The sequence below is a fragment of the Athalia rosae genome, chromosome 2 (genome assembly GCF_917208135.1).
Source record: "Athalia rosae chromosome 2, iyAthRosa1.1, whole genome shotgun sequence".
Taxonomy (NCBI): Eukaryota; Metazoa; Arthropoda; class Insecta; order Hymenoptera; family Athaliidae; genus Athalia; species Athalia rosae.
This window is the reverse complement of record NC_064027.1, coordinates 24,377,859-24,945,872: the sequence shown is the minus strand read 5'-3', so window position 1 is coordinate 24,945,872 and position 568,014 is coordinate 24,377,859. Positions and strand designations below refer to the sequence as shown.

The window sequence follows — 568,014 nt, the reverse complement described above, 5'->3', positions numbered from 1 at the left end:
AATCGCTCGGTAAACCACCGCCGTTCGTTCAGAAATAGCTAACCCGGAGGGTTTTACGATCGCGAAATAATCCGTTTATCGAGATTCATTAGCCAAAACTCGTTCGTAATAAGATCAGCCATAAGGTTCAAAGATCTCCGAATACATGGAAGCGAGCTCTCGAATTCCTTTGATTCAAACTGCAGCTTTTACTCGACATTACGTAACTCCGATTCCTGGTATATGTTCTGAGAAAAAAAAAAAAAAAAAAAAATATACCTCAGAGTTCGACTCGTCGACGAAAATACTGCAGTCTCTACGGTAAATGATCCGCGAATGGTAACTGATCGTAGAAAAAAACTAGATCGATGCGCATTTCGATTGAACGAATGATTACTTTTTTTTTGGGGGGGGTGAGACTATCGCTTTTTTCAGTAGATAATTTTAGTTATTCGAAATGCCATGTACGTTTGTATAGCATCGGCAAGATGTTGGATAATTTTTTAACGACGCTATACCGCAACCCGCCGAGTTTAATAACTTGTGAGAAATATTTTTTATTCGGTGTGGTTTAAACGGGAAGGCGAGGAGACGAGAGCTGATCTCGTTTACGTTAGCCGAGTCCGTATGGAGAAACGCCAAGCAGGGCTAATTACTGCCCAGTAATACATTTCCGAGTAGGTTTAAGACCGGAAGCAGTAACCGCATACTCGAAACAAATGAACTATTAGAGAACCGCAAGACCGGAGGGGTCGAAAAAAGGAGGGTAAAAAAAAGAAAAAAAAAAAAAATAGAAGAAAAGCGAAAAATAAAACAAGATAGACCGGGCGACGGGCCCCGAAAGAACACGAGACGGAGAGGGAGATAGCTGTTACGCCGTACCTACGGTCTCCTCTTCAGGGCGACGTGCGGCTGGATGGGCGAACCGCAGTAAAAGATTTCTCGTATACGAAACTCACCGATGGTTTTGTGCGTACACACAAGTTCAAGTTGGGGGGGTGGGGGGGGGGGAAGTCGTCGTCGTTTAACCACCGCGGATGGCCAGCACGTGTGTAGGTGTCGACTGAAACGGTTGCAGTAACACAACGCGAGGAGCGGGTAAGAACGGCGTATCGGTGGGTGACACGGACCCTTTCAAATCTTTTCGGAACGCTTCGTTTCATGTGGGGTGAAATCGGACCGAAAATATTTGTGTATCTCGATAATTGGCGACTAACGCTGCTGCTGCTGCTGCTGCGCTGTCGTTGTACACATACATATGTATATGAACCCGACTTCGCGGGGCTAACGTTGTACGGTAGAAACTGATCTTTTGTTACATATACGTGCACCGAAACGACTTGGGATTTAATACCCGAAGGGAGACGCGGCCTTCTCCACCTTCCGTGTAATAATCCACCAGTCGTGGTACGCTATTCTCCAACCAGATGCAACAAAGCGAAGAAACTATCCCCGGACTTATTATACACGCGTCGCACGGGGTATCCTTTTTTTTTTTTTTTTTTCCACCGGTACATCTTACCAACTGATTCCTCTCGTCGCTAACTAGATTCGTCGTTAACTCGAACGACTACTACTCCTACACTGCCGTACTGTATTCGTATACCTTATAAGGTCGATCTTCCACTCCGGAAAAGAAAGGGACGAAGAAAACTCACGTGGAGCACATAGAACGCACTCGCGGTGGTCCCTAATTCTTCTTCGTCACCTTTCCGAATGCGGGAGCAAAAATCATTCGATCCGAAAGAATCAACTTTATCGGCTCGAAACGCCGGTGCAGCGGTCCCCGAGCGGTGACCGAAGGAATTAGGTTTTTTTTTTTTTGTTTTTTTTTTTGTTGAAAAAAAAAAAATTTCGTATCGTCAGATATCTTTTCCCTCCCGTTTTAAGCTTCATAAGGGTTGTCATGTTGACATATACATCTTATTTGAATGTTATAAGCCAATTATTCGAGGATTTTCTTTGGTTTTTGATGTTGTATAAGCTTGTTTCGGTATGGCGGTTTTCCGACAACATTCTAATTACAAATACCCCCGTTTATATTTTGACTCCGATAACCTTCGGCGGAGTTTTATTAAACGGTCAATAATATTGCCGTCGCGAGATGAATAACGCTCGAAAGCCGCTTAGAGAAAATTAAATTTAATTAACTGAAAACATTATGAAATTATCGGACATTATGTGGAATACGCATTCGTACATATTCCAACACACGTATATACGTATAATATAAACAAGGACAAGAAACGGGGGCGGTTCGGGCGTGGGGGAGGAAGGCCCATCGACGTACAAACGGGGCACACACAAAGAGACTAGATTACAATCTTCGGTTCGTCCACGTTCCAATTATTTTGTCCAATTAAAATATCGATTTTTCCCCCACTCGTGTGTACGTATGTACATACATATATACCGCGGTGCCGCTGTCGCTGCTACTGCAGGTACCGCAGCGTGTGTATATCGGAAATTTATACATATATACCTGTACATACACGAGCGGGTTATAGCACTATATACTCGTGTATATAGACAAAGTTTTGCCTTTTTTTTTTTTGTTTTTTTTTCACTCTTCTCCTTTTATTGTAACCCTCCGATATTCAATTATTGGCCGGTGTATAAAATAGCTATACAGCGACTATACGCGGTGGGTAGAGGCGTCGTTTTTCGTTGGCAAAAAGCAGGAAACGAAATGGCATCGAAAATCCGAAACAAACGAGCATCTCTCTTTTATGCTGCTCCTGCAGCTTTTACCGTTGCCGGAGACTGAAAGATTGACGAACAGGTAGATGTGGCAGCCGCACGTACACGTACACGTACACGTACGAAGAAATGAAGAAATAAAAAATCACAGCTACCTACACAAGATCCGCTTTTTAACGTCGCGTTGTCGATAAATGATCGAAACGTCCGCACGATATGCGAGGCGCGTATATGTACGTATAGCCAACCGGGTATATCGCGCGTAAGCCAATTTAACAGGATTTTAGGAAACGAAAACTCCCGACCAAACAAACCCCTCGAAGCGAATATTTTATACGTAGGTATACGTGTACACGCGCGCGCGCACACCTATCGCCGTGCAACATCATCCCGCGCGCAGAATGTCAAACGGAACGCAAAAGCGGCTGACTTCGGCCCGTCTTAGAATAGCCGATCTAATTTTGCGGACGACATACGGCGAGAGGGATGTGGACCACCGTGATTGTAATTTTAACGACAATTTCACTTGAATTTTTTCTGCCGCTAAAAGGTTGAAAAAGAGTCGGATAATCGCGCTTGTATACAGCGTGCTGGTTTCGCGCGGCTGGTGAAGTCGCGCGCCAACCGAGCCAATAATTAACTGAAGATCACGCGTACAAGAGCATGACGGGGGATGACGTTCATGCGAAACGTCGAAGTACACACAAGTGCTCGCGGTGTCACCTGCGGCCAGCGCGCAAAAATAATTTTCTCATTTAATTTCGGTTGATTTTTAAGGGTCGCCAGATGCGGTGCGATCTAATTTTCAGCGAACGTAAGTATATAAGTACGGTGCAGATCGTGCGCTTTTCGGGTGTAAAAGAGACAAAAAAAACTATTCACGTCGAAGAATTAACGAAGCGCACGGCAAACCTAAGCCTCGTAGCTACGGGAGCAGAAAAAAAATAAGGATCGTTTCGAGCGGCGGTTAAAATGGAAAAAAAAAAAATAAAAGAAATTAGAGAAAAAAAGAAAATAAAAGGATACTGGACCGAAGATCATCACTCGTTATACCCGCTCGCGGTGCTTCGACGGTGTTCATTTGTTCGAACTATAATAAACCTTTCTTGTTGGTTTAGTGTTACCAGCTTCCGGTCGTACCTACGCCCACTGAAAATTAGCCCTCCGCAACGCCGTTGGCGCCCGAGGGAAGCGGAAAGAAAGAGAATAATCTCATACTTGGCAAATAAATGAGCTGCGCACCGAAAAAATGAAATACACGAGCGTACGGTGATATCGAAGTGAAATTTTGTGGTGCACCAGCGGCTGTTATACGGTCGCGTGTAACTGTAGCGGGTGGTCCTCATTACGTCGAGGCACCCCTGCAGCGAACCCTTTCTATCTATTAAAAGTGTCGTTCGCCTACGCTAACCACCTATACCTAATAATTCTATCTTTGCCCGATGCTTAATGAGGAGCGGTCCGTCTGTTGCGTTTCATTGTACAAACGACAGAGACAGTATTTTGAACCTTGAACCGAAGATACGGTGATTAAGTGAAAATGACGATGATCTTTGGCCGTTGGAGAGAAACTCACAACGTAGGGATAGCCGTGCAGTTTTCTCAGTGAGAACAAAAGAATAAAAAAAGAAAATTTTTTAGAGGACTAATAAAAAGCCTCTTAAAATCCCTTAACGAGTCCCGACGTTCAGTGCCAACTTAATTATATCCTGTTAAACAGAACACAAACGTTTACACTCTTTTAGCCTTGCCAGGAGGAGCATCGGGCAGCAGCTATATCCTTAGTCGGATGAGGCTCGTTCGTTTGTTGTTCGACTTCGTTCGAGGAGTTTTTTTATTTCCTTCTTTTCCCTTTTTATTTCGTTACTTCTTTTATTTCACTTCCCACATGCTGCTACCGCTGCTGCTGCTGCTGCCGCTGCCGCTCGCCGTCGTGGAGTTTCTTGTCTCTTCCTTTTTGTTTTTCAATTAATTCGCCGGTTGTATGTTCGGGCGACCGTATGTGCCGTTGGTATCGAGTCCATTGAAGATGGCGTTAAAGCGTATCGAGCTCGAGGGCAGGTGTGGAGACGTATCATTTAGGTGTACGTTCGAGAATCATTTTTGCTTAGAACTATTTCACGGACGAACTAATATAAAAATATCAAACAACATCTTGGGGTTCTAATTAAACCGAAACCGCTTCGAGTCCCTTCGAACGTTGTATATGTATACTCCAATAGCGAGCAATTCGGTTAATTAGTTCTCCACGCGAATGGACGTCGGCTATCACTCGGAAGTTATCGCGGCGAAGAAAAAAAAAAAAAAAAAAAAAAAAAAACGAAACTTCAAAATGGCGTTGGAACACCTCCCGAACGAATGTATGCGAGTGCGAACGTCCGTCCAATCCTGGCGAGTTTGCGATGGTAATTTTTGCCACCTGCTCCGAGGAGAGGAGAACCGGAGGCCCTCAGGACTCGATATCCTGCGAGACGCTAAACTTGTGCATGAAAAAACCGAAGGAGCATTTATACAAACGTTTCGTTTTGCACATGTACCCGGTATTAACATACCGCGCGTTCGAAGAAGATCTGGTTGAGCAACGTACGACTATTATACTGTACCGTACGTACGATCTGTATAATATTCAATTCAACGTGTTAGCCAGTTTTCATCGCGCTCGCGCGTACGTTTTATCGCACCCTGACTATCAACGCTCGTTTGTTTTTGTTTATCGTTTCTACATAGCCAGAGCTCTCGGCGATGTGACGTCACGACGTCCCATAAACATGACGGATGCGAAGACTGATGCGATCAGTAGCAGCTACCGGCTCATACTCCACCGTATACACAACGGTGCAGTCGTTACCGCGGTGTTTCACGTTACCTCCACGAACAAACGAGGACCATATTCTCGAATTCAGAAACAAAACGCGAGCGAAACAAAAAAGAACTTTCCACCGTTTCTGGTCATTTTTCACATCGCACACTTCAACGAAGTCCGCACTCCCGTGGGATCAATAATGTACGCGAAGGGAGCATAAAAATACCGAAATTCAACGATCTTCGGTTTCTTTATGACTTTTTCATGGCATTCCTGAATTTTTGGAAGCTCCGAATTCGTCGATGAGACATCGGCTGCGTACACATGCGGCAAATATACAGTTGCACGAAATGTTATCTAAGCTGAGATGTAAGCTATATCGCGAATGTGAATCAGTAGCGAATGGTCGAAGGTGGAAGTAACGAATTTCGACTACGTATCGGTTGGATCATCGGCACAAAGTGGCTATTGTAAAACACGAAAGGACGGAAATGTTACTCGGTAACGTTGCCAACGAGTTCTATGACCCCGTTTCGCGATGAACTACCGGTCAATTAGTTATTAAGTAACAAGCTGAGGGTCAGATTGGGTGTTCGAGCTTTCTTCGCAAAACGTTACCCTTCGACGGCGAATCGTATAGATCTTCTCCCCGAAATACGTACCGGTATAATTGTGTGAAATTGCAGACATACGACGATAATTCGTTTCAACTGTTATCGCATATCACACCTGACTGACGTTGCGCTACACCGACGAAAAATAAACACGACTGAAATGAAATAACAAGTGACCGTTGCACAGCGTCGTCTTCCAATCTTGTATACAGTTACACGGTTATCAGTGGTACTAATTACTGCAAGCCGGTTGTGTGAGAACTGGCCTCATTATCAGTCCGTACGCCGATAACGCGTAAAACGAATGCAATTTTAGGATAGAAGAGGAAACATTAAAGTATAGGTACACGAGGCGATAAGAGTACTCCGAACCGATGGATGATATACGTCGTTTAATACCGTTGCATTTCTCCTCGGTGAGGGAAAGTAATTGAATATGATAATCGGAATGTTTGTAGGAGTAAGCGTGAATTTTTTGCCGTACTTCGCGGCTCTAATTGGTCAATTACGCTCATTACCGTCTCGACTGGAAGCGTGTCAGCCGATTGGATCGCTGTGTTCTCCGTTTCAGGCATCCCCCCACCGCCGTTTATTTCCCCAAGTTCCGTACACGTAGGTAGATATCGTAGCTGCTGGCGCGGTAGACTCCCGGGTAAAAATTCACCCCTAGTCGGAGCCGGGCGTTTGGCTTGGGGTTCGTACGACCGACGGAAACTCGATTTCTGGTAGGCGGAGACTACGAGGTCGTCCCTCCGAGAGCAACTCCGCCCTGTTGTCAGCTTCCTCTTCGGCATCCCCCACCACGAATTCGAACGCTCAGGGAAAAGCGAAAAAGTCAAAGCGGAGTCCCGGTGGTCAGCTTTACTCGTCGTCAGTCCACTGTCAGACCTTGCTCGGTGAAGAGCCTCCCGATGAACGAAGTCTGAAAACATTTTATCGAACGAACGATCGACCAGACACCCCCGCAATCGAGCACTCCCAACGTTCGTCAGACCGGACAGTAACTCCCCACGTTGTGCTTGTGAACCGTGTTTTATTGTGACCTAATAACCGAAGGACTGAAATCTCGATTTTCTACCGTCCAACGAAGCGTGGACGACCGGATGAGTCGCCTCTAGATCGGTACACAGTGCGAATCGCCAGATTCCAAGCGCCGATGTCGATGAACTGAACATCGAGTTTCGTCGCTTGTTATCCAGTCAACGGATCGCGCGGTTATTCGACAATTCCTTGAATAATGACAGTACTAAGAATGACCTCACCGGGAACACCCCCTACATCGACCCCGGGATCTCCTCCGACCGTTACACCGGGTTCACCGAACCAGGCGGAAGCGCCTCAAGTCTCGTCGACGCGACCGGTTCACCAGTTGAGTTTTTCCGTCGCTGCGCTTCTCGCCGATACCAAGAGACCGACCGATTACTCGACTAGGATAAGCAATTCGCCGTCCACCGGATCCGCGAGATCTTCGCCCGTTACGTCCGCCTGTTCGCCGATTCATCAGCAACACAACATCCTGAGGACACCTCCGCCCCTGCCGACCAATCTCTCGAAATACCCGATCGCCGATCCGAGAACTACGTTGTACTCGAGATCGGACTCACCGAGAAGTGCGTCGGACTTGAGGACCTCTTCCAAATACCCCGAAGCTCGAGAATTATCCGTGTCGGGATCCCCCGGTCTCAGTCACGGCATAGACTACCGGCTATCCGGGTCACCTTCGTTCTCCAGTGGCGATCAGAGAACTCCCGATATTGGCAATTCGCAATCTCCGAAGCATCCGGCCGACTTGAGGGTAACCGACAACTACGCCGCCGTAAACTCGCCGTGCAGAAGTTTTCCATGTTCGGAAGGAGACGCGGAACTCGACATGGACGACGAAGACGAGGGGAGTCTCGTTGACGTCGAAGAACTTCAGCAATCGTCGAGTCCCACCCCGGTCAGACCGACACCGGCTTATCTCGGCGGATTTCCAACCCTCGGCGCGATGTCCGGAATGCCACCCAGTCTACACTCGGCGGTATGGGGTGGACATCAATCCGCCGCTGCCGCAGCCGCTGGTTTTTTTCCCGCACATTTTTCTCACCATGCTCCGTTGAACGGTGAGTTGTTGAATTCTTGTCGGCTCGCGGTACCTCTCTTTTTCACCCGAGAGCGTTGAAAACCCCCGTGGATTTCCGTTTCTTCGATTCGAACAAAAACGGAACAAAGCCGATCTAATGTAAAAACAGAGAGCAACTATGTGGTTTCCGACACACACACCGTACAGAATACGCGCCGCATCCAATTTCGGAACGTCGGAACCGGTAGCGACGGTGAAGCTATTTCTCGGTGAACATTAATGCTTCACGAACGTTCATCGTTCCAGTCTTCGGCCTGATGAGAAGAGGTTAATCAATTCGTCCGGAAAACTGTGGGTCCGTAGAACAGGGGGAAGAAAATATTTTACGATCCAAAATGAAAGATGCAATTACAGTTCTTCTAATTAATGGTCGCACAGTTAGAACGAAACAATGAACAATCAGGATTCGAATCGCTTCGAACAAATCTGAGACGGGAATGAAAAGGGAACAACGGTATTCAAACAGAATTAAGATTAGAAAAATCGATTTGCGTTATTACGGCTAATAACGCGCGGCTTAATTATGCATCTTGGTATAATTTCAGGTCGATGGTATATCCGACGGTAATTTGAAAACTCAACGAAAACTTTTAAACGTTAAATGATTTAATGACCGATTTAATTTCTTCATTTGGTAGAACGACCGTAGGCCTTTTAAAACGTCGTAGAGACTGAAAAGGGGTGTGGAGAATTTGTATACCTATATACACAATAATATTTCGCTTTTATTCCTCGACGATATTTTCACGGTGCCTACCTACCACCGGGACGTCGGTGAGTCTCGGGGGTAGCGGGGGGGGTTGAAAGGGGGCTGAAGCCGAAATGGGGCCGGGCGAGACACATAACTCTGAAATACTGCCTCTTCGCTGCTAGAGCCTTAACACGCAAGTCCTTCAAACTTTTACACCTTCGTCTTAAATTTTTCCTTTTCCCTTTCCCCGTACGGAGTTTGTTTTTTTTTTTTGTTCGCCCCGCAAAGCTCGGGGGATAAATATTTTCAGTCGTTTTTCCCTCTCTTCGTTTTCCGCTATCGTATACGAAAACAAACTGGGATATGCATGTATTCGGGGGTGGGCTTTGGGGCGGAATGAAATCCGAAGGGGTTGGGAATAAAAATCGCGAGTCAAAACAATCGGGGTGGCGGTAGGGAGGGGGGAGAGGAAAGATCGAACGGGACGTGGCGAGGAGATGTACGGTGTATAAGCATACAGCGGTTGAAATACGGAATGCCTAAAACATCTTGAGGAACGTGATTTGCGGCGCGGTCCAGGATTTGTCCGAAACAATTGACAGATTTGTAGGCCCAGCGAAGAAGGCTCAACGGGCCAAATCGGCAAACAAAAGACGATCGCGTTTCTGAATTTCAAATTTCCACCGAACCTCAGCAACTCCGCTCTATCCACTCAATTCGAGAACTTCCCGCGCATCAATGCCGCTGGCGGAGCTGCAGCGCACCGCGCACGGCGCGGCGAGGGGTAGGCGAGGAGAGCGACCGACCGAGCCAGCGAGACCCCGAGGTTCAGGGATTATATAGCCGCCGCTGCTGAAAACAAACCAGCCACCGGTCTTTGTATCGTTCCGGACGCGCACGCTAAGGGTCCAATTAGTCCAAGTATTTGGAATTTCTTTGCCCAAAAACGTTCGCGGGACTTTTAATCTCTCCAATCGGGAATGTATTGAAAATAATTAGCTGATTTCGTCGAGATAGCCCGGCGCGGAATCGCCGCGCTGCTATTGGACCAAAACGAACATATATACCGTCGTTTACGTGTACCGGACTAGCTCTGCGATCCTACCTACCGCTATGTTATAACCCCCCCCCCCCCCCCCCCCCGACCCCCACCACCCCCCGTGTGTATTCCAAGGGAATTATACAACTCGTATCGCTGCGCTCGTCACATGAATATCAAAACCACCCCCACCGGGTTTACTCCTCGTCGGGAATAATGATCGCTACGCTCCGAGAGGAGATCGTAAATAGAAAATATTCGCTCGGCGAAACCGTTTACCTCTTACTGCACTCGATCGTGATCGTCTTTAAGGTTTATTGGTGTCGATATAATAAGTGGAATTTGTGGTCGGCATTGTACACGTATATGGGAAAAAAGTTAATAACGCAGCTGCGGTTCCCGCACGCTGTACATACGTACGTACACGTAGAGCGGAAAATTATGAATTATTACGTTTTGTACAAAAAAACTATCGACGGATCTGCATTTCTTGTTTGCTCCAAATTGCCTCGACGAACAAAAAACGGAAGCCGAAACGGCGTAAAAAGCGGAATGAATGAATAAAAACTTATTGCGGTCACCTATAATCTTGGATCGATCGATCGATCGCTTACGCGCGTATATCGTTGAATGCTATAAATTATCATTTTTTTTGTTCATTTTTGATTGCAGAAAATGGCGAACCGGCGAAGATAAAGTGCAATTTGAGGAAACACAAGCCGAACAGAAAACCGAGAACACCGTTCACCACGCAGCAACTGTTGTCATTGGAAAAAAAATTTCGGCAGAAACAGTATCTGAGCATAGCCGAGAGGGCAGAGTTTTCGTCTTCTCTTCACCTGACCGAAACTCAGGTAAGTCAGCAGCTGGTTATACAATCTCGAATAAAATATGTCGCGGTATTAAAAGAGGCGAGCGCTGTTCTCCAGTGAATTAAATGATCCGTATCTCGAACCACGGTAGCTGCACGGCGTTAAAATCTCGCCCTTGTTGATCTCCGACCTACGAGAGGTCGTCACATCGTTCGTCCAACCTTCCAAATCTCATGGGTGTTTTTTTTTTTTTTTCCTCCGTTCATTACAGGTCAAGATCTGGTTCCAAAACCGTCGAGCCAAGGCGAAGCGTCTGCAGGAAGCCGAGATTGAGAAATTGAGGATGTCGGCGGTTAGGCAACACCACAGTGCTCTCTACGGAGGTCACCCGGGACTCTTGGGTCCTGGAAGTCTTTATCCTGGGAACGTCGCCGCCATATTTATGCGACCCTCCGTGCCAAGGGCTCCGACCAGTCCGAACGTACCTCAATTTCACGTACCGACGTCAACGCAGGGAATGAATCCGGCGATGATATAATTCCGCTACGGGGGAAAACGAGAGGAAAAAATTGAGGAGAATCGCGGCCCCGAGCTCCAATTCCAGGTGATCCTCGCCCGATCGCAATCGCCACGCGATCGATTCGCCGGCAAATTTATGATCCCGTGCCCCCGGATCATCGACCGAATCAAACCGACCGCTTCCCCGTCGGTGTAATTAGTGGGAGTACATAACGAACAAGATAAACGATTTGTTTACCCCGCTTGATAAAGCTAATGAGAGGAAATAAAAGGCTATCCAATTGCGGAAGGGTTTTCGGCCGCAATTATCGCCCTTGTAAAAAGTGTAAATAAATACTATTTAAAAATAGAAACTCTGTAAATATTATATATATAGATATATATCTTCTCACGCGTATAACGAGAAAATGGTTGTACATATAGAAATTGGTGCCAAATTATTCTTTCTTTGTACATAAGCTACTTTCACACAGATATATTATACGTACACGTGAATATCATATTCAAACCTATATGCATCATCCTCCTACAACACATACGTTAATTAATCGATATAATTTTCATTTTTGTATAAATGTACACAGTGACTGTATAGCGGTAATAGTGATGAAAAGAAAAAAAAAAAAACAAAAAACGAAACTCAACTACTATTTAATAAAAACTCGGTATTAAATGAACAACGTCGTCCAATTTTACGAATTCTTTCCGCATCCGTTTTTGACTTTCAATTTTCTCTTTCGTTTTTCCAGCGCAAACCCTTTACTCCCGATGCGCATCCGTTTCTATTCGTTCCATTTACTTTATCCCATTCTTCGATACTTCGTACACTCATTCACTCGTTACTGTTACTGTTATTATTTTTTTTTTTTCTACTTTGAATGCACATCGCGGTTTCCTGTGCCGTTTTACGTGTACGGCTAAAAAAGATTCCGAGACAAGGATTACCGGGTATTATATACGTACGCGCGTACACATACGCAAGAATAGCTGGCACTGTTCGATATGCCAGAGAATAAATTAGCCGGAGCAATTAGTTTCGGAATCGACTGCCTCGGGCGGTTGGTCCCACCATCTTGATTACGACTGTTAAAACAGTAGCCAGCTCTGTTTGCCGAAAGACCATATCCTCGGCTAATTAGCGATCCCCGTAGAGATATCAGTAAACTATGAAGCATAAATACACTAAATAATTCCTCGTCTAAAACTTTTCTCGAAACTTTGAAAAAAAAAAAAAAGGACGATAAAAGAAAATAAAAAGTAAAATAAATTCCAAATAAACTATATATATATATATTAATTACACACATGTGTGCGTCTCGTTTATACCTATACGATGAATTCTAATCGTAGGTAATTGGTCGCTACCGCGTTTCGCTGTGAGAACTTATAATTATAATCGCGTTTATACAGTTGATAGAAGTAACGTCTTGTTGGCCGTACGATTTTAATAGTCACTGATAAATTCACTTGTATAAATTTGAAAATTTTATTGGACAAATGGTCGATGGTTTATTAACGTTTTAAAATATGATAGGAATTTATTATTTATCAGTCGACCGTTCGACTGTAAACGAGGCCCACTGCCGTACGTATAACGTCGATTTGACCGCGTTGCAATATCGTCCCGAAGATTTTAATTTATACTCGAGCTGGCGGAAAGTAAAAAAAAAAAAAAACATAAAACTTGTTGATTTACGTCCGCCTCTCTCGATTCTAATTTCATCACGCGAACGCGGAATTACTTTCCACCTATACAGTACAACGTGCGCTCGACTCACCCACGAAATCCGAAGACGGCTAATTGGGATTAAAAATTGAGACTGATTAATATAGCTAAATTCGTATATAGCACCTGAACTACGCACGATGCTTGTAAATTTCAATATCGAGAGCCGTCGTGTTCCAATTTTCTCATTTCACCATTACGCAAGATTGTATCGACCCCGTACTCGAAAATTGTTTCGACCACTCGCGACGAAAGACCGCCACTTCTTCCGCGTGCACATCGTCTCGTAATATACCCCGAAATATTCCACACCTCGCGCATCGGTATAATTTCGTCGGACGACTCGTTCCGGCAGAATGCTGAAAAACTTGCGAACTCTGTCCCCGCTAGATTCAACGTTGGACGCTGGTTTTTTAGGGTCAATTGTGTTCGTAAGCTGCGGTGGTACGAGGAGAATGCGAGTTTCGGTAGTCGGCTTAGACGCCGCTTTGGGCAAGCTCATGGTTTTACTTTCTTCGATCCGCGTTAGGAACGCCGGTGCAGTGCGCAAGGCGGAACGTCCGCGTCGCTCCCTTTTCTTCACCTTTATACCTTTGCCTTAATATACCTAACTCCTCTTTTGTTCGTGTTTCGTTATCGCACCGATGCACGTATAAGCGGGACCTCCGGGCTCATGTATTCAACATTTACGTACGAACGCATATTTATTTATTTATTTATTTATTTATTTAGGTAGGTAGGTAGGTAGGTAGATGTAACGCGCGGCGCGTATGCGTGCATGTTGAAAGAATGAGGAGTAGTTTAGTCGGAATTGTGTGCGCGAGCCAACGTCCGGTTTCGACTGGACTCCGCATAGCGGTCGGTATACTCGAACGAACGAATGCCTAGATATACCTGCACCGGGGTCAGAGAATATATGTAGAAAGACAAGATGATTATCTACGAATAATTAGCTACCACTGTTGACTTTTGTACCACCGTATACACACATAGCTGGTACTGACTTGAATTTATACGTAGAGCGGATCTTGCTTTTTAATTCCCGTAATTACATACGAATCGCTAATGAATTTGTTTATTTCTTTATTTATCTGAAATCTATAGTTGCGCATCTTATACGATACCCGATGTATACGCGTACGAATATCTTTCACAGTTTTTGTCATACTTTCCCCAAAAATATAAATTTTATTTTTCAGGGTCGACGGTCACACGGGCGGAATGCCCTCCGCAGTCCAAAAAGCAGAGAAAAAAAGATTTATCACTTTGACGAACCGAACTACAATTCGTGTCGCGCTTTACGCTCTAGAAATTCAGACGAATCGTTTGTTTTCAGGCTCATTTTCGGCTTTGTTTGTTCAGTAATTATCGTCGCGCAATTAATTACGGTGAATTGTCGTACGAATACCGACCTATTTAAACTAAAATTTCGAGATATTTTTCGTTCAGACGGGACGGAGTTTAACGGAGAGATCAAAAGAGACGGAGTAATATAATATAAATGAAATAACAGAACTTGATTTGAGTCGATTAATTCCAGGGATCCGTTATATCGTAGCGATCGTTATTTACGAATTTTTCTACAATCGGCGTAATTTATGCGCCCCGATATTACGACTGCGATCGAGCGCGCCGGCATCGAGGAGATATCTGGAGGAAAAATCTAAATGTCCATCCCTCTGTAAAGCCGTCGATTCGCAGCTGCAATCCGTTGTTAATACCGCGCATATTACATTACAGTATATATTTCCCTTGGCGAGAAGAATTTATTTCCCGATAAGAGCATTTACTAAATTGTTGTTTGTGTTGTGCTAAGTGGACTCAAAGTACTGGACTGTGTCGGTAGCGGTAGGTGGTCGTCGATGCCTTCAGCTGCTGCCGAGCAAACGCTCGTAACGCCAAAGCTGCTGCTGTTGCTGTTGCTGCTGCTGCTGCTGCCGCCGCTGCTGCCCACCTCATATCCCTTCAATTTATTGTTATTGTGTACGAATTCTGAGTGGCCCGAGGTGTTCCCATGCACAGCTTCATACTATAAGCCCGGAGGACGACGTGACTCGCGAAAGAGAGAAATTTCGCTCTGCAATTATGTCCCGACACCGATAAGCCTAATGCTCGTATTACGCGAAATCGCGTAGAGAATTCTCACAACTTCTTGGATTATCGACCATAAAATAAAAAAATGAAAATGAAAAAGAAAAAAAAAAAAAAAAATGTTCACACGTATTCGAAGTGGTCCTTTTTGTAGTTTTATTGGACAGCTCATGCGAGTGGGGACTCCGAAAATTAATAGATCTTCACGCGGAACGGCAGGTACTACAATTTTCCATTGAGAAGAAATTCAAGGTTTTGTGATTTCGAAAACTAGAAAATGGGGCCCTCTTGACTTTTGGCTTGAGAATGGAGTGGGACAGTGGGAGGACACGACGTACACCGTATATACACCAGAGGTCTAACAGCGAGTCATGGGATCGGGGAGACCATTGTTGCGTTTTTGTCATTTTTTTTTGCGTTTGCGTTTGCGTTTGCACTCAAAGAATTTGAGAATTCTTTCAGAAAGCAACCTGCAGCGGTTCTTCGATGGGGTAGGTACCGGCAATAATGGCGTGGCGATGCACTTCAACCGTGAAAAGATAGAATGGAAGGAAAAGAAGGACACAATTTTTATTTCGAAGAATTGAGTTATAATACACAAAAACCCGAAGAGAGATCAATGCGGGTGGTTCTATAAAGATATTAACTCCCGGAGCTCAATCTGCCATTCTCAATTCTGAATTCAAACATTTTCTACAGTAGTCCCAAGGTGCTATACAAAAATAGAAATTTTCTCACAATAAAAATTGCACAATAAAACGGTGAATGAGATCCTCAAAAATTTCGTATCCGACGTCACCGTCTCAATTTCATCAAATCTCGAGGATACGAAGATTTGTTTCTTAATCTTCTGCAGCTGGCCAATTTTTTTTTTTTCTTCCCCCAAACTAATTTGCCTCGATTCTGTAATTTTCAACTCACGCGAATCTTTATCACATCACGTACGCTCGTGGACTTTTTATTTTTTTCATTGCATTTTTCTCATTTTTCTCTTTTGCCATTTTTCCCCTCGATTTTTCGCACGATCCTGCAAGCGAGGGTGTAATACAACGAACAGGACTATATTACTATATATTATAGGAAGCACGCGCGTGCACAGCTGAGCGGTGAAAAGGTATACACAAATATATATATAGAGTGTAATATGTAAGCAAGTTTGTGTTGGTGGATTGTAAGGGTATTTGTGTGTGTCAGGGGTGGTTATATCTGATTGTCCCTTGGGGTGGGTGTAATTAAAGCCAGACCAAAATTGCCTCTACTCGACGGGCAATGTTTTGTCACCGGTAAAACACCGAGGGGCAAAGATGAGCGAGTATAACCTACGTGAGTTTTTTTTTCACCCCTCTTCAGATTTTTTAGAGGAAAAAATGAATCGACGCGTTCGCAGCGAGTCCAGTACCTGCGCTGGAACTATCTGCGACGGGTCGGGTGGGGGTCGAGGGGTAATTGAACGATACTTTCCTCCCTCATCTGGAACGCGGTGTGTCCCCGATAAAGGACAATAATTTTCCAAGCCCCGTTGTACTATAATAATTAACGCTATTATAGCATTTAATTGCCCCGAGAGCTCTCACCACGCCACGACCGCCATCTTGTTTTTATACCTACGGGGACACAAAATGGCGGCTAATCTCCTCCGACTACATTCGACTCAGCTGAAGTTCCGATTCACCTTTTGGAGCTTCCCTATTTTGCGCGCAGGGTTGAAATTGACTTTTAGGTGTGACTTTACAGGGTATACTCCTGTATAGTTCTGTTATTACAAGGAACTTGGATAGAATTGAGTCTGCTATCCTCACCATTGCAGGTTACCCAAGAAACTAACTCCCGGAACAATGAAGATCTTGGGGTTATGATACAATGAGACGCATAAGTCAGGAAACATTGTTTAACAGTGTAATAGGAATTGATATCGTGCTGGGATTTCTCTCTCTCTCTCTCTCTCTCTCTCTTTCTGCCTTTCTCTCCCCGCTATTGTTTGAGTAATTGTGGAATTTAATCTCTACAAAGACTCACTTATGTACCAGGTGTAAATATATATATATATATAAATCCAGGTAAACACGATCGACAAATCTCGTAAGCAGCTTTGACCGTTTGCGCAAATTCCTTCCTCGGATAATAATGTAAAAAATGTGATTCAACGGCATCGATTGGATCGGGTAAGACTTTCAAAATTCCGAAGACTCAATCAGACGATGAACAATTCGCATATATGCTCACGCATTACGGAGTCGAACATATTAGAAAGAAAAAAAAGAATTCCGATAAGCATCGGCGAAATAATTACCGTTTCGTTGGTCAAGTTATAAGATGTTGTAAAGCGATTTGCACATAGCTATGGTATGAACCAACGTATGCGAAACCTGTAGGTATATAAAGATCGTCCGAACCAATTAGCTACCTCAGATTTCTCCACCTCTGCAGATTCCTACAAACCGATCCGACGCACATCTTCGACTCGACCTTTTTACTCGCGTATATTTAATCTACGTTTATGGCGGTGTCGTCGTCGTGTGATGCCTCGTTAATTTTATGCATATATTTAGCACCAGCTGCACAGCAATATCTTCGCTCGAGTAGCTATAGACTCTGAATCCGTGGACATTTCGCGATAACCACGGCGCAGGTAAGATTCCGCCATCTCAGCGGCGCTGCGCTTTTTCCAAGCTTTAGAAATCTATGGCAGCGAATCGAAAAGTCCAAAAGATTTATGAAATCGCACATCACGAGCGGATCAATTTTTCAGAAGTGACAAACGAAGGGAATCAACGCAGATCCGGGCATCGCCGCAATCGAGTTGTTCCAAGTTGATGTAATTAAATAACAAGAGCTTGCGGGCGCAGATTGATCGTCCGAGTCGTAGATCAAGCGAGTATAAGATATAAACTTCAGCGATATCATATATGAGGTTTGTACGAGAGTTATAGCTCGGAGTTTCTTCTTTTTTCTTCTTGTTTGATTTGATTTCGTTTTTTTTCTTTTCTTTTTTTTCTTTTTTCTTCCTTTCTCTCATATTTTTTTTTCACCCGGTACAAGGTGCGCAGCGAGCTGATATCCCTACACGCATTATATGCTCTTAAATATGCGTCCACCTCCCAGCACCACCGACTCGAAACGCCCGTTTAGATATATGTGCGTCATGTAGGCACGCTTGTACAGGTATATGTGGTTTTGTAACTCATATAATATAGTAAGAGAGAATACAAGTATGCGCATACCCGTGTACACGCGGCTATACGTAAACGACGCTACGTAGGTAAGTGGTGGTGGTGGTGGTTTGGTCCTGTGGAAGAGAGAACAGATCATAACTCCACCACGGCCCGGATGAAGTTGTTGTCTTACAGCAACAGCGGCGAGACAATGTGCGGCATAAATATTGTACCTCGTCTCATGTTATACCTTCGGTTTAATCTGGACCCTAAGCGACGTTCGTACGGCGTGACGGTATAAACTTATTTTCTCCCTCAAAACAATCGAAAACTAGTGTACCGATTTCGTTTCATTTTCGAACGGAAATCGACCCACTAGAAAATAATCGACCGACCGAACTGCTTCGGTATTCGTTGTTCGCGAGAAATGTTGCGTTAAGAATTTTTTCTCGTTTCCATAATTTCAAATTTGTTTTTCTTTCAAGTGATTTCGAAGAATGAGTCTGTCGAAAAATGGGTGAGCTTATCGCGTGGGGGGTTGCCGGAGAGTCATTTGTCATTTTTCGTATTCGTACCCCCGTTTGAATGGGTGGTTGTTATTATTATCGTAAGTCGGTCATTGAATCGTGCGATGAAAATAATCGGTGAAAATATCTAGAAGCTGATCTAAAATTATCGAACAATAGACGCTAACTGGATAACTGGCGTGGGTCCTTATCGCAGCCTTACCCTTATACATACATACATATAAACGATACATAGGTATACACCCGCCGTGTATTATACAGCTACGCATGTAGACGTGAGATCGCCGATAAGAGGGTCCATATTACGTCGCACCCCGAGCAGAATAATGTATCCATTCGCACACTATACCGCACGCGTTTTCGGTGGCTGTACCCCCTTATTATACGATCTGCCGTGATTCTTCCACCACCCCTCTGTGTGTGTACCGAAAGCGAGGCAAACTCGCCGAGGAGAGTAGCTCATGCCGACGATATTCACATGGTAATTCCCGCAGCGATATCTTTACCAATAAGGGCGAGACGTGTTATTAACAATTCGAGGGGTAATAGCCGGTAGAGACTGCTACCGGAGATCGAAATTCACGTAGGAAACCCGATAACGTTACGCCCGCTTTTCCAGGCGCACAAATTCAAGCTCGATACTCGTGTTGCGCCATTTTCCACTCATCCCCCTCGACTTCTGCAGCGCGGAGACGGGAAACACGTCCGTCGAGATGATCTCGAAAAAGAATCCGAAGTGCGTACGGTTAGCGCTTCGCGACTCGGGCCACATTTTCTCGTTTTTTACGAGTGTGAAAAAGAAAAATAAAAAACAAAAAAATAATCATGCGGATTCGTTACGGGGTTTTCGAAGCGGACGGCGCTACGGTGCGATTCGATTTTTGGCTTTCGGTTTCACTGCATGCCGCGAAATAATTACTTAGTTTCGGACGAACGGATTTTTGAATTTATTCGGACATTAACATACAATATAGCGAACGAGGTGTGCTTCGGAAATGGCATGGGACACCCTTGATTTGAGCGGTTTCGTTTTTACTCTCCGCTCCACGGCTTATATGAGCGGGTGTCGTTGTACTTTTATTTTCACTCGACTCTACGCACCGCCGCGGTATTGACAAATCAAATCAAGCTTTTACGAGCGTCGACCCGCGGAGCGGTCTCGGTATTTTTTTTTTTTTTTTTTGGACAAGTGAACCAACCTTGGTTGTGAGGCTACAGCTCGAAAATTAGTCTGGTAAGGTTAGATTAACTTTGGTTGGGTTAGCCCTTAGTTAAGTTTACCTTCCCCCATCTAACTTTTCATTAGAGCCAAATTTAATAATAAGCTTCCCTGTAACGCATAGCGTCCTCTGACGCGCTCATAATATGCTAAATACCTTATTATGTTCTGAATACATAAATACATATATATATATATACATATATATATATATGTATATGTTTTGAATACATAAATACATATATATATATATACATATATATATATATGTATATGTTTTGAATACACATATTTATGCGTATGAAGGGTAAACCATAAGCTCTGAACGGTATTACCAACGTTGCAGGTGGTAATGGGATATCGCTTTATACTGAAAAGCGTATAGAGCATACAAATTACTATTCGCTAATGCGGTTATCAATGGGAAACCGGCTTCCGTAGCACAAATCTTCCGACAAAATTACGGAATGATATAATGTGACCACGCGGTAAACTGGTCGGATATTCAGCGGTGCATGCAACAGAAAATGGATAAAAAGAAGTTGGAGAAAGAAAAAAAAAGAAAAAAAAAAAAAAAGAAAGCGACTGAAAAATATTCCACGAGATTATTATATAGAGACGAAACCATTTCCCGGGGTATAAATTTTCTCCATGGAAGGGAAATCTGCCTAAGTGGATAAAGGATAGAAATTTCCTATTTCAGACGCGGAGAGACGGTTAGTTGTAGTTTCCTTATTTAGAGATTGGTATAGCGTACCCCCATACCCTATATGCGAAGAGAGACGTCACTATACGAATCTGTAATAAGGTCGTTCGTCTCCCGCGAACTACCGCGGTATAGATATAGGAGATCGGTGAAAGACATTTGGATGAAATTTATTCAACTTCAACGGGGTAATCAGCTAACGATCTCCGCGAGCTTGAGGATATGGAAAAAAAAAATAGAAGGAAGAAGGCCGAGTAAAGAACAAAAAATGAAAAAAAAAAAACAACAACAAAAAAAAAAACCAAAAACGAAGAAAACGGTTTGAAGAAAAGTTCTTTCAACGTTTAACAGGGATATACCTAGGGTACACGTGCAAGGTATATAGATAGTATAAACAAATGAAGCGAGTCTTTTCCCGAGGTATAGGTTGAGACTTAAATTCAAGATGGCCGCCGAATCGGAGGTTCACGTTCGCTGGGAATATAAGAAACGTACGCTTCTGCTTTCCTGGAGCGCGGCGAGGCGAGCGAACCGAGCCGTTGCACGAGGTTGTTGCAGAGGAGAGCCTGGCGAACGAAGAAGAAACCGAGAAGGAGTTAAGGAGCATATAAACCGGCCATTAGTACCGGGTGGCTACTGTCTATTGTTTTCTGTTTGTTGAAACAATTGACGGGCGCGCGGTGTTCACTCGTCTCGTTAGCGGACCTCGGCCAACAGAGAACAGCATTGTCTCTCGCGGTTAGCACCAACAGAAAAATCCTAACGAGCTCTGAGTCTCCCGTTTAGCACCTTTTAGCTTCTCTTTTCGAACCTTCCTCTTAAAACAAAACGCTAAAAACGCTGATACAAACCGACTACCGACTACACATGATACGCACAACAAACCATCGTATCCATAATTGTGATACTTATCATCCCGTACCGCGCCCCACGATTTTCCTCCTTATACATATATCGCCGATTTCCACAATTTTTTTTCCATACGTGGAATAACCCGTACGCGAAAAGGCAGATTTTTTTCAACGGATTATTGGCGAACGATAATGAATGAGGTCTTTGTTATCGCGTACCCTATACCCGCTTTCCGCAACGTACACGGGTATATGAAATGTACGTATAGGCGAGGCCGCGTTTGTGCGGAGAGATGAGATTTCCCGTGTGCCACCGGATGGATACGTGTAACGTACATACATAGGTGTGTATATATTTCCTGTTTTTCAGCGTTAAACCGATTTGGGGATCCTTCGTTGGCCCTTTTTGGCATAGGATCGTCGAGCGTCGTCCAATGCGAACGTTTGCGAGGGTGGGTTAGCGTACGTATATTCGTAGGGAGGGTTCGCCGGGGAGAGTTCGGGTTAGGAATAGGAACTAACCGACCGTGAGAGATTAACCCCTCTATAACGGTGCCCGCCCAGTATATCAACCTTGTGATAAAATGCCACCCTCTCCTAAAGCAACCCCCTCGCCCCTAACTGCCTCTCTATTGACTACGAAGACCCAATATATTCCGGGCTACCCCGTCTGGGGTATATCTGTATAAACCCCCCGCGGAAAACCGATGGGCGGAGTCCAAATTTCATACATCTTCTTCCGACGGTTTCCCCCGACCGTATTACACCTATCTATAAAGTCGTCACGCGTTTTTACCGATTCTAAATATCCCCTCGCTGACTATTTTATGTTTAAATATCGTTTCGGAGCACGCGGCTTAATTTTGTGTCGAGGATGGCTAATCCATTTTACTCGAAACAACGGACAGAGAAAAAATAAAAAAGGAGAAGAAAAAGAAAAAACATCCCCAACCCCACTTCGTAATGCCTAAATAAAATATCCTAATAGCTGAGCAAACTGAAGTATGAACTATGTATATACAAATAAGAGATGAACCGCTTTGAAGACGTTTGCTATTATAGGTATATATGTATACGCGGTGTGCGATTCACATATATATATATATATATGCACGTGTATCTACATAGGTGTACGGTTGTGTCGTGGTTCCAAATTCGAAAATCCTACCGGAAGAGGGGAAACGGTTTGCATAGTAAACGGATAAGGTTGTGCCTCGAAACCACGAAGCAGAAACGCGGCTTATTGTTTCAAGGGTAGTGGATCGGAACAGATTCGGGGTTCGTCTGTTGCGAGGCGCAAAGGCCGACGGGGTTACAGGGTAGTGTTTTACCTATGCCTAAATACGCGATGACTCCGTAGAGCGCATTTCAGAGAGCTACCCCCTCTATGCGGTGGGCGTGTAAATATGTTTGGGCAGTTGGTCCAACACAGCTTAATACATAAATATATATATATATATACAGGGATGATGCGGAGCGGCGTTATATTTACTTCTATTTTATCCGCAAAGAAAACATCGCGGCCCTCGGTATCCGTGTTCGTATATTTCCATTTTTCGTAAATCGTATATCTGGTTCCCCCGGTGGAACCGGATCGCGTATAATATATCCCGTCGTCGTATCGTCTAACGAAGGGAAAAACTCATCAGTCCGCAATAATAACGTAATCAAATAACAATCGAAAGTCAATTTAGTAACAGAGGAGCATCGATTAGGGCGGTGCGGACGTCTCTGTCGCTCCGGGGGTTGAGAAAAAAAAATAAAAAACGAAGAAGGAAAACAAAGAAGCGCGTGAGGCGTCCGCAGGACGAAACGAACGAGAATCGGAAGCGACGCGATTCGATTTGAGGGCGCCAAATTCGTTTTTCCTTTCCCACCCCAACGCGAACATATAGAGAGAAAATAACCTGCATGGGGGAATAAAATAAAGGAGGAAGGGAGACAGCTGGGGAAAGGGGGTGGCTTATCTCAAAATAACTTCACCTCCCTTTTTCTCTCTTCGCTTCTCACGATGCGAATGAGGATGGCGCGTGATGCTTTTTTTTTTTTATTCCTCCTCTCTTTTTGTCTTTCATCCTTTTCTTTTTCCACGCACTATCCGCGTCGAATCTTTCAATTGAAAAAAAAACAAAAAAAAAAAGAAATGAATGAAAAATTGTTTTTCCTTTTTTTGTAGCCACCTCGCGGACTCGGTGTTGCAAGCAACGCCATTTTGTGAGTTTAAATGGAAATCCGCGGGGCCGCAGCCAGGCAGCGAGTGTCGGAAACTTGAACCCTCTCCCCCTTTCGCTATACTCTTCTGCCGCTATACTCCGCCGAAGGGGGGAAATGAAGGGGGAGGGTGACGTTCGTACCGCGCGGGGGCCACCGCGCCGGCACTCTTAGCATGCAAATTAAAGTGCTGCCATTTGAATGCGAATAAAATGGTCGAGTCAAGTGCCGAGGGCGCGAAAGGTGACAGATCGCGCGCCAGAGGTGCTTACTACGTGTTCCTTCTCCGTTCTCGGCTCTCGCCTGTTTTCCGCAGGAGAGAAAAAATAAAAAAAAAAAAGAAATCAACCCCGAGAAAAAAGCGAAAAAATACACGTACGCGCACACGTATATATATTATTACGTCAAATAAATTCCAGCCGGCAACTTCCTGCATAGGATTTTTCACTCCTTCCCTCTATCTCACTCTTTCTACCTTCTCCACACAGTTTATCGAGATCCTTTCTTTCTTTCTTTTTTTTTCCTCTCTCTCTCAAGCCACTAAACCGACTTCCGGTACTCGGTTGACCTTTGTACCCCCGATCGAGAGTCGCGGCCGGATAAATGAATTTCGTTAATTATGCGACGACCCTCCGAGTGAAACGAACCCTCGGAGTTTATCGATAGCGACGGAACGGAGGGAAACGAAGGAAGGAGGAGAAAAAATATGTCGCGGCAGCGCGTTGAGAACCTTGAAGAACTTCTTTGTCTTTTGGTGTGACGGGGCGCGAGGGGGCGGCGGTTGTATGAGACAGTTATGAAATTCTTTGAAAATTATTTCACTCGCCTAATGCGACTGTATAAGTATAGCCCGCAGTACTCGTGCGCATGGGAGTACGTGTGTATGTATATAGATAGGTGTAATATATATATGTATAGGTACAAGAATGAGAAATAATATTGTTATATAAGAAAAGTGCGCGCGGGGGCAATGAGGATTATTCAAACGCTCGCCGCGGTTTTATGAAAACCCTCGTGAAAACTCGCATAATTGCCCGGCTACGCAAAGCCGTGAGAAATTATTATACGCCTTATAAAAAATAAAAAGAAAAAAAGAAAAAATAAAAGAATAAAAATAAAATCGCGTCGCGGGGCGGTGGCGAGGAAAAAAGGAATATAATAATAAGGGTGGAAGAAATCAAAAGTATTACTCGAATAAGAAGAATATGAACGGACGCTAAATCTTTGTTATTGCTTTCGGGGATTTGCACGTATTTAAGAATCCTTGGGCGACCACTACTACCCCCTCGTCGTTTAAATTTACCGAAGCTATTGTTCGTGTTATAACGTTCAATTTCATATATCACGTCGTTATACTATATTCGTACGCAGAAAGAGAGGAGGAAAAATTCAAGAAGTCTTTTCAGCTACGTGGAATCGTACATAAAACGACACTCGACTCGCATTCATTTGGCGATGAAATCTCATTCAACTTCGGCTCAACTCATTCGTTAATTAACGGCCGAAGATAATTCAAATTTATCGCGAACATTACCGAGCAGATCGTCGATGAATTTCTTTCCCTCGCCGACCAGATCCCGACTTTATAAAACCCATACGTGCGATGAAGCGATATGAAAATGTTATTGGTGCATAATAAACGCACGGTATATATACAAACGTAGGTATACGTACGAGTCGATTGAGAATATTTATTTACCGAGCTGCCCCGCGGTAGTTAATTTGTCGATCGTGATCGCCGATCATGTCCGTGTAGCGCATGCATGAAAGATATAATCATCACGTGATCGATACGGACGCGAGTAAATCGATTACTCATTTCAGTAAAGATAACGGGTGATTCGAATCTAATTTTTATCAGATCTTTCCGCGAGTTTCGCGTATTTTCCCTTTTTTTTTTTTTCACTTTATCAAATCGTATCGATAAAGCTTTTTGAGGAGAAGTGTTCGAGAACGAGGCGTATTTTATTTGTACGTATACCTATACGCGATCGGGGTTTTTATTCGGTCGTTCAACAAAGCGAAAATCTCATTGTCCCGGAGCGTTGAATAAATATATGAGAATTTAAGACGTCGAGAGAAAAATCACTTTCTAAATTCTATTCCATATACGTAGCCGCTATTGTCCTACGCGTTGTCGTATACATATATATATATATATATATATATATATATATGTATATACCCGATTCCTCTGCCCTCTTCCCATCCTCCCTTTTTCCAGCTCCGGGTTCGGTGCAGAGGACGCTATCGGTTCCAATTCCGTTTCGAAGATATCAGTGCGCTGATAAGCCGGAATTTAAATAAAGCGAATCAATATTCAAATCTGATTTCTCCTACCGAGTTTTTCGTTTTACGGCTCCATTTATTCGGCTCTTTGTCGACTCGGTCCAATCTCTGCTCGCTTCCACTGTGACTCCCGGCAGTCAACGTTCGTTCAGGATCGGAACCAGATTGGTTAGAATTTATTCAAACTGATCCCACGACCTCACCTTAATATACGTTTCGACTCGACTCATTCGACAAAAGTAAGCGAAAAATCAAATTTTCTCTTTTTCCTCCTGTCATACGGCGGCGGACGTGCGTTTCTTTTCAGATTTAGAAAACTACCCACCGTTTTCCTCGCGATTTCTTCCGACCTCCTCGAAGTTTGCGTACATTCGAATACGTATACGAGGCACGGGGGTAGGGGGTAGGTATATTTTATTACTTAATTTCGCGGGTAAGTCGCGAGTCGAGGGTGGGGGAGGCGGGAGGGGGGGGGAGGGGGGTGGGGGTTGGGGGTGGTTAGACGCGAAAAAAGTCTCGTGTTATATTGTAGCCGGTGGTGGTTTTCATTCAGAACGAATTCTCCCCCTTATAGGTATATATAAGCAGGTCGGTTGTGCGACAGCGACGCGTTGGGTGTTCCTGGTGACATTATTATTCGTTATGAACGCGTTTACGAGGCCGCAAATCACGGCAGTTTTCATATTTCGAACGGCCGTTGGTCGTTACTCAGTTTAATGGTGGCAATATTTGAATTTTCAATCCCTCCATTACACCACAATGTCAGAACCGCGCCGCGAGTCCAATATCTTCAACTATACCGCGAGAAATAGCGAAAAAAAGTATCCAAAGCGCGAATCCGAAGGACTTTCATTAACTCGCCGACTCCAGCCCATTCCCGTTATATATCAAACAAGAGGGAAAGAGGAATCGCGATCCTCCCCCTCCCCCTTCCCCTCCCCCTCCCCCTCACCCCGATATCACCTGCGGACGGGCCCTACGTCGGAGACGAGGTTCCGAAAATATCCACTTTTCGCGGATCGTCGCGCGAGTACAGAAAATATTTCACCGGGGAGAAATCTGGCTTCCTATTATCGATAGGAAATACCATATAACACGGCATCATTTTACCACCGCCGACGCCACTTCGACCTCATGAATAAAACATAACGCGCCACCTTCCGAAATCGTTTCTACGCTTCGTATGGGGTGTTAAATACGTAGGGTGGTGTACGATTAGGGGGTTCGTGATTGATAGCGCTAATATTTCCCCTGAACCTCACCCGAAACTTCGATAAGGTGGGGCGGGCGGGCGCGCGCGCGTGCGTCGACGACGACGATTCCGACGTTTTAATAACGGAGATTTCGCATAATTAATTCGACAAGATCCGCGTGCTACGGTCCTCTTTTTAATTGGATATCGATCGGCATGTGGTATCGAGGGAACGAATGCCGATCTCGACAACCGAGAGAACAACAGAAAAAAAAACAAAAAAAAACAAGAAACAAGGGAGAAAAAAAAACAAAAGTCACCACGAGAGCAGATTCATCTTAATACGCAGTTTGTCTTCCTAATCAGGTTTTCCATCATCGTCACAGCTATAATATTTTGTCTTCGGATGTGATGCAGAAAAATAAACAGAAATAAAGCGAACAAAAGGAGGCGGGCGGGACGCGGGTTTAGCTGCTGTTGCTAGTCCCGCAGGAACGGGAACGGCTATACGCTGTAATACGTAGGAGCCGATCAATCTTCCGTTCCGCGAAAATATTCGCTCGGCATTTCAGCTGGTATTTGACAGTCGGTGGTCGGTGGTTTTCGCCGACAGAAAGTATATATATACTATACAACCGCGAGGTTGTTTGGGCGTACGGTATACGATATACATACCGTATATAAATCCCCTGGGAAAATCCGAACGGGGGATGTACTTTTTTTCAAAAAAAAGGAAACAAAACAAAAATTTCATCCCATTTTAGCGTAATTTTCGTATTTCTGTGCAAAAGTTATACGGTTTTGAATTATAAATTTATTCCAAAAACACATATTTTCGACGTAAAAATCCTTCGACTCGGTTCCAGGCGTATATAATGGAAGCTGACCGCAACGGTCATCCGGAGTCCACGGTGGTGTCCGTAAAGGGATGAAAACGTTCATCCCAAGATGTATTTTATAGTTATATCTTTTCCATAGTTATATAGCTCAGTCGGTTTTTTCGAATACATATGAAAGACTGTAGTTTTACATATTTCGTATTCCGATTCTCGCCACGATGTCCCGGGATAAGAGAAAGAAAAAAATAAAGGAAATAAATAAATAAAAAAAACGAAAAGAGGAAAAAGGCACACGTATCGCGAAACAAAAGCCGATATCTACGTATCGCGTAAATCGCATGTATATATATATAAAAGATATATACACACACTACACCGTATAATATGGTTACGGAGAAGGGAAAGGCACATTACATACGTAATTAAGAGTTTGCCTTTACATATAGGTACTAATTACCCCGACAGACAGACACGTACCGGTTTAACGTACATAATTAAAGAATAAATATATCAATCTGAAAATGTTCATTTCCGAACAAAAGACGACGTACGTATATCACTCGTATGTTATTCGACTTGAAAAATATCTCGTCAATTTTTATCCATTTAGAGACAAATTTTCGCATACGTTTCAACATTATAACGACGATAATTATCCTCCATTCACTAATACCGAAGTCGTCCTCGTCTTCTTCTTTTTCTTCTTTTCTCTTACGGCCGAACTACTGCAAACACAAGATTCGAGTAAAAAAGAGTCAAATTACATTGTTCTAGCTCAAGTACCTAGCGCGGTATAATACCCCGGTGAAAAGAGGACTGCGCGATATATAGCTCAAAGAAAATAGTGAGAAAGGTCGTCAGACCTGCGGGGCAAAGGTGCCGACATTTCTTAAGTGCTGGTGCAGTGTTTCGAAATTTAGTGTTGAAGTGCGGTGTTTGGCGAACGTCAGGAAACGTTCGGCACCTGGCTTTGTAGTATAAAATATAAGGGAAGAAAAGTCGAGGAAACCAGCGCGGTCAAAGGTATCGGATGAACCCCGGAGTGACTGAAAATGAGACAAAATAACCCCTTCCTGGTCTCCACTGTTGCTTTTTCCATCCTTCTATATTTTCTGTTTGTTTTTTTTTTCTTTTTTTTTTTTATCAGCTACATTATTTTCCCGTGTTCCATCCGCCGCGGAATCTACTTTACATCGCGAAGAATCGTAGGCAATACCTACTTCGCGTTCCCCCCATAAACTCGACCTACTATTAGATATTATGTACCGAGCATAGGTATATACCTACGTTATGTACGTATTACAGACCGGAAGACGTAACTTCACCACTGTCTCCGAACGTCACGATTCGACGTTAATCTAGTTGTTTGCGTAATAGCTGAAAGATAACCGGCGTGTAACTGACCTCGAACGTTTCCCGGATGGCTATGTAATCCAACGTACCGTACATACCTACACGTATTCACCCATGTACGTACCATGTACACGTGGTATTCGCGTATTTACGTACATACATCCGCGTACACATCGTAAAAATGAATAATCGCAATAAATAATTGTGAAAAATGATCGAACCAAATTTTTGCCCCCCGATTAATAAAATCGGCAGCTAAAATGAGTTTATCCGTTGGTATGTGGTCGATTAATCTTCTTCTGAGAGAAGAGAGGATAAAAAAACCGAGAAAAAAAAAAAGAAAAGAAAAGAAAAGAAAAGAAACCACCGGTATCCCGGGCTCAGAGCGTCACGCCAATAAAATCTGACGCTGTATCAATATAATCTGCCTTTTTATTTGGTCAAGTCAATGAGGCGCGGGCGATAAATAAACGATCATCCATATAAACCGAGGAGGGTAAACGTGGCTTATTAATATATAACCGTATGTATATGGGTACGGTATATTTTAGGGATGATGAATGAACGAGAATGAACGAACGATCACGGGGCGAGAAAAATCTACATCCCCTTTTTAATAATCGGTACTCTCCGCGTACGAACGTGTGTACGTGTGGACGGTGGGAAAATACATATTCACGATACCGTTCGTTCCCTCGGGATCAACGCGTGTAATCTCATATTGTAACGATATTGTATTATTTGCATAGCACATATCCGAGCTGCAGCAAACGGTAATAGAGCTAGGCTGCTGGCCGCCCGCTCCGTTACGGGGGACGAATAACCGCATGAATTTATTACACGGGTACTTAGGAAATCGCGCCATTATATGCGAATACGGATATATCGAGCGGCGCATATATTATAATTCACCGCTGCAAGGTGTCGTACGTTCAAGAGGGGTGGGGTGGGGGGTGGCGATCGGGATCGGTTGGAAACAACGCCGTCGTCCTCCCTAACCCGCGTAACTATAGAGCTCCGTTTCGCGCGTCATTTTCCTCATTCGATTTGCGGGTATACAGCTGCGGCGACGTCGCGAAAAATAATCGAGACGTATCGAGTGATCGGGGGGTTCGTGTATCGTATCCCTATCCCGCGTATACTTAGGACCAATTTTTCGCATTAAAATTCCGCGTGTTCGAGTTGAAGTTGACCGGTGGAGAATACGCGGTGGGTATTAAACTCTCCGGTCGAAGCACGGGGTGGGTCGGTACGTAGCGTACGGAATGGGGATATTCGCAGCGTCGCGGCGTCCGCATTGCCTTATAGAGGAAGGCTTAACAAGGTCCAATACTTAAGCGGTCTTTGTAACCCGGGCAATATATTTTAGTCTAAAGCTTGGGGGGCCCGGGTATTGTTGCCGCCTGTCTCCCCGTCTCACTTGGATAAATTTTGTCCACCATTCTGTATACGTACACGTATTATACACAAGCAGCTTTTCATCCGTGCTTATAACCAACCGCGGCAGCTATGCTTAAAAATGGATGAGGGACAGCTAACCGATTCGATTGATAGGAGGTGAATTCAAGGGTCGCGCATTCGTCCCCGCAACGATTTTATTGTAAGACGATGCGTAAGGAGATGTAACGAATTATCCTTCTTTCGCGTTCGCTTTTTTCTTTCTTTCTTTTTTTCTTCTTCTTCGCTGCGAGAAATTTTCGCGAATAAATCCACGACGAATGGAAAGCGGCCGATTACACGCTACGCGTACAACGTAGCCGAGTTCGGCGAGCTAATCAGAAAAATGAACGAGTCGGGGGGGGGGGGTTATTTTTTTGACATGGGTGCCGAACGGATCGGAGATTTCTACCGAGGTTTTCGGCGTACGTGTATAACTGATAGAGCGCGCGGTGTACAGGTATAGGAAGGGGCCGCCGGCTTAATTGCATAAAAGGAGAAATAAAACTTTTTCGGGGCCCGTAAAATTTGTTTGCGTTGCCCCGAAAAAACAAACGTGAATCGCGCGCGGGCCCGGCCGTCGGGTTGTGAAAAAAACAAGAGAGAAAAAAAAAAATGAAGTAAATCGAAGGTAGAAAGCGATGATAAAAAACAAAGCAAAGAGAGAAAAGTAAGGAAAAAAAGGGTTGCGGGCCCCGGGGGCTTCGGGGGCCGGGTTGGTTAACGGATGATTTAATTAAGAGAGGCACAAATTACGGACTCGCTGGATGCTAATGCCCATCTATGCTCGATTCACTTCAAGCTCCTTAATTAGCCTGCGCCCAGGAGATTCATTAAGAAATTAATTTAGGACGAATAGGACGCTCCGTAATGAGTGCTCTTCAAAAACCCAACTCACAAACTGCCCCGCGGAATAAGCTGCACCTGGTTCTCGAAGATTTTTTTTTTTACAAACGTGCAATTTTTTTTTTCTCTCCTCATTCTCCGACCACTCAAAATTGGTGGGCGTTCTGAACGCGGAGAAAAAAATATCGAGAATCGGACGCAATTCCGAACGAGACGGTAAAACAAGGTCTGAGAAACGATTTCTTATTCAGCCTCTAGCTTCGAGCTCTCTGATTTTTCGTTCCAACTATTTCACCCGCACGTTCTGTTCCCAAAATATTCCGTTTTCGTATCTGCGATGTCCTTCGTTAGTTGTAAAATTTTTCGTCCCGAATTCTAGGGAACTAGTTTGGAGAAATACAACTTTCGTATATCCTTTTTGTTATTCGAACGATTTCGGAGATACGGAGACGAAACGGCGAGGAAGTCGCGGCGAGCGAAGCGTAGCGTCTTGGTGGCGAGTGCGTTAATTAGTGCGATGCTCACGCGAGCCAGCAATTAAAACAACATCTTCATTATTAGGTGTATGTACCAAACTAAAAGCAAACCTGTGCAAACAAACTTCGATAAATCCGTACGAGCTGCTGCTGCCGCTGGTTCTACCGGAGGCGGCCGATTCGAACCCGGTTTTTTATATCTCTCCCTCTCTCTCTCTCTCTCTCCCTCGAATTTTCCTCCGCGTAAAATAAACCGAGTCATTTAATTTGTCCTTGAAAAAAATCACCCCTCCGTCTCGCGCGTTCGAATCGTCAACTCTTCCCCTCGATACGGTTTCTTTTCCTTCGCTAGCGATTGGACTTAGAAACGTCCTCGGGGGTGGACAGCGATGGAAAAAAGAAAGAGGAGAAGTGAAAGCATTTTTTTTTTTTTTTTCATTTTCTATCGAATGAGCGGCGATCGTGTTTGTTTGACATTCGACACGCGCGTCGGCATCTCGCTGTATACAAACCCTTTATGGTTCTCTCTAATTCGATCTTTGATTTTATTTTTTTTTCTTCTCGTTTTCTTTTTTTTTTTTTTCCCCCCCTTTCTCGTCGAGAAGTCCGGGACTTTAATTTTTGAACGTCGAAAGATACCGGCCACCGGCAACTCACTTAATATTCATGGGATTATTTTTGCGGTTTTCAAGTTCCCCCCCCGCTGTACACGTATAATAACAGCAACGCAAAAAGGGCGCTGCCGCCATAGGATTATAGGAGTATCGAGAATTGAAATCATTGATCAAACATATCGCATTATCCAGATAATCCCGCAGAGTACGAGCGGTGTTATATATGTATATATATATATATATATATATATAGGGTGTCAAAAATCGGTAACGCGGTAGAATTGACTACAATGGGAGTCAATTGGGCGCCCCACGGAATCCCCCTTTCGTTGGACCACGTTTAAACGAAGCATATGCTAACCCCATTTTTGGCACGAGGGTTGCGCTCAAACCCCCGACGTAGTTCCCACCCTAAATGTACAACGTTATGTGTGTACGATGTGCACGATACCGAGTGGGCGGCTGGTTTAATCCCAAGTTAAATCCCCGGTAAACACGATTAAAAACATTGCCGAATTTTATATCGCGATCTACAAGTCGCGCGTCGGTGTTTGCCTTTCGCACAATAAAAATCATCGATTACATTACCTACGACGACCCTGGGAGCTGTCGCGAGATCCGCCGGGGAGAAAGAAATAGAAAAAAAAAAAAAAAAAAAAAAAAAAACCATCCAACGCGCGAGTGGGAAATTTTGCGAACTTCCATCCGCAAAACTGAATAGAAAAAGAGAGAGGGAAAAAATCCGAGGTGTAAAAAAGTGACGTATCTGGACCGACGGGACGAACAATGAAGTTGACGAATCTCATTACGGTTGAATTGCCGGGTTTTAAATTGGGAGCGCATTAAGACGAAGACTAAATACGTTTTAAGCGTCGGCTCAGCTATAATATCGTTCGGCTAAAGTGTTTTCAGAGATAAATCGGCTAGTTAGCATTCGGTGTTTTCCGTTATATCGTCTTCGGCGATATTTTACGTTCCTTTTTCTCGTTATTTTATTTTATTTTTTTCTTTAAACCTCGTGTGTGTGTGTGCAGCGTTCGATTTTTTGTTCTTACTTCTTTCCACCGGATGCCATCAGCGTTTTTCCGTTTCCACTTCGGAGAGTCGGGCGCCGCCCATATACGTGTTAAGTGCGGTACTTAAGCGGCACTTACACCCTGATTATTAGCTGGTAAGCCGAGCTGATCTTTTACCCCGTATAGAAACCTTTTTTTTCAACACCCTCTTCCCGAAAACTAACAGGTATATTACCGAAACTATAAAATAAGAACGTCGGTTTAATTACAATACGATCTCGGCTGCTGCAATCCAAAAGTCATACGTAGTAATACGAATTCGAGTGTACATCGTTGAAGTACTTTATGTTAATTGAGATCAACTCGAATCGACATTCTTTAAGAAATCCCTGAACGACAAGTTTCGCAGTAGCAAACGATTTTTCGTAATTCAATTCGTGCGATTGATCGAATATTACCTAATTATGTGGTTAGGAGATATAATCTTCCGAAGATTTTAGTCAGGTTTGGTGTACATACAGGTTAAATACCGTGTACCAATTCGAGTATGTAAATAAAATTGTAATGATATCGATTCGATCGGTTCTCGGGGCTACTGTGAAAAATAGTTGAAATGCCCCACGTGTATCGTTACGCGTACGTCGAATCTATACGGTCGTCAGTGATACAGCGATCGTTGATGCTGCAAAAATAAAGTGAATTGAGAAACTTGAACGCGACGTGATAAAAAGATAATTCAATTGCTTTATTGGATAGCCTATGGATACGTAGTTAAATGAGCCAGCGATAATCGTGATTACCTTAGTTAAAATAACGATAACTATAAAATAGAATGAAATAAAGTGAAAATAAAAACATGCGCGGCTATAAGATCTGCGTGGCGTGACTAGAACCACTCCCGATTTTCGTGCCGCAAGTTCGTTAAGACGTATACATATATATATATATATAAAATGTGAGATCGCAATACGGGTACAGAGATTGCACTAACGAGACAAGAACAATTAGCAGTCAGTTCGATAAAACGATTGTCCGTGATCGGTGTATTAGTGAAAAGTAAATTCGAGAATATCTATACTTATCACCGATGTGTACAGGTACCCTAATTCGGTGCGGTGCGTGTATTCCTACGATCGAAATGGGTAAAAATCATCGGTACGATGAACCCATTATCGATTAATAATCGATCGACTCTCGCCTTTGTTGTAAGTGAAAAAGTGCAAGGTAATCGGGGAATGACTCGATCGTGGCATACGCGGGTTTCGGTGCTCGCGTAGAACCGCGGAGCTCGGGAGAGACCGACTTTTCAGCGCTCGCGGTAGCGAGAGAGAGAGAGAGGGAGAGGGAGACGGCAGAAGCTGGAGGTAAAAGGACTCCGGAGGCTGGGAATGGACCGAAAACAAAAGAACAACGCCGGTTCGAGCTCGTACTAATTACCAGTCGCATTGGCGCGGTGCTGGACTCGCCCAAAGAAAATTAACTAGCTTTAATTAAACCCGGCGCAAGTTTCGGGATCGGCGCGCACCGCGTCGCGTCGCCTCGGTCTTTCACGCGTGCCCTTCAATCTCCTCCTCTTCGCCCCCCCCCCCCCCCCCCCCCTTATAATACGTGCGCCGCACCACCGTCTGCACTTCCAGCCCTCGCCATTTCTCGCATTCGCTAACTTACCTACAAGTTCGCGAGCGGAACACGTAAAATGGTGATTATTTAAATCCCGTATGTCGGGGGTTCGGTTTGCCCTATAGATGGAACGTTTATTCCCGCAGCTTCTCAGGAGGACCAAAGATCGGGGCTTTAGATTCCCGAGGAATTCAACGATTTCTTTTTTTTTTTTTCCCCGTGTTTTTTTTTTTTTTGTTTTTCTTTCTCTCCCCCCCCCCCACCCCTTTCTCTACCATAGTTCAGTCTCGTATACCATAAGCGTGTGCGCGGTGCAGGATATTATAATGGTAGCCCTGACGCGGAGTCGAATAAGGATAACAGTTATACCCGCGTATACACAACACAGATTCGAATTTAAAATTCTAATCTTATGATTTGTGAGAAGCCGGTTAACTTTTAACGTCGACTGTACCGAATGACTCTATTAGCTAGACTTTGTTCGAAGCCGCCACCGTGATACCGATGGGTCCCGTAGTTTGAAAAGGACCAAACTCCCCGATCTCCGCAACGCCCCGGAGCATCCAAAAACCTTTTGCTCTCCATCTCAAAATAACCGACACAATGTTAAAAATGAAAGTCAACCCTTTCCTCACTTCTCTTTATAATACTGAATTCTCGGAAGGCAACGAATTTTAACCAACGTCATCGTTACCCTATAACAGTATAACACGACGCAGAAACACGAGGGCTACCGTGGACCACGGATAAAGGATAAAAACCGAGGAGAAAAAACATGGAAAATTGTTTTGCATTTGTTGAGAATAAATGGTGTGCGATGGATCTTTTTGTTTTTTGTTTCTTTTTTTTTTTGTTTTTCCTCTCTTTATATAAAAACAATAGAAACGCTTTGCATATCGGAGTGGATCTGACGAGATTCTGTAACATGTCGAGCATTAAGCGGTCGCCAATTGTCAGTTCCCGCACGCGTTCAATCAATGGGTATTTCTCGGACGAGGCCACCGCGGGTTCCTCTTCAAGTTTTGTCCGTACGGCAAGGATCGTTGCTGCGACCGTCTTCTATATATATATAGATATATATATACCCGTTGTAACCGGGCGCTGAGGAAAGAAAACGCCTAATCAGCATGCGTACCGTCCAGCCAATTAGAAATACTCTGTTTTACCGACTGTCACAGAGGATCTGGTATTGAGTTGTACGGGCAAAGTTATGTTTGCTTCGTTAGCTCTCGTTGCCCGGTTGATTCACGTTGAACGTTACGTATTTCTATATAGTGGTACGTACGTACGTCGTATAACCGAGTATTGGATATAAAACGCGGGGTCGGTCCTGCTCTTGATTTACCGCCCGAAGACCACTTCGGGAATAAGTGCGTATAAGAGCGAATCAGAGCGCTCGCTAATAGTCTCCGGGAGAGCCTACACGATTCCTCCTTTTCCTTCGTCTGCCCCGTTGACCGTGCACCTACCCCGGTAGCCCCTTTTTCGATCCTTCCTACCGCAAGATTTCTGCAGCGGCATTTCAAGTTATACGGATAATATTCCGACTCTCTAATTGGAATTGATTAGGGCCTCGCGGTTTGCAACAAATGTAATATACGGGTACGCGATACGGAGGCGGAGGAATCTTGACCGTGAAAGGACTCTTCTCATTCCGAAGATACTTCGTCCCGTCTCTGTATTCCCCCGCGTACGCTCGAAACTATAATTCGTTGTTTCCGTGTCGAGCGCGTTACGTCACGGCGGAAGAGATTCGCCGGAGACGCGAATATCGGGATCATCGACGTAGGGAGGCTACCTTACATACGACCCGTAATCGCTCGTCCCACTCTCGTGGATCGGAAGCCGCGCGTATGAAAATCCGTGTTTTTTTTTTCCCTCCCTTATTCGTACCTCATTTTCGCCTCTACATTCCCCCGTTCGGCGTCCGCGCGACTATTCGCTATCTCAGTCGAACGCTAACGAGCCTGTTAGCGGCAATTATTCTAATTAATATCTTCCCTCGTTCCCGCTCCGTCCTCCCGGCCCCCCTACCGAACGCTCGAGGCTCCGTTCTTCCTTCTTCTCTCGTTCGTACCTCACCCCGTCCGCGCCGCGCTGTGGCACCTCCTTTGGACTCGCTTTCCCGTACCGTATCTACCTTCGGCTGTATATAATACAGGTACTACCTACCTACCTACCTACCTACCTACCTACCTACCTCTACGTGCGAAGCGAGCCCCGCGCGCGATGCTGCTCCGCAATCCTCATCTACCGTCGGACGACCCATTCGCTTTACGATGCTCAAAGGAGTTTTTGCGACTACGGTATGATTGGCTATTACGCCTCCTTCTGCCTTCCTACCTTATACATATATATATATATATATATATATACATATAGACGGCGTATGCGGACGCGTACGCTACGTACGTGTGTATTTTATACTCGCCCTTCTCGCCGCTCTCCAAGTTAAGAGACGTGTTGTGCAGCCTGCCGGTGCAACGTCGTCGTCCATCCGACTTGGATTGAGTCTTCACTCTAAAGAGCTGCGCTGCTGCTGCTGCTGATGCCGCTGCTGCTTTTGCTGCTCTCGCCCCGTCCACCTCACCTTCGAGACATCCTATGCCCTCAACCTGCCTGCCCGGCCGCCAGTCTCTAATTGTGTTTGCTCTCGCGTTTAAGACTTTTTAGGCCCTTTTCGCTCGCTTATTGGCGTGGGCCCCAAGGCGCTCTTAGAAATGACGAAGTGAGCTCGCGTTTCAAGTCTCTCGAAGATGAAACCGTACGTCGCACGCACACACGTACACCTATAAAACGGGTACTCGTTCCTTCGTTATACTCGTCCGCGTACGGTGTATGTAGAAGAATCCGCGCAATTAACCAGACATTCGCATGCCTATCTCCGACCCGGTTCGATAAAAAAATCGAACAAACGATCGACTCGAATTTTCCGCTTCTTTTCTCAGATTATTTGGGGTGAAGTAAAATTTTTGTCGCACGTGGTACGCGGATTCCATCGTGATAACCCGAATCGCTGATAAATTCTTGACGAGGCACGTGCGGATGGATTATAATACCGCGAGGGTTTTCGAAGAGTAAAATTCTCGGCATTCTGATCGGCGGTAGGTAGGTAGGTACCAACTACGTATATATAGCGATAGGGTGAGTATTATACACCGAGGATATAGGTATACGTACAAAATACGTGGAGGAGTACCGGTATGCGATATACGGTGGTATGGTGAATAAGCAAAAAGGTCCGTAGTGTGTACGCGCTGAGATTACTATAGCTAACTACGTATATACCCGATACGACGACGGGGACGTTAGGAGACGTTAACGGCAACTCAATTGGCCCCGCAAAGAAGACGAGCCGCCATGGGCCACGGGCCACCGATGCGATTGAAGCTAATTTGAAATTTTAAAACCGTTTGGCGAGCACGTACCGAGGCATTATTCGTGGTTCGAAAAGCGTCGAACGAGCTTTTGCTCGGACGGTGCAGCACGCAACACGAAACAAAAGAAGCTCCTTTTGCAGCAGCAGCAACAGCAGCAGCAGGTAAACCGAAACTATAGGTTGCTGCAGCGTATACGTATAAGCCAGTGCACCGCAGCGTGCGGAGCAGACTGAATTATCGTGATATTTAAATTAACAAATGACATGCGGCATTACCATAGCAGTCCGACGGTAGCCAGTTTTCGAACTCCTCGTTCTCGTCCCGTTCCCGGGACAAAGACGTCCTCAGTTTAGCCGCGCGAACCGTGTTTTCTGCAGCACCGTATGCATATATATATAGATACCGTGCGGCGGTGCGGCCCCGCAGCAGCGGCGGCGGCAGCAGCAAGAGTTGATCGTTGCAAAGCGGTGCGATGACAGTCTTTATATATATATACACATATATATATATTCTTTATCTGAAACACCATTTATAACCGTATTTGCGTTTCCACCGACAGCGGTGTATATATATAGCTGTATTCAAATACGTTATAGTTATACGCGTACGTAATACAATACACAACGGCGGGGGTTTACTAGAAAACTCGAACGTCCAAATTGGAACGCTAATAAGACGATAAGTCCTTTACAGAGACCAATATAACGACGGAGATACAGGTATCCGTACCTGTACAACACGAACGTAGAGAGACCTCCTACAGGTACCTATACCCCGCGCGATACGATGAAGCGGGAACGGGCCATTAGTGATAAAATAATTAAACGCTCGCCGCGTGTGACGTGGTGGTGGGGCCAACGGGCGGAAACAGACGATGATCAGAGGGACGAAACAAAAGAAGCCGCTTCTGTTATCGGTCATCGTGATACTCGCAGCGGCGCGGTATTGATCACCGATCACCGATGACTGTACGGTGTATACATCTTACCCCGGTCTATCGCTACCGAAACTCGAAACATCCTCGGCTACCGTGTGCACGTGTTCACGCAACGATACCACGATACGAACCGTGCGCAGTTATTTTATTTTTCATTTTGTTTTTTTTTTTTTTTTCATCCACCCTTTCTTCTCGTTGTCGAAAATAATACCCGACGTTCCGTCACTCGTTTGCGTTCGATGGACGGGTGTCACGTGGAATCACCTCGTGATCGTCACGAATCAAACAAAATGGCGTTCCGTTACATAAATACAAAAATATATATTTTTTTATGAAAAAAAAAAGAAAGATACAAGTTTCTTTTATTCGACTAAAATCAGAGATACCACCACGTGTTATTCGGTAGAATGACGCTACGTGTGCGCAGGTTGCGGATAAGATGAAGAAGGTGCATCACGATCGTCGGAGTATCGAAAGAAAAGGAGAAATGAGTACGGGAGTAGTTGATATACAGAAGAGGGCAGAAGTAGGAGAAAAATAAGAGAGAGAGAGGTGAAGTGGAGTGGCGGTAGGAGGAGGCGAAGGAATAAGCGAGGGGTAAAAGTAAGAAGGTTCGGTTCCTTCGGTGAACGGAGGTAAAAGATCTCGAGGTGGAGATAGCACGGTGATCTGTGGGACCCTGTGTGTGGCTCGGCCCCGTTCCCGAGTCGGCGGCACACGGTTTCTGCATCGGCAACGCGGGTAACAGAAACGGCGAAGGGGGCGAACCCTTCCAAGTTTTCTCTGCGGCGCGTCGGAGAACCCCGAGATGGTGGCGGGGCGGCAGCGGCACCGGGGCTGCGGCGCGAGGGATACCGAACCCGCAACAACAGAAACAAGAGGCAAAGAGGAACGGAACCGCAACGGAGGGATCAACCTGATGCTGCTCGAGTAGTGGAACGTCGAGGACTCCGGAGTCACGGGGGCCCCCGTGACTACTCCTCCGCGGACCCTCCAAGGAGGTCGGGGATTGAGACGTCTTGGCCTCTTTGTACTCCCATGATACCCTTCCTTCCTTCCTATCCTCGCTTGCTTCCTTGGGGGGAGGGGGGAGGGGGGGCCCCTCGAACGACGTCGCGCGTATTTACGAGTGACGCCATCCGATGTAGTGCGATGCTCGGGGCGCATTTAAATTCGAATGAAAAAGAAATGTATAAATGTAAAGAGAGAGAAAAAAAAAAACAAAGGTCCGACGCTGCACGTCCGACTACTAGGAATCATGGTTTATCCCGTTTGCGCGAATACCCCCACACCGCACCTATATATTTTCACTCCGTATATCCGACTCTCTCAAAGTTCTTCGTGTAACACGACGTCGAAGCGCACCCCCGTTTCGCTTCGCGTTCTCCGTATATGTACTTCCGGCGATATTACTTGTTTCGCTCGAATATGCGGACGTAACGCGAGCGATATCGGGACCGGATCCCGATAGCTCGTCGTCGATTCGACGGGGGAAGAAAAAACGCGAAAGGGTATAAGCGCGTCGGAGATCCGCAGTACGCGATAACCGCCCTGTAGCTATTATCGTACATCATATCACAACAAAGGCCTGTATACGCACACACACACATACACACGGCAGGAGCTTTGGTCCAATTAGCATCGTTTCGATCACTCATTAAGAGTTCGAAGCCATTAGAAACGTGGGGTGGAGAGCGGTAAAAAAAAAAATAAAGGGGAAGCCGGTCAAACATCCCCCTGGACGAGGTGCGCCCGCGGAGCACCTGCGGGGTGGCTGGCCGACGGTTCGGAGCGAAAACGCCGCGACGGCAGAATATATTATTATTAACGTACGTAAGAGTTGAGAGATCGGGAATCTAACGAACGTCCTGTGCCGCGGCCAGGCCAGACCGCCGTCGATCGATACGTAGCAGTACTACGTGCCTGAGATACCGATCTCTATTGTCATCCGTTTGTCTAACTTAACGGATTAGCGCTAGTCATCTACGTCAAAGCGGACCGCCACGGTGATGAAGACTCGATACCGAAATTAAACCTTTTAAAGAACCCCGCGTACACCAGGGCGTTCTTTCACTCAAAAAGCCCACCCCTGAAGAACGTCGCGGGGAACGACGCGACGCGACGCGACGCCCCGCGTCTCCGCAGCGCGACGCATCGACAAAGAGAGATGAAAAGGAAACGAGAAAAAAAAAGAAAAAAAAATTGTCGATCACCGGCAGCGATTCATTACGGAAAAAATAACGCGATAGCAAATTACACCTCGCTGTACGGAATCGTTACGCTTTGACGTACCGTGCCGCTGACCTGTACACACACCACTCGGATGTGGAGTATTATTCGTCGCCGATGATCGGTCCTCGATCTGGATGAAAAAACGTCGATGGTAAAATGAGATGAAATTCTGGTAAACAGCGCGTGACAGAAGGCCGATGGTAAACGAGATGCATATATATGTATATACATACATAATTGTGGTAACGAGAAACTGTACGTATATGTATGTATCTGGCGTCGTGTAGCGGTCAGGCCAATCTTGAAAATATTCTCTACCGGGTTTTGCGTATAGTTTTTTGCGTCACACCGCCGGCACTAAACGTCGGAATATCTAAAGCCGATCGATGCGTAACGCGCATACATATTGTGCACCGTACAACGCGACGTATACTGTATACATACATAATATCCATAGCTACGGTATAAAACACGGCAAATTTATAACAAATTTCTCACCGGAATTCCAACCGGTGTACATTATAATGGTCGTTAACGTAATTAGCGGCGGATGCTCTCTCCGTACTACACACGGTCTCCTATGAGGTCATCCACTTCTCCGAGTGTATTCGTGCCTTACATGCACGATATCGAAACGCGCTAATTATGACAATATTAATTAATTCGAAAGCTAAACTGTATTTTCTACCAGAGACGAAAGAAATGAAAATAAATGACGAAAGTATTATACATACACATGAAACGTGTCGTCGGCGAGCAGGTGATATCGCTCGTGGTTGTGCAGGACACGGTAGATTTTCCGTACGGCATCGGCCATGAGAAAATTTCGTTTTTTCCAAAATGAAATCATGTCCAGAACATTTATTTACGTGGGAGTATCTTCGAAAAAGATGAAATTTTCCGAACGATTAACTCCGAGAGAAGATGCGTTGGGTTTTTGTGTGAGTTGAGAATAAGAAAACGGAGGAGAAGAAGAAGAAGAACGAGAAAAAGTAAGAAGGAGAGAAAACGAAGCAGGTCTCAAGATTTTCAGCCATGGGAAACAGGTATATATAGGGGGTATGCGTACGTGTGCAGGAAAACTGGGTGTTGTCGGACAATGGCGATTGAAAGAAAAATTGTTTTTTAAATTCTAGCTGCTGACCTTTACGTAACGTTTTTTTTTTTCTCCTTTTTCGGCCGAAGTACGACGAGGACATTTACACCAGGGTGGTAGTAATTTGTATTTTTTGGGTCCCGGCGGGGGGGCGGGGCGAAAAAATTAAAAGTTCTGGGTCCCCGTGGATTCCGGGGGACTTGCGGGGTCGGTCGTTTGTCATCGTTAAAATAATCTCCTTTGTTTGCGACCAACTTACCCCCGCACTAAAAAGGCATCAGGTAAAAATGAGGAACCCCAAAATATAAAAAAAAAGAAAGAAAAAAAAACTTTCATCGGTACGGTGTAACTCGGAGATCGAATCGACCTCAAAAACACCGTCGCCGGGCTTATCGTTTCCCAAATTTTTTTATCAACTCACTCGAACGTTTGGCCGATTCTTGCGGGCAGCATCCTTTCGGACGAGGATATTATAGTTACCGCGGAGGATTAATTACCGAGGAATTATGAAACTCTTAATAAACTCGTCGGGTTTTACCGAAGCGACAGGAAGCCAAAAAAAAAAAATGTAAGAAAAAAAGAAAAGAAAAAGGAACGTGAAAAACGACGGACAGTCTTCGACAGACAAATTCCTCGAGTCTCTTTCATCATATATTCCGGCTACTCCCGCTTATTCGTACGGGGCGGAACGTCACGTAATATCTCAACGGTGGAAAATATCAATAAGCGTGCAGCGATGAAAAGATTTAAGGACCGAGATTAGATCCTACTTATTTCTTTTCTATTTTTCTCCCCATATTATTCGGATGTTTTTACTTAATTATATTTCAATCGTCCCGTATTTCACTTAGGATATTAAATATATACTCGTATTATCATCCTAATTTAAATGCCGAGATAAAGCGATTCCTTTGACACCGGGACCGAGTTATAGATTAGTTTAAAATATATTAATGGTAATGCTGATAAAACGCGACCCGTTGATTTATCATTATTGTATACCCATAAACCGATCCTATATATGGTAAAATATACGCAGCGGTGCCAGTTTGTTGAGCAAAAAAAAAAAAAAAAAAAAAAGGAAAAACGAAGAGAGAGAAAGAAAAACTAAAAGAGGGGCTCGTAAAATATCACGACAATTAATAATATCACGGTTGTTTCATCCGACCGAAATCCCATAACCATAATCAGACGCTGACAAAGTAATTTGGAAATGGTGTATCACAAAACTGTGAGAGATATAAAAAAATTCACATAAAGTAGAAATTTGGATTGTAATAAAAGTATAGGGGTGTACGGCCCAGCCCCCGTAAGGGATACTCGATACCCGGTTCAAAACTTTCATTACTACAATTATATACTCCAAAAGCGACACCCGATGTTTACAAATGACCGTAAAGCAGGTCTGTAAAATAAATTTTTCCGTAACCCCCCCTGAGAAACCGAGAGGATATCTCGAAAATGGGAAAATAAACGAAAGGTGGTTTTCTCAAAGGATAACCGACCGGCGGCGTGTTTCGACGCGGTGGAAAAAAAAAAAAAAAAAAAAAAAAAAACCACCTAGGAACTGTAGAGAAGATGATATCCACTGCGATCGGGCCGAGGTAAGGTACTCACCTCACGCTTAATGAAGATACAAATAATAAACCTCGCGCAGGTAGGTGAACGTTGGTATATAATACCCGTAACGTACGCGTATGCATATATAGATATTTATACGTTAACATGAATTATACCAAACGGACAATCCACCTCTGGGCTCTGGTTACTTCGAAGCGCAATCAATAACTGTTCTCTATGACAGACCCCCGCGTGCCGCACACTCGCAACAAAACCGCTACGGCGATATGGTTTACACGTACCTGTGCTTCGGTACGTATATAGGAGTTGAAAACTCGGATTCTATCCGGGTGTGGTGGATACGATGAGAGCATAATACAGGGCCCCATTGAGCCGACAAAGGGCCCGGCACTGGCCGACTTCATGCATTCAGCTGCATTTGTTTCAGACGATATCTCAGATCGTTATCGCTCGTGCCCTCGCACTGTTCGTAGAGAGTTTCAAACGCACCCAGGACCGGCTGAAAAATATATATTTCGTTCCCTTACCTTTTTTTTTTTCATTTTTTTGTTTTAAAAAAAAAAAAAAAAACCGCGCATCCCACCGAGTTTTCGCTCGAATGCAAAAAACGACGTTGTAAATTTTTCGTAGTGCCATCTCATTGTCTAGCCCGCGCGGAATCGAATCCCCCCTCTCCCCATCTTTTCAGCGTGATCGGTTTCGGGAGGAATTTCCACCGGGACGCAACTAATCCTCTCCGAGGTACAACAAATTGTGAACGGATATTTATGTTCCACGAGACGCGAGGTATAGTTGAGTCAAAATCCACGGTGATTTTTACTTGTGTACATTTTGAAAAAAATAATCCATCATTTTCCAATAATTATCGATAATTCGTTGTCGTACGATAAATAAAAAGAAAAAAAAAAAAAAAAGTAGTAGGTATAGAATGTGTTACACGGTAGAAATTAATGGGTGATTTTCTCGGTGGTATATTATAACAGAGCCGAGAATTACATTGACGAATATCAGATATAATCTATAACCACGGCGTATACAAGTTAATAATTTAATTCGAAGGGGAATAGTCCTCAGGAGACATCCATATCAATTATAGCGGGATAGGATATAAGTTGAACGGTTCGCTAAGGAGTCCGTGGTGGAGACAGGTCCGCAGCGTCCGAAGCAGTTGGCTCTCGATATTTTACGCAGCGGGGGGTTCCCCGAGTTTTAAAGCTCTCGAAGCGTCCCGTTCCGTTCTGACCGAGGTCCTTCCTCCTCTATCCCCCACCCCCATTTTTTCTTTTTCTTTCCTTAGTTCCATTCTCTCTTTCGTACAAATTAAATTAATTTTCAACCGGCAAACATTACTCTCTTATGAATTCTTTCGTTCGGGCTTCGAAATGGAGATGTTTCTCATCCCACTGTGTCCAGACTCCAAAACCCGAAACCATTAGTAACGTATATACCTTCTTTTGTTATTTCGATTTCTTTATCTTTTTTTTTTTGCTTTCTCTCTTCGGTTCTATCCCTCTCTTCGGTTCGTCGGTATTCGTTTTGCTTTTTTTTTTTTTTTTTTACGAGCTGCCGGAGTCAGAGGGCAATTTTCAACCGTGTTAAAAGATTATTAGCACTCGAGACGAAACTACGAGTGTAAGAGGTATTATCTTTTCGGTAATAAGATTTGATTTTTCAACATTTATCGCCATCCAGCCCGAGTAAAAGAAGAAGAAGAAGAGACGAAGAAAAAAAAGCACCGTTTCCGACGTGTCGACGTTGAAGGATGTGACAGTTAATATTACAAGTCGCGACGAAGCAATTACGAACATTATATGACAAGGTTGGGCAATGAGGAGAGCTTGTTTTATATGCGTTTGTATGTCATAATATGCGTCTCTCGCGTTCGCTCAGCGCGCTACTGTAGATAGCGTGTTTATCTTAATTGTTTATACGCACGTGGGCACATTAATGGTCATGCGTGTGCATTTACAGTGTTTATTCCGTTTCTAACTCACAGACTCAGTTGTAGAAAGAGGAGAAAGAAAAAAGGAAAAAAAAGAAAATCGCGTTCTGCACCTCTCGGCGACATTTTACGCGGTGTTTTGATCGCTCGAAATGCTTTAGTGCGAACCGAGAGCGACCCAGTACGAGGGTGAGTGTGCCGAAGTGAAAAAAAAAATTGGCGCTCGGAACGAGTGTGTGAAATTTTCGGAGCAGCAGCTTTTGCAGGAGGTTTAAACGATTTTTGTGATCGTATATCGAGTAATCTCTTCTTAGTGTTACAAATTGTTTATCTCTCAGCTTGGCAGCTCGTTGCCCTTTCTTATCTTTCGAGGTTGACCTCCGTTCGGAATTTTACGACCCTCCACAGTTCCCGTTCGATCGCATATCTTCTCATTGTGAGAAAGTATCGAAGATTTACGTAAATCTGTAGAAAAAAAAGAAACTTTCAATTCTAATCGACTAACGGGACGAATAATTGCAACGTGATATAATCCGTGAAATAGGAGGCACCTCGTCCACCGTCATTCTATTTTTTTAAGTGTTCTCTCGTTCCTTCGAATCACAACTCGAACCCCAAAGAGTCGGACGATTTTTTAATTTTTTTCTTTTTTTTTTCTGCTTTTTATATTCCTTTTATTCTTCTGGTTGTAACCGCGCCAGCCTGCCGCGCCTCGCTCGCCATCCTCCAGTTGATCTCTTCGCCGCCTCTCATAACGGCGAAGAGACCAGTTGAGAACGACGCCAGGCGTCGTCAATCTTTATCATTACTAGCCCCGGGTCCGCAACAATATACAATATCGGACCAGCAGACAAATTGGACCACCCTGGGCCTACCCCCCGGTGTCTCGCGCACGCAACTCGAAAACAAAACACTCGGCATATCCCTCCGAAGCTCGAGTCGACGGGCGTATCCGGATTTTCAAGACGTCGACGCACCTACGAAAGGGATTCAGACGGGACATGAACGCCTTTTCAACTGCAGAGACTCGTTACGAAAGAAGAACAATATATATTACCGATTCGGCAACTTGGGTGTAGGAGAATTGATTTATAACGAGTGTAACAGGAAGTTCGAGATCTTGAAGAGGACGAGGAAAGATTTTTCTTTTGTCTTCTCGTCTTTTTCTTTCGACGGAAGATCATCAAACGTTTACTCTCAGCCACCCTCGTTCGCACCGATCAAAATATTATTATAATCCCAAGGCGAACAACGACCCTAATTGACTTCTCCGGGGAGGCGAAGACGGGCGAGAGACTCCTCCTTTCACCATCCCGAGATACAGAAATAAAAGTAGAACAAAAAAAAAGGAAGACGGAGAGAGAGAAAAAATCCTAAATCCAATTTCCCTTTTCCTCGGCGTTCAATGGACCGTGGGCATTTTTTGCCCTCGCCTCGTCTTATTTTTCTTGATTTACGAGTTTTGAATAAATGGCTCGGAAAGCCCTTTCAGCAGCAACGGGACCAGCGCCACCAGCAGCACCAGAGGTTCAAACTAATTTCGTAATGTGGGATTTGTAACCCTTGTCAGGAATTCATTAGCGGCTGATAACTATAACTTGATTAAGATATCGGAATGGCCTTTCTTGCCACGTTCGGGTGTTAATAGGGTTCTTTGGCCCGGTTCAAAGGGCGCGGGCTAGGGGCTCCTGTCGAGTGGATTTTTTATTCACTTTTTGTTCATTGAATAGTCGAGTAATAAATCCCCCGTCCTTTTTCTATTTCACATAAATTAGATTAGATTAAACTATTATATTTCATTATGACCGCGTGTAACACGTCCGCGCGCAAGTGAAAACAACTTCATCTCATTTCACCATATACTAATTTGACGCGGTTCGATATTATAATCCCGTAACACTAGCCAATTAAAAACCATCGGCATCATCGTAGCTTTTAGAAAATTTTAATTAACTCGATGCTTGAATGTAGTTTTTTTGTTTTTTTCTTTTCTTCTCCTTCAATTCGTCGGGGCAACTATTCATTTTGACTGATTACACGCCCCGGCCTACTCCATGCCTCGAAAAATCTTCACACTTTTTTACCCATCTCGATATACGCCCTGCACTAATTCTCACCGAAGAAATTCGGTATTTGGAAATCTGTCATTACGGAAATTTCGAAACTCGGAAAATTTTGATGGACATTGAACGACCCGAAGACGTATTTCAGAGGTTCGAAAATTAACAAGATGAGATTAAGTTTTAATTGCCGCTGTTTTCTGAGGTCGGGTACAGCGTCGGCATCTCTTAAAAATGTGGCTAAGCATTTCGATCATTTGGTTGAGCGCCGTAGTGACGGTGCTTGTCCTTTGTTACTTGCAGAAGGCCTCTTACCGACCAATGATATACCCCACTCTATACCTTGTGTGGTTAGGTTAGAGTCCGACTGTAACGACGGGGATAACATTGGAAAATGGTACTTTGAATGAGTGATGAAAAAAAAGTGTTGAGAAATGGAAATAGCAAGCTACTTAGATGAGATCCTGCGAGTTTGAACAGAAATTATGAACTGATTTGCATATGATCCAGACTACGAAATCGTAACTTGGGATTACAATAAGAGAGTTAACGAGCTGATTGTGAGTTCTGCAGGAGAGTCGCATCTTTTGTTATAGAATTAATTCATGAAACGACCAATTTTTTAAAATACTCTTTCAGATCAGCAAATCAACCGTATAATAGATGATGACTTTCGAACCAGGACAATCTCCAAATGGTCATTCCAGAAGAGAGTAGTTTCTTCCCTCATGTGTCACGAATAACAAAAAAAAAGTATCGAACGTCTCCAAGACATAAAATTATCGATTTTAATCCTTGTCGAAGATTGAGATCGGTACGGGTACAACAATAAATTCGAAGTTCGTTAGGAATCAAGTCCAGCTGTATACATAGGTATACGATCGGTTCATCTTCATTTTCCTTACGCGTTAAGTGGTCCAACTTGGTTCGTAATCACGTCGGTTTGTTGACACAATGTCGGACAACGATAAAACGCCGTTTAACTCAAGTCAAGATTAAGTATACGTATGATGTGGAGTACAGACTCCGAGCAATGAATTCTTTCCCACAGGCAAAGGGCTCCGAAGTTCCCATCGGTTGAAAAACGTGAGTCACGCATCCCTTGGAATTTTATAACGCACCACCCTTCACACCCAACGAATTTCAGCCGCGATGTATAGATCCAACAAGAAAGTCACGCGTTCCGATATTTATTATCCATCGATTGGCGAATCAAGGAAATTCTGAGTAATTCGAAAGGGCGCCTATAATAATTGATATACTTCACGTATAGCTGACGCCGCCGACGGAGGAAGGAACCGCATCGCAGACAGTGCACAGGCATCGTGACGTTGTCCAGATCATATAGCTCCGTCTTCTTCTGTGTATTTAAGTTTCAGGACGTACGTCGGTGTATACGGTAGAGAAATGAGAAGGCAAAAAAAAAAAAACAGGTTGAGCGAGATAAGGTTGTAATTGGAATCGGGCTACCGTTCTGGGCTTGTACTTCGATTCATACTCTAATTGACCATTGGATCAGCTTACGATTTTACTATAGGCTAAATAAATAAATTCATCTATATATACTATAGTTATAATTGAATTTCGCATCATCAAAAGCGTAACTATTTTCCAAGGTAATCAGACATTAGGTGTAACGCGGGATAATCGTCTCGTTTTTTTTTGTTTTTTTTTCCAATCACGACGAAGAAAGTGTCCGAACGAGAAAAAAATCGTTTCCTTTGGAAGTGGCGAATCTCCATAATTTCAAGGCCTCTTCGACAGAGAAGTCAACAAGTACCTCTGGCAAATGTAACCCGCAAGGGATGCAACCGTCTAGACAGACAGATCCACGCAATTGTCTAGAGTCTGTGGTTTACGGTCCACTGTACGGGGTCTCAACTGAAACCCCCTCGTGAGAAAATTTTGCGTCTGGATACACGAGTACTAAAACGACTGCAGAAGTTCGCTGCGGCGTTAAACGAAAATTTCCAAGTCACGATTCCTGAGCCAACATCCGGAAAAACTTAAAAAAAAAAAATCAAAAACCTTCGATAGCTTCCTTCCCAATGACTATAACATGAAAGCTAGCATGTCATGACATCATGATTCGCGATCACATTAGTAATCGAGCCACATGACTAATAATTCGATCTATTTTACGAGTGGCGAAAAAATGATTCGCACCACCCGCGATGCGAAATGTGGCAGTGAACCAGAACCGGATATCCAATGAAATATATGAATCACAGAAGTCTTAGGAGCGATACGCTTTCCAAAAGACTTCCGGTCTCTCGTCGTGTACGACGTTAGGTAACTCTCGTGCTTGCGACGAGAGTTGAAAATAAGAAGGAAAAAAAATCGGCAAATTTTCTTGTCGAACAATGTTTGGCGCCTGCATGTTTAGGGCGCCAGACGTGTGTGTGCGAAGGTAAATTTAGGTATAAGCTGATACATTGTGGAAAACAGAGAAACGGGAGAAAATTTTTTTATTTTTTTTTCTTTTTTTCCAAAAAGCAGACGAACCCTGGTCTGAAACAGATTCTCGTATACGTATAGCTACAGATTCTCGTATGTACAGATATCTCCATGGGCGGTAAGGACCCCCCATGCTCGTAAAACACACCACCTTCTCTTCTAAATTTTGGTGTAAGTTCGATGTCCATTGCCAGAGGAGCTGGCCCGTGCCAGACTCGCCGCACTCTTACCGGACCCGCCATTGAACGGACGGACACGAGGTGGCACGGTTGTTTAGACGTAGGAATACAAAGCGCCCTTTCACATGCGAGAAACGCACCACTGTCGAGGCGTCGCGTCTATACGACGCCCAGCGTCCGTCCAAGACTTTGGAATCGGACACCGCAACACCCCGCACGGCGTTTCAATATAGATGTATTTCATAATTTTACGCTACTCCAAAATTTTGGTGCGAGGAAAGTAAAAGAGCGTAAAATATGAGGGTACTGTACCGCGTACAATCCCGGAGAAAAAGGGTCGAAATTTTTATCCCAACCGCACAGCGACCTGCGTAACGGCGTCGATCCGACGAAATATCGAAGAATTTTCATCCGATTCGCCAATGACGTCAGTATCCCGAAGACGTCGCTCTTGAGGCGTCACGCAGACGCCGACGTCTGTATTATATAGCTGCAGGCTGCCGATGGTGCAGCGCAGTGAGCGCGTTACACTTTCCCACAGTTTAAAACGGCGCCTACTATCACCCTGGCGCCTGCAACGTACGATGTACTACGCAGGCACGCGTCGCATTTCTCAAATTGGAGACAAGAAAAAAAAGTAAAATAAAAGAACTGGTTAACGAGCCGTCAGATGTCTGCGAGATTTTGACGGGATATTTGCCACATTGCCGGACAACTTTCATCGAATTTTCACTTTCCTCGTTCCGATGATTTTCCCAATTTTAATTTCTGTAAATAAAAGATCAGGGATTCAAGTGTCCGTACCGATGCAGACGCGTCTGGAGTGTGTTAGGAAAAGAAACTGACACTTGCTATATGCAGTCTTATACGGATAGCTGTCGCTCGTGGTGGGAAAATGGATATTGTTTGATCTTTTTTCTTTTTCTTTTTTCTCTCTCTCTCTTCTCAACCCTATTTTACGAGCTATTTAGACGAAGAGATTAATCTTTGCTGAAATTCATTTCAAACTAGCGGCGCGGAATGAATCGAGTCATTTTTTTTTTCCTCGTCCGATGATCTAGACGATCGAATTACATCCTGGAGCAGAGAAAATAAATTATAACTGACGTATCGCGCAAGGTTCGCAGTACGTACTCGCAACGAGCTATGATCAATAAACACTCGCGTACACAGCTCGGTATAGACGTAATGAGAAAATAGATCCTATACATAATAATATAATGTCGATGTGTTTGTCGGAGATGTGTAAGATGGAAAAGAAATTGAAAAAAAAAAAAAAATGGCAAAACAAATAAAAAACAGAACTACGATCCAAGGTCCATCCCTGGAGCCTGTAATTTGCAACCATCGCTTCATCGGTACAAAGAAAAAACGTGAGTCAATATTTGATATTAAAAGACAGCGGGTATCAGTCGCATACCGATTGGTCCAGACCCTCTGGAAAGGCGGGTCTTTGCCTCTCGTCCTCCGCCCAGATTGCCGAGAACTGAGGCAACAGTATGGCTGTCTGGGAAATAAAGAATTAAATAGCGGACAGACGATTTCATCGACATTTTTTATAATATCGTGAGTTTAATAAAGGACAGTCGCCGTTTCCGGGTCACCAAAAAATTCGCGTGAATCATTTTTTAGCATAGTTCGTTTTGGGACGATTCGAATTTTCCAAACCGTTTGTGATCTCCGATTTTAGAATTCTGAAAACCTTCGGGAGCGATTGAACGTATAATCGTGAAACACACAGAGCCGGGACAAAGATTTCTTTACGACTCGTACGCGAGTGTGTATTATATCGCGACTGTCTCGGTTAAAAATGGCCGATGATCCGTGGAGCTCACAAACACATTTGTGGGTGGTTGTTAGTCGGAGAGCGAACACTTGACTGTTTGGAAAGCCGGAGCGTTCGGTGGTGAACCTCGAAGCGCACTGTGCTTCTGCCCTCCGACCTGACCAGTGTGACCGACCGCTTCATCCCCTGCTTCGGAGACCGAGAAGATCGGGACAGATCGGTCACAATTAGCCGCTTCGTTTGATTTCACTCAGTAGTTACATGTCGCAATTCTCGAAGCTTTCATCACCCTAAAACGCGTCCCTCGTTCGAGTCAACTGTCACAAGTGTTTTCTCTCGGCTACGCATCTAGTTAAGGGTCGCGCGTTATTCGGAAGTGGAGGTTTTATTGGGCCATAAAAATTGCGAAACATAATTTTTAAAGAGATCTGAAAAAAAAACAAGTTAACGAGGCCGAACGAAAAGAGGGACAGTTTCATGGCTGGAGAACACGTTCTTCGTGTCGAGTGTTTCTTGTTGAAGTTCGGTGATCTGCGAGTTTGAGGAATAATCGAACTTTGAGAGTTCCAGTGGTTTTGGATTACACTTGATCGTATGGTGGATACGGTGTCGTCGTTTTTACGAAAGTAACGATCGAACTGGAAAAAGGATTAGAGTGAATATTTTCGAAAACAATTGATAATGTGTTAGAATGCTGTCTACGTCTACGTCGGGAACTCCGTTTAGCGTACGCGATATTCTGAACGAAGATCAGCAACTTCAATGCGCGATGGATTGCTACCCTCAACAACAACAACAGCAGCAACAGCAGCAGCAGCAACATCTTTCCCAGGACTATTACGCGTATAATATAGTAGCGGAGAATAATTGGGAGATCGAAAAATACAAGGAGCAGCAAGGGGTGATTTCTGGATACCAGAATTATCATACGGAAATGAATCACGTCCATCAACTGAGCCAAGTCATGCCGCCGTACAATCAGGAGAGCCCCGCAGTCGTCGAAGAGGGTGAGCTTTCGTTTCAGAATTTCTGCAAATTTTTCGCTCTAGTTTACAAAAAGCTTGGATATTTATGCGAAACTGTTTTTATTTTCATTCTGCAGGTAACGTAGTAACTTCCAGCAAGACGGAACTCCGTAAGAATCAATCCGGTAAACGTACGAAACGAAAACCTCGAGTGTTATTTTCTCAGGTGAGTTTATGTCGCGTGAAGAATTTGCATTCAGCCCCGTCGCCCGTAACGCGAAACTGTCAACTTTCCCTCCTGTTTCAGGCCCAAGTTTACGAGCTCGAACAGCGTTTCAAGCAGCAACGTTACCTGAGCGCACCCGAACGAGAGCTTTTGGCGCAGACGTTGAAGCTGACCAGTACACAGGTGAAAATCTGGTTCCAGAATCGTCGTTACAAGAACAAGCGAGCTCGCATCGAAGACGCGGAAAAACTTCACGCTCAGAATATGAAGAGTCAGTCACTGAAGAAGATTCCGGTTCCAGTTCTGATCAAGGACGGCAAACCGAACATACAGGAGGCTTACAACGCTCCGGCTTACTGGCCGAATCTTCGGCCCGACATCGGCATGGGAATGGGCGGCGATTTTCGATCGACCGACGTCCGTCTCAGCCCGGAGTTCAGGGCCAACCAAGCGGAGCACATGCGTCTCGACACCACCAGCGTCAGCCCCGAATTTCGATCCGATATCAATTCCGAATTGAGCGGACGTTCGAGTCTAAATTCCGACATCCACAGGCACATAAGTCCGGACTTCAGGGGCAACAATTTGACTCCCGAAATTCGACCTGGGACCATGCAGTGCGACGGAAGACTGGTGAAAACCGAATGTCGTGCTAACATTTCTAACGATTCGTCGCTATTTCCCGATCTCAAGGTCATCGGTATCGACACCAAACCGATGATCACCGACAACAGAACCGTCCAGGACATCGCGGGAACTGATTACAATTTTACAAACAGCTATCTAAGTCCTCCGAATTATCAGATGCAGTACGTTAATTACATGGACCAAGTACCGATGGAACAAAATCTTCAGAGGCTGTGGTAGTTGTATACCGTTCGAGAATTAGGTGAAAGTGAACGAAATTTTAACCAAAAAAGTATTCATTAGGATATATAGTACAATACAGTGCAGAGTTTTGTATGATAATGCTGAATGTGGATAAACTATACATGTGTAGTCAACGACTCAACGATGTAACGCACCTTATTGGCAGCTGTATTTTGTAAAGTAGCTAGACTAGTTTCCGTCTTTGTTTCCCGTTTATTTTTTGTCCGGTATATTTTTAAGTGGTCGCTCAAGAGCGGAGCGGAAATTCTTCGAGTGTTTTTTGCGGAAGCATTAATTCAGAGCTGTTGAACCTGCTCCTTGCCAAACTGCAGTTGGCGATTGTTATGAAGAGATTTTTTGGGCAATGCCTACTCAAAGAATAATTTTCAAAAACCCCATAGACTTGAATAGAATTTAACTAGAATTAGTTTTCGAGGATCAAAGCGCGACGATTCGTCGCGGTAAAAAGCACAGGCCTATAAAATAGCTAACGCTTCGTTATACGAGCATATTGCAGCCCGATCGGACCTGTAAAGCGAATTTGGCAAAAATTTCGCACAAGGAGAAAAGTACGTGCAAGAATAAGTGAAAAATAAACAAATAAACAACGATTTAGTTTATAAATAGGTGAGTTACGACAACTTGAGCGATGCCAGGGGCGCTTTTAGGTTATCAGCAAAAGCACGATGGGTCATCTGGCAGTCAAGTGGCCCCAACTATAGCGTACGTTTATAGGTGGTGGGCGCCTTTACTCTCCGCTATATTATATCGCCTTGTGCCGTTAGTACGGTGCTACCGATGCCATAAAGGGTCCTGGGAACGGAACGATAAAACTGTCAGGCTTAATTTTATCCACCAGGTACAGATAGGTGGGCATATCTGCTTCTGCTGGGAACAAGATTAAAACCATCGACTTCGCGCTAAACGGCTCACCCCCGTGAATCGGGAGCCGAAAATTATGGTTCTCGACGATTTTCGATCCTCCCGTTGGCAAATGATCGATCGATTATGGATGTACTCAATAAATACTTATATACGTGTAAAAATTTGATGAAAAAAAAAAAATAAATAAATATTGTTTCGATTTTTCTCTTCTATATGAATAAATTGTTTTCAAGGATCATGAACGTTTCATTGTCCCGTCCACGAGCTAAGCGTCACCGATATTTATTTGAAACAATACATCATCAGTGAACGTAATTCACCCTTATTTGTTAAACAGAACTCCATTACATCATCGTATGAATTCATATAATCAATCACTGGACGTTCAAACGACGAAATTTGATCTTATTTAACTATGCACAAGGGTGGCTATACGGTATATATACGTCGCATATTCGATGCATCAGGTTTCCGCGTTCCATTAAACCGAGAAAATAAAAAGCCGATATGATAATACCACGTTCTGTATAGACTCTAGGCTCATCAGCTTTCAATGTGAAAAAAAAATTCAAATCCTAAAATATCAACAGCCACGAACTTCCTTTTTTTTTCGTTTCAATTAAGTATGACGCGGTATGCAAGAACAAAGACTGGAATTATCGACATCGAAAATCGTAAAAGCGACAGAAATGAGCTTTTTGTAAGTCACGGGAAAATCTACCTTTCTATTCAGCAACGCTGCCTGTTGACATTTTCCCACACTATCGAGGTCTGACAACGAGCTTGAAAGCTTCATGTAGGTAAGTTAGTTCGCTCCAAGATCCTCCGAAGCACCGACTCTACTTTACCAACCGTCGTGGGCGAAGCTTTAAAGCTCACATACCATTCGATAATCAGTTATAACTACTTTTTGACCGACTGCAGGAAAGAAAACGGGATATGGTTTTTACGGTAACTGACGCAATATTTTACGTAAATGAACTACATTAAGTTCGATTGAAATTTTTCATACAATGAGAACACTTTGATGAAAATAATTGTTGAATTGAATAGCCTTTTCGGACATACCTTTTCGACCCCAAGAATGTCGAAGGTTTGTTACGGTTTATTTTTTATTTCTATTTGTTTGGGGGTGAAGAATGAAATTATAATCTTTAAAAGATACTTTGAGGTTTCGGTCTTGTCTAGTTAACCCCGATGTATGTATATACCCCGTGCTTAATATACTCGGAGTATATCAGAAGTCTGAATAAGAGGGATAGTTCGGAGAGAACATGCCGGTGGGATGGAGGCACAGTAGTGTATACTAAGCACTAATATTACATCTCTGGACTGACAGACACGCGGGACTCTAAAACCCAAGACTAACAAACAATCCGCAGTCATCCGGTCCCGGTGTTTTTATAATTTTACCAAGACGCTCTATAGACTTCGTTCGTTGGTTACCGGTTTGTTACTTTCTCGTTAAATATCTCTATGGATATGACGACGTAGAATTTCTCGGATTGCGATTGAAGCTTCCTCCGCGTATTATCTCAAAGACGCGACCGGCTCCGGCGGAGTATTTAAAATCACTGGGATATCTGGGGGGTCCTAATAGAGCTTTATTTAATTCATACACACACACACACACACACACGCGCGTACCGCATAAACCACGTGCATGGCATTCGACTCGATGACCCACCGAAACGCTGCACCTGCGAGTGAGTATTTGTTCCATCGAAGTTTTTCTATTTACGGACGTTCGAATTCGATCCTAATTTCCTCCCTTCTTATTCCGAGATCGAATGAAGTATCTGGTAAGAATTGGGAGCGATTACCCTTGAGCTTTTTCAACCCCGCCGATAATATTGGCGTCGGTTGAGAAATACAGACGGAAAAATTGCGGGCGCGGAAATAAAATAAAATGAAAAGGAAGCAAATAAATAGAAATAAAGTGAATAAAAAGATGAAATGGGGGGGAAAAAAAACGAACCGTTCGCCGGAAAGAGAGTATATAGCGGGAGGGGTGGTTGGGAATTGGATTGGGGATGGTTCAGGGACGTGGCACGGAACGGGTGTATAAGGTATAATTTTCCGCGCCAATTAAGGTCTTTAAGGTCTTTAAGAATTGCAACCAATTGAGCAAGAGGGTCAGAGAAGAAGACCGGCTTGTAGGGGAGACCCCTGTCATTTGTTATTGATTAGATCCGATCGGAGAAACGAAACTCAGACCTTTCCTATATAAAACAATAAAACGAATCGGCGAATTATTCTCCTTGGAAGATTATCGCTTAGAAGATTTCATGAGCTTATACAATAATAATTAAGCGCAGGTACTCGATATCATTTTTCTCAGGTCAAATCTCTATAGGACGATCATATCGCGTCGTGAGATCCAGTCCGCGGCGTATAACCGACTTTGGGTCATCATCGAATCAAGTGAGGCGTGAGCTACACTTCTGCGGTTCACACTTAATTAAACATAATATAGGAGAGCGTGGAGCCGTAGGAGTTGCCACGTGGCAGACAATGGCGTTAGTCTTTAGCGGCGATTGTCATGTAAAACATTCCCTACCCCCGTACAGATGTATACGACGTAATATATTGCAACGCGCATCAGACTGCAACCAACTACTCCTCCTTACGGGGAAACGACTGAATCCTGAACGGGAACTTAATGTTACTTGTACGAATCTAGAAGAGATACGACGATCCGCAACTACACATCGCACCCCACAGAAATCGTATTCATCGAATACACGACCAACTGACGCGATTAAATTCAGCTAACGAGTTTAAAAATTCGAGGCGAAATACTCGAATCAGAAAAAAATATGAAGTCGAATGAAAATTATACCATAACGTATAAATTCTGAGGAATGGTCATTCGGATGGAAATTAATTTGCTTGGTGTAAAAACTCCGCATGGATATCGACATAGTGTGAATCATATTGATGTACCCATTGATGTACTCGATGGTCTTGTAAAAGTCTTACGAAACTGCAGTTTCTCCGTCAAGTTTTCTCGTGGCACACTTTCGACGAAGTTAAAGTTCCCGGCGGTGGTCCGTCGAGAGTTTAGTAAGCGGTTTCCGATTGGCCGTTGAAAAGCTCGCTCCGGTTCTTCCCCGCTATTGGTTACTGGGCGAGGCTTACGCGGGAGTGAAACGTTCCTAATCTGATAACGCGTTAAGGTTGAACAAGAATGGAAGGTCGAAAGCTCCACCTACTTGTAACGGGAGAGAGAGAAATACGAAGGCGAGTTGCCAGTTGATAAGAAGGAGAAAGAGGCACTCCTCTGTCCCCCGACACCCTTGAAAAAGAGATGGGAGGAAACACCCGCGCACCAACGGATTCCTCAATGAGTGGAACGAACGCAGAAGCACACCGTGTACGTTCGGAAGTCTGTCTGTCTCCGACGAGAGAGTTGAGATCATAAAATGATCCGGTTATCGGAGAGAGATAAACTTTCAGGAGCGAGGGAGGGAGACGGACTCTAGTGGCGATCTTAATTTGAAAAATAAGTTCGTCGTGCGTCAAGCACACTTGCTCGAAGCACCCTCGGCCAGAAGGGTGTTTCTTCTGGTCTTTCGAAAATTTTCTAATTCTTCGCGAACCGTCAACGAAATTTCACCGTCCCAATCGATCGCGGTGATTGAGATAATTTTTCAACAGTGGTACCGAGTTCGCCCGAAAACTTTTCTAAAAACATTTCGAGTGTGATTGAGTTTGAAAAGAAGTTGGAGAAAAAATTCGGAAAAAATTAAAAATAAACAAAATGGCGTGGAGCAGGATCCCGGAATGATTTGGAAAACTGTGAGATCTTCGCATCGCGCGAATCATGGTGTCAATGCGGACCCTGGATATTTTTAAATTGTGGCCTTGGATTATATAGACTCGTAAAATTCTGAGATCGGATTGGATTTCCTCGACACAGATTTCGCCATAGATCAGGAGAAAAAAGATCGTTTCGATTTACCGCAAGCTCCGATTCCGACCGGCCGTAATGGACGATTCAAAGAAGATCGAGGCTTCGAACTCTCCGAAGGGTGGTTCTCACGGTCCTCAGCCGACACCTTTCAGTATCGCGGACATTTTGAGCCGCGAAGTTCAGCCTCCGTTTCAAGATTCCGAAAAACGTTCCCTCCAGACTCCCGAAGACATTGAAAAAATTTCACATCCTCTTCAGAGCAAGCTACTGGCAGAATACATGCGAAACGCCAACGGTAGTTCTCTGACGGATGCCGAGGTTCATCTCCAAGCTAACAGATTTCCGAGATTTCCATCCCCGGAATTAAACATGGCCAGGGAACTCGACATCTTACGACGTAATCTCGCTCAGGCCAATTTAACCGGTTTCGGTAACCTCCAGCATCACATCGGACAGGGAAGTTTCAAGCACTTGGAAACCCTTGGAACAATCGCAGCTTATCAACACGGCGCAAGCGAAGCCAGAGATTCCGTACAACGGCAACAAGACGAGGCATTAGATATGAGCAAGAGCAAACTTTTCGGTGAGTAAAAGGATTTCTTAAAAACACGCGACAGCTAGCCTTGAAGAGTTTTTCGAAAAATTTCAATTACACACCATCGTAAAATCAATCGAATTGCGTGCCGCAGTTCTGTATATAAGTTCCTTTTTTCAAAATTCTACAAACAATTTTTTTTTGTTTTTTCTAATGCCGAGTCAACTGTACGCTCCGTATAACAGAGATAGGGTAATTGAATGTAATTTTAGTAGCATAAGTGGATGCACTTGAATAAGCAGCAGACGTCATAAGTGGGCACTACACTTCTTGCTGGATCTGAAACTCGGAGCCCTGATATACATATATATAATGAAGAGGCGCATTTCATGTACATACTATATACATATAGGCGGCATATAACCCGAGGCACTTGTACTTCGTGCATCACATCGAAGGACGTACGCTTTGAGAGACAGTGAGATGGGAAGAGCAGGACAAAATCCTTCGAGTATTGGATTACCGGAGTCCCCCTCCCGCCCCCCTCCCCCCTCCCCCCTCGGGCCCCTCATCCACACCGCTCGCGCTGACATTCTACAAACAAAAGCGCTATAGCGGTCAACCAAAGTGCAGAATCAATCATCCGGTTAACAGCTTTTACATCGTTCGCATGATGTAACGCGTATTTAGGTACTAGAAATCGTGTCAATGAGATTTATACGGCTACTCGTTAAACGTCATCGATTCCAGATTAAATTATCCACCGATGCTGGTAGCATGTTTGAAACGATGAAAATTAATATCTGTATACCACGAGAAAAAAAAGAACCCAGTAGTCTCAACAGTCTTAACGGTGATCGCACCTATATACATACATGATGATGAGACATACCTGTTCGATCGATTTTCATATCATATCATCATATCATACAACGAAATACTTACTATATTTATCGCGATTATATGTACGACGTATATTAACGTCCGAGTGATATAATTGGGGAGAGCTGAGAGTCGGGTGTACGCGGGGGAGGCATTTAAACGGGATCTATATTTGATCACTTTGGACGTCAAGTTGATGTCATCTCGCGCTTAATGCGTCGAAGACCCCGTCGCTTGCCAAACATCCTTCTCTCATATCTCTGCGGCGGACGTGCGCGCGTACAACGCGCGATCTGAACTTCTTTCATTTTTTCCCTCTACTTTTTCTACAACGTTTCATTCGTTTGTTTACGCCGGTGATTTTCAATCGTGTTTCAACATCGTACGAGTAGACTCAATCGATATATCTCGCTATAACACGATGATATTTCGCATACACCGAATTACGTGTAGCTATAAGCTCCAAAATTTATTTTTCGAAAAAAGCTTTCGGTGAGAGAAAAAAAAAAAAATAAGTCTTCGCGAAGCGAAAAATTAAGGTCTTTGATTTTTCGACGGGAAAACAAAAACCAAATAAAAATCCCATGCCGTACATAGTCGTGATTTCTCGGCAGACCACGAATGCAGCTTTTTTTCCATCTCTTGTATTCGTTCGTTCTCACGCCCGCGCTTACGACGGCGGGGTAAAAAACAAGGAATGGCTTATTTGTGTTGTTGAGATAGTAAATTGTGTCCCATTGGTATAGTCAATTTCCTGTTAGGTATAAAATGTACAAAGTGAGACCTACAATTAACTAATGCGTTCTCACCTCTAGCAGTGATAGGATGCGAGGGGTAGTTTTTCGGGGTGGCACCTGCCGGTACCCGGTGGCACCGATTCAAAGCTATGCACTTACCAAATTACGATATATTTTTGCTTTTAACTCGCACACACAACTTCGGCATGTATAGAACTTATGAGTGTACGTACCAACGGACTCGGCTGTGGGAGTTGGTTTTCAGTTACTTAATATACCTTAATGGCATCGGCGCGCGTCACGCCGTTATATGGACCTTCATGTAGGATAATAACATTAATAACGGACGTATTATTATCAATAATCGCAACCGTTAAGTGAGAATAACGGATAATGCATCATTTTTCGGAGTCCCGGGACGATGCGTACACGCAGCTTCGCCGGTTCATTTATTTGCATTTTCTTCATCATTGCATCCGGCGGTGCGAAGAACAACGTTATATATTAAGTGCGGAAATATTTTGCTGCACATGCCGATATGTTGATCCCGTTATAGTTGCACTGCAGTGCAAGCGGAGTCAAGTATCGTTTAGGATCATCCAATAATAAAGCCTGCCGAGTAAACACATCAGAGTAGCGACGACATGTGTTAATGTTTGAACGAGACATCAAAAGCCAACAAAGTCCCTCCCGTCCCTTCATCCCAATATACAACTACACGACGGTTCGTCGCTCCGTCGCCTGTGCAGTCTGTCCGTCCGTCCGTCCATCCGTCCGTCTGTCTCTTCATTCGACTATCCCTTATCATCCCTTTTTTTCAATTTTTTTTTATCAAGGAATTCGACGAACAAATTACACGCGTTAATTTGGCCGTTCGTCGCGTATGCAGCCAAAGTGGCAAAATGAAGGGGAATTGATGGAGGAATATAATTTCTGTTTCCAGATGACCTGGAGGACGACATGTTCGATTCTCAATCACACGGGCAGACGCTTCAAGGTCGAAAGAAGAGGAGCAGGGCCGCATTTTCTCACGCACAGGTCTACGAATTGGAACGAAGATTCGCCGCGCAAAAATATCTGTCCGGTCCCGAACGTGCGGATCTGGCTCGTGGTCTGAAACTTACGGAAACTCAAGTGAAAATTTGGTTTCAAAATCGAAGGTAACGCCCCGATCGCGGCCACGCGCTATAAGCTGACGTTAATCATTGAAATGGTTTGGGGCATTGTGCAGGTACAAGACCAAAAGACGTCAGCAACAGGAGTTGGGTGCCCTCGTTAATTCGGGATCGGCTCGACGAGTCGCCGTTCGTGTTCTGGTTCATCCCGACGAGCACCTTCGAGGGTTGCCGATACCTGGAGCGGGTCCAATTCCGGGACAACTTCCTGGTACCCCTCAAATTCACAACGTGAATAAAGCCCTCTCCGGATTTCCATATTACTGCCTACCCTATCATCCTCTACTCTGTCCGCCGATTCCTTCCGCTCAGTTACAAGCGCAGAATACGATACAGGATATCAATCAGCGACAGAGAGAGATGCAGCATATTTCAAAAAATGAAGACGAAAAGTAATGACGATATGAGAGGCGAATGATTTTACTATGTTTCTAAACTTACACGTATATATGTATATGTAATAGCGAAAAAATTCGAGTAACGCAGTTTGAACGATGTCGACTGATTTATTTCTTCTTTTTATTTTTTAGTTGAATTGATCGGAAGATTATTTTTTTATTATTTTCCGTCTTCCGATGGAACCTGGATATCCTGTAAGGGATCGAGTTGCGAGAATTTTCGTACTTTGTGCGAAATATTCTACGTACATTTCTATTCTCTTTCGGGGGAGAAAATAATGCACGAGGCAATTTCTATACAAAATCAGTAGCGATATATAATCATAATTATCTTAGTGAAATCTAATTACTGGATCCCCGTAACGGGGATACAAGAATTTGTTGAATGGCTATTATTTATTATAGAAATTCAAAGAACGAGATTAAAGAAAACCAAAACAAAATGTGTATATTAGAGTGTAAATAAATGTATAGATCGCAAATATAAAGAATTAAGATTAGAGGAAATGACGAAACACCGTTATTCTCGAATTCCTAAAATCTTTCCTGCCGTACATTCAGAAAATCCCGTACAATCCCATCGGAGAAATCATGCAGTGGCGGTGGATAAACTTCTTCATTTTTTGTTCATAAGTGTTTTAATAGTTTCTGTCTACCCGGGTGGGTGGGCCGCAGTCAAAAGATATGTTTATTCAGTCCCAGTCAAGCAGACTTAACCGTAAGCCAAGAAAAAAGTAAGATCTGACACTCATCTGTTATAAACAAAAGAGTAAAGTTACATCGAGCAAGTGACTTTCACTCGTGCAGCTCTCGGTCATCTGGAATTATAAAATTTGATCCACGCGGTTGACGGAAAAATGTGGAATGCCTAAAAATTTCCAGTTTAAAAATATAATTGTTCCACATCTGCAACAACGTTTTTCCTAACTTCATACAAATTGAATAATGTCAGACAGAATAACTTCCGCAGTCCATTAGAGATCTGTTTACAACAATATCACCGAACATTCTAATGCTAGCATGCATGCACTTATTTCGAATCTGTGATACGCTCTGTTCTGAGGTTATTGGCGTACCAGTGTATCCGAAACTGACTCACAAGATGTTGATCCTATAATGGCTTTGCGGTTCACGGGGAGCTTTTCTTCTTATCCACAAATTTATGTGAAAAACTCTTCGGACGCGTCGAAATTTTATCGAAATCGGTGAATGATGATATATAGCGACAATAAACCGTTGAGATAACTTTCCTCTCTTTTTAGTCGAGAGTTTGTTGAATCTTGTTCGCGGATTATTTAACTCGAGGGAATAATTGAGCTTGCAAAAACGACGAGTGCCACCGGTGCAGCAACGTTAAAAGAGATATACAAGAAAGCAAGGGGTGTTTTTCAAGCAGTAATTAAGTGACTGCCAACTTTCTCAACGTCAACGGCTCGTACAATCTCCCTTCCGTGGGTTATTTACGATTTGACTCCGATTCGCTCACCTCGCAATTATTGTTATCGTCGTCGTCATTATTGTTGTACATTCGTAACAAGAAAAAAAAAAAAAAAAAAAATCAATCGATCATACTTTCAAATATCAGAAATTCTGATAAAAATTGACCAATTATACGGAAAATTTACTCTCTCTCGCACGATTCGATATAAAATTTTTCACCCCACGACCGCGGAGCTGTGCATAGGTGGTTGGCGATACGGAGAGACGAAAAAATAAAAATATCAAACCTCATTTTTATTCCGTTATGAAATGACGCGTGTGCAATCTGTAATCGTCACTACGTTGAATAACTTCATCACGGTACGTTACTTGGCTCGAGTAATATAAAAAGAGAAGAAAAAAACGAAGAAAAATTTTGAAAATACTATGTACCTACTATTCTATTCGTGAAAATTTCCGGAATGATTAAAACTTGCGCGAATCTATCGAACGAAGAAAATTTTTGAATCTCACGGAAAGTGGAAGTAGGAACTTTTGTAAAAGCTATCGTATAACTGCAGTCTGGCAGGGTGAAACCATTGTGTGTGTAGGTATGTATACACATGTATGCTAAACTAGATTTCATGAGACATAAAACGTTCGCTTCAGAAAGGTTGGATTCACTATAGGGGAGTCTGGGGGTGAATGAAGCGAGAAGAGAGGTAGCTGCCATTAACAACTAATGAAAATTAGCCATCGTCTCTTGATTGAGCAGCAAATCGTTACTCTCTTGTTTCACTTTGAATTTTCTCGGAGTTACGTCATTAGAACAAAGTATTATTCCGCCCGAGGCTCTAGAGTGTGTATGTTATTTTATTTTATTGAATTTAAGTTTTTTTTCTCAATTTTTTCGCACCATCGGAAACAATCCCCCTGGTGAAGTTTCGGAGTTGGAATTAACCTCCGTTTTCTGGATGATCTTGAATCCAAATTTCATCTGGCTTAAAATAGCGTATGTATGTATAGCTGTTACAATACCATATCCGAAGGTGATCGGAATCAAGTATATATATATGCGATGATAAAAATTCGAGCGTCGTTCGTTGGAAATATGAATTTGGTTAGTGAAAATTGCAGGTTACGCGTCGCGAAGAGAAGAGAGATTCTGAAATTTTCTATTCAGAAATTCAGTTCACCTACAAGAGTTCCCTATACGCGGGTACAGGGAGAATTGCGGGTTTGGTCGAGTTTGAGATTTTCTCCGGGCACTCCGCGATGCTCAACTTTTTTTTATTTCTCTCTAGCCCTAGCGTTTTATCTAGCTTCTTCTTTGCTTTTTCGTTTTTCTTTCTTCGTTTTTTTTTTTTTTTTTTTTTTTTTTTTTTTTGTTCTCTTCTTACCTCGTGCGACCAATTGGGACGGTTGCCAAGGAGACCAAGCGGCGTGGTTTCGACTATTGAAGAGGCTAAAGTGGACTTTGGCTCGAGTCTGCAGTATACTCCATTTTATATTATACATGCTTTCAATCGCTACCCAAGGGAAAACGTGAGATAGCAAGAGCCGAAAAAATTCAAAACCTTTTTGAATATCTGAAAAATGTAGTGCGATTTTTTCTGCCATTCATTATTTCTTCGACAAATGAGAATATATACCGAAACCGTTATCAGGAGCTACCGCAAAGAGGGTGGAGCAAACGAGCCGATAATCGGAAAGATAAAATAAGTTGTCGAGCTACTAAGAAAATCGGTTTTCCCGCTTTTCCGCGTCGTCGTCTCAAAGAGGCAATTTACTGATTTTTCCAGCTCTGAACGGCGTTGAGGAAAATTGTTGCCGGATTGGCCAATCAGTCCCGCTTCAGTCAGGGCCGCAGCTTTAACACCGTAACCGTCGACAGAATAGACTTCGCGCGATGGTTTTTTTTTTTTTTTATACGAATTATAATTTACTGTATTTTGTCTCGAATCACGTTGAAAATTCTGAAAATATATATTTGTATATTACATTCGTTAAGAGTATATATATTGCTCGCAGTTAAAAGGTCACTTAGTCGAACGTTTAAGAGCTGTTTTTTGCCAGAAATAAACTTGAAGTGGTACTTGAGTGTATGAGTACTTGAAAAATACCCCGTAGGTATATACGATGATTCTGGCGCGGTATTTCCGGGGCAGAATTATTGAGCAACCAAATATTATCGCGCCAATCTTCCCGAATAATTCAACTCACAAGATTTGTCGATCATTTTCAATCGAATTCGTTCGACTCTTGTATAATAAATATGTGATCGTTCGGAATACGAATTTTCTGCCATACGTAATGTAAAAAAAAAAATCTGAGTATATCGAAGGGCGTCTGTGAAATCGTTACTTTTTTACGAGAGCGCGACGAAGGTTTTACCATACATGAAGCTTTGGTCTCAAAGAAGTCGGGGTAGTTTGGTCGGAGGTTTAATTTTCTTTTTTTTCACTGGATGAAAAAGGGTTCTCTTGTTTCCCACAGTATTTACATAGCAGAAGAGCGGGTGAGAAAATTTCTTTTTGAGTTACGACTTGACACATTCAAGGAGAGCTTTACGGAACGGAGTGGGGTGGTTTTGAGAAGTCCGAAGCAAGTTTTCCGATCGAATGATCGATCTGATGTTTTCGGGACTAGAGGCTATTAAAATACGAGTTCGAACTTCCAATATATGCGTCTATTTCGTTAAACGATTCCAGCTAGAGATTATAAATAGTATTCAAATTACCCCGAGGGTCCGCAGAGCGTTTTAGCGGCCATTTTGGAAAAATAAACGACACAAGAAACAGATGACTGCTTTGGCGAGCAAGCCGAAGCGAAGCTAACTCGTCAACGGAGTGACAGGCGTTGCTCGATTGTTTTTCAGTTTACGTTAACGTTTCGTTTTCGTTTCGAAACGGTCGTTGAACGATTCGTGGCTGCCTGCAGTCTTTATTGCTTCGGTTATATTGGGTGTTAAGCTGTTAAGCCTAAACTATTTGATTTTATGAGATTGCCACGGCGCCAGATGGCGATGTTCGCTTGTTTTCTCAAACTGTTTATGGGATTCATTTGTGAAAGCGAAACTCTTTACGCCGATACCAAAACCCTAATTTTTTCAAAATGTGAATGCAATTCGATTTGCAGTAGGGTATAACGACACCACCAAAAACAAAATACCGACCTCCGTACGTTACCCCGAGCCTTGTCCGGAATCTGTACGAAATTTTTGGCTCAATTATTTCGGCAGGATTTCTGAACATCCACAAAATCATCTGATACGTATTTACACGTTGCGAAAGTCACTGATCATCAATTCTTGGAAAGAAAACATTCATTTACTCTGTGTAATAAAAAGATGTGACTCAACAAAAGCTTTTTCGAAAATAGTATTTGACCGTCAGAACTGAACACCCACTTGAAATAAATGTTACAAAGATAAAGTTACCGCAGATAATTATACATATTATGGAGCATCGAAGTAGAAATTTGATTTACCGACTGAAAGTCATTTTTCTTCTTTAACGATTGTAAATGAGATCTCTTTTTACCGATCTCTGGTATATCGGTCCAGATGGGCATTATTACCGACTGCGATAATGTAGTTTTTTACCCTCAACAATTTCTAAACAATCGACGTTTCAACTTGAAAAAAGAATCATCTCATTTGCCAGATGGCAGAGCAATCTTCAACTCCTGATTCTTGTAGAACTAATTTTAATGGGCCCATAAATCCCTGTTTTTTATTCTTTTCTGCCATAGGTTCTTTTTATTATTTTTAAACCGCACCAGTGTGAATAATCGAATAATTATCTTACCGTCTCTTAATTGGGCCACCACCGAAGAATTTTTTTTTTCTACAAATAACACCTAAAAACTTCAAAGATGCGCGCTGAAGAAGAATTGACTCGATTTTTCTTCATTCAACGTAAAACAATAAGCTTTCGGCAAATCTCCGAAGTCATACCAGGGTAATCGGAGAGAACAAAATGAAGTAAAAAAATTGAATGCTCCCTCTCACGAATGATCAATTGAATAGGCGGCAGGTGAGACAAGACCTATAGAAAATTCCGTACCGATATTTTCTTTTTTCTTTCTCACTCGGACTAAGCCGTAATTAGTTAATTACGGTAATTGGGCTATCTTTCAAAAAATCTCTGCAGGACTTACGACGATCGTATAGATAAAAAAATTTGTTACTGAATCATGCCAAAAATATAATAATGATCTCTCACACCTAACGCACACGTGTACAACCTACCCATCCTATTCGTGCGACCGGTGCGTCTGCAATTTGCCTAATAGATATAAAAATTTCTTAGATTTTTGTCAATCTTAAGGCGCGTTAAGTGAGGCTCTCTTTTGTTTCACAAACAATGGGCCGGACGTTTGCCAGTCATGGCGGCGCCCTTTGACCACCCAACATCCAATAGTCGACCGACTTTAGGATCTCTATAGTTGGTTTCCACTCCAAAAGAAACGGTGCGAAGATGATTGAGATTTTCTGTGGGAGCGAAGAACATCTCGTCCTTACGAAGCTGCTGAAGATACATATACGTACGAGAGTTCGTTTCTCCAACGTATTTTATCTTTTACATATATATGTGTGTGCGTGTAACTGTGTGTACACACAAATATACACACGTGTGTATTACGTTTTTCGGCGCCAGCCCGCAATGGAAGATGACCACAACTCAGCTCAAGCTGCGCTCGGGATAAACAAAAGGTTTGCAAAAACGGGACCAATTTTAAGGAGGCTCAACGTATACGATTCCACGGAACCCTTTGTTGAGAAGGCTTTTGACCCGATCTAATTTCATTCGTGCATCCTGAATGAAGCAAGAAGATAAACTGACTCTAACATACATGTTCCGAATGGGAAACGATTATGATCTCGTAATTGGCAGCGATGTGGAAAATTTTTGATTCACCATTTACGCTCCCGGATCAGCAGTTCCCGATCAATTCCTCGATTGGTTTGGCCCCGCGCTATCTGCGCCACCCCGAACAGCTATAGGCGGACGCGATGCGATCGGGTTTTTCGAATCGGTTGACAGTACTATACGTTCCATAGACGTTGGTACAGTTTTTGCCAAGTCATGGTCGGCCCCTTTGCCCGACTTTTTGCCCCTTCTACGCTACCGCTTCGATTTTCAGAAGGTCGCAACCACTCGCTAATTGATTAATCATGACTTTGTGTGTGTATATTACCAACGGTCATGGAGTTTCTTCCTAAACATTTTTCCTCGATTCGAGGCATTGGGTTAGTCAAAAATTTAGGGGCTGCGGTACATAATACAGCATCCAGAGGAGACGCGGCATACCGAAGTTTGAAACCACCCTGGAATTATATTGACCGGTAATACCTACACGCCGCTGTGGTTCTTCGTTCGATAAATCACGTTGCGTAAGTCGCCTAACGATATTGACAGCAATTAACCGCGCAATTGAACCGTGAAGCGGAAGACTGCAAAACAGCTCTCCTCCACGCTGTCTTGCTTGGAAGCGGTACAAGCTTCTGTTAAAAGGACCTTCTGTATCAGGCAGCTCGTTTTAAAAGGAGACCGTAAAGTCACTGCAGCTTCAGTGCTTGGCTATATAATATCGTGTGTATATATATATATATATATATGTATAGTAAGTTCAGTCTGAAAAAGTAACGACTTACTGACGCCAAACGGCGTGTTCCGGGTTCTTCCGCTAGACGATTTTCATCTATTTTACAATTTTATGGATTTCTACCAGCCCGAAAGATCTTTAAAACTCAACCGCTCACCTCCTGGTTGAACTCGAATTTTCAATTATCTTTTATTGAAGAATCGATAAATCGCATTTTTACTCTTCTCTTATTTTGGTCGGGGTCTATAAAACGCGTGACTGATACCGCGACACCCGAAATACCTAAAACTTTCAAACGGAGCTCACCCAAACGAACGTTCTTATATATTTCGAATTTTCTTTCGCAACGCAAAACGAACGAAACAAAGATTCCACGATCGATACGATTTCATTCATACGACGCGCCATACGCGGGGAAATATGATACACGTTGGAAGTGCACGTACCTACAGGAGTAACATCAGAAGCATCGTCAGGAGTACCAAGATGGCGTCGAAGAACGAGAGAACACTACCTTGAAATCGGTTAATTGAATCAAAGGGTGCCGCCGCCGCCGGTACGCAATAAAAGCAGGAACACGTTTGGGCTTGCGTATTAAAGGTTGATAGAGTAATAAAATAAAAAGCAACAAGATAAGCTTGGTAGCTGACCAAGGAGTCCGAAGAGCTGGATACGAGTAGGTAAGTTATATACGTATACGGTATAGCTGTGGATATTTTCTTTTGGGTTGGGCGCAAACCGTCCTTGTGTCCCAGAACTAAGACCCCATCCCTTAAATAAAACCTTAGAATTTATTAAGACAGGGCCACAAATGCGCCGCGCGCATATATATAAAATTATAAAATGGAATAGAGAATATAAGTGGAATTATAGATAGAGGTGGTCGGATTGTTACTCGCTATCTACAACGCGTATCCTTTTCCCTCCGTTTAATTGTTTATAATACTCTAAATTCTATTCTATACACCGAGGGTCTAAGAGGTAGACGAATTATTACCGTTGGAATTTCTATCCGAGCAATAAAGCATCGTAGCTGGTCTTCCGACTCGGATAAAACGCTCCGGAATTTATTAACGTTTATATTTTGTCGATTCATTCATTCGTTTATGCGAGTCTCGCGGTACAGATCAATTATCATCGTTCGGATAGATGCGGTGTACGATTCGAAACTTCGCTGATGCGAAAATAAAGAAACCAAAGCACATAAGTATCTAACAATAAGAGTAAGTTGAATGGATTTTTGAAATATGAGAAGCTGCATGAGCTATGGGTATGGATCGGGTACACTAAATATATTGGATGAATAATTCATGTACACCAAATGAATCGTACATAACGACGCTATTGAATGTCCAGAAATTAGTTTACCTTTTTTCTTCAAATCTTCATCGGTGGTCTCTGTATACTGTACCTAGTGTGCTGTGAAGCTGCGGATAGATATAATCGAATTGATATGATCGAATTGACGATATTTAGAGAAAAAAAATTATTTCTAAGGTCCAAACACACAATAGTCAAACAGACGTGGAATAAATATAGCTGTATTCCTTTGACAAAAAAAAAAAAGTGAAACTAAAAAGAGAGTGTGCGGTTATAACGACTTTTCATAATTCAAAACCGATGAGAGTACCAATTTCTTTTTCATTTCATCGACTCACGATTAGCTAATAACCGATCCGACTGATCCAACGAATGATTTTTTCTCCTATTAAAAAATATATCGTTCTCTCACCGGTAAATGATCAAGAATTTTCAAAACCAATAAAATTGTCACGCCCTCGTCTTCCATTCCCCAATGAATGTGAATTGTCACCATAGCTGTGAGCTCGTAGCATCTTTTTCCGCGCGATTTTCCAATTGGTTGATAGAAATACGAATTAGGGGAGAAAGTAGGGGAACGCGTGGCAAAGCCATCATCGCGATAGGGGGGAGGGAGGGAGACCGAAACGAAGAAGACGGGCAAAAGGAAAGAAGAAAAAGACGGTAGGTACACAGTATCGAATATACGTGTACCTATAATCGAGCGACGCGTTGCTCCAATTTGATCCCTAGACACTCGTTATTACGTTTCATCGACTTATTTGTTAATGGAGTTTCAGCCCTTCCGTAACCATCTGCGTGATGTACGCTAATTTCGTGAGAAAAAAAACGATCGTAGCGACGATGAAAAAAAAAAAAAAAAACGAAAATTATAATTGCGCAACTTAAAGTAAGAGTCGCGAGTCGAAAAAATAAGGGATGAGAAAACAGGTGCTCTGTATATGCATACACGAGCAACGATCGAGAGAAATATTGTCGCGTAACGTACCCGTAACACAATTAGACACATGAGAGAAAAGAGGGAATGTCACCGAAAAAAAAAAAAGAAAAGAAAAAAAAAACAAACTATTGTCTCTGCGACGGTAATTATTATATAACGATCATGTCTGCAAACGATATGGGTATACGAATGTATTAAGTTATACTAGGTATTTTACCATTGAGCAGCGTAGCGCATCGAATAAAAAGTGAAGAAGAAAAAATGAATGAAAATAAAAGGATAATAATAAAAATGGAGTGAAAAAATACGAAAAACATGAAAAAAAAAAAAAAAAAGTGGTTGCACGCGAAGTGGTAATTAAAACGAAGCATGTACCACCGGGTAATACATTTTCACATGAAGTCGCTCAGATATTGAGTTGTGTATAAAATTGAACTCGTACGCGCGATGCATATAAGCTAAAGAAATATAATAAGGGGCCACCCTGTTAAGGACCGAACTATGTATACGATTTATATATGTATATATGTATAGTTGAAGACATGATCAAGATACTCGCAAATGCTGCAGCGAACGGTATAACTATCGGGCAAAGTATATCAAGATTCAGTCACATATATATATATACCTTGGTATCCCGGCGGTGTGTGCCGCTTTGCAGCTACTGTTAAAATTGCTATGTGATTACGAAAATTACCTCCTCGCATTTCATATCAACCCCGAAGGGTTTCGAATTTTCGTTACACCACGACGATCTAAATATTCCGAGGAAACGACTATTCTTCGTCATGTGTATAAGGAGTTAAAGATTTTAGAAAAAGAAAAACGAAACTTCTAATTCACACGTCCGATTTTTTTCGTTTGAAAAATCTGAATTTGAAAGTTCGTTCCGTTCATACCCACGACGGTTCAGAAAGAAACTGTACATCGTACACGTACTTATACGTTCGGTTCGCGTCATTCGAAACAAATTTAGCGCACTAGATGTTGTGGATTGACCGTGTTCGATTACTTGATATTTTTTTTTTTTTGCTCGTTTTTTTTCCTTTTCAAGAATAGATATAACACCGTTTCTGTAATTACTCCGGGACTAATTATAGCTCGTACTTGATAGGCGTACGTTTGGAAAGTTAATCTCTCGGAGCAGAGTGTACGCGTATGTTCCGACGTACGATTCCGGGGTCATCGGTGGAGGGGGGGGGGGGGGGACAGCGAGAACGCCGCTTATAACATACTTTTGGGTCCCGGTGATATTGCGTCCCTGAACGGGGTCCCGGTAGTGTTTTCGAGCCTAATAGAGGTTCTTAGGGCTCTCCATCAAAGATAACACTCTCTCTAAGCCTTTCCTTGTTCTCGCCATTGGTTCCTCATCCTCTGTCGGGCCCGCTGGGCCCGATATTAAGCCTTATACGAGGACCACCGACAACGCCCGAAGAACGTCGCGCGGCCTCGCGTCCAGGGGTGAAAAGAAAACGAACGCACACAACTCGGTGCGTGCACACGTATACCTCTATGCGATATAGGTATATGTACATTACGTGCGCGGTCTTGATGTATATTATTCACGTTTCGCACGCGAAGTTGTTGCGGAGTAGAAGCAGCGAGGGAAGAGAAAAGACTTTTCGAGCAAAGCGCGAAGATCCCGGCAAAGCCGCAAGCGTACCAAGGGGGGGCCAAGGGACTCGTGCATTCAGGGAGAAAGACGCTTCCGACTGATTGAGATGAATCTATGGATCTCTGATCTCTACCGCCTCGATACGATTCGTGTCGTATTATAATACATCGGTTTTTGCTCGGAGTGCTCGGTTACTTCGTTTCCGCTGACGTGAACACGCTAACACGAATACTCCGGAGCTCTACAAGAATATAATTTGCATTCACAAAGTCCCAAAATTATTCAAATTGGCCCACCTCGCCATTCCCCCCCTCCCCCCAGCCACCCGACGAATGGCCTTAGAGAATTTCGGGGCAAGTACAACAATTGCGACGATATAGAGCTCAATTCGGCGTAGAATTACGCGTACACTCGTCGACGATTTTTTATTTTTTATTCGTTCGTTGTTTTTTTTCATCCCTCGGAAGAAAAAAAAAAAAACAACGGTTAACGACATGCTTCGAAAGTCAGCCGGTTTTTCGTTGGTCAGGTGCACGCGTTTAAAAATTTTTGGCATCCAGAGGTTAATTGAAATAATGACACGACGTGCAGGTAATCGGCATCGGCCAATCTGAACCCAGTTTATCATGCGACTGGTTGAAAATGAACTGTAATTACATTAGATCACGTTGAGGTATATCAAAAGCATCGCAACGCACACGCGCACGTTACATGTACACGTATATAAGGCAAACTGCTTGAGCATTATTCACTCGATAATTATCATCGATAATCGTTAACCAGCCAACACTTCGTGCCTATATTATACATATACATGTATCAGCTGCGGCTGTGTGAAAATTAAAATTCAATCGCGAACGGGACTAGAAAGTCATTAATTCGCCACTAAATTGTATACGGCGTATGGAATAATGATATAATTAAAATAAAAAATAAAACGAATCGAAGAAACGTAGGAGAAAAAAAATATATATATTCTGCCTCGAGGTCTGTATTATTACACGAACACTGCCGAAAAATTTTCGATGAGGTAGCCCACCTACTGTCTTTTTTTTTATGATCTCGTTATCGTAAAGACAAGTTCGCTGATGGCCCCACTAATTTCAATTCCTGCTTTTATTTTTTAATTCCTTCTTTTTTTTTTTTCTCTGCTAACGAAATTATTTAACTTCCTTCTCTTTTCTCGTGTATAATTATGGTACGTACATACCTATGTGCGTAAGTTATGTGGCACACCTATAATATAACTCATCTCAGTCACGAGGTGTTCGTATGGTTAGGCCAGGCCTACATATAATATACCTAGCTTCTAGAATCTCGGTTAATATAATATAAACCTATCGCGTTCGTCGAGCTTTGCTAAGGACACGGGTCATTTGGGCGGCTTCTTTTCTCGAATCATTAAGACCCCGGGGTCCTTGCAAGCGTATAAGGACCTGTTTCTCTTCTTCTTCGTTTTGTTTTTTTTTTTTCTTCATTTTTTTTTTCCTAATACTCTGCAGAAGCAGTGAGACGATCAAGAGCTGGCGACTGCGGTTTAACGTTTGAGGTTCAACCCGAGGGCAGGCCTCCTCCACGTGTCTTCTGTTATTCGTTCCTTTCCCTTTTCCCTTCTCCGGATTTTTTTTTTTTTCTTGTTTTTTTTTTTTATTCCGTTCTTGCTTCCATATCTTTTTAGCTGTTTTTATTTTTTCGCTCAAGTGTATTTTGACACAAACGACCCCCTTGTTTGCCCATTCGGTTAAGCAGCTAAAAGTCACTTTGACGTGTGTTGTGTCCCAGTCTGTCGACGTCGATACGCGTCGCCGGGCGTCGCAAGGCGTCGCCAAATGTCAAAGGAAAACCCGCCGAGCACACGGAATCACTCGACTTGTAAACGACACGCTATTATAATTAGCCGAACATTAAACCGGACCGATATCCCCAATCGATGCAACAAAAATTGAACCTCCTCAGAGCCCTCCGCGCATAAATGATGTCGAAAATAGTCGCGGAATCTGTTTTGTTGTTGTTGTTTTTTTTTTTCCCCAACTCGACAATGTTGTAAATATCCGGATAGCTGCGATGGAAAAATTAGAACGTTCGGACAGGTGTATAATTGGTTGCGTAATTAAATGGACGTAGGAGAATAAAATGAAACGAATAAATCTATGGCGAATAATTTGACGTGTACGAAAATCTAGTGGGCTAATGAAATTCAATGAGCGTATTTCGAGATGATTTTGATTAGCCAGAAGCCATGAGGCGTTCGCATTATATACCGCGCTGTTGGAATATGTTTAAATGTAAGATTAATGAAAAATCAAGCAGCTAACTCAACGAGACAAGGGTGCCTCGTATCGAACACTATCTGACTACGTTGAACATAAGTAACTGATCCTGGGAGGTCCTTTCTCTTTTCAGCGAACGATAAACTGGCTCGGTTCGTCCTTATTTCTCGCGTTGCATTCATCATCCGCCGCACCGTCTCCCTCTTATACCCTCGGCCGAAGCTAATTCCGTCTCGCTTTTGGCTCGCGCATGGCGTGTATAATTTCACCAGGCCTCCTCTCCCTCCCGTTAACTGTTACGGGCGTAAGGCTCTCTCTCTCCGGCATTCGGCGGCGCGGATGAAGGCGAGCGGCACCCTTTGAAGTCCAGTTGGGAGCCAATTACACGAGTCACACAGGGCCGCACCACTCGAATACCAAATATCCCATCGCGCACGCACCAACTCGAACGCGCATTATACACATTATAATCCACATATCAACACTCGTATACACGCGAATTATGCGGACACCAATACAAACGTATCGATTAAATAGGAAAATATATATTATCCCCGATCAAAGGTCCACAATTAATTACATATTACACCGGAAATGACTTTTAATGATTAGATCCCCGTTTTCATTTTTTTCGTTCGTCTATTTTTTTTTTTTTTTCTTTTTTTTTTACCAACTTCAAAACTCACGGTTAATACTAATTGCGTGTACCTACTTCGCCGTGTAACTTTCACGACGGAAAATTCTGAATTTCGATTAACCGAAGTTTATCGGCGTAACTTTGTCATTCCGGGTAACCGTATGGACTCAAAGTTTGCTTGCGATAAAACGTAGTACAGACAGACGTATAATCTGAAATGCAGCCGGGGGTAGTTTCTCGAAAACTTTGTTTTACATTTTTATATTATACACAGCTAGGGAACGGACGATATTTTCTAGCCCGCAGCAAGAAAGTTAACGAAAGCGAACGGCTGAAGAAGCTTTTTTCAGAGCTTGCGAATAACCTATGCTCAATACTTCGTATAAGAGCGGAAACTCTCCTCGTGCAATTATGTGGTTCAGTTACGTACGTAACATCCGTATATATTCGTGTGCTTTATGCGGGACGCGCTAAGCGAGTGTAGACGAGAACTTTTTGTCCGTACCTACCCACAACTAAAAATTCACGAAGTTCAGAAGTACGAGGGTTGGTAGTTATTCGTCGAAGGTTTATTTTCAGGTGAGTTGCAATTTGTTTTTTCCTTCGTTCGGGAAAAGGATTCCACATGGTATCGCATGAATAACGAAGTGGGCGATACTCACTCACTCGGCTGATCGCCAAAAATTGGAGCAGCGTTGGTCGGAAGATATTTTGCGTCCGCGACGATCGAATCAAACCGATCTACCGATAACCAGCTACCGTACGTAGAATTACATCTAACGGTTTGTCGACGTGGGACACGCATCTTTGCATACGGATAGTAATAAATAAATGGTAGGCGTAATATTTACGGAAGAGTTTTCGAGATGTACACTATATTCAAACAAACTCTATGACAAAGCTCTACTTTGATGCTGAATAATTAATGTCTACGGTTTGCTTCTTAACTCGGAGATCGTCGACCCGATGAATAATAAACTGTAACTTTACCCGGAGTAGTGTATCAGCGATTCGTGGAACACGTCGTCGTCAGTCGATGAACTCCGTCAGGCTGAATAGATTTTCACCGTCGTGAGTGTAAGGCCGGTCGTCGAAAGCGTTCGAATTCTTCGGGGTTACGATCGTGAAAAACTGGGTAAATCGTTCGTTCGAGAGAGAGAGAGAAAAAAAAGAAACGAAATCGCGTACACACGTACGTAGATCGTTGAATGCGTCCGAAGGAAACGTGTACGGATCGAGGAGAAAATTTGGGGGTCTCTCACTAACGCCGGAAGGTATCGCGTGCCGCCAAAAAAGTCGCACGAAAATATCTCGACCCCGCGAGGAATTAGACTCTCTAATCATCCGAGGACACGAAATATCGGGAAACACCCGGGAAAAGGTTTAGTAAGAAAGTCGGAATCGAAAACGAGACGACGTCAAAATCACTCTCGATCGTTCAACGATCGCGTCCGTACGCGCGTCGCGAAGTCGCGTTGATGCGGAAAAATTTTCTCGTCGAATCCAGGTAAGTAAGTGTAACCGAAGAGCGACGGGGTGATCATACTCCGTGCAAAAACTACTCGACGAGTTTAGCCCGAAGCTCAGCGCGCTTAATTATTGAACCGGTTAGGGAAATTAAGCTCGCACGGTCTTTTGAACCTGATAAAAACGTCGCGGTGCTTCTGCTAGCGCTCCCGCAGGTAGCGAACGCGATGGTTTTGTACGGGGGCACCGTACGTCCGATCATCGAGCGAGTAAAGAGGTAGGTACCTACCGGCTGTTATAAAGTGGTCATGTCAGGTCGAATTGGATTAGGTTAGCCGGATGATGAGTATCGGCTTAAAACGCGAGCTAACCCGTTCGGTCATTCGAAGAAGCGGCATAGCGATTGTGTACGGGACTAGTTTTCCAGTGATTCCGTGTAAAGATTCACGGACTCGCGTTGTCCTCGATCTCGTCTCGACACATCTGTATCTTCTAGAACCGGATGTCCCTCGCGTACGTACGTAGCGCGTCAAAGAAGTCGATTCACTCGCGAGTGTTGAAACTACTTAACGGTGCAGGTATAATTACGGCTGAGCAAAAATTACGATGCATGTGTGTTAAGGTCAACTCGATGCTTACCGTATCGAACAGCTGTTCGTTCCGTTCGTGCACCAATTGGTTCTCGCTTCGCGTACGATGGATTTCGAACTTCTGATAATATTTCGGTGGAGATAAGTAAAATGAGAAAAAAAAAGAAAAAGAAAATAAAAAAAAAGGGGGAAATCGTGCGACCGTTGGAATATCTTCGAGAGTGAAAATATCTGGAAATCTAGGTGGATTCCTAAACGCCCGTACCACTCCCGAAACCGAAGTCCTCATAGGCGTCGAAAATCGTTGTAAGAAAAGAATGGACCAGGTGGTAAGAAATTAGTAGTCTCTGCTCTTTTGAGGTGCGGGGCCTCAAGGCCCTAATAGCCCCGTGGATGCGGTATCGACCATCCATTGCATTACCCGGGGCATCTATAGCTCAATTTGCCGACACCTCGCTAAGTATAGGTTGGGTGGGTGGTCCTTTTTCGGTGTACGACGAGGGCCACGGAGAGTTCTCCGCAAGGATCACGGGGGCCCCCACAAGCCCACAAGCCCACAAGCCCACAAGCCCCGGTATGCCCGACAGTTACAACGAATAGAAGGAGAATATGAAGGAAATTAAGAAGGTTTACCTCATGCAGAGGTCCTTGATGCATCACGCGTCCTTATGCCGTGCCGAGGAGACAATGGCCATCCAGCGATGATTCCCCACCACTACGATACCCCCGCCACGCAGGGTCACACCCACTTCCACCGATCCGATGCTGAATTTATTTATTGCCCGTATAATCTGATTTCGGACCCTGCAGGAGGTGGTCCGCTAAAATTCTTCCGAGTCATACGTACGAAAGTATAAATCCATCATCTACGCGGGGTCCCGCGAATGCGGATCTCCGTCGATCCGACTGTCGAAAATAATTTGCGACTGTTTTTTCTTTTTTTTTTTTCTTTTCCATCTATCTACGCTCAAACTACTGGTTTTTCGTTCGATGAAATCAATTGTCGAACGGTATACAATAAAAACGCGCCAACGGCCCACGTCAGCCATTAATTATCGTCGGTGCTATTCATAGGATCCGTATAATCCAGGTATTTCGTACCGCGTAGTTTATAGGTCCAAGATGTGCCTACTTTATGACATCGAATTACAGCATTGAACAATGTCTGCGCTAGTATGATAATCGCGAAGGTGTGGACACGGTATGGGAAGGAGTGACCTTTGTGCGACTATTATGATATTGAGAAAGAGACGAGTGAATCGGCGACAGTGTGGATATGAAGAGAGAGGAGGAAAAAAAAAAAAAAGATCGAAACAGGGGGTGGAGGGGGGAGGGAGGGTAGGGGAGCGAGAAGGCTGCAAAGATCAGAAGGAAGAGGATATACCGATATGAAAGCATATATATAAGCGGTTCTTTTGAAGCCTTTGTCGGATCTCCCGGCGCTCCGTACCTACTCTGATCTGCAACAACTAAAACCATCCCTCTTTCGCGCGTGACCCCCGTGTGATTTGCTGCCATTTTATTAAAATCATCCTCATGCCGCAATGTCGTCTGATTTGCAATCGTGACCTCCTCACGGCGCGTACCGTATTCAACAGTCTAATCTACCTCCAACCGACAGACTTCACATTATAATGATCGCCATCGTAAGAGACTCGCGCATTATACCAATACGAATACTGTACTACTTACCAACCTGCACGCACACGAGACGCTCGCGGACCGTCGCGTTATACACCGTGAAGAGAATAAATCGGCTTAATGCAGCGCTAATCATCAACTAATTCGAAATTAAGGCGAGATGTTGAGAAACGGAATCTACGGTAGATCGATCTTGCGATATAAAAAGAAAATTGCAATCGATGCGTTCGATCGCGAAATTGGCACGCGCTTCGCAAATGTCGAGGAATCCGAAATCGGAGGGGACGATCGGACACGGAGAGGCGGGCAAAAATTCTGATCGATAACCCGGGGAATTTTTCGGGGGTTTTTGGTATCGTTTGTTATTTTCTTTTTTTTCTTTGTTGTTTTTCTAGTGTGGACGGAATAAAGCCGGGAATATATGTACCGTGACCTTTCCGCCCCAGAGCGTGCCCCCCCCGCCCCCCCCCAACTCCCCGGAATGGAAAGGGACTCCGCGTATCTGACCTCGAAGGAGACCACTAATTCAATTACCGAATTTCACGTGGCTAGGCGTTCTTTGTTTTCCGGTAAATTTAACGAAATAATGAACAAAGACGCCGACGTCTTACCGTTGCGGAAAAATTTTTAAAAATTTTTCATCGCTCGAAGTACGGGGATACGGTATACGATACAAGCTGGATGTGGCACAACGAAGGGGTTCGAACGAGGGGGAACGCGAGGAAAAAAAAAAAAGATCCAAGAAGACGGTAACGATCGCATAATCCGGGAGATTTATACTTTCATACTCCGGATTGGAAGGTACTTCAAGATCGATTATCGTTAACTTTGCGAAGTTCTTCGAGGTCGAGTCGAACGTGTCGGAGACAAAATCGACGCAATTACTCGATATACGAGGTGTGTCGAAACGATCGTCGATTTTTGCCATTATCGCGTACGATTCGTTAGGCAAACGTGTGTACAAGTATATTTTCGAACAATATAAATTTCGCGTTATGATTGCACGGTGAGATAATTAATAATAATAATAATAAAAAAAAGGAAAGATCCTCACCGAGCGAAGAGGAGGCGGAATATAAATTCAGCGTTGTATAATGATGAGCAAGGAATAACAATTCATCCCGGTGAAAGGAATTAGAAATAATTTTTCTTCCTCGCGCTTATTATTGCCGTGTTCAATATCGACGTGTATACATATGTACGTGTATAGAAAAGCGATGTTTAAAATCAATTCGGCCATCTGTCACTGGGGGCAATTTGAAGGCCGTGGTATAATATCATAATTTTCGTACGGTGTGTTCCGTAATACGGGTGTACGTAAAGCGTATATCCGTGAAAAGCCGCATGAAACGTACCGCCGTAAGATTGACGGCGATCCAATTTTTGGTCCAATATAATTTTTGCATACAATATAGATACCGAAACTTATACGTGTATATACACCGGACGCGGTTTAACTTTTTTGGATTTGGTTTGCCGAAGCCGCGAGAACTTCGCCGTAATATAGGTATAATATACATATATATTGAAGGGAACAACAATGTGCTGGCCGCGATAAAGAGACCCAGTTATAATATTTCCCAGAGGTGGGCTTTCGGCTCAAACTGTTCAGGGCACCATAACCGAAGCATAAGGCGGAGAAATATGGAGAATAAAAGCGGCTGGATGTGGATGTAACGTCGACGTCCGTGTGGAGGTGAACGTCGATGTGTACGCGGTTCTTACCCGAGCAAGGAAGAAGAAGAAGACGAAGACGAAGACGAGGACGAAGACGAGGAAGAAGGAGAAGAGGAGAAAGAAGAAGGCACAGGGCCAGAGTTGAGACCACCCCGTGGTCTGTCGGCTCTTTTGATCTTCCCCACCACCGGCTCTCTGGCTCTCTTCCAAAGGCAGATTTCTCTCTCCCCGCAAGAGATCGGCGCTCACCTGCGGGGAAGCGTTCGGCCGGGCGATGTCAGAATCACACCTTCGGTGTCTATCGCCTCACTAATAATCTTATTCGAAGAGGTACCGCGGGGCCCGTGTGTGTTTCACGGCTTCACCGTATATACCGGCAAATAGGTAGAAATATGTGTTTCTCTCTTCGTCTACCTCATACACTCCAATAATACGTGTACGTACCCATACGTACACTTGTTTTCGAACTTATATCTACATGGATATGGTTCGTTTCCATTCAACTTGTACGCACGACAAAAATCCTGTGGGAAAATATTCGTCGACGTTATCGGTCTCCGATTGTTTAACGGGGTCGTTCGGTACAAAGTACGTCAATTTCAATTTTCGGTGATCTGATAATTATCCGAATGTTGCTCAACTGTTCAACGGCAAAGGATATACATACGTATACATAAGTGTACGATAATTCATCTTTCGATCGATTTCATTACATGTAACGTACACATAGGTATAAACTATATTTATAAATTCCCGCGCCGGTGAAAGTAGATTTTTTTAAAGACCGTATTAAGTCAGCGGCGCATATATTGTAATGTGAAGTAATAAATACGCATAAAGCTTACCCGCGTGCAGAGGCATGCGCGTTCGTATGTCGTGTCAAATGAATCAAATTAACGACTATTGATTAGTAATTCACGACGGGAAGATTAAAAAAGAATCACACGAGACGCTCCGAGGTGGGAAAGTGTTGTGGGTACTTTTGAACGTAATAATATCGCGGATTACGAGGTTGTTGCTCCCCGCGGCTTCACCTATAGCGCCGGCGATAGATTTTCTGAGGTGAAAAAAAAATGGCGAACAAAAAATCGGTAAAAGAAAGAATGAAAGAAAGAAAGAAAAGAAAAAACATTCAAACAATTCTGCTCGACTATGCAGAAAACTCTGTAAGACGGCGTCGTGTACCCCGTCCGGCTTATGGCACTCGGTGCAACTATTATTTTGTAATCTCACAGCGGCAAAGCAGCGGCAGCAGCGGCACCGTCAACGCATTATACTCCTCCAATTAGCGCTGTCCGTCTAAGGTGTTCCTCGTTTCTCGCTGTTCACATTAAGCCAACCGCGTTGATGATTTTCTCTGCAAATTACTTCTATCTCACGCCTGCGCACGCTCATCGCCGACGATTCTTTACACTCGCTTCGAAGAAAAATTTTTATCCCCGATTTCGTTCACCTGCCGAACGACAATAATATGTGTACAGACGCTGGGATAAATTCCGCGCACGATGGCGGATATTTTCCAATTTTATTCCATACTTTTTGTCCTCTGGCTTGTTATCCTTTGAGGGAGAAACGGAGAACGCGAAAAAAAAATAGAAAAAAAAAACCAGAAAAGAAAAAAGAAAAAAAAAATACGGGCGTTGATTGGACCGGCGTTGTCGGTTCCAGGGGAAACGGTACGTGCAGGCTATATAACGTGTACGAAGTCGGGTCCAGGGGACAAGGAGAACCAGACGTTTGATCGGTGTGTTGCAAGGGCCGAGGATTCGAAGGCGCTACTTAATTATCCTGTACCCTCTAATCTGCGGCAGCCGACACACACGCTATCCACCTTCGTCGTCCCCTGTACTATACGCCGCGTCTATCCTACCCTATATAACCGTGACCCAACTAAAGCCAAAACTTGTCTATAACGACGAGAGCTCGGCGTACGCGTTTGTATTTAACCGTGGATCGCATTTAAGAGATCCACGCGTTTGATGTTGCGCGTATACCCTGAGAGCTCACCCATTTTATTACATTATAAGGATACTGCCACCTTCTTTTGCCGGAAGAAATTCGGACGATGTCGACGACTAGGCGTTCGGTCCCGTTGTCTTTTCTACTTTCTCATAACGAAGGTCAAGTTGATGAAAAATTTCTGGGAATATTAATTCACGTAGTGAAGTGGATTTTCTTTATTTTGGTTCAGCGAAACTAAATTTCATCGTCTGGCGGCCCGTAACTAACCTCAGTTAACCAGAAAACCGAGGCGATATACCCCGAGGAGGCGTATAAAAATGTGCAAGGAACAAAAAAAACGAAAAAAAAAAAAGGAAACGAGAAAAAAAAAAAAAAGTATCGCGCCGAGTTGGAGTTACTTTGATCAGTACCGTGGAGATGAGGTGGTTTTCGGAATCGTTATAATTTCGTGATCGCGGTCTGTGCGTATATTTTGTTTATACCGCGTCGACCGGATGACCCTGAATTTTTGTTACCCCGCAGATCCGTTAACGGCTGGCTAATCAGCTCCTGATGGTCCGGGTACGATCGCCTATGGGTCGCGGTCTAATGACACCTGTATATCCCGGGATGGATTCCGGGCATGAAACGATGATATACAAGACACAGGCGCTAACGAAGACCTGTTACACGAATACAGTGGAGAGATTTTATTACAGCCACCCATCGGATCAGAAAACTGTGTCCGTGTGCGTACGTGTGCGTGAAAAAGGGTAATATACACCGGCGGTGACGTCACCGCGTAGCGCAAACCCTGAAAGATCGGCTAGGCTAATGGTGGAAGAAGCAGAAGAAGAAGAAGGAGAAGGAGAAGAAGAAGAAGTTGAAGAAGAGGTGCGGGTCCCGCGGGCGGCTTCGGGGCCTGATTACAGGCCCCGCAGGATCCCCTGTAGACTCTCGCGCTTTCAGAGTATATAACGAAAGACAAGGCGTACCTTACGCGCTATAGATTATAGAACATTTTGGAGTATACCTATTTGAAAAGAGGTGTTGCAACTCGCGCGAGCCTTCGGGGTTACGGTGGTGGTCTCGTAGAGAACGTGGCTTAACTACCTCCGGGCATTCCAGTTTTCAAAGAAATTTATTGCCGAAGATGGAGGGGCGGCGTTATTATACTTGTCGTCGTATTCCGGTTCGGAAGGCGTCGGATGTGGAAACAGAAGTCTTTCACGTTCCGCCGGGCTGCACCGCCATCTTGATTTTTTCCGAAACCGAATAAACGTCGCACTCTTTTCACCGAATGTTACGGAATATACTTCGCCGGGTAGAATTTATCAGAGACGCTCGCGCACAACCTTGCTCGGCGAAAATCAACTCACTACTGATTCTGCACGTGCTCCGGAATCGAACGAAGCGATTACCGGGTAACTATAATCCTTTGTTTGTTTACATTCGATTCTCAAACGGCGATCGAAATTCCCGAACGGACGAAACGAAGGAACGCCGGTAACTCTAACCGCATGTCAACGAAAACTGAGACTTAGATTGGGAATGAGTTTAGATTTGTAATTTTCCGTGAAACTTGATTTTTTGGTTCGAACGATTTTTCCAGAAGATATTTGCAAGCGAATAGCGTGCTGAGATCATAATATCGTCGGTTTTCGCGTAGACGCCCTGCAGCCCGTCTTCGCAGAGGTCATTCCGGATAATCGTGCGAATGGAGAACGCGGTGGATCAGATGGCGACGCGAGTGTTAAAGGATATGCAGACCATATGGTATTAATCGAACCACCGCTGCGGTTTTCACGCTAATAACCAACGCCGAATAACTCCTTATGGCCTCGATCGTTCGAAAAGAATTATCCACCATTGTATCACACGTATACACGTGCCAATTTGCCATGTGCGGCGATATTTTTCAAACATCAAATCTTCTTACGTACAATGAATATCGGTGGGATCGATTTTTTTTTTTCGCCACCTGCACCTCGTAATATTCCTTTTACTCCGCAATTTTACGACCTCAGTTACGAAGCCCTCATGGGAAAATGTTTCTTTCTGTAAACGATAATGCAAAAAAAAAAAAAAAAGTCAGCTCACCTTATCAAAAGCAAACGTTAAGCCACACGTTACGAAAGACGTGCGTGCCCCCATGGAGCGATATCGCGATTGTTTTAAATTTTTTGTTTCGACAACGACTCGATCGTCTACCGAATGACCCGATTCGCTACGAAGCTTTTCAACGTAACGTCTGGTTGCTTCATCGATTGATACGTTTTCTGAATGACATCGGTTTCTTGGATATATTTTACTTACTTCTGACCGCAGATCACTGTCAGTCCGCGTTCAACCGCAATCACGCGCATCGGTAGCTTTTATACAGATGTGGACTGTTTACAGTGTTTAGAGGAAAATAAGAAAAAGAACTGCATCGCATAACCGAACGTTCGCCGACCGGGCTCTCAAGTATTACAGAGCGACGTAATTCGCCGTCGAAATTTGATCGGAATAAAAATGAAGCGGCACACCACAGTCCGGACCACACCTGTTCGAAAATTAGCCACTCCGCAGAATGTGACTGACATTAACCCAATTCTATTTTTATTCATTATCTCATATTTATGTATGATATACCCACATGCCGGTGTGAATTACGCATATGTATATAATACGTGTTGTTTCCGCCCGTGCGTCGCCCTGCGGTAGCGAGACTCCATGTTACCTATGGGTGGGCAAAAGCCTGTTTTCTCTGGTGACACCCCAAAAATTCAATTCAGCCAACTGTGAAACGACGTTATTCAACAGTCCGAATAATGGTGTGTGAAAAAAAGAAATGAACAATATAAATCGTTCGTAGGGGTTTGTTGGTTTGGGTTGTTTTCAAAATTACTCAAGCATCGACGAGTCTCTATATCCTACGGACACGTTACAAATCGCTGATCTACCTGTGAGGCGGTTTGAGAAATTATTAGATCGAAATTCTAATTGCTGGAGATATGATGTACGGAAGCAAGAAGTGTACGAAAACGGTGTGGGTATAACAACGATCGACGTGCGTTTCTGCTCATAAGCATGCTAGGTAATAAATTCTATCATCTCGCACAAAAGTGATATTGCGTTTATCCGAAACGAACCACTTGTCATACGTCGTATTAAATTTGCTCCATTATAATATCTCGAGATTTTTCCTCTCGCGGATATAACCGGAGTTGCCTTTTGAAAGGAAACGAAACGTCGACGAACTCCGGAAACTAGTAGGTAGTCCGAATCCGGGAAAAATAGGATTCCAGATTATTCGCGTCGAGCGTTCGAAACGATCGATCGTTGAAATCCGACGAAGATCGCTTTGAACGACGAGGAGATATCGATCGAAAAATGGACACCCGTTGTACACGCTCCCCGTTACATGGATGATGTTAATAAACCTTGATCCATTAGCAGCGTACGACGCCTACCTGTCCAAGGTAGAAAAAAAAAAAAGAAAAACAAGTAAAGAAAAAAAAGGAAAAAAAAACCTCCTGATGATTCCATCGGGTATAATATCGATTGGCAATTCGGATCGAAATACACGAGTATACGCAGCGCACATCTATACGTATTTCACCGTGTGGGAGACACTCGCGCGATATCGAGACCGGATTTTTGAGTTATTGGCGTATCGCGATGAGGAATACATCGAGAAAATTGGTACCGATCATCATCGCCATTATATGGTTTCTTTATTTGGATGCAGCGGCCCTCGAATTACAGGGCGGCGTGGGCTACCTTGCTTACTGTTTCATAATACCCGTTTTCTGCCCCTTCGGGATTAACCGGTCGCATCTACCGCATCTCTCTCTCTCTATATATATATATGTATATATATATGTATATACCTATATTCTACCACTTCACTTTCGACCGACGCTCGTCGGAAAGAGGTGTTTTCGTTTTTGACGCGCGACGCAGCTTATTCACAACGCGGCGGAACGCGGCACGAGAGCCTCGAGCATAGAAAGAATTAGGGAGAAAGATCAAGCCCTCTATTGATAACCTGACAACTGACGATCAATGGGAGCAATGGTATAGGTATATATCTATACTTAAACGCACGTAAACCGCAGATTTAAATTTCTCCAAGAATTCAACCAGGAAATACGAACGACTGTAACATTTACGACACAATGGAGGACCTTTTCGAATTTCACCCCCCGGCAATATTCAGATTTTAAACATTTATCGAAAATCTCCTCAAACGTGCGCCCGTCCTATGCGTCTTGCGGTATCCCTTGAACAATGAGTAAATTATTTATTTTTGTTTTTTTTTCACTTCGTCAATCGCGTACGTATTATATGTAAATAATTCTGCGATATCTTTGCTTTTTTTCTCCTCCTCTACACTGCATGAATTTAATTTACATTAATTATCAAATAACTACTACCACCACGTACGTATCTAAATACCTCGGCTGATGTACATATTCACGTGCACCTACGGTAAGACCACGTTGACAGGATATAATTACAAACTAATTAACGCGTACGAAGAGTGGTTATGTTCTGTCGCAGATAAGTGACACACGCTTGTCTTCGGTGTCCCGTATACACGTCGTACACATACGATGACGTTAATAATTACAGTTCTCGTTAATGTTACACAATCGACCAATCACGATGTACGTACGTACGTACGAATGTATGTTACAACCGTACGCGTAGCTCGTGGTAAACGCAAATACATTTTTTCCCTAATATAGACGTTGCACCGATCGATGTCTTTTTCTTTTTTTTTTCCAACGTACTCACCTTCCATTCCTTCGGCAAACTCCGCGGAAATTATTCGATCCTTGCGAGGAAAAGGAAAAAGAAAGGATTCACGAGAGAACGAATGAAATAGGGAAATATTCTCATGGCTTCGTAACGCAGCGTCCCGGAAATCCAAAAGCTGCGGTACATATGTTTGGTTACATATATATGACGATAGCCAGACTTCTGGCGAATGAACGTTTCCATACAGATAAAAGGAGTTCATCTTAATAAATTACGTCCGTTCACGGTATAAACATTGCAAACGAGTTCAAAAAGATTCTCGGAAACACGGTAATTCAACCGGTTATCGCACGTCGATAGAAATACCAAACGTCCCGATGCACGGCGGTAACACCGCGCATATTTTTCGACAATTATTACCGAATTCATATACCTTCGATGATGATAATTTTCGTTTTATTTTATTTTATTTATGTTTTTTTTTTTCTCCTTCTCACCACGAGGTAATTAACCCCGTTTTGAGGACTGAATTACCAAAACCTCAAAAGTTAACTTACCTGATCAGCGATCAATCAAAGTTTCGTACAAATATATACCTATACGAGTATGTAAACGTGACGTACACATGTACGTATGCCTACTAAACGATTGCGCCTGTAATTAACTATCCGAGCTACCATAACGAATGATAATCAAGATAGACTTGTCTAGTTGAACCGTAACTGATACTCTCTTGATGCAGTGCAACCGATTTAATAAGGGGAGATCAAACGATGTGGGCACACGTATCTCTACATACGTAGCTATATGTATGTGCACACGTGTACATCGGTACATACAAAAATTATTACACCGTCGATCGAGATAATTCACGCATTATATATTGATATATTTGTATATATAAGTATGTAAAGTTTTCAAGCATATATTTATTTATTTATTTATTTATTTATTTATTTCCTATCGCTATTTCCTGTTATATATACTAAATTTATTTACATATCATCTCATTCTTCTATATTCATAACAGATATGTTTAATTATATGATACACTTTGTTTTTCGTTTCGTATTATTTTCAAACAGAAATTTCATATTCGTCGTTCCTATAGTTTTTGCCGTACATGGAGTCGCGTTTGTCGAAAGAGAAATTTGATGAGGGAAAAAAAAAAAATTGTAGAAATGACGTTCGTAGTGAAAAGATTAATATTCTATACACACGATGAAATATCAAATTCGAGTGTGTACATAACATATTGCAAAGTCCCATTCTGTCAAATTATATTATTACTATTATTATATTATTCATATATAAGTCACCACCACGTATATACACATATAATAATAATCATAATAATAATAATAATAATAATGATACATATCTAATGTACATATAATATTTCTAGATAACGATTGCGGATTGATAATTTAATAATCATATCGTAATAAGAATTAATGATATCTCTTATTAATAATATTTATTAAAGTACATACTAAAAGCGATCTATGTGTGTGTGTGTGTGTCTGTGTTCATTAATTTACTTAACTAATTGTTGTGTGTTTTTTTTTTCTTTTCTTTTTTTGTCAAATTTTCAAATTTTTTGTCCCTTCTTTCGATTTCATCTAAAAGTAATATTGTACACGTATATATTATTTACAATTTATTTACAGGTATACAGAGCAGTGAAATGCAATTTCACTGCTCATAATTTAAGAGATAATTATAGATGTATCTTTATTAATAATTTATAGTTTGTCGTCCCGTATCTTTTTTCCTGCCCAGGATTTATGTTTTTTTTTTTCTCTTTCCTCTTATTTATTTCGTTCTTTATACTTTTGTTAAATAAATTATACATTATATATGATACAATTTCCTGTTACTCTCGAACATCCTCCTCTCTCTAGAAATGGAGAAAAAAGTTTAATGAAAGAAGACACGAGAGAAAAAAAAAAACAAGGACGAGTACCTTGTACACTGTACAGAGCGTAATATCCCATGTGAATTGTACGTTGTCCGCGCGCGTCACTTTCAGTTGGAAAATTAACGGACGCCGGCATGATATCCACACAATTCACAACGATTTCAGTATATTATAAGTTATCTTCGCGCAACATACGTATATATACCGTAAAATATGCATACGTATACGTGTGACGTACGTGTAAGTGCGCCTCCACGCGTAGAGTATTTTTTTATCCTCTCTTTTCTTTCTTATGTTACCGATACAGTAATTGTACGCTTCGCAGTTCATCCTGCTTCCGTAATATAAGTATATCGTTTTCCGCAATTGTCATTCGTATGTACCTACTTGCTCCTATGGGTACGTGTAATAAATTGTTGTATTTTGTAATCGCTCACGTATTGCCCCATGCGCGAATCTAAGTACCCTCATCCGTACATACGTACGCGTATATACAATTTAAGTGAGTTAATAAAACCATAAATGTTACGCGGATAACGTTGGTGAAATTTTTTCCCGTTAACGATACTTGATCACAGCGATACGATGGACATTTCATTCGATATATATCTACGTTCGTGTGAACGTTGAAAAAAGTATGATCGCATATTCCAAGTGGATAATGACAATAGCGGTAACAACGACAAGAATAACGTCGACGACGATGACGATGATGACGATAAGAATAATTTCTAAGATTTCTCGTCCATAGAATTGGGCAGAGGCCTTTTTTTAAGTATACCCAAATCCTGTACATTTTCTAAAAAAGTTTTATGGTGTTGGGCTACTAGAAGTGGATTGACGGTTTGTACGTCCTTTTTCAATTCTTCCATGTCCCTCTTTAATTTCGCTCTTCTATTTTGGAACCAAGTGATTACCTGGGCGTTGCTTAGGCCGAGTTGAGCCGCTATCTCGTCCCTGTCGGCCGGGCTCAGATACTTTTGATATAAAAATCTTTTCTCCAGCTCGAATATCTGCTGGTTCGTAAAAGCCGTGCGTGACTTCCGCTTCTTTTTTGGCTGTTGACGATTGTTGAACAAATTCAAATGATTCGCTTGTTCTGTAACAGATAAGAAATAACAAAATTTACATTAACGCTACGCCCGTACAATGGTTGCACAGTGAAATGTTTGAGATTTAAGAAAAAAAAAAAAAAAAATTCGGTACAAATGAATATAAAAACGATATTTATTTCCCGATTTTTTTCAACGCAGAAATGCAATGATGCTGCAGGTGGTACTGAGGCAAGAGTTGTGAAATACACGCGAAAGGCGGTGAATCTGCTGGCATCAAACGAATTAAGTCTCTCGCGAGAGAGTCGACCGCAGAAACTAATATCTCCGCGCCTCTGACCGGTCGTAGAGAATCGTCAGAGAGTTTGTAAGTTTCGTATTCTTAGTTTCTTAGTTTCTTAGCGTTTCAATATACGTATGTATATATATACATTTCCCTAAGGTTCGTTATTTTATTTTTATTTTATTTCTTTCTTCTTGTTATTCTGTAACCAACCTCGAGACCAACCTTCTAATAGACGCCGGCAAAACGGTCGCTGCGCCGCTGATTTTCTGCTCTTACTGTAAAAAAAAATCTTCAACAGCTTCCTGATACGTCTAATAATCTGAATTTATCTCGTGGAGAAAAAAATAAAACAAAAAAAAATTGAAAAAATCAAAAAAAAAATTATCATCCCTCCCCGACGTATAATAATATTCATTCATCGAACAAATCGAGTGCTGCGGGGCACTCGGGATGCACGTATATATAGAATACGCCTAATTTTTCAAACGGACTGTACATCTCCTGTGCAGGTGTGACCGATGCGGTGCCCTTTGATGTACGTGATGTCGGCACTACTTTGTCTGCCTCATAATATCGTACTATTTTCGCTGTTAACTATATCCTCGTTTATCTCGGAGACCGTCGCGTCTCGACGCGGAAGATAATTCGGGACATTCGGCGATATTGAAATAAATCATTTGTTTTAAAACAAGTCCGATTAAAATCGGTACGGTAGTATGAAAAATACAAAGTTTCGTACCTAAGAATTACGTACGCGATGGTCACTCAACGTGAGTATGTATGTGGGATATATACATACATAAAACTTGAGAGGCCTGGAACGAATTTGTAATATGACTTTTATGGTGAAATTCTTTCGACGTTCTCCGCGGATATGTGTGTGCGCGCATCTGATTTGTGGCTTGCGGCTGTCTTGAAACAATTTTTTTTTTTTTTAATTTTTTTTTTTCTCTTCATTCGTGCTTTTTTCCTTCCCTTCTTACAAACCTTTTTTTCACCTTACGAGTCCTTTGCTCTCTCACGTATGCAAAATATACATGTAACGACCATCGCCGAATTGATCCTTAGGGGTGGATACATGAAATATGCACGGTCTACATAGCTTCATACGATCAGCTTGAGATGAATTTTCTGGATGATTGAATGTTACCGGAACAGGTAATTGGTAAAATGGGAAAAGATTTCTGTGGGTGCATTTGTACCTGTGTGGGAAGGAAATCATCCGGTAATACTAGGTGACGTTACTTTCGATGCAGTTCGGTAGCTGTAGCCAGCTAGTTCTGCTTCGCAGTCGCCATCTTGGTTCCGCTCGGACAACGCCCGCTCGAGGAGAACGGAAACGAGCAAAGCGCGGCTAAAAGGCGCGACGATCTTGAAACGATCTTTAAAACGTTAATAGATTATTTGGTAACAGTTTCTTGTTAACAGAATTTAACGGTCAAACTGTAAATAGCATATTATATACATATGTACAAGGTACATAGTGTATAATATTTTGTGTCTCGCACGATTTGAAACGGTTGTATAGCAAAAACCAAATCTGATGGATTGCATACGGTACACAAATACCGAATCACAAATTATCCCTACACGCGATTACTCATTCATGTCGCAAGAACGTTTTAGTTTTTTTTTTTTTTTACTTTTTTTTCGATTTCGTTGAAAAATAAAAAATTAGTGAATTAGCGAATCGATGTTCACATTCGTGATACAGTTGCGAGAAAGAAACAAAATTCCACGTGACGGATCGTTTCGGTCAACTGATGCAGGAGCCGGAGTAATAAAATTCCGAAGATTGAATTCATCTTTGAAAAAATAGGAGAAAATAAACGAAATGAAAAAAGGCGGAAAGATAGAAATGGAAAAAGAATTTGTGAGAGCAGAGAGCCTAAGACTGGGCAATTTCAAGAGCGCTGCAGCGTAGCGAAGAGTCGACAGTCATTTGTCTTCTTCCTACCCTCAGGCCCCGGTACCTAACCCAACCGTAAGCTCTCGGGTCTTTGGCCACATGTCAACGATATATTTTCTGCCAGCCTACAAATCGTTTAGTGGGTAATTTTGAAATTGGAACACTTATTTAGACGTTTAGACGAGGGGAAAATATCCGACCGAGGTTCAAAAGATTTACGGCATCTACTCGAATTATACTCGCTACTATTTTATATATACCTATACCGTACAATACGTACGCGCGCGGATAGATCGCGCTGCGCCAATAATTTTCATCAATTGATTCTTTGCGTTCGATTTGTGGGGAAAAATTCGACCGATCATTTTTTACAGCGAAAATAGATGTATAAAAAATTGAAAAATTGAATCGTTCGAATCGAATGAAACACTGTAAGCGGCGATGAATTTTTCATTGAAATATTTATGAGGTCCTCAACAAACGGTCTAATGAAGAGATTTGTAAAAAACGCATAGCATTGAGGAAAAAGGTTCCTAACGATATTACGTGGAGTCAAAACTACCGCATAATCAGTACAAGAGAAAACGACGCAACACTCGTTTGTTTCAACCCTTTCTTCTCGTTTTTACCTATTTTCTTGTTGGTTTTGTCCTTTTTTACCACAGTCTCGTTCGTGTGTCCGCGGCTGTATTCATTCGTTTCTGTCACTATGCGGCGACTTATGTCGGTAGAATTAACAATTAAACAAAACGACCGTCCGACGCGGTGTTATTAACATAATAGGTAAAAGAAACAACCATGAACCACCTCCATATTTTCTGGGTACATAACAATACCAATTTTACCATTTTGACCACACGTGTAGGTATATATACATACTATACGCCGATAATATTTACAATGAAAATTTCTCTCGACCGTGCCACGCCGCCGCAGATCTTATCAACGGGACAAAGACAAAAAACGTCTGTCAAATTAATTCGGCAGCAAGACAGGAAATAGATTTGGCCGCCATTTTGAGTAAGATTTGTCTTCATTAGGGTTTCCTGCGGCGGTAGCGGCGGCGCAACCACCGTCGTCGCGTTATACGTATACGTACTAGGGTCACCTCCTTTATACAACTAATGTACCACCTGGCGCTCGTGCCAACAACAATAATTACAACAAAAACAACCGAATAAAGGTGTTAACCTACCGGGACGCAACGATGTTAATTTTTATCATTTTAATACGTGCCCGGGTGGTCCGAAATTCAATTTAACATGTTCCGACGCGACGCTCCTCGTGGTCTTCGGAAGGGCCGCAGCTGACAATGAGATGTAGCGAAATTAAAATTAACTCACAATCGGCGGAACTATCGCGAGTGCACGGAATCGATCGATTTGAATATAAACTAGCGTATCCTCAGAATTTTCCGCAAGCAGGACACGTTTCACGGTGATTCGATTGTCGTCCCGTAGTATCGCGTTGGTAGAATTGAAATCGAAACCAGAGTCGTTATCCTGTCCCTGCAAGCTTTTTTGGTTTCTCTCCGTAATACCTGTCAGTTGAGTTAGCGGACACTATAAAATTGTCCTCAGGTTTTCAACTATACGCCCTTTGATGTGGAGAACCAAAGGAAAAATTCTATTTTTGGATTCCAATACATATTTCACAGCCGAACTAATTTACGATCCCGAAATTTGTCTGCGGTTTCGGCCGAGCTGCTTATACGGTAACCGAAAAGAAGAAGCGACGCATCGAATCTCGCACCGCAGCGCAGCGTCGTGTACGTCGGAACCGCAAAATCAAACCTTCAAAATTCTCGGAACTATTCAGAAAATCTTTCGCCCCAAAAATCTGTCAAAATTACAGCGGACAAGCTGCAGTTTTCCCTATTCTCGAGCACATGTACGTTGTATACGTGTGTGCCTAATATATAAGTGCGAGAAAACGTATTAATCTGTCTTTTATGAGGTCAGGATATGCCTCGGCAGCGAGTCGTCCGCACCTCGTGAAATCTCGTCCTCCGTTTCGTATTCTTCGACCGCAATAGAGCCAGTGAGGGGATGGGATATAGGATATCGTGCTCCCTCGAGGCGCCTACCGAGCGTCGCGACGACTGACGGGACGTCGTCTCAACGTCATTAGTCAGGTCGTCGTCACTTCTGCAATTAGAAGACTCGCATAATATTCTCTCTCTCCACGAGGGTGCTAAACTTTCACCGTGGATACAACATGTATTTTCATTTTTCTCATCTTTTGTTTCTCTTTATTTTTTTATTTTTTTTTTTCGTACAACGAGTGGTGTAAACTGACGAAAACGATTCTCTCCCAAGGGATCAAATTTTGTGGTATATAAGGTAACGCGCGTATACGCATAAATCTTTCGCTGCACCGGTTTCTCGGTATATTTTTCGAATATATTAAGGGCATATGGACGGATCGAGCGGTGAGGAAGAGACTTGCTTCTCTTCATCTTTTTCTCCTCCTCGCAGATCTTCATCTTCTTCGTACATGAATTGGGTACCGGAGGCGATAGCTTCCTGGAAATTGGCCAGGAAGCCCACGAGGCGCCCGAAAAGTTGGGTGTCAGTTTCTCAAAAACGTCAAAAAGAAGCGTAGCGACATCGAAAAATATGGAGGAGGAAAAAAGAGGTGAAGGCGGTTCTCATTCCGGTTGAGAAAAAAAAAAAAAAATCTTTTCCACGTACCGAGCGAAACACAATTTGTACATTATTTAAAGGATAATACACGTTTGCACCCGTGTTCTCTTTGCCGAGCTAGTGTACAGTGTACGAGCTTAAGCGTTTTTCTCATGATTACAATAATTACAGGCACGTGGAGCAGCGGTTTTGCCCCTTAAAATTGTACGCGGGCAAAGAGATACGCGCACATCGCGCGCACAAGGCTGCCCCGCAGCAAAGTTGAAGGCAAAGGACGCCGGGCGTCGAAAATAGACGTTGAAAGTGACACAAGGGAACACCGCGCTGTTTCTGAAACACCAGGCCGTACACATAAGGCGGGGGACAAAAACAGAGAGACCATAACGCATAGCTCTGTAGATCTTCGCTCTCCGAAAGCAAATCGGGGCTAATAGGATCACAGGGGCATCGCAAACGGTCCATGATACCGCTCTTGGTCCTGAAAGGCGGCCCGGGAGTTTTCGGTAACGAGATGGAGAACGGTAAGAAATTTAAAGAAAAACGTGCAAAAAACAAAATGTCATGTATATATAGAGAAGTCTTTTATGTAATTCCACCGAAAAACTGCAGGGGGGTTCGGGTAGCAATTTTTCCATTCCCGTAATAACGAGCGAGAAAAAAAGATCCGTTCGTGGGAAATCAGTTATTATTAACTTTCGCGTTTACTTCGAGACGATCGATGATCAAAATTAAGCCCCGAAGATAACTGGAAGAAAAAAAAAAAAGTGCCGTGGCTAAAAAATCGCGATTACGGAGGAGGAGTGGTAGAGAAAGAAAAAAAAATGGTGGGAGTAACAAAAGGGAAGGTAAAAAAAAAAAAAATCAACTTTCGGAGGTGGAGAGGGATCGTCGTCGGGCGGAGAAAGGGTAAAGGTACGAGGGGATAGGTGGTTGGGTTACGATGCTAATGACAGACGTAGAAATAATTTTCAACCCACATCCTGTGTCTCCACCTCCTCCGCCGCCTTCTCCCCCGCATTGTAACAATATACGACACGTATATATATATATGTAACGTTTCTTTTCCTCCTCCACGCCGTGCGTATATAACGAAATCATTATCATTAGAACGGACACAAACAAACCACACGTGTCACTGCGATATGGAACAATGATAAACACACACAATTTCCTAATATATTCAAACCCATCGGTTCCGATTCGATGCGCTCGAATTATTTCAATATGTACGCATGTACGTAGTACGGTAGGTATAATACATGCGTACGGTAGGTAAGTCGCGCACGTTCGATCGCCGATGAAAATTTGCCGAAAATACGTCGCGTCGCGAATCATTCGTAGGAAACAATCAGATAAACGGAAGAGGATGAGACGAGGAAGAGAAAGATGGGGAGGAAAAACCAGGGGCAAGGCGGCCTCATGGGCAAATGATAGAGCGCGTCGCGCGGTGTGTTCACCTTATAATAATTTGACCGCGTGTCTCAAGGGTGGGGTTTTATATAAATATAGATACAGATATATACACATATATATACAGGTATATAAAATCTGTGTGCGTATACGTGTGTACGATAAAAAATTTTACGTATACACGTGTGCGAAGCGTGGAGTATATATATACCTGTATACACGTACACCGCGAGAGCGGTCCGGCTTTGCGCCCGGAGGATGAATCGAATTGCTCGATGGGTTCATATTATGGTGTATCTGAAGGGCTGCGCAGGTTCGGAATCGAAGACCCTGTATACGTATATATATATATAGCGAGGGGGGTATCTGTACCATATCGAGGGTTCCAGAAAGGCCGAACGAAACTGCAGCCTGCCCCACTGATGTATTAATTACACGAAACAGTCGACCCAGAAAATTGATACTTTCGATTGAATGCTCCCAGCACCTGTCACTTATTCGTCATCTCTGTTCTTTTCGTTCGCGTGTTTTTCCCCTCCCCTCCCCCCCACTCGTTTTTTTTTCTTCAGTTTTCAATTTTCAACTCGATTTTCCGTTTCACGGTTCTCGATTATATTACCGGCAACGATGTGCCGATAGACTCGTCCGAACGTCAGAATTTACATTTCACATTATATACGCGTTTCGGCATTACGTGACGAGATATATTTTGTAAATATGTATATACCTATGTATGTATGTCGTACATACACGTGCCTGTATGTAACGAATAACTCCGACTCGCGGTGCAGTTAATTTACACGGCGTTCTCGGAGCAATCGTGTCTCTCATCAAGGAAAATTTTTTTTTACCTCTTCGTTATATACGTTCCAAAATTAAAACAGTGCACGGTGACAGCTGAGACCGCGTACGTAAGATTCAGTTTTACGTTTCACGTGCGCTACGCACGAGGTCCGAGTCCTGAACTTGTTTAATTTTTCTTTGTTTTTTTTTTTCTTTCTTTCTTTCTTCTTCGTCGCGCGGCGTATCGGGGTAGCTAATTACTTCGTTAAGTGTCGACTAATTACAGGCGCCTATTACGCAACGATTCCGACGCGTAATGAAAATTCAAGTAAGAGAGAAAGAAAAAAGAATTACAACCGATCGTTCGAAATTCTCCGGACTCCGGATAGTCGATTGAGAAAAAATTGGACAAAATAATCATGTTGTCAAAAAGCCTCGTTCCGCGATGCCCCAAAAACTAAAAAGTGTGGAGAGTCGAAGGCTCGTCTTCTCCGGTATACATACATACCAAACGGTTAAGATCCGTGGAAAAGAAGTAAACGTGCAGGAATAAAGAAATTCGGTTCGACCGGTGCATGAGTAGGTAGCATGAGAAAAAAAAAAAAAAACAACAACAACAAAAAGAGAAAAAGTGAGCGAGCATCCATCGACGCAGCAGTGCGTTAGTTGTGTCGGCGAGAGCTGAGGAAAAAGGGAGAAAAAAAAAAAAAAAAAAAATTTGTAGTTGAAAAAAGGCGATCGTCGCTCAGGTTTTTAATTTCCTGTTCGATTGTTGTCGATTATCTCCATTTTCTCGGATCGTTCGTCGTTCCGACTCCGAAGTAGCTCACACGTAAGCGTAACACGGTTTTACTATACATTCAACCCCGAAGGTATTACAAGGTTAGCGACCGAACGCGAACGAAGATTTCGGAAACGTTGTCGAGAAAGTCAAATCGTTCCGATACCACCCTCTCTCTCTCTCTGTTCATCGATTTCTCGGACCGACTCGCGCGGAGATTCGAAGCGACCGACCGATCGACGAGCAATAATTATACACGGATTGCGGGAATTTGATTCGATTTTTTTTCGCAGGCGGATATTATATTAATTTTATGGAGAAATTGTACATACCGGATTCGCGTATATATATATACAGTGATTTATCGTCGCTACATTATGCCCGTGCATATATATTTATATGTATTAATATACTTGAACCGTATATACTACTCCGAGTTTGCTTGACGTTACAAACGACATAATTGATACTTGTCGCTTCGAGGTTCCCGTATTAATAATTAACCCGATAGGTACACACACGTACTCGGCTACACGTGGATACGCTATATATATATATATATATATGTATGTATATCTAATAAATAGATGCTTAAATTCTTGCTAAATAACTATCTCATGCCGTACGCGTAACAATATGTGTGCGCACAAATGTATAAAACGATTTTATAACACGAGACTCAATGTACGTTGTAGGTCCTAAATTACTTTCCAAACGGACTATGATACGATAATAATATATACACTGGATGTATATAATAAATGTTTCGTTCGGGCGAAAGTATCGAGAATTATAAGTACAAACCTGATCAAATCGTGAGCAAAAGCGCGTCGAATGATGTTAATAGATATATCTGCGAATGCGGGCAGGTGAGGCAAAAATTGACGGCGTATACACTTATTGCGTTATACGTTCGTTGCTCAATAACGGACAAACTGCAAACAGATTTTACCCGGCGCAAATATAACGAAAATGAGGGTAAAAAAAAAAAGAACGGATGAAAATGAGAAAAACAAATAAAAAACGATACCGATATTAAACGGTGAAAATTTCTATCGTACCCCTTGCAGAATACTCACGATTAATTAAATCCACACGAAAAGTAACGTGGAGTGACGTTCATTTTTACAACACGAGTCGCATCTCCGTTTTAACGGTGTATACCTACGTAATAACAGTCGAAACGCGAAGGAAAGAGCAAAAAGAGAAGGCGGCGATGTTTAATATCGTGAGTCCGGCGATCCAACCCCATGGTCCCCTCTTTCGCTTTTGGTATATAAGCTTCCTTACAATGGCAGCTGTACCAACAGGCATTAGTTTAAATTCAATTTGATTTGGTTTATTTTTCCGCGCTGTGACGCGGCGACAATGAGTGCGAGAGGTATAGCGTACGTCGCGTGATCCGGCGGTCGCTACCGATTTCCCCGATTCTTATTTTCATTCATTGGATCGTTAACGATTTTTCTATACCTGTCGAGCCGGGCAGCTCATACGCGAACGATCACCCTTGTTATTCTTACTTCACGCTCGCTACGAAATAGATATAATTGCAAATGGAATCCGTTAATCGGTCTAACGGTCTTGTCCTTTTTTCTTCTACCTCCTTTTTACTTCTTTCCTCGACCAACTACGTATCCATTTTGTCTTGTTTTTCTTCTCTACTGTACGACTTGGCGCGTAATAGGTGGCATATACGTTCGCCTCGATCCCTTGGGAATTAAAAAATGCTCCAGATCTCTTTGATCTCAAAATGGCGCACTACCTATATATATCTTACCGCGTGTCTCGACGCATGAACTGAATTTCACACAGTGCCCGAGCATTTCGCGAACGAGATAACGATATATTACGGGGTGTGAAAAATTGTTAAATATCTTTGAATATCGGGGGAAAAAAAAAAATTTTTCCGTTTCTCCCGCGCTGCGACGTGTACGGGGACACGATGAGACACGCGAACTTCCTGGGTACGCTGGCTCTACGCCATGAAATTCAATTTCACATAATATTCGTCAGAACGTTTAGCGCGAATACTTTTACTATATAGGCCGCCGGTATAGGTATACACGGTACAATAAACGTCGACGTCGCATCGCGCCGCGAGTCCTGTCATCGATTTGGAATCCCGGCGTAAAGAGCGACCGTTAAGTATAAATGACCAGCTGTAACGTATAGGTATATATATATATATATATAAGTATATTACGGTTGCTTTGCGCCAAAGCTCAAACGTGCTCGAAGGTTCGTACCACTAATAATATATCATATTAACACCGCATCGTTCTAGCTTTCAGACGTGTGCGAAACACACTCGCTCGCGCGTCGGACGTGAAACTAAATTAAAACTAACGAAAACAAACGAAAAATGGTGGAGCGTATAAAAGCGTGCAGGTCGCATATATTATTGCAACGTGCGACCCGAGTGTTGCCCCTGCAGAGCGAATTTTCGAGCGCTGCGGACTAGAAACTGGAAACTGCTGAAAATTATACACGTATACGTACACACGTGCGGGGGGAGAGGGGGTGGGGGTGGGGTGGTAACGTATACCCGTACAACTGTAACGATTCAACTAACATTCTTTGCGAGCTTGATGAAATAAAAGCTCCGCGTGGTTATTTACGCCTCGGGCGGAATAAGAGCTCTATAGCAGTTGACCTCCAGAATTGCTGTAGTTTCTGCCGCGGTTCGGAGATAAACGTACACTAAAGCAAACTTTCCAAAAGCTCTCTTCATTCGACCCCAGAAAAGGAGAATACGCCGAGAGATTTGTTGCACCTCGGTGACGACCGTGCGGTATACGTACGTTTCGCATATTATTCGCACGAGTTATCCGTACGACCCGCGGGAGTGAAAAACGAAAAAAATGACTCCCGGGTATTTTATTCGCCCGAAGTACGAAAAATTGAAAACGGGCAAATTAGGAGGGAAAACCGAAAGCGATCCGTACAGATGAAAAATAAAATATATATCTCGAAACGATCAACGATACCGAATTCCCCGTCGCGTATATTAGGTACGTAACACTGCGACGTACGCCCTCCAGAAGCGACGAACATCGATTCGCAACGGTGTCCATTATCGACGTGTGACTGTTGCGATGTTCCAGCTTGCAGTGTGTGTATAATCTACGTGAAACGTGTAGTGAAATATATTATACGATTGCATCGTAAAAACAGACGGTGTGAAACCTTCTGGAAAGAAGCTGGTACACCTGCTAATTTTATTACGTATACAATACCGTACAAGGGTGTGAGTTAATCTAGTGGAAATTTTTGTTCGAACTCATGCACATATCGGTGTATAAAATTGTATCCGCGAAAACAAAGCTCAATCGGTCACGCTGTGTGTCAGGTGTCCACATCTGCCGCGACGACGACGACGACGACGACGACGATGACGATGACGATGACGGCAACTATTTTATTTACTTAGCTACTCATATTCTTTTTCCCATCGTCGATGTGAGACGAATGAGAATCACGGCGCGAGAAATATCGATATCGATAGCGACACGCGTTTTGTTAATATCAACACGTACCTACGTGTCGTAAAAAACGCATGTAGGTACATACGCACGGTATACGAGTGCGGTAGTCCAGCGCCATTTTGTGGGTAAGAAAATAGTGGGGTGAAAGAAGAAAGTAAGGGGGGGAGGGGGTAACGGGGGTAACGGGGGTAAAGAAAGTCTGCAGGTTTCCCTCCACTCCTCGAAGGAGCTGATAGCTGAGGGTTTTCTCTCCGAGGGGTTCTGTTTCCAGCCATTAGGCGAATAGGTGAGGTAGAACCGTGGAGCGGTGCCCTCGACGCTGCCGGTTCTTTTGAAGAGCTTATCTATCGTAATTTCCAGTCTCTTATGGCGCGTACAGCTCGCTCTCTTTTTCCATTCTGAATTCTACGGCCGCACGCATGTGTCCGTCACGTATGGAACCGCGTGCACCGCGACTGGTATAACACACCACGCGCCATTATATCCCATTGGTTGTATCCATCGCGCCAACTGGACAGCCATCATTGATGTCTAATTTAGTAGTTAATTTAGATATATTAACACGGCGAGCCTCGTGTAGGAGTCCGGACTTGAAATATATTATATGTATACATAATACACGGTGCACACATAGTTCGGGTGAAAGTGAAAGGCCGACGAATATTATAACATTTACGATGCTGCACGTACGTGTATATGTATTGTAATTGGTCATTTAAGAATGCACACAAAGTACATGTATATCTGTAAGCGAATACGTAAGGTTGTAATCTGCATGGATCCGCGGGAGGATCGTTCGCCATTTTGAGATCGACGTTGATACGCGGTGAAGCGGCGAGCGATTCGAATCTCAATAAATTTGTCGTTTACTCATTACGCGCGATCCTTATCCACATCTCTCGTATAGAATTTCTGCATCCAGCCTCTCGGCAATTATAATTTTTCCCCATAGACGTGCCTTTAACCGTTGGTAGCCTATGGCTGCCTATCGCTGGATTAAAAAATCGCACTCTTCCTTCCAATAGTTTCGCACCCGAGGACGAAAAGATGCGCAAGTGGTACGAGTATTGTTTCCGTACCGAAGCAAAAGTGCTCGGTGATCAAATATGGGCGTGCAATTTCGGTACGAGCGATATTACCGCAGTTTACGGTGACCCCCTGCGATCGTCCTGGGCGTACAATCGAATCAAGGGTAGGGTAGAAACGTTTCGAACGTTTATAATTCCGAGCTTATTGGACGGCAGATCTGTTATACACACAGATTTGATGGGCGATTAAACGCAACGTAGCCGCGTTATCAGGGGGATGAAATACGGTAGGAGAAAAAGCGAGAAAAAACTATCGACGGAATACGTTGTAGAGGCGTGTAAATCGGTACAGCTGTACGAGGGGTCGCGGGTGTTGTAAATACACGTATGACGATGGTTAATCGTATAACCTGCGACAACGAACGATTCGTGACGGGGGATGCTGCGAAGAGCCGGTGCGCGTAGACGCTTATATGTATACCTATATATAGCGCGTGCGCTGCATAACTTGGCTTCGAGGATGCGAAAGAGATCGCGCGTCGTTGTGATTTAGGGATACCGCGAACGTTGGAAACGGACGCCGCGTACGCGCCGTTGTTGTAGTAGAGGTGGTGCACGTACACGTAAGTAGTAGCGGCCGAGGGGGGGTGGAATCGAGGGGTTGCCGGCGGAGGAGCCGCCCGTGACGAAGAGGAGGACTCCGTTTAATTATTCTCCGGGAATTTAGCAATTTTCCGTTTTACCGAGCGCGTAGGGACCCGTAATACCGTTAGCGAGCCGCGGGACCGTACTGCTGCACACCCCCCCGCGGACGCGAGAGCCCCGAGCGACTCTACGCACGGGCGTGTCCGCCCCCCCCCTGAGCGACTCGGAAAACACGCGGGACAGAATCTGGAAGTGAAGAGGCGATAACGGGAGAGGAGGAATCGCAACGTGGGAGAGGGATGGCGAAAATAAGGGCGCGGCGGGTAGCACTTGACGCGTACGCGTTAAAACGAATGCGACCTATCGCCTATACCTATTATAGCTTATAACGTAGCGACGTCGAACGGACCTCGGCATCCCTCCGCCCTTCCGTCCCTTTTTGCTCTTTTCCCCGCCGCGCCGAGAAGGAGATGGAAGGTCCTTTTCGTTATTTTAATGCGTGCGCGAAAAAACTTATAGGTATACAGCATATATTTTACAAAGCGAAGAACAACAATGGAGGATATTCCATCTATATACAATAAAGTAAATGGGCCGATTTACGATATACCACTCGCGCAGGATATCCTCGTACCTCTCCTTCCCTGGAGATCGCGGAGCGTACCTCGATCTATACGACGCTCCGTACTACACGGTAAATAAAGTCTTTGGTATGCCGATAACACACTTAATCTTTTCCTTTCCCGAAACCCACCGATCACCCAACTCATTTTCATCGCCCTATAAAACACGATAGTAAACTGTGGGGTATTCGGAGTTTAAGAGAAGAAGGAAAAAAAAAAAAAAACAAGAAAAAAAAACTCGGGAAAATTGTTAGGGTAATTTATTTTCGTATCAAACCGTCGAATCGAAGATTTTCGGGAGGGAGAGAATCGGAGAGAGAGAATTCAGAGATCGAAAAATTCGCAGCTGAGACCGATGTGGTATAACAGTGAATACAAAGGTATGGAACGTGCATTAGATTTTCCGAGTATGAAAATTACCCCGATAAAACTATAGCCCGCACACATATTACGGGGTATCCTACATTATAATACCGAGTTAGATAAGGTTAACGAGGCTCCGGCTTTAGTCGCATTATAATAACGAGGTATCGAACAAGCATTCGACGATCAAATTTCACCCTTAAATACGCGCGTGCGGGAAACGCGGGCGAACAAAGTCAGAACTCATGGGGTTCACTGCAGTCTACGTACACGAAAGTTTAGGAAAGGATGTTTAGCGATACGTTGGGATGCACGCGGATCACCTCATTATACACCGAATTTCGCCGAGTCTCCGTGTAACGACGTACACACGTATAGCTATAATATCGTCGTAATTTTTCGCTTTTCTTTTTCATTTTTTTTTTTTTTTTTTTTTTTTTTTTTTTTCCTACGGTAAGACGATATTCCTTCCGAGCACGATTCGAGTGATACGCCCCACCTTCGTATACGATACACGTCATGTCGTATCTAACGAAGAGGCAGAGGACAGAGAAAAGAAAGAGGGGGGGGGTAAGGAAAAAAAAAAAAAAAAAAAAAGGAGAAATTTGTAATACACACGTGTCCGCACGAAGTGCATTTTCCCACTATAAAAGCTTCGCAAAAACATACAATATTCAAATGGTAAGCTCTACTGCACAGGCTACCTGAAGATATTGTAATTATTGTCTATATACCGCAGCTATATTTATGGTATAATAATTTGCATACGAAATGTGTATTGAACTTTATCTTCAATATTAATTAAGTACACGTTGACTGTTTCATTTATATAGCTTTAATTTATTTTCAATGGGTATGTATACATGTATATATATATATATATACGTTTACGGGGTATATCGCTGTGGATAATATCGATCTTCGCGGGGGGGGGGTTTCAGTTTGCAGTTTCGCTATCCTTCTACCGCGAATGTGTGCGCGCGAAAACTTACACACAAACGTATATATGTAGACGTCTTGCGAGAGAGAGCTTCTCCGCACAATGGCTTCTGGGGTTCGGAAACAAACGAGCATTGAGAAGCGCTGACGTGAAAATGAGCTTTCGGTACGGCGAACCAAGTGGCGCAGGGGGTGCGGGGGGGGATAGATGGGGGTAGTAGCAGCGCGGCTGAGCTTTCGGCTTGCCAAGGGGAAAAGGGCGTGAAGCGAAAGGTATATAGGAGGCGGGGAATAGCCGAGGCCTGGCTCTCGCTATCACAGGAAATCGGGCGGAAAATAGGAATCCCGGGGTGCTGCCTGGTGACAAATGGTCGATCCCGTCGAGTCCCACTCTAGCCCCCGTTTCGCGTATATATATGTATTACACGCGTTCTATGTACCCTGTGTACGTACGCGCGTACACAACCCAGACGCGACAAACACACACAGAGGATCCCTGTTGATGACTCTTGCGGAAATTCGTTTTTTCGTTTCATTTTTTGTCCCTATTTGAGTCTGAAATAATCATTTTGAGGATTTTTTGGAAAGGTCATCAAAGATTGAAAGAAAAAAAGGAACACACGTAACGCTTCTTATACGCGACCTTTTTTTTTTAGATATTCTATCCTGCTTTCGTACGATAAAAATCTTGTACATAGAGCGTATGTGTGTACGTACTTATTAGCTATGCGTGTACCTTCCCGCAACATTTTTCTCTAAACCACCGAACGCCCTTCTCGTGCATACAAGGACGATTTTAGGGCCGGGATATCAGCCGCCTTATTACCCACGTCGCGTCCGCGCACGGAGCGATGAGCAGCTAATTCGTGGTCTTCCCTATTCATATATACGTATGCGCGCGTATATACGACCGTACACTCCTCGCCCCTCCGATATACCGGACGCGTCTAATAACGTCCCGGTTTAATTAAAAATTAGATATGTATATACCGTCGCACACATTCGTAAATTTATCTCTGTAAGACATATATATACATATGCGCACCCGAGTAACGCGGCTCGTAGAGTGCGGGGTATATACCTCCTTGCGTATACTTAGGTATATCCAGGTCGGGGTGTAACGCGAGGTTGTTCATCGAAGGAGACGATCGCGGCGATCGCGATCACGTTCGAAAGTTACATTATACACACTAGAGGGGTATGATATGTTTTTCGGCCGCTACCGAAACACACCGGGGTACGCGGCAGCCGTAGCGCTCTCCGGTGCCGCTACCGGAGCGGCTCCCGCGTATAGAGCTGCGTGCAATGCCCAAAATCTAGGGTCCGAAACCGAGATAATAAAGCTACTAGAAACGACGGGCGTGCATAACGCGCGCTCCGTCTGTGCAGCCATATCCAATGCATACTACACCACCATAACTATTCGTTGGTGTATACACGGTTACGAAGCGGTGAAGAAGCTCGGGGTAAAAAAAAGGATGGATAATATATATCTGTATACCTGCTCGTGTGTTCCGTATAAACGTAGGTGCACACGCACGTTAACGTTCACGCGTGTATCGCGACGATGGGTATTATAACCACAGCTGCCGTTATACAAGTACAAACTGAAACTGTACTATATAAAGCGAAAGAAATATTTTAAGTATGTATACTCCGGTCCCTTTGTCGGCTTCGTGTTAACCTCGTGATTAATAGATTCTCATAGTTTTTACGCGCGCGAACCAAATTTGTATAGTAGATAATATACATATATATACATACACTAATTTTGGTCAACTACCTCACCTACGTGCGGGTATATACATGTACGGATAATTTGGTTCTCTGGAAGAAAAATCGCCTTATATGTACGTATACAACAGATCCGAATGGATTCGGTCCCGAATCACGTACACGCATCTCGGAATACGACGAAAATAATTAAAAAAAAACGAAATCATCATCCTCCGGTCATCGATGATGAGATATCGTCGTTCGCCATGGAATCCCGTCAGCGTACATAGAGTTTGTTCGATTGTGCATGAAATGAAACGCAAACTTTTGCCTTAGCGCGACACGCGTGCGTTCGACGTCGAGGTCTACCGCGGGGACCTGCGCGTGTAGGTGTGACGTTGTATATACCGTACATCGCATACAAGAACGATTCGACGTGCTAATGACTATGGAATCGATTAGAGGCTATAACCGTCATTCTCGTGGGTCGGTTCCGATATGTGTCAGAGAGTTGAACGGAGCCGGTGTTGGTAGTCGTAGTGTGCGCACGGGTATGATATACACGCACGTGTGTGAAACGCGGCTGAATATATGGTATATCATCCTGAGGGATTATAAAACATTGAAACGTCTATTTCAAACTGGCGAGGCGTCTCGATGGCTACTTTTATCATTTGTCACTAATATTCACTAATTACCGACCTTTGTGTCATACACTAGGTGACTAGGTTCAATTATTATTGTCCACGGATCGTAGCGGGGGTGGTGGAGCGGGGGTGGTGGTTATATTCTGAATTTTTAATTAACGCATCGATGAATATTACCCTTACTTCGTGCGCTACGCTCTTCTACGGAATAATAAGACGACAGAGTTAAGAATTATTTAGACGCACGTACGCACACGTATACGTACACGAAGAAATACGCGTTATCTTCGATCCACCATCTAAACTGTACATAGTAGATACATATGTATGTAGAATGCACGTACGGTACGTGCGTAATATACGTCTCTATTCTGTTCCAGCTATACGTCGTACATCAGCGCCGTTCCAAACGTATAAATGTCACTCCCGAGAGGTAATCAAGGATGTTTACAGATCGTTATGTTCTGTGCAAATGCTGAACGATCGATAGGGACAGAGATAATGGGATAAATGATGTTCGTGTTGGTTGGTACACCCTAATAATTTCCGTATTCTATTTACTATAAATTTCGGGACACATCTGACGTTGAATTTTACAAAATAAAGATCCCGTTCTTCGATATTATTATTGTTCACGTAACGTACGAGTTCCTGGCTTTCTATACAGAACCGACTATATTTCATCCGTACAATTATTTCTTTTCCCATTCTTTCGAAATTTTTTTTCATTTAAAACACATATCTTTTTTTCTTTTCCTTCTTCTTTTCGTTCCTCGAATTTCTTCGTTTCACGGCGAATCCCATGACATAAAAATTTTTTACAATTACCTCAACGCTCGTTCAATTAGCGTTCGTATAATTCACAGGTACGCGCACCTGAGACGTACCACACGTCGCATTTATTATATGCAATCGTATTTACGCGCTAATTGGCATCATCTGTATACTTATAATCATGTAATAACACATGACGTATACGTTCGGATTCCCCTGATCCCATTTTCCATCTCTTTCTTTATCCAGGTTTTTGTTACCCCATTTTCCGTACGCCGAGATGCCTCGATACGGACGTAGTTTTATTCCAATTTTCCTCGAGAATATCATTTCGAGCGATATAAAATGCTATGCTTCCATTACCATATCGTGCCCGCTGGTGAACTGACCGCTGGGACTTATGCAGTTTACACGTACGTTCCGTATAGCTCGCGGAGATCGTTCAACGTAATTACGTATGCACGCCCGTTCGGTAATTTATCACATATAACTATGTGTACGTATACGAGGTACGTATATACACACGAGGTATACGTACACGATTATTCCTGCGGAGTGCATTGTAGCCTCTCTAAATGAGTCCTTTTTTTTTCTCTTTTCGGACACACAGTAGCGGTCCGAAAGACCTGTAACCGACAGACCGACCGACCGACCGACCGACCGACCGGCCGGGCCGACTGCACCGAGGCCTAAAGTAGAAAATACGTACGAATATATACACGTATATATGTATTTTTATATACCTGGGTGCACCACCGCAGAGGGAAAGAAAGCGAGGGTATAGATACCCAGGGAAAGAGGGAGGGAGGGAGACGGAGGGAAGAAGGTAAGAAAAATAAGTGAAAAAAAAAAAGAAAAAGAGTTGGCATATGGAAGAGGAAACGGCGAGAGACGTACGCGCGGGGCTGTAGAATATAGAGCCATAAACCTTTAGTGTTTCGTTCTCTTGCCGCTATTGCCATTGTTTCGTTCGAATTTTAAACTTCCGTTTTGAGCGCTATACTTTGGCCTCTTGGTAACTGCAGGAACGGCAGTAGAAATTTCAGACGATGTTATATAAACCCACGGGGTTCTGCGGGGCAGTCAAATTGTAACAAGAGTAGAAATAACGGAATTGAGTGAAAAAAAACAACAGAAAAAAAAAACCTCAAATAAATAATCTAGTCAACAAAATGCAGTCGCGAGCGTTCGGTCGTAGAAATTGTTCGTTTTCGAAGATTCGAGGTATTTTATACATCGCGTACATAAAAGATCATTCTTCCAGCTGTTTTCGAGTTTCTCCCGTATATTTGTTTTTTTTTTTCTCTCCCTCTCTTTTGATACTTTTTATTCGATTATTTATTTTATTTTATCATTCTTCTCTTGTTTATTCTCATGCAAATTCGAAAGGGATAGTCATCTAGCTTCGGAGTTTATGGCGGTGCTAATTGCTCGCTTGAAAGAAAGGTGGTAAAATTTTAAATCCGAAATGAAAGAGATAAAATAAAATAAAAACCCCAGAAAAAGAACGGAAAGAAAAATGTTCAAAAGAAAAACCAAATAAATGTACGTATGTGTGTGTGTGTGTAAAATATTTCATCCCGCCTCCTCGAACACATCGGGTACTCATGTGCTATGTTTAAATTATAAAACCGCACGATGCGATGCGATATGCGATCTCGTTTTGTCGAGGTGTGACTTCCTCTCCGTATATATATACCTATACGCGTATACGAGGACCCGCAGTAGAACATGCTCGACGTGATCCTTCCTCTGTTTTTTTCTCTTCGATTTTTTGTTGGCCCTCTTTTCTCTCAATCTTTACATCATAATCCGGCCGATTCGTTAGCGGTGTAGTTTTTTTTCTCGTCGTTTGATTGAGTTTTTTTTTTTCTTTTTTTCAATTTATTTTTCTCGCACTCGTCGAGATTTTGCATAGGATCTAAATCCCGCAATAAACGATGAAATGAACCACACCGCGCTGCACACGAGATTGATTTTCCATAAGCTCGGCGTAAAAATAATTGTAAAAACGATCTCGAGTAGACTAGGTAGGCGCACGTACACGCGGTGCTCGTGTATAGGTGCGGGTTACCTATTGCATGAAATAATTCTCAATTAGTTGCAAATCGTGGGCACTAAGTCGTATTTATGTCTGAGCTGCTGCACGCCGTGTCGTGTGGATTTATATTGGACCCCGGGTCTGAGATTTATGCGAGTAATTCGTCTCACTTTATCTCGCAGCCCGTCCAATCATTCCCTCTCTTCATCCCTTCGGCAACGCTCGCCGGATAGCTCTCTCCTTCTCTCGCCACGTACCTTTCCTCTTCCATACGGAGGATTCGGAGACCCCCGAAGGCAGCACCGTATCATCCCTTTATATGTACAGGGACACGTGACGATTGACTAAAACCTATTTATTTCTATGCGCGGTCGGCGAATGTTCAACACCTAGGATCTACCCCATCCAAAAGGGATCATGGGAACGAAACCCCTTGACGACAAATAGAAATAAATTCAGACGAGATTATTTTCTCCATCACGTCCCCCGTTATTTCGACGATGAAAAGTCCGAGCTGTACAGACGTAATTATCGACGATCCTGGATAATTCATTGCCTAATTACCCGGTCGAAGATTCGTTCGATCCTCTCGCATTGATTCTGCGGGTGTTTCGATGCAAATTTTAGCGCACGCGGGTCGTCGAGCATGCTGAAATTGAGCGGGGTTCAAGATTAAGAGCCGCGAGGTTACGAGATGTAAATTTTAGCGCACGCGGGTCGTCGAGCATGCTGAAATTGAGCGGGGTTCAAGATTAAGAGCCGCGAGGTTACGCGATGCAAATTTTAGCGCACGCGAGTCGTCGAGCATGCTAAAATTGAGCGGGGTTCAAGATTAAGAGCCGCGAGGTTACGCGATGCAAATTTTAGCGCACGCGAGTCGTCGAGCATGCTGAAATTGAGCGGGGTTCAAGATTGAGAGCCGCGAGGTTACGCGTGTCGCTACCAATGTCCTTGTTTTATGCGTTTTATGTGCATACATTTAGTTAGCATCACGCCCCGAAGATATCAAAGTCCGTAATACGAACGGCGGACAGACAGATGCTCATCTTTTCCATACGTCCTACTCCCTGCGGTCGGTGTCGAGTTTTAAGTTATGCATAAGTTATGGAGTATGCAAGGAATAATATAGTGAGAAAACATCGTCGTAGTGTTGGAGTGTAAACGTCGCACACACACACTCACACACACACGTACAAGTTTGCCTCTGCCTTGCGGTTGCTACATTTTATTTTATTCACGGCTGCATTCAAGCGTCTCCGTATAATACCTATAATATCGCATGCCTGTATAGTCGTGCGTTTATGACAGTGGAGAGGTGAAGGCGAGAGAAAAAAAAAAACAAAGAAAAAAGAAATCGATCTTTAAATATCAATAATAACATCCATAAACAGGCGATCGTAAGTAATTAATATAAATCGATTCGGTTACACCGCGTTTTACAGCGTATCACGCGCTTATCTGTTTTTCAGTGACAATTCAAACCTGGAGCGTTACTTTATGCAGATAATGCCGCGGATGGTTGTATATGGAGAAAAAAGGATGGATGAAAAAGGAGAAAATCAATGTCGTCGCCATTCTCAGATAATCATCGATACAAAAGTGACAAGAGATTTTCCATGCACGAGGCTCTATGGCGAATCGATCGTCAATTTAACGTCAATTATATCGAATCCCGTTATCACGATTACAAAAGCTATGCGTGTGGCCCGATGTATATCGATGTATTTATACACACGTACGAAACATCCGTGCGATATTTGTCACCGGCGATTTTTCTTCGGAGAAATAAAGGAAATGAATGAATAACGAAACGAAAGAGAAATTGGAAAATGGAACGAACAGGGAGTGGACAGCGTGTAAAATTTTCCGCGTCGATGGTGGGCCAGAAATTTGACCCTTGTATAATTCCGAGAGACAACACATGGCGCGTTGCGAGATTTGTAGCCCTCCGCAAAACGCTGCACAATTACCCATACAACGAGATAGACGAACACGTATTGCGCTGCACTTGCTTGAAAAACGCGGTGAAAAAAGAGAAGCAGCGGGTGACGGTCGTAAAAATAAAACTAAAAATGGAGAGAGAGAAAGAGAGAGAGAGAGAGAGAGAGAGAGAGGGAGTAAAAACCTTAAGGGAGGATCAAGTTGGTGTTTTGTTTGGGCGGTAAACTGTCACAACATTTAGGAACATAAGCGCGTCCCTCCGCCCCAGGGATCGAGGCCCTCCGCTTCAGCTACTCAAAGGGATTAAGAAAAAGCGCTCGGCATTTGTCTTTGGTAAGGTCACGTTAAGCACTGCAGCCGGGAGCTGCCGCGACATTCTTCCGATCTCTCTTGAGATGTATATGTTATTATTTTTTTTTTTCTTCTTCTTCTGCTCCTCACCTCGACATTCGCGACGATTTCGTTCGCGGCGTCGCGTTCGCTCCGCGCGCGGAGAGGCGGAATCGTAAGCGGCCGGTATACTTGGCTGGTATAAAAATAGGCCGCGTATTATTCCGCCGGCCATTATATTGATTCGCGCATAACTGGTTATCATGCGGGTTAACTAGTTAGAAGAACAAAGAATACGAAGTGACAGGGTGTAATATTCAGTCGGAGGTGTATAACTTGGCGTAAGTTACGAAACGGATAAGAATTTCTACGTTTACGTGTATTCCGCGGCTAAGGGTAAGGAGAAAAAAAAAAAAACGATTGTGGCTGGTTTGTTCATATTATAGATCCGACGTATTAGAGCCGAACGGCGAGGTGCGATGGGAAAATAATTTAACCTCAGCACATTTCGAACAATTTATTTCACCTTTTCTATCGAGAGAAAAGTATTGTCATAGAATGATAATTTCTCAGGTAATTTTCCAGGTAACTGGATACAAGAAATGATCGATAAAAAGTTAAATCGATTGGGGTTCTCCTTCATTTTTTTTTTTACCTAGATGGTAAAGAGATTCTTGAATCGACTAAACCGCGACTTTGCAACCGGTGCAAGGCTGCGTGTATATACATACATATGTATATCGGCACATACTTTTGCGCCGGATCGGGATGATGTACTCGTATACATACATACAAAGAGGAGACAGTGGAAGAAGAAGATAGTTGTATACGTGTACTTTGGTTATACGATAAGAATGCAGTTCTTGTAAGTATAGAGAGCGTAATAATCAGAAGTAAATTGCAGAGACGTGAGGCTACCGTGCTGGCCTCTGATACAGAGGAGGTACAGTTGCGGCTATACCATAATCTAATTTGAATCCTGCATGCCTATAAGCGCGCGGAACCGACTTTGGATATGAAATACATACACATGCATACACGCGTATTACATCCCACAGGATAAGACGGGAGCGATACCGCCGATGGGATATACACGTATCCAATAATATAACATCCTACCCGCCATGGTTTGATGTAATTTTTGTAATTTATGTCAGACAACCATTCAATCCATCTTCTCCTTCTGCTTATCCTTGTTTCGCGTGCATGCGGGAGTTGCGCCAACGAATCGTACCTATACGGAATACAATCAACTCCGAATCAGAGAAAATGACGAGTCGATCCGGTGAACCCCTAATTTCAGGCCTACCAAGTTCACGAATTAAAACACCCTTTGATACATATTTTTTTTTCTTTTTTGTTTTCTTTTTTCTTTCAACAACGAACGAGTTTCAGTTTCACAAACCGTTTTCGGATACTGCGTATCAGAAGGACGTACGTCTTTTCACAAACGTTCTCGTACGTAGCTGAGGGCGATTCGTTATTATCGACATATGTCGTTTAATTTGCATACACGCGTTTGTAGTTGGGTGTAAGTGAACGTAGCAGGTATTACGGTAAGTCGGTTTGCAGCAGAAGCGGCGGTACAGGAGGCACACGCAATGGCAATGTTAACTTCCGACGGGTACATGCGGCATCAGGAGTAACAGCAGTACCGCTAAGTAACAATGGAAGATTCATATTTCTTTCATGCGAACACGAATACGGAGACTGCAGCACAACGCGTCATAAGGTTTTCCCCAACCTACGGTACACCGCACCACGCGTCTCATTTTCAGTGAATTCGTATTCGGCGGGAGTCGAGTTTCTTTGACTTGTACCGTTGGAACGTATGGCGAGTCGCCGGTGGCGATTCCAGTCGGCGATCGTGTAAACGCCACTTCGAAGAGCAAACATCGGGATGAGAAAATGAATGAATAGAGAGCAGGGGAGAAAGAAGCTACGGGAAATAAATTTGAGAAGGCTCCCGCAGAAGCGCCAAATTTTTACCTTTGGGCGATATAACGCGCTGAAAATTCCCATACTTGCATTTTTAAATTATACCACCGGACTACGCGAGGTATTCACGGGGTATTATTTCGATGCTCGTATACTCGTATTTTCCTAATCCTATTGCCCGTTGGAGGGGGACGGTGTTCGAGGGTCGTGAATTTTTCGAGCGAGCAGTAAAATTGTATATCCAGTTTTCTGCAATAGTCATTGCAGTTTGACAATGAATTTTAGCCTACTATAACGCGCGTAGTTATAATCTGGCTAACGAAAATCACCGAGCGGAAAATTAAATTAGTTAAAACCAGGATTAAAATTACTAAAATCCCATAACGATCACTGTATAAAAATAAAGTTTTATGGGGTGGGGGGGTTGGTGGGTGCGTTAGGATAAAGTAGGTACGTGTAGGGTACCGATATCCAACTGAGAAGCAGATAAAGGTTCCTCGTGATCGCCCATTGTTTATTATAGGGGGGACCTTTGAAAGCAAATTGTTTTACGACGTCTCTCATTCATTTTGTGGAAAATATTATTTCCTTGCCGGTTGCAAGCTATAGATATAGATTGCGGCAGCTAAAACTTCTATTTACTTAGGTAGCCATCCAATACCCTCGCGATGTCAACGATTTCTTCCAGGAAATTAGAAAAACAAAAATAAAAACGAGTAAACAAGGGTTGTTTCTTTGTTCGTCTTACGCTGTTATTTTTTCCTTTATTTTTCTAATTTCCTCCACGTGCCACCATCAATTATATCCATTGAAACGCGATCGGATGAGATGAGAAAATACGAAAAATTCTAAATCACCTTGACTGTGTTCTCCCGCGTCGAATGTTTTACTGGTCATCTGAAACAGCGCGTCCAACGGACTTCCTTGGCCGGGACTTCTTTTGCTGTTTTGACCCCCCTGTGAGTTGTGCTGTTGCGGCATTTTCCTCTTGAATTGCTGCATGTGGTGGTGGAGTCCGGGATGCATACCGTGATGGAGAGCGTGATGATGGTGCGTCAGAGGATCGGGACTTCCGGAATCCGATACCGAACTTCTTCCGGAGGAAGAAGAACTGCTAAGTGGCGGTTCACTCATCGACCCGGACATAGAAGCCAGCGACATTCCAACCAGTGAAAGATCTCTAGGTCTCGAATGATGGTGATGATGATGGTGATGGTGATGATTAAGGTGCGAATGATTCGACTCAACGGTGTCCCAAGGTCTGACAATTTTCGCCTTTGGTCTGTGCGACAGGATGTCCAAAATACTGAATGATTTCACGCCGCGTTCACTGGCATCCCTCTCTCGTTCATCCTCCTCGTCGGATTGCTGTATTTGTACCATTTTCAGTTTTTTCAGAGGTTTGAAGTAGTCGTCAGGTCCTCCCGTCGTCGGTGCGACTATTCTGTCGTCCTCTCTGAAGGTCGTAACGTCCCTATCCAACTGGACGCGACCTTCGGATAACCTTGCCGAACCGGACATCCGGTAGTCAACATCTCTGGAGTATCGCTCGTCATCTTCCATCTCTTCTTGGTAACTTCTAGGACTCAATCTTTCGCTGTAATCCTCTCTCGATGGACTGTACCTTTCCTCATCTTCGTTTGGAGTTACCACAACGAGAGGAAGAGGACTCGGACATCCTACGGATATCTCATCTTCGTCTTCCTGGACGACCTCGACCCTGCGGGGCGGACTTTTGGGCGAAGGACTCCTTCGGTGGGACGGAGGAGAGCTGAGACAACTCGATTTTCTACCGGTAACAGTAGCTGCGTTACTCGAAGTTATAGTCGACGGTGACATGGTGCACGTCTCCGTCATTTCAGTACTACACATTTTCTGATCCTCCAAATTTTTTGGAGTTTTCTTTTCTTATTACCAGCCAGTCGCGGTTGAATCAGCCGTTCAAAAAACTGATCGAACATGCCATCCACTTTCTGTATGTGATGTAACCTTTCACATGAAGAACGATGCACTGTTCACCATTGATTAAATTCACACTGTTTTTGTTTTGTTTCTCTTCTCCTGTTTGAAAACGAAGGAATCAAATCATCATCGATTCTGTTCTTGCAGTACGAACTGAACTCCACACCGAATGAAACATTTATATCCACCGAGTCAACATACGATTAGTTTGAAAATGTTCACGGTAATAGTTTTTTTTATTTAGATCTGACGACACTGAAACTTTTTCACCATTTGATATCACTCAACTGTCTTGGTTCGAACCGGGTTCGTCGAATCGAAAGTTCCTTGCGGCACTCAGGATCTCGTCGACTTTTTAATCTATCGATCACTGCAACCGATCAACTACTGTGTTTCATCTTATCGAAAAGCGATCAACTTGTCCACGTAACAAATTCTTTGAAACATTCATTAAAAAAATTACATAAATGACTACGGAAACTTCACTTGAACGCGGCACCTGGCCCTCGTGCGATCGTGCAGCGCTCAAAGCCAGTGGACTCCGAATGATTCGAAGGTTCTCGGCCAGTATTTCCACCTCAAGTCGATGTAGGAGGGAGGCGGCGAAGATCAAAGCACCTAAAATGGGCGGGGCCTACCGCTGTGGGCGTTCCCTACCGAGGAACAGCCCACCAATCGCGTTCACCAACAACCCCTCGGCAAAATGACGCTGTTCCACTGGAATTTTTACGAGATGTACTTAACGTCAGGTCCGCGGGATAGGAACTGAAGAACGAAACGATCCTCGCTATATAGGTAAGACTTTTGCGATTCTTCCGATATCCTCTGTTCCGACTTTTACCCCTTGTTTTTTGTCATTTTAATTATTGACGATGGATTTTTTGCCAATAAACCCTCTGTCATTGTTGTTACGGATTAACAATCCAATTTTACGATCCTCGACCTCGATAGCCGTTTCCTGCACGAAAGAGAATGGTGTGAAATAAGAATCTCAATTTCCAGACACTCAACTGAACTCTAGTGCACAAAAAATATATAATCACATAAAACTGATCACGATTTGTTTGGGTTATTTATCCGATCAGAGACCACGACGAAAATTATATACCGTCGAAAAATGAGCGTGGCGGTCGTCGAACGGACGTACAACTTGAACAGCACAGAAATATTCAAATTCTTTTTATCATCCCATTCTATCAAAACTCGTCACGTACCGCTTGATCTCTAAAGATCATAAAGCGTCGAATAGAGGAAAACGAAAAATCCAGCTCTATAACTTCACAAGAAATCCTTTAAGACAATAGAATAACACGTAGGATGCTTTGTGAGATCTGGTATCATGGTATAAACGTAATGGGCAGTAATCAAGTAAATTGGGTAAACCGATTGGAAGTATAATTTATGAAAAAATGAAGAGAATATTGTGAAGAAATAACTGCACTCATATATATATTACATGACATAAAACAACCGGACTTGAGCCGTAGCAGCAAAAGGGTGTAATCTAAAATTAATTTTGTGTATTAGGAGGACGTAATAATTGCACCAACATATGAGGATATAAATATGTTCGGTCGAGGATGAATGTGAAAATGTTCGGCATCTGCCTCAAATTATGTTGAGACCACTTTTATTGAAGGACTTTTAGCCGGACTACTCGCATCTGCGGCAGCGTTCGAAATCAGTAAAATCTTTTTAGAGTCCTTTTAGCTGGGATTTAGTATAGTGTATATATTTGAGGTCCGTAGCGATGAGCTGCCCGGTGAAGCCCATGGGCCTTTTTTGGTCTGTCGGCTTTCCTATCCTGATACAAAGGGCACTAGTTCCCAAATTATTATGATAGGTCCGCCACTGGATACTATAGCGGCATCTTTGATCTCTCATCGTTTAGCATGATTCCTCCGAAACCGGCTGGCCAACTCGGGGAAGATGGAAGAATGGAGGGACAAACGTGAAGAGAGACACTAAACAATCTACCAATCATCGCTTAATATTTGATCCGTGGATTAAACGGTTTAACGGATATTCAACTTTATCCGTTTTATTACACAAATTCTCATGTTACGCAGTCCGTGTATATATATAGGTGCAGTGCCTTCCAACATCAGGAAGCTCTTTTTTTGCTACGGTCTTTTGTATTATAACGTATCCAATTACGGAACCACCCCATACGTCTAATAAGGGATGACCATGGATGTACGTAGGTATAATCATGAAATCAGGCAAGTGATGGCACACGTCAACGTTTCTGCAGAAATACATATATGTACATAAGTACATATGTAGAATATAATACTCGAGGGAGTGAATATATATCTAGTCTTCCATCATGTCCGAAGCTGTGTTCTGGTGCACATCAAGCACGATAGGTGTACTTACAATAATTGACGAGTAAAACATCGCGCAGCGCAAGCGAGTTGTTCGTTTGAAACACGCAAAGTAGTTATATGTATTTTTATACGGATCGAAAAGTTCATATTAATGTTCATACAGTTCGATGTCACAGCAGCGAGAATACCCTAACAACGGTAGCAGTTCCAGTAGCACGGGCACAGTTCGCTTATTTTACGATTGCATGGCGCATTTCTTTGCGCCGTTGACTGTACTTCGGTAAACCACGCCCACGCGCTTCTCATTGGCTGGTTTTCGAAGCCCCGCCCATTTCCCCATCTCTCCGCTGTACTCGTTCACCCAGGAACACGAGAACTGCCGGGAAAATATATTCACCACAATTTTTCGTGGTCCTCTACGGGTCTAGCGAAAAGTCAACGCTTCGACCAACTTCCGTGGAGGGCTTTAAATAGATGCTCGGATGAATTCGTGATTTTGGAAAAGTGATTCGCGTTAACTTTGCCCTCTTTTCAAAATTGTTTGCCGATTCGCCGGTTTCACGTAGCTATGTGTTCAATTCTTCACGTTCTACACGGTTCCGACCGTACCACATAACACCTCACGAAATCCTTGTGTAAATACAAACATGAAAGGTAAATATCCAGGTTCGGCCGTTTCGGTAAACAGAAAGGTGTTAATTGTCAGGGATAGTATAGGATCTTCGCCGGCTTAATAGAATTAAAAAGGACCAACATATTTCGCACAACAAGGAAAACAACAGTCGGTCCGACGTGGCGTTGATATCCGATTTTGGCATCGAGCTCATCTAGTTAGTTGGTGAGAAAATACGGTCGTAGGCCACCCTGAGCGGTTGGAGTGGTTAGCCCCTTTGTTATAGTAGTCGTCGGTCAAGAACCAGTCTCAGCACGATTTTTCAAAAATGTCGAACAATGGACGCCGATAACCGGGACAAATCGGACAAACGATTTCACCCATCGCCTTTTACGGAAAGAAAAGTGAACTCCGAGGTGTCAGTTTCGATCCCAGTATTAGCCACGCGCGACTTACAACCTCATAGGTATACACGGGGATGTGGAAGACCAAGAATTTGCAAGATCGGTACCGAAAGCTTGACCTGAAAAACAATGCGAAATAGCAGAGGAGGCGCGGAGGCGGTGCCAGAATCGGTTTCCCTACCTTTGATGTAGCTTTTCAAAGGGTTTTCAAACTGCACTCTGCCAGAAATTGACCATCGTGAGCCAAAAGTTCAAGATTAATATATTTCGTAATATTCTTTCATTCGACTTTCTCATCCAAAACTTTGGACGTTCTACTTTCTCGATCATCGCTGCCGCTGCTGAAGATATAAGTGTACAACGCACCGACGAGTAAAAAGCGATTTGTCACCATCTTTCTTTGGAAAGAGATTTTATTGAGCGTCAACATTTCCGTCCGATTACACAGCGATTCACTCGGTTATATATAGAACCTGCAACGATCCACCATTATCCGTTATATGTGTATACCCCATCTCGCGACGTAGTAAAACGTGATCCTGACTCCCGCGGGCGAGCGACCAGGTGGAACAGATTCCATAATTGAATTCCGTTTAGACACACTTGCAGGAGGCAACAGCTTCGCTCTTTTCCCATCCCAAAAAGTTGAAGCTATCGCCATCCTCGGGATCGGTAGGAGTAGCAGTAGCAATTTTTTCGATAGTTGAATGAGCCGGACTTGTAGAAGTGATTCCAGCTTTATATTGGATAGACTGCGGGTAAACGTTTACTGTACACTATACATTATCATGGAGTACCAGACCGTGGCCAGTAGTGAAAGATATTCCCCGATTCCGACGGTTTCAATCGATTTTCAATTCGTCATACCGACTAACCAGCTTACACGCGCTTTATCTCGTCATTGTTTATCGATTACAAAATTCAATCATCATTCAGTGTCCGACCGCAATTGTTTCAACCGATTCAAACGACGCTCATATCCGATCGGGTAAGACGTGCTGCGGCCGAAAAAAAAAAATTTCTCGACCATTTCAGCAAATCGTATAACCACCCGCGGCTCGCTATTCGAACAGTAAAATGCATCCAATCAGAAGCTCCATTCTCCTGAAAATCGAGGGGACGTTAAAATGGAGTTTTTCCAAAGACCTGATCGACGCGTCTAAATTCACTGGCTCACCCATTATGAGATCTCAGAAAGTTCTCCTGTATTTATTCAGTAGATAGAGCGTGCCGAATCAGTCTGAAGCGATGATCCTTACCACGTGAAATCCCGATTCTGAATTAATTTTCTTTTATAGAAAATTGACTTTGTGGCTTGCAGTAGGTACGCGCGCCCTCTTCCGTACCCCAGTTCTGCACTTCATTGAGGGACTCTATGAAAATTAGACACGCTTCTCTATACTCTACCGGTTAGTTTCTCTTATTTGTAACGGCTGCAACGGTGCGAGGTCCTCGATCCATCAGTAAGGACGAAAAGGTCCTTATTTATGACTCTCGTTGTGGTCCCAATCGATTTTAAATAACAAAAAAATTGCCCATACTCTTCACATTCTATTTCATAATTTTCTTTTTTCTTTCTGGTCACCCATCTGCAGACTCGAGAAGTCGGAAAATTTTCAAAATCATTGACGCGGTACGGAGGACTTTGTACATGCTGTCCGATACATACTTCGCGTTGCCCCGGGGAAGAAGGTGGAAGCATATAACGTTATATACGAGCTCAACCATCCCATGGTTCGCGGCGCAACACAATTGCAGGTTCACAAACGCATCCGCCGGTCACAGAAAACGACTCTATGACTTTAAATTCGTAGGTACGTGCGTATGTATACGAAATGTATACGGAATATATATGAGATCAGAAACAAAAGATAACTGTGCGTAATACTAGACCGGGCCGTAATGAAATGAAGGCCCACGGTCCCTAATGGGCCGAATTAAAACTCTGTTAGCGCTCTTACCAGCAAACATCTGCCATTTTGCTTGAAGCGATTTGGGAGAAAAAAAACAAAAAAAACTAGACATAATAGAAGGAATCGGTTTCCATAATGCCAGTTTGAGTTACTTTTTATCGCGCGGATTCGAATTTTCCATAATTTCCGACTCTTTTTTTTTTTTTTTTCTCCTTTGCTGCACCCTCTTTAAATATTTTACATATTCAAGTTACTCCGTTCCGCGTTGTACAAGTGAACCGAGTTTATCCCTACCGTTGAATACATTTGTTCCTTCGTTTCCAAACAAATACCCACAACCAGTTGAGTATGTTACATGCAATTACCGATAGATAAAGACACGTATTACGGACCGCGGAACGGAATATAACGTTATAATCCACCACGTAACTTCCGATGAACGTTATTACACCACCGTACAGTAGTTCTCTTATCTGCACACAACTTCTCCCAAGTAAAATCCGGCCGCTGTCGTTTCTCTTTCGCATGTGATACGTAACTGAAAATTATTGCGTCGTACAAGTGATTACTTATTTACGACGAAAACGAGCCATATATACCAGGTTTGTCATATTAGCATGATAATGTCGTAAGCGAATATATCGTCGCCTCGATCGGCGTCTCTTCAATGAATTTTTCTTTTTTTTTTTCCACCCGTCCGTGTACCCTCGGATGCAGGGAGGGAGTCGTTTTGCGAAATTTTAAAACCCCATCAATTTGCCACTGAAAATGACGAGCCGACGATTCAATGAGGGGTAATTAAGGGGTCCGTTCGGTAAGTAGATTTATAAACATGTAACGATCCGAATGGCGACGCGGCTTGGTCACATCGAAAATCGTCTCAACCATCTGACCCATTGTCAGCGCTGAGGACTATTTGAGCTCCATTAACTTCGCATCAGTTTTTGTCCTGCCAGGACATCGGTAGCCAATCAAACGGGCTATCCATCCGTCGAAGGTTGTGTGTATGTACACCTTTAAATAGAGAATATCCGTTCTTTCGCCACGGGGATTTTGATTCCGTTGAGTGTCGCCAGCGGTTCAATGTGAGGATTTCTTCGAGTCCTCGTCTCTTCATCAATTTCGGTCGGAGAGCGTGTGCCCATCTCAATTTGCCACACCGTGTCGTCCACCCGGACGGTCTGTAACAATGAGGGTCGTGTTGGGTACGTTACGGTGGTATTCGGTGGCAGAGATTACCTCTGCACGGGTTTCGCCCATTCCCGTCTCCCTCTAATCGTATTATTGTATACTGGCCCGAAGTGACACCCGGGAAAATTCGTCACGGACAGGGCGTGCCGGAGGCTGCTATAGACGAGCCATGGTATAATATACATACGATCGCGTTCGACTCAATACGCCATGATTTGGTATTGTTGGACCGATCTCTATGGGGGCTGAAGCTAATGGTTACAATGTCGCCACACCATTATACCCAGATGTATGGTATATACCTACTCGGTGATGTCCTTTGACACAATGCTGACGTTACGCAACTTCCCGGGGGGAACGGTCTGGATCGGTATAGTATATGGACCGAATATGACTTTATTAACGGGGCTACAGGTTAATAATGGCTCGCGTTCGATGTACGACACGTCGACATCTCCGAAGGATTGGTGTCGTGAGAAAACAAAGGGGTGATGAAAATTAACTTTCGCTCGAGGCGCTGATAATTTTTGTTCTATAAAAAGTAATTCCGCAGCTTTCCAACGCGCGCGGGGTATAACAAACCACATCGAGATTATTTATTTTTTCTTCCTCTCGACAATAAGTCTCGCGAAGACTTCTTTCCGCTTCTAGCGAGAATTCGACGACACGTCGATGACGGTGAGGAATACTCGTCTCGTCGTACGGAAAGATCTTGACCCCGGACCTCGTCCTCAGGGGTCAAACGCGTATTACCCGTCGAAGTGACAACGTCGTCAATTACGTCGAAATGATGAAAATTGAAACAACCCATTCGCGACATATTTCTCCTTCTCGTCGTCGTCGTCGTCGTCGTCGCAATCCGCGTACAGATCGTACGCGTGTAATACGGACATAGGAGGTGCAGGTGAGCATGCAACAGAGGTCGCGTAGTTGCGGCGAGAAAAGCGCGCGCGCATCTCGTTTCGCTTGTTCCATTTGTGAGTCTTAACGCATATACATTAAAACCTGTCCCGTGCACCAAGAGTGACTGGGAAAGGGTAGTATACACGGGTATTATATTATACTGTAGAAAATATGACTTTGCCCGTATATTCGTATAGGTAGTATGGCGTTCGCGCGGAGGTGTACGGGAGGTTGGTATAAAAGGTATAAGGTAAAAGCGTAATGGGCGAGCGAACGAGGGGAGGGTAATATGAGGAAGAGGAGGAACTGGAGGGAGGGGTTCGGGTTTCCCCCCACTATTTCTGGGCGGCATAACATCAAAGGGAAACCCGACTACTACCGCGCTAGCCCAACAACTGACTATCTCCGGGCCACACACGAATTGCTTTTATATTTTACGCTCCATACCTGTAAAGTGTGATACCTTGATGAGCTGGCGCGAGACTAACAGATATAGTTATATATCGAGACGTGCCCGGAGACGGGTGGTAATAGATCGAAGGATAGACCCGAGTAATTCCTCGAACGCTAACCGATGATGAATCGTGGGGGGGTTGATAAGGAGAGCGCTTTTCCCTCCCTGACTCCCACCTCATACCGCGAGAAACTGCAGAAACGAATTTATACGGATAACGAATTTTTTAAGGGACGGAGCAACGCTTATTTAGATACGGAGTTTTAATCGTTCGTGATGAGTTTTGATTCGCAGGACGATGTTATAATTGAATTTAAGAAAAGAATACGTTTCTTGAACTTCGTAGCGCGGATGAAGTGAAACCTAATAATTATAGCCCCCTAAAGAAAATACGAATGGTATATATACACAAGTTAAAATTCACCGTCATCAGCGCGGTGTGTATAGCATCAACAACAGCAACAACAACAACAACAGCAACAACAGCAACACCAACAGCAACGGCAAAAGCAGCAGCAGCAGCAGCTCGCCGGTGGTATATAATAGTTAATTCCTGACCCTTTACTCGGCAGAAACAGCAGCAGCAGCAGCAGCAGCTCTCCCATTCTCCCGACATATTTTCACCCTCTCGCCCCCGCAGCGCGTTCTCGCGTTGATGACACGGGCTTATAACAGAAAGGTGTAGGTATATACGATACACCAGTAGTACAGTTTAGTGCGGCGTAACCGTTTTCAACGTTCTAATGACATTTCTCTATAATCTCGAGTACACATCGCGGTTATTTACCCACCAATATAACGACGAAAGTTACACCGACGAGAGAACTCGGCGTACGTTGAACGCAGTCGACTATACAACACGGTCTAAGGGTAATAGAAAACGCTTTGCGACCCGCTCCATGTGTATACATGTATAGCTGTATTTCAAGAGAGATGCAATCGGCAAAGTTTTAATTTTTCACGAATTAATTATTACACGCTACTATTAGAGGCATCAGCTACTATACAGTCATTTTTTTCTCATTATAATGATATTATACCCACGACGTAGCCTTTGTAATTCGCTGCTTCCACTACAAAAATTAAACAGCGCGTTTGCGATGAAAATAATTTAGATGTGAACACTGTTTCGAACGTACGTATCCCATATATATATGTATATATATGTGTATGTATACCTACATCGCGGGATATTTTGTTGATTGCTCTTTAAATTAAAATTTATGCGGTCGATTCTGATGAACTGAAGTTGCACTTATATATCCACGTTGCACGTATATCCATCCGTAACCTATACGGTATACAGTTGAATTTAATTTATGCAGAGATTAATTCAACTCGATCATCGCACATCGTGCGGAAGTAGGATAAGTTAATTACAGCGAAATTGAACCACTGTCATTGTTGCTCTACCTGTGCAACGTGAACGGGTGCGCATGCGAAACCGTTTTTCTTTCTCTTCAAAAAAGCATGCATTTTACAAAGCTCTCAGTCCGTCAGCTTTTTTTGAAAGCCAATCGTCTTCCTTTTTTTTTTTTTCGTTATCCGCCACTCCCCGGAGTCTTCATGCACACAATGATTTCATCGAACGCACGAGTAACAATTCAATAATTCCACACGATTTTCGTACACGGTCCATACGAGTGCGGCGAACCATATGGTTTCGGTTTTACGGATAAGCGTGTAATTACCTGAAATTCTTCTCATACGGCGCAGAACTGTGTCCGTCAGACGCGTGCAGCGAGTCAACGTTATACTTTACAACAGGTGATCCTTTTTTTCCGAAGCGCGCGTTGTGAGATCTTCTTTCATCGGTATGGTATATATACGTGTATATAGGTATACCAGCGACGTGAGTTTTCAGGGAATTTCGTACGGACGCGTATGCACGTATAAGTTACGTGATAATAACTTTTTCTCCTTCGTGTTTGAGGTGAATTTCCGAATTGCAAAATATGCGAGGTTGGCATAGAGGTGAAGCGGCGATCAGGCGATCGGGCAAAACTTTTCGAAGCATGCGATCCGAATCCGAGAACGCCAATTTACTCGCTCAGCGGATACCAATTCCCATTCCTACATATATACGTACATCGTCGTATCTATAGACATTAGTGAAACAGCCAACGTTCTATTTGCAGTTCAAATTTTATTGGATCTCGTCACGAATCCAGAACGGATTGGGAGATGGACAATCGATCGAGCTCGCGGGTTATTATCTTCCGTATCGACTTCCGTTTCCACAAAAATCTCTGAAGAAACTAAAAAAAAAAAAAAAAAACACATTCTTCCCGACCCCGAATCTTCTCGCCGAGTGCGATTTTTCGCCATTGAAGTACACCTGTACGGTCCGGTAAAAACGGAAGTCCGACATCTTCATTTCGTGAATCGGTTATATACAAGCATTCTAGTCCGTCATAATTTTGCGACCGTTGCCGTTCGCGGATTAGGAATACCGGGATAATATCGGCGTGAATTGAACCAGAGAAAGAAAAAAAAGAAAAAAAAAATTGCGCAGAGCTCACGCTCACGCGACGTTTACCGTGGACCGCAAAACTTGCACGAAGTTAAAAACGCATCTCGGGTTCACAATCTTCCTTCAAACTCTCGGATAATCGTTGCGTTAAGCCGTGTGATATACACGGCATGCATGGATGTATACGCTACAGTATATAACGGGTATAGCGTTCGGTAAACCCATTAATATACGGTAAGCAAGCTTTCAAACGGCAAACAAGTTGAGCCGCTCGCTGTTATGGCCGGTATCGTCCCCCGACATTACAATCTCTACAAGATCTTCTCGGTTCTGCATGCTAATAAGGTAGTTTCTGCCGTTTCTGCGCTATATATACACACACGTGCACGCCGAGCAAAATGGCACATTTCAACCCTATCAAAGAGAACTACTAACTTACCCGTCTACAGAGATTACGATATGCATGTATGCATCACCCCTTCGGGCTCTACGTAGTGCGTAATTATATGCCTTCCATTTTACAATATGGAACGAGGTGTTCCATTGGTACGATTCGATCACATTCTGCAGCGGCCGGCTCGTTTATCCCTCTTACGTACAACTCCGTACATATTTATAGGCACATGGACGGAGATATAATATTTTTCATTATTACGATGTAAGAATGGGTTGTGCAGGTACGTACCTACGGTATATAGATTTTGTGATCGTCAGACCGAATCCTGTGGTCCGGGGAGCCATTTTCGAAACGCTCGCGTCTGTTCGAAGAAACTTTTGAATCGTATAATGAGACGTGGGAAATGGCTTCTCGACGTATCTCGAAAAATATTGTGGGAAGTTCGATTCTAGTTCGATCTTTGAAATATAACGTGTGAAACCGTTGCGGGAAAAAACATAAAAAAAAAAAAAAAAAAAACCAGATGCGCAGGACGCGACATCCCAGTCACCGGTGAGATGGCTACGGGCAATCTTTGGAGCATACACTTTCTTCTCTCCATTTTTATTGCTGAGCTGGTGAACCGCATTAGGTAAATCAACCGTGTGTATATGTATGTATACATATAAAGTATAGTAGATACGTATTATACACGGACAAGCTACGCACGAGTTACGAGCGAAGCGTCCAATGGGATGATGTGCGCCGAATGTATCGACGTATCATTTTTTACTCGCAATCGTATGATACGAAGACGCAGAGACCGCAGGACATGGCTTCAGATGCGGAGTAGATATCCCTCCAATCAAAAATCACCTCCCATCGAATCGGGGCGAATGGAAGCGGTGCACCGCTTCCGCGTGTGTTTAAAGTATACACGTATATCGGGTGGATGTCTATATATATATACGTTTATGTGTACATATATATATTTATAGCTATGTATGCGATATATAAGGTACTTACCGCGGTTCTCCTCGCGGCGATATCTTAAATAATGTATTCCCGACTACCGCGATATGTATATACCTGCATACGTACCTCAGAATAGAAGCTATAGATAAAGGTAGTATATGTATGTATATATATATAAGCTGGTGTACCTGCATATTCGATAGATAAGAAGACTAATCACCCTTCTTGTTTAATGCTACGGTGCACGCTACAAGATGGCCGACCGACTCTACGTCTATCAAATATTCAAAGAATCGAGCGCCGAGAAATCGAGGAGTATCAGAAGAAATATCATGAAACGCATATTACCCTGCGACAACCGAAGACCACGAGAAGAAGACAGGGGGAAAAAAAATTCAAAAAGGTAAATGGAACGATTGAACTTTGAAAATAAGAACAATGTTTTTTTTTTTTATCACAATAATTTTTGGATGAATTCATGTGAATTCGGAAGCAGAGAAACGTCAAGTTTTTCCGAATTGAACGAACAAAGGGAAGGTTGTAGGTACATGTCCATCTGATCTGAATTATGGATTCCCATTCGACGGGGGTATCGGACAAATTCATCGATGACATTTTAGTTACGAACGGCGGTAGCGTGCGTCGTATAGAAGCGGAACGACGATCGCGCTCCGATGTCCATAACCCGTGGTATATATATATGCTAATTAAAGAAAAATGATGAAACGTAGACTATTCAGTAATTTACGACCTAATAGCTTCCGAAGGCAATCCAACAGTATATGTATGTATGTAGAAGTCTCTTACGCGGTGAAGAGATGAATTTCGCTGGTAGGATGCCACCTAGCGACCTATAGAAGTGCCCTCGGGTGGCACGTTGCCGTGGCTGCAGAGCCGAAGACGCTGGAGTAAGAAACAAAAAATAAAAAAGCTGAAAAAAAAAAAATATCAAACAAGAATAAGAAGAAAAGGAATGAGAAGACGAAGTATGAGGCAAAGGCTGCCATATCGGACCACCTTTACATTATAATGGGTATAACAGTGGTGCTCGGTGTGGATCTAGGAAGATGTGCGACGTCTTCATCAGAAGAGTAAAACGGTTCAAGTGTAAGGCTCACGATGAGCGTCCTCGGCAAAAACATCTACATTATATACTCAAGAGCGGGAACGAGGAGATTAAGAGAACGCCGAGTAGAGTAGGTACCTGTAAAGCATCTTGTATACAGGGACGCATTTTGACGGGGGCCCCCCCCCGTACGTGTGTGCGACCAGCATCGATTTCGTCAAGGTCGAATATTCACCCTGCGCATTAGCAGCGATATCTCAGATTCTCAAAATCATCCCTTCGTTGCTTTATCTGTATTTCGCGTCTTCTTGCTCTCCAACTTTCGATCCCCGACAAAAATTTAGCGAGAATAGTCGAGAGTTTGAGAAAAATAATTGTAACACCTCGTGGGGATAGAGAAGTAAAAATGAAAGGGTGCTGACGCTCTGCAGCACTCTGAAATTGTCACGTGAATTATTACATGACGGATGGTATTCTGTTTGCAACAGTTGCAGAATTACTTTCAAATGCAACGATAGGTATGAGAATGAAATTGTTTCACGATTATATAATAAAGAAGTGTCGAAGCATATTATACATACAGTTGACACAAAAGTAATCGAAGAAGGGGCAGAACCGCGGGACGTATATCAGAGTTTATACGTGACCTACACAATATTGGCGATGAGGTAGAAAATTTTTCAAAAATTCTCGAGTCCACAAATACGGATACAGTGTATCGCGATATCGATCGGCTTTTTCGCTGCGGGGGTTGAAATAATTCCAATCACGCATCTACCTCCTTTCACATTGCAGTGTTTTATTAATTAAAAAAAAAACAAAAACAAAAACGAAAGATTCACCGCTGTAGGCGTATTTTTTTCCATCACTTGTTTTATGTATTTCAATTTGAACCGGTTGGATTGCATCGGCTCATAACTGCACGGTGGTCTCCGAAAGAGCGCTCAAAAATTCATCGTTGCTATGCCGCTTTGATCGCCAAAATTTCTCCCTCATTTACACCAAGCATTTATTTTTAGTTTTGTCTATTTTTTTCATTCCCACCACTACGGCCGTACATAATGCGACCGCATCGTCACCGTTGCAACTTCGGCGTTTTCTTCTTCTTTCTTTTTTTTTTTTTTTTTTTTCTGAGCGTATCTCAAAATTCACCCACCCGGAAAAACCCGTCACCGGATACAAATTTTGTGAAAATTACATCGAACATTAGTAGAACTAACACTTTATACAACCTATATATATCTTTATCATTTTGTTTCCTTGATTAATTTCCGGTTTTGTAACGGATATGTTACCACACACCTCAGGAATTATATAGTGGGATAACGAACCCCAAAAATTTTGATTGGCCGGTGCCACTTCTGCCCACACTTTTCTTAATTATTATTCGTTGTAATGGGTCAGGCTGCACAGGCTTCAACCCCCCCCCCCATAAAAATGCTAGCCATAATGTACATCGTGATAAAATTATTTTAAATGGCGGCTGCAGGTTCACGGGGTATTTTAGGCGCACATATACATATAATCACGTTTCGTGCGATCTTCCGACGGTGTGAAGCTGAGGATTTTGAAAAAACTCATCATCAAATCAATTTCAATATTTGCGCATGCCAAAAACATTCCATCTGTAAACTAGTGTTCCAATTTTGCGGGAAAACGCTAAAAATGATTTCTAGTTGAATTTAGAGCAGTAAATTCGTGTCTCACGAGTATAAAAATTTACCAGCAACGGAATTCGTACTTCTGGACGAGGTGATGGAAAAAAATTCTGCGGTTCATGATATCGTAATAATTGGAACCTCGGTGAAAAGAGATCAACAAAATTCGAAGGTTCAGAAGCCTCTGTATATCCAACGGAACGAAATCTGAAACAGGAAACAAAAAACCTCTATATCTGGCAAATTTATATTACCATCGGTATAATATGGTACCATGCATATATACATGGATACCCCATACGGAGCTACGCTAGTAAGTCCTGTAAATTGGGTATGGAAAATAAGAACGACTAGAAACAGAAGAATAAGAAAAAAATCGCGAAGTCATTACAAACCCATTTTAAACATGAGGTCATTGATCAGCGGATGATTAAAATACCGAACGCCGGAGTTAATCTTGCATTACAAATATTTATCATCCATGTGTCATTAAAATTGATCAACTAACTGGTTTTACTGTTAGATAAACGCGTATATGATATTGTTCGTTGTGATACTCTCTACCGATTACGAGATGAACACGACCTGTAGCAATTTCAGCAATAGCATTTCATGATTATTTCGCTCCTGCACTTACATAGGTACACCGCTGCTGTTCACTTTACGATACATATGTATATAGTGTATACGTATATATATACACGTACTTTGTCCATCTGCGTTTTTAAGGAGTGTAAAAAAGTCAAAAAATCTGAAAAAAAACGAAGCAATGGAACAAAAAAAAAAAAAAAGATTAAACAATAAAAACAAAAAATAGAAAATAAGAAAAAAATAACGAGCAAAATGGGCGTGCCCGAGAGATCAAAGGAAGCCGCTCTTAACTCAACCTAGTGAACAGGTATACCTATACATACGTATATTACACGTATACACGTATACGTGGCTTGTGATTGTCCGTAGGAAACGCTGTATGAGACGTGCACACCGCGATCAGCTACATACATCAAAATATATACGAAAGTTGAGCTAACAATCACAGCGTCTTAGCTTTTTATTCAATATACAAACATTTGAGCGTATAATTATTGTTATTCTTATATTATTGCGGTATCCGGTTGATTCGAAGTAAAACGGAAGTGACAGGCGAGCAGCCATTTTAATTTCACAAAGAATTATAATAACGAGTACGTCGTGTACGTCGTGTGTATCATCGGTACGATGATCGGCGGATGAAAATGTAAAGATCCTACTGTATCAATTGAAAGGATGTGGTTTTAGCGAGAAAAATAAGGCTTCGTATTATACACGATATCGCATTGTCAGTGGCGCGGTTATCATGAGAAAGTTTTTATTCCCCCCTTTTTCTCACTTGTACGATCGAAGAATAATCGAAGCTATCAATTAAACTCTAGTTTCAGCACACGTCTACGCGAACAAAGCCGGATCATTAAAGACCGAGTGCAGAGGATAAAGACAAGAGAAAGAGACGGAAAAAAGACAATGGCGATAAAAATGCTTCTAATTTGTTACGTGATACAAGAAGAAGAAAAAAACAAAAAAAATAAGGAAAAAAAAATTTGAATAAAATAAGAAGTCGGATTGTACAAATTTATACCGATTATCCTCAATTCAGTCCTTCACCTCGGTTAGAATCGAACGAAACAATTAACGGACTACATCTATAATGGTCCACGTGCTGCTTGACTGAATATTCGAAATGATCGGTCGGGCCATAACAATTGCAAGTATCTAAATATATATGTACATATATATATATGTACCTACACACAATATATAGGTACGGCAATTTGAAATGAGAAAATAACCGATATACATCGAATGATCGCGTTGAACAACTCTAATAAGAATTATCTTAATTGAAAAATACTTTTTACCAACTAGCTGCGGCCTTCGATTCACACCGACAAGCGAATACGAGCGCGCGCACACACACACACACGCACGCTCACAGGTAACGAATCGTATGCGTGAGCAAATCACAAGAAAATTATATAGACGTATTTTTGTAATACAGCCGCAGGTTTGGTACATCGGACGCGGTTCGACTAATTGGTTGTAATAAAACAGCGAAAACAAATGACCGCGATACTATTCGCGCGTGATTAATTAGATCCCCCCCCCCTTCTGCTGCAGAAATGTTCTTTTCACAGGCGGCAGCGGCAGCTGATGGTGACGATGGTTTTTTTCTCCGTTATCGGACGACCGCTCTACGGCGGATCGAAAGAGATACAAAATAAACCAAATAACTTAATTAATCGGCGAAGAATATAGAAAATTTCCATCAGATTAATCGCCCTCGACGTAATTAAGCCCTTTCTCTCGCGATATAATACACACCCGGTGTACGTGTATACACCGTTGTCAAAATCCGCTCACTCAGCGATTAGACGACAAAGATGTTTTCGATGTGATTTGTTTGCGACGACAGGAAGTGTGACATAAAAAAATAGAGTAATTAGCACCGCGTGACCTCTATACGAGTTTACTAATGATTCTCTCGCGTGGCGAAACCTGCCTCGCTAACAACCTGAGCAAAGACATCGCGGGCAACAGAGGAGGAGGAATTTCGGCGCGATCGAATTCTTCGAAATATTTAGGGGATGAGAATTGCCTCTTTTTTTCTCTCTTCCATCTTCCGGTTGCATAACGTACGTACGTTAAGGTGCACAATGCACAATTCTCGATTTCACGAATGCAGCGAACGGTAGCGACGAGTTAATCATGTAGAAAGTTTTGCTGCCGTACAGCGCGGAGAGATTGTTGTCTCTATATTCAGATAATGAATATAAATCCCGCGACGGTACGCTAACTATGTTTTAGCCAATTTTTCCCTAAACAGTGATAGTCTGGGCGCCTTCGCGGTGACGGTAGTTTGTACAACGGAGGAATGATTGTAATTCGCGTTTGTACGGTAAAGCAAAAAAAAAAAAACAAAAGTTAAACGAACGAATAAAAAGTCAGTGAGGACGGAATCACGATTATCGGTGATGAGAAAGGGTGCCGACAGCCGGCCTGCAACATTATGTACAATATTATATATTTGCATAATAACCTGTAATTACGAAAATTCTAATTAACCTCGCGGGCACGGTCGGCAAATACGTCTTCCTGAAGCTACTCAAATGCGCCTCATACACAATTCAACCGAAGCTTTTCTTTTTCTTTTTTTTTTTTCATGCACATGCTTGCACTTCGCGAGATTTTTCGTGAAATAAATTTCGCCAAATATACCGAACCGTAAGAAGAACCTGAGGAAAAAATTATACACCTCTGTATGGTATACCTACGTGAAGACGATATCGTATATATATACCTGCTGTATATCGTAACCAAAAACAATTGACCAACACCCTGCGGTGAGACTCGATATAATCAGTCACTGTCAGTTTCGCCCCAAAGTATTTTCACGAGCTGTCGGACGTCGTTTGTTTCGTGAACTCTTTATTTTACAGACCGGAAATGTCCCCATTACAAAAAGGTATCGTCTACTCTTATAACTCTCGTGTATACAGGATCCTCAGCCGCACAAGAAATTTATAATACTTCTTTAAAAACTTGTTTTTTTTTTTTTGTTTTTTTTTTCTCTTTTCTCCCTATTTCATTTCATTTTATAGTCACAGCTAAGATTTTGGACAGTTGGCGCGCGGCTCTCGGCTTCCAGTTCTCCTTCTCTCTACCGATTTACGGTATTATAATACACGTATATTCGAACACCCTGCGGGGTTTTTAATGATACCGTTGCATCATCTACAAATTCAAGAAATACACAACGTGTATATACAGGCACATAATATACCCACACCTGATGTACAGCTACCGTGTGCGATCCCAAAATGAAGACATTTTGTAACAGGTTTTTTTTATTTTTTCATTTAACCAATTTTTTCAGACGCTTTTTCTATACCTACTTTTTCGACACGCAGCTTCCTTTCCCTCTTTTTTTGTCCTACAAGTGGGAAGATTTTCTAAAGAAAAACGGTAATGATACGTAGGTAACGTGTACGGTATTATAGGGGGTCGTTTTGACGCTGCCTGCAAAAAGAAAGAAAGAAACTATGAACATCAACCAACAAGTTGTAATTTAAGGTGAAAACAATGAAAGCCAACGCCCATACGGGGCTGACCCGGTGATTCTGAAAGTTCGTGTAGAAAAGGGAAGTCTTGACGATATCTTTTAAGCGTAGACGGTTTTTCCGAACCATCATATTTTCCACAATTTTCGAATATCGTATAGCTATGTTGCGCGGTAGCCGCAATCGCGGGCCACATTGTTATAATTATGCTCACAGGTTACGCTTAATTAAGGTGAAACTGCTATGCCGAAGATGTATGATAATCGCATATACGTAACCTATACCGGTACATCGAACATTGTAAGTTGTATGTATAAGTTGCAAGTCGTAACGAACGGCACCGTAAAGATCGTCCAAACCGCACTAATCGGTTTAGGTACCCCATTAACCCGCCTACTAAATGCACGACTTCGGACCGGTATATAGTGCAACACAGTGCAACGCCATCGTCATCGGACGATATTATAATATATTACCCGCATAATTGAAAAATAAAAAGAAAATGTGAAAACGAACGAATGTACGTATAGCGGACTGCTGCGGATATAAATTTCGAAAGGGAAAAAAAAAAAAAAAAAAAACATTGAAAACGTGAAACTGAGAACGAATAATTTGAATACAACTTGCCTATATGTACATGTATACCCTTCTGAACGCGACCCGCAGCTATATAATATTTGAGGACATTAAAATGGATATGGTACATAGAAACTTTTGTAACTAAACGAAAAAACTTACGGACGACATCGTATCTCTTCAAAATAAACTGGTATTGACAGCTAATACGTTGGGTAATAATCGTAAAAAAGCACTTCGGTTTATATCGGTGTGGGTTCCGCGCGTATAACGCGACGAGCGAACGTTTCGTAAAATAAAAATACTCGCGCTACTATCTTCTTAACAATAAGACTGCAGTCGACGCGCGTAAGTCATTTTATTCATTTTTCGAAGGTTGTAAAGGTGGGAATACGTTAGAGTCGAACATCGTACTCCGAATGGTAAAAATTGTTGAAAACCGCAGTTGACGAAAAAGTGTATAAAAATTATACCGATGCATATATGCATACGTATGCATAATAATATCGTTTCATCGAGGGCGTATGTACACACGATATTTTAACGAAGTCCGCTCGTCGCGTCTCATTCGCAATAAGTTCCGATTCAAACGTAATTGGAATTACGCTTCTATATATTTTCCGCACCACCGCTATATGTATACCTGGCATGATTTTCTACCGGCGAGACGCTTACGCGGACATTGATTTATCGACGTTTCAAACATCCGTTGCAGAACTGCTTCAAATATAGTTTTGTACATCTTTTGATGTATCATCAGACTTATTTATATATATATACCTATACCAGTACGAGTGCGAATCTATATACAATATACATATCTCTGCCTATATAAATGGTAATTTTACCATACACGTTACGCGCGTATATTCCCGACTCTTTACATTCGATCGATAATCGATCATCGGAGTGTTGGAATTACATCGATCGATTACGGGTCCATCAGGATCAGGATTCCTCCCTGAGAATCAGGATTTCGACGACCCAGATTTTTCGGTTCTCGAACCGGTAATTTTTCACCCAAAAACGGAGATCAGAAAATCAAAGAAAGTCGAAGGCGATACCCGCGACTCGAGCCGGGACCGCGTTAAGCGTTTGTATGTTAATGCGGCGTTCGCGCATCAGGTTCGAAATGTCGAAAATCGTCCTCGGCTGTAAAGAGTTCCACGCTATACAGGTAACATACATCTAGACATTTACGATTCGTCGGTTGATTTATGCATTATTTATGCCCTGGCACCTCTTTGTAATAATAACGAAGTAGACCGTAATACGATGGTTGCTGCCTCTCTTACGCGGCGTATAAACGATTCAGTTTCAAACGCCCCTTGACTTTGAAATTAGTACGAAGCTCATCTCGTCCGAGATAGCTCAAGATTCCGATCGCCGACGATGCTGCCGCCGACGCTGCGCGGCATATAACTTATAAATGTAATGAGTAATTAAACTTGCATACATCTATATATACACGCTAGATGGGTATGTAACGAATGCGGTATAGAAAAATTAAGAACATGTTATATGTACGCACACACACGCGCGCACACACACGTCTACCTGAAGCCTGTGACTGTGAAACGCCGAAAAAAAAATTATTCCGCTCCATATTTTCACGCCAATTAATACCGTACGCAATATACCACGCAGAGGTTTCAGCCGAGCGAGTCCACAGGATTATTGAAATTTAGCGAGAGAAAATAAAAACCGAAAATTCGAGGTGCTATATTTGAAAATACTGCTAATTAAACACAAATTCGACGTCAGTCGGAGTACGAATAATTCGTAGATCGAATACAGTAAATGCGATAGGCATAAAGATTTGAATGCATATCCTGTTTTTTATTAGATTTTTGGGCCAAAAATGAAGTACATTTTCTAATTGGTGGTATGCGGCGTTTTTCCAACGTATTTTGACCCCAGGAATAGGAATCCGTCAACCGAATTGATTTGTGAATCGATCCTATCGAGATATCTTAGATTATTCACTTTTCAGAGCGATAAATCGATTACGATTCGACGATATTCCATGTGTTTGATTTCATTACAATCGTTGTCGTTGTTGTTAATTTTTTTCGCCCCTTTTTACAAGTCATTTTTCATCGCACTTCCACCGATACATGTAGATGTATACTTATAGGAGCTGATGTATGGGATGTGTACGGGTGATATGTTGTAATAATGGAATCTAGATTCTAGAACTAGATAATTAGCGGCACGCTATACGTCGTTGCTAACACCTTATATGCATCGCGAATATTATTATATTATACGAGATAGCTGTAATGGGATACGAGGGCTGCAATTATTTGCTCCAGATTCGAGTTAAAGTATCCGCATGCATTCAACCATTATTATAACGTACTTAGCGCGGTAAACGATCTGAACTCGTAGGTCAAAACTCCCAACTACACACACACACACACACACACACACACACACACACATATACACCAACATGCGCCGTAAGATTTTATTATATAAAACATTAATCTACCATCCGAACAATGAAAAAGAGGAAGGAACGATGCAGTCGTGAATTCAAAAACCTGCCGAAAAAGAAAAAAATCGAAAAAGCAGAGATTAATTTTTTTTTTCTTTTTTCGTTTCGTTTCATCTCATTTCGTATACTACGATCGGCTCAGTCGATGTCTGCCGGGGGTAAATCAAAGATGGCGATCGAGCGTTGAGAAAATTGACCGGCGTACCTTTGGTCTTGTAAATGTTTTTTCTTTACTTCATTTTCTTGCACAGATAAATCGTCTACATCGACCACGCGCTTACAACTTTTTTCTGTATCCCGCGGTACTCGAAGCAAACTTTTGACTCGATTCTCAGGTCTTTAATTCGAGTTACCGAGGTAGATTGTGTACATCGCTAACGGCCTGAAGACAAGACTTCATCTCAGCGTAGGGTCGAGTAACTTTACAAGTTTTCAATTATTGGAGGACTCCGTCGCTTCGTTTCAAGTTATAAACCGAGTCGTCCGTGTCGCGCGATTATGAGTCCAATTTTCGTATAGTTATACAAACGCAATTAAACAACCGTAATACTAATATATGCGCGGTATATCGTAGAAAACAAAATGTTCGTAGGTAGAGTATACAATATGGAAAATAACAAAGCATCATCGTTCCAAGATGGCGATGAAAGATAGAAAACCTGCGTGGAAAAGACACGGTATACTCCGAAATTACCCGGTACAAGTACATACTTAAGTAACAAGTGCTCACGCAGCGCAGCCAACCGTAGCTCCTTATTCTGATGCAAACCTTTTCTTCGAGTCTCTGAAATCCTCCGTCTCGTTCTCTCGTTTGTGCACCGCGATACCGACGCCAACGCCATTTTATATCGAAGAAATTGAGTAAACAAAAATTACGAAGATTGAATCGAATATATTTATTGCGTACGTCGCGAAGTAGGGAATGAGATAAGCGCATGCGAGTATACTACTTACGGCGGGTTAATTATTAGATTCTTCGGGTATTATACGTGCATACATACATATAGTATGTATACGGACAATCTCTCGCAGACATCGATCAACCCATCTTTTGTGGGTAACAAGCCTTCACAAGTTATGTACGTACATTATATTGCAGGTGGGCAATTTTACTGTATAATAAGACGTACATAACGCGCTATTTTTTATGCCGCAATAATAATTATGCGATATTAATAATAGGCCGGCATAACGTGTGTGTACCGATCACATTAATTAGGCTCGTTAATTGGTCGAACTTTTTGTCACTTTTGTAATTGGCGAGTTGGATTTGAGATGGCTGTGGGTTTAGACGTATATACATGTGTCGACGAACGTCTACGTACACGGGTTAGTTCGTAGTTTGGGGTACTTGAAAACTAACAAACTAGCAAAATCGCGAAACAGTTCTGGCCGTGTTTCAAAGGAGTGTCCGAGCTCGTTGCCAAAATGGTGAATTAAGTGTTTTCTCTCGTAGGAGCTATTCCGGAACACCTGCTAACCCTAAATCTCATTACTTAGCTTTTCACGTCAAAATTTAGTGGCGTTAAGAGAACTCCACTGAATGGTGATGTCTCACGTTGCCGTTTTAATTGGGTATATATATTTATAATAAATCCCATTAATTCGCTACTTCTTACTCCACTAAACAGTTACCTATCCAATTAACAACCGACCTCGTTGAAAATAGAAAACAAATTCGTTGAATTTTGAAAAAACAAAAAGGCAGGGAGAACCTAAGGAAGTAAAAAAGGCCAACCAACTGAAACTTACTCGCGTATATACCTTTCGGTAAAATGACCGAATTCGTGGAATTCTACACGGGATGGGGCAAAATAATTAGACTCCCGTCTTCGTCGCTGTATAAAGATTAAACACAGCGTTAGAAATTCTTCATGGTTTAATACTGGAAGGGCTAATCCGTTGCGGCAGTCAAAGGGCGAAGGGCGAAGAGCGGAATCGGTGTACGGAGACGGACAAACAGGAGCCGCGAAGAGACAGCGATTAGTCAAATGAAATCTTCCGTCACGTCTGAGCAGCCCAGAAAACATTAAACATACGAGAGACACGTGTCGCGATGTGCCCTTGCGATGCTAACCGACTTCCATATCCTCAGGATGCCTCTGAGAAATTAGAAATAGACTAGAAAATATCATCGTTTGATGGTTACGAACGTACGACTGTTTTACACCGCCACTTTTTGTTGAACTTTTTTATTTTTTCTAGACTAACCGCCTACTTAATTAAAACAACATTAGGGCGAGGTATGAAAGGCAAAAATACTCACCTTAGAAGTTGCAGAAAATATAAACGGAGAGAAAAAAAAGAAAAAGAGATACGTCTATAACAATACGGTGAAATTCACCTTGGTTAATTTAATTAACCGCTTTCGGAATACGTGCGGTGCTTGTCGGACTTACATTGTGATTCTTGGAGTCATTTGTTACCATGCATTTGGCAACGTCACTCGGACAAGCACAACGCTCATGTTGTAGCAAATTTGGACCAACTAGTATAACGAGACATTCGCAGTTGAGCTTAGTTTCCGCTCATATTACCGACCAAATTTCTTACAACGCTGTCCGAATTACGACATTTCGGTAACGATCATCGATGTCTGAAAACTGTTTTTGAAGTTTGCGAGATTTTGTACGAATGCCAGAACGATTCACGCTTCAGGAATGAGCAATGGTCCAACGCGAATTTCAATAAATCCCGCTGGCAGACGCGTATTCTCTCCGATCCTATCCCCTCTTTTCAGCAATTTTGCGAACTTTTGTGAGTAACAGTTTGATCGGCGAGCCCATTTTTTTGGTGTGAGAAGTATGGAATCTTTTTTATCGATCAACCATCATTTGCCGATAAAAATCAGGGTGACTGGTCCATCAGTCGGTAAATTACCGATCAAGTTGAGTTCGATCGATAAAATAGAAACCGTTTTGACCCTGACCTGCGCAATAAATGCTTTACCGACTGATGCTAAAGAAATTTTCTGCATGAAGAATGGTTTAATCTTTACCATCAGAAGGTAACAAAATTTGCCGATAAAAATCAGGGTGACTAGTCCATCAGTCGGTAAATTACCGATCAAGTTGAGTTCGATCGATAAAATAGAAACCGTTTTGACCCTGACCTGCGCAATAATGCTTTACCGACTGATGCTAAAGAAATTTTCTGCATAAAGAATGGTTTAATCTTTACCATCAGAAGGTAACAAAATTTGCCGATAAAAATCAGGGTGACTGGTCCATCAGTCGGTAAATTACCGATCAAGTTGAGTTCGATCGATAAAATAGAAACCGTTTTGACCCTGATCTGCGCAATAATGCTTTACCGACTGATGCTAAAGAAATTTTCTGCATAAAGAATGGTTTAATCTTTACCATCAGAAGGTAACAAAATTTGCCGATAAAAATCAGGGTGACTGGTCCATCAGTCGGTCAATTACCGATCAAGTTGAGTTCGATCGATAAAATAGAAACCGTTTTGACCCTGACCTGCGTAATAATGCTTCACCTACTGATGATAAAGAAATTTTCTGCATAAAGAATGGTTTTAATCTTTACCATCAGAAGGTAACAAAATTTGCCGATACGTAACAGGTTCCTACATAATCAATTTAGACTTCTGTATCGACTGAAGATATCATGAATCCTAGGAGTGATCGGTCAGTCAGATTTTTACAAGGCAAATAGCAACTTTGAATAAATAACGGCGCATAAAAAAAATCGAATCCACAGTGGCTGAAGTCAAAGTTCGTTTCCTGCACCTCGTGTTCTTTTTTCTACATTTTTCAATCATACGATTGAATATTTATGCATCATTGTCGGCCTGATTATGTTGGAGAATGAATCGTTACAAGGTAAGTTAGTCTTCCAGAATCGATTCGGCTGACAAGTAGATTGACTGCAACGGCTGAATAATCATCGGCAGCTGAGTGAGGCTCAAGTCTTAAAACAGTTTATAGTTTTGTGTAAAACAACTGTTTGTTACTTCTCAATTTATTTATTTTGTTTTTTGTAGCTGAAAAATTGAGAACATGGTTTTGGCGAAAGTTTTATCCCTCCTGTGTGTCGTCCACTTTTCATTATCATCACCTACGGCAACAACTAGTCCTCCCGAAACAGAGGGTGCAAAAGAGGCAAAGAAATATGCAGAATTCGTCATAGATGGAAGGCTCGTCAGCGGATGGGATGCCAATTCTCCAGAGTTTACCGAAGACGTGGATTTGAGCAATTTAGGGATTGAAATATTGATGGAAGATGCGTTTGCGAAATTTCAAGATTTGAACGAGCTGAATTTATCATGGAACAATTTAACTTCGTCAAAAAACGTCGCCGCTTCACTCAAACGAACCAAGCCAGATATTCTGAACTTGTCACACAACAATCTTGGTTCTCCTGAAGAAGATTGGCCTGAGTCTTGGGATGATCGATCCTACAAACAGAATAAAACGTTTTTATTAGATTCGAAATATTTCTGGTCTATCGATCTATCGCACAACAATCTGGTAGGGTTGGGAATCGATTTCGATGTCGTCCATTTTAATCTATCAAACAACAAAATAAAATGTCATAACGCGATTGAAAATCGTCGATTCTACGGTGCTTCGATATTTGTCGCTAATTTGGATCTTTCGCACAACATGATAAACTGTCAGAATAAGTTTTTTTTACCCGATCTACAGAACCTGGACATGTCTTACAATAAACTCACGGCGATAGAATCCGGATTGTTCGAAGGTCCGGCGCTTTTGGAAAATTTAAATTTGAGCCATAACGCCATCAGGTACATCCACCCATACGCGTTCCGAAGCTTGATGTATCTGCGAAACCTCGATCTCAAGTTCAATAAAATTCGAACGATTTACAAACGAGTTTGGGCACAATCCTTGTCTCTGAATTACATAGATTTATCGTCGAATAGGTTAAATCACTTGGATTGGAGAAGAACTTTCTTTTTTCAAAGGAGAATTTCATCGCCGATTCAAGTTAACATTGAGAACAATACCAACGTAAAGTGTTCATACAACAGTTCGGAGTTCATATTCAATCAAGAATGAGCTAGTGATGAATACTATGTAATATTAAAAATTTCATAAATTATATAGTTTTGTGATATTTGGGATATCAGATTTTTCATTCTCAAATATATTCTTCTGTAAAAATACACAAATAAATGAATGCGCACGCCGATTAAATCAAACCGATTTTATAATCTGAACTTTGTACAGGTGACAGCGTTTCAATTATTGGTTAACACAATGAATGATTTCATTGTCAAACTGCAATGCCTGACTCGAATGACAAAATAGTGAAATGAGCCGTGATGGTACAACCACCCAAATGCGCTCGGAGGATCCGACGCAGGTTGCTCACTACATTTCCGACCAGTCCTCGATAAAATCGTTCTCTCTTTGACTTGCCGACGTCATTGAGACGACCTTCGATCGATGTGCATCTTATATCGGTCCCTTGACGAATTCCGACTGATATTTATTTCACGATCCAACCGACGGTAGATATGGGTTTGGAAAACGAAAATCAGGATACACGTTTGCCCGTCCGCGCTTTACGAGTGGTGAGAATTTGCGAAAAAAATCGTGAAGATATATTTAGGGATTACGATAAAACTGAGGTTGTCTAATTTTGGTTTTTGTCTCTTCATGCCAATTTTTTTCCAATGTTCCTTTCAAACACAGCGAACGCTCTTTCCTAAGACAAATTCGACACTGAAAATTAACAGCTGATTGCGGTAGTTATTTTGCCAAGGTACGAAAGTTGAAAAAATAAAAGTAAAACAGAAAAATGAAAGAAAAAAGTCGGCAAGAATTCTAGGAAACTTAAATTAAACCGCTTCTTGTTTTGCAATCGTATTCGTTTTCGCCTGAGAGCGTTCCGCTGTTGTCCACAATCGAAAGCATAAACTGTCCAGAGTCCAGGTACGGCGCTCTCGATATGGTCACCCATCTCAAACCTCCGACACGGAGTTTATCTTAAGAGGTCCCATTCCGACCCTGGAGTTTAATTCAAATAAATTCAACTTGACGAAGGGGGCAGCCTTTTAACATTCCTCTGATAAGAGGCATATATACGCGTTGGAACCGCGCGCGGCACTCAGCCTATAACGTATATTATCTTGCCTCTTAAAACGTGATCTCATTAAGCAGTCGTGATTTCCTTTTATTTCACATACGTACATATGACTCACATTTTTATGGCATATCATTTTATTTATACTCATTATTTATTAGCATTACACTTTTTCGCTTCGAATACACATAGACTCGGAAGAACCAAAACGAGAGAACAAAAAGAGACAAAAAAATTGCCGCACGAGTATAACCCGAATACCAGGGATACACATGAAATTAGAAAGATGATTTCCAAAAAAGATTGTCAACCGTTTATCTGGGAAAAAAACCAGCAAAAAGTAGGTCAGATGAATGGTTCTAATAGCGATAGACATCTGGAAAAAGGTAATTTTTCCTTGGGAGAAAATGATCGGCAAAAGGCTTGGAGAAAAAATGGCTGGAGAGGGGGTAATATTTTTTTTCGCCGCCCCCAAAAAAAATGACCAGCTGTTTGTAAAATAATTTTATAACAGACTTTGCGCACGTACATACATATATATACAGTATATAGGAATCGTCAATTACATTATATCCCTGAATTAAATTCAAGATACATTTTGTGTAGATATCTGTGTATATGTATTTATGGGGAACGTACACGTATGTACACAGTTTGAGATGATTGAAGATAATAATCTTTAATTATCTCGGTGGTCCGCAATTCCGTAGAAAAACAATATCCTGTCCAGAGTTGCGCGCGCCAAGGGTACGTTTGAGAGGGTTTTCTCGCTCGCATGTATAGGTGCGGTGTGAGATACGTACAAGGTGTATATACGTGTTTTTGAGTCGTTTTACAGTCTATATATGGTAGTTTCACCGCGTTGAGGTTATACGCGGGTCTAAAAGACGCCTTGGTTTGCCCCTTATTTTAGCCCCTTTCTTTTTCTTTCCGTGGCCATTTACCAGCGTTTAACTTTGAATCCAACCTTTTGGCCGTTGAGAGTTTCAGCGACCATCACCGCGCCACGTACTATACACACACACACACACACACACACACACGCACGCACGTGCATACAGTATAGCATAATATGGTACAGTGTGGCGTATCTATAAGGGAATAAAAAAGTGAAAAGACAAAAGCGAAGCGAGTTCGGATCCACTCAAATTGCCCGACCATTAGTGATACTGGTTATTACGTCGATCGTTTTTTGTTTAGTCTCCTCGCGTCGGCCATCTTGGAATAATGGAATATAGAATTAAGTCCATCATATCGAGGAACTCGCCCTCCTCCCACCTCACCGCCGTCTATTTTACTCTTCATCCAACTTCACCAACCCCACCGGTTGGGTTAAATTTCGAATTTAGTATTCGTTTAATTCCTTTTATTACAACGTGCACCGCACATATCTCCGTTGCACCGTCTATAACTTCATCCCTCGCGTACATCCGATTTCCGAGATTCAGATGTATATACACCCACCTATGTGTATATTTATCGTGCGATGTATCGTCGATCTTTAATTGAACACGAAAGACCGAATGAAGAACATTATATACACACGGACGCGCAACGTATACATCGATTCCTCCTTACTCAGGACCTCCCTCTATATAACGTACCCAACGTAACACACACACACACACACGGATATAGTGCACGTGACGTATCATTACAATATTGCCTATCATAATCCTTTCCAGCACCGATCATCGCTCCCATCGAGTATCGTTGGTCATTTACCGTAACTCTTGACCCCCAGACGTATAATCAAACGTAAATCGTGTCCCGCGCAATTTTTATCTGCGTACCTTTTTTCTTTTTTTTTTTCAAAGCATTATTTTTATACGCGTTCATCAATACACCGCGCAATGAACCGGCGGTGAGGAAAAAAAAAATTAGGAAATAAAAAAATTAGATCACGATTCTTTGGTCTTTGATAAAAAAATTATCTCTTCGTTTTCATTTTCGTATACAATTTTCATTAGCTCCACGTCGAATAGGTCACCTCTATATATTCACACGCGTATAGTTTTCTGTGTACATGTGGTATGTATTCCAAGGGTTATAATATAACGTTATCTTGCGCAGGGTAAATAATTATGTGACGATTTACTTTTTAGTCGGCACTGCGGCGCCGGTTGTTCATATACACAGGTATATGTATACATTAAATATATGCTGAGGTCGGTATAATGTAATATAGCTATCAACGATTTGACCGTCTGCAGCACCGGGGACGGATATAGGTATAATTAAGAATTAATAACTCGCTTCTTTCACAGAGATAAGCACCGAGGAAGAGGACCGTATATTAAACTTTATCATATAATTGTATCACCTGTCCGAATCGAATTACGCGCGCGTCCCTTGTATTACGTTTTTCTTTTTTTTTCTTCTATTTTCTCTTTTCTTTTTGTACGTATGTACATTATGTTATATCCGCAATTATACCTTGTACGTCTGTTGATATCGTTCCTCTTCTTCTTTCTTCAATCGTCATCTAGACTTTATCCCTTTCGAGTTTTTCGTTCACTCCATTCCCGAATATGAATTCCCACACGTGTGAATATATGGGGTACGTACGGCTTAATTTGCAGGGTAGATGTGCGTTAACCCCGTACACGAAAAGGTTCAGCTGTCAAATGAAAAGGCAAAAAAAATGCGAACCAAAAAAAAAGAAAAAAAAAAAAGGGAAAATAGCAATTACTCATTTTTTGGATTGTGCGATAACACGGGGTGCGAATACATAATACATACGTACCTATATACACACACACACATATCTATTGTTCGTGCATGAATGTATAAATTTTCTGAGAAACTTTTACATAACATCGATCCTTGTCAATTATTCAATCGTTCTCGACAGCCCGGAGTGACTGACACGAGCGATGCTCTTTGTTCTTCGTATATATCATTCCATGCATGCATATATACCACACATGTACGTAACTGTACACGGTGAACGTATGTATACATATATGCGATGTACGTATATACGATATTTTTACGTTCGCATTTTCATTCGGAGCTTTTTACTATTGCTCACGCAATAGTGTAACACGTCCGCGTCAGCGTCATTTTGTACCTGTGCTACAAATATTATGTGTACAGGTATGTATGCGGCGATGAAAAAAATATTGGCAGCCAATTTTAGAGGGTTGTTAATTATTTGACAACGGATAGAGCATGTACGCGTACCGTACGTCATACATAAAGGACGCGTTTATTATACTTCCGCGGTGCGAGCGAACAACGGCCCTTCACGTGCAATACGGATGCGAAATTTGAACGGCCTGTCGGACAGAAAAATTTCGCTTTTTTTTCTGCGACCCGAAATTCTCCTATGCCGATGTTTTGAACTGTGCGGGTTTTCACACGCATGAAGTTTCGTCTAACTTTCCGCCACGTTTAACTACCCCACGAATTATGTGCTAGTACATTATTTGAAAATACGCGATTAGACGATGTGTATATAATTAATATGACAGCATGAAATTATAGCGTATAATACGTGTCGCACGTCGTGTTACATGTCAAGGAAAATAGATGTATAAGAGTCGGGAAGCAAAAGGTTTCATTACGGATACATAAAAGATAGATTTTCCTGCATAGCTCAGTGATTGTAACGTTAACAGGGAAACTGACTGTCATTGAACGATGATCGTATATGTATTTTGATGTAACGTGCTTATACATTTTTCAAAGATTAATTTTTAAGTGACGTGCAATTCACGAAATCATATACACATCCCGTACACACTACACATGATATGCTACGTATTATATACATAGACCCGAATACACTGCACAGACACATGAGTTGAAATGAAGCGAGGAATTAGCTGATCGATACGATTTATTCGTCGATTTATTTCCCTTTTTCCGTTTTTTTTTTTCTCTGTTCTTTTTTTCGCGCCATACACCCATACAGCACCTGTAAAATAATGACCAAACTCTGCGTACCGCGCTGCACAAGTTAAAAATCACGTTATAATTGTACACAATATATAGGTATACATATATTTACCGTATACCAATCACCAGTTTTTAATTATATCCGACAAGAACTTGATCGAAAAAATAATCTGATCTACTCACAATCAGTCACTCGTTGCAGAGGGTTGATTTTTTTCCACTTTTTTACTCTTACAGTTCTTTTTTTCCCCGTATTATATATCATTTCTCTCTTTCTGGAATGTACATTACAGCTGCTGAAATATAATTGTAAATTTTTCATACATGTGCGCGTCTACTGGCTTATCTATTTCATATCATATACAAGGATTGTATAATTTTGGAATCGATGATTTTTTTTCAAAGAAAATTTCGTTTACGTATGGATCGGTGATAATTGCATTAATATGGCGGGCGCGTTTTTCCCATGACTCGCGTGGATCGTTGTACGCTAAGCGTACGATCATCGTCATCGTCGTAGTCATCGTCCTTTCCGTTTGGCATATGTATATAAAAGAGGTTCGTTCGACCGGTGCCGCTGCATCGCGGGTTCCAAAGCTAGGAGACTCATTACAGCTTTTGCTCCGCCTCCACCATTCACGATGACGGCGACCAATCGGATTCGAGCAACTCCGTTAGATCGTAATCGGACTGAACCACGCGTGTATATAGGTATACACCTACATGTGTACATCTATACATACATATATATAAATATATATACCTATATATTTATCTACCTTGGTAGGGCTTAATCCAAAGGCTGCAGTCTACGGATACACCGCGCATATGCGACGCCGATGTTGTACGTACATGTGTAAACCGCGTTATTTTACACACACTCATACACCTTCGGACCACGTTATACACGTAGTTCGGTGTGAAATCACACTATGTCGAGTTTACGAGTGTACAAGTTCACTACACACACACACACACGCACTCCAACATTTTTTCCCGCGGAGCGTATCAGATCGTATTTCCTTTCCTCGTATATACCTGTATGTATGTATACGTATGTGCATTGTGTGAGCGTATATTAACATGTATGGGCTACGGGGTAAGTAAACGAAACTAAAATGGACGAGCGGCAGTTTGATGTTGGGTCGGGAATTGCCTAGAATTGGTTGGAATTGCTCGGAAAATGGATATTGGATTGCCCAGCCGGGATTCGAGGTACTATTTTAGACCAATTCTGTGCAAAACCAATCGGTGCGATCAAATATTTGGTCGGTCGGATAGAAATTCGATTATTTAAACTATACGTCTGCCGTTTAACGATATCGTATTTATACCTCGTTAACTTTTTCGCTTTTATCATACTCATCTGTACACTGCAGACGCTACGTACATCAATGCGATATAAGTCAATTTGTTTATTTATTTAGTTTTTATGGTGATTACGGTTTTAGTCTTCGCTGGACACCGAACTAGATATGTCGGGGGTTGCGAGGTGGTGATTCCGCTGCAGTTTCCCAATTCATTATCCTCCGTTGTTCAAAAATATATACGTACTGCACTTTGATTACACATATAGTACGTGGGATGTATACACTATAATATCCGCGGTGTTTCGGCACGAGGAAAAGTCACGGATGATCGTACAGAAATACATGCAGCTTCTCTGGTACATGCCCTATACAATACAACTATTATCCCTCGCTGTACGTATAGGTATACATATATAGTTGGAATTTAATGACCGTGACGGTCGAAACGATGCGTTCCGAATCCGAAATAATCAATGCACAGCTATTGTATATCTCTGTGGTCCATTATTATACCTCATCAGATATTTATCACTTGTGGGCATTTGTCCGAATCCGATCCCTGTACGTATAAATACGTAGTTACTTCTTCGAAAAGGTGATCGGAATTGCGGATTTCCTCGCTCGCGATCAGCGTCCGATTTTTCATACAGTAATTGCTACAGATATTTCGACAACAGTCGATTCTTTATTTATTTATTTATTTTTTTTTTTTCTCTTCTTCAATAAGACCCATGATTCGACTTGGCACGAAAATTTCAAATGAGCGTGGGCCGCGGTATCGTGCAGGTCTCATGTTATACGAATGACGGAAAAATTGCGAAAGAAACGGAAGAGCTGTAGGGGAGTGCGAGGTGCACCGCCGCAGGTTGATATATATATATATATAGAGATAAAAGCGACAGGACTCGATATGTGAGATCCTTTTGATACAATTCCATGCGCGACTTTTTCGCCCCTAATCGCGTTAGCTCATGGCACGTGGTAGCTATACACGCCGGTACACAATAGCTGAATCCGCTGCTGCACAGTCGCCATTTTGCTTTCTGGTCACGTCCCGCCGTAAAACAAAGGAAACATCGACTGACTGCAAGAATAGTAGAGGACTGGGAGAGGTGGTACCCCAGGATACCTTATACGACGTCCGTCTTAATATTTAATCCCTCATTATCGGGCCGAGCTTTTGAGACAATTGGTCGTTTTATTGCTCAATAAGATCTCGTATTATTTCTCCTTTATATATATACGTCTACACATATATATATATACCGACTGACTCACATGTACGCGAAGGTAATATCGTACACCGCGACGTTGAAATATTTCAGTAGTCCGAACGATTAATTATTCATTTGATCTCCACCCCCCCCGAGGATCATGTGAATATGATCCAGACTGCATCAGTCTTTCTCAAAGCCGTACCACCCCTCGGCGATATCAGGTTATTTATACGGCGAAACAATTAACGGTGCTGCCGGTCGTCATTTTCATTTTTCTTCACACCCCAATAGTCCGCGCCTCGCTCCGTGAGGTATTCGCGGGCCTGCAGCATAACGAATTGAATGATGTACGGTCTTCCTAATGAGAATGACGCGATTTCTTTACTTTTAGGATATACCATAATAGCTATGGGTACGGTTACGCGGTTCGACGTTTGCGGAGCTTTTAATGCTGCCTGGTGTTTCGATGCACGTGTATAGCCCCATTAAACTTTGCTGCAATTATTGCTGCATATGTATATATATTAATTGGACAACTGTATATATACAACAACTTTTTCAAATCACATGATGATTTTTTTTCGTTTTGTTTCCAATTTTTTTTTTTCTCGTCTGCAAATAAATTGAAATAGGTGTACTTTCTCCTTATGATTCGTTGAGCAATTCGGTCTCGAATTCGGGGATTGAATTGTTTTTTTTTTCTTCTTCGCCTCCACCCCTTTCGTAGGTGTGAAATACCATCGCGCGTACATACGTATACGTACACGTGTAATAATACATAACACGGTGCATCGCGCGCGCAGTATTAGCCGGGGCCACATACGTACGTATATATTACATACACGGAGTTTTGCAGGGATCTGTGGAAGAAGAGTATGTACATAGGTACGCACGGGAGATATCCCTTGTTGGCGGCCATGTTTTCATTAGAGCGGGTAATGTCCGGTGCTCAGTCATACGCGAACCTTGCGTCTTTCGCTTCTCCTCCCGCTTTTCGTGTACCTGACGTCAGTGATTTTTCACCATGCTCGGTCTCGCTCCTGCAGCGTACGTATATGTATAGTAGGTAGGTACGCGTCGTACACCGTTGCAGCGACGAGGATCGGGGATGTAGCCACCAGCCATAGGAACCGCGCACGTGTTGTACGGCGGAGCAAAGGCCGGAGGAGAAGCTGTTGGCGGACAACGCGCGCGAATCCCAGCCAGCCATCCCGCTCTACTCTCGTCGACGAGAAATGTAATTTTGTTATCCACCTACACTACTCTACAACATCCCCAGGGACCCGCATAAATCCACCTTCTGAAATATATTCCTCCGCTAAAACTCCAAACCGTGGTCCACGCTCGTATCGTTTACGTCGCCAGATATCCTCTGTGTATACCTATATACCGTTCGCCCATTATAATTATCAACCGTTTACGATTAGTCACCCTCGACGACGTCCTCGGCGATCGTGATTTGATTCCGCGATGAAAAAGGAAGGAGCCAAACATTCGGTCGACGTTGATTTAAGCTGTACACAGGTACCGCTTTACTATTAGAGTTCAATTGCCTCATTAAGTGAGGGCGATAATATCCGTGTAAACGTGTATTATAGTATAGTATACAACTTAACGAAGCGTATAACTTATCACGTAATTCGTAATTTAACATAACGTAATAGATACGTTTCTGTACAAGCGCACGTGTTATTGTGAAAATGAATGAAATGAAATGCAGGACTTCATCCGTAAAACGAGAATCGAACAGTGTACGTGAAATGAGAAAAAAAAACAAAAAACAAAAAAAAGTTACGTAACTGTAATATACACGCTCTGTGTTATCGAAACTTTCTAATGTATACCACAAATCGAACAAGTTCACCGCATATTTTGACGAAAGAAAAATCATGCGATTCCTATAGCAATCTGTGTGAATTACTTGCCGTATATATATATATATATACATTCGGCGAAATTTAAGGGTCGTGCAACCTACGCGTGTGTGTGTGTGTATAAGTATACATACATATGTACATATATATATATAATATCCATGGGGTGTGCATGCGAGTAAATTGAATGGGTGTTTGAATTAAATACAATTTAATCTGGTCGCACCGGTTCTGCAGGCTCTACTATTTCTGTCCCTCCCCCTCCCCCCTGCCCCTGCTTCACCCTGGTATATAGATATATATATGAGTATAACGCATCGGTCTATTCACTGCCTAGCAAACTTCTGTCTGGTCAATGTCATGCGCAACCACTTAGCGTATTGCCATTTGATATATTTTTCCCGTTGCACCGCACCGCAGCGAGCACACAGCGAACTTCCCCACCGTAACAGGGTAGACATTTATATTATATAAGGGAGATATCACCCCCCACCCCCACCCCCCCATGAAACACCCTCGGAGTTAAATCCACGCTTCAACATGTGAAACGCTATTACATATCTTACTCTTCATAAATCGAAAATTGTTTTGTTCATAGACACGTGTGCATACTCCGTATATACATATATACATATACATAATGTACAACCGTTCAGCAAATGTATATATTCCCCTTCGAACTATACAGATACGTACACACTACATATACCGCGTCTTCGATACTTGTAACATCGCAAGCCGGTATGGATATTTGCATCAATTTTGCAATGATTTTAATTCATAATAAACTCATCGCCGCAATTATTCTCGCATCGGCTATGGGACTGCGGAAACGAGATATCAGAGGCCCGCGAACGTTACGTTCCGACGTCGATGCCGCGGATTTATTCGATCTATACATTCACCCGACTCCGCAACATTCTCGGGGATTTTTTCAGCCCCGCGTATCTCCGCGCGAGACTAGTATACGGTGCAGTTAATTAATTAATATTATATTATTTCGCGTAATTTAAACGTTCGGTAAGTCGGCCTGACTTTTTGCACGATGATTTAGAATCCGGGTAGCTTTGGGCGAAACGAAGATCGTAAATCCTCCAACGTGGATTAATTTCGTCATAAAGTATATATACAGTAGGTACCCGTGACAAGGAGTATTTATGCCCCTTTCATACGCACCTAGCTCCTCGTCGGTTAAGAGGAATTCAGGGGGTGGGGGTTGCGAAAGACTCGGAGGGATGAAGAAAAGAGGAGAAACAAACGATTGGCGGGTGCCGAGGTATTGAGGTGTTGTCCAAATAATGTATAGAGCGCGCGAAATATAAGACGGTGAGGAATTAGCTTTTCCGGATGGCCAAACGATTTTATGGAAGCCGCGCGCCGAGCGCCCCTCACTCGGTTCTTCGGCCCTTTATTCAGCTTCTTTGCTCCGAATCCCCTCGCTTATATTCTCCACTCTTCTCATCTTAAGTTATAAAGCCATGCCAGTGTGAATTAAGAATTCTTTTATCTTTTTACGCTCTTTTACGCGTCTCAAGTCAGACTCGCTGTTAATCAATCAAAAAATCATGAGGAAATGAATTAAAACAAGGTCCGCAGGGAATTGCTGCAACTCTATTTGGTGTAATAAAAAAGAAAAAAAAAAACAAAAACAAAACAAAACAGGAGAAGACAAAATAAAATAAAATAAAGGAATAATAAATGATTAGGAGAAAAAAAAAAGGCACGAGATTATCCTTGCAATTGAACAAGCCGTTACATAAAAGCGCCAAGAAAATGCGAATCGAATCCAAATTCAACGAATTGCATTTTTTCTCCTTTTCGTTGCCCTGAATATTTAATAAGAAAAAAAAGTAAGTTATCCACCTATATACATATTCCCAGTGAAATGTTTTTCGATTCTAATTTAGGTATCAACCCGATCCCATAACGCCGTCAGAGTTCCCAAGAGTTTTGGCTTGGTCCGCCGTTCCGCGCGGGTTTCGGAAACGCGGTTTTCCCCCGAAATTTAAAGTCAACGAGTAAAATTGTCCCGGAGAGCTTTGAGGGGCCACCCCGCCCCCTCCCGAGTTTGTAGCGGTCGCCCGCGATTTCTATGGTATCTTTAAAAATTGACGGGATAAAGTTTTATACACGAAAAGGATGACCTGCCAATATTTCTTACCAACACACGAGAGAACAGTCGCTGCTTTTCGTTTGCGAGCAAGTGTACACGGAGCGTTGCGGGGTGTAACATATAATGCGGAAAGGTGGAAAGCATCGTGGAAAAGTGGAAACGCACGCGCGAGCGGTGAGAGTATTGTTCCCGCGGCTATATATATGTATATATATATATACCTACGCGTGTATACATGTGTGAGCTTCGTGTGTGTATACATATATACGAGTACGTAGCTACGCGGGGGCGATATATGTATAATAGGAAACATCGGTCGGCAGGGTGCTGTGCAGGAGGGCAGGGTTAACAACGGTAAAACATTTATTCAGTGCCGGGGGATTCTCGGTCCAGGATAACCTGATTATCTTAGAGCCTTCCGATTTGTATTCCGCCTCCGAACAACTTTATTACCCGGCATCGTTGTATTGTTGTCCAAACGCGGGGGAGTCTCATATACCCCCCGTTTACGCTACCCGCCTACCCGCGCGTATGTGCAGGTATTTCACCCGCCATTTGTCCGATGGCTATATACCCTACCGCGCCGAAGGTGTACGATACACCGGTACCCTCTGGGCGAATGTGATTGCGGAATTTCTCCGTCTCGCTTTATTCACGTCGCATGTGATAATAACCTCTGTTTCGATAGCGAGATAACTTTTGCTCACCACGCGGGAAATCGTACTGACTTCGATGAGATTCCCGTACGTAACATGTGCATAGCGCAGCATTCGCGATGATATGGTAATGAAAATGACGGAGTCGCGTCGAATGGAAAAGTGATATGAAAATTTTTCTGGGGCCGAGCCATAGGTCGTTATTAGAATGTTGAATTTTCATAACACAGATGGAGAAAACTCGGTCGTCGTGGCCTTGGCTTAGCGTAATGTTGCCTAACATCAACTCGGCCAACAGCTGCGGCTTTTGCTACTCCATTGTTACCCACATTCCGTGTATATAATATTGTACAAATGCCGGCTATGTAACAGTATTAAGATATACGTATACACGGTTTTACCTGCCACTTAATCTCGACAGCGAAAGTCAAATGCTATGTACTATATAAGCCGCATACCGCATTCGGGTCGCTATAATTTGAACACTTTATATAGCATCTTATCCCCCACGCGCTCATAATAATACCGATCTCGTGCGATTCGCACGCAGCGGATCGAGAATTTCGCCGCCGTTGGTTTCGTTTCTTCTATTTTGTTTCTATTTTTTTTTCTATTTTTTGTTTCATTCTTTGTCGTTATTTCGTTATGCGACAGCAGTGTGCCTGGTATTTTTCATTTTCTCCTTCCGCGCGCATTTGACTTTTTACAAGATCGTGATCTACGCTGTAATTATTGTTTTATGTACGTAGTACGTAGGAGTTACGCGTAACCCACCTCGTTTCCAGGCGCGACCCTACTAACGAGAATCGTCGCGTCTTCGTTTTTTGGGGAAAGTATAATAGCGCGCGCGGGGGTTGTAATATATTTTTGGGAACGGGAGCGCGAGGACGCCGGTGTACATTTAACGGAGGAAAACGGTAGGAATATAAGGACCATCCCCTGTCATTAAGGAAACCACTAGCTACGATATCCGGCCACCCCTAACCAAAGTGTTTACGTATATACATATACATATACGTGTGTAGAGTTTGGATAATTTTCACGGCGAAAACTATATATATTTTTTTTTTTTCAACTTCACCGCGACTCGAGACTCTCCCCTCTTCGATTTTTCTTGTAACGGCAAAAAAAAAACTCAACTGGACTCGACCGCACCCGTCAGAATATCGGAATATTCTATATATTATCGGAGCAAACGCATAGCGACGTCGATATGGCGTCCAACTGATATAACCGATCCGAATACACAAGGATCAAAAATGACATTCGTAGCCTTGAATTTTTAAGCACCGAACGTCGCTCACGTCGTCGACGTTACCTATATACACACGCGTGTTACGTACCGTCCTTCAAATTCGTCAAACGAATTGATACCCGCGCCGCTGCTATATACGTACGTGTACATTGCGCGGGAAATAATTCGATCCACTATACGCGGTGGAAATGTAATTTTAGCTCGGAAAGGGTCGTAAACCGATGCTCTTACACTTGACCATCTAGGAAACATCAACCTCGTGTGACCGGACGATTAATAATCTCCGGCGATCGGTGGCGGGACGGAAAATTTCGCACGGTACAGTAGGACACGTTACATACTGGTATCTGCAGCACCGTGAGATTCTCCCCCTGTACGTGAGCCGGTAAATTTCGGGCACCGGCTACAGACGCGAAGTCCCAAATAATATTATAATTCATCGAACAGTGCATAGCTATTCCCGAGGGACCGCGAGGCAAACGTCGAGTATACTGCAAGAATTAGAGAGCGGACCTAGGGCGTGAGACCATACGTACGGGGTTCCCTTTTCGGACCCCTAGGCCCCCCCCCCCCCCCCCCGCCATCTTTTGTTCGGCGTACAAGCGGGGGCCGCCGATATATCCGACAGTGATCTCGCACTTGCCCATTCACCGCCCCATTTCCTCGTCTGTATTATTTAGTAGCGTAGACTATAATAGATACACGGACGATTGGCTTGTTTTGAAATTCTATCACTCGAGGGATTAATTTCATCGCGCCAAGTGTCGACTGTGTATTTGCGAACCCGAACTGACGCAGGTCCCAATCGTGATCGTCGTGTAACTCCGCAATTTCTCTGGCTACACTGTACATTATACGGTTCGATCCATTCGCCGATGCTCTCGCACCGCGGCGTCATAGGGTTACCACGGTTCTCCGTTTCGCCGAACAAGTTCTCAAGCTTTATCGCGACACGGATTTTATGATCGGTGCCTGACGTATACTTATTGTTAGCTTAGCTGATCAGTGATTTCGAGGGTGGAAGGAACTGGAAACCCGAGAAGATGTTTTTCCGAGGACCGATTGTTGTACCTACGAGTGTTGAATTTGTCCTCATTGGACGCAGGCGCCATTATCGTTCCTCGACGCCCCTAGAGGTTTGATTTTTTGCTCTCGCCATGATTTGAAAATTGCAGAGGAAATCATAACGCTTGCACGTATGAATCGCATCCGTTTCCGGTTTGACAGATACAACGATTAGACCGCACGTTATACGGATGAAGACTAATTGCCGTACGCTTGATGAGGCGAATCGATTTGGCATAGAGAGAGAGAAGAAATGAACAAAAAAATGATGAACAAAAAAAAATCGCCATTTAAATTCTTGAGCTCTTTGATTCGTGTGTAACGTGAGATGGGTTTTGATTGCGATCCGCGGGGTGGATCGAAGCTCGCGATTATATATGGAGGTAATAAATTATTCCGTAAGTATAGAGTGTGAATTGTAATATACCGGAGAGTGTAATGAGACATAAATTGCGGTCAGATCGTACATCGAAAAATGGTGATAGCTAATAAATATAAGGGGAATATTAATTTCACTCGCCGGGCGGAATGGAAAATTACAAATTTTGATTACATATACTTGGTGAAAACACGAAGCCGAAGCATTACACGAGTTTCATGGTATATCAAATGTATTTGAAATCCCCGAGGGATGCGGTAACCGGGCTATAATGGAATTAACTCGGGTTGCCTGCGATATTTCACTTGCAGAAAATGACCGTCGACCATACCCATTGTAACGGATTATAAAGCTGCGGTGCAAGGTCACCAATCAAAATACAACGTAACGTTGAAGAAATTCTACGTAACATCAACGAAACGAAATACATTTCTTTACCGTCTCAAGTGTAATACGGGGACGTTCAAAGGAATTCAAATTCGAGGGAAAGAAATCATCAATTGTCACCAGCTTTCAACGAGCCATCAGCCTCGCTCCGCCGCGGCGGTGCGCTGCAACCGGGTCGACTTCTATAAAATACGTCTGAATACGTACATACGCGCGCGCGAAAGTGAAAAGTCGAGGTGAATAAAAAATGATTTTGTAGGGCGGTATAGCGTATAGTAGAGTGTATAACGACGCTACGGGGCATGATATCCTCTGTCGTCACAGCTTTTGAGAGCGGTCAACCTGCCGCGCTTTAGGGTGGAACGTTTGGCGTTAGCGTTATTAGATAAGCTACTCGAGGTTCTGCTGGAGCCCCAAAAACCTCCCTTTATTCTACCACCTCGTGCCTCGTCTCCCCATCAGTTTCGTACGGTATAGCGGCAACCCCCAGCATTCTCCGTTCCACAACCAACAACAACACCCTGGCACCGGCAAACCCCCCCTCGGTAGTAGTGGTATCCGGAGTCTGTGTACCGTTATAGCGCCTCTTGCACGATACCGTATATACACTCTTCACTCCCTGGAATAAAGTCTTGCCGATGCGCCGCCATTTGTTATCGGCTTTAGCCGCGTCATTCGAATCACAGTGAGTCCGCACCGACGATGCGAGTCAACTGAAAAGCGCAAAAAAAGAAACATGATTTACGGAAAACTTGAAAATTAATATAAAAAAATTCCTCGTACGAATAATATGATTCCGACACCTTTGTAGCGTACAAGTGACAGTTCCGCAGCACGTTCGACATTTCCCTTTATTTACCTATGCGAAGGCCAGCGTTACTTCTGATTGGGCCTGGCATCGGATTCGGCCATTTTGTATCGAGTTCAAATCTGCCAATGAAACACAGAATCATGCGGTGGCAAGACTCTGTATTCTAGGGACTGTAACCCACTCTAAAGGGTGCGATGAATTATTTCTGCGTCGGTGAAAACGCCTAAGTGACGCCGGGACGCCTGACATCTAAATTGATCTCCAATTGAGGGGCAAGGTTCTTGCATAATTCCAAGGATTCCCTGGTACGAAATCACCGAATATGTTCTAGGCTGCGACGCTCATAATGATGCACACCGTACGTACGTGTTCTGACCGAAACATGCACGAGGCAATTTTTCTTTTTTTTTTTTTTTTTCTCTCTCTCGATACCCGACGAGCTGTCTCTCGTTCAATATCATTTTCATCCATTAGGGCGCAGGCGAAGGGTATAATAATTACGTGTGTGTTGAGATGTGTAACAGCGCGCTATAAAGTTAACGGCGATACGTGGAAAGGTAAAAATGGCGTTTGGATAAAACATAAAAAGAACGTTGCAGGGCAACCATTTTAAAACGCATTCGACCGCGGCGGGATGGGAATAAGTTACGTGGTTCTTTTCTGTCTAGACATTTTTGTCTCTAGGACCTCGTCGATTGTCAGGGTTTCGATTGCGGGGGCGAGCAACCGCGAATTCGAATCGATGGACATAGATCCTGAGATGAAATAACGAGAGACAAAAACGCGGTTTGAGGTACCCGTGTACCTACTTTAGCATTCCGAGTCCGCCATAATTAAGTCCTTTATTTCTTAAGCCCAGTGAATCTCGAGATGTACACACGTATAGCCACCGTGGTTGGAGGAAGAACAACCATAGAAAAGGGAAAAGAAGAAGGAGAAGAAGAAGAAGAAGAAGAAGAAGAAGAAGAAGAGGAGTAAGAAGTCGGAGGAATAAGAAGAAAAGAAAAATGACGATCGTAATAAATAATAGAGGGGAAAAAGACGATCGGCGGCTACATTCTGCTCAAATGTTAAATAGGTATCAATTTAAGCCCGGCCAATGGACTTTCTCCGAGGCGTGGTTGCCGTCTCTTTCATTGGTCGTTACCTAGGGGTGGGTGGAGCTTGGTAAATACCGAACAACCGGGACGGAAGTGGGGATATTGCCCTCTATTTTCGTGCTTCGTTTGCTTCGCGTTCCAACTGTTTCACTTCACAACGAAACTCGAACCATGCTAGACTACTTGTACTCCTATATGTTCGAATAACTACGTGGTTGTGATTTCATTCGACATTTTTTTTCCCCACCAATTAACCAATCATTGTAATCACTACTCTGCAGGGGTTTTCGTTACGAGTTCACACACAAAACCAAACAAACAAACAAACAAACAAACCTCAAGTGCAGTTCTTCAGTGTCCTTAACTATTCTAGTGCTAAAAATCATCGATAGAATTTTTTTTAGGCTGTACAAAAATTACACGATTGCACAGTGTTCCGAAATTCACCATAGCTGCTGGTTAACTCGGTCAGGTCGTTGAATACTTTCGAGTGTCCGTTGGAGAGAAAAATTTAATTGTCGGTAGAATCTTCGGCCGTCTTCGCCACGAAATGACATCAATTCTTGCGCGGCTATGATGATCTGTAAATATCGGTAGAACGTACCGATAGAAATTAGAGATAGTTTCCGGTACCGACGGATTTCGATAAAGTGGGTGAACAATTACGCCGCGCGCAGTGAAGTGAATGAATCTCATGGAAAAACGATGAATAAGATTTGAGCTGAGATCCGAAGGAAATCGGTGGAGAAGGGTGACCGGTTAGTTTTCCGTTCGTTTTCCTTTTTTTCTCTATCCGTAGGAAGTCGAAAGACTGAAAAAAAAACAAAAAAAATGTCGGAACACGGTGACTGCAGCGACGTGGATCAAACCGAAGAGATAAACGTGGACGATTCGGACTCGAGGAGCTGCAGTCCCCACAATTACATGAACTCGTCGCACACCGTTCACGAGGAGAGATCCGAATGTTCCAATTCCCCACCGCCGAGTCACACCACAACCCGAACCCAAAATGAACCGCCGAGAAGTCATCCGTTCAGCATAAGCCGGCTTTTGGGCGAGACCCGCGCGGGTCAAACCGCGAAGAGTCCGTCGTCGGAAGACCTTGAAAACGAGAAGGACCGCAAAGTGTCGTGGGGTTGGGACGACGCTCACAGAAACATTTCGTCCATCATGGAGGACGAGAGGCGATCCTGGGGGCCCGAAACCGAAGAGAAACTATCCGACAAGGACGACGACGACACCGGAAGTACACCGGAGACGCAAAACGGAAATCCCACCACACTTCATCAGGATCTGTTGGCGCCGTTCAGATTATTCCCCGGCGGATCCGGTCTGATTTACACGGGGGGTGGCGTCATCAGAGTCCCGGCGCACCGACCGCCCGGTACCAGCGGTGGACCGACGACCTCCTTACCTTCCCAGGCTCTGATACCACCGTGGAGTTTGCAGGCCATACAGCACAGTCAACAACAAGCCGCCGCCGCGGGACTTCACCGGGCTAGTTTATTGGCGAATCTCGCCGTTCACCCCCTTCACGCCCATCCACATCTCAAGGACAGATTAGCAGGTTGGTTCTCCTAATTACCGTGGGCGACGTCGACGCTTAAATAGATTCCGGTCTCCCGCAAGAGTGCAGCAAGCCGAACAAAACGATTTTGCAAATTAACCGCGCGCTCTGCAAACGCGCGAGCATACGGGCTGTCACGTCCCTCTCTCAACGTTCGTGGCAAATAATTTATCCATTCACATTCCGATCGTCGTATGACACTGAAACGGGTTAACTGCGTTGAATAATTACCTCATTACCGCGATGCTACCGACCGTTTCCGTTAATAACATCGCCATTGCTTCGCACTTCGGGTAGGTACGTACGTACGTATATGTACGTATATGTATAGTCTTGCGGATAACGCACGAACATATTGTACAGTTGCAAGGTCATAGCGACGTTCGCGTGGAACATGTAAATATAAATAATACATCCACGTCTCGTTCTACAGTTTTCCGCAATAAGTGATCAACCGCATTTTAAATATTACTGCATCCATTCATCCGTCAGTCGTTTTGCATCGAACCGTATATGGTATACAGACGATCGTTTAAAAAATGTCGCGAACGGGTTCGGAAGGGTGCAGTGAGCTGTGGCGCAACGGGCGAGGGGGGAAATCGGGGAACGGGTGAAGGAATAAGAAAAAAACGAAAGGGAAACGAAAGGGAAACGAAAGAAAAAAAAAAAAGAAAAAGGTAAAAGGGAAGAGCCACCGAAGAGCGTTCTCCTGTTCTCTACTTTATTATTTACGCTTGTGGTTTTAAAGATTTCAAAGTTTGTCATCGACCTTCCAGCTTGTAACTCACCGGCTCCGGTACAGGTGCGGATACAAACGATACAACGCGAACGCGATTCTTTTATAACCCCGCGCTTCGTAACGTTCCAAGAAAGAAAAATTAGAATATCGCATCCCGTTCATTAGTTCGAACATTAATTGCGAGATTTATCTCGGGTACAGGTAAGATAGATAGATATACGTGAAATTCGCTGACGCGCGCTACTCCGACGAATATCGTAGGAAGACCTGTGCCACACGTTGCAGGCGTTTGCCCAGTAATAAAGTAGACTCATCGATCACGAAGTAGCTAAACGGACGTTTTGCGACCACAGAATTACTGAAGGCCAATCCTCTGCAATTGAATTTACCGCGTTCTGACGGTTCATTTGTCTGCATCACGTCTCTCGCGAGGGCAGCGCGCTATTCCTTACGAACGGGACTGCAGTCTGCCGGATACCTGCAGCTTAAATTTCGTGTTATTCGCCCTTAACGGAGCCATCTACTTCGGTATCCCACGATACCGAAGTACGTACGTACAACGAACATTTGATACGGATCGTTTTCGATAAAATAAGTATATCGTATATCTGCCAATAACGCGAATGATCGATTATTATCCGCTCGTCGGTTTGAGGGATGAACAATGATTCTCGATCAGGAATCAGGTGTATAAATGTTGGTTGGTTTTTCGAGATTCGACACGTGTTATGGGAAAATATCTCCGCTCCTTTCCATCTCTCGAAGATCTGGAACGTCGATAGTAATCGTTATGCTAATTGATTCGACGACATTAAAATAGAAAGTAGTATTTCGGAAATGAAATTCGTATGTTACAAATGTACTTAATTAATAGTATCGCGCGATACAATCAGCGCGTAAAGAGGATCGCTTATCCTCGTCCGGCATTTCGAAATTACAAAATTGATCGAGTCGATCGATTTATAAATGCCGATACGTCGTGAATTCCGATCGCGATGATTGCGGTACGAGAACACTCGAGACTACGTAATTTAAATGCGAAATTATAATCACATCGATGATTCGCGGTTAATTTAGATCAAATATCAGATCGATGAATATTAACGTAAACTCGCTAATTATGCACGGGAGAAATTCATTCCTACAAATTTATATAGCAAAGAGTTACTTAGTCACGGCGAACGAGTCTCGATTGTTGGCACTTTGCAAACGTCGCTCGGTTGCCTGTGTATCGAAGTATACTGTGTATACCATGATTGAACATGCAGCTAACTCCTAATAATCCTTTCACTCAAAAACGCATGAGAAAATCACCCTAAACGAGTTTCACATTTACTTTTACTTTCATCGTATATACAATGTATACTATTACGCCGGTTTTTCAGAGACGTTCGAATAATCGATTCCTCTGTATATCTCATCTGAAATTTACCGATCGATCGTCCCGTATGACGATTACACGTTTATCGGTGTCATTCGGCGTGAGTTTTAAAAATGCGACGCAGTTTCGTGCGGGTGCAGTCAGCTGCGGTATCGAATGAGCGGAGTCGAGACGATAATAAATCCCAAGAAGAAGAAGAAGAAGAAGAAGAAGAAGAAGAAGAAGAAGAAGAAGAAGATGAGGAGGAAGACGAAGCATGTGGAGAAGAATAAGCTGACGATCAGAGTTGGGAAGTGAGGATCGAACGATGCGTAAAACCTGGGGCGCGGGTGCAGCCGGCGGCGATTTTGTTGAGTCAAGTCCCGCGGTCCGGTGTATAACCAGCGGTAGAATGGAGAACGGAGATAACCGAATACTGAGAAAGGAATGGGAATGGAACAAGTAGGGAAAAAAAAAAAAAAAAAAAAAAACAACAAAATATAATGATAATAATAAAAAAGGAGGATCGCGTGACCAAAACCTGAAACCCCTCGAGTTTATACCTCGGTTTTCTCTATACATCTGTACCGGTTACCCCGCGCATCGGTATACGCGTTCGGTTATAGTGTTCAGAATGTTGCCGTTGTGCCACCACCGCGTCAGCGAGTCAGCGTGCGCATGTACATCTAACAAAACTGAACATCCACGGGTTTGCGGGTATAACTTTGTACATTTGTACCGTTCGAATGTAGCGTGCCACACAACAGAAACGTGCTGAGTTCGCTTTCCTTCCTTCTATGTACATTATGTGGTATTCGAAAGAACCTCGACTTTGACGCCCGGCTCGCGGGGTACGCGTATACCTTGCACGCTGAAAAAAATCACCGATTTTACGATTACCCCAGGGGCAGGCGACGAGGTCATTTCGTTTTACGCGCGCACACCTTCATTTCGCTCTAATTTTCTGTTAGCTCGTTTCCCTTTTCGCGAACATGACAACCGCTTCGCTATTCGCTTCGATGCCACTTCGCACGACGATATTATATCTTCGATACGATAATTTAATTGAATAGCTCGTGTTGTTCGATCTGTACGCTCGAGCGAATGACACCGCTTTTAATCGGTATTGCGCCGCCATGTTGGAACTTTGAATTCCGCTCGAACGATTTCCGTAACGGTTTTTTTTTTTTATTTTATTTTTATTTTATTTCCTTTTTTTTTTCTCGTCCCCTCTGATATCGAACTCCACGTTGGATACGTATGTATCTTATTACGTATGTACAGTTGAAATCGTGCCGCGATAGAAGCAGAAGCTATACGGGCGGTTGGTAGCGAGCGATTTGTCGTTTCTTGCGCGAGTTCACGCAAACGGGTCTCGTGTTGCTGCACTGGGTATAAGATCGTTGTAAATACGTATAGACGTTATAAGGTACGTGGAAAGAAACTTGGACCCCACGTATACGTATTGATATTTGTACGAGTGTCAGTAAAGTAGGTATAGGTAAATGCTGTATCACCTGAGGGCCATGAAAGCGTTTCTTGGGATTCGTAATTCATACTTAGTAATATACTTAGGAATAGTTCTCGCTCACTACCTTCGAACCCTCGGTTCGAACTCTTTCCTCTCTTGCCGCTGCAGTTTCACTGTTATTACTGTAACGTATTCCATTTTTATTTTATTTTATTTTTTTTGATTTATTTGTTTTTTTTTTCCCCTTTACTCTTCTGCCAATGCATCTTTGTGCGGCGGTAAACAGCTCCTGCACCGCAATCAGATTCTTGTTCACCCGCAAGATTGTTCGAAAAAAAAAAAAAAAAAGTAATCGTTAACAACAACAACGATGAATTTCCTTTCTCATCGAACGTAAAGTGGGTATACCAAAATCCCGATGAGCGTTAAAGAGAAAAAAAGAAAAAATAGAAAAAAGAAAGATTGAAGTTCGATGAATTTTCGAAATCGATATCCGAAGCACATTGATCATCGTCAATATAGGGACTTTCATTAGGGCGAGGGACACTGTAATCCGCAAGTTGAGGATAACCCGCTTGGCTCGGGGAGGGTGTCGATTCAGTTGGCTCAGGTGTATAATCGTCTGCAGTGAAATTAAACTGAAGCCGCGTTAATTATGTAACCGAGTTCAGACACTCGACTAGAGACTGGCTGAAATGGTGCACGTTGGTGATGATGGACGAGCCACTCCGACCTTACGGCTGCCACCATAGCCGAGGGAAATCCCTAACTCAACGCTAACTCAATCACTCAACTCACTCCCACCACCGGCACCGAGCACTAATCTGCCTCCGGATCAATTACTACGTAATACACACCGCCAGGAATAATTATAAATGATAATAATAACAATTACAATTATTATCATTTACGAAAATCAGGTGTTCTTCGCGCGCATGCTTCCTATTAAATGTCAATTCGCTTCGAAATTTCGTCCGGATGTCGCGTTGTTGATTTTTTTCATCGCAAAATAATTTCACCTCTTTTCAATCCGTCTGTCTGACATTCGCGCGAACGATATAGTTGCATCTGTATACCGATCGATGAACGTCCGGAAAAAAAATTTTTACCAGCTTCTGGTTTGACTGCAAAATTATACTTTATCCGTGTATCGATTAAATTCATTCCCAATTATAGAGCTGATAAAATCTGCATCCGAAAAAAACCGAAAAGCTCTAAAAACACACAGAGATAGCGTATAGAAACGCGTCACCGTGACACCACCATCACACCGCACGTGGCAAGTCCCGCAAATTTTCACTGACATTCACAAGCCCCGAAGCAAATCTCGCGATTTCTCGGGGGAGTTGGATGGAAAAAAAAAAATTGATAAAAATAAAAAGAATTATTTTACTTTTTTTTTTTTTTCATTTTTTTTTTTTTTGAATAATATACCCAAGCCCCGACGACGAGGGCCGCCATACACACCGCACGTACATGTATTCGCCCTACTGAGATCCAAGTTGCACGTTTGAAACTGACGCGCAACGTTACCTGCAGATACGTAACCCACACGATCACGGACAATATTTTATCGTTTGCCAAACTTTTTGACCCAAGGGACGTTTCTGCGGGGAATTTACAGATTTTTTTACTTCACCGTGTTTCGTTTATACTTGTAAATATATATATCTATATATATATCTATATACATCACGTGGGATACATACACATCACACCGAATTTTCCGTTCCTCCAACGACCTTTATCGGCGGGGTTGCTTTCCAACGATCCCGCATCAACGATCTATCTCCTCTTTTTATCCCCATCAATTTTTTTCTCTTTTTCTTTGAACTGCACACCGTCCGCGAATCGAGCGATCCCAAAGATCGTAAACATTTCCCTATGTTTTCTACGTCGGACATACCGGCGTATACCTATGCAAATGTTCAAATTTATGCCCATACAACCGAAATATACAGTCAGTTTCATAGTAATACCGAGTTTCGGTGGTGTGATCTTTGATGTAGAAAAAAGTGCGTGGAAAACGGGGCGAAAATCTGTTCGATATTTTACAAGCAAAAAACAAAGAGGCGAGAAGAGACATTTTTTTTATTTTTTTCTCTCTTTGAAATCTTGCGAAATCTTTGAATATCATCCGAAAGATGCGAAGCATAAAATAGAGACTTTCATTTGATGATAAAATCTGTCGCACAGGTACGTAGTTACACCTACCTATGTATCCGTGATAAGGTGTGCCCGAAGTGCGTCGGCATCAGCTAGGAACGAGTGAAAAAAAAGTTTTCGGTGAAAAGTTTCCAATATGCGACCGTACGTACATACGAATACGTATACATATATACATATATATAAGATAACGGGGAGAACTCGATCAATTTTTAACTTGTCTCATTTGTCGGAAAGTTTTACTCGGTAGGAGAGTTCTCGGGTGGTTCTGGTGGAGTGTAGATGCGTACATAGGTATACACACGTGTACGTGTCTTCTCGCCCATGTATCGGATATGAACGTACATAATCTCATGCAGAACGAAAAGCGGAGCTGTGGGAGAGAGGGGGCGAGCAGGCAGTCCCCACCGATTTAGTTTAAGTCGTCCCGCCCGTTGTAAAAAATAAGACACGCGAGCCAGATCATTTCTCAAACTCTCTATAACTCGATATAAAAAACCACCCCCCCTCTGTACGTATACTCAAATTATACGTGTACACACGTATACGCGCAACCGAATATGTATAGCTGCCGCATTTCTTACACCACCCCCCTGTCTGCACCGGTGGCCTACATTATCGATATTACAAGGCGTCGATAAAAAAAATCGCATAAAATTAAACAAACGCAAAGCGAGGTGGTATCGCGCCGGTAAAACTTGACACCCTCAAAGATAATCTTACGCGATACTCCCTCCCCCCCTCCCCCCTACCCCCTCCCCGAGCGAAATGATATTACACGCTTTACATTATATACGACGCACCTATATACCTATACACGTATCTTTTCGCACGTGTGTTTATATCCGAGGAGGTTCGAAGTTATCTAGATGATATACCTACGCGGTGGTTATAAACGACGATTTAAGCTTGCGTTTCGCATCTCATTTCAAATATGGCGCAGCCTACTGTATTATTCAGCTCTTCGCTTGGCCCAATAGCTCGTATATATTCTAAATATATACGCTACAGCTGCAAAAGAGAAAAAAAAAAGAAAAAAAAAAAGAAAAAACGAAAAAGAAACGGAGAGTGTCTTACGTTCGCGAAACGTACCCGTTCCCTCTCCGGGGTAGGTGCACGCGTATATACATACATAAACCTCCCGGCTTTTACATCGATTCGAGTTAAGCATCGATTATGGGGAAAAAAACTGCGATATATAAAAATATCGAAACGTTCCACGTACACACGGATATATATTCGCGGAAAATATAAACGGCGAAGCGTGCAGTAGCCGCCCCGTAAGATGCCGGGGGAAGGATTCCTCCGAGACTTTTTATAGGCGCATATAATACCACGTGGATGTGTATGCAAAATGCTCTATATATGCGTACGTAGGGTTCGATTTTTTTTTTTTTCTTTTTCTTTTTCTCCGTACGTTTATCTGACGGAAGCATCTACGCGTTCAGCTATAACTGCTGCACTGCAGGACGTTTGGAAAATTGTTGTAATTGCGATTTCTGGAAATTTGAAAACTTTTGAGAAAAATCGTAAAGAGATGTAAAAAAAAAAAAAATACCGTAAGTGTCAAAAGGTAACGGACGTGGTTGAAAATAATTTCCGGGTGACAGTGTTACAGGGGCTATTGTATATACTGCGAATGTTGCAATAAAACAGTTCTGCAGAAGTTCATCGGAGCTTTGGCCATACCTATCCCGTGTACGAATCTTTACGAGACCTGTAACCTGTGCCTATGTAACGTAGATAAGAAATAGTAAAAGCTTATCTGTCGTGTACGCGGTACGTAACAGTGAAAAGTATATAGGCGGGTAATTTCAATGCCATAATAGGACTGGTGTAAAATGGTCGAACAATAAATGCAATGCGCGGTATTCGAGGAAAAGATATATTATACTGCAACATTCAATGTAATTACCGGGTGGTGGTGCTTTTAAGCCTTTGGCTGCTGCGCGCAGCGATCGCAGCGACTACCTAGATGCGAACGTATTACATATACATACGTATATATGTAATTCCTACTGTACATATGTACTCTCATAATTATACAAGCAATTGTTGCCTCCCTGATTATTCCTACGGGATAATATACCTATGCACATACCCATACACGTCGTTAATTGTCCGTTTGTCGAGATTAACTTATTTTGTAAATACCTCGCAACTGGCTGTCGTTGCGATTTTTGTTTTTTTTTCATTATTTTACACACCTTCGATCGTTTTCGAAAAAAGAAAAAATATATCATCGGAATCTTTACGAAGGCGCGAGGAGGGCGAGCTTTTCTGGTTCGGGAATAATGACCCGCGTGTTCGAGTTCGTTTGTCAGGCGTAACGCGGGTGAATCGTGCTTCTATGTACAGACGAAAAGGACGTGAGATGAAAATTTCATCTTCCACGACCCACTGAGCTTGAGACATAACCTTTGTTGGCTGGAATCGTGAGTCAGTTTAGAATCATTTGATGATGCAATATTAACAGCAACAGTTCTTAGAGAAAGTCATTATCCCTCGTGCACACTCTATAGAGGGGATTATAATAGAGTTTGTGGCCTTCAAAGTAAATTGTTTTCTGCAAAGATGCAGTCTGCAAACTACATATATTTATATATATATATATATTTATATGTATATATTGTACTCCGTACTCTTTGCTGCAGCAATGCTCCGATGAATATATATGAATTTAACATAGCTTGAGAACTTTGCGGCTTTGTACGTTTATGTATGTATGTATATATATATATATACCATTTCCAATTGAAAAATGGGTAATTCTACACTCAGCTGCGATGCTGCAACAGTCAATAATAAATATAATTGTAATTCAAGTTATATACTCGTAATATGAGCAATCTTCTCCGCAGGCGTATAGTCTGCAATTCGTTAGATTATCGCGTAATAAAGATTAAAGGATAATATGCACGCGTCCGTATTTTAAATCCACTTTCAACGGGTAAGTTCGAAACTGCGTGAAACTTTTGGCTGAAACAATTATTACGAAAAACTTGGAACCGATCGTCGCTAGCCGTTTCAATATTCCATTCACAATTTGTAGTTAACTTGACGAAGCTGTCGAGATCCCTCGATCGCGTTGTGTAGCCCGAAGAAGCTGCGACTCCTGAAAATTTTTGTAATACGGCTTGTAACGTGGTAATGATGCAGTTCTAAGAAACGTAATAATGTACATAGAGCAATAAATAGTAGCTATGTACATTTTCTTTTTTTCTGCAGCAGCAGCAGCAGCAGCACGCGGCTTAACTCCATAGTTCAAAACTCTCGAATATATATATGCGGAACTTACACGGTATGCAGGGTATTGCCTGTACACCGACTAAACCTATACCCACATTTATGGGACGCAATATATACCTATAATGTAGGTATATATATATGCATATGAAGGGAATATAAGTTGGACTAAACTTTTGCCCGCCTACAGCGAAGTAGTGTATAGATATATACGTATATACACCTACCACCGGGGCTTCGACTATATCGCGCCGCGGCGCAGTCTTCGTCCCGCTAATTTATTTATGTCGGCCATTTTGCGGCGGGGGGCGCCATCTTGTTTTTACGATCACCCCCGTGGCGTCATATATAGTATACGGAGAGCGTAAGGCGTATGCAGATGCAATTCTCTTTCGTCTTTACCAGCGGATACATATGTATATATAAGTAAAATATAGAATGCTTTCGATTTGTTTGCCCCAATGTGCGCGGCGCTCCGCGATATCCGCGGAGGCATTCGCTCTGTTCGCGCGCGTTCGCTAGACCGTCTATTGTTTTATGCAAAACCCTCTCGATCTGCCCTGATTCGGGGGTAGGAAACTGAAGGAACGGGAGGAGCCATGCCGTTCCACACGTTGCCAGAAAGAGGGAACAACCCTCTCCCCTACTTTTCGCCGTTCCCCGATCCTCATTTGTACTTCGTTCTTAGGGGAACATGAGGTTATACTTTCAGACCCGCGTTTACCAGGATCTCTTGTTTTATTCATCGAAGCGTCGATGTTCATTTATTTGCTCCCGTCGCGGTGCCTGCACGGCCGCGGAGCTGGCTCCGCTTGTTTTACCTGAAAAGGACCGCCTCCGACGAAGATAACATGTGTAGCTATGTGGAATCTGCTTTTACACATGCGGGGTACAATGTATATAAACACGTTTCCAGAATCTAACCAATAGCGGCCACGTATAGAAACGATGCCAAAGAAATCCTCCGGAGCAAGCGATAATCCTAGATTGGTCTTGAATCGTGTATATCTTCTCTCGCATAGCCCCGGATTCAATTTCTTTTCATTCACTTTTTTTTTATACTGCAGTTTGAATCCAAAATTACAAAAAAGAAAAGCATCGCGTCGTTGTATAAAAGTTATTCTCCCGGTATCCATGGAAACATGCCCATACTTTGCACCCTGTTAACCTGACGCCGTATATATATACATATATAATCTATATATACCGGGTGAATTTTGTCGGCGAACATTGTCCCTTATCACGCTACCGTACAAGAATTAACCAGCTGCGGCGAAACGATTTTTATTGAAACAACTACGGTGCATATAATATATATATATATATATATATATATACATACTTAAATACCGTTCTCGTACATTTTGGCAAAATAGACACGAAGCACGTGATACTTTAGTATCTCTACGTTCTACGTGCTGCTTGTTACCGAGAAACGAAAGACAGTCGTACAGTTCCGCTGCGGTACCATCCCTGCGTTTGATAAAAGGGTCCAATAATTGACCGCACAGTCGTCATGCCCTTCGACTCCTGTACGTTAACCGCTTTTCTAATCACGAAGATATGCGCCGTATATATAGCGGTTTGACCTTTTCGACCGATTATCGTCTTTCATTTTCGACACGCGATTCTGTTTCAGATACAAATATAGGTACAGCGACCGATGATTAGGCGCGTTATAATTTCGTATAAAGTTTCGCAGATTATAATTATATGCTGGCGCGAGATAAAAGTAAGCAGCTATTGTTATACGGGGGGGGTATAGCTAGGCCGCTGCTGCGTGGGGCTGATATGAAATTTTCATGAAAATGAAATTTGACAGGAAACAACCCCCTGGCTATACGTTGTACGCAGAGAGAGAGAGAGAGAGAGAGAGAAGTTCGTTCGTTCAAACCAGGGAATCATCGTAAAAGGGTAAAGGACTATCTAACGAATATTACCCATTATAACGTCGCCCTTCAAACGCCCCTTTTGCAGATCGTTGGCAACAGCTTCGGCAGATATAGTGTACAGTTTAAACCTCATGTTTCGAAGCTACGGCTCAGCTGTTGGTATATCATGGTGGTGGTGCTGCTGCCGCTGCACCGGAGAGCAGCAAAAGCCCTTGCGTCACTCGCTTATTAGGACGATAATCGCACTACGGCCATTACGGCTGTTAAATTATCATTCTCGTAATGATATTTACTGTCAGTTTGTAATTTATTCCTAATTACTTTTCTACAACCGGATCCATGCTCGATAAAATAATGGCATTGCAATAGCCATTAATATATAGCCATGTATACCAGATACGTATACACACACTATTATACCTATCCACGTCGTGCTTTGATTTGATTTCATTTAAAGGATTTGCGCGGGATTGCCGCGGCGCGGTGTACATTGCAGCCACTGTACGCGATGAATTATCAGACGCGGCAGAAATGATACATCGTACAGAAATCTATTCCAATCTTTTACTTTTCCATCATTTATATTACCATTTTCAATTATCATTAGTTAGAGAATGTGAAATATAATCAGACTTTCACCGTCAATTTTTTTACAAACGTAAGGATTTTACACGATCGAAATGCACGTGCGATTTAGTCTTGCCCAAGCAATATCACGACGAATGCAAAATCGGATAAAAAATTCTAAGATGAAGTTCGAGTGATATTTCTTAAGTCAATCCTTATTTGGTATAGATTTGGTTTTATTTTTCCACTAATTTTCTATATTCTGTTTACTTTCAGTGGCCGGTGCCTTCCCCCGGAGGATCGGACACCCTTACCAGAATAGAACACCGCCGAAACGGAAGAAACCAAGAACGAGTTTTACTAGATTACAAATAGCTGAATTAGAAAAACGGTTTCACAAGCAAAAATATTTGGCATCGGCTGAGAGGGCGGCCTTAGCTAAATCTCTCAAGATGACGGACGCGCAAGTCAAAACGTGGTTTCAAAACAGAAGGACAAAATGGCGGTAAGTGTGTCTCTCGCTGTATGATAATTCGTTGCGGACTGTTCCATAAAACCAAATGTGTATATCAACGTTAATATACGAAAGCGAGAATGATGTATATATATTACACGCCCACGCGCGTATAGCCCAATGTTGTTTTATTCGTGTCACGAATTCTGGTATTTTGTTATACTCAAGTACGCATGCTGTACAGTGTTACAAACTGTCAGTTTTAAATTTTCCTCGTTCTTTTTTTTCTTCTCTTCTCTTTCTTTTTCATTGTGGAATTTAAGAGATCGCCTAAGGACTCACGTCCTAGAAATTCGGGTGCCCTTAAAATCCCTAACTGTAAAAAAGATATACACATACCTATGTAAAGCCACTTGGCGATATCCTTTAAGAATGTCGACCCCGTCGTCGCGTCGCCGCGCGTATAAGCATCGCAGGACGCCCTGCATTGTATTAAAAAAAAACAAAAAGAAGATACCCCCGTCTTGGTGCCCCGAAATCCTTTTTATCTAAATTACATGTTTTCGTCCTTTCTTATCTTGAAGAGACTCCTAATACACCCGCAGATATACACGGTACACACATACGTACGGGTGCATATGCGTGTGTTATATATAACAATCCCTGCTGCTGCACTTTCAACATTCCAACCTCTAGTCTCAACCGCATCAACCTGCGCTTATACACGTGTCTATATAGAAATACATATATATACATACATACAGATTATATGTATATCCTTTCGAAAAAATGCTCTAACGTTCCCCCGTATAAGCTTTTTCTCTTATCACACCGCTGTGTATGGTTCGAAAATGTCTTTTGTCGTGCAAAATGTATCTCTTTTATTTTTTGTACAAAAATTACTTTTCTCAACCTACAGTTGCACGCATATATACATAGTATACACCTTATCTGCAACCTCACACGTGCTGCGGGGAGATTATAATTGTACATGTCGGTAAAACGAGAGTGTTTCTATGGTTATTATCAGTTCAGGTAAATGCATATACAGAGCTGATGTCTATACCGTTACATAGATGCGGAGTAATAATTCTCGTGCGCGTGACGTTTTTTTTTTTTTCGTGAGACGAATAAATAAAATAAGAGATAAAGAACGTTAGAATCTATCGTCTTAAAATGTGTAACACTCTCGCTTTTCCGGCAGCTCGGTTCTAAACTCGCGAGTCGCACGTATCGCTTCGGATTTACGAAACGAGAGTGAAAAAAAAAAATCAAATTCGAAAAGTTGAAAATACAAGCGAACGAAAGTTGTACGTGCACCGCACCGCGGCGTTAAAATCGGACGACACGACGATATATGAAAATAACGTCATTTCGACGTATAACAAGATGGCGTTGTTGGTACAGCAGATGAGATGAGATAGTGGAAAATGAATAAATAATTCATCCAAGATAACAGCTTAGCCGTGTCCCCTTCATAATGCAACCGCCACCCCCCGCCCCGTTCACTCCTCCCGGACCCACTCCCTCCCGCCGTTCGATATGCTCCTTGGCTTTTAAACTGTCAAACATTTGAATCCAGTGTTGGAATCGGTTCGAATCTCCCCCAAGTCTTTGTTAAAAATTCAATAGGTCACGTGTACGCCCGGTGACTCCGCGGACGCGTCCAATAAGCTCCACGACGCGTTATACAGCCCCGTATCTTCTGCCCCCCAGCTAATTCCACTTTGCCATTTCTCTCTAGCGAGATACCCGTACATCCGCGCTTATATGGTCAGCCGTAAGCTCCGGGAATTTAGGCGAATTAGGTGCCGATTAAAGAGTCGAAATTGCAGCAGTTTCTTACCGTGTCTTTTATAACACTGTACGGCTCGAGCTTTCGGATATATCTTTCACGGTTAAATACCAGGTTTAATATACGCTTTGTTGCAGTAATTCTTTTCTTCTTTTTTATTTTTTATTATTTTTTTTTTTTCACGTACTTAATTATTTTACATTTTTCTTTTCATTTCACGCCTTTCGTCATTACACGCCTGTATTGCTCAAGACGCGGGAGCTTGTTATGAATTTTGATTAACAAACGTTTCTAATTCGCTTTTCAATTTAATTATTAAAATACGAACTCCGGCTCTGCTGTTTTTTTCCTTCTGTCCATTTTTTTCTCTCTCTCTTTTTTCTTTTTATCCACGTTAAAGCTCGGGAGAGGTGTACTTGAAACGGCATCTGTAAACGGAGCTCGCGCACTTCATTTAAAAAAAAATTCTTTTTTTTTTTTTTTGCTCTCGTTCCGTTTTTATGACAACCCTAAATTTTAATTAACTAACGTTTTAATAGCTGTTTAACGTCAAAGTATCTAACAACGTTAACCGTCGGCCGTTGTTGGAGTGAAAAAAAAAAAAAGGGAGGAAAAAATGCCGACATTTTCGTCGTCGGAATTATCACCTCATAACGTCGTACGCGTGCAATATTTCTTATAATCGAATAATTTGATTTCGATTAATCTGATTGCCAGGTCCACGTGTATCCGGAGGTTTACAAAAAATGTTAGCGATTTTTCACCCTTCTTTCATAGTTAAGAATCTCCTATTCCGGTTGAGAGTTCCAATCGCTGAAGTAGACAGCTCGCGAGTGAAAAAATTAGCATCGATACGCCTGATTATACCTGATACAAAGCAGAATGAAATGTTGTATATCGTGATAACAGCTGCTTCGCTGTAGTTACGCCGCTGTATCAGTGACAGGTTTTGGCGACGCCCGTGCAAGTAATTAACCGGGTTAGTAATTAATTATTGAGGGTGGTTTGCCGATTACATTTTCCCTACCCTAACGGGAGCCCACACGCGCTTCGCGCCAGTCACCGTACATATACGCGTATAGTATATCCTCACTCGCTCTCTGCTGTACGTATAGGTATACATATATACATACCCATGTATATAATGCCGCTGTACGTATGTATCGTACATAACACATGAACTATAGATGATCTGGGATTAGAAATTATGCCTACAGATCTGACGAAATGTGATGAATTTCACGCGTTTTGATTTCATTTCAAACGTCGTGGCCACGTAATAGAAAAAAAAAAAAACTTCAAGATTCTCCATCTATGCAACCGTTGCATGTATAATAATCCCATTTGATCACGTCCCCGGTTCGCCTATCCATCTGGGTATTATCTGCTCCGAATAAGATCCTTCTTTTTTCTTACCTTGACGAACACCTATGCAACGACTACACGCGTGCATTGAGCCGGTTCGGATATCTTATGGGTTTCTGTTTGACGGCCGGTGATAAACAAAGCGACTTTTTCACTCGATCCATATATATGTATGTGTATACCTGTACAACGCACGTGTATAGTGGGATAAATTCGGTACAGTTTGAAGATCGGCTTCCTCGACCGAGAGGCGCCAGTGAACAGCGTTCAGCAGCGAAGCCAACGAGCGACAAGGGTTTCAAGTCCGAAACAACGGCGTTCCATTAGACCTAATCTCTGCGCGACGGTAATTAAACGATTTCAATGTTCCTTTGTTTATCTTTTTTACCAATATAATACCGTCCATCGGACGATTTTCCGTAGTTGCCGGTATTACGTTCGTTATATACACATGTATATATGTCGGGTTACAAATATTCGAAAGCAAAAGTGAACCTTTGAAATTTCATCGACTTTTGATTCGATCTCGAACCTCCGGCAACGACACACGAAGCGATGCGGACGAATCGTGCCGAGGACGAGAGGGAGCTATGAATTTATGTCAGAAAATCTTGCGATCATTAGGGTGAAACAAAAAAATAAAACAGAAAAATAAAAAAACAAAAAAAAAGGGAAAGAAAGATGAACTGGTTCTGGATATACACAGGTACCCGTGTACGTGTACGACCTGTCCTATAAAAGACCGGTGGCGCTTCCACGGCGTGTCGCTTTTTAAATTATGATGATCCAGGTAGACAGGTCAGCCAATCATATTGAATTAACTCGGGTTCTTTCTTCGACCGAACTGACTACTGCAGGAATCGCTACGCTTTAGCGTCGGCTTAACTCACAGGTAGCCCTGCATTAGCTTTACATGTATTATGTTATATACGCTATGCATATATACCCGTAGACAAACGTACCTGAATACATATAACGTACAGAAATTCACGGATTTACATCGCGTCATTGTATAGACAATGGTGCACATGCACGCGTTGTCGTAACACGTGATAATTTTAAACGAGTTTTTTCGAACGAATAACGCAGATACACGTATGTATAGGATATGTGTAATTGAATGGGCACTCGATCATTTTCAACATGAGCCAACGAATTAGAAGAACGTTATTCTTTTATTTTCATAAAACTTTGATGTCTCGATAAAAAGCTGCGAAACGTCCCTACTACGAGCGAGATTTTATTGAGTGTTCACGCGAAAGGGTCACGTTATGCGACGGTTTGTGGTTCGATTTATTCACTCGAATTATATTGACCAACGCTTAAAATCATACAGCGGTCGACATTATTATATGGGGGAACACGTGCGGCCGAAGGGTCGGAACACGAACACCAGAGGAATCGGTCAAGGGGATGGTGCGGAATAAAACACGAAATCGAATCAGATTTTTCTCGCAGGTGATTTCTCTTTCCTTTCGAATAAAAAATCTCAACGACGGATCGACGAAATTTGGAACTTGAGTGCGTAGTATTCTTGAGTTGTAAAATTCTATCTTATAGTAACATCGTGAAAAATGTCTAGTCTACCAACGCGGGCAGTCGATAAAATTGCTAGAAATCCTGCCGTGGCTCGTATCGTTCGTATCTAAAGAAGGACAACAGGTCGGCCATTTTGTAGGTTCTTAATAGACTTAATGCTAGAAAACAGACACCCTCCTAGCCTCCTTCTTCTCCCCTCGGTTTGGCAGGTTCCGAGTCGCGTAGCTGTTCCGTACCACCCTCGCGACTCAGCCAATGCCAGTGACGCGACGCGGCGGGTCGTAGTCGACCCGCGCCGCTTCCCGCAACAACGAAAATACAAAAGCAACCAGCGGTCCTGCAGACCCCGCAGCAGGAACAGGAATCGAATTATCTTTATTACGTTTGTCTTCTTCTGTTTTTCACCCCTCCTCCCCCAACAACGCCAGTCATTGTTCTCCCTCTCCTCGATTCGAAACAGTGACTATCTCTCTATATATCTATATGTACATGAAATAATTGTATATAATAGAATTTACCACGTTACACTGGAAGAATACGCGTTAGAAGTCTTTCGGGATAATATCAATTCGAATACGACGCTTAAATTCATCGTGGAACACCGATCGTGGAAAAGGTTAAAATAGGGTTTTATTTGTCTGAATAAATTATTCCTATGTATTCCCATGTATATATAATTTTGACTCACGGCATATGGAACGTCGAAGTTAAAACCTCTGCACAAAATGTACATGCGTACGTACGAATAGCTGTAGCGAAGGTTTTTACACATCCCTATACGTGTACATACGTGTGTTATATCTACCTGTATACCTATAACTCATTATGTATCTCATATTCTTAAGTTCAACTAATGCCACCGCACGTAATTGCACGGGCACAAAGAAAAGAAGAGAAAAAAAAAAAAAGTATTACTCTCCCCGCAACCAGCATCATTTATCTCCCGTATATGTACGCAAGAATATATATGCACACCCATATGTACCGTATACCACTATTATATATTTACGTTTCAGTTAAGTATAGACACTTTATTTTTTACCTTTTATAATTATTATTATATATCTACAGAGAAAATTGAACGGTATATGTATTTTATTCGAAAAACATAGCGCGTGGCGTGTGTGAGACTATATACATATAATGTACAACTGTACGTATGTACGATACGTGAACATTATCATTAATCCGTGCGCAAGATGCGTGCAAGAAATTTAGTTTGTGTCATACAATTTATTTCTTTCATTAGTTTTTTTCTTCTTCCATTTTTTTTCAAGCTCATTTTCTTCCAAACACGAAATGGCAGAGTTCAGTGATATTGTGTGGATAACGTGCTCCCTACGCAATTAAAAAAGATTGAATAATAAGTCGATAACCGGAAGAGAAAAAAAAAAAAAAAAAACAGATGCGTAGGCATGAGAAGAAAAAAGACATGCACGTGTTCTCGTCTGAGATTTTCAATTTTCACTTTAATTTCAGAAGACAAACTGCCGAAGAGCGAGAGGCTGAGAGACAAGCAGCGAATCGTTTGATGCTTTCGCTGCAGGCGGAAGCTCTGGGAAAAGTTGGATATCCGTCGTCCGTACCGCAACATTCTGCAGGTCCAGCGCCAAATTCAGATGTCCAGCAGTCCTCGCAGCCGAGTATCGGTCACCCTATGCCGCAGTGGGCATCGCCATACGGCCCACCGCAGCCCTTAACCGAACCAATTTGTTAAATTGAATGAACAGGAATATAATCGAAGTGAACGATGAAAACAAAAATTAATTAGATTAATCAATTAATCAATTGGATACGGAAGTTGATGAGGTGATATGTGCAATACTCACATATTGTATGTGTATAAATTATATGATAAACGTACGAGGAGGAATAACGAAAAACGTATAAACATTATGAAAATCGGCTGCGCACGAGCTGACGTGTAAATATAAAACGGTAAACGAAAAATTTGTGTTCTTATGTACAATTAGGTTGATTATCACACAAAAATTTTGCGTAAATATATAAATATATACATATATAAATATATTCGCGAGACGCACGAGGATTTTCATGTACATGTATAACTCATGAAAGTTATAAAATCGTACACCGTTTTCTTTTCTTTTTTAATTTATTCAAATCAAGAACGGAACATTTTTTTATATAAATAAAATCTACGAATAATTATGCAGTCGAAATCGCCGCGGATGACATTAAATACAATTATAACGTATAGTAATTATGGAACGTGTAAATATTTAATTGCTTCACTTCGATTTATATACCTACTTTATATGTACCGAATAATAATTAATCGATCAACTAATTGATTGATTGATTGATCGATCGATCGATTACGATCGATTACCTTGCATATCTTGTAAATATTTATCAAAGATTCACAATATTATTGTTATTATTAATATTATTATTAATATTATAAATATATGATGATTTAGAATCTAAGAATAATCGTACCTACGTAATTATATTATTATAAATAAAAATACCAAGCTATGTGATGTTATGTACCTATAAGTGTAATGTTGTACATAAAAAGAAAAAGAACAATTGAAAGGTACAAATAATTTCACGTTATTGCGTTATCGAGTCATTGAGAGCGAAGAGAAAAAAAATTAATCAATCTAAAAACAGAACACCATACACTCTGAAAAAAAGACAGAAACGAACGGAGAATATTCTCTGCTAATTTTTCGAAATAACCGCACATCGGAATTCAAAATTTGAAAATTTCATTCACAGTTTCCGTGGCGACACTTATTTTTGATTTGACCACCGGATCAGAGAGACTGCGCAAAATTATCGTAGAAAAATCGAGACGACGTCTGGACCACATTTTATTTCAAGGTCGAGTGACTCATGACGTACAGATAATGTCCGAGAATCCTTAGCTTCCTTTTTGTTTTCCGAGAAAGCGTCGAAGAAAAGAGGTGTTCGAGACGACGGTAGATATATAAATTGGTGTCATATATAGTTATCATTATCCTGCTTTTTGTTGTTTTTTTTCTCCATTTTTTCCCATTTTTTCCCATTTGTTTTTTTTCTATTATTTTCAGGAACGGCACTTGAATCGTGCCCCCGAACTCACCTGATGCACGATCTTGCAGATCCTGCAGCGCGGCGGCAATTCGGCGGGTGTAATTTTTTATCTCGTTAAACCGCTCAGGTGGTCTGAAATTTTCTGCCTATAATATGGGTGTATATACCTACACACCTACACCTACACTTTTACTCTTGCTCTATACTATCAAGAGAATTATTATAGAGGTACGAATTTTTGAGCCAGCAGAAGAGGTCCTCCTCGGCTAACAATAAGACGTTATGTGTATGCTGCGCGGAATTATCGAGGTCCCAAAAATTTTGTCGTATAGATATACGTGTAGATATAATTGGACACCGCGTGCGGCTCGTACAGCTCGACGGTGATGCTGCGCCGGCTGAAACTGTATAGGTAGCCACTTCTCAATGGGGATCCTTATTTCGACTGTCCACCGCAATTACAGGCCGTAAACGAACCCACATCCTGTGCTCGGTGGGACAAACGGCGAACTACGAGAAAACTATTTGTTGTGTTAAAGGTGGGTACCTGCGGGGAGCTTCCAAGTCGCTCCGTCGTTTTTTCTTTCCCTCTTTTTTTCCCTCAGTTCCTTCCCTTTTTGTTTTTTGTTTTTTTGTTTTTTTTTTGTTTGTTTCTATTTTCCCTATACCGGGAGTTACGATGATGAGGCGAAGAGGACGGAGAAGCGAAGGACGTCCTCGAAAAATTATATACATATATATTTCTATGTGTATACCCATTGGCATTGAGGAAATAAACCTATCGAGGGACTTCGAATCCTGGAAGGAAGCTATTATCTATACAACTGAAACCTCCGGGATATATTTTGCGGACAATCCTTATAACGCGAACGATCGGCTTCCCTATACCTGAACGATCCGAACTTTCATTTGACCGTTAAACTTTAGAGTCATCAAATTTTCATCAAATCACAAAAGTTCGGTTATGTGAATTTCAACCTGCGGGTGAAAACAATCGTCACATTCAGGTACGTACCTCGTTTCGGAGTCGAGAGTAGGATTTTTTTTTTTTTTCTCCTCGCGATTCATAGCGTAAAAATATTACACCGGAAGTTTCGGATGAGGCGTAGCGTAATTGAGAAACTAAAGGAGCCGACGATCCGGAGCATCTTCTTCAATCTTTTTATTCATGTGTCAAATCTTTACTCAAAATACATACCGCCTATTTCGCGTCGGCGGCATCAACGGAGTTTCCATCGTATCCCAGAAAAAAAGAGTCTGCGGTTTTTCGGCACCTAATGGGTAGTGTTTTAGGAAAAGTTGCCGACGTGAACGATCGCGAGGGATTTCATAAAATCTTCCGGTTCTGGACCGGAAATGCTTGAAAAAAAAACGAGACACGAAAGTGCCGAGTCTGTCCGATACGCGTGTGAAATATCCTTTTTTTTTTTGTTTTCGCACAACTAGAAATAGCCAAAATTTCGAAAAATTCATTACCCAATGTTCTCGTGATTTTGTATCACGATCCAAATTGGATCATATTTCACTGCATTGCGCGAAAATACACGGGGTATGATAATACGTACGCGCGTGTATATTATATACATATTCACTGCGAATTTTATATCTATATATATATACATATATATATATAACATATAATATATAGAGACGTATACTCAGGGGAGGTATAATTGGCGTGCACCGCGCGGCGCGTCATACGAGGCCGAAGCTAATATTGGATTAGTTTTTAATTCGGCGTACCCCGTACCGGCTACGTACCACTGTGGGCGTGTTACATACACACACGTATATCCGTACGTAACACATACACTGTTCGTTTGTAACGGAGTACAGAGTGGGAGATATAGTATAGAGACCACTGATGTACGATCAACCATTGATTGCCGGGGCGTGTGCCGAGAGGACCGTATAAACTAGAAGGGGATGAGAGAGTCACGTGCGTTTCCATGGGGTCCTCGATGGGGGTATAACCTGTCTCGACAAAGAGAAAACCGACTCTATTATATAGGTGAACGGACGTCATGGGTGGCATGTACACCGCGACTCGTGAAAAAAAAAAAAAAAAAAAAAAAAGGGGGAACAAAAAGTTCGATCCGATTCGTTTGCTCGATTCGAATTCGTATCTTGAGATTTTCTCTGCGCGAAGTCCGTTTCAAAATGTCAAAATTCGAGCAACAAGTGTCGGGGCTATTCTGGCCTTGAAAATTGATCTCGGTCAAGTGAAGTTTTTAGGGTGCAGATTTCTCACCGTCGGGGGTTGAAAGTTAAACGGGGGAAGAGAGCGGCCGATTTCTATGTACCCGTATAATGACACCTATATTAAGAGAATCGGTTCGGAAATAATTCTAGTGTGAAAAAAAAAAGTACCTAACACTGGACTGGAGAAGATTTTCGATGTTGTGGGCCCTCCGACCGCAAACTATCGGAAATAGAGAAACGGCGAGTGTAGGTAGGTATATAATAGGCATAAGTCTACTTCTGACTCCGTATGCCGCGGGCGGTCCAGATCATACGGACAGGAAACAAATAATTGTTAATGTGGTCGCTTGAAGAAATCCGAAGGTATATATATAGATATATATAATATGAAATTACATCGCTCAAATTTGTACGTAGGGGCTACCTTTTTCCGGAGACATTCACGTGAACGTATCTACTATAATTATTCATCACATAAATGCTAAGGGAATCGACGACAAATATAACGATCGATTCGTTAATTTTTAGTAGATGCAGTTGTGTGAATGTATCATGTAGACGAATGCGCGATCGACGAAATTTTCTCAATGCCTCGCACTTCGATTCCGAAAATTTCCTTACGTGTATTTCGTTAATAGGCCAGAAATACAGATGTATACACGTGGAAGACTTGGTCGTATCGTGCGACCGAGTGGATCATCAGATTCTCGTTTGTACCTCGATTTACCGTATATTCCTAAATAACGTAGGTATTCAGTGGATACGAGAGTATAACCGAAATGTGCATTGGAAAGTGTGAATGTTGCACCAATGTACGAGAAACGTGTATAATAACGTAGAGATAATACATTTTGTTCGATGAGTACGTACATAAATCATAAAGTATGTACAGCGTGCCTACGTGGACTTATAATATACGAATCGATTTTCATACATTCGTTTTCCATCCACTTCAGAGGTGGAGGTGGGGGTGGGGGGGCATTATATTCGGCTACCCGGCGTAAGTCTTTTGGTGGGTTCTCTTGTTTCACATTATCGCGCAAGTAAAGGTAAAAGGTATCACGTCCCGCATGGTATGACAAATGACAAGCGACGCATAAAATAGGTAACAATATAGCCGGGTCAAAAGCGAGACAAGCGTTCTTGAGCGGCGCGCGCCTTTTAGGCCGATTGCTTGATTTATGTATTTATACGCTCCACGCCCGTCTCATTTTACTCACCTACCGGCTCACCTCTCACATCGGTACATACATTTATATACATAAATATGTAATATATATACGAATTCAGCTGTATAACAGGTAATAATATTCATTTCAAAGTTGAGCCCTCCGCTCCGAATCGCGTGTACCCACTCTCAGGCCGCGTAACACCGGGGCGAAAAACGAAAAGCGCAAAATGATCATCCCCCGTCCGCCACGTTATCCCTAAAACATCAAGTGACAGTTGAAACTGTTATTCGTTGACAGTTAAGGGTGTCGGAGGGTTTAACCGCGAGAAAATTCCTTTCAAATTGTCCGTCAGGAGTAACGAAACCGAAAGAGAGGGACGTCGAACTATAGCGACGAAAATAATTATTACGACACATTAAACGAATGGAGTACATATAGATACAACTATTTTGAACTGACTTTACATTCTTTCACGTGGAATATTAATACGAGCTTTCGTCGTTGCTGATGATCTCGAAGTCAATTATTGCAATCACGATTCCTTTCAATTGACGTATGATGTTATAAGGTAATTTGACAGGTAATGACAGATGCAGTTGATCGGATTCGTAACGAACGCGGTTGAACAAAAATCGATGCATCTACGCGTACACGATTTTTCATTTTTTTTACTTTTCATCCCAACGACCAGAAAAATACTTGTGAAAGTAAAAAATAATCGTTCATTACCGAAGGTGAGGATATATTATTTATTCCTATTAATGAAATTATCCCGCGATCCTCGTGTCGAACCAGACTAATTTCTTAGTCTGATCAAATCGAAGCTGGAATTTTAAATGAACCAATCAAGTCAATCGAAATGTTCTAGCTTAGCAAATACATAATTTCCATCACATATATTACACATATATCCCGGTATGGGTATAATACAGCTTTGACGGCTGCTGGGTACCTACTCGCACGGTATGACATAAATAAAGTAGTTAAAAAAGTGTGGGCACTTGTTTCCCGTAACGAGTCGAGGGGGAAACTTATGCTTTAATCACTTATACATCTAACTGTGTACGTCGACATGGATGTACGGGTATACACGGAGCTACTTTATGTTGAGTTTCCCTAGAGAAAAATCCCCCGTTGCGGCGGCGTGATCCTGCAGCAGGACCTGCACATGTAACTTCATCGGGATACCCGGAGAACGGACACGCGTGGACTGTTTCATCTGGAGAGCGGTAAGAAAAAAAAATGGGTAATACATATATATAGATACATATATATATACATTTATTCTACGGTGTGATCCGATCGCAAACTATGTAACGGTTCGCGTATACGTATAACCTGTTAGACAATATGATACAGAAGTGGTGGTACATAGCTTTATGTAGGATATAATAGAGTCCCCGGTACTTGGGGAAATTCCCTCGGGATATTCTCGATGGGAAACCGTTTCATGTACCAACTAGACTATGGTATCTTTATATAGGTGTACGTATGTGCAGATATATATATGTATATATATATATATATGTATATATATATATATATATATACATAGCTAGTTGGGGAATTGTTCCCCGTCGAGTGGTGCCACGTATATAGAGCTCTGTTTCGTGACGACATTTTAATATTTTATGCGATTAAACTCATTCTGACTCGCCTTCGCTAATTGGTTTCTGATTAACAGCCAAGTTTCTGTATAGTGCATGTACATTGAATATATTACATTACTCCATATATTTGTACGTACGTATGCTTTCGCCATCGATATAATTGTTATATATTCTCGCATGCGTTAAATTCGCCGCTATTAATTTATAGTCGTCTGCATCGATTGTATCTCGCATTCATTCGTCGGGTCTTATCGAATCGAGTTTTCGTCGAACGTGCTAACGTTCGTTTACTTCAAAACGATTTCGAAGCGTCGAATCACGCGAGGTATACATATATGCATACGTTGTACATACGTAAATACATACGTACGTATATGTACACATGTACAGACAGATGTGTATTTTAGATACAGATCGAACGATCTGGTAATCCCAAAGATCAACGGTTGTCTCTCGTCGACCAAGTTCCACTCTGTCTTGCGTTGACAGACGAAATCCCCAGATCCCAAGGCAAAGGCTATAGATTTGTATACCTATACAGCAGTCCGTATCCTCCAATCGTATCAAACCGTCATCAGCTATTGGTTATACTTGAACCGTTATAGGGTTACGGAGTTGCCGCTTAATTAATTAATTCTTTCCACCCCGCAGCGCGGGCTGTAGTGTGGATTATCGCAACGCGCGTCTTAAGCGGTAACTCGATGATATCTACAATATGCGTACGGTGTAATGAATTACCTATAAGGTATAGCAATCCGTTAGTTTTATTTATACTTTAAAATATAATTGTACAATATCAATGAAATTAATAGGCGCGACATACGCATCGGACAGTAGGTAGTATGGGTATATTATGATACACGATATAAATTCTTAATAGCCGTTGTCGTTATCCTCGAGGTTGGTCGAACGTCGAAAACGTCCCACGGATGCGAATTCGGGAATCGATGGAGCCGCTCCGGATTGACTGAGAACTTCGCACGGTACAAGGTAGAGCTGGAGGTGAGGGATGAAAAAAATTAACGATAGTAAAAATGAGCGCGGAAAGAATTTCATCGAGATCCCACAAGTTCGAAAATCTTTGAAAATGTTCACCTGATCGGTCGCAGCGGTTCCACGCAGGAGCATTTTGAGCTTTTGAAGTTGACAAGGCGTCGGCAGGTCCGCTATTTGGTTTCCAGCGGGTACCTGAACCCCGGAAGAAGATGAACCGAAATCTTGGAGTCCACCCAAAACTTGAGACGGGTGACCACCCCGTTTACCGTTCGTCCAACCCCGACTGTATTGAAATGTCTGAGCCAGCGACAAAGTCATCATGGAAAGAAGGAAGATCACAAGAGTCATCGTGCAGCGTGCCATCTGATACAAAAATTTCACATATTAACGCAAAATTGAAACGTCAAACCCTGAGTTGAAGGTAGATAATTGTTATTCCCGTCAGCTGCGGTTCAGTTCCGCTTCCTCGTGATATAATTCGTAACGTCAAGTTCGGTCTGCAACCTGACTTTTAATAAGGTATTATCTGAACGCTATCGGCGAATACAACGCTCGCACGGTTTACCGAGTTTTACGATAACCGACTGTTAGCTCGTACAATTTAATGTCTTTTAAGCAACAATTTCCTGTGCACGCCTGGTTCGGAATTTTTAAAAAAAAAAAATTCTCCATTCGTCGCTTTGAGCGTAGAAAATCCACTTTGAAATGATCTTCTAATAAAACAGAGTTCGCGAGTCCATGTTATCGAACATTCATTCGTCGGTCCAACCGACAATCGATTATTCTCTGACGATTGATTTTGACTATAATTTTTGTTGTTCGTCAAAGACTCGCGGAACGTGCAGCTCGACTCGTGAAGCTTGATATGATCTCTACCGCTGCGGAACAACGATCCGTAAAAATAAATGATCGGTACAACAGAGGCAAGACGAATAAATAAAAGAGAAGAAAAACGAAATGTAATAAAAAGTATGCAACCGACGTGAATCTACCGCAATTACTATTCAGAAATAATGATGAAACCCAGCATTTCGCTCTGAAATATAACCCGCGAGAACTAAACTATCGTATCAAAGTATATTCGGTTCAGTTCCCCAACAAATTAAAAAACGCCAGTCGATCTTTTTGCCGATATACCAGTATAACGAGATAGATCGTGGTACTGTGAAAATAATCCGTTTCCTCTGATGATATTTACGAGACATTCGTTTTTTCGGTTGTAATAATGTTTGAGTAGCGAAAAAACGTCGCTCTAAGTCGGGCGGTAAGATGATTTTCGAAAATTTCAGTGGCACCCCGTGGCTAATTCGTGGGCGCCATCGACGCAACGTGCGTCCCTGGTCGTTAAGATAAGAGTAAGTGCTACTAAGTGTCCTCTGGATAAGCAGGGTCCGTGTGCCGTTCGATGCACGCGTCCTTTCGCGGTCCATATTCGTATATACAGATATACCTGTAAGCTGCAAACTTGAACCGAGTCAACTCCTCGAAAATCCTCAGAGAGGTGAGTTCCTCGACTCACAATCTCCTTATGTATTTACTAAGTATATAAAGTATATAGATATATACATGTCTACGGTACTCCATATCCGTCATTCTCTATATAACATTCATTTGTATATATGTATATACCTATATATATATGTACATAGGAACGTACACGTATCCAATATATAAAGCGAATAAAACAGAGCACATCGCATGTGCTCTGGATCGCAATATTGCCCGAAGCTTTCCATTATATTGCTTTTATCGCATTTATATAAAACTCTGCTCAGAATCCACATGGATCATTCTTATTGTTACCCTCAAGATATTTCACTTTTGAGTCAATGTTTTAAGCATTATTATACCGCGGGAGAGAAAAAATTTTTACCCGGAAGTCGCGCAATTATACCGTGTATATATGTAATACATATCCCGTATATACCGCGGTAACAACTCTCGTTATATATCGTACATAGGATTTGTATGTACACGTAGGGATATACATGATACAAAAACGCCGGTGATTTAAATATTTTTTCCGCTATTATTTGTACGGTTGATATATAGATCATCTTTAACAAAGCGTGTTATTTAATGCCCTCAAAAGATTGAGTCGCGGAGGTTTTGAGGCTTGAGAAACGAGTAAAAATGAGAGAAACTTTTTTTTTTTTTTATTTATTGTACAATTATTAGCTAGTTCCTTCTTTATTATAGAGCTAAAATAGTAGAAAAGAATAGTGTGCAATTACTTGAGCTAGAAATTTACACTGTAATCAAGTTTCACCAACGCGATATTGGAGATATTTTTCGAGTGTTGGTGATATAATTGTATAATCTTGTCTTCGGGCGATACAGTTGCCGATTTAACGGTCAATTATCGTGCTAAACTGTACAGAGAATCGCGTTCTATGTCAAATTCTATGGTAACGCGGTACACGAGACAGCTTAAGCTACGCAAGGATTCTGCAATTTTCAACAATTTTTCGAATCGTGTTCCTAAACTTCTTATCATCGTCAGATCTTATCGACGGAGTTATGCTCTGGGAGTAACTTCGCGTGACAGACTAGCTTAACCACAGTCGGCAAAAAAGTGCGTGACATATCTGCGCTCTTTTTTCTGCGGGTAGAACACGGTAACGCCTCAGTTCCGCACAGTAAAGTTTCTACAAATAACCGCTAGTGGACTTTAATTTTGAATTAAGATTCGCGAGCCATACTTTTACTGCCCCCCGATTCGAACAATTCATTCGTTGCCGATCATTTTACTTTTATAATTGATTCGAGTTGAGAAAAACATGTAGTTAAGTGAGATAAGGAAAACGCTCTTCGCCATAATTTATATCGAATTGCCTACCTTGCACTAGAATACACTACAATTTCGGTTATCACCCTTACAACCATCATATGTTTTTATTAAAATCAGTTGCAAATCAAAAACTGGAATGCGTCACACGTGAGACGATGATCGATAAATAGCAATTTTCACGCATAACTATTTTATGCGCGAAATTTTTTAACTCGAAGATTCAAATTCTCTTTTCACTTTTAGATGTTCCAAAAAATCACGTTCATCGCAGATCTCAATCGAGACTATGTTAGACACGGAGTAGGACAAGTCGACGATCTAGTTCCTTTGCGAATATTTTCAGGTATGGAAACACCGAATAAAGTCTCCGATTCAAAAAAAAAAAAAGGATTTTTTTTCATATATTCTAAAACACCGACTCTCTTTCTCTCATTTACACTGAATCGACGTCATGGTGAAAAATTAGAAGCAGAAAGAATGTTGAAAAATTTTGAACCTCACCTCGACTGTTTCAGAATTTTCCTGTAGGTCGAATGTGATCTCAAAATTTTTTGTATTAAAATTCACTTCGGATTTAAATTCGAAGTGATTTAATTCGCCTGCACTTTGGTGGTGTACGTAAAATTATAGATGAATTTATCGTAATTCGAATGAATTTTCGAGTTTCAATTACGGCACAGACGTTCACTGGTGTACAACAGAATACGGTAGTGAGAGATCGTTCTCCAAAAATGATATAGGTAGATGAATATCCCGTATCTCTTCCGTTTGTGAGATCTGCGGTTGCAATGGACCAAGGAGGTTGGCCCGGGTCCTTTATAAGAAGAGTTCTCCCCACGCAGCGCGCTTGCTACCCTTACGGCTACATGGAAAAGGGATGAGGTACATAGGTATATAGCCACCTGTTTTACTATCGTCGAGGGGGTGCGGATATCTGAGCTATTTTCTCGCTGTGTCGAGACGCTAATTTAATTCAAAATAGGTGCGACGTACACACATACGTCTGTATTGAGGTCTGTATTTAAGATTATTAAACCGATGACGTGTAGATAATTCATCGGCCGACATTTCGGAAACAAGCTATCCCCAACGACTCTTTACAATGGAACTGGTAATCAAATTCTAATTATTATCAAGCCATCATTGTTCCTTCGTACCGCGGATGTCTTAATTGGACGATTATGAAATCAGCGCCTTATAATACGCCACGCATCTAATGGTATACTTCGTTTTCATCTAGGAGCTAGAAGATCATTTCCAAGCTTTTAAAAACATCTCCCACCACCTATTACATTGGATAATTACTTTACATGTAGGCGATACAGTTACCCGTGCACCCGCCATTTTGGATGCTCCCACGAGAAACTCGAAGATTGAACAAAAAGTAAATCAACATTGCGTACTAAAAATCGCAAAGAATATCTTTCAACCCGCGATCTCGTACGTTTTTACTTTTGAATTTTGATTCGGATGTATCAACATCCACTGTAGGTGCTAAACACCTCGTGTATATTCATTTCAACGCAGTGATACGTAAGACAGGTGACGAGAAGGTGAGAAATTTATTTGAAGGGCGTAGACAGACAGAAGTAAAAAAGAAGGTAACATTATTTCATTGGAAATCCGGTTTAATGTGTGTTATATTGCAGGATCATCTCTGACTACACTTTTCAATTCGTAACATTCGGTTGCTACGTGTACACGGCAAAAAAATTGGAAAATTATGATCCTGAATATATTGCGCTTCGCGTATACGTCGTTGGAAAAAAAAAAAACAAGAAAAACATAATCGAAAATTCTATGCGAAACAGCGCACGATGACACACGTATCTTTTGATTTTTCCAACCTTTGGGAAAGCGATATTATATTATTTCTCTTCGTGGTTTTTTCCAGGCGGTATATAGCGACGATTGTAAGTCAGCATCGGCTCAAGTTTCTCCCTTGGTTTTAGAACTCGATTGTTTAATACTTGCGTTGTTTCTTCGGATTCTTGTACACGGTATATATACACGTATACGTACATATAATATAAATATAAATAAACATCTTGGGACTTCGCGGCTCGATGTTACGTAAAATTTATTTCACTCCGCGTGCAAAATAATCCATAATAGGCACGTGTCAAAGGAAATGTCAAAAAGCCGCGCGTATACCGCGGATATACATGAAACGATACGGTTGATCAAATTTTATGCTTGCACGCCGCGATATTCACCTATCTCGATGTAACGAAAACCCATCGGAAAATGTTGCACCATGTGATGCAGGGATGAGAAAAAGGGATCGTAGGTATACAGGGTATATTAAAACTGGTTGGAGTAATTAAAAAAGACCCTCGAGAATCGTTTGATTCCAAAGGTATATTTGTAGCAAATATACCTACACGCGGGCACAAGATGTGGGTGAGGAAAATGAATTCGCAATTCCATAGAATCAATTATTTCGAGTGGAGGTGGTTTCAATTCAATGAACATTTCTTTACGATACACCAGAACCCCAAACAATAATCATCTAATATAATTTACAGAACCAACCGCGAAGAGCTGTTGCTTTCATTAAGGAGATTGCAAGTGTTTTTAACATTTGCAGTTTTCTTTTCTTCTTTTTCTTCACCAGCAACAAATCCGTTACACATCTGAGCATGTATACGTACAAAAAAAAAAAAAAAAAACGGACGTCATAAATCTAGCGCATGTATGAAACTTTTGCGATCTATATATATTTTTCATTTTCCGATCTTTTTTTCTTCTGTCACCGTTATTTTTGTTACACGTAATTATTGCAGCTTATCTATACGCGGTCATGCACGCAACCCTGATTGTGTGATATAATTCTTTTGTAATCCGTTGTAATAAGCACAAAACTGGCCTTCGTGCAATATTGATAACAATTTTCTCTGATATTATACATTAACGATGAGCATAAATTAATTAATTTATCTCGTAATTAGCGGCTGCAAATAAAAATTCTCCAAACGATCGGTTCAACGATGATCGTGATTCACTTAATTTTCTTCACATCCGCCCCCGATTGAAATCCTTTATTGAATTGTCGTAATAATTTTTTTATCGCATTTTTCTAGATTTCTCTATCCGCATGTTAATGTAAAAGAAAAGTAAGGTAATTGAAAAAGCTGCTCATACATAGTTAAATTCATCAGGCGATTGTAATTTTTTCACTTTCAATCGTGACAAGCGCAGCTTTCATTTTAAAATCAATGGCGTGATTCATGTTCCGCTGACCCATTTATTATCTAAATCTCAGTCAGATATGACAACGGACTCTGAAATATTTGAGATGAATCGATCGTGCCCTGCAGATTTGGTATATTATAGAATTTCAACCACCTTATTTATCATGTGGTACGTTCTGATGGTCTAATTTTTGATTGGCATATTAGAACAAGATGGATGCGTTGACCGAAGATTAGTCAACCAATCATCGGTCAACGATGGATGTTCGATTTTTGAAATGAAATGCTTTCAAAAATGGATACTGAAGTTAGCCGCGGGATTCCATTTTGTGAGTTCTAGTTGAAACTACCGCCAAAAGAGTCGCTTTATATCGAATTCAGAAACGTTATTTCAAGAAACGTGTTGCGCTTGCGTGGTCTTAAAATTCTCGACTTATCATCCCGTCACTCCTCTGAATGACGAGCGACCCCTGTCGGTCAGTTTTTCAATCATGTTTTCACAAGTGATTATTTAGATTTGTGCAATCGACGCATCCGCGCGTGCATTTCGCCTGGTCGTCGTTGAATTTTTTATATTTTCGGTGTTACAATAGGGCGCAATCCGACGCCAATTTCGTGACCGATATGTTGTGCTACTCGTAACGCTACAAGAACCCTGCGGTGCGCCGTTCGTTTACAAGGATTTTTATCATGGAGTCCATAAGAAAATGGTTCTACAGGCCTAAGGTAGGTCGGACTTTCATCTACTCGAAAACGATGCTTTTACGCTGCCTCGAAGGCGAAAAACGAAAGATAACAAGAAATCCAAAAACCGTACGGACTACATTAAATGATGCAACAGAACTGAAAGAAATTTTTTCTAACGGACTAATCCAATTGTTCAAAAATCGAATCCATTTAAATTAACAACATATAGTACCAACGCAAGTATCGCGACTCCGATATATTCAGGTAGCACAATCATCACGATTACACACACATTTGTTAACGGATGAAAATATACTAAAAAAATACATATGTACACAGTTATGTAGAAGTAGGCATGTACATGTATCCGTAAAAATAACTTTCGCAAAATAATAACAATAGACGTAGGGAATGAAATTTCGCAATTTGTAATTATATGCGATAAAATATGTCAGGCAGGTATTTTTCATTCCTTCTCTCTTTCTTTTCTCAATTTCGATTCTCCTTTGCACCATTTGTTTATCATTTCAATTGGCAATCCTCGAGTTTGCTGGTTTTTAATATACCTACATTTACATATACTTATATACATGCACGTGTCTCGCTTGATCAAATAAATAAATGTAATTAATGCACCATTTATTATTGTAATGATACATGTTTACTCTTATAATAAACGTCGCTTGCATGTCATCTTATTTTTTTTTTTTCATTTATCCTCTGCATTGTAAAACAAACATAATTAATTGTGTGCACACTTAACAAATAAAAGATTCCCAAAAACCCAAATCCCAAACCTGGTCTTCTCATTCAACCCTTCGTTGTGTATTCTGAAAATGACAATCATAATAAAAATGATTAAATCGAAAAAAAATTATTGCTCATGTATCCCTACATATCGCACACGTACGGATTACTGCAAAATAATTTTTTTTCAATTTTTTCAATTTTTCCTCCGCACTAAAACCACCGTACTCGTTACGATTTATACGTATACTGCAGGAACAAGGCAAAACATATAGTGCAGACATTACATATAATACACTAATCGAAACTATCTACTTATTATTCTATCGACAACCACGTTCAGGTGAAGTAACCTTCAGGTTCCATTTTGTTCTCTAGTTCGATATATATCTATATGTAATTTACATCATTCGTCGTATAAACATTCGAACTGAAAAAACCAAAATGACCATCAAAAAACAGGGAGATAAATAAATCAAAAAGACCGGATAACGTTGAGGTGCTGCGGTCATGGCTGGCCGTTTTGAAAATTTTTCAACCGATTCGCTGAGCTGATGCGATTCCGTATAAATCGGATCTGTTAACGATCTTCGCCAAATCCGGAGAACCTTGGCAATCGCGAATTGCCAACATTTTTTCTTCTTCACTTCATTTCAATTTATAAAATATATGTGATATACATCACGTAGATACGTTTACTCGCACTGTACAGGTTTTATTTACATGACGTTCAGGTGTTCGCCAATTTTGAAAATTGTTTCAGCGTGAAACGCACGATTATATAGACACGTCGAATTGAAATCCTTCTTATACACGCCTACGAAATTCTTTATTGTAGATTTTTTTTTTTTTTTTTTAATCAATCAAATCGCCTCGGCGTACACTGAAATCTATTCAGATATAGCCTTATTACATATTATGTACTAAAACGTATGGGTACGATGAGTCGTTAACCGTATAAAGTGAGTCACCGTGTATAATTATGCATGTGCAGTCAGCTGTTAGCTAGAAACAGGGAGAAAAAAAAACGGAAAAGTAAAAAGCAGAAGAGGAAAAAAATGAATCAACGTGTTTAAGTGGCTACTTCAGAGATCAAGAATCGCAACGGTATGGATCATAACTCTAACTCAATAATAATTAATAACGTAAAATTTTCGATCGCGTGACCTGAAAACCGAGTTACTATACCGAATACTACGTATACCCATGTGATGTATCCGTACGTATAGTCCGAGTTTGATATAAGTGTATGCACGGATACGGTTACACGCACGTCGTCGAACTCGTAGGATTTAAAATCCGCTAATTAAATTGGCGTCGAATTCCACGTAGATTAAGAAATATATGTATACGTATACGTGCAGTATAATCCGGTATTAAATTTACGTTTCCTTCTCCCCAATGCAGCTCTCGCGGCGTCACTCATTTCTCACTTTCTTCTCGTCCGATGGTTTTTTTTTCATTTTCGTTTTTGGTGGCGCATCGAAAAAATTCATGCGAACAGAGACGCGGAACAACAAATGTATTATTTGATCTCTGGGCGCACGTATGCGTATTCGTACATACGCAGTACGTGCCCACGTATTTCCGAGGGGGAAAATCCAGTCTGGTTTATATCCATGTGATGCACGTACGTACGTACGTACGAACAATCTTATAGGTATATCTATATCACTGTTCGCAATCAGTCAGAAGTACGTATTATACATACACCACATAGGCGAGATGAAAAAAGACGAAAGATATATCATTAGATGAGTCATCTACACGTACAATGTACGTACACACGGTTGGCTTTATCGTGAATCGCTTCGCGGCCGAATTCGTTTGGACAACTTTTCGTCGGGCGCTCAGCTACGCGAAAAATTGTCCAAACGCGCGCTCGGCCGAGAAACGGTTCACGACAAACCTGACCGAGTGTACATACATACACGTGTAGTTGTATCGCATACAACACGCTCGATTGACGCGTAATGCTGTTACTACGTGTAAACACGTACATGTATACGTGTAATTTTATGTACCAATTTTCTCGTGTTCGCATATATACGCTAAAAAATTTATAATACAATAATTAATATAAATAGTTATACAGCTGCAGCGGCAAAACAATCCTATGTTATATTTTATAAATTCGTACATCGCATCTATGTATAATATACATGTAGAGACGGCGCACATGTGTAACCTAGAACAACAGCGTGACATTATATACTTCAGCCAATGTAGTACGTACCTCGGCGCGAAGAAATCTATACGTATAGGTATACCTCGCGATATATGTATTTCGGATTATACATACACCGCGATTTATGTAGTTGTTTACTATATTAACGAGTAAGACAAATGTCAGAAATAAAATTTTATTTTTACCTCCCGATTTTTACCTCCATTTTGTTTATCGCGTTATTTGTGTATTTTGTTATTCGTTCGTCATATTTTTTCAAACTTGAAATCATGCCGCACACTCCGCTTGTTTTCAGTTTAAACTAGTAATTTTGTAAATTATAATTCATCGACGTCGTGGGGGAAGTCGATGATATTTCGATCGGATAGGTGCACGCGAGAGGCTCGAATTTTCGTACCGCATCATGCGAGCGTAAAACCTTTTTCTTCTCGTTATCTCTATCTCTTTATCAAAACTGAATCGCGGTCCGGAGCGCAACCTGCAGTCCCGCACAGTCGGCATTCGTGTTCATCCTTACAGTTACCACAGGGATACCTAGATAGAAATGTGCGTTGAGTTCTCGCGTATCTATTATCGATTCCCCTCCGCTCGTCTCTGACGTTCATATATATAGGTGGGAAATATACATGTACGTGTACGTGTGTGCGCACGTATACCTTTACTTTGTACTATGTTTTACAATGTATACATAGACTGGTGGTGCTGCTGCTGCTGCTGCTGCTTTTATATTCTACTCTCCTCTATTTGGAAACGCTCTCGACCGCATTCACGGTAGCATTCAGTTGCGTTCGATGTACATACATTATATATCACCGTCATTGAATCGAAAGCGGCGGCATAGATGTACGTGCAGGTACATACGTGTGTACCTAACTGAATATATACATATATATATATATATATGTAGGTACCGTCATCGGGCAGATAGCGATTATTAAAAATTAACGATCATAATTTTAATAAGACCTAGACTCCGCGCTAACGTCGCGAGTCCCTTACGAGGGATCACGAGTTGTATTTATGTAGGAGTGTTGGAAAAAATAGAAAAATAAAATCATGACTTTCCTATGAAAAGTTTTCATATACCTTGTAGATCACACACACACGATCTACATAGTTACGAACTAATACAAAATATCGCGTATGTGTGGGACACTCATCTGAACGACTGATACGCGCATTGAGCGACGAACTATTTTAGTATTTATGATGAAAGTTTTTTAAAAGTAATCAACCGAACCGAGAGACGAACCATAAGACGCGATAGGAACGACGGAAAAATAGAGAAATAAAAAAAATTAAATAGATGGATGAATAAATAAATAACGGAATAAAAATTAAATACCAAATAAAATCGGTCTCTCCGTCATCTTCGCGTGGTTTATAAGGTCACCGTTACCACGCGACGATAAGGAATATATAAAAAAAAAGCACTTAAAATTAAAATTGAAAAAAAAAAAGGAATCGACACGTTTTTATCTCGTTATCTCGTACATGGTGTTGAGAACTTTAATTCGAAAGATGTTAAACAATGAGTTATGGCACATCGTCGTCACCCACGTACTACGTACATCGGTGTATATCGAATGTAGACGGAAAGTAGTAATATACCTATTATGTGTTCCGCAAGTATATATCGACGTCGATTCGACCCATGTGAACTTGGCACCCGACTTGGAAATAAAATTCTTCTGATAATTGAAATCGATTGTACTCCATTCGAATCGTTAGAACCATTTCGGTTTTTTTTTTTTTCTAGTACCTAAGAGAAAAGAGATTACAGCATTTTCGAAAAAATGACCAACACCCGGAAATTGGAAATTTTTATTCTCTCAACCATCCCAATCGTACGTACGACCGTACAATCGTACGCCCGAGTGAAAACGACATCGAAAGTAAGACCTTCTGCTCGTTCTGTCTTTCTACTTTCAGTTCGTGCGTGTGTATAACTTATACAACAAACTTATGTATATGCGTGTGTGCGATGTGTGCGGCACTCCAGGAGTGCCGAGGCAGCGAAGAGCTCTCAGGGATTTCTTATGGGTTTGAGTTACGTTTGATCCGTCGATCGTTCCTTCGGTTGGTCGATCGACCGCTTTTTACGATCGTCGAGCCAAATTTAACCGATGGAATACCACCACCTCGTGCCTACCGAGTCGTACGGCCGTACGTCATGCGATAATACCGCGAGAATCTCAATTGCCTGAAAAAGGGTTCGTACGCAGATTAAAAAGAGAAAAGAGAAAAAGTAAAAACGGCAAACAAAGGAACGAGTCATTAATTACCCGTCCGATCAAACTGGTCTACGACGTATACGGGGCGCGTCTCTTGATTACTCCTCCTCAAAAATCGAATCGAAAAGAATTTCGTTGGAAAAGCATAAAATTTTTCTTGGATTTTTTCTTCCGAGAATCTACACCCTCGGTCTCGGTCGGTAATCTAGAAACACCGTGTCTGTACAATATGGACAGATGTAATTCAATTTGGTATATGGATAGTCATTATACTTAAGAGACGGTCGTAACGTAGCGTACGTACGTTAGATGATGTACGTGTGGTCATCGCGCAGAAGTTCTTTGTCGAATTATACATAAAAATGTTTTTCTTCTGGTTTGTTTGAAAGTAATAAAATTTCGTATATATATAAACTCTCGACTTATATTTCGCTGAAGTTTTTTTGAAAAACAATGTGTCACGTGTGTACAATAAATATTAAATTCAATCGTCGCCGGATTATTTCGCAATATTTTATTTATTTTTTTTTTTATACTCATTGACAATGAGTGGAACCCTCGTGGTCATTATAAATCGTTTAGGAAATTACATATACAGCTATACATACGCAGCCGTGTAATGCGAGGATGTCACAACGGTATTATGATGATTATTGTTATTATTAATTGTCTACGTAGGCATGTATGAGTACGGTATACGCATTATCCAATACACGTGTAGCATTAATTTTTCTTTAATTCGATATAATGACGAGTACGAATAACGTGAGCAATTATTCCCCCCCCCCCCCCCCCCCCCTCCCACCAATATCTGGAAACTGCGAGTGAATTACTCGCGATTAACTGTGTAATTTTGGATCGACTATACATTTGATTTATTTACAGTGTCGTAGCCCAGAAGATCAAAGATCCGTGAACTTAACGATACACTTTCTAGACAACGGTGACGTCACTTCCACTTTGCAGGGAAAAACTGTACAGTGGATGTAGATATGCACGAAACAGCGTGCGTCCCATTTTGATCGTAGCGATTCGGCGTATCGAAAAAAGGGCACGAACTCTCACGATGAGACTAAATAGACCCATGTAACTAGTGAGGAAGTAGAAAAGGATACTCCGATGATATCGAAATGGCCCAAAGTCTTCTCACTCCAACTCATTTATTCTTCTCTGGGTAGCTTCTACGGGTACCGATACGTTGCGGTATCGTGCATTACCTAACGATGAAATTTTTCGATATTCACCAATTTTGTTGGTGCATCTGTGAGACGTGTTTCGTAAAACTCGTGCTGATGCGATGCTTATTGTACCAAAGGTCGAAACAATCAAATATCGTATACTTGTATGATAATTACGTACGTTATTATATGCGCTCCGTGGGTCCGATTCCCTCCGAAGTAATTGGATTCAGCATTCGCTTTATAACCTTCATTTTTTTTTTATTTTTTTTTTTAATCTCGTACTCACTTGGCTACGGAGGGATACGTCTCGAATTATAAACTTACCGTCAAATGTTTCATTGGAAATTGTATAGTTAACGCTTAAAACTCCTGTTCCGTTCTATTTGTTTCATGTACAACGATAACTATGTATACATATTATACAGATCTATTTGTATTAAAAAGGAAACGTGTATATCGAGCTTGTAATTACACGAAGTTGAAAGAAAAATAAAAAAAAAATCCGGCGCAACATTGACGACGTCTGAAAAACTTTACCTTTCAAATTTAGAGGCGTCTGTTGATCTCTCAGCATGTAATTACCTGTGTAAGAACATAAATTATTGCCGATACTGTCTAACAAAAGAATTCCCTCTGAATTAGTCTGATATTATTACTTTTTTTACTCGCGTGCGAATTGAATGACTGAAAATACACGGGTATAGATGTACGCATTCGAATTGAATTCGTGAAATTAATCGCTAATCGTCAACATAATTACGTATGTGTGTACGTTATGTCACCTTTCGAGTATAGATAGCACCGCCATACCTATTTATTGAATATTTATAATTATTACAATTGGTAGATCATAGTTTCAGTTCATTAGACAATATTTTATACACAGTTAGTCGTTGATTTAGTTGTTTTATGATTTATTCATTAACGTTCTACAGAGAAGTCCGGATGAAGATTGCCGATAAGAACGGTCTTGACACATCGTAATTTTAACGACTCTTGAAGAATGTTGTTTTGTTGGCGATGATTAGAACTTGGAATCATAGACGAGCTCAGACCACGACCTCATTTTTGTTAAATTTGCGAAATTTCCAAGACGATGAAAAATAAATTGTATAATTACCGACTTATATATGTGAATTGAATTAAACGGTTCCGTATAGCGTAAGGTACATAGCGTCGTCGGTAGGAAACATCTGTGAATAAAACATGAGGAAGGAATAGTTTCTTTTTCTATTCATCATATGATACGAAGATTCTCGCTATCGTTATTCCCGGAATAATTAAAAACCTATACAGTTTCGCATCGTTCTATACACACAGTGTAACAGAAAAACTATCGTGTGAAAAACAAATTAAATTATGGAATGAAAAACATTAAAATCGGACCAACACGCTTCGATTTGTCACATAATATTTCATGAATCTGAAAATTATCATTTCGGTCGCCATCACGGTTGCGATAATCGTCAGATAAGATTCTGATGGTCTCCCTTTATAAAAAAAAAAACAGATCAGGAAGATTGACGATAAAATTTGAAAACTTGAATCGTCATCTTTTTTTTTTAACCGTCGAATTTGTCTCGATCAGCAATTCCGCAGCGGACATGAATATGCCGAACGAGAGAAAAAATGCGTCCAATTTGTTCCTTATTATTTTGTTTATGTATTTTTTGTTTGTTTCGAAAAATACGAAAAGCGTACAAAAATGAATCATTGAAGTCAGCGGTTCACTAGACACGTGTGGGTCTACGTTAACATGTTAGGTTGTAGCGGCGATGCAGGACGCGCATTTCGCCGCAGCTCGCTGTAATATTCTAACTTATACGTCTGGAAATATCTGTGTGTACGCCGCATTATTACGGGGGAAAGAAGTACAAAGATATGAGAAACGACGAAGAATAATATCGAAGGAAAATGTGCTCATAATATGTCGGATATATTAAGTTTCAACGATTCGTGACGCGCGAAGAACATTGTGTCTGTATACGTTGTTTCGTACTTTGTATCAAACTTATCGTCTGCTGTGGTTCTTGTAAGCGTTGTTTTTCATTTTTTCATTTTCTTCTTGGCAACAGGTATTCCTCGTCATATTTTAAATAAATTCGGTCAACCGTTATAAATACGTTACTTGATGACTGGTTGATCTCGTTTCATTCAGCGCCGATTCGGAAAGCTGAATTAGCGTCGAAAGATTGGAAATTATAACGGCGTGGAAAGCGAGATAACGCCAATCACGACATCACAATATTTGTCTACGAGATGCGCGTCGTATTTTTTTTTTTTTTTTTAAAAGAACAGCCTGGCTGAGGATACACGACGCGGTATCGCGAACTGATAACGCGTTACAGTAGTTAAAGGATAAAATATGTACATTGGAAGATCGGGCGCTCGAGAATGAATGCATGTACAAGTCTGGCGATTCAATGAAAACAAACTGACCGAGTTTGATTTTCGCATTTATATTTCAATGTCTTTTCAGAAGGTTGTAGGGGCACCGAAACATCTGCACACACATTCGTTTCGATCGCGTTCCAATTTTTTTCGTTTTTATCGGTTAACGAACACCGACGAATTATATTTTTCAAAGTCAGAATAGCCCCGTTTAATTTTCCATCGAATTCATGCGCCGTTCGTTTCGTCCCGCGAGCTCTCCGATAGCGGTAATCAGTTACAGATAATGTAATACATCACTGCTGACATATTGTAAACATAAACATACGCGGTCGAAAGAAGAACGACCTTGAATTAATGGAATCTTTCCAAATTTTCATTTGTAGAGAGACGATACGTCGCTGCTCGCACAGTTTTTTTACGCGGATGAATCTCTGAACGCGGTTGCCTGTGAATTGGACTCGTTCGACGGTCGTCAAGAGCCTGATAGATGTACGACGCTTGTAAATCAGCTGCGACACTGTCAGGACAAAGTTTTGACGATATGCAATCAGATCATGGATGAACTTATCCCCGAGCACAGAGCTAACCGAGATTTTAGAGTGAAATTTCCCGACGACGTGATGCAGGAGAATTTAGCTGGACAACTTTGGTTTGGCGCCGAATGTTTGGCAGCTGGTTCGTCGATCATCAACAGGGAAGCCGAAAGCTCCGCCATGAGACCGCTGGCCAAGGCTTTGACCAAGTCTTTGGAAATTGTCAGAAACTTGCTAAGAGATCACGCTCTCAAAGGTCAAATGAACCTCAAGGTAATTCGATCGCATTCTATCGTACGGGACGCGCCTCCTCTAAACACTTCCTCTTATTTTCTACAGGCTCAAAACCCCTTGGAGCCGTCGTTGGAGAAACTAATCGAGTCGTTGAAAATATTCGATCGTTTGTTTGCCGATTTTGAGTTGTGTTATGTCGGGGCAATGGTTCCGGTGAAGTCGACGAAGGAATACGAACAGCAGGAATTGGTGTGTGTATTATTTTCGGAAACGCTTCAAAGAGCCTTGGAACGAGGACTGCTCGGTCAAGCTGACGTAGACAACTACGAACCAGCTCTGATGTTCACGATACCACGTTTAGCAATTGTTTCTGGGTTATTAGCGCTTCCCGGTGGTCCTCTGTGCTTGAATTCCGCTGATACACTCAGCGAAATGTTCAGACCATTCAGAGTGAGTAGGATATTTGAAGTTTCGGAATCGATGAAACCGAGGTTTTGAGGATGATATAAACTTTGTTGATTTCCATTTTTCAGACCTTGCTTCTGAAAATAAGAGAGATACTGTGGACGTTGAACAATCGTGAACTCTACATGCTGGAGAAACTTCTTTGTTCCAACGAAGAACCTTCGGCGCCTAATAATATTACGCAAACAACAAAATCAAACTGTCAAGAATTTCCCGACCTCGAAGAATTTGTACATAATTTTTATACCGGATATCCAAATTGTAAAGAATTTATCGTTGATTTTTATACCGTCACTAAAAACACTGGGAACAATATGGACGAGGTGGCGAATGACGCGGTTCAAATACTGGACGAAGACTGTAATAAACGAACGGAGGATTCACGTAAGATTAGTAACGGTGCGTTAAAAAGTGCAGATTATAGATCTCAGAATGACAGTAGAAGTAATAAAAAGTGTAATAGAAATAGGACAATAATAAATACGAGGCAGGATGACTTAATACCGTCGAATGACGGTGCGGACGAACACCATTGCGTCGCTGATGGGAATTCGTTAATAGAAGAGAGGGCGATAATTCATAGTCAGAATGGGTACTCGCGCGTCGAGGAAAGGGAAAGTAGTAGTAGTAGTAGTAGAACGTGTTGTGAACATTTCAGGGAAGCGAATATTCGAGCAGACAGCAGTTTTCACGGCGGGACAACATCGGACTTCAATGAATTTTCTAACGATTCAGTTCCTAGGCAAGAAGACTTAATTTACACCGAAGTTGTAAACAACCCGGACCAGAATCAGTCTAGAAGCGCTGTGAGTTTAACTGTAGAAAGTCAGGGGAGTTCGAACGGCGGCGTTTCTCAATCTACCAACAGTAATTTCCGAGAAGAAAGTCGACCGAACGGCTCGAACGCTGACGAAACCAGCTATCTAAACCCTGACATATCACAGATTTTGGAAGCATCCGACAATATCGAAATTTCGCAAACTCAATATCTACTTAACCAGGTTTCTCACGAGAATAACGTTACCGGCGAAGGAATTCACATACAAAATTCCCTCCCTGATATCGATTCGAAAAAATTATTATCCGAAACTAATAAGACATTGTCCAGTTTATTGTCGGACGGAGAATGTCAAAACGAAATATCCGAACAAACTGATTCGGGTATATGCACTGTGATATCTTCTGAAAACACCAGTCTTTACGACAAAAGTCCCGAAGAGAAAAAAACATTTCCAAATGAAATCGAACAGACTGCTCAGCATCACCAAACTTGCGACGAGGATGAAGATAACGAAGAGAATACCAGTTATTCTTGTTCGAAAATCAACTCGCCGAAACGAAAGAACTCCAATATATCGGAGAATTCCTGCGTTTGTAGTTTGAGGAGTTCAAAAACTGTAACTTCGCTCGATAGTTCGATAGAAGTTCACGCTTTGGGTTCCAGTGGCTTGGATACGACTAAAAACATTCCGAAAATATCATCTAATTTCGACGGCACGAACGAGGAGTTCGTCGGATTAGCTTACGGGAACGGTCAGATCTCTGTTTGCGAATCGAATCAGACAAGTTTTCAAATAAATTATTCCGAGAATTGGGAGAATTTAAACTTAAACATAGACCCTTCCACGTCCAGAAAAGAATTCTGGAGCGATTTGAAGTGCGAAAATTGTCCGTCGACGTCACAGAAGATCGACACTATCGGTAACAAGATTGAAAAATACGCTCAGGACAAAATAGCCATTAAAAAGTTGAAAGAAGACAAACAGAGGCGGAGATATCTCAGAAAATATGAAAGACGAGGCAACAGAAAGGAGCACGATGAAGTTGAGAAGGTTGCACGTAGTAGCGTTCAAAATTTACAAGTACCAACAAGTACGGAAAGTTCAAGATCTAATTCCACCGACCGTAGCATGAATCCTCGACTGGCAACGTTCGGAGCAACTTTACATCCGAGTCAAAATACGCGGCAAATGCCCAATTTCGGTAGCCATAGCCCGCACATGAGCCCGCGTTTACATCACTTTGAAACAAGAGGAACCCAGAGTAGTCAATACACGGCAACGTCGGTTCAAAAATTTCACCGAAACTCGTCCATTCAAAACCGAAAACTTTTGGATCACAGAAGATCGAGATCAGAACAGTTGGCCAGAATGAGAAGAAGAGATTCTGTGAAACGTGATAAGCATGAACATAAAATGGGAATGGGATCCGAGCATGTTGGTAATATTAAAAAGAAAATGGGCTTGAGAGGAGCAACGACCTTAATTAACGATGGTTTGGGTCGTAGAACGGATAAAAGTGGCTTAGCAACGGAACCCGCGGCGGCGGAAACATCATCTGAAAACGTTCAATATCAAGCACAAAGTTCAAGGGGAATTTTTTCCACGAGTGTAAATTCACGAAGAGCACCGCCGATGAGGCTTGTAGATCCCGCGGTCATTGCAAGGGCGCGTTCAAATAGTTTGGAAAAAGTTCTGGTACAGAGGAAGGACAGGGCTTCTGGTTCAAGCTGCTCGAGTTGCTACGACTCAAGTTCGGAAACGAGCGAATTTCAAAGCGACTGTCAGGACGACGAGGAAATCGCTCTGGCCATGCAAGCTGCTGAAATCGCCAACAGAAACCAAATTAGAGCAAAGTTCAGGTATTCTATCGGCCCAACTTTTGGTCAACATCAACTAGAATGACTCCGCTTAACGTCGATGTTAACATTGATCATTTACAGGTCTTCTGAGGATCTAGTTCACCGACTGTTCGTCTGCATAGCGGGAGTTGCCGATCAATTGCAGACTAATTTCGCGTCGGATTTACGAAACATTTTGAAGTGCGTATTCCTGATGAACAGTAGTCAGACTCCGGACGAGATAGAACCCGAAAAATCCGAAAGCATCGATTCCTCTACTCAATCTGAGATCGCGCAAATCGAGTCTGAAGAAAGAACAAATGACAACAATCCAGATGCGGAAGTTCGCGACGATCGTAATGAACTGGACGAAGTAACGCCCACAAATGAACGAAGTAAGTTTCACAATTTTCGAATTTTTGAAGTGATTTATTAAATCGCTGATCTCTCGATGACAGTATCGCCTGTGACGGAATGTGGAGAAGAATGCGTGGAACGAGCACCAGCTTGGATTCCAGATCAAGATGCCCCAAGATGTATGGCCTGTCACTCCCCTTTTACCGTAGTAAGACGAAGACATCATTGCAGAAATTGTGGTAAAGTATTTTGCGGTAGATGTAGTAACAACAACGTACCATTACCGCGTTACGGTCACACAAAACCAGTTAGAGTTTGTAATCGTTGTTTTCTCTATCAAGTTACGCCCTTTACAGTCTCCCAGGTTACGGTTACGAGTTGAATTTTTATTGCCTTAACGAAAAAAAATCATCGTAATAATGAATAACTAAAAATTCAATGCAATCATTAGTGGACGACGTCTGTATTTATTAAATACACTATACGATAATATAATGTCTAAATTTTGGCTGCAATCGTTGAATTTAGAAAACGTATGCGAATGCTTTCCTTCGGAGTAACAGACTGCTTAAAAAATATTCCAAAAAACAAACAAACAAAAAGAGAAATATGTATACATAAATAAATATATCGAATAAACAAACGAAAGCAAATAAGAATTGATCCCTCTAGCAACTTCCATTATTTTAACACGGTTTCATCACGGACTTTTCAAAGTCTTATCATATTGGCACAGAGGGATATTTTTATTTTGCAGTTTCTACTGCTCAAAAATAAGCAATTCTAAAGACAAGGTATGCCTCGAATAATGATATATGTATGTATGCGGATCCCGTTTGATACGACCGACGCACAGAAAAAAACAACACACTAATCAGATTTCAATAGTGGCGATATAAATAACAAATTATGAATAGTTCAAAAATTTACGTAAAACGAGCGATGAATATAAATTCTGTATAAATTGAAGAAACATTTGATTCATTTGATTTTAGTCTAGTTTATTCCTTTTTATAAACGTCTGAGGTGATATTGTTAGTTTTATTTTACGATTAGCACATCTTTTTTTAAGCTAAATATAGCGATAACGATAGACTTGATAATTTTTACATAATTGTTAAATTAGCCGGTGATGAAACAAGAATAAAATTGCTGAGTGTTCATCATTATTTCCGTACATGATAGTGATTTAGATGTAACGTCAACGTCAGAATTGTGAAAAAATTTGATAATTGATGAATGCTACCGATTTCAGGCGCAATGAAACGAAATGAAAAGAAATAAAAAAGAACTGCAACTCATAAACATCACTATTATACAACGCTGCAATTATATTTATGCAGATTTTTTAGCAAATTCTCTATGTGTAGATTGCAAATCACAAACTAACAATTTATGATAGGTTACATATTTCAGACTTGTTAATAATGCGGTCGAAAAATGATTGAATTTTATTGTCGTCATTATTTGACAGGCGGTTAATTATTCAATTCGACATAGTTTTTTTATTTTAGTAAATATCGTTGTGTGACGTCGCGGTTTACCTGTAAATATTTTTGATCATAAAACATACTATTAGTATAAATTGGAAATACACAAGTTGACGAACACGTGAGAATTCGAAAAGACTGTTTTGATCGAATGTTAAAGTATTAAATAGAACGGATTTGAATGACCTGATAATATAATCTGATATCTAACTAAAAAAAAAGAACATGATATAAATCTCTAATAAATAATTCCATTTTGCATCACATTTCTGCGTACAATATCGAATTACCGCGCTCCAATTAATCCGTTTAATAAAAAGATACTATACGACGAAACGAAAATAACCACTGAAATTAATCAATTATTATTATAATTTTTTTTTTTATATAACTGACGAGCAATAATATGTTTTGTTTAATCAACTATCCCTATATATTAATGTAATAATAATAGAAATAAACATAATTTCGTTCTATAGTTATATGTCAAATGAATATCAAAAATCAAAATTTGTAATCAAGAATTTACGCAGCCACTCCTGCATTCGTGGCGAAAATGTTACAGCAATGTATACCTATATTAATATGCCTATGATAGCTTTTGATTCGAAGCAGCAGTCAAATCGATTCAATTCTCGAAATATTTTCTCTAAAATACCACCAATACATGATAGCTGATATTATAGATATCGATTTCTGTACAGAAAATTGAAATTCACGTAAAACTTTAATGAATAATTAAAAAGCCCGCTATAAAAATTTCAAATTCTCTTCGCCTATCTCATTCAAATACCATTAAATACCTAAAAAATAACGTGTTTAACATTCCCAGTAATATGAAAAAGAGGTAAAAAAAAATTAAATAACAATTAAAGATGTTCATAATAATAATATTAGCAAAAGAATCCAGTTCGGATAATTAGATGTGTTTGCGGAACGTTGTGAAAATCCAGCGAATAAAAACCCCATACGTCAAACAGGGATGATTCTTGAAACATTTTTTGTGAGGATAAAATATGACCAAATATTGAAAACGAAATTTACAAAATATGAAAAAGAAAAGACGAGATTGAAGAAATTGTATTTTTTAAATAATTGACGCCTTGGTAGGAAAAAGAATACCCATGTATTCGTCAGAATTGAATTGAAAAAAAAAAAATTATGAATAAAATTTTTCTCATGTCTAAGATTAATCAATATAATGTCTCACAAAAATTAGTTAAATTAAAGGAAAGAAAAAACGGAAAAAAAAGAAATGAAAAAAACTGAATAACGAAAAACGAAATAAAAATTAAATTCTAATAAATATTCCTGTTAGAATTATTTTTATATTATTTGCCTAACAAATATAGTTGTATTACGTATCCGTAATAGGCTTTGGCTGACTATGCTTATATGACGTATGGATAAGAAACGAAAAAATGTATGTATATTGAATAAAAAGAACACTAAACTAATGGCATAAGTTCGAAATACTATATTATACATACATATATAACTAATAATAATCTCCGAATAATAAAGTTTTATGTCGCCTAATGTTCCACGATTATTGTAGGTATGTATAAGCATAGTCGCTGTATGAAAAAAAATAGCGGAAAGAGATAGAAATGATAAGAAAATGGAAAAGAAAGGTAACAAAAAAATTAAAAAAAAAAAAAATATTAAATTAAAACGTGCGCACTTAGAATTTAACGATATAACAAATATTATGTATTGTGAAATGTGTTTGACCAATATTCGATACATTATACTTATTTTGGTTTTGGTTATTAGAAACTTATTAAAACATGAATGTAAATAAAATTTGTTATTTAAGACGTTTCAAATGGTTGTGAAAATTATTCTACACCCTTGCGCACTATAATTCAAGTTATTGTCGCTGTTATATCGATTGGCTCATCCGATACAGGGAAAACTGTTGAGGAACTCCACTCGGACGAATTCCTATATAATCCTGTTTCATCGCCATGGATGCGAATCAACAAAATGCCATGCCAACACATGATAGTTCGGCCTAATAAACCGAATACCTGTACACAACATTCCCGATGTCAACTCCAACGAGGCGTAGTTTAAGCGTTTGAAATTTTCCCCTTTTTTCAAATAATTCTATACCAGTCCGATTTTCGGTATTTTTGAGCAAGAATTTTCATCATTGCCGCCTAGACTCATCTACACGCGATCATCATGATGGAAATGGAATTGGCCGGTGATTTGGGAAAGGTATGTTTTCACAATTTAAGTTCATTTGTCTATTTTTCAACTACTTCATTAGCTGTCATTTTCATCGTCCGCTGAGCTGAAGTTTTCGCAAAAAATGCTGTTTGCAATTTTCACGCGCAGGAAATATTATATTAAATTTGTATAATTTTTTGAAACTACAATAATCAGTAAAAATGGGGGACAACGATAACGACGATGATGAACGGGGTAAAAAAATTGATAGAAGGTTAACGGGAGTGTCGAACGAAAAGTGGCCAGGATGTGATCTCAATGTAGTTATCGAATTATCAAATCATTTTTCATCCCGATACGTATCGTGTATTCGATGATTAAAAAACGTAATCATTCCGTTCATTTTAGGACGGGGGTAGCGAAGAAGGCGAAAGATCTTCATCTCGGAGCTCGGCGGGAAGCATTTTTTGCGCTCTAGAAGAAGACTACGCAAAGGTAGAATATAAAAGGAATCACGAAAAAGTCGTCTATATCTTTACATTACTAACTGTTAATTTTGTATCGAAGGTTCTGAAGAAAATGAAAAGCAACTCTGCCTTAGCAGAATACGAAGCTGAGTACACAAAATTGTTCGATGCTCTCTACACGGCGCACAAAAACGTACAGAGATTAACAGCGGATTACGATGAGCTCCAGGCAACTACGATACTTACGCATTAATTGATTTTTTTTTTTTTTTCAAAATTTGAGCTACCGAAACGATAGAATGAATCTGAATTTTTGTTCTTATTTCTTGTAGGAAGAAGTCGATGAATACAGAAATCAATTGTCAGTGACCGAAAGACAGGTGGAAATGTACAGTACCAATATCGATCAACTGAAACAGGAAAATGAAAATGCACTGAAATTGGCGGATGCGGCTCACGCCCGAGAACAAGTTGCGCAAGAAAAAATCGCGAGTCTTCGGATAACGGTGACTAAATTGAGCGACGAATTAGAGCAGAAAAACAAACAAATGGGAATGGAGGAAAAGTGAGTAGCTTTTAATTATTGCAATCTATATGAATGCATGAAACGTTTTTTCAAATTTCCATAGAGGTTCGGCGACGAGCAAACAAAAAGAAGGACTTTTGAAAGAGCGAGAAAAAATGTTGAACGAAATAGAATCACTACGTCAACGTATCGCGAACGCTACTACAGCGAATGAGGAATTGGAAAGGAAAAATAGTCTCGTTGATCATAAAATGCTGGAATTACAAGACACTATCGAAACACAGACGAATGATTTTTCAAAAGAACGCACAGCGAGAGAACGCGCCGAACAGACTATTTTAGATTTGCAAGAGGAGTTGAGATTGAGGAACGTTGATTTACAGGTACACATTAATTTTTAATTTTTTCAGCAATATCGGTAACCTGATTCAGATTTGATTATAGAATGCCAATAACGCGCTGAAAACGACCACCAACAATGTCGTCAAACTGGAATCCATCGTGAAAGAACAAAAACTAGCGGCTGAAAAAATTCAAAAACAAATCGAACAATTTATGATCAAAAGATTGAACGCACAAGCTGAGATTGATAGTCTGAACACACAACTCGATGATATGAGTAAAGAAAATGTTGAGAAGACAAAAAAATTGAAGACCCTGGAACAGGATAACAACAGGTTTGATTCAGGTTGGATCCAGAACAACATTTCAAATCTGGATGGTATTTCTAATTCGAATCTTTGGCATCTACAGGCTGCTCAGCGAGGTTGAAAAGCTGAAATTTCTGAGAGACAGTGCCGGAAAAAAGCTCTATAAAGCTGAATCGAATAAATCGAAGCTCGAAATCGAATTGCATAAATTGAAATCCGTCATGCAATCGATGGAAACAGACATGGACACGATGATAAAAAAAGCGGACAGCGATAAGAGAGCGTTAGAAACGATGCGTCGCGAGAAGGATTTGAAAACCAAAGCTTTGTCAGCGATAAAATCGAACTTGAAGAAACAGGGGCTTCTGCTCCGGGTTCAGGAACAAGCGAAAAGCAAATTGGAAACTGAGGTCAAGGAATGTTTGGACAATAATCAGGCATTGAAAAAAGCCGAACAAAATTTGGAGAAAGAACGTGACCGGTATATAGTGGAGGTTCAAGAACTCGCGGCAAAAGTTGAGGACCAAATCGATCTCGTTAAGATGAAACAAGTGGAGATATTCGATTATAAAAAACGTTTGGCTGAAGCTGAAACGAAATTCAGGCAGCAGCAGAATCTTTTCGAAGCCGTAAGAGCCGACAGGAATACATGTAGCAAATCGCTAATCGAGGCGCAAGATGAAATCCAGGATTTGAAACAAAAACTCAAAGTCATGAGCAATCAAATCGAACAATTGAAAGAGGAAATAGCTACGAAAGAATCTAGTCTAATAAAAGAAGAATTCCGTAAGTTACTGTACTTTCATATCGTTACTGGACTTTTATAGTTAATCAATTTTTATCATTTGCTGTACGGTCCAGTTTTGGGAAAAGCTGAAAAGGAAAAAGATGCCTTGAAGGTTGACCTTCAAACGGCGAATAAGGAGATATCAAACCTGCGCCACGAAATCGAGGAAAATAAACTAGAGGAAAAACGATTGAGACGGACACTGCAAAGTGCTGAAAATGAAATCGCGAAAAATAAAAAAGAGATTGATACGATAATGAACGAGCGTGATATCCTCGGTACTCAATTGGTCAGACGCAACGATGAACTGAGTCTTCAATACAGCAGATTAAAAATATTCCAAAATACAATACACAGAGGTGATACTCAGTACGCGCAAAGATTGGAGGATATAAGGCTCCTGAAATTGGAGGTGAAAAAACTGAGAACTGAAAAAGCTCTGCTTTCCAAGAGCATCGTGAACGTCAGCGATCTGAGACAGGAGATATTCCATCTGGACCGAGATTTGACTCGAGAAAGATTGAAGGTCATGGCCTTGGAGGAGGAAGTTCAAAATCCATTGAATATCCACAGGTGGCGAAAATTGGAGGCAAGTAAAATGCTGCCATTATGTTTTAAGTTACAAGTTCATAAAAGTTTGTTCCCAGGGTTCTGATCCTGACACCTACGAGCTTCTTTCGAAAATACAAATACTCCAGAAGCGAGTCTTAAAAATGTGCGGGGCGATGATTCAGAAAGAGAAGAAAATTAGGGAGGGTGAAAAACTGTACATGAATCTTCGGACTATTTTATCGAAACAGCCCGGACCAGAAGTCATAATTACTTTACAAAAAACGCAAAAGGCTTTACGGGAAAGAGGGAAGAAAATGAAGGTAGTAAACAAAAATCATCTTTTTATCACCTCACTCAACCGATCTTATTTATTTTCAGTGTTTGATTTCCGAACTGAACATGAGCGAATCACAAGTGAACGAGTATAAATTCGATGTCGAGAGGATGAGCAAAGAGATGTGTCTATTGAAGAGTAAACTTTACACGCAGAAGAAGAAAGAGCTTCAGAAAACCAACGAAGCAAAAATAACCGAAATAACCGTGCCGATATTTCCCTCCGTTTCACCTTCTAATAAAAAAATCTTAGGTGGAGGCTTCAACATGGCCGGTCCAACGCCGCGAAATTGCTACGCGATAGAATCGGACGATTTCAGAAGATAATTGTGTAAATATTTCCGTTGATCAAACGCAAGTCTATGCGGCTGTCAATCAACGAGGAGATAAAAGATGAGTTTTATTACACAACCCAATGCTTTTAACATATAGACGAGTCTGGCCGATAACTATGTGTTATATTTAATTGTAAATATTGTAATGTGGATGAAAAAATATACGACAGATTCTTTTTACGTATATGAGATGTCTGATAAGCTACTGATGGACTTGTAATTTTTACAACAGTTATACTCTTGCGACTTGAATACCACCTGAGAAATTAGTATTCAAAATCGCAGTAATTAGTACGCAAGATTGCAAAAAATCGCAAACCGTTATCAAGTAATCGAATAAGATTACCTATACGTAGTCTGGATTACGTCCATGAGTGGCGCTAATAGAAGTAACACATAATCCTGGAACGTGGCTGGATATTGTCATCCCGATAAACTTCTGAATTTTCCCTGAGGACTGCACAAGGTAAATATCTTGCAAGATGATAAATTATTACGGTGCATCAAAATCTCTGATATTCCATTGAATAAAAAACATCCCTGAAATTTGTCTATCAACGATCATGTGCGTCATCGTCCTCTGGATTCTAGCTCCGAAATTCTACGTACACGTTTTCGCTGATAAAACCAGCGACGCGACGTCGAGTCGCATGTCATGGAACGGCGCGAAATTCTAATTATAATTGTTCGAATCTAATCTCACGTTCAATGATAAATAAACTCTTAAGCGAGCTATGTTTATAAATAGAATTTAATTTTTATGAATATTTCGAAAGTTTGGAATTAAAAACGATGCTGATTAGGAACTCTAACGATAAACTTTCCGTGCGTTATTTCAGATGGAAATATGTATCGACAGCATAGAATCTGCTAAGAACGCAGAGAAGGGCGGAGCGATTCGTTTGGAAGTTTGTTCGGCCCTCTCCGAGGGTGGTTTGACTCCAACACCAGGGTTGATAAAATCTCTCCGTAAAGTAGTGAAGATTCCATTGTTCGCAATGATAAGGATTCGCGGTGGGAATTTCGTTTATACTAAAGATGAAATCGACGGGATGTTGTACGACATAGAAATACTGAAAGATCTCGGTGTCGAGGGTTTCGTCTTCGGCGCTCTGACTCGAGACTCCGAAATCGATCAAGAAACGAACAGAAAAATAATCGAGGCAGCTTCTCCTTTGCCAGTGACCTTCCATCGAGCATTCGACGAGGTCAATTCCAACCCGATATTGACGGTACGATCGATTTCCCAGCTCGGATTTAAGCGGATTCTTACTTCCGGTCAGAAATCAAGCGCCGAAGAAGGACTGGATCTGATAAAAAGTCTCGCTACGACCGCGCCTCCCGGGCTAACGATAATGCCTGGTGCCGGAATAAATCTGGAAAACATAAAAAAAATTAAAGAACAATTGCCAAAATGCCGAGAATTTCACGCGTCAGCCAGAAAACCGAAATCTCAGAATAGAGGAACCAGACTCAAAATGGGAACTGAAAAAGACCCCGGTAACATCATGGTCGCCGATACTGAAACGATTCGACAAATGGCGACCATCGTTAGCAGGAATTGAAGAAAAAAATCAAACTGCTGGCGTGAATGAAATTATGATTTTTATTATCCGTTAATCGCCGTTAATGAATTTATTTTCATGAAAAAAAAAAAAAAAATATATGGATCATATCCGTCGCATATTACAGAGCTTATCGACGATATAACCTTCGGACATATGTAATACTTTTTTTTTCCATGTAACCTTAGTGTCGCACGTGTTGAATGCACAAAATCTGCTTGTTAAGTAAATAATTTTTAAGAATTACATCTTTTTTTATAACTACTTCGATTAAATAGTTTTAATGCAACGTCCGTGTTAACTATACTTCCCACATTAGCTGGTATAATATGCACTGTATCTGGAATATAACTATCTTAATAAATTTTTTACTCCTGTCTTTGAACATTATTAATTGTTTCAAATTTTTTCTCAATAACGGGAGAATGGAAAATTATCTACAGGCATTTACACCACATATGATAAAATGAATAATGATAGGAACTTTTCTCACATATATATCGGAATATTGCATTTATGATATAATTAATGCAGTGGGCGATGACATTCCAAAGCTGCTCATTAACTTTTCTTGTATTATTTCATGTAATATTGAACGATTACAATGAAATTCAGGAATAAGTGAACAATTCTCCGTAAACTATGTAAACCAAAAATAATTAAAAAATTCTATTTTTTCCTAACGACGTTTATTCACGATACCTACTATACATACGGAGCGTTTCATGTGTTATCGGTCAGGTCATGGTGCTTCTATACCTATATAATACGTATGGTAATCATATCATACGTGGAAATTTCCAGATATCATTCCACTAAGAGTCTCTAATACGTTAAGATATGCCAATTAAAATACCGTATGTGACTCTGCAGAAATGAGAAGAAAAAGCGTCCCAATTGGCATGACCCGTATTCGCCATGATTTGTATACAAACACATATACATATTAGGCACAATGACCGTAATATCATACGAACGTTATAATCATAAGATTTACTGTTATCAGTGAAAACTTAAGTGCATTTATAAATAGGTATATTCTGCTTTGACATTTGCTCCGAAAGTCGACCTGAAGATCATCAGTCCGGTTAGAACCACTTCGATCCATCCACAAGTTTCCAGTCCAAAGTTTCATTGCGAAGAGAGACGGAAATATTTCATACATACTTGAAGCAGCGCTGAATAAATCGATCGGGGGAGGGGGTTTTTTTCGCCTACATATCTTGGTATACGCCGCATATACGAGCGTGAAACTAAGAGATTATGAAGGGAAGCTAAAATTTCACGGATATGTTTTATCGAGATACTTCGCAATTTTTGCTCTTTGATCAGCAATATTGAATGAGCGCGATTTGGACTGGAAGAATGATAAAATCGACGTAATTGGGATACATGGATAAAGCACATCATTCAATGGAAGTATTCCAGTTAACACCATGTTGGAATTTACTGGTGTTTCATTGCAGAATTTTGCATTGTGTTCCAATCACTATTACATACTACGAATAATTCCGAAATTCAATTTAATTACTGCGAGAAGAGAATTCATGTAGATCGATCGATGATTCAAAAGTTGATATATGTATGAAATTTGACAATCATCAAAAGGGAGCTAATTTGAAATCCCACAGAAAATTTCCCATGTAATTTATTACCGGTTTATCGTGTACACTTGTTGCACACATCTGGGGTTGAAAGAGACATTCTTCGTTCACGTGAACGTATAAAAGTTGATGGTCTACCACATCCACAAATGATTTATTTGCGAATAGAAAATTCTGTCGAGTCGCGTGTCATTTGTTTATAGTAGGGTCGAATAGGTTATTCGCAATCGGCGCGTGCTGGCCGTTCTCCGATTGGTCGGAAACGGCGAGTCGTGGGTCCGTTTTGTGCTTCAGAAGTACAACGTATTGGCTGTAATTGGCTAATAATTCAGCGAGAATCTGCATTTCCGATAAGATGAGTTACGCAGTAAGTATATAAAACGTTGCAAATCCTCGGAATTCACATCAGTCGATTATTGAACTGAGAACTTGTAATTCGATACGAAATTCGTCAAGTGTAAGAGGCCGTAAAACGCCATTAAAAATGGTCGTTAACTCGAAAAGTTCTTTGCCAAGATTTACGGAGTTCAATGAACTTGCTTCCAAAAGAGTAAGTCCCGAAAAATTTAAAACAAAAGAAAAATCGAAGAACGCAAATTCTTCTATCGAAATTGACCTAATTGCGAATTTATGATAATTTCAGAACGGTGGCAAGATAGTATTCGCTACCGACGATTGGTTCGCAGAGGCAGAGAACCTTCTCAAGGTAGAAAAAGACCTTCTTGACGGAAAATAATTTCATATACCCAGTCCGGAGTCCAGCCAGTTTGATTGTACAAATTTGATTTTTACGTCCGCAGGACGACGAGCCCGTTTTCAAGGAGGGCCTTTTCACGGACGCCGGGAAATGGATGGACGGTTGGGAGACGAGGAGAAAGAGATGCCAAGGTCACGACTGGGCTGTCATTGCCCTGAACAAACCTTCGACCGTCATGGGTCTCTGCGTGGACACCGCATTTTTCACTGGAAATTACGCTCCCAGGTTTTCCATACAGGCCGCTAAACTCACCGATCAAGGTACATCGCCAAAACCCTCCGGAGACTTCCAACATTGAAAAATCAAAACTGCAATAATAGATTCACGATAATTATTCGTCTTCTTCCATTTGTTTTCTTCTACAGAAGCAAGAATGTTCCCCAAAAGAAGAGGCACACTCGGTACCGCGGCGAGTCAGTCAGATCTGGAGCAAGTCGCCCGCCTGAAATCCGAGGTCGGTACAAATTTACGTTTCGTTAGAAAGAAATTGAAAAAAAATTCCTACCACGGAGCAATCACCTCTGGTGTTATAAAAACGGGACGTTGATTCTCGCGCGAGTTCGTACCTTGCGGTTCGCGAACGCACTTTACGAGGGCTTTTTTTTCCAATATCACAGAACTGGAAGACCTTGGTGCAAATGACGACTCTCGAACCTGGATACGAAGAAACCCGTCGGAATTATTTTCACGTACCGGCCAACGAGACTTGGACTCATCTGCGATTGAACATATTTCCCGACGGTGGAATCGCCCGACTACGCGTATTCGGACTCACCACACCGGATTGGAACAGAATCAACCGTAAAGAACAGATCGATTTGATAGCATGCGAAAACGGTGCCGTATGCGAAGGGTACAGCGATGCACATTACGGTCATCCGAGGAATCTCATCAAACCCGGAAGAGGAATCAACATGGGCGATGGATGGGAAACAGCGAGAAGACTGGACAGACCTCCGGTTCTGGAAGCCGACGATTCCGGAATACTGAGGGTGGGTGTCCGATCATTTTTCCACGTCGTTATAATCGGAATGACTTTCCATTATTTTCGTCGCACGGCTAATTTTCCCGCGGTTTTTCCGACAGGTACCCGGAAGCGAATGGGCTTTTTTCAAACTCGGTCACGTGGGTGTAGTTCGTTCCATCGAAGTTGACACGCAACATTTCAAGGGTAACTTTCCCGACAGCGTGAAAATCGAAGGTGTTCTAGCAACGGAAAATCAAGACCCGGCCTCATTCGCGTGGAAGACGATAATGGCACCGAAAAAGGTGAGCAAGGAATCGCCGAGATTCTCCTCCCTTCCCACATTATTCATCAGGGCTCGATTCGAAAGAAACGGGCGATCCGTTCTTGCTCGGGAGGCGAATATTTTCGCTGAATTTAATTTGGTTTTGTTATTTTTTTTTTCGATCCAGCTCTCGCCTGATAAACAACATTACTACGAAATCGACGATCTCGTGTCGTGCGGACCCGTCAGCCATGTGAGAATCACCATGGCCCCGGATGGAGGAATTTCCAGGGTTAGAATATTCGGTCTTATTTCCAATTAGTCATCGTGAATATAATATTTACCAATTAAATCTAATCGTAAGTTCGTACGTTTTATTCGTTCGTTTCGTGAGACGAGAAAAAAAAAAAAAAAAAAAAAAACGAAAACGAATGAAAGAAAACGTGTGGTTGTATTATTAATGTAATAACTGAACGTTGTGCACGTATTTCGTACTTAAGTGTTATGTATACATAAGGATAGTTTTGCTCATGTGCAAATTATGTAAAAATTACGCCGTACCGTAACTTGTATGGGGTCGACTTTCTTTTCGAAGAAGAAAAATGAATAAATAAATAATACGCAAGATATTTCGACGATCAAACATTCATATACATATACCCGTGTTCGTGAATATCTGGCGGTTATTTCGAGTATGCGTGACGGGCTCGTTTCTTCGACGACAACGTGTCGACACGAGTTACCGGTGCTATTCGGCATCGGTTTTCCTTTTCCCGGCCCAATGGACGAGACGTCGACTTGTGACGATCGTTATATTGTATCGCTCCAACCGATATTATCCTCTTGGGAAAATGTCCCGGTACATACCACCGTCTGCGCGTCCCAAAAACACATTCACCGGTTATGCCGCGAGTATACGTTGTATACGAGCACGCGCTTACATTATAGTTCCATGAAAGTTGTAGCCCGGACTCGAGAACATATCGGGTATACGTTATGGCATACGGAGAGAAAAGTCAACTCTCCCGAGACAGGTACAGAAGAATGAAGATTCCTTCGATGTATAAGTGTAGGCCAGAATAACCAGCTGCTTCTGGTGCCCGTTGCTCATTGCTCGTGCCGGACTGTTGATCGGGTGCGCTCACTCATTTAAGAGCTTCGCCTCAGTGAGGGAATTGCTTTCGTTCGAACAAGACTTGTAACAAATTTTCATCCATTGTAAAGTACTTTGTTTTCTCTTGAGCGTATAATTACAAAAATTTCTTCGGTTTTGTGACTGGATCGAAGTTGTTTTTTTTTTTCTTTTTTCTTTTTAAGGCATTCGACAATTCTGAAAAAAAAATACCGGCCATTTTGAACGTATATTTGGTCATCTGTAAATAGAACAATAAGAAGCGCCCGTTTAGACCGTAAACAGGACAAATGACCTTACCGTGGTAAACGGACGATGTTACTCCAATATCAACAATATTTTTGACCAGACAGTCCAGAAATTAGTTGCGCGTTCGGATCGGACGAAATTACCAGTAAGAAATTGTATCGCGATCGTTGTCGCCGTGACTTTGAATTTTTACAACGTAAATTTGAACCTGCGTGAATTTAGGCCGGAGTGTGAACCCTTTGCCATAAGAGAGGAACAAAAAAAAAGAAAATGACTACGACCGTTCGGTTGTCGCAGATAAAAGATCTTCTACTTTCCATTAGAAGGATAAATGCTATACGGTGACGATGTACAGCCCTATCTGATAATGGCTGGGATGTTAAATGAATTCATCGAGTAATTGAAGTTCAATAAACTTATCGTTATAGATGCGAAGGTTGCGGCTATAATAATAAAAGATATACCGCGCGATGATGCGAACCGTACTTTCTAATAACATTAGAATCAGAATCGTTTAACCTGAGTGAATCAGAATTCCGTAGAGATCATATTTTGCAATTACGGTGGTATTGACGGTAGTAATCTTAGGAGTATATCATTTAGTTGAAAGTCAATAGAGTATAGCGTGCCAACCGTAATTGAATCAGATTTATTAATCGATGTCATCAGAACCAAATTGCCTTCATTATACCGATGATTTGCATGTATTTAAACATTCTAGATCGATCGTAGATTGTAATTTTATAAGACTGAAGAATTTCAAGCAAGTATATTCTAAGTTTTTTTTTTTTTTCTATTTGTATTTGTTTCATCCTTTTTTCTTTATATCGTACAATTTTACGTGCACAGTGACGACGGAACAAACTGCCGAAATAATTGACGAAAATGATGTGTGAAAAGACGATCGTATTTTGAATCCTAAAAATCGAAGTTTGGTGATCATTCGAATCGTGCTTAAATATAACATAAAAGGGATAAAATAGTAAAGTGTGATTTACAAGATGACTACTCAGGATGCGTCGCAGAGTGAGAGGATTAGAAAAATGTTCAGCTGGAGCGCTGGATTGATAAGGTTCGTGGATTTGATTATTTGAATATCTGCACTCTTTTAAAACATTAAAGAAACTGAATTTCATTCGGGGATTTTTCATCCCGAGGAAACCGATCGATGCATTTCATTGATCAGGTGCAGAAGTATGTACATGTATCGTCATAGCGATAATTGCATGTGCAAAAAATTAATGGTCTCCGCGATAACTCGTTACAAATAGTCCGGAAAAACACTATCGGTGTACAACAGAGGAGATCCCAAGAATGCGAGAAGCTCTATGATGGCAGATAGTTCGCTCATTGAATACAGATTGTCAATTTATGATGATTTTGCCTGACATATTGTGTCACGCATGCCAAACGATAATGTATAAATTGCTCCGGCATTAGAATGCTACTTTCGTTGTCTAGGTCTTAATTATCCTTTTTACCTATTCGCCCAACATATTTATGCGAAAACTGCCAATGTGAATTTCCTTTTATCCGACAACATTTTCAAAGAATAATTTTTTGACCGAAACTTGCCATTTTCCTCGTGGAATTTTCGTCCGTAATAATTGTCCTGAATCAGCTTAACTTTAGGCTGTATAGTTTAAAACGCGCAGCTAATTTGCACGTCAGTTGCAGCTCGAACGACGTCATTAGTTGCAGTTGTTACAACTTTCTCGCCGGTTGTCACCTGCGCATGTCGCGGCTTCGCAAAACCGTATAATAGTTCGTTACAACGATTAATTTCTTGGCGTGTAATTATTGAAATGCAGTTATTACCGATGGTTTTCATTGGCTCTGTTTTTCATCCGTTCTTTTTACATTTTCATAATGATCGATGATAATTACATAACGCGAGCGAATGGTTATTCGATTTTTTTCATTCAGTTGAAACACTGCAATTGAGGCGCAAGGTGTGCGGTAAATTAAGTGGAAAATTTTCTAATGACTTTGACCCAAGCTCCAGCATCGATATTAGCATCAAGCGAATTATTAAACGACGATGTTTTATGCGGTTTTATTATTCCCGACGATGACTCGAGTGGCGCTTTTTCAGGACATGCATGAGAGGCGGCGTCGAGACCTTGAACTCCTCCAGTTTGAAGATGAACGCTTTATTACTGTTATTATAAAATTTGTTTTCTTTCGAACATTCGTCGATTTCCGGTGAGTGAGGGGAAAAAATTTCCGACACAATCCGCCTCAGATATATCTATATACAGGAGGATTCGTATCAACCGGATCGTTGAGATCCGAGAAACGATAAATGAATGCCGAGGAATTGCCGGCTGTTCAAAACCGAATCATGACTTGTCAATTCACTTGGCATCAAGTTTTTCAAATCAACGATTCTTTCGACCATTAGTGAAAGTAGGACTACGGGTAACACGATCTCGAGAATCTCTAACGAAACTCGACAAACCAAAAAATAAGTAAAAAAATATTCTGGACCCTCATCCTCAGATCGTATATCGAGTGTGTTCATCTATATATGTACGTATCACTCCTCAGCTGATATCGCCCCTGTCAATAATTTTGACCAATCTCTTGACCGTTAAATTTGTCAGCCTCGTAAATCGAGACAGGTATATTACAAGTTACCGCGGATGAAATTGTCGAACGATTCCTCGACGCAGCCGACAGATGGCAATATAATTTCCCTTACGAATTTCTATTCAAATATACGCTAACAATAAGTGACTCGGAGGAGACTTCGAAGTACAATTTTCGAGAAACTCATACCAGCTTTATAAAATAACTTTCGCGTGAGTTTAGATTAGGTACAGTAATAATTACGTACGTTGTAGGAAACCGAGACTCGCGGTGAGGTAGTACTATGTAGCTGCAAATACGAGTCTCGATATCCCAACGAATATCCTTGCGAGGCCGGCCATTTTGGACGAATATAATAAACGTAAAAATAAAAAAACTGTAGAAACAACTACACGCATGTACGGATCTGGGTATATCCAGGTAATCTTCGGTCAACGTCCGGATGTTTCATCTCATTTGGATCAAAACGAATTATGCTTCGAGTAATTTCCCGTATAAAAAAATAAGATTATGATAAGATAAAATATTCAAAATTCTTAGGTCGATCGAGAAAGATTCTCGGCTAAGAAACGCGTCTTCGTTAAAACCGAAGTTCGTAACCTTCAGAAGTAAAGAAATAATTGGGTCATTTCAAAGCATTGACCTGATCTTTAAACTTTCACTGCAACCCACGCGGCGTAGATGTCTTGCGTTTGTACGTTACTTTTATTTGGATAAAATGAGCTTCACGTCCGGAATATAAGCGATCATCTTCTATATACCTCAACTGCGCGCGGTAGCCGAGATCGTGAGAGGAAAATAGAGGAAGTGGGAAGTCTGAGGAAACTTAAGTGTGTTTTAATAAAAGACAGAATAGATTTGTAAGTGGATGTAATACAGGCGGACCGATGTCCCGCGGGCAAATCTCATTTTACGAAACATAGTAGTTCCGGGATCGATGCTGTAACGCGAATCCGAAGAATTCCAGATAGTTTTGAAACCTTCGATAGATTTGTGAAGGTGAGGTGTTTTGGGGAATCTTTTTCCAAGTCTTGAGTGATTAGCCCGCGGAATGAAGACCTGAAAAAGTTTTGTAATCCATACGACACACGACGGAGCTTCGACAAACGACGATTAGCTTTACGGCGCAGTCTTCGTTGTCATCGTTTCGCGTATATCCGCTCGATAATACTTTTCCTCTTTGGGTATACTTCGGAGAATACAGACGTCGTCGAACGTATTTACGTAACCCTGTTGACTGACCACTTTCTCACCGGATCCAGCCATCCAGCTTCATTGCGTTGAACTCGGCACGCGGTTCATTTGCTGACGCCATTTTGGTTGTATCCAACTGCTGTACGACCCGTGGCGGAGACAGTTTCCCTCTCTCACCTATCGAGATCATATTATAAGGAAGTTTTTGCGCGAGCCGCGGATCGTTGGATCTCTCTATACGTCAAGAGAGAGAGAGCGAGAAGCAGAGGAAGAAAAGAGAGAAAATAAAAAAAAAAAAACAAACTCACATTCTGCTGCACTGCGATACACGCGTCAAACGCAACCGTATAATAATTGGTATCCCATATACTTTCGCTGCCATGAATAATCGGTGTAATCGTATTACAAGATATACATATATATCATTGCGAAGTCCGTGCAGCAACGCTTCAATTTTGTCGGAGATCCCAAAAGATGATTAGCCGCGTGCGAACCACGCACACGGAGCACCTAGATACGTATATTATGGTATTTTGAAACGCATCCTAATTACCGAGTGCCTACACAAATACTCTGGTTGTATTCTTATAAATTCCGCAATCGCAACACGCGCGTGTCTCTCTGTGTATCCGATTTTTTTTTTTTTTACCGCAAGACCGATATAAAATTTGAAAAAAAACCAAAAACCCCCGTACACCAAAATGGACATTCACATGCACGAGTCTCTTCGGTCTCCAGTCGCGCGTTATATTATTGACAGTCCGGGTTATTCGGACGTGCGTGTAATTTCCCTTTTACGTAAAATTTCAAGGACTAGCCGCTGTGATTCTCAGCGAAATGCGCTACGTGCTCCGAGTTCGGGTAAAAAGAGAGAACTCATCGTAAAAATTTACACGATCTGCAGCGTTCGGGTTACGCAATGTATACTATGGACATCGTTTCAAGACCAAATTGTAAATCATCAAACAGAGATTCATCGATTATCTTACCACAGACGATCAGCCATAAAGTTTTTTCTTTACGTCAGATTTTTCATCGGCGGATCGCGATTCAAAAAAAATTCTTAAATTCTTGAATCGATAAGTCTTGTAGGATCGGCAATCGGTATAATGTATACCACGCGCCTGGATAATTATTATAACTGATAAATATCAATCTGATCTAACACACGCGTAGGTATATAGTTACATCTTTTTAGTGGATAGCAAAATTTTCATAAATTATACGTTTAGGGTGTACGTATATAATAGGTCAGCATACACACAGGTAGATATGTAATTCCTATGCATTTATGAGTTGAAAATTTTCAATGTCATCGACCATTTCGGATACGATTGACGCCAAATTAATAAAGCGATTTCAATGCGGTGAGGTTCGGTTAGACGAGAACCATCGTCACCGAATTCAGCAACGCGCATTCAATCGCTACCGTTCAATACAACTTACGTTATTGAATACGCGTGCATATACGTACGTATCGTTGGAACGGTCTTCCCTCGTTCCCCGGCATTATTACCTCTTTCCAATCAACGTTAAATTAACAATGATAACAATTATCATAATGATAATTAGCTGGGTAATCGACGCAAATATTTATCAGACACGTTAGACCGATTGGCTATTGACTTTTCGAGATTATTGAGAATAATTGGATCGTTTATAATTCGGACGCAACGTTGCAAATAACTCCTATTATAACAGCACGTATGTACAACCTGATACCTTGTGAATTGAACTTGTCATTCTACTTTTGTTTCTCAAATATATCGTTCTACGCTGTACAACCGTGCGATTGATGGTTTGATAGAATTTCATACGACTCTAACAGTCTTGTTGTGCCTGAATGCGAAGGCGGAACATTTTCGCAAATATAGTAAAAACCCAAGAAACTGTTATCAATCGTTGATCAGGTAATTTGCTCAATTTTTCACATAGTTATATCAGTTCTACCGAATGTCTGAAGCAATGTTCACGTATTCCGGTATGTTGTTTATGTACTTCGTTTTTGTTGTGATGTATAAAATTTCATTCGTGTGCGAGTGTGATTCGTCTGAAACATCGTCTGAAATTTTTCGTTCTTTTCTCACGTTTGGGAACTACAAACTCATTGTTGTTTCTAAAGTCGAAAATAAAGTTTCGTAATCGGACGTATACATTTTCACTCACAGACCTGGATAATTATCATTAAGTACATTCGCATACGGTAGCTAGGTCCGTTCGACTTATGAATTCTCCATTTGTAAAGACCATTTCTGGTTGCCCGATGTCCGAAGTGAAAAGCCCGCGTGTGACTACAAGCCGACTTCTCGTATAACGAGTTTACGATCTGGTGATTATCGATTCCTTATTATTTAATCAAAAGGAGTGACAATTACGAGCCGCTAGATCGCTGAAATTATTCAAGAAAGCAACCGCCTTGCATAACCGTCGTCCGACCCGCCAATCCGAATCACAACTTCCTCCGCGATACGAAATAAATCGGTGGAAATAAAAACGAAATGAAAATACCGAAACCCCGCTGCACCATTTCTATTCGTCGTCCCAATTAAATCCGACGCCTGGGTACGCGCGTACCTACTTCCGGGGTCGGGGGTAGTAGAGGAGATGAACGAAATTAACGAATTTTTGACAAATCGTTCGATGGAACGGAATGGAAGGAATGTCGCGGTCAATTCGACGACCGGCTTGTATAAATATAACGACGCCTTTGGATGTCGAGGTCACAGAAGAAGTCGAACGCGACGCTCGATCGAATGACAATTGGTATAAAGAAATCGTCCGTACAAATTTCTCGGACCTGAATAAGCACACTCCGAATTATTATATAACAGAACAATGCGTGTGAGGACACTGTTAGGACGTAATACGACCTTCGGATGATAGCTTGAATTATACGTACGTACGTACGTACATTATTGTGCACGGTCGGAGTGCTCGGTACAATATACAATCAATTGGAAGAATATTGATGACGGTGATGATAGTGTTCGCTAGACAACGGGGGAAAGTGGATATTCCAGTGACCCAGTATCGACACTCCTCCTGCACCCAACCAACGTCTACGTGGTCGGGGACTTCGCTCTTTCTCTCTCCGTTTATCTTTCTCCATTCCTTATGCAACAAATAAAATTAAACGACCCAACCCAACGACCTTAGAAACTAAGGCAAGAATGACGAAAAAGCGATCAACACCGGTGCACTTGTACTCGGAATACGAGAGACAGGTGCGCCGCACGATGTACGTCCAATCGAGAGATTCCTGTAACACTGCGATTACTCAACGATTACTTTCGAGTTCATTTTCCAAGAAAGTGCGGATGCTCCAGTCGCAATTGCAGAGGTAGCGAAAATCGCCCCCGATACTTCGTATTTCTCTTCGTTCGGAATAATTCAGATCAGCATGAAATTACTTCGAGGAGAATCGTGAACAATTTTTGGGTGCAATTGGTCTGATCGAGTCTTCAGTCCGCGGTGCCGAGCGATGCTATAAGACTTGTAACGTTCGAGTTGCGTCATCGTTGCAGAGTGAGTGACTCTGGCCACAAGTTCATTGTGTAACCCGCGCGAAGGGAAAGTGTCAGTGTTCGTCCATCTTGACCGGTGACTATTATATACCATGCTATATGCGTCGTCTCGCGAGCGTGAACGTTCGCCGCATGGGTGTGCATGATCGACATCCGTAGAATCTCGTTTCTTTCACTTGTTCAACGAGAATCAATTAATAAACGACGCGAACCACTCGATAATCGGATCGACGGAACGTCCGGAATATTTCCGTGCGTTTCTCGACGGCTTGACGACGATGGACTCGAAATTGGATCCATCCGAGAACGGAACCCTGAGGTCCGACGCGTTTATAGCAATGACGTCCAAAAAATCGGCGACCGGAATTCACCCTAGTTCGCTATCTTTACTTTTCCAGTGTGACACAGTCCGGTTCAAACCGACGAACAGGGGCAGGTGAAAATCAGTGGTCCGCCGTTTACGTTCAAAGTCCGTACAAAAGATGGCTGATTGTTAGTGATGATTATCATTTTGAATATCTTCCGATTCGTCCCGCGCGTTCTTTTATCATTTCTCGCATACATACTTGTATCTGCTTTGAAACACTCGATATACCTTCATTCGTACGAGATGGGTATACAAAAAAAGCTATTTTTATCAGCTATCGTGCATAATTTAATATTATTATCCTTGTACACGATTGGGTCGTGTTCCGAGCAATGAAATATAATATGATTACTACGTTATTACCGCTGGAGGTAAAAAAAAAAACGAAAGAATTATTCGCAAAAAAAAGATGTCAGTCAGCGCGTAATATAATTGAGACTGAAAATTTTGTCGCGAAAAATAAACAACTTGAGGTAAAAAGATAGGTATGCGGTACGGTGCGGATGGGGAAGAAAAAATCCATGGACAAAAAAATTAATTTTTTACCCGATGCCAATTTGATTATCTCTGGATTGGCCGATGGATTAAATTGATTGGAACGTTGGAAGTTATTTGAATAATGGTAGAAGGATGATCTTTGGAACACATGTAGTTACATGTCTACTTTACAAAAACCTGAGTCGCTTCGCGGGCAAAACAAGTTGAACTTGCGAATATATACGTTAACATCGTGTGTATGCGATTATATAGAAAATATATAGAAATGTTCATGCGTCAAATAATATATACATGCGTGTAATGTACCGATATACCTGTACATAGGTATTATATACTACACTTTTGAAAAACCTTGGTCCATTGTCTCATTAGTATTCTACTTCAAATACAGCCTTATTTTCGAATACATTATAACTTCCTGATGCATTAGCTATTCAGAGATTTTTGTCGTATAATTTTTCTCGTAAGCACGTAAGGACGTGGAACCGTCCGACCTATGTTGGTCTATAATTTACATTTTAAAGGATAATGACGTCAATATAGCCACTTTTTCCGCTTTTGTACCGGTACATGTGATTTAGTATCTATACAGATCTGGAGTCGAACATTGATTTTTTCGCCATTGACTATGACCCATTTTTTTCTTTTTTTCATTTCGTAGCAACCTTCGAGATTATTTTCCCCATGGTTGTAGTTACTCTCCAATGAATAAAATCACAATTCAGTCGATGCAATGATGTATAATGAGCACTTTGCACGGATTGTAATTTTCAAAAGTTGTTGCTCGTCTTTTGCCTCGTCAATTGTCTCTTCTGCGGCCTTTTGTTTGCAAGTTGCGTACGCAAATAATAATTATATTGCCTGCCATATCCGTAACGAGTCAAGGTTGGGATACCCATAAGACTTTGGTTGCCTCAGTAAATTTATATACTCGGTGTTCCTCCGCGATAAAAGACACGCCAATTTCTGCTGCACTCCACGAAACGACCGATGCGTTTTATCGATATCGAGACTAGAAATAAAGTACTTGATGGTAAAAAATTGGAGATGAAAATGATAATTCGATGCATAGGAGGTATAATTATTTAGACCACATTTCCTGCATCCTTTTTTTTCTCGATGTACTTTACTTGGCCTTTTTTGCTTTGATTTCGTTGACCATGTCCAACTGACATTTCACATGTAGTACGTTCATTAAAATCTAGATTGATTTCGTGACACAAAAAAAAAAAAAATCAGTCGAGAGTTCTCGTTCTTCGATATTCTAATAGTAAAGAATAATTTTAAAGCTTCGGTATTTGAACCAAAAAATACCCGGAATCGTTGGAGGTTTTCATCTTATCCACATGATTTTAATTATGAAATTTATAATTTTTTATAAATTATTCCACATAATTTTAAACCTCGGCCTCTGACGTCTTCAAGAAATTAGTGACGTGTGATATATCATATACTGTGAGCGACTTTCATTTCACGATTTCTGTTATACCGTACAGTTCATTATGGAATTTAAAATACCGTCCAACGTCGAAATTTTCAACAAACAAATATTTGAGATGTGAGGTTTTCAAAGGCTGGAGATTCCCCATCCATGACTGTAAAATACTTTTCCATATTTTTATGGCTTGAGTGAGACGTGAATCATTGCCATAGCGATGATGACTGATCGGGAAAATCATTCAAATTCGAATCGTTGAATATTAATGTATAACAGGTGTATTCAGGTACCTGCCCATAAATTATTCTGCCGAAATTCCACCTGCACATTTTTCACAAGGGGAATACAATACCCTAGAGAATAACTGTGTACAGCTGACATTTTTATATTCTAAATTTTTAGAAAAAATATCGGGCCGACTCTTCTTCGTTTGGACTGTACGTTATACGAAAATTGTTACAAATGAGGTCTCGTCTCTACACGTCATTATCATTGACCGCTTACGCACGTTACCGCGCGCATAAAACCGCGCATGAAATTTTAAGCGCTGTATTAATACGTGGACGTATCGCCGTCATCTCATGTCGCATGCAGAAATTTTTTATTCGATTGTTTACTGATTGTGGAAAAAAAATTATTCATCAAGTCAGGTCATGAAAAACCTTCGTATGATTACCTTTGTTTTTTCCATCTCATTTATCAGACTTACACGTCATCGCACATTTGATCGCCTATATTCATATAATTAATAATTAAATGGTAGTTCATCTATTTTGAAATGGACCCTGCGCACTCAAATGTTCTGATCCCATTTGTTTGATCGATCGATTGACAAGAACGATTATTGAAAAAAAATCCACCTATATTCAGCGCGCCTGGATTCATGCAACACACCGTACCGCTGCGTCGAGCTCTCCAGAATCGGGAGACTTTAACGAGTGGGTAAGCGACAGTTATTCTCTGCACGCGTTGAAATTTTAATTGCGTGGAGTTTATGAACTTTTATTTCTTCCTCATCGGACTCCGCAATTAAAGGATTATTCAAGCACGTTATATCGAATGTGTCGACGATATTATTCTGTGCCTAAAAAATGATTTTTTTTTTTGATTCAAACCATCTAAAGTTTCGAGGTAACTGCAGCCGCGGTCAGTTACATGCGTGTGACATACGAGTCGCCTGAATGTGCGTATAACAAAATTTCACGAGCTCCTACGTCCGCGCCACGGATATTTCACGAATAAAAATGAATGCGGGCGAATAACGCGAGTCGGGAGGATTACGCGGAGCGCAAGTGATGCACGAGGCAGGTGAATAAAGGTAAGTCTGGAGCAGGTAGACGGAGAGTGATGTATATACCGTATAGATGCAGTTAACGTTCGATCGCAAAGGGTGGGAGGTAAGTTGAGGGCAAAAGTCGAGAGAGTGCTGTGAAGTTATAGAGAGAGGGACGTGCGCTGAGCGGGGAAAAAGAGGGGCAACGGTTCGCACTCCAGAACGCGCGACGGACTTCGCGAGGCAATCTAAACTGACCAGTCTGCTTCAGGACTCGAACACGAAAGTCCGTGAGAGGGTCGATTCCGCGATTATTATATATGTATATATATATATTAAAAACGTATGTATATTATGAACGGAATTTTATCGTCCGTAGTAACAATTAGTTTCGTTGATTCAATTTATTCGCCCCTCCGTTGAACGCGCAGCTTTATTTCAATAAAACCGAAACGTACGTACACGGGAAGAGAAAAAAAAATCAAGGAATCTGGATTCATCGTGTGTGCAGTGTGATACATGATTATTGAATATATGTAAAAATAATAATCACTTTCATTTGTGTGCAGTATATAAAAGTTGAAAAATAAAAGAAATAATAAAACCAGACGATCACTTTATATGAATCATACTCGAAGTGGTGCGTTTCGCTCATTGGATGAATATTTATTTATATTTTACAGTAGGTAGACGTTATTTGATATTTGTTTACGCTAACACTAAAATTAAATCCATACATACCAGGTTATATAAAATCGAATAATAATTTTTTAAAATCGATAATCTTATATCACGATTGTTAAAATATTTATCGAATGATATCTCGATAATAATCGATGTGCAAAAAAACGGAAAAAAAAAAAATTGTGAAAAATCGTAATAACAGAGCGACACGATGACGCCATTTTTTTTTTTTTTTTCGTTCTGTTTCCATGGAATCGGTTATCCAACATATAAACTTATGAAATAATTACTCCAATAATTAAACACGCATTAATTATCTCTTCTGTCAATCATTCAATCTGCACATACCTCATTTTTCCGCTCCGACAGAAAATTCCGATCGATAAATTACCGGCTAAATATACGATATCTAAAACCTGTAGGTACATCGTTCGAATACCGGACGATCGATCTTACTTATTTACCGAAGATTAATTATTCACTTGAATCTGACCGTGTAAAAAGAAAGTAAAAACTTTTGCGCGATATTTGTGCCAAGTAAATGTGTTTCCGCAAAGAAACGATCACTCGTCGGGCTAAATCGGGCGTAAAAAAAAATCGGGCGTCCGTAGGATATAAAAATTATATTATCGCTCGTGAAAATCGTCCTCATCGCACGGTTACCGCGCGTCGCGATCACTGCGATTTTTCTCTTTCGTCTTGGCTTTTTTATTTTTTTTTTTTTTTGTCACGACCAAACTCCAAGGACCGCAGGTTCTCCGGCCTTTAACTCGCGCACACATACCATATACACGTGGACTTTAATTATTTATTCAACATTGCTTAGAAAAAAAACATCCCTTGTAATTGTTCTGTTTATTAAAACATGGAAAATGCGAATAATTATTACCGATTTCCGTTCAATTCGTACGTTGAATTTTCGCGATCGAAATAAATTCACGGAGAGGGTAAACAGGATGAAATAAAAGATCATACAGTTATCATAGTAGAATCGTCGGGTGAAATTCACGAGTGAATCTGTACATGGTTTCACAATTTCTTTGAATACATGGCAACGTTCATATGTATGTGTACATCTACCTTGAATAATTTTCTGAAGAAATCGTACACCTTTATACAGTCCGTTGGTATGGGTAGCGCCCAAGATGAAAGACCTGGGAACATTTATATACATATATAGTTACTTTCTAAGAGGCACAAAGGAAAATGCAAGTAACCATACGCGCCACTGCGTACAGGTAAAACTTTTGTCCGCGATTTATAACATGTAAAAAAAAATTTATCGGCGCAGATTCCGTCGGGGTTATTTTTTTTTTTTCCTTCGTTTACAATCGCCATTTTTTGATTCTCAAATTGAAAATTTTATTTCATTTTTTTTCTAAATCCCTCAATAATAATGACGATAATAAAATAAACATCAAATTAGACTGAATGCATATGAACTCCGACACTATTATTAATCGTGTGCCTTTTCATTGATTGTAATTGATTTACGGATTAAAAAAAAAACATTCAAAATTGAAAAAATAACGAATACAGAGATTTTTTCCTTCTCTATTTAATTTTTGGTTTTTATTGCGCCTTGGTCATTTGACATTTAAAGATATGAGCTCGTGTAAAAAGAGTCGCAAAATTATTATGCATGAGACTCCTCGCGAATTGATAATATACACCCATATTTTAATATTGGATATAATATTTCAGCCGAATCGATTAAATACCTGTATATGCGCCTGCATGTAATATAAAACGGAAGTTTTTCCATTTCGTATAACTCCTAGCTAAATGTATATAATAGAAATCCTTATATCACCCCGTGCCGCACGGCAGTCGCGTCGGTTATATGACGCAAGTTCGGATTTAAGGAAACATGCTAGTTTAATTGATCGAAATTTTTAATCAATTATATAGCGACTCGTTCTCATGGATCAACCTCCAAGAATAATATACCGCGTTCATCGAGTTGTTTTTTTTTTTCCTTTTTTTATCTCCATTCTCGTTCAAATGTATGATCATTAAAGATTCGCACGTAAACGGAATATGGAGATAAAAAAGAAGACGAAACAAAAAAATCAAATGAAATACCATTGACGAGGTTACCAAATGAAGACCTTGCGCGTTAGAATTAATTTGAGTTATTATAAAACCGGAAGTTATCGATTCCTTGTATATTTTATTCGTAATATCGTTTGCGCGATCTGCAAGGGGGATTTTCACGCATTCGTTTAAATTTCAACGATTGAAAATGATACTTCGCTTTTTCGATATATTCGTTCGATTTTCGAATGTCTCGGCAGCCGCGTCGAAGTCAAAGAAAACGGTAGCGTAAGAAATATTATAACGGTTCGTAGAAAGTGTAACGTAACTGCGAACCTTTCTTAACGCATTAATATATCCCGGTAATACCGCGGTGTGATAACAATAATGATAACAATATCGATAATGATGATAATTTCACCAAAAGATGCGATACATATTGGATAAAAAACGTGTCGAATCGATTCTTTCCTTTCCTTTTTTTTGGAAACACGCCATATCGGAATCTGATAAAAATAAATTGACTGGAATGATCATAACGAAGATATAAAAACAAGAAGATAATAAAAAAGTAAACGCGAGTGTCTGCATAATCAAAAATTTTTTTTCATACGATAATAAAATATGAAATACTTGAATCAAAAAATTATAATATAAAAGTGATTTGTTGTTTTTCTATTATTTTTGCAGATTTAATTCATCTAGAACGTGTGCAGTTAGCTGAAAGTATAATAAAAAAAACAATATAAATAAATAAAGCAAAAAAACAAAGAAGAAAATCAATCGTTTGGAGTCTGAAAATAATTTATTATTTAAGGCTCTTGCCGTTCAATTTTACGGCAATTTAGACAGAAGAGCCAATATATTCGTATAATTTGCAGTAATGCTAAAAACGTAAGTGTCTTTTTATCATTTAATTTTACGATAAGGATAGTTTAGTGGTTATATATCGACGACATATTCTCTTTTCTCCCTCAAAGACGCGTTTCAGAAACCTTCGGGGTTTCACGTGAAAATTCCGGAACGGTTTCAAGTGACAGAAATTTTGGAGATTCAAGTAGAGCCGCGGCATGTATAGGTATAATGTTTGGCTGTACACACGCGTATCCATACGTAAGTACGTACGTGGATTCGAGAATGGTAAACCGGTTGGTAAAGCGTTCTTAAATTCCAGACAGAAAATACAAAAAGAATGAAGAACATCATCCCGCGCTCATCCCGTACACGAATTACGTTTCTTTATAATACGACGCTGTACGGATATGCATACAATACATGTATAACGAAAATGTAACGATGCGTTTCCTGCGTAGGTACTGATCAATAAATTGTTCCCAAATATTTCTCGTAATGCTGCGAGTTGATTGAAGAATTTTTTATGGGTCAAACGAAAGATGATAAAATGACGTATGGATACACGTATTGCGTACCTGTATATATTTACCGCGTGCTAATTAGTCTCGTATACTATTTTGCAAGTATATATGTACATGTTTTGTCCCGACAAAATGCGGTATACACATTATACGCAGAAAGGTTATATATATAGCTCGGAGATTGGTTGTTAATAGTTTATTGCAAATTGAATCAGCTAGAGATAGAAATTTTTCTATCACCGCTTTATTAGGTATATAGGTATATTAAGCATTTGTATAACATGTACATACAATAATTTCCGCTACATATTACAGCAGACATCGCGAAACGTATATGACAGCGTTCAGTGTTCCATTTATATAGAGTATATAAAATCCCATGGCTCTCACCTTTTTTTTGCTGAATATTATAATATCATATTGCGCAAGTATATATTATACATACGTTTATTATACATATTATATGTACACGTTACCTTTCGCGTAAGCCAAATTCGGTATAAAAGAAATAAAAAAGATAAGGTAATACAAAAAGGAAAGCGAGAAAGATAAAATTGTAATAAATAAAATAAAATTCACCTCGTTAAAGCTATGATTATCTGATAATCATCTCCACGATATCCATCGGTAGAGTAAAACTGATGTGATGAAAAAAACGAGACCTACGAAAATCACAGATCTGTACAAAAGAAGAAAAAAATCATGGACGAACTCGAATGTTCACCGAGAAAATTTTCTAGACGTTCGCGTTATGGTATTAAATCTAACAAGTGATGTTAGTAATAATCCTTCGAGTCGTTATTATAGTCGTATTAGGTAGCCGGTACATTATTTTCGAGGTGATCCGCCGTTATGGCTAGCTGGATCGTAACGAAGCTTGTTTTTTAGTTACTCTCGTGGGCTACCTATAGTCCACCGTCGAGTCACCGATGGTCGAATAGTTAGGACCTCCAAATACAAATTAACTTTGAATCACGGACACACCGGTGCTGCGCTTGAAATCTAAGCGATGTTTTGCCGCTTGATAAAAATAACCTGACACTGTTCGGTTATTGATAGAAAGTTGGAGAGACGTTCCAACGACAGAAATATAATAACAGGTGAAAATCGTGCAATATCATTTATCTCCTCTCTCATTCTTTCAATTTCAATTTCTTTTTTTCTTCCTCGTCAACTTTGCGGATTCACTTACCTCGCGATATATACTCGCAATTTTGTGCATGCCTTGTGACGTACCGACTCTGACAGGTGCATCGATGTAACGATTTTTTCCCCCCCCGAAAAAATTTCGCAACGATTTCGTGAAATGACGCTTGCATTTTGGTATAATGTAATAATGGACGTTTAACGTCCGGTGGCAGGTAGGGCTGCTGTAAAACATTGCTTATGGATTTACGTTACCACCGCAGCTTTACAATAATGTATACTGTACGTTTAGAAAGGCGATGCATGTATGGAAATAATGTAACGTTACGAGTATGTAACCACTGCCTTTTTAGTTTTTACCTTCGTATTCCGCGTTTTATTCAATTCTATTTTGATTTTTTATCTTTTTTTTTTTTTGTTTTAATCCTTAACGCGTTTGCGCGACTGTAATCGATCATTAACTCGATTGAACCTATAATGCAACGAGGACACGAAGAGTTATAGGTAACACATAGATAAATACATAATTAATAGCTACGAACCGCGGACGTGACGTCATCAGTATATAACACATGTGTACATAATTTTATTACATTTAATACATTCACGTACGCTTCTTGCCTAGCGAACTATGTATATGGTTTCCACGCTCGGAATAGCAAAATGTTCGACAGAGGAGAGAATCGGTGTTAGAGGATTTTTGGAAAAGCGAATCTCACTTATAAATTCTGCCAGCTTTTCCTCCGTTACGTACATGTGGATTTATCCGAATAAATTTTCCATGCTCATTTAATCCGGAAAAGTTCTAAACTTCATAAGAAAATAATTTTAACGATGTTATTCCAAATTTAGATATGTGCAAGGTCACGTTCGATGCAGTATAAAACGTCCGTAGTTATTTTCCTTTTTTTTTTTTTTTATAACATTTTCACAAAAATCCGAGTGGCCAATTAGGATATTTCCGAATGGTCTACAAAAACATCAGCTCGTTCAGCTGAGCCATATGACCAGAGGTCAGCGTTAATTTTGGCTCGATAAAAAAACGTAATTAAGAAAATCTCGATTCCTTTCGGAGCATCGTGTACCCCATGTGTAATTGTTACACGTTATGTGAACAATACTCAAGTGTACGTCGACGACCGTCCACGTGTCGCAGTATACGCCTGATGTATACTACTTCCCATGACGCATTTCTTCACGCGTGTTTCACGCATATAAAAGCTCGATTATTACCATACATGCACCATAACGCGTCGATTTATTTCGTACACTAGGAGCTGAACTGCATTACCATTATTATTCGTTGACACGCTCCGCGGCAAAATGGCGTCACGATTTAATTGGACATCTGTATCATTATTTCGCACGTGCACCGGTTATTAGGAATAAAAGTGAAAAATATACGTTCTAATATAAAGGTCACGCCGGAAACAAGACGACGATATCGAACAACAACACTTTCGAAAGTTTTTGCGCGCTAAAATTACTGGGATTTTTTATTTCACTTGTATCTTTTTTTCTCTTCGCCGCAAGTTATTCAACTCTTGTAATCGAAGTGCAAGAACTGCAGGCCGAAACCCATTCACCGAGGAGATATAGGTGCGCAGTTTCCACGGTAAACCTAATTTAACCCGATAGGAAAAGAAACTTCATCAGTTTCATACTTCTCGCAGAATGAAATTAAATTGTGTCAAGCATTTTTCCTTATCGCCACTTCTGGACAATAGTTGAGCTCAGAATGTCGGAGACCTACTCGAATGCAATTTACAATCCAAAATCGATGCAGATATAAAACGAATTTCGAGGCGTACAAAGAAGTTTATCTGCAGGAATCGAAATATGTGTGAACCAGTTTCGAGTGGAATTGCAGTCGAGAATTCCGCGTGCAATTCGTTTAGCGGAGTTATAATAAATTGCACAAACCGTGTACACGGCTGCACGATCAGCGATATATTTGCCAATATTTATACACCGTATACACGCCACACTTGAAGATGTGGTGTATCAACTACCTACGTAATAATGCTTAGCATTCAAAATTCGAACGAAAAGATGTCGCGTGTGATATTTCGTAATAATCGGTTCGAATCATTCTACGACTTGAATACCATTTGGAAAGGCCGACCCAGCTTAGTACTCCGCTACCCATGTGACTCATATTTTACATTTATGTATACATAGGTTCATGCATACGTATTACATATATATATATACACCTGTTCCTTTTGGCACATCACCTTTGTTACTGGGCCATGGTCAGTGCGAATACTTACGGTATACCCATACGTATATGTGCAGACATTTATTTTCTTCACTCTGATTTTCGTCGAATTTCACACGTGTGCAATTTTAGACATGGATTAGCGTTTTCAGCCAGCTGCACGTGTGTACCGGTAGATTATCTACTCGTTTAAAGTCAGTTCTGCTCTTGGATTTAATTGTCTTCTCTCTCTCTCTCTCTCTCCCTCTCTATCTATCTATCTCCTTCTCTCCTATCTCACGTACCTATGAGACTCGTAATGATCGGCTTCTTAACCACCCGCAGTTTGCGGTTGCACCGAGACTAATGACCGAAAAGCATTATACTTATGCTCGACTCTTTTCTTAATTAGACTTGGTCATTCGAGAGGCATTGTCTCCCCCGTTTGCGAGACGACTGTGCAATTATTCAGTTAATATCATTGTAGACTATGCACGTCGTTCGCGTACGCATACATATGCAGGGATATTATGTGTACTTGCAGTTTCGCCGACGCGTGGAGGAATTTAAATTTCCTCCGTTCGAATGACAATAATTGTTGGAGCGTAGGCTAATTGCGCTACAGAGAGCATGTAACTAAATTAAATGGCTACCGACCGCACCGCGCGGTCGCAATATTCTTCGGTATAATTAAAATTTTCAACTGCTTGAATAATTATCCCGGTGCAGTCTGGCTGCTTCTTACACGTTTAATTTTTAATAGATGGCTACCGTACATTATAACTCTTCAACACAAATTGCTGCCGGTTATAGATTAAAAATTATCTTTATAGACTTATTGTTAGGTTCAGGCAATTACATTTGCACATAAATAATGCGGCAGCACTCCGTCGGCTGAGATTATCACGTGTTGTAATTGTCGATGTAATTTTACTTCACTGATATCGTAATTTTGACTCGTGATAATCAGCGGTAAATTCGAAACGAAAGTGTATACAGGGCATTCAATCTCGATGCATTCCATCAAAGTCGATTCATATCAAGGTTTTAAATTTTTTAGGGAGGGGGGGGGGCGTCAAATGGTAAAATAAATTTGAGACCACGCAGGGTTCGTCATTTTTTTAGACATTTGACATCCTTTTTTTTTTTTAAACTTTTTTTGTTCAAATACGATCTCTTCCGACATCTACGTCGTCGCTGGTTTCGGGACGAAACAGAAACTAGAAAAAATGGCTAACTGCGAGCAGGCAACTCTGCACACCCTGAACCTTCGTGACTTCCGGGTTCTCGGAGCTGTTTTCGTATCTCTTTTTCGACCGATAATTATCTTTTTTTTTCTAAATTAGCAACAGTTTAGATTTCGGGGATGATTCATTTTCACTGAGGCGTCGTGTTCGATTAACAAATGGTCACTTCCTTCGCGCAGCTAATACCCAAACGATAAACATTATATACTTACAGTCGGCACATAGCACGTTATTTAATTTCTCTAATTTAGTCGGGATTAATTATGGCCGCGCGAAGTTTATGTGCTGAAACTTTTACATAGGTCGGGTACATACGTACGTATACCTCGCGCACGTACAGTTATGCATATATATGCAGAGTTGGACATTTATATCTTATAAATCGTCCGTACGTAATTTCCGGTTAATCAAAACCACAAGATTTTTTTTCAACTCTTTTACGTTTAATCTACTGTTTTTGTTTACTTAAAAAAATAAGTCACGTGACGTGGAATTCACATAGTCACTAAACGACGAGGATCTAATTCCGTGCAGTGTACATTATTACATAGGTATGAGCCCGAATTTCATTCGTTTCGAGTAATCAAAATTTTTGACTGAAATAATTTTAATCCTGATGCCCGGATACTCACCCTTCTGGCGAAACGTAGTCACTATGGTTACCATTTCGACAACTAAACTTGGAAGTACAATGGAAAAGGGTGATCAATACTTATCTACATATCTTGTAACGCGTGTCGCTCTATATGTTTTCGGCCATAATTGGTACGAATAATTTTGTACTTTGGTCCAATCGATAATTGAATCGACGTATATGTTTATACCTATCTACGCGTAGTTTTCCATAATCCAGCGAAATGATGAGGACATATTCCTTTGTTACTTTCAGTCTCAACAACGATTTGCATCTATGAGGTATTCGCGTCGTAATTTATTTCTCTCCTTCCCTTGACCAGACGATACTGTGACGAAAAACAAAAATCTCTTTGTACTCGCGAGGTGTTAATCTTGAAATGTTTATTAGCTGTGAAATGCATTCCTCGTATAATATGGCAGCTGAACAACTACCATACACTTTACATCTGTCGTAGGTATGGTATAGTATATTTTGTATACGCAATCATTTAGAGTCGGTGTATCGCAGGTTCGTGCAAAACATAAATCTTATCGCGTTTCACTCGATGCATCGCGAGCAACAGATCTCATTGTCGGTACAGTTGCAGATCGACGACAATTACGAGATAGGTTATTTTCCTCGTTAGAGAACTAATCACGAACAAATATATAGTTATGTACTCCGTAATGATAATCATAGATCGCGTACGACAAAACACGCTCCAACCAACCAACCAACCGACGATCGATCGCATGATATAAATTATTAAACGTCCCACGTACGCGTGTATGCATTTTTTATACGAATAATACGTACATATACATTTGTACAGATAGGTCTACGATCCTAAATCTGAACCGCGTCTATGTGGACTAGGTATAGGTATATTATATAGCCTTACGTTCATGTACGTTTGCTGCACATGAGCGTTGTATGTGCACATTTGTACATTTATTTGCATGTATGTGAACTGGTTGCCCAATGAAACTTATCGTTAACGAAAAGAAAGCCGCGTGGATATTACGTAAGAAAAACTATATAAGCACTACACGCATCGGTTTCTGTACATAATGTACAATATAATATTTTTTACAGGTGTTTTATATGTTTTCACATGGATGCATCCGCTGACCGACTGAAATTGAATGTGATATGTGCAAATTAGAACACGTTAACGATCTACGTTGCATAGATGCAATTTTGTATTTTCGCAAATTACATCAATTAAACGAATTATTTTAGTACACATCTTTCGCAGTCCTATACGTCGCAAGATTTTCTCAATTAATCATTACATAAATAAACCACGGAGCGCGGTGGTTCGATTTTTTGCGTAACGCCCGTTCTTTTTTTCCTCGTCAAATTTTTCTTAATTTCTAAAAAATTGTTTTTGTTTTCAGCGATGGTACGGCGGGAGGTGGCGGCGGTTTGGTGAATTCGATCACGGTGAATTCCAACAACGAATCGAATCTCGACGGGACGATGAACGCGAATCCTATAATGGCCACACCAGGGATGAACAACGTTGCCTGGAATCGGCAACAAGCCGTCAGCGTTCGACACGCGTCCAAAACCTACGGAAGCGCGAAAAATCCAAATCACGTATTGCAAAACCTCGACATGACCGTCGCTAAGGGATCCATGTGAGTCGATGAATGAGAAATAATTGACTCGACGACTCACGAAAAACTTTATTCGATACGCGCGCGCGTATCAGACCTTGGAAATACCACTTCTCTGCAGCCAGATTTTGTATCACCTATTCCCTAAGGCTCGTTTAATTCATGGGCAAATATCAAACGAACCGATGAATATAGAAGAAATTCATCCGTTCGACCTTCGCGCGTGTAATTCGCGTAAAAAAAAAAAAAAAAAAAAAGAAAACAAATCACACATCGCGTACGTTATTGTTTATGTGCATGCTAGAAAATGCAGCATCATCCGCGGGCGTGGTGATCCTGCAGTGTAGAATACGTCCGGATGCCAAGAAACTCCTCGTTATTTAACCTTGTTTTTTGGACATTCAGATTTAGCCGAATTGCAGTAGGTCTTTTCTTACAATTGGATGACTGAATCGGATGCTGCAGCTCATCCGAACCACGTCATTATATCGACACATCATTTTAGCCGAATCATTCAATGAAGTTGTTTGCCCTGAGCCGTTGGTATTCTGCGTCACACGAATTATATGCGTACATAATTATGTTGAACCGGTTGTTCGGATTGACGGTGTCAAATATTTCATTGCCTAAATTCTATCGACAGGTAGATCTAGGATTTTGTTTCTACGATTCTTGCAAGCTCAGATCCGTACTCTGTCAAAAAACAAAGAAAAAGGATTCCATCGTTCTAATTTGGCTCAATTTTTTTGAAATTCTTTTTTTTTTTTTTTGCGTCATCGAAGATCGAATTCAACGTTGAACACGACGAGCTGAGAATAATTGCTCCTTTCAAATGGCCGATGGTCGTTAGGAAAATACTGTGTATAGCGACATGGAAATTTTGACGAGTCATCGATTCCGTTTTTGTGTACTTCGATGAATAACAATGTGAAAATAAGAACGAACGCGTTAATACGCTAGTAATTCCCCGTGACCGCATACTCGAGATACGTTCATCACTTAACACTTCTATTCAATTTGAAGATCAAATATACGCGAGCTAGGAAATTTTCTGATCTACTAGCCGATGTGCTGGGGGTATTGTTTTTCGAAAATTTAGAAACACTATGAAATCAAGAAAATCAAAATAAAAGAAAGGAGAAATTTACCCGCGCATCAAACTACACGAACATCGTTACAATATAATTATTCGAAAATTATAATTGCCAAGGTTTGCACACGATATGTGAACCGGTCGAAGAGATTTGCACACGTAGGTGTACCGTAAAACGGTGATTCGACAAAAAGAACTTTCTTTTTTTTTTTCTACACGTTCGAAAAAACAGTCGATATTCGAAGCTCTCTCGTTGGCGGGCGCCATATTGAAGGAGATTTGAATTCAAAAATGATCGATAGATCTCAGCAAATCAACATCCGTCTTTTGAAATGTGTGCCAATAAGCACGGTTTTTCTTCGGTTTACCGGAGATACGTTGGCCGAATCGAACAGAACCGAATCGCGGACGGTGAAATGTATGACGCAATATAACCGCCGAGCGAAGAACAGGACGGACGACAAGACATTCTCCGCGAGTATAGCATGGCGGTAGCAAAAATGAAAGTGATCGAAGTATAACCTCAAAGATCAGGTGTTCTTACACTGCACGCTACAGCCCGCCCATATGATACGCGTATCTCTATACGTGTCTCTAGGAATTTTATTAATACCAGGCTGAAATTTCGAAATTTAGATTTTCAAGCGATTTAAAAAAAAACAGTCTAGACCGGGGTCCTAGACCTTTACTCGCTGGGTTTCGCGGAGTCATCGCGTGGGTTCGGTTTGAATTTTTTTTCTTCTGTTTCGTTATTAGATTCGAAAAAACGAAAGGAAATCTCGATCGCACCGCGTACTTTAGATTTTATACACTAGGGACGCTCGATAAACTTCAACATTCCTAATCGATCAAATATTTAATTCAATTTAATAACGCTGAAGCGGATGTCGAAATGCAGATTGCGATCGGTTTTACTCGAGGCATAACGTTTTCAGTCGAGATTGTTTTTGAATATCGTTGTTTGTTCGGAAATTATCCACGACTTGTAAATATACCAACAAATCAAGCACGTCTTTTGCTCCATTTTTTTTTCCATATCGTAGAGAATTGAAAATGAAAATGAAATTCAGGGCAGAAGTTCTCGATCGAAGACAGTCGAGATCACGAGAGTAATTGGATATGTAATTAAACATTCGTAATACTAGGAACGAATAGACTTATGTATGTGTTTTTAATATTTACCTCGTTACGATTACTGTTTACACACCTGTCTCTGTATATCACGTAGAAAGGCGAGTTCTTACCTCGCCTAGAAGACTTAATTACATAAGTAATCGAAGCACGGGGCTTTAACATTTCAACATTTCTTATTCTAAAAATAATTTGCGTACGAGAAATCGGCGATGTTTAAAATCCCCCTTCGACACGTTAACGATAGTCGCTGTATATTATCGAGGCATATTATATGCACTTCAAATATGTCGCCGTTAAATATAAAGATGAAAAATTGAAACTCATGACGTGTGCAGCAACGAACGCACATTCCGCGCATTCAATGTATCGGCAATTGCGGAATGACGATTTAATTATTTTCCGAATGCAGAATGGGCGAGCCCATTGAAATTACCCGCATCATCCACGATCCTATTGCGCAATCGATTATATACGGCATAAATGTGGATTTGAAAGAAAGTTTGTTTAAGGTTCGCCGGCGCAATTCCATAATAAAATTAAGTCTTATACTATACCTCCGTGTTCCACATCCTCGGTGGATATATGCCGTCGTTGAACAATGGCATAACCCATTACATTATCGCAAATTCAACGGAACATGTGAAAGCAGCTCATCGAGGCATCCAGTCTGTTGAACCGTTAGATGATATTACTGCGGGAAATTCTCACTTCGATATTTCATAAGCGAACGAAAATTTTCACTTCGAGAAAATATTCACCGCGTCGATTTACTGCAGATACGGACTCCTCGGGGCGAGTGGTTGCGGCAAGACGACACTTTTGTCCTGCATCGTCGGTCGGCGAAGGCTGAATTCCGGTGAAATTTGGGTGCTGGGCGGAAAACCTGGTACGAAAGGGTCCGGAGTCCCGGGAAAACGCGTTGGTTACATGCCCCAAGAAATAGCACTTTACGGAGAATTCACCATCAGAGAAACGATGATGTACTTCGGATGGATATTCGGAATGGCAACGGCGGAAATCGTCGACAGGCTCAAATTTTTACTACAATTTTTAGATCTACCTTCTCAAAATCGACTCGTCAAAAATCTCAGGTATTTCTCGTAGTTAAGCAAGACCAATCGAATTATCATCGTTTAACACCGTAACGTGAATTTTATCCTGATCAGGTACATCCATCGAATTTATTACGTTTTTATTATAACAGTGGTGGACAACAGAGGCGGGTATCCTTTGCAGTTGCACTAATGCACGATCCAGAACTTTTGATTTTGGACGAACCTACCGTCGGGGTTGACCCTCTCCTCAGGCAAAGGTATGGCATGAATTTCGCAAAATTGAATACGTATATATGGATTTCTTTTTTCTTTTCTTTTTTTTTTCTCTTTTCTCCGCAAATAATTCAAGGATAATATGATCGTAATGATAAGTTTTGCAATTTAATGTAATCATTATACCGTTGGGATTTCCAAAATTACGTAACGCGCACACAGTCGCTGCAGAAATTCATGATTCGAGTCGTGAAATTTGATGAGAAACAAGTCAGTCACACCTGACTTGAAAAAGAGGAACTTCTTTCCGTCGTTCCACCTTTACTTTGTTCCTTTTTTTTTTTTCCCCCCGACATCCGACAGAATGATCTCAAGTGTGGATTGGAGAGAGTGCCGGCTAGGTATACGGATATCAATTGTTTGCCTACGGTGGAACATCGTTTAGGAAAATCAGGCCAACAGCCTCCAGGTAATCGAGACTCGAGTTGACAGCTCGGAATCATTCGCTTTTCGGGTCATTCGAATGAGCTGTAGTATGTTAATGTTCCGGAATCTTTTGATATATAATGTATGAAATGTACGTATTAATTGTATATATCCACATATAAAACGGAAATTCCATGTACTCCCTGGTGGCAAAACAGAGTTGTTTGTAACTCTGGGTAATTTCCAATAACCCAAAACTCGTTGTATAAGAACTCGTTATTATACGGTTCAAAATGTTAACGCTACTATTTCTTAACCGGCGCATACGCGATATAATGTAATATAATTCGAGTACTTGAACATTCAAGTCTAGTAAAAAGATCTTTCCTTTCTTTTTTGTTCATTTTTTCGTCGTTTCGTCTCCGAACGTACGTAAAACGATAGGAATTTTCTGGTTACCGTACAACGTAAATTTGCGCGATTAACCGTTACAGCTGAGAAAAGAAGAAGAAGCACGGTTATCATATTGAATAAAATTCGCGGTTGCCTTACGAATGGGTATGGCGAATTTTATAGAACGCTCGAATATTAGATACACTGACGTTCGTTCGTGGCGCACGCAGTCCAAGTAAAAAGAGCAAATAATAGTAAAAACTTGTCGGTGACGTCAAAAGTCTCGATATTCTTGTAAAACTAAAGACCATATTTTTGTTATTTGTGATCACGTATGTGTCGTTTCATAGTCCAGCAAATGACTCGCGACTTTATCTTTATTTTTTGGAACAACTCGCCAACCTTTTCATTCACCGGGCGACCGTGAACGTTTTACTCTAAATAGGACGATCGCGTATACCGGCGGAATGAAGAAAATAAAATTCCAAAAAGAGAAAAAAAAAAAAAAAAAAAAAAAAAAAAAGAAAAAATGACACGTTATGTATCTAATTATTACAACATTATGCTATAGGCATACTATATCCCTGTATACATGTGTACGATATTTCGTAATTGAATATTCGATCGACATGTCTCAGCAAATTTTCAAAAATACCGTACACAGTTTTTTTTGAATTCTTTTGAGCATTTTTAATCTCCGATTGTGCGTATGAAAATGAAAAATCTTCACGGTCTCGGAGAACTTTTGATGTGCTTGTGTATCTAAAAAACAGTTGAAGTTGTGATTCATTATTATCATGCGTATTATAATCCTGAGTTCCAAAGATCGCATGCATGATTTACATGCGCGTTAAGTATTGTCGCATAGTACATAATATATTTACAGAAAAGATGGCAAGAAAACTCGAGAGAAAAAAAAATTCATTTATACGTATATATATTCACATACTTAGGTACATACGCCTACTGACAAGTTAACAATTTTTTAGTCCAAGATCAAGTGTCAGGGTTATTATATTTCTTCGCTGAGGAAGGTTGAGGGCGAGACTGAAATAACTCCTATCTATCCACTGTATGTATTTGCAATAGCAATTACATACGTTTGCTGAGAGAAAAAATATTAAAAAAAAATAAAGAAAAAAATTTGTACCGCGAGATTTTTTACGCGACATTGATCCGTTCGCTGTAATGACGTTGAAAATGATCGCGCGGTTGAGGTACTAGTTTTTTTGGGGTGCGGAGTAAAAATGACTTACGTTTTTCAGTATTTGGAATCATCTGGTCCAGATCACCAAAGATGGAAACAAAACTGTCATCATAACTACTCATTACATCGAAGAAGCTAGACAGGCGCATATGGTGAGATGAATATATGCTCTGTTTTTTTTTTTTTTTCTTACTTATTTTTAATTGTCGTCAATCTCGCAACGTTCTTATAATTGGGCAAAAAAAAGAGCATAGCATTTGCCGAAGTTAGGAGCTTTCCTTCCTGTTAGTCAATCGCTGCACATATCGCAACTGCGAATCGCTGTTGAAAAGTCCCGCTCGGCTGCATGTCGGTTTTCTTTTTTTGCCCCTCCATCCCGATGGCCAATAATTTTCGCGATATTTGTGAAAAAATTAAATTGTTACAAAAATTTCCGTCCAACCAAAAGTGAAAACCGGTCTAGTCGATCAGTTTTAGGATGTTAATCAACTGCGTCGCCATTTATCTCGCCGCTAATAGGAACTGCCAATGATAACGGTAAAATTTCACGACGTCGTCAAAAAAATGAAAGCCTTTCCGAACCGTTCTGTTTTCGCCGACAGAATTTTCATTCACTTAATTACTTAATCCTCGATTACCGTAGACACTTTTTTCAGATCGGTTTGATGAGGAGCGGTAGATTATTGGCCGAACAATCTCCGGGGACACTTTTGACCATGTATCATTGTGCCTCCCTCGAAGACGTGTTCCTCAAATTGTCGCGAAAACAAGGACAATATTCTCAACCCACGACGGAATTGAATATCTCGAATAATATCAGCCTGGTAAGTTCGCAATACATGAAACGATGGTTTATTTTTTATTTTATCTTTCCCCCCATTGCTATCGGAAGGATACCCCGGCAAGAGAAGACGAGGTATCTGATAGTTGGAATGTTTTTTGCCCCGTGATTATCGAAGGGTAAGAAATTTGTAATTTTGATGTGTGCTCGCAGGCGTCCCTGAATTGGGGTAAAAGAGACGAGCCAGTTTATGTTACCGAGGAATCTGGAGTCGTAGGTCTCAATTTCCATCAAAGTAAAGAGGTCCTTGTTCACGACACGACAAACGGCGTTGGAAGTCTGTACGACGTGAGTTGAAAAATCAACGTCAAGTTACCAATTTATTGAATTATTTATTATTCAATTTATTTATTCAATTATTCATTCATTCCTTTTTATTACAGTTGAACGGAAAACCGCTTCCAGGAGTGAAAGGAGACACTTCGGTAGAATGCGACGACTGCGGCGATTTTACCGATTGCTACAAGATCACAAGTCCTGGTAAAATACGAGCTCTATTGCAGAAGAATTTCTTAAGGATGTGGAGAAATGTCGGGTGTGTAGAAATCTCGGTATCATCGAAAAATTTACATGATTCTAACCGATAATAACTCCTTTTTCCTCTCTTTTTTTTTTTTTCTCTCGTTCTCGATAATTTGCGCAGTGTGATGCTCTTCATATTCGCACTGCCAGTTATGCAGGTAATCCTGTTCTGTCTCGCGATTGGAAGGGATCCAACGGGACTGAAAATTGCCATAGTTAATCACGAAATGACCTGGGGAAATTTGAGTTGTCCCGTAGAGGAAAAGGAGTGTAGTTTCGAACGATTGAGTTGCCGATATATAAAATTCCTCAATAACGATACAATGACAAAAGTAAGTAAAAAATTGCCAAATCACGTTCAGACATCGATCCTACAACTCCGGGATATTTCTTAATAATTCCACGATGTTTGCAGGAATATTATCCAGACGCTGAATCGGCCATGGACGCTGTTCGTCAAGGGGAAGCTTGGGGAGCTCTTTACTTCACGGAAAACTTTACGGACGCCTTAGTCGCCCGAATGGTCCTTGGAAGGGACGCTGAAGAGGAAAGTCTTGACCAAAGTGAAATCAGAGTCTGGCTGGACATGTCCAGTGAGTATTATCGAATTCTTCCGGAAGGAGTTCATATTCCGATAAAAGTTTCGAATCCGCCGTAATTTTCCTCTTATTCTATTTTCGTAGATCAGCAAATCGGTTTGATGTTGGCCAGAAGTCTTCAGTACACGTACAGAGACTTTGCGAAGAATCTATTGGAACTTTGCGAACAAAACACGAAGTTAGCGGACGTCCCCATTCAGTTCAAGGACCCCATTTACGGCTCGAACGAACCCAGTTTCACGGATTTCGTTGCACCCGGTGTTATCCTAACGTGAGAACATAAATTTTGAATACGTTGAATGGCTCATGAATTTCTAGATTCCCATAAACACTGTACGGTACACAATAGAATAGAACTTGTCCAACGAACGTAGGACGTGACAAGGTCAACGGCGTCTTTTAGTAAATGACCACACCGCGATAAAACGATGTATGCCTGAGATATTTTTTCACAAGGTTACTTCGAAGTTTGCGACGCTCTCGTCCGATCTCGTGCTCGTGTCACGAATACCAAACAGATATGACCGTCAAAGGTCATGATTTCCATGCTATGCAGGCGCCTAAGTCTTTTGTCAGCATTTTCTCTCTAATATTATTTCGCTCATTCTAGGATCGTGTTTTTCTTGGCCGTTGCTCTTACCTCGTCGGCATTGATCATCGAGAGAATGGAGGGTCTTTTGGACAGAAGTTGGGTCGCAGGAGTTTCACCGGGTGAAATTTTATTCTCTCACGTGGTAACGCAGTTCGTTGTCATGTGCGGTCAAACCACCCTAGTCCTAATTTTCATGATACTCGTATTCGGCGTGGAGTGCAAAGGCGACATCGGCTGGGTCATCATACTAACGATTCTCCAAGGACTTTGCGGAATGTGCTTCGGTAAGTTGAAACTATTTTCAATAAAGGTATGGAGTCTCTGCTCCAAGTAAACATTGGAAAAATTTGTTCCCGCTCAGAGTGTTATACTCTGAGAAAAACCGAGCACTACTACCGAACAACTTTTTATGAATTAACGCACAAACGGCAAACTACCGCAGGTGCAGTTTTCAAAATGTAAATCGAACGAACCGTGTCTAGATGATTTGAATTGGAAAAAAAAATTAATGCCATCGTCAATAATTTCTGTAAACATTTCTTATGATCTTCCAATCACGTGTTTCAGGCTTCGTGATCTCGGCGATCTGTGAGCTCGAAAGAAACGCCATTCAATTGGCTCTAGGAAGTTTCTATCCAACACTTTTGCTCAGTGGTATGTAATAATCTCTGAATAATCCATAGTATATAAAACTATTACCATATACCCTATACACAATATCATTATTCACAATTAACACGCATGTGTATAATCGATTACCTTATACTTATACTATATGCAGTAGTTGTTATACTTATGCAAGTTTCCATTTTCAAGGCCGACTGGTATTACTTTTTACTTAACTGATTAGTAGTTATACATAATATTATAATTATTGAATTCATTTATCCAAGGATAACTCTAAACAAAATGAAAAGAAAAAGATATACATCTCGATGATGATGGACGTATACATTTACGATAAAATTTAGCTTTCTTTGATCACGATTAAACCAATCACCTACGTCAACTGTCTGTATTACTAACTGATCGTTGGAAAATTAAAAATCAGTTAGATAAAAGTTGAGGTAGGGCTGTTAAACGAACCAATTGGGATTAGTACCTATTCCAATCGGCCGTATGATATAATCAGATAAAAAAATACTTCGGTTCGCCATTCGGTGCAATTTACAATACGGATGAACGACAAAATTAGTGTGGACGTTCATTTCTTTCGTTCTTTACATTTTAGGTGTAATCTGGCCAATCGAAGGAATGCCTACCGTTCTCCGGTATATATCGCAGGGTCTTCCTTTGACAATGGCAACGACGTCACTGAGATCAATGCTTACACGTGGTTGGTCAATCGGAGAGCCAGATGTTTACAACGGATTCATATCTACGATAATATGGATCGTCGTTTTTCTGACGATAAGCATGCTCGTTCTAAAATTCAAACGAGGATAAACCATAATTATTGTAATATAAATACGGGTCTTTTTTTTTTTTTTGTTTTAAATCATCTGCATCAATAGCAAGATTCTATATAATAATAATATGATTGTTGTTTTTTTTTCATCTGTACAGTACCTAAAATTTAAGAAAAAGACTATATCGCTTAAATTCAAAATTGTAGTATATACATATATGTTGGTCTATATAAGTTTCTTTTTTTTTTCTTTTCTTATCATAGCTCATTATTTAGTGGATATATATTTGTTATGTTGGTGCAATCGATGTCTGAGGAGTTGTTACAACGTTATTATTATATAAATATATTTTTCTTTTGTGCTTTTTTAACTCAAGAACGATAAAAGTCTTTTTAAGATCAAACGTAACCAGATGTGTATAGTATGTAATGTATGATGTTTAATTTCGTATACTTCAATTTCTATTTTGTTCTCATGACCAGAAAATTTCTCCATTTTTGAATCTCTTTACAATTTGGCAAACAGTATTGACTAGGAATTCCAAAAATTAAAAACAAAATTATTAAATTACGTATGACGTTTGAAAAAAAAAAAAAAAGAAAAAAAACAGTTTTATGCACTTCCTCAAGTAAAGTTATCCACTTCCACTAACGAAAAACTCCGGATGAAAATGAAAAATGAACAAACCAAATCTAAAAAATATCGGTGCGCTCAATGATCAATATACATATGCTACGAGTTATTGGATATAAACTCGAGCTTGAATTATGCTTGTCAAATACAGTGTATCAATTTTATCAAAATATATTGTATATTTATCGATCTTTCAGATCTAATTCTCAATCGACCTGGTTTAATGTTCGGCCTGCACAAGCGTAAAACCTGGCGTCTGCCAGAAAAGGGATAATCAATTTTTTTAGTCTACTTTCGTTGTAAGAATCAAAAAGAACAAATGCTGGTACGATCATATCAGCTTCGATTTCAGAATATTTTGATAGAGTTGTAGATACTGCGTATTGTAAGATTGTAATTAGTACTCTTTAAGTTATATACGATAGTTATTAATTAGACGAAGATAACTTTAAATTTTATATGCATATAAATACCTATACATTTATTTAATGTAAGATGATTTGTACTTGCCCATGACTTAGCATGTTTTATTTGACATCAACAAAGTATGTTCAGGTTTTTTTTTTTTGGCAGTTTGCTATCTACACATTCAGGCAATGTTGCTCATCGCTATGTATAAAAATCACTGATTATTTTATCACAAGTATCGCGATACATTTTTTCACCCCGCACAGACAGATTGACCGATAATTCATTCGATTGTGAAGTATATTTTTTTTCCGTTCATTCAAAACAATACACACAGAAAGTAATGATTCGAGACGATGAGATATTTCACCCAAATAACGACATGTTTATATACTTTTATAGGGAAATTAAAGAATATATCCTCAAACAATATTATATATATATGATAATGATAACATTAATCTTAACAGCAATATTGATCGTAACACAATTATATGGTCAAGATTGGGAATCGGGTGGATGCAGTTGGAACGAATGTATATGATTTAGGAGAATCATGATAATAATAACAACCATATTCATAAGTATAGTAACATGATTAAGGATAATAATAATAGAAATAATTATGAAAATCACAAAATCACGGTCAGCAATGATGAGTAAAATAGATAGGAAAAAATGAGAAAAAAAACAAGAAAGTGTGAAATGTGGTCGGTATACAGCGAGATTCTGGTGAAACTGGTCGCTATCCACGCATGCGTCGAAATATTCGAATTTCTCAGTCTACGAGCGTGTCCGAGCCTCGCCGGAGTCAGCGTAGCCACCGGCGTAGGCGTATTGTTGTGAGATGTCACCTATCAGGACTGATTCAGCAACAGATTTTGCAGTGCCCTTAGAAGTGACATCTCACAGCAAGATGCCTACGCCGGTGGCTACGCTAAATTCAACGATAAGTGGGCTCAGGCTCGCTCGAAGACCGAAAAGTTCAAATATGTCAACGCATACGTGGTTCGCAACCCGTTTCACCAGAATCGCACTTTATAATTGTATAATAATCAATGATATTATTTTATAAATAGATTTATGTCATGAATAGAAATATTATTATATTGTCATTTATTTGTTACACCAATTGTACCTACGTATACATATTATACATATATATTTACATTCACATAGATAGTTATTTGAGAAAAACAAACAAAAATAAAAAAAATCAATAAAAGATAAGGAAAAAATAATTTATGAAGGGTTTATTGTTCGTGTTGGTGTATGCTCTCAATTTCTTCAAACACCGTACTCACGTACATACACATACATATGAGTAGGTATTTGTATGTCAATTAATACAATCAAAGTATTTGAATAAATAATTATATTTCATTTGCTTACGCGTTACTATAGTATAAAGGTGAAATCAACAAATCGACGATTAATACGCAAGACAGATAATACTTCGTTTGGAATTTTTGTTTCAAATCAAACTTATTGAGTGGAGTTTTAAAGCAACGTGTCACAATGAGCGCCCTCATTAATATAAATGTTATCTATTATATATGCACGTTTTCATTTTATCTCGGTTTCGTTCTCTACATCACGTGTAGCGGACATAGGCTATAGTTTCAACTTTCAAACATTAACATCAAATCGAATTATGCCTTGCTGTTTTACATTTGAAATCGGAACGAATGAAATATGCAGAAAACTGTTTCCAATCTGTCCGGGCTGTGTGATAATAGGATAATTTACTTTTGGAAAACTTGGAAGTCTATATATATAATAATAGTTTGGAGTTCTTAGTTATTCCCCCCCCCTTTTATTTCTTTCATTTTTGAGGAATCATCTTGTACTTCTCGTCGTCGATGAACCATTCTCGATTATCCTCTACCATCGTCTTCCAGTACTCTATATAAAATAAATAGTAAATGATAACGTAAATAATGTGATTAAAATCGTAATTTTTATAGTTCAATTTACAACGCCCTAATTTCCGCCCAATGAGTGCAGACTTCAATGAACTTTTATCATTCCGTATCCGTAATTACATCGATTTTCCTTGTCTTATTTATGCTCTGAGCGTGAAGTTATTCGTCTTTATACGGGTTCGTCGTAGTAACCGTTAATTGTAGTTTAAATATTTTTTATCGTATGCATTACATCGTATCGGAAATATCTTTTCTCTATCCCATTACAGTTGACGCAAAGACAATTTGTGTATAAAACAGATGATTGACACTGAGCGCTGATTAATAATGTTATTTTCTCTTTCTCTTCGTGTGATTTGTGATAACATTTTTTCAGCTCAAATGAACTGCGAAGAGAATGAAGAATAATGTGCCGGGGCTAAAGTCGATCCTACAATGGAATTTATAATCGAGTGTCAGGAATAAAACAGTCTTCTTGTTCTTGTGGGCATAGAGGTGATTCGATCGTTTCGAATACTTACTCGAGACCTCCTTAGATGTAAGACCTGACTATGATTTCCTCGGATAATCCATGAATGTTACAGTCTTGTCAGTAAAACAGAGAAGCCCGAAGCATTTTATTTTTTTAGGTACCGGCCAAAAGGAATCAACAAAATGAATAGATCTGAGACGTTCGGTGAAAAATGAATAACCATTATAAATATCTGCATAGCATGAATTTTCTCGTTTCGTTATCGGGTCAAGGATACAATCCACTCTAACACATTGATCATGCAATGATTGAGCGGAGGATTGATCGTAGTAAGATCGTTAATACACGTAACATAAATCTGATGTATCGTGTTACAAAACTAGGTAAATTACAAGTAGAATTTTTACGAAATACTGACCTTGTAATTCTTTTATCGTACCGTCCGAGCCGCCGTATTCAACTGGTAGTATACTTGGTGATATTTTTTTATGTAAAGCTTTAAACGTATGACTGTGAACGTGAACTCTAGCCTTCATTTTCGGAGTCATGAATTTGCGGAACACATTTAACACGAAATTAACGTAACTTGGCGCGTTTATAAAATCCATTGAATTGGTACGCATCGGATAACAACTTTGCCAAGAATGTACGGCACGTTTTATTACTTGCGGAGGTAGCTGAAGAGCATGACCTAATGTCACCCCGTCCAAATCGAATATTGCAAATACTCCGTAGAGCGATACCGCTCTACTTTCTCTGGATGCTAGTTCTAAAATCATTTTACCCGCCTGAAAAATTAAGGTCCGAATCAGAAATCTATTCAGTTTCGATCATCGATCATTTTATCTTTCGTTTACCTTGAAAACATCAGATTGCTTGTGTTTAGACGGGTCATGAACAGCAGCTCTGATAATAACGACGAGTCGTCCTTCACTGTCGAATTTTTTAAGCGGTAAGAACACTCTGAAATTACAAGATTTTTAGTCATCAATTTGATTTGGGTTCGTTTGGATTATGCAGAGTAAATCGAAGATAGTTTACCCTAAGGAAAACATCTCCTGTAGTTCCGGTAGCATGGGATCTCTTTGCGAAAACCATTCCGGAGCCTTAGTTCTGAGTTCATGATAATTACGGAACTTCATTTTCGCTTTTTTCATGTTAAATTTGCATCCTCTGAGAAAACGCAGAATATAAAAGTCATCTGTAAGAACAAAAAAATTTTAAATTAAATTAATACCGATAATATGTTGGGCTGAAGTCGCGTACGTTTGAACACAGTTTAAAAGCGATTAATAATGTACACTTACCATTCCGTGTGCGAAGGTCTTTGTTTTCCGTGATCCATTCTTTCATTTCATTGATTTTTTCTACACGATCGGTTTCATTTTCGTTTAAAACTGTTGCAGCGTATTCCCGTTCGGCATCGGTAAGATCCGAGTAATCGTCGGAGGTTTGTAACATTTTTTTTTATTTAATTGACGAGGAATATTTGTATATTCTCGATAAAACTTCATGGGTATTTATATCGGGCTCTTAAAACGCGTGAAGCTGACGACTGCCTTTTATGAGAGAAAATTATACTAACTGCTGCCTAGCTCTGCTATGCAGTAGCGTTTAAAGCCAACTCGGTGTGTTCCATACGCGTTGCACTCTTAAGCTAGAAAACGACGATACCCGGAACCCGCCGGAGAACCGCGACAGAAGCACTGACATTCACAGTGATTCTCAATCAATTGATTTTGAATAATTTATCCATACCGAGAGAGTTAAAGTTATGACATGTATAGAAAACCGATGCGGTCAGCAAATTATGAAAATAATTCAATACACCCAACTTGTTAAATTGTCTTTTTTTCTGTCGAAGTATAGATTAGAAAATCAGTACAAAGATCTCGATGACCGTATTATGCAGGATGTCGCACGTCAAAGCATTTCTGAAATGATAATTCTTCGTTGCGATTTTCATTATTATTTAAATTTGCATTTCTACAGCCACACTCTTCATTTTGTTGCATCGATTCCCACGTGATTTCGCCAATTAGCTTTTTTTTCAGTGTGTTTTTTCTGAAACCGAGATAAAAACTTGTTAGACTTTGAACAATTTCAACCGGATGATGATAAAAATACTTCGATCATGAGTCGCATCATTCTCTGCAGATCTGTAAACTTGGACTCAATATTTTCCTCGAGATCGAGTGAATTCTTCTTTGCTTCTCCGCTGTCATCCTTTTCTTTCGGGGTGTCGATTACATAGTCATAGATTTTATCGCAGAATATTTGGAAACCGTATTCAAGTTTGTTACGAGCGTTGATTTCCTTCTCAACTAATCCTTCGAGTTCTTCATTAGCCTTTATTAGCTGATAGTTTATTTCGCTAAAATCTTTTTCCATATTCATAACTGTGTTAAATAATCGCCGTTCTAATTCTGGAATCAGAACTCTTCCATCTACGTCATAAACTTCATCACCGGTCATATGCCTGAGGTTTTGTTGTCTGTGTAATTCTACTCGTTTATGCTCTAATTCAATTTTAATTTCTTGTTTCTTCGTTACCAAATCCCTAGTTAATGACTGTCCACTTTTTCTGGCTTCCTCCATGGCCTCTAAATCTTTCTTCAAGGTCATAGCGGATTCGTCTTCTCTGAGATAATAGTCAAAGGCATCGTTTCTTTTCGCAATCTATAATAACCGGACAATTTTTTGTTTTTCTTTTTTTATCTAATCAGAAGACATCTACTATTGTACCTTCAAGTTCACGTTTGATGTCTCCTGCAAAGTTGCTGGCCGATAACAAGGCACGGTGGCTCTATCAGGTGGTTCTCCGTATCGGCGAAATTCTATCCATTTCATTACAGGACCGTATTCGAAAGGGATCTCAGGGTGCGTAGGTCCGATTGTTATTCCTGATCGAATTATTGAATCAATTATTAAATAAATTACCCGAACGACTGTTAATCGTTACACCTGTTTCGATTAAATCTCCAACTTTCGATTTTGAGTCATCCGCAACGTTGGCAAGTGAATCTTCAGATAACACTTTTGACGAACGTTCTGTAAATGATTTTTTTCGCCTTGTTTTGCCATTTAAACTTCCAGTTGCTGAGGTCTGTAATCAATTATAAAAAAAGTCATCTGACCTGGTACAATTGACACCTTATGATCCGCACCTTCGATGGCTTAGTCACAAATAAGGCGGAAGCTTTCAAATCTTTTGCCGCGGAATCCCGAGCCTCTTTTGATTTTGCTTCCAGAGCTATTTTGTGATCCTCTTGCTGTCTGTACGAATTTTCTCTTCGTTATTTGTGAAATTCATCTTTAATTCTAGAGCACTAACTTTGCAAATATTTCTTTGAATTTCTTGAGCAATATTTGAGCTTGCGAGACGCTTAGTAGCGTCAAGTCGTCTAAATTGCCATTAATAAAGTCGATCGCATCTTCCTCGATCCGTTTCACTCTTTCAGGTGACAAATTCGTGGACGCTTCTTGGTTCAGAAGCATCTCATTGAGTTCCAGCTCTTCTCTGAGTCCCGAAACTTCCGCCCTTAATTTGTCGGTATCCTGAGTTAATTCGGACCCGAAATTGTATTTCATTTTTTCAGGTTTAAGCTTTTTTACGATACTGCTGAATCTTAACGTCGACAGTGTCAACACCAGGTCTTCATTTGTAAAACGAACATGGCCGATGAAACTACATCATCGTAAAAAAAAAAGTAAATTGATCGTATAAATCTGAATCAAAGTAAAACTATTTTCGTTCCAACAATTACCGCAATAAAGAGCCAAGATGGAAAGCGTCTCCCAAATATTTGATTAAGTTACTGTTGCTCTGACGATACGACGTCTTGGATTTTTGGGAATTGTGTAAAGCAAGAATGTATTGTTCCATTAGCGTTTTTTCTAAATTCGCGTTTCGAAGATGTTCCGTTGATTTTTGGCAGCTGGATTTCCCGAAAAAATCGACACCAGCCATGTCTACTATATGGATCTAGGAAAATAAGTTCTAAAGGATTTTTATTTCACAGATTTATGCCGACGATGAGCAGATTGCTGTTAACTTTTGCGTGAGATGCGACAGCCCTCGATGTTATCAAACTGGTATTTTCCACGTGAAAAGTAAGGACACTCGTGCACCGATGGGATGCTTCGTAATTCGTTCCTTTTCCGATTTCCTTGCGAGCTTCACCTTCGAATATTGTTTTTAATGTCTCATCTTCGCTATTCACGCTAGCCAAAGTTATCTGCTACATGAGATGTATGATCGTTTTTCAATCGATGCAGTTTCATGCCAGAAAGTGAGGTCCAAAAAAACGATGTCATTATACGATATACCTTCGATGCATCACGGATGTTGAATCTCCGTTCTTCATTTTTACTGGCAAGCAAATCTTTGACTTGATTTTTATAAATTTCCACGTAATTCATACGGTATTCAATTGCATTAGAATACTTTCGGATCCGTTTTTCTTCAAACATATCCGATAATAACCGCACAATTATACCTCTGTGCTAAAAAAATTATCAAGCACACCTGGCGATATTTGGCATATCCAATTACGTTTGATACTTATTGTTAGTACCTCATAACTGTGCCGTAATCCGCCAATCGTGAAACTCTTTCCGGTACCGATTTGCCCTTGACTTAGGAGAACGCAATGAACCCCTCCTAAAACGCTTAAGCAATCATTTATACAATTGATTTTGGGAAATATTCATCGTTATCTAGCATAACGAGTAATCACTTGTCGAGAAGGTTTTTGGTAACTCCTTTGTATACTTCTTCCTGAGAATCATTGTAGAAAATTCCATCCGTCGGAAACCGCCAAAAAATAGGACTTGGAGATTTTAAGATCCTATCCCGCTTCATATCTTGTATGCATCGCACGTATATGTCCTTGATATACAAATATGTAATACAGAAAATTTGATCAATGAGTCGTACACCAATGCATGGCGTACTTTTCTGTTATCTGCTATCTTTAAAAAAGATTCGGAAACATCCATCGAAGGCAGGATCCGGACAAAAATTTCTATATTCTTGGATTCTGTAGATTTGAAGTTTTGCTCCATTGTGCCCGGTGTTGGATTTTAGTTAATATTAATATTAAGAAATAGTATTAAAAATTGGTATATTACATGATTTTTTTTTATTAATTCGCAAGCATGCCCATCGAAATATTAGAAAATATTATTGTGATATACTACAATCTGCTACAGATTTTCGATGCATGAATTACATTTGATATATTCTATATCGGTTTACGGTAAAAAAAATTGTGGTTACAAGTCGCCAGACTCTAATTCAACCGCAAGATTAGATTCATTTATCTTTCTGAAATACGGGTTTTTACCATGGAGATGGCGTATATTAGAATTTTGTTGTTCTTCTGCAGATTCGAAGGGTCGTATGAAGTCAAAGCGACTCGAAAGGATTCGCGGGATTTGCTAACGATGCTAGCACCGCAGTGTGGCCATGAGGAATACTAAAACATGTAGGTTGGATTTTTGTTGGACTGATGGTGAACCGATGAACCAAACGAAAAGGTGGGATCTCAAAAACAAAATGAACGAAATGGGGCGAATTCCAGAATTATTCCAAATTATGCACTCCGGAGATCAAGAATGGCCTGGTTACAAAGATCCTGGTAAAGAAATATTTGAATAATACGAACCAATTATCACACATCACTGTAACTTGAAATATTTTGTAGATGATGATGATGCTCCAGTACCCCTACTCATAGCAGAGATATTTCGTCTTGTTCCCTATATCGGAGAGCAATATATACAATTTCATCCAAAAAATATGCCTGAAGTCAAAATCGATAGGATTGAAGTTATCGGCATTGTTACAAACATAGCACCTGTTAACAAATTTCTCTCTTATACAGGTAAACAATTTCCTAATTTAATACAGTTCTGTAGGTTCACCATTGTGTTAGTTTATTCACGTAATAAATTAACTTACAGATAATGCTATGTATATTAATTTTACAGTTGATGATGGCACGAGTGCTATATCTGTTTTATGTTGTATAAGAAAATTGAACAGAACAGAATTACAAGAATCAGAGTATAGGCAAAATGAGCCCACTGGTTCTACTGAAGACAAATCTAGCTCACCTGAAAAGATACCCAAATCACAGCTCTCATGTGAAATTGGGGTTGAACCACCTTCTTCTTATGACAGAGTAGGTATTATAGGTCATGAAATCACTGAATTCTGTGATGTCATCTCAATGTTCAGTCTTATTATTTTTCAGCATATCAGAAATTTGTGGAAACGCGCAATGAAAGAAAAGGTGCTTGACGAAATTGAAATTTATGACTATGTTCATGTTCTTGGTTATATTTCCATGAATTTTCGAAATTATGATATCAATTCATTAAAGAAAGGGGATATACAACTTGGAAAACTGATCATATTCGGATTGGATCTACGTAGACTAAGTGAAAGCCAACATAATTTCATGTCCAAGAAATTGATAACTCGTATAGCTAAGGAGAGATACGTCAAGCTAGAGGATTGACAGTATTTTCAGCCAATTTTCAACTCTGATCCACTAACCAAAAGGAGGCCTCTAATACGGAAGCCCGATGAGGCATCTAAACAACTCTGTGTGTGGACCACCGAACTATGCCCTCATCGCAACGCATCTTGCATATCTTGTCAGGCTTTCGTGACCAGGTACCGTAGGCTTACGCCCTCTCACTGGTCCCGTCAACCAGTATTTTGAACTAGCAGCACTTGAAACCCCCCTCGGACTTAGGGGTGTATACCGACTGCAGTTAATGTGTTCATCGATAAATCAACCGGTCACATCCGGGAAAGTCATTTCCGTACTTACCCTCTGGGAAGTAGGGGTAATATAAGATTATTTTGAATAAGGAGATCACAAATGATAAACTCCACCAACGACTCAACTTCTGGAATAACAAAAAAGTTATAACAGATAAGTCAACAAAAATACTCCAAAGCATACTTAGTAACAAATTTTATATTCATAGACAATCAATTTTAGAGATAAGTTTTTTTAGACACGAATAGGATATCGTCCTCTAAAACGATCCTTACTCTGTAAGAGTCGGAGTTACATGTGTTTATATCAAATGGTGCCTTTTTATTTCACGTTCACCAAACTTGGATGATGAATTAAATTTGTGAAGTTTGAATATACATTGTTCATTTACACCCATGAGTATAAAAAATTTGTTTCTGTAATAACATCCAATTTTTAGGACCATAGTATTAACAATAAGAACCACCTGAAATGACGCGTTTCCAAACCACCTTCAATAAGGTAGCGTCCTCGGCTCGTTTCGATTTTCTTCCTAATTGTAAGTGAAATCAGAAAGCAAACTGCATTAGTAGCCAGAGACAGCCTGTATCCAACATCTGATTAGCATTAAAAGTCAAAACTAAACCCTAACATCTGAAAGAAATTTTCATAAGTTTCAAGACTATAGGGACCTATAATTTTGATTAGTGTCTCAAAAATAATCGCGTGAAAGTCAAGTTATACTACGCACAAAAAGGTGCCACAGTATACCTGTATCCTTACAATTTTTCGGTTTCTGGGTTTAAAACGCATAGGCGTTGCAATCGATGTTTTAAACTCCAAGTCCGCGCGCGTACCAGCAGCAGCGACGGAACTCGGGTTTTTACTAAATTTAAATTCCTGAAAGAAAATCTCTTAATATATGTACCTCCCACCAAAATCAGTCAAGTTTTTAAAGCGCCTTGCAAGACGGCAAGTCACGCTAGTTAAAGCACAACATGGAACATGCAAACATATCACATGCAATTCCTCGTCCTCGCGCTATATACCCGCGCGTGCAGCGTCAGATTTGGAATATTTCAGATAATCGAAATCGAAGAAATGCAATTTTTAATCGCATTCTTCTATTCCAATTAGCATCGAGGTAAGGTTTAGAAAGGGATTTGTGGCGTGGCGGTCGGCGATCCTCTTCGACGCGAAGTCTTCGAGCTCAACGTCCACCTCACTTCCATGCACCACGGCTGGTACGGAGAGCAAAGCGGACGTATTTTGCCCATCCCAAGTGACCACAAATATTACAGGAAAGCAAAAAAACTCAATTTTATTTGATTTGTCTGATTGGGTTTGTGAACGTTGTTTGGAGAAGGAAACGGATCTATTAGATCTTAGAATATATCTATGATCTCACAATCAGCAGAGAGATCAAAGAGACCACGTGAAAAGAATTATTAAAAAAATATCGAGTGAAGGATTGAACAAAATTAAATAATGCAGTTTGATGAACTCTACTTAATTGATCACTTGGAATTGCTGTGGAAAGAAAAGATGCACTTCCGATTTCTTGCCTGCCCGTTTTGTTAAGCCCACATCCCACCCAACGGTTAAAACTATGATGACTTGCACACTCGCATACATACTGCAGATACATATGTACATGCAAAATGAAAACCCTTCGCGATGCATGAATTTACCTATACCTGCCTTTCACCTATATTTATCCAAGAAATGATTTTACTGACGAAAACCCCCATTCATACTTGCGCCGGCGCAACAAAAACATTCCATCGCACTCACATCTCACATTCATTGCCGTGGTATCTCGTTCAAAAACTTACCGTCAACCTGTTATGTGTGAAAATAAAAATGGGCTGCCCATGCCCCGGCTGAAGCCAGAATTTACTAAATTTTGAAAGAGTGTGTGTTTTTGCTAGCCGAAGCTCATTCAACATTCATAATCTTCGAATGAGTTTTAGTAACTTGATTTCGACAGAATCTTTGAGAAATGAATTTCATTGCAAAAAAAAGGCTTCATCTCGTATCTATTTGTGTACTCGAGAAAAAAAGTTAAGGGCTGAACAATTTGTGTAAGGGAAGAAAAATTCTTTTATGATTAGACATCCTAAATCTCGTTATACGTATAGTTTCTTAATATACTACAAGCAGTCTTAACTTATGAACACTGGACAATAATTCTTAAGTTAATTTTTACATTTCCTAACTATAGATTGGGGTAATTTTATTTTTTCTTAATGCTTACCAAAACTACAATATATGGTGGACTAATATTTGTCTTCGAAGGGGAATCGAACCCGATCATCAATGGAAGTCAGGCATGGTCATCCGAATTTTAAGGATTTCAGAAGAGCAAACATTGCCAAAGAATATTCTTGTGATAGTTGACAATTTGGAAAATCTTATTTTATTCATCGAGATTTAATGGTAATCTTATTCTTATTCTTAATCTACATGATGTCCGCGGTAGTTGCTTGAAGCTTATTCGGATATTTGAAGTAAGCAGAGAATCAGTGAGAAATAAGAGATGTTGAAAGATATTTTTGTCTCTTTATGAGTGCCGGTTAATTAGTTGAATTGTAAGTGAAGAAGAATGCAGGATAACTGAATTGATAATTGATGTAACTTTCGTAATAGAATCGCAAATTGTACTTGTACTTATGTACATTTATTCATGCACAAAACATGACCTTGGTGAAATATACATGAATATACAACTCTAGTGAAATTGATTTATTATGAAAAATTGAAGTATACTATATAAATCGTAGACATGACGATGATAACAATCTACATCCATATCGATAAACATATACATACATACCACATACGTGGTCATCGGGTGTGACTGCACTAAGTGTACAGTTCAGCTACCCAAAATGACCCCACACGCATACATAGTCATCGGGTATAACTGAGCGCAGCAGCTAAGGGTACGCAAACTTGTTATTACTATTGAATAACGTCTTCACGCACACCCACCTGATGCAAGCAGTTGCCCTCGATGACTCCACATACATGGTCATCGGGTGTGACTGTACGAAGCGTACAGTTCAGCTACCCAAAATGACTCTACACACATGCATAGTCATCTAGTGTGACTGCGCGCAACAGTCACGTGTACGCAAACTTGTTATTACTGTTGAACAACGTATTTGCGTACACTAACCCGTTGCGCACAGTTACCCTTAATGACTCCACGTACATCCAACATACGCACACACACACATACGGGGTCATCGGGTGTGACTGTACAAAGCGTACAGTTCAGCTACCCAAAATGACCCCACACACATACATAGTCATCGGGTATAACTGAGCGCAGCAGCTAAGGGTACGCAAACTTGTTATTACTATTGAATAACGTCTTCACGTACACCCACCCGTTGCACGCAGTTGCCCTCAATGACTCCACATACATGGTCATCGGGTGTGACAGTACTAAGTGTACAGTTCAGCTACCCAAAATGACTCTACACACATCCACACATACATACGATTATGTATGTACACATAAATTTCCATGGATACAGATTATTACCATCATCGTGATAATTATGATCATTACCATCATTCATTTTTTGATCGTAAACGTAAGTCGAGCACATTGACTGAGTGCAGAATGATTTTCTAAAATATGATTCCAATAGAATCTTTGGGAAATAAATTTCATTACAACAAAGGAATGTCTCTAATTCATCTCATATCTATTTGTGTACTCAATAAAACAAATTGAGGTTCGAAAGATTTATGTTAGGAAAGTAAGATTCTTGTATGATAAAACATCCTAGATCTCGTTAATCTCCATATATAAAGTTTCTTAATTTACTACAAGCAGTCTTGACCTATTGAAACTTGACATTAATTCTGAAGGTAATTTTTCCATTACCTAACTATGCATTTAGGTTCTTTATCAGTAATTTCCTTTTTTTATTAATGTTGAGAAAAATACAATATGCAGCGAAGTAATATCCATTACCGAACCATCCTTTAGGTTTCTTATAAGTAATTTAATTTTTTTATTAATGTTAAAAAAAATACAATATGTAGTGAAGTAATATCCTTGTTTGAACGGGAATCGAACCCAATTATAAATATAAGTCAGTCAAATCTTTCGATTTCTGAAGATTTCAGAAGCAGAAGAGAAAACGTTGCCCAAGTATATTATTTTCATAGTTAGCGATTTTGGAAATTTCAATTTACTTATTTATTAAAACCATAGTTAAGACTTACAATTAATCGTAATTTCATTTTTATTCTTAATCTATACATGATGTCCGCGGTAGTTGCTTGAAGCTTAATCGGATATTTAAAGTTAGCAGAGAATCAGGGAGAAAAAAAGAGATGTTTTTCCGTTTATGAGTTACAGTTGATTAGTTGAAGTGGAATAGAATTGATAATAACAAAATGGATTATTTTTGTAAGTTTTGCTATAAAATCGCAAATTTCTTAATTCATTGAAGTTGCTAAATTTCATACCTGATCCTTATATAGAGATTGATACTATGGTAAAGAACCACCGTTTGAACGACTAAATTTTTTCTACCGTTGAGTGATCGACGCAAACGAAATCAACCACTAAAATTTATTTTAAAATCAAAAGATTGCGCGTACCGATCGAACGATGGTCTCTACCGTTGCCTATGAGCCGCACACTCTTGCTTACAAGGTTGATCGATGATCGTTTTTTTGTTCAAATAGTTCATAATTCATAAACTATTTGTTAACTGACTAGCCACTCGATTTACTGACCGCAGAATGATCATTTCTGAGATAATTCAATATTTGTGACTCTACTAAGTGCAGGTGCGCTATGCTCAACAGCAACCAAACCTACGATTACCTGAGCTAATAAAATGATTTTAAAATCTAAAATTACCGCCACGCCACGTGAAATAAGGATGGGGATTAGGATACTCAAATCTAGATACATACAACGACCCCGATGCCAGCGTTCACCATCGTGTGAGCTGGCAAAGAAATCGAGGAAATCCAACTGCTGGGACTTACCCATCGCTGCCGGTACCAAGACCGGACCCGATCTGCTCTCCCCGAGCTCGGGGGTCTCGGATTTTACCCGGATGTCGCTGCCTCCCTGAAGGTTACAACTGTGTAGTAGCATAGATATATTGGTAGTAGGTTGAAGCGTTGTAGGTTCAGTGTAGTGGATTAAATGTAGTCAGGGTAGTATGATGAGAAGCTCATGACATGCTCCCACGAAGAACGATGCTATAAAAATGGCAAGGAAAAAATCCACGAAAAATGAGAATCAAAAATTTCTGAATTGAAGGAAATTAATAGTTTTGGAAAAGTTTAATTACCGAAATTTCTCACGTTATATCGATGGTTGATGATCAAACACATGAGAAGACTCAATTGCGTGCAGGAAAAATTATTGCCTGTAAAAAAGAATTTCAAAAATTTGTATAAAGAATTCTAGAATTTGTGAGAAATGAGATAAAAAATATTCAAATTTCAAACTTACCAATTTTTACTAAGTCTGGTGAACATTAGAGATCCGCTTGAAGTAGCTATCGGATTCTTTCGGAAAATTCCAATTACAGAGATTCTCCACTTGAAGTTTATGGTCGATGATCACCTAGCAAGAACATTATTATCTGCAACAGGATATCAAAACTTTTATTTTAATGATTTTCGTATACACAAGCAACACAAACCAAGGGATTCGGAAATAATCAGCCGAAAAACGATCGAATTTCACACTCACCATGTTTTTCCCCGAAGTCTAGTGATCAGGGATCCACTTCAAGAAGCTTTAAGATCCTTTTTAGGCTCTGAATTCTGTAATGCACAATAATACACAAATAAGTATTGCATTACCAAATCGAATAGAAATCAAAATATAAATCTCAGAATACGATATTATAACGTGTAATCGAACGAAAAGCCAGTTACTTCAAGCGAGGTAGAAGATTCGAAGTTTGACGAGGCAATGGCGCTGCTGCGCGAACGCTTGTTAAAATGGCCAAGTATTTCGAATAATATTAGACCAATCAGAGGCCGCGTAAGGGTGCGCGCTGGTTCGAGGCTTTCGAGGCTTCCACCAACGCTTCCACTAACTAATTCAATGTATCATAATGTTTAATTCGTTTGATCAAGCAGCGTTACACCAAGATGGGGTCGAATTCTTCAATTAGTTCTCGAAAGTTTCAGAATCCGACATTATAACGGAGATGATTAAATGAGCAATGACTTACTTGGAGACAACCATGCAGCCTGGAGACGAAGCAGTGGATTCGAAGTTCGACGAGGCAATGGCGCTGCTGCGCGAACACTTCTTAAAATGGCCAAGTACGTCGGATGATATTGGACCAATCAGAGGCCGCGTAGGAGTGCGCGCTGGTTCGAGGCTTCCACCAACGTTTTCACTAACTGATTCAATGTATCATCATGTTTGATTCGTTTAATCAAACAACGTCATTTATAGGTGAAGTAGTATTTTGCGATTATTCTCACAAATTTTATAATCTGATGTTATTACTTATCGTTAAATGGGCAACGAGTTACTGGGAGACGATTCGAAATTTGAAGAGATAATGGCGGCGCCGCTACGCTAACTCTCGGTATACATTGTTGTATATGGGCGTTGAGTGTAGACGATATAAGCTAGATTGCAGGGAAGATGTGCACGCTTACGGTGTCCATTATATGAACTTGCCACAGTTTGCTTCTTGTTGGGAACCCTACTAATTCAGATATTACAAACCTTTGCTGATTTTATTTAGGTCTGAATTTGTTGGCTATGGTTTATTATTAAAAATGGCTTCTCTCGTCAAATTCTGTAAAATTCCGAACAAGTTACTACCGAAAAATGGTGTTTACATGTACAATATAGTAAGAAACAGTAAGTAGCGGTTGCAGCAGTTATATTTCTGATGTAGTAACGGTTGAATGACAATTTAGGTAATCATTCTGTTACCTAGGTTATAATTATCAATTATATAATTATTACTGAAGTTACAAAATTTGATTTTCTCCATGAATATTCTGAGTTGTGGTTTGTGAATAAGATGTGAGGAATAAGGCACAATGTTGGACCCATGTATGACATTTATATTTGATTGCTAGATATGATCAGAGACTTTAAACCGGGACCATATCCAAGAACGGAAGAAGAGAAGGCAAAGGCAGCAGAAAAATATGGGCTCTCCCGGGAAGATTACAAACCAATTCCTGATGATGATGGATGGGGTTTGGGAGATTACCCTGACCTTCCTCGTGTTGGCGCGGAATCCAAAGATAATTTTTACCCATGGGATTATCCTAATCTAAAGAGGAATTTTAACGAACCGGTTAGTTTTTTGATTCATGTCTCTGAACAACACTACATTTGCAGACTGGTCTTTTCAATGAATTTTTATTATTTCTCAATGTCACAGAGATATACGTTTGCACTTTTTTATAGAATACTTAATATTGTTGTAGCTCCACATTGAGTTCAATATAATCTCAGAAGACCGGTGGAATCCAACCGCTAACCTACGATACCCCATGTATGTCTATTGGCTTACATTTTTAGGGATTATAGGTGGATTTGCCACTCTGTACTGTATATTTGACAACTACAAAGTAGTTCAACCGAGGGTTCGTATTCATTTAGTGCTACATTCAGCTAATCAATTTTATACTCAATATTCATTTCTTTTGCTTCAACAGATGCCAAAACAGTACCCTAAGGATGGTATGCCACACTACACGTTCGAACCTCTACACTAAAGATATTCACTAGCAGGTCAAACAATGATGTAGACGAAACGTAATAAAAATATACAACATTAACTCGGACCGAGAAATTCACTCCCAAAACAAAAAATACCAAATTTATTGGATACAAGAAAATATCAGCAGTATAATATCTTTACTGATTCTCGCTGTCTAATAGACTGAGCAAGCTCAAAAAACGCCCTGTTGAATTGAAAACCAGGCTGGATTAGAATTATTTCAAGAGGTCAGCCTGATGCAACTCATGAAAGAGCTCCCTCACACAACTGATTATAGCAACATATTTTATCGATTTTCATGCATCTTGTTTATCAATATCTGAAGAATTCCAAGGTCATTCAATGGACTGTTAAGGAAGAAAATCTCAGGTGTTCAATGAGAAACGTGTGGTTTTTTTTACCAAGCGATTAAATTATTCGAATTTTCTCGAAACTGCAATACCTGACAGCATTGACTGAAAATTTTTACGCGTTTTGAATTCAACGTTTTGTCAGGAAAAGATGTGATTTATATAGACACAATGAAAAAAATTATGGTTTTGCATCGTAAAATGTGGGTCCGTCATTCATGTCGATCTTGAAGCTAAAAATGTGGAGGTAAATTGTGAATTCAGAATGATTACAAGAAAGTTTAGAGTACAAATCATTTAATCCACTAATAAACATATAAATAGCTAGATGTAGGATATTAGCCCGTTGACTGATTATTGGTCTAATCTTCAGTCACCGATTAACCCCTGGATTGTGACTCCTTATCAAATTTCGGAAGTTCAGATAGTGCGAGCTGCATCAGTTCACAAGAGTTGTGGATATTTTGGAACATTGCGATATCAGCGCGCGCATAATAATAAATACATTACATTTCCAGCTATGGGATTCTACCCTATCGATCAGAAAATCTCTACATTTGCTCATATATTATAATCGGGAAAAGGTTGTTCATTTGTTTTAAAGTGTGATTTCATAGTGACGCTTGACGTCAAGTGGACATGAAATCGCATCTTATAGGTGGCAATTTTTGAAATTCGGGGCGATGGTGGCGCTTGCAGGATGATGAACGCAGGAGACGAGAAACATGGCCGGTGGCGTGTGTTTTTCACATAGTTCAGTGCTAATCGACATAGCCAAGTTTTAGTATTCTACATAATTTTGCCGTTGCAATATTCTGTATTTAGTGAATGCACGTAGTAAAAATTTTGAATTGTGTTCCGGCGCAAGCCACGGATAAGAGTCGCTACGGTACGAACAGTTTATACAGATTTGTCAGTGGGTATATTTGTCTCTGCGTAATGGCTGAAGGAGGTCTCCGATTTACTGCAGTGTGTTTGTGTTTTCACTGATTCATGAATTCAAGCTAAACTATCCAGCAAATAGAGTCTATTCGCTTACTAACATTACCATATATTTTACTTCACTAACGTCGTGGCTAATAACTTTTTAAGTGATGCAACGTGTACAGCGTCTCCAGAGCATCAGTAATGTCGGGTCACACACACTCGATCACCCTACGCCAGCATAAAATATTCGAGCATCACTGTTCTGGATGATTTATAATTCTCGTATACCTTACACGTAGAGTAATTTCATACCTACTCTACTGGATAATACCCTACTGCCGTAGCTCTATCTACTGGAATCAATTATTCGCATTTGCAATTATGTACTTCAAACTTACCAATCGACAGTATTGAGGTTAATTTTTCTTTAACATGATTTCAGTAGCAATAACTTCACCTATATTATGCATTGGCCACCAACAAGAGTGTAACAAAGCAGTACAGGAATAATGACTGTATTTCAGTCATACATAATAAGAATGCCATTTTACCAACTCTTCTTTGCCGTATGGGCAAGTTGAACTATCTTAGTAATTGTTTGTAATTCAGTTGTAGAGAATTAGCTTGCATAATCTTAGTTTTTCGTATTCTTACTTCAAGAAAAGTACTTTTGCTCAATATGAGTTGAAAAAAATGAACTGCTGAACTTTTAACATTCAATATATACATATATCTGTATTTTTTAGATATAAATATCGAGTAAGCTGGAGTCGGATAGAAACAGCATGGCGAGTCCCTCGCCTCAGTCTTCACCTATGCCGCCTCCGCAAGCACCTAGTCCAATGGGTCCTCCTCAGCAGGCTTCGTCCCCATCCAATCCTCAAGGTAGTCCAATGGGACCACCTCAACATCACCCACATAGCCCTACTCAAGGATATCAAAGTGGTCCACCGCCCCCAGGAGGTCCGTCCATGTCACAGCCACCACAGCAGCAGCAGCCCCCTCCACAGCAACAAGGTTATCCTCATCCACAGCAAATGCCACCAAGTATGGGACCTCAGGTAAGCAAAAAATCCAAATGTGACATGTTTGTTTGTAAGCAAGTTTATTTTCTAGTTCATCTCATAGATATTTATTAAAGACAAGCTGTAAAGCTGTGTTGGTCTTTTTTAGACTATATGTCGCTATGAGATAAGTTGGACAAAAAGGTAATTGAATAGCTTGAAAACCAGAAGTAATAAGAATTATGAAATTCTTGAGAGGAGATGTAGGGCACAATGATGCAATTAACTTGCAACTGTTACACACTACTTTGGTATTCTAGTGTTATTCTGTGCTGGCAAAGCAAAAACTCTGTGAATACCACACCTCAGCACAGAAAAAAGTAGAGATCCAGTGAGGTACAAGCACCTATATTTAAGGTCGATGAGACGCATTCCAGCTGTTGTGATGTTATGTGGTTATTCCAAAGAATGATCGTGAAAGCACTGCCGGTAGTAAACATCAAGAAAATTATATACTGCAGCATGATCATTAAAAGATGGAAGAAAATTTAAACGAAATTTGGAGTACGTGGTCTTTGGCAGGTTGATAAATCACCACATGAGTGGCGTCTAATATTTTTTGTCCAGAAAGCCCACCAAGTCCCACTACCTGTACGGCATGCATTTCATGTACTTGGTTCAATGATGGATTTGGTTCTTTTTTTCTCCAAAGAATTTGATTGCCAGTTATCTTAAGAGGCGACTTAGGTGACAATTGATTTGGGAAAATGAATGTACTCGGCAATGATTTCTGCACCCAAGGTGCTTTTTTGGCCATATACACCTATAAGTACACCTATAATGTACACCTATAATGTATACACCTATAAGTATGATTTTACCTCCAAAAAATATGATTTGGTATCAGTAGCCAACAACTGAGGAATACCGCATATCTGTCTTGGATTAGTTTAGTTAAGCTATCAGAAATACTTGACAATTTATTGTAGCCAAATACATTTGTGTAGTGCTAATCTGTTTATTTCAATATTACATTATCTGAAGGCATACTTTTTTTACTTATATTTGTGAAAAAAGGCAGCAATATATGATATCGATTGGAATGTTTTTTTGTGAATATGATCATGGTAAAAACACTTCGTAATTAACTATTTCTCAATAGTTATAGTGAACACTGAACGAGGACACTGTTCACACAAAGCCGAACATTTCATTATCACGGTTGCATAGATTTGTTGAGTTATCATACATCATTAGCTCCCATATTGAAGGATTGTATTATATTTTCTTAATGAATTATATTTTACAATAATCATAAATATTTACGAGTAATAGTAACAATAATTAAGAATATAATAATAAATGTCCCCTGACGTGATAATACCGTATAATTTGATAAGTGGGTAAAAATTTGTTCGATAGTTCATCGTTAATGAAGTTACGGGGGTCTAATTATGCGTTGTTGGGAATATCTGAGATCAAGGCTCGCTAACGCAGTAGTCATCACTACACTAACGATACGTGATGCTGCTCGAAAATTAGAAGTATCGAACTACGAAGCCTGAATGCTTTGCAGTCTCTTCTGGTGTGTCTTGATGTCCGCGTGCTTTATTAGCTTGACTAATTCGTGAGCCAATTTGTGATTTCCGACTGCCAGGACTTTGGGACTCATTAGGTCAAATCTTCCACCTTTAATTAAGAAATTGAGTTTGCCGTTATATATTTCAGTAAGGAAGCTAGTATTTGAAGTGAGCCGGGCAATTTTTTTCCAAACGACGCGAGATATGGAAAAATGTTTGAGACAATAGTTTCATGGTTTCACAAGATAGTGGTCTCCATTTTTTTCATAGTCGAAATATGGAGGTCAGCTTTGTTCTTTCAAATGACATGGTGTATTTTTCATGCATAAATCGAAAGGATACTCAATTCTGAGTAAAAAGGTACTCTTAAGTCAATATGAAAAAATCAACAGGGGACAAGATATTTTTTAACGAAGAATGAAAAATCGATTGTCTACATTTGCCGGAATCGCGTAAAAGTTACGCCAGGATATGGTGCTCTGCACAGATGAGACTGACAATGAGCCGTTATGTTGCGTGATGTAAACGCGATTTGTTTACTGGTATGGTACGAATAATAAGTACAAGCTTTGTTATCTATTTGAAATCAAACAAGGACTAAGATTTGGAAAAGATCTTTTTAGTTACGCTCGTCGGTCCGGTGGTGGCTAATCGTAATTTTCGCGGTTACCATTAACTGTAAGAAAGAATGGATCGATTTACGAATGACAAGAGGATTGATATGATTTTTATCTAGATTATTCGCTATCAAATCATGTTGACATCACGCAGCATAACAGACTCATTGTTAGCATTGGTATCAATCATTTTATATGCAGAGCACCATATCCTAGCGCAACTTCTACGCGATTCCGGCAAATGTAGACAATCGATTTCTCATTTTTACAATTATGTAGTTATGAAATATCTCGTCACCTGTTGTTCGAAAGAAAACTGTTCCGGTCACTTGAAGTGCTCCACCCTACATATGACCTGTAATGTTTCACACAGAGTATCGTAGTAACTCTTACCATTGGTATCAATGACAACTCCGCCAGCTTCCTGAATGATGAGTGTGCCTGCTGCTACGTCCCAGGGCATGAGGTTGTCGGTGTGGTAAGCTTCTGCCGCACCCATTGCAACGTGGCACAACGTTAGGGCTGCTGATCCAAGGGTTCTAATCCCGTGAGCGATCGAAACGAAAGCTTCCAATCTCCCAAGTATAATATCTCGAATTTCAACTATTGTGGCGTAGGAAGCCTCGATACATATCAAGGAACTGGCAAGTTCTAAAATTGTAGATGAAAATGTGAATTTTCAATATCGTTGTCAAAATGTATTGTCATCATCGAGATAATTTTTTGCCGCTGCCAACCTTCGACCGAAGAACTTCTTATCGACTTCCCATTGAGAAAAGCACCTCGTCCGCGTCTTGCCGTGAACAATTGTTCCAGAACGGGGTTGTAAACAATACCGATTTCCAACTCCTTGTTGATAGCTAACGCGATCGAAATGCATGTGTGTGGAAATGAATGAACAAAATTTGTTGTCCCGTCAATAGGATCAATTATCCACGTTGGAGCTTCCGTCAAATCCGGAAGATGTTTGCTCGACGAAACCGTTTCCTCGCCAATGAATCTGCACGAAAATTCCATTAAAATTACGCTTCTCAAACAACTAGCAATTTCATTCTCATTCACTCAACTGGGAACTTTCTATTGGCTGATGATCTTGCAAATCAATTTGAATGTTTTTCAGTGAAACTTACTTATGTGTGGGAAATTCCTTGGCTAATCCGTCTATGAGAATTTCCTCGACCTTGCGATCATATTGCGTTACAAGATCCCAATCTCCAGCCTTCGTTTCAATCGTTTTTCCACCTTGAATGGCGTCTCTAATGACCTGAAACAAATTTGCTTCAATTAATACGATTGTTTTAATACAACTTAATTTTCAATTCGATAATCATTGGTCTCATAGAAGCCCGGAGTTCCCATCTGATTGTCTCAACCACACTCACTTAAATTTTCGCGCAATACTTTGATGCTTTCTAGTAATGATTTGAAATCGGTTATACGGACCTTCGCGGAGTCGATCGTCAATTTCATTACGAAATCGAAATAATGATTCAAATTATGCTGGCTAGTCATGTTGATTTGAAAAATTGTGCTATTTTTATTTTCTAATAATGTTTATAGAACTAGAACTCAAAATCGACTTGGTAATTTAAAAAAAATTGAATTGCATTCTGCGATGCATCCGCACTGTTTGCCTGTTCACTTCGGAATGAATTTTTAGTTTGGTTGCCTCAGTATTTATAAATTGCAGTCAACCCCCCACGCACACCACATATATTTCCCGCGTGATTCCGACCAATACGAATATTCGAGGTTTTTTCCACCGATACTGAGACTCGATTTTCCACTATGCACAAGTAGCATCGTTATCTGTTGTGAAACGATTTGAAAAACTCTATCGAGAAATCTTGAGTGCATCAATCATTTCCCACTATGGTCCATTCCTCGGCTAAAAAGCTATCGTCTCTGTACTCAAATATTTCTTGTGATCATTCATTCGGTGGATATAACATCAACCTAGGTCGACTACACAGTTGGAAATGTACACCTTAAATTTTTATTAGAGTAATCCTTTTACCGGTTCAGTCAACTGAAATTAAATATCATTAGATATCGATTATACCTGGTATTCCAAGTACCTTTCTTAATTATATCAAACTTGCAGAGTTCTACCGATTCATCGGAAATTAATCATTGCCACTTCGCGGCTTTGGGTGTGTGTACCCTAAAGCATTTAATTCTTACCCGTCGTAACAGTGTCTTATTACTCATCCGTACTTTATCGATCTATACATTAGTCAAATCCGAGATTTGTTTTCGTTGACTCTACGTCTTGGAGTTTTCGTTCATGAGATTAGCAGGTCACTGAGATGCTGGTCCACGTTTTCATACCGTTAATAATAAAATATAATGAGAAAACAAATTCATCATGAAACGTATATGATCAATGACCCCAAAAGCATCTGGATAACTATAGTTGGCTGCTGTTAAGAATGACATTCACCAAATATTGCAGTTCCATGGAAACATGGAAAAATTATACGAACAGTAACTAAAAACCAATCAATTCAGATACGTTTCATCACGTATACAAAAGCATAAACTTTAATCATGCAATTGCGTGACAAACTAATCGACATGTGCCACCTGTATTAAGTTGTTTTTCTAATCTATCTGCATCTTGTGAAACATGCTCTTGAGAGATCGTGTTACTATAAGATTTCTGTGCATGTTAGATTGATTAGGTTTTACTGGCCTTCAATCTTCTTTAAATTAGATCTTGTTTATTAAAATATCTTGCAAGATACATTTATGAATAAGTCATAGACATGATAATGACATTCTTATGTGGTACCTGACCTCAGAAAATTTTGGTAAATCAAATTTTGATTTTTCACGTGATGAGAAAATTTTCATAGTCACCATTTCTCGAGATTTGAAACAAGTTTTGCGCCTTTAGATAAATTAATCCCATCCTTCAAGAGCCACGTTTCCAATAAGCTGGATATTTACTGGTTTCCACAAAAATTACAATCTATGTCATAAAATGACGTGTTTGCTCTTTGTTGGAATTCGTAAAATGTAAAAAATCTTTATCCGTCACATCTCACGTGGCACGTCGTATCTAAATGACAATGTTTATTAAGCTACTAAACGTCAGAGTAATACACAATTCGTTTTTTTTCTATTTATTTCTCGTATGAATTGCACCTGCGTAGTCAGAAAGCGGATCTTTAATGTCTGTTGTAAATTCATTTTTTTCTGTTTTAAAACTGATAACTCTTTCACAAAAATGTCTATGATCCTGGTTACTATAATCTCTGAAAACTCTAGTGTTACGTTTTCTTTGGTTGATCTTCTCTAATTACTTTTTCTCTCGACGACATCAATTACTCTACGAGCTCCATAAAATGAACTCGTGAACAAATGAGACAGCTCTGAACGCGATATGAATTATAAAATTAAGTTGAAACAGTAAATACTGGAAAATTCGAGATTATCTGCATCACAGGGTGATTTATTATGTGCCATTTAAGGTTTATTGCAGTTAACTTTTGGAAAGAAAACGCACTTGGTACGAATACAGAAACCTTTATCGTGGCGTAGTTTTTCCAGCCCAATTTCGTTAAATTGGGCCCGAAATATAACATCTAGTCTAGAGTTGACCTGTTGATTGAGTCCATACTAATCTCTCAGCTTGCAACAGTGAAATTTACTTGTTGATAATTATCTTGAAAACTAATCGAAATTCTAACGCTGATCGGCACTACGCGTTTAGTTGATCAGCGTTGATATGATCGTTATTCCTGCCCCGTGAATTGCAAATGATTGATCTGCGTACTTTGTTCCTATTAAATTCAGCGAGGATGAATCTATAATTCTTTTGTAATATAAAAGTCAGTGAATAATCGGATCGATATCGGAGTTAGAGTAATTGTTTGCTGTATAGTATTGTATTTTGAATGGAAACCGCAACAGCGAGTCTCATTGAAGATAATTACATGGAGTAATCAAACAATTGAAGGCAGGTCATACGGCGAGTGGAATATTTCGATTCTGTTGTTCAAACAGATTCGAGTTCAAAATAGTTGAGCCATCATAAGTTACGGTCTGGTTACCATTGGCCGAACTGTTGCGGAAATTTCCATCAACCCCATCGAGCTTGTGTACTTCTTTGGTTCACCTGCTCAGGGACCGGTTAGCATGTGTATACCTGGAAAGAATTATTCACTTTTAGAATGCACAGCTGACCAGGATTATACTTATGGGCAGTTACCAAAACTTCTACATTTGTGCATAATGTGTCTTTTCTCATGTAAAAAAAATGTTTTTCTCTTATTTTAGAGCCAAGGCGGTCCAGGTTCAGTGTCTCAACAAGGTTCAGGAGGATCAATGGGACCTGGTGGTCCAAGTCAGATGGGTGGAAACAGTGCTCAGAGTGGGCCGCACATGGGTCCAGGTGGTCCTGTGCAGATGGGACCTGGAGGACCAGGCTCGATGGGTTCAGTAGGCCCTAGTGGGCTAAATCAAATGGGTCCGGGAGGTCCAGGTAGTCAAATGGGCCCTGTAGGGCCTTCGGGACAAATTGGACCTGGAGGCCCAGGGCAACAGATGGGTCCAGGTGGTCCGGCACAGCATATAGGTTCAGGTGGTCTAGGACCGCAAATGGGGCCTGGTGGTCCAGGGCAGCAAATGGGCCCTGGTGGGCCTAGTCAACAGATGGGACCTGGTGGCCCTGGACAACAAATGGGCCCTGGAGGGCCTGGTCAGCAAATGGGTCCTGGTGGCCCAGGGCAGATGGGTCCTGGAGTACCGGGACAACAATTGGGACCAGGTGGGTCCGGACAACAGATGGGACCTGGAGGGCCGGGCCAAATGAGTACTGGTGGCCCAAGCCAAATAGGTCCTGGTGGTGTGAACCAAATGGGTCCGGGCGGGCCAAACCAGATGGGTCCTGGTGCGCTTGGATTGATGGGACCAGGTGGAGCTCAAGGAGGAGCTCATTTGGGTCCAGGAGGCCCGGGACAACTCGGATCTGGTGGAGCACAGGGGTCATCACAAGGTGGACCGCATATGAGCCAAGGTGTGCCATTTAATTCTGTACTGCACCAAAGATTTCATATGAAGGCAAGAATAACATTGAATAACTCTTTATTGTCATTTATTTCAGCACAAATGGGTCCTGGCGGACTACAAGGTGGTTCTCAAATGGGACCAAGTATTCCTAGTCACATAAGTGGTCCACCAGGGACAGCTCATATGAATCCTAGTGGACCTGGAGGACACATTGGACCAAGCGGTCCAGTTCAAATGACCTTAAGTGCTGGACATTCAATGGGTCCTGGAGGTCCTGGTCAAATGGGTCCAGGTGCTCTAAATCAAATGGGGCCAACAGGTCCTAGCTCAATATCCGGAGGTCCTGGTCCAATAGGGCAAGGGGGTCCGGTATCACAGATAGGACAAAATTCGCCTGGACCAATGGGATCGAGCAACCAAGGTCAGGGGCAGATGGGACCGTCTGGACCAGGACAAATGGGGCTATCTGGGCCTGGACAAATGGGGCCATCTGGTCCGGGACAAATGGGACCATCAGGTCCAGGGCAAATGGGTCCTGTTGGACCAGGTGCACCAGGTGGTCCACCCGTTTCAGGAAGCACACCGGGGCCAGGACAAGAAAATTTAAATGCCCTCCAAAGGGCGATTGATTCAATGGAGGAAAAAGGACTTCAGGAAGATCCTCGTTATTCACAACTCCTTGCACTTAGAGCACGACAGGGTAATAACATAGGAGAGAAACAAGCATTCAGTACTCAACAGTTACAGCAACTTCGGTAAATCACTTAGTTTCAGTAATCGATTTGACTTATTTGTTTTTAATTACTCACTGATACTGACTTTCACAGCGTGCAGATTATGGCATATAGATTACTGGCAAGAAATCAACCTTTGTCACAACAATTGGCATTAGCTGTCCAAGGTATGTAAAAAGATCGATATGTCTATTTATTTCGAGAAAATTTTGTTTGCTTTGTTTTGGGTGACTACTTTATTTTTTGATATGATTTTAAAATATTTTGTTTCAATCTTGTCATTTTGACTTTCATTTATCAACATCTACTATCTAGAATTGTATGCATTAGAAAAATTCATGTCCAACTTTACTTGTCAGCTGCTATTGTAATGTGGTAGTTTGGCGGGAGAAAGGATTGCCTGAAATATTCAACCATATTGCTTCACAAATTATCATGACTTTTGCAATGTAACGATGAATATTATTCAATATTTATGTTTAACTTAGAGATGCTTTTTATTGTTTCTCTATGAATTCTTTTTACAAATTATGTATGTCTCTACTTTTAGTTTGAGTGTGTTGTTTGTTTGCATAAACCCAGTTATAACTTGTAAAGGTAGTGAATCTGTTGGACAAATATGAAAGTAATTCATTGTTTGCTGGCCGTCGATTTTTACTTGTTCTAATGTATCAATGTATCAGAAAAACGTGCCAATGGTCAAAAGTTTCTAGTGTCGAAGGTTTTAAACATTATCCAATACCAATGATTCTCTTAGCGTTTATTGATAAACGTTTCATTTGATTTGATCTGGTGTAAACATCTTTAGTTGGCAGGAGTTGGTATTTCTGTCACTGACTGTTGTAGATTTGAAAAAAGTAGAGTAGAATGATCCCAAGCCAATACTTGATTTGAATCAAACCTAAATAGGAGGAGCTCCTCCTCCAGGTATGGGACAGCGACCGATTGATTCATCCCAGGGATCTGTCACACCGGGTCCTGGATCACAAATTAGTGGTCCTCCTGCTGTTGGGCCTGTCGGTACCCCAAGGCCTGGCGCACCACCACCGCAACAACAACAACCGCAGCAACCTGGAGCTAAGACTAATCGAGTCACAAGCATTGCAAAACCTGCTGGGCTTGACCCCTTGCTAATATTGCAGGAACGTGAAAATAGGTATTTCACTTCCTTGTGTTAGTTTAAGACCTCTAAATATTATGTAGCGTAACTGGTATAGTGACTATGGCATTAATTTTCATCAGGGTTGCCGCACGTATTAGTCTTCGCATGGAGCAGCTGAGTAGTCTTCCGACAAATATGCCGGAAGATCTTCGTGTTCAAGCTCAGATTGAGTTGCGAGCCTTGCGGGTCCTCAACTTTCAGCGTCAACTGAGATCTGAGGTGATATAATCTTCAGAAAAGTTTTAACGTCCAGCTTCATCATGATCCATGAATTTAATAACATCTTCGTAAATAATACTGTTTAATGTTTTTCAGATCATTGCTTGTACTCGTAAAGACACTACTTTAGAAACGGCAGTTAATGTAAAAGCTTATAAAAGGACCAAACGGCAAGGCCTACGAGAAGCTAGAGCCACCGAAAAATTGGAAAAACAGCAGAAGTTGGAGGCTGAGCGTAAGCGCAGACAGAAACATCAGGTATGTATGGCATTTTTATATTCGTTAACAATTCATTATTTTGCAATCCAAGTTACTCGTTAGATTGCAATTCGGATCACTGATAACAGATGGAACGAATAAAACATGCATACACTAATGAAACTATTTTATTTTCTTTTTCTAGGAATTTTTGACCTCCGTTCTGCAGCATGGCAAGGATTTCAAGGAATTCCATCGAAATAACGTCGCTAAGTTAGCGCGTTTGAATAAAGCTGTTCTCAATTATCATGCTAATGCCGAACGAGAACAAAAGAAAGAACAGGAGCGCATTGAGAAAGAACGTATGCGTCGTTTGATGGCCGAGGATGAAGAAGGCTACAGAAAGCTTATTGATCAGAAAAAAGATAAACGTCTGGCGTTTTTGCTTTCACAAACTGATGAATATATCGGAAATCTTACGGAAATGGTCAAACAGCACAAAATGGAACAAAGACGAAAACAAGTTGAAGAACAGAAGCGCAAAAAGGTAGAAACGCATCGTAACTTATGATTAAACGGTCGTAAAATGTATAATTTTACACGTTGCTGGTGAATTCTAGTATTCACAAATATTTTATGATTTCGTCTCATATTTCAGAAAAAGAAGAAGTTGCAAGAGAGTGAAGGAGGTGAAGATGGCACAGGTAACGGTGACATTCGCGTTTCGGTCATTGAAACTTCTACTGGTCGCACACTGACAGGCGATGATGCACCACCCCTGAGTCAACTGCCAGCATTTTTAGAATCTCATCCTGGTTGGGAGGCAGTGGATACCGACAGCGATGAGGATGACAGTGAAGATGAGGAAAGCGAGGGCAAGTTTGAGAGTATGTTTGCACTGTTCGCTATCTACTATTAAGATTGCTACGTTATGGAAGACCATTTTATAGCGTCACCACCAACATCCAATTATTGTTTCTCCATTGATAAAAACTAATTATTTTTTCCTCGGAAAAGTCAAAGTCACGATTATGATTCAATCTCTGTAATTCCGGTGTTCTTCTGAATATCATTATTCATTATGCTTGATAAGCAATAAAGTTAGTGCGTCCAAGCTTTTGCAGTATAGAAAATTTTGAAATGAAGGACTACTGTGCTTATTTAGGCAAAGATAAATATAAAGGAGACTCTGAGGATGATAAGGTGAAGAAAACGCTCCACAAAGCTAAAGTTGAAGATGATGAATACAAAACTGAAGAACAAACATACTATAGTATAGCTCATACTGTTCACGAAGTTGTCACAGAGCAGGCATCAATCATGGTCAATGGCAACTTGAAAGAATATCAAATTAAGGTATGCGGTCTTGCTATCCATTTGTAAATTCTTTGGTAAATTTTTTACGTTGAAAAAATGAACTAATTGAAAATTATGGTTTTGATAAAAATCATATGCAACACATTAATTGAACATTCGTAATAAAAAATAGGGTTTGGAATGGTTGGTATCTTTGTTCAATAACAACCTGAACGGAATTTTGGCCGATGAGATGGGTCTAGGTAAGACTATTCAAACTATTGCCTTGGTTACTCATCTTATGGAAAAGAAAAAAGTCAATGGACCATTTTTAATCATCGTCCCGCTCTCGTGAGTATTAAAGCCTATGTTTTGAACCAAGTTTTATTGGGCTTAGCTGCATATTACTATAACATTTACAAAAAACGATCACAAAAAAGTTATCATTAGTGAAAGTCAAATCATTGGTAAACTTATTTTCAGAACGTTGTCTAATTGGGTACTAGAATTTGAGAAATGGGCACCTAGTGTCGTTGTGGTTTCATATAAGGGATCTCCAGCCGGTCGTCGAACTATTCAATCGCAAATGAGGGCGACCAAATTCAATGTTCTCTTAACTACCTACGAATACGTTATAAAGGACAAAGGTGTTTTAGCTAAGCTGCAATGGAAGTACATGATAATCGATGAAGGTCATCGAATGAAAAATCATCATTGTAAACTAACACAAGTATTGAATACCCATTACCTTGCACCTCATCGTCTCTTATTAACTGGTACACCGTTGCAAAACAAACTCCCAGAATTATGGGCGCTACTTAACTTTCTATTGCCCTCCATTTTCAAATCTTGTAGTACTTTTGAACAGTGGTTTAATGCACCTTTTGCTACTACTGGCGAAAAAGTTGAGCTCAACGAAGAAGAAACCATTTTGATCATTCGTCGTCTACACAAAGTATTACGTCCATTCCTGCTTCGCCGCCTCAAAAAAGAAGTTGAATCCCAATTACCGGACAAAGTTGAATACATCATCAAATGCGACATGTCAGGCTTACAAAAGGTGCTTTACAAACATATGCAGAGCAAAGGTGTACTGCTAACAGATGGTTCGGAGAAAGGCAAACAGGGCAAGGGTGGTGCTAAGGCTCTCATGAATACCATCGTGCAACTAAGAAAATTGTGCAACCATCCTTTCATGTTCCAAGCTATCGAAGAAAAGTATTGCGAGCACGTTGGAATCCAAGGATCTACCGTTGTGACTGGACCAGATTTGTATAGAGCATCCGGTAAATTTGAACTACTAGATCGTATTCTGCCAAAGTTGAAGGCCACTGATCATAGAGTATTGCTTTTCTGTCAAATGACACAATTAATGACCATCATGGAAGATTATTTGAGCTGGAGAGGGTTTATGTATCTACGTCTGGATGGTACTACCAAGGCTGAAGATCGAGGAGAATTGTTGAAGAAATTTAATGACCCAGGTTCCGAATATTTTCTGTTTCTTTTATCCACTAGGGCTGGAGGTCTTGGTCTTAACCTTCAGGCTGCAGACACCGTCATTATATTTGATTCTGACTGGAATCCACACCAGGATTTGCAAGCTCAAGACAGAGCTCATCGAATCGGGCAGAAGAACGAGGTGCGTGTACTACGTTTAATGACCGTCAATTCCGTTGAGGAACGCATATTGGCTGCTGCACGGTATAAATTAAACATGGACGAGAAAGTTATTCAAGCTGGAATGTTTGATCAAAAATCAACTGGATCTGAAAGACAACAGTTTCTTCAAAGTATCTTGCATCAAGATGATGCAGATGATGAGGAAGAGAATGAAGTGCCAGATGATGAAACGGTAAATCAGATGATAGCACGTTCGGAAGGTGAATTTGAAAAATTCCAGAAATTAGATTTGGAGCGAAGAAGAGAAGAAGCGAAGTTAGGGCCTAACAGAAAATCTCGGCTCCTGGAAGAGGCGGAACTTCCTGATTGGTTGGTCAAAGATGACGATGAGGTAGAAAGATGGACATATGAGGAAGATGAAGAGAGATTCTTAGGTAGAGGTTCCCGACAACGTAAAGAGGTGGATTATACAGATAGTATCACGGAAAAGGAGTGGTTGAAAGCAATAGATGATGATGGCAATGACTTCGAAGAGGAAGAGGAAGACGATAAGAAGAAAAAAAAGACACGCAAGCGCAGAAAAAAAGGGGAAGAAGATGATGAACCTATACTGAAGAAACGTAGAGGTGGCAGTTCTGGGACATCAATTGATCCAAAATTAAAACGTGGGATGAAAAAACTGATCGCAGTTGTTGTCAATTACACTGATAATACTGATGGGCGACTATTGAGCGAGCCTTTCATGAAATTGCCTTCGAGACGTGAGCTACCTGATTACTATGAGATAATTAAGAAGCCTCTGACGATAAACAAATTATTACAGAAGATCGACGAGGGCAAGGTAACTATGGCGTTCTATAACCTTGCAAAAAGATGATAATAGTACGTTCGATTGGTACTCGAAATTTCTGATAATAAACCATGGTTACTTGTTTCCAGTATACCGAATTCGATGATCTTGAAAAAGATTTCATGCAATTATGCAAAAATGCACAGATATATAATGAGGAGGCATCACTCATTCATGAGGATTCGATAGTTTTGCAATCTGTTTTCACAAACGCAAGACAAAGGCTGGAAGCAGAAGGAACCAATTCAGATGGGGATGACAAAGGTTTGATCTATTCTCGCATTCAAACTTAAACTCATCTGTATTCTTGATCAATTTATTATCACAGGTGATGGCGAAGATGGTTCCGATGGTGATTCGAGTGTGAGAATGAAAATAAAATATAAAGGTAAGAGAAGCGGGGAGAACCGTGGGGGACGCAGAAAACGAGTGACGAAAAAATATATCTCGGATGATGACGAAGACGGTGATGATAACTGAACTCTGTAATAAATTATTTCCATAATTTCTTAATATTTTTAACAGTACTTCGGCAAATAGTTCTCGTACTTGATTACAAATGTGTAATTCTTGAGCTTTCGAATTTACCAAAACATTTTCAGTTATCTCAATCAATCAAACTTCTAGATAATGGCCAACAATATTTTCACGTTTCTCAACAGACTCATACGCTCAGCTTGTGTATTATATGCTTATCTCATTGCTCGTATCGAGTTACGTTGATTTTTAATTTGAATTCCGAACAAACTTCGGAAAGTTTACACGTTTGCAAGTTTTCAATATGAGTATATCTTATTTATAAAAGTAAGTCTTTCAATCTAAAACTGATGCCATTATAACTGGCAATACATCTAGTTCATAAATTTATACCAGGCTACAAGATGATGCAAATGGCATAGCTTTTAGTTATATATCTCATTTTTCATTACACTGATTATGAGACAATTCAGACTTGTCTAAAGACCGAGAACTCTAGTTTAATCTGAATATTGGAATCATTCTATCGAAAACGAGATCATGCGTAGATGAACATTACTAATGATTCTCCACTGCACCATGTGTACAGTAGAAATTAGAACTGTGAAAAGTTAATTTCGAATATATATATTTAAGTGCTGTAGTTGAATGTTATGTCCATAATTGCACTCGTAAATACCCAATGAAATGAAACGCGAGTTCGTATTTACTGAATAATTCAGGACTGATGATTTTAGATAATATATGTCCATTCTCTCTAATTTCGATGTTGAAGCATTTCTTTATTTGTTATCAACTCGTCACGTTTTTCTGAATATTAAAAAAGTGCCGCTAGCTATCCTTAATATTTTTGAACCCGATTATTTCTACGTGTCGTTTCATTTATTTCGCTTTAGATGTAAATAGATTATTGTACGATTATTTAATATCGTAATTAATCAATAAATTGAAATATCATAATGACCTAATGTTGGTTCGTGGTACGCTGAAGAGGAATAAATTAATTGATGAGAACAGTTGGAAAAACATTCTAACAGTAAATGAACTGAGCTGTTGTATTCTTATAAAGACATTCATCCGTGATTATTAATAAATCGATCGCTATTAGAATTCCCTACGTCTACTTTTGTCGAGTTGACTAGAAATTTAAGAATTTAAGTTTAGTTATACTATACGATATAAACCGAGATAGATATTTCTTACTTTATAATTCAGACTATTGAAAATTATAAATCTTTGTAAAGTCGTATGGTATCTTAGAGTACAGATGGAAAATACAAACAAAAAAACGAGTAAAAAAATCATTCAGTCAGTTTGCCCGTACTTAATTGTGTAATTGACTGTCGTAAAGTAAGCAGACCAACTCGACATTTTACAATCTTGACTTTACCAATCGTTCGAATCAATATTAATTACCCTGTCCATTTCGTTAGATTATTTTTTTTTCACCGTGCAGTTCAAATTTAATTAGATCTGGGAAGGGGTTCTGATTGCGTGAATGACGTGCAAACAATTTGGCAGTACCCGATTTTTTTAAACATGTTATACACATCTAAAATGTTTTCTAAAATTAAAATATGTTAATTGGTCTCTGAAAATTATTCCGAGTTATATTCTCATATATTCTCATGGCTTTTCGCCACCCCGCAAGCTACACACTTACCAGTTTCTCGATTGACGCGTAAGATCAAAATCGGGAACCCCGCGCGCCAGCGAGAATCGATTGGTGCGTGCATATCATTTACGCGGGACCCGTATGCGTGTCAGGGATTTACTGCACGCACCAAGTAGCGGGGCGGGAAAACTCGGGGCGTCCGTGAGCCTTTGCATGTGTAATCTCATGTACGCGAGACTGCTCTGTGTGCGTAAAATCGGGCAATGTTCGTCAGCGCTATCTGCTAGTGGGGCGGCAAAGCTCTTGTATATAAGGAAAAGTACATAAGCATACCCCCACCACGCTTTCCGCACCTCTATTCCTATCGTTGAGTGTAGATAGGAATAGAGGTGCGGAAGACGTGGTGGGGGTATGCTTATGTACTTTTCCTTATATACAAGAGCTTTGCCTCCCCACTAGTAGATGGCGCTGACAAAAATTGCCCGATTTTACGCACACGCAGAGCGGTCTCGCGTACATGAGATTACCACATGCAAAGGCTCACGGACGGCCCGAGCTTTCCCTCCCCACTACTTGGTGCGCTGCAGTCGGTCACTTACACGCATACGGGTCCCTGTAAATGATATGCACGCACACAATCGATTCTCGCTGGCGCGCGGCGTTCCGCGATTTCAACTCATTGCCAGAATCAGAGCAATCGAGCAACTCACAAGGGGAGGTTGAGAACTCGTCGTCATCGATTTCGGCCAAATTCACAGTATATGTTGGGCTCGACTAGAACTTAAAGTGAGCCAAGTAAAAAGACGAGATGGCCAAGCGTTTTGCAGATATTATTGTTTAAACATTTTATGTGTAGTACACAAGCTTTTTAAGATTACGTGTGGAACAAATAATGGTCAGCGCAGCGGCAAGCGTTCGGATTCATAGCATGAGGCTCGTGGGTTCGATTCCGTGTGCGTGCGGTTTTTCTTTAGGTTTTTTTTTTTTTTCAATTTGGATCTCATTTACGTCGAAAATAAAATGAAATGATGTCAAATATGTAGTATCCACTCTGTTCCAGGCACAGAATCAATTTTACTGTCTGCCATTTTCGAAAGATTTGATTCTCGCTGGCGCACGGTGTTCCGATTTTGATCTTACGCGTCGATCGAGAAACTGGCAATTGTGTAGCTTGCGGGGTTGCGAAAAGCGCATACAGAAAGTAATCGAATTAGCACTAGGTGAATTTTTTTTATTTCCCAATTGTTACTGTCAAAATAAGAACTAAGTAATACAATATTATCTGCATCCTTAATTACATCATTCGAATGAAAAAGTAATTTTCAATTTTTTAGTTCTGTCATTCGAATAAGAAATTTATTTTGAAACTCCTCAATCTTAATTTTTGAGTTAAAAACCCGTTTCTGATTTTTAATATTATGATTCGAATTCAAAATTACACATATCATTTTTCACTGAAAATTTAATTTCCAGTTTTAATTCGAAGTTTTGGAACTAATTCATTTGCAATTCTGGTCTCATAACTCGCAGTTTTCCAAATCACCCGTGAGGAACCCGCCATGTAAAATAAAGGGAAACGAATCTGTCGCAGTACCTCACGGGTGATTTGGAAAACTGCGAGTTATGAGACCAGAATTGCAAATTAATTAGTTCCAAAACTTCGAATTAAAACTGGAAATTAAATTTTCAGTGAAAAATGATATGTGTAATTTTGAATTCGAATCATAATATTAAAAATCAGAAACGGGTTTTTAACTCAAAAATTAAGATTGAGGAGTTTCAAAATAAATTTCTTATTCGAATGACAGAACTAAAAAATTGAAAATTACTTTTTCATTCGAATGATGTAATTAAGGATGCAGATAATATTGTATTACTTAGTTCTTATTTTGACAGTAACAATTGGGAAATAAAAAAAATTCACCTAGTGCTAATTCGATTACTTTCTGTATGCGCTTTTCGCAACCCCGCAAGCTACACAATTGCCAGTTTCTCGATCGACGCGTAAGATCAAAATCGGAACACCGTGCGCCAGCGAGAATCAAATCTTTCGAAAATGGCAGACAGTAAAATTGATTCTGTGCCTGGAACAGAGTGGATACTACATATTTGACATCATTTCATTTTATTTTCGACGTAAATGAGATCCAAATTGAAAAAAAAAAAAAACCTAAAGAAAAACCGCACGCACACGGAATCGAACCCACGAGCCTCATGCTATGAATCCGAACGCTTGCCGCTGCGCTGACCATTATTTGTTCCACACATAATCTTAAAAAGCTTGTGTACTACACATAAAATGTTTAAACAATAATATCTGCAAAACGCTTGGCCATCTCGTCTTTTTACTTGGCTCACTTTAAGTTCTAGTCGAGCCCAACATATACTGTGAATTTGGCCGAAATCGATGACGACGAGTTCTCAACCTCCCCTTGTGAGTTGCTCGATTGCTCTGATTCTGGCAATGAGTTGAAATCGCGGAACGCCGCGCGCCAGCGAGAATCGATTGTGTGCGTGCATATCATTTACAGGGACCCGTATGCGTGTAAGTGACCGACTGCAGCGCACCAAGTAGTGGGGAGGGAAAGCTCGGGCCGTCCGTGAGCCTTTGCATGTGGTAATCTCATGTACGCGAGACCGCTCTGCGTGTGCGTAAAATCGGGCAATTTTTGTCAGCGCCATCTACTAGTGGGGAGGCAAAGCTCTTGTATATAAGGAAAAGTACATAAGCATACCCCCACCACGTCTTCCGCACCTCTATTCCTATCTACACTCAACGTTCCTATCTAAACGCAACGATGCTGTGTCTGAGTTTAATATGCTCTGAGTCTCTGGGATTCGGATTAAAAATATACCAGTAAAATAACCGCAGTAAAAATCTACGTCAGACTGCAAGACTCTGAATAGAATAATCCTTGAGAGGTCGAACTTAGTGAACTAGAAAAAAATTCCTGCAAATATTTATTTTCATTGCTGATTTCGTTTCAACCTATGCATTGATAAAATAAATTTGATTAACACGTTTTGTCGACATGGTGTTTATGCATTATTAAAACGGAAGCAGAGTGACTAAAAAATTATGGGTGGAAAGGTGCAACGAGGAGTCTTCCAGACAATTTTCAAACACCTTATTAATTCTTTCAAGCCTCGCAGATTCACAGGAGACTTAGTAGGTTCCGATTACCTTGGTAACAAATACTATCAACATTCACAACATGCGACCAGCGAGAAAAAATTGCCAGCCCGATACTTCGTACCCAAAATCGAAGATAACTTTGAACAAGAAATTCCAGCTGAATGGGAGGCATGGCTGAGACATCGTAGGAAAGAACCTCCTGCAGAGTCTGAAGTGTTGCGTAATTTCGCAATTATGAAAATGAAGAAGAATAATGCTATTGAATTAGACAACGCTTTAAGAGCTTCGAGAGCACAGAAGCAGGAGGTAGCGGAAATTCATAGGGTTACCAAATTTCCAAAGTACCCAGAATACGAGAACGTCGACAGTGAGCATCCAAAGAATCCAAAAGATTAAATTTTTTAGTACTGGTGAATTTAGTCGAATCGTGTACATATGTGATTCGAAGAGCAAACAATATCAAAGGGATGTATAGTGGCACCATTCATAGGTCCATGCTGTAATCTACGTAAAGTTGTAGTGTTATCATTAAAAGTTGGCCATATTCATTGTATGCACATTGCATATCTCTTATTCCCAAGTTTTTATTTGCAGACGTTCTTTAAATATCCTGCAAGGATTTTCAGCACAGCAGGGATTCAGAAACATCCTGGTGATTTCAAGTCTATGACTTGAGGTTGCATGATTGTTGTCAGTGTTTTGCACATTAGATGCAAGGAATTGGTATTATCATTGTCGTTATTATTATTTTTTATTTGAAATAAACTTCTTTGTTCCCAATAGTAGGGAATTCGCAGTACGTTACATACCGTCAATAAAGTGGCTTCGCATAATATGGAGAGGTCACTGGCCATCTCCGATGGAATTTCACTGTATCACAAGAGGGGTAATTACAGTAAAAATATGAACTCAAAACTCGAACCGTATTCAGGTCAGAGTAACAGGAGTTCAGACAGATGCCCGTTTTCAGTTATCTATGTCAAACGGGGAAATACTCGATTGTGGTAGTTTTTGGTCCTGTCCTGAAGCTTGTTTCTCTTTTTGCGTATTGCGACTTCTTAGTCAGATGTTACATAGTGGGTTGCAGAGGGGGATAGGACATCTCAACCCGAAAAGTCGTTGTTATCAAACAAAGCTTGGTCGTAAAGTTCACCCTTGACAAGCCTTCCACCAAAGTAGCGTCCATTCAAAGAATCCCGAGCTCTTTCTGCTTCTGAAATTTCAATAGAGAGTTTTCAATGAGTCAATTCAGTATATGTATAGTGCGTAGCCTGTATTCCACAATCGACTACTTACCAGTCATTTGTGCGAACTCTACAAATATTTTAACGATTATCTCAACATCTTCATCATCTTCAGATTGACGTTCATTGTAAATTATTACTCTTTCGACGACTCCAAATTTTGAACATTCATCTTGTATTTCCTCCTGCAAGCTCTCATCAACGTCTTCCGGCGCAACCATATTCCGCAAAATAACAACCCTTGATTCAACTTTACGCATGAGCTTCTGCATTACGAGATGCCTTGCACTTTGGCCTTTTATCGACATATTCTCTTGTTGTTGAAGAGTTTGTGGTTCCGTTTCCTCCAAGAGTTTTTTCTGTAATTCCTCTTGCTGTTTTTGATGCGCTGCTTGCTCTTGTGCTCGCCTTGTTATTTCAGTATTTGCCGTAGTTGTGGCGGCAGGTACCTGAAACATGCAATGCAATAGTCGACTGAGTGAGTCACAAATTTATTGACGATAACTGTAATCAGATTTTTTATGTTTTTTACTAACAATGGGAGCACCAACGGCTGTTGGCGCGACAACTGCTGGGGGAGGTATGACAACGGTGGGTTGCCCAGGCATGGGCTGAATAATGGCCGGTGGACGAGTCAGCGTTTGCGGAATTGCTATTCCAGGGGGTGGAATTGCAGCAGGAGCGACGGCATTCGAGATAGTCGGAGGTGCCATGATTGTTGTAGATGTAATCGAGGGCCTAGCAATACCTGGCAGTGCTGATATGACGAAGATGAAATAAACAACAAGAATAAGATTTATTCAACAACCAAAATATCTTTGAGCAAATATCTTTTGTGAGGAAAGAAATAACCAGAGTACCTTGGTTGAGTAAGGGTTGTGCCGTTGCTCCTAGTTTAGTTAATCCTAATGCAACCGCGTTGCTGGCTACAGCGTCCATGGCTTGGATTTTCGCTGTGGCCGCAGCTGCGGCTACCGCCGCTGCAGTGGGCATCATGCTGGTCCCACTAGGTGGCCCCATAAGTGCGTTAGGAGGCGTTATAGCCCTGCCTACCCTGAGATACTGGCCGCCAAGATCGAACAGGTTCATAGATGCAATCGCCTCCAGAGCAGACTGCATAGTCTCATACTCTATGAAGCCATATCCTTTGTGTCTGTGGGGTGAACTCCCCTGGGCAAGCTTGCAGTATGTGATTGGACCGAAAGCCTCGAAGACAGACTTAATGTCCTCCTCGGTCAAGTCCTGATGGATCGATGCAATGTAGATTCTGTTATAGTGTTTGCTTTCCTCTGTTATCTCATCTATGACAGATTGGGCTTGAGGCATGTTTGACGGGCGACCGACCACCTATTGAACGAGACAATGTATCAATCAGATCAAACAGATAAATGGGAGTATTATTGACAAAGTAATTATTTATTAGTGTTTACCTTAATATTGCGTCCCCCAATCATAACACCATTCATTTGTTCCAATGCAAGTTGAGCAGCCTCTGGAATTTCGTATTCAACAAAGGCAAACCCTTTGTGCTTCTGTGTCACTGGGTCCCACGACATATTGATGGACTTGATGGGACCGAAAGGTAGGAAGGCCTGACGAATTGTATCTTCTTTCAACTCAAAGCTTATGCTACCCACGTAGACCCTGTAGTAATGACATGCGAGATTTCAATTTACTGTCTAGTTTCTGTGTTTTACTTGTTTCAATAATCTTTCAGTGTGTCTTTGGATTATACATTATGTATTTTTTTGGAAATAAGAGAACAAAGAGAAATGCGGTCATCTCTGCCTCTAACAGCAAGATCGAATGTGTATGAAGCAATAGAATGAATAAACAATATATAAATTACTTTAAAAAACCAAAACTTATGGTATGGAACATACCGCCGACTCTATAAGTGGTAATTGTTAAAGATGATTGGGGGCAAGGATAGAGCAAAGAATAGGTATGGAATTGTCTCGTTTAGAAAATACGTTGAAATAGAGAATTTATGTGTAAAAATTGTAATAAACTAGAGGTTGGAGAAAAGTGTGGGGTCCAAGAGGTGGCATGGAAATAGGGGGAGGGAGGACAAGGGGATCTAAGGCAAAGAACAAACAAACCTGCACATGAGAGCGAGAGCCTGCTGTCTCTGCACCTGATTCCGCTGACTAGCCATTTGCTGCAACACAAAGGACCAGTGGCCTTCTATTGGTATCCCTCCCCCTTATGTACACCACCGTTTGTTCACATTTCATAAATCCCCCAATCTTTCTGTCACTCTTAGCTATCTTTCCTTGACTATTACGTTATCCTTATTGTTATAATTTCTCAATTCGTCTCCCTTTGGCATTCGCAATAAAAAGTGTATAAAACGCATTTCTTGCATGTTGCAACTGAAAACTAAGGAATTAGATCAAACCTAGAATGTTCGAAACTGATGAGATAATATTTTATGCAATAAGGAACACCCATGTTTGCATGTTGCGATTATGAGTAATTACCTGATATTTGTCATAGTCATAACTACTAAATTACCTAGATCTTGTCACTTGCTAATTGAACATTTATCTATTGAGAATTCTATAAGTTTTAGCAATGATTGACCATGGAATATACCATACCCGATGGTTTCAATATTAGGAATCCAAAAGACAGCGAATAGTCAAGGATAGAATTGTAGAATGTTTATGAAATGTACTTCGTACATTGCAGATTTTCCATAGAAAAAATTAAATGAGTGCTCCCTGCGTTGGCGCTGCTCTGCTCGGCTCAGCTCTGTTTTGGTCCCACCAACTGATATTAAAAATTCTAGTCTCTTATACAACTGCAGCTTACAGAGGGAAATGTTGAAAGGGAAAGATTGATTGTGAGGCGATATTGAGTTTTTGTCGTTGATTTGGTATACACTAACCTGCACATTAGCAATAAAACTTGCTGCCGCAGGACCAACTTATTCTTCTGCGGGGGAGAAAAAATCAGCCGATGAGACTCAAGTTGTGATAGAAAAATCTGATTTTATTTTTTGTACGTACTGAGATGTGGTCGCTGAATCCACAAATTTAAATAATAAATTGCATGATAAAATGAGGGATCTATCGAGGTAATCAATAGCAATTTCACAATTGGGTAATCGAAAATTCAATAGTACTTTGCTGAAATATTCGAACTAACGGAATGTTGACTGACAGTGGGCAAAGTACTTATCTAAATTTGTGCAACCAGCCGCGATTTCAAAACAACCATCCAAGCTGATTTTATTTCACATGCCTGACCCTTTTGTCAAGAGAAGGCACTAGCGTTTTGCACATAAACGCTATTATTACAGTATTGTCAAAATTTGTTAAAACAAGGGCTGGACTCAATCCAAAGTATTTTTTTCTCTTCTCTGAAGTACTATTTACAGTTGACCATTGAGCCGTAATTTAAATTAACCATTTGGCATTGTAAAAATCATAGCTAATGAAAAAAAAGGCTGGACGTTATTAGGGCCAGAAGACTAGAGCATTGTTACAGAAATCCATCCCGATTCAGATAGTCTGGAATTATAATCTCTGCCACTATAATATTAGTTCCAATAGTGCTAGCGTGTTGTTTGAGCTATCGACAAGAAATATGCACATTAACGTTTATAACGTTGATCGCACAGACGAATTAGCACACTATCAAAAATCAATAACTTAATCTTATTCAGAATTTTCACAGGCACTATAGAATCAATTATCAATTCAGTGACTATTCTTTGTAAACAAGCATTACAAGATCTAACTTTGGCAATGTTATGTTAATATTACAAACTTCAACCTAATGAAAGATAATGTAACAAGATTTTTTTCCCAAGGTACAGCCAGCCATATGGTCCTGAAGCATTCTATCAATTAAAGCTTAGCTCACTATTCTTGTCAGAGACACTTACCTGTTGTTGATGAGCAAGTGTCTGCTTCATGAGGACCATTTTGATACTCTGTTCCATAGCATATTTCTTGGCTCTGTTCACAGCATCCTGTTGTTCGGAATTGATCTTGGGCAACCCAGCTCCTAGAATGCCTGGTAAGCTCAGGTACTTGGCCCCTGGACCTAGTGAAGGTAAATGGAGATTAGAAACTATAGGGATTAAATGTATCTACATACAACTTCGATCTGAGGTATATCAGATCTTATCAGCATAATGTCCACAAAATCGGAATCATCTATGGCAACACAGAACTCTGTGCCATAAAGACTCGACGACTTATTGTCACCAGATATTAATACATCATTTATCACTAGCTTATGAATGAAGAATAAAAATGATTTCTTATGGTACAGTTTTCGAAAATACAAGAACAAATATACAACTGAATTTGGTGATGAAAAAATGATAACTTGCTCATTTTCACATTGACTTGTTATCATAGTAGATTTAAAAAAAAAAAGACGGGAATGTACGAGAGACATGATATTTTCAAACTCACCAGCAACGACTTGGCCGGTCTGATTGAGATCGTATATGGGGCCAGGCAAGAACTCACACGGATTTCCTACAAACAAAAAATAGATTAGAGGATGTTGTCAATTGATGAAGGACCACCTTTACTACTTCTACGATCACGTCAATTTTCGTTGGTCAAGCTCTTCTTGAAATCGAACCATTGGCTATTATTTCCATGAAAGTAGAAGCATTATCGATAGTCATCTTTCGACAATATTTTTGGGAATCACAAGAATACATTGCCAAACCCGATTATGGTTTGGTTTCTAAATAGACTGGGAAACCAATCGCCGACACACCTTATGATTCTTCAATTACAAAAGTCAATGTAGACAGTGGAAAAACTGTGGTATACTCCTTGGCAATAAAACCACATCGCAGGCAAACAATGTAATCGATGGATCAATTAGGGCTATGTAGAAGAAGCTGTTTGAGATGGCATGATAGTCATCGAATAAACTCTGACAAAATTCTGGATATTGACGGAAATTAAAACTGAACATGATGTATTTTTATGAGTTAAAACCATTCGTCTTGTCTGTATATATGTAAAGCGATTTTTCTATAATATGGGAGATGGGGTGATAAGAGGGACGTTGCCGTGCAGCAGCTTTCCGACCCGGAACTTCCGCGAAACTGTAAGTTTAAAGAAATTAAAACAGTCAAAGCAAACTATACATGTATGCATATTCCCAGATTATATGTATGCACTGTACAAGTATACGCGTATCCTGGTGACCAAGTGCTCGAGTACATCTACATGAGCACACATGTGTGTATAGTAATAATATCGTATAGTATCTACCAAGCAGGGAACAGAATCCCTCATGATTTGCACTCGTTTCAAAAATTGACTGAAAACACTGGCCGTCTAAGACGCTAGCTTGTTCAAAGTTTAAATCGATGTTCTTAGAATAACCTTAGGAACGAATAGGTCGATTACCGATACTCAGTTAGTTGATCAATGTTTCAACATGACCATCCGTTTGATTGAGACATTTATGGAATAATAAAAGATCAAGTCACCGCAATGCTCGATACTATGCTCACTTGAGGTATATTTAATTTTCAAGGGTATAAACTGCATTAAAGTTCGAGAGTATATTTTGATACGAATATAACCAGCCTATCAATTGATATGAATAGATAATACAATCACTGGATTTGTTTGTGACCATGAAACGGTACGGCTAGTCTCTGAAACAGAAATCAGAACACGTGTAGCGTATCTTTAGGATTTCTTTGTTCACTTTTACACATTGGCCAACGGTTGCCACCTGTTTGCTCATTTTCATACGCGTTACAGGTTAACAGCTAACAGCTTTCAGGCCTGAACAACGAAGGTTGCGCGATATGCAATAGATCCGAAGGACCGCAGTGAGGCAGATATCTGTAAGCACAAAGCAAAAGGAGAACTCTCTGAGTTTGTTTCCGTCTGTTTGCTCATGGTTTGCCTTCTACAATCTATGCCTGGCTCACATCGACGGTATAATTCTTGCTTCGAATTCGCGATAGAAAACAATATGAACTCGTTTTAAAAAAGTCTTCCCCCACCCCCGCTTTTATCCTTGCCAATTCTTTGTGGGATACAAGCCGGAGACTTACCTGTTCAACACACAACCCCAGTTTTTAGCTCAACTGGTGGTTGACTTAATCAGAAAATTGAAACAAAAGTTGACGATACTTCAAATATGATCAATGAGAGAACTATGACATAACGTATGCTACAAGCTAACCTAAGCAGAATGCTGACCACTATCTATTGTACAATTATATATATATGCATCGAGTACCGCGTACTCGGCACTAGGCGTTGTGTAGGTAGTCGGAGGGAGTTTGAAACTCGGATTCTGTTCAACGAACGAAGGAAGTGTACTTTTTCTTTCTTTCTTTCGATCAGTCTCAGCTCAGTCTCAGCCTGCAGACTCTGTACTGTCACTCTCCGCTGTAACATCTCAGAACAGAAGGACAACCATACATTAGTTTTTTTATAGGTCCATTCCTAATCCGATGACATATTTACACAATATCCCGTTCAGTTTTGAAAAATTGATGTATGACAGATAAACAGTGTGCCAACGAAAGAGGAATCCAACATTGGACGTACGGATGTACGAGTAGTTGTGAAGTTGACAGGGATCATCCTGTCGTCGACAAGAGGTCGAGTCCCTGTTTCTATGTTGTCTTATCACTCGTACGTTCTGCCCGTTTTACTAGGCATCCGTAAAAGCCAAACATGCTCCCGTTAATCAATCGTGTTCATCCGATGCGAGTAACATTCGACGCGCAAAGTATATGTTATATTAGCAACGTACCTTCGGAGCGAAGTTTCTTAGCTGGGGGTTCAGCGTTGTTCTGTTGCTGGGTGTTGGTAGGTGCCTGGAAATTACGTTCATAGATAAGTGACGGCGTATTCAACTGTACTTCCATTTGCCTCCTCTATCCTATGCTCAGTAAATCGAATTTCTTTCAAGAGGTGTTGCTTGGAAATCCGCTGACCATATGATATGAGATGGGTTTCAAAGGAAGTTGGTGTATATTGGTATTAGCGTGCATATAAATATTCTCCGGTATAGCTGCGGTAGCGCCATCGGCCATGATGCCAACAGCCAAGGACCGACTGAATTACGATGCGACACCGAATAACAGCTAAAATATAGGTACTGAAGTCAAGACGCTTATACTAACCATGGCCATTGTACCGTTCATAATTTATCAGCTCACAATTCGGAGACGGCAGTTCAATACAACTTGGCCCAAAAAGCCAGTAAAGTTTCAAAAATCGGACAAGAAGACCTCAGACCACTACTCCCGGAGAGACTCCTCTATCGTTTTACTACGATTGCTACCTCCGGTGAATTACTGACCTAGAGCCGCGCTTAGAGCATACAGTGAATCTCGGCATGTGGCGCCTGTCGTCGTTGAAATGAGAAAGCAATGGATCTCGTTTTTTAGTTTATTTACCGACAGATGTATTGAGTGACCCGCAAATCCTGAAGAACAAATGCCGCAAAGTTGCGTCGAATCATTTCAAAATTTTGAATGTCCTTTCGCCCACACACCCTGCGAATTATCAATCTGGTACTCTGTAATCGATCCTGTACACAAAGATATAATATGAGCAAATTGCAGAAATAGTCTGATCTCGTCTATAGAATTTAACTCTCCCCAGAAGCGGTAAACTGAAATTCTAAGAAGCTGGAAGCATACGGTAATTGAATCGGTAATCCGGGAGCATTTGCTGACGCACTGCCTTTTTTTACAAAATGCGATTTTATAACCCGGGTATAAAACTAGTTGTCTGGCCGTTTGAAGAATCATATAGCTTCGGCGCATCTGCGAAGCTATCGAGTCACAATTGGTATCGCACATTCTCTGATTATTCGATTCACAAAACGAAACAATTATAATAATTGGACGGATCCAAGTTGAAGGTGTGCGTACAATAGATTATACGTAGGTACGTACCTATAAGATTACGAAATTTTGTTCGAATTATTGTATTTTACTATTTATACTTACACAGTAGGAATTCTCTGATATTTACGGTAGTCGTTCATGAGCGAATACTATACATAATTATATACAGTACATAGACGTTAGGGGTACTGTTTATCTGATTTTTATTAATTTGTATTGTGTAATAATGCGGAAGATTCGTGTCCCAGTTTTCTTTAGATGACCATTCCAACATTTAAAACCAGCGTGATGCATACTGTACATATTTATTACAGTATGCATCACGCAGGTGGGTGGTACCTCAACCTACGGTGTTTCCGATTCCATCAAATTATTACTGACGTATACATAGTATTAGTACTTATGTATTCTATCATGTATAGTTATTAACACGCATATCGTGTATACCGCACATATCCAGACTTGCGTGATGATGATCCACGACCTTCGGGGATTAATCATCGTTCGCTCCGGTTATAACACGAGATAACTTTGTTTTTAAACTTTTCCACAAACACAAGCTATTCGAAGATCCATCCCGCAGTAATCGTGAATTGCAAAACGAGAGTCCGATACATCCCCAGGGCACAGCATGCGTCTTACACACATACGGTTATGCTAGACTCATACAATAATTCGGAGGTGAAAGAGTAGGAATCAGAATGAACCATTAAACGTATAAACTGCGCTCAAGAACGATCTAAGGTATAGGTATCTAGCCGTGCGATATTTCTGGATATTCGTAATCGCAATGTGCGAAACAATATAAGAATTGCTCGAGCATTAATAAGCACCTAGTATTATGTATTTTTGCGCACGTGTGTGCATTTCTATACATGCAGTGTGAATAATTATTAGCTATGATCTGTAATTTAGTTGTTTCCGTATCAGGTAATCGCCACTATAGTTCGATCGGCACCCTTGCAGCGTCAAGTTCCAAATATTTAAATATATTTCAGATACCGTGACATTGTGTTTTAACGCATCGGTTTGATGATAAATAACTGGTAAATCGTACGAGAGTATAAAATGACCCAATCGTTGACCTTTGCCGCGATTGTCGTGATCGTCGGGATCTGTCAGGTTGAATACACCAGTGCCAGAGTGACAATGAGACCACCTTACATTCAGTGCCAAAGTAACTCCGAATGTTTGCCGGGGAATTGTTGTTCAATTGGTACGTATATACGTACGTCACATATATCCAGTACCGACAATATCGTGCTGATATTATTTCACGTCTGCAGGACAAAACAGATTTAGCATCCCCCAGTGCAAGCCGATGCAAGACCAGGGTGGTGTCTGTCGGCCCCGTGGACCGATGACCTCGAACACGACCTTGGTGTATCCAGATGGCTCACAAGTCCAACTTGTCGAAGTTCACATCGGCTTTTGCCCTTGTGGGTACGGACTGACGTGCAACCCTGAGGAGGGCCTATGCAGAGACCCAAGCCAGCGACGAGGCTTCAACAGCTTGTTGGACGAGGCAAGCGTTCAGGATGACTGAGTTAAAATAAAATGCGAAAACTATCGGACTCACGATGAAAAAATGCACGTTCTAAAGAACCCCACCGACCTTCGTCCAACGATGCTATTGCGAAAAAAACTTACGATGTAAATATCGAATAATAAAATCTACAATAATAATCGAGATCTAAACTACCTGCTTGACTCAGCCGTTTTCAACCATCGTATGTCGAGGTGCATACCCAGATATTTTGAATACGTATGAATGTGCGTTCAAGTCAAAAGTTTATTTCGCGTTTTCGACATGAGTTGATTCAGGAGAGTGTAACTAGTAAACAAAGAAACGCAATTCAAATCGACTGAAAGTATCTGAAAGGTGAAGCTTCAAGCTTCAAAACGCATGTTTTGCAACTTGCTACCTCAATTTCTCAAGCAGTTATAAGGCTTCAAATGCGGACGTTTTTCGGAGCGAAAACAGCTAATTTTTGTGCGTAGTGTGTTAGCTTCCGTGTCTTACGGTAATATTTACGCTCATCGGCTAGCCGGTCGTCAGCAATCGTCAGAATCACGCCACATAGCCACATATTGTTTACATAATAATTTGCAGTGAACAGATGTGTATAAACAATAGTGTAAAGGAGCGTGGATTGTATGTATCCGCATGCGAATGTGTGCGCGTTTCGGATTGTCTGATAACATTTTTCGCTTGATCTAGGATAATCTAGGTATACTTGTATCATAGATATATTGAACTATGCTTGTATAGAGGAATATGTGGAAGCTGGCCACTCCGTACGCCTGACCAGCGGCAACTTAATGTGCGCTCATCATAAACGCAATTTCCAAATTTTGATCACCCATGTTATAGATACCTATATTGCCTATATTTTCGCTCTGATAGTTCTTATACATATGTAGAATAAGACCTAGCATTAATTAACCGGCGTTGAAGATTTTTTAAACAACTCGCCTTTTTTGTCTCGGGTGATGGCAGTCTTTCTTTTCTTGATCGGATTAATTGAATATTGCGTTCCGCCCGATCAAGTGCAACTCCTCCCACGTACGGCAAACGTTGACTGAAGATAGTTATCATCAGTCAACGCTGCAAACGATCTTTAGTTAACGCTGCAAACGTTGCAAACTGAAGCACCGGAGAAATAAGTTTCATGAGAGGCCGGCGAAAAAGAAGCAATGATTGGAAATCAAGTGATGTCAAACAGTTTTTTTTTGTAATTCGCTATAACTTGTATCCATATACATAATCACGCTGATGACATGCTACCCTCGCAAGAATCGTAATGGTCTGCTATGCCGAGGAGGATCTGCCAAATATCTGGCCATTAGCCTCGGTGAATTTTTATAATAATTATGCAATAACATCACAACTTCGACCTCGTACCCTTCCTAGGTATGTCGATGAACGGTTTCAACAAAGGATACAGCGCTTGGCTGGACTTGAAGGCCATGACATCGTGAATCCTGTAGGCTCCATTGACAAAGGTTTCTGAAATAGAGGATGGGGAATCCATTTCTGCAGCTTTTGTCTCTGCATTACCAGCGCCACCAGCTGCCGTTGATAGAACGTGGACCGATAGTTTGTGTCGTGTTGGAGATGAATTGTGTATAGCTTCCTGATATTTAAATGATAGTTCAGTTTTCCTTGCAGTTGTAGAGATACTCCAATACTTATTTACATGTTTTGAAGGACATTAGACTTAATGTAGAGTAGTCTACCTACATACCTGAAAGAATTGGATGATCATGTCTTTCGTTATAGTCCTCATATAGGATATTTCGACGTTGGCTCTGTCAAAGTTATACTGTTGTGTTGAGATCTCAGCCCAATACAATGCTGATAGAGCGCTCATTGTTTTTGGCTTCTCTAATCTTTTGGTAGCTAGCGCATCTTTATGTCGGAGAAATTCTTCTTCGCTCATGTCCACCAGTTGGCCCTAATAGCAAAAAGAGTGACCCATATTCAGGATATTTGACAAATAAACAAAATCGATAATAAAATATGCATCAGTTGCTCAGTCTGAAGCTGTCATTCAAAATAAACTTGCCGGCATTGAGTTCAAGAAAGCCTCTATCCTTTGTTCAACATACTGCGGATGCTTATCACTTTGAACAATGACCCTCAAACCCTGTGCCCCATTAGTTCTTCGTATTCCACTGAATACTATGTAACCAAGCTGTTCTTTAGTTCTGAGGGTGTTAAAGCAAGGCTCTGATATTATTTGAACTAATAGTTCCAGAAGCATGTTTGACTCAGTTGCCTGCAGATTACATTGGTAGTAAACTTCGGCGCATGAACTTTTGTGCAATTTATTTTCAATCTGGTAGAGAAAATTGCAACCTGAAATGGAAAATTTCTATTTCATATGTTGTGCCCCAAGTGCCAGTACCTGGCGAATATAAGTATTACCCAATTACTGGAAATACTAATATATTCCATTACGATAGATGATGCAAGAATACCTCACAATTTGATGCCAATGGGGGCATTGCTCTTACCATCTTCTAATCGCACCTCCCTGTTTAGAACTAATTGTCTAGGTAAGAGAGGCGTGACGTGTGGCAAAGTTTGGATCAATTTCGACTCCACGAGTTTCACAATATCCAATGCTTCTGATTTTGTCACATTTCCATGTACTAAGCATTCTACATGCATTTTACCCAAAATTTGTGGTATAAACTGCTGCACTCTATCCACTGTCAATTCTGTAAGCATAGTTATAGAAATAAGATTCCTTGGAAGAGCTTTGGCCTTGTGTCCAATCCGGATGCTCGCGAATTTAAAGAAATGATTTGGTTACTTACGCGAAGTGGCGTCTAACAATTCATCTTTAGTCCAGACGTTCTCTGCTAGCAAAACTGCTAAATAATAAACAGCATGCTGATATGGTTGTTCGGCATCGAAATTTTTCAGCCCTCGAATGTACTGGAAGCATGTGAACGGAAACGATTAATTTAGCAGTCATAAATTAGTCTATTCCTAAGTTGAAAAACAATTGTTACAAGGAACTCTTTACTCACATTCTCTTTTATAATTTCGAACCGCTGTGGATCCACTGTGAAGTTCACCATGCGATCAATAATCTTTTCAAGCAGAACATGCTGTTTATCATTGTAGCCTCCAACTGCCAACTGAGTATAGATAAAAAAAAAATAAACAGATTGTGATAGGAAAATGACAGAGGGAAAGCAGGATGTGATCAGGTGGCAAAGTAATCATATAGGTTGATAGATGATCGAATCATCTTTCGAGTCAAGCAAGGCAGTGCTCACTAAATTAAGTATTTACTCACAATCATTCCGTACTTGCTATTGCTAAGCTCCCATTTTAGTCCGGCCAAATCGGCAGAGTAGGCATATTCGTTTAATGAATCACAAAAAAGCTGCACAAACATGTACGCTAGGTTGCTGTTGACAGGATCCATGTATACCAAAGGGCTGTCGACACAAATGATTAGGGAAACTAAATTTTACATATTTCGATTTCATCGATGACGATGATGATGAGCATTGGGCATGCTGAGGACCGCAGAGATGACAATATTTATGATAATCACAAGAATGTTCGAATTATTTACGGCAGCAGTTTTCGTCTCAAACCTTTTTCTTTCAACTTGTTATACATTTAAATAATCTCGACTTCCGCTTACCTGACAAAATCAAAGCTGAGATTGGCTTTCGGCAACAGGAATTCATCATCTTGCTTGAACCAAACTCGCACGAGTGCCGTATCTTCGATTATTATTGGGAATTTGCTTGCCTGAAAATAATTTTGTACTAGGTGAATTGAATTGTCGGGACAGTAGTGTTGTCTCGTTATGTCAACATAAAGAAAACTACTCTTGTCTATGCATAGAAGCGGTTACTTACATCAGGTTCCAGCTGTTTCAGCTCAAAATTGGTTGGAATGAATTCGTTTTTAGCAGGTAGTCGTAAATCTGGATTCAAACCAGCGTTCTTCCATTTTTCTATAATATCCTCTGGTATTTTCTCTTTTTTAAACCGCGTGCCATACCACGGTTCCTTCTCGGTAGCAATATCTTCGTACTGCTGGGCCATCACAGAAATTCGGACATTTTCTGGTGTCAGATAACCCATGACCATTTCTAACAAATCCGGCCGCCATTCTTTAACGAGCTGAGGACCTGTCAACACTTCGGGGATGGGATACTCTTGCAAACAATGTACAGTTGAATTGACATAACTTCGAGCTGATGACTTTTCTTTGAATCGAAAATTCATTGCTGCTATGTCTCTATGTTCCTGGAATGAGTAGACTTTGGTATAGCGATGAATGCCGCAGTTAGATTTTGTCGCCCACATAGCCGATGTGCAGGTGAATAGAATTTTTGAATAATCAAGAGGCAGTTGGATCAGTTACCTCAAATATCCAAGCGACGGGACCCTCTTTTTTCATCATATTAATATATTGAAAAGTCAAGGTGACAATATCGTCGATGTGCTTTATACCTTCTTCTGTCAAGTCGACATAGGCACCAAAAAAACCAAAACCACGGGCTGCCTGTCGGCGTCCAGAAACCAATGAATTACTCCAACCTCTTGATTTTAATGCAGACAACAGGGATCCCTCGCCTTCGTGTCCAAGGAGATGTGAGATATAATTTGCGGGCTGAAAATCAAGATAAGTCATCGATTGAATCACTCATTAATCAAAGTTTGGTTAACTGGGTGAAATAGCACTTGATCTGATTTAAAAACTCACAGCGGATCTAAAGTGCTCCCGCAAATCAGGAATGGGAAACGTAATGTTGAGATTTCGTATATCTTTTATCGGTACGATATAACATTTCGTTTTGAAATCATCTGCTGAAAATGGATGTTGGTCCCACACTGGTAGTTCAACATCAAGATTCTTTACACCAGAAAAAAGTTCGGTAGTTAGTGATTCCAACTCATCGAGGCTTTCTGTACAAATTTTTTGCATCAACAATAGATTATTTGTAAGTAATTCACCCATAAATCGATAGAGATTGTGTTGGTATCTGCCTACCTTTTCCAAGTATGCTGAGTGCCATGATATTTGCAGAGTACCACTCTTGGTGGAATTTCAAAAGTTGATCTCTAACATTAATCCCATTTCTCTTTGGAATTACGTCTAGCGTCTCTTTGTTCCCTGTACCAAATTTAGAGTACGCATGATTAGGGTCTGCGATTGATTTATCAATCTGATCTAAACGCCACGTATCATTTGGTATATTTTTTTCATGTTCAAGATTCACAGCATTTAATTCCCTCTCGGTAGCTGATTCCGTAAACAACGGGTTCAAAAAAAATTGGGCAAATCTATCCAATGCTCCAGACAACTTTTCAGGAGTTACATCAAAGTAGTAGCTGGCATGGTCTGGGTATGTTGCTGCATTACTAGCTCCACCATGTTCTGAAAGATACTTCCCATACTCGTTTTCAGCAGGGTACTTTTCGGTTCCAAGAAAAAGCATATGTTCACAGAAATGCGCAAGGCCTGGAATATCTGGCGGATCGCTCATGTATCCTATAGCAAGCAAAATAATGGTGAAGATGTTAACTATCGATCAAGCATGGATCAGAGATAATAATTGCTCAATGACACTTTACCAACATTGACGTCAAGAGAGGCAGCACTCTTGTCTGTTGTATGATCGCTTATGAGCAGCACCTTCATTTTATTGGGCAATATCAGACCCCGGTAAAGTCTTCCATCATTCGGGGACTTGGTTATATTGTCGAATCGAGTTAGCCCCTTAGTGCTTATGATCGGAGGTGTAGTCGCCGAGCTCATCATCTCGAAACAGTCTCGCCTCAAAAATTAAACACAAAATGCTTACACTAAGGAAATGCAAAAGTCAAGAAATGATCCTGCAAATGATATAACCATGTACCAAGTACAATCAAATATGGAATGAACTGCATCATTGAGAAAACATGAAACAGGAGGAGCGAGGGTGTAGAAAATTCTGACTATTAAAGTACCAACTTGCATACAGGTGCCTCTGGTTCAGTAGCGTCAACATTTTGACAAACTGTCTCCATGATGTTTTGTGTGCGAATCAACTTCAAGTTCGATTTTCGTCAGAGTAAAAATACCAACTATTTGCATGGCAGCCAAGCGAAACACTTAAGCCTTTGGGACTATCAGAGTCCACTACAATATGAGAATTACCAAATATCCACAAGCCACACTGTTGTGTTAAGGTGTCAGATATCAAGCAATCTTCAGTCAAGGTGCAGCCTAAGTGCAAGTGTCAAAATTGGTGAACCTCTATTGCTCACTTCTGATTGGTAAATGATAATTGTTCAATTTTGGTTTGATTCAACCTAGTAAAATTTTGGTAAAATGCACTTATATCTAAGTAAAATGTAATTGACAGGCGATCTCCCACTTTTGTCAATGGGCTTACTTAAAGATTGGGAGTGGACTACACTACCTTGCTCATAGAGGGGACACCATAGAGTAGTCAAATGGTCACAGCACTAATATACAATCTGACAATATCATAGGTTCAATATGTCTACGATAATACGTAGTCCATGCTTGTATCACATTCCACGACATAACCCCCCCTCATCATATTGTGATGTTTTGTCTCCAGCTATCTGGTATATTTACCTGCTTTCCATCAAGTATGCCGGAAACTTTAGCGAACGAGATCTGATCACTTTAGTGGAAAACATGATTTTATGTCCCTAATAGTCATATGTGCTAGAATGCTTTAGCCTTTGTTCTAAGACTTTAGCAACAGCCAACAACACCCCGCGTTTTGCAGCATGAGCGACGAAGGAAGTCTATCCTGCAACTGATAGACTAGAACTGATGTAGCATCATGATGCTTCAAAGCCCAACGCTATAGGATGATCCAGAGATTGTGATCAAGCTTAGAAACTTATATTCAATATTTTTTTATAATTGAAATAATTAGGTGATACAAATAAAAGGATTATAGGTACAGCAGAACGAACGATGCATGTGATCTCTGAAAACATATTTCAGCATATAATTAGCGGATAAACGACGCGCGGAAAGTGTGCAAATCATCATTATGATTAGTGTAATAAAGGTGACTTTCGTTATTGATGATAGGCATTAATTTGGTCGATGGTCATAGATTCCTCCCAAATAAAGCTAAAGATGAAATTACGGAAAATCGGCCAAACGGAAGATATCTCTCAGAAATAGTTACATAGGTCTTCCCATGCCACGGCCAACGGGCATTTGGGGAGCATCACCGCCACCGCTCTTAGGATTTTTGATTGTTTCGTCGACAGACAGGATTAAACAAGCGGCCTCGCTTGCGGCGGTCAAGGCGTTAATCTTGACGATAGCTGGCTCCCACACGCACGCTTCTAGATTATCTGCAATATCTTCGGCATTTATGTCAACCCCATACCACTTGTGGCCCTGGTGATGTTTCTGGCGTAACTTGTTTAAAATATTCGTTGCATCGAATCCAGCGTTATCGCATAGTTGCCTGTTAGCGATAAAAGATTCAAATTTTAATTGGAATATTTCTACTGCAATGAACCGATCATTTGTGATCGAGGTGCCAAGATTTGAAGACTAGTTGAAATAAATGGGTTTTCTATTACCTAGGGATAACTTCCAGGGCACGGGCAATTGCCCCGATTAAGAGCTGCTCTTTCCCCGCTATAGTTCGTGAGTAATCGCGCAGTGTACGTGAGAGTTCCATTTCTATTGCACCACCGCCAGCAACGACTGCGTCGTTCTTTATTGTCCTCCGAACAATCATAATAGCATCATGGAGAGATCTTTCTGTCTCTTCTAAAAATTGTTCCGCACCTCCACGTAATACTAAAGTACACGTCTTCGCATTCAAACACCCAGCGAAGAAGTTGAATCTAATTAAACAACAAGATAAATTGTACGCTTGATGGAGTTGGACAATTCGAAACAGGTATTAGTTACATCAAAAGCAATGAGGATATTGGATCACGCTATTCTGAACAAATGACAAACCTTTCGCCACCAATTTGTTTCTCTTCGAAGGACTCGCATTTTCCAAGAACGGCGTCGTTAATATCATGTACAGTAGTCATGACCGCACCTCCGCATGCTTTCATAGTTCTCTTAAGATCTTCGTCGGGAACACGTCCAGCGCAGAACATGTCTCTGTCGGCAAAATACTGTGTAGCTACATCACCAATTGGCAATTTTGAGAGCACGACATTGGCACCGCTCTGATGAATTTTATCCAATTTTTGATATAATATTTGCCACTCAGCATCAACAATTTTCTGGTATTCAGCCACATTATCCACTCGAACTTCGGCATTGTCACGCTCAGACTTGAGCTCAAGTTCAATATTCAACAAAGCTATTTTGCACGGTTTATAATTTTTTGGCTGCATCTCAAAACCGGCGTACGAAAACGTTTTTTTAAATGCCACACCTGCAACTAGCAGTGAATCTTCCAAAGAACCTCCAGCAACCTGCAACAAACGCGCAAGTATTTGTCAATATCATTCAACAAAGATGAAGACTTTGTCTTGTTCGACAGATGGATAGGAAGCAATTTACGAACAGCTAGTAACATTCTTATTCCAAGTAATTTTGAAATGTAAGCAGCTTTACCTTCTTAATGCCGATCATGTTTAATGGTAGAAGGTCGTCTAGTTGAAGAACAGCATTGACGACCATTTTACTGAAGAAGTCCTTTTGTTGATGAATCAGTTTTGAGCTCATAGCTGTAGCTGCGCATTTTTCAAGCAGGGCTCTGTGTTCTTGCACATTGGATCTTTCAATTTTCACGCTAAGAGAGTGAATCTTTTCAATGGCAAGTTGTGTCGCACGCCTAAACGCTTTTATTATTATTCGTGGGTGGACACCTTCTTCCACAAAAGGCTTCACCTGCTTCAAGAATTCTCCAGCCAACAAAACAACGCTAGTGGTACCATCGCCAACCTAGACACATAGGAAGTAGGATCGATAAAACTGGTAAACCTAGAATATTACAATCCTCTTACAACTACAGAATTTCCAACATTGCTATACGAACACGATTGAAACAAGAACAGTTCTCAACGTTATTGTCAGTCTAGCGAGTTCGCATTTGATATACTCTCGACAATGCAGATGATACAATTCTTTATCGTCCACATCTACTATTGTGTTACGTGTGCATGTATGTAGAGAGATTTATGGCAGAGGTTTTATTCATTTACATAGCCATATAGGTATTTGTACTAATATCAATACAAAATTTTATAGAATTCGATAGGATATCGGTTTATGTACAAAAGCTCAAAATTGACAATAATCTGCAATTATCAAGGTTTTGATTTTCATACCTCAGCATCTTGAGATTTGGCGATATCAACCAAAGTTTTTGCTGCAGGATGTATGATGTCTAGCAGCTTCAAGATGGTAGCTCCATCATTTGAAATTGTACTTTTGCCATGTTGATCGACGATGAGCTTATCCATGCCCCGTGGGCCAAGAGTTGTCCTTACGGCATCCACCACCATTTGGCAAGCATTTATATTGGATATCAGCTGAGGTTTCCCCTGGGTTGTATCAGTACCTTCTTTCAATAAAATTATTTGAGGTTGCTGAAACACAAGTAAAGATAGGTATATATTAGAACATTTCGTTTGCATTAATGGTGGTCATAACATCGCACGAAAAGATTGCTCAAGCTTGCAGGTGATTCGATAATCTTGGTTGTTGGATTAGCGTACCCTCATGAATCTTCCCATTTTTGTAAAACTTCGAGCAGCAGATAGTCAATAACTCGCAAGCTTATTGCCAATGGTTGCTGAATGTAAATAACAAAATCACAGCTATATTAGATTTTGTTTTAAGAATTATATCGAGTTTTTCTTCTATTTACATCTCTGGCGATTGTTGGATTTTTTACACATGCTACCGCGTTTCTAGACCATTGGCAACGAAAAACGCAAATAATATTGACGAAAGCAGTGAATTTTTGAATTTTACCACTTGACAGTGATCATTGTTGAAATTGATACTTTAATTTACTTAGGTCTATATTGGCATGAGTACATTTGTACATGTTGATAGTGGGAGTGTAGGCAGAACGAACGTCAGTTAACATGCAAGAGATGAGAATCAAGCGAGCAAGCTAAGGGGAATAAAAAAAAACGATTCCTTATAAGGTTGGGAAGACATGGGGCTATACTCATGACTGCGCCCAAGGAATGTCGTCACAACACGCGGTCGACTACAAGCACCTTTAGATCTTAGTTTCGCGACAATCATGAAACGGTTTCACATAAGTAATCTGATCAGGAAAATATCGCTTCCAACGATATCGTTACACTCATTGTATGCCAGATGACAGAATATCGTACTATGACTCTACGAATATGATTTTGATCAATTTCTTTAGACTATGTCAGTACACCGTAGCCGGCCACTCGATGAGTTCGGATGACAATCTCTAATTTAAATTAAAAAGAACACTGCCTACCATTGTAATATAATTCTTGTTGCGCCGGTAGTTGAGAAAAAGAAATGGGTGCAGATGATCACACAGGTCAAGACACGAGAATAAGAATGCTCGAGAACAACACGAGTTTGCAGTATAATGAAGAGATGACCGCAGTCGTTGATTGCACTGCCTATTTCGCGTCCCTTTTGGATTTCGATTCGATTCGATGCTATTACTGAACAGATCATCGAAAGAGGGAGTACGCTGTGCGGCGACGCCATTACTGCGCCAAAATTCGAATCGTCTCACCAAGGACTATAGTCTTTGCTAATTTTCCGAATGATTCTTTATGATTTCGGGGTAAAGAAACACCAAAAACTAAGTCTTTGCTAATATTTTGGGCAATTCCTCATGCTTCCAGAGTGAGAATACACCGAAGACTATAGTCTTTGCTATCTTTCTTGGTAATTCTTCATCAGTTCAGAATAAGAACGGACCGAAGACTTCAGCATCTGCTTATTTTGCGGGCGATTCTTTACGATTCTGGATCCAGTAAACACCAAAATCTGAGTCTTTTCTAATATTTCGGGCGATTCGTCTTGATTCTGGAGTGGAGGAACACCAAAGACCACAGTCTTTGATAGTTTCGAGGACGATTCCGAAGGATTTAGGGTTGAAAACACCCAAGACTATAAGTCTTTGCTGATTCTTCGGGCGATTCCTAATGATTCCGGGGTGAGAACACAGTCTTAGCTACTTCAACCATTGAGTAATCAATCTTTGTATACAACTACGAGTCTTATAGAAGGATTGTTCTCTGTTGAACGATGCCTTATTCTTGTATCTCAGATTTTGTCTCTCACATTGATTGTCTATGAATGTAAGACTTGTTATTAAGTATGTTTTCGAGTATTCTTGTTGAATTATCCGTTAAAACTCTTCTGTTATTTCAGAAGTGGATTCGTTGTTGGAGTCGATCATTCATTATCTTCATATTTGAAACAATTTTATACTTCCCCCGCTTCGCAGAAGGTAAATGCGGAAATGACTTCCCTGGTAGTGACCGGTTGATTTATCGATGACCACATTAACTGCAGTCGGTATGCACCCCTAAGGCGCGAAAAACAATTTTTCATTAGGTCCGAATCACTTCGGACATTCGCGATACGGAACTCAAGCCGTAGCGACGCAAGGTAGGGGCCCATAGTCAACGGTAGGGGCGATTCAATGGGATGTTTAGGGCATGTTAATTGTAAATGCTTACTGTCGAGACCAACGAATTAAGTGTAGCTCTGAATTCGTTGGTCTTGATTCTTGTTCAGAACGTCGATTGCAGATTAGTAATCATCAGTCAACATTCAGAAGGGTGCCAATGGAGGATTTACTTTCACGTTACAATGATTACAAGCGTTGCAACGGGGGAGTTATTGACGGCAAAAGTGGTTCCCGTGGCCACCAAATTTGAATAGAGTTTTGAAAGACGCTACGTTGAATTCAATCCTGATATCAACGCTTAGATTCATGATCAGAAAAGCTACAATCAAACTATACGCCAATACATGTATCAAACAAATCTAAATCAAGTTACAACCACGTATTTAATTGCAATAATTTATACATACATTATTCGCAATATCGTATTCATTTTTCGTAATTGTCTAACTAATTACTGATAAACCTTATAATCATACTCAGTTGGCCCATCCGAATCTCACAAGATCATCAAGATCTCTCGCATTGGATAAAGCTTTATACTTAGAGTCTTGGACTTTTGTTGCGATCGCGCGATGCTATTTACTCAATTCAACTTGAATTTCTTGCAAAGTTTTACCTTTAGTCTCTGGGACAATAAAGATAGCAAAGATCCCACCGATAAAAATAAAGATACTAAAAGTCCAAAAAACCACCGAGTCTCCCAATTTCGAACTTGCAAAAGGATATGACTTCACGACGACGAATTGCAGTCCCCAGTTGAATACACCAGCTATACTTCCTGCCACTGCCTTTGTCTCTGGTGGATATAATTCACCGTTCATTATCCAAGGTATATTTCCAAATCCGATAGCAAAAGTAATAGTCGCTATAATCAAACTTGCAAGCGGGACCCAACCATAGGTGATCGCTTCGTTTCCAGAATTCATCGCCTTGAAATGCCACGCAAGAATTGCTAAACAAAGTGCCGTGCCCATTCCAGACAAAATAAGTAATGGTCTACGACCAGCTTTATCTATCAGGAGAGTTGTGAGTAGTTCCATTACGACTGCTACCGCCCCTATAATGATTGTGGCCATGAAAGGATTGGTGGAACTTCCCGCTATTTGGAAAAGCGTAACGGTGTAAAATGATATGACGCCAATTCCAGAGCTTTGTTGGAAAAATGTGAGACCCAGGCTGATCGCTAACGCTTTACGGCCAGCTTTTGTTCTCACTAGGTCTGTTATGCCGCCTTCTCTAGAATGTCGGTCTGTCGCTTCAGCCTGAAGAAACGCAATCTCATTATCGATGTCATATTTTGTTCCTCTTAGTTTTCGGAGGGGTCTTCCAGCCTCGGTGAGTCGATTTTTTTGCACCAACCAGACTGGCGATTCAGTTAAAAATGGCGACATAACGATGAAAATTATCGCCAATAATGCACCAGCAATCGCGAACGCGGTGTAACTCAAAACTGATCCAGCTATATACGCTATCAGTACGCCAACGGTGAAGGGCATTCCAGCCATCGATCCAAGAGCACCTCGAATTGACACTTCTGCTATTTCACCGATGTAAATAATCGCGATTACACAGATTGCCCCACTTGCGACTCCAGCAAGTAATCTCGCCAAATATATGCACCATAATTTCCTAGTGAAAATCAGCAACAACCATGATACTAAAAATAGTACTGTAAACCCTAAGATTGATCGACGTCGTCCGATAATGTCAGCCAATTTTCCTGCCGCAATTGCTCCCAACACTGCGCCAAATTCAAGGAGCGAACTTATCCATGATGTTTGATCTTCGGTTATATTTATGAAAGATTCTTTTGATGTCAAGTATGGCAGCATCGGGGATGACCAACCCATCGACATTCCACACTGAAGAGTCGACAAACCAACTGAATTCAAAATTGTTAATTAATTACCAATTATCGCGTAGAAGGGTTGAGGACGAGTCAGAACGATTTTTATGTCTCAATTTTCAACTGACCTACCGCTGTCGCGAGATACTGATGGAGTTTTTTCCCTTTTGGATTTTTCGACGTCGATTTTAGCACATTTCGCGCTGGTAAATCATTTGCAAACATTGTTTTAAGACTAACAACAGCAATGTTCAATGGATATGTAGATGCGAGTTCTGCAATATCTGCATCTCCACTCGGAAGTTGCTGCAACACTACACTTGAAGAGCTTGAATAATCACACTCATCCCGGGTAAAAAAGCTTAAATGATTAGGTTTTTCAGAAGGCCACGAAACTTCATCAAATAAGATCATTAGAGATAGGTAGATAGCAATTTGTCACATCTGTATAAGCCTTATAACTATCATTCTAAACACAGAATCTCGGAACTACTGCTATACATGCAAGATAAAAATCATAATCACGTGCGAAATCATTATCCTAACTGCAATTATGACCTATATTGGGTATATTGGAGTTTTTGTCATATCTACTAAACTACTAAGGTACGATTAATTTCGGTAAGCAGAATCATACGACTCGAAAAAACTTGTTGACTTTGCATCGAAGGCTAAGATCAATGTTGCGGCTACAAGTTTTCACATACCTTCACTTATCTTAAGCTGAAAAGTCGCGTGGCGGAGTGTAAACACAATTTTCATACAGCTCGTGCAAAATAGGAGGAATAAAGTGAAAGAGAATGCACATAGTTTTCTGATATGTATACTCTTTCAGGATTGATAAATACTGCTTTGCGATAGAAATGTCTTTTCAAGCTCGCAATCATACCAGCTACGATTATAAAAAAACAGAAGGTGACCTCGAAGTGACCCAAACTAGGTTATTTATATAACCGAATCCTCCCCCTGAACTCTGCGACTTTTATACTAAACATTTCAATTTCTCTAGATTTCATGGAATAGTCGCAATGAAAATGTGTTTGCTTTTATAATTTTTTTATTACAATTATTTGAAGAAAATTTGGTTGAATTGGTGAGTTGAAGATTCACTTGGCCAAAATGATTCCAAAATCGATTCTTTTAATACAAAATGACACACAAAAGTATCAAAATTCTATTCGATTCCGACAATTGAATCAAATGATTGAACATTAATGTCCCTCACTCGTTGGAAAAAGAAAAGACAGTAATTTCGGATACAAATGAAGGAAATATAACTGGTTATTTCTGGATGATTTCAAATTGCTCCGTGAATATTGTCGTTCTTCTTCTTTTTCACATTGACTACGGTGTATACGCACAATAATGGACGATCTACCATAATACGATACGCCTTTGATCTCGTGCTTTTGACTATAGAAAGCTTTTGAACAGTGCAATGTTTGAGATGATTCCAACGTTGTTCGAATCTTCATACACCTCATTGTTGAACTCCATTCATCATCCTCAAGGGTATACTCTCCTTTTCCCCGCTCAATTCGTCCTGTATCTGTTGCAATGACTTTCCTCTAGTTTCCGGAACAGCTACTATAGCGAAAAGAGTTGCCAGCATCATCATGATCCCGAAAGAAAAGAAGGTACCCGCTTCTCCAACGTTCGAAATCATTGATGGAAATAATTTTGTTACCGTAGCGGCCAATAACCAGTTTATCACAACGGAGAAGCTGCTAGCAACGCCCTTAGTCTCTACTGGAAATAATTCACCGTACATCACATAGGGTACCATTCCATATCCAATAGCATACGCAATTACGTAAAGTGACAAACTGGCCAGCGGAATCCAACCAATGCTGCTAACGTCGTCTCCAGAACTCTTTAGCCGAAAGTAGTAACCAAGAGAAACGAAACAGGTCGCTATTCCAAGTCCCGAAATTATGAGCAACGGACGACGACCAAATCTGTCAATGATTCTGCTACCCAACACTGCCATTGAAACTTCCGTTAAACCGACCATTATCGTGGCGGTAAAGGGGTCGATGGTGCTTCCGGCAAGTTGAAAAATAGTCACTGTATAAGAGACGACAGCATCGATCCCAGAAAATTGTTGAAACACCATGAGACCGCTAGCAACCATCAATGCCTTGCGACCTCGAACGGTTCCGAGTAGATCCATGGAATTCCCATTCCGCGATTTACGTACGGTCAATTGTTCTTGAAGAAGTGCGATCTCAGCTCCGATATCGTAATGTGTACCTCTGAGTATCAAAAGGGGCTTTTTCGCCTCTTCGTATCGACCTTGTTGCACCAACCAAACTGGTGATTCGGTCAAAAACGGTGATAAAATGAAAAAGAGGAGTATCAAAGCAGCACCGCTGATTGCGAAACTCGTGTAACTTAAGTATGCGCCTATACCGTAAGCTAAGACATTTCCGGTAGCCATGAAAATCCCGAAAAACGACGCCAAACCTCCGCGAACAGAGGGTTCCGCAATTTCACCGATGTACATTGTTGCTGATACGGAAATTGCACCGCTTCCAACACCCCCGAGAAACCGCGCCAGGTACACGTACCACAAACTGTTGCCAAATATCAGCAGGGACCACGATACTAGGAATAAAATGCTGAACATCAGAATGGCCGGGCGTCTTCCGATAACGTCCGATATTTTTCCAGCTGGTGTTGCTCCTGCCATTGCGCCAATTTGAAGTAAAGAACCGATCCAAGAACTTTGCTCCGAGGTCACACTTATGAAGGATTCTTCTGACATCAAGTAAGGTAGAACAGGCGATGTCCATCCCAGCGTAATTCCAGTTTGCAAAAAGGTCAATCCGACTGTATCAGAGAAACTTCAGGGTTATTCAAACAGAGTTGAAGTCTTTCTGCTCGTTCATCAATGGACTCCGTTGGTCAATGTTCGCAAAAATGAAATGATGGTTCCAATCTGGTAGTACTGAATTATATTGAACTTGATGCAAGTTTTGTCAAATGATTCATATTCCGAACATTCCAGATTTGCTGATTACGGACATTTTTTCAGAACTCAAACTACCAGATTAAAGAAGGAAATACATGAATTACAAAATAAAAATGAATCTCAAAGGTTTATCAAGTGGGTGATAGTAATACTCGTTGATATCAGCCGACCTATAATTGTGGTGACATATTGGAAGAATTTTCTCCCATCTCGATTGAGCCTTTCAGAATTAAGTGTCGCAGTCTCGGCCGCTGATCCACCATACTCTTGCATTTTACGGCACCTACGTCTCGTCACCGTATACCGTCCGGGAAGTCACGATCCGGCTGGAATTTTTCAAAAAGTTGAAATCAACCATCTTCAAGTGCTTCTTTAAAAACCCTTATAAAAAAAAAAAACTCTTTTCTTTCAATTAGTATAGCTTGTTCACAATAGGTGGGAAATGACGTCATTAGAAACTTCGTTGTTTCAGGCATATTCCTCTTGAGATACGTGATACCGTCGATCATCATTATTGAGTTAATATTTTTACGAATAAATTATACAAACAAGCTACAATATCCGTATAATACGCCTTCCGACATCCCAATATGTTACGTTTGAACGACTTTATTGAAAAATATCTATATATTTCACTCTCATCTAAAATATAAGTCTTCAACTAAATATTTTCGTCTCAGGAAATTTAAAGTATAAAAAAACTAGTTAGACACTCTCAGCGCTAAAAGCGACTTGTGAATACGGATCAGTGATTGTTAAAGAAACTTGATATCCAAAATGATCGCAGAACGGTATTTTTCAACGAATGACGAAAAAAAATATCTGATACCAATTACATTGCGTTGATCTATTGAGTTAATAGAACGTAAAATCACGTACCACTGAATAATGTCCAACGTTGGAACAGCTAACTCACTTCATATCTATCCAAGATATTCCATAGGGTTGGTCTTCAACGACAAAGCACTCGTTGATTGTTGAAAAGGTGCGACTGAATGTAAATGCGTCAAAGACCTCACCAAGGCTCGTATATTTTTATTCTAGATGTAAGGCGAAAACAACAATGCTTGTGGTGGTGGAGAAGGTATACTTTACCAAAGACAACTAAAAACGTTTGTTATAACATAACGTAACGGGCTTTCAAATATTATTATGTTATTTTGTTTTCTGACACTACTCAAGCTATGCAATACTCTTCTTTCATACAACAGCCCTTATTGACGAGTCGCTCTTAGCTCTAGAAGTGTTTAAATTTTTTCGCCGCAGGAAATTCAACGCAGAAACAAATCAGTTAGACATTTGTTACCCTAATAGCAACTTGTGAATACGGACCTAAGTCATCTAGTTGAAAATTTAAACCGGTGTTGCAAAAATGATTACATGTATTTTGGAAATGAATTTTTATTTTCGCCATTCAATATTGGTGGAGTTAGTTCGACTGTGGAGGATAAAAAAATTCATCTGTTTCAATCATTGCGGATTAAAAAAATCCCGAATCGACCGTTTGAGCTATCGATGTTATTGAATTGAATGTATTCCCGTAATCAACAGCACTCGATATCCCGAAACTTGACCTTCTACGACCCTGTGCGCAAAACAGACTACCTATTTCGGTTTTCTAAACGCCAAGAATACCTGTGTGATGAAAACCGTAATTGCTAGATCGACGGAAAATTTTTGATCGACAAACCAATTTCGTGTGTCATGCGTATGCCGTATGTGAGTGAGTTCTAGATGATTTCGAAGAAAAGTTCCAACGATCCATTTTATTTTGGTTTCTTTGTTTTTTTCACATGCGATTTCTACAGACACCAGAGAGTATGATGTATTCATTGACAGCAAAAAGTAAGTTTCGACACCACGATAGTCTACATTCATACACACTCTTTTTGGAAAAGTTTTTCTAAATTTACCATCTCTCGACATGTGAATTCAATAAAACCCGATGCAGCGAGAAACCGATGTTTATCTTTTAAGTCATTTGTAAAAACATGAAGTCCTCGCGCGTCTGAGAAATGTCAATGTTTACAATACATAATAATAACACCTGTCATACCTCAACGGATAAATAACTTATTTTCTCTTGCGTTTGAAGCACCGGGAAAACTATCGCAGAAGGTATAAAGTCTCCATCATTTAGATCGTGAAGGCTCTGCCAGGCAATTTTGGGCTAGAAAATTCTTCCGATAAGTGACACCCTGATACCCTACATGATAATGGTTTTTTTTTTTTTTTCAGATTCCACTTATAAAAAGGGTTTTCGGGGGATTAATTTTTAAAATTAGTTTGGTTCAAAACAATTTTTTTCAACCCTTCGAAATTCAGATTCACTTCAAAAGTGGTTGCGAGGTGATCCAAAGGTTGATACTCACGATTAATCAAAGTTGAGATAATATGGAAGCAATAATGGAAATCAGGCTGTTGCATATTCACTAGAAAAAAAAACATATTTCTTTATCTTTGCCATCAGATCGTCTAACATTGTTCCGATGACCTTGTACCGATATTACACTGATATCATTCTGATTACCTTGATGCTTGTACTGATCCGCATTTACTGTTTGCATTTACATTATTACTAACCTAACAATAGTATATAGATCATACTTCGCATATTTCGTAAAAATAATTATTTTCTTCAAATAGTCAATTCGTTCCGGAGTCTGTGAAGCTGAATGTTCATCTCTTTCCTGCGAGTCAAAGTCGAACACAAAAATCAATCTATCTCGTGAGAAAAAAAATTTTCAAGAAGCTATAAAGAAATTAGGGTGCAAGGTTTTTCGCCAAGTAAACTATCCGCTTATCAATTGGTATCTTCTATGCTTCGTAGTTATTTTTCTTGCAAATTGAATTCCTCCATTCGACGGTCTGGTCACAATTTAGCTGCATAGTCTGAATACTGAAAATCAAAAATTCTCGTGCAGAGCTTACGTGGATGCAAATACTTACCATTCAAAATCAACATTTCTGATTGAATAGGAAGATCAAAAGAAGGACGACATGACTCGAGATGAACAATGGAGAGATCCTGTACATATAAAGTGGAGAAGAACTTCGACAGCAGACGAAGATTTTATCAGTGCATGGCGACGACTGAAGGCCGTAAAAAAAGAAAAGACAGAGTCTTCTTCGACAAAAATGATCTAATCTTTGATGCTTCTGATTGCACAACTACTGATCTAACTTGATCTCCTCAAATGCAGCTGGATGCAAGCTGAAATGGTGATACGATTTTCGAAAACCGTATCATCCGTCATTGTGGTCCGAAAAAAGTGGCTGACGCAATCAGGAGGTTTCGTACAATTCCGACGTTCTTCAGTTGCTTTCTAATCGCATCGTTGTAGTAAATTTTTGGTTCGAAACCAACCCCAATTATGGTCCTTGTACGCAGCAAGGTTTTCATCTGTGTTTTTATATTGTTCATGAAATTTAGTGTCATGATTTATCCTCGCAATTAATCAATATTAATGTGTAATAATTAACATAATGATAGCAGTCAACCTGGAACCTGGAATAGAAAAAAATTTATGAACGAATTTATGAAACTAATTGCGTCACTTTAATGTATATCCAGCTAATCGTATTCTTCTTTTGCGTGGTCTCTTTCGGCAAATTAAATTTTCAGTTGTCTTAAGTCATCAGTTGTCAAGTTATTGTGAAAATTTTTCAAACAATTTGGCGAATCATAAATTGCTACAAGCAAACATGTCGCAACATCGACTTAAATTCCTATAACAGTATAACGACAAAGTCATCTGTGGGTCATATCAACTGTAGCGTAGATCTCTCCGAGCTGCCCACGTGAAAGTGTGTACATTTCATATCATGTGTAAATTTCGACTAATTTGAGTCTCAAAAATTAGATATGCCAAACCGAATTGATTGTTATCTCCACAGTTCGATGCACTCATGTATGCGTTGATTTTCATGGGTGCAGACGGTACCTATAGTTTATCCAGTCTGAAATTTTCACCATTATCAAAGTTTTTTTTCATAAACATTTTCAAGAGGTGGGTCTGACGAGTACAATATTTACAGAGATAGTTTTGATCAACTTTAGATCACGAGGGAGGTGTGAAAAAATATATTTCTACGATTGAATTTCTCAATGGAAAATCTGAGAACTAATTGCACAGTGCGTTCTTTAATTGGTTAAACGTTGTTTTTGAAAAAATTTAAGGAAAGAAAAACTACATCCCATGACTATTTCAATTTACATTACTTGATGAATATTTGCAAATTAAAAACAAATATTTATTCCAACTACCAATCATAAGGCATACCTATACGGGCTATTCGAAATTGATTAACAATAAGTAAATTCTTTAAGGAATCATCTAATATTGCGTGTATTTTTAATCATGTCGTTTCATAATATATAATTTATGACATACGCCGGAAATTTATCGTACTCTCAACACTCTACAGGTGGCATTTCATTTTTATTTTTTGTAAGCTTGAATAATTGAGCCCGTAAATTAAACCTTGAGCATCGGGCTGGAAATAAATTAATTTGCCTGTTCACTCAATAGAGGAAATTTCGGAATCTTATTTACTTTTCATTTTATTTGTCTTTAATTTAACAGCTTGAATTACAATATCATCGTCTACCGTACATATATTACTATTTAGAAAACAATTTCCGAAGACCGAAGATTTCGCAGTTACGGTATCGTTATAACATCGTTACGAAGTGGCGCGCGTGTAAACGGAAAGGATTGTTAATCTGTTCTCACAATTAGATTCCCTTTTCATCCGAGCACGCCATAAATAAAAATTTCGATATCATTGTTATTCAATGATGCGGTTGCGAAGCACAGTTACTTGAATATTCCGAAAGAATTTGAAACCAAAAATTGGAACGTAGCAAGTTTGGCTTGTTATATTTCGGTGTAACCGTAGGCTCCTAATAACAGAAAATGGTTCAAAACGGTAAAGAAGATCCGTCAAAAGGGGACTTGGAATGTTCAATCACGGAAGGAAGCAAACTTCATCAGTACCTCTCAACAGCCATAGGTCAGTTGTTAACTTCGAATAAAGCTCTGAAAAATCACTTTATTATTTCTTCTACGTGAACTTGTAGAAATCAATCCGAATCGTGAATATTCTTCTAGTTGGATTGACGGCTCTGCAAATCGGTATCACGCTAGGATGGACATCACCCGTATTGCCGTTCCTTCTGTCCCATGAATCTTTCATGTCCGTGAGTTTGACGCAAGCTTCGTGGATCAGTTCTTCGCTTGGAATCAGTGCGGTATTTGGTGCGATTCCAGCTGGAAAAATATCCGACAGAATCGGAAGGCGATTAGCGATGATTATTTTATCGATTCCATATTTACTATCATGGTTACTCGTGATCTTCGGGCCCAATATCGAATGTTTGTACGTCGCGAGATGTCTGGGAGGAATATCTTCAGGAGCAATAGGCGTTTTAGCGCTTATCTACATAGGAGAAATAGCTGAACCGTCAATTCGAGGTACCCTGGCATCATCCTTCGGGATTCTCATCGCCTCTGGAACACTCTATGCTTTTACAGCAGGCGCTTACTTAAGTTACACGATGTTCGCTGTTTCTTGTGGTATCCTGGCACTGTCGTTTTTTGTACTCTCGCCATTTTTGACGGAATCTCCGATATGGCTGGTCAAACAAGGTCGAACGGAAGATGCTACCGATTGCCTGCTAAGACTCAGGGGTTCGAAATGTGACGTCAAAGCAGAATTGGTTGCTTGTCAAGACGACATAGCTGAACAAGAAACTAGAAAGGGTGGCTTCAGAGAACTCGTCTCAACTCGAGCTGGCCGAAGAGGGATAACAACTTCACTTGGCTTAGCTCTTTTTCAACAACTTACCGGTGTCGATGCCGTCATCGTTTACACTGTACTAATATTCCAGGCTGCAGGTAGTACGATAGACCCATTTCTATCGGCGGTTATGCTTAGCATAGTAGAAGTTATAATGGAAGTGTGCGCTGGATTTGTCGTTGACAGAATTGGCCGTCGCCCGCTGTTATTTATTTCCGAACTTGGCATTATAATGAGCTTGTCGACTATCGGATGTTATTTTAAATTCAAAAGTTCTGGAATCGATTTGACAGATTACGGGTGGGTTCCTCTAGTCTCGTTGATTCTCTACATGATTTCGTATTCCGTTGGATTCGGATGTATACCCTGGATAATGAATGGCGAATTATTTTCATCTAACACAAAAAGTGTAGCGAATGCTTGTACCGTTGTATTGAACTGGAGTATGGGCGCTTTAGTTATGAGTATGTATACACGGTTGGTAATTTCCGTAGGTGAAGCTGTAGTATTTTGGATATTTTCTGGTCTCATGGTGTCAGCTTTTATCTTTACCATCTTTGTCGTCCCAGAGACCAAAGGTAAAACTCTCCAAGAAATACAATACGAATTGAGTGGGAAAAAGAAAAAGATCGATGAACCTCAGTCACAAAATGCCCCGTAAAAAAGAACACAATTGTGGCAGTCGATTCAGCAGTGTAACCGCAATCCATGTGACTCGGCCATAACGAGTCTAATTAATTTGGAATTAGTGTAAGATATGCTGTTGCAGGATTATACAATTGGTATGGCTGTGATGTCACAATAATTACGCACGTCTATGTTTTTATCACTCTGTACATATCATGTCAACTACTGTATAAATTTCAAATAAATACAATCATATAGCTGTTTTCCGAAATCCACCGTCACTGCTGCGATTATTCCTTCGCTTTCTACCTTTACAATTTTTTCGAGACGATGAAATACAGCTGAAATCGTGTAAAGCTCAATCATTATCATTACAATTATGAAGCATGTTACATATGTATATTTACGTATATTGAAAGACCTGTGCAAGGTTGACGTGATAGATTAAACTATTGCTTATTTTTCGATTCTAATATCTTGTGATTTTTTTTTTATTCATCCCCTAATTTGGCTGTCTGAAGAGAACTTTATGACTCTGTAATGACTATAACCTCCCGAAAACGAAAACAAACATTCATGATCGTTTCTATGTAAATGTAAACAAGACCTTCGGGCAGAACGAAATTGTGAGTCAACAAGATTTCCGGATACTGTCTGGATTTCCATGTATACCGCGTGAAGTGTCGGTGGGTCGTTACGTTTGCATGCTATATTAAGCATACATTTATGTATGTAATCAACACAGTATAGATTATGCTTTCCACTTGTAGCATAAATGGAACTGATCTGAACAAACAGATGAAACAATACGGCCATGTTATAATCAGCTTCGTTTGTTGTAATCTGTTGACAGAGATCAGTTGATACAAACATAATTCATTGCGTCTGTTGAATCCGCCTAATTGTAAAATATACTTATATTCTATACACTATGCTAATAATGAGTACGCTTCGACGTATTCGTGTTTGCTTCGGTTTGAATAACCGCCCAGGGAGAATCGGTTCAGTCGAATTGAACATGCATCCTATTGCGGCCGAATATAAGTCGGTCGATTTTTTCACAAGTTGGTTAGACCACCAAGAATAGTACATCTTCAAAAGTTTGATGAATTCTTTGAACGGGTCTAGCCGCAAAAAAATTGTTAAAAATGGAAAACTGATATTCGACCGATAATTATCTAAAAAATGAGCCGTAGCGCGACATTTTATCGGTATTAGTTTAGCTGAAATTTGCCAAACAACAACGTGAATAAAATTTTTCTATCATTTTCAATAAATTGATGAATAATTAATCTGTGGCGTTGAAACTGTCCCTCAGAGAATAGTCCAAGACACGACTCGGCCGACTTCGGTTGATCCGGTATAGCTTGAGGCCGTCGACGCTGTTTAATATCTTTTTTCATGATTTTAAATTACTCTGGCGATACCCTGTGCCCATGGCCATTGAGATGGTAGATATAGTTAATCTATGGAATCGGCCTCGTCACGTATTGTTGCTCAATTAACTACACTGCTGGCTAAAAGTTTGGATACACTTGTTGAGATTGGTTGGATCTTTGCTGGAATCTTTTCTGAACTTTTTCTCAGAATTTTTTTTTTCTCATTTTGGGTCGGGACTCCGAGTGGTGCGGCTCAACCGGAGAATCATGGGGTGTGGGACAAAATATCAAATGAGAAAACTTTTTTGCTTTATTATTACAGCAGGTTTCACTCAAATTGGTTACGAGGGACTATAGTAATCCAGCCATGATCCCGAACCTTTCTTTTTATCTTTTGGTTAAACTCATTCACTCCTGCGCAACCATCAATTTGCGTCAGCACGAATAACATAAAAATTGTACGGTAAATGATCAGATAACATTTCGAAAACTCTTCTGTGAATCTGCGGTTATCCTATGCCCTGCCTCAGACTTGTGACGGTCAGATAGTTGTAACTGCAGTACCTCCCACATGACTATTATTGCTTGTAAAATGTTTGCCATTATCTCACCGAGTACGATGTGAATACCTGAGTATCGAAGATTTCGGAAATCTTGAAGAGTCGAAATAACGGATTTAAAAAAGCAAAGAATTAGCGTCCCCTTTGTTCTTCCGTTTGTTATACTTCCTAACGGTTACCCCTTATCGTAGAATTCGTCTACCTTGAATACAGAGTGAATCATATGCTGACTTAAATTTTATCATATTTTTAAATCACCTTCATGATTCTGAATTTACAAAATTTTCAGTTACACACTCAACGACTCTACGTAAATCTATTACGAGTGCTGAATGGTAATTGTTTATTGAATCCGGAATAGTGCGCGGTAGATAATTGAGTGCACCTGTTAATTAGGTACTATCAAAATATCAGTACGGTGCTTTGTCATTTCCTTCTACGTAATTGGTGAATACCCATAACTGACAAAAATGTACTTGAATTAAACGATTCGGTTAATTAGTTAACAAATTTTTTCCTTCCGTCGAATAAAACGCTGTGTCTTTACGCGTAGATAGTACAGAGACACGAAGACACGCTGATCCGTTGCGAAAAAAAATCAAACCCCTCAGTAATTAATAGTGAGTATTGAAATTCGATAGAATAGCCGTGACAAACAATTTCCAACAGTAACTATCGGGATCAAGTGATTATAATTTCCAGCTGTTTAGTGGCTCGACTAATAGTTCATTCGACGTGTTAGTAGAGGTCAATAGTATAGTGAAAGATTTTCATCTCGAAACTAATGGAATCTGGATTGAGTTTTTGAATTATTTTAGCTTAGTTTTTTAGCGCTGAAATGATTATGGTTTAATTCAGTAGGAGGACGACATGGTACAAGAGGATATATCGAAACAGTACTTGAAGACCAGAAGTCGGCTGTATCAGTATATCGCCACAGCTGAAGGCAAGTGATTGGAGAAAAAGAACAGAATGAAGTGTTTGAACAAAAAAATGTCGTACTCGATTTTGTCAACCTTTCAAGGACCACATCGGGGTTTTATTCTAACGGTCTTCCAAAATTTTCAAAAAATTAACATCAAATAGATGTTGCGGTCTATTTTTTGTGATTTCATTTTTTTTTCATGTTCTTCAGGTATATCGAATCCGTGAATTTGGTTTTTTAAAATCACGCGATATCGCGTTCGAATTTCGCAGCTACCAAAAAAATCTTCATACGTTTAGTTCCGTAGATATCTGTTCTTCTCCTGTAAAATTCTACAGTACTGCAGTTTGTACTGGGGAATTTTTGTCTCGATGGAAATAAAGTAATTCAGTGAATTGTACCCTCGGTCCTGTCAATGTCGATGACGACATCAAAAACCACAGCTCTAATTCCATCTTTTCTGAAACACAGCTGGGTTAGCAGTTTTGCAAGCTGGAATCAACATAGGATGGGCAACTCCGATGCTGCCGTATCTCACATCAGAAGATTCCTTTGTTGTCGTTACCGAAGAACAGGGTTCGTGGATCGCTTGTGCAGCCGGAATCGGCGCCATCATAGGAGCTACTCCAGCAGGAAGACTGTCTGACATACTTGGAAGACGACGGGCTATCCTTACGTTTCCAATATTCTCCTTATTATCATGGTTGCTTATGATTTTTGGAACTGGAGTGTGGAGCTTATACATAGCGAGGCTCCTAGGTGGCATAGCCTGCGGCAGTACATTTGCTTTGACATTGACTTACATCGGAGAAATATCTGAATCCGATATTCGAGGAATCTTGTCATCCACCTTCGGAATCCTCATAGCGATTGGTACATTTGTCTCATACATAGCCGGTACCTTTTTAAGTTTCAGAACATTTTCGATCCTTGGTGCTTGTTTGGTACTCTTATTTTATGCCCTTTCGCCGTTTCTGGTCGAATCGCCGACTTGGTTGGTGCAACAAGGCCGAATGGTAGAAGCGGGAAGTCTCTTGGCACGACTACGAGGTGACGCTCAAGGAAATACAGCGGAACTCGCGCTTTTGCAAAAAGATGCGGACACATCGAAATCGCAAGGAGCCGTCTTGAAAAAACTCTGGCAAAGCAAAGCTGGTCGTAGAGCGCTAATTACTTGCGTCGGTCTGATATTCTTTCAACAATTATCTGGTATCGATCCTATCTGCGTCTACGCAGTGTCCATATTACGGGCTGCCGGAAGTACGATTGATCCATTCGTCGCGATAATTATACTCGCATTTATGACCATTGTCATGGAAATTTGTACCGGGGTCGTAATTGACAGGACTGGTCGGCGTCCTCTGCTCCTATCCTCTAGCCTTGGAATGATGCCATGCTTGGTGATTCTGGGATTTTGTTATCAGATGAAGGGTTCTACCGAAGCCGAGGTCCTCAGCATCGGTTGGCTACCTTTGTTTTCGCTAATCATGCACACATTCTTTTATTCTATCGGGTTTGCTGGTGTACCCTGGATCATGAACGGTGAATTATTTCCACCTGAAACGAAATCCGTAGGGTGTGGTGTAATCGCAATAGTGAATATGATCTTGTCGAGTGTGATGATTAAGATATTCCCAATCATGGTCGGACTAGTTGGTATGCGTATTTATTTTTTGATTTTGGCAGGTTTTATGGTGGTTGGTGCTATATTCGTTTTTATATTCGTCCCAGAGACGAAAGGAAAAACTCTACAGAGAATTCAGTCAATATTAAGAGGTCAAAACCCTTATACATATCAACGCAAGGCCAGAAAAAATCGAACTCCACCCAATCAGCCTCCTCGGAGTACACCTTAAGAATTCACAAGATCTAGCAAAATTTACCGAGTGCAATCGACCATGTGCCGTGGATTAATTCTTTCACCTCTGATTACATATCTCTTGGTATTCATGAATCGATACATTTGTTGAAGTCAATAGTGTCGCAACCGACCAATCTTTGCTGAATTTCTCAATGTTCTATCGAACAAAATTCCAGTCAATCCGAGAAGAAGGCATCGTCGACTTTAGTAAGAGATACTCTATCGTTCATTTAATTGAAATGACCAGCACTTCACGACCAAAAATCATCAGACTTTAGTGTTCGACGTATAGTAAATGAGGACTTATTCCAACGTTATCACCTTTTCACGTCCGATGTCGAAATAGATGATGTGAATCAATCATGTTATTCCCTTCAATCCCTTAGTTATAATTGTTTTTTTATTTCCAAATAAAGTATTATACATAATTCTTACATACAGTTGAAATGTGAAAGCTAAAATTTCACCTTCCTCAATCTTATCCACGACCTTTTAATCGGTGTAAGCCTAGGTCGCCGGAGGAGCTCATCGTCAGACCTGGACCCGGACAAGAACCTCAGTCCGCTAATTTTGGCATTTCATGTGAATTTTGAAAGTTGTATGCAGTAAACGTATCGATTTTGAAACCGGGTGAAGAGCAGAATAAAATTTTGCGAGTATCTTTTTTTCAGTGAACACATTTTTATTACATACAAAAATCTTGAAAACAAATTACAAAATCAATGATTCTGAACGATAAAATGAACAACATGCCATTACAAATTGACGTTTGAAAACTATACAGATTATTCCTCTAGGCCAGGTAGCTTGTACTCCAACTTCAGCCCAGACCCCTTGGTGTTAATTTCCGTCCATTGGTCAAACCTTTCCGCTAATTCAACGCTCATATGATTCCTCCAGTCCCCTACTTTCCCTTTTCTGATGAACTTCAAATCCGAGTCTTCACTTTTTCCTATCATATACTCCAAATTTACCGCGGGGTTCGCTGCCATTTTTGAAAATTTCAAGTGTTCGCACAGCCCGGAAACTTGGCTTGCTGTTACGACTTTGTTTAAGAATTTTGCCGTCTTCCTTATCGCTCCAGCCTGATCCTGAAATAGTAATAAGCAATTACTTCTTTGCCTTAGAGAGAAAAAGTAAGACAAATTTATGTTTTCAACCTTCTGCATCTCTTCGTATGTGAGAAAGAGTATATTTTCATCATTTCTATGCTCCCAAAATTTCAACACGTGATTCCAAAACGATCCCATGGGTACTGAAACATAAATGAAGAATGCAACAAGTACAAAATTATAATATTACACAATTGGATCAAACTATTTTTACCCATGCCCTGCAGAAAAAGTTCGGCAAATTCTTCAAAAGTTCCTTTCAAGCCATGAAGAAGTTTGCAGTAATAATAGAAGGAAACGCATGCGTCTTTCGGATTTCTGGTAACATAAATAATCTGGAAACCGAAATTTCGATAAATTAAATATACAATTAATTAATCAATTTTGTTACGTCATTGCGAACTCAATCGAAATCTACCTTCGGTTTTTTAATTTTTAATTGCGAAGGCAGCAAATCCCATGGCAAGTGCGACTTGACGTATCTAGGACTTGGAGTTCTTTCAACATTTTCGACGCTGTTCCCCAATTTTGAAAACCAATCAACGTATTCACCGCTCACAAGCAACGCCGAGAGTCTACAGAACGAAGAAATATTCAGAGTCGGATAACATGAATAAATATTAAAAAAAAAAAATTACATTTCGTTTATTATTTACCCTCAAAGTGTAAACTAGAAGACAAATGTATCCCATGCGTCATTTCAACTTACACGTTTTTGAAACAGGTTTACACGTTGAGGGTTAATAATAATAATGAAAGCCATAAATATCATCAACATGTGACTAACTCAAGAAGAGGATTCCGCAAAACTGAAAGTGTTTGCGCTTGTTCATAGTCAAAGTCGTTCCCTATGCACCAAGTCATTTCTTGTGCCCAATGGCTACCTATGAAAAAAAAGATGGAAAATCAGATTTCAAATGACTTGAGTTGAAATTAAAACCAACCAGTCCGTGGATAGGAGACAAGCCAAACATCGTCCTCCCGAATTTCCATGTCTCGAATTTTGGGACCATATAGAGCGTAATTTGGCGGTAAAACACACGGTCCTGGTTCAACTCGAACGAAACTGTTTTCTACACTGAACATGCGGTCAAGTTTCTTGCCAATTTCTCCATCAATCGTTGAGTAGGTCAGTACCATCGTGGTAATGTCTATTTAAATACAGCTGTATAGGTTTTTAAAACATGATTTTCTATAACTTAATGATCATTGCGAGTACGACATGACAATTACAGTTTATTACTCACTTTATATTTTTAGTGTGTAAAGTTCGTCTATAAATCGACTATAGATAGGTCTAATACCGTGATTATCGTAGCCTGGCGAATACAGATGTACTTCTGCAGCTGCAACTGCAACTGCAACGGTTCCGGATGCAATGAGCCTCTCCCAACTTTCTGCGCCTTATTATTGCCCTACAGAAAACCAGGTCTCTCTTATTTGCTCCTGCAAACTTTCCTCTTTTCTCAACATTCAGTGTTCTGTATGTCTACGGCCTTTGTATAAATATACATAACTGCGGTAAATTTTTTAATTTGAGGAGATTGGAAACAAAAATTCAGTAGACGTTTTGTGTTCTAATATTTGCTGTTATATTCGTACTCTCGTTTTAAATCCAATCTAATATCATTATACAATCTGATATTCTAATGAGGGCGCAATATAGCTGTTATTATTGACAACTGCAGCTACAGGTTTCTTAAACGCATCCAACGAATTACTGCAGATTTCACTCCTGCTTCAGGAGAAAGTATAACGCGCAGTGTGTTACCCTTCCCGTTGCATCTCGCGGCTGAAAAAAATACGTACAATAACAAAACAAATAACAATTATGATATTTTATGTATCTATATTAGCAAAATGTCTGATTTTGATTAAATCGAATCAGGTGCATTAGATGCATAAAAGCTCCATGATTAGATGGATCATAAGCATTCACGATGTCATTTCGAAGAGTGATGAATCGAATTCAACGAATTATATTATGTTTTATACCAAAAAAATGTTTGCTCATAGCATTACGTATCTATATTAATAAAAAAATGTCTGATTTTGATTAAATCGAATCAGGCGCATTAGATGCATGAAAGCTCCATGATTAGATGGATCATAAGCATTCACGATGTCATTTCGAAGAGTGATGAATCGAATTCAACGAATTATATTATGTTTTATACCAAAAAAATTTTTGCTCATAGCATTATGTATCTATATTAGTAAAAAAAATGTCTGATTTTGATTAAATCGAATCAGGTGCATTAGATGCATAAAAGCTCCATGATTAGATGGATCATAAGCATTCACGATACCACTTCGAAGAGTGATAAATCGAATTCAACGAATTATATTATGTTCTAGACCAAAAAACTTTTGCTCATAGCGAAGTTAAAAAACTAAATGACAGTTTGAGCAGTTAGGACTCTTCATATTGTGACTTAACTATTAAATTCGAGAATAGTATCAAAACCATTTTATGTATGCACCCTTGGCATAGCTACGGTACGTCATAGTCACGTGATAACGCGCATCTGCCATATACATCGTGACGCCGACAAAGGTTGGCTGTTGGCTCATTGCTGTCAGTTGATCAGAGCTTGTGATGAGCGGAAAATTGGTGTTGCTTATGCGTTATTTTGATTTCGAGCTTACGTTATCTAGAGCAGTAACGTCTGTTCCATTTAAAGCAATAGACCTTGGGGTTATGACATTATTCGATCATTGAATTTGGGAGATCCAGAGGTAGATAGAGGCGGAATAATGGGCCAACTTGAGTGAACTTAGGTTACCTAAATTCCAAAACATATCTGAATGTTATGCGTCAACTATGTATCTACATCGACTAAGCGATGCTTCAGTATAATAATAAACAAATAATAATAAAAGTAATATATTTAAATTTAAACAATACGTCGAAGGACAAACATAGTCAAAGGTTTAATTTATATAAAACTATCGCGTGTCAGTGTGTCAAAAGAAATCTGTCCATCGTACAAGATCCATCAAGCCACGAATCGTATCTTTAAAATAAAGGCATACCAAACTCAAGTACCCTCTGTAAACGACTCATACATCATTTGAAATGTGGATTAACCACTGTCGTCAGGCTGTAAACTGCAAGGATCTTTTATTCAGCGATTTGATACAAGAGTGCAAATGTGCTGCACCTGAAGCACGACTCACATACCAGCTACGTAATCGATTGGAGAAATACAAAATTGAAATTCGGAAGGAAATTGTCTGTAGAACCAAGGATGGATGTGCCCCATTATTCATAGCTTGTAAAAGAGGACACGTAGAGATTGTTGAGTATCTCATCACCATTTGTAAAGCGGACATTGAGCAACGAGGAATGTACGAAGTGCCCGATGATAGATCTGTCCACTGCGTAACCCCATTATGGTGTGCTGCTGTTTCCGGAAGGCTGCAAGTTATCAAGTGTCTCGTAGCATATGGGGCACAGATCAATGCCGTTTCTGATACAGGATCCACACCTGTTAGGTCTGCCTGCTTCATGACCCACTTAGGTACCTTGGATAAGTTTTACTAACATCTTTTGTGTACTTGATTCATATAACTTTGTTTTAAGAGCAGGAACAACAATATGGTTTCTGATTATTTAGATCGTAACTTCCTCTCTATTCTTCTGCAGATATTGTTATATATTTGGTTAAAAATGGAGCTGATATACTGAGAGCTAACTACAATGGAGGGACATGCTTGATAAATTCCGTGCAGAGCGTAGAGTTATGCAAATTTCTTCTGTGCAATAAAGCGGATGTTAACGCCAGAGACATCCAGAACAAAACTGCCTTACACTATGCCATCCAAGAACACAGATTTGCTACCACCAAACTGTTGTTAGATCATAACGCAGACCCTACTCTTTGGTCCCGTTACAACGACGATGCACTCCAGACGGCCTGCTTAAAGGGATCTACTCAAATATTTGACTACTTAGGTAAACAATCATAATTAATTTCAATATAAATTAACAATATAAATTAAATGTAGTTATATTCATTCAACAGTTCTTTGTTTTTCATTTCAGTTGAACACATTGCCTATACACCAGAAAGATTAGCCGATGCCAATGAACTGATGGGTTCTACGTTTCTGGATGAGCATAATGACTCGCAAACGGCGGTGAAATACTGGCGGAAGGCCATGGCGATAAGAAATGCACATAGAGTGGATGGTGAGCCTCTACCCAAAAGGCCTCTTGTCCCGAAACGGAAGAGTTTTCGTAATGCTACTGAATTCAAGACCATCGAAGAGCTGAATAGCATCGCTTTAGACCTCGACGCTATACGGGTTCAGAGTTTATTGATTTGCGAAAGAATACTCGGACCCTACCATAAGGATACTTTGTTCAAGTTAATGTACAGAGGAGCTTCCTACGCAGATGCGTTGAGGTATCAACGATGCATAGATCTGTGGAGGAGAGCACTCGAGATTAGAGTAGAAAAAGATTCCGTAAGTTTCATTTGAAATTTGATGCCTGATTTGAGTAAAGCAAACCAGGATACCTGGATGAAGCTTTTGATTATCTTTCAGATCCTTTACAGCGATACTTGTTTGACCGCACAAGCATTGGTGAGACTTATGGTTGATATAAATGAGAAGACAGTCGAGTTTGACGACAGAGTACCAGACAAAGAACAACCGAGATTTAGCGATGTAGTCGCTATTTTTCACCTTTTGGCCAATCCGCTAGCGGAAGCAAGACAGTTGTTAGATGTACGTTGAGTCGTTTATGAGTGTTGGAGCTGTTCATCATTACTTATCATATAAATTTAACTTCGAAAAACTTCACTTGCAGATTCGTCCGGTACACAAAAGACAGCAGGACAGCTATGATCGCATTCTGAAATGCGTTACTCATCTCATTTACTTGTTCGTTCAAACTGCACAATCCGATGAGGAGAGAACAGAGGCAGAACAGCTAGTCTACCACCTCGTAAGGCAAAGCCCGAGATCCGCATCCACGGGGGATTCACTTCTACATCTTTGCGTATCGAGGCTGAATACCATTAGATCTAGTTACTTTCCCGCCGATGAAATACAGGTAAGTGCACTCATCTTTCAGATTTTTACCTCGTATTTCTATATATTTTATTTTTATTCATGGACGTTTGATCTTTGACGTGCCCCAATTTTATTTATACTTACTCATACGAAATTCTCATTCAATACGAGGGAAACGAAATGACATACCAAAGTTCCGTTCACGTAATACATGATTGCGATTGTGAGTTTATTCACCGATTGCTTACCGTCTCAACTTCTGGTTTCATCCGCGTATTATGCTAATTGATCCTTCCAAAAAAGTCCGCTTCGTCCATCTTATAGTTAGAATGTTTCTCCCCTTGTTAGTTTCAGTAACGAGTTGTACGAACTTTTTTTATCGCAAATAAATACTGTATTGGTTGTGGCGTATTTAGCTCCGCGCACAGACAGTTACGCGCGTATTTGATTTCAGTTTGTGAATCCAAAATGCGTTCGAATAATAATTTACTTCGACGTAAGGTTGCTGCGTGCTTCTTATAACAAGCCTTGCTTTCAAGCAGTCGATATTAGCTACTGGTGATTCTTTGATCTCTGAGAATTTGATTAAGTACAATCTGAATCAGCTAGCAAATATCCAACGAGTGAATCGGTTGTGCTTTAAAAAGTTTGATCATCTACTGGCAAAGTTGTAGGGAAAAAAGTGAACAGTACCAATGTGATGGATCTGAGAAAAGTGCCAAGGTTCTTTTTGTTATTTTCTAAGAGCCCAGCAGATCAAAATACAATACAATCGCACAACAGTGGCTGCTGGATTACGTAAATCCAAGCTCTAGATGGCGAGGATGTTATGTGGATTTATTCGATTCGATTTCCGATTTATCCGAAAATACGACGAAGTCTTATCTTGAAAGATATTTTTAACAACTTGTCGATCGACAAGAGAGCCACGTAGATGCCAAGAAAAAAGCATCAGAAAACAAAACGAACCTTCCATTTCATCAATTCCTTAGTTTCACCGGCACAGAAAAAATTGCGTTGCGAAATTTCACTGCTCAGGAAAAAAGCACTTATGATCATCTGGTTTCTTACGTTCCTCTGAAAGAATACAACAAAGAGAGAACTTTGATTTTGCGGCAAAAATATGATTGGAAAGACTTGGAAGAACTTCGGGAATCAACAATTGATTAACAAACTGAAGAATTGTTTAAAAAATCTGCTAACATAAGTTGAGCAAATGTCGGAGCATGGTTGAAAGCCAGAAACGACATAATAACTGAAATAAATACTGATATAGAGGAGCCAAAATCGGTGAAAAGGATCCACAATGGCTTTGCGAATACGCAGGTAAAATTGCGAATAAATTTGTTAGAGCGCAGGCAGATATTCTCCTCGTCAAAACGTGGAATATCATCGATCTCGAGACCCAGGCAGTCGCGAGTGAAGCTAGATCTATAGACAAATATCTGGAAAGTTCGACCGACACCAGACGCAATTTTTTTAAAAGTTGAGCCCATTTGTTCGATGGAAAGGTTTACTGTATGATGACGCTGCAGGAATAATTCTGAAGTGGCAACACTTTCCATTAGTAATGATTAATCCTATGCCGAAATACATTTTGGGCCAATAAATTACAATTCAGGACTTGAGTCACTCAAGTATCGATGTATAGGTGGCTTTTGTGTTACTCGTGACATTGCTGCGTTATTCTCTGAAAGATGTGACCTCAACAAATGAAGCAAAAGATTACACCGTACAATTGAACAACATCACTGGACAAATGGCAAAAGTTGTGCCTTACAGTTAGTGTGGAATGAATTAGTAGTGCTGCGATATCTTGATTGTATTTGTAATTGAAAATAAATATTCCTCTGATTTACTCTGATACTCGATTATTTAAAATATTTATGTTTATTCAATGGAAATCGATGAATTTTCAATTATAATATCAGTACAGTTGCGATGGAAAGCTTCCACGTTTCGAAACCGATCATTATACTTTGACGGGCATTTTCTGATGGCGATACCACCAAGTATTGAATTTCTGTCCTGCTATACGTTGATTAGCAGCTGCGATCAGTTCGTCCAGAGGTTTTATACGATAAGAGGAATTTGTAGAAACCGAATACGTATTATTCGGAAGTAAATTCAGCTGGAATCGTTCAGCCCGCACTGTTGCGAGACCAAATTCCTCGCAGAAAGTACCTTGACACCTACAATATCGCGGTTGAACCAACTCTGCCGACATTTCTTTTATGTTACAGTACGTGTACCCATGGGGCGGTACTTCACCGAGAAAAACGGTGCCTATAGCGTAGCGCTGATGGTTTTCGATCATTTTTACGAAATTTGCAATACAGTAATAGCCTGCCCGGTACTCCTGCAATAATGCCTTGACGCGCGATTCACGGTCGTCATTTTTTCCAATCAGCGCTCCATTTATCCCTTCAAGATTGGCGAACTTTTTTCGTGTCATTAGATAAGAGGATTGGGCCTCACCCTCTACATTTCGAAAGATTATCTCTTTTTGCTTCAGAAAAAAATCATTTGCAAACTGTGCTGCGTATGTGCAAAGAAATTGTGCATCTTTTCTGTCTCTTCGAAGCTCCTGTATTTTCTCCCGAATCGCAGCATCCATTACCTGCCTCGCTTCGTCCAACTCGTCGTATCTGCATAACGAAAAAAAAAAAAAAAAAAAATAGTGAAAATTAAACCCAGTTCACATGACTTAACTTTGAACTTACCTCAATTTCGAAATAAGGGATCCCGGCAACCATTTATGCAGAATTTCCGCAAACAGATACTTGTTCACGTGATATTTAACTTGTTCGCCAAACTTTTGGAAACGAGCGTCCTCATTATTCACTTCCCTGATTGCCCTCGCGTTCTTCCACTCGCATTCTTGTTCTACTATGAAAATTTTCTTTGATTTATCCTCCTCGGTTTTAATGTAAAAGTCCAACATGTCTTCGTGAATCGCTCTGACCTCGTCGTCCAGAGCGTCGATATTCTTGTTGTCAAACAGTAGCTCTGTAAGCTCATAGTAAGTATAAAATGATTTGAAGGGAAGTTGTTCCATCGAAGTTTCGCTGATATAGTTTTCGTATAATCTAGCGGTCTTATTCTCCTTGACCATGTAATCTGAAAACATTCTATTCAAACATTGAATTTCCGACTGATCCATTCTCGGGGCAATTTTGCTGACCAGATTTCTAACGCATTTATCTAGTTTGTTCCAAGGCATTCCTTCTTGTTGAATCCATTCCGATTCAGGATTACTGTACAAGTTGCTGAATTCCGGCACTTTGTACAGAGTTGAAAAATTTCCTAAATCGTCAATTGAAATTCTGCCAATTTCTTCCTGCCATTGGTCCGATATTAATCTGTCCAGTAAGCTCAGACAGTATGTTTCTCGTGAATGCATCTCCAGAGTCCGGCTCAAATCATTATTATTTCTCGAAATCACAGGTCCTGGCGAAGGAACCAACGGTGGCAATTTGTTTATACGTGGTGGTAAAGGACCAGTCGTTGAAGTGCTAGGACTGCTGGGCAAAGTCGGATAAGTCCTTTCAGTTGTGCGAGGTGGTAGCGTGGTGCTCGTCAATTTCGACGTAGTGGTCCGACGCTCCATAGTCGACAGAGAAGGTCCTTTAGTAGGTTCGGGTGATTCTGGTGACTGGTATTCGACAATCGGGTAGTCTTCAAGGAATGGGTAATCGTAAAAAATTGGACATTCACAAACGCGACGGCTCGTCACAGAAATAACCATGCAGCCGAAAAGCAGCACGCGGTAATTCATGGTGCTCCGAGTCCTCGATGTACCAAGTGCGTTCAACGTTAATGGTATTATTACTGTTATTGTTATTGTTATTATTATTAATATTATTATTGTTGCTATTATTACGCATGTGGAACTCCGCAGTGCGTTGATGCACCCGACAATTCCAAGCGTACACTAGTCCTATTAGACCCGAGTTCCCAACTTTATACGAGTAAATGATCACTATGTTTTACCAAACATGTTCCGACTGTTTCACCGAAGGCCATCTAGTCAAGAAAACCAGTTCTTGGATGTAGGGATGTCATATAATGGGGCGGTGCAAAATTTTTTATCCTGTTAACGAGGAGGAAGAATTTCACCGTTTGCGTCGAAAGATGGAGTATCTAATTTTGGCCTGGCCTGGTTAAAACTGTACTTCTTTGGTTCATTTTTCGTACAACTTTCGAAGTTATATTAAGGGACCGTTTATTCTCGAATCTATCTATCTTCTGAATTATGTTTGGAAGTGAACGAGGAAAAGGGTACGATTTTGAGATAAACCGTGGTGATTCTCTAAGTTTGAAGAAGCCGGAAAAAATCACGAAACAAATTGAAAGTAGTGAGACTTTGAACCCTGCAACCGTTTTAAAAACACAAAGGGACATCGATCTCAAGACACACGCAAAGTCGCGAGTAAAGGTAAAATCGATAGAAAAATAAGTGAAAAGATTGAATGCCATGCAATGTAAGTTCTTCGCGAATTCAGCTCGTCTATTCCAATGAAAAACTTGCTGTTCCATAAAACTGTCGGATCTTTCAACAAATCAATAACTTGAAAACTTTAAACATTTCTCATCCGCAATAATTTATCCCATACCGAAATACTCCACAGGAGAAGTAATTACTTGTCGGTTTAAGACTTTCAACACCTGCTGAGTGTTGTACATGAATAGTTAGTCATGCAATTGCAGCCTTAGTTTCCGAGCTATATGACCTCATAAAGAATAAAGCAACCGGAGATCACGCCGTACAAGTAATGAGGAAATATTCTCATTGTCAGATGTCCGTCCCCGATTTCAGTTTCTTCTCTTTCTGGCGATTAGTTTTCCCCCTTGCGACATGGTATATGCATGCAGAATCGGATTTATAAACAATCCCATCATGTAATACGAGAACTAACTCGCAATTGGTTTCATTTCAATCGCAGTAAAGCTTCCATACGATACAGCAATTTTAGGGGTAACATTTTCCCCTTAAATCCGCTTAAGAGCAGTCGATAAAAAAATAAGCATGTCTCGTAAATTTGCTAACAAAAAAAACTACAATATATCCAATACGCTTGTTAAAATCAAAAGCGATCACCTGGGAATGTTTTCCTTGTAAGCCACGTCACTAGGGAAAGAACGAAAGTTGTTATAATTGGCCTGAAATCAATCCGAAGTCAGTGAGCCGATCCACATGAATAGACGTATAGACATGACACCTATAAAATGTAAAATATCGAATTAGAACCAATGTTCAAATTTGTATTGGAAATTTTTTTTTTTCACTCGAATACGCTGACATATTGTTACTCGATTACTTAGGATACTTGTGTTTATTCAATAAACATCGATGAATTTTCAATTATAATATCAGTACAGTTGCGATGGAAAGCTTCCACGTTTCGAAACCGATCATTATACTTTGACGGGCATTTTCTGATGGCGATACCACCAAGTATTGAATTTCTGTCCTGCTATACGTTGATTAGCAGCTGCGATCAGTTCGTCCAGAGGTTTTATACGATAAGAGGAATTTGTGGAAACCGAATACGTATTATTCGGACGTAAATTCAGCTGGAATCGTTCAGCCCGCACTGTTGCGAGACCAAATTCCTCGCAGAAAGTACCTTGACACCTACAATATCGCGGTTGAACCAACTCTGCCGACATTTCTTTTATGTTACAGTAGGTATATCCATGGGGTGGCGTTTCATCAACAAAAGCGGCGGCTACAGCGTAGCATTGATGGTTCTCAATCATTTTTACGAAATTCGCAAGGCAGTAATAGCCTTCCTTGAACTCCTGGAGTAATGACCTCACACGTAAAATGCGGTCATCGTACTTTCCAGTGAGTGCTCCTTCAAGTCCTACAATATGGGCGTACTTCTTTCGTGTTTGCAGATTGGCAGATAAGGTTTCATTTCTCATTTTGTCGAAGATGATTTTTTTCTGCTCTTCGAAAAACTTGGTTGCGAGCTTCGCTGCGTATGTGCAAAGAAATTGTGCGTCCTTTTTCTCTTTTCGAAGTTCATTTATTTTCTCTTGAATTTCAGTTTCCATAGCTTGCCTTGCTTTATTCCAGAGAACGTATCTAAAATTTGAACAAGATTATTTCAGAAATTTTCCATATGAACGAACTTTCGTCTTACCTATAATCTGGAATAATCCCTCCGGGCGCCCATCTCTGGAGAATTTCCGCAAACAGGTACTTGTTCACGTGATATTTAACTTGTTCGCCAAACTTTTGGAAACGAGCATCCTCATTATTTACTTCCCTGATTGCCCTAGCGTTTTTCCACTCGCATTCTTGTTCCACTATGAAAATCTTCTTTGATTTATCCTCCTCTGTTTTGATGTAAAAGTCCAACATGTCTTCGTGAATCGCTCTGACCTCGTCGTCCAGAGCGTCGATATTCTTGTTGTCAAACAGTAGCTCCGTAAGCTCATAGTAAGTATAAAATGATTTGAAGGGAAGTTGTTCCATTGAAGTGTCTCTGATATATTTATCGTATAATCTTGCCGTTCTATTTTCTCTGATTAAATATTCTGGGTACATCCTATTAAGACAGTGAATTTCCTCCTGGTCCATTCTCGGAGCAATTTTGCTGACCAAATTTCTAACGCATTTATCCAGTTTGTTCAAAGGCATTCCTTCTTGTTGAATCCATTCCGATTCGGGATTACTGTACAAGTTGCTGAATTCCGGTACTTTGTACAGAGTTGAAAATTTTCCTAAATCGCTAACCGAAATTCTGTCTATTTCTTCCTGCCATCGTACCGACAACAAGTTGTCCAGTACTTCCAAACAGTAGAGTTCTCTCATTTGTCTCTGCTGTACGCTGTTCAAATCATTTCCAAATCTCGATACCACAAATCCTTGAGAAGGGACTGTGGGTGACTGCGTATTAATACGCGGTGGTGTAGGACGGGAAGGAAAATTTTGGTAAGAACCTTGACTGGCACGGGGTGGTGACGCGGTACTCATCAACATCGGAATCACAGTACGTCGATTCTCATTCAACGGCGGGGGTCCTTTTGTCGGCCTTGGTAACTTTGGTGGTCGGTATCCATAGTTCGTATAGTCTTCCAAGGACGAGTAATCGTAAAAGGATGAAGAATCACAAACACGACTGCTCGTCACGGAGACGACGATGCAGGCAAGGAGCAATAGAAGGTAGCCCATGGTTTTCCAAGAGCTCGCTCTATCGACTGCACTTGATGCTATTAGCAATTATTGTTTTTACTTTTATCCTCTCTATGACTACGTATGTCTAGAGCTCCAACTATGCGTTGATGTATCCCACAATCCAAATCATATACTAGCCCCTGCTTGACCCAAGATCCCAATTTTATAGGAGGAATCGAATATACTACCTTTTGCCAAACATGTTCCGACCGTTCTACCGAAGGCCATCTACTCGAGAAAACCAGTTCCTTGAGGTATGAAAAACACAAAAAGTGTAGCTCGTCTTCCTACTAACAATATATCGTTTCTTCTTCGAGCGTGATTCTTGCCAATGTACGTGCTCACTCACCGGTACGTGTGTATTTATATGTACATGCATCTCCCAGGTAATCAGGTTTTTCGCGAATTTTTTATATTCTTTATTCGATTTTTACCTTACAATTTATACATGTTCATTAGTTACACCGGTTGTCCATAATAAAATAAGTTTTGGCAAAATAAAATTAAAAAAGAGTAATAAAAGAGAAACGAGGAAAAAAATTCGACTACGTTGTACTGCGGTTCATATTTCGAACTACTGGATAGTCAGGTCACTTTAATAGCCAGAGAAATAAACGTTAACCGGTCGCTGTTATTTTATAGGCACTCATAAATAACGATGTATAATGAAAATAAGATGGACCTACAATATTTTTCAGTTCTTCTAGAAACTATTGTATCCGTAAACAAAATTGGCCATAGATAAAAATAGTCAATGTGGAAATTCAATTGATGACACACAGGGAAATGATAATAATGAATTTTTCTTGCACAGGATTCAAGTAGTACCAAAATTTATTAATGTTGGTAATTATTTGTTATCAATAAAAAGTAGTAGAAATAGAAAAATGTACTCCGAACAACCACGTATCGTCCATCGGCTCCTTATAACATAACGTATTCTTCTGCGGATAGACCCGCTATCCATGAGTAACGCAAAAACTTTATTTACATTTGCAAAATCTAGTAGTAAAATTCTGGGTCGGATTAACGACCATTGACAGAACCAAGAGCAATATCAAAACGTTGGTGATTTTGCATTACATTTTAAAGCGCTTTTAAACAAAGTTCTTCTTTTTTATGTTTTTTGGCTAACATTTTCAACGCTGAAAGATAAAAATCATTTTCACTTCTGAGAGTTTTGTCGATGGTTCTTCATTCCTCCGCAACTTATAGAATGACGAAATTTACGCTGTAATAGTTATTTTCGTCTAATGAATATTTTTAGCCAGATTGTCCATCTGATAATTCATATGCCAAGTTTTTTGCGTATTCGCAGGGATACTGAGCTTTTTTTTCTTTCAGGTTTAACAATAAGCTCACCAAAGGAATCCTATATTCTCCATATAATTTGATCACGGAACTCTAACCATCCAATGTATTTATCCCGCGGTAAAGTTGAGTTCGAATACCATTTTCTAAATATTTTACCAGCCAAATGCCTATATATATGGAGTCTAAGACTTGATACATAAGTTCTTCTGTTTTGGAACATCGCAACGTGTTCGGTTGAACTTACAGACCTCTCGACCGGCAATTGCTCCTGATTATTTCTACGCAACAATTCAGCAAAATATTCCTCGTCTACGAGCTTCTCTTCGGTTTGGTGATCGAATAGGTACTATTCACACAATTTATGCCATTCTGATTTATAAATGGAACGATTTCCGGATCTAATCTCCGAACGCTTCTATTAATTTCATGCGCTGCAGATCTACTTTCCAACAGCCATTCTTGTTCGAAAGTATTATGTATACGCCGGTTTTCGAAGGACTATGATAGTCGAATTCCCACATCAAAACTCGTGAATCTTTCGCAGAGATTCTATCGAAATTTTTTGGATATTAGGAAGATACTCTTCGATAATCGCCAGTGGTGGGTCTATGGAAAACCAATTTTTACTCAATTCAAGGCCGAAACTTGAATAGATAATTGTCAAGAGCAGGATTATGACTTCATGGTCAGTGAGAAGAATTTCTAAAATATTATATTCCTCACCAGAGCTCGTTTTGTACCTGAAGATTATTTTTCTTATCTAGACACTTCTTACGCACCGTTTTGCGTAGCTCGAGATACTTGTAGTGTTCGGAGCCTGAGGCTCTTTGAAAACCAGTTACACGGAAGAAAATAGTATTGAAACGTTATAAGTCTCTTCGCATCAAATAGCGCGCGTTAAAATTGGTATGGTTTCACTTGTAGATAAGTTTTCTTACGCGACAAGTGTTATGTAGTAATGTACGAAGCGTGGCGTAGAGCTTAGTTTTCCATTCTATCAGTTCTTTTCCAAAATCAGTTGACTCTCTTGTTTTTTTCGTATACTCTTCTACTAATAGTTCTGTGGATTCCATTTTTACCCTCAACCACAAGGTAATCGTCACTATAGAGTTCACCTAGCGATTTAACCGCGCAGAAGCTTCCAATGCAATGGCAGAATGTGGTTTCGATTACTTTCATATTATTCGACTTTTTTTCCTTACTCCTACACAATAATTCTGGGTAGCTGTAACGATTATTTACGAAAGCTAATGCCGCTGAGAAACGTTGATGATTTTCAACCATTTCAGAGAATACCGTCAGACATTTAGAGTCCTCTTCAACTTCCTTATGAAATAACAAATCTCTTGCGTCATTGAAATGTGGAAAAGTTCTGATAATGTCAGCGAGTTTTTTAGTCTTCGAGGGAGACTTTTGTTGTGTAGATATTTTCAGTGACGCATATTGTTCAACAAAAAAATTTCGCCCGAGTTTAGCCGCATATTCGCAAAGCCATGCCGCACTCTTCTTCAAAGTCCTCAGAATTCGAATTTCAGCGTCTAAACGCTCACGCATTTTTTCACGGGTTTTTAACCAAGAGTCGTGAGTTTCATGGGAAATTTTTGATCCTGATCTCCAATTTCCCACTAAAGCACTGGCCAAATGATCGTTTACCAATTCATAAACCTGAGATTCGAATTCCCTGAATTGTGAAAAAGAATTTTCGGTTGCCGACAACGCTTCTAAATTTTTCCACTCGCACATCCTTGTCATGGTGTAGGTTTTGTTATCCTTGTTCTTTTCGTATGATAATAAACGCAATGATTCATTGAATACCGAACGTTCAGCCTCCCCCAAAGCCCCCGGGTTACGGTTCTGGAACATCAGCTCATTGAATTCACTAAAACTCAAGAACTTTCTGAAGAATAATTCTTCATCTGACGCATTAACGAGATATTCGGCGAACCCTTTCTCGATATTTTTTTCTTGCTGTATATGCGATGTAAATAAACCGTTCAAACACCTTATCTCTCCTCTGTTCAATAACGGAGCAACATCCTTTGCTACTTTTCGAAAACAATTTAGAATCTTTCTCACAGGTGAGCCGCTTTCCATCAACCATTCTTGTAGATTGTTGTCGTATTTTGGTTTCGATGGCGCAGGATCAGAAATGAGAGGAGAAAATCCATAATCATTTTTCTGCAGTTCTTGAAGGCTAACTTTTCTCAATATTTCTGCAATCCACTTCGACGCTAATTTCCGGTCAACACGTCTCAGGCATAAAAGTTCTTGAGATTCTCGCCTTTGAAGCTTTACGAGGTATTCTTGATCGGTTGCCTTGGGATTGTAGGGCTGCCTTCTAGCCTCACTAGATTTTGCAATGTTGATAACAACGACGATGAGAAATATGAAGAATATTGACTCCTTCATGGCAGTCATACACTGCAGCCGTTGATTGAAATGAAAATTAAACTATATAATGAGTATCGCGGGCAAGGCGCTCGCTTTTTATACTACGATTATCGAATGTGAAACCCGTTCCGTAAATTTTGTAACGTGGGATTTTTAATTCCCTTAATGTTTATTTATTTATTTATTTGTTTTGCTTTATTCTAATTTTTTTTTCATGGTTCTGCATTCGTTGCTGTAGGTGTAATATCAATATTTCAAATATTCAAATTCAATTGAATTCTGACTTGCAAATTTGAAATTTTGTTGGAAACTCCATTCTACGATATCTGATTGATCTCTAGAAACAGGCCTAAAAGTCCTATTCAGCCATTAAAAGTTATTTCAAACCTCCATCAAAATTTCGAAGTATTCACACAAACTGAAAGGATCTGGTCATTATTACTTCCAACAACATTTTCCTTTGAACCACTTAAACAAAGTTTATTTCAAGAATCAATTTGCTTATAAATATATGTTAATTTTTATAAATGTAAATTATGAAATGAAATTATATAGTATAGATTCGAGAATAATTATGTACACAGAGTCGCGCATAGATTCTTATTTATCAAATTTAGATTACATATTATATGTGTGAATATGGGGAAAAACGTGTTAACAGTATGTGATTAGTTTTCAATCAAAGTTGTACATAAACCCTCAAGCTCCTGTAAAAACGAGCGCGTTGCCCTCGTTGTTGATCTTGTAATAGCTAGCCTTGATATCCCCAACATCACGTAAAGTGCACAAACTTCCAATACATCTGCAGTATCTAATAGAAATTTTACCGGCTTTCGGAGATTTTTTACATACCAATTCAGGGTATGTTATTTTCGGTTGAACCTCAGCGTATTTTTCGGTAATGGAATTTAAAAGGTGGTTTGATAAAAGAGCACCAAATCTTTCCATACATCTTATATCTTCCCTATAAGATTTTTTCAGTTCTCTGATTCTTTGGCATCCCTCCGTATTACCAGCAGCACAAATCCGACCCTCTTTTCTCGTGACTTTTCCATCAAGTTCACCGATGATCAGCTTAAGAGGTGAAATGTTCTTTGGTAAAATGATTTCAATCTCCTGATCAGCAAAGAAATCGCCAAGAGTTGTAGCATATTTACAGAGATCATAAGTTGTAAATCGACTAGTTCTCAAATCGGTAATTAACGTTTCAAGCTCCTTCAGATTATTAGATCTCACAGGCGTCCACTTTCTATAAATTGATATCCAAGTACCTGGCTTCAAATGTTTAGAATCCAAAACAGCATGCCCAACTTTGAGAGATATAAGTCTGATCACCTGTTGCTTGAATTCCTTTAACATCTCTTCACGATCTCCTTCACGATTTTTAAGCGCAACCAAATTACGCCATTCACACTCCTGGTCAATGATAAACACCTGATCTGAATTTCCATTATTTTCATCCAAAAGATAACCACTAGCTGTTTGATAGGCGTTTAATTCTTCAGGGGTCAACTGCTCCCATGTTCTATCCTTGAATAAAAGCTTTGCGAGGTCTCTAATGTCAAGAAAGGTCAGTGCTGGTAGTGGCAGAGAGCTGTCAAACAACTCTGGCGCAGATATAAACCCTTCGCTTTCGATCTCACTAGATATCAAATTGATCATGCACTTTTCCACAGCTTTTCCACGTACCTTTTTAGTCAAATTTCTCATGCAACTCCCTAAGAATTCTGCTGTGAGTATCTTGCTCTCTTGAAGTGTAACCTCGTTAATAGCACTGCTCTCAAAATCTTGTTCAGTTCTCAGAGATAAATCAGCACTCCATTTATCAGCGAGGGATTCATCCAGTTGTAGAAAACAGTTAAGATTCTCTTCGGCAAATCTACCAAGTTCACTTATTTGTGATTGATCAATTGATCCTCCAAATCCTGAATCCACATCATCATCTTCTTCGTCGAGTGTACTAACACCTGTTGGCCACCACAGGGCCACGACACCCAATAGCAGAAGCAAAGACTGCTTCACAAACATTTCAGAATTAGCTGTTCACTTCCAAAGACTGTATTAGCTTCTTTGTGACTAACTTCAGCGTGCTGAGACTCGTCAGATTATGGACTGCTGTTGCTCAGTCCTTTTTTTTTTTATTTTGTTTTGTTTTATTTCCTCTTTACGACAGCTTTGAGATACTTGTTTATGAATATGTGTGTGTGTCTATAGGTGTCTGGGGTTTTCCTTGGTTTATAAATGGGTGACCTCAAAGCTGGAATTTCACGATAAGATGAAAGTTGTGAATGAATATATTGGAAATTAAGAACAACTTGACAACTACCAAATCTTTTTATGACAGTTACATCTATGAGAATGATAGTTCGGAGTAAACCATTATTTCTTTTTCTCTCTTCTTTCAGATGATATTTCCACACCTCGGTGTAATCAGATTGCTTTTATTATGTGGAGCCCACGTCAATGCAAGGAATGAGTCCTGGTCAACACCTTTACATGTAGCCAGCAACGCCTACAATTTTTTTAATCCTGTAAGTGAATGAATAAAATATATAACTATATTCCTAACTCGTTTACAACAACTATAATTACAGTTCAGATCTCTTCTTTATTTTAGTTGATCAAACTACTGCTTGACTACGGCGCTCATTTAGATACACCAAACAAATCTGGTGACACTCCAGCACGTCTGATATCTTTGAATCCTCACAATAACGTGAATCTTGTAAATTATATAACTCTCAAATGTTTGGCTGCTCAGGCTGTTTGCAAAAATGATATCCAATGTTCAGAACTACCAGTCATACTCCATCAGTTCTTAGAATTTCATAGAGAATAATGCACAAGTTGAAACATGTATGTACAATCTTTTGATTTTTTTCTACACCCTCCAAAGACAATGCGCAAGTTTTTATTTTTTAACAATTTTCCATGACTCACACTTTTTATCATTAATAATATTATGATTTTTTGTTATTCTTATTAGTATTATTCTTGCCATTTGATTTGGTTTATATGAGTATTTATTCAACAGAGTATCCGTTTGCACAATATAGATGGTTGGTAAATCATCAAAAAGAATTTTGTTTCTTTTGGTTAGCATCTACATTATATATTAAACTCAAATGAATGATAACATTCAGGAGAGATTTTACTAGGCAACAGAATAGTGGCATCTATTTATAGTACTATAATATCCACGTACAACGTAGCGAGCAATATTAGTGGAATCTATAATTGAAAATGTACACAATTCTATCAGTAATACTATCCACTGGAACGATGTTAATCGATTTGGTCGTTTCAAAAAATCAGTGATAATATTAAATGAATTACGTGTCGTCAGCTGCAGCTGCCAATAAAAATTATTCATGAGTTAAAATATACATTGTAATGATTAACGTTACAGTATTAGGTATTATCGTTATCAATATCATTATCATTATCATTATTATTATTATTAAACGACTTATAAAAAGTGCACTGATATTTTACTATAAATACGTTGAAAATATATTGAATATAGATATTATGTGTAATATATAATACCTAAGTAACATTCAAGTAACTAATAATAAATTCGACAGTTGATTAGATAATATATCATGATCTTAAAATGCTGTGTTGGTGATGATTGTAATAAAAATTATGTACACAATATAATTTAAGAAAAAAATCGAGGAAGCTTAACATCAGTGTATAAACAAAAAAAAAGACGCATACACACAACAGTTATTTTTCGTAATTGGAATTAGTAGACCGGGATTTACATTAGTTGGGATAACTTATTATTGTATATTTACAAAACCCTTGAAATAGTTAGCGACGTATCCTCACGTAGCTTTTGGAATTTAGTACTCTAACTATAACAAATCTCAGCTTATAAAATACGAAAAAAAATTATAGCTAATCCGCTCAACCAACTCAATTTTAAAATTATAGCACCGCTGGTAGTGTAAGCGTCTACGACGTGAATTTTCCATCCCATATTAGCGTGTGTGAATGAATTGTAATAAACGATATCCGGCCACGTCGAATTCGGAGTAACTTCGAGTATTCCGGCGTCACCTGTGCAATTTTTATCAATTTTTAATGTTTTTTTCTCAGTAAAATAATTTAGACGACTTCAATTACCTGGCTCACAAACTTGTATCAATGTTCTGTTAAACTTTCTGAACGATGGAAAATCGTCGTCCAATCTTCTGTCTCTTCCGTTATGTTTACTTAGACAGAGTGGCCCAACTAGACATGAAAAGAAACAATTTGAAGAATTTGAAAATCGTGTATAAACACATACATATATACGTGTATATAAATAGATATGTGGGCTACTCACCTGCAGTCGGCCGGGGTCTACCTCTTCTGGTGAATTCAACGCCAGCTAAAACGCGTACTTTACCCTGAGAGATATCGGTGAGCCTGTCGTAACCACCATGAGGTTCGTCGGTAATAATGAAAGGGTGATAAAGATTTGTACTGTGAGGATTATTCCCACCTTGGACCCTGAAACTGTAGGTCAGGCCTCTTCGCAGGTATAATTCAGGAATTAATTGACCATTTATGTACCAAGCAAGACCAGTGGATGTCTGACCTGAAATATTGAAAAATTCAATTAATTTTATTCGTCGTTAAATAACCAAATCACCATAGCAAGCTCACCCGTCATTCCTTGGTAACCCTTTCTTCCACCGGATGGGCCAATTGTTGCCGTAAATATTCTTATAGATCTATCAAAAATCCTTGCTTTTTGCCAGGGTTCTCTGTAAAGAATTATCATTCACAAATTATTTATTTAATAAATAATAACTCTGAGTTTATTTTATCAGAAACTTTTGAACAAACCGTAGTGAATTATCGTTGTTTGTGAAATCCATGCAGGAATTTTCTGGTTCTACTCGCTGCAATTGAAGTTTTAGATCTCCTTTGGGATAAACGGAGTGAAAATTTGGCTCCTTATTTTCGTCTAATTTTCCCAATGCCCAGACTACGTAAATCGAACGATTGGTAGGGTATTCCTTGTCGCCAGGATCAGCTTTAAATCAGTACAATTATTGTTGCCGTATATCTTATACATGTTAATTCATTAAATTCAAAGTTTTTGGTCACTCACATGATATCAAATTTCGTCTGTAATGGACAGTAGTTATTCCATCTTGTCTTGAGCTGTCATGAAGTTGATTGTTATCTTGTCCTCCGACCAATTCGTCCTTGCACACCCCTTTGTACTGGCCGAGAACTTTTCCGCACTGTTTGAAAATTAAATTTAAAAATTCCGGTCTCTACAATTTCATTAATCAAATAACTTACCGGGGCGTAAGCTGATATACTGTAATCGTTGGCAAATCCACGAGCACCATCCACGTAGGCAATAGTAACGTCAGCTCCTTCCATTTTGCTTTTTTCATCCGATCCAGAAAGTCCAAAAGCCATGTACTCGTCATCGTCTGTACACGGAAAAAAATACGATAAAATCAAGTAACGAACAAATCGAACATTTTTGTCCATAAAATTTAACATTCTCACCGATTTGTCCGGTCAACTGGATCGTTATCTGTGGTCCAAAGATCTCCCAACCCATTTGATAATTTTTGTGCAGCTGTATACAGTTTGGCAAAGTATTCGCGTATTTTGTGACCTATAAGCAAAGAGGGAAATACTCAATAAAAAAGAGAGCATCAGACTTGGAGTACCTTGAATTGAAAGTATCTTATTTCTTACCTTGACCAAGGAAGGTGGCACGTTAAGACCTTCTGGAACGATAACAGAACCAAAATTCGACTTTGATTCAAGGTCGTAGACGCTGAGCCAGTTGATACCGAAAACATTCATGTCTCCAGGTAGCTGAATGGTGATATCCTCGTTTTTATACATTCTCAGTGGATCCAGACTAGGAAAATTTGAAATCAGTTTAACTGTTTTTCGTTTGAGGGATAAATTCAACATCGGAATATATCATTTTTCTTACTATCCATAGTCGTCAGGGACTTTGACGCCCCTACTCGACGGCTGGGGACCAACGCCGACCCAAAAATAAGCAGTTCCGGTACCGTCGTAAGTAAATTGTGGAATCCTGATGGTTTTAGCATCTAGGATTTCAATAGCCTCCGATGACACCTCGTGGGACCTTTTTGAGAGTTGGGAAATTTTCTGGGGCCTTGGAGGATCAAATTCTTCAGGTACGTAAATATCTCCAAAAGTATTCTGTGAATATTACAATTGTAACGAAAAAACAAAAAAACCCAACGAAAGAATTAGATGAAAACTGCGAATTTATTTATCGTCTTGATATCGACTATACTGACCTGATTAGAGAGATCATAAATTGCAAACCATTTGATATCGGTTATTTTTTTCTTATCAGGCAGTGTCAGGGTAAATTCTTTGTTGAAGTATCTTTCAAGTACGTTCGTCCTGTAACAATTTTGAAAATAATTTTATTCTAACGTGTAGAATCAGGATTCATCATAATAATAGATTTTAACGTTATTATAAAATTGCACACCTAAAGGACATAATTTCAACAGAAGTTTTATCAATCCTGTTGTTACATGTAATTATTCTTCTGTGAAAATTTGCGAAAATTTAAGACTATATTTTGTACCCACTTTCCCCATTCATCTGCTACGATGAAACCCTGAGGACCAGGTCGGTTAGTTGTGCCAGCCCAGAAGAAGGTGTCCGCACCATTACCGTCGTAACTAAATGACGTCATTAATAACGTGTATTCGTCAACGACGTAAACGTCACCCGATACCTGATGATGATAGGCGTTCAATTTGCCGAGGTATTTACCTTTGTAAATTCCTTCATCATCCTCTTGTCCGTAGGCTAAATATCCAAAAACATATACATGTGTAACGAAATTTAAGCAGCACAGATTAGAGAAGAACAATTCCGAAAATGCTATTTCTTTTTTCTTTTGAATATGCCTTGAGAATCATCGTGTCTACTTTGAAAGATTTCAGCAATTGGGTAATTCAAGTTTAGTCATCAAGAATCCAGAACAAAGCGTGCTCGATGCCATAGCCGACCAGAAATTCTTTGAAATTTTTTTTTTTTTCTGCTTGTTCTTCTTACAGATCATTTCCAATTTTTTCAAATTGGATTCACCTTTCACTTTTTACAATAATCAATCATTCTCGCATAATAATCAGCAAAAGCCCAAATTAATCACTCACCTGTACAATGACAGAATATTGTTGTAAATATGAGGAAATATTCAATAACTACACTTTTCCACATAATTATGACGTGATTATGGTTTTAAAAATGAAAACAAGAATAAAACTTCCGCAATTGTGACTAGATTACTGTTGTACTGTTATTTCCGGTCACAGATGGAATAAGATACACGGGGTCTAAACGCATGGCGCAGTTTACTATTCGGTTTAACAATCCTGCATTTTTCTTCAGAGTTACGATAAGTATTGAAATGAAAAGAATATATTACAGTGTTTTTTGTAGGAAAAAAATCGAAAGAATTATTCCAGGCGGTTCAAAGGTATTTTTCGGGCGATCTGAACGAAAGACTCGACAGCAACGATTGTACGGAGTCAGTTCTTGCGGTAAAGAAAGTAAACTGATATTTTAGAAAGGATAGTAGCTGCTCTACCTTGAAGAAGGCTAGCAGCTCTCATATTTTCCGTTACCAGTCTCCATACTCGCTTCGCTTCTTGGGGAACCAACGCCGAAGGCGCCGATATCATACGTCACCGAGAGAAAGCATTGAAGTCTCCGTCAGAAAGGTCTCCGTTATGGACATGAGTCTGTGATTTGTCTGATATCGCGATTGTGTTATTTATAAATTTACAGGCGTTTTAACCGCACAAGAGATTCTGTTTTAGCCGACTGAATATCGGACAGAAAACTTTATTTCTTAAATTTCCGAGGAGCGGTGTACTGGGAAGTAAAAGCATTGAAGTCTCCGTTGTGGACATGAGTCTGTGTATTGTCTGATATCGCGATTGTGTTATTTGTAAATTTACAGGTGTTTTAACTGCACGAGAAATTCTGTTTTAGCCGAGCGAATATCGGACGGAAAACTTTATTTCTTAAATTTCCGAGAGTGGTGTATTGGAAAGTGAAAGCATTGAAGTCTCCGTTATGGGCATGAATCCATGTATTGTCTGATATCGCGATTGTGTTATTTGTAGATTTACAGGCGTTTTAACTGCACAAGAAATTCTATTTTAACAGGGCGAATATCGGACCGAAAATTTTATTTCTCAAATTTTCGAGGAGCGGTGTATTGAAAAGTGAAAGCATTGAAGTCTCCGTCATGGACATAAGTCTGTGTATTGTCTGATATCGCAATTGTGTTATTTGTGAATTTACAGACGTTTTAACTGCACAAGAAATTCTATTTCAGCAGGGCGAATATCGGACCGAAAACTTTATTTCTTAAGTTTCCAAGGAGCGGTGTATTGGGAATTGAAAAATGTAGAGAAATTGATCATTGTGATATAAATACATACATATGTAGTTTATTAATGAAGAAAATACAACAGATGATAAGCAGAATTTGATTGTTTTTTCAAAAATTACTAACAATAATTCCTAATTCTTAGAAGTCCGAAGATATTTGTACAGATACAACAGATCAAAACGTCTGTTGAACGTATAGATTGATAAATCATCATCGAAAAAGCTGGGTAAAATTATACCTAAGTATTAAATTGACATACTTGATGCATTTCACATTTATAATAATAAATATAGTGAATCAGCCATGGTCCCTTACAACTAAAAATATTTTTATTCTCTACGCTGTCACTTTGGCTCAATGATTCAAATATATGTAATTTAAAATATACATAGAATAGTCTGGTGTAAATTAACTGACGTGCATGTATGCGTAAAGCTATAGCAGCGAGATCAAATCAGTTTCTTTTTGCTGCTGACATGTCTCCGATTGAGGTACAATAATTATAACATTAGTGTGTGTTTTTTTTTAATATCATTGAAGCGTTTTGAAGGGACGATTATAAAATATACAGTGATTTATCGCGATCAACAATAACAAAACCAGAGTTATCTGGTGAAATTAATAAGCCGGAATAGTCGTAGTGCCACTTTGGTTCACTTGACGTTCACCCTGGGCAATATCTCCTCTTTTGATTGCCATAAACTTCAACCATGCATCTATTCCATATGCAACCATTGCCAGGAATCCGAAAACCTAAAAAATAACGATTAGTATTTTTTATAATTCCTAATCTTTTATGCTGCTTATATTATCAATATAAATTAATCACAGCGGCAGCAGCAAGGGCATCATCTATGCGAGCGTCTCCAGCCACTAGACTAGCTGCCAAAAGGTTGCAAGCTGTCCATATCAAACAGAAGACCAGTTCCTGGGGAAATCATTGCTGTGTTTACTACTAAAAGACTTACAAATCAGCGATTAAAGCTAGTAACTAAGCACAGGAGTGTCTTACTATTTTCAGCCAAGGTATTTTATGGAATTTTTCAATGATGTGAAAAACGTAGAAACATAGTATAATTCCAGTGAACCAAAATCCTCCCATCGCCACAGTATTGAACCATTGTTCGCGACTGTTGTACCGAAGTACCGTTGAGATGATGCATATAAATCCAAGTAGATTCAATACCTATTTGAAATCCAAAAAAAAATAGAGTAAATACAACACTTCATAAATAATATCAGATATAAAAAAGATACAAGTTTATGATGATCACATCGTACCACTTGTACAACTTTCAAAATTCCTGGTAATGTTTTAAAGTATGACGTGTCTAATCTGATTGTAGGATTGACGGCTGTTGTTCCAACATTAACAGTGGTGGTCGTTGTGTGCTGTCCTGGAAATCCTTGCTGCATATTGAGACCGTTTCCTAATTAAGATGCAGGGTATAATAATAAGGCTGAAACAATTGTTGAATCATTGTTAATTAGATATAATTTTGATTAGATTAAACAGAAGTAGCTCGCAATAGTTTGCCGATCTCCAATGGTTTATAATTAATTTATCAGTTGAATATTGATGTAAATAATTATGATCTCTTTTTCAGAAACGAATACTGATGACACTGTGAGCCTGGAATGAATTAATATTTAATGCGAATGAATACAACTTTTCTGGTGTGTTTGAGAAATCTTAAACAAAAATAATATCAACCAGTGACTCTTGATCCGCCACTTGTTACAGCGATCTACAGGTAATACGGACATACAGATATATACGTATGTATATCAGTCGTATTTAGAATAGAACTGCAGAACGCCGAAATCAGATACATACCCACGATGTGGAATATTAATGAGGTAAAGATTCTCGTAAAAAGAATTTAAATTAGACCATCAAAATTACTATGTACGGTTTTATATCATCAAATTATACAAGAACTAACTACTCTACGTGTTGGGAGTGGTTGCCAGGCACTGGTAGGCGTCTCTCACTGCCTATGTATAGTTGTGTCAGGTTGTGTTATTTCGAACCGTAGATCAGGTAGTAAGCACAAAGACTGGCAAAACCGACGCCTCTTTTTACCCGCCAAACCGACGCTCGTAGCGTCGTATTACGTTGCCTTGGAAACGAAAGGAGAGAGGGAAAAGAAAAACTAGCGCCAAACTCGAACGATATTTGAAAAATAGAATGAGGATGTTCGAAATGAGACATTAATTCGCACCGTAATTGAACAGAAAAAAAAGGAACAGGTGATATTACTCTCAAAAAAACCACTATGCTCTTTTTATTTTTTAATTTAACATTTCCCGTGTATTTATTCTTCCAAATCTTGAATAGGTGGACGACGATGGGGATATATTTACGCGTACGAGGAGACTGCAGCCGTGATTTAAAAATCGTTTATATGGCACCGTTCCAAACGGCTACAAGGGCTTAAAATAGTATCTCGCTGTGAAATCGGGGGATAGAGTGTTCTATATACCGTTAAACTAAGATCTGCGTGTATGCAGAGAAGAGGCTGGGTGTTGAGAAGAATCAAGTTTGAGGATTCAGTGTTCACCGGCCGGGTTCGCCAAATATATTCAGTGTTACAGGACGATGGTCAGTACGGGAAAATAGAAACTGCAGAGAGGGAGAGTTCGTGATTCAGAAATCGAAAGAAATTATATAAGTATATATACTTCGGGTATCCTGTGCTACAGATGCCATGCGTTTGGTGCGTGTGTGGGTGAATTTCATCGATGCATTCGTTCAATCCTAAAGTGTTGCGACGACTAATTATAAAGTTATCCAAATGAGTGTAAGTGCTTATACCGCATGGAAATATAATTTGATGTTCTACAATCATCGGCAATTATAGAATTAATTAAATTTTTCCGAAACCGATTTTGAATACTTTCAAATAAATAATTCTTGCAAAAACGACCGGAGTCAAAATTTCCCTGGAGATTATTACTATTTTTCATCCAGCAAATTGAGCGAGATATATTCTAATTCCTATAATGCTTTGTAGCAGCCATTTTGAATTTTGCACATTGGCTTAAGCTTATGAATCTAGAAATAGATGTTTTCTAATTTATTATTCAGCTCTCAAACCGCGATATATTTCCGCCTATTACACAAGTAGCAGCAATAACAAACGCTTCTGCGTTGGACTTATATACATATCTCTGTGTTACCAGCAGACCAAATTGTATACAGAAAAGAGGAAAGCTTTTATACTAATTTAGCTTGGAATAACGAGGCACAGATGATCTATTTTTATCGTATAGGTACTAGAAATCGCTGGTTGAGCTGTCACTGGGCGCTGGCCAAAGATTTTCGCTGGTCATTTTTTGGAACATTAAAACCGGAAGCGCGCTGGGATTTTGGAAGTGGCCAACGCCCTCGCGGAAATGATTAAACGCCGCGATTTATAGATACGTTGATTTCGAAACCTATCAGCTGCGTAAACACATCCCAGTTATACTAGAGACATAGTTTGTTGGTTTAAATAGAACCCGTTACATCAGTTTGTAGAAGGCTTTTTAGACGCCTCATCCGCATTCGTTTTTTGTTGCCCATTTGTTTCAGAATTCAGGAGCAGAAAAATGGCGTCCCATGGCAATTTCAAACCCTTCAACCCGGCTGCGTGCCGCTCGGTCAATGCCTCATTGGGTGGTACGCGCAATTCTACAGATGATAGATTAATTTTTACTGAAAACATATCGACAATAATTATGAGACCAAATTAGATAATATTTTACGTGATACTTAGACCCAACAACAGCAACAGCAGAGACGTCCTGCAGGAGAAGGTCCTCGACTTCCGCCATCGCCTCCACGAAGTCCTCCGCCATCTTTAACCGGCGATTGCGGCGACCCAGATTACGAGGTCATTGAATTTCCGCCCCGGCATAATCAGCAAATTGGTCAAAATATCAGAAGTAAGCCCGTTCAATCGATCGGCCAAATTGGATCAAACGGCAAGCCATCAGGTGTTCAACGTCTAAAATGTGCTCTATGCGGATCGGAAAATCTTTTTGCTCGTTGCGAAGAGTGCAGAGAAAATTACTGCGAAACATGCGATGATATGAATCATAAGCATCCTAAAAGACGTGGGCACGTCAGGAGAAGAATTTTTAGCAAAATTAACGTCAATAGACCTCCGTTACCACCGAAAGGCGAAGGTCCAGGATCTCCGCCTGTTCCACCGCCGAGAAGAAACCGCAGAACTACTCAGGTAGGCTGCGTTCTGGCCTAGAAAGCTTCAATCGTAATTCAAAAGCAGCGATCAGTTGTGGTCGGAGAACCTTGATCAAAGGTTCATTGTGATTTTGATTTTTGCTTTGAAAAACACCCTTTATTTATTTATTTTTTTTTATTTCTGGGCTTATCTTTTTTTTGCAGGACAAATTAAAGAGGCATTTGTTTAAGGTATTTGGGGGGATTCAGGCTGTAGGCCTTCAACTGCAAGAGTTGGGGAATTTTTGAATGTGGGATGATTTTTTAGTAGCTTTTAGACACCAATTATCCTCCAAATCCTCCATATCTGATCCCAAACATGATACTCCTTATGAGCACCGAAGCCACGGATGTTTATAGTGTTTATAGAATTTGATTATCGAATATTTCGAAAGTCTGTTAAATAATTTTTAATTTCTATGTATATTTAAATTATACCTGTATAAATACCTTGCTGCAAAATAATGGCCGTATTCACTGAACCTTTTGTTACTTTTCGAAATCGAATCTAATTTCCTTCTGTTTTTAATCGTTAGTTTTTTTTTCATTAGTTTGTTATTTCATTTATAGTGAATACGGTTAAAAACCTGCTGTGTGAATTTATTTTTTACTTTCAGAATTAAACACCCTTAAATGTTACATTGATTTGTTGTTCTGTTTTTACATAGAGCGTTGGTTTTTTATTTCTTCGAATTGTCTCCCTAGGTTATTATAGATTGATTTTCCGCAGCCCGATATCGTGAACCCTGGGACTGAAAAAAGTTGTTGTCTTTTTGTCAAACTTGTACATTATTGTACAATCTGCTTTCTATATTCCCACGCGTAGGTGAAAACCACATTAAATCAGGGATCATCGGATGTTTCTTCGATCGAAAAATCGTCAAATTTCCGTCGTGCAAGTACTGGAAATCCCGCATCGGTGATAAACAATTCAAGACCACTTCCTGCCACTCCAGAAAATCAACTAAGAAGCGCACAGTCGACACAGTCATTGGCTGGAAATATCGGAGAAGGATCAAGCAATGATAAAATGTCCACACTTCAGGTAGTGGTGATCGCCTTGGGACGAACAAAAAATCTCCTTAATCAGCGGCATTTCTTTTTTTCAATCGATTAAACAGATTTATTGCGTTACTAGGAACGGTACAGACGATACCAGGAAGCCATGAGGGCTCAGGATGCGAGTAGGCGAAGACACAACCCTTCGGATAATTCACTTTCCAGTCGACCTTCCAGTATAGGAAGTCCACGGGGTCTGATGACATCACCACCTCCACCGCCACCTCCACCTAGAGCGATGATGCAATCGACGAGTGTTTGCGATCTTTCAGCGCCTCAACTTTGGGGCAGCGGGATGCAGCAGGTCGGATAAAATGGAAGGAAAACTGAAAAAGAATTTGAACGCGGTATCTTTTTTCAGGCTCAATCTATGGCACACATTGGAATGGGAAGAATGCCAATGATGTGGTATCCCCCTGGAACGCCTTGGGATACTTCTTTAGGCGGTTCAACAATGAGTCTGCATCATCCTTCTATGTGGGGTTACCCCGCTATGGGATATCCTCACCCATCTCAAATGCTACAGCCGCAATATCCCGGAACTTTATCGAGAGCTCATAGTCCAGCTAGAAGTTTAAAATCATCAAGAAGGTCGAGAGCGACTTCACCATCACCGAGTTTAAAATCCAGGAAGTCCTTAGCTTCACGGTCAAGGTCACGAAGATCACCAGAGCCACCGTCAGACGCTAGTTCTGAAGACTCGGGGGAATCAGATTTCGATGATAGAATGTCCAGAGGATCAAGAAGTTTAAGAAGAAGTAGTGTCAACAGAAGCAGGCAAAGATTACATCCCGATGACGAATCCAGTAGAACTTTACCCGCTAGAAATAGACAGAGGTATGAAAAATCTTGCATTTTATCGTCAGATTCAGTTTTTGAGATCGTTCTCATTTTGATATGTTCCAGTAAATGGCGTCCAGAGAAAAGAATCCAGGTGAGTAGAGGGGATTCTATAACGTCATCGCGAAACTTAGACTCGGATGTGGGTGATGGAAAATCAACGCCACATTATGATCAGGATGATAGAAGACGGCTTAAGCCGACTTCCAGTTACGATCAGGGGTTCGAGGAGCAGCCAAGGTCGAGATATAACGGGAACGAGATTAAAGCCAAACACCAGACAAGCACCGATGATGAAAATGTGCACGGAAGATCATGGAGCTATACTCGAGGGAGAGTAAAAACTACTAGTTCGTCAGAGGACTACGTAGATAGAGGGGAGAGATCGTCGACCATGAAAAATCTGACCGGGAACTTAAGGGCTGAAAGAAAAATAAATGAAGTCGAAAAATCTCGCGAAGTTAGAAGGTCTTCATTTGATTCGGATAGCTTGGAGAATAAAATGAGCCCTAGGATTCAGGAGGTGAAAATAGAGGAAAAGGAAGAGAAAGAAAAATTCTTGGAAAATGAAGCTGAGAGTAAAAAAATTACCGATGAACTTAAACAGAAATCAAACTCTTTGAACGAGGAATGGTCTTGTGAATATTGTACGTTTATAAACGAGGCTAAAGAACGTGTTTGCACCGTTTGTTACAAAACAAAATCCAGCGAATTGCCTGCCACTGAATCACCTATTACGAATTATTCGAATTCGACGATAAACGAAGCCAGTGGCACTTCTAATTTAGAGAAGAAAATGAGCACTCTGAAGATATCTAACGGCGAAGAAAGCGGGGACAGTGGCTCGGCTAAAAATAAAGGTAGAATTATGAGACGAAAAATCAGTTTCTCATTTGGGACTAAACTGGCAAAGTAGTAGTGAACTGAATTCATGATTTTCCATTTTTATTTTTCGTTTTTTCCCCCGATTTTTTAATTTGAAATACGAGAAACAAATATCCAGTGCACGATCAACCTTGTCAATTATCAATGTTTTTTCACTCTTTGGTAATCCACATTTTATGTAATACCACTCTTGAATGAATAATAAAGAACACATGTTTTTTTTTTTTTCTCAAACGATCTGAAACACACATAAACCGGATACGCTCAGACCAAATGCATAGTCGTTTTTGACGCCGCGTTCTCAGAAACAGATTAACGCAAATCCAAAATTCTAACACTTTAATTTTCTCATTATTCATTCAAGTATAACGTAATAATCTTTAGACATAATTATTTGTAGCCGTCTTCAAGCACGATTGTGCATTTGGTTAGGGATTCTTGTTATCTCACATATCCTGTTTTCATTCTCCTACAATTATTTCACTTTTAGATGAAAAAAACACGAAGGTTCCGGGTGATTTGAAAACTGCTGTTTTTACACCCCAAAAAACTTCGACGGCAACATCCCCAATGGGGTCTCCTGAACGCGAAAAAATATCTCCCCCTCGTTTAAACGAGGCTCGAGAAAACATTAAAGAATCAACAGAATCGAAACACATTTTGACAACAACATTTCCGGAACCTACGAGAAAAATATCCGAATCGGAAGAAAAACTGACTTCGAAACATCCAACTTCCGGTACCGTTACAACCGGCACGTCACCGCCACCCCAGAGTATATCAACTCAGGTAAAAGATAGTGGCAGATTAAAAATGCGCGTGCAAAAGACAATATTTACATTCTATTCGTTTTTTTTCAGACGTACGACTTACTTCCGGTCAGAGGGAACTCGAATTCGAACAAAAGATGTTTGTCTCTATGCGGAACTAAAGGATCAGTTCATTGCGGGGACAGTGACTCAGAGGTATCCGAAAAAGACGTAGAAGAAAACGATGATCTTTCGCATTAAAAATGAAAAATCTTACACTTTGAGAAAAAATCTGTTACAGGATGGAATAATCAGCTTTGCCAACAGTCCTGACCATTACCCGCAGAGATCTGGAAACTCTCTTCAACAATTCGTTCAGAAACCGGTTCACGCGAGGGATCAAATATGGACCCGCAGGAATTCAATCGATTCTACAACACAACATTACTATCACTCTAGGGTAGGAAATTCCTCGACAACTGAGCTGCAATAGAAGAAGCCTTTAGAAGCTGTGCGCTTTTTTTGTGACCAAAACTAAAAAACACTTTATAGCAATGCTTTGAATAATCGTTGAAAATTAAAAAAAATTAACTACACCGATATATCTCCGTGGCCTTGGTGCAGGACTTGGAAGACCATGTAGAGGTGCTCACCCTCTTCATTTTGTCCCTCAAAAACCAAAAAATTCCTGCTTTGAAATCCTTCGATATTTTTTAACCCGCTGTGTCCCCTGTTTTGTTCTGTACTATTTGATTGTAATGATCTGATCCCCACGAAGCTAAACAAAATCGTTAGAAAGGAAAAAAATTTTCTTCATTTCTTTTACAGGAACCGAGCCAGTCCAGATACATAGATGCGATTTCAACAGGATATGATGGCCCCCAGAGTGTCCAAATGTCGACATTGACTCGTCAAGGCTTGGAACTCGTTGATCTTCTGAGGGAAGCCGAACGTCAAGGTTTTTCTACCGATGATCTTCAAGTAGCACTTGCACAAGGCGCTATGAATCCAATAGATTGGCTGAAAACACAATGGCCCCATCTCGTTGAAACCGTTCAAGTCCTGGTTGGAACTCAGGGAAATGAAAAAAACGAAAACAATGTGGGAATTATTTCAGCAATGGAAGCTAAGGAGGCGCTACGATTTGCTAAAGGAGAAGTTTGGACGGCTGTAAATGCCGCGGTTCAACGTCGCCAGCGAAAGGTATGGTGGAAAATATTGAAGAATCCCAATCCGACATTTCTGGGAGATAAAAAGAAATGATCCCATTGAATATTGATTTGCTTTCAGTGCGCAGAAATTATGGGAAAAGGTACTTTTACCGTGGAAGACGTTGTGAAGGCCTTGAACAATAACGGGGGTAACGGAGAAGCGGCTCTTTTGGAGCTGCAGAAAAATCAGTTGAAACCATTTTTGATGAGAATTTGGGGCCCGCCTGTCGGGGTTGAAAACGACGATGCTGCACCGATTGGAGGTCCGATATTTCTCGATTTTTTTGTCCGGCAAATATATTTTAAGCCCCGATTCCTTTATTATTTCAGATGCAGTGGGGGCCATCGGTGTTGTAACGAAGGTTTCCGAAGATGGTCAGCCAGAAGGTTTGGAAGCGGATGCCAGGAAACAGGTAACGTCTCCAATTGTAGAGAATTTCGTCGCGTTGCAGGAAGACTTTCAGCAACAATTGTCGGCATTGAAACAGTTGACTGATGATTGGCAATTGGGCGAGGAAAAGGAAATAAACCGAATAACATTTGATGAGCAAGCGATCGTTAATGCGGAAAAGGTTGATTTGTTTGGCAGTGTCGACAATATGGCCGATACCGCTCTGAAAATAGACGATAATATGGTACCGAAAACCGTTCAAGAGATAGATTTTGCTAACGATCGAAGAGAATGGGCGACTGTGAAAACTCAGCAAAAACAATCGATTGAATTGGATGATGGACAGGATTATAAACCAAAAGAATCAAGTAACGAAAAGTGGATCGCAGAGGAATTCGGAAAGCAGGAGGCATCCGTTGACACGAATAAAGCAATCGAAGAACCCGATCATAGTGATCATTTAGCTAGGGAAACGTCTGATGATCGATTAAATTCCTCAAATGTGGAGGCAAATACGATCAACGGTGGGTTAGATTCGACGAATGTGGAGACAACGAAGGACGCTGAAAATAAAGAAGTCATCGCTGAAATTTTTTCTGAAGAAACGGAAAATCTATCCGAGGAGCCGGTCGTACGCGAAGAAGATTTGCTGGTCGATAGGCAAGAACCCACAATTTCTGAAGACATACTAAAAACTGTACCTGATTCTCTGACAAAGTCGCAAGCGACGTCCCTCCACTTGGTTGCGGTGGAACAGCTTTTAACGGCCGTAAAGTCACTTCCGGAACAATTAATCGGTCCTCTGGCAGCTGCGCTGAATTTACTGTCTCCGCAACACGAGGGGATTGTTCTTCCAGAGAATTTGGAAAATGTTACAAACGTGGAAGAGGAAGAAATAAGTGCGATCCACTCCGAGAAGAAGAAACATTTAGTCGACAATACTGAAATTGAGATGGTCCCCGAGTCCGATAAAATGAAAGAAGAATCTCCAGAGCCGCAACAAGTGCAAATAAAATACGCGGACCCGCAAATATTGGAGGGAATATCCCAAGAGCCGCGACAAATGGAATCGAAATCCTCGGAACAACAGAAATTGGAAATAAAATTCCCAGAGCCGCAAAAAATAGAAATAAAATCCCGAGAGCCGCAAAAGTTGGAGGAAATATCCTCAAAGCCGCAAAACCTTGACGAAAAATTCCGAGAGCCCAGACAATCTGATGAGACATCTTCGAAATCCCAAACATTAGAAACCAAATCTGCCGAGCCACAGCAAGTGAAAGCGGAATTTCTAGAACTCAGAAAATCAGATGAGGCATCATCGGAGCCCCAAAGAATGGAGGAAGTATCTTTGAAGCCGCAAAAGCTAGAAGAAGAATTCTCGGAGCCGCAACAAATTGAAAAAAAAATCCCGGATCTCAGAAAATCAGAAACGAACGTGCCAGAGTCTCAAAAAATCGAAGCAAAAGTCCTGCTACCTCAAATATCAGCAAGTGAATTTCCAAAGCCTCAATACCGGACAGAATCAAAAATCGTGGAGCCTCAAGTATCCTCGGTGCCTATTTCGGAGCATGTGGAGTCTTCCATTGCAAAAGTCAAGCTGAAAAAAATCGAAACATTTGTCGCTATAGAAGTTAAACCTACGGCAAGACCTCTAGAGCGCCCTAATGAAGCGATGATAAAAATTCCAGATCTGGAATCCGAAGGAATAAGAACCGATGCCTACACTATTAAAGAAGATGAGAAATTTAAATCGAATCTTACTTTCATTCTCAATTCACCGGTACAGTATTTGAAAGGAAATGAAAGAAATTCGCCGATTTCAATCGAGGATAACTCTTCGTCTTACGAGCCTGAGACATCAGGGTTTTTTTCAGCGAGCGAAAATACTACAGAGAGAGACTCTTCAGGTGAATCTTCATCTGTTTCTCATACAGCGATAAAAATCGTAGAACAATTGAAACCCGATTTTGAAACCCCTGCTACAGTTGAATCTAGCACAGAGTTATTATTAAGCAAAACAAAGATCAATCCGCCCAGGGTCAAATCAGCTACAGTCCAGCTTATTTTGTCACAAACAAACCCAGAATCTACTTCGGCAATGATCTCGGACGAAACGGAAGTATCAAATGAGAAGAAACTACCGATTTTGGAATCGACCATAATTAACGAGACACAAGCATTCACTAAGGACTCTCCGGAAATCGAGAATTCACCGTCTCCTGAGAAGCTAAGAATTACAGAAAATAAATGGGAAAATGAAGCGACCGATCCTGAAACAATAAAAACTCTTTCTGTAACCACCGATCTTCAAACTAACGTGGAAACATTCCCAGTTTTGAACGCCGAGGGAAATTCTCATTCTATTTGCAATCCTACGAATGTAGAAAAACCTGAAATGGTAAGTTCCCCGAATACCATCTCTGAATCAATTCCCACTTCTTTGGTTTCCGAAACCTCAGTCGAGTGTTTGGAGAAAATCGAGCCTACAATTGCGGAATGTGAAAAAAATCCAGTGATCCAGGATCAGAGACCCTCTCAAACTATTACAGATTTAGGAGCTACAACAACCGAGAGTGATTCCTCTTACAATTCTTTCGACTCCATTCCTGAAGCAGAGCAACAAATCGAAATGTCGCCAATCCATCTAGTAGAGTTCAAAATCCCAGAAAAAATTCATCCGACAGAAAGCGACGATTCAAAAGTCGAAAACTGTCCCGCAATCATCGGAACAACAGTCAATAATCTCCAAAAAGCAGAAAGTGAAGAAGTTAGTCCGATGGTTTCCGGGAAAAGTATTCTTTTCAATTCAAAAGATACCGTGCATAAAATAGCAAAAGTTGCAATATCTCCTGAAGAGGAATCTCTCGAAACGTCGCTCACTCAGGCATCAGAAATATCTAAACCTACATCCACCAACGTCAGAAGTCAACCAATAAAACGTCAATCAAGGTCTCCCGTGAAAAGAGTATCCAGGCGTAGGGCACTGATCAAAGTTCAAAAAAGAACAGGCGTCGTTATTCCGAGAAATTCTTTAAACGCTCCAAATTATAATCGTACACCAAAGATTAACACAGTCCACAAAGCCGAGGAAACTGAGAATGAAATTATCAGCAACGTCACGATAGGATCGGTTTCAAAGGAAACGCAGGTCAAAACAGTTCCAACGACCTTAAGGAAGTCGAAGGGCGTAGTTCCCGTTAAAGAGCCAGAAGCCAAGGGCGCAGAAAAAAATACCGCCCGGAATCCGAGCGGTCCGAGAGACTCACTCAAAAAGATCACTCAAAAAGATGCACAGAAACCTTCTAGGATTTTAGACAAGAAATCTGGACCCCAGAAGCTGGGGCAGAAAAATTTAGGGACCTTGAAACCGGTGGTGATGCAGACGGCTACCTCGTTGGAATCTAAGGGCCCAATTCCTTCACGAATTCCGGTTTTGAGCCGCAAACAAAAGGCGGCTACTTTGATTTCTGCGGTTTTAAATAAGAAAACACAAATCCCATCAACAGTTCATCCCTGTCCAAGAGTAGAAAATATCCCGAAAAATAAGACTGAGTTAGTAGTAGCTGCGAAAAATGGCGGAGGAGAGTCAAAAATGCCTGTGAAAGAGATCAGGATGAATGATTCGGTAGAAAAGATCAGACCTCAATCTGTCGTACCGGAAGTTACGAAGATCAAAGAGATCGCTGCAAGTGAAAGACAAGAAACAGTCGAGGCGTCGGTTTCGATGGTCATGACGGACGAAGAATCAGAAGGGTTTGCAGTATCCGATGATGCGGAGAATTCTGAGGAAAGGTCGGAGGAATGTGATGGGTATAATTCCAGTTCTCACAATTTCCCGAAGGATAACTCAAACGGGCATTCAAGCTCTTTTTCGGAGTCTGAGGAATCTCGGAGTTTGGATGGTCTAAATTCTGACCTTGAAGAACGATCAGAAGGTCTTACGGATGCAGAATACATGCTGAAGAAGACTTTGGACGAAATAAACGCAGAAATATCGGAATACGATTCAGAAGATGATGAAATTGAAGAAAATGTAGAAAATCATCCGGAAATGGGGGGTGAAGAAAAACCAGAAATTGTTGAAGAAGATAAAAGCTCTGAAATAAGAAATACAAATGTCAATATCAATATTGGAAAGACTGAGAAGCCGCCTGCTAAAATCACGAGAAAATCAGCAAAATTCGATGCAAGTTTATCTAGAGATAAAAAAAAGCGTTTCTCTTTGGCAGCAAATCTTATAAAACAGTTTGAGGGTGAGGCTAAGCAATCGATGCTCAAAGAAGCCAAGCCAGAAGTAATAGACGAAGATACGGACGCGTTTCAGAAGTCAGGAAATAATTCCAAGGACGACAGAGAGGTCAGTAGACGAGTGCCACCCGATTCCACGGAATTATTTTATATACTGGAGTGCATTCACTTTTCCGGGGGCCAATGTCTACAAACAGATCTCGTCCAAATGATTTAAACGATTTAAAATATACGTGAAAAAGAAATGCATAATAGAAAAATAAATGAACGAAGACTTTCGATACACCCTGTCGATTTTTAATGGCTGTGACTTAAGTAACACTAGACTTAAGCTAGAAATACGAATGATTATATTATTGTGTTGACTAACACTCATGATTTTTTTTTTTCTATAATAATTGACTTAAACTCTTTTAGAGCTCAGGTTTATAGACATTGGTTCTCAGATCACAAATTTATGTCTATAAATAATTTAGCATAACACGAACCATGCCTATTAATAAAATCCCTTATGAAGATTGTCGATGAGAGAATAATTTCGATCCAAACGGCATTAGGCCAATAAATCTGCAAATTATCTTCTATCTCTCAATTCCAGAGAGTGGCAAGGAGACTCTTAGCCGAAGGTCGAGCAACAAGTTACGACGAGGCAGAAACTGCTGCAAGTCTTCTGGCCTTGAATTTCGACGACAAAGAAGCCCTTCACGCCGCAAAAGAGTGCGGAAGCGTCGAAGCCGCCCTTGCATTTTTGCAGCAGGAATGCGAGCTATGTACCGGACGTTTCCCTATGAGTCAGGTAAGTACTTGAAGAAAATTTGGTACCTACTCAGTCCTTGACCTTACAGAATCCCAGAATTTCTTCTAATTCCAGATGGTGTCTATGCTGAAGTGTACTCACCGATGCTGCAACGATTGTGCTAAGAACTATTTCACTATACAAATAAGCGATAGGAGCATAACGGATGCAGTGTGCCCCTTTTGTAAAGAGCCCAATCTTCAGGAAGCCAGTGAAGACGACGTCCTTGAGTACTTTAGTAACTTGGACATTCAGCTTAAAAACATGCTAGACGCACCGATACACGAATTATTCCAGAGAAAATTAAGGGATAGGACTTTAATGCAGGATCCGAACTTCAAATGGTGTGTTCAGTGCTGCAGTGGTTTTTACGCAAACCCAAATCAGAAGCGTTTGATTTGCCCAGATTGTAGATCGGTGACTTGTGCATCGTGCAGACGGCCGGTAAGCACTGTATAATCATCTGATATAATTAGAGCCTAAGTAAGATAATTGACCCGATAATTTCAGTGGGAAAAGCAACACGAGGGTATAACTTGTGAACAATTTGCTGAATGGAAAGAAGAAAATGATCCTGATAATCAAGCCGCAGGTCTTGCGAAACATTTAGCTGACAATGGAATCGATTGTCCCAAGTGCAAATACCGATACTCTCTCTCCAGAGGAGGTGATTCTGTGTATTAGGAAAAAAACAACATAATGGGATACTAATATTGCTTATTTCTCAATCAGGGTGCATGCACTTCACCTGCAGCCAGTGCAAGTACGAGTTTTGCTGCGGGTGCGGTAAGGTGTTCATGATGGGTGCCAAGTGCACAATAAGTCCTTATTGCGCAAAGTTGGGTCTTCACGCCCATCATCCGAGAAATTGCCTATTTTATCTGAGAGATAAAGAGCCTGCAGAACTCCAGAAGCTTCTCGATGACAACAAGGTACCTTACGATACGGAAGGGATCGTTGGCGATCGTAAGTGCAAAGTACAACTGCAAAAAGAGACACCGGCTGGAGTCGTCGATGCTATATGCCAATCAGATGTCATAAAAGGACATGCAGGACTTTGCAGGTTTGTGGCGAATGATGACGATTGTGGGTCTCGCTTAGTTTAAGTTTTCGATGCCTCCTTAAAATCAAAAAAAAATCGTCTACTGAAAGAGGAAGACAAGTAATACGAGAAGTGGTGAATACGGGAGTAATTCTACGTCAATCACCCCACGTTATGAGAGTGACATTTCATTTCTGTTCCAAAATGGATACCCATTTCGAGTATGGGAAATGATGAAATACGTATATCTCCGAAAAAAAATCAGAATATTTTTATTCAGAGTTACACCTCCTCGAACATTTTTGAACACGTGCAAAATCCGCTTGCGCTCGGTTTGAAAGTATATAATGAAATAGTCCATCAATTCGTACATGGTTGATAATATTTTTCCGACAAACAGTTTCGGAGTTACAGTCATTTGAAGAACTTCACGCGCAGTGATATAGCACTTGTTCCAGGTAGTGTAACTCGAAATATAAAAATCCGATTTTTTTTGTTTGAAAAAATACATATCTCATGATTTTTCATGCTCGATATGTACATCTATTTTGGAATAGGAAAATCGTGTAACTTGACGTGGAATTACTCACGGGCAGGCATAGATATTGTGTTGATTATCACAGGAATCACTACGTGGAGTATCTAGTGCGTTTAATACGACATAACTCTTTGGATCCGCTTCCTTTATTGACGGAGGATGATTTGGAAACATGCGTAAGAAGGGCGGGTTTGAAGTTACCGGCAAATTGGTACGGGAGGGAACCTCTGATGTACAAAAACGATTTGTTCGAGGTGAATTCAACAGATTTTTATAACAGTTGTATTAATTTATATTGGGCACTTTTCCCCGCAGGCAGCACTTCATTGAGTACCTCGCCGGTTTGGTACTCAAAACCAAGTTGGACCCCGTCGCTATCTTTGACTTGAACGATGCCAAACAAGAGTTGCGCCGACGGGGAAAAGTCCCACCCCCCAAACGACAGGAAATGTCCGATCAGGACTATCTCACCGCGTGCATACAGGTGATGAATTAACATTGCAGGAACAAGAAGATGAAAAAATAAATTAGATTCGTTTCCCAATAACTCATCAAACCTATCGATGATAGATTTCATTTGGCCTTAATGTGCACGTATTGAATTTTATTGTCATAATGTACTCGCTTTAGAAAGAATTAGTTTATTTTTCTAGTCAATTGAACGATTTTTTGTTTTTTCAGGTAGTGCAGAAAGAAATACCTCTGGAGTAGAAACCAAAAGACGAAAGTTTTTTAAAATAAATTTATTTGTTCGAAAGAATGTGAAATCTCAATATAATATATGTCGTACAGAATGGAAGAAAAAGTATCAGGCAACTGATGCTTTTGATTGCAAAGATTGGAAAAATAATTGGAGAAACAAAGGATTGTAAAAATACAGAAATACTTTTATTTGTCACGATTAATTGATAAATACTTCGTCATTGATTAACTAACTTAAGCCTGTGATGAAATTATGTAGCGGGCTATTTTTGGATGGTGTAATATTTTTCACTACCATGACTCCAAGCTTTCCTAAATTAGTCTGTTTAATTTTGGGAGTTTTAGATACTATTGGAGTCGCGTCATTCGCCTTGGTTATAATAAGTCCTGCAGATTTATCCTTAGTCTTCTTTTTCCGCTTTTTCACAGTTGTCGACGCAGTCACTGCATCATCTTGGTTCCGAGTGGGTTTCAGTCTTGCGGGTTTGGTCATTTTTATCCTAGTATCCTTCTGACAGTACGAACATGTGATCACAAGCTTGTTTGCTTTATTCATCTCTGACTTACGTAATAGAGTCTGTTTGACTTTGCTATTCAACTTTTCATCATTCTTTCGTGTCATCAATTTTTCCACAGACTTTCCAGGCCTTTGACCACGCCACACCCTCACTTTGTGTGCTACTTGAGACCAAAGTGATCCGCAAGACTGGCACATCTTGGTAGGACCGAAGATATTGTTCGGCAATTCGATTTCCTGCTTCAAGTCCCAACAACATCCACTGAAAAATTTTGTATAAACTCTAATTCAGACTGTTCACATCGCTGAAAATAGGTTATGCCTGCTTTGAATGAGGGGTCAGATTAGTATGGTTTTTTTCCAAGCTGAAAGATGAATATTTTTAACTATAAAAGCACTTGTAGTACAGTGAAATGACGGGATGGTTTACAATCAACAGAAATAACTGAAGAATTTTTTCTCACACATAATAATTCTGGAGATTATTCCCTGCTACATAATTCTTCGATAGATGTGTTACAAGATTCCACATATGCGCGATACTTTGCATTTTAATTCAATTCTTCCCCAATAAAACTTCACTACAAAACACGTTTCTGACGTCTACCCACTTTTAAAAGGCTTAAAACCACATGCACGCCGTTTAAATGCCGAATGCAACAATGGATTTAAAAGTATATATAAGTGATTTAAAAGGATTGAGGGAGGTCCTTATTAATGTAAGGACAGAATGAAGCAGCTCGCCGATTGGTCGAAATTTGGAAATCACGTCTCATTGGCCCAACCAAATATACGTTGCGATTACCACACAGTTCCTTGAAAGTACTACAGAGGTCACAGAACGTTTGTTGCGTACCGGCAAAAAAACTTCTAATGTCCTGAAATTTGAAAAAATCGTATCTTTTTCGAAAAAATATTGAACAAAACTAACAAGAGTTGATGAAAATGAAATGGATAGATTACTTGAACATTTTTTGACCGATTTTCGAACTTTTTTCCGTCGTAGTTCTTACTGTTTTCATTTCAGTCCCGATATGTTCATGTTGCGCTATTTCACGAGCCTGTGACCTGTAATTGGATATCCTTGTGAACTGAATGTCATTGAGATAAGCGTTGTTCTCAGCCAGACAGACAAATATAAAATTATTTATACATTCATACAAAAAAGGTAATTATCAAAGCTTTGGGGTGTGTCAAAAAAATTCGATATTTTGCAAATGTATATATGTATTTAAATCGAAAATCATATAGGTAAGAGCCATTATTGATTGTTTGCCAGAAGACGTCATACGACGACAGGATCACGCCACTTCCCCACCAAGTGAGATCTTCTCTCTGATTGGTCCATGTGGAGGCCTGCCGCCCGTAACACGCACACGATTATACCATCATCTACGTACATAAACACAAGCTTGAATTAACACAAAATAAAGAAAAAAGTAGGGAAGAGAAAGACAGACCAGAGACGCAGGCAAATATCCACTACGCGTTCCAGCAGACTGTGTTAACTTGATGTATTCGGATCTAATCGTGGTTCAAAGATCCCTAGGTATAACCTTCAATAATTAAAATGGTTGAAACTAAAATCAGTTTATTGTGTTAAACTGTATAATCCGTTGAAAATCTTATAACTTTTCCTGAAGAAAAAACGAAATCTCCAAATCCTTGATTTTAACTCCTAACCTAAAGTTTTCGAAACATTGAACTTCCAAGTGCTCCGAATTTGAAACATGTTTGCAATAATCATTTATAAATAAAATAAACAATAATAAAATCTTTCTTAATTCATTATTTTTTCTACTACACGTGATTATATAGATATATGTGTACGCGTTTAAAAGCTATATTTTTTGTTTTCACAAAAACTTGATCGAAACTATAAGAAACACGCTACACCGTACCGTATAAAAATTAAAATTCCAAGGGGGTTTCCATGCAACAGTATCAGCACCAGCAGCAGCAACAGCACGTGGGTGTCTACTATACACTACGTGGACATACGTGCTAATAACTAATCATAATTATTTTTGTAAAGTGAAACGATTGCAACGTGCTCAAATCGGAGATTTAAAACCCATTGTCTTTCGTAGAACAGAGACAGAAAAAGAACCCTGACATAATGAAAATTTAAAGGAGGGCATTATATAATTGAACTAAAATTTCGTAAGTTCACTATTCCTAGATATTATTCAAAAGATATATACATGACACATAGTACTCATAATATACATATTATAGAATCAGTGTAGTCGTGTATTACTATGGTACAAAGTTCAAGGTTCACAATCCGCTCGTTGGACCCGTTTTTTCCCCCCCACTACCCGTAATATTTATTATTAACATATTTGTTGTGTTGAGTTTTGATTTTTTTTTCCTTCTTTCTATACAACGTTTATTTTCATTTTTATTTTTATTTTTCGCTTATATTTCTGTTCCTCAGTTCAGTTTATAATAAGAGAGCTCGCAGAATTCAAGTCGTCATCGCGATCATCCGTGCGAAAAGATTCTAGGTATAGAATATTATTTGCTCCATTCATTTGCTCCATTCATCTGTTTCATTACTTATTAATTAATTCTTTTCATTTTTCTCTTGCCTCACCGTTTCGCTAATTACGATATGTACTAGTTCTCATGCCCTATGAGAAAAAAATATGCACTTAATTTTCAAATATGTATGTAATAATTACCTATGTAATTTTTTCAGATTCGATACACATAGCTCGCTGCTGCAGTTACACTTCACGTGAAAGGGTGGTGAATTACAAAAAATTTAACATATAAACAGCAGCTGCAAAGGAACCGGAAATAAAAGAGTGGATAACTTACATCGAAATCTAAAAGCATAACTGGTAAGAATATTGTTTATAATTATTTTATGGGTGGACGGTTTACATACATAAATACATGGGTATGTTATTAAGTAATTAGGTGGATTATAGTAAATATACGAAGAAATTTTCATGAATTGGGAGATAATTTTATCGACTAAAATACATTTTCATACTTACATAAATAGGATACTTACATGATTATTATTTGAAATTGAAATTTGTAAGGTAGGGAGTAATAATAATAATCATAAGAAACCAATGGATATCAACGTAAAGACTTCTTGGTATTAATATAGCCATGTATCCATTATTATCGTGATTATCATTATCAGCAAGGATTCGTCTGTACTTCTAAAGTTAAAAACGAATCGCTGACGGTTACATTTATTTACAGTTTTTGCAAACTGTATAAGCATGAATATCGATCTATATACAAACAAGATAGGCCGCAGATCATTCCTTGAATCAAATAGAACAGAAAATAATTTAAAAAAGTGCGTCTATAATTTACGTTTTTAAAATGTCCGTTTTAACGTAATGGTGATATTATATTATAAAATTCAAAAACCCAGAGGTTTTGTAGTTTCTTGAAATGCTGGTAATAGCAAAAAAAAATGAGAAAAACAATTAAAATTGATTATTGTACAATGTATGGACATATGTACATAAGATATACGCGATACAAGTAATAATGGTAGGGTTCAAATAATTATAGGAATAATAATATCAATAATAAATATAATTATGATGATAATGATGGTAATAGGCGGTTACATCTACGTAAATATTCAACGAACCGTTTAATCACCCTGTCGTAGCGTGTGATCGTTATAAATGTAATATTTCTATACATATACGTGATATGAAAATGATGAACAACCGAGTAATCAGTAATTTTTTAGACTCACTTCTCGAACGGTTTCAATAGCGAGAAAGAATTTCCCCAAACTTTGAGCTCTTTATTCCAACGAAAAGACGTGGCGCAAAATTTTTTTCTGTGTCGTTTGGAAAACATTTAAAAAATTTTTTGGCTTTGTAACTACACTTGGCAAATAATTTATAATCCTCTAGATCGATATTTCAGATCCGTTAAATCTGTGCAACTGATCAATTTTTGCCTGATCTTAACCCTACAACAATAGATTGGGTTGGATATCCACCCCAGGTGAACTTTGAAAAATGATGTTTCGACCGTTCCTCTAGCACTTTTAGGTATTCAAATCGATTTATCGCCAATCAAAATTCAATGGAATTGAATTCGGTCTTCGCTCTACTCTTCGGTATGAAAAATGAAGAGATTCGTTTAATTACGAGTCTCCTTACTGCTCTCACAAATGATTTTACGATCAAGAAACGCGTGGGGTGAACAGCTACCCCAGTCTGCTGTTTAAATGCAGAAGAAATAAGTCTGTAGTTCTAGGATTACCATCCAATAAATGTTTTAATTTTTCGGAAAAACCTGAGGCGCTGAATTGATGTGGTCGGCGACACAACGTAGTACGAACCGAGCACATCACGGCACAATTAGAATTTTTGTTTTTTTAATTAGTGCCTAGGTTACTGAAGTTTCACAATTTTGAGATACGGCACACGATAGCACAAAAATAGCACAACCAGACCCAATAATTATTCATAGAATTGTAATTAATTTTCAAACAGGAACGTATCCCATCATGTGATGAACCTCCCACCACCGCCCTCCCACTGATTCCGATAGAATAAAGTATAATGTGTTGTATTCATTACACGTTATGTGGAGCATGTTATGAGACTTGAAAAATATGTTTCCGCCGCCTTGAAAGTGCAACTGGAACACTCAGAAATTACCCTAAATGCCCAGAAAATTTTTTGGAGCGAATCTGGCCTGAAACCCCAGTTTTAAATGATTACCGTATACTAATTTCTCAACACTTGATACAATTTTTTGGTTATTCAATAAGATTATATTAATAATTTTCGATAAAAGAAAAAGGGAGTAATTATTTTTTTATTAACTCCCCGTGTGAGTCAGGGTTTGAAATTCAGACGTCATAATTGTACATCCATTTTGCATGATACGTGATATAATGCGATGGTATTTGGAATGGTTTTTCTTTTTCACCACCGTGTAATCTATGAACATAAACTGTTGAACTAGTTTAAAAAATGTTTCTAGGTAACATGCGACGGCATTTATTGCCGCACAGACAACTGGACGAATTTAGTGCAAGTTTAAATTTAATTTAAGGCTGCTTGCTTCACTCTGTAGTAAATATATGTGTATATGTGTACAAAATATACATATACATACGGGGTATACGTACATCATTTAGGTAGTGTTGGGAGAAGCATATTTTCCTTAATTCAGTCTATTTGAATTTTTTCGTTTTGCCTTAGTTCCTTCATGAAATTGAATAGTTAAAATTATTTTTACTACCATGGTCATTTTTCTTCATTAATCACATAGAAAAAAATTATAATCGTTTCAAAAACTTTCATGTCTTTTGTTTCATTTGAATTCTATGAAAATTCTTACCTCCATTGAGCTGGCACTAACTGAACGTCCAATTAAAATTCGGATTATTGTATAATTGAAGGCTCATTTCAGGCCAATTAAGTGCCACAATGCCAAATTTTTACCTTTCCAAAAAAACGGAAAAACCTCTGATGGCGCTTAACGTTAGAGATCAGTACCACCACATTGGGGAAGTTAGGGAGGAGGCAATTTTTTGAAAATCTGATTGCACAGGAATTTCAGGCTCATCTTTTATTATTCGAATATCGCGTGAGAACTCGGTACGAGGGTGTAAATACACGTATTAAAAAAAAGAAAACAAAATTGACTCGGTGCCTGCGCACAAATTTGAGAGTTTTTCTTATCGCGCGAGTAATGGTTGTGTGGTACCGACGACCTCTGTTCCGAAGGGTTCATTCCAACGGGAACACGTGCCAGATAATTTTTTGCAGCCGTATTTAATATAGCAGTATTTAATTGAATTTTGGAAGAGATTTAATTTAGCTATGGCATTTATCGTTAGTTAGAGCATTATAATCTTTTCCCCCACGTAGACATGAAACAAAAAAAATTTTCTCTAAAATCATAAAAAAATGTGCAGTACGTGTCCCATTAAAATTAAGAGCTGAAACTCCAGGAGAATTTTTCATCTGTAATTGGAACCGTTTAAGGGGTGGTCACAAGAAATTCGAAAAATCACCCTTCTCAGGACCACTCTGATGCTCACTCTAATGTCTATGCATATTCGAGTATCTGATATTTCATTCGAAAATCCAATTAATAAAATCGAAAACAGAAGGAGGAAATAATCAATCGTTGTCAATATCAAAATTTTATAAAAGTATGCTAAGTCATCGCTTTTGGTGTTGAATTCTACCGTGATTCTATCATGTTAATATTAGAAATGGGTAATTGCAACTTGCAGCTCGCGAGCTATCGCTACCGATGGTGGATATGTTCATAGATAGGTATACATATAAGTATCCATCTATATACATGTATTAGAGTCAAGAAAGTATAGGAGTATCTAGGTATATATTACGTACACAATATAATGGGAATAATAGCATATAATAATTTGCTAGGGTTCTGAATGACTTGACAAATTTAACACTTATAGCTCGCTCATACTGAGATCGCAAATCTCGCAACAGTCGTTCCCGTAGGAGTAATATTTCTCGATTAGCAATATGCGAAGAATATATAGCCATATACTCCATCATGCATCTCGTGTCAATCCAATTAACATTTAACTCTCACATTTTTGTAGTTTTTACTTAAAAAAAAAAAAAAAAAAAAAAATCGAATCAAGAAAAGAAACGGAACTTATTGGTGGGAACGTTCGAAAGGAATGAGTGAAAAGTTAAACGCGACGAAACAACTCAAGTTTTCCAATCCTCTTATAATAATGAAGTATAAATTTAATTTTTTCATTTGCGTATCGTAGGTATTTAGCATGCATAAATAGTCTGATCATCTGATTTGAGGTATACATGCTGATCCATCTACGTATGTGCAGCGTACGTTTCGTCTGATAAAAATGCCTTATTTCTTAAGATGACTACGATCACAACGCGTATAAATACGTATAATACTGTATACACAATAAGTGTGTAGGTCAACATATATGCATGTACACCTATATATAAATTGTATATATTATATTGAAGCAATCACCGCGTTCCAGTTGATCAAGAGTAAATTGTTACACATTGCATGTCATTCTTCGACTGGCAGACGTGCGTATTACAACTGTGAAGAAAACAATCTTTCTTCTTTTTTTTTTATAATTTATTTCCAATTGTTGTTTTCGCTCAGAATTGATTATCGAAATTCAGGCATATACTTGAAAAGAAAAGTGATAGATACAGTAACAAATTTATATTACTCACAATTTATCTATAAAACTTGTGATAGTTCTTAATATTTTTACGTAATTATAACCATAACTAATTACTGTTATAATAATTATAGTGTGTATAATATGTATTCAGGAAATTGAAGAAGGTACTACGTCTTAATTGTAAGCTGGTGAAATATAGCTGGCCGACTAAAAGACAAGAAAGTAGAACAAAAAAAGACAAAAAAACAAGAAAGAAAATCGAAAAAACAATTCCATTTCCATCATGATCGTGGAAGAAAAACAGTGAGTTATACCTTATTATAGGTATATATATATGTGTCTCTCTCAATATTCTAGCTTATATACCTCTTCAATTTTTTATCTATTTTTTTAATTTTCCGCTGTTATAAATACATTTTTCTGTAAAAGAAAAAAAAAATTACTGAAAAATTTTTTATACGCCGATTGAATGCAACCCTCGAATGCAATTATGCTCCGTATTTATTTATTTAAGGGAAAGAGATCCTTATAATATGTCTTGATTTCCTCACTTTGAGCATGGTACCTATCAATTAATTAGCTAATTAGAATTGAAATCATAGAAATGCTTTTATTTTATAACATCATGTATATACCGCACATTATGTTATTAGGTAATTGCACGACAATTATATCCAGTACAATATGATTATACGAGTACAATGTTTGACGCAAGGCAGTATAAGCTCCTTTCTGAATTCTTGTTTAGGTTTTTTTTGTAATTAACTGCTATTATCATTATTATTTTTCTTTTTTTGTTATGCGCATGGCAATGATATATGCAACATCTTTTAGTAAATTGCACCATTATGGAGCGCATGGCAAATAATTCTAGCAAATATTCAGCTAGGTAAATTATTATCATTACTATTATTATTAATATTATTATTATTAATTTCATTATTTTAATAAGCGAAGCCTCTATTTTACTTTAAACAATCAGAATTTTTCCCCCTACAGGAATATTTCCTTGTCACTATGAAGTATCAGATTTTCAGCTAGGAAAAGAAAAGAATATACATATCGCCTCAAAATGAAAAACCCAAATGTACACTCGACTGTGCCAAAAAAATGACTATCTTTTTTTAAAAGTTAGGTATATCTGAAATATTTGTCGAAAAAACGAAACAGAAGTTCAGTTGGAATTTTTTTTCTACTTTGGAAATTCATAACTCATCAACGGATCAGTACACCATAATGACCAAGGCATATTCTTGTAGAAAATTCAACTCTCTACAAAAAACGTCTAATGTCAATTTGTGATAAATTTATTCCTTCAAAAGTTATTTGAGGTCAAAGTCGAACATATGACCACTTTTAATATTCTTTTACTTTTCTGGCAAAACTATCAAATTCATCGCAAAATGTTATAAGGTCTTTGTTGTAAATAATTTGGTTTTTTAGATATTATTCTTGATGAAGTTTCGAAAATGTCCAAAAAATGATCAGTTATTTATATTTATATTCATTATTAACTATATTACGTGTCAGAAAGTGCGGAAAAATGCCGATGCTATTTAAATGGGGAATAGAAAATGGCGACGAGGGACCTCAGATGGTAATTTTAACTGTACTTCCTTTTCGTCATTGCGAACAATGTTTTCGATGTAACTTTCGAAAACAAAATGATCATTTTTTGGCACAGTCTGATCCAAAGATTCATATATTATATCTTGAGTTCCGTACCGTCGTTAGAATTTTCTTCTCGTCGATTTTGATATCCAATAAAAATGAAAAATATAAAAAAAATGAAATGACTGAATCCAGCCTTTGATATCAAGTGCATGAAGGGTCAAAGTCTGTTGATACGTATACATATATATGTATACACAGGTTATTACATATCTCTCCACATTTTATCTTAAATAACCGAAAGATAAAAAACATACAGATATACACTATACATCGCATGTCTCGAAACAAAAAGGCGACTGCGCTCCGATAGGCATGGAAAATAAGCGCTCTTTGGCTTCAATGCACGCGATACAAATACATGTATGCATGTGTATTAATTGCTGTGCTGTCAGCACATAGGTATATAGTATATAGAAACGTACGTATGTGTATGCTGTACCCTGTATAATACCCACTTTTCTTTACCTACTTCGATTGGAAGTTGGACTCGTGGTGTCTTGATCTTGACTATACATGTTGCTCTGCCTGGGGGCAATTTCTCGTAGCAACTTCGTCCGATGTAGACTTAACTTCATTATGTGACTTAACGGATTCGAACCTGTACCGCACTTTGTAACCGATCAGAGTCCAAAAGCCCGGTTTTATATATTATAAAACGTGCACAGTGCATGTCGCATACGTAACTGTATACGTTCGACACTGCTCTTGAAAATTTAATTTTCCAACATTTTTTTGGTAAATTATTATTTTACGTTATATTTAAAAATAAGTTTTCCATCATTTTTAATTGTGTGATTATTACATTATTCCATTCCACAACGAGTACATATAAATAGTACAAATGTTATTTAGAAAAAAAGAAAAAAAACTAAAAATCATAAAAAAAAATTTCATTCGTGTTCGCAGTGATTAAGGTGTAGTACAGTTTTATGCATACAACAGAGCTGTAGTTTTGCGTATCGAATGTTAATATGATGACATTTTTTTATTAAAAGTAGATTTTCTTTCCATCCATTTGTTAGAAACTTATTTTTTTTTCTACCATTCATTTTTCTGTTGTGCTTCGAAAATTTTTTGGTACACCGTAATACTTTATGTTTTCGAATATTTCGGTATATCCAAAGTTGAAGTTTTTCGTTCTTATTCGTGGTTAGATAAAAGTGAAAATTTTTGAACTTTGGAAATTTCTATTCATTTTTTTCTCGTCCTTCTTCACTCTTCGTCTACGAATCGTTTGTTTTAAATTAGATGATATAATAACTAGTTCTTCGTGTGTCACGCCTCACACCCTCGCAGGTGGGATTCAATCGAGCGATGTAATGTTTTCACTCGCTATAATCGCATTATACTATATCTGAATGGAAGGTCTCACGCGAACTTTTCTAGTTGCTCTTGTGAATTGATAGATTGTAATAGGATAAAAAGGGAAATAAAACTAAAATGAAAAAAATGCACATATATTAGAGATAAAGAAGACACAAGTGGTCGCTCATAAAGTGCATCACTCATGTATTTATACATTTACCTATGCGTTCTACTGTTCTCCTAACATTTCATCGTTTCGACTGAAGTTAATAATTTTTAATAATTGCTACAACTTCTTACTTTTTCGTTTTATTTTTTAAACAATCACTCTTGGTGTTACAATATTTGATTTGGAAATCAGAGCATGAATTCGGAATTTTTACCATTGTTTTTGTTACTAATATTATTATTTTTTTTTTTAATTACGTAATTCGTTGACTTTTACTGCCTGAGGTAATAATAAAATATAGGTACATGCGCTCTGATGAATATAGACGATCTTTTTTAATTTATACACCGATGTATAATCTTGCTAATCAAAAACGCTAATAGCGAGCTTCATTTATTCTTATCGCATGTTTTTTAAATATATGGAATATACACGGGCAGATCCATTATACTATTCGACGATGGTGCATGTAAGCATTCTTTGTAAGTAGATTCAAAAAACAGGTGATCCTCCAAATTTACCTAAGCTACGCACAATTTTATTAGAAAAAATTTTGTATATAGCCAGCTATTTTAAATATAGTATCGTGACGAATCAAAAAATTTAACTTCTCGAAATCATACGAGTTTTTATAGCTCGAACCGAACATCAAATTTTGTAAGCTACGAATCTCTGATTGTAAGTTATATGGAAGTTGAAAAATTCTATAACTGCTGGATTTTCTCGTATGGAGCCCAAATTTGGACCTTCCTTTTGAATCTTTTTCCAAAGGAAAAATCGGCAACCTAGTCGGCTTCTATCGGAAAGTAATGGATATGCCCATACATTTAATTCTTTTTTGTTTTCCTTTTTTTTTCTAAATTAATTGCTTTCGCTTTGCTATAATCTAAGTTATTCATACGATATTGATATTTTCGAATTTTCAGTAGCTGTAGAATTCATTTTTCGTATCATTAATCACTTTGCGATCATCTACGATCTATAGTACATACCTATAACCTTACGCTTGATTATCATCTCACAATTAGTCGACAATTTTACCTATATGAAATGAAATAACATTATCTTATTCATTTCGAAATGCTTTTATTATAAAGAGGATCGAAAATCCAATATCAAAATCATATCACACAGAGATCGATAAGTTCTGATCTTCGAAAAAAAATGAGCGGTAAAAAAGATAATGAGAAATCGATCCTCCTTATATCTTATATAGCTGATTATTTTGCAAGTTAAAAGTTCTTTAAGAAAAATTATTTCTACAAATTGGTCTAATAATTATAATAATACTGATGACGACGACGACGCAATTTTTTTCAGAGAGATGGAGGGGTTTTGGATAGCGGGAGCGATACAAGCTATAAAAGCCATTTCGTACGTCTGCGATCTTTTAACATTTCCAGTTTATTTGGTGTTACAAAGACCATGGGAAAAACGAAAATTATCTAGGCGCATAAAGGCAAAAATTATCGCTAGGGATGAAAATTCTGTAACATATAAATCAGTCGATGGTCCAGGCGCGATGCATATAGCGCTCAATAGAAGAAATGTTGAAACTCTTGACGAAATGCTTCTTTGGGTCGCACAAATTCACTGCTCTAAGAGGTGCCTTGGAACGAGGCAAATTTTAGCAGAAGAAGACGAACTGCAGCCCAACGGAAGGGTATTCAAAAAAGTAATGACCCATCACTAAACTATATACCTATGACGATAAAAAGAGGCTTAAGGAATTGAATCAACGAATAATCTTTCGAAATGATTTTTAATATTTTATTCATATTCAATTTTTCCGTCAGTACAAAATGGGAGATTACAAATGGAAGACATTTGCGGAAGTAGAACGTTTAGCGGCATCTTTTGGACGTGGTCTTAAAAGTATTGGGATGAATACCAGTCGAAATGTTGTTATATTTGCTGAAACGAGAGCTGAATGGATGATTGCTGCTCATGGCTGTTTTAAACAAAATTTTACCGTTGTTACCATTTATGCTACCCTTGGAGACGAGGCCATTGCTCATGGAATAAATGAGACTGAAGTTGACACTGTCATAACCAGTCATGACCTTTTACCAAAGTTTAAAAGACTTTTAGAATTTACGCCGAAAGTTAAAACTATAATATTTATGGAGGATCAACTCAAACCTACCAACACAGATGGGTACAAGGTGAATGAATAAATGATTATCTCATTCTTTTTTTTTTTATTCGCTTTTTTTACTCTGTTTTCGAATTATCTGCAGAATCAGCAAATAATGAAATGCCATATTTTCGTATTTCGCAACATCTATTTGTATGTGTAAATATATTCTCGAGATCGTGTCAAGTATCAAAATACTCACGATTTGGCCTTCAGCTTTATTTCTTTTTTTTTTTTCTAATATTTCGTGTTCAAATAACTTGTAAACTTTGAATATAATTCGCGTCCACACCCTCGATGAAAAAATAATTTCAACACAATCGATAAGTTTTTCACACTTTTTCACTCAAAAATTCTTGTTGAAAATCCATCTTCTACATATTTTTACATTCAATCATCTTCAACCGAATCTTCTTTGTTTTTTGTTGTTATAATCTAGGAGGGTGTAATGTTGTGCGCGTTTTCGGACCTGATAAAGAAGGGCAATACTTTGAAAACTGAACCTTCGCCTCCGAAGGCAGACGACACAGCAATCGTAATGTATACTTCCGGTTCGACTGGCATACCTAAAGGGGTCCTTCTTTCGCACAGAAATATAGTTGCTACGGTAAAGGCTTACTGTGATGCCGTTTCTGTAAACCCAGATGACGTCTTCCTAGGATATCTTCCTTTAGCTCACGTCTTCGAATTGCTGGTTGAGAGCGTTTGTCTTTTAATCGGCGTTCCAATCGGATACAGCACACCTCTTACGATGATAGATTCCAGCAGTAAAATTCAAAGAGGCTCCAAAGGCGACGCTTCCGTTCTTCATCCCACGTGCCTAACGGCTGTACCGGTAATTCGATTTACTGAAAATCTAATTCGTTGATAACTATTAGGAGTTCGAATTCTCACGGTTTTGTTTCCATTTTTCTCTTCCTTTACATCAGTTGATCCTTGACCGCATATCGAAGGGAATAAACGAAAAGGTCAAGCGAGGTGGTCCGTTGAGACAGGCGATATTCAAATTCGCGTACGAATACAAAGCAAAGTGGATAAAATACGGATACGAGACTCCGCTTTTTGACAAATATATTTTTGGAGCTGCAAGGCAAGTTCTTGGGGGTCGCGTCCGACTAATATTCTCAGGAGGAGCACCACTCACGCCTGAAACTCACAGCCAGATTAAACTATGCCTATGCGTTACCGTTACCCAAGGATATGGACTTACGGAAACTACGGCGTGCGCGACGGTCATGGATCGTAAGAAAATATATATCATCTATAAATGTATTCATTACCTTGAACTCGTTGTCCTTTAAAATTCCATATGTGAAAAAAGAGGAGAGGAGGGGTTACATTTTTTGAGGTCGATAATACAATTGGAGGTTTTAGGGATCACCAAATTTGTATCGTATGACCAGAATTCATGAAATTTAATTTTTTATCCGCGATACAAAATTTTGGTCGAAGCAATACTTTTATTTTCATAATTATTCAGGCCACGACAGAAGTACGGGAAGAGTTGGTGCCCCGACAACGTCTTGCGACATTCGTCTTGTCAATTGGGAAGAAGCTGGTTACAGAGTGACGGACAAACCTTTCCCAAGAGGTGAAATATTGATCGGTGGCGATAACGTTTCAGCTGGTTATTATAAATTGAAAGATAAAAGTAGGGAAGACTTTTTCGAAGAAGCGGGAAAACAGTGGTTTAAAACCGGGGACATAGGTGAAGTTCAACATGACGGATGCATAAAAATAATCGGTGAATATTGAACATCAGATCAAACTTCAGATCTTCAATTGCGAGCTTTCTTTTTCTCAATTACGCCTAACATACATCATGAATATTCACAGATCGTAAGAAGGATTTGGTAAAACTTCAACTCGGAGAGTACGTTTCGCTGGGTAAAGTTGAGGCCGAATTAAAAACGTGTCCTGCTGTAGAAAATATTTGTATATACGGAGATGCTAGTAAACATTACACAGTTGCATTGGTAGTTCCGAATCCTCAGCACATCGAGGATATTGCCGAAAAGTTAGGAGTATCGCATTCATCCCTCGAAGAGCTCTACAATAGTCCGGCCATTGAAAAAGCCGTTCTACAAGAACTCGCTGATCAGTGTAAAAAATGTGAGTTCTTGCTGATTGAGATATGGATATATATATATGTTTATGTTCCATCTTTTCTCGTCAAAAGATTACTGTGTGAAAATAGCGTAGCATTCATTCATCGATCGATATTATTCGTTTTCCAGCAAAATTAGAGAAATTCGAGGTACCCGGTGCAGTAAAATTATGCGCAGAGCAATGGTCACCAGATATGGGATTAGTAACAGCAGCTTTCAAACTGAAACGAAAAGCAGTTCAAGAGCGTTACCAACACGAGATAAACCGCATGTACGCTTCGTGATGTAGAACCAGGTAAGAAAAATAGTAATAAGTAAATAAAAAAATTGAAAAAAAAAAACAAATTAAAATGCAGTGAATGCTATGAAACGCCACATCATACCTTATATACATAAATATACCTATATATATTTGTTCTGAAATACCACAAAACATCACATTAACCCAGATTTGAATCCAGTATATATAATTATCATCCAATCTCTATCAAATACAAAATCATAGGAGAACAAATCACTGAAATATTTTACCCTCAATGTCATTTTTTGATTGTCATGAATTTTTTTCATAGTCGTGTATTAGTACTGATAATATAATTGTGCAATGTAAATATATCGTTACATGGATGTGAACAAAAAAGCAAAAAAAAAAAAAGCTAAAAGAAAACATGGTGCTGCAGTTTTCCCAAAAAATGTGACAGAGGAAAGAAAATTAATTAACAAACAACTGTCTACTATGTGGAAATCAAAATAGAAGTGAGATATATGAGAAATTAGTTCGAAGGTAAAATAAGAGAAACGAAAAGAAACTTGGAAAAAAAAACATCTATTTATCCGTGAAAAACCAAAATTAAATAAAAAAAATAAAATAAATAACATATACTAAGTTATCCTATCGTACGGAAGGAAGGAGAAGAATAAAATAAATTGTGTCAAATAAATTATTTATAACCTAATGATAATTCTGATAATTATACACACGATATGAAATATATATCTAATTAGTTATAATCTTCTCTTCCATTCTCGTGATATGGGATTATATTATTTTATAAACTCATCGTCGTTTGCGATTTCTCATATAGAGAAGAGAAAAAACAAAAGCATGTAACAGAAAATTCGAATCGCGGATAATCGTTGCTCATTTACAACACTAATTAAATTCATTGATCGATAAAAAATTCTATACAAATCTATTTATTGATAATATTAATGGTAATAATCATAGGAAATACTGATTGTAAATAATGGAAAGAATTTTTTTTTTCTTCTGTGGCAGTACAAAATTATTTTCCCCCTTTTTGGTTCGAATAGTAATCAATCAATCGTTTCAATCAATTATTTGAACAATTGATTGAATTCAGATAAATTTGAAACTTCCATATTGATGCTGTAAAACATCACATATTACTAACAGTATGATTAGAATTTGAGATTTTTATTATTTATTTATTTTTTCTCTTGTATTATGTTGTATTTGAATAATTACGCAGTTCACTATTATCATAATGAAACTGCAGGGTGCGGGTTGAAGTCTTATCTAAACCCATTATAATATAAATATATACATATATATAAAAATAAGTATACTTTTTACGATGATGCTGTATACGTACATATATAGTATATTTATTTATAAATAAAATTCATTGATTACCTAACAACTGTTAATGATGAAGAAGAGGAAAAAAAAATATCAAAACAGATCAAAACCAAACTCAGAACAAATTATCATAATAATTGAATATTGCTTACCAGCCGATATTTAATATTCGTGTATATAGATATACCATGTATGCATGTATTTATGGATGTATACATACTACGTGTACGTGCGCTTAAAAGGGTTATATTATTACTGTCATATTGGTAATTATTGTACAGTTGAAGGAAAATAATAATAACAATGATAATAAAGTTCGTTTTGAAAGAATAATTATTTTGTGGCGGGAACGAATAAAATTGTATACTTATGTAGAATGATGAAACAGAATGAGCCGCTGTGTCCTTTCTATATGTATGTAATATCTGTAGTGCGAGTGATGAATTATTATTATGGTGATGATGATGATGATGATGATGATGATGATGATGATGATGATGATGATGATGACGATGAATAGGATGGTGATGAGTGTGACAGGGAAAAGATAATATAACAATAATAACGATTGTGTAAAGTTTATTACCGTTGTTGTTGAGTATTTAATCCTTTTTAATTTCAGCTATTTTTTTCTTACCCTTTTTTCTGTGACCATTCGAACATCGAATAACGATAACCGGTAATCCGGAATAAAAACAGGATTCGAACATTATTTCAATTACTATTTTAAACATTGATGCGATTATAGGAAAACAACGAACAAACCGCAAATTTAATTCATTCACAAAAGAAGGGGACGGTCAATGATTTAAAAAAACAATAAGAATAACAATAATAATAATATCAACGATAATCAGGAAATAGATTTCTCCTTGAAATAATCTTCTCTGAATGTTTGGTTTAATAACTGACCGATTTTAGTCCTAATCCAGACCGGTGGTATGACTGTGAAAAATTGCTGAATTCCATGCGCCCAATAACCTGTGCTGGAATCAATTTTTCCCAATGTTGCTACAGCATTTCTAGCATAGGTTGTTGCGTCTGGTACGAAAACGCTAGAAACCTAATGGAAGAGAAAATAAATTGATCGAAAAAATAAGATTATATAAATCATTCAAAATTCATTTACTATCAATGTTCGAAAAGGACTAAAGTTGGGAGAAAAAAACATCACCTGAAGCCTATGACTGAACGCGTTCATTTTTGTGTTGACAAAAAGTGGTGCTAAATGTTGTACGGTAATACCAAATCTTGAGTATTCCGCCCTCAGAGCGTCGGAGAAACTTTTTACGTAAATCTTGGTAGCTGCGTAAACTGTCATCAGAGGTAACGGCTGTAGTTCTGAACCGGAGGATACATTTACGATAGCACCTTTTCCACGATTTTTCATCGAACCGATAACCAAACGGGTCATCAATGTCGTTGCACCGACGTTCACGTTTATTATATCCCAGAGTTCACTCTCTGGTACCTCGCCTACGTACATCGGATATTCGTATTGTTTTCCAACGTTGTTAACTGTAGAGAAACAAAAAAATTCAGGGTGTTCATTCGAATGCTTAGCATATAAAATGCTTATTGTTAGTGTAAGTATACACATTGCATAAGTGTATACTATATTTTTTTTAGTTCTAAATACCGAACAAATGTTAGATTTGTTAACCACGTCGTGCTTGATGATTTCATTGTCAGAACAGGAATCAGTCTCGCAGATTACCTAACATGGAAGAATGTTTATCTGTACATATGTATGAATAAAGAGACGCGCAACTAACGTCGTTTCGCATACATACATATATACACAATGAAATCTAATTGCAAAGTGAAAGTGAAAAAAACTTAAGCTCAGTGGATATGATTCTACATGCATAGTATATGTATATACGGTATGAAGCGCTGTTCAAGTGTCTCATTTCGTTTGACCTACAAAGATTTCAGATGAATTCAAAGATGAGATGGATATTTTCATGACGTTATGTTCATATGTCGTCCCGTTCTTTACTTGGCGGGAGACTCTACCGAGTCTCTTGATCTCATGACGTTGTGTTCATGTAAGCACGTACAGGAGATTTATATAACAACGTGTTTTCAGTTTCTTAAAAAAAATATTTTCTCTTTCTTTACATGAAATTTTTCTTGTAATTATCGATTCATCAATCAGTAAACACAACACTCACCCAAGATGGCGACTGGCAAATCTTCTAATTGTTTTTCAATATGGGCAAACACTTCCTTTCCTTTACTGAAATCAGCTACGATTATTCTTACATCAATTTTATTATTGTCGAATTCTTCCAATATTTCTTTTCTTGTTCGTTCCAGTTTTTCGATGTTACGGCTAATAAGTATCAAATTCAATCCCCTAGACGCAAGTTCCTTAGCGTAAGCTTTGCCGATACCATCGGTTGATCCGGTAACGACTAGAAAAACCAAAAAATTGAGATTAAAAAATGACAAATGAAAACACAAAAGAACAATTCAATGTTTAAAGATTTTTTGGAATGCAAAACATGAAAATATCACGGTTGGTGTCGAAATATTATTTCATCATGCAAATGACGTGAGAGAAATTTTATGACACCATGGTTTCTTGTTTGTTTGTTGGGTTTTTTTTTTCATCTTTCTCTCGACACTCCTCAAGAGGATGCCACTTATAGTTTTGTTCGCGTTTTCCATTTATTTTTATACATGCACGGTATAATTATTAAAAGTTCACGTAATGAACCTTCTCTTTTCATTTTCAATAGAATGACTAATTTTTCGAAGAATCAATCAAGAATTATTTTTCGCAATAATTCATGTTTCGTGGTTCCGGGACAAAGATCGGAGCCCTATAGATACATCAATTGGCTAACCAACTTTCACGACATTAATCGTTACCTAGTCGTTAAAATATGAATTCTATGCAGCTTCAAAACATCAGTTGAAAATTCGAAAAAAAACCAAAGTAGAACTCTTTGGCAGAATGTACAATCTTTGGCATGCGAATTAGGAATTAGAATGAAGGGAGTGAAAATAATGAAACATTAAGAAGGAAATGCTATAATATAATGTTTGTATTAACTAATTGTAGGTTGCGATTTATTCAGCTATTTATTTATCGTCCGATTAATTTTGATTCTCCTAATTGTTAGCATGCAGAACGTTTGATTTTTTTTTTACAATATTTCGTAATAGGAGTCGTTTTTTTTTTCTATTTTTTTTTCATGTCTGCGGCAACTTCATCTATTGCAATTACCTAATGCTGTAGCAATACATCAAATATCTATGCATACTTACTATTGCCTTATAAGTTTGCCCATTATATTGCAATGAGGTCTCCGTTTCTCGCACGACCTTTGCTAACTTCATATATACCTATAGATAATTTTGTAAGCAACGTAATTCGCATTATACTAGTCATAGAAATATTTCACGTCTTTACATAGATATATATGTACAAGGTACTAGAAAATATGCCAGACGTCGCCTTTACTATATAGTAGTACGAATTACGTTTGACAAATCATCTTAATTCTGCTACACGAAAAGTAAATTATCAAAGTTATCGTTTTAATTACAATCGGCTATTTGATCGTAATACAGTTTTTTCTTTCGAATTCGTTTACCAATTATCTACGTCTACAAAGTTATGAAAAAAAAAAAACTAAAATAAAAAAACCGCTTCCAAAACTCTGCAACGATGTCGAGTAATTATTTCTGATCGATCACGAATATATTGACATTCATGAATTAGATAGGTACTTTTTAAATAGATAATTCGCGATAGTAACTTTCCCATCTTATGGTCACGTAATGCAATCTTTGCATGTAGAGAAACTATACGACAGATTATAAAATTACACGTGTGTACGGATATATATGTATACTCATAGGTACAATATAGTAGCGGATATAAGCTCTAAAAATTCAATGCCAATAGAGCACACATGTATTTCATTTGACAGCGATTATACAAAAATTAATTGAAAGGGGATTCGTTTTAATTTTGGAGTATGAATGGGAATTTTGTTTCTTCGTTTTTAGTAAATTCAAAGTTGACAGGCAATCCGACTAATACACTTACAATAGAAATGTTGCAGCGCAGCAACGCTCTTATCTGGTGTGGAACACGTAAAATATAAATAAATATCACTGGCATAATATTCTATGTTTTATAACTTTTTTTTTCAATTTTATTAATTATATTTTACGACCACGTTGCACCAGTCTTCCTTGTGGGTAAGCCGGTTTCATCGTCTGCACGATCCGACGCTGCAGATTACTATATGGGATACTGCGAGATATAATACCAGTGATATAATTCATTTTACATACATATTATGAATGAAATCGCAAAACTCACCGCAATTTTAACCCTCGAGCAAAATAGATTCCACTTCTGCATTATGCGGTTACGAAGAAGATGTTATTTGAAAATCTCGAGATCAAAAGAAGAAAAAAAATAAAAATGAGTCAACAAAATAAGAAAATTAAGAAACCGCAGTAACTGCACACCGAATTGCTGCTAAAAATTCTCCTTTTTCATATGTGCTGATACATGACAAAAATAACGATAAAATGTGCAGTTTGTACATGTAGGTATATTGTATATAGCATCGCAAAATTTCTCATGTATAATAATGCCGTTACCGCCCACAATGAGATTGCGTAAAAATTGAAGTTGAAGAGAAAAAGAAGACCGCTGAGATAAACGAGAAGAAATTCGGAGAGAGAGAGAGAGTAACCATAATCTGAAGATATACATATGCCATAAACCGCGTTTAATACTTATTTATGTCTGAATACTCGTATGAAATTGACAGGGGAAAGTTATACATACACGCGTGTACATGTAGATATCAAACGAATGTACGTATAACGGCTCTGGTGTGCATGATAAAGTGTATTGTAAACTTTGCCATGACATTGAAATGATAATAATTGTTATTAACAATGAACTTTTGTTCATGGATACGTATAAAAATGTATAATATTCTATTTTATTCATCCCCATACATACATGAAACGACACAAGAACCCATTATGATACTTCGGTGCGACAACTTTTTTTTAAATTGTCCAAAACCTGAATTGAAAAGACAACGAAAAATTTATTTTCTACGTACGTACGTATACGTACGTATACATATTTGGGCTTTCGTTTTTTTATGTAGTTATTTATTTATTTTTTTTATTTTTCGCAAACTTTTTTTCATTACCGCCAATGGGCTATAAATTAATTCGAATATGTAAGGGACTTTCACTTTCTAACGGTATGAATGTATGTATACACTTGTGGCATACATGAACCCAATAAAAATCAAGGCTATCTGTGCAATTATTGTAACCTATTGCCAATAGTTTTGCTCACATTATGCAGTTTTCCGCTTATTTTTTTCTCTGTCCCGTGTATTATTATCGCAGATAAGGATGACAAATTCGGATGAAAGAAAAAAAAATACAAAACAAAAAAAGGGAGTTGAAGAAGAAAAAATAACGCTCCTGATCGCTGCCAAAAAAAGTTGTTCAAACTCACCTGCCCATTTTCCAAACTTTGATCGTAGATCAACTTGAGATGAATCGAAGACCATCCGGAAAACTCCCCACATCGATCGAGATACCCTCAAAATTGGCTGCACCAAAATCCAGACTGCGAATATCGCTGCCAACAACCAAAGGCTGAGGTACAGCAGCATTTTTTAATTTTTTATTCGTCTGGCACCCACCGTTATCAAAACTGGAAATCCGAAAACGAGAAACGAAAAACAACAATTAATAATGACAGTGTCCGTTCAATAGTTTCAAAGGTCTGTTCTTTCATTTGGTGATTATTCTTCAATTACAAATACATTATCGATTATTTTTTTTTTTTTTCTAATTTTTTTTAAATGAAATTAAAATTATGTATAAAAATCAGCTTGTTTGAGATTGTGGATTAATTATCACTAATTGTAATTATCATAACACCCTAAAATTCCTGGATTTTTTTATCATTCATTTTGTTTTTTACTGTTAATCAAATTGTGTCAATTTTTTATTTCATCGGTCAGAGTCGAATGATTTTCATTTACCTAATAATTCTTCGACTCGCTGTCAGTTTTGCCGAATTCTTTATTTTTTTTTTTTGCCGTCACAAAATTTTTGACGAATATTTTTCGAAGGCATGTTGTGCATAAGTCTAATCCAATTTTGATATTATAATTAACAAATTAACCTTCCTTTTAATTTGAAAAGTGTTAGGATGAGATTTTTACTTAACACACCACACAGTCCAGAGATTTGCCATGCATTTGATAGAAAAATATATCTATGGAGTACCTACATTTTAATAAGATACCAGCCTTGCAATTCTCGAAAATTAACACCTGACGATTATCACTCTTTTTTTATGCATCAGTTATTATTACACATTTAAAAAAATAATTAAAAAAAAAAATCAATTTTATAACAAGGGAGATCGCTGGAAGAATCACGTACAAAATATTATTTACTAATGAATTCAACGAAGAATTAAAAACGCTGCATAGGGCAAAAAGATATATCCGATATATGATAATTTTTAATATATATACATATATAAGTAATTATCATACGATGTATGTCAATTGGAACGGTTAAACGTGGTTCATTCGAACGATGATTAAACTATTTGCTTTTTTTTGTTGTTGTTGATATGGTTTCTTTTGGTCGAATTTTTTTTGCCTTTTTTCTCTTCGTGTCCTTTCTTTAAACCGAGTTCAACGCGACAGACAGCTCCGCACCTATAGGTGGTTGGTTCTTTACTCGCAAAGGTAAGGCAGTAGTATGTTTGCTGTGCTAAACTCTTGCAGCAACGTTAACTTGCGCCTCCATCCTCCAACACTTTCTCTGCTCGCCTTGTTTATTCTCTCACTGTACAAGTTGAAATAAAAAAAGACGAGACAAAACGAAAATGTATATATATATATATATATATATATATATATATATATGGATATTGTATACATATATTATCCACAAATGTATGCGTACATACGTACCACACTTATTGAAAATATGTATGTGATGTAAAACCCATCTCCCTGTCTCCTATGCCGTACTTCTTGGAAATAGAAATTACAGTATCTTCCATTCTTTCTGCAGATCTAATATTTGCAGACTAGCGCCCCAAACACATTGCCGATAATGATTACGACGAGATTATCAATTACCGTAACGATGGCGACGATGACGGTGGTAGTATTTTAAACGAGGTAAGAAAGAATATTGGTACAGAATGGTCCATAATACTGAGGAGTGAACGAAAAAAGATGAAAACATTCATCGATCCCTCATCGTATGATCAAAAGTTAATTGATTCGAGCAAAAATTATAAGAAAAATTATTTAATCTATAACGTAAAGTAAGCTTCGTTCCAAAGTCTCCGTGCGATTTGTATGTATTTTTTATTTTATTTAATTTATTTGATTAATCAATTTTGTTTTTGCATTTTGTCTCATTTCTCTTGAAAGCTGCACCTCTCTCGTGTTTTCCGTGTGCAATAGTTATGTGAAAAGTTCATTCGTTATAATATACGGTGTCACCGGACGCGCGGTTCGTACGTATTGTATTATACATACACGGCTGACTTATTGGTAGCATCGTGGGATACTAAAGGAAATAAAAAAAAAAAAAAAAAAAAAAAAAGAAAAGAAAAGAAGCAAATCTAACAGGTACGCACATCAGCCTGCATGATATCCATATCACGTTCATATATAATGTGGTATAAGTTAGGCCTACATTTTACGTATATACGTAATCATTTACATATACGTTAATACGTACATATGTATGTGCGTCACGTATATAGATGAATATAAAATCTAAATAAATGCTTACACATCATTGCTGTTATTATTATTATAGTTAAATAGGAGGAAAGTAGATAAAAAAATAAAAAAGCGACCATATATCTAGATCAACTCAACTTCACCCGGTATGAATGATAAACTCACCTGTATTCTTTTTTTCGAATTGAAACTCACATACACGCACATATCCGTAGATAGTTGAAGGTGGTTTTTTTTTTTCAAGATTACTCGGAAAACTTTCTTATCAGCCGTTTATTACACTTAGGTATATACTCATAGGAATGTACTATGTGCTGCACCGAATAATTCACGTCATCGATGATAAATTATCACGGGGTTTAATTTCTCCTGTATTTACTATACATCGAAAATGAATGCACGTATGTATACACTGTTATCAACATTTTTTTTTTTTCATCTTTACCTGTTCCTTATAGGTTTCTTATTTATTTCGGAATCGTATTGACACAATTATTCTTGATTACACGAGCTCTGTGGTGTATATTTTAATTCTGCCGCCGGTAAAACTGGAATGACTGAAACCGAACTGCAGCAATTATTCTAGTCTGGTCTACAGTTCAACTGGAATTGACTTTTGCAGTGTAGGGTATATACATATATTTCAATGAGTTTGCCCATGCCGCGATTTGACAATCAGCTGTTTGTTGCGACACATGAAACTATAGTATATGTGTAATACAATTCATACAAAACTAAAGTGAGTGTGTTGAATAAAATAACGATAAATCGTATTGGTACTTCATGTATATTTATATATATATATATTATTATGTACCTACAGTAATGCGTAAAAGTTTAATGACTTATTTTGAATTCAGGAAACGATGAACTGCAGAGACATTTACGACTCCACAGCAACGGTTTGACTAAACTGAGGGAATCGTCAACGACGAACGATATTAATACGTACGTCACATTTCTATCAATATGTATAAACATGTATATATTTATATGAAGAGATGAAAAGTAGAAGCAGACAAATTTTTAAATATAATTTTTTTGTTCCGACGTATGAACATACATCATAAAGTTTGTTTTCATTTTGGAATTCTCGTTACATATTCATGGGCATCCAATATCCGTAGTTTTTATCTGAAACATCTATAATCAGCGTGTATTTTAAGTCCACTTCTAGACGTTTGGTTTTTTTATCGAACGTGTGTAATTGAGATAACCACCCGTTTTTTTTTTTCCTGACCCTCAGCGTCACCCAACATCATATCTCTATGCCCGGCATTCATCTCTCCATTCGAACGAGTTTCAAAATTGTGTAGCTTTGAAAACTAGTGGCAGGGAGGGGGGCGATTTGAGAGGCACCTGCTTAAAGCGGTGGCGTCTGAAAGCTTCGGTATTCAGCGATTCCACCGATTTAACTTTCAAGGCTTCCAGGTTCTTCCAGCAGCAGCACCGGCAGTTGAGACGACATTTCTAACCAGCAGCTGCCTCCATGGCGGGTCATTTTGTTCGACGCGATAGGCAACTGTCGGCGATACACATGCGCGATTTTTGATTTTCAATAGGGGGAAAAAAAAAAATCTGATAAAATATATGAAATATATCATGTACTACGGATAACATGCGCGCGTCTGGGTAGAACAATGTAAATCCCAACGATGTAAGGAGGAAAAAGAATAGAAAGTCATTTGCACACGTGCATGGACGAAGATGATGTTTTTTTTATTTGTTTTTCGTCTCCTCATTTTCTTAATCTTGACGCAGGTCTGCCGATGAGAAAGCAAAAAGTTACAGCGGTTCACATTCCGATGGTAGAGAAACGAATTTCCGCGTTAATTTCATTGTCGTTGGCATTTGAAAGATGAAAAATGCGAATACTGGTTGACGAAGAGAAGACGAACGGTTTTCGTAAGACTCGTGTCTCAATATAACATTCCATGGAATTACGTACACGTTTGTCCTAGATTTTAGCAAGTACCGTCGCATGGCTGGACGGCCGACCGCATGGGTCTCTGGCTGGCTCGCTCCATAAAACTATACAACACGTCATTTGAGTCAGTATAATATGAAATCTCATCGTGAACCGATGGAATCTGTAGTTGAACGTATGCGCCAGTCATCGAATTGAATCGTGCAACTCGTTTATTATGATAATCAATAATATAACAGATGTAGTTCGTTTTGTGTGCTTTAATATATTGTGTTCAGTTGTCATCCTCGTTGTTCTAGTAAATTTGAACCCGAATATTAGCGTTTTGTGTTTGTCCGTCGGAGAGGAGGAGATCAGACCTTCATTTATGGCGATTGGTGGTAATGAGCAGAGAACGGAACGCCGAGAGATACAATTTAAAAATTATTCCACTCGGTACTCGATTCTCGGACCGAACGCTCTTGCGAGATCGGCTTTCTTGGAGAGGCAGGAAAGATTGCAGAAAAATTGTGACGCAATTTATCAAATCAATGAAAACAACGGACACAAAAACTATGCTCACGTTTCTATCGAACCTGATATGTTTCGTCACTTCATCGTCGACGATCAGCACAAATTATTGTACTGCTACGTCCCAAAAGTATATCACTGTATATCTATTCATTTGTCATTCAATTGATTCGGACCTTATAGGAATTTTCGAACACTTCCAATCGCACTGTAGCGATGGAATTCATTGATAAGATTCAGAAATTTTTTATCAAAAAATATGGATACCAATGTCAAATACATTGCAGCACCTCGAAAGTCTGGAATATCAGATTTGCATGAATACAAAATTTAAATAGACAACTCAGACAAACGAAGTGAACGATGAATTGTTTTCAGGTCGCTTGTACGAATTGGAAGCGAGTATTGATGACTGCGATGGGTAAATGGAAAGGCGAGGACCCTTTGGAGATCCCAGCAACTTTGGCACATTCCGCAACGGTTTTCAGAAGGTTATCAAATCTTGGAGTGGACGAGATATTCGATAAATTATCATCGTATGATAGATTGATCGTCGTGCGTCACCCTTTCGAACGTTTGCTCTCGGCTTACCGTAACAAACTTGAGGCAAAACACAACAGTTCGATGTATTTCCAGGAAAGATTTGGTAAAAAAATAATAAAAGTGAGGATCTTGAGATTCTGTAAAATCGAAGTAGCGAAATTCCCATATGAACAAACTAAAAATTATACACAGGTGTGTTCAATTTCAGAAATATCGTGAAAACGCGACGCAAGAAGCTCTTGAAAAAGGTGATGATGTAACGTTTAGTGAATTCGTGGACTTTGTTACCGATGGTGAAGGAGAGAATGGAACTAGAAACGAACATTGGAGACCGATAACGGAACTCTGTCATCCTTGTGTTGCTAATTACAACATGATCAGTAAATATGAAAGTCTCGTCGAAGACGCAACAGAGGTTTTAGAAAGAATTGGCGTCCCCTGGGTCAGGTTAGCGATGCTCTTTTATTTTCTTCGTTTCACCTTTCACCGTTTGACGAAGCGAACCGTGCGTCTAATGAATTGACTACGGAATTGACGTTGAACATCATGTATAAAAAAAATTCAAATCAGAAAAAGAGTAACCACTAAACGTAGTTGATCGCTAAAACGTCCAGATATTATAATACTTTTTTTATAATTACTACGCCGTAAATATTTTAAGTTATTCAAATTCGTCTCATTAAGCCGTGATCAGATAAAAATTCTATATCATATAAATCGTAGTTCAGATAAAATCAAGGAACCGCGTCCTTGAACTTTAGTATAGTGTAAACCAGTTTTCATCGGTAATCACAAGAAACCTTCAAATAATTTACTCTTAAGTACGATCACCAACAACATGGCATAACAACTATTTCTTTCTATTTTCCAATAATCTTCAGGTTTCCAAGCGGTCCACAAAGTACGCAACCAACATCCAAGAGGCTAACAAGATATTACTCGACTCTGAGTTTTAAACAGCTCCAAAAACTTGCAAATCTTTACCGACTAGACTTCAAAATATTCGATTACTCACTCGAAGAGATACTCGGATTTTCTATAGCGTAACCATCGCCGAGTCTAGCTTTACCAATTATCACTCATAATTCTTCTCAGATAAATTGACTACATTTTTCATAATACGCATAAACTCATTATGCGACGTGTACTTGTGCCACTTCTTACACGAGGTGACCACGAAAAAGCAAAATAGAACGATCAGGGAACAATTATACTTATTTTATAATTACTTGAATTTATAGCAACGCGTGTACATTCGAAAAAAAAAATTGTATAATATTTCTTATGCTGTGCATAATTCTCTACAACGAACATTAAGTATATGTATAAATTTACTCGTGTGAAAGATAAGCGTTGAGCGCTTTCGTTTCCGGTATGTAGACGTGGCGTTGACTCGCTGCTGCGAATCGTGATAAGGAAAATATGTGCAAAGTTCGTAAAAATGACCATGACAGTTATGACAAAATTAATTCACTCGCGCTTTTAGCATACGCATGAAATTCAATAGATTTGTAAAAATATAATTAAAACGATAAAAAAGAAAGATAAACCAAATAAGTAGGCAACCAACCGGCTAGTGAATGGATTTTGGGGGCTCCTGGAACAGAAATCCATACGTAATGTGCTCCACGAGTCGCAATTAGATTTCTAAGACAGTCATCTATAGATATAGTGTAAAAATTTTTGTAGAAAGTTCTTTAACGTGTCGTATCGAAAAAGAAATCGCGAACGTTTCATGCCATTAATTATTTTTTGTTCTCGTATATAATCTTCGGGGTCAATACTGTGATTTCGAATTGTATGTATGCGCAATGTACCTACATTATAAATTATATTTATAATCCTTTGTAGATAAGTATGTTATTAATAATACTCTCAAGTGAAGAACTGCAGTTCCCCTTGAGTTGCGCAAGGTATACCAGTTAGTACCTAGTACGTTTAACTTTTTTTTTTTCATTGTGTCCTCAGTTTGTATATTTATTGTACATAATTTCCTCCCGTGAATAGAGAGAGTCCATGTCTTTATGTAAACGGAGCTACTTATACACTCACAACTGCGATATCTGAGGACGATTGTTTTACGGATAAGACGATCGTTGTCGTGCCGTGTGATTTTCTCAATTAATTATTCAAAAATTGTCGGTAAATTTCGGGTTTGAAATATTGAGACACGACGAGGTCGCCAATTTTCACACAAAAGATTTTGGAGAAAAAATAGTATAATGTAAAATATACGCATCGCGGATACGAAATATAACCATCGTTACATACCTATATCCACATATACCGAACATACATAATATTCTATTTTTGAAATTATAACGACCACTACCGCCACCGCGATCTGAATATTTGCCAATAATAATTTGACCGATGATACTCCGAATTACGTGAACTAACCATCGTACATACGGGTTTATTAAATTTTTGAGACGTGGTGGCTCAAATTTTGAGCAACAAACAAAAAACCGAACAAACTACAAAACCAAAGTGCAATAATGACAGCAAAGATTATTCCTATGTAAGTGCAAAGTTTTTTTAAAACGATAGCCATACCATGACAATAATTTCAATCAAACGAGTTCATTCTATTGATTATTTAGATAAGAAAATTGAAGAAATCAAAATAAACTGTAACTATTGTCAATAAATTATAATAAAGACATAATATCTCGCATAATATACATTAAAAAATTCAAAACTCACAAATGGTTGGACCGAAAATTTGAAAGAAATCACAAAAGTGTTTTGAACCAAGAGCTATCATTAAGAAAATTACTGGAAAAATCGAGGATGGGTGACGTTTTTTCGTTCTTCGAAATGACGTGGAATTCCCCACATATATGCATTATACTCTACATACCTCACTGCGCGACTAATGGACGAGGTATTTGTAGTATCAAAGCGTATCACAAGGTTTCAAACATAGAAGTTTTTTTGTAATCTTATCTGGATTAAAACATTTCCAACAAAGTAGATCAGTCACGTATCGACAAAACTCAAAACGACCGTCACCTACACTGACGATGAAAAGGAAATACGATACGATACGATCAGATACAACAATCGCGAATTCATTTCGGCTTTGAAACATTCAGGAAAATAATTTAAATGAATGTTCAGTCAATCCCCTCCAGCCCACGACATGCTTCGCGTATAGTCAAAGCATTTATAATACATACTATAATATATGTATATCACCCTGTGGCTGGGTTTTATTGACCGTGAAAATAATATCGGAATACTACCGAAATACATAATTATGTACCGATCATCTGATATATGTATGCAAAAAGTATATGCATTTCTGCGAAAGTTTCCTCCCACGATTTCGATTACTCTACAGATTCACTTATTATTATTTTTTCAATAGGTGAAGCTTTAATCAATTGAAACAAAATCGTCACCTAAATTCTGCTATTTTCTTCTGTAATTATGATCAAAAAATTCATAAATTAAAATCCAAATTGTTACAGTCAGCTGAGAATGATGTCCTAATATTTAACAAAAAATGTATGTAAATACCTAGGTACATACCCAAGTATACCTATTTTTATCGGATCGACATATGCTGCAGTAAAATTGGAATCGAGAGAAAAGAAACGACGTAATGACACCGAGACGTATGAATAGTTTTTTTTTTTTTTTTTGTAATTTTTTTTTTCGTAGTAATTTTGTTCGGTGGGTGCGTCCATCCGTTCGTTCATCTATTCGTTTCTCACATCTATCTTCTTCTGTGTCTTTTTTTTTTCTCGTCTTCTCCTCATATTTTAAAAAGGGCGGCACTCAAATATTTGGTACAACCATGTACAATTAACAGACGTTGGAGTATTATAAAAAAAAGTACGACAATTATACAAAATTTGTTTCAATTTCTCGTTTGTTACCCCATAAACAAGTCTCTTTCATTCATAAGTAATTATCTCGTTATAGAGATTATTCATTCTGGTCCGTCGATTATTTCGATTTTTCTTTTTTCGTTCCCTCTCCTATATTGTTTGCGAATTCTTGAACATTTTTCACAAAGTGGAAAAAATATATGGTATGTCTTCCCTATATACACACATACGCGTATGATATATTCTTGGCAGGATATGCTAAATACAAATGTATATTTATTTATAAACATTTAACGAGTAGAGTTTTATAAAAGTATATTGTTAGAATTTATAGGGGAGCTGGAAATAAAATAGTCGACGATCTTCGCCGTGAAATTTTTCAGCTCATTTATATGATTGTAAGTAGAGTCACATTATAAAATGATAGAACATCTGTACACATATATCATTGCTAATAATTTGGAAAAATAATTTGTGATCACACGAAAGAGAAATGTATACCAAAGAAGGAAGTAAGTGTGTGAAAAATGTTGAAAACAAATTAGCAGTAAAAATTGAGATCGCAAAGTCGAGTCATCGGTTGTTTTTGGGGTAACGTACACACATAGGTATGTATACATCTGTTTGTCATGCAGGATATGTATAAGTATATGATATCTATGTATTCATATCTTATGTGTACGTATATTATACAAGCATCTCGCGTATATTTTTACAACGATCATTTTCAGCACATGTAAAAACAAACGAAGATCGCTGCAGATCCCCTGGAAAAAAGGTATCCAAATTTATCTCCGAGGTATAGAGTGAACCGCGAAGTGAAACGTGAGAGAAAAATTGAACAAAAAACAAATAATGAAACCAAATGAAATAACGCGCCCCTGATGGCACGGATAGAAAAGGACAAAGAAGTGTTCGGAAAAAAAAATTCGAAAATCGAAAATACGTAGATACGTATGTAAAGAGAGTGTTACAATTTGGATGAATATTATTCGTGTGTATCACTAAAAACACGTGTCGCCAATAACCGCGAAGTTTTCGACAAATCATCGTATATGCCGTCAAATCTGTACAGCTATCACAAAGCAAAAAGAATTCGGGCGGCTCATTCAGCTCATCATAAATTCTCGATTTTAGACCAAGGCGGACTATTATTACTTTTCGGCTCGCCGGAAAAAAGACAAATTCTTTTGAATTTCCAGATTCCTAATCAACCAGCGAATTTTCATTCATTTGACTCGCATGCGACGTTTTGTTCAAAATAAGCAAATAAATTAAACGAACTTGTAATTTTTTTCTCTATTTTAAATTTAAAATATATCTAGGTACTCGCTGGTTAAAATAATTTCCTATTGGTAAATATCAGAGTAATGCATAGTTGTGTAACAAATTGATGTACATAATTATACCGTGTATGGTATTCAGAGTGGGGCATTTAAAGTGTTACACCTGTATCTCTCGTCAGCCAGTCGTTTTTTCTAAGGGCAAAGGTAACAGCAATGCTCATTTCTCATTTGGTGGATAGGTTCAATGTTATTTAAAGGTCAACGTTGTTTTTTCAAATGGAATGACATTTTTTTTTTCTCCAAAATCTGAAAAAGGGTCAAATTGTGCACCAAAAAGTATGCACCCTTATGTGGTCTAAAGTCGATGTGTACCGAGGTAGAACCAAGTACCCATCAACTTCAGGCCATATCTCTGTGAATACTTTTTCGTGCAGAATTGGACCCTCGCTCAGATTTTGGAGAAAAAAATCTGTCATTCCATTTGAAAAACCGACACTGACCTTCGAATAACATTGAATGGATCCGCCAAATGAAAATAAGCAATGCTGTTACATTTCCCCTTTGAAGCCAAATATCATTCGAATAAACAATATTTTCGAAAAACGTCTAGCCGGCGATATATTCGGGTGTATCGCTTCAAATGCCTCGCCTCGTATATCCGTACGATACATTATGGGGTGCGATATGGGTTAACCCAGCGGATGTGCAATTTCTGTACATTTATATGTACGGTGATAATAATAATGATTATGATATTTTGGAGAGAAGCTTTCGGAAGGGAAGGAGAAGTGACGTCATTCACGCATCATTGCAGGTAGTGGGGATCCAGTTCCTGTAGGAGCTGTCGAGTCGAATATTCGTAGCTTTTCAAGTCCGTCCAAGCAATCGGCTGTTAGTTCCGTTTGAACTCCGCATCAAGCTGCGAGCAAACTTCAGAAAAGAAACAAAAAGAAATACTGTCGTTTTTTTCTTTCTTTTATCTTTATTTCCAAAATCTCAACCTCCTCAATACAGTACCTGTATATATATATCCTAATTGCGTACGGCGATATTATCATCAGGACCCTTGACTGCTGCAACTCGAAAAATCGAATAAAATATTATCAAATAATAATCACACGAAAAATACGGAAGCAATCGAACGATTTCTCGAATCCTCGAAGAATAAACCACCCCTTTATCCCCGCTTCAAAGAAAAAAAAACATCATTAGACAAAATGCCGCCAGTTTCAGAAACCAGCAATATTCTTACGACGTATTTGATCCTCATACTTTTACTCATCTCGTTATGGATTCTCTACGCAGGCGTTTTCTAGGATGATGTAGACATTCCTACACGGATGTAATTGGTGAGTTTTATTCTGTTTTTCCATTTATGTTTCTCAATTGTTCTTTTTTGATCGATTTTGATTTTACCTTGACGAGAAAAAATCGAAATTCGCATCTCTAAGAGCTATATAAAAAAAAAATTTTGTAATAGGATTTGAATGCAACGGACGAATGAACAGAAAATTATTGATGGTATATAGTTTAATTCACGAAGGAGCTCTTGAACTGTTTATTTTTTCTACCCTTAAGTTTTTCACGTAACCCGAGATTTTCTTGCTCTTTTCTTTTTTTTTCGTAGGTGTATGCAAACTATTACTTTGACATTTGTGCTGCTTTGAGTTGTAATTCCATTCTCTGTATTGTAAAAAATGATTTTTCTTTTTTCTCTGTAGGGTTGAGAATTCAAGCATGGCGGGCCAACGACATTTCAGGGAGGCTATTGGCCAACTAAAACATCGCCAGCGTCACCGCTACCATCCGCAACATCACTAACATCATCGTTATATTATATCATAATATTCTAGACGATGATTGATTTATTACATCATTATTATTGTTATCATTATTATTATCATTACAATCATAAACGTCTCATTGTTAACGTTATTATTTAATTATATTCTCATTGCAATCTTCATACACATATTGAAATTATGTAATTATAAAAACGGAATGAAAAAATTGGTAAAATATTGTCCGCAGCTACAATTTATACTTTTAAGTATGTGCACTTCAAAATGTATGATACTGAACACATATATATGTAAATATATACATAATCATATTTATATGTAAATATGTAGGTATATATATATATAATATTGACCCGAAACTAAAAATATGACTCAAGTATGTTGAGCCCTGGGGTTTTATTTTTATATGTATTACGTAGGTATACCTATTGCCTATATGTACAATGTGTTGTCTATGTATATCCTATGTATGTATCGTATATACTTACCTATTTGTATGGCCCATATCACCCCCGTACCTATACCTATATCTATATCATTCATCTCATAAATGATCAATTTTATTTATTTAATTATTTAACAAAAAAAATTTTCAATTACCGATATCTTCATATAAAAGTTGGATAAGAAGAAATGAAGACCAAAGAAGTAAAAGAAGAAGAAAAAAAATACGAAAGAATGTTATTCGAATGTTTTTTTTTTTTAATTTATTTAAGGAGAATTAGCAGTTTTCAAAAATATTATTGTATTCTGTTCTTCAGTTTTGAGTCATTTTTTTTTTTAACTCAATTTCCGTACTTTCAATTCACGCATACACATACGTATAGTGCGCGGTTAGATTTCGTTCGATGATTGCTCATTTTGCGGTTCTCCAGCTGGTGGCCTTCTTTCGGGCGAGAATATCTCCTGTACATATAATTTTAGGTGTATAAGTATATTAGGATAGCTATATGTAGATTGTGCTCCCAATATTTCAGCCGAAAATAGACCCTGTTTACGACTCCGGGTTGATCACTGTCATTATACATACACATATATATGACTATGTGATCCGGAGTGATCTTAGAGTATTTTTGGAGATTTTGATGCCGAAAATAAAGGAGATATGTTACTCATGTTATTATATTATATACGCTTTATGTAAACTAAAATATAATTTTGGGGATGTTGTCGTTAGCTATTCTCAATCGACTGAACTATAATATACCCCCCTAAAGGGTGCCTACGGTGCAAAGAAGTTCGCCAAGTGCATTAAAATTTGTTCAGTATAACTACTATATGAATATCTTTGATGAAAAACAATCTTCATCAACAATAGGAAGAAAAAGATTGAGATCAATTAATGTGCCAAGTGAGCATTAATTGGAGTACTGAAGACTGGAATAAACATAGAACAAACCAAATTACCAATGGACGAGATAAAAATATGGAGAAAAAAATCAGTGAACACGAATCGAAAGCCTTGAAGTAGGAACTACCATTCGAACTGAAGCGCACGTAATGTACGCACGTTGTAAAATGAATACTACGTTATATTTTCGTTCGAAATATCCACGTATGGAACAAACTAACAATTACTTCCCAGTTCGTTCATCTCCATCAGAAAGACTCGGGAAAAATGGAAGCAATGAATAAAATGAAATTAGAAATACAATTGAGGTATATACATATGTGCACGTGGTCTTTAGCGAGCTAACGTTATTTTGCCGTATAAGAATTCTGAATATTTTCCTTAAAAAGTCCACCAAGGACCACGCAGTACAATTTTTTCAATTCATTCTATTTACTTATATTTTTTTTTTTTTAATTTTTGGAATTCTTGAAATTTTATATCTCTTCCAATTGGTATTATAATTTAGTTTGTTGCATGTTTTTTCCAGTCTTCTTTATGGTACTCCTATATCACTGGAATGTGTTACGGGTACATTTTAGTGACTCCTATGCATGAGGCAGAGTTACCTACATGTACTTTTGCCTTTGGTAAAAATAAAATGTGATGCGCGCCTTCTGTAACCATTCGTATTGGCAGAGGTTTGGGAATTGGACAATCATCGACGATGATGGTAAAAACATAAAAACTTAAAGAGATGAACATCGTGAAACGAACCTTTTCTGCACAATCAATATTTGAGATCTTCATATCTTACCTCCCCGACCACCGATTTAACTGGAATTGAACTCGAATAAAAGCTCATACTCATTTATATCAGAAAAGTGATTTAATAATGTAATATTAATAATATGGGAGCTATTTCATAAAACGCAAATCCTCAGTCCGACTAGGAGCTCCCGTCGCAGTGAATATACTCTTTTGAATGTACTTTTACAAGTATTCATTAGATTGTAGATTTATCAAGATATCCGAATTTATTGACATATGCATCGCATCAGGAATTTCAATTGCGTCGTTACGTATCATTATCAAGTCACTGAAAACGATTTTTTCGTTTCTTCGAGAACAAAGATGGCGGCCCTTATATCCATGATGATTCATGGGTACTTTGACTGCTCCGCAAAAGCGAACCATACAATTTTTCCATATCTGTGAAGACTTTTCAGAATAAATAACTCAAATACTTGTCGACTTTTTGTCGAAATCATTTCTCGTTTTCCAAAAGTTTCATTTAAATCGAAAGTGTTGTCATGTCGACGCAATTTTTTGAATCACGTCTAAAGATGACGATCTAATAGTATATAATAGGTTCTTTCAATAGCGCCGAATGCTGTCAAAGTTTCAATCGTTGGTGATGTCGTAGTCGCCCTAATTTCGCCAACATTTCACTACAAAAAAATTATGAATATTGTTGTCCGATAGAAATTTTCTTTTTCTTTTATAAGGGCCACATTATTTTTCTTTCCACGCGTTAATACTTGGCCATAAGAAGTTCTCTTAACTCACCGAACATAAGAATCAAAATTCATCAGGTATTGGCATTCGTAATTGTCTGATAAAATGTACAGTTTTCTTGAGGAAAAGAAGAATGATAAGGGAGTTATAGAATTACAGTCTCTGATTACAACATCTAGAGTACATATTCTAAAGTCTTTTTCTCAATTTCGTCTTCATTTACATATTCAATTTTTTCTTCTTTCATCGCGTTTCTATGGGATCGTAGTTCGTTGGCCGGATTGAATCATCCCTTGATTTTTTTCTCCTCCCCGTAATTATTTTCATCGATGATAATCAATTGTATACAATCTGATAACAGTAATAATATTATTATTCATGACCATATAACTATCGTAATAATACTTATTTCCAAGTATCATACGGCAATAGTGTAAATTAATTTTATATACAAAGAATGAGTATTTAACACATTATAACAAAGCAGTCGTCGATAATAATGAAAACATTATACCATTATTTTAACGTAACAATCAGGTAGGAATACATACCTATACGTATATATTTATATACAAAATACCAGATTTAACTAAATACGTTTTTTCGGTATCGTTTGATTTGACAGAATTTTTTTTTTCTCTCTTTTTGAAAGATTTGAGCTGTCTACTCTGTATATTATCTACTCGGTACATAATGAGAGAATTTTCTTATTCGATTCTAATAATAAATAATACATAAATTTGTTATTGTCTGTTCGATTTCAAACAATTCGTCTACTATACATATAGGTACATGTATGTAGTATAGATGTGTAGCTGTTATACTCTATCAGGCAGACATCCCGCAGTTCTCGAATAACAAAATGAAAAACAACAACCGTATAGAAATAAATAATAAAACAAAATGGTAACAATACAGAAAGAATAAATAAATAAAAATGAATCAGAATAAATAAAATTGTATATGTATAGTGTAATATTAATGTATACGAAATTATGCTACTAATTTAAAATAGTGAAATTGTCGAATACTAAATATAATTCAACCTTTTTCCCTTCGTTTAGCGATTCTAAGTTTTGTTTTTGGCTTCTCCAATTTTATATTTATACCATCTAACAAGACGACCAACATCGTCAGAAATCTCTGAATAACGCAAGTTGTTCTGGCGGTAATGGAGGTTGCGATCGCCAATCAGTTTCCGGATAATCGTCAAAGCAGCTTGGATCGCACGGTGTCTTAATTCTTGGCCTAATTGGTGGCTGCAACGCCCTCTTAGGCACCTAGAACAGAGGAAGATGAATGATTTCAGAAATTCATCGAAATTCTTTTCATAATAATAGCTTTGAATTTACAACAGTCAACGTAATTTCTGTTTATCGTTGATGTGTGAATAAATGGAGCATATTAATAATTTTATTAAAGTTTTTTATCTTGTTTACAATGAATCAGTAACGTTGTTCGTAAAGGTGCTCCTGTCGTGCAATGAGAACTTTATCTAACTAGCCGAGTATTCCTATTTCATAACCAGCTGGAAAGTATATTGGTCAACGATATATATATATATATTTTTTTTTTCAGTTCAACATCATCAATAATTATACCAATGGCCACTCTACGAGCTTGAACCAGCGATGTCGTTTAACGTCTTCCGCTCCTTGTCGCATATTTCCGAGTCTTTTCGTCCTGTCAGCAACCAAAAGCTTTTTAACAAGGTCCTTGGCAATCGGGTCCATGTGCTTCGGCCACTCGATTCTACCACCGAGGATCTTCTCGTATATCCCGAAAGGGTTGTCATCGAAAAATGGTGGAAAACCAGCGAGCATTTCGTATATTAAAACCCCTAATGCCCACCAGTCGACGGCTTTGTTGTGACCTTTACTTTGAATTATTTCAGGCGCTAAGTACTCTGGAGTTCCGCATAGTGTCCACGTCCTGCAAGAATTCATAATTCATTTTCATTGGTTGTACGAAATTTGAATTTTTCAACAAAACTGAATTTACAATAATGTACGTACCTGTCGGTGAGCTTTTTCGAGAATCCGAAATCGGTGATTTTCAAATGTCCTTGTCCATCTAGTAAAAGATTTTCAGGCTTCAAATCTCTGTAAACTATGTGCTTCCCGTGAAGGTATTCGAGCGCGCTAACTATTTCTGCAGCATAAAAACAGCTAGTTGGTCCCGAAAATCGACCCGCCGCTCTTAGATATGAAAAAAGTTCTCCTCCTGCGACAAATTCCAGAACCATATATACTCTCGCTTCATCCCTGCCGCTCCAAAGCCTGCAATACATAGAATTTTTAATGAATTCAATCAACTGAATTTTGGCCGCCATCTTCATGTTTAACAATCACTTCGTGAATGCGTTGACTGAAGATAAGTACATGTCTTATTTTGGAGTAAATTTTGAAGATCAAAATCCCATTTGAAATTCTCGCTGATCGATTTTTATCATACATTTCAATGTTCGAAACCATATAAGACGCCATTTTGATTGCTATACCCATACAGGTAACGCTTTATCGTTAACGACTCACATATTAACGATGAAAGGGTGTTTAACTTCTTTAAGTACTGAAATTTCATTTCGAACATGTTCGACTTGCTTCAATCTGATCACATCAACCATGGCCAACACCTTGAGGGCAAGAGGACGACCTTGATGTCGGCAAAGTACGACACGGCCGAACGTTCCGGTTCCTGTAAAAAAAATGATACACAAATTTTATTCAAACTTATCACCGTCGTACGAAAATAAATCAGTTGATGAATGATCAATAATAAATTTTAATTGAGACATGAAAGTGGAATGAACAAACATTGTGCATATATTCAACACTCAGGTACATCTAATATATAAATACATAGAAGTATTTGCGTTTATTCAATTGCCAGTAATAAAACAAATTTCTCCGGAACGATGACTATACCAATATACCACGTATGGACAACATATAGTAATATTATCTCTCCTTTTCTTATTTTTCTTCATTTTCTTCGGCGCGTATATAAATACGCTTCAAATTTTGGCAACCCAGCAGACAGCGAATGTTTTGTCTATTAAATGACTACTCGCTTACTATCACCTATGCCCACTGGTTTTAACCCACAAGTTCCTTTTTTTTTTTTCTTCTTTCTATACTTCTCCTCCGTTGCATGTAAGTAGTAAAATAGCATCAACATACATTTGCCGCGGCATCAGAATCTCCGGACGGCGTCGCGACGCCATTGCCAAAAAAAAGCGACAGGTGGTGTCTTTCGGTAGCAAATTTTCCGAGACTTGAGGGGGCGGGACACGGCTTACGCGTGCGTCATTTGAGACGAAGACGTTTGTCACCTGTCACTATCCAGACCAAAATCAAAATTTCGACACACACATGGTATGACCCTTTTTTTTCTTTGTTTTAAATTAAAAAAAAAATTCAATTCGTCGTTTCACCCTCATCTATTCATCTATCTGTACATTTGTTATCGCTTTCAGTTCTCTTCTATAAGTTATGCTGCATATATCTACGTTGAAAAATCTTAAATATATAGGTACATCTTATCATTTGTGCACCGTTCCACCGTACGATAAATCAGAAACTCAGAATTATTGAGATGCAGAATTCACTCGATCGAGTGTATTGCGTGTGTAAAACCAGCTTCGAAAAGTTAAATATAAAACGTTAGTCGCACTATCTCCAGTGGCCCACTTGCTCGAGCCACTTGCTTTCTTAATTTGCCGTGTATCTTAACCATCGGTAGATGGTAGAATACGTTATAACATTACACTGCACGGTCTACCGCCGAATTATAACTCATTTGTATAATGTAGCGCGAAAAAATGAAGTGAACTTGTGAGTGATAATGAGAATAATTGCCGATAGGGACGAGAAGAAGATCGGTGTGTGCTTTTTGTTACATTCGTTTGTGTATTAATATTCCTTTTATTTTGGCTTACCGATTGTTTTTATTATTTCCAGGTCGTCGACGTCGTAGTTGACCGCATTATCGGAATTAGAATCCTGAGAACTTTCTTCCTCGGATGTTAAATCTCCTGACATTTCAACCCTAGTTGCGATGACTTTTTCAAAATCGTTGCAACAATTGACCGGAAGTGAACGATCCTCGTCCTTATCCTCCTGCTGCAGAACAAAGTTACCCCTCCAAGACGAGGAAGGTCCAGTTTTTCGATTATCAGCCTGAACAGGCATTCAAATTATTGTATAATACACAAGTTTAGGTAATTCAAATCACAAATCAGAAATAAAAACAAATGAAGCGAATAAATGAAAGAAAATAAATCACGCACAAAAATGGAGAAAAAAAATAATTTCAATTTAAACCGGGATTATAAAGAATCACTGTTGTTGCTATTTTGTTTGTCTATTTGTTCTTCTTGTTTTTTTTGTTCTTCAATCGCGACACACCGGAGTATAAAAAGTATCAGAAGAATAAAACTGAACTAGGGACGTCGTCCTGCACACCACGCCGGGTGTTTGGTGCCTAAAATTTCCGATGAACTAAAACACGAGTTCTCTATCCTCTTTGCGGTCTTTCCTCTCCCTCTTTCTCCCTCTATTCTTGACCCCCCACAGAAAAGGCAGCTAGGCTTCTCTCAATATTGGTACAACGTGAATTAGTTTGAAAGAGTTGTGCAGCAGGTAGGTGTAGGTATACGTACATAATGATATATATATATTACGTATAATATATAGTTTATATAACACTTTATGCATATACTTGGTTATTTATAAATAATGTAACATTTATAATTGATACGAGGACCGTTTGTTCTGTTATATTATTATCGTTCGCACAGTATATGTATGTATATGGATGCAAATAAATATATATGTATTTGTATGATTATAACGAATATCAATTATTATTGGAAAGAGAAGAAGACGGAGCGATAATTTTTGCGTATTGACCAGTGGTCGCAACCGGTGCACCAGCGAACGATGAGAGAAACTGTCAGAAGTCACTACGGGTACCACGTTTAGTCGAAGAAAGTTGTCGGTTGTTTCTAGCGCGGTCACTCAGCCATCCAGCCATCCAGCCATCCAGCCAGCCAGCCAGCCAGCCGGCGGTGATTCCAAGTGGAGAACGTCGAGAAGTATACGTACAGTTACGCATATGTGTATAAATATGTCTGTACGTATACATGTATAAAATTAATGCGTGGGGATAAACAGGAAAGAGCCAAGAAAGTGGCTTTGGTGTACTATAGTATAACAGCTTGCAGTTGGATGTACGCCAAAATCAGAAATAAGCTCAACTTTATACAAGAAGTTGTACAAGTATTATATTCGGTTTCCTGGTCCCCCAATGCCGTTGACGATGCTGGTGCAAATGTCGTTTATGCACATCAAAAAGGCTAAAAGCCAAACAAAATCCCTCTGACGCGCGATCATATTTATAATGCTCGAATAAATATAAATTTCTATGCGGCACATCCATCATATATTGTTACACGTTTCGTACGTAGATGTGACTGGAAATCTCATGAACGATCACCGCCGACAATGAAGAAAAACTGTAGGTTCCTATTTTTTCTTTTTCTTTTTTGTCAAAAAACTAAGACGACTATACGTATTATATTATTATTTCACACACGATATAGTATATGGAATTCTCTATGGACTCCGGATAGAGCACATAGGTCTACGGATATCTATACCCCAATTTTTATGCACATCAATTGATATCGCTATTATTCATAAATTTTCAAAGATTCGCCCACAATGGATTTTCTCAGATTTTTTTCCCCCTGTTCAACACATCCTCTAAAAATTTTAAGCTAAGAATTCGTCACGTCTATGAATAACCTCATAGTCATCGTCGCGTATGCGGCTAAATAATTTTCACATCAAGTGATATAAGAAGATTCGCGAAAACTCTATAAACTTTTAATCATGTTGTTATTATTATTCCTTTTATTATTATCATCATTGTTAACTGAAATTGTTTATAAGAAAAACCTTTAAACCGACCAGCTGTGTTTTCTTGGCACGGTTGCGTATTCGGGAACTCAAAAAAAGAATAATTCTTTTCAATAAAGTTTCTGTTTTGGTTTATGTTCTTTCTTCTTTTCTTTTCTTTTTCTATCAGGGGGTTAATATACGATATTGAAGGGACTAATCATGTACGGAAATAATATCAAAAAAGCTCCAAATCGCAATATTTTATGAAAATTTATGAACTTTTTATTCGTTATTCCTTCTCTGCTTATTAATTATTACAGTCTCAAAATGGAGTCTGACGATTACGATTATCGATGATCGATCTAATAACGAATTTTTTGAGTCAATAAACGTATAAACGATATCGGAACCGTCTGTAAATATATACAAACCTAATCGTTATCTAATACGATATCGCGTTTAACCACACGGTTGGAAGAAAATAATATTCAAATAAAATAATGAATTACTTGCAGGAACAGTTATTAAGTTATCTATATTCCACCCATTGATTGTTCTTCTTTGAACAATGGAATTATTTCAACCCCAATAATCATATCAGCAATCTCGAATATGTCACTGTTCACTGTATTTATTTGCTCATCTAGTTGCTCTAGATCTTCATTATTTTCTCGTTTTTTATCCAATCCTGACAGAATTTGGCGTAACAAAACTTTATATATCTAATTTCGTACTATAAGCTCCAAAATGATAATGTTTGACGATATAAAAATATTGGGGGCATTTTGTCTGTTTCCATTTTTACAATGTTATGTAATAATGATATTTCCAATTATTCTTATCTCTCAGTCACTTATCGAATCGTTTGTCAGATCGATCTATAGCGGTATATAAGGAACATTTGTCTGCTGCTAAAAACCTATTCCGCATTCATAAAATAGATTAATAATTATGAGTGTCACGACGATTTGCCTGTTTCTCCTAGTAGGAGCGTCGTTCAATTTCATTCACGGTATTGTTGTTGCTGTATTTGTTATAGAAAAAAAAAAGCACAAGGAACATAAATAAATTAATAACTACGTATAGGTTCGCTATTTCTCATATTATCTTAAATTCATCTGGTTGAATATAACAAAATTTCCTCCAGGAGCATCAATTCCCGAAGGAAGAGTCGTCGATGGTCAAGAAGCAAAAGTCAATCAATTTCCCTGGCAAGTATCACTGAGGCGTAATTACGGGCAGCATTTTTGCGGCGGTTCTCTGATATCCACAACCACGGTACGTACGATAAATGATTTGAATTTATTTTTATTTGCCTTAAGGAATCAGATAACGAACTATTGAGAATTTTTTCCTTCATCCAGGTGCTTACAGCAGCACATTGTGTCGATAGTTATGTAAATTCACCTGAAAGTATAAGCGTCATAACCGGGGCCGTCAGTCTTGCCAGGGGTGGTGAATTTCATAGAGTTTCCAGGATCGTTCATCATGAAAATTACATCGAAGGCGCGGAATATTCGTGGCGCTACGACGTAGCGCTTATTACGGTGAGAACTTCTACGAGTACAAGTGATATTCAATACGACAATTTTACTGTATGACAATGCATTTTTTTTGTCACTCGTTCATTTTCTCTGTTTTTTCGCAGCTTGAAACTCCAGCGGAACCATCGGATACACAGTCTCCGATAGCCCTGGGGGATACTGTAATACCCGGAGGAACAGCCGCAGTTACAAGCGGATGGGGACTTTTTATCTATAGTCCGACGGCAAACGCTCTTCCAACCGCACTTCAATGGTTCAATTTGAATGTTGTATCGACTTCGGTATGCCAGGAATATTTTCCGGAGATACAAATTTACGAAGACCACATATGCGCTCTGAGTAGGATTGGACAGGGAGTATGCAGTGTGAGTAATGGAATTGTATTACAGAAAATTTTCAAACTCTTTTCGATGCAAACCATTCTTCAAATTGAAAGATAACATTTTGAGATTTTGATTTTTTTCATACACAAGATTCGGATCTACTGTCTTTTGAACTAATAGGTACTATATATATATTTTTCTTATTTATTTTCGACAGGGTGACAGTGGCGGCCCACTCGTCGTGAACAAAAAAGTCGTAGGAATTACTTCGTGGGTTAGTCCTTGTGGCAACGGATATCCAGATGTGTACACGAGAGTTTCTTCGTACGTTGATTGGATCAAGAAACACATGAAAGATGCTTGAATAAAACATTTGTACATATTCAAAGTTTTCTGTCATATGTTACACTAGATGAAGATTTATATAATATTAATAATTATTCCTCTCACGAAATACCTGAATAATAATTAAAACTTGAAAGGCACGAGAAAATTTCGAGAATTTAGATAGTTTCTTTGTTTTAGTTTGTTTTCTCATCTTTTTTCCAATCTCCAATTATTATATCCTCCGTTCGTTCGGCAAACCTATACTTTCGTGAAATTCGAAGCTCGTGATCGAATAAATGAGAAAAATTTATAACTAGAATGAATTTTTATTTAGGTCTGCCCGCTGGTTTTATTTGTTTCATTAGAAAACGCTGAAGGAAAATTAAGATAGAAAGCCTCGCACAAATACTTACGGGGAATCCCAGCTCAACTTGACCATACTCGGAATCTCATGGATTTCATTTTTTTCGTACGTTTCGTGACCAAGATCAATTTTTTCAGATTTCATCAAATAAACTTGTCGAAGTAATGAGCTTATGTTAGTAATTTTGAGGTCACACGAAATTGAGATATATTCTAACGACAATATCTTCACAACCGACCATAGTATCAAAAAGTATAATCAGATCAAATTTACGTATTCTGAAGTGAAATTTTCAGAAAAAGTAAAAAATTTGGCCAACGGGTCTTTGGATCCAATTGATTTCGTCGATAGAATCAATAAACTCGTTCAAAAAAGACGAAAATTTCGAGACCTTTTGAAAAAGTGTGAATAGAAGATGAAATCCACGAGTTTTCGAGCATGGTCGAGTCGAGTACTCTTAATCTGATTCGTCAAATACTTACCTACATTATAGTTGACATCCTCTTATCAAGCTTATCGTTTTATAAATTAATCCAACAATGAGACCTGTAATCGCAGAGTATATATAAGAGATCAATCAATTAATTCGAAGGTAATGCCGGAAATACTGTTACAACGAATACACGAACATGAAGTGTGTCCTCTATTTTTCGGGAATCCTCTTAGGGGTTTGCGCTATTTCAAATGGTAAATTTGAGGCTTCCCGTACTAGTGAAAAAACACATAATATAATAGAGATTGTGATGAAAATAATGATTACAATAATATTTAATATTACTCTACTCGATCCTTGTTTGAAGGAGCATCGATTCCCGAAGGAAGAATAGTCGGCGGTTCTGCAGCAGCGGAGAATGAATTTCCCTGGCAAGTATCATTCAGGAGAAATTACGGGCAGCATTTTTGTGGCGGTTCGCTGATAGCCTCCACGAAGGTAGGAGATCAAAGTCTGTCGAACTTAACCAGAGTTTTTCGTTTCTGGACTTGAAAACACAGTGTAAAATTGAGATTCTCTTATTTCATATATTAGGTTTTAACCGCGGCGCATTGCATCATTTCTTACGTTGATACACCGCGTGCGGTTCACGTTGTTACCGGAGCTATTAGTATCGCTAAAGGTGGTGAATATCATGGTGTAACGCACATTGTTTACCACGAAAAGTACATCGGGGAGCAAGAACATTCATGGCGGTACGACGTGGCGATTGTTACGGTTGGTAATATATTTGCGAAATATATTAGTTTATTATTAATAATATTTGAATATTACGATAAGACAAATGTGTCGTTTTCTCAGCTGGACACACCCGCACAACCATCCTTGACTCAAGCACCGATAGCGTACAGTAAAAATTACGTTCCTGGAGGCAGTCCAGCGGTAACAAGTGGATGGGGAAGAACAATACATCCCGACGGAAATACGTTACCTTCAGCCCTGCAGAAGTATGATCTTACCATTTTGTCAAATCAAGACTGTCAAAAACGGCATACTTTGACCATCTACGAGGACCATATATGCGCGCTGTCCAAAGTTGGCGAGGGAGCTTGCAGCGTGAGTTCAAATCCACTCCTCAATCTCTTTAGAATCGGAAAGGATGATTCGTTGAATCTTATACGTTTTTTGAAAACAACAAACCTCGTTAATCATAGCGGTGCTTACGAAGGAAACCAAGATTTTGAAAATCAGAGAAATTTCATTTTTAGTCAATTTTTCAATTCTCCAAGTGAAATCGGAATATCGAAATTTGCCAATTCATCGTCGTTTTAGTTTGCCGTATCGAATCTGCTGTCACCAGTTTTTTGATTCAACGTGCTACATATATATACTCGTATTCGTTCACCAAAAGGGAATAAAAATACTGAGTATGTGTGGTTATAAATAATCGGTACCATAAATATCTATCTAATCTTTGACAGGGTGACAGTGGCGGTCCACTCGTTGTGAACAATGAAGTCGTAGGAATTACTTCATGGGTGAATCTATGCGCTAATGGGTATCCTGACGTTTACACAAGAGTTTCTTCGTACGTCGATTGGATCACCGAACACCTTAAAGTTAATCAAACCGATGGATACGAATAATGGAATAATCTCATGCTCTCGATATGATTCATTATTCACAATTATAGTACATTGGTTCAAAAGAAGTTTTGTTAATTTTACATCATTTACCCGATCCCACGCCAACTGCAAAAATTAAAGAACAGACATCAATGGAAATTCAGATAGTTGGGTATGACGAGAGATAAACAGAGCAATTATTTTCATTCGATTACACCCACGTGATGGAGATGAATACTCTCGAAATTTCCGAAACCACCGAAATTTGCAACGTGAAATTTTCGTAACGATAACATTTTTCGGAAATCAATTTTCATCCAATTTATCGTGAAACAATCCATATAATCCATTGGAGCAACTATGGAGGATTATATTTTATTAGATCTTATCAAGCTTAACATTTTTCGTTCAGTCATACTTGCAGAGCAAATATATAAGAACGCTCAGTTCAGAGTCTAAGACTCTTCGGCATAAGCTAACGCAATGACGAGTATTCTGCTGATATTCCTGTTGAGCGGATCAATAGCGTTGGCAAATGGTATTGTATAACGCGAACGAAATTATAAACCAATTAACGGAAGTGCAAAAATTGACTCATGCCCTATAATTTCCTGTCTTAGGAGCGACGTTTCCAGAAGGAAGAATCGTAGGGGGTGATTCGGTGGTGGCCAACGAATTTCCATGGCAGGTATCTCTGCGGCGTAACATCGGGCAGCATTTTTGCGGAGGTACCCTGATAGCGGTTAGAAAAGTTCTGACAGCCGCGTATTGCGTTCTGCCGTACAAAGACACGCCGAGTTCGGTTCACGTTGTCACGGGGTCGATTAGTTTGGCACGGGGTGGCGAATACCACGAGGTTTCTCACATAGTAGCCCATGAGAATTACCTCGAGGGTGAGCGAGACTCGTGGCGTAACGATATCGCAATTGTTACGGTGAGTGCTATGCAAATTTGTATTGTATTTATTTTCTTGCGAACATCACCAACTGTTCGATTATTTAGTTGGCCAGTCCGGCTGCGAGGACTCCTGCTCAATCACCGATCGCATACAGCGACGCTCACACCCCAGCTGGTTCGTCTGCAATAACGAGCGGATGGGGACAAACGATTTACCCCGCTGGAAATACTTTTCCCACAGTCCTACAAAAGTACGAACTAACGATTCTATCGAATATAGAGTGTCAGAAGTATCATCCATTGAACACTATTTACGAAGACCATATCTGCGCGTTGTCTTCACGTGGACAAGGAGCTTGCACCGTAAGTAAATCGATCGTACTGTTACAAAGATTTGATCATTCGAAATGACGGAAGTTACGCGGGTTTTCAGAGATTTTCGAGAGCCGTATTATTGTTGATACATTCACGTTTCGTCTATCAAAACTCGTAATATTGACATTAGTTTTTTTTTTCCATTTTTGACAGGGTGACAGTGGCGGTCCTTTGGTATCCGACAATGAAGTAGTCGGAATCACATCTTGGGTGCGACCTTGCGCACTCGGTTACCCCGACGTTTACACCAGAGTGTCTTCCTTCGCGAAATGGATAAACCAACATCTGACCGACGGCGATTCCACTTAGAACACCGGAAAGTAAAAAAACCCAGGAAAGTGTAATCGAAAATCATCAACGATCTGTACACGAATTTCACTTGATAACAAAAAATTTGAAATCAATGAAATGTTACGTAATTCTCATGTACGTGAGTACAATTTTTCTGTTCTCGATGACCAATGATATTCGATCGTTCGTTGTAATGAAATATACAAATTTGGCAAAATTCAAGACTTCCGGAGCTCATAATTATGTATAGTGATATGAGGTGTTTGCGTGAATAATCAGATCACAGCTCAGACATGAATTTCTAGATTATCTATTAAGTTTTTTTTTGTTATCTTTTTTTTTTGTTCAAAAAGGTATGACTCCACTGATAGTCGTGTCCCAATATTGATTAGATATACCTAGAAGATTAGTTGGCTATCTGATCTTTATTTGATAATTTATCGGCACAAACGAAGATCACGTGGCAATTCCTCATACTACCGACACGACGCGACGTTCACTTATGACATAAGATTAATGGATTATATCCACACCGTTCTGAGCGACACCTTTAAACGACATGTTCTTCTGGATGATAAGCAATTACAGTAGAACGGAACAAATGTAATTTATCTTTTAGTGTTTCATTTTATCGCGATTAAACAATCGCAGCAATACATTGTGGCATAACTTTTAATCCGAGTCGCTTAATTGACTGTTCGGTGTACTGAAGCAAATAAATTAATTAATTAATTAATATTCAATGTTAAACGAGTGCAGTATCAAAATAAAGGGTATGGTATAAGAGATATTGCGAAATTTCATTTATTTGATTTATTCAGTGATTTCGATGAAATCAAACTTTCTTTCTGTGTTATTGAGGATTTCACGGATCCAAATCAGGTAACTGTACACCCTCGTGTAGACGTCAGGGACACCACGTGCGCAAGGATTCCCCCACGAAACGATACCGACCACTTCATTATTGTACACCAGAGGACCACCACTGTCACCCTGTGGTCAAAAATATGCTTCATTATTGAACGAAAAAAGAAACAAAAATAATAAAATAAAAAATACAGGTCTGCAAAAATTCTGCATAAGCTTACATTACAAACCCCGGCGCCGTACTCTTTCAACGCGCAGAGATGGTCCATATAAATTCTCATATCGGGCCAGAAGTGCTGGCAACTTTTAATATCCAAGGCAGTCAGATGCACCTTTTGGAGCATCGTTGGTAGAGTGTCGCTCGGATAAAGAGCTCTTCCCCATCCTGAAACTACGAGATCAACCGCTATCGGAGTATTCTCGCTGGCCAAAGCGATCGGTCTCTGAACATTCGATACGGTTAACGGTGCAGCTAGCTGAAATGACAACAGGTATTGCATTTCTGTCCGTTTTTCCATTTTATTCTTTCGTTCCCTTTTCTTACCGTAATGACGCCAACATCGTAGCGGTAAGACTCGCTGCCACCAACGAACTTTGAATGGTAAGTTATAGTTTTAACCGCGTGGGTTTCGCCACCCCTTGCCAAGCTGAAAATAAATAACGGGCACGCATCACTCCTGCAACTTGTGTATTTTCTTACGTTACGGTATACAATTTCAACTGCCTGTCGATTACGAAATAATATTATGCAATAAACCTCGCCAAACGTAAAAACCTCTTCCGTCTTCTTTGTGCCACCTTAATCCCGACAAATTCTTTTCTCTTTTATACTCTATATTCTCGTCGATGATAACGGAATAATTTAATTACCTGTTGGTTCCAGTTATGACGGTGGTGATCGTCAGATTCCTCGAAATGAGACAGTGTGCCGCGGTGAGAACGTGCTGATTACTTATCAAAGTACCTCCGCAGAAATGGCGACCGTTATCCCTGAGGGATACTTGCCACGGGAATTCACCCTCTTCTGCGTTATCTCCACCGATGATTTTCCCTATCGGTGATCCTGTAGACACGCGAAATAGCCTAGAATTTTGTTTCGATGATTTGCTTGAGGGTTTCTCTTACCCTGAACCGCCAGAAAGATCGCAAATAGCGCAGTAAGAACCCGAATTACCCTCATACTGAGTGAATGATCTTTGAATCACTGGGAAGAACTGTCGATTACAATTATATACCATAGTGTCGTACCACGGAATTTAATACTCTAATCGATGAACTCGATTAAAAATAAGCCAGGATTTTAAAACTTTGAGATAGACGTTGAAATCTTATCTTCGTGAAATGGCGGATTACGCTGTTGGAACTTAACATCACACTGAATCATGCTAATTGTTATCATATTTTTTTACATCTTTATCGTTAAAATTTTCGCAGAATTTTCATTCTTATACGATCTAAGTATCGATATCCAGAGACCCATATCGTTATGGATTTTCACGATTGCTAATTTTGAAAGAGATGAAATAGAATTAGTTAATATAAAATTAATTAATCATTTAAACTGAAAATGGTGCATCGATTCACGTCACGGTGAAATTTGTGGGAAAATCATTTGTTTCAGCGTTTATTCACTTCGTCTATAATCAACAAGTACAACATCTGTCATCGTGCAATGGTCGTGATATAGGTGTAAGTGTGACATGTAAGTGGAGTACTTTGCCCCATATTTATTGCTATGTGTCATAAGCATCATAATATTTGATCTCTGTGATGCAACAGTGATCGCAATGTTCTGTAATACATAGATAGGTATTCGAAATAAAAGACACCATCAATGTTAGTTTTATTTCTAGCAATGCACTGTACAGTAACAGATGTTCTTGTAGTCATCTTGAGTTTTAAGAAGCTGCACCTGGTTGGGAGTGAAAAGTTGATAACGTAATTTCTGATGTAGCAGAATACAGTGTGGGTAGAACAGTTGCTACATCTCAAACTTCCATTGGCAACTTTGGTCACTTTCTGAAAACAAAAGTAACGAATAACAGGGATAAAAACAAATTGGAATAACTTACTACTAAATTGGAGTAAGAACCAGAAAATTCAGGTTTGTACCATCAGATGGAAAATCCAACGTCCGTTGGAGGCCATCTGTGTTCACAGCAACATACTGTAAGTAGAGTCACCGTCAGAAGGTAACTATTTTTCAGTAGGTGGATCATGTGTCGAATGTTCACCCGATTCTTGCAATGTTGAATGAAGAAAATGCAATATCGTCAAACACATCACGCTGCTTCCTTTTCAATTGAAGTTACCTGAACCGCACATCATCGGGGCATTGACAATTAATGAAATAATTATGAATTTTTCCATTTCGAAGCAACGGAAACGAAGCAATGCAATGTTCTAGGATCCGATATTCATTGGTGATATTACACATGGGTGCCTGGAGAATTTGGTGTTTTACATCTAGAGCTCCAAAGCAACGGGGAAATTGACCATTTTTTTTCAAAATCATCAGCGATTTCATTCGAATCCTTCTCCAGACAAGTCTTCGGCACAACAGGTGACGCTGTTGACTGTGCCGTTGACTAGAGACCCTTGACAACGCAGCGGAGCCGCACTGAAGCGGCGATGTCATCCGTTCGTTTGAATTTGAACGTGCTAATATGCATATGCGGCAGTTTGATTCCAATAGATAAGCTTCGTATGGAGAATTTTGTTTGTAATACACAGCGAATAAAAATGACCGGATCACCTTGTTCTCGCTCCGAAAAACGTCCAATTTCGAAGCGTCGTAGCTGCTCGAAAAATTGGGGTAAGGGGTTGCAAAAAAATGCATTTTGAAGCTCGAAGCTTCACCTTTCGGATGCTTGCGGTAAATTTGGATTGCGTAGTGTTGTTCGCTAGTTATACTCTTTTGATTCAACTCATGTCGAAAACGTAAAGTAAACTTTTGACTTTGAGAAGATGCACCGGGTGACTTGGTGTTTAAATTCAGATTTTTCCAATGTCATTTCAAAGGTTGAAGTGTCCCCTTCGAAACGCGTTCTTCAAATTTTTAGTACGATTTTTTTTACACGAGTTACGCGACTCTGAAGTGATTATTGTCCATAAATCTTTGATCGAATACCCCTACTGAGCCTCTTACCGTATCGAGGGTTTTCAAAAACAATTTTGAAGCTCAAACCTTCTACTGTACGAAACTTCATCGCAATATTTCCTCATCTGAATTTTCGTAACTGGGTTACCTCTCGAATGCACTCCTTCGCCTCTCAGTATGGAAACTTGAACCGTGACCCCTTGTAGGTGGCGTCAAAATGGCGGAATAAGTGGCCCGTGACGCCAAGTTCAAGCCTGAAAGTGTCCCCTCTAAAATCCGTACGAGAAATATTCTTTTCATCGCGTTACTGAACTCGGAACGCAAACAAATGACTCAACCATTACCTCAGGCATTAGCATTACCCAAGATATACCATACGGAGATTACCGGATGGCAAGACGACGGTCCTGATCCCTGGTACGTATGAAATGCACGCACTTTCACGCACAAGGTGTAAATCCTAACGAGCAATATCCACATGGCTAATGCTCGTAATCTTGGGTAACGCCAATGCCTAAGGCAATGGTTGAATCTTCCGTTTGCGTTCTAAGTTGAATAACACGATGAAGAGAAAAGTTCTCCTACGGATTTTACGGGGGCGTTCGGGGATGCCAAGAACAGGGACTCCCTCACCCCCCCGCTCGCGAAACGCCAAGGCGAAACTCCGTCAACATTGACCTGTGTCAGGCGATTCAAACCAATAGTAACGTAGCTAAGGGTGGACTTTCACGTAACGAATCATTTCGAAAAAAAAAAAAAACGATAGGAACGGGTTAATCAGTTGTATCATTTTCTAATGAAATTGTCAAGAGGCAATTCCCATCAGGGTTTGTAATCAACGCGTTCACGTTAGCGTTCTTCGTTCGCGAATCGTTCGACTTGGCGCGTTATCTGCATTCTCGTCAACGGTGTACCAATATTGTTCACCCTGGCAATGTCTAGCAATAAAGCGTGGTATGCGCGAATGTCTGCCGGGAGATGATCCCGCCGAGCCGCAAGGGCCGTTCGGGTGACGACGGTTGCACCTGTCTGGCTACTTGCCTGCAGTCCAAACGGCGCCAGACCGCTCATCGTCTCGAAGCTAACACCCTACGCAACTAATTCCAATCCGAACCGAGACGACAATAGAATCGTTTCTAAATTCGAGCACCTCGCTCGAGAGGGAACTGCGCGACGCATAGACATTGAGGAATATAAGGAGACTTAGCGAGCACACGAACTATTTCTTTTCAAATATCTCTGTTGCCCTCCATTATCGCGGATAGCTAAACGATCCGGCCGTTGATGCAGGTAATGCACCTGGGAGGATGCTAGTTTTACCGCGATAGGTATACATATAACTTTATAAAAGGCTCGTTACATGACGTTTGCTTCGCTTTGCCTACATACTCTTGAATTACCGGATGCGATCAAGAAAACCGGTGAATCGGGCATAGCATTCCCACGGGGTAGTCGCTGAACCCGCGATCATGGTTACTGAACGCAGTAATTTCACTCGTGTTGCAGTTAAAAATCGATTAAAAGATCCCATGATTAATGGAATCCTGTTCCGGCGAACGGGACCTAAAACATACCGATCAAACCGATGTCTTGTAAACCTGCTTTAAGGACTCTCTCGAGACCCGAGAATTATTCGAAGTGAAGTTCGAAATGCGCGGTAACCCGACCGACCTCGGAGTCACCCTCAGAGGTGAGACATTTGTGAAACGCGTTAGAAATTACGGCATCTTCCGACTCTTCGAATGCGAGCAAACGAGACGGAGAGTTGACTGCCCGCTCAATTACCTGTAGCGGTCCCCGAAAATTAATCGATATACCGTCCGACGCTTCACGCCCGATCTTCTCACCCACCCCGCAAAGCCTCTCCGTGCTTTCCCATCCTTCGTTCCTTGACCTACGAACGGTCGGGGGATAATTAAAAGAACGGGTTCAACCCCGGACCTTTTTTCACCGGCTCTGGAATAGGATACTCCGCCCTTCGGCTATTTCTTCTTTGGGATACGATTCTTCGAGCCGCGCGGGAATAAAATACGGCGAGATTTTCACGAAGACCGGGACAACAATCGCCTCGAACCACCGACAATTTCGCAAACTGATTTCGCAAGACGCCGCAACTGGTATTATCCCAACTCGAGATCGATTCATCGCGGTTGATTGTACCTTTCAATCCACCTTGTAGTAACTAATTTTGCTCTGTACCCAGTCGTAACGACTTCTCCCAATAACATTTTTTCATCTCTCTCTCTCTCTCTCTCTCTCTATCTCCAGCGGTAGCTACGCGGTAGTCGGGCACGGCTAGATTCTTATTTCAAAGCCATTTCTTGGTCTAAGGTCAACGAAGAAGCTTAATTAACTTCGGTCACAGATTAACCCTTCCCTACGTTCCTCCGCTCGGACGTTTATCGGAGCCGCGCGTCTCGACGTCGTGACTACAGGTAGTTACCCGTCGCTATTAGCTGCTCAATACCGAAACCCGACAAGACGCAAGGCGCCTACACGTCTCGAGTATAAGAAACGCTCCTCGTTATTCCACCCCGTAACAGTGTACCGCACAATACAATATCGTACACGTTTATTTATGATAGCATTAAAAAGCATCAACTGCAATAGAAAAACAAACAAAAAAAAAAACAAAAAAAAAAAGAGAACAAAAAAATTTCCGACTCATGAACTAGCTTGTACATCTGTTGTGCACCGAAAGACGCGCGCGGCAACGTAAGTAGCGTTCTCGGATCTTTGAGTATAACAAAAGTTATATTATTACCAAGCAGTGCAGTTTATATATATATATGTACACGATAGGTATACACCGTACGTTCGGTTATGCGCTACGGCCGCTGCAGAAAAATATTTATATATATATATACATGGACACGTGTATATAAATTATTGCGATTGTGTTGGTTCGTGTCTACGTTGCGATGAATTATACAGCGAGTGACCATATATGGGTCGCGAGCGTTGTGAACTGCTGCACCAGTCCCGAGGACAACGTGCCATACGAAAGGGAGCGCGAGACACGGATTCTTTCCATCGTTTTACCGCATGCATACACGGTGTGCCGCACTACAAGCTCTCCTCGGTGGGGGTAAGTAAGTAAAAAAAAAAAGAAGCTCTTCGCGGTCACCGAAGGTATGTTTACTCCTCTCGATATTTCATATACCGATATATACATACATATATATGGAAGATTCATTAACACTCGATCGATTGCGAGAACTCGAGAGATCCACTTATACTCTGTCCATTTTTAAATGGCGAAACGATATTTCGCCGATGGAACCGATCCCATCCTATGCCTAGTATGAGAGATGATCATTCTCGTCAAATTGCAGTCGTGGGGTTCATAAAGGAACAACGTCCGCTCCGTCGCAGTCCAACCGAACGAATCGCCGATTGTATTTACGCGTTCGATCAAACGAACGACGAGGACCTGAAACTCTCGGGCACGGGGTACAATGCCGAAGCGGAGGACGAGGAGACCGGGGATCGTACATATATACGTGGCAGCCTGGCGCCACACTGTCGGATCCCATGTATAACTATACTTGTATACGGTGTCTCGCGCGGATTCTCTCTCGACGTCGAAGAGACGCCCGGGCGCCCGAACCGCTCGCTGTCCACGGAGGCGGGTTTTACGTTGGCACCGCTAAAATAGTCCGGTGGTACAGGACGCATTGACCGTTATATTCCGCGGTATACCGCCCTCCCCTCAACGATCGCGGGCGGATGCCGATGTCGCGTCTCGATGATCGTTTCGCGACATCCCCGGAGTGACGAAACGCAGCTTTCGCTTCACTCGTGCGAGAAACGTCCGGTGGTTGGTGGGGTAGGGTAGGTATGCCCGCGTATCTTGATTTATTCGTTCGCATGAGCTGCAGCGGGGATAAATCTGACTCGGAGCCGTCGATGTTCCGTTTTTTCGATAGTTCAACACCGCGCGGTATAGGGTATTTGCGAATGACTGCAATAATTGATCGGTAACGTCTTTTGTAACGTCAACACCTTCTCGGTAATCGTTTAACAAGCGACTTGTCAGAGTTATCCACGATATATACATATATATATATATGTGTATACACAATAGCAGAAGGGTGTATACGCGGTGTGGCAAGAAATGTTATGGTGGTTTCTTGCAAAAAGCAAAATGTTGAACCGAACTACGTTGCGGCAAACTGGTATACGTATAGAGAGCTATACGGGGAGTTGAACAGAAGAAAAAAAAAAAAAAAAAAAAAAAAAAAACCACCGAGAAACAAGACTAAGAGAAAAGAGTGCGGCGCCTGGCGGGAATGGCAGAATGGCCATAGCGGTAGTCGGCACGGAGCACGATTACGTGATTGCGATCCAGACTCGCGGACTTCTGTGTGCACCGGTGGTATCCCCTTCTACTTGTGTGGGATGTTGGATTGTCTGCAGTGAAATAACGCGTCGAGCGTAACTCGCCCTGCCCATAAAACTCCTATGTGTGCATCGATATCCGTCTATCTGTCTATCCGTCTGCACGTGTGCACCGATACGAATATCGCTCGAAATACGTACCTATGTCGCGCGATATTCGTACCGTACCACGTGCAAATGAAGAATCGGAAGCAATTCTAAAAACCGGAAGTTCGATATCAGAAGAGTTTCAAACGGTCTATAATTACTCGTGGAATCGTACGTCGAAGAACGAAATTTTTTCTCTCAAAATTTTTCACTTGTTCGGCTTTGTGTGAAAATCTGAGATGAAGAATCGATGAAAATAAACAAGGTGGTGAGCAACAACCACCTGTTCAATATCGCCGTGCATGTTCCGTGTTCCCAGACGCTACTGTTATATACATACATGTGTCTATAACGCATCTATTATAGTGTTACAATCGAAACGAGGGGAGAGAGAGATCCTTCGCTATACATATGTATACGTGGTACTTCCTTGAATACAGAGAAACGATTATGATCGATACAAGGTTTGACTTCATAGTCAGGAGTTGAAAGTTTCGCAGACACGATTTTGCCATTTTTTTTCTTCTTTCTTTTTCTAAACACGCGATAATCTCGACGATGAGAAACGGAACTGTACAAATTACAGCTGTTTCCAGACACTCTATCAACCGTGTTGCAGAAATTGGGGAACGTTGACCGTCTGTACCGCTCGTTGGAAGTATCTCACCATTTTTTGGGCCCCGGTGCAGTAGCAGCGTGAGAAAAATCCGAGATGATTTGAAACCTAGAGGTATGGACACGAGTTTCCGGAAATGGACCGGGGAACCGTACCTGCGTCAAAGCGTCGGTATATATAGGATACGTTTCATTGCGAGGGGCGTCGGCGAAACAATGGCTAATTACTACGTCGGGCGCCCGCGGCAAGGTTTACGAAGCTATAAACCTCTCTCAGGTGCCAGTTTCTCGTTGTCGGCAGTCGCTTGTACAGTTGCGCCCGCGGTATTTCGGACCCTCGAAAAGCGAAACCAAAAGCAAGACGTTCGAAACCTCTTAGCTCGGGGGATTCCCGCGAGCAGGTCCCGCATCACATGTACCACCCCCGAAGGAAATTTCTGTGAGTAAAGTCGGGAAAAGTTGGAAAGATGAAAATCGAGGAGCGTACTCGCTGTACGATCGATAAATCGAACGATTTCCTATTTCCTTCTACTCTTGACCGAAACGGCGTCGTTCTATATCTCCGTGAATTTCCTACCAATTATACCAGAAGAAGGATGATCATCAGCCCCGGAGCTCTCAGCTCTCTCACGTCTCAACCTTCACAATTAGTACCCCATTAAGAGTTAATTAGATTCTCAAAGTCGCAACGAATCGATATATTACCCCTACTTTCATACAGCGAGCAGCGGCAGCGACTACCGTTTATAATCCTTTCTTTCTTCCAACAGATCATATTGAACCGGGAGTGTAACGAGATAGTTGAAAACGCGAAACTAGCGGTACTGTATCCCGTAGGTCCTTGCATCGAAGAAATCTCAACACACGCACGCGCACACACACGTATACACGGGTGATGGGACGAGCGATGGTCCGGTCAATGGGGTGGTCGGCGCGGGTGAGAATAGGATGCTAAAAGAGCACGGCGGATTGTATACGTGTATACTCGGCGTCCGGCTAGGCTGTCGGTCAGCTGGCGCCACGAAACTCTCCCTTTTCGTCTCCGGCCTCTTCTCCATAGTCGATGCACTCCCGCCTCATTAATCTTGCTTTACGGTCGCCGCTACACCTAAGTCCGTCGCCTCCCTCGTCGCCAACTCCGCGGCTCCAGGACCATCCGACGTCGCATCCCGCTGCAGCGGGTCGGAGCGTTAAGTTCTGCGTACAAAACAATGCCAGGCACGATGCCCGACGAAAAACCATTTCTTTATAAGGGTTTCGCGCACCGATATACCGAAACTCTTGGAAACATTATACCCCGAAGGAAATTCAACTTCGGACTGCCCGTCGCGAGGCGAAGCGTTTGTATGTACACCCTCTCACCGCCTGCGAGAAATCAGGAAACAGAAGCGAGTCGTTCTATTTTTTCATCCAAAAGTAACGAAACTCGGTAGTTCCAGCGAGGGTAGAACCGTACGGGTTTTTTATTCTTCGAACGTTGTTTCGCATTTTACAACATTAATATCGGCGCCGATTGGATTACGGATTTTTTAAACACCGTCCGTGGATCAGGATAGCATGACGGGAAGGTTGGTTCGAACTCTACGGTACAGGTATAACGCGGCGGAGGCACTACGCACGAGAGGCGAAAGTAGCCGCGGAGAGTTCTCCTCCCTCTTCATTGTTGCGATCTGAATCGTGATTCTAATTGTTGGTAAATATTGTTACTGCGAAACTCCGTCGTTTAATGTAGTGCGCAACGTGGGGTATACATGTATATAAATTCGAATTGTACGCGTAACGTGAAATGGTGGAACGGTAACAAGCTGTTGTCGGTGGTGCGGAATACAGCAGGTAGGTGTATAGAGCACCGGGTAAGCAACGCCCAATTAAACGAGCGACAGGCGTCGTAAAATCTACGGCAGCCAGTAGTTTTCGAGGAGAGATTAAAAATTCAAATTGACCGTATAACTCGAACAATATGAAAGTGTTTTATATTTAATTGAAAAAAAATTTCACAATATCGCCGGCTCTATATCGACGAACGTGAATTTGTCTGCATTCGGAACACGATCGTTCGAGGACCACCAATGCTAGTACGATCATAACTAAAGACCGGAATGACCGCTACGCTATACGCAACTCGATGACCAATTACTCGGTGTTTATATATTATGTATACGCGACGGTATCACGTTAATATATTCCCAGCTGGGCGTTAGCCGGATTAGCAAACACCTGCGATTGGTCTCCGCAACGTTTTCTTACCTGTACCAATAATTCCTCCTACCTGTACGCGCTTCTGGGAACCCGCAGCCATTTTGGACGATTTTTTTTTTTTTCCATCACTTCAACGTCGACTCCGCTGTATCGTAGACTGTTGAGAAAAAAAAAAAAAAAAGTGGATTTTTCATCCGCGCTTCGGCACCCCGAATGAATTCCGTCGTCGATCGATCGGCGAAATCGAATCATACCGTTGTGCGTTCGGACCAGATTGCTTCGGAACCACGTTATATGTATAACGTATACGGTACGATAATGCAGTCCGGCATAAGCATGTCGACGTACGTACAAAAGCTCCATTAACAATCACAGTAAACGAAGACATCAGCGCCTATTCAGTATAGTTTTTGTGTTCCAATTAGGCGGCCACCCCTCGCACAGCCCTTGTGAACGACCGTGGCGTTCGCGAGGGTCGCTCGGAGATCTCCGACAAGTCACAAACTTCCCTCCTACGAACCTGTACTGCACACTTACACACATACAGACACGGACACGCATCCGTAGAGAATGCTCGGTGATGATGTAACGTAGTTGGAGAATTCATCAGTTCTTACCCCTCCGCTCTCATCCCCCCGGCGCGAGTTTATCCTCCGGGGTTTTCTGTATAAGCGTTAACTCGTCCCCGGCGATGCCTGATGTCCCCTTCGCCCTCGCATATCCGCCCACCGACCAACCGACCGACCCCTTTATGTCTTTACGTCTCGCTGAATTCCGTGCAAAAGGACCTATTGACGCGAATGTACTTTTTATGCACCGCTTGTCATGCTGACGTCACATTGCCGGTGTCGAGAAAACGAGCGATAAGTACCGTTATACCGTCGGAATTTCAAGTTGGCGGAAGAAAAGTAGGAAACGATAGAAAACAAAAAAAAACAAAAACGGATTCGACCGTCGTCCATTTTCCGTCGAGTCGAATAAACTGAAGGAATTGCCATAAGGAAGCGGAGTGCGGATCGCGATAGTCAACCCCAACACGTACATGTAGCGTCCGATCATTGTTTTTTGTTGTCTCGAGTAAATAGAAACCGTACGGTCGGGAGTTTCACTGGCTTAGTTTTTTGTTTTTTTTTTTTTGTTTTTTTTTCCGGTATTCTCGCAGCTTCGTATAGAGCCTATCCAAAAACCGGGGAACGGGGGCGTAGGAAAGACCGACGATATAAAAGGAAACGGCTCGCAGCTTCTCTCCATCCGGGGTTTGCATAACAATCAGACGGAATAGCTTTTGCGAATTGCCGAGCAATGTTCCGCATCCGCCTATCATGTCCCTGAAAAAGTAGCGGTACAGCCATCCGGTAGGAATCCCTCCGGAGGGAATCAAATACGTCGTTCGCTAGAGAGAATGAAAGAAAGAAAGGAAGAGAGAAAGAAAAAGAGAGAAAAAAATAAATAATAAAATCAAAATAAAATGCCACCGTTGGACTCGGAGGGAATCCGTGGAGTTTTCGCTAGTTGCTCTCTTAGCAATACTTTGTCAGCGATTCAACCCTCTTTCCGATAAACGCTCACATAGAGCGCTCGGCCAACTTCAACCGTCTAGAACTCTAGAATCTCATCAGAAAACAGCTGTGTTGTCATTCGCCGCGGTTTGTAATGTCTCGTCGGTTTCATCGCCGCCAATTTATAGATTATACGTATACATATAGGTGGTCCTATTCCACGATATATGAATACATACTTGTAAAATTTGACTCGATTATCGATTTCAACGGAATATAATTCTCAATTCGTCCGGATAATTTTATGTTCTACACACCACACACTACTCGCTCATACAGATTCGCTGGTTACGTAATCTTCAACGCGGTTCAACGCTCACGATTTTAGCTAATTTGCGTAAGTAACACAACTCCTGAGTGGCGAGGTTAATTAAAGTGGTGACAGAAATTGCGGTAAAAGTTAATTGCATCGTATCTATAACTGTATTGCGAAAAGAAGTTCGTAATTTTCTTTATTTTTTTATCTTTTTCTCCTACATCAGACACGACAAAAAAAGGAGATGAAAAAAATTTCCAAAATGTAAATGTACCGCTTCTCGTTCCGATGACGACGCGACGCCGTATTCTTTCGAATCACTCGCGACGATACACGCCCGCGTTATCCCACGATAAGATGACCTCGCGGGAATCAATGGGGGGTAGGGTAGGGTGGGGTACGAGGGGGAAGGGGAGGATATAAATAAGCGACGGCGGTGCCTCGAACCGAAACGTTGGAGTAGAGATGGTCGGGTTGATGGGTTGTCTGCAGAATCTTATGGGGCGTCCCGTCAGTCCAGGGAATGTTTTATGGCTCGGAAAGGGCAACGGCTGAATATTCCGGCTGGGGTGGGACGGGGTGAGCGTGAGAGAGAGAGAGAGAGAGAGACGCGCCGTCGTAACGCTAGCGGAAAGCGGGGATTGAAATTGGGGGTAGTTTTGCAGCGGTACGGCGGTACGGCGGTACGGCGGCGACTATACGGCAGCGATTGCGGCGGTGGCAATTTCGAGGAGGGAGGATTAAGTGAGTGAGCACATTCGCGGCCACCCTCAAAGAGCCAACGTTCACCCGGAAATGGCTGCAGCGCCGGAACCGGATTCAAAGGGTCTCTCTGTGTTCGGGGGGGAAAAGGCGCAACGGTCACGGGGTCGGAGTATTCGATTCGAAAAGCCGAAGCCCTTTCCGCGCTCGTTTCGCCCTCGCGGCCGAAGATCATCCCTCGCGTTCGCAATTTTTCGTCCGCCCCGCGGTACCGATTCTTCGATCCCCGTCTACACTTTACCTTTCATTTCTCGTACGCTCCGTAATTGTAAGTATGATATGCGCGAGGTGAGACGGCCGACGGGGATCCTCGGCATTTTTCTCGCTATACAGCGGTGCGAACGGAGCCGAAGGATGAATAAAATGTAAATGTGTGGTATGGATACGTTACATATCCCACCCGCTGGAGAGATGTACTTCCGCGACTTGTACGCGACGCACTTTACGATCGGTCGTGTGCAACGGACGTCGGTTATTGTGTGTGTGTGTGTGTGTGTGTACTGACGCATCGAAAATTACCGATTCCTGACTCATTCGACTCAGTAACTTGTACGTGTATATATTTACATATTATCGATACGACAACCTTGCGCGAACGGCGAGTATTTAACTTGATTTATCGCAATATCGTCCGGGCTTCAAGGGTGAGAATCTCTGCTCGGAAAATATATGTCGAATATTAATCTTGGCTAGTTACAGGTTGGACGTATATTACAACCGCTCCCGGCGATCACCTTACGCTACGATATCGAAGGAACGAACGAATACCCCCCTTGACGTATATATATATATTCGCGACGAGATTTCGAAACGATGAAAGATATCGCGGATACTTTGCGAGAATGCGGTTTCTCGCGTCTCCATCGCGATTCCTCGTCCTACAGTTTTATACCGCTCGCGAGTGTCGCCGATTGAAACGTATAACTCTTTTCTCTCGTATTATCCTAGCTCGATTATTCCTCGAGTTCCCGCGAACGTCGTCGCGTCGTTACAGGTACCCGAAAGTCACCTGCCTTCACGCTTTCCAATTCCCGGCGGGGGGAAGGAACGGAACAGAAACACGAAAAATACCGCGAACCGTACAATTACTCGATTCTGCCTCCCAGCGAACGATATATGTTAAAAAAAAAAAAAATAAGGAAACAAAAAAAAAACAAAGAATAAGAAAAAGTTCCGAACACAATGAAGCACCTCGGTAAGGTGCAGGAGACGGGTTCGGGGAAATATCCCCGTACACTGGATATTCTCTCCGTGAAATCACAAGCCCGAGGCCGTGAATGGTACCAAAGAGCGTGTTATAGGCGTCTTACTTTTCTGTCGGTGGGGGGGTCAAAGGTCGGCATGACGGAACATAAGGCCCGATATACCCGTATGCCCCCTGGGTGACGGTGGTACGTATATAACGTACACACGATGACCGAGAAACTAAAGTTAATTTTCTGAAAAAAGTCACGACCCGGAGGCGGCCCACGCGAAGACGGTCTAATTAGTTTTGCCGCCGCGTTTTTATTCTCTCTTTGTTTTCACCTCTTCTCTCTTACGTGCGTAGAAATTACAGCTGCGTGCGACGTCGCGGCATCCGGCGTGATATCGTTCGAAAAATTCACGCGAAATCAGCTTCGCGCCGTCAAATTTATCGCCGTCGACGTCGACGTCCAATCCCCCCGCCGCCGCCGCCGCCGCCGCCGCCGTCGGTACGTCGCTCGTCTCCGTTCCATCCCCCCGGTTTCGATCCAATTCACGCGTTTAATGGCGTGCGGTACCGACGTCGGCTACGCTCTTGTACGGCAGCCGGTTTGTTTGCATGTAAATTGCGAAGGGTATCATCTGGCTATTAGCACGTGGCGTCCGAGCATCGAAACGTAACGAAATGATTGGATGAAACCATCGGGCGTTGTTTGGAAAACGAGAGGTAGAGTATACATGTAAGTGGGACCGGGATGATCGTTGCGAAAATATGCGCAATGCGGGTAGATATGTTCCTTCGAAGCTCACGTTTTTTTCACAGAGGCAGCCACCGGACGTACGGATGTATATTTGCGTCGTGCGACGAGTCTCTCGATCGGCGCTTTTGCGTCGATTTCGTATTCTCTTAATTTTCTTAAGTTTGTTTGTTTTTTTTTTGTTTTTCTTTCTTCTTTCTCTCGTCAGAAATTGGTTCTCCTCCGCAGTTGGGCGCACGAGCAACCGTTTCGGCTTTACGACCGAAACTATAGGTGGCCCGAGGCGACCGGGAATTTGTTTCTCTTAATGAGGAGTTAAGCAAGGAGTCCGGGTACCGCGCGGTGATATATGTTACGTCGCGGCGCTAGGCGTCCTCGGACATGCGGCGGCGGAGCGGCGGCGGCAAGCAGCGGCGGCGGTAGTACGGAGAGGTCCAGTTCACAGTGGACAGCGCGTCGTACGGATAACGAGGCGAGTCGAGTTTCATTAAATTTAACTCCCAGCTCACGTCAAGACGCCGGGTATATATGGTACAGTAGGTGATCTCCGTTTGAAACTTTCCGTCGGACGTCAACCTGCGCGCACACACGCACGCACACCGTTAGTTTTTCCCGTGTACGTAAAGGTCCACGCGCGTACACGCGAGATTGCCAACGGTGTACGAATGTCTTTTAATATCGTCCGGTCGACAATCGGAAGCTTTCCGTGTCCGTACGGAGTTTATTAATCAGAGGCGTACGGCGAACCGTGGCGAGAGAAAAAAAAAACCATCGAATGTAATATTTGTAGCGTTACAGGGCCTGGTAACGTGTGTCGGTTGCGATCGATGCGGTCGGGCACTCCCACCGTATTATACGAGGCAGAGACCGGAGTCTTCTCAAACGATCCTAATGACTCGAGGAGTTAACCACGCGCAATTAGCCAAGCCGTGAAATAGCTCACCTCCGAAAAGCAGCATCGACGCGTACAGTCATCGAACTAAACGGACGTACGTACGTCGATACGTGGATCGGTTGTAGCGTCGCGTACGTTGTATTATACGTATATGCGGTTGCAGGAGGACGTGTGTATAATATATATATATATATACGTAGAAAACTAATTTGAAACGCGAACGGTAATCAAGCGCGATATTAAAGCGAAGCGCTAATTGCCCGTAGAATTTTTGTGCGTAAGACAGAGGAGGATGTATACCGTACACACATGCAAATGTGTGTACGTATGTATAATAGAAATAGAAAAATTTAGCTAATGAAAGAGCGAGCTGCTCGACGAACGGAATCGTCCGTATCCCCGTGTATGCAGAGCCGAAGTAAAGTGTCTCGCCGACCGGTGCGCGGGGTAGTAAAACGAATCTTCTAGAATCTCGCATCTTTACATCTCCGGAACTTACGACCTCTGGGTACACCCGCCTAGAAACCTCTACCGCGTCTAATAAGGAAGAACGGAGTCGGTCCGGTCCGCGCGGTCTGGACCGCTTCGGCTCGGGGCTCTCTTGTACACCCGTTCCTGCGCTACAGAAGCGTATCTCGATCAGACGCGGAGCCGGTGCACAACACAGTCTTCGACGAAGACGACGAAGACGACGACGACGACGACGAATACGCGATGCTCTTATAACGGCAGCGCGCTGCTTCACAAAAGCGTTCAGAACCCCGGCGCCAGCCTCGCCGACCACCAGTAAACAACTACCGCTCCGGAGACGGAATAAAAGAGCTAGACAATCGCCTTGATTTACAAGGCGAATGTTCCACGGAAACCTCGAGATTATTTTTCACTCCCAACTTGTATACCTATACATACGTCAGCGTGGAAATATCAGATCAATGAAATGCGTAACTATATTACATGTAATCTTTTCATCGAAAAACCCTCGACGTTCCGGTGTCGGAATATAGGTATATCGATCGCTCTTCACAAAATGGGTATCCATCTTATCAACTTTTTCTTTTATTTTTGATGCGTTTTCTTTTTCGTTTTTGTTTTTTTTCATTTTCAAATCTCTTTCACTCGAGCGGCGATATGGCAAACAGGTGAAAAATATGCATCCCGAACTTCGGAAGGTGGTACCTCTGTGGACTTGCTTTTTTTTCCCTATAATTCTTCCTTCATTTTTCAAAGCATTGCTAATTATTATGCAAGGTAGGTACTCAGGCACCAAAAATTAAGCCGGTTGCGGGTTGTATATATTTATAAGTATATTGTATATATATATATACGGATACTCTCCTGCGGATGCACCTGCAGCGTTTTAGCAGGTGTCTTATGTTTTAGCTCGCGGTCTATAGAAGCAACACCAGTAAAACAACGAGCGTCGGTATAACCGCGCTCGCGTCAAACTTAAAAAGCGCATACGGTGCAATCGGGTTCGCGTGTCTCTGCTCGTATTATATAATACGCACGTATACATACGAGACCGAACTTGCGATCCCGATCATTTCCAAGGGCCCTATCGTTGCCGATTCAAAGATCCGGGGTCGCGTGCCAAATACAAAGTACCTTTCGACTCGCGGTAAATATCCCCCCGTGGATCCGCTTTCAAAACGATTCGCCTGCTGCTCCCGCGGCTATAACATGTCGCGTGCAGTCTGTAACGATTTTCCTACCGACCGCACGGCTAAGCTGTTACGTGCGATTCTCTCACGATAACGATAAATACATAGGCAACGACTAAAAGGGGGGGAAGAACAAAAAAATAAATTTTTCAAGCCTTACACGCGGATAGATTCGTTGCAATTTTCTGCCCTTTAGCAATCTTCCAAAAAACCATGGGAAAGTTTAAATGTACGATATTTGTGAAGCTACCTCGCAATTATATATCAGAGCTAACTATCCACGAAACACATTTGGCAAAGGTTTTTTTTAGTTCAATGTGAAAACTATAATAAACCGAGCAATTTTCTTCGTTTTTTTTTTTTCGTTTTTTCGTTTCACGTCAGAGGAAGTTTCGAACCACCCGTTATTACAAAGGAGGTTTAAGGCTCTCGTCTGGGACGTGGGGGCGATCGCGTTGGTCAGCGCAGGGGTCTGAAACCGGTAGCTCCTTCGGCACGGTAGCTATTCCACCTCGTGTATATAGGTATAACTATATATATATATATATATACATACCTATATATATATATTCTTCGATCTTCGATATACACGAAAGGGTTATAGCTATCTACCTACACAGCGCGGGAAGGAGCGTTCAACTTTTTTTCCTGCGAGTATCTCGGTAGCTTTAACTCTTCGTGTCGAGTCTAGGCAGGTACTCGATAGCCAGAAGATAACGCGCCGACGAGTCTTTTCATCTCGACCGTCTTAAACGTCCTTTAAAATATCCACCAGATTCTTAGCGCAAAAACGCTACCGTAATTATCCTTCGACGATCATACAGTCCAACTTCTTACCCCATATCCATGTACGATAAATCGGAGCAACGATTTTCTCGATTTTTCCGTCAAATTTCGTCAAAAGTCGCGCGGGCCGACCGATCGACGTGCGAATTCGAAATGAGGTGGTGAAAAAAAATCGGTCTTTCGATCGCTCGACTCGTTCGGCGTACGGCGCGAGAGCGGAGGGAGCGAGCGGGTGAAGTTGAAGGAGAAAAATAACGAGCTTGCCTCCCGAATATACTCCTCGCATGGCATCCCTGCCGTTGCGGCCCATCGAAAACCGGTAGCAACAAGAGCGAACGACCGATCGGTGCGTCGAGATGTAAGCGAACGATTGGTGGTCGGCAGCGATGGGCAGCCCGCAATTACCTCGCGTAATGAGGAGACTCCGACGTACGTAGGTATACATACCTATACCCAACTACCTACGTATACGTACGTGTACACGTATATTTAGACGATACACACGAGCGCGTAGGTACCGCAAATTAACTCGAATCGGGTGCGAGCAAACACGGGAAAAGATGAAAGACGTCTGGCGTAAACGAAATGGGTACGAAAATTTAGAAATTATGCGCGGGGGGGGAGAGGGGGGATTTTAACAAGAGCAAATAGCGCATAGATCATATTTGACTTTTGTAGATCGGTCCAAATCGAATAAAAGAGAAAAAAAAAGAAAAAATGAAAAGTAACGCTGCAATAAAATTGAGAATAGTTGTACGGTGTACGAATTGCGATTGAAGTGAAATAAATATACGCTCGTATATTTATGCTCGTACATATGTGAATAAATCTGGTAGATGTGTAATACGTATATCCGATTCATTCGTTTCGATTAATTTTAACGGAGGGAATTTTAATCTTGGCTTCTTAACTTGTTGTAATTAGCTACGTTGAATTCTAATTAACTGTTGGATTATTTACGAGGTGTTTCACTAATGAAACACGCCTACCTATTTAACTCGTATAGAAATATCCGCGTTAACCATGTGTGTAATACGTACATACAAAGCACCTAACGTATGTACGTACGTAATACAGTGTTCGATCGCATCTAGAAACGAGTATCTGAGTTACGATATTAGCCGATCCCAGCTGGATACGGCTGCTGGAACCGCCTAATTTCCGATGACTGTAATAATTCGAAAGGAAAATATCGTTCGGTACATTGATCATTCGTCACGAAAAAAATTCAATTACATAAATATATATATAAATATATATATATGTGTATATATAGATGTATACAGTTTCGGAGAATTGTTCTTTCTCATCTCGGATAACACATCTCGCGAGATTTCGAGTCGGATACTTTTCCATTGCACGCGCTATCTCCGCGGACGCAAAAAAAAAAAAGAAAAAAACAACAAATCCTGCGAGAATCGAAAAAGTTTTTCACAGGCTCACGATCGCATTTTTATTTTATTTTATTTCCCGTGCGATGAGAGTCCGCGGTCTCGCGCGTCGAGCGAGTATCTCCCTTTCTTCCTATTCGCACCGCGAGGAAATTCCCAGCGGTGCTTTTGAATTTTCGATAACGTACACACGATGGCACACGTTGAAAATCAATCGGAATGTGATAAAACAAATATAAAAAGCAAAAGAAAAAAAAAAAAGAAAAAAGAAAAAAAAGGTGAAATAGAAAATGAGTGAATAAATTCTAACGAGCAGCCACTATAGGGACACTTGGGTGATCGGTCGAACATAGTCACGTACGGATTCTGGCTCCGTTCCATCGTTGTGACACGTGCTAAAAGTCATCAAGAAACGAACAAACTACTTCCTCATTTAACGACCCAATTAAAAATCCAAAGAAATACGTTATATACCTATTCAAAGAGATTCACTCAAACTCGACTATAAATATATTACACGCATGTTCTCAGCCGTATACGTTTCGTACGAAGGATACTTAATTTTATATAATCGGAGTGGGCTGTGCGCCAGATAGGAACCGATCGAATAAATATCTACCATCGTCGACGTTCCTTCTTTTCTCGTCCAACGATCTTTCGCGAGGATACACAATAGCGATTAAGTTTCGCGAGGGAGAATTGGAACTCGAGTTGCGATTCCGCTTTGCCTGGGTGATCCCAAGAAGGAAACACGCGGCGATAAGGGGAAGAGGACAGGGAAGACGGAGAAGAAGAATAAGAAGAAGAAGAAGATCTCGGTGGAGAGAAGTGCCGGGAGAGGAGATCGTTCTTTTCGTTTGACGCGACCGGCTGCTACCGCTTCGGTTGCAATCGCGGAATGAGACGACTTTGCGACTTTTGCTGGCGCCGTGCGGACCCGACGACTGTCCCGAGATCGGCAACGGAGCAAAACCTCCCGCGGGACACCGTATACACCGCAACCGCGTACAACAACAACAACAACGACAACAACAACAACAAGGTCTCGCGCGTCTCCTCGGGGTCCGCCGCCGGCGAACGGCGGAAAAGATACGCGCGTTGTGTATATGCGCGCACACCGCTTCTGTTCCCGCTGCCCGTGCCATCTCCGGAGTTCCATGCGATCTTTGACAAAAACCTCGCACGTCGCCGTCCCGCGAGCTCGCGGTGGCGAGTCGAATGCATTTTGTTTACAAACGACGATTTGACTAGAGATCGGAATCTTTGCTACGAAATACCGGACGCCGTTGCGCGGACACTCGGCGGCGTGCGTCGACGGCGAGTTCTTGACGGGCCCTTACACGGGTCCGTCGCAAAAAACTAAAACAAAAAAAAAAAAAAAAAATCCGACCGAACCGCGTACGTGTGTTTCGTTAATTATTTCGTGACTCGAGACGGAGAGGGAAAACATGAGATAGGAAAAACGTGGAGGACGAAAGAAAGTTCGCCGAAGCATCATTCCGAAGGGAAAATAATCGTTCGCGGCGCGCGAGTAGGTGAATTTCGAAGGGTGCGTAAGAAAGCGGTGAAGATCGCGAGTCGCCTTGTAGAGCGCGATTTTTTGCTCGTATCGGGGCACGACGATCGTCGAAATTAGCGTTGTTAATTGGCGGAGACGAGCGGGAGACCGACCCTCTGGAAGCGGTTTGCTCGCGGTAGTCCACCCAATTGCCCGTTACCGTATCGTCGTACCCTGGCCACCGTCGCGTCGCCTGCGTAATGACGCGCCGAAGATCACCTGCTCCCGTCCAGTTTCCTCCTTCCCTTTCCTTTCCTCGTTTCGGTACCCGCGGCGATCCGTACGAAACGGGCGTATCACCTATCGCACCGCGAACTCACCTTTTGCATAATTATCGCGCACCCTTTCTCCGCAGACGCGCCCGCAGGTTGAACAAGCGCAAAAATATCATCATCCGAGACACTTGTCGGGCCGAATCGGTCGGCGCACGGGGAGTCTTTTGTGTGACACGATATCCCCGCCGAATGTCCGTCGCCGTGTCCGTCGCGAACTCGACGAAAGTAAAAAACGGAGAGGATAGGGAGGATCTCTCCTCGCTCCGACGCTTTTTGCCTGCAACATCGCCGCGGCTATACGAATAACTCATGCCCTTTTTACCCTTTTCGTAAAAAAAAAAAAAAAACTGTATATATATATAACTGTACGCAACGCGCCAGCGAAGACGTACCTGTGGGACGTGAAAGAAACCGGGTGAAAAATAAGAGAAACAAAAAGGAGAGGGAAGGAAAAATAAATTGATAAAAAAACGGAAAAAAGAAAAAGAAAAAGAAAAAAAAAAAAAAACAATTCACTCGGTACAGGCTGCAGGTACCATTCGGCGGTGTGGGCACCGCTAAAATCTTCGACATTGATATTCGAAACGCAAAGTCTATATAACCGTGCACCGCACGAATATTGCAGCGCCGCGTTTATGTACCATACCTCCGAACGAATTTCGTGCGAATAAAAAGTCGACGTCACCAAAACTCGAGCGGGCACACTTACGTCAGGTGCTTCCCATCGGTTGACTCGAGCTTTATTATACGTATCGGTGGAAAGGGAATGCTCTGTGACGTGGCTAAAAATGGCCTGAATAAATGGCGTACGGATATGTGCGTGTCTCTGTCTCTTTTTTGACGCCCTAAAATTCAGTACTTTTTTTTCCCGACCAACTGAGATGAATTTTTTTTTCTACCTCGTGTATTGTATACCTATATACTTGTACGCGGTCCCGCGGTCGAAGGCTCCGTCGATTAAACGACGAATTTCTTCGCCTCTTTTTTTTTCACTCATTCTTATGGTGATATCGCCGGGGGAATGTTTTTTTTTATTTTTTTTTTTTTTCCCCCGTACCACGCGCGCCCCGTAGCTCGCTCGTTCGCGGTATAATTGCGAGGCGGTAATACAATTCAGAAGATGGCGTCAACGATCGATTAACAAACTCGTCTAAATCCAAGAGATCGATTCTGACAGCAATTACTTGATTTCCCATGATCTTTTCCTCCGATGCGGCAAAATCAATCGACCGCTTATAAAACACCGGCCTAACGATCGCGGTTATATAGCCAGTTTTTCCAGTTTCTGTATAAAAATATTTTTATAATGCACCGCGCGCTACATATATAGAGGTATAAGCTACGTCGATGTGTATCCACAAAGCAATCGGACATTAATAAATCGATCGAAACACGCAACAGGACCGATCCGCGATTGAGTCTACCAAAGTCCCACACAATCGTGCAATTACTACGTCGCGGGTTCGAGACAGCTTTTCCCATAAACGAAGTTCAATTATTTTGGCCCCATTTCTAGTCCTCGATATTCGTCCGTCGAAACGTACAACGGATTTTCGAAACTCCGATTAGAAAGAGAAAAAGAAAAAAAAAACATAATTTCGATACAAAGTAATTCTTGGGTCACGTTGAAACGACACCCGTTTCGAAATTTCCTCGACATCCGAAGTTATGTGCCCCGCTCGAGTTATGGGCCTTCCGATCCGCGCTTCCGTTTCTACACCACGTGCAACACGGTGGCTCATCTGACCCAGAAATTTGATCCGGTATATTGCGGATTACATCACACGTCCGCGTTCAACGTACTACACGCATAGGTACGGTCGCGTACCTCCGTGAGTCGACGTTACGTATACAATACTGAGGGTATGGGGCATTTCTTGGTGCGTGTATCCGCCGTTTAAAAAAAAATTCACTTTATCATATGGCGCGTTGCACGTGATCGGGATGTACGCTTCTCGGGCAAAAGGAAATCTTAGCTAAGGTATCCAAAAGAAGGACACCGATAGTGGCACCTGGTGAACGCCGCGGCTGCACCATAAGGAGGAAGAGATTAGAGAGAAGAGGATACTTCGAATTAAGTAACTTGTTGGACGTGCGATTTTGATGGGTAAATGACTGTTGGCGAATTTTGTTTCTGACGAAGCGGCCTACAGCGAGAAGGAAAGGGAAAAAAAGGCGAGGAAAAAATTCGAGAAATCTAGGAATTTCGTGTCAGCGTGGGAACTATTCCGTATATCGATTCTACAGGTGGATTCTACGGTACGAAAATTATCAACCGTCATCGGGCTCGGTGAATTTTATTTTTCGATCCATCGGCTGTTAGAATTCGCTAATTAAAGCGGTTTAATCTCGGTCAATCTCGTGACCGCGGGAGTCGACGCCGCTTCGTTACAACGTGTATCGCATAGAATTTGAAGGATGGACAAAAAGAACACGGATTTTAAAAGAATATCTATTAATTCGATGCAAATTCGAAACACCCGTTGACGCGAAAAAATTCCGCAGCTGATAAAATAGAATCAGATGGAATCGAATTAAGCTGATCGTGTGTACGAATTAACATACCCGTACACCGTGTACGTATATCGCGTGTATATGTAATTATAAGTACGGCGAACAGAAGAAAAAGAAAGATTTGAAAAAAAACGAATTGAACGAATAAAGAAATAGAATGAGCGAAAAATGGAGAGAAAAAACCGAATGGCATGAAAAAGGGGGGGAGAGAAATTTGACGGAAAAGGAAAACCTGGCCGACCTGGTAGGTACGGTGGTGGGAGACGAGATCGTCGAATTATAAAGGAGGGAATTTTAATTCGGCACGTTGACTCCGTAGAACGATGAGCGTAAGTCGGCGTCTCTGGATCTGATAAGAGTGAAGTATAATAATACAGCTGGACGGGAATTTTTGCGCGAGCAGCAAATTACGGCAGAAGCATATAGCCGGATACTTTTTGGTGCAGGCGAGGGTATAAAACGTCATGGTGTGGGACGTGCGTACCAAGCGAGGAATATCGTAATGTATATAATAAGAGTAAACTTTAAGGGAACGAAATGAACGGGGCGATCGAGAACGCGAAAGAAACTCCGGCCGAGTTTCATTGGCTCTCGTTATCGCGAGTTGAACATCTGCGAGAGTTTGTCATTCCGGCAAGTAGTCGCTGCCCGCTGTTGATGTTGCTGCTCCTGCAACTGAGTGCAATGCGCATCTGTCTAATTGACGTATTACGTTGTATATATATACATATGTACATGTATCTGCACAAACACCCGGATATCATCAGCGCGCTACATGCAGTTAGCACGACGATTCTGCGAGCACGTCGCCGCGTCCCCGTAATGCGTCGAGCGGCCGTACGCTGTATCCTCGTGGATATTGGTAACGGAAATAATACAATTACAACGTTACACGTCACGTAATTTCAATTGCCAAATCGGACAAGATATACGTCCTCGGAGACCTGGAAGGGCAGCTGTTCATTAAACGCGCGATATCGTATTACGGTGGATACACACGATACTCGCTTTACGTACACATCGATATCGAGCACTTACCTATTCCAATTATTATTTCGTACCACTCGCGCACGCAGCGATTCCTAATCTCCCCTGTGGCCGGATTTCATCCGCGGCTCTCCAAAATCTAACAATTCACCGATATTGTACGGAGATATTCCCACCTGTCGCATCTCCTCGTGGACCAGGTCACACGGTATACGTCATTAAAACATTCTCGATCCGCTCCTCCTCCGGCGCTCCTTTACACGTCGGGGAAAAAATATATTCGGGACGATCTAACTGACCAGGTAAAACTTGATATCGTTATTAATATTTACCGGACTCTACTTCTTTTTTTCACTCTCCTCATTTCCACTCCGAAGTAATTTACTTTTATGCTAAACAGCTGCGGTAAGTTCGAAAAGCGTGAATATTATAGAAAATTTGAATACCTTCCAGGATCCTCGCAGCTGGATCGTGTCCCAAGATACTTTTACGTCTTTGTACGTATTCCAGCCTACGACCGAGGCTCTAATCGTTGATTTACCGATCTCTTTTTAGTGTATCAAAAATTTTTCCCCTCTTTTTCATCGACTGTATGGCTGCTCGATCGTTTTATGGTTTCTAGAATAACACTCACCGCATGTGCATGCACGAGCATATGAATTACGCACAGAATTTTATTGGCGATTAAATTTGTGCTGCAGCTGTCGCGACTATAGAAAGAGAATGTTTGTCCTTTTTTTGTTTCCTTCACGTTTTTCGTTGATTTTTATTTTTCGCTCAATTTTTCACCGGGCTCAATGCTCGCACCCTCCTCCAATACAGGTACAATAAAAACGAAGAACCATTTCTTACGCTCACGCGACCGCCCCGAGCTATTTGTCATCTTTGAAATTCACGTTCCCACATTAAATGAAATAATGTGGGCATTACGCGCGCACGTACGTAGGTATACCTACTCGTGGCTGAGGGCTATCGGTCGAATTTATTGACCGACAGGTGCTCACCAAAATAATGTAACACTACCACGTATATTTATATGTACATTGAACATATAAATATGTATATGGCACGTCTCACGGGGTGCGAAAATCGGCGATAAACTTTTCTTGTCCATGATCTAATGGTTCTCTTTTTTTTTTGCCAACCTCAGTCGATAGTTCTATAATTATATATAGGTTCGACCGAAGGCGTGTGCGATATTCGCGGTAAACGCTTTCGAAAACGCTTCAATTAGCCGATGTCTGCGTGTAGGTTTTCAATTAGTACGTGGGCGCTCATAGAAATTAGCACGGGAAACGTTTATGTATACCGTATAGTATAGAAGCCTATTCAAGTCTAGCTATAAATATGTACTTACACGGTAGGTATTTAAGGTGTATATATATATATACAGACGTGTACGGATATTCGTATTATAACTTTGGGTGTACCGCCTAAAATTTAATAATAATACAAGTACTTACCTTTTGGTTAGCGATTACACGAAAATTTTGCGTTTGAATATAGCGATAGATAATATAATTATAGTACGTGCGGCCAGAGATGATGAATGCAGTAGGCAGTCTGGCCTATTCGTATGTACGAATATATATATAGATGATAGATTTTCATTCCCTGCACGTGAGTTCTCGTGACGCATGAGGTGAGTGAGATCCGCTAGATCGTACGGGCGCGTTGATGAGGAAAAGAGGAGTGCCGTTGAATTTAGAAAAATTTCCTTCAATTTCGGTGATCCGGAATAATTTCCACTCACAGGTGTTGTACAGGTGCGATAATTATATCTTTATATTATAATAACCTGGCGCAGCTGGTTTCTCTCAAGTTTTATTACATACACTCCGCGTACCTAGCAGACTACACAGATAACACGGTGTGTACAACACTAGTTTTATCCAGTTTCATTTAACATTGTCATTCCGACGTACAAGTCATTTCGCGATATATCCTAACGTTGCTGCGCGTGTCTCGCTCATGGCCAGAATCGCGCGAAACTTGGAATTTCGATAGCGTTTCTTTTTTTTTTTTGGTTCTTTTCTGGAAAATAAAACGAGATTCAAAAATAAGATGAAAAAAATCAGATTTCGGCGAAATTCGGTAGCGAAGGATCAGGATGAAGTAAAATAATTCATCCGTAACGTAATTGTACACAGCCTTGAAATATCCGCGAGATCTACGACCCGAGCCTCGTTCGCGAGTTGTGTAAATAAAAATCATGCATGCACGGTGTATGAGGAGGAAGGTGTGTAGTGTATAATTCCAGTGTCAAATTTGGCGAGAAATAAAGTGTGTGTACATGTGTATATAGATGCGCGCAAACACACCTGAGTATACATGTTGCAATGTTGGTAGACGTTGGTAAATGTAGAAAAATTTTTAGGAATCTGCGACGAGCATCGACGTTGAAATCGCCGGATATATACGCAGCTGGTACTCAGGGAGGGCGGTTCGGTAAAAAGTTTTCGCAGTAGCGGAGCTATTATCTTTGCGCGATGTACGAGCGTGCGGAGGGATCGTTTTACGCGGTGTACGGTATCGTTCGGCGTTATATATTCGCGATATTATACACGTCGTATGTTTTATTATTTCGACGTATGAAAAATTCCGTCGAGTCGTACCTACGGCGCGCGATGGTATAACGAGTTATAACCAGATCGTGGATTATACCGTTGAACCTGCGCTACTTGTATGTCATCTCGCAACAGGTAGAATAATCAAGTATTCCGCGGCACGTTGCGATAACGAAATAACAACTAACGCGAAAACCATTGCATTATCATTGGAGTTTTTTGTACACCAGTCTCAGGTGGCTGAGATTGCGAGACGCGAGAATTTTATCGTCACGGTCTACTAGTCGGGTTCCCAGGCATTTCACTTTTCTCTACAAAATTTTGGATTTTTCCTTTTTTTTTTCCTCTTCTTACAAATTACTTTATCGGAATATGATTTCAATTCGTTGAAACGCTGGCTCGTTAAGATCAGCTTTTCCGTACAATTTATTCTCTTCGTGTATCTCTAACGATGCCCGCGGGGTCACATTTTTTTCTCGTTTTTTTTTTTTTTTCCGAGGCGATCGTATATAAATTTGAACTCGCGACGATGCGATTCTCCGATTGCGGTGACCGGAAGCCTAATCGAGGATTTGAACGACCGCGTGATGAAATATTAACCTGAAAAAAAAAAGCGAATAAACACTTGGCAGGGAAGAATTTAGGATGGGAGAAGAGGGGAGGAAAAAAAATTTTCGAAACGAGTATTTTTTTAGAATTGATTTTTAATTGAACTTTCATTCAAATCGAGGTTCTCTTATAATGTAAAAAGGTACATACCGGACATGCAGCGGAAGCATAATTTTTCTTCCAAAATTTTTTTTTGTTTCTTTTTTTTTTCTTCACTTTTACTTTTACACCTACCGCCGCGAGCAAATATACACATATATCATCAATCTCATCGTCTTTAATTATAATTAATTAATTAATCAATCAATATATATGTAATATACATATACAATATATATTTATATATATACTATATCAATAATATTTTCCTGTCACATATTATCATCATCGTTGTCTTCGTAATCATCATAATTACATCTAATCAATTTATAGGTACTGCACATATCAATAAAGGCTATAATGGCGATTTATATGTACATACATCATAGGTATATGTATATAAACTCATAAATTTTAACGATATCTATCAATTATACTATCGAATATACACAAGTTGAGAAGAGAGAGAGAGAGAGACTGGGGGAAAAAAAATATTTTTCAAGAAGAATAAAATTTCCAGCAACTCCTTTCGTATGTACAACGGCGCCACAGTTTTGTATCTCTCAGCGTTCAGTCGTTATAACTAATTTTGCAAACATGACATAATTACATAGATTTCAAGGATTTTTACGGTGCAATGTCGTTTTTTTTTTTTTTTTGTAATTTTTCATCAACCCTTTTTCTCGTAAAAACGTACGCTTCAATATTCATCGCTACTGTATCATCACATCCCAGGATCGACGTCGCGGAACGCTGCTGATCCATTAACGTAGTAGAAAAAAAAACTGAAATTTCGATCACGGATAACTTTGATGCAAATGTCATTGAATAAAAGGGGAAAAAAAATCCAAACCCAAAAAACTTAAGCACGCGAATTTTGTCACCGAGCGATCATCGTGATTAGATTTTTCCTGTGACGCCCGGTATCTCCGGTTTTCGTTTATATTATATATATATATGTGTATATAAGTATATACTTTTTTGTTATCTCTAGATCGGTTACCCCTAAAACTTTATTGTCAAAGGTGTCTGGCAAGTCTTACCAACTAACTTACATACCTAAGCATATCTTGGCGAGCACAGCATTGAGCATCATTGAATAGAAGTCAGGTAATTATATAAAAAACAAAAAGCAAAGAAACGAAACCGATATTCATGTTATTTCTTTCCTCAATATTTCGTTATAATTATTAGAATTATAAGAATAATAGTAACGATTATTATAAATATTATTATTACTATTATTATCATTCACGACGAATTCGTCAACGAGTTCGTACCGACATAATTACGAAGGTGGCGTTCGAACCGTAATTCACTCGTCCTTTTTCTTTCGCAATTTACCTTCCGTCTGAATAGTGCGGGATACCAAATCTACGCAGGCACCGAGAGCGGCGCTCGTCGGTCCGTCGCCTTCCGGTGTATTGGCGATTTTACTTAAGGTCATAATATAGCTGCAGGCGATCCTCAGTACCGATAGTTTCGATAATTTTTGATTATGCGAGTAGGCAGGAATGGCTCGTCTGAGCGTATCGAAGGCCGCGCTTATCGTGTGAACTCTCGTCCTCTCCCTGGCGTTCGCCTCTATCCTACGTTCCCGTGTCATATTCTTATAATTACGCTGTTGGCCGCTCTGCGATCTACCGTGAGGATCCGAACCTCCGCCTCCGTGCTGGATGACGTGCTCCATGGGAAAATTTTGCCTCTCGTAGGTACCGTTAACACCGGGATGCGCCGGCACTCTCGGCACCTCTCCCCGAAGTACGAGCGCCAGAGGTTCCTCCTGTAGCCGGGGATGGGGAAGGATCGTCGCGGCGGGAGGCGGCGGAGGAATCGTCGGAGGTTCGAACCTCTGGAGAGTCTCGTGTCTGCGATGGTGAACGGAGGGTGAGGCGGACGAGACCGGAGTCGGAGTGCCGGATTCCCTGAGTCTGAGGAGGACTTCTTCCTGGAAACGGGCCTCCTGCCTCCTCCGCGATTCCTCGTCGAGGTGGATCGTCGCGCTCTTGTTGTCGTTGCTCTGCGGTGATTTGCTCTCGATATTCTTCGTCGTCGAGGTGCTCCAAGGTCGGAATGGACTCGGCGAGGCGCATCCGGCCGGTCTGGATTCGTCGTCGCCGAGCGAAGCCACCTCCTCGACCTGTTCGAATCGTCGTTTTTTCAGCGGCGCCGTGCAGGGCTCCTGTATTTTCCTCGGTTCCGCGAGCTTTCGTTTGTTTCTCAACGAGATAGGCGTAACCTGGACCTCGACGCTGTCCTCGGAGGCACTCGGCGAATGCAATCCGGACATGTCATCCTCGTCCCCACCGCTGCAGAAACCGGCGTCTCTTTCCGATGCGGACATCACGCCAGCTGTAACAAGAGAATTAGAAATAAAGGAAAACTCGTTTTGTACCGGCTGGTAGGAGGAACGATATTTTTACGCATAAATATTCGACGGGTTATAGCGTTACGGAGACGGCGATCGTAAAAATTAAGGAGCGTGCAGGAACGATCGGTAGAAATTCCGTAGAAAGGCTACCGGTGTTTGGAAGAAAAAGAAACGAGTGCGACGAGAGAAAAAAAAAAGGAATTCATCGAGGAGTTTCGTCAATGGCAAGAGACCGACCCGAACCAACTGTGATATACGGTCCGAATTCGGTTGGTATATAACGTACACGTGTTATACATGTGAACACACGAGAAGAGGCGAATGAATATTTTCGCGCGGATCGCCGGGAGGCTTGAATATATATGCGATGCAATTATCGCCAAAGGTTGACTCATATATAACGCGATCTCCTCTTTCCTCCCGCCCACGATGTCATAAAGTATTCGGAGTACCTCGGTGAGGGAGAGGGGGGGGGGTCTTTGGAATGGACACGTCTCACATCTCCGATATTGGCCAGCTGCAATTTCGCAAATTGTGAAATCGCAAATATTCGCCGCGGTGGTTCCTCCGTCGTTCGGAATACCTTTCGCTCAATACGGTACCGAATGTAACGTCTAAAAATCGATCGGCTCGTCCGGATGGTTGAAATATTTCGACTAATTTACCGAAAACCTCGGAATGCGCGTGTATCGCCCGTAATATCGTTGCGCGTACGAATTCCACGTTAAATTCTCGTTACACGCTGTGAATGAAACAAGAGCAGACGTAGTTACGGATAGTTCGAATAAGCGGTAAGTTTTCAAAATCGTGCGATGAGAAGTTTGGACACGTGCGAGCTCGCGGTACGCTCCTACGAGAGGGAATATGTATGTAGTATAAGCCGAAGAGACGCGAGGGTACTATGTTTAGTAACACGCGCGCGGGTACGCCGGCTCTTCGACGCTTCGTCGTTCCGTCGTTCCTAGCTCGTTTGGTTTTAACGTGTAACCCCCGTAGACACGCGCCAATACATGTACGTACGTACGTACGTACGTACCGTACATCTTCTTCTTCGTACGTACGTATCTATAAAATACAACGCGCGATGTGCCTAAGTCGCGTGGGCGGAATCACTCCGGACGGAGGAGATGCTTTCCGCTAAAGCGAGACCCGAGTCGCGCGAGTGCGTCATCCGCGGGCGGTTCTTCTTCACCATCTGGTGCCGGTTCCACGTTAGCATCCCGTCCTCGTATACGCGCCGCGGTACGTCGGTTTATACTTCGCGCTAAAGATTATAATATCCGAATCGAACGCGACTCCGTTCGTCGTCGTACGTACACCTATGCGCACCGTATACATATATACTTTTACTCTGCCCGCCGTGATCCGCGCTGTAAATACGAAGTAATGAAGAAGTTCAGTGGGATTGCAAAGAGCGCGTTGGGTAAAAAATGTCAGGCCATCGTTATGCCGGCGCGTCGACGCGTCGCGTTCCCGCGTGGACAACGAAGCGAATTTATGTACGGGAGGCTGCGGCCGCGAGGGCTGCGGATCGCCTATATGGCGATGTCGCGAGGCTTCAGGTTTCTTGATTACGGATTGGCGACGGTACGGTCTCCCCCGTTGACTCCGCACAGCCGCCGCACGGTTGTTGTTGTTGTTGTCGTCGGTGCTGCTGCTGCTGGTGGTGGTGTCCCGCTCGCTGGCGCCAACCGATACGCGGACGGCACCGGCGCGCTCCTCTTATTGCCTTACCTGGATGTGTATAACCGAGCGAACAACCAACCGGCCGACGAACACGCACGTCCGAAAGAACGAGCCGTCTACCGTATTCCCGCACCTTCGTACCCGTTGAGATACCGCGAGCGCACTTGACCCCGCCGCGAATAGCGTCGCCCTAGATGGACTCTCGCGCCTACAAACCGCACGCGGGGGCAAAAGCTCCGATGCTCCCACGACCCGCGGTGCAAGAAAATCAGTTTTCCGGTTCAGCTATGGACGCGAAAGCGGATCATCGACAAAAAGAAACACGAGGTGGAAGACCACCGGCTCCCGATTCGAACGATGCGTATACTCTCGTCGGCGCCGGGGGCTCAGAAAATAGTTTGGAAAATAGAACTTGGATTTTTCGTATTCGGATTTCACGTGAACTTGTAGGTTCGCACGATTTGTATGCCCTACGAAAAAGCGCCCGATACATTCGAAACTTTTTAACGACTATCGGAATAGGTAGTCGAATCGATCATCATTGCCAAATATCGATGGTATGAGAAAAAGGCGAGGTGAAATTTCGGGTTTATCATCGAAACGGAATTGTACGAGTCGTGTCTCAGATTTGTCGGGGGTAATCGTATATCCGCGATAACAAGTGGAGGGGAGGGGAAGGGTTTTCCAGCGAGGAATGCATACGCGTTATAATTCCGCATATTAAATCGGTTGCGGAGGCGTAAGTAATCCGTACGGTTGTGAGCGCGAGCGTGCGAAGGGAGGTGTTACGTCTGGCCGTAGGCGCCGTAGAGCCTTATTATCAACTCGAGGCGTTTCTTGACCAGCAGGGGTCGGGTTATCGACTTTGTAGGCTCCGTTCGTTCGTTCGCGGTACAGCTATGGTGCTCGTCACGATCGCGTGACATCGCAATAAACGATGTTTTTTCTTTCACACGAAGTATCATACTTCCCAGAGATACGATTTTTACTTGTCGGCTACTCGACGCGATCGCGTCCACACTACTAGTCGATCGGTCCATTTCCGAACTAAGAAACAAAAACAGCTGCTGCTTACGTGAAATAAAATATTCCGATTTCGTTGTCACAATTATATATGTACATTATATATTTATATCTACGAGCGAACTCGGCCGAGTAGTTTTCATCTTATCGATACAAACGGGGATGTAGGCGATAAAGGTAAAACGTAGGGGGCGAAGGGGGTGCGTGGAAATTCGTAGCTATACGGAGATTCACGTTACATTGTACATATATTATATCCTCGCATCTGTTCGTCTATGCGGCAGACTCGATTTTTTCCTATGCGTCATTCCCGAATTTATCGTCGCCTCTGTTGTGCTGAGAAGTTTTCATACGCGCTGCAGTCTCGTTCGCTCGATAGCGATATCGATAATTTAATCTGTCGTATATTAAAGATATTAAAGATCGCGCATTACATGCCTCGCTCGATACGCGAGCGTCTAGCGACAACCGTACGAGATGATATCGGATTTTCTATAGATAGCGGCAAACCGATCAAATCTCCGAGGGATTATAAAAGGACCACTCGAGTGTTATTTCGGTATTTAGTCGGTTATCGTGAATACCGTATACATACAGGCATATATATGTTTATATATACGCGTTTATATATAATACGAGATATATATAATTAATGCAAGACTCGTCGCCGCGAGAGCACGTGTCGTCACGAAAGCGAGACGCATCGGTGATAGCCTAGCCTATGTTGGCGTCGGCGTGTCGTAAACGTAACGGCTTCCCGTCGTGCGCTATAATAATACGCGTACGCGTATAATACGGCGACGGTGACGCCGGAGTATTCCTAATTAATCGAACTGGTGATTTTAATTAGCCGTGACCGAAGAATCTACGGCTCGTCATTTTTTTTTTCATTTTTATTTTTTTCAACAGTACATACGAACAAAACCGCAGGGAGAAGACGTACATCGAACGGGGAGACTCCCTAATAATACCGATAAATATTACAAAAAAAAAAAAGAAACTACTCGATTCGGAAACTAAATTTATAGTACAAGACAGAAAGAAACTAATCTCGAACGTGACGGACGACGTGCCGGCGAAAAATCTCACTCCCTCCGAGGGATCGAATCGTTGTTGGGTCGCGGCGAACCTCTATTATACTATACGTACGTTGCCTGTGTACAACGATGCGCGCCGCTACAACGTGTGTATGTACGTACATCGTGTTATACACGAGGCGGCGCGGCGATATTATAAACGAGGGGACAATTAACGGGCAACTAATGATATCGATAAGGAAAACGGGGAGGATGATCTACGACTTGAGCTGCGTCAAAAACACGAATACAAGCGTATCTTAAACGGCGAGATAAGACGCTCTGCTGCTGCTGTTGCTGCTGCTGCTGTTGCTGCTGCCTGCGCTAAGAAAGCGAGGCGGTTCGTCGACGCGCCGCGTCTGCACTCAATAAATCTCCCCAACCGCCCATTATATTTTCCTCATATATTCATTACTATATTTATTTATTTCTCTTAATTTCTCTCTCTTTCTTTCGCTCGATTCCCTCCTCCCCTTTACATCTCCCCCCCACCCCGTTCTTTGGTTCTTTTTATTTCAACGTTTTCTCTGCTCTGGCGCCAGCACAAATCAACCGCCTCGGTATTTTATAATTATTGAACGATACGCGTTCGACTTTGAAAAAAAGATTCTCTTATACGATCTCACGCGCGTCCGATTCGATATTCGCTCGACGCCCACCGGTTCCGTAGAAAAAACCGAGATCGGACTTTCGCGTCGAGATATAGATACACCTACTCTTACCGATTTGCACCGGAATTTCGTCGGACGACATTTCACGATTTTCTTCCGCTGTACAAGGTACGTACGTAGGTACGTAGAAACGCGAGATTCTTCTGGTCCATCGTCCCGGCATGAGAACCGCTGCTCGCGAGACGATGCTGGCGTCGCGGAGGAGGACGTCGATGACGAGAGGGGGAGGGCCAGGGGGGATCACGGATGGCGCTAGCCAGATGGTCGAGTGGAGACGGGAGTTGGTTACGGACGGCAAAATATCCCGTCGGCAAGCAAAGCTAGCGAGAGAAGAAGAAGAAGAAGAAGAAGAATAAGAAGAGGCAGAGGCAGAAGGAAAAGAAAAAGAGAGATGGAAGGAGTTAGGCGACGGTCACCAGCTGTGCCATCGCGATCCGCGGCATCGCGTCGCGGCGTCGCCTAGCAGAAACCCGCGGGGTCAGGAATCGCTCCGCAACTAACACTTTTAACCGGCAATTGGAGGGTGAATAAGAGACAAAGAGAAAAAAAAAAACAACACAGATATAACACGAAAATAAAAAATACCTCCGACTAACGCGAGTCGTAATAACTTGCAGACGTTTTATATACGGTTGATTTGCTTAAATTAGGCGTGTATGGAAGAGGACTTATTTTTCTTTTTTTTTTGCCCTCTTCGTTACGTCCAGATTGAGATTGACGCGGCGCTCCGATCATACGTCGAGGTACAACGTATACGGTACGTTTCTTTCGTGAGGCGGGAAAAATTCTTGGACAAATATGCAAGGAGAGTTGATTCGGAGATAAGGTTCGCTCGTTTCGACCAAAGTGCAAGACGACCAAGATTTCAGTTGGGTCATTTTTTTTATCAACCTGACCACCGGACGACGGTAGCGAAAATTCTTCCCCCGTACGGCCATACGACGCCGTTAAACAAACAGCGAATTCTATACCTAGACACATTTTGTAATCGAAAACTGACGCTCCAACACGTTCGATAATGTTATAAATATAATATAATCCAAGAAGACAGATATAGACGTTTATGGGCGCGTTATCTCCGTCGCATATACGCGTATTCCGTATGTCGAGAAATAATAATGCCTCCGCGGTGGACGCGGTATTGCCGGACATAATAAAATATCCATTCATACGTATCGCGCGCGCGCGCACACACAGTTACGCTGAACAGACGTATGCGAGAAATGAGAAACTGCCTCTGTAATCCACATATATATATATCTAGATATGTATACGTGTGCAGTCGAACGACGACGCGTCGGTAAATACCACATGGTTGGAAATCCCGAGTTTATACTCCGAGCTCACTTCGTCATCAGACGAGGAGATTATATTATAGCTACACACGGCCGAAAATGCGTCATGCGAAATCTCGAGGATGTCGGCGCATCGCTTTCGCATAATTACCTCATCCGATGAACGATCGATTTTTCACGAATTCCGAGTGTTTTTTTTTTTTCTTTTTTTTTTTTCTTTCATTTCTCATCCTCACAGAGTTTCAATATACGCACAGTCCGTTGAATTCTGTTAATTTACGCGGCTGTTCCGGATACGTTTTATATATACAACTGTATACGTATACGTGTACGTGGTTCGAAATAAAGGGACATCCTCACGCGATGTAACATACAGCCGTTCACCGTGCAACAACAGGTGTTACATGAATATCGTTCTGATAAGGAATTAAAGTTGCACATGCCTGACTTTCTCGTCCCGAAGTGAGCGCCGGTCAAACAGTCGAATGTGCGCGCCTTAATTATTATCCTCAAATTAAAAGCGTGCAGTGTATTTCCACATGCACGTGTATATACATATATATGCATATCTACGCATACCGTAAAGAAACGAGTCGGTAATTAATGCAGCGATACGCGAAGGGGATAAAATATATATCGCGTTCCATATATCGCGTCTGCCTGAATTTAATATTCACCGTTCGGGGATACGTTCCATAAGCGGACGCGTCGATACGGTGGATCTTCTTTCCGGGGGCAGGTATTAACGGGTAGGAGCTACTTCGAAAGTCGATTCGACTACCTGTCCCGTTCATGTTCACCGGGTACGTCGGCACGCCCCAATTTTATGTGACCGGGAAAAGATCTCCACCCCGCGATCAACGTTCGAGAGGGCATACAGAGGAGGTGGGGGCAGGTGTCTCACCCCGACGCCTCAGGTGTGGCGTCGTGACTCGGTGAACCGCGCGCGTTATAAGAGAAATTACACCCGGGTTATAAGGGTTATTTAAAAACTGTACGAACGCGGCGTATCGAATTTCACGTTATATACGCAGATCACGTGAACGATACACGATAACAGCGGGTCTCGTTTATCTCATTTCTAAAAGTGCAATTATTTCAGCGATAAGTTCAACGCGCTACCACCGGACACAATCGTTCGATCGGACGAACGGTCGTTATCTGGTTACCTACATTGGAAGTTTTTTGGGTACAGGTGCACCCCGGCTCTCTTATCCGACGTCAGCCGATGAGCGGAATCGATAGGCGATCGCGACGCGGAGAAATTGCGACGATCGTCGTACGTACGTACGTACGTACGTATATCAACGCAGTTCATCGAATCGTCGTTATTCGGGGGGGTGAGCGTGGGTGCGCTCCAAAGTGTCCGGATAATCGTCGCGATCAATTCGTCACGTCCGTTTCGAAGCTCGATGCGGTACGCGTTAAGGGGTGAGTACGTATCAACGTCCGACGCCCGTGACGGCGCCTCTCGAGCGTCGACGACTGTCCCGTAACATTTTCTCGCCGCTCGCGATCTCTCTTTTATTTCCATCTCTTTCTCACCGACTCGAGATCTCGTGATTACTATATTTAGATGGAACGGGACGCGCACGCCGAACGACGGCCAACAAATGTCACGGGGTATATAACCAACGTATTACAACGGATCAGGTATATGTATACTTATAATAGCCGTCTGCCATTTGGTCAGAAATTTCAACCTACATATCTCCCGGTCCAGCTGCGCGTAACGTCTCTGACTCACCGAATGAAATCGAGCGCCGAAAGAATCGATCCTACGAGGAAAACTCCGAGGAACGATCGGCCGATAGTCACACGCATATACGTATACGTATAGGCATTATAACGGAAACGACGCGACTCGTCGCGGATTCCCAGATGTTGACTATTATCGATGATCTCTTTCGTTTGCTCGTTTCTTTTCTTCATCTCTTTCTTCGCGGCGAGTAACGTGTGAACCGATTTTTCAGTCTTTCGTTTAGTTTCGTTTTCTACGGAGCCGCGAGAGAACCCGACGACGCAAATTCTCGTGGCGATATTTCGCGGACGATCGTTTTTGAAACGACGTCGAAAATCCTGGCTCCCGTAACCCGTAAACATACGTAACTTCTCGACGACTACGACGACGACGACGACTCTAGGGAGCTCGGGATGTACAACTTTTTCTCACAAACGTAAGCTACGTAGCGACGGTGATTCGAATTCCTCGAGGCTTACGTGTTCGCATCTTATTATAGGTGCAACGATACGAAAAGCCGCAGAGATACGAAGCGCGTCGGACTCGACGCGTACGCCGTGCGGTGATTTTTCGAGAACGATAATCCTTCCTTTTTGTATAAATTATTTAAAAAACGCGATCGCGGACGAGATCGCGTTTTCGGAAATATAAAATTTTTTATGTACGTTCGTACATAGGCGACGTATACGTGTGTACACGACTACACGGTACGCATACTTACGTCCGTTTAGTCGGTGCCCGACGTTCACCGCGGAAAGATAAACAGGAAACATGAAATTTCTGTTAAACCGTGACTCGGATGTCGTAACAGGCGCCCGCGTCTCGCCTTTTTCGGGACTATAATTGCACCTTTATCACCTCTACCGCTCGAGAACTTATGTTAATTTTTTCATCTTTCTACACATTTCTCTCCTTCATTTCTCTTCCCGACTCCGAGATTAACGGAGATTACCGTTCAGACGGATCCTGTCGCAGGAGGCGCGCAACGGCGACCGATCCATCCGGGAGGGTCACGCCGCACGAAACCGATCGGAAAACGAAATGGAAGAAATTCTTTAAAATTTTTTTACAAGTAGATTCGGCGGTACCGGAATCCGTACGAATCTCTTCTGGTTTTCCTTTGTATTTTCAATGGGCAGGCGGAACGGTACGAATCAAGTTTACGTCGGGTTTATAAGTATGCACGTAAGTCAGTCTGTAAGTCGGCCCACGCCGGCGCCGGCGCGCCCCTCTTCACAAGAGCTAGAATATATCTCGCCGCTGCCGATGAAACGACTGGGAAGATCTCCTCACCTTATACCTAGATTTCGAACGTGCGAACCCGCGCCGCCGACGTTACCGGGTATTACAGGTACATACAAGTATCCGACGATGTCTTCTTCGACGTATCCACTCGTCTTTCTCTGTGATTTATTACTCTTCGTCACTCTTTCGCGATTCAACAACTCCTTTTCCCTCGATTCGTTACGAACGTCCAGTCTCGGGAATTATCCCACATACACACAGATATATACACGTATACGTACATACATATACCGATTATTCCGGCGCCTCGCGATCTCTCCGCAGGTAATTATGATCCGAAAGATATTTCTCCCATGGATGTATCAATCGATTAGTCGCCGCCGACGCCGCCGCTGCTATACCATTACGAACTTAAGTACTTCTAGTTCGTTTAACACCGACTTAGGAATATCGCCACCTTTCATTCCTGGTAGGATAACCATTACGGCGATTCGCCGAATAACTTCTTACGCGGCGTGTCGGTGGGCGAGGTAACGATACATCCGTATAAACCGCGCGCTACGTACGCGTATCCGGTGCTATGACAGCCTCTAAAACGGAAGTTGACGAGAGCCGAGTTTCCGGAAAATCGTTTTCAACACCGCCCGCACTTTTCGTACGACTGAAAACGCTGGATGAACCATATGATTGCCAGTTGCCAGTGGCCGGGCTGTAAAAGATTGCGAGAACAAGGTGAGCGACAGATAAAGCAACGGTCGACTCGAACAAACATCGAACCGTACGTAGGGCGGATTTCTGCGACGCGCTTTTTCGTAACGGAGAACGTCTTCCCGCGCCGATTCGTTCGAACGAATCGGGTGTCTCGCGACGCGGCGCAGGGGATGGAACGCGATGGGATCTTCGGAGGTAGGATTTTCCGGCTGGGAAAAATCTATCTAACGTTGCAAAGAGAAGTGAAGAAAAAAGTGACGTTTACCTTTCATGAAAGCGGAAAGCTCGGAAGTAGTCTCTACCACGTGGTTGTTCATCTTGACATCGGCGCACAAAATGATCCAAAAATTATAATGTTTTATACCACAACGCGGTATAAATGAGAACGTCGTATAATCCACACTAATTGTATTTATAATCCAAAAATGAGTAGTTGCGGTCACCACCAGATCAGAGTCACTTTCTATCAAACGAATCCTTTTATAGTTCGTCCTTTTTTTTTTCTTTCTTATTTTTTTAAAACATGTTAAAATAAAACCACACCAACAACGACATAAGTTTCACATGCACAACTGCGCTGCGTGTACCGCTTTATTTACGAATATCTTTCGTCGACGATATATTCGCGACGAGTTAATTGAATCTTGAGTTCGTTCGTGCGCCCGAATTAACGCAGTAGCATTCGTTCGATGTTCGTCGAAATTCACTTTCACGAAAAATCGAACACGCCTCTTTAAATTTATTACTTCAAACGTGAAACGTGGAGCGCGCGTTACTTCGAGAGGGAGATCCTGTCGTCGCCGATGTGCGTCGACGTGCGTACGGCAACAGACTGAATTTTGTTCGTCGGCGCGTTCGGCGCGTTGAGCTATCGGACGACGGTCGACCGAAGACTCGAGGAGGGCCTGCAGAGCCTCGGATATTATCGGTGTGCGTTGGTGCCTCGTTGCACTCCCACCGACGTGTTCGCGTAAGCGGAGGAGTTCGGCAGACGGAGTCGAAGAGGAGCGGCCGCGACAGGGAGCCAGCGATTCGCTCTCGGTATCGGCAACGCTCGTCGTCCGTCTCTCGGTCGAGGGTGTCGGAGGGGTGGGGGTTGTCGAAGTTAAGGGGTGAAAGGAACGATCGAAGGGTGGGGGGACGCGGTACGGGCATTGTACACGCGGTCGTAGTCCTAGGCCTGGAAATCTCTGCGCGGTCGAGGAGTTCCCTCTCGTTCCGTATATTCCCTCCGTAATGTCCTCTCTCTCCCTCCCGTGGGTCGGGCGGATCGCGTCGAGGGGCGACGTCGGGGGGCGGGTGAAGGGCGAAGGGGGCAGCGACGGCACGGCGCCAGGCTAAGAGTTAACTCCGCCGCGCGCTGCCGCGACCGTCGTCGTCGGCGCTCGGTGAGACTGCCCACCCACTATACCTTCGCATTCACCGTCCGACGTACGCCGTTGAGCGTTCGTCGCAGGCACTTCGGGGCAATGGATGGAAAACGAGGAACGCCGCGGAGCGACGGAGAAAGAGGGAATATCGTAGGTTAGCCGGTGAGGAACGAGAAACCGGGTAGGGAAAATACCCATATGGACATGCGACGCTACCGAGTCCCGCCACCGAACTCGACTTTTGCCTCCGACGCCGCTGAAAGAGCTGGAAGATTGCGAAGGTGGCATTTAGGTGTGGGTATAAAGTATACCTCCGTATACAACGGAGGTATAAACGCCGACTTACGCGGATCTGTTTGAGATAGAGAAATAGATAGAGGAGAATAAAACGTTTACGACCATATACATACGCACGCAGCTGTATACGTTGCGTATCTCTCTATATGCTGTACCAGAAAGAAATCTAGTACCCGGCATCTCTTGCGGTGGTAAAACGAAAAGCTAAGACATTTGACCCGAGAGATGCCGAACGTGTCGGCGATTCGAGCTTGCGAAATTTTCTACCAAAAATTATAAGACGACGACGTACACGTAACTCTACGCCGGTTTCATTTTATTTTCTTTACAGTCCCGATTGATATCCCGACTTCCGCGTCCTCCACACGGAGATCGAAATATCGCCGTCTCTCATCTCTCGGCCGTGCAGGCGACGATGAAGTGGCGAATCGTAGCTACGGCATCGCGCCTCTGAATGTTCGCGGCGAATAATAGAGGAGCTCCGTCATTTACCGACCGCTAGAAGAGACCCGTTAATTGAGTCGAACGACTGTAACAGTTTTCGAGAGTCTCGATTGAATTCGATTAGCGCGGAATTGTTACGCGCGCGAACAATCCAGATATTCCACCTGTATTTATAGGTTTGACTTTTCATTTCGAAGTTGACAGATGCGTTCGGCTTTACAACGGCTTGTACGGTGTAACGTCGGAGCGTGGAGAGGAGGACCCGGCTTTACACGCCACTTTGCCCTGTTAAAAGCAGTAAAAACAAAAGAGGGATATAACCCTGAGGCAGATAAGTTCGAACGGAAGTTGAAATTATTGCCCGACAAGTGACACCCGCCCAATTCCGGGCAATTGGTGTCACCCTGCGGTTGGTGGTCTACGATGGCGAACTCAAGCTGTACCGCCGATCCGTTTGTGCTAAATTTTTCAAAACTCGACGCGCGCATGCGAGTTCGTTGCGAGCTAACAACGATCACGGGTGAAAGAGGAAAAAACCGCAAACTGACCCGCTCGAAGTTGAACGCAGTCCGAACAGCGCGAATCGAGGTTCGATGGGGCGCGAAAAATAAGCTCGGCGTTCGATCGGAAAGGAAGCTTTTTCTCGAGTTGCGAGCCACGTTCTCACGCTTGGAGCGATTTTTCCAAGTTTTTCGCATGCCGGGCAGATCCCATAAATTCGTCCACATGTTACCCAGATGCCGGGAACACGCCTTTGAGGTGGTCAGTGAATGGAAAAATGTCTGCAAACCACGTTTGCGTTTATGACGTGGGGAAATTCAAGAATACCACGTGACTGTTACAAGGTTTTGTGCACGAAATGGGTTTCGCTATTCCTCGTACGTATGGTTTTCCGAAAATTTTGAGCGCAACAGTTCTGGAAGTTCCAAATCTGCCGGTATAATATACACCAACGGTCAACATCTGCGAGTGTAATATAACAAACAATAGGAAATTTTCTACCCCGTAGAATCGTTAACCATATGACTCGGTTTAAGAAACCGAAATTTAACAACGTTTCGTATATTTCCAATTCCCTTTCCGATCGCTTCCGAGAATACCTACGTACGCACGTTGCGCGTACACCTCAGAAATTATTGGGCAGTTGTACGTATACACGTAAGAAAACAATGAATCGATCTTGTTACAGTCGTAGAATATTTCAGCCGAGTCGATCGTCGCGTAGTGCGAATAATCCGAGAACAAAAGAAATAAATAAAACCAATCGAAAAACTTAAATAAAATAACGATGCGATACAACCTTGATATCGTCAATCCGCTAATATACCCGACGCGACGTACTCCTCTGTACAAACTGCGCGTTATATTCTACGACCATAAAGAAAATGGTCGTCGATAGCGCAATTAACGATTAGTATTCCCACCACCTCACCTATCGCCGACTTCTGTACGTCTATACGTCGTACGCTATTTTAAATGCGCAGGAAATTACATGACGCGATCATCGCGAATGAAATGCAGCTTCGCTGGTCGAATAACAGTGTTCCGATGTGTTGTGCTTACATACATACGTATACGCGTACGTACGCGTGACGAAAACTCTTAAAAGTTTCTGTAACATTTTCGATCCTCCTGTACGAAATGAAAACGCTCGGTATAATATACCTTACGTGCTTTTCCCTACATTTTGTTCAGACAAATCGGGAATCCGTATCACCAGACACACGGTGCACCGCCCGCAAGAAGCGAGGTACACCGATTCGAGGTACACCTATCATCCTACCGGAGGAGAAAGTTAATTGAAATGCGTTTGACAATGGGAAACGTAGATTGATTCCCAGGAATCTGAGGCAGCTCTTTATTGTAACTCCCACGTGCACAATCGAGAATCAAACGAGAACGGGCGCGCGCAATAGGAGGAATTGGAAGAACAGGGATAAGAATCGACGAGTGAAAAAAGAGAAGTAGAACGGGGGGACGTGAGCCGGAGTGGAAAGTTAACTCGAAGCCTAAAGAATCGAAGAGAATCGTCTCTAGAATTTGGTGTGCCTAGCCTCGGGGTCCACTTCGCCGTTATTGTCCGTCCGCGAAGAATCGGTTCGTTTGCCTGTCTCTCCCGCACTCTGGATTGCGTCGAGAATATATACGTCCCCGGTCCTTTGAAAATTTCCATTTTTCTTTTTTCTTTTTTTTTTTTTTTTTCCTCAAAATCGAACTCGTCGATTCGGTCAGCGCATTTCGCCTCGGCGTACGCACGGGTACCTAATCAGTGATCAAGCGTTCCCCCCGGTTTTCGGTGATATAACGCGGGAGATAGAAAAAAAAATCGAGCGATTATTCAGAGTTTCGTGGAAGGGTTTAATCTCGCTGCGGTTTATCCCTTCGCCCTGTAACAGCATAGAAATAATAATTATCCAACTCGATATAGTTGTGATCTGTGGTTCCCCGAACGTATAAGCTCGACGCTCGCCGTACAGTAAGGGGGGGTGAGCGGTAGCCTCTCTTTCCACTTTTCTTTCTCTCACGGCACCTCTCTCGGTTTATTGTTATTCCAAAGAGAAGATGACGATGACGACGACGACGATGCTGCGGCATGAGGGCCGAGTTAACCGAGGAACCCCGAGAGCCGCGCAGGATCCGAGCAAACCGACAAGATGTTGTCGGTTCAACTCGTGCCAGGAATGCCACACCTGCGTCGCTTCTGGGCCGGTGTTCCCGAAAACGAATCCGTTCTGGAAGGGTCGGCTCGGGTCGACTCTCCGATCTCCTGGCCATCTCGAGGGGGTCCACGAGAAGAGGAGGAGGAGGAGGAGGGAGGAGGAAGGAGGAGGAAGAGGAGCGAAGATGGAGAGAAACCAAAGACGAAGGGAAAAAAAGAGGGCTGAAGGCAACAACAGGTAGCAGCAGCCAGCCAGCCAGCCAGCGGTCTCGTCAACCGTAGCGGAGGTAGGTACACCCCTTCAGAGATTAAGATTAGAGTAATTGAGAGATCGAGATAGGGTAGAGGGCCTTCGTTAGGTAGAACCTCTCGTTTGCGGTATTCTGGAAGCTGGAGAAGATTCTCGAGGACATGCCTATTCGGGTTCGTTACCGCGCGCGACCTTATCTTCAACCGCGCGGACAAACTCCTCCTCCTCGGGCATCGCCGCGGCTCTGTATACCGCACCTATACGTATACCGTACACATATACATACACGCGTACGCGGAGTTCTTCTTCCTCTAAATATTGCGTGGGTAGATCATGTTACGTAAATTAACCACCTACGACTCACGAGAGATCAACCGCCCTACGTGTAACCCCCGGCTCCGGCCGATTCGAGCCCCGTTGAAAAAAAATCTGGATTTTCGCGTCGCTACGTGACCTCCGAAAAAACAATGACGATGCGCTCGAAGTCGAGGAAAAAGGGAGCCCCCGCCGTTTTTGACCTCGACGATTACGACGACGACGAGAAGTTTTTTTCTCTCCTGACCGGAGTACGCGAGTTTCTTCGGCGCGGTCCTACCCGCGCGAACCGGGGTTGCAAAAAAACAAGTGCACTCCGTGACGAGGTATAGACTAGCGCGTCTGGACTAGCTCTATATCTTTTCGGGCACTCGTGAGCAGATACGAGCGGTATTTTTTGAAAACACTTGTAAACCGGCCGGCTAATCGGAAGAAAAATGAACCCGAGCCCTCATTCCTGGTAGAAAGGAAAAAATGTAAAATAAATAATTGCGATACTTGAGGATAAAAATTTTATCTCGTCCCTCGGGACTCGGCTGGCGCGTATACGCGCGCCGCGTACGTACGTACGTCCGACGGAAGTAATTCCCTCTTCCAAGCTGTGACTCCTTAGGAAACTTTTAGCTCCGTTTTATTTGTTTACGATATACTGTACAACGTGTGTACCCCCTCTCCCGCCGAAAAAAATGAAAAACAACGTTAAATAGAAGAAAAATAAGAAAGTTTGTGCTTCGGCACTCCTGTGCGTATACAGGGTCGCGTGCTACGAATTACTGTATACATTGTAGATACATATGTAGTAGACGGTGCACGTACACGATCCACACATACCTATACGTGTATTCCCGTGTCTCTTTGACTATTAACGTAAATCACGTGAAACGTATAGTTATATACATACGTGTAGTCGCCGTTTCTGTCGCTGGGTCCGCTCGCTCGCTCTCTACTCCTCCCGTACTTCTCTGCAAGAGACCCAGCTGTCAGCTGACTTCCGTTTCCTACGCGGGTATGTTCTGCAGTATTATTAGAACCATCGTTTGGATATATTTGTGGCCTCGTACGGGGATACAACGGCGGAAAGAAATTTTCGAAAAAATTTCGCTCCTACCGGAGATTAGAGGGGCGTGTGGAAAATTGGCGCGAAAAGGTATTCGCGCGTCGAGAAGTCGTAAAAACGTCGGGCGCGCGAACGTACTCCCGAAACCGCGCACCTGGATTTCGTCCGGGGGGGGGGGCCATACGGGTTTATGGATTTTACAATAATCGCGTGGGAAGGGAGGATTCGCGCACACGTGGATTCCGACCCTCGTATTATATATATTTCCGCGGGGTGGGGGGGGGGGGGGGGGCGGACGCTGGAATCGTCGATATGAAAAATCGAAGGAGATTTTATTCGCGGGGAGTAATGGCGAATTTGCGTGAAAGGATCATTGCGGTTCACGCGGTATACGTGCGTGCGTATGTACGTACGTACGTACACATATACACACGTGTAATTTTCGGAGTAACGAGGCGAGCAGACGCAGCGTCGCGCCGCGCCGTTCCCGTTCCCGTTCCTCCTATATGGAGATTCATGTGTGGTGAATACGATGCCGCATTTATACCGTGCGACGTACCGACGCCAGAGAGAGCGAGACGGTACGATATCGGGGTCTGTACGGCGCGCCAGCTGAAACAATATGCCGTACCGAGGCGGGAGCGAAACGCGTACTTCGTTCGGGGATGACTGTCGGAGGCTCACCAGAAACTTCTGCCACTCCGGGCGTCGGCGATCGTTTTTACCAAGTCCGGGTGGCCGACGATGGGGTTTTTCAGACTTGAAAGGAATGCCTGTTCTTGAATAGGACCGGGATGGATGATCCCAAAATGTCTTGTACCGCCGCACCAGACTCATTCCTCCGCCTCGTGGTTCTCGGCGACGATAAAATACACCGTTGGTTTTTCTTTCGACGGGTCCGAAAATCGGCCCAGGCCCCGGCACTTCCGTACACGTTCCGAATGTTTCGAGTTTTTGAAAATTTTGAAAAAAAACAAAAACGAAAAAAAAAAAAAAACAACTCTCCACGTCCTCGAAGATCCTTGTAAAGTCGAAGCGAACGAGATCCTCGGAGCGGTGGGAACAGGTTGATCGGCGTTTTCGAGAGAAAGATTACCGGACGATAATTTGTCGAGTGACGAAGTAGTAATTAAGCAATAATGCTAATTGCTCGACGGCGGTGTCTCTTATTTAGATCACACACGCACCGTAATCTGATAGTCTCTTGGTGTCTGCGTATGGGTTCTCTATATATATAATCTGGAATATATCTAGCGTAAATGCGGTACGCATTTAATCGCGTAATATATAATCCAACGCAATCTAAAACTAAATTGGGTTATAATTGGATTAAAACAAAAGAAAAAAAAAAAGAATAATAATTAATCAGGTTTTCTTATGCGACAGTTGAAATTTTTATTAAATTTTTTTTTTTTTTTCTTTTCTAAATAACAAAAACAGAATGCGGTACGTATTTTCGACCGCGTACCCCGATACTGTAAACACAATTTTCTGTTATGGTCACGGTATAAATTTAACGTACCTTACCGTCGATTTAACACCATACAGTAATATTGACTGTTTAAATTAACGATGATTTCTCAAATTTCAGATGGTAATATAAGCTATGATTTATGATTAGGTTACGTTATAATCGTGTTATCAGTTTTTGAAAGCGGTAGCGCGAGGCGCGCGGCACCCGCACGGCACCTCGTTGTGAATTTTCTTAATTATAGTTAACAACAGCTTTCCTGTATCAGCGGCGCAAGGAGTCATCCTATAGCGTTTCGGATACATAGTGGAAAGATTTGTAGACCGAGGCTTCTGTTGATCATCCGATAACTAATGTCTAACCAAATTATAATGTGGCTACGAAAGACAAAATATTTGTATTTATATCGCGTGGAAACCGGGGTATTCGGTGTACCCGCGGTGGCATACCCACCCACCTCCGCTCGCGTATTTGTCACGGAGAGTGCGTGGTCATCGCGTCGTCGTCGTCGTCGTCGTCGTCGTCGTCGTGGCGAAAATATTCCACGGTGGAAATTCAGCCGTCACGGAGATTACGCTTACAGCGCATCGTTTTTGTTTGCGCTAAGAGGAAGCTAATATTTAGTGGGGAAACAAAAACAAGCGATACTTACAGTTATACACGCCCTCCGCTTCCAACCACCCGGGACAATATCGCGGACATCTAGATACCTGAGCGGGGGTACGAGGTGGAAAACCTCGTTGCAAAATCGTCCTCGAGACAATGGAGGCGAGCCTCCCTTCCCCCCCTCCACGCTTTTTGGGCGCTTCCGAGAGTCGTTTAACACGTCGTTAAACGTGAGACTAACGGCACTCAGAATCCGGAAGGAATTTAAGGGAGGACTGAAGCCGTGTATATAGCTTGGAAGGCTAAACAGATCGTTGCGTTAAAAGCGTTCGAACTTTATCGTTGGAGAGAAATTATGCCGTTGAGCAAAAAGAGAGAAAAAAAAACAGAAACTAAATGTTTATCAACGTTTTTCGTAACCCCTCGCGAAACTGCGATGAATTCGACCCGATAGCCTCGGGGATTTTCGAGGCGGTTCTACGAGCTCTGAGGTCACCCCGAGGCGTTCCCGGTAACTGCAGCGCACGATCGTTTCTAGTCATATTGTGTATATATGTATACGTGATACTCGACGCATCCGAAAGTCGTGTTAGCCATCTGGACAAAACAAGCTCACGATTAGCCTCACGAGAATGTACATAAGTTTCTGGCGTTTCTTGCTAATTGGAAAATTTTCAAGCGATAATAACGAATAAACATGTACAATGGATATACTGTATGTATATAATATATTCGTAGTACGCGGTGCAGCGATCCCAGCTGTCGTCGAAAGTATATATACATTGAGGAATATTTTATTTGAATAAAAATTTTCGAATACCAAACTCACCCCGGTACACTTGTGCGTTTCGACCACTTGTGCCGGAGAGCGCACGGGCTGCAGCGGTATATAACATTGAACACATGTGGTTGGTCCGAGGTCCGTGGTTTGGAAAAGTGAAGAGAAGAGGAAGAAAAAAAAAAAGATTTCTTCGAGAAAAAAGCCAACTCATAAGCGCTGCGTTATGTAAGGGGAGAAACGGGGTCTCCACGTATAGCTTAATCTTGAGTGGAGCCAAGCGAGCCTGGACCGGCCCGAATTCTCCCAGGCCCTTCGCTTAGCGCGGGGACCCCCGAGAGTTTTTGCTGAAAAAAACAAAAACCGAGCCACGTGCAACTTCTCGGAGTCGGTGCATTAATTAGTTCTAGTATTCACTGCGGTATCGTCGACGCTTTCTTCGCAAGGGGATGACGAAGTGAGGGAGACAAACGAAAACGTGGTTAGGTACTTTACCTCACCAAGAAATACGAACGGTTTGCGGAAATTTCCACGCGATCGGTGGAGCGCTTAGAATTTTTCGAAAAATTCTCTCGTGACGCATAGAGTAACGCACTTGGAAACTATGAGCGAGCTCGAGATGACTCATGACGTATTTCAGAACCCGTACAAAGGACTCGCCCTGGAAAATTTAACCCCGACATTTTACCCTACGATGGAAATAACCCCGAAAGGTATTAAAAAAAATCTTCCTTTCGTTTTCGTGAGGGCTTTAGCGTTTTCTCGGACTGCACGTTCCGCAGGAGGATTCGACCAGTTTCCCCGATCGCATTGTCGAACGATTCGTGACACACCGTAGGCGTCGCGTTGCCACGGTGTACCGACAACAGAGTGGCGAGGCTATCCACCAGTTCCTGGATGGTCTATATTTAAGGCTATATAACCAAGCGAGCGTTCACCCCGCTGAGGGAAGTCATTGCGACACGTGGGACGCCCCCCCCCCTCCCCCCCCCCCCCCGGCACACGTGGAGGCGCAGTCGGTCACCGCAACCTCAGAGGGCGGGCCAGAATAGATTTGAGGGTAGCTTTGGCTTCCCAGCCGCGATCCGCCACGGATCATCCGACGTTAGTTTCAATTATTGCATCCAAACGTCACGAGGTATTTCTCACGGCGAACGAACGAGTGATATCGTACAGCGAGAATTTCAATCGATTAAAAAAAACGGAAGCGCCGAATATTTCGAAAGACTCCGCAACTTTTTCACCGCGCGCGCGGGAGATAGGGGTGTGAGTGAGGTAAGAGGTAGAGGTGGTAGCGAAGGGGTTTTGGATTGCACGGTGTCTGCTAAGCATATGTGACGATAGGGGTGGATTGGGGGGGGGGGGGGGGGGGTTGTTAGAAGAAGACAGAACAGGAATCGGAAAAGTTTGTTCGTGTCGACCAGATGTCCCCAACGGGGCGAACGGAGTCCCAGAGGCACCGGCTGCAGTGCCCTTCGAACCCTAAGCACCGTGTGTCGTCCACAAAGGAGATATACAAGGGAAGCGGCACCCATCCCCACCCCCCATACCCTCGTAAAGCAAACCTTGACTGGCTGTGTACCGTGGCATACATGCGGGAAATGAAGAAAGAGAGAAATAAATAAAGGAAAGTGAAATTGAAACAAATAACGAAAAGAGAACCGGATGTGAATCCAAAGATTTCGTTGATTTTGACATGAGGAGAAAAAAAAAAAAAAAACCGATGACATCCAATCCCCTTTCTGTATATATGTAATTCGAAAAAGGAGCGGTGTGTTTTTTTTTTTTTTTTTTTCTTTCGTTCTGTTTTGTTTTTATTGTCCATTTCAAAACAGACGAATTCGCTCGCGGTTTTACAATCGCCGAGAAAAGTTGAGTTTCTCTCCCTGCGGGGGTGGGGGAAAAAAGCTATTTCGCAAAATACTCGGACCTAAAATAACAGAGAAGCTGCTTTCACGCTTCAAGCTCCGATACCTATCTTCGGTTCGTCCTCGGGGTCGCGCCTTTTTTTGTTTTCCTTCAACTACACCCCCGCCCCTTCGAACGGCGTTGGTGCTACCTTCTGATCCCCGTCCCGATCCTGATCCCGAAACTTCCACTTCTTGGTTGACCAATTTGAAATTACCTCGAGTCTCGGGTCGATGTCCCAAAGGGCGATGGGGATAGCCCGGGGGGACGTCTCACGCCCCTTTCTCGTCCCGCGGCTAAAAGGGAATAGCTGCAACGGGGGTTGCCGCCATTCCCTCACGGGGATAATAAGTCTGATTGCGTCAGCTGTCTTCGTCGTTTCGATATATATACCTACGTACAGTCGCGTACGTATAATACATGTACGCCGCAGCTACGTTGCGACGACCGGCTAGTACAACATAGACCATTTTTCCCTCCTTTTTCTTTTTCTATTTTTCTCCTTCTCTCTTCTTTCTTTTTTTTTTTTCTTTTCTTTCTTCTCCTCCATTCACTCCCACACTAGCGTTCGTCGGATCGTCGTCGTTGCCGTTGGCATGTGCACGAGGTGGGACTTGACGCGCACTAATCCACGGAGAGGGTCGAGAACGCGACGCAGATGGCCTCGCCGACGCCAATCAGCTAATCCTCTTCCTCCCTCCCGACCGACTGTACGCTTCTCCTCCTCCTCATTGCGTCAAAAACACAATGTGAGAGATATAAAACCTGCGGGATAACTTTTCTCGTCTACCCCACCGCACGTACGTATATGTTACATTATACGTACGCGTCCGAAGGGGAAGTTTCACCCGGCGGACGTGTAAAATTATTTAATTAATTCGAATCGTTTTGTCGAGACGCGAGATTCCGTGGAATTTAACGAGGTAGGTAACGTCGATCGGACAATAAAACGATAGAATTGCCGCACCTTGAGAGCGAAAAAACCGACGGATTCGAAAGGAAGAGGATAAGACGGAAAAGAGCAACCGATACTTCTTTCGGCGAGGATAATATCCTCTTTGTTTTTTTTTTTCAGGTAGACGAAATTAGCCGAAACAAGCGTCGTCCTCGAAGAGTATGTATAAAAAAAGCAATAATAATCATAGTAATGAAAATCGCTGGTATACCTTTTCTGCAAAACACCTGCTACCGTTCTGCAATTACGGGGGGAACTTCTAACGAACACGCGCGCGCGCGCGCGCCCCTTGCTATTTGTCAGATCACAGCCCGCTGACACACCTGCTCAGGTTGTATCGTACATTAGAGGAAAAATAATTCATCGAACAGCGATGAGAATCGGGCGAATCTTTGAAATCGTCGCGGACGTATTTAAAAATATATTTCTCCACGACGCGATAAATCGTCGCGGGAGTCAGCTCGGAAAAAAATTCCACGCGAATACGCGTGTAAGCGCGCTAGTTGAGATCGGCGTTCGGATTTTCTAATCTGAATTTTAGCGTTGCCGCGTATATAATTTACGACCGGAGTAATCTGATAGCTTAAACGACGCTTTTACAAACGACGTCTGCCGTGCCGCGTGCGCGCTTCCGCGTCGGTCTAAAGGGTTGAGAACATCCGTCTCAATTAAGTCACGCCGGTTACACACCTGGCTGAAAGCAGAACGGCGGGCACGAATCCAGAAAGACGGGACAATTAACATCACGAGCTCGCGGACGTTCCTACCGTAACTTTGCGCAAGGTACACCCCGTGTCTGAGGGAGAAAAAATAAAGAGCAATCGCAAAGAAAACAACCGACGACGAATCAATGACGATTGCGTTGTTTCCGCACGTAGCGAAAATCGCTGATTTTTTTTCACCGTACATAAGCGCTTATATTACTGCGGGAGAAAAGGGGTCGCGACGGGGATCACCCGAGTACAAATAATCCATTAGCCGTATCTGGGCAAGCCGGTCCAATACAATATGTTATCGTGTATTTTATAATCTCTAAATATTTGACAGGGCGACCATGCGGTGCGTAGCTGCCGCCCCATCTGCGACGATGTCCGCTTCAATTATTAAAACGCCATATGCCTAAGGGATGAGGGCGAGGAGTAGGAGGAGGAGGAGGACGAAGGGGAGGAAATGGCGATTGTAGAGGTGAACGAGGGAGAGGAGGAGAGCGGGGGGATCACGTACCACCAAAATCCAACCCTGAGGTTGGCAGTTACACGCCGGCGAACTGAGATGAGGCTGCCAAATGCCACCCGTCGAACGAACCCCCCCCCCCCCCGTCCCCCTGGACCCCTCCCTCCTCCCCCTCCCCCTCCAACGAAATATATCCGCTCCCTGTTTAAGCGAGATTGCCTTTAAAACACAGTTGGCGTCGCGGACTCCTATCTCTGTATCTACACGCCTATATTCGTGCCGGAGAACCAGATGGCCGTCAAGTAAGAGGTACTTTAAAACTTACGCGCCGATCCAGTCGATAGAAATATCGATTCCGAGGCATCCGCGACGATGATGAGATTCGTTTCGCAATTAGGAAATTTTTTTTTTAGCCCGAATTCATTCTTCTCATTTTTTAACTCTGTCTCTTCTATTTTCTTTTTTTTTTTTTTTTCGTTCTCGTGTATTTCCGTAATATCACGTGGAACGCAGAAACGATGAGGATGTTTGCGACCGATACCTTACCTATACTCTTCACAGATTTCATGTTCTGGCCGTGAGCCAGCGATTTCTTCGAATATATTGCCGATAAGTACCGAACACATTAATTCGGATATTTTATAGAGCACGCGGAATGAAGTCGCCTCCTTGATACCGCTAGAATCGAGTGCAGCAACCCGCGTGTATGTTTATAATAAATTTTTGTGGCATTTTCCTCATTGCTAAATAAATGTGTCTTGAAATAAGCGGCGTTTCGAACAGAAGTCGTACCTGTTCGGTATCCGCGTCGGGATATCTACGTCGGATCCGTTCTGAAATCACGAATTTTCAATTCCGAATTATGAAGAAACGTTTAATCGGTTTTTTACATGATTTTTTTTTTTTTTTCTCATTTCGTTAATAGAAACAAAGTGGAAAAAAAAAAAAAGAAAAGAAAAATCCACCAATTAGATCGGACAGCCGAGGGGGGGGGCCCATCCGCCATTTAGCTTGTTATTAATTTGGAAACGTGATATCGGTCGGTCCGATGTCGAAGTGACATGTAAATTACAACGCAACGCAACGTAACGCGAACGCGACGCGTGTGTGTGTGTGTGCGCGTGTGTGTTATATAAATCAAACCCTCCCCGTATTGTGTAATAGCTGGCAGCAGACAGAGAGAATGGCAGTGAAGTGGCGCGTAGTGTGGGACGCAAAATTGAGGGGTGGCGGAGGGAGCAGTGAAATCGGGGGGTTGTTCCGCCTAAATCAAAAGCTGATATCGACTACACCCGCAACCGATGCTCGCAGTACGCGTACGTAACGCGCGCGCACATATTTATCCTCTTTTCACATGGACGTCCCCTGCAGCGGCAAGGGTGGCCGCGGCGGCGGCGTACCCCCGCGATTCCGGATAACCCAACCAAACCTGAAACTCGCGATGGTACTCACCCTGATAACGCAATGCCGCCATTAGCGCGCCCTCCCATGTCACCGGACACGTGCTGTTTCAATTACCGTATATCCGACGTAATTTTTTTTTTTCTCCCCCTCGGTTCCCCGCAACCCCCAAAAGCCAACCGGTCGGGAATAATCCCAACTGGAATGATATTCCGTGATATCATGCTTGAAAAAAAAATAAAAACAAAAAAAAAACGAAAAACGAAAGAAGAAAAATTGAAAAAACAGATTTGGAAAAATCGAGAGGAGGTTCGAAACAGCGATGAGGATGTTCGCCAGATGTCGAATGACGGATGATTCATTTGACGTTGTTTAAAGAGAAAAAAAAAAAAAAAAAAGAGAATTAGAAGACGATTATCGGAACGTCATAATCTGTGCGATACGTATATGTATAGGATGCGTCGCGAAACTTCCCGTTACAGTTAGTTGGGCACCTGTAATACTGATCTGCTTATCGGCACGATTAAAAAGAAAAATAGAAAAGAAACGTCTCGCTCGTCTTAGTACGCGGGGTATAACTTGGGTTGAGATAATATTATTCGTAGTACTAGCTACTCTTGGAAGTGGTTTCCCAAGGGAACACGATCCTCGGTTGGACCGATGGCGCCAGGTTACAGGTAGCACAGTAGGAAAGTTTCACCCCGGTGGGGTAGTAAGGGGTGTCCCACGTGTTATGGTAACGAGTGATATTCTCGACCCTGATCCTTCTCACGCGATATATACTTGACAGACCCGCCTCTCATCCGCAGCCTCCGTACGCACACGTAGGGTACACGGGTGTATACGTACGTACGTACGTACACGTATACGTATACACACGTACAATAACGAAACGAGAGGAGAAGAGAAAGCGAAAAAGAGGCGACGAGTTTCTCGTTCGACTTCTCCTTCTTTCCGAGATGTAATTTGAGCGACATGCAATACCGACAGAAACTTGATACGTGATAAACGGTATCTAAATATCAAGTACGTATTTACATATTATCTAGCGTATGTATGTATGTGTATATGTGTGTATAAGATGCGGCTAAAATCACTAATTATGCAGCTACGGATGTGCAGTGGAAATTCATAAATCGATTTAAATATATCCAACCGAAACGGATTCGCGATATATCGTCCGTATCCAATACCACCGATTACCGCCGACTGCCACCTCGCCGTAACCCGTCAATTATTCAATAATCGAAACGATCCGATCCAAGGTTCGATCTCTGAGCTAGCGCCGTTGTAATTTTTTTTTTTTCTTTTTTTCTTTTTCTTTCTACCTACTTTTTCTTTTTCAAAGAGACTTTGGTCTACTTACATATCACAGCACTCGCAGTTACCCATATGCGTGAATATGTCTCCGCTGACAATGAGTTAGGCATGGATTGGCAAGACCCTGGAAGTGTATTATATTTATTCTACGTTTACGAACGTCACGGTCATTGTAGATACGTTACACACGAATGGCGAAGTACCGTCCCTGACCCAGCGCATGTTTGCTCGCATTATCAGCGACAACTGAGCAGTAAGTTTTACATAGATGCATGTATGTGTTTTCTGCATCTGGGACGCCAAGCATCCTCGAATCAGCTCCCTGTTATTTGCACACGCGTGTAATTCCCTCGAAAAAACTATTAGAAAATCGAGAGTTTTTAATTAATTTTCATTTTATCCGGGGCTTTTGAGAACCATCTGTAATAACCGTGCGAGATTTTTTTTACAGTTTTTCCATTACTTCGGATTCTCGGGGTAAATTTATGGGCGAACGTTAAAACGTTGGATATTCCAGCGGGTTTCGGGGGAAAGAGACATTTGGCCTGAATATTCGGACCACGTGGCGCCAAGAGGAATACGAATTGTAGCACCAGCGGCACAGCCCACCCCGCAGACAAATCTCTTCGGGGATCTTCCCCACATAGAACTGCCTGGTTCCTGTTTGTTGCCAAATTCTGAAAACTTTTAACACGTGCTTTACCATCGGCACATGGCGCGGTGGTTCACATGTGGGATCATCCTCGTACATGGCCCACCCGGATCTGTATCGTGGATACCTAGGTACGTATACCGGGTGACCCTATGGTAACCGATCGATCATCAATGGTCGAATAAAAGATCAACGCGTCAACGAATCCCATGAGATTTTACTCGTTTTCATTTTAAACTGACAATGAATGAAAAAATTTATCTAGTGTGCCTATTTGCGAAAACGGATAAAGATATTGTTGGAGTTTCAAAAACTCGATCACGGTTCGATTCGGATGATTTTCGGTAAGAAAAAAAATAATGAGGTTTACATATGTATTGAAACAGACTGTTTGCTCTATACATTCGTTTGTTCGTTTCTTTTTTTTTTTGCGCCACCCCGTGTGTGCGTTTCGCCGGTGATTTAAGGTTCTACTTTTAGAGGCTGAACAACGATCCGTCGTCGAGAGTTTCGGATTACCAAAGGCGAACTTACCGCAACCGGGAAATTGCAAGCCAATTAACTCTCGCTATATGGTTTGTCGAGATACGAGTCATTCCGACTTTGGTCACGCCCGGTAGTTAACGCCACCGAGAAATTAACGCTGATACCGCAGTCCGTTCGATAAAACCGAATTCCTCGAAGAACTTTCGCAGTAAACGAAGTTGGGAAGATTAGAAAATTAAATCATCCGTTGAAATAACAAAAAAAGCGACGCGAAAACGCCAAGCGCGAGGATTTCTGTGAACGTTGATTGTACGACGTGAAAAATTTACCGGAGATGACTACCGGCGGCGGCATATCTATACAATTCGGATCGTCGGTGTGAAACGATTCGGTGAATAGAAATACCTCTCTTAATTGTTACGCATTCGTACGATACGGAAAAACGCAGGTGGTTTTCTTCTTTCGCACCCGCAGCAGTTACCACCACAACCCGCAACAGCTGAACGTCTCTATAAATAAGAGTGGTATACGTACGATCCTCATCCCTTTGTGTGCCACTAATGCCTAATATAAATTCTAGATTTGTACGCAGATTGTTTAGTCCAATAGTACGGAGGAAACGACGTCTCTCTTATTCCGCGCGGCGCGCATCAGCTTTCGAAATAAGGTAGGTATCTCCGGGGAGACACCTGACATCGTGCGTCTCCCTTTTTTCGACGTGAAAAAAACAATGAAATAAAATCTCTCCACTATTTCGGTAGGAAAGCAAAACGATCTTTTCTTCCTCTTATATTTTTTTTTTTTTTTTTTTTTCATCTCTTCGCGAAGGTGTGTGTCTCTCTACTGATTCGGAACTTCCAATTATACCGCGTTCGAAACATCCTAGAGTATACGGCACTCATCGCCGTGGGAAACTCGACGAGTTTTAAAGGTGGGCAAAAATTTTTTGGACCAATTTTATTCGTTCGTTTTCTTGTTTTTTTCTTCTTTTCAATCTCCGACTCGCAACTTCGGAATCGTTTTACCTGGTATTCCTGACAGCCTTCGGCGTCGTGCCTATAATCCATGGCGCGTTTATCGTTGTTATTATGATTATTAGTTTTCAGAGTAGAACGACCCGGTGCGCTGAACCGCCGCAATGGTCGGCTAAACTGAACGGTGTGGAAAAGGGTGATTTTCCGAAAAATTTCCATCTCTTGAGAAGTAGAAGCGGTGGCCTCAAGTGGGCCCCATTATCAAATAACGCGAGGCGTGGGAGCGGACTTTTCGTCTGTCCGATGTTCGGTGATTCACGAACGAACGAAAATTACTGCAATAAACGATTTTAATGGTACAGTTCTCTGCTCTTCGAATGTTACGCGCACGCACGCGCCGCGCTTCGAATTCCTCAAGTAAATTTCTAACGAACCGTTTTAAAATTGGAAGGGAAAACGGAAGATAAAAAAAAAAGCATCTCCGTATACCGGGCCCCGTCGAGCGATAAGATAATAGGGCAAAATTTTTCCGATAACGAAAAAACAAAATCACGGTCAATCCTGGACGTTCGGTTGAGGAAAGTGCCCGAGACTGGAAAAAAAAACGAAATGAAAAAAAAAAAGAAAATTATAATGACGCGAGTCGCCGGAATTGAGGCGCAATCCTCGAGCTCGTGGGCGGCGTGGGAAAGGCACACGCGACGTTATACACCGTACGTGTATTCCGTACTTACGACGTTCCTTCGAAGTGTCGTGTTTGCCGTTGCACTACACCCCGGTCAAGTGTGGCCCAGCTTCTTTTACCTCTACGACGACCACCACGACCACGACCACGACCACGACGACGACGTACACGTGAAGTATTTGATTCCCGGGACTCGGTAGCCGCGTTAAATACGAACGAAATGGCTCCTTGTTTTCGTCCGCGGTGCATGTGATGCACAGGTTCGGTAAATAAGCTTGTATGGGTCGTATGTGCTTTAATAATTCCACCAACTCGGTTCATTTCCTCGGGCCATTAAACTCGCCGAGGTTCCCATGCACGATACGGAGTCATAGGTGTGTGTGTGCGTGTGCGTGTGTGCGTGTGCCTGCGCGCGTGTGTAGAGGTGCGTATCTAAACCAGTAGAGGATTACAATTTCAATTCTCATGATAATATAACAACGACGCCTCTCGGATATGTCTAGTTTTCCCAGTTGTCAGTAGAAAACTAAGAACGTATTGCGTGAATTGTCGGAATTTATTTATGTCTTTCACTCCGTGTTCTCCCGCATCTGTTCTCGGCTGTGAGAATTTTTCGAGGTGCGATAATCGAGATGATTATTTTATTTTCTTTCTTTCTCTCCTTCTCTCGGAGAACAACATGCCATAACCGACGTTTAGCGCAGCTGGGTGCAGTAAAAGAAACAATAAAATCTCGCGTATTGGTTATCCGACCAATTAAAGGGGGCATGTGAATTTTTTCGTAAATCTTCCCATACGCGTTATACCTGCACACGTATCCATTACACACGTGAACGTGACGCGGCTCGGCTCCCGAGCGGCGGATACATTTCGGTGGGAATTTACCGTCTCGCGGGTGCTCCCGGTATCCGCCGCGCTTCGTCGCCGCAGTGTCCTTATCGACGCGAATGTCCTCGCGATCTTGGCTAATGAGGTTGGCAAGCCTCGGACGCCGCGTTTAAAAATCGAGTAAAGGAAAAGAAAAGAAAAAATAAATAAAAAAAAAATGAAGAGAAAAGCAATGAAAAGAAAAGGCTACGGAACGAGAGTAAAAAGTCCTGCGGGCGTCGTGTTTAAAATCGAGTCTCACCTGCTTCGCATGCATTCGTCCCGTAAGTTCTTAGGTATGTTCGTTACCCGCGTTATAAAGTCGGTGTCTCGGGGCCTTCAGGTGCCTCGGAGAACTTGAACCTGTCACAGTGAATTCGAGAGAGCGGAGACCCGGAGTCGCTCCGCACTCCTGGTGCACATTCGGTCTGCGCGTGGCTGCATAATTTTGGCAAAATTATTCCGGGACAGGTTTTGCCCCGAGTTCCTGACGCCGTGGTCCCATCTTATACGTACGTAGCGTACCGTACTCTAACGCGTGTAACCGGGCTACACGTTACACGTATTGCAACGGCAAGGAAAAGGTATGAATTCGAGTTCCCAGGCAAAACTTGCCGACTAAAGCCTTATATTTTCAGCCCATTCTAGCGATCACGCTACCCTCCGTGCCACATAATTGCTACGCGAGGATTACCCGCGGAATTCGGAAGGAAATCTTTCTAACTGCGGAATTCGCTTCGACCGTGGGACCGCTTTATTTTTCGCCACCTTCCACAAGTTAGTCCCGCTGTCCGACGTACACGAATGCGAACGGTGTATTTTCAAGGGTGCGGGGACTGGCCGAATTTACATGTGAAAACATCCACCTTTTTTTTCTCCCCCCCGTACAACCGTTATAGCTGCTTTGCTTTTTCCAGTTTTCTCTGCTGATTTCGGTCGAAAAATCACTTCGTTGTAAAATGGACGTCCGACATCCGCGGATCGGGGGATCGCGTATCCCTTTCGAGCGAACGTCGATAGCGAGCGGCCCTCTAGGTAAGAATTCGAAATCCGTAACGCCTCGCGATCGGGAGGTGGAAGATAAATGAAATAAGAAAAGCGCGTCGCGTTATACGCGGGAGATTAATTCTTCGTCGGGTGGCTTGTGTAGCTGGGGCGACTACCTCAAACCGGCCTCGGAGCGGATTAATTCTTTATCCGTAAAAAAGCCACGCGCGTCAAAAGTTGGGCGTAAGAAAAAAAAATAAAAAAAAATAAAAAAAAAATAAAATAAAAGAGCGTGGGGTCTCCCGATCCTCGGGTCAGACCGTGGCCGTATAGCGGGCGAAATGCGGTGCTGTATATAGGCGGCATTTATACCTGATCCCCTTGTACGGGACGCGATGCAACGGTGCGAGTGGTTGCCCGCTGTGAGTCCTGGCGCCTTCGTTGGTCCTGATCCGGGCGTTGGCGCACCTGTGTCCCTCGTCCCTTCCGTCCGTCCGTCCGTCCTATTCGTTCTTTCGTGTATCTCTTATAATTTCTTCAGGGGTATTCTACCGCAGGTATTTTCTATTCGTACGTCGGGGCACACCCACTACTATATAATATTTCCCCGGGCCGCAAAGTCCCGTCTGGGGGGGGGGGGGGGGTGTCTGGATGTCTGGAAGATATCTATCGGCGCTCGGTCGTGTTACTTAACACCAGTTCCATGGTGTGGACCTGAGATGCTGCGCAAACATCGCCTTCAGCTTATACGAAAACTACGCAGCTGTGCGGGACCGAGGAATTTGACAGCTGAGGTCCTTCGAGAATCCTCGAGCTACCCGTACGCCCTTAACTTCAACTACGCCCCTAATTATATCATCGGACCTGATCACCGGGCAATAAGAGACCGTTTTCTAGTTTTTGCTCCCCTTTTTTTTATCGGATGGACCTAGTCAGGCCCTCTTAAAGGGACTATTACTTCCCAACGTACCCTGTCATTTGGAATTCATAGAATTTCTTCGTTTTTTTTTTCCTTCTCTGTCTTTGTCTTTCAGGTTTTTCCCCCCCTCCCCTCCCCTGAAAAACCGCACCGTGTAAAGTGTTAAGAGAAAATTCTTAGCCTAGGTGTGAAAGCCGGCCGAAAATATAGTATATTTACGTGCTTCGGTAACGTCCACGTTAATTATACACACGAAACGAACAGCCAAAAACCATTGTGTGTAAGTAGAAGCGTTTCAGTGACCTCTATTCACGTACATTTATATTAGGTGTATAGATATATATATATATATATATATGTATATATATATATGTACACGTATAATCTGCATCTGCACGGCGACCGCGACTTGCAACTGGAATTTTTAAACCGAAACTAAAATAGAACCCGAACGACTGAATCGAAACGCGAGGAAATCCCAAATCCCCTCGTTCCAGAATTTTAACAGAAAAATTTCGTCGGCGAACGCCCGACATTTATTTCCTGATTTCAGTCGGCGTGTAGCGCACCTGGGGGTGGAGGCACCGCGTAGGGTGGTCCGCACTCCGTTATACTCCGCAAGGTAATACGGTAACACGGTATGGTATACTATAATAGCAATTTGCAGGTACGTGACACGGTCGAAACTTCACCGCTTAGTGAATATATTTTCGTCAGGTGTGTCGGCTTACGAATAAGTTCACCCGTATCCCTAAAAGCGTCGTCGTGGACCTCGTGAACATCCCACGGGAAATACCATCTCTCAACTATAAAGCGCGTAACCCCGATTTAGAGGGAATTTCCAACGTAACGCGAGCGCACACCCGGTTTATATGTACGTACACTATACCTCATCTAATCTTCGCCACGGACAGTTACCTCACGTATTTTAAACTAGACAATCCCACGACGGATGAATGGGGGGAAACTCCGGAAACACATGACCTACTGATCTTCGTCCTCTTTTAAGCTGGTCAAAGTCCCGCTGCGCGTACGATATTCACCGGTGATTCGGCAAAAAAATGTAAGGGTATCGACGATCTCCGATGGCGCAAAAAAGTCCACCTCCGTTCGTGTCGGATGATACCAGATACAGAAACGTTTCCAATCAGTTATTCTTCGATTTGATATATTTGTCCGACGAAAGCTCCTACTTTTTTTTTTTTTTTTGAACAGGTAGATTTTGGGATAGTTGATTGGTTTTCTTCGGATGAAAAGAAAAACTCTAATCGCCTAGCCGACGGGTAAGGATATTTACAACATTAAATTTTCGGTTCTCTTAATTTTCGAGTAAAGTTGTTTTTACACGCTCACCCTTTTTTTTATTCACCCAATATTTGTATCCCTTACAAGCGAATCATTTCACCCTGTTTCTCCGACGTATTTCTTGTAGTACGCGACTACGGTATGCGCGAGGCTACGAGCTCACGTACCTTCTGGGTTTTCGCAGCGGTTCGGAATATAAGTTTTCTCGCGACGGAATAAAAGGCGCGATCCTCTCGGCGGAATCAGGAATGGCATCCTGGCGGCACAGGTGCTCCCCGTTCTCGGGACGGGCAGGCCGAGAAGGAGTCTGGGTTATTCGGACCAGTTGCTGGACCCGTCGAGAAACACCTGCCGCTGCATCACTCATTGCCTCTGTTATACGTATACACTTATGTGAGCGCGAGTCGCGCGGTGCTACACGCCAACGGCGATCCTTCCTCTCGCTCGACCGTCCGACAATATGTGGCAAGGTTCCCATTAACATACGCAATCCCTCCCCGAACGGTGGTCATTAAATGAATATTTAAGGGGTATCCTCGCGCCGGGTTTTCAAGGTTTCGCGCATACCTCTCGGAAACGACCGGCAGATTTATTCAAGCCCATGCCGCGGTGTCTAGAAATTGGTAGTTATTTTTATTCCTTCTTTTTTTTTTTCGTTTTTTTTCATTTGTTCGTTCATTTATTCCTTTGGACCCGCACACGCACGCGCGCACACACACACGCCATGGGACGAATAAATCGTTGCTATTCCGTGAAAAATTGATAAAGGAGTTATTGGCCAACAGGTGCCACCGCGCGCGGCCTCGTAGAGGAGTAGGAGGAGGATACGTTAAAACTTTTACAACCTTTAGAACTGCGGCAGCGCCAGCAGCACTGCACGAAGTTGGGGTATCGATTTCAGTGCTTTGTAACGGCAAACAATCGTTCTCTACGGGATATTCGGAGAGGTATCATCTTGTCCCGAAACGAAAGATTTACGAACGTCGGAGGCACCGCCGGCGCAGTTACAGGTAGATGTACACGGGGACGGGGGGCTAGTTTTCACCTGAGTTTCCGACCTCGTCTCGAAAAACTTTTCTATGTACCTAGGAGGACGACGACGACAGACAACGGGCACCGTACCCCCCTGCCTATTATGCGCCGCGACGCCTCCGGCGCAGACTTTTAAAGACGGCTTGTCTCGAACAATCGAATACGACGAGTCACTCCGAAACGGGAAATAACTCGCGGTGGGATTCTCTCTCGCCGACGCTCTTGTGTCCGCCAGCTACGGCAACATTTTCCCATCCGCCGAAGTTACGCCGAATCTATTATCACATCCCCGACTCGAAACGCGTCGATTACCCGCACCTTCCGTTTCTTCGTTCACTTATTTTTCATTTTTTCAAAATTTGTAATCGAAGATTTGTCACGCAGCTTTATCAGCCGATTCGCGGTGACGAAGGACGCGCAAGGGACGTTCGAAAGGCGAAGGACGGGGAGACGCGTAGATTCCGTAAACGCGCATTCCGCAACAGGTGCATCGGATGGTCCGAAGGTAGGTGGTACCACCATGGGTATCGATTTCAAAGCTTTGTGTCGGCCGTGCAGTCACAAAGTGGGCGCCTAGGATCTCATCGCGTAATATCGCTTTGTCCGGTTCGGCAAGAGCGAGGTAAAATTTACGAATGATGCAGGTCTACCGGAGTTCGGGGTCTATTTACCCGAGGCTGATTTATGCGTCGGGGTTTGACGGCCCACCTGCCTCCCCGGACTCCGTAGGGACTCACGGGGTCCGTTTTTCGGCCCCATGGACAGCGCTTTGTATACCTTTACTAAAACCATATCTAGCCGGTAGTAACCACCGAAACGAGATTTAGGCAACGACCCCCCACCCCCTTCCCCCCCCCCCCCCCTACTATAAGTCTTAAAACTACTCGCCTCCATCAGGCCCCGAAGATGACGACGACGTTGTAAACAATGCGCCCATAATAAGCCGAGAGAATTCCTCGCACCCTCGTCGAGCCTTTTTTGCTCTATGGGGACTTTTGAAACGCGCCCCGGTGCAACTGGAAATTCGCTCGTATTCCGTTGCTTCGTATAAATTACTCGAAGATATACATATTCGGGGGGGGGGGGGGGGGGGGGGGGGGAAGATTGTTTTGTGAAAAATCGTATGGAACGAACGATGTGAAAAAGTGATTTCGATTTTATACGTTCCACGTAACGAATAAATCGTGAATCTACCGGACGTTCGCGATTGCGGTTTAGGGAATGTGGTTATAAATCTTGAGGGCAGAATGGATGAATGGAAAGAATGAAACGATCAAGTGTGACTCTCGATTGAAATCAATTCGTGACGATCGACGGGGAGGAGCGCATCTCGAAGAATCAATTTTCCATAAAATCGTGCACTACTACTGTAACCGCCATTGTCCGTCGAGTGGCGCAGACACTTGTGATTTTATAATACGGGCGGAAATATAATTCTACACCGCGAAGCGTGCAGTGGTCGAAATCACACGCATTTTTCACCGTACGTTATAAAGTCCGAAATTGATACGTCGATGTTTCCCTTCTTTTTCTTTATCAATATCTATAAATTTTCAACCCTCGTGAAACGTTGCTCAGGTGTCCCGAAGGAAGGCGTCATTAGTGGCCATTCCCGTCTTCGAGGCACCGCTACGAGCTACTCGACTGCTATATCTTGAAAATGCGGTAAAGCCAAGGTAGGCACAGGTGTCTTTTTTGGGGGCTCGGTTTTCTTTGCCCTAGGCCACGCCATGAGCCTCCAAGGGCTCCAGGTGTCTAGGCTATTGTCCCGGGTGTCACCGATACTCCAAATATACCTCGGACGGTATTGTCCGATGAAACCGATACGACCTCTCTTTTTCCGAGAAGGCAGTCTAGTCTACCTTTCGCCCTGCCTAATTGCCTCCTCCGAGTCGCGTTCGTTTCAAAGGTACGCGAACACTGTGACCCGGTAGTGCGGGGCTCAGGGAGGATCAGAAGGGATTTACGGGGCGTGTTCCTCGGTGGTACCTTCGGTGTTTCCAAAACTCGACTCGCGTCGAAATAAGAAGAGAAAAAGACAAACGAAAGAATCAAGAGAAACAAGAGGCTGTCGTTTCTTTTACGTATATAGACATACTTGTTTCGAGGCGTCGAGTTGCGGAGGATGTCGTGGAGACGTGGGTCCAGCGGGCGCAATCCGATACCCCTGAACGCAAAGCGACTGGATATACATACGTAGACGGCGCGGTATCCTTGTCTCCCGCAGGACGTCCAGCGGCTGCGGCACGTTACTCCTCGGAGTCGGATAAAATGCAACCGGGTCACGACAGCCGGGCGTATATACGTACGTACAAAGTGCCGACGTTATAAGGCGCTATCACAAATCATAACTCCGCGCAGCCGGAGAATATCCCCCCTCGTTGCTCAACTTGTTCTTAGAATCCCGAGAACCGCAAGGGGTAAGAAATTTCGACGGTTTGCTCTAAATTCCGCGAGCTTTCCGAAACTTTGTCACCCTTTAGCACCGGTTCGCCGCTACATATATATATATATATCGAAAGAATCGACGCTCGGCGGGGTACGTTTTTTCAGAAGGTTCCTCGTCATCGGACTTCGGCGATATTTGGGTCAGCGGATAAGACGTGGGTAACGTGTACCGCGAGTGAACACCGGTTCGACTGTTATATATCGACCACCTCGGTGGCGTTTGAAGAACTCGAATCAGTTGGCGGCTGGTTTATTTATAAGCGTCGTTCGTAACTATGAGTTTTCCCTCTATACCGTTATAGTTGGTAGATAGAGCAACCTTTTGCGTGGACCGCATCTGCGGTTGGATGCACTTCGGGCTATTAAGTTGCGCTTACACTTGGCACGAGTTACCGAATAACGTCGGAGTGGTGTACGTTCTTTTGTTCGACCGTACAGGCATTCGCCGTGCAGAAGAACGAAGAAAACCTCTACGCGCTCTAATGTCTCACGATGAGCCACCGCGCAACCACGGAGAATGACGTTTTTGCCACTTGGCCGAGTTACAATTAGACCGACAAATGAAATTCTCAGACAATTCCGATGCAATTTGATTCTGAAATCCGCAGACGGGTATTATTATTACTTTTTCGCATCGTTTCACGACGTTTTTAATTAGTTATACATACCATCGGACATATACAGATATATAGATATATAGATATTTATTATTTCGCAAACAAGGTCGTCATTTCCAGATGATCTCAACTCTTACGAATACGAGTTACACGCCGATATACACGTAGAAATATAATACGACGTTTCAATGCCTCAAATGTTACCAGATAGCCGATACCATAGTGTCCGGCAAACCGCTGACATACCTATATATCTCCGCGGGCGTACGCTCGACAAAACCGTAAAAATTTCAAACTTCAACATCTGGCGCCACCCACGCGCTCTGGTCACCCTCTTTTTTTTCTTCACCGTTTATTCCCATTTCTCGCGCGACCCGCTATATTTCTTCACCGCGCCTCACCAATCGCGTGTAAACTTTTTGCAAACCCGTCCGAGTCAACATATTGTTTATGAACGTCGTGGCACCGACAACTTCGAATTTTTCCAATAAAGTTATTACGCGCGGCGATCATACGCTATTCACGGTTACGGTGTTTCCGACGAATTGTTTGCGAAATGAATCGGATTTCAAACAGGATTTGGACACGCTTTTACGTATCGTACGCCTCCACCATTATTGTAAAATAAATATTTGCTTATCTCGTGACGGTCTCACCTGCGTCATCTTATATTTTCATACGTCATTAGCACCACTCCTTTACAAGGTTGTGGATATCCATGGGATACGCGCCGCAGCGACTATGATACGGTTGAAATAAGGATCGAGATCGACGAACGGGATAGCCTTACACGGAAGCACGAACAATTATACGGCGAGCGATTCGGACGAGAAAATTCTACGCCTTCGGGGCCACCAAAAACTAAGAACAAAAAACACTCTCTGTATTCGCATTACCGTCCAGAATTCAAAGATCCGATCTATTTCCGATCGTGTCTCCTTCGTTTATTTCTAATATGACAGTTGCGGGGTATTCTTGAACCAACCTTGTACTACAATTTGCAAGTCAACAGCCTCACTGCAGACCACAACTACGTTTCATACTCGGGGGCGTTAGCGAAACACTTTTTGGAGGTCGGTTTGAAAAGTTTTAAATCACAGTTGGGCCAAGGACGCGAAGAAAGGCCGCCATCCTACACTCTAACGTAAAAAAAAAAGACGAAAAGAAAAAAGAAAATTTCATTTTTTTTGTTAAATACAAGTTTCGAAAATTTCCATTATTTCATCCCGTACAAGAGGGAACTCAGAGGCCGTTCGAAGATATCGCTAGCGAATTATCCGCCGGCCGTTTCTTCCCCATGTGACTCGTACGTACGGATTGTATATAAACGCACGGTATTCGAGTGCGTCGGTGTAGGGGATACGCGTATAACCCACACGTACGTAATACACGAGACGTGGTCCATTTCTATTCCACCCGCGGGGCACCTGCACGTATTTGTCTCGGGAAAAAAGGGGGGAAATCGGGTGGTTATACATACGTTGGAACGTCGGGATGGCGCGCGTCTACAAAACAAGGACGCATCGCACCGACGCCTTGGCGCCGACGTCCAGCTGGCATCCCCGTCACCTCGCGACGCCCCAGGGCCGCGCCGAGCCACATCGCGACGCTGTTTACTCGCTAAATCATTTTATTACTCACCGATGCGCACGAATACTTGACATTTTTACCAGCCGTCTGTCACCGAGGTTCTCCGCTAAAAATCACCACGGTTTCCCGAAGCTCTTCGGCAACGCGATGCGGAACCTCCTTCCGGCTAACGTTCCAATGGGAAAGAATCGTCGGAAAGGACAGGATATTTCGTTCTTGGTTCATTTTCCGGAGCACCGCTCGAAAATCCAGATTCCAATTCGGCAGCTCGAACGATCGATTCGTAGTTTGTCAAAAAATTTGTAAATTTTGCACGTATATACTTGAGCGAAAAAAACGTAATCGGAAATAAGAGTCGAATCTTCCGATCTGCGTAGATTTCCAATATCAGATTTCTACACTCTCTGTAGTAGAACGTCATCATGCAGAAAAGGAATAGATATACACAGCCGTCTATCCTGTTGAAACTTTTCTCGTTTTTTTTGCCACCGCAAATGCAGCCGGAGACTCCGTAGGTGATCTATAAGTAATTGGGCGAGTCCGAGTCGAATCTCTGAGAATGCGCTCGAGTCTTTCGTAAAACAACCTTTTGAATAATCTCCGTGCCCCATGGCGGTCGTGACTTCACCACCGTGTAGCCCGGTAGCGGTATACGTAGCTGTAGGATCTCTCGTGTTTATTATCGTCCGAGTTGTTGGGATAAGCTGTGCAACGACCGGACCGCAGCTACCCTCCATTAATTCGCACCCCAGGGCTACCGAAGACCTCGAGCGTTACCGAGGTCATTCATTAAAAGTGGATCGATGATATCGATATAAATTTTCGAATCCACATCCTCCTCCTCGTCGTACTTCCAGAACGATCGAGGGAAACCTTCCTGACTACCGACGCGTCGTTCGTGGGCCCACCTGAAAAACAGCGTTGATCCCTGTTCGTATTTTTGGATCTATACCTTGGTATTTTTTGAGGAATAATTTATTTTTAGAGACACGTGGCTCGGAACAGATGTAGGTACCCAGACATCCGTACGTACACTCGACTGGATGTATTTTGGCCTGCAGGCTTCTCTGGTCGGTTTCCTGTCGCCGACGGTCTTCCTCGAGCGTTCGTCTCCGCGCGTTAGGTGACTTTCAGGTAAAACCCTAGCGACGACCGACACCTTCGTTTATTTTTTTTTTGTTTGTTTTTTTTCTTTCTTTTTCCCGTTTCAATCATTTCGTGCGATACGCGATAAAGCCGAAACGGTGATCCCCGAACGGAAATACACGTCGACGGTGCATCGAGCCTATGGAGGGCAACGCGATAACTGTTCATCGAAAGCTAAACTCCACTGATTAGTCATTCATTACGCCTATAGCTCGTATATAGTTACTTCCTGCCCATGACTGCCGCATTAGCATAGCGAAGTCATCGCTTGCTCAAAACTTACGCGTGTACGACACAACCAATGCCCCTATAAGATACCCAGCTGTAAATGTAAATCTCAGATACGGAAGGGCGGAGGTCGAATTAATTTTGCTTCTTTTTTTCTCGTTCTTCTTAACGTTTTCCACGCGTCATCGGACACGTGTAGAACCGGTATATCTACACCCGCATGTCGTGATTTCCGTTGTACAAACCGAGCGATAGAGATTCGCATTCCAAGTGGTCCGATTGTAATGTTTCAGTCGGTGTGATTCCGCAGATCGGAGGATGAATTTCGAGAGGGGGGTGGGGGGGTGGGGGGGGATTATTCGATTCGGAAAAGGACTTGAGTCGTTCAAGTTCCGAAATAGCGTCATTACTATGCGTCCCGCGCGAGTCGGATAGCACATCTCATATAAGTTTATAAATAAAATAAGAAGCTTAGGAAACGCGTGTAGCGTCCGTTTTCCATTATACACCGGTATACTGTATAGTATACGGTAATACATAAACGAAGGTTTTACAACACCCAGTCGTGTGCAAGTAGGAGCGGAAAAATCTCCTGGCGCCGTCTACGCTCAAGTTCCACCTCCTCCTAGTTCTGCACCTCTGACGCGGAAGTAATCGGAGTCCCTTCGGAACGGTTCGAGAATCGATCGGTTCGGAGCGATTGGAAAAAAAAAAAAACACTCGACAATTGAAAACCGATAGAAACGAACAATGGTAAAGCGGAAACGAATGTATAACAGCGCGTACGAACCTACAGAGTATAGTCTGAGCAAGGCGGATCGGTAGCTCGGTCCCGTTTCAGGCTAGCGAGAAGACAAACCGCGACGGAAATCGCGCGGAACGTGACCCCTGCCGAACGATCAACTATTTGTAGAGCGGAGCGCAGCAGCGAAGGAGAGTAAGCTTGCATTGTGACGCTGCGGCTGGGACCGTATCTACCACCGATCCGAGTGGTATCGGCCGCAGTCGAGACTCCTTTAACCGCGCGTTCGACGCGGGTACCTACCTACCTACCTACCTACCTACCTACCTACCTACCTAACTCTACGGAGTCGCGCGTATGGCGCCAACGGAGTCGGCCAAAGTCGTCCTTCGGAATGCAGCCGGTCGAGAGCGTTCGCACCGACGCAAGTCGCCCCGTACGGAGAGTTTTGCGGAGTAGAAGGATCCGTATACCTCCCGGTTGACGACGACGACGACGACGATCCCGATGACGACGGTGAGGAACGCGTACGACTGAAGCGCGAGCACTCGTAGGTACATTTGCCGCACCGAATGTCTTCTCGCTGCGTCGGATTAGTTTTATTCCGACGGACAAAACGACGTTCATCGTCTGGTTAATCGCGTGGGTTAACGAACGAAGAATGGTAGCGTCGCTGAACTGGTCGTTTAAGTTTCAGAGGCTATGGAAGTCAAGTCGATAAATTAAACATGTTCCATACAATACCTATGATTCCCATTGCGTAATAGCGGCTATTAAATTCGGCTCTTTAATTATATCAACCTACAGGTACGCGCGTACGTACGAGTACGTGTAACGTCGGTTACTCCCTCGGATTATCAGGTGTAGAGAAAAAAAAAAAAAAAACAACGTGAACATCCCGTACCACTGTTATACCTCTTCGGTGTATAACGTGTGTAGCCTCGTATGATTTATGATTTGAGATTCGAAGCTTGTGTAACGATGATATGGATATATGTAGTTGATAGATGCGAACGATGGATAGTTCACTGTTTGATCATAGGTATGTACACATTACAGGTGTGCTCTTTTTCGTTTAAGAAGAACCTGGATCTCCGTGGCGTTCTATCGGTCCTCGGTGGTCATTTTACGAACGGTGGGTAGTACGCACTGCGGCGCCAGTGAGTTTGTATAAAGTCGCGTGTAACTGTGTCGTGATTCGTATGCGTTGCGCTACCACATAAGAAAACGTAACTCATTATTGTATGTATAAACGTACGAACGCGATGTGCCTCGGTCTTCTAACACCGACTGTATCGATATCGAGAGCCTTAATTAAATTTAGTCACGTTCCGAAGAAAGTTACGACGTGCGACGGTGAACCGCTCCGATATACCTACCCACCACACAACAAATGAATGCCCGTGGCCGAGATATCGATCCGCGATTATGTTCTATTCTCCTAATAAATCCCTCTTACTTAACAACGTCACGCAACTTCGAAGTCCGTCGACCGTTCGAATTTGTATCGTTACGACTTTCGAACATTTTTTCGGAACTAGTGACGCATCGCGTCAACTCGTTTTTTTTCTTCGTCCGCTTTAGGAAGAAAATCTTTCGAAACACGATTCTCAAATTCAACGTGTGAGAGTTCACCTTTCCGAAGCTTTGCATGTACAGTATTTCCTTCGCGATCGGGTCGCGCGCGGCACTTCGACGCGAGAGCCGTCAAAATCTAATATCCTCGGTCAAGCCCAATTACACCGCAAAGGATAACTTTCCATGTACGCTATGGTCGCGGTACAAATACCCACACACGGTTTTCAGCTCGGACTCATTAGGCGATCTTGTAACCGTGCAACGTATATAACACACCTTAAGATGTCGGCGATAAAAGCTACCAGCTAATCGCGCACCGCCCGTTCCGTTCTAACAAGCGCAATTATATTCCAGCACCGGCTGCCGCCGATGTGGGTAGAGTTTCTTCTTTCGGTAAGCCGTACCACCATACGTACGTACATGGGTATAAATCAAAGATTTCCTTCGAGAAACAATTAACGAGACAGAAGCAGGTGATATCCGCGAGCTATTTAGTTTAGGGAAGGATCAGGTGTTCGGAAACGTGGAAAAAAGAGAAGAGAGAAGAAAAAAACAACGAACAACGACGAAGAGGCGAGGAATATTGTTTTTTTTTTTTTTGATTTGGGTTTTTTTCTCTCTTCGCGGAGTTGGTTAAGTTTTCGCGAAGCGATAAAAAAATTTTGTTCTTCATATTTTGGAGCTGGAGAGGAGGAGGAGGAGGAGGACCTCGTTAAATAATTTATTCTAAAGCTGTATAATTGCAGGTATAACCATTCGAACGATCGTGACACAGTTTACCGTTAAAATTAACGCGACGCTTTGCTCCGGGCTGTACGCAATTTACGGAGGGCAATTTATGTGGATATACGAACGGTAGGTGTATATAGGGACATCGCGGAACGTCGCCTCGCGTCGCGATGCCTCCGTTATTTGCTTCCGATATTCACGCCTAACTATACACTATCCTCCTTTTAATAAGCTACGCAACGTTCGAATATACGCGGCATTTCGAAGCCACTCGCAATCGGTGATTGTTATTTTTAATCGTAGGCTCACGTTTATCGTCCGAACGATGTACGCTCGACCGGCATGCTTAAATTCCCTACACCTTTCGAATGCGAGTCACAACTGTGGATCACGTCGTACGAGGTAGGGACGTCCGTTGCTCTCCGCAACCGACGCAGGACGTCGCGAATTTTCGGCGAAAGAACCAAGAGCTCGAGTATCGCGGATTTGGTTAACCGATGCAAGACACGCCCGAAATACAGAAATCTAAATTCGGATCCGTTGAGTAGCAGATGTCAGCAGCTGATACAGCAAAAGGTTATCAAATATGTGTGTGTGTCTGTGTGTGTGTGCTTAGGTGTACACTTGCGAGTGTTAAACTCCATACGGTTGCCATGTGGTTCGTTCATTGAGGGTTTTATATTGTCGTTCGCTCGTTTTCGATGGATCCTCGCGCAGTCGAAGCCTTTGGCATTTTTTTTTTTTTTTTCGTTTTTTTCTCTCTTTTTCCTTTCAACTCATATTTCCTGCAAAACTTTTCGACTATTAGTTTTCGAAAACGTGTTGCATCAGGAGCTGAGGTAACGAAAAAAATTTTCTCCACATTTTCAGAGTAACACACGTGTCCCTCTCGCTCGGACCAGAGTTGTGTTTTTCTTGTTTCCTTTTTTTTTTTTTTTTTCTCTTTCTATTCGAATTCTTTTTTTCACCGAAAATGGCCCTTTTTTTTCTTCGTGCTCCTTCTCTCTCCTCTCTTCACACGCCAACGAGTGCCCCGTTCGTTACATCTGTCGGGTTTGTCTCTACGCACAATATGTCTCGTGGAAATAAGCGAGAAAATTTATAGCATACCCGTAGCTCATTCGTTACCTTAAGTAGCCGAAGGAACCTTACTTATTCCAAATTTGTAAGTAACAGTATCTCACATTTTTCTACAAAATTAGGCTCGTAACAGCCGACTGAATTAGTCGATGGCAATGCATCAAGGCCAAATTAGGAAACTTGTGGCAAATCGTCGCCGGAACGTTCGCTAGAAAAAAACTAATTATACATGTATACCTAATTCTACGTACGTACACGCGTCAGTGGTGTCTTTGTGCGGATCGTCGAATTGAAAAACTTTCGCAATGGAAACCGTTTCTTTTTTGTTATTTCGATTCATTTTATTCTCATCGACTTCTCTTCAGGTAACACGCGTATCCTAATTACAAGAGAACGCGATCGATAACGGATCGTTTCGGTTTAAATTTGCGAAAACTGCGGCAACCGGGTGCTCCTTGGAAAAGGACGATGCAATTTGGCGTGACACCTGAGGTGAAATCGTATACGTTATTGTACACGCTATTATATAAATGCGAGTATACGTATATAGTGTCAGTGAGTAATTATTTATCGACGTTTCGTTAATTCGTCAATAATATGAGCGTACGCACGCCGAACGCAGGGAACGCGGATACGGATATATACGGGCCGATGTAAAAGTGTGTGCGAGAATTAAGCCCTTGAGGCATCGTGCGCGTCTCAATTCGCAATAATTAACATTTTTATCTTGAGATCGACCGGGAATGGGCGGTCCCCACGAATCGAGCCTCGTAAGCTTGACTTCGCTGTAAGCCCCCGAAGCGTCAGGTGCGACTCGGAAGAAACGAGTGAATGAGTTGGAAGGGGGAAGTTCTCCTCCGAGGGAATTGGAACGAGAGCTGTAACGGGTAGAGAATGTCGGCGGTAGCACGCGCCGGAACCGGAAGATGGGTGAGCACGCGAGCAGCGTGAACACAAAGTTGTACGCTCCCACGTTTAAAAAACAACCATCGTGTATGTTTAACATCGTGCAGGAAATTAGGGTGAAACTATTCTAATCTACCGAAAGAGCGCGACGCATTTTTGTTCTCCCCTTCCTTCTCTTATTTCGGAGCCGCAGCTTTGCCACCATGCGGAAAATAATTATGCCGGTGCAGAAAGCACACAGCGTTTGATGTGATTCGCTATATACGTCGAGCCTGAAATGATACTGAAAAGAATTATCCACCGACAGAGTTATAGGTACCACATTCGTCATTTTTGCATTCGGATCACGTAGATCCGATACGTGTGGATACATAAGTACGTATTATAAGTAAATGAGTCGTATTGACGAGTGAAAATTTCGGCGGCCCACGGTCGTTGCACAGGTGAATAAAAGCGCGTACTTTCCCCGAGGTAATTTCCTCGACGTGTACACGATGGCGTGTACTTGCACCACGTATATTATTATACAATAATGACAACCATTGGAGGAGTTTGAATAAGTGAGAATGAAAGAAAATTGGGTTACAAGCGCGGTTTGCTCCGGGCTGTCACACCGATCGCGTTGAAATTATTGATAAACGTGATATTAAGAATCGAACACCTGTACCTTTAATCATCGGTTATTCGTGTCGGTCATTATCGGGTGTTGGCTGTACTTCTTATTTACATCGTCATACCTTGCCATGCGCGTTAATACGCGTGTTCGACGTATCGCAGATGCGAAAAGAAGACGAATTTTTGTCAGATGCATTATATTATAAGCGTATCGTAACTATGCAACGCTAATTTAGGGAGAAAATGCGGGTACATAGGATATCGATTGAGACCTACGTACGTTATCGTATACTGTACCGTAATGTCGTACGAAACGACACGCGCCGCAGCTCGTGTACGGGTGTTATTTTTAATTTCCATATAAGGGTGGAACGGTATGGTTTGCACGCTCCTATGTAAAGAACGGAGGGTAAAATTTTTTATACAACTATATTGTAAAGTTCGCTTTCGGTAGCCCGACATCGTTCGATTCCTCAGACGCCGGAAGTCACCACAATACAACCTCGAGCGAGAGGAGAGGTGGGAACCACTTTACATAGCCCACGCGCTTCCAGAATGTTGTATATCATATGTATTTGCCGAAAAGGGAAGAAAAGTAAAGGGGCGCACAGCTCGACCTACGCTTCCGCAAATTTGGTCGTTAATGAAAAAAGGATAAGAAGAATAAAATAAACATTCCTTATTTCTTTTTCAATTTTCATTCTTTCCATGGAGAATTCGGAAATACTTCGTTCCGGCTTTTCAAAGCGTAGAAATTTCTCTCTACCGAATGAGATTTCGGTGCGTAACGGTACGTTTGAAAGTGAAATAAATTTAGTTTATTTTCAGAGACTGATTCTCGGACTTATTCTCCCGCTGCGATGGTTCGTCAGAATTATAAAGAAGCTTCGCGATCGGTTTGTTATTTTTGAATATAAATTTACAAAGGTGGCAGCGAGATCGTCGAGTGCGATAAAAACGAGGTGAAGACACTCCGCCATCTAGAAAGGGGTTACGTTGATCTATGTGGCGCTAATCCCAATTTCGTTCGATCCACCGGATCGAACTCAAAAGATAACAAATGAATCGCCGATCGCGATATCGATATAACGTATCAGATCAATCGTAAATCTACAACTGGAAATAATGGTCGGTATATTTTATTCAACGGATCTACCCATCAATTTAGTGGGAAATTACCCAATGGAAGTACGGCGTGTAACAATATCGATTCGTAAATATTTACCGGATGTGGGTCAGATGTCACGCGTGATGTGGGCGACCCGTATGCCTAATACGTTCGGCCTTACGACGCGTTCCAAGCCGCATATGTCGCGACGTGTGTCGACGGAATCCAACTTAATATCGTAAATATGTTATTAATACATGGGACGCGCTCGCGCGCGCTCTCGTCGTTCTGCAGAACGCATTTCTGGTCTGCCGCAGTTGCACGAAGAAGTCAGGTTGCGTTACTCCTGCAGGTGATCAACTTTGCACCTGGTGCACTCGACCGCTGCACCTCTGCCAACTGTCTAATTAATAACAATCATATCGTAAGCCCACTGAATAATAATCTCAACGACGCTACGGTGTCATAAATTCGATAACAACGTGTGCGGCTAATAAAGTCGAAAAAAACGCCGTTTATCTTTCTCTCTGTTTTTTTCTTTTTTTATTTCATGCGTTCACGGTGCTAAATATTCCACTCGTGGAGATATACATTTTTCAACGCGTTGTAATTCGAGGTGATTTCGAGTGAAAAAATTACAGCCGTGTAAAAATTTTGCTTCATATATGGCGAGCGGATATGTTACGTAGGTAGGTATACGTTCGATTCCTCCGGGCTCATTGTCGGACGGTGACTGGGACCGAATTTCTATCCAGGAGCAGTTAGACTCGGGTGGGCGGAGTTCAAAGATGATCCTCTAATGTCCGAAGAGCGTGGGACCGAGACAAGTTGTATACCGCGCACGAGGCCGACTCGGATCCGTACAATCGAGTTACTCGCTCGTGGAACAGTTCGACGAGACCCGCGATGACCTCGCTGAAATCATCACGCGATATATCGCTGAATCCGAACAGGATTCTCAGAGCTCGTCGGAGTGACCGGCGAACGTCGATCGGAGACTCGTCCAGCCGTTGCCGCGACGAAGAAAAATCGACCGCGTAACTTCGTCGAGCGATCGGGAACGTACCGACTCTATGAGATATCCAGTTTCCAGATCCACTTTTCCGAAGCAGCGAGGGTACATCGCGGAGACTTTGGAACCCGGAGCTTGCGTGACTGCGGCGTGTGCCCGCGGGGGCGGAATCCTCAACGTTGCAGAGCGTAGAATATCGCGTGCGTCGAAAGTCCGGCGGGGCAGGTGGAGCGACGGTGCGGTCGAGGATCAACCTGGACGTTACCTGGTTGGAAGTGGCGGGTTATGCGCGGCTTAAACGTGGGCGGACTCGAGTTAGCCCCGGGTGATTCTCACCCGCATACCTGGCGAAGTGTACCGAATGCACGGGAGACGAAAAACGACCGACTTCCAGTCGCCCCGCGACCCGTGAACTGACGTCCGACACGTGAACGCGCGTAGGTAAAAATATCAAAACATGAGCTACTTGAAATAACCGTACGCCGTACCGCGATTCCGTTCAATTTTACCCGCCACCTACTATACATCTAGCCGCTTCGAGAAATCCTACCGCTGCACTTGGAAAAAGGTGAAATTAAGGAGCTACGGTATACATTTGTAGTCGGGATGTTTCAATTTTCTCTTTTTGATGGGTCGTTACAGAGTGCAATAATCGATAAGCCGGGGAGTATAGGTAGGTAGGTAGGTATGCCCGATTCGGTGAACCAACTCCAATTAGCGGCGAATGAGTAGAGAAATTTCGTGCGAGCGGAGGCTGTTCGGAGGTAGCCGGTTGAAATTTTTCGACTCCGGGGGGGCCGTCGACCGTGCGAAAGTGTACCTCTGCCATTTCGGAGCACCGCGCGGGTTTGTTTCACACGCCGAAATTAGGTCCGCGTCTCGATTCGGCGTAATCATGTCATTGACGGACTCTCGTGTATCGGAGTTGCTCGGGCCGCGAACGTTCCGCCTTTGGAATTCAATGTATGCAATACTACATATGTACCTATTTTCTACCGCCGCACGAATCGAACGAGGCCCCCGCGCCTACCTCTTATCTTCCTCCCCGCTGCATTCCCGTGAAATTGGCTCCTGCTGCCCCAGCCGCGTAAACACCTACCGACGCATCATCGCCATGTGGGTGCACATCGAAGAGGAGGTACGACTCTCAACGTTCGCCGCGCCGGCCTCGGGGGGTTCCCATGAGTCGCGGGGGTGGGGTTGAGGTATTTTGTGCCCCTCGGGGCTGCCCGTCTTCATCCTTTACCTCCCCAACGTACTGCACGCTATACTAGCCTCTTAAAATGCCGCGTGCGTGCAACCATCCGGTGCACTACAACTCTACGTTATTATAAAACCTCCTAATGGGCAACCCGGGATGCCATTCTGTATATACGTGTAAGCTTTTCTTCGCGGCCTGCGGATCTTCTCAGGATTATCGGATGCTTTTCTTTTTTAGAATTCGTAATCCGTCCAATTCACCGCGTGGATACGTATCTACGTATACATATAGTATCTATTTTGTGGTTCCCGCCTTATCGTAACGTGACGCGTAACAGCTGGGGATATCAGTCGAGTTGGGTCTGCGCTTGGAAAAGCGAAGTGACAACCGAGCGTGTTCCTCGATCGCCGGAAAAGCGCTGGTATAGGAGGGTTATTCGAGAGGTCGTTTCTACAGCGAAGACTAACCTGCGTCTAACACGTTGTAAATCCAATTATCAGGATCGTAGAATCCGCGGCGTAGGGAACCTCCGTTGATTCTGTTCTCCCGTTAGCTTAACCATGGCAACAATAGGGGGTCATAAATTCGGTACCCCTTCTACGGGATAATTTAGACGAGGCGTGCATCTTAGCGAAACCAATCAGCCCGCGGGACATCCACCCTAGAAAGATAGCTGGGATTATCATGCACGTGCATGTTGACAAAAGAAGTTTAGCTTGTAAAGCTGATTAAACCTTACTTAATCACAACCGACTAGGGAGGTATAAAGTGCGACGGGGTCTGCCGTCTCTAGGAATATCTCTCGCTTGTTATGGACTCCTGATACCGTGGCGGCCGAGCGGGCGGTCCCGCGCGGCAAAATAACCACCGCGCTACTCCTCGACGTATCTGCTTTCCGCGTCCCCTCGACATAGCAACTGAATTCAGTGCTGCAATCCATGAATTCCTAAGATTCTACGGTTATACCTAACACTCGACATGCGGTTCAAAAAATTTACGCCTAACGTTCCTATAGACGCGCGCGATTCTTTAGCGGTGAAACTTCTTCTAATTCTCATTACATCGAGGGATTTTGTTACTCGAACGTGCGATTTAGGTGACGACGTCGTTACGCATGACTACTGAACCAAAGAGAAATGGCTGCTAATCGTATCCCAGGGACACGACGTCGTCGAGGCCGCGGAAGCTGGTATCCGAGGGCCACGAGAAATTACCTCGCCTGCACCTCTACGGCGCAAATTTTTTTCTTCAAAAGAATATACATATGTACACGTATACAGTGTCGGCATCGCGGAAATCGCAGAAACGCTCTCTCACCGCGTCGTCTACTTGGTAACGCGTCTGTCTCTGTGTGTATCTCTGTGTACTTTGCGAAGATACAAATCGCGCTGATTCGAATCGCTAATCACACGTAATGACGGATGGCCATCAGCTATGGAACGTTGATTTATGAATCAGTTGGACAAATACTTATACCTATACCTGTAGCCAACTTCGCGGAATCGTTCCGTACAAAAATATAATTACAATTAATACTGTTTTTATTAATCTCGCGACGATAACATCGTTATCGATGATTTATTTTTCCGTAATTTTCCCGCTATCATCTCCATTCCACCCTACGATTATCCCCGTTCTCTTGTTTCCGCGCCCCTTTCATCTGGCATTCAGTTGGGTCGAAACTCGGAATCGCGTCACCGCGTTCCGTTGGCGAGATACATAGCTCAATCTGTATTGTATAATCAATACTCGTTAATAGAGAGCGGGAATTCTCGGCCGAATGACGTCCCGGCGCTCATGACTCCTTGTAAAACCTGAACTCCTGATAATAGCGCAGAGCGCCGCAGCGCCACGCGTCACGACGAGCCAGCATCGCAACGCTCCGCCGTTCCTCCACCGACGTCTAGCATCTGTACCGAATCGTTTCCCACCCCTTCTCGGCAAAAGAACCAAAAAAAAAAGAACATAACAAAAAATCGGAATAACAAAAGGCACACACGGATTGTGCTAATCCGATCCGTGACTCGAGGTAGAGATGGGTGGTAAAGCTGTGTCGGTACAGGTGTTGTCGAGAAATCGATACCGCTACGAAGAGAAAGTCAGCTACGTCATCTGAATTCGAATGGACCAAACAGCTGAGAATCTTTCTCGGATGGTAAGGTGGAAAAAAAATGAAGTATGATAGCAAACGAGCCGCGAGTCTCGAACGGCTGGTTTTGACCAACTGCTGCGAATAGTAGAATCCAGCCATGCAGAAGCAACATCGGTCGGCAAGTCATAAACGATAAAGCTGTGCGCTCACTTTTGCAGCAAAGAAGCAAAGTTTTTATAAAAATTCATTCTTTATTTACATGGTATTTCATTTTACAAAATGGTAACGTTACTTGGTAACATGATGCGTGATGCGTTGGAGCATAAATACAATAGAATATCGTCCATTATTTATTTATTCGACGCGAGTTCGGACCTCTCGTTCGAGTAAAAATTGCAGATCGCGGAAGGTTTTGGAAAACAGAGTAAGATGAAGTCGAAGTTTCACTTCATGCTGCAGTCTTATCTTTCAGAGATACAAGTTCCTCGGAATGCACAGCGTTTTCTGAGTTCGCTACTTTACCCGGAACACTCGAATCGGTTGAATTATTCCAAGATTGAAGTTCCCCGGTACCGAAAATTGTGAACATCAGAGCACCGGTTAGGTAGACGGCGGCGAGGATCCAAAATATTATCCTCCATTGAGGGAATGTTTGATTCTCGAAGGTCAACGTACCGACCATAAAACTGCTGACCGTTCCACCCAACGAACTCAGGGTATTCGCCATTCCGAAAATTGTACCGGAGAAATTCGGAGCAATGTCCAAACCGTTCCCAAGAAAACCACCGGTTACCGCTCCGTTTATGGTCAGGGCGGTTGTGAATATCACGACGGAAGTGACCCTGTCACATCCCAGATAAGCCTGAACTATCATCAGGATACCCGGGAACGTTAGTGCTGAAACAAAATGCAGATATCAACGACAATTGACTTTTTCAAATTGACGTTCACTCGATCGCCAATCAACTTCGGTGGGGATGGATACGCAGCTTTATTAATAGGACTGAATCTTAGAAATGAAGTGTTACATGGACAGTTGATTAACGACGAAGCCGTTGCTACGCTTTTAATATCCATTAAACCGACAGTCTTCATCAGCGTCAATTAATGAAACTAAAAGTTCAAATCGTACTCACCGAAGGCACTGAAAGATTTGCGGATCGTCGTCACGGATATTCTTTTACTACGTCTCAAGTAATCGGCGAGGGTCGCCATGAATACTGCACATAAATACTTTCCGAGATACGGTAGAGATGATAGTAAACCGTTCTAGAAAACGAAAAAAAAAACTATACGTATAGACTAGTCGTCATGGGTGGAGAAAGAGCGAAATGAATGATATTTTTCACCTCCTTGATATTGAAGTTCAAAATATACTTCATGTAAGACGGCAATTGATTGACCACGGTGAAGTATCCGAAGACGTTGCAGCCGTGGGTAATTATGATTGCCCAAACCGGAGGTGAGGTCAGCAACGCTTTCCATGGTACGGCCAAGTGCTTTAAAGTGGAATGAATTCGTTATCGAATGACATTTTGCCGAAGAGGAGGGCTATTGTGTACCTTTGAGGAAGAAGCCGTCCCGATAGCCTCTTCGATGTATCTTCTTTCAGTTGAAGAAATCCGAGGATGCTGGGCGGGAGAATCGAAGACAACCAAAAACCAGACGATACTCCAGATCAAACTGATCCCTCCGGTTACGTAAAACACCGATTCCCAACCCAAGGATGCTATGAGGTAACCGCAAATCGGCATGGTAATAGCCGCGCCTAACGAGGATGCTGCAATATATTCAAAATGTACGTAGCGAAAATGTTCGGGTATTAAAATTTCTGTGGTAAAAATTTTAAAACCTCACCCATCATGTTCGATACAAACTTGCTCCGTTCCATGGGGGGAATCCACCGGGCGGTCATGGGATGAATGGCGGGCCAAGTGGCTCCCTGAATTTAAGAGAAAAAAAAAAACCTCGAATCTCCGTTTTTCGTACGATGAAATTCTCTCTTCAAACTCACCAACATCAGTCCCAATATGATTCTGACAACTGTGACCGCGACGTAGCCAAATGAAGCTGCCACTGGGGTGAACAAGGTAATAGCGCTCGCGGCTAACATACTGTATCCGAATACTCTTTTTGCTCCGACAATTTCGGCGAGTCGACCTCCCGGTACCTCCGTGCAAATGTATCCCCAGAAAAAGCTTCCCAAAATCAGATTGACCTCGTACTCGTCCCACATGTACCTCGTCTGTTCCAAGACGTCCTGAAACGGGTTCATTCGTCGATGACGTTATTGCATCATCCGATTTTCGAACGATGAAGACTCACCATCTTCGATACATGATGCTCGGTTTCCTGGAAGCTTGCGTTCCCCGTATGATTCTCCCCAGATAACCCGACGGGGTATACGAATAGAGGAGATTCCGTGACGGGAGATTCGTGCAACGTAGGTCCTCCGCACCCAGAATCTTCAGGGATTGTTGAGTGATTTCCGTTACTGTGATTTCTCGGTACCACCATGGCGACAATAGCTATTGTGAGATTTACGCGGAGCATGTAATTCAACATGAATCCAAGTATTACCATGATATTCAGTACCTGGCGACATGTTATCCCGTCTGAAAAAAATAATTCAATCTCCGTCTACTTTTCCCCATTTTATTTCATTTCATTTTATTCTTACAGTAGAAGATACGTACGAAAGGAAACGAACGGTCGTTACGCGACAGCGGATAAAACTAGTTCCATCCACTTCGAATAAATTTGAGGAAATCGTTAAGTTATAAGATAGGTGGAAACATCGTTTAGTTCGAACGAGGACTCCGATCGACCTGACAAAAATGTCTGGTCTATTGGAATAACATCATAAAATATTATCTTCGGTACACCAAAATAACCTGCCATATTCATTATCAAGCCCGCAGACTTGGTCGATCGGATCGCGTTTTTTCACAGCCGAAATTTTGTTCAAAGCATGTTACAAGCCAACAAGCGTAGCAGCTACTGCGAATTTTCCTTGTTTTTTCATTTTTTTTTTTTTTCTTTACAGCTGTATCCGCTAACATTTCGACCGCACGTGTCAGGAAACTTGATAATAATACCATTTTTTAGATAACAAAAGCCCCCGTTGGTTAGCAACAACCTAAATATCAAGATTTCGAATTGTTTATGTATGTAGACGGAACTTCCGCTACGCTATAAATTGACACGAGTGCGGATAATTGAACGTGACTTCTGGACACGTGGGAAGTTCTTTTGTCACTTTTAAATCGGTACAGCGTTGATCGAGTGTCGATTAATCAACATGTCAAATTTCAGTGTTGACAGTAACAAATCAAATAGTTGATTGCGCAATGATCGTATAACGACACATGTTGATGAGCCCGCCAAAGACACGTTACACCTTTGGCAGATGTCCAAAAAAAACGACGCGTGAAGATCGAAATTAGTTGGTAAACAAGTTGTACACACATATACGTACGTAACGTCTTCATTGTTTTTCGGTTTCCGACGGTTTCCCCGCGGTAAAACTTTAAGGTCGCGAAATTGGTAATCGCACCAATTGTTACCGTCCAACGATCGAAACGATGCACAAAAATATCATACGATTACGTAAACGAGCGATTTTTTAGTCGTGGACTCCGATCGTCGTGGTCAAAAGTTCGTACCGTTCATTGAATGAAAGTCCGTTCGATAGTTTTACGAAGAAATTCACAGCCGCGAGAAGTATGCCTGCGGAGTACGACAAGACGTCGCGACGCCCGTAAATACTTGGACTAGGAGGAGGTTGCCCAAGTATTTATAGACAGCCTTAGCCTTGCCCTGGTGCTTCGCGAATTGAAGTCAAATGCGACTAGAGGCTAGTAAGCGAACGGCATTTGATCTTTTTTTAATTACTAAAACTTCTGATTCGATTCGATACGATTCGACGCTACTCATTATACCATAACTAATGCAAAGACTACGTAATCGAGTGGCATTTATTAAACATTCTATACACGCAAATCGTACCGGTGGAACGGTTATTAAGAATCAACGTGAAATTCGTTGCGTTGTACAAGGGTTTTCCTATTCCACGTACAGTACTATAATTTTCCGACATTTTGTCATATCCAATTGTATCACGATAATTGCTATAATTATTTTGTCATGAGCTCATTTTTCTTTTCCCTAACAATGTTCGATTTTTTTCCGCTATCTAGCACATTACGCGCCCGTCTCTAAAACACGAAATGATGATAGGTTGTCTCGTTATGAATAATTTACTTATTCGTGTAGCGGACCGATTACGTTTCATCGATACATGAGTGGGTATGTGAAGGTTCAATACATCCGCGTGTGAAATAATTGTACATTTCCTTTTGATCGAATTATGATAACGACGTCTTTTCAAACATTTGTGCAACAGTGTATGCACACGTGTATCTTGTAAGATTTTTGTTTAGTTTAGTTACGTAACAAAGCTGGCCGCTCAGCATGCAAACGATAGAGCTATACAGATATACTAGGATCGCAAACCATAATCCAAGGTCATATGAAACGTGAATGTATATACATATAGGTATTATCGTTCTAAGATATCTACGAAAAAAAGAACCGAAACAAAAAAAAACGTGTGGTAAGAGTAGATAAAATTAGTTCAATACATGAATGTGCCAATTTTACGATTCAAATGTTCAGAAAATTCATTTTAACGGAGTTTGAATAACCGATTTTTTTTTTTTTTATAGAATCCTCGATCGTATGTAAGGGATGTTATTGATCGTGCACGGACTGCGGGGTGATATACTTCGCGTGAATTTCGAACACGTTTTACCCGAGTTGAGGGAACTTCCTCTCAACCGATCGATCGTATATGTATAGTTCTTCACATCCACGCGTCCTGCGGAATCCACATCAGCAGCTGATACATTAGTCAGAGGGTATGAGCTTAGGGTGCAACGAGCCCGTAGAAGCGCAGCATTTTCCATTCAGAAAATTGATCCATTTCACGACGTCGTATGTATGGAGAGCGATTACTGGTCCACTAAATTAATCCGTCGACGAGTGCGGTTATCGATCAGATCGCGATGATGCGTGTGCCACAATAAACCACATATACTCGCCGATCAATTTTACAATCAAATGAGGAGGTCCCGTTCGACCTTCTAGTCATAAATCATGATCAAGTCAAAAGTTGATAGTTCAATGATAATCGCCAATCAATTAACTACGAATCTCTTCATTGAATTCAGAATGCCAAATAAAATGATTGCCGAATAAATCAATTGATCAATCGATTCTATTCGTCATCGAATTTAATATTGATAAAAATAGCTTACCTCCTATGATACGATTCGATGCCATGTTTCGTACTATCGACCTTTCTATATGAGAAAAAAATTTGAAATTCGAAAAGAAATTAGCGAAAAAAAAAATCAAACAAAAAAAACTAACAACTTTTCAACACCGTCCGACGAAGATTTCCGTTTGCAAAAGATTACTAAATTTGATTGAGGTAAAAATTCAAAAAATAGTTTATTTTTAGACAAGGAGCCTGAAGGCGGCCCTGCCGCTTTAGCAGCAGCGAGCGGCGCGATGTACTTGAATATCTCTGCGTGGGTGAATTTATATTATTCGTTAGATGTGTAGAACCTATAACGACGACATAAGCGCAGAGCTTGCGCACGAACAAGTAACCCGCGCGCGTTTGAGTCAACGTACTTCTGGCACCGATACACTGACCAGCAATGACGAGCGATTGGGATCGACTGGACTACCAAGTCGGCCTCTACATTATGGCGTAACGATCACTAGGTATATAAGGTTTGGTTTAGACTCGAGGGGGGCAAAATGATACGTCGTAAAATTTCCTAGAAAATAATATAACAACCTCGACCTGGGTCCCCCTCAAACTGCCAAGAGAAGTATATCGGAGGTGTGTCGCCAGAAACGCGCCACGATTGGCTGCCCGCGCCGTACTTTTTTCTCTTTCACTTTTTGTCTTATTTTATTTTTATTTTATTTGTTTTTTTTTCTTCCTTCATATTCATTCATCTCCATCCTCGTTTTTTTTTTCTCTCTCTCAGAATCCGTGACGTAACACCACTTTCAAAGCGTGACACAGAGAGCTGCTGCAGAACTGAAAAGAGAACTTTCGGGGGAGTCTATAGGTACGTACGTATATGAAAGAGGCGACGGACGCGGCGGGTACGGGGAGATTATTTACCCCTAATTAAGAACACCGGGCTCCACGAATGTGTTTCTTAGATACACGAGGTGGTCCTACTACCTACGGTTAAATTCTACCTACCTATCTACCTACCCGTGGGAAAGATTCACCCGCAGGACCTGAGGCGAGAGCTGTTGCAGCAGCAGCAGCATCAGCGTCAGCGGCGTCAGCAGCGTCAGCAGCTCTGCGAGAAACGTACGTCTCTCCGTAAGTGCCCAACAACCATTATAAATACACTACATATACCTACCGTATAACGTACCGTATGGGATGGCGAAAGACCACCGCACGAGTGCCCCTTTCTTTCTTCTTCCTCTTTCTCCGACTCGAGTAACAGCCTCCTCGGCCTCCTAGCCCTTGGTAAAGTGACGTGAGAAAATTTTAGGGCGGCTCGCGTGCTGCATACACAACTTCTTACGCTATATGGTGTCAACAAGCGTCTCGCTTTCTGTATATATGTGTATTATAATAAAACTCTACTTCTGTGGGGTCTCGACGCCGAAGACGTCGTACGGAGCGGAGAAGGGGAACGAAAAAATACCACCTCCCCTTCCATGTGAACCAACATTTTTATTGAATACGTATATCATCTTTTACTACCAATAAAAACCCGTTCCCCCTTCCCACCGCTAATCAAAGTTCGGCAATTAGGTATGTTTAATGTTGATTATTACACGACCGCACGTTGATATCGTCGCGGAACTTGGCTTCGTCTGACAATGAAAGCGTGGGGGCTCGCCTTTTGCGTCACCACGGGTGCCGGAGAATCGGCAATATTATTTTTTGCCCCGAGACACGTACAGTTCGTATTACCGCACAATCATCGGACACCGGTACTTCGATGCATAGTAATTACATGTGTTTGTACAAAATACACATGTGAGTTGTTTCTATCAATCGCGTTCAACGAACACACGTTCCAAGTTACTTGATTCTCCTTGAATCTTTTACCTTCCATAAACGCGATTTTCTACACACGTGTACCACGGGTTCTGATATACGTGAGCAGTTGAATTTTAACGAACTTTTTCCCTTCTTATATCTCCAAATATCTTTCCATATAATATTTCTTTTTTACTGTTATAGAAATTCGAAGTACCTGTACATAATTTTCTGCATATTTTTTGGTAGCTCGAGGGTCTTTTTTCAGCCGCATTCATCCACGGCACTGGCATAGTTCGGAGTTCCTTCGCCCCTTCTGAATTAAACTCCGACAAAAGAAAGGCATGAATGTCATAAATGACAAGTCGTTCACTTCTCGTTGAATAATTTAGCCCTAACTGTATATACGTACGGATGATACGGTGTACATTATTACAGTTGCAATTATACGACAAGTCAAGCATAATTGTGACGGACATTGTTAAGACCACCGTGAAACGAGGTCACATATTTATTAGTGCACGTTGGAGAATTGGATTACCGAGGATCATCTTAACTCGATGATTCTTCTTCTTCTTTTTTTCTTCAATTTTTTCAATTTTTCCTCATTTTCTCTTCCAATCGTGACGAAGAGCGACGTCACGCCTTCGAAAAATTTACATAGAGACGTAAGAAAGAAAGAGGATATAAAAATAAAAAGTGTAAAGAAAAGACGACAAGTTTCTCTTCTTCTCTTTCTATTGTGAAAGGCAATACGGTACATGCTGCAGTAGTATGCATGTGAATCCTTAGTAATTACAGCTCATTTTCACCATAGGTATACGGTAAAAGTTTTCCATGGACTTTACGACGCGGTATACGCGTATATTCGTATCAGCGGTATGCAGACGAAATTCGTGCCGACTCAAAATCCAAGTTTCGCCAAACCTTTTTTTTCTTCTTGCACTTTTTTACGGCGAATCCCCAAGCGTAGGTCTGTCGACTCGCTTTTATCTTTCACAGGGGGAAAAAATGATCATCTTGTGTCTAATTACTTAATTAAGGTCATTCGAACTGTTGGTCACACCGCACAACGCTATAACAATATACTTGTAGACGTCGCATTGATCTATGGAAACTTGAAGAGAAGCACACAGCGCACGGTGATAACGGATGGAGATAAGTGGGAAAAAAATGTTCCACACACGGATAATGTATTGAAGTGAGTAGTACAACGTAATTTATTGAATTCTATGTACAATCTGCTATCGTATTGTATAGGTATATATTAGTTACATATCTTTGAGCGTGTCTCTTCAAGAATTTTTAACTAATCCGCGAAAAATAAACAATAATAGCCATGCTAATAACTACCGAAAATCCTATTCAAATGAAATAGGAAAAAAGCTATTTTATGGTGTGAAAAAATATTCCAAAAAATTTCTATACCGTTTAATATGAGTTTATAATTAACACACGATATTCAATGATATATACTTGTCGTTGATCTTACAATTAGCATACATTTGTGTATTAAAAAAACATGATTCATGGCAATCATTATTTATTTTTATAATATAGATCCTTTTCTCTGGGTGCTAATAAGACGGAGTATGAGAAAGAAAGAAATTGATACAGCGCAAATAAATTAAAACGAGATATTAGTAGAAGTATGTAGACAAAAAAAAAATCAGAATGAAAGTAAATAAAAAAAGAAAGGAGTCTACAATTTTTAAAGTAACAGCAAACATCGCCCCTTTGTAATGGAGTATGACATAATTATAATACGTATGGATATAGGTATAGGTATAGTGTAACGATGAAAAAGGTACTGCCGTAGATTATAAAATTTACATATTACTATATAATTCGCGATATTGCACACAGTTTATATGGTATAGTCGATAAATACGTTTACACACGTATATTGTCACTTACAATAAGAGGGGTCCCATATTCGTGACCGAATCAATCATCGTCATTATCATCGCCGAAATCGCTGAGCCTAACGAACGCTTTACCCGCGAAACCTCGTAAATAATCAGATAGTATCACGATACCAATTATTTTCGAGGATCTGAAGAACCGGGCTCACAATCGCTCACGATCACGTGTACGTAGTCAGCGGATCCATAGGGCGATCCGCAAAGTAAACCGCAATCGCAAGAACGATTTCACATGTGGGTTCAAATTTATTCCAATATGTTCAGTTTGCTGTTGGTTTTTCTGAGCTGAGCTCGCCACGGGATAATCGGACCGTTGTCGACGTCGTCATTAGCTTCTCGTCGCTTTTCAACTTCAAGTTTTTCATCCTTCTCCCTTCCTCCTTTCACCACTTCCTTCACCTTGACTACTAGCGCTGGAATAGTCTCCGACGGAGGTGGAGTCACTTCTACTTTCGGCGCGATCGTGCTAGGACTCGAATTCACGTGATTGGCCCTGGAAACGAGGGAAATCGAAATCAAATCACGCAACGCGAATACCATTGGATGATGGAAGACAAAATTTGAACTCACTTTTTCTCATCGACGTGATCTTTCTTCGCGAGCAGCTGTCTCTTCCACGCTGGAATGGCCTTTTGTCTTTTCTCCTCATTTTCTCGAGCGATCTGCTCCTCCAACTCTTTTTTCGCACGTTCAGCCGCCTTTCTCGCCAACATTTGTCTTTTCCAAATGGGAATCACATTTCCGGCGCTGTCTTTCTCTGGGATCTGTGAAGAGGATTTGATCGATTTAATTAGGCTCCCTGTATCGTCGCGTTTGTCGATTCGCGAACAACTGAACCGTACGTACCTGATCCACGAATTTCGAAGCGTTGTACGTTTTATGTATCTCTGATATGAGATTCTGCTCCTGCGATTTTTCGACCTGAGCTCTTTCGACTTTTAATTTTTTGATACCGGAGATATCCTTCGACATTTTCAACTCCGCGATCAGGTCTATCTTCTGAACGAAAAACGGTTCCGAAACTGTAAAAAAATTTAAACAATAATGAAAAACACGTGATACTTCATTTCCAAAACTAAATTCGAAGACTGCTACGCAATATTCATTCACCGTTTGTCATGGACACGCTCCTCGGTGGCGGTGCGGAGAACGTTTTAACTGCGTGCAATTTTGTATTGGTCCTCCGAAGTTGGACGCTCGTCAGGTCCTGGATACTTATCGTTGCCAGGGGTTGATGAGGCCTCACGGTTTCCGTTTCCGCGCTAGTTTGACCTTGCGATTGTTCTTTGTTCTTCTGCAACGGCGGAAGTGGCGGAGGTGGCGGTCCGGGTTGAAGGAATTGTGGTTCCGGGGAGGATTCGCCGCTCGCTTCTTCCAAATCCTGTCTGCTCTGAATGTCCAGGTTGTCGACAGACCTTGAGAGTACGCGAGAAAATTAATCTACCGGTCAGAAAGGGTTCGTGAGAATTTTGAGTAGTGAACTCACCTGGCTTTCGAGAGCGTGTTTTTACCCGAGGACTTGTGTATGCTTTTCAGATACTCCGATGGTTTGAGAAGCGTGTTCGAGTCAGCGGCATTGATGAATTTCGGTGGAATAAACGGTAGAACCATGTGTTTGTTGATCAGGTGATTCACCTGCTGCGGTTTAATTTCCTCCACGATCTCAACTTGCGAACTGTTAGTCCCGTCGACTTCCGCCTCCTTCGAAGATACGCCGTTCCTGATAGCCGCTGTGCCGCGACAAAGGGGCGCACGTTATGGTCAAAAGAAGGGGGATTTATCATACGAAGTGGGGGGGGGGGGGGGGGGGAGGAGGGCAAAAGAAAATACAGGGAGAAAGAAACTAGTAAACGATCATTATTATAAGTGGTTGGTCAGCGGCACCCGATGTGTATGTAAGTGAAATCTAGGTAAGTATATTATATGCCCGTTGCCTGACATGGTCTAGTAAAGATCGCATCCATAATCACTTTATAAGACTCCAATTAAAAGGCAACACCAGGTGCAGCATAAACTCAAGAGCAACAACAACACCCTAAATTCAGCTGAATTTAAAAGTTCAATTACACGATCCGACCAATGAGGGAGGGCGATGTCCGCCAAATTAAAACCACCGGCTCAACGACGACTTATCCCCGATTCGATTCAGCTAGTTTTCAGGCGTATTTAAAATCTACTTTCAAAAATTCATTCGCATCCGGTATTCGATACAGATTTTAGCGGAAACGGAAACAGGTATAGCATCGTATCACTCACTCGATGTGACGCCAGTTTCACTTCTGTTTTCCTGCCCAGCGTCCATCCCTTCCGTCCTATTTTCCTTCGCTACAACTTCGATGAGTTTTGAGTTAATCACGATTATTTCCTCCGGGTCAAGCGGAGGCGGCGGCGGCGGAGGAGGTGGCTTGACAAAACTGAAAATTTGAAAAACATCCGCTGTCTTATTTCAGATTATCGTACAACGATCTCCGTACGGCTCGATAGAGGGAATGAGTCAACGATTATATTGGTAATACGCGGTAATTTGTTCATGTCATCATACCGCATTTATAGTCCGATTAAGAATTAATCACTTAGCGAATAATGATCGTAAATAATTCCCGTTATGATTCATTGGCTCATCGTCTGAATCTTATCCGATAAAGGATAAAACTATACAACTGACGTGTAGTTGCATTTGCACAGGTGTGAAACAAACTTCATCGACAAAGTATGGGAAGGAAAATACTTCTCCGCCAGTCAACAAAATTTATTTTCTATCGCAGTTTCGAATTCACAATAGTTATCAATAATCGAAGCAATCGACACTGTTCTGATTCATAGCTGATAAAGTTCTAGCGCACAGAATAAACGAAGGTCGGTTTCAGCGATCTATTTTCCATCCAATTAAATTATACACCGAGTTTTTCTCGTCGTGTTGTTATCGACGTGCACCACAAGCAACGAAATCTGACGATAATTTCCGTTAAATTAACCATTTCGGAAGCAACATTTTTTAAGGTCGGACATGGATCGGGGAGTCGATTCTTCGTTGATTGATAACTCGGAGAATTTTACGGATGATACACTGACGTATGCGTGCGATGTGCAGAAAAACAATTAAGGCTAATTAATTGAGTTACTTGTTACAGAATAACAAGCAGTAAGTGGAGTTCAAGTTACGCAATGATTGGCGATACACCAATATATCGCGATAAATAATTGATCACGATTGTCGACGGAGTCTAACTAACTAAACGGGAGTTCTCGGATCTTAATAAAGAAAAAAAAATAAAAAAAATGATCGCTCTGATCAATCAGCACTCGTTACCTGGATCCATTTGTGACGATTTTAGGCTCCTCGATCTCTACTATAGCGCTATGCGCCGAAGTTTTTCGCTCTGAAATGAGAAAGAAATATTGTCTTTCGAAAAATGAAGGGACAAAAAAAAAGGGGAAAATCATCGCCCAGCGGATTGTAATTTTTACAGTCATTGTCATTTTCAATACCTGAATTTGTTTCGGGCAACTTATTCTGTTTGTCGATCCTTTCGCTGCTGCTGTTTCTGGAAAGAGAAGGTGTAGACGTCGTTGACGAAAATCCCTGGAGTTCGCTACTCATGTTCGACGATTCGCTGACGCTACTCGATCTGCTATAATGTCTGTCTGCTTTCCGCGAGTTACTGAAGCACAACGATTTTATATTATTCGCTTATTTATTTTTCAGTCAATCTTAATTATTCACGGTGACAATCGAGTAATTCGCGTAGAAAACATAATAAAACTTAGACGTGTCAGAAATTGTATAATACCGCGATGCGGTAACGGGTTGCGGCAGATTCTCTTTCTTCCTACAAAATCATTTCTGCCGAAGCCATTTTATCGAAAAACTTGACAATCTCAGAACTCGGGTACAACTTTATTTCATTCCACAGTAGCCGTAAGACATTTTTCTTATTCATGTTTCAAGCGCACCTTGACTTTCATAGAATTCCAACGCTAGAAATTTCACTTTTTACAGTCATCTCAGGAAATCCACTCAATTTTGAACCGTTCGATGTCCATTGTACCGGGCATATTCGAAACGGACTACTCCGTTTTTGTTTCGCAGAATCAGCCGACTGAATAAACGAAGGATAGCCGGCGAATAGTGTAATTACAACGTACAGAAAAACGCCAAATGAAATATTGAGCGTATCTCATACGCGACTGGACCTCCACATTACAGACAAGAGGGTTCGATAAAATTCTGTATCTTCGCCATATGGGATAAGAAAGGGGGGAAGAAGGGAGCTGAATAATGGTTATAACCCACCTGCTATCGGAAACGTTATCAGCAATTTTTTTGTGGGATGACGTCACGCTGTCGGTTTCTGCCTTGTGCAAACAGATTTGTTCGTAAGCATGTTCCGCGGTGTCCTTGATTACGTTGGATCTTATCAGTCCGACTCCATTGCTAATTGGTTTGTAGTGATTGCTCTTGTTAAGATTGTTGTTGTTGGTGTTATTATTGTTATTGTTGTTGTGGTTGTTGTTGTTATTTGTGCAGTGGACGTCCACTTTTACTGGAAACGGGAGAGAAAATAAAAATATGAATACAAAATTAAATGAAACATGGGAGGACATAAGTCAAACGTGCGATTACTACTTTCTCTGATAATGAAGGTGGCAAAAATTCCGGATATAATCAACGAGCGGATCTCTCCGCGTGTATATCGAACTATACAGAGATAGATATATCAGAGGAAGCGCATGTAATGCGCGGTCGATAGCGAAACGACAGGATACGTGTCCATACGTAAAAAAGTGACGATCCTCAACAGCGATCACCGATCACTCATAATTGATCGGATAAGTTGGTCAGTCGCTATTGACCGGCTAATCTCGCATCGTTGAAATTATATTATTAACGCGATGTGCGGCTCCGAAGCCTATCAATTTGAACGAGAGTGTTTTATTATACACATTACGTGGATGCACGATTTCCTTCATATCTTGTCGTTGCTCAAGGAACTCCTTATCTATGTAAAATTATTTTTGCGGATGATTTTTTCCGCGAGATATTCGTTCTTTTGATTTGTCGTTTTTTTACACTTAACTCGAGTGAAAGTGTGTTATATGGCGTGCAAAAAATTTGAATAGAAAATTTACACGTATAGCAATAAAAGATTGGATAAGATTTTATTCGATTCCGAACGAAATCTTCTTTTCTCCCGAGGTCGACATCCTCGACACATCGAACCATCGCACGTGATAGGTTATTGATGCAGATGTGGAATAAATACACCGGCGACAGGTGGATTTCCGATGGAAATTAGCATATTGCGTAACGCGTTGCTCGCGATTATTGGATTCGCCGAGGGGCGCGATGTCCGCTAATATGAAAATCTTGACTCTCGTATTTCGGTTGGCGATTCAAATTCGCTGCAAGGATTGCGCAACCCTTACCCTCGATCCTTGTTCAGTCGTTAATTAAAAGCTGATAAGATCTTTATGAATACTATACGAGCGTCGCGACGCCCCGTTTTTAGTATACCTATACACGTATAATCTAGGAGAAAATGGAGAGGGCCTCCCGCAGCACACCAGATATCGAGGTCACCTTGGGCGGAGTACCGACACTCGGAATATCTGGGACGCGCCACTTACCGGTTAACGTCTCATCTTTCCTCTCTACGGCGTCCCGAGTCCCGGAGTCACCGAATAGAGGTGTTATTCTCGTGTAGACGAGATCGTGAGGACTGTGAAGGTAAAAGGATTCCGTATCCTTCGCCTTTGGCGTCGCCTCTGTGATGAAAGCGGTCATTGGGTTTATGTAAATCCCGTCGCGTGGCCTCGTACTCGGAGGGTGGAGAAAAAATGGCTCCTGGAACATCTCGCAGCCGCGGAGAGAACACTGAAATTCGAAATTAGGAGAGGACAATTCTGTTAGATTATGTCCTCGAGTGCGTAGGGATTATGAAAGAAATGCACGTTGCGTGACAATCGCTGTTCACGTACATATATGCGCGCATAGATACATACGTACAGGTATACTGTCAGCGTCACCGTTAATTCTAGTTTTCTTTCGAAACCGTGTGAAACATTATGTTTATTTCTCTCTCTTTTATATAGTAGTACCCGGCAACAATTCGTCACCCCGGAGTCACTCCAGTGGCCAGTTCGTGAACCGAAGTTGTAAAATTTCTAGCGAACGACTACGTCCAGAAATCAGATTACTCGTGTCGTTGTACATTCGTAATTGGATTTAGCAAAAGTAGAGAACGAAAAACCGAAATAACGGCGTCGTGGCGACGGTACGGTGGACATGGGGTTCCAGTTATTTGCGAAAATCAATCGGATACGGCTATAGAACTACCTTGTCGACCGAACTTGTTGTACAACTGCAGGTGGTTCCGTCGCTCAGATCCTCAGAAAAATCTGATCCTATGAGGTGATGTTGCGCCATTGCTTAATCCCCAGCATCAGAACGACGTTGTTTCGCTGCAGATTTCCTATGGACAATAATCAATTCGTTTATTACAGGTACCGCAACATTGCAGTAGAAAAATAAATTTCTGGCGATCACAGCAATTTATTATCGTGACTTTACCGTGTATAACGCGTGCTTGACAAATTTAACAATTTGATACGGTCATCTACATAGACACCCGAGGCTACGGTAGCGGGTACATCAGCCGATGGACAAAACATTGATGTTGAAATACAAATAAAAAATCGCCACTCACAATTTTGCGCAATCTAGGTGTACACGACGAAGCTTGATACTTTTAACAATCAGTCACGTTCGAAAAATTTGTTTGCATTTTACCATAAACATATAATTTCGATCTCCTTTGTTTCGATTCTGCAGAATTTCAATACAATTATTCTTTTGTGGTAGTTGTTCGGTGTCCACGGCCGTTCTAGTTCGAATACGACGCGCATAATATAAGCCCACACAGACACGTCGTATGGTACGAACGATTTTCAATAACTTATACTACTTTCCAAATATTTATCAATTTTTCTCGTGTACCGGACGCAGAATTTATTAAGAAGCTGCGTCATCGCTGCTTTCGCGAATCTCTATTTTAATAGTTTTCGATAGTAACAATATAACAACAATAACAACGATTATAAACGGGTGAAACTTTCGTATATACAGAAAAGTGGAGCGAAAAAATATACATTTTCGTTTGTATCTAAATGTATGTATAAACGTGCGCCGGAAGTCGATTTGCCAAATAGGCGATGATGGTGGTACGGCGGACTGCAAGGTGAAGGGATATAAAAAACCGGAAGTCTGACGTAACCCCTTGAACATTTCTAAAAAAAAAAAAATTATGCAACTCGAATGCCAAGTCCAGCGAAAGAATTTTTTCGTTTCGAACGACGAAAATCTAAGTTAGCGATAATCACGCGTTCGTTTCGCAAAAAAATTTGCTCTTTCAACCGATGCAGAGAACCATGTCGATCGGTTGCAACCCGTCTTCCTTCATGCCTTATCATTTCTTGCGCTCTACTAAATAGCTATACAACATCGCGTATATTTGCACAATTATAATACCACAACCACAAGCCCATGTATGAGAACGTTATAATACTCATTTACATAACTCGTCGATTTTATTCGCAGCTATATGCATACGATGATGGCCACACTAATAAAATGAACTAATGAACCTTTCTCCACTTAAATATGAGTTGGGAACATCACGTCTTTCCGAGTCTAATAAACGAGTCTATATAATACAACTGTCCCAGTATCGCGCTCATATAGATGGTTCTGATGAGTCGAGCTTCTTTCTGTCCTTTTTGATTTTTAGTAGAAATTAAATCTCATAACGATCGACGATCATAATTAAATTTGAATAAATAAACCGTAGCCTTTGGTCTTTACGATTTTAACTGCTAAAAACTCCGTAACTGCACGATCAATTAATTGACCCGCGTATTTCTTATCCAATCATCCTAATCAAATACATACATATATATATATATATATTCAATTTCAAAATGCACGCTCATTTAACACGGTGTTACATGGAGCCGGCGAATGGCTGGTAACTTGTTTAAAAATCAGCTAGGACGTGCGATGGCTCTTAATTTATTCGCTAAATTTATACTACTCTACAGTAGCTGGAGCAAATGATATTTTTTTCATCTGGTATATTCTTATCTCTATATTGCAACGCGTGATAAAGGTTAATTATATCCGAGAGGTGAAAAACTTCTTCGCTGCAAAGGCTAAAAGAGTATCTATCTTCTGATTCGCCACAAAAGGAGGAAGTGGACGAGCGAACTGTATAATAAGTGATTTTAAAACCCACCTTTAGCGTTTGTCCGAGCCGTGACTACGCGATCAAACCGTTGAATTAGATAAAGACTGAACGCTTTCCCGCATTTAAACAATTATCTGCTACATTCTAAATAATTCTTATGCTTTAACTTTCTATGCAGAAGCTAGCTATGCCGCGGCGAGGGAGGCAATTAACGGATTATATACCTGGTTGCGGTATACCTACATAGTGGGTGCGAATGACTCGCTTGAATTTAACCGCATCTACACGCGAATATACGATACGTATATTCCTCAACGAATTATCTTATTATATGGTGAAACGTAACAACTTATATTGCCACAATAGTAATTTCGATAATAGACACTCAAGTGTCACATAATGTTGAATCGCAGTTCCCAACAGCTGGTAAAAACAAATGTACAGGTGTACCTTCGTTTCATATTTCGCGCGCGACTTTAAATCGTAAGGGACTTTGGAAACATTTGCTGTTCTACCCACGCATCGAGCTCTCCGCGCGGTGAAACTTCCCGTCTAATGTATTTAATTACCTACCGCCATTATTGTTGTTATTAAAATCGGTTGTACACAGTGTGGAGAAGATTATTAAATTTTGCATTTATCTATGTAGAAATAGAAAATCAAAATGAGCAAAAAATAGAAAATTATCGATACATTCCACGGGAAGCATGTATAAAATACATAAAGTTATTGATATAATATGTGACATGAAAATTGATGTGATTACATCTACACTGCGTGCCTATGCAAGATATCGGTATAATAAAATGTGATATTAGAAAATAAAATATGCGGTATATATAATCTTCATTAACTGTAATTACGTATACAGCAATAGAGCACGATGGCCACGCTTTCCTTACACCCCATAAACATATTGTATAAATCGCGAATATAATTCGAGCTATATGGCATATCTAGGAACTCTGAGAATTTCATGCAGAGAAAATCGTATCGAGTTTTCACTCCAGCGAATTTTGAATACGGGTATGAAAATATTCGGTACGTACGTGTATGTAAACACACACGTTAATATGGGTACACCTATGATATGTGTCATTTATCGAGCAGAATTTCACTTCTACAGTTTTATATAATAATCGATTTCTCACTTCATGTACTCAACCTATTTTCTTCTTTTTTCTCTATTGATGCAGCATATAATAATGCGTTGGTCCGTATGTACCGGAAACCGGAAACAATCACGCTATAGATGAGTGAATCGAGGATGAGGAGGAAGAGGAACTCGTAAATGTATGATAAATTACACTTTCGTATGCATTAAGGTATATGTATATTGAAAAAATTTTGAAATCGAGTCGTAAGATATTTTTTTAACGTTCGTTTCCTCGATTACGTTTGCAGAGACGTACAATTTTCCCCGCAAACTCTTCTCCCATACGTGTACACGATTTGTCTTACACACGTGTGCACGAGGCGCCGCCGAGCCAATTGCGGTCAATCGATTTTATGGGCTTTTTTTCAATCCTTCCCCGCGTACAGTTTGACACTAAAATAAACTTTCTCGTTGTGAAGATGCATCTGCGAAACGTTTACTATTTGAATATTGTACAGCTATCTCCCTACAGGTAAGTATATACGTATACTATATTTATAGCTATGTCTCGATCACGTGTTGATTTTCTAAGCAGTCAGGCCTGACTTTAGGCTGACCGGTATAACTCAGGAGATAAAAGTTTAACTTCGTTTTCATCTTAAGGTTACAGTTATTCGTTCTCTTTTTGGTCAGCCGAACGTCGCTCTGTCCCACATCAACTATTTATATTTATGGACACACCGCAGGTTTCGCAGTTCCAAAAACCCAAAAAGCGGTACATAAACAAAATCAGCTGATCATCGGTATCGTTAGTATCCTTACTCGAATTCAAGTATATCATACCGTCTTTTCTCCCCACGATTTCTTTTCTCGGTACGTCCCCTGCACACGATCGAGTTGTTTCTCTCGTTCGTTTCTTTCTATCAACACTTTCCACGATGGACAACAATTTTTAAACAATTATAACAGTCGAATCCCGTCACGAGGAAATGCACAACACATGGGGAACGACAATAGTATTTCACAATATATCAATGTTCTTTGCCTTTCAGCGATGTTAACAGTTCTGCGCTTACTGCAGTTAAGCCGTTGCGGTTCGCGTATATGGGCCACTAATTAATTATCTATAACACCGTTTGTTCGTTCGTTAGTCAGTTAGTTAGTTAGTCGGTTGCTCAGTTAGTTCATTCGTTTACGTTACTATCCGTCAGTCCGCGAAATCTGAAATAGTCGCGCGATGAGCGTGCGTTTGTACGTCGGGCAACGAACTCCACGGCAACCGACATCCAGGTGCAGAAAGCGACAGACCGGGACTCAGGTCCAACACCTGCCTGCGCCAACTGTTCCCCAAGCTTCAGTCCGAGGTTCTGTGCCACCTCTCCCACCATCGTCGGTTGTACACCGCCGTCGCTATCACCGTAATTTGCAATATAGGTCCTCGATTATTGTGTCGATAACCTGCCTCAATTTTCTTAAACATCTTATCCGCTTGCAACATCATCGGAGACCGTCCGAGAAAATGTCACAATTGAAATCCCTTCTCCACGCCGCTTAATGAGGATTCATAATTTTATCTTATTGTAATGGATAGACCAAGTTGAACGATAATTAACATTCGTCGACTACACCGAGTCGAAAATTAAGCACTCTAAACTTATTTTCGCATTCTAAATTTCGAACCCGATTCGAGGGATTTATAACGGAGTATATATATACCGCTTTACAGCAGTTCGGTAGATGATTTCAAACTGAACGGCTATTCTTTTAACCGCGAGCCGCAGGAATCGTTGTGTTGCGTAGATTCCAAGAAGCTATATAGCTCTATCTACTTCAGACTAGTTAATAACTGAGACCGTAAGAAAGTAGAACTTTTCAGCACCATACTGCTTATACTCTTGCGGCTGCTGCTGCTGCTGCTGCTGCAAATACTTCCGTGTAGTCTCGCGGGAGACGACTTTAAACTAACGGAATTTCATGTGCCAGCGAGCGCCCGCGCACCTCATCTTCATAGTGTCACATATCTATAGCTGTACCTATATACGCAAAGAAACGAACGAGATTGATGTAGATTAATCAACTCGAGATAGTTTTTTTATTCTCTTCTTTTTATTTCAATACAGATGTTTATGCTTTAAATACGTTAGTCACCGAAGTTAAGCGGCTTCTTCGATCGTTTCTTACCTTACAGAAGTCACCGCAATATCGTACGGAGCTTCGGTGCAGCATCCCATGGATTTCTATGTACCGGTACGATAATGATCTGCAGCTGGATAGTTATTGCGGTACATCGAAGCAATCAACGCCCCTGATAAATTGTCTCAGTGTGCAGACTATATTCCGGTATATATTTTATAGGAGGATGTCATACCATATGGGGATCTAACAAACGGACTACATTCGAATCATCCCTTCTTTGGAGTGACGTGTTCAATTTTTATAAAATAAGATGGAATATTCTCGATTGCGGATATTGATTGATCTGTAACAACAGTGAGGAAGAATCGCCGATGGATCGGTACAGCGATCGGAGGATAAAAGCGAAAAGTTGACCCAAAAGTGCACTGTCGTGAGAAAAGACGTTAGACTTAATAATCGATAAACCGGAGCATGGGATCAGATCGAGAGATTTTCAACTCTCATTTTTCTCTGTATTCCGCGGAGTTTAGTAGCTCCGGGTCGTGAATGCTGATAAATTTTCTATCTGCGATTTCAAATTCGGTGCATATAAATCATAAATTTCACACTGATAAAGTGTTACTGAATCTCAAGAAATATAGGCAATTTATCGCTCGTTGAAAGCCCATCTTTCTCCATTTGTACATTACACATGGACTGTAAGTTTTTTTTTTTTCTCTCTAAACTCACCTACCACGTTTTCTAATCTCATGCCTCGTTACGTTAAACGCGTTTGTAAGTCGACCAACTCCTCGAATTCTACATTCAAATAATGCAGTTATATTTTTGGTCATTTTAGGTTTCAAAGTCGTCTATATTTCAGAATAGATAAGGGAATCACGTGAATGGAATATCATCTATCGGCAATAGACTGTGTAGTCATAGATGTAGGTATGGGATATATTATAATACCGCGAGTAAAGGAAAGTCGCAGTTTATGCATAGCGTATAGTTGAAGAAGCGTTTTAACGTTACAGGCTCACGTGTATTGTTATGTAGGTATGTTGTTTCCATGTGAATTACAATGGAACGATAATCTAGTGAATTTCTCATTGGTTTCGAAAACCGCCCATTATAATTTCTTATGCCGTTGTATATCTGCCTACGATGTACACAGGTATTACAAGATATATTTAATAAAAACTACCAGCCACAACAATTATCAACGTAATTGTCTCTTTTTATGGCAGTCGCTATATTGAGCAATCAGCCGAATAACCCCAGCCGGGTAAAAACTCGTCAATTATTTAACGCCTGACGAAGCTATTCAGCACCTCCTGTATACCGTCAACAGCAGCTGGCGACTGATTAGTGATATTCAAGTAATCGGGCCATCGCGAGTAAAAAGCGTGTGAAAAAGGAAAAGAAAAGATTCTCGCTTTCCTCTCGTCGACCTTGACCGACCGAAGGAAGCAAGCGAAGGAAGGAAGTCAAGTATATAGCTTTTGTTGCGCGATCTCCAGAGTTATAATATTCCCCCAGGTTCTGGTAACCGCGACTATCAAAAAAACGAAAGTTGAAATCCCTGTCCCGGAATCAGCTGAAGGGCCCAATAACGACGCAGCCGATGAATTCACGAATGAAAGAAAATGTGTTGGAAAAAAAAAAAAAAAACTTTCGGAGACCACGTCCGAACGGTAAACAAAATTTATTTACATTCGCATGTTTTTTTTTTTCTTCTTGCACGAAGCACCGGTTCCAGATGACCGAAATGGAATCGACGCATGCAGAATAAGAGATGGCGTACGTTTGGAAGCCACTGCGTACGGAAAGCTTGATATCTTTTTCTTCTGTTTGTTGTAGGCTAACTGTAAAGACTCCTATCGACGCGCCGTTCTGCTCCTCTTCTTTCTCCCTCTCTTCATCCACAATTTATTATACTCGCAGAGCTGGTTGAAAGAGGCGAGAATATATTCCAAGCAATTATCATACAGGATTAGATCGATCTATCCAAAAATCATTCGCTAATCTTTCAATTATCGTAATTATGGAAATGTATAGGATAAAGTGCATAGGAAGATTCTCAATTATATCATATACCGAACGAATGTGCTGTGTAATTGTTTATAAGTTAGAAGCGTCTTCTTTATCAGTGGTAATCATGTGACGAGGGGCTCGTCAGTCGACGTCGTCACTGCGGCAATTAATTTAAAACGAAGGCGTGCGTGATATCAGGAGCTGGAAGCGTGCAAAACCTGTCGCGGATGGTCGCGCCTTCAAAAACGAGTCATTTGATTGGGTGGAAAATCACCTTATAAACACGATTTGCATAAATTCTATCTTGTTGACACGAGCTTAAGGTCATACGACGTTTATAAAATGGTGTACGAGACATAGGATCTCTTATTCAGTGAAAACCTCTTCGATCGTGATCATGAGGGACGAACTTAAGGTATAGCTATACATATCCACATTTATACCCAACCGAATCTTCGTCAAAACCAAATACTGCATCAAAACTTTCCTTCAATCGAACAGTACCTCACCGGCTTCGGATCAGAATTTTCCAGCGAGGACGAACGCTATCCAAATTCTCTGCCCGTTGGTCAAAATAATCCACAAAAATGCCCTTACGGGCTGTACGCGGAACAATTATCTGGAACCGCCTTCACAGGTGATTATGTATAATATCAGAACCATTGGTAATAACGTAGATTAATTAGTATAATTAATTTCTCATTTCCTATACAGCACCTCGACTGGAGAACAAAAGAAGTTGGCTTTATCGGATCAGACCATCCGTAGTGCACGAACCATTTGTTCTCATTAACGATGCCGCACATTTGACGCACAATTGGGATGCGATTCCACCAAATCCAAATCAGGTTTGGAGTAATTCTGAAGAATTACGATTCTCTAGCGTTGAATTTCCATTATCTTTTTACAACAGATGCGTTGGAAACCGTTTGACGTACCCACTCGACAAGATCCCGGAGTCGATTTCGTTCAAGGTCTTCATACTGTCTGTGGAGCCGGAGACGCCAGAGTACGTTCTGGAATCGCGATCCATGTTTATCTCTGCAATGCTTCAATGCGCAATAAAGCCCTTTATAATGCAGACGGTGACTTTTTGATCGGTAGGTTTTCAAAAATGTGTACTTAGGACTCTTATGACTAACAATTCAGAAGTTGTTTTTTAGTACCGCAACTTGGTTGTTTGCAAATAACGACGGAATTTGGAAAGATGAAGGTTGATCCCAACGAGATTTGCGTTATACAACAAGGGATGCGTTTTTCGGTAACGGTTCTTGGCCCATCGAGAGGGTACATTCTAGAAGTATTCGACAATCATTTTCAGTTGCCCAATCTCGGACCTATAGGTAAGTTTTTGGGTCTCTCGAGATCCACAAGGTCTTGTTATAAATATAAAAGTGAGGATTTGCAATTCCTTTCTCGTCACTCAGGTGCCAATGGGTTGGCCAACCCTCGGGATTTTCTTACGCCGGTAGCCTGGTTCGAAGATCGCGAAACTCCGTTTACGATAATATCAAAATATCAAGGGAAGCTATTCGCAGCTTCTCAAGGTCACAGTCCTTTCGACGTGGTAGCCTGGCATGGGAATTACGTCCCCTACAAGTATGATCTAGATCGTTTCATGGTTGTGAACTCCGTATCCTTCGATCACTGCGTTAGTATCATCAATTAGCGAGTATTTTCATCTGCTTAGAGCACTGAACGAGACGAAAAGCGATAAAACTTTCACTCCTTTTAGGATCCCTCCATCTTCACCGTCCTCACTTGCCCGTCAAATAAGCCTGGTACCGCCGTTGCTGACTTTGTGATATTCCCACCGAGATGGTCAGTCCAAGAACACACGTTTCGGCCTCCATATTATCACCGTAAGTACGGTTGGAAATCTTCCACCCACAAAATCTCAGAATACCTAATTGGTATTATACATTTTATCCACCTAGGAAACTGCATGAGCGAGTTCATGGGGTTGATAAAGGGTCGATACGAGGCGAAGGAAGAAGGTTTCCAAGCCGGAGGTGCTTCTCTGCATTCGATTATGACACCGCACGGACCAGATACCGCGTGTTTCGAAGGTGCTTCAAACGCGGAATTGGTTGCTGAAAGAATAGCTGATGGCACCCAAGCCTTTATGTTCGAATCCTCTTTCAGTTTAGCTGTAACCCATTGGGGTGAGCACACCAGCCAGAAACTTGATCCAGATTATTATCAATGCTGGCAAAATCTGAAGAAACATTTTGACCTGAAAGCTCTCGGAGAAAATTTACCAAGCGATGATTGAAATGCATTGAGTTGCAGATATTACATACAGAAAGAGCACCCATCGCGTTTCCCGACGTGAAATGATACTTCTGAAAATTTTGTATAATGAGTTTGATCAATAAATCATGCCACAACAGTCGAATTTTTCTTCAATTTGGTCTCCTGTATAGAATATGCAGATATGTTCATCAAATCATGATGAAAGACTTAATCTCTATTTTCAATCACTATCTAAGAGAACTGCTAACGAGTTGCCGTATAAATGATTCGTACTTCTTTCTATCCCCTGCAAAAGAAAGAACTTGATTTTTTTCTTCATTCTCAATATGAAATCGAAGCCACATGCTTTTGTCCTCTTTCAAATTATATCGCGGCTAAAATGCCGAATATTTTTTCGATGCTGTTTTATCAACCACCCGAACAAGAATAAAAGGAGAAAAAACTATTACACTAGAGTGCAGCACGAACTTTATCATTTAGTGGCGTCACCTTGAAATTTATTCTTGAATGTTAAGAGACAGCTTCTGATTCCTTCCACTTGAATCTAAAATTTTCTTCGGGTAGTTTGTATTCATGTGCGATTAGTTAGAGACTAAAATTCACGAGGAAAATGTGAAGAAAAGTCGTGAAAAGTCGGAGTATACCTGCGCATATGTATGAGTACAAATTGCATTCGTGCCATTCGGGAATCGTACGCGAAGTCCTACGGTATAGGAGTAGTATGCAATAAACCAATATGGGAAGTGGAGACACGGCAACTGTGATAAAAAAATTGTCGAATGATTGTAATGAAATTAGCGAAGAATTTGGTCCAAATTTAAAAGTTTTACCAACAAATGATCAAGTTAAAGAATTGCAAACAATATTACGTGACAAGTAAGTAATCATTTGTCAGCAAAATAATATAATGCCGGATAACCATTGAATTCTCGTTCAGAGCACATGGCATCATGAAATTTTATTACAAATTATACATTTATCCTTCATTACAGAAATACAACGAGAAGTGATTTTAAATTCTACGCAGATCGCTTGGTGAGAAAACGAATGTAACATTAAACATTATTAATATTATATTATATGAAAAATATACTTCTTTCTGGGTATCATCAAATCTGAAGTTTGATTACCAATTCGGATTATGAAAACAACTCTCAACAACTTGTTGCCCCCCACCAAAATGATCATTCATAAGATTAGGAATCATGTATTTCTATACACAAGAATTAGATATATTAATAATTATAATAATAATCACAAACTAACGAGTTATAAAATATTTGTTCTGAAAATCATACCTATCGATAACGATTACTGATTCGCTATATTATTTGCAGATCAGACTAGTTATAGAGGAAAGCCTTAATCAATTACCATTTTCAAAATGCACTGTAACAACTCCGACTGGTGCAAAGTACAAGGGACTCAAATATCAGAAGGGTAACTGTGGAGTATCTATAGTCAGGAGCGGAGAAGCCATGGAACAGGTATTCATTCAGCATAGTATCCTCTGTTTATTATGTAATTGACACAAATCTGTATTATTTCAGGGCTTGAGAGATTGCTGTCGAAGTATCAGGATTGGAAAAATACTTGTTGAAAGTGATGTAGACACTCACGAAGCAAAAGTAGTTTATGCAAAATTCCCTGATGATATATCTGAGCGAAAAGTTCTCCTAATGTATCCGATTATGAGTAAGTATTTGTCTCCAATTTGCGATTAAGTTAATCACCAAGAATTTGAGCTGTAGACCTCTGGCTTCAGACTGATAAATGCTATTATATCATTCAAATTAAGTACTGCATAAGTGCAGGATATATATGACTAACTGATTAAATTGGGATTAAATATGTTGCTATGACCTGGTTGCTTTGATATTTATAAATTGTACCAACAGATAAAAGTCCTTGATACTTCATCTCAATAAAATTACAGCAGATCAATCTTTCTCTAATATAACGCAATGCCAAAGTTGGCTGACAATTTAATACAGTAACTCATGAATTATTCTCTATATTAAGGTACTGGAAACACTGTGATAAAAGCTATAGCTGTATTAAAAGAACACAATGTGTTGGAGGAGAATATCATCCTCTCTAATTTATTCTGCACACCATTTGCTGCCAAAACTCTAGTCACTGCCTTCCCTAAGGTAGGTTGATTCAATATAGGTAATGTGAACAACAATTCTTCAACTCATAGGTTCAAAATAATAAATACATTCCATGAAGAAAAAAATAATATGTAGGATGTGTCCATTTATTTCTTTAAATGTGTTTAACGTAAGATCAAGTTATAGGATTTCGTGACGTTTTTAATCTAGAGTTATTGATGCGTTTGCATGTAGTACGGAATAATAATTGATTATGAATTGAATGAATTCAAATAAAGACACGGAGTTGGATTGCACTTTACAGATGAAGATCTTGTCCTCGGAAATTCACCATGTCGCCCCAAATCACTTTGGACAAAAGTACTTTGGTACGGATTAAAAACTGTTTTTACTTCTTACAGAATGAATTTACGATAGGAATTATATCCAGAAAAAGAGAAGAAAAAAACGTAGATTTACTTGTGAACAAAATGAACCACCAATGGCTTAAAATTTCATATTTTCCCACAATTTACTATTATTGCCCCAACAATCAATACAGTGCTACCTCAAACAGTTGAACGCGTCAAAATGCTTGATCGTACGAACAGTATACCTATCTTTATGAAATTTGTGCTCCTAGTAGGTTCATTTTCGGCGACAAATATAAGTCTACGTGTCTCACTATTTTTCGTTAGTATATATGAACGTGTGATGTAAATTAGGTATCACAAATTCTAGTACCTTGTTAGTACCTCGGTTTTTTTTATCTATTTTATATTATTTTGATTATTTACATGAAAAAAAGGCACATCTAAGCCGTTAATATTCGTAGGAAAAGAATGCATTACATGTATATCATTCTCACATGTCTTCTCATCTTCATAGATACCACTGTAAATATGGCTTACAATTAATCATCACAGCATCTCTGCATTCAGAGCTTTAATGTTTCCTGTGAATTTCCGTGAACAGAAAATATATTGAATGATTATTTCTGTAATCGCAATGATTGATGTAAATAACATAGTTTTTTCAATTTATAGGTCAACATTTATTAATACAATATTGCATCATAAAATTTTAGATCAACCTATTCGTTCTTCAGAATCTCCATCAGTACATAATAATGATTCTAAACCAGTAAAATACATGCCTTACGCCATTTTCTTCAGACTAACAAGGTACTGAATTTAAAATTTCAAGGAACCTATATAAATTTTGTATTATTTGATCTTATATTAACTGAACTTATTAACTGAATATTGTATAATCTGTTTTACTTGTTTATCTAACATCTCGGTATACAGTAACAAGTATACCTTGAAATCATGGCATAATATTATTAGAAAACAGAAAAAAAAGTTATTATAAATAATTTATTGGATGATAATTTAAATGAGGATTTAAATGTTGATATATTTGGGAAAACCAGTTTCCCTTGAAGTAAATACACGCTATTTCTAAGGTGATAAAAAAGTCCCTCTAGCCACCTTTCGAAAGCAAGGCATTTAGGAGAAACAGTACTGGTACAATAATCTCAATGATACAAAATTTGTGGGGGATTATTTACCTCCATAGCAGCTTTTCCCGTAAATTCGACGGATGAATTCCCTAGTTTTCACCGCTGTTAGCTTTCCCCAGGTAAATAATGAAATAGCAATCCTATACTTCATATCCTTTGCATAATAACCGACCCGCATTGAATCCAATGGTGTAAATGATGACGTTTGCTTTATTGATGGGATTACTTTGTGGTATAAATTACGTAATAGATTCACAGCATATATGTACTTAAGAACTTGTGGATCAATGCTTTTTTTCTGCAATTTTAAGAGTCGAGTAAAACAAAATTAAAATGTAGTAATAATATTGCAACGTACTCATCTGAATATTATATCCTTTCAACAATCATGCATGAACCATAAGAGCCTTAACAACCTCAATGGCCTTACGTCTGTAGAGACTAACGCATTTAATTACGTGATTTTATTCTTTCCATGATAAGGATACTTTGATTGATATTGCAAGTTCTCTTGTACAATTACAGTTATTAATTGCTGACGCCTAGATCTGGTATAGCATCTACCTGAAAAAGAACGCACATGCATAATATATCATACATATTTGTGTAAACACTTATTTGTACTTACAACTTCTTAGCTGCTTACGACATATCTGTTTTCTCTAAGGGATAATTTTTTTTTTTTTAATTTATTCAAATGTAATTATATTGAAGAAACCCAACGCGGCGTATTACTATAATACAGGAGACATATAAGCGAATAGAATTTATTGTGAATGATTTATAATAAAAACATAAGTACGACAAAAAAAGAAAATAGCGAAATACTTAGATGTATAGGCATATGATATTCATGAAGATATTTTAATCGTTGTATTTCATTCGAATTAGCAGAATTTTTTTCCATTTTCAGAACTTTTTTTTCCATGAGTAATAAATTTTCGTTTCAGAACAACCATTTCAATGCGATTGCCATACAAAATTTAGGCATCTTCTTGAGAAATAAGTAATATTATTAGATAGGAGAAATGTAGTAAGTTCCAGTGCACAATTATTGAGGTAGAAGAATAATTATGTGCAATACTTGAACCATGGTAGAAAATGTATTCGGAAATTGTCAAAAACGAGTTCACAATTATTGTTTTCAGGATGCGCATATCATGGTGTGGCTGCAGGCCCTTCAAGCGCACCAAAGAAAAATGTTTGAAGATTCTCTTTGATACATCCGATATTGCCCTTTTATAATTTACACACAAAACAAATAGTTTAGATGGTACATTATTGCGAGAATTTGGCTGTAGCTTATTTTGTCGCGTTATTCACACGGATTTCAAGGGTGCGAAACTAAATGTATATCTCGCGCTGATAAGACTAACAAGTAGAAGTAAACATAGTCGTATAGATAAATGAAAAAAAAAGTTTAAAAAATTTTATATTTTATTAAGATTATGGATTAAACAACCACTTGAATTTTTGACAGGATATTTAGATATTTAATAAATAACATGTAATATTAATTTCTGCACTTCATAACTTATCAGGTATATGAAATATGAACGTGGCCTTGAAAGTATATTTTGGGTGAACAATTCCGAAATTTCATCTATCAATAAGTAATAAACCTTTGGGATATACGCTAACGATTTTTTGAAACTGTTCAATTGATGTACAAATTATTCAAATAATACACGTGCGAATAACAGTAATCCCCATAACAGATAAAACATATCAAATGTGTGTTACCAATATATTTTTTACAAACTCTACGCCTTTCTTTGGAACACGATATGCATTTCACAAATTTTCAGTATTTATCATAGGATCTGGATACATTTAAATGTATTGCACAAGCCAGACGATATGCTAACAAAAAAAAAAAAAAAAAATATATAAATAAAGGCATGAGTGGGATGCAAAAGTAGGAAAAAAACACCTGGCATAAAAGGAGATAATTGAAATCAATTAATATCGTAACTATAACTTGCAGTTGAAACAATTAATTCTATGAATAACGTAATGAAGGAAATGTCTTGATGGCCATACACTTATGTGAATAACGTTATGAAAATTGTGAAATAGGCCTTAAAATACATTTTGAATTAATATCAAAATGCTATTATTATACATTATGTAAAAGATTACTACAATTAAATTACTATGTCACTTTTGTAAAGAAGTACTAAAGCTACACTCTAACTCGATGTTTGAAAACGAAGATGCGAAGATTTCTAATTGTATACAATTCAAAAAATTCAAAATAAATATAATTCTCAAAATATCAATATGCAAAAGCTAGACAATTTTTTACGCGGATTGCATGATACTTCATATGAGAAATCAATGATATTATACCAGCGATAGCACCATATAGTGGTATGCCTTCATTCATGCAATGATTATTATATCCGGTTGTTCGAAAATAAATGTAATGCCTGTTTTCATTAACAATATCAATATTCCGTTTAACTATAATTATAGTGAGCGTATATGCATGAAAGGTTCATGTCGCAAATAATCATGACATAGTGTAATAAAACTGTTTGGCTAATTCATAATTACTCTACTGGAAGCAACTCTCAATGGTAGATGGCTACAAAAAAATATGTCATTCCAAAACCCAATAAAGTTTTATCATTGACGTAGCGCGAGTGAAAACAATAACTATATTCCAACCATAACCAGGTAAAGAATTCTTCCAGTTCCAAATAAATTGGCCAAAATGTAGTTAACTTTACCAAAAATGAGCCATGCTGAAGCGAAACAATAAGATTAAATGTTGATATTAAAGTAGCGTGTGTTATGCACTCTTCGTCATCGTTTCGACTCAGAGAGTTTCAAATTGTATAAATTCTGGGTTACTCATATCTCTGGATCTATTTCCGAATATAAAATCGGAGAAAGCGCGAAAAAAAAGTTCGATGAAATAAGGATTTTACCGCAAATATTTCTCAAGCGATTCGCATAGTTTCTAAATCGACATATTTGAACAAAAAAAGGAAGAACTTACAGCTAATTTCAACAGTCGGTACCCAAATAATGACTTTTAATTACCTTTTAAGCTCCATTCTTCCGCTCATTTATGCATAAACTTGGCAGTAGTAATTCCTTTGGCCTTACCTGCTTCATAAGCATTAATCATATAAGCATCTAGCAACAAAGAGTCCATGACAAAAATAAACGATGTTTAAAAAATTCTTTTCATAAGCTATTAATTTATATCGGACTTTGCCCTCGAAATATTTATTCTTCCTTCGCCTGATCATCGGACTTTTCTTCATTTTTATCAGCCGCATCATCGGCGGATTCGGTATTTTCTTCATTCGTGTCTTTCGTTTCCTCTTCGCTCGGTTTCGGCTCTTCTAGTGATTCGTTCGAAACAGCTGTCTCGTTTTCCGGTACCTCAAGTTCATTTGCTTCAGGCTCTTCAACTGTTGAAGGTCGCCTTTCAGCAGTGCTGAGATTGAAAGAAAAAATCGTCAAACCGACCGTAGAGTGTTTGCGCGGCTATAAAATGCGTCGTCTAATTATCATGTGCCTACCTTTCGGGTTCAGTCGTTGCGGCAGCTTTTTCTATAGAAGGCTGTAAAAGATAATTCCATAATCATTTTCACCTCAATTCATTGTGATATCGCAATTATATCTATACGTACTTCTCGGCTAGATGTGTTTCCATTCTGCTGAAGTTCTTTAGGTGGAGATTTGCTCCCAAGTGTAATTTCTGCAGTGCTGATTGCAGGTGTAACTTTTAGAAATTTTTCTAATTCATCAATTTCATTCGCCAAATCAAATTCATCGTAATCCTAGAATTTATTACTTTTGGTAAACAATTCATCTCGCAAATAATACCAGGGATGTAATGAATTAATCTGATTACCCCGCAATATTCGTCGTCATTAAATAATTGGGGTGGTAATGGATGTTTACTATCTCTGGCGTTACTATTGGTCTGCATAAATTCTTTTTCGGCTTCCTTTCCGGGTTCCGTGATATCTGTCACTTCGTAAGGTACATTTTTACTTTCCAGGATCATCAGCACTCGCTGTTGCCTTTTTTTGACCTACAATAAAAGATTGATATGGATATCCGCTTACATTTCTGAACGTTTATTTGAAGGAACGTTTGAAAAAGAACGGGGTATAGCACATCTATTCGATCGCTTCAAACTTATAAAAAAACGAGATAGCGAGAAAATTAAAGGTCAATTAGGATGACTTATTCGCAATTAAATTTTTTAAATCCTTAGTTCAAATGAACGGTCAAAACTTTAGATGCATATATGGATATAGGAAAACAAGCAGGTCAAACATAAAACGATAAAGTATAACTAGTTCAAGATTACATGATAATCGAACAAAAATAAACCACGCAATCTCTTCTTGGACTAGTGAGAATAAGGTGATTTTTTTATTTCAGCTTTCCGGTGCGTGGTTCAACTAATTAATGAGAAACAATTATAATTCACGAAGGGGATTGCAGGATGCAATTGGTTATAGGATTGGTGTTGCAAAAACGTTCAACTGCATTACTATGATGAGATTATTATCAATCGACTTTGGAAACAATAATTATCTCAAAGTACGAAATCGTGACTCGCAGGTACCTATCTGTATAGCTTTTTCAACACCACAAGAGTTAATGCATGATAAAAATGTTTGCTCTCAGTGAGTAATTCTTCAAACCAAAAGGTGATATCATGATATCTACAACGCAATGCTCTTATAAATAAAACTACGATGAGAGGTAATCGACAGTTATTACAAAATCTGTTTAATTAAAAAAGTTTATTGAAATCAGATTTCGAATAGCTGACAATTGATCGAGTATTAGGTACTGAATTGTGATTCATTGTGTAACTTAGATCGTAGGCAGGAAGGAGATAGACAACCGGCGGTATGAATCCAAGACAAATAATGACGATGTTTATTAATAGCGATTAATTGGCGTTTGGTAAATATTGTTGTTGGGTAATTTGATATATTGGCGACAGGTATGCATCACCAAATGTCATAGAGCAACACTAAACGCGATAGGCTAGGCACTGCCCAAGGTCTAGCTGATTTTTGTGTACTCCGTTATTCCGGCACTCACTTCCTTATTTCCGCTAATCCCCGATATGTAAACCTTGACGACCATCGCTGCTCAGTTACTTCACTTTCAATTAGCACTGTCAACTTTCGATTAAAAATAATTGCTTCTTAAATGGTTGGTAAATAAGTCAGCGGCGGAGAACAATTTTAGACAACTGCTGGTTATGGGCTGGCTGACGGTGATCTTCGCTCTCTCTTCCTCTCTATCTCTTGTGCCTAGGATACTACGTCACGTCATAGAATATCTAATTGTGCTACCAAGACAAGACACTCGAATCAGACAGTTTTCCAACTACCAGACTTTTCCTCTAGAGTGCAGCCTACAACCATACATGTAGAGCTCCAAGTATGGTGGAGAGTAGAATAACTAAAGTCCTGTCATTTTCGTCATATGGTAATCGTTCATTCATGGGTTAGTTTAAATGGCCAGTGCTCTCCGTGAAGATGTTGGGGTATGTCTTATGCAACCGTCTGGTAAGACCTGGACTGCTTCATGACAGAAAACTTTGGATAAGAAATTTTAACTCTTCATCATTTGCTGCAAGACATCTTCCACTGTACAGAGTTTCGATAGCTACCTCTTCGCTCCATGGATTACCCCTCTCGATAACTGGAATTAGGGTAATGTTCATATGCTAGCCTTTCCAGTCTATTAAACCATTCATAGCAATTGTTAACAATTCTTATTAGATATACTCTAGATCATGTTTCTACATTCCTAGATATGATTGCTTTCAGCAATGATAATCATATGGTAACCTTTGCATAGTTTTGGAGCTATAATCTATTCAATGAAGCAGTTTTACTACATTACAAAATTGGGATGTGATGCCAAAAACTTTCAGTCAGCAAAAATGAGATGACTTCTTTATAAGTTGTTTCAGGTTGTTGGCTAGGATTAAATTTGATCATGAATCATTATCCAGTATTCACGGTTTTGATTTTATTCCTTGTACAGATATAATTAAGCCTCTAAATAAATGGGGCGCACATTAAGAAGGCGCCATTTCAAAAAGAAGCAGTATTCGGTGGAATCAGAAAATGAGGCAGTGAATCTTGAACATTTATCAGCTTGGATGAGGTCTGAGAACTGGTCTCCAACTTGTGATTTACTTTGTTACGATTTTCCAGGAACTGGAAGAGGCTTGAAAGCATTGCAAAGAGTTGAGAATAATACAACAATTATGAGGATACCTAAAAAATTGTTGATCACAACATCCAATATAACACAAAGCGATATTCAACAGATACTTTTGAATGCAAATATATCTGACGCACAAAGCGTGTTAGCGGGATTTCTAGTTTATGAATTACACTTGGGACATCAGTCTAGATGGAAACCATACTTGGATTCACTCCCCAAATTTTTCAGTAATCCATATTTTTGTATCAAATCTGAAAAGCAACAGCTACCTAGTTATGTATCAGATTTCCTCAATGTACAATCGATCCAGATTAAAAGAACTTACTTAACTCTGATAACTGCTATTGATGATGTTGGAAACAAAAAAGAATGTGGACATTGTGGTTTGGCTTATAAAAAAATCATGAAGTTCTCTAAATACCTTTGGGCATACTTTGTTGTTAATACACGTGCAATTTATATAGACAATGATGAATCTGGAAGGAAATTTAAAAGCAATAATTTAGCCTTAGCACCTTTTTTGGATCTTTTCAATCATAGTTTCACTGCATCAGTAAAAACAGGGCTTGTAAAAAAACAGTCACAGGAAGAATTTTATGAAATTACCACATTGAAATCCTTCAATCAAGGATCCCAAATTTTCATAAACTATGGTGCCCATGACAATACCAAACTGTATGTAGAATATGGCTTCTACATACCAAATAATCCATTAGATGAAATATTATTCGATATATCAGATATTAATAGTTGTGTTTCTTTATCAGAAGTTCAATGTGATTTTTTAAAGACTCATGGTTTTGATAAAAGAATGGGATTTAACACCACTGGCCTAAATTACAATGGAAAGGTTTCGGTATTCGTTGCGGGTACAAAATTAGCAAAGAAATATTGGCTGCTGAAAATATATGGGGGTAATCTTAATGATGGTGAACTCACAGAAGTTCATTTGTTGGGAAAAAAAATATTAGAAATTAAGAAAAATATGCTTATCGATAATTTAAAAAAAATGAAAGAATTGACCAAAAAGGGAACTTATAGTTTCAAAATTGCAGTGAACCTCGTAGAAGAACATATTCGAGTTCTCGAAAGTTCACTAAGAAACATGGAGAAATGATTATAGGATGTTATTTTTTCTTATTTTTATATAAAATAAATGAAAAATAAATTTTCTGAACAAAAATTGGTTAAAATTTCACCCCACCTATTCTTTGCCATTGCTCAAAATGTTTGCAAGGGTTACCAAACATTGCACTTGACCAAGATAGCAATCATATAATTATGTGAATAAATCCTTCTATTTCATACATACTGAAGTTTCATATCCTATAATTTTAGAATTGTAGCGGCAATGTCATTGATCGTGCACAAAAAAAGAAAAATGTACCACAATCCAAACCTGTGGTCACACCGGTCACAGTATCCTCCGTAGTAACAGGTGTAACTGGTGGTAAACCAGGTCAGCAAAAGCGGAATTGTTTCCATCCAGGTACATCGAATATAGGAAGTGAAGTTATCAACTTCCAAGACAAGCCTCCAGTCACAAGTAAAGACATGCTTAAAGGAATGCTAAGTTACATTTGGCCAAAGGTATAAAAACGAATCAAAAATCTGTTCTCATTTCAATTGTATCAGGAGTTCGTGCGTATTTTACTAATTGGTATTTTAGGATGATCCAACAATTAAAAAACGAGTTCAACTGGCAATGGGGTTGCTGGTCGGTGCAAAGCTCATGAATGTTTGTGTACCATTCTTATTTAAGAATGCGATCGACACACTAAATACTCACGCTGTAGCAGGAGGTGGAGAACCTCTACTGAGTCTTGGAACAGCTCCTGAAACTATAGCCACCGTAGGAACGTCCCTACTCATTGGCTGTAAGAAATCGCTAGCTTTATGCATGTATATAACGAAGTATTATTGAAGATATCTTCACCTTAAATAACAATTGTAGCTTCTAGTGCTCATTTTTTGACTTCTTATAGACGGTATTGCACGTGCTGGTGCAGCTGGATTAAACGAACTTCGAAATGCAGTATTCGCTAAGGTAGCACAGCATTCAATCCGCAGGATAGCGAAAAACGTATTTCTCCATCTACATAATATGGATCTCGCATTTCATTTGAGCAGACAGACTGGTGCATTGTCTAAGGTGAGCTAATATTAGCTGTAAGTGCAAAAGATATTAATTGCAATAGATTTTTTTTACTAATTTCTGAATTACAGACGATAGATCGTGGAAGCCGTGGTATAAATTTTGTTCTTAATGCAATGGTATTCAACATAGTACCTACGGTATTTGAACTTGCCTTAGTCAGCACAATTTTGGGTATCAAATACGGGCCAGAATTTTCTGGAATAGCGCTAGGATGCGTAGGAATTTATACAGCATACACACTCGGCGTTACTAAATGGAGGACAAAGTTTCGTGTTTTTATGAATCGAGCAGAAAATGACGCTGGTAATAAAGCAATTGATTCACTCATCAATTATGAAACAGTGAAGGTGGGAAATTCTTCGAAAATGTTAGTGAACATTATCAACATTATTCAATATTTTCTGTCCGTATTTTCATAGTATTTCAACAATGAACGATACGAAGCTGAACGTTATGACGAGTCTTTGAAAAAATATGAAGCAGCTTCATTAAAAACCAATACAAGTCTGGCACTGTTGAACTTTGGACAGCATGCTATATTCAGCGCCGCTTTAAGTATGATTATGGTTCTGACAGCGAAAAACATTGTTAATGGTAAGAACTCACGGCTTCAATGATTATACAAAAATATCTGTGACAAAATGATTGACTACTTTTGTATTCATTCTGAAATATTTTCCAGGCACAATGACAGTTGGTGATTTGGTAATGGTAAACGCATTGCTATTCCAATTGTCAGTTCCATTAGGCTTTCTTGGTTCGGTATACCGAGAAGTGAGACAAGCACTTATAGACATGCAAACGATGTTTACTCTGATGACTATGGACAGTTCCATCAAGGTATCAGAATGAACTTTATGTATAACAATCTATAGTTTATAGCGAGCAATTTCTCTTAACGATTAATGTTTTTTTTTTGTAGAACACGAAGAATCCTGTACCTTTTCAGGTGACACCCAGCACCTCAGAAATTACTTTCAAAAACGTTCATTTCCAGTACGTCGAGGGTAAAACGATATTTGAAGATCTGAGTTTCACTATTCCAAGTGGTAAGAAGGTCGCTATTGTAGGTGGATCAGGCTCAGGGTGAGATTTCTTTGCTCAATCTTTTTCATCAAGCTATTCGCGCACTATAAATTGAACTCTTGGATTTCATGAAATGATTCTTCATTACAGTAAATCGTCTGTAGTACGATTACTCTATCGATTTTTCGAACCGCAACAAGGTGAAGTTTACATAAACGGGCAGAATATTCGCGATATCGATGTGAATGAACTGAGAAAATCAGTGGCTATCGTTCCACAGGTAAAATGTACTACATCTCATATAGAAATAACAATTACTTCTTAAATTACGCAATTTTGATTTTGTATGCAGGATTCTGTGTTGTTCCACGATACTATTTTTTACAACCTTCATTACGGTAATTTGAAAAAAACTGAAGAAGAAGTTTACCAGGCCGCTAAAATGGCCAACCTGCATGACGCTATTCTAAAATGGCCCAAGGGTTATCAAACGCAAGTTGGGGAACGAGGATTGAAATTAAGCGGTGGTGAAAAACAGAGGGTTGCAATAGCGAGAGCAATATTAAAAGACAGTCCTATCCTTGTATTTGATGAAGCTACGTCATCGTTAGATTCAATCACCGAACACGTAAGTATTATTCTCTGCAGTCACTCAAAAATATCATGCAAGTGTCAATTTTTATAGTTGTTCAACTTCCTTTCTCGTTGGTACAGAATATTTTAGAGGCTTTAAAACGTGCGACTGTAGACCGTACGTCGATCGTCATCGCGCATCGTTTATCAACTGTAATGGATGCCGACGATATTCTAGTCTTGGATGGCGGAAGATTAGTGGAAAGAGGAACGCATGCCAAATTAATAGCCACGCCAAATTCTCTGTACAGTAAATTATGGGAAGCACAGCATATAGGTATGATTCACCAAGATAATAGTGAAAAACTTGCCCAATCAGAAGAAGGGTCACTGTAGTGAAGCAGGAAGGTTGAAAGTTACTTGAGTTTGAAGAATATAATCTCCACGGGTGTCGTGTTACACCCGTACCCATGTAAATAAATTTCGTAACTTGTGTGGTAGAAATGACAAGAGTTATAAGAGGTGAAACCAATAATGTAAATAGTTGTACAGGTATTCAACGAGTACGTCATTCAGATAGAGAGTATTGTTGATTCCATTTCTACCAAACATGCTGGCATTTTCGGGAAACAGAATGAATTAGTTATAAGTTATTTGAACAAACCAAAAATGTTTTTATCGTTGTACCCTTCAGAAAGCCAATTTGGATTTTGAAATGTTCTATGAATAATGAAAACTGAAAGTAACATATGTATATGAAATTAAAGGAAATCTTGTTACATTGTAGTGGTTTATTGAATCTTTTATAAGTCTAATTTGAAAATTTGCCCCATCCCAAGACTCGAAAATTACATGAAAATGGATTGTAGGTAAGTAAAATCAATAGGTAAAGAATGCATGAAAGTACGTCGCTATGACGACTCTTTGGAAACAATCATGGATGCCAATCAGCCAGCAATGTGTTTCTGTCAATTGCATTTAATCCGAAAAATATGATCAAAAAGATGCAGGCTGCGATGTAGAAATATAATTATTCACTCATTCTTCGTCGCAAAATGCAAACTGAAGTGCCGGCATTACCTGTAGTATGCTCAGACGGGTGTAAGCGATCACTCACTAGGTAAACATTACAAATTATGTGTACAGGTATATAATATTTTATTTTTTATTATCCATAGATTCACGTGCAATGTGTTTTAATGACGCTTTACCAGCTATCAGCCGCAAGTCACACCCCATAATTGATTCTTCCGCCACTCTTTCTTTATCACTCGAATCTATCGCAATCTAAATCTTTTTTAGAATGATGTGTACAGTTTTCACCACAATAGCATAGTGATTACACCAGTGATTTTTCCAGAAAAGTTGACGAAGAATCAAGGATTACAGCAGCATCAATAAAAAATCAAACATCGTACAAAAATGCAGCTATTCTTTTATCGAAACGAAAGCAGTTGCATCCATTAATTGGTTTGTGATCAAAATAAATTCCCCATCTATGCAATAAAGATAAACCTGCACTATAATTTAATTACATTATTAATCAGGTGGTCCGTATTACAAGAACAGCGCACGTGTTTACGCTATTACCGAGCCCGTAAAATATTCGGAAAAAAATCCTGTAGGACAAAGGGTTTTATCGGCAAAAATGCTACGTGTTAAGCAACTTCAAAATCAATTAACCGACGCTCATTATCGGTTGAATGTATGTACATCGTTATGCCAACTGACATTATCTATTTGATTTTATATCATAAAATTTTACCTTTATTCAAACGCGACAGGAACTAGCCAACGAAAACAGGCTGTTAAAAGCATTGCAAAAAAGACAAGACTCTGCATTACGACGCTACGAAGGAACGAATGCTGAATTACCACGTATAATTAATTCTCACCACGAAGAACTCCGAGTACTGCAAGCTAAGTATAAGAAATTGAAATCGCAACATAAAGACACTTGCGATCTACTGAAAGAAAAAGAAAATGAACTACATACTCTTCAGGTATTTATTTCCTTTCAGTAAACAATCCTTCTGTGATTTTATAAGTCATTTTTTTCGTACAGACTCAGAACAAACACCTCATGCAATTGAGCAAAGATCGAAATTTGGGAGAGAGAGAAAAATTACAAGGACAAGTTTTAGATTTGAATCATAGAATCAAACGACAGAACGAAACAATTCAGGTATTTTGTGCCTCAATTATTCCGTCGATTAATTTCGCTATAACATTTTACGTATAAATGATATCCCGTCTTCCGATAGATGTTACATCGAAAATTGGCACTCGAGGGAAAGAGTTTGAAACATCAATTGAGCAATGAAATAGCTAAGAATAAGGCAATGCAGAGACATTTGAATAAAACGATGGAAAAATTAAAAGGGCTGGAAGATTTGTTGGACAACAGAGAAAAGAAATTATATTACAACGGTCAGTTGCCGATATTCGGCAAACGTAAAAACATAACGAGTCAGTCTCTGACAAATTTGTCAGCCGATGGCAGGTAAAAAATATTATTCAAAATGAATCTCAAAGTTCGGGACGCCAGCGATGGTTGATATAATACATGTTGTTAATTATTACAGAAATCCCACAAATTTCACGAAAAATGGCATTGGAAATAAGGATCACGCAGATCCCAAAGTAGCGGAAAAATCTTTGGTATGCGTGAATACAAGTATTAGTTTAATAGTGCGATGTAATGAACTCTGTAATTACCGGCCAGCACACGCTGTGTGATTACCGGAGATTATTCAATTGAGAATTAAAAAGATGAATTTTGCACTTTACAGCCAATACTTCATGAAAAAGAACCGAATGTTTTGGACCAGAGAATGAGTAATACCACCACAATTTTAACATCGAATACGGCACCATTGTCTCCAAAAACTGAGACAATGGCTAGCTTGAATCAAATTCGGAAATTTCGACTGCAGAAATCTCCTCTCACTCAAAAATTGAGTGCCAGAGATAGATTGAGGGAAAGGCACAACGAAATGGACATTGATGACAATGAAACCATTCCTCACGCTGAAAGCTCCCAAAAGTCGAATACCAGCATGGAACAGTATAACATAAACGCGTACGAAACAAAATTGTCGAAATTTGGAGAAAGTTTGGAAAACGAAACTGAGGGAACTGCTTATAAATTACCAAGAGAACTCAGAAAAGAATTTGGCTACTCGACCAGTGAAAGCGAAAGTGAGGAGTTAGAAAATTCTTCACCTGATCATACACAGGAAAAACAATTTTTAGAATCTACGGACCTAACTACAGCGTCAAAAGAACTGCATGCAAGGTTTGTATTAACACATGCTGAATCGATTCCAATTATATTCACGCTGATACTAAATATTTGTCAGGTTGACTACCGAGGACCATACATCAACCAGTATTGATAAAAACAATGATAAACTCTTCACGGACGTAAATTCGGAGAAATTTGTAAATGAGAAACTTAAATTCAAACGGGAATCCGCCCTATGGGAACCAGTTAAGAAGACTTTTAACAAAGCCGAGTGCAAGGCGGAAATGAGCCAACTGAAAGCAGCTGCTGGTATTTCTGAAAGTGATTCTGAAAGTGATAGCGCAGCTGAATCCAGTAGACAAAAAGAGAAATACGATTTTGTTCTTAAAAATGCTCCAGAGGATTCCGAGAACGAAGATTCGAATCATCCGATTGAGAATGTCCTAACATTTGACGGGGATCATAAGTCTGATTCGGGCGCGGAGTTCGATGGATTGCAAAAAATGAAGAAACGGGCAAGTTCTAACAAACCGAGCGGAAGATCCAAGATATCTGAAAGCCCAATAGCTTCGAGAGATATGAATGATGATTTACCAAAATCGCCGGACGATAATTATGACGGCGGAAGACAACGTTTGATGGACATAACTAAATCATGGACTGAATTGCAAGAAAAGATTATGAGAGAACGCGAAATTTCGGAAAACCAGATAAAAGGTTTGGAAAGCGAGTTAGAAGATGATCTGATATTGGAAAAGAAGAATGTGCATCGAATTGACAACGACGAGATAAAAAGAATGATGCAATCGACCAGAAAAGTCTCTTTGACACTCAACAGTCAAGATAATTTTACGGAAAATATTGACCAGAAATTATATGAAGTCGACAATAAACAAAGCAAAAAATCTCGACAGCTTGCGCGTAGAAATTCAATTTCTCTCGATAATATGAATCTAGGAATTGAATCGAGCGAAAATCTGAGAAGACTTGAACACCGACTGTCAATCGGCAAATTCGAACACGCGGAAATACAATCGAGTGAATTAGAACTACAAGAAAAGGAAGACGAAAGTTTTGACACTGTGGCGGATAAGGAAACATTTCCATCGCGTTCAGGAGCGGGGGATAATTTCATATCCAGCATCAAGAATGAACTGAGCCAAGTCGATGCAACACAAGCTGCACTTCAAAGCATGGTGTTGGAGACGAAGAGGCAAATAAATGAAAACCAAAAATCGAAGACGAAACAGACGAATACGACTAAAATAGATAATTCGAAGAAAACATTGAACCATCATACTCAGCAAGAAACTGATGTTGTGAAAAAGGTAACTAAAACTTTGCAACAGGAACCTTCGTACAAGGAAGAAATGTCTTCAGAAGCGAGGATGATAAATTACAATAAAGAAAAGTTACTAGCTGCGATGAAAGCGATTGACAATAACGAAAATGTTGAGTTTCTGGATTTGCAAAAATCTCAAAAAGGTAACGGGAGTAGCAGGTCACAAATAACAGAGAACCTATATCGTGGGGTGCCAACTCATAATAAGAAAAAAGATGATCTAATTAAGGAGCTATTTGGGGATGGTAAAGGTGATACAAAAACTAGAAACGGATGTACAAAGATGCATTAAATTGACAATGAGTTGCGATTCGGCGGAGTGCCGAGGACACTGGAAAGTGGTCGAAGCGTGTCAGAGGAAAATAATTATGTGAGTATTTAGAGAACATACTTTGATCATCTGATAAGATGACTATTGCAACTGTAATAAGAACAGAAATGACTTCTACTGAGCGGGGCAGACTTTTTTTTTGATAAGACACATATACGCGTTCATTACGAAAAAAGGACAATCTATCTCCAATGCATTTTAGTGGGATCGATGGAATATTATATTAATATTCGAGCCAAAAATAATATACGGGCTATTTAGTCATTTTTGGCAGAACTCGCTGTCCAAAAAATTATATTTGTACAAAATGTATGTTTTATATCACTGTACAAAGTGTAACGTCAATCTATGTACGATATCGTAAAGAGACGAATTAAAAGTAATTTCATACAGATATTGAAATATTATTATTGTTGACGGAACGAGGAGTGAGACGTGGAATAATTGACGGAAGATATAATAAAAATATAAATTTCTTTATTAAATTAGACATTATTGTTGATCATTTCGTACGTGTTACGTCTACATGTCAATTATCGTATACCTATAAGTGTCATGCAAAATCTGTATTATTTACATAAAATTTCAACATCTGTTATTCATAATGTTCGAACATGTTATACGATTTTCTTCCACTACCATATACATTTATAAATAAGATGTGCAGGCATTACAAATCTTTATATTATTCAAACTTAACAAAGGACGGATTGGTCAAACTGATTTCTGGGCTAATGATGTCTCAAGTATTTCAATTCACTCGAAATAATTAACGTCAAAAATCTCCCATTGCCGCAATTATATTTGATAATGCTGTTCTAGCATCACTTTCTTCAAAAACTGCCAATACCTCCATGGCGCGCTGTGAATGTTCCTTCTGCAACTGCTTTGTTAATTCTACACCTGGGCCTGACACAATGATATCATGTACCTGTTACGAATTATGATCATTAGAGTCAATGCTATACAAGACATTGAAGGAATTCATTCAATTTTAAAATGTACCTTTGTGTAGTCTACATTGTGAACAGACTCAAGTCCCTTATCAATTTCAGTCAAAATAGAAGGATCATGTTCGATGTGGAACATTACAGGCGCTGAACACAAGCTGAATGGTATAGTCTGATCTTTACCGTTAAATGAACCCAAATCCAAACAAGCCTAGAATATTTATTTGGTAACAATCATCCGGCTAGTTGAATAGAGTATTCAGCTTGAGATTCAATTACCTGCCAGGCAAGGGCTAAATGCTTGCCAAATTTAAAGCCTTGTTCTTGTATTTCGTCACTATGACCAGCTAGTTTCAAGGTTCCTTGACAAGATTTGCCAAGCAAGGCTCCAGCGCTCAGAACATTTCTGAGCGTCCATTCTGCAACAGCATATCCAGTACGGTCTAACGGTGGTATAGACGGTAATGGATTATTCTGGTTATCTCTTCGACCAACAAATTCAGCCTCTGCCAAGTCACGAACTGCACTTGACATTAATTCAACCAGCTATAGGATGAAGGAATGTCAGGAATTTGAATAAAAAATGACTCCTCATGCTTACGAAAAACAACTAATGGAATCAATAGTACTCACATCTTGATTTCTGAGAGCAGCTAACTCAGCACAGCTATTACCAAGCAAGTAATCGCCGCTCAAAAGAGCAATCTTGTTACCAAATGTCATATCATTCATTTCAGATGCCTCTGGGTAAACACCCGGCTGAATATTCACCAATCCTTTATGCACTAAATGACTAGTGCGTATCATTTCTGTGACCTCAGCCAATGCCCTTTGACTGGGTTGGCATTAATTTGATCATGAAATGTCGGGTAGTCTTTTCAGAATATTTAAGAGAGAAATAATTATCTTACCTATGCAAGACACCAGCAGCTTTGTCTTCCTCCATGTCATCAACACTCAAATGGCCAGCTGCTTTGGAAATCAGAAGCACTATCAGGCCCCAGGCTTGCATGTTGTTTCGTCCATTGTATATGAGACTTCTGCAATAATAAATCAGTATATAAGTATCATTACAGAAAAAGTTCACAGAGAAAATGCAAGTGATGTAAACAAAATTACTTACTTAGCAGTTTTCAGCAGAGGATGATTTGAGCCGACTAACTTTCTCAAATGTAATGCTACATTTGCAATTTCATCACTCAATAGCCATCGCAAGCTCAAAAAAGATGTTGGATAACCAACTATTTTCTCAGCTTCCGAAACAGCTCTGTTCCAATCAGGTTTTGGATTAGTTGCTGCTTTAGCAACAAATTCATTTGTTCTAGTTTCGTGAAACTTTTTTTCTTGTATTCCAATTGTTAATTTATAATTATTATATAATATTGAAGATACAGCATTACTTCTTCTTATTAAGGTATTGACCGTACTATTGAGTGACATTTTTTATAATGAAAAAACAAAAATAGATTTATTTTTAGCAACAGAAAAAAGAAATTTCTCTCCACTGTCAGATGTGTGTTAGCCAGATATTTCTACACTACTCTTAAGAACTTTCTCTTTTGTCCTAATTTCAAATTATTGAACGGTGTAACCTAATTTCAATTAGTGCAAGTTCAGGTTGCCACGAAATATTCTATCATGAATTTTCCCGATTAATTTTAAGCGTTTTAAACATTATTTAATGACACCTATTAACACCCGAATACCGAACGAAAAAATGATTCAAGCTCCGTATACAAGCTACGAGCTGCGACGTCTCGCTGCAACTACAATGAGACGGAACTAACGGAAGGGAACAGGTGGAGTTCTCGAGGTTCCAGGGAAAGCTTCTCCGGAAGAGTGGGGGAAAGTACTTGCGGTCGAGCTCCAAGTTCATCATTCATTGCTTGGGTAGGCTATACTGTACGGAAGCCTGGTGGGGACATCTAACCGATCTTAATGCACTGCACTGCAGCTTTAGGGTGCACGGTAGGGGTAGGGACCCCTTGGCCCGTGCAAGCGTTTCATGTGCTGCAAGTTCAAAAAATTGGTTGACGAATCAGTGAGAGGGCGTTGGCCTTGCTATCGGTGTGTCGGCGTTCCCAACTGCAGTTAGATGTCCTCACCGGGCTTCCGTAGTGATACATTCGTTTGATGAGTAATTTGACGTTTGGTTTGGCGCAAAGTTTGCTTTTGGGGTTTTCGAGAGTCGTGAAGCACAGTCGCGTAAGATTTTGTGCGATTGTTGCTGTAACAGCATCCCAGAATAATCGGTTTTGTGGATCCTCGATTCTGAGAGAAAAATTTCAAAATTATAATTTGATATTATCCGGCCACGTGATATCAAACACAATAATGCCTCCAAAACGGGGAAGACCGGCAAAGGTTAGTACTTTCTGGGGGTTATACTCAATTACGGTTTCTTCATGTCTGTTGAAATATACTACATTACTCACTCGGTTTCATAAAGGCGAAATCATAACCCAAATTCTTGTATTTATCTGATGATATACAGGCAACAAAGAAAACTAAGGCAGGGACTTCACAAAACAGTAAGACAGAGAGCTTAGATAAACCTACTAGTAAGAAGACAAAGCGTGTTACAAGTGACGAGGATTCAAATGATGAACCAGTTTCAAAGAAGACCAAAGTGGAGACTAAAAAGCAACCAATGAACAAAACTGCTACAAATTTGGACAATATTGACTATGAATGTCAGAAAACCAATGAAAATGAGCAGAAATATAATTTAAAAATATGTAGTTGGAATGTATCTGGACTCAGAGCCTGCATTAAAGTAAGTTTTAGCCTCAGATACGTTGATTGGACTATTATAAAAATTTGGCACGTTTTGTTTGAAATACAAATCGTATTTTATCAGCTATAATTCTCTGAAGATACATTTATTGAGTACCACAGTCATTGGGTTTCAAGAAATCAAAGACCTTTTTTATAACGATTATCCTTCTTCTTTATTTCGCTTAGAAAAATGGGATTGATTATCTCTTGAAAGAAAATGCGGACATAATTGCACTGCAAGAAACTAAATGCGATAAAAATAAACTCCCTGAAGAAGTAAAGATTCCTGGATATAATGATTACTTTGTTGATAGTAAGGATAATATTTTCTATGCCTAAGAAAATTCGAAGCATTTTGTAATTACAAGTCTACCATTCATTTCTTCCATAAAGGCAAAAAGTCTGGGTACTGTGGAGTTGCATTATATACCAAAGTAAAGCCATTGAATGTTATGTACGGAATGAATATTCCTCTACATGATGATGAGGGTAGAATGATCACTGCAGAGTTTGAAAACTTTTTTGTAGTTTCAGTCTGTAAGTATTATTCTATCAATTGATTATTATAGTTATTTCTGCTCCCAGTAACTAAATCATTTGATAATTTGGTTAGATGTTCCTAATGCTGGCCAAAAATTAGTTACCTTACCAAAAAGATTGCAATGGAATAAGGATTTCAAAGAATTCATTGGAAACTTGGACAAAAAAAAACCAGTCATTATATGTGGAGACATGAATGTTGCTCATACCGAAATCGGTAGGCTTTTAATGCTAGATTTTTTTTTAAGCACAAAGGTCCTTTATTTCGAAAATATTTCCCTTTTACAGATTTAACAAACCCTAAAACAAATATGAAAAATGCTGGTTTCACTAAAGAAGAACGAGATGATATGACAAATTTCTTGGAAGCGGGATTTGTTGATACATTTCGACAGTTATATCCTGATAAAACTGGTGCATATACATTTTGGGCATACTTTAATAATGCTCGTGCCAAAAATATTGGATGGTAAGGAGTTCCCTTCTTTAAATATCACACCTGTTCTGTTTGTCTAATAACTTAGCATGCAACCAGAAACCCGTTTACCTTGACTACAATTCCCTTGATTACTAAAAACTAACTTACTTCATGAACTAATCATATTTTTCAGGAGAATCGATTATTTTTTGGTATCTGAGGCAATAAAAAATAATGTATGCGACAATGTTATACGTGATCAGGTGTTCGGCAGTGATCACTGTCCAATCGTACTTTACATACACTTGTAAGTTTCTATATTCAGTTATATTCACGTTATATTTCAAGAAGAACCAATGGTACAAATAAATGCATACCGTTTGTTTTTTAATTTTTCTAATAAAATAATAATGTTTTTTAACTGACAGATTTGATTTGTGTTTTATTAGTAATGTACAGCTTACAGTACGTTGATCTAACAGCATATGAGTTGTTTATTCTACAGCATCCTTACACTAATGAGAATGTTTTAGAGGTTTGGATTTGGTTGATTCATTCAATCTTCTCCAGCTGGAATAGCATCTTCAAGTCTCTTGACATATTTCACTCTTAACTCTGTTACACTATCGTTTTTGAGTTGGTCTTGAACGAACCAAGAAGCTACCTCCATCTGCACCATTTCGCAAGCACCTCTCAGTACGCCAGTTAATATGTTACAGTATTTCAAATTCAAGCAGTGATCTGGTAGCTCCACAAACTCTGTCAATGGGTTGGTTTCGAAGCATAAGGAGAATGCATCTCCTGCTGGACTCCAGTTTGTGATAGTTGGAGTAATGCCTAGGAAAATTTTGAATCCACTCTGTATTTTTTCAGCAGTATCCCTAAAGTCATAACATCGACCTGAACCGGTGCGAGCTAAGAAGTCTTCAATCAAACGAATCCCCATGTTGTATCCCATTCTTTCGAGCTGCTTATTAACATCTTCAACATTCTCATAATCTTTGAGAAGCTGCGTCACGAGTGCCCCATAGGTCAATGTGAAAAGTTCTGAATTCTGCAGATCAAGATAAATATGAGCAACTTGTTCAACAATTTATAAATCTCAATTAGGATAAAGATTATTGCATGAATAAACCATACGGTATCGAATTAGAGGGCCATTTAATGCTCACCACTTTCTTTGCATCTAACCGCGGTCCCGTTCTAGACATTATTATAAACAAAATTTACCACTGACGTTCGGTAGTGAGTAATATCGGGTTATGTTGTCACCTACCAGCTGACATTAGGGCAACGCGACGCCCAGCAATCATAGACAATAACAAACATAGAAGTCTTTGACCTTAGTCGGTCTGAGAATAGATTTAGAACGTGTGGTAATCCTTAGTGGCTTTGTCAGTCCATAGTGCTTCATCGCCAGTCGATACAGAACGACGTTACCTTAGAGCATCGTTACCAGCTATCACGTACACGTCATTGTGAGTTGCATTCGCATTTTTTACCATCACCTCGTATCGTGGTCCAGATAACGCCAGATGGAGCAACGCGCACTTAGACGTATATAATTATACGTTTTTTTCGTCTAATTCAAATTTGAATTCGGATTTTCGTGTTCGATCAGCGATGGTTCAATTAGAAGAGGACATTAATTCTTCCGTTTATGCATACAAGTCAATAATTAAAATGAATTTGTTCTTCCCTCAATGTATCACATTGATACGTTTGTATAAAGATAAAGTTTTATGCAATGGGAAGGGCAAGATCGTTGTTATGCATAATTGTCCTCCATTGCATATTTCGTGTTACGTGTAGCAAAATATAATTGTAATGGAACACCATTTGAGTTTTGCAACGGAAGAAATGGTATATGCACACAACTCCGATGAAACATGACACTTGAATATCATATGAACTTGTTTGGCTACTATTTCTCAAAACCTGCAGGCTCGCAAACGTATTATCACCATCGGGTCGCATATGGACGAATCGAAATATCATTGGATTCGTGAGATTTGACTGGGCGACAAGCCGATCTTTTTATTCTATTTTTTTGGTTTGTCGAACGTGGTTTTAAGTTCTCACACCCATGTGTGCTACATGAGGTACCGCTGGCTCTGATCAATCTGCGACTGCATCTGATCGATATCAATACGTTACAATCGCTTAAAACAAGGCTAAAAATAAAATCAAGGTCTTCGAGTTTTTACGATAATTCACGGGATAAATAAATTGCTAAGCTCTAAACGTTAAACAATTTTTATACCCGAGGGCTCATTTAAACTGCCCATAAAAATTAAAAATCTTTGATCATCGATAACTATATCATTGCTAGAGTCGTTTTCTTCGTTCGTAATGCATAGCACATCTCATGAATATTCATCGACACTTCCAGTCATAGATTATACATTACGACTCCCAATTTTCAATCAGAAGTTAATAAATTCATATGTATTAAAGCATAGATCTCAGATTCGGAATGAAATTTCCGACACCTACGTACCTCTCTAATGAACTTCCATAGGATATACCCATACATTTTGCGATCCGAGAATCAGGAGGATGTATTAGACCGGATTACCGTTGAAACAATAAAGATTATAAGGAATTGAGGGCAGACACACTATTTGGATGAAGATTTGTTTTTCCCCGGGCAATATTCAGCCCAGGGCCACGAGGATTATTATATGCTTTAAAGTCTTGCCTAACGACTAAACGTGTCTAATTCTCTAATCATACATGCGAGAATAACGTATAACATGCGCAGATTTTCGATCCGACCGAAAGCGGTTTCAGGATAGATCTCGCCCGGTGACCGAAAAAAAGCAAAAAATAAATAATAAAGGCCTGCAGGATGACGACTTAAGTATTTTTTATCGATAAAAAATCACTAATAGTCAATAATGGTGTTACTGCCAATGTTAGATACGGCTGCCGCATGTTACCGGGTTGCATTAAGTCACTCATGAGGACATTATTTGTCATTCAAATTTTTGTCGATTATATTTTAGGAGGCAATTGATCGATCAATCCTATTATAGAGATAAGAACAGCCCTCTCGCAAGTAGAGCTCTGCGGGTGGAGTGGAAGTAATTTTTACGGTCACTCGGCATTGCGCGTATGCGATCAAATCGTCAATTAAAATTGAAAGTATACTATAATATAACATGATCGCGCTACCGGCGATGTGCTTGCGATAGGTATATTGTGGGCGCCAGACAGGAGCACTGTTTATGCAAATTATTTTTGTCTCACCTCGAGTTAATCGACACGTCATAAATTCGATCCGGCGTATTATAGGGTATAAGTATACGCATATATGATCGGCGGGGCTATAGTTTTCGTTTCTGAAAATTGCCACGCCCAAAAATAAAAATATAATACAAACCCATAGGCTTCTCTACTCGGGTATGTCACCCATCCGCGTGAACTGGTTAATGGATAATTGCAACTGGAAAGACATTCGCGTCGCGGACGGAACAGAAGTGACTTTCTAAAATTTAACTCACCGTATCATGTACATATATGCTGAAGCAGCGGTACACCCGGACAATATTTATTAAATATAAATTTAATCCAAAAATTTTTACGTTGCGCAAGGAACCGCAGGACGAAATGATATTCTCTTTAATATGATCGATGATAAATCATAAACACGAGACTATTAATTTCGACCGATAATTGCCGGGAGATTTTTATTGCCTGCGTGATGGTGTGATATAAAAGTTCATAATTGCCGATGTGATCAAGGGACAGTCGCAGTCGACATTATTCAAAAAGTCCGAACACCTGCGGATTATTTTATTAGAAATTCACGTTCTTTCAGTCGACTTTCTGATAATTTAGCAAAAAGTTGCCTCAGTTTTTTTTTTGTTTGCTTTTCTTTCACTGATCATTAGCAGCAAGTTGCAGCTCCGTGATTCTCGCACGGTGTTGTGTAAATGATCATGATGATGATGGATAATCTAGAGTTTGTCAAAGTCTGACAAAACCGTCTACTTATCCTATTATAAAAATTAATTGACTGCTCTGGGCCAACCCTCGACGCTCTAGTTATCATCGCACCGTTCGAAAAAAAAAAAAAACAAATCCTCCACATGCATAAATATTTTCGTTCGAGTGTAGGTAATATGTATAGTACCTACGGTAAAAAAAATGGTTGAAAAATTATGCATCTCGGTCAGCGCGCCGCTGCGACGAAATACCAATTTAGTAATTAGTCAACGTTTGCATGTATACAGCCTCACGAACATAACGAATATCCCGAAGGCTGCAACGATTATATTCGTAACGTAAGGTATTATCGTCCAGACAGTTCGTAGGTACGTAGGAAATAAAAAGACAGCGAACCTTTACAGATCGGTACAGAGACTCACGCGATACAATTTGCATAAACTTTGTACCTACTCGTTCTATACTATCCGCGCCGTGGTTTACATCGATTCATTGCATGCCCTATTAAATCGAATTCAATTATTGGACACGCCGCACTTTCTCAGAGTCAACATTTTCGGAGCAAACTCTCTTCCGCGTTTTAATATCGTAAATCAAAAAGTATAGCTCGATCGTAGCCAAAAATATTGTTTGATGATCAATTTTGGATGATATACGATTCGCATCGACGTCTCAAAGAAAAAAAATCACTTCCTCTTACAGTTACCACACGTGCATACGTGACTCGGAAAACTCTTCGTCCGGGAGAAGTTCTCTTTTACCGAAATGTTACCCTATTCCTGTACGAGGAAGTCCTTTCAGCGGAACGAATTCCCTAATTCTCCGTAACGAATCGGTAGCTATTCACAAACGGAGGAGAGAATGGAAGTTACAGGCCGTTGACGTGTCCACCCGAATGGAGACAAGGGTCGAACCCTACGAAGGGTGGAGCCTCGTCTCCAGCCAACCCTAAACTTGTACCGTGATACCTCTTCGCCAGACATGAACCTCTGGTACACTTGTTTATTATTATTTCGCCTTAAAGTACTCCCTTGGGTCCCCCCGACACGCTTCCATTTATTCCGTCAACGAGGACGTCAGGATACAATGAAACCGTAAACATTAATATCGGGATTCCAGGACGAGTTTGTAGCCGATATTATGTACGTTTCGTATTATGTATATCTCGACGTGATTTTTCAACCGAAGCGAAGTGGCACTGCGAAGTGGAAAAAATCATCGCCGTGAATTTCCATTAGGAAAACATAAAACTGAACGGGGATAGACGTGCGTGGGTGGGGCTCGACTAAATCAAAGACGAAGAAGTGGAAAAGGGCTTGCGTATTTTATTGGTCATTCATAATCATAGTGGAGATGTCGATTAGAACGCTTGATAAATCTTCGATTTATTGAAGTAGTAGTACTGGCTAATTAGCGTGACCGTTGAAGATCGAAGTGAGTGCGTTCCACAGATAGGGTATTCGCACGATACGAACACGATTTTAATGTTGCCTAATCGCCGTGTTGATCCGAGGATCGCGAAGCGGTGACGCAACGGTGTGCGGTCTACCAATCTTAAATTGTACTCCGGATGATCCAGTTTGAGAATCACACGTACGCGTCGGATCTCACTTTCATCGTTTCACTTAACCGAGGAGAGTGTCTCGCTCGCGTGTATGTATTCGGCATCTGGTGTCCCATTACATGTGTGTATACGTGTAAAAATGAAAATTTTTTTTTTCGCCGTACAATTTCCGCGGTGCGATGTCGAAAACGATGCGTGTAATCTTTTGTCTCGTTAAATCGGATGAAGTCTTCACTCCTTCGATGCAACGGGATAATTTGCCCCGAGGTAATTATTATTATAAATCACATGATCTTTGAAAGTGGGAGCTCCACAAACTCTGAAAAGATAGGTAATATGTGTAGGCTATATTTATCGTTTTCGATACGAACTAGGCGATGGTATGTTATATGTATGTACGTACACTGAAACGATACAGCGAAGAGTACGGGGTAAATAAAAATCTCGTTTCTCAATAGCTCGTGGATAATTCGAACGCTTTAACCGCGATACCTATAGGCTTCGTGATACCATCTTGTATACTCGGTCATTATATCAATAACACCTACTCTCGAGTGTATATATATCTCAACGGTGCTACAGTTGCAACCCGATGTATTAGAGCCGATCAAACACGAAACGCTTACACCGGCTGATCGGTCGAAAAAGCGCAATACGTACCTCAAGCTTTATTCCAACGTTTATTTAGAAAGGTGAACGGAATTTTGCCAATCAGACACGTGAACTAACGATCCCGCTTACGATCGCGGATCTAACGAAGCTGTAGCCTCCGTAGCGGCATGATCGGATCATCGTTGATATCCCCTTTTCTTTCGTCCCGCCGTTACACCTGCAAGTTCTCTTTTTTTTATCGAATATATCGGCGCGTACAATCGCAACTTCACGCCGCGAATTTCTATACATATTATACTTATTCGTTGAAATAACAGATCTAACGATCGTCGATTCGCGCTCGTTTATGTACGCGGCGGAATTTCGATGAATTTTTTTTACTCGAAATCGCATAACGTACACGGTACGCGTCTATGATATACCCACGAAATTTTCGTTTCATTCCTTTATAGCTGATTTCTCATCTCGCGAATTAATGGCTGTAACATTTGATATTTTATGCATATCTGCTGCGTATAGTCGTGTCGTTATTTCTACATTTTATACGTAAAAAAAAAGATATTAAAAAAGCGATATACCGCGGTATACACATCAATAACGATCGTGACATATTATTTATCGAAAACTCCGATCATTTTATTTTTGGATTAAAATTCGATCACAATCGTTCACCTACTAAAAATATAATGACCTACGAATTTGGAGACCGATATTTTACAGCTCCGGCATATGTATACTCGTACATGTATAATACTATATCATACGGTCGGAATAAATTTTCAACAAGATTATACCTACCGGGCCTGTACACGGTTGACAACATTAATAACCTTGTAACGTCGTCGCTCGAAATGACGCAATATTAAAAATGAAGAATAGCGAATGAAATATTGCCATTTTGAAAAGTTAAAACGAAAAAAAATCAGAACCATATTCGGGCTGGAATTTCCGTCCCGTATGGCCTTTATTTCGTTTCGATTCACCTAATTAATTTCGTTTGCAATTACCTATACATCGGGTACACAGGACTAAGATCTTTGCTCTATAACGTGTACGTAGGAATGTCACGCGTGTACCACAGGTGAAGGAAAAAATGAAAATGAAATGCAAAGGAGCTGCCGTTGAGCAAGTTTCGAATAAATAATATAGCGTATAATGCGTGCGTTACATACGCGACCGACAACAACGACTACCAAAAGTTGGTACGTACCACGCCTTGAATATATTTTTTTATCCGCCCTGCCCAAGTATATACACGAGATGTACTGTACGGGTTTTGATTCCTGCCGGGTAATGTTTGCGCTGCTGCTTCGAAAAAAATACAATCACCTCGTTGAAGATAATTAAATCAGACAACTGAAAATAAAATGAGAGAAAAATGGGTCGTGTATATCGAACGAGAACTTCAAGGATTCCAACTTGCGATTCTATGGTATATACATATATGTAGATGTGTGTACTTTTTTTTTTTCGTTCGTTTTTTCGTATCTCTTTATTTTATTACGTGGGTAGGACGTGCGCACCTCATCAAAGTGAAGGAGAACTCGGACAATTTGAAATGTTTATTTCGTGCTTAACAAAAATTCGCAAGAGCGGAATCGTTGGGGGGGGGGGGGGAGGATAATAGCATAATATACACACACCATAGGGTACGTGTGTACGGTTATTGAGAAAACAAATAACGATCTCTCCGCATGCAGAACCTTCGGGGTACGTTAACGTTACGCTTTTCTTGAATCGTCAATTGCAGACATTACATATGCAAAAGACACGGAGTGCCTGGAACCACCTTCGGCGTTTTTCAGAGATACATACGAAAGTGCATGAATAACAGAAACTTAAACGGTATCAAAGCGGGTACGCGTCTTTCTTAAGGATTCGCGAATCATCGCATGAGCTGTATTTTTAACTCGCAATCAAAAGTGGAATCGGTCTCCGAATCCTTTTTTGCCACAAACGAGAACAAAAAAAGAAGAAAAAAAAAACAAACAAGGAACGATTATTCAAAGCCTCCGAAATTGCTATAGATTTGTATCCACGAGAAAGTATCAAATGTACGCGCGGACGTATATAATACGTTTGAATCTCCACACGGTTTCGTAATCGGGCGTTCAATAATTTATTGCAGGAGAACGGCCGTAAGCTCGTACTACGCTCGGAAATTGCAGTACAAGTATAGGTGATACTCTAAGGTCAAACTTTCAGCTGCCGTCAAACAGGGAAAGCGTTTCCCTATAAACTATAGCAATTATGGGGGGGTATATCTATACCTGCAAACGTTAAGCTTTGAATATTAATTAATCGTGGACGTATATAAAAGGGAATGTAAAGAAGAGCTCGTCTTGCCGCAAAAAAAAAAAAAAGAATTAAAATAAAATAAATTAAAAGGTGAGAATTACGCGTTATACGATAATTGCGTGAGATTTTCAATTTATTTTCACGTATCGGCGAAGGAGGTGCGTAATCAGTTACCTGCGACGATGCACCTGTATATACCTCACGTTGCACGCGCTGCGGTAATACGTTCTATCTCGATATTTCAAACGTGCGTTGATATATCTGACAATGAGAATGTGGTACATGTGCGTACGTACGTGTATACATCGTAGCCCTACCACACATGAAATGAATCGTAAACCATGATGTTCAGACATCGATTTGCAACAGTGAATTGCTGCAGTTTGTCTACAGGGTGGTTATTGCAGAAACGCGGTTCGTTTTATGAAAACACTGCGATAAAAGATACAGGATTTTTTCTCCCTCGGTGTAACAAAATTAACAACGAAGCTTTAGATGTCGATCAATCTCCGTCCTTTTGCAGGAGTAAAGTAGATCAGGAAAAGTCGCTCGCCGATATCGTGAAACGCCGCCATTTCAATTCGGACATTTCAATTATCCTCGAAGAAGTTTGAAAACTTCGCTTCTATTTTTTACTAATTTTTTTCTTTCTCTTCTTCCTCCGGTCTACCCTGTACATACGAGTATGCGAACCGCGGTCGTTAACTCTTCGCACATGTATGCGTACATTAATGGGTTATCATTTACTCTTCAGGCTGGAGGCCTGAGTCGTTCGTTTTACGGTGCATTGTTTGAGTTTATTGTTAACCGCGCGCGTTATCCGATAATACCCTCTCACAGCGAACGAAACAAAAAAAAAAAAAGAAGAAAATTGGCAATAGACAACATTCCCCGATGGACCTCCGGGGCGTGTATATCAAAACTGCACCTGTTCGCTTGCCAATATAATATTGCAAACTACGATCCGAAGCGTTATCGAGTCGAAATCAAAGTGAGAAGGATAAAATAAAAAAAATTGGGTTCAGCTATCGGATGCGATCTCCGGTTCGGATAAGGCCATGCGTGCGGCGTGCGTATACAACTTTATAAGAGAATTGAGGTATTACACTCATAGGTACAATCCGTATATTGTACGTATAAATATACGAATTCTTTTTTTTATGGGCGAGAGCGTGCGAAATAGTGGAGAGTTTGCGTTGTTGACGGCACGCGAGATATTCTTGACGATGTTGTCGGACTATTGCAATTATATTATAGGTATACGTGTATACCCGTCGCACTTGCATCGGGTTATAATATGAGAGCCGTTTACGCGCAGTTCTAACTTATACTTGTCTTATAATATGACTCTGATAGGTTATATTTTATAACGTGTAACTTAGCCGGTGTACGTACGGTGTGCCTATCTAGAAAATATTTCACGCATCATTAAAGATTATACAGATGAATATATATTCAGCCATCGTTCATTTCATTTCAGCAATCATCGCTCCGTAATCTTTTGGCGGGTGACGTTCTCGTGACCTATACATACTATCCCGACGCGACGAATGTGATATAATTTTACCAAGATATCATCTACATCGGAAGACATACATACATATATGTATACCGTGATGCGAGTTCATCTTTATTAGAATTGGTACGTCTTCGCGCTCCGCATGCAGGCCTATCATAAGTACGTAGATATGCGTACGCAGACGTCGGTAAACTGACATCTATAAATAAATTGTAGACCACAGCCGATGCCGCCTTCAAAGACAAAACCGTAAAGTGGCGGTGTGTGCTCACGGTGCAGAACTTTAGAGTGCTTTTAACCGATGCGATGCTGCAGACGATCCGCCACTCTCGGATCTGACTGCTGTCGGTGCTCTGTTGCTATATGTATACCTATTTCCAGTGGATGTGTATACAGTATGTATAGCGTTGCATAATTCGCACGAGAGCTATATAACATCTAATAACACGGTGCTTTGGTAATACAAGTAACATTTAGATATACCTTCTCTAAGGAGTTCTCTTCAGGTGAACGGATGATATGCCCGCGCGCCTGCCACAGGCTTTTACCCAGAGCCCCGGCTCGCTTGGAACTTTTTTTTTTTTAATTCCATTTTTTTTTTTTTTTTACCTCACAACTGTATCGCTTCGGCTTGCCGTGATCCGTCTATTGCGTCTGTTGGAGATTTTCTGAGCGATCTGACTTTTGCTGTTCATTCATTTTTTTCAGAACATTAAAGTCGATTTATTCTAACAGCGATTTTATCATTGTTTTAACAGGGTTATCAACTTGTGCGGTTTTATGAGCACGTATGCAGCTATATCATTATACATACGCCGCGATATTACCTGCACTTCACATCAGGACGGAGGTTGGAAGATTTGTTGGTTTTATTATTTTTACCGATTTTTTATTTTTCATTAATTTTTTTTCATCCAACATCTCGTGTCTGCTATTACCTCAGCCAACGAAGATCTCTTCCGTAATCCACGGCGTTGCCCGATCTCCTTGGGCTTCCGCGATCTAGCGATCTTCCATCTGTTGTGTGTACCACATGCACACATATACCTGCTATATATTATATAGTTCGCTTAGATTTATCGAGATCAGCTGCCGGTGGTTGTTGGAATTCGTCTCACTGTGAAATATAAGCGAAGTTTTACTTTTACTTCGGATAAAATTTATGGATCGCAGGAATATACTGACAATTAGTTTTGTGAGTGCGGAAATGCGAAGGAGGTAAGAGGATCGAAGGAACTTGTCAATACGAAATGGAGCGAAGGAAAATCGACAAACTAATAAGAATGTTGAAAAAAGAAAAAAATCTATAACGTCCGTAACTTTTGAATACGTTGATATTACGTATGTATATGCCTATGATCGACGATCGTAAAAATATAAACGCTTCGCGGTACTTGATCTTACTTTGCACTGCTGCATCGCTGAGTTACAGGTATTATGTATTTTTATACATTTTTTTTCTCATCATCTCAGGTTTCACTAAAGTTTAACCGGCGAAGAAGTAGGGAATCGCATCATTCAGAAGGCAATGAAATCGTTCGATAACCGATCGTTAAAGGGCACGGCGCTCGTCAATCATCGGATAATGCGGTTGAGTGTAAAAACAAATGACTGGATCAGGATTGACAGTGATTCTTCCTGATCGGCAGCCAAGAGCTGTAACTACATGGTTTGTATGTACGCGCGTACATACACGAGGAGGGTAGGTATGAGAATATAAAACTGGTGCGCGTGGTTCTCTCGAGCGTGTTTCGGAATATGAAGCAACCCGTGCACCCGATAAGTTTCACGAATTCGATGGCGGTCTCTCTTTCGAGATCAAAATCGGTATATATACCCGAACGGCAGCTGATTGATGGACGCGCGATCGATGTAAATGTCGCCCAAAAGATATATAAGATTACAATTAACTTAATCTCATTTATATTTTATACTTTTTACTTTTGTCAAACGTCGAAAAAGGTACTCGTACACACACAAACACACGTACGTACGAACGATTTATACCTCTCAACGTTTACGTATAGCGCAGCTTCTCTCGGATTTTTGTTTTCTCTCTCGCGGTTCTCCCAGCTGATAAAATTATACGGTGTAGCTGGTTTCGACAAAATGTTAGCTGATTTAGGTGAATAGAAATGGAAATGAAAATATGGAAATTGAGACGAAGACGGAGGTGGGGATGGAGATAATGTACCACGTAAATGACGATCGTATATACAATGAGAAGGTCCCATTTACTTGAGGTTGAGAGACTGACAATGACGGGCTGAGAAACTTAGAGACGCACCACAAGACTAGCTCTCAGGTTCTCGTAACTTCCTAGAGCCATTTATCAGTCAGATAACCTTTTAATCCAGTCTACGAGTTTGCGTTAAAACACTGTAATTAACTGAACAATATGAAACTTGGATAAAATTTAGCTTTTTCCAGAACAAAAATTGGCTTCAGTTCCATCTCTATAGTTAAAAAAAAAAACCGTCACGAAATTCTTACTAATCTGAAGGGTGTAGACAAAAAGAAAAAATTGATCATCGAACTACAAGTCGGATGCGATGATTATCATTTCAGTTATGAGAGTCACTTGAGTAAGCTGCTTTATGTAACAATGGGAATTAAGACCGAGAGATATCCTGCGACTGAACCCAAAGTTCTGTGAAATTAGTCGGATTATCTTTGCCCAGGTACGGGCGGGCAGTAAGCAGCTGGCCGTCGATACCGAATCATTAGGTATACTCTGCAACGGGCACAAAAGCGTAAGCAGAAAATAAAATTTTGAAAGTTAATATTTAACGACCCATTTCGGGTAATTAAACTCGAGATCCTTGACTGCAATTCTAAATCGAGATCGTTTTTGATTTTATATGCTGTGTATAAACTTTTCGCATCATATCGCCTTCTTATTAATCACGTAACTCTGAATTATCCCTTTTTTTATTTCTATCTTTTTTTCTCTTCCTTGTTTCGCAAAAGAAATTACGATTCGAGAGTCTTAGCGTACGTGTATCAAACTGAATAAATGAAAAATGAAGAAAAAAATATCATGTTTTCACTAATCGGTGCCGCGTACGAAATGATATTGTTGTAAAATTTATGAGTAGGGTATACGATACATAAATATTTATAGGTGGGCACGTAGTTTATCATTATTCTTATCTTTCTTTTTTCTCGTTTTTTCTCTTATCCGGTTTTTTTTTTTTTTTTCTTTTCTTTTCTCGAAATTGTACCGCGACTTTCGATTTCCGCAATAAACCTTCGATATTTATTATATGCGCCGGGAGACCGGTTGCTCCCAACTTCGTATGTATACTTGCGATCGGTGCATACGATCTTCAAATTATATCATGAGTCTGAACCGGTATACGCATACATATATGCATACATAATTCGTTGATAAAATAAAATGAACAATAAAAAATAACCGAACCATATCACGAGGCGAAAAAACAAAAATCCAATTATTTTTTCCTCCGGTTCTTGTTGACAGCCGAACGTCGCCGGCACTTACACACGGAATAACGGCATCCTTTCAGGATATTAGTTTGATTGTTTTTTTTTTTCTCTTTGTTTTTGTGACTGTAATTATAGATTTTGGAAATTAATCGACACACATATATCCCTGCAGCCTACGGTGCGGCGGAAATCGTCGTTGTTCTATTTTCCTTTCTCACCCCTGCGCACCTGCATCGACGTGAAAACAGTCAATTTCCGATGTGTCTCGAGTTAGCAATTAGTTTTCGAAAGTAAAGTTCGACCCAACGGATTGAATACACTCATGTTGGTCTTCACACTGTACCCGTATAATCCATAAAACTGTATTATACGGAACAAATTTCCATCACGACATAACTGACGTTACGGAGCCGCAACCACCCGTGAGTAGTAGCAGTATACGTTATAAAGCATCGCGATTGTATTTCATGTTTTCGAAAAATTTACCGATCAAATCTCCGCTTCCTGTTGTTATTCCGTACACCGAAATTACCGAGCTCGCTGACGATTACTAATCGCATCCGTAATTGAAAAATCAAAATGTAACACGGGAGTGCAGGTTACGTTATTTCACATTGGATAAGCAACGCTTGAAATTACAAAGGTGGTTGTTTACTTAGTTGGTTTTGTAGCCGCACCTTTTTAGCTGCTGGACTGGAACTTCTGCATATTAAATTAATATAATCTGACGAACAAACGAATTAATGAATTTAAATTCGGAGACGAAAAAAATTCCAGAACTCAAACGCGTCTAAAGATCATTGTTCCCGTATGTTCAGTTTGCGACAGAAAATAGGCGTGTCTTTATACACCAGGCGATTATCATCCAGCTGTCAGAAGGCCACTGCAGTTGAATAAATGAATAAATTCTTCTAAAACACTTTTCATTTTCTTCAAATAAATTATAACGAATCGGCTGGTGATAAGATTTGCAGTCCTCAGTTTGCATATTATCCTCCCCGTCTGCGGTATGGTAATCGCAAATGTCAAGGTAGTGGTATAAACTGACGGAGTGAAAGGTCTCTTTACGCACATTTTATATCCTTACAATGTATGGCGTTTGAAAGTCCTACCTATCTAATTAATTGGCAACGACTAATTTTGAGAAGCTGTTCGAACCGATCGAACCCGCGTTACCGGTTTCCTGCACGTTTTAACAGAGTTGAAACAAAACGCATTCGCGATCGTGATAGTCCGCGTATCGATAAAACTTCGTAAAAACCACCTCGTCCGATAAAGCGATCGACCGTATCATCGTAGGAACCGATATCTTCTCTCACTATTTTACAATCCATATGAAATTTGATAATTGAATTTTGAATAACATCGTTATACCTGCGTCCAGAATGATCGCGGTTTGCGTGGCGAGATAGCGTGCGTTGTTGAGAAAAAAACCGCACAAATGATATTCAAAAAATTATGATTTATTTTCAACGATCCAGGCAAATCGCGGACATATCGAGTTGCGCAAACGACGGAAATGGGTGTATATAAAGTTAGTTATATTATATTATTGCGTAAGGGAAAACGTCGATGGTCGAAGACAACGTCTTTTCAATATATTAGCATCCCAGCGTGGGATTCGAATAAGCTATCCCCGATCCTTGTAGACGTCGACGTATGCACGACATAGGCACATTCGTGCCAAAAGCTCACAAAGGTAATTTCAACGGACGTCTATACGACGAGATAACTCGTGTATCGTACTGCAAACTTCACGTTCATATTCCTTAATCATAATTTCAATATCCTTACGATATGAACGGTAAGAAAAAAAAATTATCCCAG

General features: G+C 40.7%; 55 protein-coding genes and 7 long non-coding RNA genes across 119 annotated transcripts; 32 read left to right on the top strand and 30 right to left on the bottom strand.

The window, feature by feature from the left end:
• Positions 1-6,985: 6,985 nt before the first annotated feature.
• On the top strand, positions 6,986-11,956 carry LOC105689140 (muscle segmentation homeobox-like). The gene is made up of 3 exons (XM_012405950.2): positions 6,986-8,198; positions 10,621-10,802; positions 11,032-11,956. Exons 1-3 carry the CDS (start codon positions 7,334-7,336, stop codon positions 11,296-11,298), a joined length of 1,314 nt encoding a protein of 437 aa, XP_012261373.2. The 5' UTR covers positions 6,986-7,333; the 3' UTR covers positions 11,299-11,956.
• Positions 11,957-52,814: 40,858 nt separating this feature from the next.
• On the top strand, positions 52,815-56,267 carry LOC105689063 (homeobox protein Nkx-2.6). Its single transcript, XM_012405818.2, has 3 exons — positions 52,815-54,101; positions 54,197-54,285; positions 54,367-56,267. The coding sequence occupies exons 1-3, from the start codon at positions 53,786-53,788 to the stop codon at positions 55,150-55,152; spliced, it is 1,191 nt and encodes a 396-aa protein (XP_012261241.2). The 5' UTR covers positions 52,815-53,785; the 3' UTR covers positions 55,153-56,267.
• A 3,145-nt stretch (positions 56,268-59,412) lies between these two features.
• LOC105689141 (homeobox protein Nkx-2.5) lies at positions 59,413-64,183 on the top strand. 2 transcript variants are annotated; one of them, XR_007277196.1, is made up of 4 exons: positions 59,413-60,539; positions 63,054-63,270; positions 63,342-63,734; positions 63,816-64,183. XR_007277196.1 is itself a non-coding variant. In XM_012405952.3 (3 exons), the coding sequence occupies exons 1-3, from the start codon at positions 60,032-60,034 to the stop codon at positions 63,679-63,681; spliced, it is 1,065 nt and encodes a 354-aa protein (XP_012261375.2). In that variant the 5' UTR covers positions 59,413-60,031; the 3' UTR covers positions 63,682-64,183. The 2 variants fall into 2 exon arrangements, 1 of the variants encoding a protein (XP_012261375.2); XM_012405952.3 differs by having other exon boundaries at positions 63,342-64,183.
• Positions 64,184-92,060: 27,877 nt separating this feature from the next.
• Positions 92,061-119,416, bottom strand: LOC105689088 (lateral signaling target protein 2 homolog). Its single transcript, XM_012405846.3, has 2 exons — positions 117,674-119,416; positions 92,061-92,579 (listed from the first exon to the last, which is right to left on the bottom strand). Exons 1-2 carry the CDS (start codon positions 118,686-118,688, stop codon positions 92,212-92,214), a joined length of 1,383 nt encoding a protein of 460 aa, XP_012261269.2. The 5' UTR covers positions 118,689-119,416; the 3' UTR covers positions 92,061-92,211.
• A 24,714-nt stretch (positions 119,417-144,130) lies between these two features.
• On the top strand, positions 144,131-145,488 carry LOC105689085 (leucine-rich repeat transmembrane neuronal protein 4-like). Its single transcript, XM_012405843.3, has 2 exons — positions 144,131-144,220; positions 144,307-145,488. Exon 2 carries the CDS (start codon positions 144,323-144,325, stop codon positions 145,343-145,345), a length of 1,023 nt encoding a protein of 340 aa, XP_012261266.2. The 5' UTR covers positions 144,131-144,220; positions 144,307-144,322; the 3' UTR covers positions 145,346-145,488.
• Positions 145,489-162,609: 17,121 nt separating this feature from the next.
• On the top strand, positions 162,610-183,565 carry LOC105689064 (transcription factor LBX1). Of its 2 annotated transcripts, none has more exons than XM_048649717.1 (3): positions 162,610-164,012; positions 175,730-175,958; positions 182,089-183,565. In XM_048649717.1, exons 1-3 carry the CDS (start codon positions 163,277-163,279, stop codon positions 182,321-182,323), a joined length of 1,200 nt encoding a protein of 399 aa, XP_048505674.1. In that variant the 5' UTR covers positions 162,610-163,276; the 3' UTR covers positions 182,324-183,565. The 2 variants fall into 2 exon arrangements, with proteins under 2 accessions (XP_048505674.1, XP_012261242.1); XM_012405819.3 differs by having other exon boundaries at positions 182,086-183,565.
• Positions 183,566-189,381: 5,816 nt separating this feature from the next.
• Positions 189,382-193,237, bottom strand: LOC105689094 (pro-corazonin-like). The gene is made up of 3 exons (XM_012405853.3): positions 192,924-193,237; positions 189,731-189,994; positions 189,382-189,631 (listed from the first exon to the last, which is right to left on the bottom strand). Exons 2-3 carry the CDS (start codon positions 189,992-189,994, stop codon positions 189,509-189,511), a joined length of 387 nt encoding a protein of 128 aa, XP_012261276.2. The 5' UTR covers positions 192,924-193,237; the 3' UTR covers positions 189,382-189,508.
• Positions 193,238-196,092: 2,855 nt separating this feature from the next.
• Positions 196,093-212,566, top strand: LOC105689130 (lateral signaling target protein 2 homolog). Its single transcript, XM_020854104.2, has 5 exons — positions 196,093-196,342; positions 205,431-206,264; positions 206,348-208,920; positions 209,002-209,294; positions 209,358-212,566. The coding sequence occupies exons 1-5, from the start codon at positions 196,307-196,309 to the stop codon at positions 209,636-209,638; spliced, it is 4,017 nt and encodes a 1,338-aa protein (XP_020709763.2). The 5' UTR covers positions 196,093-196,306; the 3' UTR covers positions 209,639-212,566.
• Positions 212,567-213,145: 579 nt separating this feature from the next.
• LOC105689065 (cilia- and flagella-associated protein 58-like) lies at positions 213,146-216,758 on the top strand. Its single transcript, XM_025746548.2, has 10 exons — positions 213,146-213,244; positions 213,333-213,419; positions 213,492-213,641; positions 213,724-213,956; positions 214,021-214,300; positions 214,362-214,594; positions 214,671-215,353; positions 215,429-215,943; positions 216,002-216,226; positions 216,285-216,758. Exons 1-10 carry the CDS (start codon positions 213,146-213,148, stop codon positions 216,564-216,566), a joined length of 2,787 nt encoding a protein of 928 aa, XP_025602333.2. The 3' UTR covers positions 216,567-216,758.
• Positions 216,759-216,891: 133 nt separating this feature from the next.
• On the top strand, positions 216,892-218,529 carry LOC105689086 (copper homeostasis protein cutC homolog). The gene has a single exon (XM_048650097.1). The coding sequence runs from the start codon at positions 217,414-217,416 to the stop codon at positions 218,137-218,139; it is 726 nt and encodes a 241-aa protein (XP_048506054.1). The 5' UTR covers positions 216,892-217,413; the 3' UTR covers positions 218,140-218,529.
• Positions 218,530-220,134: 1,605 nt separating this feature from the next.
• On the top strand, positions 220,135-222,358 carry LOC105689090 (allantoicase-like). The gene is made up of 7 exons (XM_012405849.2): positions 220,135-220,293; positions 220,387-220,449; positions 220,544-220,760; positions 220,866-220,954; positions 221,118-221,492; positions 221,587-221,769; positions 221,917-222,358. Exons 1-7 carry the CDS (start codon positions 220,228-220,230, stop codon positions 222,049-222,051), a joined length of 1,128 nt encoding a protein of 375 aa, XP_012261272.2. The 5' UTR covers positions 220,135-220,227; the 3' UTR covers positions 222,052-222,358.
• A 1,636-nt stretch (positions 222,359-223,994) lies between these two features.
• LOC105689114 (ABC transporter G family member 23) lies at positions 223,995-256,690 on the top strand. 4 transcript variants are annotated; one of them, XM_048650084.1, is made up of 15 exons: positions 234,207-234,339; positions 237,408-237,611; positions 244,703-244,945; positions 247,928-248,242; positions 248,356-248,463; positions 250,504-250,597; positions 251,102-251,269; positions 251,440-251,574; positions 251,670-251,821; positions 251,930-252,140; positions 252,224-252,401; positions 252,492-252,678; positions 253,018-253,283; positions 253,567-253,653; positions 254,231-256,690. In XM_048650084.1, exons 2-15 carry the CDS (start codon positions 237,601-237,603, stop codon positions 254,443-254,445), a joined length of 2,370 nt encoding a protein of 789 aa, XP_048506041.1. In that variant the 5' UTR covers positions 234,207-234,339; positions 237,408-237,600; the 3' UTR covers positions 254,446-256,690. The 4 variants fall into 4 exon arrangements, with proteins under 4 accessions (XP_048506038.1, XP_048506041.1, XP_048506040.1 ...); XM_048650083.1 differs by having other exon boundaries at positions 234,245-234,636; XM_048650082.1 differs by having other exon boundaries at positions 234,245-234,678.
• Positions 256,691-257,255: 565 nt separating this feature from the next.
• Positions 257,256-259,310, bottom strand: LOC105689115 (retinol-binding protein pinta). Its single transcript, XM_012405905.3, has 5 exons — positions 259,154-259,310; positions 258,888-259,047; positions 258,704-258,809; positions 258,265-258,634; positions 257,256-257,354 (listed from the first exon to the last, which is right to left on the bottom strand). The coding sequence occupies exons 1-5, from the start codon at positions 259,305-259,307 to the stop codon at positions 257,275-257,277; spliced, it is 870 nt and encodes a 289-aa protein (XP_012261328.1). The 5' UTR covers positions 259,308-259,310; the 3' UTR covers positions 257,256-257,274.
• Positions 259,204-261,860, bottom strand: LOC125499909. 3 transcript variants are annotated; one of them, XM_048650100.1, is made up of 4 exons: positions 260,811-261,860; positions 260,592-260,749; positions 259,974-260,525; positions 259,204-259,910 (listed from the first exon to the last, which is right to left on the bottom strand). In XM_048650100.1, exons 2-4 carry the CDS (start codon positions 260,694-260,696, stop codon positions 259,848-259,850), a joined length of 720 nt encoding a protein of 239 aa, XP_048506057.1. In that variant the 5' UTR covers positions 260,697-260,749; positions 260,811-261,860; the 3' UTR covers positions 259,204-259,847. The 3 variants fall into 3 exon arrangements, with proteins under 3 accessions (XP_048506057.1, XP_048506056.1, XP_048506055.1); XM_048650099.1 differs by having other exon boundaries at positions 260,592-260,897; positions 260,984-261,860; XM_048650098.1 differs by having other exon boundaries at positions 260,592-260,952; positions 261,014-261,860.
• Positions 260,400-264,228, bottom strand: LOC105689067 (kinesin-like protein KIF9). The gene is made up of 8 exons (XM_048651284.1): positions 263,967-264,228; positions 262,803-263,707; positions 262,586-262,737; positions 262,424-262,517; positions 262,176-262,352; positions 261,867-262,087; positions 261,614-261,823; positions 260,400-261,534 (listed from the first exon to the last, which is right to left on the bottom strand). Exons 2-8 carry the CDS (start codon positions 262,911-262,913, stop codon positions 261,168-261,170), a joined length of 1,332 nt encoding a protein of 443 aa, XP_048507241.1. The 5' UTR covers positions 262,914-263,707; positions 263,967-264,228; the 3' UTR covers positions 260,400-261,167.
• Positions 261,888-265,396, top strand: LOC105689093. Of its 2 annotated transcripts, none has more exons than XM_048650096.1 (5): positions 261,888-261,959; positions 263,237-263,488; positions 263,555-263,734; positions 263,841-264,034; positions 264,091-264,289. In XM_048650096.1, the coding sequence occupies exons 2-5, from the start codon at positions 263,317-263,319 to the stop codon at positions 264,151-264,153; spliced, it is 609 nt and encodes a 202-aa protein (XP_048506053.1). In that variant the 5' UTR covers positions 261,888-261,959; positions 263,237-263,316; the 3' UTR covers positions 264,154-264,289. The 2 variants fall into 2 exon arrangements, with proteins under 2 accessions (XP_048506053.1, XP_012261275.2); XM_012405852.3 differs by having other exon boundaries at positions 261,897-261,959; positions 264,107-265,396.
• A 1,169-nt stretch (positions 265,397-266,565) lies between these two features.
• LOC125499911 lies at positions 266,566-271,203 on the bottom strand. The gene is made up of 5 exons (XR_007276950.1): positions 270,853-271,203; positions 270,363-270,436; positions 270,120-270,252; positions 269,956-270,033; positions 266,566-269,863 (listed from the first exon to the last, which is right to left on the bottom strand). It is a non-coding gene; the product is annotated as an uncharacterized LOC125499911 (long non-coding RNA).
• Positions 271,204-271,307: 104 nt separating this feature from the next.
• LOC105689082 (NADH dehydrogenase [ubiquinone] 1 beta subcomplex subunit 8, mitochondrial) lies at positions 271,308-272,434 on the top strand. 2 transcript variants are annotated; one of them, XM_012405840.4, is made up of 4 exons: positions 271,308-271,499; positions 271,724-271,947; positions 272,081-272,239; positions 272,312-272,434. In XM_012405840.4, exons 1-4 carry the CDS (start codon positions 271,415-271,417, stop codon positions 272,369-272,371), a joined length of 528 nt encoding a protein of 175 aa, XP_012261263.2. In that variant the 5' UTR covers positions 271,308-271,414; the 3' UTR covers positions 272,372-272,434. The 2 variants fall into 2 exon arrangements, with proteins under 2 accessions (XP_012261263.2, XP_048506058.1); XM_048650101.1 differs by having other exon boundaries at positions 271,418-271,558.
• A 697-nt stretch (positions 272,435-273,131) lies between these two features.
• On the top strand, positions 273,132-289,539 carry LOC105689116 (ATP-dependent helicase brm). 7 transcript variants are annotated; one of them, XM_048650078.1, is made up of 16 exons: positions 273,132-273,615; positions 274,099-274,219; positions 274,400-274,714; positions 281,139-281,877; positions 281,965-282,625; positions 282,698-282,771; positions 283,514-283,760; positions 283,847-283,985; positions 284,082-284,243; positions 284,389-284,730; positions 284,842-285,070; positions 285,349-285,539; positions 285,673-285,830; positions 285,963-287,943; positions 288,042-288,216; positions 288,281-289,539. In XM_048650078.1, the coding sequence occupies exons 3-16, from the start codon at positions 274,439-274,441 to the stop codon at positions 288,430-288,432; spliced, it is 5,526 nt and encodes a 1,841-aa protein (XP_048506035.1). In that variant the 5' UTR covers positions 273,132-273,615; positions 274,099-274,219; positions 274,400-274,438; the 3' UTR covers positions 288,433-289,539. The 7 variants fall into 7 exon arrangements, with proteins under 7 accessions (XP_048506035.1, XP_012261332.2, XP_020709753.2 ...); XM_012405909.3 differs by having other exon boundaries at positions 274,099-274,225; XM_020854094.2 differs by having other exon boundaries at positions 274,096-274,225.
• On the bottom strand, positions 275,660-278,514 carry LOC105689118 (inositol monophosphatase 1-like). Its single transcript, XM_012405915.4, has 5 exons — positions 278,298-278,514; positions 277,985-278,118; positions 277,592-277,854; positions 277,248-277,505; positions 275,660-276,346 (listed from the first exon to the last, which is right to left on the bottom strand). The coding sequence occupies exons 1-5, from the start codon at positions 278,364-278,366 to the stop codon at positions 276,210-276,212; spliced, it is 861 nt and encodes a 286-aa protein (XP_012261338.1). The 5' UTR covers positions 278,367-278,514; the 3' UTR covers positions 275,660-276,209.
• Positions 289,540-290,582: 1,043 nt separating the features above from the next.
• Positions 290,583-291,978, top strand: LOC125499910. Its single transcript, XR_007276949.1, has 3 exons — positions 290,583-290,997; positions 291,105-291,123; positions 291,595-291,978. It is a non-coding gene; the product is annotated as an uncharacterized LOC125499910 (long non-coding RNA).
• Positions 291,255-292,588, bottom strand: LOC125499912. Its single transcript, XR_007276951.1, has 2 exons — positions 292,529-292,588; positions 291,255-291,638 (listed from the first exon to the last, which is right to left on the bottom strand). It is a non-coding gene; the product is annotated as an uncharacterized LOC125499912 (long non-coding RNA).
• A 241-nt stretch (positions 292,589-292,829) lies between these two features.
• Positions 292,830-293,733, top strand: LOC105689104 (NADH dehydrogenase [ubiquinone] 1 alpha subcomplex assembly factor 2). Its single transcript, XM_012405874.4, has one exon. It carries the CDS (start codon positions 293,124-293,126, stop codon positions 293,574-293,576), a length of 453 nt encoding a protein of 150 aa, XP_012261297.2. The 5' UTR covers positions 292,830-293,123; the 3' UTR covers positions 293,577-293,733.
• A 179-nt stretch (positions 293,734-293,912) lies between these two features.
• Positions 293,913-301,737, bottom strand: LOC105689101 (poly(U)-binding-splicing factor half pint). Of its 12 annotated transcripts, none has more exons than XM_048650091.1 (11): positions 301,563-301,661; positions 300,668-301,253; positions 300,152-300,264; positions 298,858-300,071; positions 298,320-298,480; positions 296,527-296,585; positions 295,855-296,068; positions 295,285-295,771; positions 294,961-295,181; positions 294,477-294,873; positions 293,913-294,393 (listed from the first exon to the last, which is right to left on the bottom strand). In XM_048650091.1, exons 5-11 carry the CDS (start codon positions 298,374-298,376, stop codon positions 294,284-294,286), a joined length of 1,545 nt encoding a protein of 514 aa, XP_048506048.1. In that variant the 5' UTR covers positions 298,377-298,480; positions 298,858-300,071; positions 300,152-300,264; positions 300,668-301,253; positions 301,563-301,661; the 3' UTR covers positions 293,913-294,283. The 12 variants fall into 12 exon arrangements, with proteins under 12 accessions (XP_048506048.1, XP_048506050.1, XP_048506051.1 ...); XM_048650093.1 differs by having other exon boundaries at positions 300,675-301,253; XM_048650094.1 differs by having other exon boundaries at positions 301,190-301,253; positions 301,563-301,580.
• A 441-nt stretch (positions 301,738-302,178) lies between these two features.
• Positions 302,179-303,984, top strand: LOC105689106 (astakine-like). Of its 4 annotated transcripts, none has more exons than XM_012405875.4 (3): positions 302,179-302,334; positions 303,293-303,510; positions 303,581-303,984. In XM_012405875.4, exons 2-3 carry the CDS (start codon positions 303,363-303,365, stop codon positions 303,838-303,840), a joined length of 408 nt encoding a protein of 135 aa, XP_012261298.2. In that variant the 5' UTR covers positions 302,179-302,334; positions 303,293-303,362; the 3' UTR covers positions 303,841-303,984. The 4 variants fall into 4 exon arrangements, with proteins under 4 accessions (XP_012261298.2, XP_048506059.1, XP_020709782.2 ...); XM_048650102.1 differs by having other exon boundaries at positions 302,187-302,330; XM_020854123.2 differs by lacking the exon at positions 302,179-302,334 and adding an exon at positions 302,863-303,038.
• Positions 303,985-305,007: 1,023 nt separating this feature from the next.
• Positions 305,008-310,627, bottom strand: LOC105689100 (insulin-degrading enzyme). Of its 3 annotated transcripts, none has more exons than XM_012405868.4 (14): positions 310,423-310,627; positions 309,411-309,613; positions 308,827-309,327; positions 308,539-308,741; positions 308,197-308,445; positions 307,686-308,078; positions 307,466-307,575; positions 307,109-307,253; positions 306,837-306,947; positions 306,621-306,741; positions 306,315-306,521; positions 305,864-306,156; positions 305,543-305,752; positions 305,008-305,431 (listed from the first exon to the last, which is right to left on the bottom strand). In XM_012405868.4, exons 1-14 carry the CDS (start codon positions 310,485-310,487, stop codon positions 305,180-305,182), a joined length of 3,063 nt encoding a protein of 1,020 aa, XP_012261291.2. In that variant the 5' UTR covers positions 310,488-310,627; the 3' UTR covers positions 305,008-305,179. The 3 variants fall into 3 exon arrangements, with proteins under 3 accessions (XP_012261291.2, XP_020709777.2, XP_012261292.2); XM_020854118.2 differs by lacking the exon at positions 310,423-310,627 and adding an exon at positions 309,786-310,230; XM_012405869.3 differs by lacking the exon at positions 310,423-310,627 and adding an exon at positions 309,790-310,230.
• A 69-nt stretch (positions 310,628-310,696) lies between these two features.
• On the bottom strand, positions 310,697-314,520 carry LOC105689103 (T-complex protein 1 subunit eta). Its single transcript, XM_012405873.3, has 6 exons — positions 314,261-314,520; positions 313,119-313,379; positions 312,403-312,732; positions 311,788-312,260; positions 311,400-311,669; positions 310,697-311,281 (listed from the first exon to the last, which is right to left on the bottom strand). The coding sequence occupies exons 1-6, from the start codon at positions 314,261-314,263 to the stop codon at positions 310,990-310,992; spliced, it is 1,629 nt and encodes a 542-aa protein (XP_012261296.2). The 5' UTR covers positions 314,264-314,520; the 3' UTR covers positions 310,697-310,989.
• A 1,280-nt stretch (positions 314,521-315,800) lies between these two features.
• Positions 315,801-317,801, bottom strand: LOC105689076 (facilitated trehalose transporter Tret1-like). Of its 2 annotated transcripts, none has more exons than XM_012405833.2 (2): positions 317,411-317,801; positions 315,801-317,318 (listed from the first exon to the last, which is right to left on the bottom strand). In XM_012405833.2, exons 1-2 carry the CDS (start codon positions 317,694-317,696, stop codon positions 316,012-316,014), a joined length of 1,593 nt encoding a protein of 530 aa, XP_012261256.2. In that variant the 5' UTR covers positions 317,697-317,801; the 3' UTR covers positions 315,801-316,011. The 2 variants fall into 2 exon arrangements, with proteins under 2 accessions (XP_012261256.2, XP_048505645.1); XM_048649688.1 differs by having other exon boundaries at positions 317,415-317,555.
• A 520-nt stretch (positions 317,802-318,321) lies between these two features.
• On the bottom strand, positions 318,322-321,288 carry LOC105689059 (facilitated trehalose transporter Tret1-like). The gene is made up of 3 exons (XM_012405814.3): positions 321,136-321,288; positions 320,427-320,582; positions 318,322-320,114 (listed from the first exon to the last, which is right to left on the bottom strand). Exons 2-3 carry the CDS (start codon positions 320,527-320,529, stop codon positions 318,763-318,765), a joined length of 1,455 nt encoding a protein of 484 aa, XP_012261237.2. The 5' UTR covers positions 320,530-320,582; positions 321,136-321,288; the 3' UTR covers positions 318,322-318,762.
• Positions 321,289-323,771: 2,483 nt separating this feature from the next.
• Positions 323,772-327,158, top strand: LOC105689058 (facilitated trehalose transporter Tret1-like). Its single transcript, XM_012405812.2, has 2 exons — positions 323,772-325,272; positions 325,371-327,158. Exons 1-2 carry the CDS (start codon positions 325,176-325,178, stop codon positions 326,717-326,719), a joined length of 1,446 nt encoding a protein of 481 aa, XP_012261235.2. The 5' UTR covers positions 323,772-325,175; the 3' UTR covers positions 326,720-327,158.
• A 2,018-nt stretch (positions 327,159-329,176) lies between these two features.
• On the top strand, positions 329,177-331,844 carry LOC105689057 (facilitated trehalose transporter Tret1-2 homolog). Its single transcript, XM_012405811.2, has 3 exons — positions 329,177-329,234; positions 329,483-329,570; positions 330,021-331,844. The coding sequence occupies exons 2-3, from the start codon at positions 329,495-329,497 to the stop codon at positions 331,403-331,405; spliced, it is 1,461 nt and encodes a 486-aa protein (XP_012261234.2). The 5' UTR covers positions 329,177-329,234; positions 329,483-329,494; the 3' UTR covers positions 331,406-331,844.
• Positions 331,845-332,071: 227 nt separating this feature from the next.
• Positions 332,072-334,928, bottom strand: LOC105689056 (luciferin sulfotransferase-like). Of its 2 annotated transcripts, none has more exons than XM_048649674.1 (7): positions 333,770-334,928; positions 333,467-333,687; positions 333,310-333,406; positions 332,941-333,097; positions 332,737-332,857; positions 332,571-332,665; positions 332,072-332,501 (listed from the first exon to the last, which is right to left on the bottom strand). In XM_048649674.1, the coding sequence occupies exons 2-7, from the start codon at positions 333,660-333,662 to the stop codon at positions 332,196-332,198; spliced, it is 972 nt and encodes a 323-aa protein (XP_048505631.1). In that variant the 5' UTR covers positions 333,663-333,687; positions 333,770-334,928; the 3' UTR covers positions 332,072-332,195. The 2 variants fall into 2 exon arrangements, with proteins under 2 accessions (XP_048505631.1, XP_048505632.1); XM_048649675.1 differs by having other exon boundaries at positions 333,467-333,673.
• Positions 334,929-335,087: 159 nt separating this feature from the next.
• On the top strand, positions 335,088-352,109 carry LOC105689107 (protein fem-1 homolog C). 2 transcript variants are annotated; one of them, XM_012405877.4, is made up of 7 exons: positions 335,088-336,046; positions 336,172-336,480; positions 336,571-336,995; positions 337,077-337,259; positions 337,342-337,587; positions 350,847-350,972; positions 351,059-352,109. In XM_012405877.4, exons 1-7 carry the CDS (start codon positions 335,602-335,604, stop codon positions 351,278-351,280), a joined length of 1,956 nt encoding a protein of 651 aa, XP_012261300.2. In that variant the 5' UTR covers positions 335,088-335,601; the 3' UTR covers positions 351,281-352,109. The 2 variants fall into 2 exon arrangements, with proteins under 2 accessions (XP_012261300.2, XP_048505625.1); XM_048649668.1 differs by lacking the exon at positions 351,059-352,109 and adding an exon at positions 344,906-344,990 and having other exon boundaries at positions 350,847-350,973.
• Positions 339,414-341,772, bottom strand: LOC125499665. Its single transcript, XM_012405878.4, has 2 exons — positions 340,271-341,772; positions 339,414-340,195 (listed from the first exon to the last, which is right to left on the bottom strand). Exons 1-2 carry the CDS (start codon positions 341,323-341,325, stop codon positions 339,520-339,522), a joined length of 1,731 nt encoding a protein of 576 aa, XP_012261301.2. The 5' UTR covers positions 341,326-341,772; the 3' UTR covers positions 339,414-339,519.
• LOC105689108 lies at positions 342,869-344,882 on the bottom strand. The gene is made up of 2 exons (XM_025747050.2): positions 343,700-344,882; positions 342,869-343,641 (listed from the first exon to the last, which is right to left on the bottom strand). Exons 1-2 carry the CDS (start codon positions 344,731-344,733, stop codon positions 342,966-342,968), a joined length of 1,710 nt encoding a protein of 569 aa, XP_025602835.2. The 5' UTR covers positions 344,734-344,882; the 3' UTR covers positions 342,869-342,965.
• Positions 351,337-356,000, bottom strand: LOC105689109 (protein Skeletor, isoforms B/C). The gene is made up of 13 exons (XM_012405881.4): positions 355,620-356,000; positions 355,047-355,269; positions 354,744-354,852; positions 354,407-354,642; positions 354,160-354,328; positions 353,965-354,076; positions 353,749-353,885; positions 353,552-353,687; positions 353,284-353,473; positions 353,101-353,201; positions 352,778-353,032; positions 352,576-352,683; positions 351,337-352,509 (listed from the first exon to the last, which is right to left on the bottom strand). Exons 1-13 carry the CDS (start codon positions 355,681-355,683, stop codon positions 352,322-352,324), a joined length of 2,028 nt encoding a protein of 675 aa, XP_012261304.2. The 5' UTR covers positions 355,684-356,000; the 3' UTR covers positions 351,337-352,321.
• An 896-nt stretch (positions 356,001-356,896) lies between these two features.
• LOC105689080 lies at positions 356,897-358,964 on the bottom strand. Of its 3 annotated transcripts, none has more exons than XM_020854124.3 (5): positions 358,813-358,964; positions 358,148-358,326; positions 357,879-358,052; positions 357,696-357,794; positions 356,897-357,619 (listed from the first exon to the last, which is right to left on the bottom strand). In XM_020854124.3, the coding sequence occupies exons 2-5, from the start codon at positions 358,280-358,282 to the stop codon at positions 357,485-357,487; spliced, it is 543 nt and encodes a 180-aa protein (XP_020709783.1). In that variant the 5' UTR covers positions 358,283-358,326; positions 358,813-358,964; the 3' UTR covers positions 356,897-357,484. The 3 variants fall into 3 exon arrangements, with proteins under 3 accessions (XP_020709783.1, XP_048505641.1, XP_012261261.1); XM_048649684.1 differs by having other exon boundaries at positions 358,148-358,296; positions 358,704-358,899; XM_012405838.3 differs by having other exon boundaries at positions 358,704-358,889.
• Positions 358,965-359,091: 127 nt separating this feature from the next.
• On the top strand, positions 359,092-373,758 carry LOC105689119 (E3 ubiquitin-protein ligase lubel). The gene is made up of 20 exons (XM_048649687.1): positions 359,092-359,670; positions 360,444-360,530; positions 360,628-361,092; positions 361,921-362,139; positions 362,233-362,457; positions 362,515-362,990; positions 363,060-363,853; positions 364,369-364,667; positions 364,739-364,843; positions 364,929-365,087; positions 365,456-365,830; positions 365,918-366,101; positions 366,169-370,586; positions 371,076-371,273; positions 371,349-371,717; positions 371,784-371,940; positions 372,006-372,336; positions 372,939-373,064; positions 373,169-373,337; positions 373,535-373,758. The coding sequence occupies exons 1-20, from the start codon at positions 359,665-359,667 to the stop codon at positions 373,562-373,564; spliced, it is 9,192 nt and encodes a 3,063-aa protein (XP_048505644.1). The 5' UTR covers positions 359,092-359,664; the 3' UTR covers positions 373,565-373,758.
• LOC105689120 lies at positions 373,720-374,678 on the bottom strand. The gene is made up of 2 exons (XM_012405921.4): positions 374,537-374,678; positions 373,720-374,334 (listed from the first exon to the last, which is right to left on the bottom strand). Exons 1-2 carry the CDS (start codon positions 374,620-374,622, stop codon positions 373,785-373,787), a joined length of 636 nt encoding a protein of 211 aa, XP_012261344.2. The 5' UTR covers positions 374,623-374,678; the 3' UTR covers positions 373,720-373,784.
• A 420-nt stretch (positions 374,679-375,098) lies between these two features.
• Positions 375,099-390,569, top strand: LOC105689096 (fatty acid CoA ligase Acsl3). Of its 6 annotated transcripts, none has more exons than XM_012405860.4 (11): positions 375,099-375,240; positions 375,352-375,621; positions 376,777-376,921; positions 381,392-381,543; positions 385,709-386,063; positions 386,185-386,553; positions 386,965-387,360; positions 387,455-387,767; positions 388,006-388,269; positions 388,362-388,637; positions 388,763-390,569. In XM_012405860.4, exons 4-11 carry the CDS (start codon positions 381,524-381,526, stop codon positions 388,915-388,917), a joined length of 2,148 nt encoding a protein of 715 aa, XP_012261283.2. In that variant the 5' UTR covers positions 375,099-375,240; positions 375,352-375,621; positions 376,777-376,921; positions 381,392-381,523; the 3' UTR covers positions 388,918-390,569. The 6 variants fall into 6 exon arrangements, with proteins under 6 accessions (XP_012261283.2, XP_048505623.1, XP_012261281.2 ...); XM_012405858.4 differs by lacking the exons at positions 375,099-375,240; positions 375,352-375,621 and adding exons at positions 375,885-376,041; positions 376,108-376,235; XM_048649666.1 differs by lacking the exon at positions 375,099-375,240 and having other exon boundaries at positions 375,579-376,235.
• Positions 375,282-375,669, bottom strand: LOC125499845. Its single transcript, XR_007276863.1, has 2 exons — positions 375,533-375,669; positions 375,282-375,464 (listed from the first exon to the last, which is right to left on the bottom strand). It is a non-coding gene; the product is annotated as an uncharacterized LOC125499845 (long non-coding RNA).
• Positions 390,570-390,798: 229 nt separating the features above from the next.
• Positions 390,799-404,015, bottom strand: LOC105689099 (inactive hydroxysteroid dehydrogenase-like protein 1). Of its 9 annotated transcripts, XM_048649677.1 has the most exons (6): positions 397,238-398,102; positions 396,541-397,109; positions 395,755-395,955; positions 392,414-392,656; positions 391,411-391,754; positions 390,799-391,299 (listed from the first exon to the last, which is right to left on the bottom strand). In XM_048649677.1, exons 3-6 carry the CDS (start codon positions 395,912-395,914, stop codon positions 391,090-391,092), a joined length of 957 nt encoding a protein of 318 aa, XP_048505634.1. In that variant the 5' UTR covers positions 395,915-395,955; positions 396,541-397,109; positions 397,238-398,102; the 3' UTR covers positions 390,799-391,089. The 9 variants fall into 9 exon arrangements, with proteins under 9 accessions (XP_048505634.1, XP_048505636.1, XP_048505639.1 ...); XM_048649679.1 differs by lacking the exons at positions 396,541-397,109; positions 397,238-398,102 and adding an exon at positions 403,870-404,015; XM_048649682.1 differs by lacking the exons at positions 396,541-397,109; positions 397,238-398,102 and adding an exon at positions 403,713-403,829.
• LOC105689098 (carbohydrate sulfotransferase 11) lies at positions 399,031-409,061 on the top strand. 2 transcript variants are annotated; one of them, XM_012405863.3, is made up of 6 exons: positions 399,031-400,593; positions 400,842-401,126; positions 401,215-401,453; positions 401,888-405,453; positions 405,577-407,480; positions 407,853-409,061. In XM_012405863.3, the coding sequence occupies exons 1-4, from the start codon at positions 400,171-400,173 to the stop codon at positions 402,051-402,053; spliced, it is 1,113 nt and encodes a 370-aa protein (XP_012261286.2). In that variant the 5' UTR covers positions 399,031-400,170; the 3' UTR covers positions 402,054-405,453; positions 405,577-407,480; positions 407,853-409,061. The 2 variants fall into 2 exon arrangements, with proteins under 2 accessions (XP_012261286.2, XP_048505627.1); XM_048649670.1 differs by having other exon boundaries at positions 401,888-407,480.
• A 1,881-nt stretch (positions 409,062-410,942) lies between these two features.
• LOC105689142 (cAMP-dependent protein kinase catalytic subunit PRKX) lies at positions 410,943-415,850 on the bottom strand. Its single transcript, XM_012405953.4, has 5 exons — positions 414,722-415,850; positions 413,316-413,478; positions 412,797-413,060; positions 412,383-412,713; positions 410,943-412,061 (listed from the first exon to the last, which is right to left on the bottom strand). The coding sequence occupies exons 1-5, from the start codon at positions 414,972-414,974 to the stop codon at positions 411,915-411,917; spliced, it is 1,158 nt and encodes a 385-aa protein (XP_012261376.1). The 5' UTR covers positions 414,975-415,850; the 3' UTR covers positions 410,943-411,914.
• Positions 414,165-414,962, top strand: LOC125499844. The gene is made up of 2 exons (XR_007276862.1): positions 414,165-414,664; positions 414,744-414,962. It is a non-coding gene; the product is annotated as an uncharacterized LOC125499844 (long non-coding RNA).
• Positions 415,851-417,539: 1,689 nt separating the features above from the next.
• On the top strand, positions 417,540-421,389 carry LOC105689054 (serine protease 53-like). Its single transcript, XM_048651283.1, has 10 exons — positions 417,540-417,699; positions 417,835-417,965; positions 418,052-418,234; positions 418,336-418,596; positions 418,772-418,912; positions 419,881-419,932; positions 420,046-420,176; positions 420,273-420,455; positions 420,540-420,794; positions 421,160-421,389. The coding sequence occupies exons 1-10, from the start codon at positions 417,639-417,641 to the stop codon at positions 421,322-421,324; spliced, it is 1,563 nt and encodes a 520-aa protein (XP_048507240.1). The 5' UTR covers positions 417,540-417,638; the 3' UTR covers positions 421,325-421,389.
• Positions 421,390-421,537: 148 nt separating this feature from the next.
• LOC105689069 (chymotrypsin-1-like) lies at positions 421,538-423,654 on the top strand. Its single transcript, XM_012405823.2, has 4 exons — positions 421,538-421,841; positions 421,924-422,237; positions 422,306-422,563; positions 422,729-423,654. The coding sequence occupies exons 1-4, from the start codon at positions 421,787-421,789 to the stop codon at positions 422,882-422,884; spliced, it is 783 nt and encodes a 260-aa protein (XP_012261246.2). The 5' UTR covers positions 421,538-421,786; the 3' UTR covers positions 422,885-423,654.
• LOC105689068 (chymotrypsin-1-like) lies at positions 423,655-425,019 on the bottom strand. The gene is made up of 5 exons (XM_012405822.4): positions 424,859-425,019; positions 424,604-424,796; positions 424,278-424,380; positions 423,955-424,209; positions 423,655-423,859 (listed from the first exon to the last, which is right to left on the bottom strand). Exons 1-5 carry the CDS (start codon positions 424,911-424,913, stop codon positions 423,680-423,682), a joined length of 786 nt encoding a protein of 261 aa, XP_012261245.2. The 5' UTR covers positions 424,914-425,019; the 3' UTR covers positions 423,655-423,679.
• Positions 425,020-425,329: 310 nt separating this feature from the next.
• Positions 425,330-427,576, bottom strand: LOC125499843. The gene is made up of 2 exons (XM_048649685.1): positions 425,846-427,576; positions 425,330-425,752 (listed from the first exon to the last, which is right to left on the bottom strand). The coding sequence occupies exons 1-2, from the start codon at positions 425,879-425,881 to the stop codon at positions 425,483-425,485; spliced, it is 306 nt and encodes a 101-aa protein (XP_048505642.1). The 5' UTR covers positions 425,882-427,576; the 3' UTR covers positions 425,330-425,482.
• Positions 427,577-452,674: 25,098 nt separating this feature from the next.
• LOC105689072 (transcription factor Atoh8) lies at positions 452,675-467,341 on the bottom strand. 4 transcript variants are annotated; one of them, XM_048649671.1, is made up of 3 exons: positions 467,228-467,341; positions 464,082-465,451; positions 452,675-454,349 (listed from the first exon to the last, which is right to left on the bottom strand). In XM_048649671.1, exons 2-3 carry the CDS (start codon positions 464,131-464,133, stop codon positions 453,313-453,315), a joined length of 1,089 nt encoding a protein of 362 aa, XP_048505628.1. In that variant the 5' UTR covers positions 464,134-465,451; positions 467,228-467,341; the 3' UTR covers positions 452,675-453,312. The 4 variants fall into 4 exon arrangements, with proteins under 4 accessions (XP_048505628.1, XP_048505630.1, XP_012261251.2 ...); XM_048649673.1 differs by lacking the exon at positions 464,082-465,451 and having other exon boundaries at positions 467,228-467,294; XM_012405828.2 differs by lacking the exon at positions 467,228-467,341 and having other exon boundaries at positions 464,082-466,067.
• Positions 467,342-505,050: 37,709 nt separating this feature from the next.
• LOC105689146 (sialin) lies at positions 505,051-510,538 on the bottom strand. The gene is made up of 8 exons (XM_020854113.2): positions 510,138-510,538; positions 507,145-507,434; positions 506,834-507,079; positions 506,677-506,761; positions 506,382-506,599; positions 506,169-506,318; positions 505,956-506,088; positions 505,051-505,716 (listed from the first exon to the last, which is right to left on the bottom strand). The coding sequence occupies exons 1-8, from the start codon at positions 510,160-510,162 to the stop codon at positions 505,268-505,270; spliced, it is 1,596 nt and encodes a 531-aa protein (XP_020709772.2). The 5' UTR covers positions 510,163-510,538; the 3' UTR covers positions 505,051-505,267.
• A 154-nt stretch (positions 510,539-510,692) lies between these two features.
• LOC125500000 lies at positions 510,693-513,287 on the top strand. Its single transcript, XR_007277160.1, has 3 exons — positions 510,693-510,968; positions 511,066-511,234; positions 513,005-513,287. It is a non-coding gene; the product is annotated as an uncharacterized LOC125500000 (long non-coding RNA).
• On the bottom strand, positions 513,104-524,973 carry LOC105689052 (phosphatidylinositol 3-kinase 3). The gene is made up of 12 exons (XM_048650927.1): positions 524,017-524,973; positions 520,172-520,307; positions 519,463-519,709; positions 518,129-518,378; positions 517,324-517,496; positions 517,145-517,214; positions 516,091-516,248; positions 515,321-515,564; positions 514,945-515,249; positions 514,681-514,856; positions 514,405-514,598; positions 513,104-514,327 (listed from the first exon to the last, which is right to left on the bottom strand). The coding sequence occupies exons 2-12, from the start codon at positions 520,259-520,261 to the stop codon at positions 514,081-514,083; spliced, it is 2,154 nt and encodes a 717-aa protein (XP_048506884.1). The 5' UTR covers positions 520,262-520,307; positions 524,017-524,973; the 3' UTR covers positions 513,104-514,080.
• A 2,544-nt stretch (positions 524,974-527,517) lies between these two features.
• LOC105689145 (homogentisate 1,2-dioxygenase) lies at positions 527,518-529,717 on the top strand. The gene is made up of 8 exons (XM_012405956.4): positions 527,518-527,740; positions 527,827-527,962; positions 528,040-528,173; positions 528,239-528,425; positions 528,489-528,668; positions 528,753-528,976; positions 529,061-529,187; positions 529,263-529,717. The coding sequence occupies exons 1-8, from the start codon at positions 527,723-527,725 to the stop codon at positions 529,598-529,600; spliced, it is 1,344 nt and encodes a 447-aa protein (XP_012261379.2). The 5' UTR covers positions 527,518-527,722; the 3' UTR covers positions 529,601-529,717.
• A 424-nt stretch (positions 529,718-530,141) lies between these two features.
• LOC105689131 (uracil phosphoribosyltransferase homolog) lies at positions 530,142-535,477 on the top strand. Of its 2 annotated transcripts, XM_012405940.4 has the most exons (7): positions 530,142-530,457; positions 530,574-530,616; positions 530,919-531,068; positions 531,132-531,276; positions 531,604-531,734; positions 532,000-532,063; positions 534,348-535,477. In XM_012405940.4, the coding sequence occupies exons 1-7, from the start codon at positions 530,318-530,320 to the stop codon at positions 534,404-534,406; spliced, it is 732 nt and encodes a 243-aa protein (XP_012261363.1). In that variant the 5' UTR covers positions 530,142-530,317; the 3' UTR covers positions 534,407-535,477. The 2 variants fall into 2 exon arrangements, with proteins under 2 accessions (XP_012261363.1, XP_012261364.1); XM_012405941.4 differs by lacking the exon at positions 532,000-532,063 and having other exon boundaries at positions 530,144-530,457.
• Positions 533,951-538,483, bottom strand: LOC105689132 (SH3 domain-binding glutamic acid-rich protein homolog). Its single transcript, XM_012405942.4, has 5 exons — positions 538,288-538,483; positions 537,074-537,256; positions 536,850-536,999; positions 536,739-536,779; positions 533,951-536,653 (listed from the first exon to the last, which is right to left on the bottom strand). The coding sequence occupies exons 1-5, from the start codon at positions 538,330-538,332 to the stop codon at positions 536,440-536,442; spliced, it is 633 nt and encodes a 210-aa protein (XP_012261365.1). The 5' UTR covers positions 538,333-538,483; the 3' UTR covers positions 533,951-536,439.
• A 102-nt stretch (positions 538,484-538,585) lies between these two features.
• Positions 538,586-543,973, top strand: LOC105689150 (iron-sulfur clusters transporter ABCB7, mitochondrial). Of its 2 annotated transcripts, XM_025747041.2 has the most exons (12): positions 538,767-538,907; positions 539,245-539,545; positions 540,769-541,020; positions 541,100-541,307; positions 541,416-541,582; positions 541,657-541,935; positions 542,008-542,182; positions 542,271-542,428; positions 542,511-542,674; positions 542,765-542,894; positions 542,967-543,242; positions 543,329-543,973. In XM_025747041.2, exons 2-12 carry the CDS (start codon positions 539,267-539,269, stop codon positions 543,581-543,583), a joined length of 2,343 nt encoding a protein of 780 aa, XP_025602826.2. In that variant the 5' UTR covers positions 538,767-538,907; positions 539,245-539,266; the 3' UTR covers positions 543,584-543,973. The 2 variants fall into 2 exon arrangements, with proteins under 2 accessions (XP_012261385.2, XP_025602826.2); XM_012405962.3 differs by lacking the exon at positions 539,245-539,545 and having other exon boundaries at positions 538,586-538,907.
• Positions 543,974-544,085: 112 nt separating this feature from the next.
• Positions 544,086-548,582, top strand: LOC105689051 (putative protein tag-278). 2 transcript variants are annotated; one of them, XM_012405806.4, is made up of 9 exons: positions 544,086-544,307; positions 544,548-544,657; positions 544,735-544,892; positions 544,972-545,190; positions 545,253-545,372; positions 545,452-545,690; positions 545,773-545,848; positions 545,980-546,485; positions 546,550-548,582. In XM_012405806.4, the coding sequence occupies exons 1-9, from the start codon at positions 544,243-544,245 to the stop codon at positions 548,066-548,068; spliced, it is 3,012 nt and encodes a 1,003-aa protein (XP_012261229.2). In that variant the 5' UTR covers positions 544,086-544,242; the 3' UTR covers positions 548,069-548,582. The 2 variants fall into 2 exon arrangements, with proteins under 2 accessions (XP_012261229.2, XP_048506883.1); XM_048650926.1 differs by having other exon boundaries at positions 544,086-544,333.
• LOC105689077 (all trans-polyprenyl-diphosphate synthase PDSS2) lies at positions 548,563-550,875 on the bottom strand. Its single transcript, XM_012405834.4, has 6 exons — positions 550,181-550,875; positions 549,969-550,097; positions 549,691-549,892; positions 549,337-549,603; positions 549,113-549,268; positions 548,563-549,038 (listed from the first exon to the last, which is right to left on the bottom strand). Exons 1-6 carry the CDS (start codon positions 550,495-550,497, stop codon positions 548,883-548,885), a joined length of 1,227 nt encoding a protein of 408 aa, XP_012261257.1. The 5' UTR covers positions 550,498-550,875; the 3' UTR covers positions 548,563-548,882.
• On the top strand, positions 550,834-553,220 carry LOC105689070 (exodeoxyribonuclease). 2 transcript variants are annotated; one of them, XM_048650928.1, is made up of 8 exons: positions 550,834-550,947; positions 551,223-551,421; positions 551,552-551,833; positions 552,022-552,148; positions 552,229-552,372; positions 552,449-552,592; positions 552,664-552,844; positions 552,987-553,220. In XM_048650928.1, exons 2-8 carry the CDS (start codon positions 551,392-551,394, stop codon positions 553,102-553,104), a joined length of 1,026 nt encoding a protein of 341 aa, XP_048506885.1. In that variant the 5' UTR covers positions 550,834-550,947; positions 551,223-551,391; the 3' UTR covers positions 553,105-553,220. The 2 variants fall into 2 exon arrangements, with proteins under 2 accessions (XP_048506885.1, XP_012261249.2); XM_012405826.3 differs by lacking the exon at positions 550,834-550,947 and having other exon boundaries at positions 550,954-551,421.
• Positions 553,207-554,174, bottom strand: LOC105689071 (trafficking protein particle complex subunit 3). The gene is made up of 2 exons (XM_012405827.3): positions 553,966-554,174; positions 553,207-553,847 (listed from the first exon to the last, which is right to left on the bottom strand). The coding sequence occupies exons 1-2, from the start codon at positions 554,002-554,004 to the stop codon at positions 553,350-553,352; spliced, it is 537 nt and encodes a 178-aa protein (XP_012261250.2). The 5' UTR covers positions 554,005-554,174; the 3' UTR covers positions 553,207-553,349.
• Positions 554,175-556,976: 2,802 nt separating this feature from the next.
• LOC125500047 lies at positions 556,977-565,181 on the top strand. Its single transcript, XR_007277221.1, has 3 exons — positions 556,977-558,575; positions 562,699-562,860; positions 562,954-565,181. It is a non-coding gene; the product is annotated as an uncharacterized LOC125500047 (long non-coding RNA).
• Positions 565,182-568,014: the final 2,833 nt, after the last annotated feature.

What these genes read in the sequence shown, in the direction of transcription:
- LOC105689140 (XM_012405950.2), top strand. Translation starts at nt 7,334, where the DNA reads ATGACAGTACTAAGAATGACCTCACCGGGAACACCCCCTACATCGACC. An exon ending in TCACCATGCTCCGTTGAACG is followed by an intron (nt 8,199 to 10,620) that starts GTGAGTTGTTGA and finishes TTTTGATTGCAG; the next exon opens with AAAATGGCGAACCGGCGAAG. An exon ending in TTCACCTGACCGAAACTCAG is followed by an intron (nt 10,803 to 11,031) that starts GTAAGTCAGCAG and finishes CGTTCATTACAG; the next exon opens with GTCAAGATCTGGTTCCAAAA.
- LOC105689063 (XM_012405818.2), top strand. Translation starts at nt 53,786, where the DNA reads ATGCTGTCTACGTCTACGTCGGGAACTCCGTTTAGCGTACGCGATATT. An exon ending in CCCCGCAGTCGTCGAAGAGG is followed by an intron (nt 54,102 to 54,196) that starts GTGAGCTTTCGT and finishes TTCATTCTGCAG; the next exon opens with GTAACGTAGTAACTTCCAGC. An exon ending in CTCGAGTGTTATTTTCTCAG is followed by an intron (nt 54,286 to 54,366) that starts GTGAGTTTATGT and finishes CTCCTGTTTCAG; the next exon opens with GCCCAAGTTTACGAGCTCGA.
- LOC105689141 (XM_012405952.3), top strand. Translation starts at nt 60,032, where the DNA reads ATGGACGATTCAAAGAAGATCGAGGCTTCGAACTCTCCGAAGGGTGGT. An exon ending in GAGCAAGAGCAAACTTTTCG is followed by an intron (nt 60,540 to 63,053) that starts GTGAGTAAAAGG and finishes TTCTGTTTCCAG; the next exon opens with ATGACCTGGAGGACGACATG. An exon ending in ATTTGGTTTCAAAATCGAAG is followed by an intron (nt 63,271 to 63,341) that starts GTAACGCCCCGA and finishes GGCATTGTGCAG; the next exon opens with GTACAAGACCAAAAGACGTC.
- LOC105689088 (XM_012405846.3), bottom strand. Translation starts at nt 118,688, where the DNA reads ATGTGTAGTACTGAAATGACGGAGACGTGCACCATGTCACCGTCGACT. An exon ending in CGCGGGAGAACACAGTCAAG is followed by an intron (nt 92,580 to 117,673) that starts GTGATTTAGAAT and finishes TATCTGTTACAG; the next exon opens with AACAAGCGAATCATTTGAAT.
- LOC105689085 (XM_012405843.3), top strand. Translation starts at nt 144,323, where the DNA reads ATGGTTTTGGCGAAAGTTTTATCCCTCCTGTGTGTCGTCCACTTTTCA.
- LOC105689064 (XM_012405819.3), top strand. Translation starts at nt 163,277, where the DNA reads ATGTCGGAACACGGTGACTGCAGCGACGTGGATCAAACCGAAGAGATA. An exon ending in TCTCAAGGACAGATTAGCAG is followed by an intron (nt 164,013 to 175,729) that starts GTTGGTTCTCCT and finishes GTTTACTTTCAG; the next exon opens with TGGCCGGTGCCTTCCCCCGG. An exon ending in AACAGAAGGACAAAATGGCG is followed by an intron (nt 175,959 to 182,085) that starts GTAAGTGTGTCT and finishes CTTTAATTTCAG; the next exon opens with AAGACAAACTGCCGAAGAGC.
- LOC105689094 (XM_012405853.3), bottom strand. Translation starts at nt 189,994, where the DNA reads ATGGCACGCTGCACGATGACTCTTGTGATCTTCCTTCTTTCCATGATG. An exon ending in GAACCGCTGCGACCGATCAG is followed by an intron (nt 189,632 to 189,730) that starts GTGAACATTTTC and finishes CCTCACCTCCAG; the next exon opens with CTCTACCTTGTACCGTGCGA.
- LOC105689130 (XM_020854104.2), top strand. Translation starts at nt 196,307, where the DNA reads ATGGAGTCCATAAGAAAATGGTTCTACAGGCCTAAG. An exon ending in CAAATTAGAGCAAAGTTCAG is followed by an intron (nt 208,921 to 209,001) that starts GTATTCTATCGG and finishes GATCATTTACAG; the next exon opens with GTCTTCTGAGGATCTAGTTC. An exon ending in AACGCCCACAAATGAACGAA is followed by an intron (nt 209,295 to 209,357) that starts GTAAGTTTCACA and finishes TCTCGATGACAG; the next exon opens with TATCGCCTGTGACGGAATGT.
- LOC105689065 (XM_025746548.2), top strand. Translation starts at nt 213,146, where the DNA reads ATGGGGGACAACGATAACGACGATGATGAACGGGGTAAAAAAATTGAT. An exon ending in GGCCAGGATGTGATCTCAAT is followed by an intron (nt 213,245 to 213,332) that starts GTAGTTATCGAA and finishes CGTTCATTTTAG; the next exon opens with GACGGGGGTAGCGAAGAAGG. An exon ending in CAAATGGGAATGGAGGAAAA is followed by an intron (nt 213,957 to 214,020) that starts GTGAGTAGCTTT and finishes AAATTTCCATAG; the next exon opens with AGGTTCGGCGACGAGCAAAC.
- LOC105689086 (XM_048650097.1), top strand. Translation starts at nt 217,414, where the DNA reads ATGGAAATATGTATCGACAGCATAGAATCTGCTAAGAACGCAGAGAAG.
- LOC105689090 (XM_012405849.2), top strand. Translation starts at nt 220,228, where the DNA reads ATGGTCGTTAACTCGAAAAGTTCTTTGCCAAGATTTACGGAGTTCAAT. An exon ending in AGGCAGAGAACCTTCTCAAG is followed by an intron (nt 220,450 to 220,543) that starts GTAGAAAAAGAC and finishes TTACGTCCGCAG; the next exon opens with GACGACGAGCCCGTTTTCAA. An exon ending in CGATAATGGCACCGAAAAAG is followed by an intron (nt 221,770 to 221,916) that starts GTGAGCAAGGAA and finishes TTTTCGATCCAG; the next exon opens with CTCTCGCCTGATAAACAACA.
- LOC105689114 (XM_048650081.1), top strand. Translation starts at nt 224,112, where the DNA reads ATGACTACTCAGGATGCGTCGCAGAGTGAGAGGATTAGAAAAATGTTC. An exon ending in TGGAGCGCTGGATTGATAAG is followed by an intron (nt 224,183 to 244,702) that starts GTTCGTGGATTT and finishes TTTTGTTTTCAG; the next exon opens with CGATGGTACGGCGGGAGGTG. An exon ending in GCGTTGGAAGTCTGTACGAC is followed by an intron (nt 251,575 to 251,669) that starts GTGAGTTGAAAA and finishes TTTTTATTACAG; the next exon opens with TTGAACGGAAAACCGCTTCC.
- LOC105689115 (XM_012405905.3), bottom strand. Translation starts at nt 259,307, where the DNA reads ATGTTACAAACCTCCGACGATTACTCGGATCTTACCGATGCCGAACGG. An exon ending in AGCAATCTGATGTTTTCAAG is followed by an intron (nt 258,635 to 258,703) that starts GTAAACGAAAGA and finishes TTAATTTTTCAG; the next exon opens with GCGGGTAAAATGATTTTAGA. An exon ending in TACGATAAAAGAATTACAAG is followed by an intron (nt 257,355 to 258,264) that starts GTCAGTATTTCG and finishes TATTTTATATAG; the next exon opens with AGTACTGGAAGACGATGGTA.
- LOC125499909 (XM_048650100.1), bottom strand. Translation starts at nt 260,696, where the DNA reads ATGAAATGGATAGAATTTCGCCGATACGGAGAACCACCTGATAGAGCC. An exon ending in CATCAAACGTGAACTTGAAG is followed by an intron (nt 260,526 to 260,591) that starts GTACAATAGTAG and finishes CGGTTATTATAG; the next exon opens with ATTGCGAAAAGAAACGATGC. An exon ending in TGATGCGACTCATGATCGAA is followed by an intron (nt 259,911 to 259,973) that starts GTATTTTTATCA and finishes TCTCGGTTTCAG; the next exon opens with AAAAAACACACTGAAAAAAA.
- LOC105689067 (XM_048651284.1), bottom strand. Translation starts at nt 262,913, where the DNA reads ATGGAGCAAAACTTCAAATCTACAGAATCCAAGAATATAGAAATTTTT. An exon ending in ACCAAAAACCTTCTCGACAA is followed by an intron (nt 262,518 to 262,585) that starts GTGATTACTCGT and finishes TGATTGCTTAAG; the next exon opens with CGTTTTAGGAGGGGTTCATT. An exon ending in CATCTTGGCTCTTTATTGCG is followed by an intron (nt 261,535 to 261,613) that starts GTAATTGTTGGA and finishes ACGATGATGTAG; the next exon opens with TTTCATCGGCCATGTTCGTT.
- LOC105689093 (XM_012405852.3), top strand. Translation starts at nt 263,317, where the DNA reads ATGAGGAATACTAAAACATGTAGGTTGGATTTTTGTTGGACTGATGGT. An exon ending in GCCTGGTTACAAAGATCCTG is followed by an intron (nt 263,489 to 263,554) that starts GTAAAGAAATAT and finishes AATATTTTGTAG; the next exon opens with ATGATGATGATGCTCCAGTA. An exon ending in CAAATTTCTCTCTTATACAG is followed by an intron (nt 263,735 to 263,840) that starts GTAAACAATTTC and finishes TTAATTTTACAG; the next exon opens with TTGATGATGGCACGAGTGCT.
- LOC105689082 (XM_012405840.4), top strand. Translation starts at nt 271,415, where the DNA reads ATGGCTTCTCTCGTCAAATTCTGTAAAATTCCGAACAAGTTACTACCG. An exon ending in GTACAATATAGTAAGAAACA is followed by an intron (nt 271,500 to 271,723) that starts GTAAGTAGCGGT and finishes TTTGATTGCTAG; the next exon opens with ATATGATCAGAGACTTTAAA. An exon ending in ACAAAGTAGTTCAACCGAGG is followed by an intron (nt 272,240 to 272,311) that starts GTTCGTATTCAT and finishes TTGCTTCAACAG; the next exon opens with ATGCCAAAACAGTACCCTAA.
- LOC105689116 (XM_048650078.1), top strand. Translation starts at nt 274,439, where the DNA reads ATGGCGAGTCCCTCGCCTCAGTCTTCACCTATGCCGCCTCCGCAAGCA. An exon ending in TGGACCGCATATGAGCCAAG is followed by an intron (nt 281,878 to 281,964) that starts GTGTGCCATTTA and finishes CATTTATTTCAG; the next exon opens with CACAAATGGGTCCTGGCGGA. An exon ending in AGCGTCAACTGAGATCTGAG is followed by an intron (nt 283,986 to 284,081) that starts GTGATATAATCT and finishes AATGTTTTTCAG; the next exon opens with ATCATTGCTTGTACTCGTAA.
- LOC105689118 (XM_012405915.4), bottom strand. Translation starts at nt 278,366, where the DNA reads ATGACTAGCCAGCATAATTTGAATCATTATTTCGATTTCGTAATGAAA. An exon ending in TGACGATCGACTCCGCGAAG is followed by an intron (nt 278,119 to 278,297) that starts GTCCGTATAACC and finishes AATTTGTTTCAG; the next exon opens with GTCATTAGAGACGCCATTCA. An exon ending in AAGGAATTTCCCACACATAA is followed by an intron (nt 277,855 to 277,984) that starts GTAAGTTTCACT and finishes ATTTTCGTGCAG; the next exon opens with ATTCATTGGCGAGGAAACGG.
- LOC105689104 (XM_012405874.4), top strand. Translation starts at nt 293,124, where the DNA reads ATGGGTGGAAAGGTGCAACGAGGAGTCTTCCAGACAATTTTCAAACAC.
- LOC105689101 (XM_012405871.4), bottom strand. Translation starts at nt 301,583, where the DNA reads ATGAACGGTACAATGGCCATG. An exon ending in TTGGGGGACGCAATATTAAG is followed by an intron (nt 295,772 to 295,854) that starts GTAAACACTAAT and finishes CTCGTTCAATAG; the next exon opens with GTGGTCGGTCGCCCGTCAAA. An exon ending in AGAGTTCGCACAAATGACTG is followed by an intron (nt 294,394 to 294,476) that starts GTAAGTAGTCGA and finishes TTGAAATTTCAG; the next exon opens with AAGCAGAAAGAGCTCGGGAT.
- LOC105689106 (XM_012405875.4), top strand. Translation starts at nt 303,363, where the DNA reads ATGACCCAATCGTTGACCTTTGCCGCGATTGTCGTGATCGTCGGGATC. An exon ending in GGGGAATTGTTGTTCAATTG is followed by an intron (nt 303,511 to 303,580) that starts GTACGTATATAC and finishes TCACGTCTGCAG; the next exon opens with GACAAAACAGATTTAGCATC.
- LOC105689100 (XM_012405868.4), bottom strand. Translation starts at nt 310,487, where the DNA reads ATGTTTTCCACTAAAGTGATCAGATCTCGTTCGCTAAAGTTTCCGGCA. An exon ending in TGAAACAGCTGGAACCTGAT is followed by an intron (nt 307,576 to 307,685) that starts GTAAGTAACCGC and finishes AATTATTTTCAG; the next exon opens with GCAAGCAAATTCCCAATAAT. An exon ending in TCGAAATTATAAAAGAGAAT is followed by an intron (nt 306,742 to 306,836) that starts GTGAGTAAAGAG and finishes ACATGCTTCCAG; the next exon opens with TACATTCGAGGGCTGAAAAA.
- LOC105689103 (XM_012405873.3), bottom strand. An exon ending in CCAAATCTCAAGATGCTGAG is followed by an intron (nt 312,733 to 313,118) that starts GTATGAAAATCA and finishes CTATGTGTCTAG; the next exon opens with GTTGGCGATGGTACCACTAG. An exon ending in GCCCTGGAAGTTATCCCTAG is followed by an intron (nt 311,282 to 311,399) that starts GTAATAGAAAAC and finishes TATCGCTAACAG; the next exon opens with GCAACTATGCGATAACGCTG.
- LOC105689076 (XM_012405833.2), bottom strand. Translation starts at nt 317,696, where the DNA reads ATGATCTTATTTGATGAAGTTTCGTGGCCTTCTGAAAAACCTAATCAT. An exon ending in GTATCTCGCGACAGCGGTAG is followed by an intron (nt 317,319 to 317,410) that starts GTCAGTTGAAAA and finishes TTTTGAATTCAG; the next exon opens with TTGGTTTGTCGACTCTTCAG.
- LOC105689059 (XM_012405814.3), bottom strand. Translation starts at nt 320,529, where the DNA reads ATGCAAGAGTATGGTGGATCAGCGGCCGAGACTGCGACACTTAATTCT. An exon ending in ATATGTCACCACAATTATAG is followed by an intron (nt 320,115 to 320,426) that starts GTCGGCTGATAT and finishes TCTCTGATACAG; the next exon opens with TCGGATTGACCTTTTTGCAA.
- LOC105689058 (XM_012405812.2), top strand. Translation starts at nt 325,176, where the DNA reads ATGGTTCAAAACGGTAAAGAAGATCCGTCAAAAGGGGACTTGGAATGT. An exon ending in GTACCTCTCAACAGCCATAG is followed by an intron (nt 325,273 to 325,370) that starts GTCAGTTGTTAA and finishes ATATTCTTCTAG; the next exon opens with TTGGATTGACGGCTCTGCAA.
- LOC105689057 (XM_012405811.2), top strand. Translation starts at nt 329,495, where the DNA reads ATGGTACAAGAGGATATATCGAAACAGTACTTGAAGACCAGAAGTCGG. An exon ending in GTATATCGCCACAGCTGAAG is followed by an intron (nt 329,571 to 330,020) that starts GCAAGTGATTGG and finishes TCTGAAACACAG; the next exon opens with CTGGGTTAGCAGTTTTGCAA.
- LOC105689056 (XM_048649674.1), bottom strand. Translation starts at nt 333,662, where the DNA reads ATGGTACTGACCTACTCAACGATTGATGGAGAAATTGGCAAGAAACTT. An exon ending in TGTCTCCTATCCACGGACTG is followed by an intron (nt 333,407 to 333,466) that starts GTTGGTTTTAAT and finishes TTTTTTTCATAG; the next exon opens with GTAGCCATTGGGCACAAGAA. An exon ending in TAAAAATTAAAAAACCGAAG is followed by an intron (nt 332,858 to 332,940) that starts GTAGATTTCGAT and finishes TTCGGTTTCCAG; the next exon opens with ATTATTTATGTTACCAGAAA.
- LOC105689107 (XM_012405877.4), top strand. Translation starts at nt 335,602, where the DNA reads ATGTGGATTAACCACTGTCGTCAGGCTGTAAACTGCAAGGATCTTTTA. An exon ending in AAGCAAGACAGTTGTTAGAT is followed by an intron (nt 337,260 to 337,341) that starts GTACGTTGAGTC and finishes CTTCACTTGCAG; the next exon opens with ATTCGTCCGGTACACAAAAG. An exon ending in TTCCCGCCGATGAAATACAG is followed by an intron (nt 337,588 to 350,846) that starts GTAAGTGCACTC and finishes CTCTTCTTTCAG; the next exon opens with ATGATATTTCCACACCTCGG.
- LOC125499665 (XM_012405878.4), bottom strand. Translation starts at nt 341,325, where the DNA reads ATGAATTACCGCGTGCTGCTTTTCGGCTGCATGGTTATTTCTGTGACG. An exon ending in TCCCTTATTTCGAAATTGAG is followed by an intron (nt 340,196 to 340,270) that starts GTAAGTTCAAAG and finishes TTCGTTATGCAG; the next exon opens with ATACGACGAGTTGGACGAAG.
- LOC105689108 (XM_025747050.2), bottom strand. Translation starts at nt 344,733, where the DNA reads ATGGGCTACCTTCTATTGCTCCTTGCCTGCATCGTCGTCTCCGTGACG. An exon ending in GGGATTATTCCAGATTATAG is followed by an intron (nt 343,642 to 343,699) that starts GTAAGACGAAAG and finishes TTCAAATTTTAG; the next exon opens with ATACGTTCTCTGGAATAAAG.
- LOC105689109 (XM_012405881.4), bottom strand. Translation starts at nt 355,683, where the DNA reads ATGTGGAAAAGTGTAGTTATTGAATATTTCCTCATATTTACAACAATA. An exon ending in TGCCACCTTCCTTGGTCAAG is followed by an intron (nt 354,077 to 354,159) that starts GTAAGAAATAAG and finishes CTTTGCTTATAG; the next exon opens with GTCACAAAATACGCGAATAC. An exon ending in GGGTTACCAAGGAATGACGG is followed by an intron (nt 353,033 to 353,100) that starts GTGAGCTTGCTA and finishes TCAATATTTCAG; the next exon opens with GTCAGACATCCACTGGTCTT.
- LOC105689080 (XM_020854124.3), bottom strand. Translation starts at nt 358,282, where the DNA reads ATGCAGCAAGGATTTCCAGGACAGCACACAACGACCACCACTGTTAAT. An exon ending in AAATACCTTGGCTGAAAATA is followed by an intron (nt 357,795 to 357,878) that starts GTAAGACACTCC and finishes TGATTTCCCCAG; the next exon opens with GAACTGGTCTTCTGTTTGAT. An exon ending in ATGCCCTTGCTGCTGCCGCT is followed by an intron (nt 357,620 to 357,695) that starts GTGATTAATTTA and finishes GTTATTTTTTAG; the next exon opens with GTTTTCGGATTCCTGGCAAT.
- LOC105689119 (XM_048649687.1), top strand. An exon ending in GGTCAATGCCTCATTGGGTG is followed by an intron (nt 360,531 to 360,627) that starts GTACGCGCAATT and finishes CGTGATACTTAG; the next exon opens with ACCCAACAACAGCAACAGCA. An exon ending in ATTCCAAGGACGACAGAGAG is followed by an intron (nt 370,587 to 371,075) that starts GTCAGTAGACGA and finishes TCTCAATTCCAG; the next exon opens with AGAGTGGCAAGGAGACTCTT.
- LOC105689120 (XM_012405921.4), bottom strand. Translation starts at nt 374,622, where the DNA reads ATGCAAAGTATCGCGCATATGTGGAATCTTGTAACACATCTATCGAAG. An exon ending in AATCTCCAGAATTATTATGT is followed by an intron (nt 374,335 to 374,536) that starts GTGAGAAAAAAT and finishes AAAATTTTTCAG; the next exon opens with TGGATGTTGTTGGGACTTGA.
- LOC105689096 (XM_012405860.4), top strand. Translation starts at nt 381,524, where the DNA reads ATGATCGTGGAAGAAAAACA. An exon ending in CGGATGCATAAAAATAATCG is followed by an intron (nt 388,270 to 388,361) that starts GTGAATATTGAA and finishes GAATATTCACAG; the next exon opens with ATCGTAAGAAGGATTTGGTA. An exon ending in CGCTGATCAGTGTAAAAAAT is followed by an intron (nt 388,638 to 388,762) that starts GTGAGTTCTTGC and finishes TTCGTTTTCCAG; the next exon opens with CAAAATTAGAGAAATTCGAG.
- LOC105689099 (XM_048649679.1), bottom strand. Translation starts at nt 395,914, where the DNA reads ATGCTGCTGTACCTCAGCCTTTGGTTGTTGGCAGCGATATTCGCAGTC. An exon ending in AAAGTTTGGAAAATGGGCAG is followed by an intron (nt 392,657 to 395,754) that starts GTGAGTTTGAAC and finishes TGGTTTTTCTAG; the next exon opens with TCGTTACCGGATCAACCGAT. An exon ending in CGTTCAGTCATAGGCTTCAG is followed by an intron (nt 391,300 to 391,410) that starts GTGATGTTTTTT and finishes CTCTTCCATTAG; the next exon opens with GTTTCTAGCGTTTTCGTACC.
- LOC105689098 (XM_012405863.3), top strand. Translation starts at nt 400,171, where the DNA reads ATGATAATCAATAATATAACAGATGTAGTTCGTTTTGTGTGCTTTAAT. An exon ending in TGTACTGCTACGTCCCAAAA is followed by an intron (nt 400,594 to 400,841) that starts GTATATCACTGT and finishes AATTGTTTTCAG; the next exon opens with GTCGCTTGTACGAATTGGAA. An exon ending in TTGGTAAAAAAATAATAAAA is followed by an intron (nt 401,127 to 401,214) that starts GTGAGGATCTTG and finishes GTTCAATTTCAG; the next exon opens with AAATATCGTGAAAACGCGAC.
- LOC105689142 (XM_012405953.4), bottom strand. Translation starts at nt 414,974, where the DNA reads ATGCCTGTTCAGGCTGATAATCGAAAAACTGGACCTTCCTCGTCTTGG. An exon ending in GGAAATAATAAAAACAATCG is followed by an intron (nt 413,479 to 414,721) that starts GTAAGCCAAAAT and finishes TTTTTTTTACAG; the next exon opens with GAACCGGAACGTTCGGCCGT. An exon ending in TCGAAAAAGCTCACCGACAG is followed by an intron (nt 412,714 to 412,796) that starts GTACGTACATTA and finishes GAATTCTTGCAG; the next exon opens with GACGTGGACACTATGCGGAA.
- LOC105689054 (XM_048651283.1), top strand. Translation starts at nt 417,639, where the DNA reads ATGAGTGTCACGACGATTTGCCTGTTTCTCCTAGTAGGAGCGTCGTTC. An exon ending in CTCTGATATCCACAACCACG is followed by an intron (nt 417,966 to 418,051) that starts GTACGTACGATA and finishes TCCTTCATCCAG; the next exon opens with GTGCTTACAGCAGCACATTG. An exon ending in CGCTGATAGCCTCCACGAAG is followed by an intron (nt 420,177 to 420,272) that starts GTAGGAGATCAA and finishes TTCATATATTAG; the next exon opens with GTTTTAACCGCGGCGCATTG.
- LOC105689069 (XM_012405823.2), top strand. Translation starts at nt 421,787, where the DNA reads ATGACGAGTATTCTGCTGATATTCCTGTTGAGCGGATCAATAGCGTTG. An exon ending in ATCAATAGCGTTGGCAAATG is followed by an intron (nt 421,842 to 421,923) that starts GTATTGTATAAC and finishes TTCCTGTCTTAG; the next exon opens with GAGCGACGTTTCCAGAAGGA. An exon ending in ACGATATCGCAATTGTTACG is followed by an intron (nt 422,238 to 422,305) that starts GTGAGTGCTATG and finishes TCGATTATTTAG; the next exon opens with TTGGCCAGTCCGGCTGCGAG.
- LOC105689068 (XM_012405822.4), bottom strand. Translation starts at nt 424,913, where the DNA reads ATGAGGGTAATTCGGGTTCTTACTGCGCTATTTGCGATCTTTCTGGCG. An exon ending in GATCTTTCTGGCGGTTCAGG is followed by an intron (nt 424,797 to 424,858) that starts GTAAGAGAAACC and finishes GCGTGTCTACAG; the next exon opens with GATCACCGATAGGGAAAATC. An exon ending in ACGATGTTGGCGTCATTACG is followed by an intron (nt 424,210 to 424,277) that starts GTAAGAAAAGGG and finishes TTGTCATTTCAG; the next exon opens with CTAGCTGCACCGTTAACCGT.
- LOC125499843 (XM_048649685.1), bottom strand. Translation starts at nt 425,881, where the DNA reads ATGGCCTCCAACGGACGTTGGATTTTCCATCTGATG. An exon ending in GTTGGATTTTCCATCTGATG is followed by an intron (nt 425,753 to 425,845) that starts GTACAAACCTGA and finishes TTTTGTTTTCAG; the next exon opens with AAAGTGACCAAAGTTGCCAA.
- LOC105689072 (XM_048649671.1), bottom strand. Translation starts at nt 464,133, where the DNA reads ATGAACAACCACGTGGTAGAGACTACTTCCGAGCTTTCCGCTTTCATG. An exon ending in GCTTTCCGCTTTCATGAAAG is followed by an intron (nt 454,350 to 464,081) that starts GTAAACGTCACT and finishes CTCTTGTTACAG; the next exon opens with CTGGCGTGATGTCCGCATCG.
- LOC105689146 (XM_020854113.2), bottom strand. Translation starts at nt 510,162, where the DNA reads ATGGCATCGAATCGTATCATAGGAG. An exon ending in TCATATTGGGACTGATGTTG is followed by an intron (nt 506,762 to 506,833) that starts GTGAGTTTGAAG and finishes TCTTAAATTCAG; the next exon opens with GGAGCCACTTGGCCCGCCAT. An exon ending in CAAATCTTTCAGTGCCTTCG is followed by an intron (nt 505,717 to 505,955) that starts GTGAGTACGATT and finishes ATTTTGTTTCAG; the next exon opens with CACTAACGTTCCCGGGTATC.
- LOC105689052 (XM_048650927.1), bottom strand. Translation starts at nt 520,261, where the DNA reads ATGGCGCAACATCACCTCATAGGATCAGATTTTTCTGAGGATCTGAGC. An exon ending in GAAAGATGAGACGTTAACCG is followed by an intron (nt 518,379 to 519,462) that starts GTAAGTGGCGCG and finishes TCCCGTTTCCAG; the next exon opens with TAAAAGTGGACGTCCACTGC. An exon ending in GAGCGTGTCCATGACAAACG is followed by an intron (nt 514,857 to 514,944) that starts GTGAATGAATAT and finishes ATTTTTTTACAG; the next exon opens with TTTCGGAACCGTTTTTCGTT.
- LOC105689145 (XM_012405956.4), top strand. An exon ending in ATCTGGAACCGCCTTCACAG is followed by an intron (nt 527,963 to 528,039) that starts GTGATTATGTAT and finishes TTTCCTATACAG; the next exon opens with CACCTCGACTGGAGAACAAA. An exon ending in TTCCACCAAATCCAAATCAG is followed by an intron (nt 528,174 to 528,238) that starts GTTTGGAGTAAT and finishes TTTTTACAACAG; the next exon opens with ATGCGTTGGAAACCGTTTGA.
- LOC105689131 (XM_012405940.4), top strand. Translation starts at nt 530,318, where the DNA reads ATGGGAAGTGGAGACACGGCAACTGTGATAAAAAAATTGTCGAATGAT. An exon ending in GCGGAGAAGCCATGGAACAG is followed by an intron (nt 531,069 to 531,131) that starts GTATTCATTCAG and finishes GTATTATTTCAG; the next exon opens with GGCTTGAGAGATTGCTGTCG. An exon ending in CCTAATGTATCCGATTATGA is followed by an intron (nt 531,277 to 531,603) that starts GTAAGTATTTGT and finishes CTCTATATTAAG; the next exon opens with GTACTGGAAACACTGTGATA.
- LOC105689132 (XM_012405942.4), bottom strand. Translation starts at nt 538,332, where the DNA reads ATGGTCGTCAAGGTTTACATATCGGGGATTAGCGGAAATAAGGAA. An exon ending in GGATTAGCGGAAATAAGGAA is followed by an intron (nt 537,257 to 538,287) that starts GTGAGTGCCGGA and finishes CTTTTATTGTAG; the next exon opens with GTCAAAAAAAGGCAACAGCG. An exon ending in ATGACGACGAATATTGCGGG is followed by an intron (nt 537,000 to 537,073) that starts GTAATCAGATTA and finishes AATAAATTCTAG; the next exon opens with GATTACGATGAATTTGATTT.
- LOC105689150 (XM_025747041.2), top strand. Translation starts at nt 539,267, where the DNA reads ATGGGGCGCACATTAAGAAGGCGCCATTTCAAAAAGAAGCAGTATTCG. An exon ending in TCAATTATGAAACAGTGAAG is followed by an intron (nt 541,936 to 542,007) that starts GTGGGAAATTCT and finishes GTATTTTCATAG; the next exon opens with TATTTCAACAATGAACGATA. An exon ending in GTAGGTGGATCAGGCTCAGG is followed by an intron (nt 542,675 to 542,764) that starts GTGAGATTTCTT and finishes TCTTCATTACAG; the next exon opens with TAAATCGTCTGTAGTACGAT.
- LOC105689051 (XM_012405806.4), top strand. Translation starts at nt 544,243, where the DNA reads ATGCAAACTGAAGTGCCGGCATTACCTGTAGTATGCTCAGACGGGTGT. An exon ending in TGTAAGCGATCACTCACTAG is followed by an intron (nt 544,308 to 544,547) that starts GTAAACATTACA and finishes TGATTTTTCCAG; the next exon opens with AAAAGTTGACGAAGAATCAA. An exon ending in TCAAAAGAACTGCATGCAAG is followed by an intron (nt 546,486 to 546,549) that starts GTTTGTATTAAC and finishes AATATTTGTCAG; the next exon opens with GTTGACTACCGAGGACCATA.
- LOC105689077 (XM_012405834.4), bottom strand. Translation starts at nt 550,497, where the DNA reads ATGTCACTCAATAGTACGGTCAATACCTTAATAAGAAGAAGTAATGCT. An exon ending in CCTCTGCTGAAAACTGCTAA is followed by an intron (nt 550,098 to 550,180) that starts GTAAGTAATTTT and finishes TTATTATTGCAG; the next exon opens with AAGTCTCATATACAATGGAC. An exon ending in CTGCTCTCAGAAATCAAGAT is followed by an intron (nt 549,604 to 549,690) that starts GTGAGTACTATT and finishes TTCATCCTATAG; the next exon opens with CTGGTTGAATTAATGTCAAG.
- LOC105689070 (XM_012405826.3), top strand. Translation starts at nt 551,191, where the DNA reads ATGAGTAATTTGACGTTTGGTTTGGCGCAAAGTTTGCTTTTGGGGTTT. An exon ending in TAATGATTACTTTGTTGATA is followed by an intron (nt 552,149 to 552,228) that starts GTAAGGATAATA and finishes TCTTCCATAAAG; the next exon opens with GCAAAAAGTCTGGGTACTGT. An exon ending in CTTTTTTGTAGTTTCAGTCT is followed by an intron (nt 552,373 to 552,448) that starts GTAAGTATTATT and finishes TAATTTGGTTAG; the next exon opens with ATGTTCCTAATGCTGGCCAA.
- LOC105689071 (XM_012405827.3), bottom strand. Translation starts at nt 554,004, where the DNA reads ATGTCTAGAACGGGACCGCGGTTAGATGCAAAGAAAGTG. An exon ending in GGTTAGATGCAAAGAAAGTG is followed by an intron (nt 553,848 to 553,965) that starts GTGAGCATTAAA and finishes CTTGATCTGCAG; the next exon opens with AATTCAGAACTTTTCACATT.